The following is a 576716-nucleotide window of genomic DNA, read 5'->3' as shown; positions in this document are numbered from 1 at the left end:
TAGCTTTATCAGTCTCAATTTTAAAAAAGGAAGGGCAAATCTGATTTTTTTTCTTCCCGGTTACATGTTCATACCAGATACGAAAAATAATATACACCATACTCAAATTCATTATTTTTTAAATAAAATTTTTGAAAATTAGGAGAGATGATGTAGTTTATGAATCGGTGATATGAATATTTTTCTTCATGAAAAAGCCCGCTACAAATAAGGGTGATTTATAAGACTAATTAATAACAAATCTTGAAAAAGTTGCAATTTTTGTTTGGAAAATAATTGAATAATTATATATATATATATATATATATATATATATATATATATATATTAGTTTAAAATGTTCATTAATTCTATTTAGAAACTAACCAGTTACATTTTTAGAATATTAATAGTATCATTATTTGATATAATAAATCTAAATGCATTTAATCTTACAAGTAGATCAATATTCTGATCTTATAGAATATCTTGAGAACAATTCACTACGTTGGTTGAAGAAGTATTATATATATTAATGTCATTTACCTGCTTTGAATTCAATGAAAAAAAAGCAGGAAGAGTTCTTCCTTTGATGAGAGATTTAATATTAATAACATTTTATATATTAAAATTTTCTTTATCTATAGAAAATAGCTCTAAGATGTAAACTTTTTAAATATTAAAAAAATATTAATATATTCTGTTCAGAATTATACGCATTTTTAATGAATGATCGGAATTGTAGCGATGATGTTCTTTTTAATCCCATGTCAAACTGGAGAGCTTTTGATTGAAACAGAAATTTATATCATATTTATAATTTAACCTACTTGTAAATGAAGAAAAACTGTTATGCTTTTCTATTTCAGAAGAAAACAATTTTTAAAATTTATATTAAATAGTAAGAAAATAATTTTAAAATTATTTGTAATAATTACTGATAATTTTCATCAAATAGCTCATATTATTTGTAAAATTTAGAATACATTTATTTTGCTTTAGAAATGATAATATATATATATATCTTAATGATAATAAATTACAGTAAGTACAGTTAAAAAAACATAAATTTTGTAAAGGCTTTCATTACGATTGAATACTTACTTAATACACTTTTCTGTTTTTTTTAGCTTTAAATTTCTATATTCATTTTTTTAAGCTCATTTGCTTGAGATAAACTCTTAGAATTCAGCATTTCTTCATTTTCTTGTACATGAAGTACTAAAAATGAAATAAAATACTGTACATTACACTTTTACTTATTTCTTCAGCTTTGCTTCAGGCTGATTCTTTTTATTATAAAAAAGTAATACAATAGCAATTTCAAGTATTTCTGCACTTAGAGAAATTTCCTTTAAAATTAACTAATACTGCCAGTCATTTTCATTATGCAATTATTTCTACAATTTTCATCAATTGTGCATCAGAAATTTTATACCCATTATACAAATGTAGCACTCACAATATCTTTTTATTATTTTTTTCGAAATCAGGAGGATAATTTATTCACCAACTTTTTATAAACATTTCTTCACTTTGATCCATGTTCACATTACCTTGCTTTTGTTACAAAAAAAAAAAAAAAAAAAACTTAGACTTGACTTGAAAAGCTTCTTTGGAACTCGTAATTTTACAATTGAAATGAATTAATAATTTATAGAATACTTATTAGAATCTTAAATCACATGAAATCCTAAAACCAAGCATTTTCACTGAGTTTTGAAATATTACAGTTTATATATTAATATACACATTTTTGCAACTCTAAACTTTACAATCTAAACTGAAGTAATTGAAAGCATAGCTTTTTCAAAATTTCCTCATTCGCATGGCTTTTCGAATAAAAAATAATTCACTCTAAATCAAAATTAAGAAATAGGTTTAAAAATAAAACATTAATGAACAATCAATAATGACGAATTCAGTATCAAAAAGCATTATATGCGCATTTAAGTATAACAAAAATTGAACCAAACGTTCGATAAAAAGTTTCAATCAAGTATGTTTCTCAACCAGTTTTATTTTCAAATACTGTAGAAAATATCTCTAAATATCTTACAATATGTGTAGAAAAAAGCGGACAAAAATTTTTGCATCTTCAATCAGGATGTAAACAAATCCATTTGTTATCGCGATTCAAAGAAAGTTTAAGAAGTCAGAGACGAAACATTTTTTTTTTTTTTTTTTTTTTTAAGCAGGAATAAATATTAAGTTTTATTTAGACGTAAACTTACTCGTACACATATCGAAAACTTCCCTAATGTTACTTCGGAATATTATTTTTATTTTCTTTGGTTTACTGCTATACATTAACTATTTGAAAGATCTCTATTAATATTTTTTTATTTCACATTCAGGTAATTATAACTATATGTAATCACTCAGTTATCCATGCAATTAAAACTCATTGTGCTTTTACTTAGCCAGAAACTTTTTGTTATTTTTACTAATTTCATGTTTCTACATGTTTCATGCTCCTTCCTAAATCGTCCAATAATCCAAATACACAAAGAGACTGCGTTGCATTCTTATCTAAGTAGGAACTGTTTATGATTCTTTCTGTAAAACGGCCATAAGCTCTGCCAAATCCTTGAGTTATTCCCTACACTTGAGTTATACTAAAGGATTTTCATATTCCTGTATATTTACTTTATAGTTATTAGTTGTAGCAAGTCATCAAGTTGTTATTATTCAAATATCTGTTCTGCTTACGTTTTTCCATAGATATAAATTCGTTGAAACTTTCCCTTACTTCACATAAATCCACTGCACTTTTATCCAGGTATAAGCTCTTCGATATTCTTCCTCATCCACACGGCGATGAACCACAGCTTTTCTCCGAAACATTTGACTTTCTTGAACAGAGCTTCCTGCACCTTTCTAGCCAACCACCAGCCCATCTGACCTACAGAAGGAAATAACTTTCTAATATCCCAAGATCCACAGACCCAGAAAGCAAAAGATGTCTAAAACAAAAGCCTTTAAGTCAATCTCTGAAGACTGGTTTCGAATATTGATCGATACAAGACGGGTCTACTTAGAATGCTAAACATAACGTCCTCTGCCGATAAAATCCAATTACAAGCTTAGAGGCCAGGCGTAAGCCGAAAAACGTCTTCCCTCTCAACTCCGCCAACAAAACAAAGCGTAGAAAAAGGGCCATTCCATTGGTGCCTCTTCATAGCTCACATCGCCTCTATAAAAACCCAATTACTGGCTTTTAAACCTTAATTCGGCGCTATTTTTATAACACCGCCTTGTTGTGAGGGGTCAATCCTTTTTGCTAGAAAGCACCGTTATGTAGGAAATGCACGTAGGACTGTGGAAGTTGTGCCTAGAATTCCGCATCCTATATCTCGCTATACTTTTTGTCTTGTTTTTAATATTCTCTGCCTCCCTTCGTCCCCCCTTTTCACGTCGTATCGGACGAGAAGAGGAACTTGACCATTCGCACCACAGATACGTGATGTGGAAAATATGTGTTAGGGTGTAAAACCTTCGCAATATTGCTACTGGTGTTTCTTTCTTTCTTTTTATATGGCATCACGTATTCGAAAGCTGAGACTTGTTCGGGACTTTTTGAGAAGGGAGGGGTTAGGGGTCGGCGAGCATCTCTCGGGCACGTCTGAGTTGGAAGTGCAAAGAAATATCTTACGTGAGAATATTGTTGAGAATTGACTTTTGAAGAATGTCGTCGTCTATCTTTCATTTAATTCTGTTCTTCTTTTGTTTCTTTTTGTAGGAATTAATATGAACAGTCAGTTACTTCTATCGATAAGATGGACTTGTGCAATTTGGTATATTAGAAATGTAAAAAAGTTTAATGAGTCTACATTATGAATAATGTTGGTCCAAATATATAATTTAAAGTGGGATTTTAGTTGTTTACTTGTTTTTTTTTTTGTATCCATAATACACATGGTTAATATTGTTAAATCGCACAGTTTACTTTTACTAAATTATTATATTAGTTCTAAATTTTGTTAAGTACCCACTAAACAAGTCACTCTTCAGAGGAGTATAAACTTAGTTTTTAACCTAAAAATCTGTTTAGCATAAATTTGATTCCAAATAATTTATCTTCTTTGATATAAGAACTTAATAATTAATGATTAGAGAAATCCGGAACAGAAAAATCTACTAGACTAGCTTGAAGTGAATATGCAATTTATAAATATAATTTAAAATAATTTGAATTAATAAACGTAACTGACTTCTAAATTCTACATAAATAGCTAGAATTTATTTTAATTTCATTTGAATTTTGAATTTGATATGCCCAATTTAAAAGGCTGATAAAATTTTTCCAGCTTTGTGCAGAAACTCTTTCATTTTGAATGTCTTTGTATTAAATGCATATTTACAACGGCCAGTGGTTATATGCTTAAAAAAATATTATAAACTGTTTTAAACTCCCGAGTGATCTTCAAAGCCATTTTGACTTATTCCTTCGATTCATACATACGATCAAATTTGACGGAACCTTCCCTTCTATGGTTTAAAGATGAAGAAAAAGAGAAACCCACAAAAAAACTTTTCGATTTTTTTTAAAAGCAATTGTTTTTACTATTTTATTTAATATTTAATTTTATTGTCATTTTTACCTTCTTGCTTATAATGTTTACATATTGTTTTGTAATTTTATTGATCGTGTTTCACTTTTACAAAACTTTAAATGAAGTTATTCTTTTTATCTTTTAATTGTATGTCTGGAGCAGTATAGACATGTCTGGCTCATGTGCCATTATATGCCACAATCAATCAATAGATCAATAAAAAAGAGAGCAGATGCTGACAGAACCCTGAATGACAAGTGTGTGTACTGTGATCGAATTGGAAAGTAATCTCGGAGGAAATGTTGAAATACTCTCATAAAAACATTTTAAATATTAGACAGAAAGCTTTTTGGAGTATTTCAATAAATAAAAAAGTTTTTAAATGAGTAAAAATTGTTTAAAAAGTTCTGAACAAAAGAAAATACACTAAAAATTATTTCAATGAGTTAATATTGGGAACATCATTTTACATTATTTTTGGATTTCAGTAAATAAAATAAGAGTAAAAATGAAATGAGATTTATAAAAAAAAGCATCAAAATATGACGATCAACCTATTCAGTAATCATAAGCAGTAAGCAATATATTTTTAAATTCGGTTCTGTATGACAGAGATGATGATAATTTAGGGAAATTTATGCAAGAACATTCAGAACTTAAATAAATGATAGTATAAAGTTCAAAGAACATTTTTTTATTTTTTATTTTTAGGAATGTTTGATGTAATTAACAAGATTCATTAAAATGTACTACAGTGCTTTTCCTTTATTTTCATTGACCCATTTTCAAATTTCAAAAAGCGGAAGAGTATTTTTCTTTCAATTCCTCTTAAAGGAATTTATAAGAAAAATTGTGATGCTCAAATACGTACATGTTAGTATTCCCTGAGTATTTTAGAGAACATTATGCCATTTAAGATAGTCAAAGTCTTGAAAATGCATAAGAAAAAAAAGCATATACATTAACACTCAAAACGCGTTCGGATGACATGCATCAGTTGCCCTAGAAACGCATTGAAAATTCCAATCACTGGAAGTGTTGCTATCCCCCTCCTCGAACTTCTCATTCTAACATGCAAGTGCTCGGAGAAAGCAACATGCAAGCAGTACGAACTGTCACTGTGTGGGGGCTTTTTTACTTCCGCGTATGCGAAGTATGGAAAAAATATTGTAATTAATAAAAAAATCGAATTTGTGATATGAATGAAAATATTTAATATTTCGTAACTATTGTAAGCAAATGCATATAAAGCTCTGCCTTACTCTAGGATCATAATTTTTTGTGGGGTGTGGGGGATAACACCTTCATTAGAAGGTATGCGAGTAAGTTTTAGAGAGACCACTCCTGCTGATAATACTGTTCTGCGTATCACGATCTGAACTTTCCAGTATTCATTTCAGTATAATTTCATTTCCCAAATGACAACTTTTAGCATTCAAACCTAGTAATGACCTGAAAGTTTAACAAAATTTAGGATCGAATTCTGAAAAATGTGACGATTTCTGCTTATTTTCCAGCTGATTTTTTAGAATCTTCAGCTACACAATTTGAGATATAGTCGAATACGTTTTTAATAATCTTTGAAGAATGAAACTATCTAAGAATTTTTAATTAATCGAAGAGTCAAAAATTTAAAATCATATTAAGAGTTGCTATTAATATTTTAAGTGTTTCTAAATCTTCTTTTTTAATCAATTTATTAAACAAATGTCCAATAAGATAAAATATTAAAGCTTACAAAGCGATAAAAAGTATAATTTACCACTTTTCACTCTGAAGGAGTCGAAATAGCGCCATCTTTTGACAAAATTATTCACTTTTTAAACTCTTTCCCCCCTCTTTCTTTCGGTTCTTTTTTTAAAATGATTTATTGTTAGAGAAGTTATATGGTAAATCACTTTCTATTAGCATTTATATCTAATTCTTTATTATCGCTATAACAAATTTATCTACATAATTGAAGCAATAAAGATCGCAGAACATGTTATTTGATTTTGCCTTTTGTGATATCCATTTTAATAATCAACCTTCACTTTAAAAACTGCTTTATTTGAATCCATCTTCTGAAAACCAATTCAAATCAAAGATTATTTTTATTGCTTTTCATGACTTTTAAAATATTTAATTCAATCTAACAAATAAATAAATAAACTTCCTCGCATTTCGTTTGTCCACAGATGTTTAAAGAACTGAAGGATGTTTATATTTTATAAACAGATACAAAAATGAAAGGCATAAATAGATACGTGGGAATGATAAGATAATAAATTCCATGCTATGACAATATTACCTCAGAAAAAATTTTAAATTTTAAAAAGTGGCAGCAACGGCTAAAACAAACTTTTAGATTGATGCATCTATTTTTTGAGAAAGTCTTGCTTTAATCAGCATAGTTTATAGGCTTTGATTTAACACAATACCATCAGCGAATAGTTCCCCATCCTTTTGAAGAAAAATATTGGAGTTTTCTTGCTCCAGTAGAACAAACATCTTTGCTTGTTTTTATTTCCTGCATATAAAAATTTACGTTACATTATGGTTTCTGATCAAATTATATATATATATATATATATATATATATATATATATATATATATATATATATATATATATATATATATATATATATATATATATATATATATATATATATATATATATATATATATATATATATATATATATATATATATATAAGTTTTAAAAATTCTCTTTTATTTTTTTTTTTTTACTTATCTGAATATTTTTTTATATATCAATGCAAATGTCAGTAGATATGTAATGGGAAATCCTGTAACAAAATCTATTGAAAAATTGTAGTGCATTACAACTTGTGAGATTTACCTTGATATGTATTTGATTCATGCAGTCAGACTTACTCATTTAAATATCAATATGCACTTACAAATATTGAATATTTTCTAAAGTATTCACATCTTTAAGAATCTTTAAGTTCACTCCATAATAAATAAATAAATAAATAATTTTAAAAAATCCTACCTCTGTGATCTGATAAATAAACAATGGCAAAAAAAGGATATAACTACATTATTAATAAGAAATGAAAAGAAAGAGAAAAGTTAAGAAAAGGGAAAAGGTTTAAGAAAAAAAATTAAAGAGAGAAAACAAAGAAAACAGCGTAAGGAACATTTTAAACTAACATAGGGACTCTGAGAAAAAAGAATAGTTTTGCTCTTGCTTGTGGAAATGCTTGCAGCAACTCTGATGATACACTATGCAGGATGTTGCCAAATTCGACCGACAAATTCAGAGGGGTGATAGTAGGCATTAAGAGGATAAAGAATCACCATACAGTGGAGTCCCAAATGACTTTTAGTAGGGGAAAATGTTTTTCAACTATGCATTTTTTAAAAGTGAAAGCTCATTCTTAAAAGTTTTCTTTCATGTTAGTAAAATGCGGATTTGATGATCTAGGGGGTCGTAAAGTACTGAAAACGAAAAAGTAGTTTAGAACCCATATTTGCCAAAAAATATTAAAAGTTGAAGAAAAATAAAAGTTTGAAAATGTAAGGAATTTTATATTCTGTAATTTGATATAAGCGTGTAGTGTGAGAACTAGGGAGTTTTAAAGATATTTAAGAAAAACTAAAATGGGAACCAGAAAACATCGCTGCAACATCGGTACCGATGTTCTCAGAGAGAGTTGTTAAATTCGAAAGATAAATTCCGAGCCTTGTATGCTTTAATTAATAAAAAATGCTAAGTAAGAAATCATTTTAAATGTTTCTCTTTTTACTATTGCAACTTGCTTTATATAGGACAAACTTATAGGATATAACTTATATAGGACAAATTATAACAGCCAACAAGTTTTGAAAAAATACTTCAAGTGCGGAGTGCTCTCGTTCGTCATGTTAACGAAACGTCGATCGTCTTATGTTTTTCTACTTGAATACGCCATAAAGCGACTGTCTGTTCGAATGTATTAAATAATAATTTTCAAACGTCACGACGACTCCAATCTACGAAATAACGTGGAAAATCTAAAAAAAAATTGTAAACACTCCATGTTGTTCAATTCTTTAGCCTATCCATTCAGTTGGGACATTGCCGGTCATCAACGCATACGTCCCTCTTATACCTTCAATTAAAAACTTTGATATTGTACGGTACAAGTCCCTTACCCGTATTTTCTGAGACCCATTCCAAAGGATGTGAGGATATAAAAGTAAGAAAATCAGTTAAAAAGCAAAGGGCATTTACAATAAACGAGTATGCAAGTGCATTGTTGAACGGCAGTGCTAAGAGGGCAAATATCGAATTTGGGACCAGGAGGTTCAGGTCCGACACCGAAAGATTCGTCATTTATGGAAAGAATGGAGGTAATACAACTGTGATACGAGTGCAGTGGTGCGTAGTCTCCGAGCAATATTTGATGGGGAGTAAATCTTGAATGTCCCACACCTGATCAAGTTAAAAAATTCTGTTTGTTAAAGCTGGTTAAAATTGTGCAGAAACAACTGACAGCGCGAATTTTGTATCCTACTCTAATTTCGCCTACTCTTACGATTTGAAGTAAAGTGACAATTTAAGATTCTCAAATTTACATTAATAGCTTCATTTATTAAAGATTTTAGGGGCAATTTGAAATGTTTTATGTTCCAAGAATAATATCTAAAAGCAATGTTCCTCTCTCTTAAAAATAATGATTGCAAGAATCAATTTTGACTTTCCGTTTTTTACAAGTCTACCAGCTTCAGTGTCATCGACAACGACTTCGGCAGCAAAAAAAGTCACCTCTGCGTCATGAAGGGGAATTCAAAACAATGTCATTCACAATAAATTGATTCTCATTATGAACCTTTGTTCGCACTGACCATCAATAAGGGTTGCTTCGTTCTGAAAGTTGGTAGAACAAAAGTTTGCTCCGAGGGTGTGTGAGTGTGTATCTCGCCTCCGAATCGAAGATTAGAAAGATGGATGAAACGGAAACACAGAAGCTGACAGCTTTTCGCTTTCACACTGCAAATAGAGCTATCAGCCCTGAATTTCAATTCCAGCATGACGTGATTGCAATACTAGAGTTCATAATAAATAGCAAACATGATGGATGGCAAGATATTCGATAGCTATTTTATTGTTTTAAATGACGAAACGTGGGGTGAGTTGAATCACTGTTAAAAAAAATACAGTGTTAAAAATGTTTGTAAAACAAAGTCCAGTGCTTAACGCGTTGGCGTTAAAGAAAAAATAGGCACAATGTTTCTGTTGAAAATCTTAGAAGAAAACAAACTTGTTGCCATTAATCTCACTGAATTAGATAATTTGTTGAATATTTCATACTTTATTTTTCACTGCTACTCTTATTAAATTAAATATACTTCTGAAAATTAATAAAATACAATAATAATTTCAAAAGTACATCAATCAAAGTAAATAATTAAAATGAGTGACTGATTATGCTGCCACTTGTTTCCACCCCAGACGCCAGGATTGGAAATGAAAAATAGATTAAGTTACTTCGTATCAATGTATTGAATGAAAGGACTATAAAACAATAATATTTTAATCGGTTTTTACTTTATTACTTATTTTAATGAAATGGCATGTCAAGGTAAAGAAGTTGTTTTAAGGAAAATTGATTGAAAAGTTCTATAAACATTGTACAGCATTTTTTTTTCTTTTTTTTTGCGAAATAAAAATGTGTCTGCTTTTTACAAATACATACATTTCCATGGAAAATGTGTTTTTACTAGCCTTCTATTCGTTTAAGATTTTTCTTTTTTGTTGGTTTTGTTTGTGTTAGTTCTGGTTAAGATTTGGATATTTAGGCTCAATTATTTCTATCTCTACCTTGTTCCACGTTAAAGAGAAACAATATTCATTCATTTAGTGACATAACAGTCTCTCTCTCACGTTGTTGAATTTTGATTGGCATTGCATTATAAACTGATATGACGAATCAATTCCTCTCTAAGTATGAAAGAAACATTTATGGTTTCATTTCTGTTCAGTTCTTTTTCCCTTCATTTTTTTTATTTACAAAATTTGGCATAACCCTAAATAATTATGCATCTGCCAATATTTGTAAATCGCGTGAAAGTAGAAACACTTCAGATGTGTGCAAATTATTTCAACATACTTTCTAAATAAAATAAAAAAAAAGAAAAAAATATCGGTTTTTCTTCAGATTCGCCAAGTTTAAGACCACAAGTTATAGGATTTAGGATACTGTTTTGAAAAAAAATGGGATTGAAAGCTGAAAATACCTGATGTAAAGACACATTTTAATTGGAAAATGTGAGTCGAATGGTTTCCGAAAGTTTTGAAAATTAGTACTACAATAAAAGACACTTTTGAAAATTTGAAATTTAAAGTATTTTTCAACGATTACATAAGTAGCATGTAAACACGGGAATGAAATCAATACCAATGAAAGTCCATTTGGACAAATATTTTGATTTGGTTATTTAGTAAACGTTTTATTTAAAAATAAATTTAAAAATCCAATTCTACTTTTATTTAATGACAAATAATAATATCTAACATTTTCTTACGATTTCAATGAATTGTGTAGAAAGAAAGTTCGGTTTGTATGAATTGACAAGCTGATATTTTAGAGATAATAATGTTATTATTATGTTATTATGTTATATATTGGTTCAATTCACGTTTCTCTAGAAGGCCTACTTAAATAAGAAGACAAGCTTAGCTTCTGATGGTTAACTCTAATGTTTATAGCTAAAATAGAATAAAAAATCCAACAATGGAATGAGAGGAATGATGGATATTTATGATTCAGAGGAATTTATGAATCAATTTAAAACCTCTTTTAAATGGTTTTGTTTTCTCTCTATCATAAATGGCACTACTCTTCCATTTTGAGAATATATTGTGTATAATTAAGAGTCGGTAAAATTTTTGAGACACTTATTCACTCTATGTCATTTCTGTGCAGAGTTATAATTTCACGGAATAACAATTTATGAATTTATAGAAATATAAGATAAGTAAATAGTGGAGTAGAGTTCTTGATGCGCAAGGTTTCGTTCAGACTATTGGTCCACTCACAAAGAGAAAGAGAGAACTTGATGTTGTTGTTATTTGAAATTTATTGGCGCAAGAGCCATGAAGAGAGAACTTGAAGTATATGACCATTTGTGCTCAACCCCTTCTGACCGAGAAGCATTCCGATCATGGATGGAAAACAATAAATCATCAATAATTAATACCTTCATCCGATCAGATCTGAGATCTTGCGCATCTGGAAGTCTTTTTGTTACACTCTGCAGGTAGAGCCGCTTTCCGAACCGGTCCCTTTTCCTGTTTTTCGTTAGCTCCCAGCTGTCTGGAAGGCTGCACTCACGGGAGACAGAGAGGCAACACTTTAAAGGGAGCGATGCTTCCATGTAGTGAAAGAGATGAGTTTTTAAAGAGATAGTCGCTTTTAGCATCCAATTTAGTGATTTTTTTTTAGCTGTTAAATATTAATATGGAATGCATATATATATATAAAATTTTAGATCGAAGAACATGAATTTAATTGAATAAATCAAAGGAAATTATAATGCGCGCAACTTAAAAGTGTTTATATTACCTAAATAAAAGCGGAAGTAAAACTCTAACTTCGGAATTAATGTAAAAAAAAGTATTTTTTTAATCTTAATTTTTACATTAGGAAAAGTTTACGATTGAATATTCTGAAATATTCGATGAAATTTATTAAATTAATTGCTGCAAGCTGTGAATAGCATTTAAAAAATTATTATTATTAGAAAACATTATATAGAAAAGAAACTTTTTGAGTTTTAAGATAATGCAAAAAAAAAAAAAAAAAAAAATGTTCTTCTGAGATAATGATTTTGGAAGATATGGTCATCCATTTCCACTGTTGAGTCATACTTTACCTATTTGGTAATATTTAAGTCTGTTTTCGCCGTTCGATCAAACCTTTTTAATGCCTTTTTTTTTCGAATTCATTTCCTTGGAGTAAACAAACATTTTTAGTGAGCCCTACCAGAGCATTTATAATAATACTTCGCAACTTTATTACTGAACGAAGCCTTCAATTAGATGCAGGATTCAAAACATTCAATATATATATATATATATATAAACGTTTGGTTAAAAGTAATTTGACAGGAAAATTTAGAATTTTGGGCAAAAATTGATGGACGGTCAATAATTGCAATTTTTGTTATGAAAGCACATATACGTACACAACGAGTCTGTAACACATATTATAATAGTTTATCCAATCACAAAATGACTCAAAACTATTTTTACGCTATCCATCAAATCCATAATTGGCGAAAATTCTGAAAGCGAAATAAATGTTTCTCATTATAAGAGAGCAATCAACTGAAAACATGAGCAAAAGTAAGATATTAATTATTATTATTGAAATTTGCATGAAATTATTATTGACAATAATCATGGCAATCTAATCCCAATCTAAATTTTTAAAAACCCAATATATATGTATGTATCTTTATTTTCTCGGCAGAAGTATTATTCAGCCGTAAGTATAAAATAATAGCGCAACTAGCTTGCTTGTTTTGCGATTACGTAATTTCGTACTTTTGCAGTCTATCTGTAAATTTCTCTATAGTATATTAAAATAATACCATTTTCGTATTAGTTATCCAAGATTAAATATCGTCCAGTTTCATAAATGAGGTTTTTTTATGAAGAACTATTAGTTTTGAATACATAAATTGCTTTGAGTATGAGGATTATTACCGCAAATAAAAGCTAGTATTGAAGAATTTGTATTTGTGAGTCGATAAAAGCAATTGTTGTTTCTAAAACGGGGTTTCTCAAATGTGCACATTTCTAAATAGGATCACTAGTATACATTTAAGAATACCAGAATCATTGTTACCACGTTCCTCTATCATATTTTAAAATATAAGAATGGAAATCTAATATATAAAATTCTCGTGTCACAGTTTTCGTTGCCATACTCCTCCGAAACGGCTTGACCGATTTTGATGAAATTTTTTGTGCTTATCCGGTATCTATGAGAATCGGCCAACATCTATTTTTCATCCCCCTAAATGTTAGGGGTAGTCAATTATTAATTAAAAACTAACTTTCCCGCCAAAAAAATCTTCCATTTTCCCACCGCCAACTTTTCCGCCAAAAAAATCTTCAATTTTCCCCAACGCCAAATGATTTAGGCTTTAGTTCTTTTTTTCTCCCAACAGTAATGAGGCTAGGGTTAAGATTTTTCGGCGGATTATTTCAAACGATTCTGTTTATTTTCTTAATGTTTTATGCATTTAAAATTAAACATTGTTAATTAATCCATGTTTCAGATTCATTCTGAAGTACTTTTGAATTAAAATAGCACAGAATAAAGGAAATTAAAAATGTCTAATCTTCATAGCGTTACCCCAACTGGCGTAGAAAAATTCACGCATTTGCGTTACGTAAAAGGCGAAGAAAATTCACGCATGCGCACTGTGTTCTGATCGTTGGCATGGCAACCATTATCAACGGACGATTTAAATTACTTTTAGGTTAGTTGTATGCTTTTGTAAGTAAATTGTATTTATGTTATATATTTTTTGTATATGCTTATAGTTTTAAGTACATCGTTTTTTAAGTAGTTTTTTTTAACCTGTTTACAATGATTTAAATTATTTTTAGGTTAGTTGCATGCTTTTGTAATTAAATTGTATTTATGTTAGTTATATATATATTTTTTATATATGCTTATAGTTTTAAGTACGTCGTTTTTTAAGTAGTTTTTTTTAACCTGTTTTCAATGATTTAAATTATTTTTAGGTTAGTTGCATGCTTTTGTAATTAAATTGTATTTATGTTAGTTATATATATATTTTTATATATGCTTATAGTTTTAAGTACATCGTTTTTTAAGTAGTTTTTTTAAACCTGTTTTCGACAGATTATTTTAAACGATTCATTTTATTTTCTGAGTGTTTGATGCATTTAAAATGAAACATTGTTAATGAATCGATCCATTCATGATGAATCTGAGAAAATTTTGTTGACAAATGCTTGAGATATTACATAAATTAAGAAAGATATTCTTTAGTGCCCATAAAGTTTAAACGCTCAGTGACTCTATTATCAGTAATCATATTATTAAAAAAATGCTTTGTTTCAGTAAAAAATATTGTTATATTAATTGCAGATTAATCCTTTACACTTTAATTTAAAGCATAAATTCTACGAGGGGTAACAGAAAATTAGAGAGATACATATCACGTTATGACTGAAGGCCTTTATAATATTATGAGTGAATTATATGACTATCAAAATTTGAAGTTTTAAAATATTTTGCTGAAGAATAAAATATTTTGCTGAAGAAGTTGGAATTGCATAAAATATTTAATTATTAAAATTTTAACGAACACTAAGATTGGCGAACCGGCTGGTCGCCAAAGGCGGCTAGTAAATAAATAAAACCCCATCTCTTTAAAAACATTTTTTTTTTAAATTTAATAAATAAATCCATTTAAATTTACTTTATTTTCAAACAATTAACAATTACTTACATATAATAATTCAATATTAAATATATTATAATTATTATTATTCTGGTCTCGAATGGAAAAACTATTATCTTCATAGACTAATATTAAGTTATTCAGCAGTAGCGAAAAAAAAACAAATGCCGTTGGAAAAAATAGAAAATCAGCGTTTTTGGATTTTCTCAAAACTTTATCGTTTATTGTCTAATAAAGGTAATAAATATACCCCTCGTACTGCATAAAATGATGAATTTGGATAAAGCCACGATTACCACAGGTGCTCAAATTTTTAATGTCAGAATTTTCAGAGTTGTGTACTTCGTAATAAAATAAAGAAAACTAATGCTTGTGTACTATTTACATATCATTGGAGAACAGCACTAACAAATGAACTATTTCCACCATGAATCTAGAGTTTTTATTGATCCATCATGTAAACTTTGGCTATTCATCACTGGCATGCAGTTAATACACAGATACCAGAATATCAAACATGTATTTTGGACGTGTTTTTTTATTTTCAAATAACTGTAAATAAAATTAGACATAGGACTATAATTGTATTCACGATCGTATGCTCAATTTCATTTATCTAATTCTTTGTATTTTTAAATTTTTATGTTTACGCACATGCAGAGTTACAGATCGACAGTCAGTCAACCCTGTGGTTCAAATTTGATACGAATTTATATTTTAAATGCCAAATCTGTGACAAAATTTTATCTGTCTAGCTCTTTACGTGTTGTACTTATTATGTTCACTACAGACAAACATGTTTCCTCTTAAATGATTTCATTCAATTTAATAGAAATCTATAAATTTGGTGTTAATTTCGTATACCAAATTTCATACATCTAGCTGAAATGGTGTTTGAGTAATCTTTGTCACAGACAGTTAGACATAATGAAAAAAAAATGTGTTTTTTCAACTCAGGGAGTTCTGAAACCTGGAGATACCTCAAAATCTTGCGTTCGATTTTTTTGGCGATTACAATTACTTTCTTTTTATCTTCTTTTCCGAGAAACTAAAAATGGACAGATATGCAGGAGCTCTTGATTTTTTTTCATCCCTGTCTCAGAAGGACCCTGTGCTCCTTTGCCCTGAACTTCATACAGCGGTGATGTCAAAACGTCAACTCCCCTATCCACTTTTGCAAAGAATTAGATAAAATACAGCGTGTTACTCTTGACAAGGCACCTCAATCTCAAATGGCCGGCTGTCAGTTTATATCTCTCGTTACTTATTCACAGTAATAAAACATGCATACCACCGAGCACTCGATGTAAAATGGATGTCCCACAGAGCCGCTATTGACAGCTAAAAAGTACAATCCGTTCAAAGTTGGTTAGATCCATTCAATTAATCACTCGGTTGTAAATCAAAAAAGATTTCATTTAATTAAAATATATGCAAAGTATTTATTACTAGCCGCCTTTGGCATCAGGGAGTTCTTTCAAATGAGTGACTTTTTAGGTTATTAATTATTTATTTATTTTACTATGTGATACGAATGAAAAACACGACTTACATTCACAATGAAATCCGTTGATTGTGAACTAAAAAGCGCACACATTACGAAATAAAAGCGGATATGAAAATCCTGCTGTAGAGTTAATAGCATGCGATTGATTGTTTTTTTAAAAATTTTTTTAATGTATTTTTGGGTAGAACGGATGAATGGAATTTGAATTCCATTATAAAATTTAAAGTCATCGTTTCGATCGAATAACAAATTGAAAAAAAAAATATTGTCAAAATTCACAGAAAAAAAACTGTATGAAGATTCAATTGATTTTAAAAAAGTAATATTTTAAATGTTGAGTTAAAGGACAGACAGTTTCTGATAAGACGATGACAATTTTTATAATTGTTTAGGATGATATGAGTAGCAATTTCCATAGTTAAGTAGTAATGATTACCCAATAGGGGATGTTCAATTCTATTTTTGTGTTTGATTAAATATCTGTTTGAAATCTGTTTTTTTAATTTCTTTTATATATTCTTTCCTCTGACTGAAGGAACTTATTGGTGACAAAGCGGACACACTCCAGATGATGACAGTTTGCTGCTCCGTTATTTAGCAAAACGAAATGCTGGATTCATTGCATTGTAAAAACGTTCAATGAAGTAATCTGTAATTTTTACAAGAGTTGGTTTACATTTGACTGTTGCCATTCGACAATAAGTAACAAAATGGATTTCTGGGCCACGTATGTTAGCATTACACATTTATAGTTAATGTTAAAATTCAAGAGGGAAAACTTTATTGTAATCGAAAGATAAAAATTATGAGGAAGTACTACATTTTTACTTATCGTGTTAATATATGAATTATTACATCATGATGAGCTTCGCATGTTTTTAAATTCGATTGTAATTGCTTTTGCATAAGTTTCAAAGTGCATTATACTGCAAACCTTTGTCTGTAAATGCTTGAAATTTTATAACGCAAATGGATAAATAATTCCTTTAGAATGTATGACATTTTTGGTGCAAGATAAAAAAGATTTCAATTTTAGTAGCGAATTTTTCTAGTTCAAATTGACAAAACCATGGTAGACGATAAATAATTAAATATCCAATTAAAGTAAAGCTGTATGGTTGAAAAGTTAAAAATGTACTGGAAAATTTTATAAACCTAGATATATTCTTTGTTTATTTAAAATATACACAGGTGAGCATATTTTAATAAAACATGTACATATTTGTTTATTTAAAATATGCACTAAGGACGGATGATAATAGCAATGATTGCAACCACAAAATGGAAAGTAGGCAAATGTGGAAATTAGCATAAATGCGAAGTACCGGAAAACGTGTTGTGCGTATGCAAATTATGGATTGCCGAACTTCCTCGTCGCTTGATAGCGTTGATAAGAGTTATAGAGGAATTGACGCATATCGATCTTTATAGTTCAAACGCAGATTTTACCGTGAATGAATCAATTGACCCAATCGTCAAAATGCCTTCCTGGCATCCCTTACATGATTTTATACAAGGCCGTTTATCGACCAGATTGAAGAAGGGCTGAAAACAACAGAAGTTGACAAGGAGTCCGACGTCAGCCACAGTGTTGTTTCAAGGTTTTGAAAATCATTTCAAGCAAATAAAACTTTCAAGCAAAGTGCTCGCAATAGAAGATAGGTATATAGTGCTATCGGAAAAAAGAACAGGCACAGAACAAATTAGTTTCTTTTTGCTATTGGCAAGCGAATCTGTAGAAGAACTGTCATCGGACTTTGAAAAGACGAAGATCATAAGTGCGCCATCCTGTTGTGTGCACCCCATTGTCCAGACGTCCAAGCACCTCCAGTTACAATAGTGTCATCAGCATTGCGATTGGAGGGAAGAGGTCTAGGTTTGCGCACTCTCGTCAGATGAAAGTATGTTCAGTCTCTCTTCTGATTGTCGATGGCAATTAACCTGGCATGAGAGTGATACTGCATATAATCCTACAAACTTGCAGGAAATTCACCGCTATTCTACCTGTAGTGTTATGGTATGGACAGACATCATACTTAATGTCGTACGTCCATCCATGTCCTTCCATTTGGGATTATGACTGGTCAGCAATACGTTAATGATGTTTTGATGTTTCATATACGCATGTTACGAGTTTCTGTCAGTGATAAATTTGTTTTCATGTTAATTTTTTTGTTTATTTCTGATAACGAAACATATCGAACAACTGCTGCCCAGGAGTGTTAATAGAGCCACTATATTCAACACCTCGAATACCTAGCACGTTCTGCAGATCTGAACGCCATTGAAAATGCTTGGGATGCTTCGAGAAGGAACAATGAATCAACAATGAATTACAATAAACATAATTGCGCACTAACAGAGAAATGGGATAAATTCCCCCCAAAGATGCTGGATAATGTTGTGCAAAGCATGCCACGGCATGTGGTATTTTGCATTGTCCTCCATGGTGGTCGTATACCGTATTGGCATCCTCAGCCAGAATACCCTGCCAGACAGTAATTGCATATTTTTCACTTTTACGTATTTAGCTCAAAACGACCATTTTGTTTTTTTAAGACTTTTCAAATTCTTTTGGTTTTCAAAGCACAATAAGTTATCTTTATTGTAATGCCTAAGCATTATGGCATTATTTTACTTCACTTTGCATCCAATCACGCTCTCATTTTATGTTCTATAAAGTCATGTGTGACCTGTCCTTAGCAACTGCTCACCAGTTTTCTGTACTTTCATTTGAAATTTCATTTTAGATATTAGAGTCGATTATGAAATAAACAGTACTCCTATTAGGAAAAAGACAACTTTGTATATTCGAATGGTGAATTGGGCTAATATCTATTCTTTTCTATAATATAAATATGAAATAAAAAAAGAAATCCGATGGGTTGAAAAACATAAAAAGATTTTATTCGTATGAGTTTCAATATGTGACGTGTCAAATTTCAGAGCCATGCGAAACTTAGCTTAATTCGAATTTTGAATTATGAAATTAAAAAACATAACATAGAAATTGTATCATTTTACATCATTGGTTTTTGAATAATGTAAAAGAAACAACATTTTTACATGCGTCATATTATTTAAAAGCACTCATTTGTTTCTATAGTTGTATCAAAATCGATGGCATTATAATTTTATGAAAAAGTTAATAAACATTTAATTATATCCGTTTGCCTCCGGTTGTTTTACCATGGTATTGCTATTACTACCTTATAACTTATTTAATATCGACTCATCAATCTACGCAATGTATAAAATTGACTCGTTTATTAAACTTCAATAACGCATTGAGCAGTTATTTTTTCTCATTTTTGTTTATTGAATTTGGAATGGACTCCATCCGTTTCCTGTCTGCCCACTTCTGGATCACGATTATCATTTATGTATTTAATTGCCACACAAGTGTCAATTAGACGACGCCTAGCAATTAATACGCAGCTTAAACTGGCGTAGAACTAAGCGCACTTCAGCTGATTGATAGGTATCTCACGTACAGCCCATCAATAGGTGGCGCCGTTTGTGAATATTTGATTTATACGACACAGCATTTCACTCACTTAATCAATAATAATCATAATAATCTTTTTAGTGGCAAATATAGATAGGCTTGATTGCTAACGACGGCCAAGAGATATTTCTTGAGAACCAAGTTGCGCCGATCGCTTATTATCAGCTTGTCATTTAAACTGTGTCTATCGATCAGGGAGTCAGGATAGACATAGTTGCATGATTTTCTGCTCTGTACATAAATATAGTTTATCATAAAGATGGACGGCATTTGGCATTCATTTTACTTAGGTGGGATCTTAAATAGGAAGGACGATATTCCTTTCAATGAAATTCTCACAGTATCCTATTCTGATGAGGATTAGATATGTTCCATGACTGGTAAGGAGCCCACAGTTATAATTTAAAAAAAATTAGAATTTAAATAACTGTCAAAGCTCTAACCATTTAAGAAAAAATTTTCATACGTATATCTGCTGGATGCAACGGAATCTGATGACAACAAAAGAGAATAAAAAAGCAAAAAAAAAAAAAAAAAAGAAAAGAAAAGAAGGAAAAAGGAATGAGTAAGCATAAGTAGGAAACGTGCAGGAGGTCTGAATATTCACGCAGTAGAGTCTGAGTCTACATAATGTTATACTTTAACATATTTAAACGAAAGTAAACCATAAAATTGACCAAAAATAGGTCATTTAAACTTAGAAAACAGGAAAATAAATAAAAAAACAATAAAAAGAAAATGGGCGAATTTTTAAGAAAAGAGGGGAAAGTGCAACTAAATAAATGAAAAAAAGAAAGAAAACTAAACAGGTACATACGTTGGCCCAGTCTTAGACAGAGCTCATATGGAAGAAAAAAAGGCTAGAAAGAGAGTTGGTTTTTCATTTTCCCCTCATACATTAACTTTATCCTTCAAATCTAATGAGTAAATTATAAAATATATCAATGATAGGCAATTTAAATAAAAAAAGCAGAAAAAAAATTAAAAATATAATTAAAATTAAAAATAAGATAGATTACTTAATAATACTGTTTCGCTTTTAAAACTATTTGTCTTTCTTTATGTATACTTTGAAAGATTAGGCAATGGCAGAATCCAATTTTAGATTTGCAACTGTTAAGAAAGCTTTAAATCTGGAAAACACTAAGGGGAATGCAAAATTGGTATACAACAAGGTATAACCAACAAAAGGTCCTTTTTACTTTGTAGTGAGATAAAATATGGCTCCAAAATAGAAAAGATTTGTCCAGATAGGTGACAAATGATATATTATTATTCCATTTGGAAAATCCTGTTTTTATTCTGATACAAGTAATCCAAGATAGCTTGAGCTTCTAAAGTCAATTTTTTATTTGATGGAATTTGGAAAATATTTCGTTGAGGTTTAATAAATTTTCAAATAATGGAGAATAGGGCGAGGAAAAATATAGTGTGGGATTCATCAAAATCGCCATCACATCTGCAACAAGTTTCGGAAATGGAATCTTTTAAGATAATGTGGGCCAATTCTATGATTTTTAGATAAGTGGGCTAACCATTTATCATCAATACATCTATTCCTTTTTACTTGAGAAAAGATACTACACTGAGATAAAATACAATACCGTGAGAAAACCTACAACTTATAAGTTACTCGATTACTTTTTAAATATGGATCGAAATAAAGATGAATAGATGAATTGGGTTTCTGTGGATGCTTCGCGTTATAATTCTACGGATTTCTACAGCATTTCTACGTTTAATTTTCATTGTTTTAGACCAATCAGCCGTGGTGAAACGCCGGACACTGATTGGTATATTTTCCTCGAGGAAGTCAATGGAGTGGTCTAAAATCGCGCCTTTTTTTAAACTGCTGATATTCAAATTTTTATAATAAATTAATTTTTGTCGAAAATGAAACTTTTTTTATTAGAGTCGCGAATATCTTACTGAATAAGACTTATATGATTGAGAGTCTGCCTGAAAATTCAAAATTCTGTCATTCATTGGAGCATTTGATTCAAACTACATAACTAAAACTACATGAAGAACTACTAAAACAAAAAAACATATAAACTACATAACATTTAAATGATTTTTCTTTTTAGATAGATGCACGTTATTAACAATTTGGAAATTAGATACTGAAACCCGATTAAAGGAGTTACTCTGAATATATATAAACCATATTTTTCTTAAATAATACAAAATTATTGAGTCAATAATATAGATAGTTTTAAAGATCACGTAAAACTTTTCTTGCATTTATTTTTCTCGAGAATTTCATGTTTCATATTTAATTCATTTCACACAGAATTGTGCGAAAATTACATTTTATTAAGTGTAGTCCGCCGTGACAGTTCATTTAATCTTTTAACCTAAAACTTTTGTTAGAATTATGATAACACGTTGCTAAAAGCTCATTTTTCCCAAGCACGCACAGCATGCTTGTGTAAGTAAATTTTGTCTTTTATTTAATGTGAAATATAACAAAACAAAACAAAACTCATATAAAGACATAGGAAAATCATCAAGCGTTTTCCTTGATAGTTCATACTAAAAAAGCGTTAGTAACTTGAAGTGTTCTAATATGCGTTCGTAGCTGTTAGTTAAATTGTGTAGATTTAAGTTGGTAGAAAACTTATTTGTGTATAAATGATGAAATCTATATGGACCTGGTACATTGAGTACTGTGTGTATAAGTGATGTAAATAAAAGAAAGAGATGCAGGTTCGGTAAAATAAACGAAAACTTATCACTCATCATATAGCCATTTTCATTATATTCAATTTTTTTATTGTGAAGGTAAATATTAATAAAGAAAAATGTCATCACGAAAAAAAAACGTACCATGAAAGAAATATATAGGTTAATTCTTTAGAAAGAACAATATAATACTTTACGCAAAAAGATATATGCTCATTGCTTTGTGTAATAACTACCGAAATAATTTTCTTCACAGTTCATCAGTTTGAGTATTTTTCAATGTTTGCTAAGACTTCATTTGATGTATTACTCCAAAATGCATATGAAATTATTCCCTCATTTACTGTATACCCATCTTAAAGGTTAACATTTTATTTCCACCAAGCATATTTTAACACACCTTTGCAATATGAATCAAGTATTCAATGTTGCAGATGAAGATATTTACATGTGTGACAACAATTCTTTTTTTAATGCTACAGACTGCAGTTTCCTTTTACTTATACAAAACGAAAGAATATTTTACTGGATTAGCCTTCGCCAATCGTAATAAGTGAATCTCTAGTAATTAACTGCACCTATTCAAGAAAGACCATTAAATGAGCGTGCTTGGCCCATGTCCAGCGTCTTACACTTAATACCAAACCCCTAAGGAACTCGGATATTGCACATTTCCAACCCGAAACGCTTCTAACTTTTCTGTCGGCTTATTAGAGAAGGCAATGGACAAAATATATAAAAGTCCCGAAATCGTTTAATTTTCTTTTCGTCATTTACAACTAATTTACGAGGGAACCGTGATCGCCATACCCGATGCAGATATTAATGTAAAGTTAATGATTTGTGTGCCCGGCTGAATGGTTAATGTTCTCATTAAGGATGGCCAAATGCCGAATCCTCACGCACCGAATGCGTTCGTGATTGGGGAAACGTCACTGGCGAATTGGTATGCGAATGGGCGGCCAGTCCCCATTTTTAATGTTTTTCCTCTTTTAACTGTACATTGTCTTGATGGATTGGTCTAGCGTGTCACTTTGGGAGAGGTACGGTATTCTTTGACCATCAAGACGTCCATTTCATCCAAGTAAGAATAAAATTTAATAAAAAATATCGGATTACTTTATAGAAGATCTATGTGTCATTTACATATTATCAGAGAGATCTGTTACATCTACATCCCTTTTAGATTATGCTTCCGACAAGAAATTTCAAATATTTATCTTAAATGATGTAGGTGGAAACTGAATTCAGAATTAAATAATCTGTTGAAATATGAAGCCTGTTGTGATATTTCAAAAGAGAATGTTGAATCAAATACCAGGTGGAGATCCCCTGTGCATTGTATTTTTCAGATATACGAGTCTCTCCTTTTCGAACAGTGGCTCTTTGGCGCAAAAGACAATGTTTCTCCAAACAGTTGTTACATTAGAATTAAAACATGAAAAAAAAGAGTCCTTATTTATTTCTATGCACTTTGAGTTATCAAATGAAAAGGATTATTTATCCAGAAAAAAAATGTTAAAAGACATTAGAAAGAATATATTTCAGGGTTCGGTGATTTATGCGAAGGAGAAGCTAAATAAATCTTCATTTAATTCTGTGCACATATATCTTTTTTGATTCAAAGACCAAAGTCTCTGTCTCAAGACAAAGTCTGTCTGAAACAAAACATCACCAATAATGACTAACATTATTCCACTAGAAAATTGTTGGTCGATATTAGAAGCAAAATATGCTTATAATATTGATGTTGTAAGCTTAGGTAGAAATGTTTATACACATAAATATCATCCTATAACACATCCTCTGCAACACATGTTATGTTAGATAAGTTTCAATCACATTATCCAGTATGAGGTGGTTTTTTTCCCTTCATAAATTCACCATATTACTAATCGCAGTTAGATTGTATCTGAACATGTTTCCATGGATAAACTGTATGTGATGGAGTCAAAACGAACATCAAGCACACTGGGCCTGTGTACTTCTGGACTCCATTGCGTTTCTTACGTATGGGGAAAAAAACATTACATCAGAGCATAATTTAGGAAAAAGAAAATTTTAATGCTGGAAAATATGAGCAAAGATGTTTACCACATGACTCTACAGTTACATAACTAATTCTGTTACATTCAGTAATATGCATTAAAATGGAAGTGCATTGATATAAGACTAGAAAAAAACCCATGATACACTAGAAGATATATGATTTATTTTTAAGATCCAATTTCGTTTTGATGGTGATAATGGTCATAGCCTGACCCTAGATTCTGATAGATTTTTAAGATCATCATGTATACGTGGAAGTTACTTTTCTACTCAAAATATTTGCCAACCATATTTAGTATTATTGCAGGATATTTTAAGATATTTTTATTATTATTAGTTTATATCTCTATCTCAAATTTGCTATCAACAAATGAAACTTTTTACCACCTCAGTTTTGAATAAAACATCAAAGAAAACTGTTAGTGCAACAGTACTTTTGTTTTAATTATTTAAATAACAAGAACACGAAATACATGTCTCTTATGAACAAAATATGGCTAAATATTCAGGGATTTCAGTCAAAGTCAATTTTATTTTCTCTCGTAAAAAATATAACAAAAGAGAAAATATTGTGATCTTTCAGAAATCTGTAACGGCGATAAAGATTTAGAAATCTGTGCTTGAAAAAAAGATGTTTGGAATTATGTCTATATGTCGATTTGCCAACACAATGATTCAAAAATGCAATGAGTTAAGCAAAATATTACATATGGTTTGATCGCAAAACTTTTGGATCCTTGTCAAATTTTGTAAAAATCCTTCACAGGATTATTTATTATCATGTCTGTCAGAACAGTGATAAATGGGGCTAAGTTAAAAGAAAAAAAAAATGTATTCTTATCGTTTTAAAATGTCAGCTCTGAAACAGAATAAAAATTATGCATACCGGTATACCCATTATTATGTAAAAAATATTAACGATACATTGATATCCGTGAATTTTTTTTTCCCGTATTCGAAGTATAGAGAAAGTATAATAATCGTCAAAAAATTCGAACTCCAGATTTCCACAAATCTCCACGTTTTAGACCTCTCTGAGTTCGAAAAACACATTTCTGTCATTATGCCTTTCTGTCTGTTCGTCCGTTTGTCTGTCTGTGACAAAGATAACTTAACAATGTTTGTGCTTGATAAGATGAAATTTGGCATGCGCTTTTTACTTCAAATTTGTATATTTCTATAAAAATTTGAGCAGAGCAAGTCCGTTTGTGCGGTTGTTAGAACTGACAAACTACAAAACAAAGCGAGTTAAATAGACATAATTCGGCATATTAAATTCACATTTACAGTGTAGACCGCTATCAAATTTTGTGCCGCATCCACAAAAGCGATTGATAGTATATCGATCTGTATTTCCCAATTATACAAACGCGATAATTCATAAGCACTATAACAAATATATCAAATTTTGTATGTGATTTTGTGACCACAACTGTTTCAATCGTTTGTGAAAAATGTATCTAGAACACACATGCTATTTTTAGATGATATATACCTAATGCCAGTGATTGATTCTCAAAAAATTTGCGAAATATCACACGATCGATTCAATAAAAATGCCGAATTCGCGTCAACGTTTAATATTTTGCAACTATTGTACGCCAATGCCACGCAAGGCATTCTCTAGAATAATACCTTTAATACAGAGTATGTGAGAATGTTTTAGAAAACAAATTTTTTTTTTCTCGGATGACATTTTAAAGAAAGGACACTGTTTTCTTTTTCATATTTTCTTATTCTTCGCAATGCATCGACGATATAATATGGATTCAATAACTTAATTGGTTTCAATGGATTGGAAAACGTGTCTGAAACACATGTTCTCCTTTATTGGAGATTGCCCGAAAAAGTTTTGGAGAGACCACCTTGCTCGTTTCTCGACATATATGGTAAGCGAGAAAGTAAAAATTTTTATCAAAATCCATCTATTTCTTGTAAGTACGTATTTTATCTGTACTCAAGGAATCCACGAAAGGAACCCTTATTTCCCTAGCAGTTGCAGTCCTCCTAAAACAAGAAATCTTGTTTAATGGAAAAGCGAATCCGGAACGACTCTCACTTATTGATTCTTCAAGGAGACTTATGCAATCCAGCTCCTTAGATGCGCCAGGTGCCGATTTTATTTCCAGGTCAAATCTCGAAGAAGTCCAGGTCAGCCCTCAAGATATCCATCCATCGCATCCCCAGCTGCCTCCGAGAGCAGTGTTAATGGGCTGAGTCGTCTCCGCCGCTGAGTCAATGGCCAAATAAAAAGCACTCAGCTGGCGTTTGGGAACGGTCTTTGATCCCAGATGTCAAACTTCCTTCAAGTTATCATCGGTTTATCAATTACGAGGCTTTTGAATAAAAACGGATCTAAGGTAGATAATGACAAGATACCGGAGTGTCATCTCATCTGATCTAAAAGGGTAGATGGGAACTTGTTCTGTGAGGGCTCTATACATACCGTAGTTAAAATGAAAAATAAAATATTTCCGCTTTTTCTCCAATTCAATTAATTCTGTGAAATGATTGACATGACCAGATTTTAGAACTGTTTTGTGCATTGTTCAAGAATTCGGGAGAATGGGTGAACTTCGCACAGTTTATTTATTTTATCTACATTCTGCGAGATTTTGGCAAGTAAAAATGGAAAATGAATGAATTTTATTTACATTCGTATGCAGTCTCTTATATAAGCTTTTAGAAAAATGAAGTAAAGCTGCACAGTGACAGTTTCACTTGTACAATTTGTTTCAATGTTTATGGAACTCAGTTTGTTACCATATAGAAGCGTTCAACTATTGAAGGGACCAAACAGAATTTCAATTTCATTTAAAATGAAAAGCTTTTCAAACAGAGAATGATAATCTACGCTGAATTTGGAATAATACATGGAAGGAATTTGGAAGAATATAAATAAGAAAGTTATGTTTGTTCTGTCTGGAAGAAAATCTTTTGAAAAATTAGTAATTATAAAAAAGGAAAAAAAAGGGAGAAAAGAAAATATTCATGAAAGAAACCCTTTTTAATATGATACCTGCAGCACTATAAGGTTTCTTTATCAACTGAATACAGCAACTTCTTTTTCTAACTTTTGTCCGCAGATTCTTGGGCCGCGGTGGTCTGGTGGTAAGATCTCGGCATGGGAACCGTACGGTTTCAGATTTGAGACCCGATACAGCCAAAGAAATGTCGGGTAAGCAGGTCTGGTGCACTTTAATTCCATCGGGACTAAACGTTCCCCCATTCGTGTGGTGTGGAAGTTTGGAGGGGCCAGCTCAGGTGTTGTCCACGTCATCTGACCGTGGTTCAAAATTACTATGCCCCTCCCAAAACAGCCCTAGCATTGCTTTAAAACGGGACGTTAATATGAGTAAACTAATATTCAGATTTCTTTGTTACACAATTGCAATCATACGCGTAGTTAGACTTCGATTAATTTTGAATATCCCTTGAAATCATAAAAAAAGACGTAGGTATGAATGATTTTCAAAATTCTGTTTCAAGATAGAGGCCGTTTCAACAGTTTCAGTGTTGGTCAATCATTGGTAGGTTTAGTACCATTAAAACGTGAGTCATTTTAGTAATGGCGAAACTTTTAATTGTAATTTAAAGTATCATACTGGTAAAAGCCGAGGTTTAATTGTAGTTGATAAATTTTAATCAAACCAGACAGATGATTTAATTTTGTTAATATAGAAAAAAAAAAAGAAACCCTCTTGAGTAAAGGATTCCCAATTCGAAAAAAAAAAAAAAAAAAAAATTACCAAGAGATAAAATTGTAGCAGATAATTGTTTTTTCTAATTTAACTCTATCGAATTTTGTTTTTCTCTTTTCGTATATGTTACTTCTATCTCAACGAATCATGCTTTAAAAATCTGGTATCTGTATCTGTATTTTGAGTATCTGTATCTAGTATATCTGAAGAGTATATGTTATTTGTTTACTGCTTTGATGCGTTACCTTAACAATTACAAACTTATGATGCAAAATATTCCTAAAAACATTGGTGTCTTCATAAGAAATGACAGCATTGGATAAACCTTCAAAACTGCAAACGAAGATCAGATCGAAATCTACGAATATGCACAAAACTACTAGGATATCAGATTTGGGCACAGTTTAATTCCATTGTTTAGTTTAGTTCATTTATATGAACGTCCCGTTTTAAAGCAACACTAGGTCTATTTTGGGAAGGACTTCGTAATATTAAGCCGCAGTCAGATGACGAGGGCGACACCTGAGTTGGCACGCTCTCTCCAAATCTCCACACCACACCAGCGAGGGGACATTTGGTCCAGACAGATTAAGCGTGCATCAGACCTGTTTACACGACGGTGCTTCGGTGGAATTGGGTCTCGTGCCTGAAACCCTCTGGTTCCGAAGCAGAGACCTTACCATTAAGTCACCGCGGTCCAAATTCGGGCACACATTTTTCTGTTTCATCTTTGCTGTTAGAGACATGAATTCAAGGAAATTTATTCAATGAAAACATATTATATAACTTGAGCTGAATGACTTTACACAAAATTGCTTAGTGCAACAAAATTTAATTAGATTAATGCTCCTGTTTGAAGTGCGGTCATTTTATTTTGGGACATTTTTGGGACTTTATTTTTAGTTTTTATTCAGTGGCAATATATGTATCCAAAGTGCTCTACCAAGAACAATTTATAAAACGCCGCAACGTCTCATTCACACAGGATCGAAACAGCTGGAAACATTTTTTTCAATGGGCATTATTGAGTCCAATATACTCTCACGAAAAAATATATTATTTTAGAATGTGCGTTTTTCAACGAGATTCATTTTTTAAATACTTTGTATCATGTTATTCAACCTTTTCTTGTTATTTTATAGTTCATATAGGAGTGTTGTCGATGACAATATTCTATTTTAATATTTACATAACTTGGTAACATATTAATACATTGGTTTCAATATTCCATAATATTTATAATAATATTTAGCAAAGGGAAATGCAAAAAATATCAAAATTAAACGAATCTACTTTTTAGTTTACAAATAAAAATGTTTTTAAAAGCTCGTTTTTACTAAATTTATTAAAACCCATCTTTAATCCAATTTGTAGCGAGAATAATTATTTTTTCAGATACCATACCGATAAGAAAAAAGGAAAAGAAAAAGACTTTTGCGGCCGGCGGTCGGATGACAGTCTTTACAAATGGGCGTGCATCGATGAAACTCATTTCCGATCCATCAGTGTCTTGAGGAATTATAACAAATGTCATCGGAGGAATTTTGATTTCGGTAATTAAACTTTACGAGTCCCCTTATGATGAGTAACATCATTTGGGTCCTTATGAATATTTGAATTCTTCATTTGTTTAAAACAATTGAAACGAGTACATCCATTTCAAATACGTTTAAAAACTTTTTTTGATTAATTTATGTAAAATAGTGTCACAATGAAACAATCTATATTTTTATTCTCTTCTATACGAAATAAATAAAACAAAACCACTGCAATGGTAAAAAAAAAAAAATCTTCCTCAAGATTTGGATGAATCTGGATACTATATACCTGGGTAAGAAAAACATATTTTTCAAATGGTGTTTGTCTGATGCACTATAAATGTAATATCTCAAAAACGGATCTACAAAAAGGGAAAAAATAGGATGTGATCTTTAGAAAGTTAGGTTAGTTCTAGGTCTGTCTATTCGCTTATTTATTTGTTTATGAGCAAAATAATTAAAAACACTACAAACTCGGCAGTTGAAATTTAGCATTTGGTTTCATTAACAGTTAAATTTAATTATATTAACATCCCGTTTCAAAGCAATACTATGGCTATTTTGGGACGGACTTCGTATTTTTGAACCGCAGTCAGATGACGAGGACAACACCAGAGTTGGCACCTCGTCTTCAAATTTCCAAACCACACAAGCGAGCGGACGTTTGACCTCGACAGATTTAACGTACACCAGAACCGCTTATACGACGGTATGGTAAAATCGGGTCTCGAACCTTCCGGTTCCGAAGCCGAGACCTGACCGCCAGGCTACCGTGGCTTTAACTTCAACTACAGAATCGAATGTATGTAAATTTTGGACCGATTTCATCCAGAGGGTCAACTGCCAGAATGCATACAGCATATCTGAGTGAAGAAAATGTGATTTTGTAAATATGAGCATAAATTTAAATCAGATTTTGGGCATTATGGGAGGGGAGAACGATGTCAAGAAGGAATTGTTGGGTTTGTTCACAAACCAACCCTATTGTGTATTATGACAATATATATTATGTGCCCGTGGTGTGATTCCAGTACTTCTCTGATTCATGAACTTTGGATTCCTTTTGCAGTTTGTTGCAGAGATTCAGACTCTTTTAAAAAAGATTCTCTGTTATCATACGAGAAAACTGAGGGGAGGATGTTTCCACATGTTTGGGGATCGATTTAAATGAAACTCCATAATTACGACACAGAGATTCGTAAGGGCGTCACTATCATTTTCATCATTTTAAATACACCTTGAATTATTTATTAAACAAGCGTGAGTAGTCTCCTCAAAACTTTCTCGCATACTCTCTAATAAAGTATTTATCCTCCCACTGCCCTAAAAAAATTATGGACTTCGGAAAAGGCAGAGAATGCATTATGTGGCATTGGCATATGCAAGCATATGCATGATTCTTGCGATTATTTGGCGATTGAATAAAATCTCTGGCATGCGGTGAATAGTATCCGAAAGTCTAATTTATATTTTAGACACGTTTTTCCCAATAGAATGAAATCAAAATTTGGCACAGAATTGCACTAATCTCAAAATCAAACAAACTTGATGTATACAAGTTACTGCGTTTTTGAGCGGTTACACGATTCTGAAGATATCAGCTGACAGACGTTGAATCCCTTGTTCTATTGGGTTTCAAATTTGACATATTCTACAGTATAGATTTTAAATCTGTTCACCAAATTTTATTCGTCTAGCTCTATTCATTTTGTAGTTATCACATTAACTTATACTCGAACGCCCGGACAGGCAAACCAAAACAGCCTTTCGTTAAACCTGGAGATTCGTTAAAATTTCGAATTCGAATTTTTTGGCGTTTACAACACTTTAACTATATTCTGTATATGGGAAAGTAAAAAGCGAATCATTTTATTTTGCTTATGAAGAAAAGAATGTCTTTTGAAAAATAAGAAAATAATTTCAACAGATTAGAGTATTTTTGTCTTGATTGTTCATTTCAATCAGCAAATGACGCACAAAATAGATGGTAAAATTTCTTATTTAGGACAGAATGAAATATTGTATATTTCATTTGCTAATTTGCTTCATGTATCTTGAGATGAACTTTTGATATCAAATTTCTTCTGTCTTCCTAGAGTGTCTGAGGTTTGAAATCTTGCATATTTATACGCTGATATCGAATGATATAAGATGAAATGGAGAGAAATGAAAGCGAAATTATTAGGCTCATTTCCGCTAATGATTCGGATCATCTATTTAATCAAACTCTTTTGACATTAAGCTCCACATTAGGTGACTGACACTGAGTTTTCCGTTCGGGCAGCCTCGGTCACTGGTTACTGACAATTTTCTGTACAGACCGCTACAATCGTCGGTGAATGACAGTATAAAATAATATATAAAACAAAAGAAATTGCATTATATTAATAAATTAATTAATGTGCCTAAATTTCCTTATTAAAATATTTTAATGGGTTTCATCATAACATGATAAACATTTTATCATCAAGATGAATCTAACTATCGATAATATCGGTGTAGTTTAGTTAAGTTTAGTTATATTAACGTCCCGCTTTAAAGTAACACCAGGGCTATTTTAGGTAACACCAGGCTCGTTATTTTGAACTGTGGTCAGATGACGATGACGACACCATAGCTGGAATTCTCCCTCTCTAAACTTCCGCATCACATCAGCGGGAAGACATTTGGCCCCGACAGATTTAACGTGCAGCAGACCCGCTTACGCGACCGTTCTTCGGTGGAATTAGGTCTCGAACCTGAAACCCTCCGGTTCCGAAGCAGAGACCTTACTACCAGGCCACCGAGGGTAATATCGTAATTAATATCGTTGTCCACTGGTGTAAGAAATTAAGAGAATTTTCATATTTGATCTACGATCTCCAGAACTACTGGACAGATTTTAATAAAATTTGGTGCGAACATAGGTTGATATAATGCAAGCAAAATAAACATTCAACAGTTATAATAGACACACATGTTTGAGCGTAACACTCATGGAAGTCTGAAGGTCTGAAACAGTGGTTGCAGAATACACAAAAGAAATGGGTTAATAGGGGTATGGTCCCCTCTTACAGCTATACATGCCTTGCTACGTGATGCCGCACTAGAAATAAGGCAGTTTATCAGTGCATGTGGCAATTGGTCCCACTCATTCACCAACGCTGTTATCAGTTCCTGGATGGTTCCCGGAGGGGGGGGTTGCTAGTTCCGATTGCCCTCCCCAGACATGCTCTATAGGGTTGAGGTCTGGAGACCTGGCTGGCCAATCCATCCGGCGAATATCCTCACTCTCGATAAATTCGTTAACCAGAAAAACTCTATGTGGCCTCGCGTTATCGTCCACTAAGATGAACTTGGGACCCACTGTACCCGGAAAAGACGAACATAGGGCTCCAAGACCTTATCCCTATACTTCACACCAGTCACAGAGCCTCTGTCAAAGACATGGATAGGTGTGCGGCCATCTAACATGATGCCTGCCCAGACCATTATACCGCCACCGCCATAACTGTCGATTTCGCGGACATTGGAGGGTAGGTAGCGGGTCCCTGGCTCTCTCCATATGAAAGTACGGTGAGAATCGGTGTTTAGGCTAAAACGGGACTCGTCGGTGAACAAAACGGTTGCCCATTGCTCTATACTCTAATCGCTATGTTGCCTGCACCATGCTAATCGGACACTCCAGTTCGTAGACGTGAGAGAGACGCAAACAGCCGGTCTTCTGGCAAACAATCCTCTCTCATTCAGTCTCTTGGAACAAGTCACCCTTGGCACACAGGTTCCTGTGGCTGCATACAGGTCCCTAGAGAGCTGAGAAGCTGTAGCCCCTCTATTACGCCTCGCTAAAATGGACAAATGGAGATCTTCTCTGGCCGTCGTGGCTCTTTGATGACCTTCCCCAGGCTTTCTCTCGATGGATCCAGTATCCTGGGACTGTTTTCATAGGTTACACACAACACTGGGCGTTAAATGAAACTCTCTGCATATCTGGACTTGCGATTGGCCTGCCTCTAACCTGCCCACAATTCGCCACCTCATTCCATCGTCTAAAAGTTGGTGGTTACTCATTTTTACTGTTCCTATGTGAATTTCACTGATTGCTGCAAGATAACACCAAAAAATTCGCCGATGCGTGCTAGCGAACGAAATTCGTCTTGCCCTCCACGCCCCAAGCCTGTTTTTCTGCTGGCTCCACCTACACACACGTGTACGCTTACGTATTGGCCGTACAAGATTTACATTTTTATCTAGAAGCAGTGGTTTTTCCCTCATTTCAGTTCTTTTCATGCAATTAGATAAAGTATGCAAAATCTCTTAATTTCTTACACCATTGTAGATCGCAGACGGAATGGAAGGCAATATCGGCGTAGCTCGCATTATTACTAGTAAAGAATCCATCTGTAGTGATTAAGGCGAAACTGAAGAAGTCGTGCCGACATACGTTAGGCATGTTTTTGTTAAAATAATTCAATCCAAAGTAAGACAACATAAACATTTAATATTTACATTTAATTTACATTTAAAACATTTAAATATAACGACAGAAGATTAACGAAAGTAACGCTAATGCGTATATCAAATCTTTCGAACACCAGTCAATCAAAAAAGTTGAGTTGAGTAGTCACACAATTTCTAAGTTCAATAATGAAATATTTTTAGTTGCGCGTGAGTTTATTTTTGCTTCTTCGTTGTACCACACATCCATTTAGAAGAGAGCATTCATTCAATCGTGAATCACAAATAAGTCATTCAGCAGCCAACGAATGGAATTGGGTAAATTTAATTAAAGGCATAAAACAATGATTTTACGTATCCTTGTTTTGTCTCTGATCCACGGTTCATTTTAGTACCTGGATTATAAGCAAAGAATAGGTCAGTACGCTTCCAACAGCTGAAAGAATCATCCCCCTAGTGAAGTGAAAGAAACCAAAAGCCGAAAGAGTGAAGGGTGGACTAGTGCGGGTGATGAATAGACGCAGCAGCTCCTGATTGTTTCTCTGCTGCCGAGATGTCAAAATTCGTTTCAACATTTTCTCTTGCACCTCTTTCGCGTTCTTGCTCGCTTCGTGTATGCTGGAAGCAGCAAAAGACACGCACAGAAAAGATATCAGAGAAAGGATGGAGTCGTAAGCGATTCCGATAGAAAAACTCTTCATCCACGATTTTCTAATGTCATAGTCCTTGATGACAAAGCCATAAAATATGCTGAAGCATTCACTGATTTGAATAAGAAATATCGGAAAGGACATTAACTTCTCTAATGATTTTAAACACTCGATTATGTTGTCATAGGTTGTGAAATACTGATTAAGGCAAATGTAGTCCGATGAAGATGAATTATTCGAAATTTTTTGAGATCCATTTTCAGAATGCGCATTTAGAACATTTCTCATGAGGCAGCAAATGATTATATAAAGAACAACAACACAAGTTCTCAAAGTATAAATGGTAAACTGATTCCAGGCCATTATAAAGTACAAAATGTTGCAATTTTGAACTCGAGACAAATCAAAAAGATCGAGAGTGTAATATTTTACTAATAATCTACAACCTTCTTCGACGAATGGTTGTGTCATGGTCAGCCAAGCTATTGATGGTACCGCAATGACGATAATAGTTCCAAGTTGAGCCCATAAAAAATGAAATTTCATTTTGAACGCTAGCTGCAAGCAGTGAATATCATTCAATAAAACAGATATTTTTCTTTGTTTGTTCCATAGTATCAACCAAATTAAAAATGCAATCACATCCGGTATTTTTCTAGCTAAGATCTCCTTAACAGTTTGCTCTGATGAGTTATCACCTATTTTATAACTAGCTATAACATGTAAAATGTAAACTATCCAAAAGAACGCAACGCATCGTTGATAAACCAAACAGCATTTTGAAGTTGAAAGTCTCGTAATCTTTCTGACATCAACGCCGCATAAAAACATGATTACTGTTATTGGCTGAAAAGGGGCCTCGTCCTTTTTAAACATAATCTGTTTCATATTATACAAACACATTTTCTGAAAATACATTTTGCTTATGCTGAAGTGCGGACTCGTAAGTTAGAAATCCTGTCGATGCTGCTATTTTCAGTGGTGGCGTGGTGGTCAGCTGTGCACTTGAAGAAGAAGACTGTAAGTTAGTTTTCAATTTCTTTGCAAGTGTATTGTGAATTTAATAAAGTATAATCTAAATAAAAATAATAATATAAAAAAGCTCTTTAATTTATTTTCTGAAAAAAAGAATACAGTGAAATCAATAAGAACATCTATCATTTATTTTTTTCAGCTAAAAACTCAGAAGAAAGGATTTTTTTTAAGAAATTTATTTTACTCTATAGCTAAGATAAGCACTTATCATTTGACTGACCTACAAATGCGACCTGATATTGTTGATATTGCTTTTCTCAATAAATCAATAAAAAGATCGATTTCTATAATGAGAACATAATATAAATCAACTATAACAAAAGATTTTGATGTTCTATCGACTATATTAAATGGATTTAATCTTTGCATTATCCTGTAATCTATTTTATTTTATTGAGTACCATTAATAACTTCTTTTTTATAAACCTCTATAATCTTATGAGTTTGATGATTTATTTTTTGTTGAAATTTCTTTATTCTGTTGCATTACACATTAGTGGCTTCTGGAATAGAATGTTTTTAATGCGTTCTTTTATTATGAGTTATTTAAAATGGTCTAAAGTATTATTCTGGTACTGCAAATCTTTCAGTTAATGGATGGATACTCTTTCAACTCCACTTGTACCTTCATGGAAGAAACAACAACTTTGAAATTAGTTTTGAACTATTCAATTCCTCCGCATTCAGTCACAAATCTGATGCGAGCATCGAATTATTGAATTTTTAATTTTTTATCAGCATTTAAATGAAAGTAGTAAGTAATTTAAAATGCAAAAAAAATCATTTAAAAACGCTTAGACATTTCGAATGTTCTTGTATTATTTTAGGAATTGAAATAATAATGGATGTCCCAAATAGGATCAGTCATCTAATTAGGAAGTTAAGTAAATTCCTAGATTAAGGGGTTAATATTATTTTACTAGTTAAGGGGTTATATTATCTTACTACTGCCCTTAATTTTTAAAAAACTGTAATACATATTAATTGATGATAGATATTGCAGTTATATTCATATCCTGAATGAAGAATGCAAATATTTATTACATAAAAGTTCCAATGACTAGATATTGTTATCTTTTAGGAAATTTAATTGATTTGTAGCTTAAAATGTTTTGATAAAAAGCCATTGTTAGTATAAAGTGAATACACTTCAAAACTAATATATCTGATCACCATTGAAGGAAGAATATATAGAAATAAACACATTTTTTGGAAACATGCTTTTATAATTGAATTAATAATTCTTGAATAAAAAATATGAAGAGCAAAGCCAATTTTGATGATTTTACTATCACTAGATTTTAATAAGATTGGTTTCATTTATTATCAACTGAATATTGTCAATTAAAATGGTTTAATAACAAAAATAAATCTTCACTGCTCTTTTCTGTAAAAAATTGTGCTTACTGGACTCGGTTTGTCTGAATTCAAAATGTTATTATGTCTAATCGGCTTTGTATCAGCTATGCTCCGAACCATATTACAATTTATATGTTACCAATTCGAATTTTATCAACGAAATTTTTATGGGGACAAAACTGCAGAATCTTTTCGACACTCCCCTCAGATCCTGCAGCCCTCACATAAGTGTGGTGCCAGGTACCTCACTTCCCTCTATTGAGCAGCGCCTCTGGCGGAAGAAACGAAAGTTGCTGGCATATATGAGTTGAGTTGACGGGATTCCTATCCCCGGTAATGGTAAAATGCAAAGGGCCTGACTGTCATTCCGTTTGCGTGATTGTAGGAAACGAGAGTTGCTGCCAGTTGACGCCAAGACTGAGCGATGTGAAGACGATCTATTACGACGTGTTGTATAAAAGACGAATTTTTATATTATCTCTGAACCTGATTATCGTAGTCTCATCCTGTAAATGTGTCATCTTCAATTTGTGTATCAACATTAACGTAACTATATTGTCACTTATTAAATTCTCAAATATCAACTCACTCGAACTTGTTATTGCTTGGCCATAGTCCCCACATAACCAATGGATATAACAAATCAACATGATAATCCTTTCTGCCAGGCACGTAATCAATAAATTCCATGACTAACCTGCAAAATCAAAGTTCTTTCAAAACGTTCAGCAGGCCAGATTATTGAATCTAGATTAGCATTGACGTAGTTACTTTTGTGCCGTAAGTGTTCTCTTAGAAGGACTTATTCAACATTTTAATGAAGGGTCTAACCCTTTGCACTCGGAAAAGTAATTCGATGCATAATTATTCACCAAATACAAAGAATTGCTTATTGATCTGAAAATAAATATACACAATTGTTTTAAGTCGAATTTCTTTGAAAAATTGATTCACATCTTTTTTAGGATTCTGTAGGTGTTTTTAACACTCAAAATTGAAAAATAAATAAAACTTCAAAATAGGGCACCGTCTTGAATCGTGACCGAGAGGCACCATCCGAGTGCGAAGGGTTAATTCATTTAAAATGAATTACAGTTCTATTGTTTTCTCGCCATATGCCGTAAACATATCTTCGGAGCATATAATCTCATAAAAACCATTTTTTTGTAGCTTTTTAACGTTGAAAAAATTTCACTTTCTACATGCACTAATTAATGTTTTGTTGCAATTTTTCACAAATAATTTTAGAAGTTAATTAGTATCAAAATTAATTTTAAACACATTTTTTAAACGTTGCTTTTCTTTTATATAATCCATGTGCAACAAAATAACAGAATAATGAATTATCATTCTAAATTGTTCAATATGTGTCTTGCGATGAAACACATTAGTTTAGTTATATTAACGTCCCGTTTTAAAGTAATACTAGGGCTATTTTGGGAAGGACCTCGTCATTTTGTACCCCGGTCAGATGACGAGGACGACACCTGAGCTCATATCCCTATCCAAACTTCCACACCATACCAGCGGGAGGGCAGCAATGAAACAAAATTTAATATTAGATTTATCTGTTTATTAGCAACTAGTGATATAGCATACTTCAAAAGAGTTACGTAATTTTTTGGTATCATAATCTTTTTTTCTTTCTATGAATGGCGTGATGTAAGAATTATTACACACTCAATGGCGTATCTGATACAATCACGCCATATGCAGACAGAACAGACGAACTAAGCCTAAATATTATTAACGACATTTCGGAGAAAATGTTTAAATTGCCTTTAACGTTTTGGAATATGTACAGTCATGATCCGGACCAGTCAAAATGTAAAGATCTTCTTCAAAGCTATTTTGTCCATGAAATTTATTTTAAGCTTATTTGAATTCTTTTTTGATCGTTGAAAAGTTATGTTTTCGAAAAGTGACACCCAATGTCGATTTTTTAAAAATTATTTTGTGAATAAAGATTCTGATGGAAATATTTAGTGATTTAAATTTATAGATCATACCATAGGCTGTGGTGGCCTGATGGTTAGGTCTTGGTTTCATGACCGGGGGGCTTGCAGGTTCCAGTACCGATTCCATCGGGTTGGGTGCATATTAAAGCCGTCGGGGACAAATGTCCACGGTATGGAAGAAAAGATTTGAGTGGGAGCTTCCAACTCAAGTGTCATCACTGCCATCTGACCGCAATTCAAAATTGCAAGGTTCGTCCTAAAATAGCGTTGTTGTAAGAAGGAACGTGAATACAACTAAACCAAATCAAGCCAAATCCTCTCAGATCATATCTCAAAATGAAAATATAACTTCCATTGATAAATGAGTGGGTTAAAATGTCGCTCAACTGAGGAATTTCAACCAGAAGATTGCGAGTTTTTTTCTTCAAATTGTCTTATCTAGCACTGCTTAAAATCTGTAGCCCGATGTCTATTTTAACTACTCACTTCCTCACTGTAGTCAGGCTGACTGCAAAACTTTTATGTGAGCCGAATTTTAATGAAAGCCATCCTCTAGGCACCTCCTTAATCCAAGTCTAAAATAGTTGAAGACCTAGGTGCTCTAAAGTTGCTTTGGTGAGTAGAAGTTTTCATATCTATCTCTATATACTGTTTGTAGCAGTACACCTATTGGAAAACATATCATTCGCAATTTGCCTTACCCTTGCAAACATAAAAATTTCAGCAGCCAGCTAATCCCTAAACTTCAGCATAGACGATATTCGAAATACAGTGACCCGATTAAAGGTATGCTACTTCTCAAAATATATCCTAAAACTAAGCAATCATAATTACTTAGATTTTCAAATCAACTGCCTATTTGCATTCACCTAAATACAAACTATACCATCTAGATTAATAATTAACAAACACCAGAAAATGAAAAAGTACACAAGATAGTAAAAAGAAGACGAAAAGATAAAAATAGAAAATCAGAAGGAACACACGCACAACAGAATTCAAAGATACTTGCAGCCAGCGTACAGAAAAAAAAAACACTCATTGTAAATAGAAAAATGTAGCAAAAATAAACATTCTGCAACAGCAATTTTGAGAAGTTCCGCAAAGGAGCTATAAGCAATTGTACTCATTCCTTAAACTAAGATTATAAAAGAGAAAATCTAAAATTTTATCAATAATTTAAGCACATAATAATACTCGCGAGTTCATTCCAAATTTGCAGAAATAAAATCCTCTTCGTTTGTAGTGTCTAATCGAAAGTAATTTTAAGCATTTTTTTAATTTAAAATTTTGAAGGTAAAAAATAAAATTTAATAACAAAATTTATAAGTTCAACTTAAAATTCCTTTAAAGATTAAAATAAAAATTTACCAAGTGAAATATTTTTTTATTTTAATTTACAGTTTCGATCTCTTGAGCTCACAGTATTTTAAAAAGCTTGAGACGCGCAGTAATAGATGATATCGTGCTTTAACTGAATGTTTGTGGAATAAGTTGCAATGCGAACAGAAAAGAACTCAGCCTTCCGGAATGTTCGACATTTTAGAATCCGATCACAGTCGCTTCTAATCCAGCCGCTGAAAAGCAGAAATATTTCATTTTTTAGATGAGTGGTTAAAAGAGATTTTATTTATAAATCTACAATATTTAGAGAATTTAAAAAGTTTAAAAAAGAATAACGTTTGGCAAACGATTACAAACTTACCCTTTTTGTAATCGCATGCGCGTGAGAATGAACTACTTGGTTTGTCTATATTGTTTTTTTATTTTGTTCTATTCTGAAACATCTCTTAAAATATGATAACAGAAAATATTAAAATTCTGAGAAGTAGGATTCTGCATCTCGGAGTCTTCCCCAAGTGTTTCGGAATATTTTACAATACATTTTGTAAAATACCTCGCTTAACGGGGAACTTCTGCAACAGAAATTCGCTTAAGGAGCACAATTCACTCCCGAATCTCACTTGTAATGCGAAATACTAGTTAAGAGAGAGAAAAAAAAAACTAAATAAATTCATAATGATGTAATTTATTATTTATAATGTATGCGTTTTTGCAAGAAAATTATTTAAATACATTTATTCTTTTATAATGCTTTAAAATATGGGCTCGGATGAGGCGGAGTATGGTCATTAAATGAATCTGTAGTAAGTATAGGTACTGTCTTATTAAAGTTCCGCTCCTCAATGCTCAATGCAATAATTTCCCATGTTTTCAGTTTTGTTCGTTCTACTTTTCTTAATCTCCTGACCAAATCGTCTCCGCAGCTTTTTGCTCTGACGCAGAATGCAGCTCCCTAAGTTCTGACTGTTTTTTCACCAGAGTATCAGTGTCGTTGTTATCTACTTCTAGCCCTATAATCTTGGTCATAGACATAATTTTATCAATTAGGGCTTTTCAGTCATTTGCCAATTCCTTCACAGTCGCGTTCGACTTCGCTATCGGATAGAAACTTCTATATAAATCTAAGAGCTTTCATGAAATAAGTTCTCAACTCAAACTCATATAGATCATTTCAGCACGTGACATCTAGTCGCCTAGCTACTCATTCTGCGAAACATCACTCGTTAAACGAGTCACATTTTTATGCACACATTTTGTTTTGCACGTTATGCGAATCACTCGTTATAAGAAGTATCCGGTGAGTGAGGTTTAACTGTATATTCTACTGTTCACTATGTTTATAGCATTGCATAATACGCTTGTATACTTTGGAAAATTGCACTGCATTATTCTATAATATATCATATTCCTCATATTTTACAATAATGTGGGTTACATGCACAATGTTTTTATTTTAAAATTGCATCACTAGCAATGAATAAGTCACAATACTTCCGATAGCTGCGAGAATCATTGGCTTTGTGAAATAAAAGAAACCTGAAGCAGAGAGTGCGAAAGCTGGATTATTGCAGTTAAGAAAAAGCAAAACCATTTGCTCCCTTCCAGTTCCTGGTTCAGAAGTTATGATCCGCTTAAAAATTCTTTCTTGAACATCTCTGGCACGTTTACTCGCTTCATGTATGTTCGTAGCTGCAAAACACACGCATAAAAAGGATGTCAATGACACAGACGAAACAAATACAATTCCTGTAAAATATTTTGCGATTATATTATTTTGTGATAGTTCCTTGATAGGATCTAAATTCACAATTCCGTAAAAGATGTTCATACAATCATACAACTGTACAAGAAGTATTGGAAGAGACATGATTCTCTCGAACGATTTCAAAACTTCGATTATAGAATCATATCCTGCCAAATACCTCTTAAAGTATTTATAATCCAGCATTGGAGCTTGGATGGCAAATATGTTGACACCAGCTGTTGAATGAGTGATCAGAATCTTCCGTATTAAGCAACAGAGAAATATGTAAAGAACGGTGAAAGCAAGTTTTAGAGATTTTGAGGCGATGACTTGAAGCAGCGTTGCGAAGCTGAATACTTTGCAATTCTGGCCCTCCCGAACATATCTGAATCCGAAAGTGAGGTACGGGATTAACTTTCGGCAATCGTCCTCTTCAAAAAACCAAGTGAGAGCTTGCCAACCTAACACAGGAATTCCAAGAATGATAACTGGTCCAAAACTTAACCACAATGGGCGACACTTCACTTTGAAATTGTTGCTTAAATAGAAGATATCGCATAATAAATGATAGATTTTTCTTTTTCTGGTTTTCAAGACACACCAGATCATGAAGGCGAGTACATCGGACGATTTTCTCGGAAGTACTTCGCTTATTCGCGTCACAGAAGGCAAATCAATGATGATTACCGAGAGTGCCGTGTAAATGAAGTAAAGCATCCACAAGAGTGCGACAAAACCCTGATAAGCAGAGCGCCATTTTGAAAACTTATAGCCAGGAAATTTGGCATCCGTTTTAACATCTACACCAAAGAGGAACATTATTTTTATTATCAAAACAAAAGACTTGCTGGATCCAGGATTGAATTTGTCGACTTTCTGATTGGCTTCAAACTGCATGTTTTAATGACTTGCTTTAATAAATTTCGGAAATTTGCATTGAAGCATTCACTGCTCTGAAGTCGATTTTCTGAATCTCCTTTGTGATGACTCTAAGAAGTGCGGCCCTTCTACATTCAGTAAAAGTAACGAAATTGCATGCCCACTGATTATGATGGACCGATAATGACCCTCAATTGGTAATTATTAACTATCGTTCATACTAATACTTCATTAACATTCAGTCAGGTACAATTACTTTTATTAGAAAATGCATTAAGTGCATTATTCTCTTAAAAAACAAAATAATCCATGAAAAAAGGTACAACGGATTAAAATAAACGAAATTTGAAACAACTTTCAATGGAATATAATCATAATTATGAGGCCTGACATTTAAAAGTAGCGTCATTTTTTTGTTGTCTTTGGTGGAAAATCTACTGTTCAAAGAAAACAAAATGCCAAAACATGGTTTGTGCATTCTCTAAACGATACATGTTTTATTCTCATTTTAAAGTAATTTGTCATTTTCCATCTACAGTGTTTCCTCTTAATGTAATCGGATATCAGCACAACAATTACATTTTGTTTATATTCTTTTGTTATAATTTAAAATGAAACCTTCTATAAAGTCGTTTTCATCTATTGCTGTAATCTATGCTCATAATGAAGGTGTGCACGCGTGTATGTTGGCACTCAACAAGCCAGACCACTTGATCTGCAGCTACCAAATTTGACACATGCATACCTCGGAAGATGGAAATATGCACCTTAAGTGATTCTTTTTTAAATTTTTGATTAATTAAAAAAATAAACTGAATTTTGTCATTTCTCCGCGATAACTTCCAAAAATATTAGTACACAAAAATAAACTTTACACCGTTTAAAAATTTAAAAAATTGTCCTTTTAATGGTACCAATTTAATGGTCCTGCGAATTTTTGCAGAATTGTAAAAAATGTTAAAGAATATTTTTTGTCTGATTTCCTACAACAAATTTCATTATTACCCTTAATCGAGTTTCTTCTATTGTTGAAAGCTAAGAAGGAAGAATTATATTTCGTATATATGTAGTATATATACAAGACAAAAAAAAAGTTGAAGTTGCAATATTGTAAAATTTAGAAGATGATTTTAGTATTTGCATTTTTAATAGTTCTATGCTGTTATAGAGGTTCATAAACATGATAGAAAGAAATAAAGTAAGACAATTAAAATTTGGTTTAGTTATATTAACGTCCGTTTTAAACCAAGACTAGAGATATTTTGGGACGGACCTCGTCATCTTGAACCACAGTCAGATGAGGAAGACGACCTTGAGCTGGCACCCCCTTTTCCACACTTTTACACCAAACCAGAAAAAGGACGATAAGACAATTAAAATACCACGATTTTAGTGTCAGATAATATAGTGGAATCATGAATATCGAGTAATAAAAGACGATTTATCTGAAATCAAATATAACAAATACTCCCAACGTACTAACTGGTAGCCTGAGGTGACTAATATTTAATAATTGTTGAAACTTTTTGGATTTTTGGATTTTGTTTTTAGTTCAAGTTGTGCTTTGCTTACTTAAACGTTTCGTATTATAACTGCATATGATTTATTTACATATTAAAGTTTTTTTTGTTCGTTAATACATTTCATTAAGAAAAAATATCATTGAAAGGTTTTCATAACTAAAGTAACTAGTTAAAAAAAATATAATTTGGAAACGCTCCAAATTCAGTAGATAGATTTATTCTGATAATGAAAATACATTTTATACAGAAAATAATTGAAATAAAAATAATCACTGAAGTCTAATTTCTAGAGAAATAATAAAAAGTTGCTTTGAAAAATTATTTTGATGAAATTAATTTTTAAATTGTTATATATAGAATGTATTGTCCTAGGTGAAATTTAATAGTGTTTGAATATTTCACTAGTTTCTTAGATATTTGTTGTAACAGTTTTAATAGCTGCTGCATCTAATGGGTTAAAATATGTAGCATATTGTCATCTGAGAACTGTTTTAAAAATGTTTCAAATAGAATTTTTATTCATCAGATTTGCTGTAAATGAGATAGGAATATTTTATTTCTATACTGAGAAATTGCCAATTGCAGAACAGAAATAAGAACTTATCAATCATCAGAATCTTCATAAAAAAAGAGATGAATGGGGATTATAATAAAATTGATGCATTTTACAACAACTTGTTTCTTTAGACGTAGAAGAAAAGGTTCTTGAGAATATTCATTTTTATCATGTGGAAGAAAAGATGTATGAGGAATGTTATATACTTTTTGCTTTGGAAAATATTTACATAACCGTTTTGTCAGTCAATGAATGAATCTTGATATTTCAAAGTAGTCAACCCCTCGATTTAGTCAAGAATAAGAGATCTAATGGAACATTAACTGAACCATTTTAGAAAATAAATAGGAATCGGTGTATCTTGCATACCTTGAAAAATCTACTGTTTCGTCTCTTTAAAGCTTGATATAAATTAAAGAAAAAATAAATCTGACATCGATATTTCAAAAATTACAGACTATAATTTGTAATGCATTCAAATATAAAATAAAATAAAATAAAATATGTAATATTTCAGCATCTCAACACATTTGATGTTAGAAAATGCAGAGAGAACTTAATTCCGACAACTCAATGTGTCAAGAGTTTGTGTTAAAAACGGCTCAAAAGGTTTCCGCATATTGAAAAATGATTATAGTATATTTTAAGTAGCTAGATTTATGATGTAAATTTTTTTTTTTTAATTTTCTTATCTTTCCTTGAATTTATTTTTGCATAACCTAATAATCATTGATGTTTAATCTTAAGAAGGTAAGTATCTGTCTTTGGAAATGAGTTTAAATATATCGAGAGAAAAAAGAAATAATGAATAATACACTCGAAAATATGCCTGAAGATTAATTTTATTTTAATGGATTTTAGCTGGCTGCTTATAAAAAATATGTCATGGACTTAAAAAGGGAAAAATAGTCACGCATTTACTATACGAAAATTCTTGCAGGAATGAGACTAGAGATTGTTTTAATTTATTATTATTTTTTTTTTGATAAAACAAAATGCCATGTCTTAAGAGGTATGCATATATTTCTCAAAAATAATTAAATCCATGCTCTTCAAAATGGAATAAAATGATTAAACTTTTTAAAAAAACTATATGGTTTTTATATAGCAAAAAAGACTTAATATTCAAGACTTCAAAATATTCTCTCTCTTTTAATTTAATTGCAAAATGAGTAAGTTAAAATGCTTCCGACTGCTGTCAGGACCATCCCTTTGGTGAAACAGAAGAAACCCCAAGCAGAGAGCCGGAAGGCTTTGCCGCTGTAGCTGGTAAATAAAAGTAGACTCTTGTTTTCACATTTCTCTTCAAGGGACTGAATCTTCTTGATCATTTCCTCTTGGATTTCTTTGTACCTCTCGCTCGCTTCGTCAACACTTGCCGCAGACAAGGAGACGCAGAGGAACGACAGCAAAGACTTGAAAGAGGCTGCTAAGGCAGCTAAAGAAAAACTTCTTATCCAAGAATTGCTCGACAACTTGTGGAATGGGTCTAAGGCAACGACGCCAAAAATATTCCCGCAAAATCAGCAGCCACAATAAGAAAGATTGGCAACGACATAGATCCTTCTAACAACTTCGCAACTGCAATGATCTGTTCATAAATTGAAAGATGGTGTTGATAATAGACATAATCGACTCTTCTTGTTTTCTGAATATGAGCATACAATAATAAATTTTCTCACGAAATTGCACAAGGTTATATATAAAATTGTAAAAGTATTGATCAGAACGAGCTTCGGTACCTGAACAATGAACATCATGCGATGCAGAACTTTGCAATAACAGCCTTCCGGAATATTAAAGACACTGAATGTAAAATAATTCATTAAAGGTTTGCAATCATTTTCTTCAAATAGCAAAGTCAGTGACAACCAAGATACAAAAAGAATAACTATGATAGCAGCTACTGCAATGTATAGCCAGAATGAGCAGAATTTTACATACGATATGAATTTTATGCAATAAATCAGATATTCCTCTTTTTCTAGAAACCAAAATACACCATAGCAAGAAAGTGATCACTTCCAGAGACTTTCTAGATATTATTTTTTCATTCACTTCTCGCTTGGAAATAAGTATATCACCAATTATAAAGGTGGCTATTGCATGAAAGATATAAACTATCCAGAAAAATTCGCAAGATTTATATACATTGAAGCCGATCGTGATGCTTTATTTTTGGAATTATTCCTGGGATTTCTAACATCCACGCCGACTGGGAAGTTATCTTTACACAAGATAATAATTGACACATGCCAGAAAAATTATTAGACACAACCTTTTTCTTACTTTATATTTTGCAAAATAATTTCTTTCCAAAAAATTATGATTTTTTTATTGTTGTTGAGGATTGGAAATTTTAATTTATATTATTCTTTCAGAATTTCTCCAGGATTCGATACTTATTAAGCCGAAAAAGTTGAAACCAAAAAACTTCGTTTTTCATCGAAAACGTAAATGGATCAAACTTTGACATATTCATTTTATACCATAATCTTTTTAATATCTGTTTCAAACTGATTATCATCGAGAAAATAAATTTTCTTTTAAATGTCTAAGTTTATCATAATAATATACTCACTTGACAAATGCTATTAACATAAGCTCTGTGTAACCTGGTTATTAAAAAATTGTCATAAAAAATAAATGTGCCAAACTTTTCATTTCCTTACAAGTCTGGGGCATTTTAATATCATAATGCATTGTGAAAGATAATTGCATCGTTATATGAAACGTGCTACTTAATCAAAAAAGGGAATCAATACATCCTTTATGGGAAAAATGTTTCAATAACGACGAACGCTTTAAAAATATTCAAAACAATCCATCATCGCAATATGAGGGACAACAAAGGCATTTCTCTTAAAAAGTTTTAAAAAAATTAAGGACGATTTAATCTTTTCAAGCTAATATTATTTTATTTATTTTGCAATTAAATTATTTAATTATAAACTTCAAATCTTGATATTATAAATCGTATCAAAGGAAAAAAATACCACATAAAATCCCAAAATCGAACAAAAAAATTTGGAAAACCATAAACCACTTGAAACATATTCTGGAATTTAAAAAAAATACACAAATCTGGAAATATTATGCATATTATGGCATAACATTTCCAGATGGCAAATGCAATAAATTCTAATTTTATTTCGTATATAATTATTCTTCTGAAAATAGTAGATGAAGGGGAAAAAATGAAGCAAATAACTAGTAATATATTTCGGAATTTAAAATAGTAACCGAAACCTACGACATTGTTTTTATGTTTCTCAGACTGAAAATACTTGCTGATGTTTTATTCATGTAGCTAAATAGTAGATAGAAAAACTAGAAGATAATTTGTTAAAGTTGACAGTTTACTAGATGACGATGCAGTGCGAATTTGTAATGGTAATAGTTTAATGTGAATTGTCAAGAACTCGAATAGCAACCAGTCTTCACTGAGATTAGATCAAGGCCAGCATATCTTTGCATCGACTCTTTGAAAGATGTTAGAACAAAATCATTGTTACAAACCTGTTCTTTTCATTTTTACTGCAAAAATTATTTTAACGGATATTTGAGCACTTCTTATATGTAAAGAGCGAAGTGTAGTCTCCTCAAAATATTCTCACGTGCTCTTTAATAAAAGTGCATTTGTGTTTTAGAAGCGTTTTTTTCTCAATTCATTGAAATCAAAATTTGCCACAGAACTGTATACAGAATTTTATCTGTGTAACTGTCTTTGTTCTGTAATTATCATGTTAATTTCCATTCGAACAGCCCGATATAAAAAATTTCTCTGAAAAGATTTAATACAAAATTTGATAGAAATTTATAAATGTGGTATACCACGTATCATCTATCTAAATTAAAAGGGGTTCCTGGGTTATCTTTATTACAGACAGACAGACAGACAGACATTTGCCAAGACTGTATTTTTCGAGCTCAGTGGGAGGTCTATAGAGATTCCCCCAAATCTCGAATTCAGAATTTTTGACGATTACAACACTTTCTCTATACTTCGAATATTACAAAGTAAAAAAAAAATCACAATACCAATGAAAATTTATTTTAATGTTCAATAAATTATTCTAAATGTACGTCTTTTCTTACGATGCAACTCTTTTTTTATTTGTAATATTGGAAAAAGATTTTGAACTGAGTATTCGATACAAAAAAATAAATCCTTCAGATTTAATGGATGTACTCAAAACAGACTCAAAGATAAAATGGAACTTCCTCAACCCATTAATGCAGTTGGAAAAAAAAAAGAGGGATAAAAATGTTCCACCACGCATCTAACATTTATCTAGAAAGGACATTTTACTTGAATTATGTATTAAGTTATATACAGTAATTTATATAAATTATTAAATATTGGCATTATGAATTGGTATTAATATTGGCAACACTTTCGCAGTTATGGATGTCTATAGAGACAGCGTGGCTCAATATTTTGCAAAGGACTTCCAACGACTTGTTGAGTTCATGCCATTTCGAGTTGCTACACTTCGTCGGGCAAAACGAGGTCCGACACTTTATTGGGAAGTATCTTTTGTCACCTCAGTGTACTAACCTCTTCGCGTACAATGACATATGCATCAAATTTCTGGATTTTAATATTTAAATCTTTTGTTAAATGAAAATATTAAGTAATTTAAAACGCGAAAATAACTTGGAAAGGATTCAATATTTCAAGTTCCCTTTATGTTATTATATGGATCTAATTAACCATCCATGACCCATCTAATTAGAAAAATTAAATAAATTAGCTAGTCAAGGGAATAAAAAATAGTAGACGATTTTTGGATAAACATATTTCAGATAAATTAGGAAGTCAGAATTCTGAGTTTCCAGACAGATAAAAGATTCTACAAAACATTTTCATTGCGAATCGATTTAGAGTATTAGTAATGAATACTGTTACGAATCTGTAATGCTGCTTCCCAGCATAGTTGGTTCCATCATCAGAAAGACTGTTTTATAGTCATCGGTATTGGCGGAGTCCGGGTGTCGCGTCGGAGGTCCCAGAGCTTGGCCACTTGGCAATTTTGGCGCCAAAATAGATTTTACCCGAAACATAGAGAATATTTTCCCGATCTGTCCATTGGGAACCAAGATACGCCTCGAAAGTTCCTGATTGGCGAGGCTTCTAGCCCCGACTTCTGAGACCTATAAAAGGAGGCAGTCTGCAGCTGCCGGGAGTAGTTGGAATCGACGGTGAAGAACGAGTCTTCCAGAGATTAGTAGAGCAGCGACGGACTCAAGCTAGTGCGAACTAAGTTGTGCGCTACTGTCTGCAGTAGAGTCTTGTTGTGTGTACGTCTCGGCTGAAGATAATTGTCTTCTCTATGCGGTATATAGTTTTCGTCCTTGTGTTGTCCTGTGTGTCTTCGTGTAAATAAACGTCGTTGTTTTATTTTTTACTGCCGCCTGCTGATTGAGCGTTCTCCACACCATATAACTTCCACTATTCAAACGAACCTGGAAATTTCGTACCAATACGTTAAGATGCTTCCAGCAGCTACTAATACCATGCCTTTGTGGAAACTGAAGAAACCCCAGGCAGAGAGGCTGGAGGGTGGATTTTGTGGACAAAGAGCAAATGGAGAAAATGCTTGCTGTTGTTTACTTTTGATGTAACTAAAGTTTTTATATTTTCTTTTGAATCTCCTTCACTCTTGCGTCGATTTCGTGCACGTTTGAAGCAGTTAGAGACACCCACAAGAAATATAACGACGCCCGCAGGAAAAAGAAAACGATAGCCGGAGTATGACTTTTCAAAAATTGTTCCTTTTTCACCTGGTGAAATGAATCGAATTTGATGAAATATACTTGCAAAGTCATTCGCTGCGATGAGAAAAATAAGAAAAGACATCTTATTTTCAAAGGATTTCAGGATTTTGGGGACAGATTCGTAAGATTTTAAATAATGGGAGGAAGAAGTGTAGCAAAACTTTTCATTTAAACCCGAGATCGTTAGTGCTTTATTTGAAATCGTGTTAAGGAGTTTACAGAAAAAACAACAAGCGATGATATAAAATACTGTGACAGTTGTTCGCAACGGATATAGGGCAATATGAAACAGCAGTTGAAAAATGATTATAAATTTACAATTTTAACCTTTCGGTATGTAGAAAAAGTATAACGTGTAATAATCCATAATTTTTAAACCATCCTCTTCATTAAAAGGTATAATATGGTTAGCCAACGCATTACAGGAACACCTAGGTCCTTATTATTATGAAATAAAACAGTTATGACATCTTTTCGTAATAATAACAAGCACCAAATTACAAATGCATTAACATCAGTAAACTTTTTTCTTCTTATTTTTTTTAATGGAATTCGTGATTTGCATATTGCAATAGTTGCCACGGTGTGAAGGAAGTAAATTTTACACAGAAGTTACACAAATTCAGATAAAATGAACATAGTTTTTATTTTTTATTTTTTTATTCCTGCTATTTGAACCAAAAAGAAACGTCATAACAGTTATAAACAAAAAGTTCAGACAATAATTGAATTTCTTATTTATACCCATATTAACAATCATTTAAACTATCTCTTTCACTTGTAATGTAATTTTATATAGGCTTATTTCCTATTAAAAATAAAAGAAATCTTCTTTAACATCCATTTTTTTTGAAGCGATCACTTTTAAAAGCATGATCAGCCAAATTACTTCTTGCACTCTTTTCTGCAAACTTGGGAATCGGGGTAGCTATCTCTCCGTTTATGCGATTCAATTTTATTAAATAGGGTCAATCAAATGATTCTTGAATTTTCTTGTTCGAGTTTATCCATCACAACAAATGAATGCTGATTTGTACACAGAAACATCTTTTTTTCTTATCTCAATAGATCACATATTTGACCATTCCAATCAAGATATATTTTTGTAGACATTATGACAGAAATGATGAAATGAACTCGTACAGTATTTGAGCAACAGGATAAACATAATTAATCGTGTCTCCTAATATTAAAAAAAAAAATGTTACATTTCACTTTTTGTACTTTAAAATGGGCATTGGATTCTAAAATTGCATGCATGCGTTTACCACAATTGACTTACGTCACTCTAGCATGAATTGACTCAAATGCATTACTACATTGGGCATCAGAGCGTATGGATAACACTCATTTTATCGATTGTTTTATTAAAGTACTTATGCAAATACCATCATTGTTCGCCAAATTCGATTTTAAGTTTTGATATTGTTAGCCTCGAAGAGCACTTTTAATCTACTAGATGCAAGCAATTGCCTTGTTGTTTACGAAAGATATTTTTTTAGAAAGCACTTTGCAGTAATGTGTTCATTCGAGGCAAAAATACATTGACAGAATTTCAGTCATAACATAATAAAGCAGTGCATCACCATAGTAACGAGGAAAGAAGAAAATATGAATAAAGAGAGAGGAAATTAAATTACATTTTTCTGAACATCGCCTTCTTTGCATCAAAATAATGTTTTGGTTGTCCGTTTAATTTTCTCACGGATAAGGTTGTTTTTTAAGTAAAGAATTTGAATGCCAAAACGCAGCCGTAGTAGCTTCAGGCACTGTAAACAAAGTAATTTGAATAACTAGCCATAATTTTCTTTTAACATTTGTACAATTTTGCTTACAAATTAAAAATGCGGAGCAGTGGCAGGTAAATTGCTGTCAGCTAAGGGTGGTGGTGGCTCACTTCAGATTTTAAAATAAAAGTACAATTTAACTCATAGCTCCATAGCATAATCAGTACATCTCGTATGGAAGCAACTTTTTTTATGAAGTACTTTTAGAAATGTAGCGGGAGCTTTATTTATCAAATAAGTATTTTAAAAAAAGATTAATAATTATTTTTTGACTCCTTATTGAGTTTAATAATAAACTAGCCGCCTTTGGCAACAAGTTTATTTACACCAATTATTGACTTTTTCAACGATGAATGTGAAATAATTAAGTCATAGCGATTATTCATCTCATCGACGATTAAATCTGTTTTAGCGAGTGTTAAATTTTCTGTTTGATGCCTGTTTCTTTTACTTCTCTTTTCCTTTTTTTTTCCTTTGATTTTTCCTTCAGGTTGAAGACCCAATTCCACCGAAGAACCGTCGTGTAAGCGGGTCTGGTGCACATCTGGTCCATCGGGGCCAAATGTCCTCCCGCTAATGTGGAAGCTTGGAGAGGGGGTGGCAGCTCAGATGTCGTGCTTATCATCTGGCCGAAGTTCAAAATTCCAAGATCCATCCCAAAATAGCTTAGTGTTGCTTTAAAAAAACGGATGTTAACATATATAACTAAAATAAGGAGAGAGGAAACGAGGAGCGACAGTGGTGGATCGAAAGTAATCCTCTCGAGATTGCTTGAATTGAATATATTTTTGAGTAGCAGGATAGAGCCCTTCTCAATTTGAATATTACTTTGTAACATTAATAATTATCTTACAAGGTTGATCAAAAGGCAATTAAAAGGATATCCTTATCGATAAGTATTCCTGAGTGGTCACTGTAAATTATCGGAATGGCTGGAAAAAGTAATCATAAAATTGTGGAAATACTTTTTAAAATAATTTTGGTGAATAAAGCCGGAAGACCCTTTATAGTTCAGTAAAGATAGATATATATGATAGGAGTAAAGGGAGCTGCCCAGTAGATAAATGGGTAGTTGTGTTTCAGGATATGGGGGGAAAATATTTTATTTGAGATTTGATGGAATCTTCGATTGATTTACTTTTTTTACTTTCACGTACACAAAGCACATAGAAAGTACTGTAATCGTCAAAAAATTCTAACTGGATATTTTGACGAATCTCCCTTTTCACCTTTCTGACTTCGAAAACAACATTTTTGGCATTATGTCTGGTTATCTATAACGAAGATAACATAAAAATATTTCGAGCTTGGTTAATGAGATTTGGTGTTGGTTTTTACGCCAAATTTGTAGACATCAAACTTGAGCAAATTCCCTTCTGATGAAGACTTTTTGAAAAGAGCTAGATGGATAAGCGGTGCATAGATTTACAGCTTGTAATGTGCATGCCAAATTCTATGGGGATGACCGTCCGTCGATCTGCACTTTCAGAAACATATAAATACGATAGCTAAAATACATCAAATTTGGTTTGTTATTTTATGACTATAAGTGTACTTCTGTTTCAAATTTTTGTATCAATTGTTTGGGAAAAGCGCATCTAAAACATAAATTCGATTTTCGGATAATAATAACTGCATGCCTGGGATGAATCGCCAAAAACCTAGCCAAGTATCACACTATTAATTCAGTAAAACTTTTGAATTAGCTTCAAAGGATAATATTTCGTAACTATTGTGAGCCAATATCAGATAAGACATTGTCTTGGGTAACAATTTCATTTGAGAATACGTGAGAAAGTTTTGGGGAGATGGCTCACGCTGATTACATCTTTGTGAATAGCGGCATTCCTGTTAATGCTGGTTGATACGTGTAAAACGAATCTCATTTTAATGATCTACACAGTTCATTCCTGTACTTGGAATGTATAGAAAAGAAATGTGTGGGAATTTGGTTGTAACCCAATGACTTGAGTCATAGTGGAGAGTTTCGTTCGATTATTTTCTATAGAACTTTTCGGAGCAATATACGGATTGCTTAATTAAAGCAGTTTATTTCAATAAGTAATCCTCCTTGCTCCAAGTGAGAAGATGTATCTTCTAAAATATTACGAAGAAATACTTCTAAGAAATATAAATTAAAGGGGCATGGAGTAGGAAATATATGTCTCCTGGAGCACAAGAAATTGATAAATACATCAACTACAAACTACATCAACTTCGGTATTGTGTCTCACTATGTGCGGCATTTGTTTATGTGCGTCAAATGGATACGAAACGCATGAGGTTAAGCTCTTTCCCCATTTCTACTTTGGAGACATGAGAATTCTCATCGGGAAGAAAATATTTATAATTATATTATTCCCTACAATTTCCCCTATTTTAATTAATTTAAGTGCAGACAGGGGAGTCAAATAAATCAAACAGAGTAGGAAGACTATTTAAAAGGATAAAGACAGATTTATTCAGGCTTTGAATCAAAATAACTATTTGAATAAGCATAAATGTTACGAAGATATAATCACAGAATTGCAATAACGAAAAAAAATTTCAGTAGAGCAAGTACTTTTATATGTTAAAAAATAATGTTATTGCTGGTCAGTAGTTTCGATATTCCGATTCCAAGTCATTTCCAGTATTATTAACAACGTATAGTTCACAAAAAAAAGAGACAATAATCACAAATTTCATATTCTGTTTTTAATCAAACCAACCAAACAACACAAAAATATGTCATAATAATCCGAGGTTTTTTCGTAATTCATAGAGTTTGTTATTTGGCTTTAACCACTCGACAGATTTGTCTGTAACCAAGGGTACAATGAACTATCGCATTTTCTCATTTATAAATTAAAACAAGACGCTCAGAAATGTAATAATTCAACACAAAAATTACTTGCAATAGATAAATATCTCAAATATGCAATGGATTCTCACTTGAAACGAAATCACAAAACATTGCCAAAATAGAAAATGCTATCTACTTACATTACAAAAAATAAATCAAGTAGAAGTTCGAATAAATTCGGTCATTTTTTTCATAAGCCTGTAACCATTTTACGTGACCAGTATAAATAAGTTATAATAATGAAAATGTGTTTATTATAATTGATTCTTAAAGAATACAAAAGTGAATCAATAAATGCATCATTATTCGAGTCTAACTGTGACTGTCACTTTTGATCTCGGTTTGCCATTTGTAGTAGAATGCGCAGTTGCATTCACATGAAACTTTAAAATCAATATCTTAAATCAATCTTAAAATTTTGATATAGCATCGAGATAATAAGATTTGACTATCTTTTTTTTTATTGGAAAACTAGTCATTTAAGACGACTAGCTGCCTCACAGGCAGTATTGACTATATTTGACTTCAGATAAATCGTTTTTTAATAACTTCACCATTTTATGACATAAAGTCATATTATTTTAATTGTCTTAATTAAGTTCAGTTTATCGTGTATGAATCTTTCTAATGGATGCACTCCCAAAATATGATATCGCTGTTGAAAGTGTAAATATCTGATTCATCTGTCTTCTAAATTTCGTGATACTGTGAATTCACTGTTTTTTATTTGTATTCCAAACAACACAGATATTAAACAAAATTCTCATCATTTGGCTTTCAATAACAGAATCAAAACCAGCGATTATGCATTTGATGAAACAATGAAAACGGTATGAATTTCAGGGAAACAATATGCTGGAAATCGAGCAAAATATAATTTTTAAAAATTACTTTAACTAAAAAAAATTACATACCTATTAAATTGGTATCATTAGAAAGACAATGTTTTAAATTTAGGAACAGTATAAAATTAATTTTTATATTATAATATTATCAGACGTTATCGTTTTATTTTTAATTAATTGAAATTTCAAAAAATCGCACCGAAGCGCTCATTCCCAGCTTCCAAGGTATACATATGTCAGATTTAATAACTGTAGGTAAAACGGCCTGACCTACAATGTGTCAATGTGCACACATTCATTCAGCTCTATTATGAGTATAGATGGATCGTTCGAGATTACATTTTGCTTCCTCATTTCTCAGAGTGCTATCCATGAGGAACGCTTGCAAAATAAAAATATTTCATTTACAATCAAAATATGTATAGATTTAAAACATGTGAAGAATTTTATAATTAAAAAAAAACGTTATTTAAGAAAATTTTTGATTTTTTTTTCTTTACATTTTTAAGTTTTAGAAGAAGTTATTTGAATGAGCAGAAGAGAATACGTCAGAACGCTTCCGACTGCTACCAGAATCAAACCTTTGGTGAAATAAAACAATCCCCAGGCCGACAAGATAAAAGGCGGATTTTGGTGCATCACAAGAAGAAGGAATGAATTGTTGATATCTTTTTCCTGAACCGACAACTCAAGTACATGCCTCAGTAACTTTTCTTCGGTGTCTTTGTACCTTTTACCAGCCTCGTGTATGCTTGAAGCTGCCATCGACACGTACATGAAAGACACGACCGAGAAAAACGAAGAGAAGAGTATTCCCAACCAACTGTTCCTGAGAAATACGTAATTGCTCATCTGTGTATTTAGCCACATAAATCCAGAAAACATACCCATCAAATCTCCCGCCTGGATCAGGAATATAGGAAGCGACATTGTTTCTTCAAAATGTTTTAAAACTTCAAGCACATGTTCGTACTTCAACAAATACTTTTTCACGCTTGCATATCCTGACACGTAATTGTTATTATTTACAAACTTTGATCCGGTAATGGAATGTACATTTAAAGTGTTTCGGAAAAATCGACAAAGTATTATATAGAAAACAGCTGCAAATGTGGGTGGTACGTATGACATAAGGCCGAAAAGGAATGCAATAAAAGCGAGGAGATTGCAATAGGGTTCATTAGGTATACCAGCCACATTCAAGGAATAGTATGTCATCAAAAGTTTGCAATCGGTTTCATCATAAAGGGCATATTTGCTTAACCAGGCTAACACAGGAACAAGGAAAACGATGAGTCCTCCTAACTTTATTATTCCAGTGTTTACTGACACACCGAAGCTGATGGCCAAACTGTTTATTTCCTTCAACAGCTTTGAAATCTCTTGCCTTCTGTACATGAGTGTTAACCAAACTGAGAATGCAAGTAAATTGCTTAATTGCCTCGTTATTTTTACCGTTACGCCCACAGATGTTGATGTTTTACTTCTTATAAATAACAATACAGAATAAAAAACATATATTATCCACAAAAATACAATAAACTTTTGATAAAATTCCTTGCATTTTGATTTCCAAAAGGATGGTCTTCTTCCTTTGAATTCTATATTCAATCCCAAGAGACAGGCGATTTTTATTAAAATACCAAACGGTTGATTTTTATTGTAAGCAGCTTTAGACATTATCGGATTTTCTGTACTGATTGTCTGATATTTCTGGTTTCTGTATTATAGTCGGACTGCTTAGACGATATTATATTTCAATTTCTCAGAAGTAAAATAATTATTCTTTTATATATGAAGAGTAAGTGATCGTCAACTCTTTAATTGAAGCGATGTTGTTTTGAACAGCGCATGAATGTAGGAGATAATATCTCTTTATTGGTTTGTTTTTTATTATTTTTCAATGTCAAAGTGACTGCGAGTACAATGTTATCAAGAAAGGAAAAGTAGTTATTGATCCATGGTGTCAATATTTATTTTTGCTTCGGGCATCATTCAATTCAGTTAGCTTTTCAAAAAACGAGGTTTTAAGAACAAAGAAACCTTTCATTATTTCTCGACTGCGAATTTCGTGAAGGCTGAGTTTCATTTACATAAAACTTACTTGAGGCTGCTATTCTTTGGCATATTTTCAAAAACATAAAAAATTTTGTGAAAAAAAAAATATTGGAAAATATCGAAATAATTTTCTGAAAATCAAACAAATTTCGAAAGCCGTTCTTTGAGATTACATAGTTGATCCACCTCCCTTAATTTTTTAAATATTTTTTTTTCGTAACTTCACTAGAACGAAACTTCAAAAAAAAATTTCAAAACTTCTTATTAAGATTTTGATTATTTTGTACAGTAAAAGTTAAATAAGATTTGCAGAACATTCTAAAATGCCAATGTAATAGTAATAATCTACCATAATTCCACGAAATCTCAATACAAATACAAAGATCTTTTAAAATAGTTCCTCTTGGAAACTCAATATAGTTGTAATTTGAACTCGCAAGTGCATACTTTATTTCGCAACGCGATGTAGGGAGAAAATTCAATTTCCCACATCAAGTTTTTAAAGTATATGGCTCGTACCTCAATTCTTAATCTTTATTGATACTTTCAATTTGCTAATAAACAACCCTTTGCATACAAAAAAGTAATTAGATGCATAATTATTCATGAGATGCATGCTTTCGTTTTACTCCCTCAAGAAGTCAATGTGAAATTTTAAACATTGTGGAATTTTTTTGACTTTTGGAAAGCAAGGAACTTCAAAATGATGCAACAAATACGAAACTTAAACATATGGATAATTTTAAAATTGGTGTCAATATGAAATCAATAGAATAAAACCTCTTTATAATGGCCTTCGTTCCACGCGAAAGCCATCATTCTGAAAATTTTTCATTTCGGAAGACAAACTATGCATTCAAACAAATAAATGCATCATTTATTTTAACTTGGTAAGTTTTAAGACATTATTAAAAAAGTTGTCATTTTTAAGCTTTCCAAATATGTTGAAAAAAGATACAAAATTCATATGATTTGAGTCACAAAAAAGGAAAAAAAAAATGAACAGACTACATTTTCAAAGAATTATAAAATTTAATTATCTTTCCAAAAATTGTCTTAAATTTTTTAATGTTATTATCCATTTTAATTACTTTTAGTAATGGATATAAGTGTTGAAGAAACATACAACAGAGAATGACCTAGAGAAATGTTAATATGTTGTTTTAAAATGCTTTTGAATGTGTATGAATTCGGACGCCGGAAAAAATAGGATGGCATACAGGATTATTACTTACAACTTCTTAAGAGATATTAACAGAATTGATAAAATTATTCATTAAAAGTGTACACTCAAATGCCAAAAATGGAGTTACTATAATGAATGGTTGTGGATAAATACAATCATAATGCTTTGTTTTCTATCTTTAAAGCAAAAGTACCAATAAATATTATTCAACAGGGAAGACAGCTTCTATTTTCTATATATAAGCAAAGAAATAAAAAATTACAATGTCAAGTTATTTTCCTGTTCATGTCCTTATAGACTTGCGAATATCATTCGCTTCAAGAATAATTATAAAGAATAAAAATAAATTATCTGGAACAATTTTGTGAGTTTCAAACGGAAAGATATGAATCTTGCGACCTTGAAATGAAGCTCTCTTTGTCACCGAGGACAATGCCAAAACTGAAACACCCTTTTTCTAATTAACTATAAGTTTTCGATAAGTGCTGAGACATAAATATAATATCAAAAATTTTAATTTTTTTAATGAGGAGTTTATGTGTGATTATTGTAAATTAGATTTTGGTCAAGTATTGTAACAAGCGGTTTAGCAATGTCATTTCCATTTATTCCTTCTGTCTTTTTAAGAGAGCTCAGAAGATATTTGTCTTCAAAAAATTGACTTTTTAATTTTAGTTTAATAGGAGGTAATAAAATTTAAATTAACAAAATAATTCATAATTTTGAAAAGTCAAAAGTTTATAATTTATCTTTTAACAATGAATCTAACGTGAGCTTCTATGATAGAAAGATAAAGTATTTATGTCTTTTTCTCAAAACACATTCGAACACAAACGAAAAAAAAACAAAAAACATTTTGGGTCGCATAGAAAACACTCCATTCAATATAATTGCAAGAATCTTTATATAGCATTATTATTGTATCAACATTATTATTAATATTAACAAACATTATGCATCTGTTAAGTTCATTCTTATGTTTTTTTAGCAGTAATATTAACCTATAGAATTTATTTATCATGCAAAATGTCATATAGTTTTTAGATTTATGTATTATTATTATTATTCATGTAGTAAATTCACGTATTAATACATGAATATGTATTATTATTATTTGAATATGTACTATTATTATTCATGTATTAATATTATTCATTATTTTAGACTTACGTATTTCGTGAGTTATTATTTTTGTTGTTGAAATTTTTGTTACTAGCAAGTTCAAATTAAAATAAGCTCACTGTAATTTCTAAATCCATGATCATATATTATGCCAATTTTTAAATGATTTTACTCAGAATTATTTTTTTCTGAACATGATGAACTTGAAAACTATCGCATCGCAACACATATTCGATTTGCAATTTTAAATAAATACTTTAAGAAAAGAACATTGCCTACTATTTTTTAATCAAAATAAAACATTCCTACTATATTTCATAATTTTCTATCGGATATAAAGTTTACTTACGAAAAAAATCGCTTTTATTTACAACAGAAATTTTGACAGTTTTCAAGAATGTCCCAGCTCCCTTAAGATAAGTTTTTTTCTCAACTTTCGGGGCTTTCTTTAAACATTTTCTGTCAAAATTGTTGTCACATAAATGCGCCATCTATGTTTTATTTCTGTACATAGTGTCATATACTTTGGGAGTAATTGCGTACAAGCATTTTCGTAATCTCATGTAATTTCCTTTACCGATCAAAGTCCTTTACCGATTTGTTATTATTACTGATAGTGTCCTTTACTCATTTTTTCATCAATGTTCTTTACAAATTTGCCTTTATTAAAAATTAGCTTTTAAAAATAGTTGCGAGTGGTGTAGGACACAAAAAGAGAAACCAGAGGATATTATCTAACAACTGTTTTAACTAATTAATAGCTAATTAAAACTTTTATAATAGTCTCGAAACTATTCCATTTGATTTAAATATATTGTGATTAAGTGATTAAGCTTGAAATCTTGCATTATAAGAAAAATAAAAATTTGTGGAAACAACGAAAATTTTAAAATCTGCCTTGGACTTGTAATGTTTCAATATTTGGCAATTAATAAAAAATCCCATTTTAAAAATGATAAAATTCCTTTTTAATTCTTTTTAATTATTATCAAAGGAAATTTCCTTCAATTATATGCAGCATTTATTTTACTATCCTTTCTAACCTCAATATTCTAAATTTTCTATTCAAATGAAAATAAAAATCTTTAAAATCATTTGAACTATTTGAAATAGAAGAATTTCTATAAATAATTTAAACTCTTGATGAATAATTAAAATTATTTTATTTTGGCGTTTTTCCGCAACATCTTCAGAAAATATTAAAGCACAAAAATGATTTTTACATCATCTTAACATTCAAAACATTACATTTTATCCTTCCAGTGTAATACCATAAAACAGGCCTGCGATGATAAAATACAAGGGAATTGATAGCTGAACCTCATGTATTTTTTTTTGGTGTTGAAATAAATTAAAATAATGAAACATTTCTAACATGTTTTCTTGAAAAATTCCATTTTAATTATCGCTTATCCTGATAACATTCCATCAGCCATACGCCCTGTTCCTCTTGCACCTAATGTGCTAGTGCCCTTGCCTCCAACTGAATTGCCAGCCATCTCTTCATACTCGTGACATCCAGAAGTTCTAAGCTCCGATACCGAATATAAGCTCTCTGCTGCCGATTCACCTCAGTCCTTCTCTCAGGTTGAACTTAATGATCTGAGTAGAGATCTGGGCTTTTTGAAAGAGGCAGATGAATTGTTGGGCTCCAGATTAAAAGATAAAATTTTTGGTCAAAGGAACCTCTTTATAATGTTACAAGAATCAATAAATGGAATTTGTTAAGTACTTTGAGAAAGAAAAGAACCTAGTCCATTATTCTGATGTTCCCGGATGGATGTGCAAATTTAATACCATTTACTATAAAGAAGAATGAAGGTTGTTTACAGATTCATCGAAAGGGAACCTTTAAGCTATCCTTCTTCATCACAGAAGCTTTTATGCATCTGTACCATTTGCACACTCGGCGTCTTTAAAAGAACGCTATGAAAGCTTGGTTCTTGTCCTCAACAAAATATGCCTACCACAGTTGGGCTTTTTGCGGTCATTTGAAAGTTTTCTCCATGTTTCTTGTCCAACAAGACGAATTTGTAAAGATCCCATGTTTCATTCGTGATTGGGACAGCTGTGATAAGACTCAACATTAGATTTAAAAAAAAAAAAAAGAATGGCCAAAAAGACAAAATTTTGAACTAGACACCAAAAATGTTATTCGGAACAGCATAATTGAACCAGAAAAAAAAGTATTTTTAGCTCCGCTTCATATAAACATAGGTGTAATGCAACAGTTTGTCAAGGCTGTTCCAAAAGATGGCAATTGTTTCAAATGCCTGTGCAAATATTTCCTAGTATATCCGAAGGCAAATTGAAAGAGGGTATCTTTGTTGGTCCAAATAACTGTAAGCTCAAGAAGAATAAAGAATTTGAGACTAGCATGACAACAAAGGAAAAAGAAGCTTGGGTTGCTTTCAAAGATAACAGTAAGTTTCTGAGTAATTACAAGGATCCTGACAATAAACCAGTTGTTATGAAACTGCTGGACGAATTTAAAACTTTAGGTTGTTGCATGAGTGTCAAAATACCTTTCCTTCATACACATGTGGACTTTTACCAGACAATTTAGAAGTAGTCAACGAAAAACATTATGAAAGGTTCCACCAAGATCAAAGATTTGGAGCACAAATATGAAGGAAGATGGGACAAGAACATGCTCTTCGACTACTGTTGGATGTTAACACAAGATAGCCTGAGATTAAACATAAAACAAGAACATCAAAAAAAAAAGTTTCAAATGAACAAGAGTACTACTTAAATAGAAATGTGTGTGTGTGTGTTTTGGTTTTTTTTTTTTTTTTTTCTTACTCAGTTTAAAATTTGTTTCAAACTTTCCTGTACGCAAACATTATATTTGCTCCTCTTGGTCCATAGTTTATTTTATGTAAGTTACCTTAATAAAAACGAATTTAAAAAGTTTAAATCCAAGGGAATTTATAGTTTTTCTCTCGACCAGAGGTGTCTCGTGTGATCTGGCAACTGCAGTCTTCATCCATTTAAATCCATAAAAAATTAACCGATTGCTCAAAAATTAATTTGTCTCTGCAAGAATCGATTTTACATAGATTTAAATGGATAAAAACCACGGTCACCAGATAGTACATGCAAAATTGTTCGAGAGAATTTCTTTTCAAATAGGATTTTAATAAAAATATCGATTGTACAAAAAAATCCTGATGTGATGGGAAAAAATAGAGGTCATTTTCGAAATCAGCAAGTAAGAAAACATAAAATCAAGGAAAACTTTTCTTGTATTTTTCAAAAACTTCAATTTCGTCAACTTGTAAATTTTTTAATCAATTTTTAAAAAATATTTTATGCATATTTTACAGTAATACATTTCATTGTTGAAATGAATCTGCAATCATTTTCATTGTTGCTTTAATATTTTATCCTGAATTTTCCCCCATCGTTCATCATCACAACATGAAGATTCAGCTTTTTTCTGCCATGTTCAATAGGTTTTGAAATATGTCTTGCTTTTCATAAAATTTTAGCATTTTATTATACTTACAATGAATGCTCGATTTCAGAATTAAGCAAGTCAAAGAAAGAAAAACAAATAATTACAATATCCACATTTTAATGTCATGTTAGTTTTAACATATTTTTCATTTGATATCTAATTGCAATATCAATAATGAATAAGTTAAAATGCTTCCAACAGCTGACATGATCATTCCCCTATTGAAACTGAAAAAGCTCCATGCTGATAAAGTGAATGGAGGACTATTGTGATTGACAAGCAAAAGAAGTAGTTCCTTTTCGTGCATGTCAGGAGAAATAATAACCAATTTTAGCATTTCTTCTTGCTCATCTTTTATAACCCTGCAAGCTTCGTGCACTCTCGTAGCAGCCAAAGAGACACACAAAAAAGACGCCACCGCTTTTAAAGCCATGAAGTACAGTGAAAAAGTGTAATGCTTTAAAAACCATCTTTCCCCCGACTGATGAAAAGGATCCAATTTAACGAAGCTATAAAACATAACTATACAGTCACTCATTTGAATCAGGAAGATCGGAAAAGACATGGTGCTTTCAAATGATTTTAAGGTTTGGGTTAAGGATTCATAAGTAACTAAATGATGTCTAATGGCACTGCATCCCTTGTCTTCTAAATTTCTGGATGTTATTTTCGAGAATTTGTGAAGAAGTTTGCTCAAGTGAAAACACAATATTACATAGAAAACAGCAAAAGAGGTGCTCAAAGCATACACTCCAAGATTGTAAAATAGCATTGCTATACACAACACGACACAGTTATAGCTTTCCGGGACATAGGAATAATTGAAACTAAAGTAAGTCATCATTTTCTGGCAATTATTTTCAACAAAAGGTATGCTGACGCTCAACCACATCAGTAATGGGACCCCGACAGTTACAGCCAACCCAATTTTAGTCCATACTGTTTCGAAAACAACACTTAAGTTGTTTCCTAAATAGTGAATGTTCGTAAGTGAATTGCGAATCTCTCGGTGCCTACTTCTAAGAGTGCACCACAATGCGAATGCAATAACAATGGGAAATTTTCTGGATAATGTTTCCTTGAAGTCTGTTTTTGATGATCGAATTTCATACGAAAACGTTATTGCGATAGGATGCAAAAGGAACATAATCCACATAATTGATATTAGTTTCTGGTACATCGAACGTAGTTTTGCAGCCTTGTTGTTTGAACTCTTTGAATTTTTTTCTATATCGACACCGAAAATAAACATTATATTTATCAAAAATGAAAGAGGATTGCAGTAATTGTCATAGGTGTTATTTTTAATATTTTCCATTAATAAATTTCTATGGGGCCTGAACAAAGAAACCATACCATTGGCCAACCCTTTAGGTTTCACTGATGCATGCTTCTAAGCGTTGAAGGTGAAACCAATATCAGTGCTTCTTAAAAGGCTAGAATTATTTAGTTACGTTGATTGCATTGATCTGTGAGTTATTGTTAAAATATTCTCGTCCGCAGTATCTACTCAGGATCAAAAAGTCGCTCGCGAATTCTATAGTGGTCGCTTAAAGAAACGTCTATTGTTTACTGCTCATACTCAAAGCAAAATGTGAAGGTGACTGTTTACCAAAAGTTTTTCTGTAGTATTGTGAAATATTTCAATTTGGTCAAAGGGGTTGCCTTGGCAATAAACACAACCGATGCAGCTCCTTTTCTTTTGTTTGTTTGAAACCACTTTTTAGATAAACACTCACCACGTGGTCCACCTCGGTAATTTAATTATGTTGACGAACCGAAACGGAAACCTTTTCTTTTGTAAACAAAGGCCCATTTTTACAATAAGGCAAATGGTAAATTTTTAATTAGGTCTTTCAATTTTTAGATGTCTCTTTACACGTTGCAGGGAAGCTAATTTCTCTAACAACTTGTTTACAACTACGCCTTAAAAAAACATTCAAAGTGGCGTAATGTAAACATAAGTCAATAAATGTTGAAGGAAGACGTATTTATTTGTTACAATTTATTTATTTATTTTTCCAGTTTCGTATTCTTCTATAAAAGCAAATATCACTTTGCCGAAGAAAAGGAAAGAGAAAATATTTTTATATCGATTTGCTTATTGGAAACAATGTTGACATTTAAAAAGCCGTTTGAGCATTTTCATTCCTGAAAAATGATAATTTAGGAAAAAATTATCAAAACCTTTTTTTTTTTTTTTTTTTTTTTTTTTTTTTTTTTTGAGATGTGACAAAAATGTACGTTAATAAGAATTCTTTGGACCAATTATTTTAATTGACAGTATTTAAATGTACATTTTTTATGTAACACGAGATTTGGCCAATTTTATTAAAAGATATTATTAAGGTTAAACAAACCAAAATTGAAATGAATATGATAACAGCTATAGATAAATATAAAAATAAAAGTTTGTACTCTAACTTTAAACATTTTCTTATGAATATTGCTCTATCAAAAATTATTATTCAATGCAAAAGACAGTTTCTTTTTTCTGGGTATCGGTACTGTACAAATAATAGTGATCATTTAAAATGACTGATCATTTAATGATGACAAGAATGAATCACTTACTTGACTCAATACTTAAATCAATCTTACTTGACAAGTTTTTAGTTCTAAAAGATTTTAAATGTTAATGAAGAGTGTATGTGTAATTATTAAAAGTTCGATTTCATTTTCATCGTCATAACAAGTAATTTCACAATGTCAATTTCATTTATTTCTGCAATCGCTTTTATGTGTACTGACTACAAGTTTTACTTTATACATGGTGATTCCATATTTATGGTGCAAACTTGGTGATGAGGTAGATAACAAGGATAAGAATAGTATTGTCCTAAGAAACCCAGGTCGCAATCCTTTTCTTTAGTTTTTTTTAAAGTTTAGTTTAGTTATATTAACGGATAATATTTAGTTATATTAAAGCAACCCTAGGGCTATTTTGGGATGGACCTGGTCATTTTGAACCGCGGTCAGATAAAGAAGAAGATACCTGAACTGGCACAAACTTCTACACCACACCAGCGGGCCTTTTCTTTATACATAAATGCAAGGTGTTTCACTTCATATGAAACAAAATGTTTAATTTCTAACTTCTCCACTAATAAATATATTTTATTAAAATATTCCACAATGCTACATATATTTAAAACAATCATTTATTGTAATAGGAATGCATGAACGCAAGTGACGAGCAAACGCAGGTATAGTTTAGTTTTATTAAAGAAATACTAGAGCTCTTTTGGGACGGACTTTGTAATTATGAACCGCAGTCAGATGATGAGGACGACACCTGAGCTGGCACCCTTCTCCAACATAACAATAATTTCACTCCACACCACACCACACCAGAGGGTCTTTTCTTTAGACATAAATGCAAGGTGTTTCACTTCATCTGAAACATTTACAAGGAGGGTACTTTATTTAATCTGGTCTCAAATCCATTGTCTTCCCACCGTAATGTTGAGATTATGCTATGAGTTCAGTATCATTTACAGTCAAGGCAGCTCTGCTTTTTCAGATTGTTGGAGCAATGTCGATGTCTGAAGTGCTTGAAAAGAAACAAGAGTCGAAGAAAGCTATTAATGTTTCGTAAATAAAGAAGTCGGTAGATGGTGGAGGAAAAGTTAGTTATTAACAACAACCGGAAAGTTTAAAATGTTACAAAATTTGGATTGAAAAAGATTATATTTCTATTTATACTGTAGAGTATTTTTAGTCTACTTATGTAAAACTTATCTTTATATTTCGACAGTCTTTAGCTGGATAACAATATTTCATATAATTTCAATGCAAATTTATTGTTGTTGCCAAGTCTCTATAAAAAAATAAATGATGTAAAACTGAATTTCCTGGATTCATCTCAGTATCAAACTAGAAATAACAATTTCATTGTTGGCAGCTATCATTCAAAAGCTTTAAATAAACAATGTTAGATCAAGAAAAGAATTCCAAATCTGAGGTACTCTGAATTTATAAACACTACATGTAAGATGTAGAAACCTGAAAGAGTCGTATTACAAATATCTGACGAGAATTCTTAAGTCAGACTTTTATTAAAATAACATACATATTTATAGCTACATTAAATGTATTCTTTAAAGCACAAAATATCTGAAAAGTCACTTTAAAAATTTTAAATCTGAAATTACAGTTTGTGAGATATGCGAATAAAAATTGCTCCGTTTTTTTCCAGTAGTTTTTAAAGCCTGTGACCACATTGCACGTGTTTATTTCAAGTATCTTTTTATGAAAGAAATGGTGTTTAATAAATCACTAAAAAATTATTATTCCTCGATAATTTCTTTATTTTCGATAGTTTGCACCGATAAAAGAAACGGGATTTTAATAACTTGAATAAAAGTTCACTGATGCTTTTGACATCACTGATGATGTTATGCTATAGAGAACTGTCGAGAAACTGTACAATCTCTTTCATGCAACACAAAAAGAAGCATTAAATTACGCTAAGAAAAACAAACATTCTTTTCATTTTATAATAATTATCTCAGGCTTTTTTATTGGTTTGTTTTTTCAGCAAAATTTTGAAAATAAAAAAAAGGAACCTCGTAGTTCTCAGTTTTGCAATTTTCTTCAAAGTTCAGAATTGCATGGCATTCCTTTATTCTTTGCTCTTAAATGATACCATCTGAATTGAGAAATGATACTTCTGAGCCGTGACTCATTTAAGCTTTAATCCCTTTACTGAAGTCAATTTGAATAACTAGCAAGGAGTATGTCAAGACATTTCCCACAGCTGAAAGAACAGTGCTCCTGGTGAAAATGAAGAAACCCCCTGCGCTTAGTACAAAGGGAGGTTTTCGCTGTATCATATACAGACGAAACAAAATTTTTCCTTTGAAATTGTCTCTTTGATGTGAGGTAAGAGCGTACTTGAGTAGTTTCCTTTGAACAGTTTTGTAATCCTTCATCGTTTCATGGAGGCTCGAGGCAGCGAATGCAACACTTAAAAAGGACAAGAGTCCTTTGGCAAATGAAAAATATATAGCCGACACAAAGCTCCTTAGCCAACCGTTTAACTCCGTTTGTCTATTCTTGCTAAAGTCCAAATAAACAAATCCAGTAAACATACCAAACAAATCAGCAATCTGTATCAGGAAAATTGGAAAGGAAAGCACCTTTTCTAAATATTCTAACACTTTCAGGGCGCATTCGTAAGTTATCAAATGGTCCTCCAAGTTTATAGCAGTAGAGTTAGGATTAACATCATTTATTTTTTCGGATATGAAATACAAATAGTTGCTTAAATATTTCCTCAGGCATAAGCAAATTGTCATGTAAAGTAGCGCAAGAGTGCTTCGCAAAGTGTTAAGTAAAAAATTGATGAAGAGTAACAAAAGGAACAAAGCCGTACAGTTTTTGTTTTTAGATACTGTAATAGTACCTAAAGAATAATAACTAAGAAACATTTCGCAATCAGATTCCTGAAATGGAAGAATCACGCTCAATGCTGCCAGAAAAGGAATGAATAAGATGACAAAGCTGCAAATATTTATAACTGTGGGGATTGGAGACAGTATTGTATTTGCGGTCAAATTATGGACATCTCTGAGTAGCTTAGAAATCTCCCTTCCCTTGATCTTAAGTACGAACCATATTATAAACGCAATTGCATCAGTCAATCGTCTGGAAATCTTCCCTGTAAATGTCTCGCCTGAAGTAATGTCTAATTTTATAAATATCAGAAGAGAATATAGGATGAACAAAATCCACATTAATTCGACGCATTTCTGATAAAAATAACAGACCTTTGAAATTCGTGATCTGCTTCTTCTTGTTCCGCTTTCAAAACGAAGTCCAAAGAAAAACGCTATTTTTCGCATCATCCAGTAGGGATCATTTGTGAAACCAAACGCATCACATTTGTTGTTTTGCTTAAGTAACACACCATTTACAGCTCGTTGGATAAATATATTTTGTGTTGCCATTCCTACTGGAAACTTATTATCATAGATCATAAATCAACTTGCACGGCCACAGCTGCTTAATTACCTGAAAATATCAAAAAATTGAAACTTGAGCTTTGTTAATACCTTTTCTTTAGAGATGTAATTGTGAACCAGACATCGACGGAGGATTATATTTCTTGTCGTTTACATTTCTTGAGGTATACAATTATTTGATGCAATGGGATTTCTTTTTCAAATTGTTGAATTGAAACCCTACTTCAGATTTCGTCATAAATTATCAAATAAAACCCTCGTAAATGAGTATTTGTAGCCATTTAATTATAAGTTGCACATCTTCTGTGTCACCATTCGAACCAACACCACTTCATTAATTAATTGCCTTCCGTAAGGCCATAACCTTTAATACACTGCTGCACTGTGAAATTCGCGTTAATTCAGATACTCTCATTTCTTCTTTTGAAAAGAATTGTCCAAAAAAATAAATAATAAAATAAAAAAATTTATTATTTATTTTCAATAAAACTATATTTCAAATAAAACTATTTCAAAGTATTTTCCATACTATAGATCTATTTATCTTGTGAACAAATAACATTTCTCTGAGACTATCGATTTATCAGATTGAACGAGTCACTAAGTATTCTTACGTCAAAGGAATACGTGTTGCCGTAGCCTTTATTCCGAAATTGAAAGCATCGATTTTTCCGCAATCAATAAACGTTATTCTTTCAAGAGAAAACAAAAAAGAAAATGTTTTCTAATGTTGTCGGACTAAGAACTTAAAAGTCCATTATTATCTTTATAGAATTGTTGTTAGAATTAAGTTTTGCAAACCTAAATCGATGAATATTTATACTCTTGTATACTTCACATGGTAATTTTAACTATATATTTTCAATACTAATTTAAGTCCAAATTTTGAATATATTGCCATCAAGCACGTTGAGTTTTGGTTGCTCATTTGCATATTTAAAATTGAATCTCATGTTCTAAGCAAACTTCAGCGCCACAATAAATACTCTACAAAATAAACTAATTTCTATACACTCCTTATAAAATAATTATCAAATCCCTGTTTGTTACAATTATCACTTAATTAACCACCTTTGGCGACCGGATTAATGTTCGCTAAAATTTTGAATTCAGTATTTTATGAACCTTGATCTCTTAATAGCTTCTTCCGCAAAATATTTTAATTCTTCAAATTTTGATAGTCGAATAGTTGAAGTTGAATTGCTATAGAAGTCATTCTATTCATTGCACTATGTATGTATCCAAATATCTCCCAAATTCCCTAAAATTTGAACTTTAAATTGATGACGACGTGAATTAAATTTCAATTTAAACCAAAACGTTTTTTGAAATCAAATAGGCTTTTTTTAAAAATACACTACTATATATATATTTTAACAATTTATTCAACATCTCAAACAATTATTAAATAAAAATTTCCCAGATTTCATCATCAGTTTTTACTTTTACATTAAAAAGGATTTAATGACGTCATTTCATTTTTGTTTTATTCATTAAATATATTTCCAAAAAATTATGAAATTCAAGTTTTATATAGTTCCTTGGTAAACTGGATTTATATGTATTGAAATATTCTTGACATTTCAACTTTTAAAATCTTCAACTATTAAATTAATTATTATCAAATAAAATATATAATTATAATAAAGCAATGTGTGTGTGTATGTGTGTGTTTGTGTGTGTGTGTGTAAAACAGTAAGTTATATTCAGATTTTTATAACACATTAAGTTTTAGTCGCAAAAGAATGGTTTTTTCTTTTCTCTTAAAAGTTAGTATCTCAAGGATATTTTACTAGTATGACTCCTATCACCGAGGGTCTATTTAAAAATATAAAATATGTCATTCATGAAAACATTTACGAACTTACTTATTTACATCATTTTTCTAATTCAATGTGCACTTCTAATAAATTGTCGATTTAGGCCCGATTAGCGGGGATTTTCTGTGTTCACAAATCTTGTTTAAATGACATAGAATTAATGAATAATGCAGATATTTTAAGAGTCGTATCTTCTTTACTGCATTTATTTTTTTTATGATTCATATTTATTTTACTTCATACATATGCGTACTAAAAATCGCCTCTTTGCAGGTTTAGCTTGCACTGAGAAGCAATTTAGCCTTTTAATTTCAGCTTATGTCAAAGTGATGGCAACACGTAGATGAAAGCTTATTTTTCCCATGCGCGTGTAGCAGGTGAAATTAAAAATGTATTGCTGGAAAATATAAATAAAATATTGTCTTAAAAACTTATATGGTAAAAAATGGATGTAATTGAAAAAAAAAAAAACAATTTTCTGAATTTTAAGATGAAAAAAATATATATATTTACTCCAAATAAAAAAATGCCAAAATTAAAAATTATGTTAAAATTAAATGACATTTGATGCCAGCCAAATCAAAGTTATAACCTATTCAAGTCGTCTAAGTACAACACGAAATTGCAAAGAAGCTTAATGTATCGCATACATGCATTCAAAAAAATAAATAAATAAATAAACAGCTTTTTAATTGTATAAAGATAAAAATATAAGTGGTTAAGAAAACAAAAAGCAAACTGGCATATACAAAGTATTCATAATTTTATATAGTTCAATAAAGTTATACAATCCAAATAATTTGAGAAATTAAATTTAATAGTTTTTCACCATATGATAACACTTGAAATGGTCGATACATAGAACCACACGTCATTTATCACATCTAATTTATTCTCCTTTTTTTGTGATTAGTAAATTACACTGCATTTACCAGCCTCCTCAGAGGAAGTTATTTCAGGAGGTATTAAAAAATATTGGCCAATAAATCTTGATGGTCAAATTGTAATTTCTCATGTTGATGCTTTTATTTTTGATTTATTTTGTTCAATTATTTCTACTATTTTTGCTTGAAGACGTGTACTGTTCTGCTTTTATCAACAGCTTTGAAAATAACGTTAACTGTTTATAAGAAAATGTCAAGATTTTTTGGGTTTTGTAAACTTCCTGAAATCGTCGGACAAGATAGAATTTGATCTCAGTTTGGAAACGTGATTTTCCACTTACTGCGTACTGTGGTCATGAGCTCTAATGTTATGTTCTTATGCACATAAAACTAGAACGCATACCAGCGCTTTAGAGATATGATCATGAAAATTCTGCGCATATATGCGCTTCTGATGCAAATGGGTTAAGGGAGTTCATTTGACTCAGATTATTAGCATCTGCGATTCGTTTCTGAAACGCAATGAAAATGATTCCTTTTCAAAATTATTGATTATTTGCAAATGAAAAGCGGATTAAACGAGAATGATCGTGGGTGAAGCAAAATAAATCATTAGAAGCAATACCAAACCTGAGATTTACCTAAAAAAATATGCTGATAGTTTGGTATGATTTGGCGTGGGTCACAAATAGAAATAAAAATTATATCATAAATAACCCATATTATAAGTGAATTACCAAGCTCTGGATGAACTGACAGTCTCAAATAAAGATATCTTGATTCTTTCGGACAGTTATTCTACTTTGATTGAACTTAAAAACATCAATTTCCATTAGCCTAAAATTATTCAACGTCTAGCCTCAAAAATTTACACAAGGAAAAATCTGAACCCAAAAATCTCTCTTTTATGGGTGCCTGGCCATTCTGGAATCGCATGGAACGAAAAGGCAGACGCTCTTACAAAAGCAATCAAGGTACCCCTATCATTCATAAAGTGGATCTCCCCGAAGGATATGATCTCCAGTCTGAGAAAGTACTCTGCCCAAATCGCCACAAATAACTATCACAGGAGTAAATATGCAACTTAGATCGGAGATTTCCCAGACATCAGCACAACCACTAATTGGAATAGAAGTAGGGTTCAAGACAAACTTATTGCAAGGGTGATTTGTAAAATGAACATTACTCAAAGTCTTCTTCACAGATTCAATCTCTCAAACAACTTTTTGCGCATCAAATGCCACGAAGATGACCGAACAACAAGATGTGGGAATGACATTTCCCACATCTTGTTCACAATATGTTCAAAATATGCAGTCTACAGAGATGCGCTATGAAAAAAAAAAAAAAAAAAAAAAAAAAAAAAAAAAAAACCCTTAACATCTTTTACCTTTTGTTTTTTACTGAAGCTTTCGCAAGCAACCATCATCTAAGCATCTTTATTCAAGCCCACAAGTATTTTGGTATGCATTGACTCTAACCTTTTTACTCCTATGGGACAACAGCCTTTGTCGCTATACTCCTCACTGTTTATATTCGAGTCAATCATTTTGTGTCCATCTGCAATATAAGCAGCGAGAAAGTCGAGATGCTTCCTATGGCTGGCAGTATCAGAGTCTTCGTAAAGTTGAAGAAACCCCAGGCGGTTAGAGTGAACGTCGGACTTCTATGTGTCAAGAATGAAAACAGAAATTCCTCTCTTTCCTCTTTTCGTGCTGAAGCAAGCACGCGTTGCAGCATTTTCTCTTGGAGTCTCTTGGCAGCTGCGGTGGCGTCGTGGACGCTGGAAGCGGCCAAAGTGACGCACAGAAATGACACAAATGAAATCAAGAAATTGTATGCGATGTAATTAGAGAAGTGGTACGCCCACGGCCACGGTGTTTTCCCAAAAGGGTCTAAAGCCATAAAACTGTAAAATATGTACACACAGTTGTTGCATACTGTCAAAAGTATCGGAAAGGACAGACTCGCTTCTAATGAACTTAGAACTTTGAAAATTTGTTCGTAAAGGATTAAATAACGGCGGAAAAATCTGCAATCGATGAGAGACACTGTCTCTCCTTCCTTTAAGAATTTTTTAAGAATGTGACGTGCGAAACAGCAGAGAAGCACATAAAGCACTGCAGTGGCTGTAATCATAGAGATCACCGGAAACTGGATAAAGATCATTAAAACGTACATTAGTTTGCAATTTTGACCTTCTGGCACTCGAATAACTTTAAGGCCATAGTAAAACAATAAATCTTTACAGAAAGACTCACTCAGAGCTGTGATAGTTATTATCCAAGCCAACAGAGGCACAGTACCGATGACAATAGCTCCAATATGTATCCAAACTTGATTCAACTCTGTATTTAAAGCACTTCCCAAACTATGAATACTACGCAATAAGTCAGAGATGTGTTTACGTTTCACTACTAGCACGTACCAAATGAGGAAAGCGCTGATTTCAGTAAATTTCAAGGATAATTTGCAACTGATGCTTTGATTTCCATTTGGCAGATTTGGCATTATAGATGTTGCTATAGAATCCAATATAAAAATGATCCATAACAGCACAATAATTTTTTGATATATGCTGCAGAGATTTAGTGATTCAAATTTTTTTTTTCTTGGGTTACTTCGGATATCTATACCAAATATAAGCATAACAAAAATTATTGCTGAAAACAATTCGGACGAGTTACGGGCTGCTTTATGCATGGTGACGAATTTATGATTGAAAATATGTTTCAGCTTCTCAGACTTTATTGTTATCATTTAGACTTTATACTGATTTGACATTTGTTTGTTGCTTCAAAAGATGAAGAGTAAATTCTTAATAATATCTTATCTTCTTAAAGAATAAATTTGTGTAAGATTTCAAAATTTCAATTTATCCGAAGAATTTCAGCTAAATAGCATTCATTGATCGATAAAAGAATCGATACATTCGCAACTTTTTAGAAAATAAAGAATATAATGAAAATGTCAAGCTCGCGATACATGAAATCCGCATTCATTATAGGGATATCGGTTTTCAATCTTGGCACATGTTTGATCGATTTGTTGCCATTGTTTGAAATTTGAAAGCTTTTCAAAAAAGAATGATTGAATTTTTTCGAATAATATGATTTTTACAATTATTCCTTGTTTTTATTTTTTCATTCTTTTGTAAACTTGGTGCATTGTTATATAGATTCATTTTTTATTATAGCAGCTAGGTTTTTTTTCTTTTTGAAACTTAAATCTATATCCATGGCACCTGCAATAGTGTATTATCAAGGTATAGATTCTCTTTTGAAATCACTGGTTGAAAATCTTGACTCAAAATAACATTTAAAACCAATTAAATAATAAATTGTTTGGAATTCAACCATCTTTTAATGGATTTATATCATCCATTCTAAACAGATAGTTAAGTGCAGAGTAAATATTTTGTTGTGACTTATGGCACTTTACAAACCCGCTGACAGTTAGTTGTTTATCAACGATTTAAGCCAAGTGAACGTCTCTTGTTTTTTCAGTAGCACCAACTAGGGCCAATTGTAGGACTTAGCTACTTCATGCGTCACATTCGCTTGCACAACTCCTTTTTACATGGGGGCACATTCACACCCTCAAGATAGAACGCAGAAGAAGAACAATAGGGGCTCGAACCGGGTCGCCCAGATCACGGAAAATTAATAGTATTTCCCATCCTTATGTGAATTTCCATACAAATTTCATTTTCCAGATCACTAATTAGGTAAAAATGAGAAGTGTATGCAACTTTAATATGTTTTAATGTATATAATTTATAAAAATATTATTAAAAATGCCCTTTATATGCATTCTAAAAAGTAGCTTCATATTATTTTTGTTATTTGACACTTTTTACAACTTTCATTCATTTATATTAAAATTATATAAGAACTTCAGCTAAATTTGAAATAAAAGAACGCAACCAAATGTTGAAAAATAAATATTTTTAGAGCAAATGTGCTTATCTCTCATTTAATAGGTTTCAGATGAAACTTGATTGTACTTTATTCACTATTAAACAAATTATCGTGCATTTTAATATAGAATGAATGATAAAAAAAATTATTATTGTAGTTAAAGCGTAAAAGTTTCTGAAAAATTCTTAAAGTTCGTAATAAAAATCGCTTGTATATATAATTGGTATAATTAAAAAGCTAATTAGTGGAATTTTAAAATGATATAAAATATTTAGTGAAATAATTTCCACGATGATATTATGAAAATTCGATATTACTCATAATATTTTTTAATTAATTAAATACCAAATAAGAAATTTTATAAGTCCTTTCTTATTGAGCGCTTACTATCCAAGAAAGAACTACATGCCAGTTTTTGATAGCTCTAGATCCAATGGTTTGCCAGGTAAAATGTTGAATGATTTTTGATCGTGTAATTTACCGACAATATGCCAGGTTAAAAACAGTATCATATTAAAAATAAAATAAAAAATTTTAAAAAATATTAACATGTTTTAAAAAAATATTATTAAGCTCATCATCCCATCATTTAAAATGCTAAAACATACTTTTTTAAATAATCGTTAGATGCGTGAATTTTCATCTATTGACTTTTTTTTATCATTTAAATACATATCAATAATTATTCCAGTTTAATTTGATATTTTCTATAGCTTTGATTGAACATGAAATAAAAATTTTATCAATAGATGTCTCTCATACTGCAATTTTAAGAATCCTAATTTTCGCAATGATATCGATCAAAAATATCCAATAATAGTGCCAAATTCAGAGAAAATAACTTTCAAATGCAAATTGCACCAAAACTAATAGATAATCGATAGTGAATTATCATTTTTTTTTACTGAGCTATCTCCAGTGAATAAATACTGTTATCTAAAATATGTCACGCGCCTTGCCATTGATTTTTAGAAGGATGTTGATCTCTTTTAATTCAATATTTTAGCTAAGTTAATGTCCCGTTTTAAAGCAATACTAGGGCTATTTCAAGACAAACCTCGTCATTTTGAACCGCGGTCAGATGACGAGGATGACCCTTGAGTTAGCACTCCCTCCTCAAGCTTCCGCATCGCATCCGTGGAAGGATGTTTGGCCCCAGCGGATTTAGCGTGCACCAGGCCCACTTACGCAACGATTCTTCGGTGGAATCAGATCTCGAACCTGAATCCCTCCGGTTCTGAAGCCGAGAACTTACAACCGAGCCGCCTCAGCCCCTTTTAATTTAGAATATTTAGAATTCAAGAAAAAATCTAAGAGAAAGATGATCACATAACTAAAACGAACTCTTATCTTTGTAGTAATATATAGATGCAAATGAATCATAAACAGCTACTCAGGAACCACAAAAAAATACATGGATAAATCTGAATGACTAGATACTGAGATAGCTTGAGTCCTAAGGGCCGTCACCGTCCCTGATACAACCCTTACCGTAGGAGGCACTAGCTTACTCCACACCATTTCTGTACCTACAAAGTAGAGAAAATCAACCATCATACCGAAAGCTGCTTATCCCCATACCTGAGATGGCCCCAGGAGGGATTGAATGCGAGTGAAGGGCAAACAAAAGAAAGGTCCATGAAAACATACGTCATTTGCTTATTTGCAATATCGTTTATGCTTTTTATTGTCTCGTTTATGAAGTATTCAGAGATAAAGCACTGCAGTTGTCAAAAAAATCAGATTTTGACGAATCTTTATGTTTCTGACTTTTTCAGTCCAAAAAACACATATTTTAAAATTATATCTGTCTGTCGCTGTGTGTGTGTCCATCTGTTGACACTGTAACTCAAAAATGCTTTGAAATTCTGTTTCTATCTAAGTACTAAATTTACATATTTCTATTATCTTTTAAAAGAAATCATTCTCAAAAAAGTTTGTAAGTCTGGCCGAGTGCAAATGAATACGATAACCTCAAAATTCACAAAGCTAGATCAATGAAATGTGGTACGTCGTTTCAGCCTTTAAAATTTAATTTCGTGCCAAGTTTTGAACCAAATACAACCAGAAGGTTATCGTCTTTTCATCTGTCATTTGGAATGCATATAAAAGTAAATGCTTAGGTAGCTAAAATTTGGCATGTAATCTTTTGTAATTTAGCCCCATTTTTGTTTAAATCGATCTAATAAAAAGGTATTCCTAATGCAAATTCGGTTTTCTTCATTTTACTACGAAACACAAAACAATAATGTGCAGGACACTAAACGTAAAAAGTTGAGCACTTGCAGTTTTGTTGAAGGATTAAAATTTAGAACCGAAGAGAAACCTATTACCCCTTTATTACACAGTACGCGAGAAAATCCCAGCTTTTTTTTCTTCGCTCATTTAATATTATGAATAGGAGTACTGTTTCTGTACTGCTCCTTCAAAATAGCTTTCACAATGGTCGAGAATTTATTGAAAATTGTACTGTCATTACATTTTTGACATTTCCAAGCACGTATTCTAGATGTTTTTCGTAACTGAATGTAATTAATTTTTTTATTATTATTGGCAAAAAGCGCTCACCAACGATGCTGTTATTACAGAATTTATATTTCTGTCCATGTCCACTTTTTTCTATTTGGGCCTCAATGGGTCATTCGCAAATATACATTCTTTATTTGCACATAAATTATGTTTGTTGCAGTGTGTGTGCGTGTTCGTCGTTTTTATGAACTGTCGGCATCTTAAGATGACACTATTAATTTATCTTTAATTCATTCAGATCTTCAAACAGTGTTTACATTTTATCGTTTAATCTATCGTTAGTTTCTTACTTTTCATTTCAGGCATTCAAATAGTGTTCATTTATCGTATGGTTTCTTATTTTTAATTCATTGATTTCGGGCCAGAAAAAATTGCGAGAATATCCTTTGATATTTTCGAACTTTTTTTATGTTTTAATTTATGATCGCACACTTGTAATATGCAATTTATGTTTATTCTTTAACGACTTGTTATGTAATTTATAACAGTCTTTTCGCGTCTTCAGCAGTACTCTAACGAATTGTAAGTATTTCTTAAAGGATCTATCAATATTTGTAAATATTAGAATACAATTTTAAAATCAAACTGCTTTATTTCATTGGATTTCACCATACATTCAATAGCTTACAGAATATTCTAGAAATAATGAACTTGTGACTGAATTTCTTGATATATTTGTTACTTTCAACTACCGCAAAACATCAAACAGCGTGATTTAATGCATTTTAAAATGTTCTCGATGATCTCTGGTATATATAGACATATCAACATGGAATGACCATTGGGACAAACTAGAAATAAAATAAGGGATTTGGAAACTTTAAATCCAATGAACGCATACTATTTTAGAACATAAGAAGGAATAAATTATTATAATATTTAAAGAAGATGCAGAAAATCTAAGAAGGCTTTTATTATTCTTTTCCGAATCAGTTAAAAGGAAAATAACATGAGCGTTCAAAACGATAATTATTAACTTTATCCAACAATTCAATATACGATATCTGTTCTATCATAAAAATTAGGAAGGAAGCCTAATTGAAAAATTCCTTTCAAAATAAATGATCAAGTGGATCAGTTACTCTTTTTCTTATCTACATGCGAACAAACCATCTTAGGGTTTTTCTAGACCGTTCCATCCCAATAAATTGCCTTCTGGAGTGCCTAAAAATTGCTGTTTATCTTAGTTTGTTGAAAGCATACAAATTGCATAATTACTCCGCAGAAAAAAATATAACCTTAATTATCGAATGGCCTTTGAGCGACATTTCCAGTGCTGCTCTTGCTTCCACTCGGCCTAGGAGTAAATGTGATTTCCACATTAAGATAAAAGCCGAGAAAAGGCATTTTAAGTGCGTTGAATACTTTAGGGGGGGGGGGAGCAAGCTCTGCATTTCCCAGAAATGTGCTATAGGAAGCAAATGCCTTCAGCCGCTGATAAAAGAAAAGTCGTAACGCTCTTATCAACGCGCTGTGTTTTTGCGCTATTTTAAGACATTTCTTGGTTAATTTCTTATAATGGAAAGGACTTAAACCTCACACGCTTGTAAAGATAGTAACCAACCTTTCTCTTATCGCACATTAAGAAGAGACCGGCAAGATAAAATAGGACTCGAAGTTCCTCGTTTTTCGGCAGGTGTTTGCTGCCACTTGTTGAGCATCATTTCGTCATCCATTTGTGTTTATCGGTGCCACTAATGGATTTATTTCGAAACTGACTGTAAGTATATTTTAGATGGATATAAAAGAAGCAGGCGAGAACTGCGTCACTTTTGGAAATAAGAACCCATTCTGGTAATAAAAAAAGTTGGGATTTTCTTGTAAACGAACTATAGAGAAAATACAGTAATCGTCAAAAAATACGAATTCGAGATTTTGACAAATCTCCATGTTTTAGACCTCCTTGAGTTCGAAATACACATTTCTGCTACCTATCTATCCGTCCATGGGTCTGTCTACCTATCTGTGACAAAAATAACTCCAAAGCGTTTTGAACGAGACAGATGAAATCTGGTATATGGTTTGTGCACCAAATATGTAGATTTCTGTCAAATTTAGAGCACAATCCATTCAGAAGTTTGTCTGTCCGATTGTTCGAATATAAATTGACGCGATAACTACTAAAAAAAAGAAAACTGAATGGATAAAATTCGGCACACATATTTAACATATATATTTGAGCTAAATCCAGTAAAGGTTTGATCGGCTGTTTGCCTGCACTTTCAGAAGCATGCAAATGCGATGGCTCAAAAACGGAATAACTCACATATATGGCATTTGTTATGTGATTTTCTGACTATAATTGTATGTTCATTTTTGGTTTCTGTCGGTTGAGGGAAAAATCAGCCCAAAACACACATTCAACTTTATTCGGAAATAAGGGAAAATTTTAGGAAGAACATTCCCGCTGGTTTTTAAATAAAATTCGTGAGACTGTTTAAGTCAATAACATGAAAGGTTTTCGGAATTGCGAAATGTGTAGTAATATCATGGAATTTACTAATATTTATTTTGAATGGAATGGTTCAATATCACGAAATATGTAGTAATATTTAATTTGGAAAAAATGATCTGTTTTCAGTTAAAGACCTCTTATTTTATTCGACATTCCTGCTAACCGTCAGGATAAAGAGTCCAATCTTTAACCGTTCCGAAATTCAAACAACCTTCTACTTTTCTATGATATATGTGTGTGTGTGTATGTATGTGTGTGTGTGTGTGTGTGTGTGTGTGTGTGTGTGTGTGTGTGTGTGTGTGTGTGTGTGTGTGTGTGTGTGTGTGTGTGTGTGTGTGTGTGTGTGTGTGTGTGTGTGTGTGTGTAAGCTTATTTTGTTTGAAGCAGACGGCAGGTTCGAAGACATAGAAGAGACATTTTATATTTTTAAATTCATTTTAATCTACCCCGGGAAAGCAATTTATTTACAAGCAGGCGTGGACAAAACGCGTCCACAACAGCGCGAAACAAAAGCAGAAGTAATGAAGGGGCGAAACAAATGATCACTAGTCTTATATAACAAGGAATTTCCGACCACGTGTCGATTGAAGGACCTTGGATAAGGGCGCCAAAGGGATCATTTTCACTTGACACGTGGAACACTGATGGCGCATCATTTTTACAAAGCTTTAACAGTGGAATGGGATCAGGGAACAAGAGAACACTTTAGAATGATCCCGGCATGGGCCGAATTAGACAAAAATTTAGGAAATTAATTTGGATTAAATTAGATATTAAAATATCATTATATATATATATATATATATATATATATATATATATATATATATATATATATATATATATATATATAATGTGGCATTTGTATTTTTTTATATTTAGACAGGGATCGTAAATATGACAAAAAAAACTTCCTTTAATATCTTAAAATCAGGATATGTGGACGAGGGTATTAGGAAAATGATGCAACGATAATATAGACTTCAACGATGTACATCGAAATCACAACTGTGCTTTACAAACAAGGCCATGTGACCGTTTAGAATGAAACACGCATAAAAAATTTGGAAGATCAAAAGATTCAACAAAAGTAATGGAACAAAGGAACTAGTAGAATATACTCTGACATAATTATTTGAGGGTTTCTCAATTGGCTCAATAAATATGTCCATTTTCGTTGAGTATTTTCTCAGTTCAAAGAAAAATGGAATTTCATTTTGTTTAGAACTATCAAATACGGACCGATTTAATAAAAAAAGAAGAAAATCGAAGCTCAAAAGACTTGCAAATGAAGGTGCTTCTGCTTCATTTGTTTTCTGGATACATCGTAGGTTTAATACCTAATCCTTTTAGTCGAGCCAATGTTATGAATGAAACAACCTTGCCCTGTTACAGACCCCCACTGGAGAGTATCTGAAATATGGGAATGAGAATCTTGCAGAATCGTAGCTTGCTCACCCTTCCTAAGCAGGTATATTAAAGCTCCGGTGTCGTCTAGTTGACCATTTGGACTGAACTTTAGTTTCCACCTTTGTGCTGTCGCGACGGCAATCATCCAGCGTGCCTAAATGTAGGCAGGATAGAGGTTATTATACAGTAAATACAGTAAATTAAAAATGCAGCGTTTAATTCCTCTTTTGTTATCTCTGTCTCAAACTCCTGAGATGACATGGCCGTAGAATGAAATGGACAGAAAAATGAATGATAGTTTCAAAAATGTATTCATGTTTTGAGGTAAAAAGAAAAAAAAATCAATATGAATGTAGTTTTCACCAAAATATCCACTCTTAAATCAGTAAAAAGATGAAAATTATTCTGATAGTTAAAAAAAAAATGTTTTTCTTAGAAATCGACAGTGATTTCTTTTCTTGACATAAGAATTCGGAATTAATTATTATTCGACGCATCGTGAAATCCAATCTATGTTTTATCGAATTTCGAGCTTTCACCGATATTGGAAACTATTTTAAGAAAAGCATGATCACGAACATTAAAACAATTCTACTTTCTGGTACAATAGCTATTTTTTTTTTTCTCGAATCTAATATTCTCATATGGTTATGACATACCTTGGAAATAGAAGAAAGTAAAGACCGGTTATTAAAAAAGAACAGAAAAAAGCACTGAAGAAGGATATTTGGAATATGAAACAAAACAAAAATGATAAGCAATCAAAATCTGGTATTAGGTTTCCATAACATGCGGCCTCGTTTCCATATTCCTGGGTCTCATCCAAGTATATGCTAACACCATCGGCTAATCAAACAGAGGCCCACGTGCCTCGGCCTTCTCTAATTAGGCTTGTCAAGAGAAGGCCTCCTGTCACTCAACCCCACACGAAACCGGAACGAGAGCGCACCCACCTCTGCGTCCGCCCCGTCCAAGGGTCACCGGATTCTTTCTCCGGGGGCCCCACCACCCATCATCTTTGTTACTTACACGCCAATCTCTGTCTCCCCCCAAACCTTCTACCACCTGAATGATCCCCCCACTCGAGTTTTCACCTTCTTCCATGTTTCAAGAACAAGAGCCCAACTGCCTGTTTGATAGGGCGAATGATAGTGTTTGCTATGATGGTTATAAAGTGGGAGTTGTATCTCTCTGTAATGCTTTAAATTTCACGCATTTGTGAATTTGTAACAAACAATGCTTTTTAAGCTTTTTTAACTCATCTCTCCTTTCCTGACAAGGCGCCAGAATTGAAAAATAAATATTAAAAAAAAAAGCTTTCATTGTTGACTTTGCAAAAAATTTACTTTACTGCTTTTTTTAGCTTTTTTTTATTTTTTGCATTAAATTTTAGTGAAATTCATATAAACCTTGAAAAATCTGAAATGAGCAACACTGCAATAAAATGCATGCAAAATCTGTTTAGACATAAACTTCATCTCTTTGTTTTTGCGTGTATCCAACACGTCAAAGAGAAAATATTATAATTTTTGAAATTGTAAGCAATAATGTTATTCTAAAAAAAAATACGAAACATTGAATGAATTCGACATCGAGATTTTGATGATTTGAGGAATCTTTGTCAGCAGAATCCAGAAAATACATTTCTGAGATGTGCCGATCCCTCTGTCTATTTGCCTGAGAACGCAATACCTTTAAAAATGCTTTCAGTTAGACGGGTGAAATGTGGTATGTGGTCCTAATACCAAATTCGTAGGTTTATATCAAATTTTGGATAAAATATATATGCAGTAAATCTTTCTGTTTGTCTCTCCACATGCATGTGAACACTAAAATTATGAACTGCAAATAGCTAGATGGATGCAATTTAACATGCAGTTTGTATTTTTATTAAAATTATAGATGTGCATTGCATTTTGAACCAAATACATCTTATAGACAAAACTTTGGATGTGTGATTTTGGCTATGAGACCAAATGTCGGATCTATATCAAATTTTGACTTCCATCCATCAGAAAAAATGCAAACAGAATGTCATTCTTTGAAATATGACTTCTTGAACAATAATTGTCTCCCGAATTTATGAAATAATATGTTACATCATGAAAAATATTTGTTAAGAAAGTAATGCTGGAAAATTCAAAAATGTATGCGCACTTCGAAAAACTATTTGTAGTTTCAATTAAAAACGTCTATCAAAATTTAATTCATTATTCAAAATAATTTATGCAAATGTAGAATGAAGGCGTTTAAGGATACGAATTAATTATCCACTTTAATAATCATTGCTCTTTAATACTCAAACGATAAATAACCGTGAATAATGAATAGTCTAATCAAGTGGTTTCCAATTTTTGACAATTCATTTTACTCGTTTAACATCAGGCGAATTTTTCAGATGTCAGTTGTACAGTTTGGATTAATTAGGTCTTTTTTTTTTTTTTTTTTTTTTTTTTTTACTTTCTTTTAAACGAAGTATAGAGAAACTATTGTAATAGTTAAAAAATTATGAACTCGAGATTTTGATGATCCACGTGTTTGACCTCCGAGATTTCGAAAAACACACTTCTGCCATTATTTCTGTTAATCGGTTCGTCTATCTGTCTGTTTGTGACAAAGATAACTCCAAAACTTTTTGAAGAGCCAGTCTTTCTAAACGGATGAAATTTGGTATATGGTTTTTACATCAAATATATAGATTTATATCAAATTTAGAACAAAATCTATTCAGAAAAGTCTGTATGTCCGGCTGTTTGAATATAAATGAACACGACTACAAAACAAAGAGAGCTGGTTGAATAAAATTCGGTGCACATATTTAACATTTATATTCCAGACATATATCAAATGTTGAATCAAAACCAGTAAGGGGTTGAACATTTGTGCATCTGTACTTTCAGAAGCATGTAAGCGCAATCACTCAAAAAACGCAATAATTTCAGTACATGATTTTTTTTTTTTTGCCAGCAACTGAAATTCTGTGTTAAATTTTGGTTTTAAACGATTGGAGAAAAACGAGTCTAAAATACAAATTCGCTTTTATTAGAGAGTCTGAGAGCACGTTTTGGGGAGACCACACACGTTAGATGCTTAAGATTATCATACGATATCTTTTACAAAAACTATATTTTGTGCACCTTTGTTTATCAACTGTTGGATATACATCTTCTTATAATTTGCCATTAGTTCATTTCATTCGTTTTACTCTTCAAACTTTCTCGATTTACTGAGAGATAAAATAAGCTGTTGGATTAAATTGAAATATTTTTGAAAAGGGTGTTTAACAGCTTCTGTCAGCTTGTCTCTTGAGCCATTTTTCTAAAAATAACAATAATAACAATAAAATAAATAAATTAGAAGCATTGCATGAACAAAAATTTTCTTCATATAATTAACCATTCATATTCATTTTACTCATGATTTAATTCCTATCCACTTCATAAATATCTAATTCGGAAAACCCGTTAAGTTTCGTCTTGCGATTATAACTTTCTTACATAATTCGCTGTGAAATTATTTTAAATTTAAATCGCAAGAAAGGAAATAACTAATATGCATTCTGTCAAAGCTTTTCAATGTCATGTCAAAACACATTAGATTCGGTTGAACAGGTTTTTATTTGCATAAGAAATAAGCAAGTGTGAGCTCGTTCCCACAGTGTTTTAATCAAAAGTTCAAGTCGTTTGAAACGTCTTGAATTGTGCTTTCGCTTCTAAGAACTGCGCATTCGTTTCCCCTAATCGATTGGAACAAATCGGTTTGAATTTGTAACCAGTTTTCTGAATTTAATAATTCAAACTGAATGCATTTAGATTTAAGTAATTAAACACCATTGAACACTCAGTATTTATTGATTAGTATTATCAACTTATATCGTGAAATACAAATGGGCCTGTTTCCTATTTCATGTTTCTAAACATGAGATTTTGACAGAAAAAAAATGGATATGTATACCTATATATAAAACTGCTTCCTATTAATATACTGTTCCTTCCATCCTTTGGAAAATCTTTCAATTTTCAGATGCTAAGCAGTTATAGCGAAATGAAGGCTTCCATCTCTTTCATTTTCCTCTCCTTTTCTGCGGGATGGCACATTTACGAATTCGTCCAAGAGTTTCAACCTCCCAGCAACACATCCCATGCAGGTTGAAATACAATAAAAATGACTCCAGCTATCTTATTCTCTAGAGAAAGGGAGGCAGAGTTATACACAAATATATATACAGAATGATTATAAAACAAACTTCGCCGGTACGTGACACTGAAGCGAGCATACTGTTCTACAGTGAGAAAGGAGTGACCCACGGGTGATGCTCGTGGCAATGAAAGAGCCACTCACCCAGCATTTGGCATTCATAGTTTTGAAGCAATGGATTTTTTTTAAGGCCAGAACAGGAATGGTTGGGGGACAAGAAGGACGCATATAATCCGGGTGTCAGATTGGGGGGGGGGGGGAGGAGGGGAACAGCGAGAAAGTATTTTTTAAGAAAAATATCATGCAAGAATGAAAACATAATGCCATAATGCCTGGGCACCAGTCACTTTTGGTAAAGTACTGGCGGCGACTGGATACGAAAAATCACATTATACCCTCAGAATCACTTAGCCACTAAACAAAGGGAAGAAAACATTTTCCAAAATTTGGGCATATCATGCATATGGAAAACGGAGCATATCTACGGAAATCAGTGTTTCAGAACTTTCTTTTCGTTATGCTATCAGGGATGCTGCCACTGCCCTTTTCTACTGTTAAATGGGTTTTTTTCGTTGTCGTATCGAACGTCACGATGATATTGCCTTCCTTTCCGTTGAGTCTGTGGTCTTTACTGATGTTGTCGCTGTTTCGATTCATTTTAAAGACAAGATGTTTACCATGTTTTAATGAAACATTAAAATATTTTGATAAGGAAAATTTTGGCGTACCAGATTATTTCTTAGTAGAATGGTGTTTGTTTCTTGTATTATATCGTACTTTATAGTGTAAGTCACTGGCGACTGTCACGGTCTGCAAGGAAAATTCAATAATAGATGTGGCAAAAACGGCAAGTTCAGTGTCGGCCAGTGGCTCTTAACGTGTTAAATAAAGCAGAATTAATATTTTTTCTTCAGCTCGGAACATATCACTTTTTGATGAGTTTGTATGTGACATTATTCCCTTACCAATGATAAGTTTCCTTTAAAAATAATAATTAAAATAACTGTCAAAGGACTAACTATTGATGAATATTCGACATAATTGTTTTGCTTCGAATCATATTACGTCACGTTTATTTTGAATCGAGTAGCAGATCCCCCAGACCAATAGATTGGGCTTTATATCTTTTTGAAATTGCAACTTAAATTCAACTTAATTCCATGCACCAAAATTTGCATTATAATTTTTTTCTGTATTTATCCGCACATAATTTCTTTTCCGAACACTGCAATCCTGTAGTGTTCGTCTATCCTTCATTCCGAAGATCGATGACGTGAGGAATGCGACGAGACATCACTGGCGGACACCCACCTCGAAGCCGTCACTCCCATTCAAAAGACCCGGCGGGGGTCGGGCAAAAAAACTGACACTTTGAAGGAATTAGAAAATGGGTTCATCTCTCGTTCACCCGTCACACAATTGGGGTGTAGGTGGCGTCGGTGCAAGGGGGAGGGACAAGGTCTCCCCTTCTTTGGGCAGCGATCGTAGTAGTCACAGCTATGGGTGGCGCATAATTTTGCCTTGTTAAGGTTAAGCTTGTCAGGACATTATAATGTTTCGAGGGATTGTCCATTGTTATTTCATTCTTCAGTGAATGTAGAATCCAGTCTAAAGCGTCAGATGTATATATTTATTATATTTGTATCTTAAATTCAAGTCACAGAACAAGTATTATTTCAGAATCATATCAAGGTTTGTATCTTTTTATGCAGAAAACTGATTTAATTAGAAAGTAGGCTATTAAGATAACATTGAAAAGTCGACTTTTGTTTGTGTGTGTCTGAAAATAGAAAAAGTTATTTTTTATTAAATATTCTTAATGTTTTTATAAAGCCATTTGAATTTTATTTCTAAAGCCATTTTTGGGGAAGTTAGTCTGATTATTATATTTGCATTTATATACGTCCTAATGCTATTTTACACTTTTAAAAGACATTTTCTCGAATTCTGAGCTGATTTTTTAATTCAGAATTTTCTTAAGAAAAACTTAAAATAAATTAAAATGTAATGCATATTTTTTATTCAAATTTGATATAATAATTTCTCAATATGTTCTGTAGTTCCTGAACTAAAGAATAAGTGATCTAATCATTTAGATATATTCTATATTTCTTTTAATGTTTCGCAATGCGAAAAAAATTGAAATTTTCATGTTATTTGTTAATCGAACTCCAATACAAAAAAAAAATTATAGAAATACTATTTATTTTGTTTTAATTCAGGAAATACGTAATATATTTGTTAATCTGCCTCAAAAATTTTAAGCAAATCATTTGATAAATATTTAAATTAAAAGATTTTTAATTAAAATATTTATCAAAGTTCTTAATTAATATTTATTAAAATATTAATTAAGAACCTTTTCTCTAATTTTTAAGGCACTTTAGTCATTTAAATGATATATTTTGTTTTCATAGATGTTTCCTCGATCCTTTTTATGCAAAAATTCAAAAATGTAACTATTTTTTAATGTTTTTCAAGGAATTCATCCCGAACAAATTCTTTTAAAAATTTTGCCATTTTGTGTTACATCTTTTGTATTTCTCTGAAATACGTAATACCGTAATCTTCTTTTATGTACTGTGACCCTGTTATAAAATGGAACTTCCTGTGTGCATATTCTCAAATGAATAAATAAATAAATTTTAGAGGAAATAAATTCCTATCTTAATAAATATTTCATAAAAATTAGTTCATTGTTCATAGTACCCACATCTAAAACTCATTCTCAGTTTTCATATTACGAAGCACAAAACGTGTCATATTTTGTCAGTAGAAGAGTTGAAGGAAGACCATCGGCACCGTTAGTATTTAAGATCCATTTTCTCTTCCTCGTTTTTATAATGTTACTTACGAGGTATTTTTAGATTACTTTATTGCTGGATAACTCTTAAAGTAAGATCAGAATAAATCAGGAATCTATCTGAAATTATTTTGGAAGCTTTTCAGTTGGAGAATAATTTTATTATTCATAACAAAATAAAAATTCAATCGAATAATTAATGAATAATTAAATTGTGGTCCCCAGGGAACAAATTAGAAATGCTTTTACAAACGTTTCCTCTCACCTTTTTGTTATTTTGTCATTCGTTCTCCTTTCTTTTTGCAAAACAGAATGGATGGATGGATGGATATTGGATTTTTATGGCGCAAGAGCCAAAACTGGCTATGCTGCGCCAAAACAAGTGGTATGTGTATATTACCATATGATTGTTAAACGAAACATTTCCTCAAGGTTAAAATACAAACAACGTTTTACACTTATAAAAAGAAAGCACAATAAGTTTAAAAGACAAAGGTCTTAAAATTATGACTCCAATTATGGAAAAAATTCCAAGAAAATGTTTAAAATCCCAAAAGTTTTCATATAAAATGGAAAAAATTTATAGCTCTTAGAAATTCAAAGATACTCCTGTGAGGGTGTTCTCCCACCAATTCATGCATTTCCAATGTTAATGAATTAAAAAACCGCACACGATGAGAATTAAATTTAGGACACTGAATTAAAATGTGTAAAACTGTAAGGTTAACATTGCAGTCAGAGCACATCGGTGGACGCTGACCAAACAAAAGATGTTTGTGCGTAAGGCGGGTGTGACCAATGCGTAGTCTGGTTAATTTGACCTCTGCCCCTCTAACCGAGACAGCTGGCCACAAGTTAATAGTCGGTTTAATAAAATGCAATTTATTTTGCATTTCTCTATCCCAGGATTCTTGCCAAACAGAAAGTATGTACTTATCATATGTGGCAAAACAGGATTCTCAGTAGAAGCTGCAAAATAAAAAGATTCGAATTGCTTATTTAATGTTCATTGAAACAAAAATCAGAATGAAATAGAACATCTATTTGAGCGAAGCTTCCTTATATGACAAGCCCGAAGACGTCATCGATTGGTGCAATTTTAAGTGATAAATATAAAAACACCATTTGCATCACTAACATGTATTAATTTATTTTCAAGGCTAATAAAATATATTAGCCCTGAAAGTAGGGATAAAAGATTTATGTTTTTGAATTAAAGCAATGTATTGCATTTTATTTTCTTGATTCCCCCCCCCCAAATTCAATGAGCCCCACATCCTCTTCCATTTTCAGAGAATTAAGAAAAATGATCACATTTTCAAAAATTCAATCTATTAAAATTTTACCACGGATTCCAGGAATTGGCATAAAAGATTTAACAAACTAAATGTAATGAAAGTAAATTCGAACCTCTAATTCGAAACATTCATAGCAATAACTTACGCTTGATTTGTCCACCTTTATACTATTTTTCGGAACAGCTTATAGTCGTTATTCCAATTATTTATCATAACAATAAAATACTCTTGATGGTAGCAATACACGCGCAAGGAAGTGTTTAATATCATTGTGATTAGCGTATATTTAAATACAGCAACTAAAACGATTAAATATATTATTAAAAGTCCTGAAGTATTTTTTAAAAGTTTGTTAAAATTGTTAAAGATTGTACCAAAATAAAATTGTCATTGAAAAGTTAATTTTGTTAGTTTTTAAGAGTGTAAAGATGATTATCCGTATAAATTCAATTGTTTTCAAAATTCGGCAGCTATTAAGGAAAAACGGTTGCGCTTTGATTAATTTTAATTGAAATGTAGTTGAAATTTCGAAAAGCTTGTTCTTAATGAGCAAGAAGCTAGCTCTAGGTCTAAGGGTAAGACGTCGTGCCTACTTTTGCATCATACGACATGCATGCTGCATCATTCAATTCATCATTCAATTTCCTATCTATCTGTGACTATTATCTATCTTAATAAAAGGAAGAAAGAAAACGCTTTAATAAATTAGTAAAGTAACCAAAAAATATAAAAAAAACAATGTAATAGTTAATTAACTCCACCCCCAAAAAAGCACAAAGGATAAAATTGTAGAAGTAATTATTTTTATCCTGTCGATCTGATTATTTCATATGATTCTGCATAATAATTTATTACGTTATAAGGTTATAACGTAATAAAGTTATATATAACGTTATTATAACGTTTATATAACGATATTATAACGTTTCCCTTTTTCCCTCACATGGCAATTGGCATTCCGATCAGATGGAAAGTCACTTGTTTCCCCACACATAGTTAAGTGCATACAAACCGCCAGATATGGATCCTTTTCCTTAGGAGAGTCATTATATCTGGTTATTTGTTGCTATCCAGGTATGGGAACAAAGATGTGCGCCCGTCGCTTCAAATAGATCCCTCATGTCTTCAAGGGATAAGAACGTCCAAACATACAGATGCTAAACTTTGTTTCCATTATGAAGGGACTCCGAAAGTCATCAAGAAACGATCAATCACCAGCAACAGTTGCTTTTAAGTGTCAAACCCAGGTGCACTTCGGCCAGCGTTACCTGCGAATTGATTGTGATTGCCATACGTTCAATAGACGATCAGTCACAAAGATGGTTCCTTAACCCTTTAAAGAGCCATTTTTTCTAGTCATATTATGTTAAAATATTTTTAGGCTTGAAATTAGAATAAGAAAAGAGATTCATTTAGCTTATTAGATAAATTTAATTTGATTAATTAATTCATTTTGTTAATTAATAATTAAGTAACAAATCAAGACACATCATTTTGTGTGAGATAAAGAATTGAAGCATCTTAGTTTCTGTTTTACTAAAATAATTTGTCAGAACTTATGCCAACCTGCATCATTTCATACAACGATTGATAAATCTGGTGGGAAGAATACTTCCCACGGCCCTAGAAAGGGTTAATAGACACTCCCGGTTTAGATGATTGAGGAAGCGTTCCTGAACAGCTGTTAGGTGATAGGGAACTCAAATTCACCAATGAGAAACCAGAAGCATATATCTGATGGAAATAACATACGATATTTTTTCCCCGTGTATGAAGAAAGAAAGGTTTCTAATTGGGATTCGGATTTCTGTGTTAGGATCCACCTGATAAAGATGGGTGGGTTTCAAAAGCTGCCCTGGAGAAGCCATTTAGAGCTAACAACCTGTTAGCGATTTTTTATGGCAACTTATTCCCCAATTTCATCGACGAGCTATTTCGTGATTGAACTGTTATGTGATATTTCTAAATAATATTAACTTATATGAGAACAAGTTGTTGTTTGTCCATATATAAGGCTTTAAATAAAATAAAAAATTGTTCCTATATATATATATATATATATATATATATATATATATATATATATATATGTAGGATATCCCACGGAATTATTTTGTTTTGCCATCATTTGATTCTGTTGTCCCACTGTAGGACATGATTCAGAGCGAGAATTGTAAAAGGTTATATCATTTCCCAGAGGACGATAATTTTAATTAATACAGCATTCCAGATCAACGCCATTTGTCGAGCTTACGAAACATCGACACAAATAATATTCAGGCAGAGGCCCACTAACCACCGTTCAACGAAGACTTTTCGAGCACCCGCGCTCGCTAACTACGCGCTAAGTTGTTTTAATCCATTTCCTATTTCCCTGTAAATACTCCTCCCTATAAACTTATCCCTTTGACTTTAAATAAATTCTTTTATTTTTAAGAAGTCTCTTCATCCTTCGTTTGCATTATTTTGATCTTAGTTATGAAACTGAACCCGTAAATATTAAAAGACCCCTAGACACCTCGCTACTAAAACCACCGCTATCTGCAGAGTCTAACTATTTTGGGGGAGATTTGGTTAGATTCCCACAGAAATAGTTGGGGGTTCGCCCGGGATTGATTTAATATCTTCTTTAAATATTTATCGGAATTAAAAATTAATCTGATAAATCTGAATTCCTAGCCCTTTTTTTTTAATACAAAAATTGTTGGCCTAATGCCTAAAATGAAAAATCTGACTGAAATGTAAACGCAAGGTTTGTCTCTCAATACTAACAATGGCTACGCATTCCTGTTCAAGTGGAGTCATCTCGTAGTTCAAGTTCTGAAAACCCCTCCACAGGATCCACTAGTTTCATCTCCAGTGTATACATCCAATATACTTCAGAAGTTCTTCTTTCAACAGCGGCGATCAGCAGCATCTCCGTCGAAACGTCGATTTCCAAGGGAAATTAATATCTTAAAACGTTTCCAACAACACCAGTGAGAGATCACTATATCAGGTATTGTGTTTTTGTTGTTTTCATTAAAAGAAAAATCTGTAAGAAAGACTGCAGAAGAATTTCAGAACCGCAGTCTTGTTGCTTATAAAACTAATTTTTTTTTTAAAGCTGAGTAAAAGGAATAATTCATATTTTTGAAGTATCATGCGAGTTTATATTTTTTGAAATACTATTTTCTATTCGTATATACATAATCGCAACCATCAAAATTCTCAGCAAGTATATCTCTTAAATATCAAGAAAAGCGAACTTAATATTCAAGTTGTTTGTATATTTTCATTTAAAAACGAATTGATTTATCGTATTCTGTATGTTTCTAGGCTGGCATTCGCCAAATCTGCAAAGATATGTAGTTTCGTTTTTGTTGCGTCACTGATCTTCGCTGAGACCTCTTAGTTCGTTAAGAATTCATTTATCTGTCGCTCTCACGCGATTTAGTCCAAACAAAAGTTGATCGAAGCTCGTAGAGTTTAGATTAAGTTTAAAATTCTTCACAAAATAATTTCTCGATCACTGATCTGTTTTTACATTTTTCCTGCAGCTGTGGGGCAATTTTCCATTCAATGTTATGAGAATATCTTTTGACGGAATTATTATGCCTTCCATTCAAACGTGTGTTCATTTTTAGAATTTGCTGATTAAAGATTTTACATGGACTTGCTTTTAATGGTGTAATAAAAAGAGTTCTTTCTCAAAGTAATTAACTTCTATATTAATCTAATTGCTTCAGTTTTTATATCAAGAACTTTGAATGATTAAATTCTTTTTCATATTTTAACAAATTTAATCGCAGTTTTTAAAACAAGATTTACATTGATAAATCTTTGAAAGAAAAAAAAAAACTCTTTTTGCATTTATTATAACGAAATGAGACAACTAATATATTAAATTTTTTAATAAAATTGTTTTTTTCAGTTGAAATTAATAATTGAAGTATTTCAAATGAATTATTACGTATTTTAGCTCGCACCGTTGTTTTTACACGTTACTGGTCTAAAATATTTCTAAATGAATAAAATATGCGTATTTCATTGTATATTTAGTGTATTTTGGTGCAGTACGATTCTATCTTGAGAATTTCGGTAAATGAAAACGAAGTTTGCCATACTATAGCGACTGTTATTGTCTGAACGAGTGACAATTTCGTTAATTCCTTTAATTAGTAACTAAAATTAAATTTAAATTTAAAAATGGCCTATCTCGGCAAAGGTCGTAGGAAGATTTATTCGTCTTAGCCACAGAACTAAATTTAAAAAACGATCGATCTATGACCACCGCCACACTCAAAGACCTAATTACTGGTAATGAAAAATACGATGAAAACCTAACCAAAAACCTGCTTACAACGATAGCTGAAGATCGCAAAGCCAGGGAGAAACAGCAAGAAGAAAAATTACGTAAAGAAGAACGAGAAGAAAAACTACGTATAGAAGAAGAACGCGAAGAAAAATTACGCATAGAAGAAGAACGCGAAGAAAAATTACGCATAGAAGAAGAACGCGAAGAAAAATTACGCATAGAAGAAGAACGCGAAGAAAAATTACGCATAGAAGAAGAACGCGAAGTAAAATTACGTATAGAAGAAGAACGCGAAGTAAAATTACGTATAGAAGAAGAACGCGAAGAAAAATTACGTATAGAAGAAGAACGCGAAGAAAAATTACGTATAGAAGAAGAACGCGAAGAAAACTACTCCTCGAACAGTTGAGGTTAGAGGAATAAAAACGGCTGGACGAACTCGCTGAACACAAGCGCAAAGATGAACTTCAGTTGGAAAAGTTAAAGATCCAAATGCAATCTAAATTCGGTGCTGGTACATCCGAAATAAGTGATTCTAAATTTCTCATCAAAGAAGTGTCAAAATTTCTACATCGGTTCGACTTGAAAGAAGACATCAGTCTTTATCTAAATTTATTTGAACGTCAAGCCCAGAGATTGAATATTAATCAAGAAAATTGGGTTTCTGATCTGTCAGGTTTATAACCGCCGGAAGTATCTCGCATCATAGCGAGAGAGCCTGATGACAAAGCTAACTCTTACGAACATGTTAAAGATTTACTGCTGAAACGTTTTAAACTAACTCTAGAAAAAATTTCGACAACTATTTGTCACTCATCAAAAGGCCCCTGAAAGAACATGGACTGATTTTCACCATGAACTAAAGACTTATTTCAACAGCTGGATAAATGGATTAAGGATAGATACTTTCGAAAAATTATCAGATCTAATCATAACAGATCAACTGAAACGAAAAACGCCCTTTGAATTTAAGGAATATTACCTTGATGAATGGACAAATATAAACTCCCCTGTCCCATAATCAGAAAAATTAGAAGAATTCGAAGACGTTTAAAGGACTCTGAAACAAAAATCGAGCAGTCCATTTGTGAAGAAACCAGAATTAAAACCCACGGAAAAATACCGAGGATATGAAACACCGAGAAAATTCGAGTAAAACAGGACAGATAAGAAGTTTCCAACGTCAACACATTACAGAAAACATCATGAAGTTCCTGTCACCAAGTACGAAACTCATCAAAGAAATCAAGGCAGCGCACAGAAGGGGTATTACAACAAAAATTACGAGAAACACTCGAACTACAATGCTTCCAAGCAATAGCTCAGATGAACTATTCAAAGTTTCAGAAATTCAAAGAACCTCCGAAGGAAATAAGTACGTTCACAACGGGGGGGGGGAATCAGCCCTCCTCCCCCCAAAAAAGAGATAAATGAATCAAAGGAAACTTGCCACTCATCGTTAAGGAAGGTTTACGTATTAAAGAAATATTTCTTTAGGAAAGAAAAAGATCACAGCGTTTATAGACAGTGGTAGTACCGTAAGTTTGCTACGAGCGAACACAAACAGAGGAATAATGGATCCAACAAAATTATCGAAGAACAAAATGCTTCTCGCGGGTATTGGCGTAGCACAAGTAACAACTATCGATTTCTTTGAAAATGAGCTCTTGCGCCAAAAATCCCCAAAATACCAAATACCTTTGAAAATGAATTTGAAATGGACAATGAAAATTGCTCATTAACTTGGTTATTTAGAATTGTGAATATTGGGAATATATTTTTTCATCTGTGATATTTTATTTTATTATCTTTAAAGACAGTATTATTTGTGGTTATTGCATAAACATTCCTAAATCATCAAATTTATGATTGTGGCTGAAACTAGTTTGTTAATAAAATGCAAGTTCGTATTAAAGTAATTTAGCTCTCAACATTCTGTAAGAGCTGAGGAGAGGGTGATTCTGTAGCATATCCGACGGAACTATTTTGTTTTGCCATCATTTGATTCTGTTATCCCAATGTAGGACGTGATTCAAAGCGAGAATTGTGTTAGATCATTTCCCAAAAGACGATAATTTTAATACAGCATTCAGGATCAACGCCATCTGGCGAGCTTACGAAATGCCGACTCAACTAAAATTCAGGCACAGGCCCACTAACCACCGTTCGACGAAAACTTTTCGCGCACCCGCTCTCACTAACTACGCGGTAAGTTGTTTCAGTCACATAATACTTTTTTTTTTAGATTTCTAACGTCCTCTTAGACGGAATTATCTAATTTTATGTTTCTTTCATATCTCCATGTTTTAATCCAATTCCTGTTTCCATGCAAATACTCCCCCAGTAAACTTTTTCCTTTAACTTTAAATAAATTCTTTTATTTTTAAGAAGTCTCTTCATTCTTCGTTTGCATTATTTTGATCTTTGTTGTGAAACTGAATCTGTCAATATTAAGACCCTAGACACCTCGCCACTAAAACCCCGCTATCTGAAGAGTCTAAATTTTTTGGAGGAGATTTGGTTATTTATTGGACTCCTACATTATTCATTTATATATTGATTTAAGCGAAAATATCGATTGAAATGACAAAAATAAAATGGGTTTAGGAAACAGTAAACCACGAAACGAGACAATTATTAATTAATCTAACTAAGCAATTAATTCACCAGATTCCATTGAAAATCAAATAATATTTATGTTCTTGTAGCAATAGTGATTCCAATAAAAAATTGCTGAATTAAAATATTTACGCTCGTAGAATAAAACATCTTAGGTGGGCGGCAAAGTCATGCGTTTAGAAAAAGAAATTAAGCAAATATCCTAGAGACACATGATTACATGTTTACACTGATGGATCAATGTCCAGGCGGAGCAGGAGCCGGAGTGTGTTATCTTTTTTTTTTTATGCTATGCACCAATAGGTACTCATTCCACCCATTACGATGGCAAAATCGACGCTATTTACATCACATTAAAGCAACTGGCTATCCGCCCCTCGTCATTCTGTAGATTGGTTATTTTGACAGACTCTATCTGCTCTTCAATCTCTTGCAAATAGACAATACACAGACAATACCCATATACTGGAGTGCATAGAGCTCTCAACGTCAATCCTTGTTTCCTTGCAGTGGATCCCAGCTCGCTGTGGGATTCCTGAGAACGAGGCTGCCGACTTTTTGGCCAAAAGGGGTGCAGGAGTCCTCCAGAAACCTTTGAAAAGCCTTCCATTTCATGCAGTCAAACTCCTGATAAAAAGAAGATATGCCTCCAGAATAAAACAGAGCACTGCATGACTCTGCCGGTAAGCCATGGGCCTCACTGATTGAGGATACACAGTTGATCCGAAATTTCCCTAAAGTGCAGCTGTGGCACTTTTCCGCCTTACTAGAGGCTATGACTGTTTGCCCGCGTATTTGTATTGGCTTGAGCTTTGTGACTCTCCCTTATGTCCTCTGTGCGGACAACATCAAATTTTTGATGCTACTCTTCTTGACTCGTGCTCTGCACTTCTGTTTTTAAACTGGAAAGTTCAGAAATACTGGAAAGCTACAGATCTAACCCAGATATTCCAATCTTCTGGGCATTTGTAATTTAAAAAAAATAAGAAAGTAATTACATAGATTTTTGCAACCTTCATAGTTAGAAACTGTCATGCAAATGATACAACTTTTGTCTTATCCCTCCACCCCGCTTTGGTGTGTCCGATTTGACTTTCGCCTCTAAATGAAGAAAACTGCAATCGAGTTTGGGAAAAAGTATAGTGGATCGACCAACCTCTTTTGATGTGTGAACGCATGTTTTTAATTTGAAAACGATAAATTGAGACGATGAGACTTTTTTTTCTCTTTTTCCGAATAGATTTGTTTAGAGATACGAGAAGTATTTTAACACTGTTTATATAAACAAAGGAAAACGTATGAGGAAATGAAGTAATGAATACTTAAATTAGCTATTACTAATAAAGATTGAAAACTACAGATGGAATCGCTTCCAACGTAATACGTAGACAGTTTGGAAGAAGAAAAGGAACAATTTCTATCAGCTGCATTTTGTTATTTAGCCTTGGTGGCAAAGATCAACACAGCACCGATGTTTAGTTTTTAGGTTTAAATATCAATATAAGACCAATGAGTTTAATTTTTAGTGTTTTCTGTTCATTTCCAAAGAAATGACAAATGTCTTTCTTTCTCCTTTCAGAACTAAACTTCTAATTTTGGATTTTTTTTAAATACAAATCAGGCGACTGAATTAGAACAAAGATAAAATTATTTTTTCTGAAGAAGATATTCTTTAGTATCGGATTTCTCTTAGAGCCATTCACATTTCTTGTTTAGATTTATAATTCTTGTTTTGTCATTTATAGCTTAAATGAAAAATGGACAACCCTTCGATTGTTTTTATTACCAATCAATCACAGCGAAATCAGCGGTTGCACGAAAATGATCTCCACCTGAATTTATGCATTACTGGCAATAAAAATCCCAACACCAATCCCAACGATTAATTTACAGCTTCCGCTTGTGCACACATACCTAGGGTGGTCGTTCACTCCATTCGGTTTTAATCAGACGAACAATCAACTTTCTCAGGGACTTTCGACTTTATTTCTTTTTCGCTTTGCCGTCTCCCCTTTCAAACGACAACATACCGGCGATGAACAAAAACGGCGACTTTGTCAGTCCTCTAATGCAAGCTGTCACTCTTAATATACCAAATTATCAGCAATCAGTTGACCTTGGAATGGGTTTAGAGAAAGAGGGAGGGGGACCTCGCCATCAATACCTCATAAAATTGCCGTTTTCCCAGCACCGGTGCAGCCGATCTCCGATAATGATGACTTCCTCTGCAAACGATTTTGTAATGTGAGTAAGTGCCGAAGGGGTTTTCCTGTTAGTCGAAAATTGTTCTTTTCTTCTGCAAGTGCGAATTACGAACCACAGAAATGAAAGGAGGGGGGTTGTTGAGAAAATTAGATTGTCTCTTTCTCACAAGGCAAAAGATCTTTCTTTATTTGGATACAAAGCGAATAATTTTTTTCCCCTTTCTTTAGAATTGGAGTCTTGAAGTGGATTCATTGAATAGATTTCAAGAAAAAGAAACAAAGAATTTATAAAATTTTTATTAATTTCTGGGTTGAAAAATCCTACTCTTTAACAAATGTATTTATTCTAAAGTTGAATAAATATTGCATTTAGTTTCTAAAATTTACTAAATGTAATAAAGAAAATTCTAGAAGCTTTAATACTGCCCAAAATTCGCCATTTCTGTTTTGAGTTCCCTTACTTTCATTCTCTCCACCTCCAACACACCTTAAAACAAAGGAATATTTATTATTAATGATGTCGACGGCTTAAGTTAGTTTAAGAGTTTATTAAATTATTAATATTTGTAGGAATTATTTTTCAATATTATTCCATTGTTAATAATAGCAGTAACCCCACATCGTAATATGTGAAAACAACACTGAAATAATTTCGCCTTGCTTAAGATGAACTCCAACAATCGCTACAATCTCTTACTCAAGTGGAAGAAAATTTTCAGTGTGATCCTTGAGCTTGCTTCATGAAACGAAGTTTTATAAAATTAGCTTCAAATCAAACGAGATCTTATGCCAGAAATCTGTATCAGATTTTCAGTTATATTTGTTATAAACATTATATATGCTTATGGCGTGTATGTTCGTTTAACAATTCTGCATTTGTGAAAGGTATAAATTATCTTATTGTTTTAGCACCACGTTTTGGTTCTTTTCTTTCACTGCTGCACTGTAAATTTTGGGCTGTTACGAACGTTTCGTTTTTCACACGAATGGTTTAATATCTTATATTTTGTATTTTCAACTAGTGTCGATAATATTTTCGTGTATCTATAATTAAACCAACTTGTGATGCCAGAGGTACACATAGCATAGGTTAAGAGTTTATATTTTAGAACAAAGAATATTTTTATTTAAAAAAAATCACATTATTCAAACCATCCTATTCTTGATAATATAAAGAAATTTAGAAGTAACCGGGTGGTTCAAAAATCCATCAAATAATGGTCAATTTACGATTCATTATTTCATTAATAGAGAACTTAAGAAATATTTCCAACGCTCAATGACCTGATGCATGATAAATTTTATAAAAAACTATTTTCAATAAAGTTTATTAATACGATATAATAATGAACATGTTTTCAATAATTATTCATTAACTTTTATCAATATAAAAACATGATTTTGCTTTTATTTTAATAATTTTTTCATCCTTTACTTTAATACTTCTTGTAGTAAACTTAACAGAACATTGAAATCATTTCTTTTTTTGGAATACATTGCCAATAATTTAGTCTAGAAATATATGAATCGATTGACTGATAATCAAGTTCCAAAATATTAAAATAGTGTATTATCATCGAGAATATTCAGGCATAAAAAATCTGCAAACTCTGGCACTTCGTGAATGGTATGAAAATTCGATTCCAAGATTCCATCCGATAGACATGAAACACGTAAAGATAAATAAATTTGTAATTTGAAAAAGCGAGGAATGATTAAAAGCAGAGAGCCATAGTTTTATTCAACAACAACAACAACAAAAAATCATTCTGCTTTATTTTAATCAATTATTTTCCAGTACATAATTTCATTTCTTGAAAACCGATTTCTTCTCTTTGAAATTACCATTCATTCAACAAAAAAAAGAAAACTTATCAAATATCATCCTTTCTATCTGACCACTGTTCCGAAATACGAGATCCATCACAAAATAGCTGGTGTTCTACCAAATTAAAAAAAAAAAAAAGGAGGGGGGGGTAAAAAAGCTTAGCTGTAGAATATTTTTCAAGAATTTATCCCAAACAGAAGACTTCGTAGAATGCCAGGGAGCCAATTGTTATGATCGGGGATTTTCATTTGCATTTTGAAAGGTATGCTAGGAAAGGCTTTCTTATGCCAGCATCTTTTATGCTTTATATTAAGCTGAAAGCGTACCATTGTGACTAATATTAAATGTGCCTAATATATTAGCAAATATCCTTTTCTCGGACACCTCTGTTACTTCACTTCTAAATCACTGCTTCATTGACCATCTCTTTTGGTTTGATACCTTCTTTTAAATAATAACCACATAAGTATACTGTCGCTATTATACAAGAAATAAGTTACCCACTTCAGAAGGCTCTAAAAGGCGTTCTATTGGTCCAAATAAAATAAAATTTGAACTACAGATTATTCAGATGATGCGCTTTACATTTATTAATTAAAAAAATTAGTACATAAATTCACCAATAGATTGTATTGGTGATTTTTTATTGGTGAATAAATATTGTGTACGTGATAGAATAAAAACGCAACAGTTTAGGTAAGTGAAATTTGGTATGTCATCTTTTCAATAAAATTGAGCGTCTATATAAATTCCAAACATAAATGTATAAATGATAATTGTCCATAATGTATATTTGATTTTTTATTCTATTAGAAACTGTGTTATTAGTATAAAAGAAGTCGTTTTTGATATATGTGTAATAATTCCATTTTGACTGCATTCATAAAGTTATTTTCTATCCACTCTTCATTAACTTTGAACATTAACTTTGACTGCTTCAAATGACAATCGGAGTCATTCGTTAGTTTCGGTTCCACCGCCACTCGCGAAATTCCCCTTTTAAACTGTTAAAGCAATGCGAGCTTTTACATTCTCTTTCTGCACCATAACCGTAACTGCGAAGCTGTGCGGCATTTCTCTCAAATGGTCACGGCCGAAATAATATCGTAAACCAAATTCAAATTTCCTCTTCAGCCATTGAAACAGCAATAAAAGAAATGACAGCTTTCTATCAAAGCTGCAGTTTCTTTCGAGACTCAATACGTAGTACAAAATCCACTCGCCTAATGTTGCTCATATTTATTTTTAATTTTTAGCACTGAAAAATGATTGTTGATGCATTCGTTTGCACAATCAAAAGCAATTTTTCTATGAAGTTTTAGGAGAGCGTAATTATTTTTTTTAATGTTTCAAGTGACGTCCGCGGCATAGCAGAAATAATTAATACAGGAACCACATAATGAAGTTTTAAACATCGTTTTTCCAGCTCTTATAAATTAATTTAAATAATTTTCTCGAATTTTCAAGGATTTTTCTATATTTACAGGTTTTTGAATCTATCTGCTTTTTTAATCTTATGTACCTGCAGGGCTCTTATCTGTTTGAATTTATCTGCATAGTTTTTGAAATTATTCCTGTATTTATCGGCAAATTAAATTAACAAATTATGATGATTTATTTTATCTTATAATCATTACTTTATTGCAACATTAAAGGGATCATGTGTTTTAGAAGAATGACTACATTTCTTGTGTTTTCTCTCGTATTTTGAATCAAATTTGATTGCGTCATTAAAGCAAAGGAAAATAAACATTTTTAGTTCAAATCACCTGCATATTGTGTATATATATTAAAAAAGAAGCGAAAAGAAGAGAAAAAGCCAGCCCTTGACACGTGCTGATTCAGAATGAATCTGAATTTCTGATTGAACAGGATGTCTTGATAAAAACCGTTTTTCAAAAACATGCAATTAACCCTTTAATAGCCTTCTTTTATGTGTAATTTTAAATGTCCTTAAACTACATCTCATACTTATTTCTTCTTCCTATCCGTTTCCACGCACCCCCCAATTTACTTTGTTTCTTTGCTTTTGTCACGCCTGTTCTATTTCAGAACCCGGGATTCACGCAATCAGCGGCTGTTACAGAATTATTACGTAAATAAAAGCTCTCAAATCATCGATTGCCAACAAAAGCCAATTTCCTGCGTCCGTGGCCAACATACTAAGAAGCGAAGGTATGCCCAGAATCTTAATGAGGGCTGGCCCAGCGGAAGTGGCTACAGGCTAATGACGGCGATCAGAGCCCTAAGGACCCCGTTACACACTCTAAAAAGACGGGGAGGGATACCCTTTTGCTGGCCGCTAATTGTACGGCAGGTGATCCCTTCTTATTATTTTTTCCTGTTATCGAATGATATTCTGTGGTGCCTTTTTTGGTCAGGGACTGCTGTCAACAAGTTGACAGAAGAGACGATTGCGGCTGAAAGGGGGGGTATCTTGTAGTCCACCTGCTCTTGTTCGGTGTGTGATGAGCATTCTAGGAAGATAGAGGAAGAAAAAAGTTTGATAGTAAAATAATGCAGTAGAATTTCTTTTAAGCTGCGATAACGGGGTCTCACTGATACCGGATTAGAAAGTTTTCGGATAATTGAAAATATGTGCTTATACAAGACGTCTATCAAATGAAGATTTATACGTCCCTTAAAATACATTCCTATTTCACAGATTAACGAAATAGACCTAAATATAAGCATATTCTATATAAAGAATGTATTTTTTTTTTAAATAACGGAAGATTTAATATGCTAAAAGGGAAAATAATTTTCAACTGTAAATAATTTATATTGTTAGAATCAATAATACATTAGTAAACGCGAAGATACATGGGAGATTTTAATACTTTATGTGATTCAAAATCTCAAGCGAGGAGCAGATGTTCGTTTGATAAGTAAGCATTTCATTATTTGGAATTTTTCGGGGTTCTCTATTGTACAACTTTTAGTGAAACCAGACCTATGTCTCTAAAACATTATGTTCTTATTATATATATGTAGAACTTTTCGAAATTCTTTTTTTCATGCATTTTTTATTTGTTGATCATAATCAAATAAGTAATATTGAAATAATTATATCTTTAATAGTAAGTTTCACGAACATATTGCATTATTTTTATCTCGCAACCAAAAATGCGGAGTTTAAATCTGCACTTTCAAAGATACTATTATCTGATATTGGCAGTTAATTAAATGTCCGTAAACCGAGAATTTGCAGCACGTGTTAACAAGAATTTAATATAATCATTCTCGGAAGCTCTCATGATATAACAGGATTGGGTTACTGCAGCATTATGGTTTTTGGCCTCATTTTCCCGCAGTTTTTGCAACTTTCTAAGCATACTACCCCTCTACCCCTCCCAAATAAAGAGATCATTCTTTAAACATCGGTTATATTTGTTTGTTATTAGCGTTGATTGTCGGGTCAGCGATTAGCGGATTAAAGTACATTAATAGCAGTTGAGCGTTGTGTGTATACTTCCCACAATGCACAGAAGGCGGAAAAGCCATGAGCGACGTATTTGGTCAGCATTTTCCCCACAAATCGAAAGGAAAATCAGAATAAATTGGAAGCATGTGTACTTAACTGCTATCAATATGCATCAAGCCGCTAATCACTTTGCTGGTATTTTGGCAAAATCAATGTCTGCACCTCGATTTAAATCGAAGGTAAGCACTATCAGCGAGAGTTTTAACTACATGTCTATTTTCGAACCCTTTTTATAACAATTTTCATTCTCATATTTCTCTAAGAATCTCTAGCAAGGCAACAAGCTGGGCTAAATTGCCAAGGACTGTTCTGAGTTTTGGTGTTTCATCTTTGATTCGAATAAAGTATGCGGAATTTTAATTATTATTAACTACATTTTATTAAAAACGATTGTCGAATTTAATATTTAGTATTAATATTTAATATTAAGACATAAAAAAGCAGCGGATTTTATCTGGGAACAATTCTCTTTTTTAAAGTTTCTCATGCACAGAATACAATCGCTTTACAAAAATGCAAATGCATAACGCAAATGAATGAGTCAGATGAGAAATTAACGGAATATGTAGAAAAGATATGTTTCTTTATGTCTTAGCCAGTGACTCGGATTTGAAGCTCAGATCTGTTCCTTTTCCATACTCACATTTTCTTAATTAGAATTATAAGAAAAAAAAAAAGAATTTAAAATACGATTAAAGTTTTGTTTAACATGTTCCAATTTATCCTGTATTTATAAATCGTTGTATTTAAAATAGTGTTGTATTCAAACAGACCACACAATTTTCGATGCAGTGCTCTCTGGATCGATGTTTTCTAGCCACACCCAGGAAATTTGAGTGGCATCAGCAATTTCATAACAGCAACAGGTGTCGAGGTCAAGCATATAAAAGCTCTATTCGACCGACGCCTTTGTTCTCCTCTTTTTATTTATACGTTTATGAAATATTTAAAGAGAAAGTTTTGTTATTGTTGAAAACATTTGATCGCGAGATCCTGATGAATCTCTGCTTTTCAGACATCCCTGAATTCCAGCAAACACCTTTTGGAATTATGTCTGTCTGTCTATAAACATGATAAAAAAAGTAAGTCAAACAAATAAAATTTCTAACAAAGTCTTTGGACCTAAATGGTGAATTTCCATCTCATTTTGGAAGAAATCCATTTTTTGGAAGTCTGGCTATCCATCCGCATGAGAATATATGAATGCAATAATATAACAAGTTTATGAAAGAAATTCAGCATTTGTTTTTATCATTGGAGTCCTTTATCGATTTTCGGATTTAATCGATCAACAAGGGTTAATTGCTTGTTAACTGTTTATTCGTTTATATGAATACAATATAGACTCAATGTTAGAGAATTAAAATTGGGTATTCAGTTCGGCCACTGAATTGCAGATATCTGCTACTTATTGGGTCAAATCTATCCGTGGGAAAGGGCCGAAAAGGTATATTTTTAATTATTATGTTATAAAGCTTATAATTTATTTTTTTATATATAGAAGCTTCCGGAATAATGGTGGGCTCTCGTCCCCCTGGTGGATACAAAAATGGTGTGGGACCAGCAACTCTTAAACGATAACAGGATATGTCTCCTTCGGTAGTTGTACTGTGGGCGGTGATGGACCTTAGGATTTGTCACGAATTCCGCCAACGCCGTCATGGTAGTCCGATCATTCAGAATTTTCCATGTACCTTAGAAGGGGGTTGGAGTTACTGTTTATGGTTATTGCGTCTTATAATATATACCATATCAATATATACCATTTATACCATATATATATACCATATCACAAATTTGATTTGTTTAATTTATGGTTGTTTTAAGAATCGCATTCATAGACGACTGCCAGACATAATAATAATAATAAAAAAAAAAAAGTTTCGCTCTCAAAACTCTGAAATGGATAGATTCAACAAAATCTCGGAATCGAATTTACTGACAAAAGATATATTGTAAAATATGAAAAAAAAGAACAAAATATCATTTTGCATTTTTTGGCAAACAAAAAGAGACAGCTTATCAAAATTCATGTGGCTAGAGAAAGAACTAGGCAATCTACTACTGCCATTCAAGACCTAAAATACTGATTGAGTGGTTAAAATTATAATCGATTTCTTTACAGATAATAATTTCGGATTAAACGAGTGAATGTTTATGACTCAGTATTAGAAAGCTCGTACATTCACTACGCTAATCTTCAGGTGTTAAAATTAATTGGTATTTTTAAAATGGAATGATCATTTTAATGGATATGTATGTTTAAAAGATTGGATAAGGCATAGCATTCCAATGAAACAAGCCCCGTCAGCTGTTGTTGCGAGAAGCAACTGTTTTTCCATCTGTCTTTTGCTGGTTACGTGGCTAGAGCAGACGTGGTCAGAGCGGACAGTGGCTACAGCGGACACATGAGAGGAGCTGAGTGGGCCGAGCGGACATTTTTATTGTGTTGTTCCCCTAATCAGTCATATGTCATCTATTGTGTAGTTTCGAGCTTTGCATCTGCTGTAGAGATAAGCCGACATTTTTGAGAGAGAAGACCTTCCTCCAAATATGCCCATTAAAGTATGGAATGTATATGGACAGCGTCATAGGACAAATAATTTTGTCGAAGGGTGGAATTCGAAATTAAATGCAATCTCTAGCAGAAACCAGCCTTATGTCCACTTATTAGTTAAAATACTAAAAGAAGAAACACAAAAAGTGTCTTTTAATTTGAAATCCAGAGAGTTGGGCGACCCTGGAATAAAAAGGAAAAAAGCATTTGTAAAATTGGATGAAAGAATTGAAAACCTTCTGAAAGTATTCCAAACATCAAACAATTTAGAAAAGTGTAAAATCTTTAAGTTTTCTAACTAAACTAAACTTTTGTAACTTTGTTGGACTAAATTCTATAGTAAATGATATTTATGCCTTTATAATAAAAGTTAGTTAATATTTATTTAATTGTGTTTATTTTTCTTTTCTTTACTTTTATCTGTTTCATATATTTTACTTTTAGTATTTATTTTTACTTACATTAATGAAACTAATTAATTTTATGGTAATTGCACCTGTTCTAATATTTGACTCTAAAATACAATTTTCCACAAAATCCCTGAAATTCGTTCACTTACTATTAAGTTTTAAATATTTCTCTGAAAGTTTTTATTACATTTCGCTATGTTTAAAATGCATTCGCACTATAATATAATATAAATAATTAAATTTGATTGGCAAAAATGTATTTATCCTTGTAATTCGATAATCGAGTGCAAAAACAAAAAAACTTCGGTTAAAAAAAAAAAAACCTTTAAAAGAGTTTTTTGAAAAAAAACTTTGAAAGAGTTTTGCCATTTAAGATACTATTTTAAATTATATTTGTGATTTTTAAAAGTATTTATTTACTTATTTATCTGCACCCTTTATCTGTTCTAAGATGGGAGAAAAATATGTCCACTCTAACCACGATGAGTTTCGGAGTGTTCGCTCTGACCACGAAATCATATGTGTCCGCTATAGCCACGTCCGCTGTAGCCACGCCACCCTTTTGCTGAGGAGTCTCCTTTACGATTTTGTGACTACAACTGTAATCTTGTGTCAAATAGTCTTGTAGTCACTGTAGTCTTGTGTCAAATAGTCTTGTAGTCACTGTAGTCTTGTGTTTTGATTTCAATCTATTGGAGATAAAACACGTGTAAGACATAAATTCACTTTTATTAAAGAGTATGCGCGAAGGTTTTAGGGTGACCACTCCCGCTGTTTTACTATTTTACTTGTATGACAAAATGCAGCGCAATTTTTGACGGTTTTCTTTTTTAAGAGGATCAGTAAAATTAATGCTCGTTACAAAAAAAAAAAAAAAAAAAAAAAAAAACCCTCCTTTCAGCTTTTTTTTTTTTATTTTTTTTTTATTTTGTGAATAACTGACCTTTGGTATGTGCCTGAGATGGGTGCGAGAGCCTTTATGATTTCGAAATTGCTCTGTTTTCAGAATTCAATTAAATTTTTCTCATGGTAGTACGTTAAAATGCAGCTCTAATTTCGACTGCAAGTTGTTTGAAATATCTCCAAGCGATACTTTGTGTGAAGTTGGAGGCAGCAGATCCATCTTGTGCTCAACAGGCGTCATGCGTGCGGTCCTGACGGGCACGAAATAAAAGTCTTTTCACAATTTAAGATCCGATTTTGATGATCGTTCGGAGAAACCTCATTTTGCGTTCCATTCGAAGGGAAGATAAAAAGAAAAAGGTAGCAACACCTCTCCATCTTAAACGGACTCTGTGCCCCGAAACAAAAGCTTCCATTGTTCCAGAATCGAACGACTATTAGAAGGTCTACCCCGTAGCTGTCCAATCCGTGATGGATTATGATTGAGATCTTCTCATCCCTTTGAGGGAGTTCCGATGGTTCCACGAGAGCCCATTCCAAGTTGTCGTGTACCCCACCTGGAGCCTTGATTGGCCAGAAGATGGGAGTGAATACCTGGTTGAGATGTGTGTGAATGTGACAGTAAAGAAAAAAAATGATTTTTTTTTTTTTTTTTTTTTTTTTTGTACTGTGACACTCTAGTAACGGATAATGTCAAGTTGAAGCAAAAGATTGTATTGCGATTCTGATAATGAGCAATTTGTAGGAGACAATGTGGAGATCAGGAATATTTCTGCAATCAGTTTTTAAAATTAAGTCTGGGTTATCTTCTGCTGACTTTGTGATAACAAATCACAAATGATTGCAAAAGCCAGGTTGATTTTTTGAATATAAAGCACAAATATTTTAAAAACAAACGAACTTCCTACATTCTTTTATAATTAAAAACAATTCATGCTGACATTATGTTTAAAATTATGGATGACCGCTTCATTTCTGTTATGCTCCTATGTGATTATATATTATATTTTTATGTGATAGATAGTCCATTCGCGTGGCATTCATTCTGATATATGGTATATACTAGCAGTACCCGCACAGCGTTGCCCGTGGCTTAACGCCGAAGAGGAAAATTTAGTTTTAAACTTAAGTCTACCTCCACCCGATATGACATGGGCATGTCACGCAACATCAAGCAAACAAAAAAAGGTATTTAGAAATAATAAAAAATAACTACAAAACCATTTTTTTATTGCACACATTCAGAAATATCGGTTAAGCTTTGATATACAGTCATTGGGCGCCTTGCGAGGTTGGCAGTTTTTTGGCTTTTGATTACCGTTACGCTATTGCTGCCGTTCAGGCCACATTCTGCCATTTCGCTAAAATTTGTTGATAAATTATTATTATTTTGGCGAAAATGACTGTAAATCAAAGCTGTTCCGATAATCAAAGCTGTTTTTATACTTAGACTGTTAAAAAGGTAAGAATATGATATCTTCATAGACAAAAAAAATACACTAAGAACTACAATAGAAAAGCTGTTTTGAAATTTAAAAATATACAAATAACTCATTGAACATACTGTTCTACACTTGTTTATCAACTCTGTATAATTTGATATGTAAATAAAATTCAGCTTGCTTCGTAATATTTCTTGGCTGTGTTTCCTCCTGGTGCCAAGGCAAAAAGATTTTGTTTGGATGCAACTCTAGAAAATGTCACATAAAGTTGTCCATGAGATAAACATTCTTCGCTTGAGTCAATTCCAGCAGTGTGAAACGTTTGTCCTTGAAATAATTAAAATAGCAATTTTAAAACTCCTTTTTTATATGATTTCAATATAATAAAACCTTCCCCAATAAATGCCCTACAAAATGGTACAAATACTCCCATATCAGTTAATTTTTGGGTCATAATAAGTTTTGAATCGCTGTTTAAAATCAGATATAAACAAAGAAATGTATCGCATATGCATACCACAACTCTTGCTATTTGTGCAAGCGTAAGTTGAAGTTTTCGCACATGCGCGGATAAGTGTATTACGCGTGCGCAAATCTTAGTAGAAAAATAATGAAAATCGCAATTATAAAACTCCTTTTTTAATTTTGATACTACTTCTCTATACTAAAACATTCCCCAATAAATGCCCTACAAAATGGTACAAATATCTCCAATACTTAACTATTTTCCGAGTTTTTCTGGTTTAACCATACAGATGCTTTCAGGAGACTTCATTTTATACTATAATATATATATATAATCATCACTGTCAGACCACTCCCGCTGGTTCTAAGAAGAGAATGGGCAGAAGTCTGATAAAACGTTAAAAATAGAAATTTTCCAAACATTCTTTAAAATTTATAAGAATGTAATTGAATCTAAATATTTATATTAACTCTTCATACTTTTATCTTCAGCTTTCACATCTAATTTTTGACGGAAAAAGATCTTTTCTACCTTTTTCTATAGAAATGAAAGCTTATTTTAGAGACTTCTTTATTTCATTATTTTTTGAGGTGAACTGAAAGCCTCAGAGTAGACAAACAACCTATATTAGATACCTTTGATCTTTTCGCATTCATTCTTTTCTCATTTAATATGATTCTGTAAACTTTTTTAATGCATAAAGAAACTGTACAAAGAAGGTATGCGCTACGAAAATTTTTATTGCAGGTTATCGAGACGGAACTAATAAATAATAATTTGAAATAATTTGGAAAGATTTTTAAAGCGAGCGTTAAACTGACCTCGAACTTAAAACATGAATCAAATCCTTTGAAACCTTCACTTGACATAATGGAGCGTATTATATTACATAGTGTTACACAAACTCAAGAAAAACATCCACGGAATCCTCTAGTATAATACGACCTGAGGCCAGGAGGTCGATATAATTGCTATTATTTTTGATCGTCTGATTTTTACTAAAGTTTTAATTACAGGTTTCTTGAATGAATGAATTTGATAATAAATAGTGGCAACAAATGCATAATCGTATGCAATATGTAAAACTTAATGAGTGAAAACCTTCCAAAAGTACCCCATGCATTATGGATCGGTTGGAAAGAGGTGCGGTGGCCCAGTGGTCATTTAGTGGCTTTTATAGACAACAAGGCCCATAAATCATCATGGATCTGCCCACGATGAATAGGAATTGTTTTTGTATGAAACCAGTCTCGTGGAGAAGTTTTTTGTGTTCTATTGCGGTGTGGTCTCAAAAATCCAGGCATTACGAGTGTGCTGTCATGGGTTGCTACTCTAATGGATATCCTTTATATCTTTTGTACGCTTGCGGGTTTCACTGTATTTATTTAAGTTTCAGTAATTTATCAAAATTGTTAAAAGCATGTAAAAAAAAATGTTTTTAAAAGAGCTTTCTCTATGAAGATCGAAAGATCTGGAGAAAGACTTTTTAAAAAAACTTATTATTTGAAATTTTTTCTTCGACACAAGCATGCATTTACATAAACAGGAATGTATAGGGCAAATACTAAAACCATTCTCCATTTCCCTTCCTTTTTTTTTTTTTTTTTTTTTTTTTTTTTTTAATGTGATCGAGATTTTTTCCCCTTTAATTTTACAGGAGGAGAGCTTAAACTAAATGGCTGTTCGTAATCTTATTAAAAAAAGTGATACATTTCTCATTTCTTAATTTCTTGTATCAGACGAGAAAGTATTGTAAATGTTAAAAAAAAAAAAAAAATCAACTTTTGGAAAAAAAAAAAAATCTTTTCTTTTTAGATATTCCACTTCTGAAAAATCCTTTTTTGAAATTGTGTTTGTCTGAGAACACGTTAACTTAAAACTCTTTGAGACAGATGAATGAAATTTGGCATAGGGTCTTTACAACTCACTTGTAGATTTGTAGCAAATTTTGAAAGAATTTCGTTTAAAGATGGATCGTCGTCTGTACTTTTGGATATATGTAAAAGCAATAACTAAAAGACGCATCCTTTTTAGCATCGAAAAGCCGAGATTTTCTTTACATCTGGAATCAAATGTGAATAAGGGTTGACTAATGATAAAAATGAAGGAAAGTATTTCTTTTCTTCCTATATAATCTCGTCACCAAAGCACATACTTTACACTTATATTGTCTCATCGATAAGCATTATTTCCACTCATCTCATCCGAACTTACTGTATTTACGATGCGTTGATCGTTTTCAATGGCTGCTTTTCATTTATAAGTATTGCTTATGAAACTGCAGCGTATTTCATTTCCATATTAAACTGTGAAGTTTTATCAGCTTTGTTGTTAGTCGATTTAAATTCATTTTGAAATCCTTACTAATCCCTTATTAAATATTAGAAAATTTTATTAACGCTCTGACTTACGAATTTACTTACCTTCCTAATTAGACCACACACCCTATTTGGAATATTGATTATTATTTTAATTCCTATGATACTCGAAGGGCATTTGAGATATTAAAGCGTTTTAAAAGAGATTTTTGAATTTCAAATGACTTAATGATTTTCAAAACTTTAATTAAAAATGAGTCACCATTTTGTTATTTTTCTCCCTCTCTCACTTTTAAGCACATAGATTGCATAAGTACAATTGCATTGCATTGAATCATATTTTAAAAATACAAAAAACTTTTCAATAATGCTAAATTTATTTCGATACAATTTTTTTCTTTAATTTTAATTAATTTCTCGAATTTACTTTTAAACACAGTTTGTAATAATGCTTTTCATTGTTGAATGAAATTTAATATAAAATGTATTGCTTCACCAAATATTTCGCTGCAACGCTTTGGCTAGCATTTCCATTATGATAAAGAAAAAGGTATTTTTTTTTTCTATATCAGTCTCAAAGTGGAAGGGTCTCTTTCGCTTTTATTAAAATAGTTTTAGCCGAAAATGTTTAAATTTCAGCATACTGCTATTCTTTTTATAAATGACTTGATGCAAAACTCGTTGCGCATGGATTGAATGCAACTACTTCAATCATCAAGCCAAAAGTAAACAGGACAAACGAATCAAACCTTTACCATTATCATACTTCAATATTTTAGAATAGAGTTTCGGATCTCGCTGCTTCTTTTTATTTGTTAGGGATTCTGTACGATGCATTTGCATCTCCAATAATACTTCTTCTTTCAAAGGAGTAAATAAGTCTGCCACACATGAAAATTGCCGCCCCAACTGTTTTTGTCCTTCAGGCGAAAATCGCATGAGTCTCTTGTGTGGCAAAATGGTAGCAATAAATCTCCCGATGATAAATGACTTAAAAATAAGAAATAAAAATATCTTAACTACATCGTTTCATATTTTAGCTACGATGTTGGAAGAATTCTTTGCAGAATCCCAAAAAGAAAAATAGTGCTAAGGAAAAAGAAAAATCGCGTTCAATAAAGGCGAAATTCGTCAAAACGCTGCAACAAAAGGATGGCATGGCGTGATTTCATCTCGTTCTTCAAGTGGTCGTGACTCCGAAGTGGCTTCTCAATGGCGACGCGCACTAAAGCGGGCGATTAACTATTGCAGTGGAGGAAGCCGAAGTCTTTATTACGCCGTTAATTACCGCCACTTCGCAAAAAAGGGGGCTTGTTTTTTTCTTTTCGTTTTTATACAGAAAATAGGTAAGTATTAAGTGCCTTTGCAACATTTTAGCAAAAGCGCGGATGGGGTGGTCTACGGTTGCTCATAAGGGATGTAGGGAAAGAAAACTGTATTGTCCCCCCCCCATAGAATCAAGTTTTTCTACGATTTTATAGCATTGTGGAAGAAAGGGAATCAACATTTTTAACCTCATCATGAGCAAACCGTCTTTTCTTAGACGCAGTGAGCCTGATAATAATAATAAAAATAAATACTGGTATTTTATAATCATAAATTAAGCTTCTTTAAAACAAGAATGTATTCATTTTAATTCTGATATAAATGATAAGTTTAAAAATAAGTCTATTAATGAACATCCAAACGGTTTTCGATCGTATTTTTATCAGAATTTTATAAATCAAGTAATCAAAAGGTAAGATAAAATGAAAATAAATCAAAGAATCATATAGAATCTAACAGTTTTTTCTTTTCACAGAATACTTGAAAATGACTTTTATTTTTATTTAGGAAGGTGTATTTAAGCTGTTGTAAAAAACAAAACTTCTGCATAAAATCCGAAGTCTTAAATTTAATTTTTGTATCTTCGATAAAGTATCATTAGTTTTTATTATACATATTTCTTTAGCTGAGGATAACTAACCTTAGTATTGCTTTAGAACGAGACGTTAATATAAATGAACGAAATAAACTTATTTGAGGATTTTGAAGATGAATTTAATTTCTCTCATTTCATTTAAAAGAGATAAACTACTGTAGATAGGTATGTGGGGTTTCATCCAATGAACAATTCTTAATTTCCCCCTTTTTTATGTCATTCGACATCACACATACATACTCAACACTTGAGTGGAAATCACGTATCGCAAATGCCATGAGTTATCACAATAGTTGACACATTGAATACGGGGCTCTGACCGCATATTTTTGAACACTCTAGAAGCATGCTTGGCAAGCAATAGGATGCGTATATGAACATTTTTAATTTGCATTCGGCATTATATTTACATAAAGCATTTTTAAATATTACTATATATTTTATACATGCCTTTATTGTGTAAGATTTTTTTTTTTACATTTTAACTATCATTTATTTCACAGACTTGAATAATGTTTTAAAAGTGATATTTGCTATAACATATTTCCTTGGTAAAGCATACGTTCCTTCCATACTTATGGTGTTCGGCACGATTTGTAACACTATCTTGTTTTAAGACATTAAGGACCGCTCACGAATTTTCTCGTGTTTTGCGTCCCGTCTGTTATGGACGGCTCACGAGTTTTCTCGTGTTGCGTGTTCCGTCTGTTATTGTTTCATAAATAACAGTTATGATGATTTTAGAACGCACAAGTTTGTCCAAAAACGTGCTGTCTCAAGCTTATGTCTTACAGATTTCTTTGCGGTCCTTAATATGTTAAATATTTGCCTCTAGTGGGTTATGCATCGATTTAGCCGGGAAGGGGGGAAACATGAAAACGAGATATCTCGTGATTCAACCACAACATTCGGTTTGCCATAAACGAGAAATCTCGTGATCAGTACTCAATGTGTTAAAATATTGAATTTACTATAACATATTGCATTGCCGCTGACAGTGAGCGAACTGTGCCTAACTGCACCAGTTTAACATAGAACAGTCACGTTGAAGTGAGATGATAAGCAATGCGGATGTTCCTTGCATCATGGAAAATCCTTGCTTCTTTGTTGCCTTTGGTTGTTGATTTTCACATCACTTCTGCGCAATACCCAGATCGCAGTTCGCCTTTAAACAAATTTGTCTTCTAAATGTGAAGGCTAATAATTCAGAAACGCAATGACTTCGTTCAATTAAATTTGGTCCTGAGATCAGAAGAGAAATTCTGTATTGACTTTGGACGCAATGAGAAAAGGTAAAATTCCAAAATACATACTTTCCATCGATTATTATACTATGAAGAATCACACGCGCCGCATTGGAGCACTATAAAGGCACGTATCTCTTGGCATGTGCCCTACTCGGAAACTTCGGCCCGTCTTTTACTGTCCAATCAGGGATGCAGATTCTTACAAGTGCAAAGAAACTGAACGCATTAAATTGTACACAAGAAAGACAACAGAAGGACACTCTTTCTGGTTAAAGAATGAAATAAAAAAAGTTACGGAAAAGCAGAATTCAAAATGTCTTCGGAATATCGCTTAGTAAAATTAAATTCAAAAAATAATTAAAAACAATTTCAGCTTCTTAAAATTCCAAAGATTATGCAGTAAAGAACAAAAAATCTTTAGCGCTACATCGCCCTCATCTTTGATATGTAATCATTTTTCATTAAAGACGGAATGCTCTCTCGGTTATTGATGAGTTTTGATTGGACGCCGCCGAATAATTTATCCTTTCAGATACTTTATGGACAGCGAACGAATAATAAAGTCTCGTCTCTAATGAAGGGACTCACTTTTCATTTCGCCACACCTTTTCCATTCTGCATGCTCAGCTTTAATTAATAACTGATTTAGGAGATTTTTTTTTCTCCACGGTGACTGCCTGCTGGATATTTCTTGGACTCGAAGTCTTTTTCCGGTAACAACATTCAGATGTAATAAATGAATAATGATCTTCCATCCCATAGCCTCATTAAACTCGTTCCACAATAGTTGATTAATTAAAATGGAAGCCCAATTATTAATAACACTTAAATTCAAAACTATACTATTAATATATCCCGCCGCCTCACGTTCGACGCTATAGTCCACTGCAATGACATCGAAAAATGGCAAACAAGGGTAGAAATGATACACATATTTTAAAGTTTGGTCAAATACTCTTTTGATCTTTTAGAACTGAAAACCAAATAGTGCCCACCTCTTAGAATGAAACTTTTACACTCTCCTCACTGAAAATTAGAAAAAATGAAGCCGTAGAACGGATGTTTATAAAACAATTTTAGAATATAATTTTTTGTAAATGTAGATCATTATTCTACCCAACTTGAAAGTAGATTAAAAAATATATCTGCCGTAGTTTTCTGTAATAATATATTTTACATTTATATACTAGTAAAATATTAAATTTTTCTATGATGATTTTTTTTTATTTAGGCGCACTGAATAACGATTTAATTGAACTGTGAATCTTAGAAAGTAAAAAAAAAAAAAATTATTAAGCATTCGAAATACAGCAACGTTTTATGTTTTATAAGTGATACTTTCAAAAGTTTCAAATGAATTTTCCTTAAAAAATATTTTGTGCGCATCATTTTGGAAGAGAAAACTTGCTCGAGAGTTTGAAATGGAATCTATCTAAACACCAGGCCATTCAGAATATTTTGTAAAGTTTAAGCATCGTCTTTTAAATTAAGAATTCATAACAATGACGAGTGTGAAAAAAAATGGTTACATTGTATCGCAATATAAACTTTTAAATTAAAAATACTGTAGTCATTAAATATAAACTTTTAAATTAAAAATACTGTAATCATTAATTTTATTTGATCTGAATAATTTATAATATTTTTAGTAGTGTTCTGATTATGTAATATTTTCTTTTCAGACAATGTATATTCTTCTGATATTATGAAAACTTTGGCCTGTTAGATAACTAATACGACACAACTTTCTTTTACACACGTGAATTTGCTCTACCAATTTTACTGCACCAACATGTAAATTAGAGATACTATTTTCTGATAGTTAATAGCAATTTTTTATGATGAGTTCTAAAGTGTTCTTAGATCGTTTTTTCATAAGCGTGTCTTGAAAGTCAAGTAGAGGAATGCATCCCCAGACTATGCCACTTCCTGTAACTCAGTGGGCGAGAGCAGAGGGCTGTAAGCATTCTACGTCCTAGATATCTATTTAGAACTTGAAATTTATTCAAGCAGCTACTTTTAATATTTTGTTCAAATCCAAGCATGGTATAGGTATCCATATAAACTGGTGGCAAATAAAAGTTAAAAAATTTTCGGCAAAATAAAAATGTAAAAATATAATTTTATAATTTTTACAAGGATAGAAGAAAGGTTGATTTATATTTACCATCAATATAAATGTTTCCAATAAAATCTTGTCATTAATTATCAATAAAATAGAGGTTCATTTCTTTATTTACTTTTCGTGCAATGAAACTTTAAATATGAATTCATTCAATGTATACTGGTCATTCTGGCGCTCGAAAACCCTCCACGCGTTTGTGTATTTGTCAAGTGGCGTTTATTTTGTCAGGGAAAGGGTAAGAAAAATAAAAAGATGTTTATATTTGGCAAGAAAGTGAATTTAGATTATTCGCGGAATTAGGAAGCGTAATAACCACTTTTTTTTTTTTTTTTTTTTTTTTTTTTTTTTGCGTACTACGCTTTAGCGTACATTCATCGTAAAATGCTAGTTTCGGAAAACTGAAACGAACATTACATCTCTCCTGGAACTTAAATATATCAATCATCCCTAAATAGCCGAACATGTGTAACGAGGAACAGTAGTACCTGAGTAGAAGATGATGTATTTGAAAGCGTAAAATATATTGTACTTCAAAACTCGGCTGATAAGCCTCCTTCACCGCAGATTTCATTCTTGAAATGATTGGCAAATGACATCATCCACTTGTTGCAACTTACTCCAGCAGCGTGAAATGATACAAAACCAAAAACGGTTCCAGGCTTAGAGGAAAACTTTAAAGAAATTTCAGTATTCTCGGAATAAGCCTACATAAAACGAATGTGATATGAATTTTCCAACGGAAGTAACCGTTTCAATCCATTAAACATTTCCCCAGGTGTTGGGCTATAAAGCATAGTAGCTAAAAAAAAAAAAAAAAAAAAAAAAAAAAAAAAAAATCACTGAAAACAATGCAAGGAAAAGTGGCGTGAGAAAGTTTAAATTTGCAGGAGATGAAATTCCTTCTGGTCTAATGATCAGTTTATTATATTATTATCTTTGAACAAGAGTTTTCAATCGAGCGCATCACCAGAATCGCTTCCAGTCTGTTACTCTGTAATTAAAAAATACAAATCTCGATACAATTTCAATCAAAATCCCCGGAAATTCGATCCTCTCTTCTGGGACATTTTATCTCCCCGAAGCATCTGGTGGGCGGTGGGTTAATTAATCACGGAAACATTTTATTATCCTGCAGGTCGGTGGAATCAAAAAAAGGGAGCTCAAAATGAAACCTATTTTCAAAAACTCGTAACAGTTTTCATTGTAATTATAAAACGCATCTCGTGGCTTTCTTTTCTTCGCTGCGATGGCAGAAAAAGCAATTAACTTGTGGGGAGGCGTTGAACACGCCACGAGCTTTACAGACCTGCTATATTTTATACGCTATTAACCTCCGGCCTTTCGCCGAAGTGTGGCTCCTACAGGTGGTTGAGCGTCTGCAAACATTGGTGGTGCACTTCGGAGTGAGTTGAAAGGCCCGGATCACCAGTTGAGTGGTTGGCATGCATTAAACCTCCTTGCACTGTGTCACTGTCAGGCATCTATTGAAAACCTATGTCCAGATAAGAAAAAAAGTTGCCTTGCTTTTAACCTTTTTTCATTAGTCAGCTCTTTGGTGGAGACGATTTCTTTTGTTCACTTGGGATTCTTGGACGAAGACTCATACTGATATTTCATAAAATATTTTATTGGGTGAAATCGGAGCAGATGATGAAAGAACGGTCCTTTAATTACTTAATATTTGCTAGGAACATTTCTTAATATTTGTAGTTTTTGTGATATTACTTAATATTTGTAGAACTAACTTGTGGGAGGCTTACTTAATATTTGTATTTTTGCGTCTTGAAATATCGGCTCTTTTGTATTTTTCATCATTTTAAGTTTCATATATTGGTGTTCTCATATTTGAGAAATTAGTTTTCAGGGAAATAAATTCTGTCTTTTCTTTCTTTCCGTTATTTGTTTATTTTTCTCAAAATCAAACTTTAAAATATTTTAATTTTCCTTGATGCTATTCACAATCAACAATTTTCACTGATAGAAATGCAGATTTTTTTTTCCCCACTTAAAAGAAAATAAAATTTCCCTTGTTTATTTGAAATAAGTAAATTCGCTGCGAGTAAAAACTCAATTTAGGTAACGCGTCAAAGTTATTTAATTTTTGAGTCAGCACTTCTTGTTTATCAGTAGATACTAATTGGCGTAGGAACCTTGAACTTCTCGAACTTTTGTAAACATTTTAAGCTTCCGGCATCCTTATGCTATTATAAGATCTTGCATAACATTAGATACATTTGCCTATCCTGTGTAGAATCATTTAAATTCTTTATAGCAAAGCATCTAAACATTGGTCAGGTTCAGTATTTTATAATAAAAAGCCATCTTTCATACAAGGTATAAGTATCAAAATGAGCATTAAATTTTGAAAAAAAAAAGACTTTTAATTTTAAAAATACTTTTATAATGTGGGATTTGTTTTTTTTTCTGTTAATAGTAAACAAATGCAGATAAGTATAGTACTAAACTTCACTGTTACTATAAAACTCAAGAAAAAGAGAAATGAATGATTTCGAATCTATTTTTAACTAAAATATTCTCTTTTACAAATTTCAGAGTACGAAGCGCTATTGCGTAGACTCTTCAAAAAAGAATAACTATAAATTAATAAAATAATACTCGTACTTGTTAAGGCACTTATTTCCCCAAATTCAGATTATCTTTCTGAAAATACTTCCCATTTCATGCCATGCATTTATCCCTCCCCCTTTTTCCATGTTTTCTAACACATGCCGGAAGCCCTTTTTTGACAAGCTTTCCAAAATCACATCCGTAATTTTTAGCACTATCTCAGGCGATAGAAAATGCTTACTCCAGAAGTGTTTCTTCAATTTCTGGGAAAGAAAAAATCGCAGGGTTCTAAATCAGGGCTGTTAAGAGGATGAGGAATAGATGTGATATTGATTTTTAAAAGATAATATTGTGCAATCGCCGATCTCCTTTTATAATCACAGCAGCTTTGTAGATGTTTACTTCCGTTAGAGAAATCAAGTCCATCATCCTTCCTTCTTGAGCATGTGCGCTATAGAGAAGTACTATTGTACTTCTAGATGTACTGTATGGATGGTTAGACTTTCCATATCCTTCTTTCTTGTAGCATGCGTCTCAAAGGCTTTTTTTTAAATGCAAAATCAAAATTTGGTGTGTTGTCATTTCGTATTAGACAAAGCGTTCTTTTTTGATTCTCAAAGCTACTCAGAAAGCTACTCTCTTTTATTTGATTCTCAAAGCTAGTAAAAGGTTTCGGTTACGGAACTGAAGGGTTTCAGATTCAAGTCCCGATTTCACTGAATAACCGCCGTGTAAGCAGGTCTGGTGCACATTACATCCTTCAGGATCAAATGCCCTCCCGCTGGTGTGATGTGGAAGTTTACTGAAGGGAAGTGCCAGCTCAAGTGTCGCCCTCATCATCTGAAAGTGGTTCAGAATGACGAGGTCCATTCCACACTAGTCCTAGTGTTCCTTTTAAACGGGACGTTAATAGAACTAAACTAATCTCAAAGCCACAAAGTTGTGCCATAATCGTGAAACACGCGTTATTTATTTGTCACTTATTCCGTTACAAATGTAATATTAATTTAATTTTTTCCTGGTTTATTTCAAATCACCTTTAAAAAATTATCATAATTCCTTATTGAACAGCCCTCTCAGTAAACCATCTTAAGTTAGAGAACAATAACAATTATCTACCTTGCTATGTTTTGATGTAGCATTACCACGTATGTTTTAATAAAAAATAAAGGCAAGGTGGAAAAAGGGGGAATTTACTGAAAATTGTACATGATATCCCCTCGATATCCTTGTCGGCGTCCCTTAAATCCGGGGAAGGCTGGTGAATTGCAGCATCCTTCCGTTTCTGACACAATTTAAAGCACTTTATGCTCCGAGATATAAAGAAGAGTGGGTAATTTTCATTTTACCCATTGGGGATTTTGTTTCTGATGTAATACAGAGCATTTTGTGCTTCAAGGCCTAAAGAAGATTCATTTTTGCCTCCTTTCTTGCAACCTGTTGGATAAATAATTTTCATGAGTGAATAGACAAAGGACATGAGGGGAAAAATGGGATAGCATTTGCAATCTGAATGAGTGGGTAAAAATTGCCAGAAGAAATATGATTTTCACAGAGAAAGTATAATGAAAAGAATTGTTGTCAGTTTTCTGGTTTTAGCAAAGGGTTCAATACATTGAATATACAATTAACTTCCCTTTTCATATTTGTAGCTCACGCAAACGGTGAGCTACAAAATTGCCAGAAGAAATATGATTTTCACAGAGAAAGTATAATGAAAAGAATTGTTGTCAGTTTTCTGGTTTTAGCAAAGGGTTCAATACATTGAATATACAATTAACTTCCCTTTTCATATTTGTAGCTCACGCAAACGGTGAGCTACAAAATTGTCAGAAGAAATATGATTTTCACAGAGAAAGTATAATGAAAAGAATTGTTGTCAGTTTTCTGGTTTTAGCAAAGGGTTCAATACATTGAATATACAATTAACTTCCCTTTTCATATTTGTAGCTCACGCAAACGGTGAGCTACAAAATTGCCAGAAGAAATATGATTTTCACAGAGAAAGTATAATGAAAAGAATTGTTGTCAGTTTTCTGGTTTTAGCAAAGGGTTCAATACATTGAATATACAATTAACTTCCCTTTTCATATTTGTAGCTCACGCAAACGGTGCACGAACCTATATGAGCTCGTATTTTTATAAAAACAAACCACAAAAACGAAGTTATTGAGACGGGAGACGGATTTCAAAAATTCCAATTCGGCATTCCATTAAAGTTCACTCAACAACTTTTCCTGCCTTTTTCTCTTTTGTCTTCGGCGGGGGTCAGACCATTCTTTCGAAGTTTACTGTCAATGAGTGGCCTGAGCAGGGGGTACAGCTATAAATCCTCCCTTTATTGCTTAATCCGCCTGACGATAATAATGGTCTAGATAGGGCTTGATACTCGAGCTGATAAGTAAGATATTGAAATAAAACGTCTCAGGAAGATTAGGAGAACAGTAGTAAACGAAGTATCCGTTCACTTCTGTTGAGGGATAAGTGACTTATAAAAGTACTAATAAGTAAGTAACTAATACTTAAAGTAACTTGTAAAGTTACTAATAAGATACGATAGCTAGAAATGTGCTGGTAAAATAATGAATACATTTATATCTGCGAAAAAAAGAATACATTCGTAAGTTTTTCTGGTATTATTTAATACTAAAGAATATTTCCCAGGCTCATTTATTTAGCAGCAATTCAGTTTTTCGATAATATTGCATTAGTAAGAACACTGCTTACTACGAGACTACCTTTTAAAATTTAATTAATAACCAAATTCTTTTTTTTTGTAATTAAATTATTGCGCACTAAAAAAATCACTGCAATTCTTTAAATGAATAAGGAAAAAAAAAAGTTATAACTTGCTTATTCTGTTCGTGTCTGTTTTTAATTTTTTATAAATCGTGTTTATTTTTAAACATTCATCAAATTTTTATCGTATTTATTCAAACATACATCAAATCCTCCCCCTAAATATTTCTATTGAGTTTTTGAGGGAAATATTGGCGAGTATTTTTCTTGTGCAATTTTTTAAATATTTTCCTTTATTTATTTTATTTAAAAACGCTTTTTGAACAATCAAAGGCATTCATTCTGTATTGCATAAGAAATCTATTTAAATATTAAAAAAATTGAAAATCCGTTTGTTTGTATTTTAAACAAAGTACAATTCAATACTCGTGGAGGGATTTAAACGAAATTTAGTTCACATGTTTACTACTTAGAAGGATTTATTGTGCTGCTAAAAAGTACTTATGACCCCAAAAAGATGGCGATATAGAGATTGAAAGATATTAAATTTTACTGGCATGACTTCTGCACAAAGTTATTTTTACATTAACTTAAATATTTAAAACATTAGCTTTTTAGTAGCATTCATTTCATTTCTAAGCGGCAGTTTCACTCTTTTTAATCAATTTTTTAATAATGAATGGGAACATATTTTACAAACGTCTTTTTTCTTTTGAAATATTAAGCCTATTTTCTGATTGATTACACTTAACATTTGCCATTTTGCCAACGTTGAAGATAAATTATCTTCTCCGTTGAATTTTTTTACTTAATAGTTTTTGACACTTGCTTTAAAATGCCATCTTTTAAGACTGCTACAATTGTTTTAATAGTGAAATCCAATTTTGTCATATTTTCATAAATTAAAAAATTTTAATGCCCCCACTAGTCATACCATCCATCTTTTTTCATTGGTTTTTAGCTTGGATTTATTAAATAAAATACTGTTTAAAAATAAAAAAATATATCTAAAATATTAAATATATATATATACATGCACCTTAGCATTTTCAACGCTTTCAACATTGCATTTTATTCAATGAAAATTATTTATTTACGGATTATCTACATTTTGTAGTCCTCTAAAATAGTAGCATTTTATATTAAAACTCCTAATTATCGCAATTTAACATTTCGTTGCTTTATTTCTCTCTCTAATCGAGTTCATCTCATTAATTTCATGATTATGGTCGAATATTTTGCAATCTGCCAAACCACTGATGATCTCTCACTTCCAAACAAAAGAGAAACCGTTGTTACTACTTCTTCTTCTTGTGTACAACCGACCACCCCGCCACCACTGAACGTAGCAGTATCGACAGGATTTGTTGTGGCCGACTGCTGTCTTTAGCATTGTCCATCCTTACATTGACCGATTTATCAAACTAGCATTCTCTTCGAGGTAAATGGCCACCCTCCTCATCTTCCTATTAAACAATGAACACGCCATCACTAAAAGAAAAGGTCCGCTAAATTCTAAATATTTCTCCAAATTCTCGTTTCACAACACTAGAAATCCGAACACTTTCAAACAATTGGTAAAAAACTGACAATTTTTGACATCATGTCCTTCAGAGTTTTAAGATTACGTGGAACCATCAGTACTGTACTTAAATCATTATTTTCAACTTTCAGATTTTTTCTGGATTCTGAGATTTCTATGCATTCCTTTAAATAGTGGCAAACAGTACCGATTCCTCCACAAATGCATTTATTTCCCTGCATTCTTCCAAATCTGTGGAAATATGCAGGAAATCTCTCATGTCCTGATATAATTTCATTTATCAGTGGATAGTATCTTCTTATTCTTATTTCTGGATTAGAAATAAAGTCGTAAGTTACTCTTCCTTTCTTGGACATACGTATACCATCTGTCAAACCATTGTAGCTTTATTTCTTCTCTTCATTCCCATTTTAAGACACCATTTGATTTCGAGACAATTATATCAACACACTCTTTCTGAACCGCCAATTTTGCATATTGATGCACCTTTTCATTATCATATATCGCAATATGGGCCTTAACCGGATTCAACTCTATCCACTTGTTAATTTTTACACTTTTTTTATCTATTCTTTTATCGTCCATATTTTCTTATTACACTTGTGACATGATTGTATGACTTGTAGGACTGACAGAGAATCTGAAAAAATTGAGCACTTTTGTCCGCCCTCCACCCTTTCATACTATTCAATGGCCATCTTTAAAGCTTGCACTTCTGCCTGGAAACTTGTGGCATGGTTCGATAATTTCACAAGACTTTTATCGATCTCTTTCCCATAGTATTATACTACTATTGTAGATCCTACTTTATCATCACTTTTCTAACCATCTGCAAAAATTTCTATTCCATCTATATCTGGGATTTAAACCATGACTAAACCATTCTGCAGAGTATTGTTCGAACTTGTCAAAATGCATCTCATAATCTTTATTGCTGAAGTATTTGTTTCCTATTTTAACTTTATTATTAGGAGTTCTTATTTGAAATTTAGTGAATATTTCCGTTGCTCTGAGATCCATTCGCAAAATTCCCGTTGTCACTTGAAAGGCTTCGGTAGTAATGGTTCTATATACCCCAGACATAATGATGAGAGGGCGCCGATGGATTGCATTTAATGCTTCTCTGATTTTCTTTAGATTTAGCCTATGTCCCCATGCTCCGTGCCCGAAAAGAGCAAATGGCTCATTGGCTCCAGAGTAGATTCTTCTTAGATGGTATTCCATAAAATTTATCCGTAACTGTCACTAGTTTATATGTTAATACATCCACTTTTTTCTTGTCCTTACTAAAATCTGACGTAAATGTTAATTTACTATCCCATGTAACTTCCAAGTATTTAATTTGATTAGACACATTTATATTTTTATTGCCCATGTTTATGTTAGGCGAATCTGTTAATTTTAAATGTTCTCCAAATGTATTAGGCATTTGAATTGTTTTCTTTTCATTAAACTCAATGTGTATTTTAATTATGTATTTTGCCCCATTTTATTAGCCTATGAATTGTTTTCCTTTAATTTCCGGTTCATCTTTGTCTTCCCGAGATTATTAGTATCACATCATCGGCATACGCCTGTAAAAAGCAGTTCTCTGGAAGATTTATTTTTAATGCGGAATTCATAACTAAGTTCCAGAATAACGGACCGCTGCATGAGCCCTGTGGCACTCCTCTATCCATTATAAATTCCCAATTATTCTCTCCATCTTGGTAAATACATTGTCTTTTACTTAAATAATCTTTAATCTTAAAAAAAGTTGCTCGTACAATTCATTTTTATAAGGGCATATAAAATGCTTTTCCTCCATACTGAATCAAATGCTCCAGCTACATTTACAGACATAACTGTTGTTTTTAGTTTTTAATTTATCGCACTTTTTATTTTACTCCATAGTGCATTTTGTGTTGTTTCACAAGAGTGATTATATCTAAAATCATGTTGATCATGATGTAGTCTATTTTGTGCCGTTAATAGGTGCTGTACTCTTTGAGTTATCAGTTTATCCAAGATTTTACTTGCTGTTGTTAGCAAACAAATTGGTCTATAGGATTTAGGGCCCTCTAACTCTCTATAAGTTTTAGGGATTAAAATCAGTTTTGCTACCTTCCACTGATTAGGGAAGGCACCTAATTCTAAGCATTTGTTGTATATGTCTAAAAGTATGATTGGTTTCTTTCTGTTAATTTCAGCCAGGATTGTTTGTTATTGGGATGTTGTTTAATCCAGGTGTCTTCTTTTTAGCCATTTTATTAATCGTTGTTCTTTATTTCATTTATTGGGAATATTCTATCTTTTTCTTTTGTTTTATATTCCTCAATATTTTTCCTCATTTTCTTCTACATTTTATTCTCTTGTTGGAACTGTTCCTCTTTGAAAGGGCATCTCACAATAGTTTATTTTGTATTTTTGGTTTTTGTTCCATCCTGTTTTTTCACACCGTGCAATACTGTTTTCCTTTTCATTTTATTTGCCACTAATTTATAAGGTAGCTCAGAAGGATTCATTCTCATTATTTCGCTACATAACTTTTCAAAGCATTCCTCTGTATATTGATTCATTTTTTAAAAATTTGTCTTCTCTTCCTTCTCTCTTCAGTTTTTTACATCGTTGGTATCTCTGCCGCAAGGCTCTTGTCAATTTTCTTTGTTTCTTCAACTGAGTGCCCCACCAAGGTGTGCTCTTTTCTGTTTGATCTTTGACTAATTTCTTGGATGAATTCTGTAAATTCTTTAACCAATAATTCTAAATCTTTTTTAGTTTTTATCCTTTGCATTGTTTCTCTTACATTAGAGTATTTTCCAGCCACTTGAGAGCTAATTTTTCGAATTTTGCTCTTGATTAATTTAAATCTTTCTTCTGAAAAATATTTGCCTCACATATTAATTTGAAATTCCAAAAAACATGGTCACTCAGAGTACTTTGGATTCACTTCCAGTCTATTGCCCTGTCATGCAGGTCTTTAGTTGATAAGGTGACATCAATCCAGCTTCTTCCACGTGCAGACTGAAGTGTTAGAAATGAGTTTGGATCATTCCAAATAATAAGGTTTTTCTTAAAAATGAATTCTATAAAAGAACCGGCTTCATCTTGTGGTCTATGATCGGGAATTTCATTTTCCCTCAGACGACTATGAAGATTGAAATCTCCTCCTAGCAGTATGGATGATGTCCCCAACTGTTCAAACAAATTTTCAAGTTCCCTGCAGATTTATTCCTTATTATGAGTGGGTGGGAAGTATGCTGATACCACAGTAATTTCGCTGTTTCCCACTGACAAATCGGCTGCTACTAAGTTTCAGCTAGTAAATCTTGTCAATACAAAAATATTTTGGTTTCTTATTGCTATTATCGCCTTCCCGTAAGGGTGAGCAATTATTCTCCATCCTAGGGAAAGTTCTAATATTTTTCCTTTAATTGCATATTGTTCCTGTAACAAGTAAACATCTGAAATATTGTCCCCAAACACATTTGGGAGTTCCTTTGTCGCATATTTACTCCGACCTATATTATGTTGAATTGCACGCCAAAAATTATAATTGAAAGGCTTGTTATTCATAATTCTTCTGTTTTATCAACTGATCTCTCTTCCTGATAAATACAGGGCAATGTTCCGATGTTGCAATATGATCCGTTCGAATCATAATTCTTGTTCTTTTGCGATACTCTTTGCAGTTTCTTCATTCTGGATTTTGCTTTGTGCGATTCTTATAGTTATGCAATTCCTAGCACTTGGAGCAACTTTTTTCTTTTTGCATATAATTAGATCGAACATGCCCATATTTGAGACATTTAAGACATCTAAGGGGTTCCATAAATTCTCTAAATCTATACGATCCGAAAGCGCACTGCGGTCTTGCTTTACCTTTAATTAATCTGAACGCTTTCGGGTTCAAACTTACAACCCAGTCGAGCTACTCTTCCTTTTTTCCTATTTAGAACCCCTACTATGTCATTGCTTCGCTTGATTTGATTGAGAAAATCCAATTCCTCCTCCTCCCTGGGTCTCTCACTCTTTTCCTCACTCATATTTAATGATTTGAGGCCTTCTAACCTGTGGAGTAGTAGCCTTGCATACATTTTGCAGATTTGTATGACTGTTCATTGCATCTTTTAACTTTATGGCCATTTCTGGTGTTTGAACCTCAACCAGTACACCATTTCCCACTGCCGGCTTCAGACCCATAATTTTTAATTTCCATCTCATTTGGGCTGATATTCACTTCCAATGCTTTTATCATTTTAATCGATGACTCTATTGTCTCTGCAATTAGTCTAACCACCAGTGTAGGCAGGTTTGCTTTAGGTATTATCAATAGTGTTGATTTATTAACTTTTTCATTCGGGTTTATCATTTTTTTTTTTTTTTTTTTTTTTTTTTTTTTGTTTATTGGATTCCTTTCTTTCCCCACCAACAGTGTTTTGGAGACTTCTAATAAAAGTTAGACCTGGTTTTAATGGAATTATTTTATTTTCCACTATGTCATCACTGTTAAGATTTTTAACCACATTTGCGAATGTTGGTCCATGATTATCATCGGTTGAATTCATTTTGGCTCCTAAAAAATTTGCCAAAGCATTCAAAAATAAGTCTCTCAGTTCTTCAGCCGCGTTACCCTCATTCCGATATTTATTGATAATATTTTTAAATGTTTCTAATATTCCCAATGGTCCGAAGGCCTGCTTTTTTTCCTTTGGTATTATTTCGTTTTTATTTGCATCCACATTCTTTGACTTCTTAACATTTGCAACCTCATGATTCCTTTCTTTTTCTTTGCCTCTACGAGGAATGCACGGTCCTTTATCTTTAGGGAGATTTTACCCAGTTTTCATTTTTACATTTTTCTTTTTTCGTGTTGTGGCCATTTGTATTTTGCTATCCGTCTGCATTGACAGTTGAATTATCTCATTTGAATCAGAATCCGATGATTCTTTAAAGTCTTTATATGTCAGTTCTTTAAATCCTTTATTTGGAGTTGGTGTATCGGGGGTTTTCATTTCTGCTTCTTTTGGCAAGTAAAATAAACTCTCATCATCAATTAAAATATCATCAGCACTGTTTTCCCTATCAATCTTGTTTTTATCTGATTCCATTTTTTTTTTCAATTTTTTCACAAAGTCTAAATTTCTAGTGCAACAGAAAGAAAAGTTTTAACAAGCTTTTAAAGAATATTTAGAAAGCTTTTCCAATTTTAAATTTGAATTATTATAAACACATTTAAAAGCTGTCCAAATAAAATCTCAATCCATTTTTTAGCATAAAACTATCTAATGTATAACAAGAATTTCTTCTAATGAGATGCCCCAATGAGAACTAAAATTTTCTTTTAAGATACTAAAGAATTTTCAAATAAAATTCAAAAACCTGGTACTCCACAGTTTCAGCTACACTTAACCATCCCATTCAACAGAAATGATCCCTCATTTTACATTTAATTGCCGATTTTATAGCCATATGTTTCATTTTTTTTCTTACATACATATAGAAAAATGGGTCACAGGTGGAGCTGCGAGTGCAACAGCTAGTAAATATATATGAAATGAAATGTCCATGTATTTGCTCGTTTGTTCGAACCTCATCCCATTCTACATTCCTTTAAAGAATCAAACGAAATTTAGCGGGCAGGTTCCTGAGCTCGTAGAAAGATAAACGATGCTATTGGTTTTTTTTTTTTTTTTTTTTTTTTTGCGGCCTTCTAAGTGAAGGAATAATAATTTTAACTTTTGCTGGGAGTTATCATTGTAAAAGAATTAGTTTTTTCTGTCTTGAAATTTAAAAGATTATCTTTTTAGTGACATAAATGTTATTTCTTTGCATCCACTTCTCTAATTATAATCCATTTTTTAAACCTTTTGTGTCTTGAAATTTTAATCAGTATCGAGGGTTCTAAAACGTCTTAAAGGGATTGAATACAAAAATTCAGAAACTTATATGGCATAAAATGATGTGTATCTTGCTTTTTCTTTATAAGATATGACAGGCGGAAGCAGGGTAACAGTGACTCGTAGAGTATATAAAAAGGAGAGATGATGGGAAATTCTGTCTTGTTCTTAAGTCCGTCCCCTTTTCTCTAATAATTTACGAACAAAATGCTGTTGGAATTTTGGACGCGCAACACAATCAAAATATCCCATCGGTTTGTTTGTTCTTTTGAACCATCGACAATCCTTCTATTTGTAATTGAGAGCTGTCTGCATTTCTATTGCAAATCGATGATTTCAATGATTCTTAATTCGTCATAGATATTAAGTGATAACAGGTTTCGATTACCAAACAGGTGTCCATAATATGGCAACAAACTCAAAATGTTGCAGAATAAAATAGCTATCCAAATAAGATAATTTGAAAAAACCAGTTCCATTTTTCAAAAATTTAAGGAATGATTTGTGCGTGCATTCTTATTCAACCGGTTCATCTTGCCCACTGTCACTCAGCGAAACAAAAAGAAATTTACTGCCAAAGAGTCGAAGGTGCCTTCTCTGTCATATCCATAAAATCTGCTCCATAAAATCGTCCTTAAACGAGTCTCTTAGCCCAAATTTTTTGTAAAAGAAAACAATAACTCGCTTCCGTCCGGTGTGTAAGGACTTCCCCAGGAGGAACCAGGATATGGCAACTGCAGAACCAGAGGCAGGCCACCGCAATGTTGCCAGTTGCTTCCGAAATTTATTTCATCTCAGATAAACTTATTCCAAAGGTTCTGTCATAATTCATTGCTGTTCTGGATCATAAAGTTTGTTTTTCAAGCTTTCATTCTGCAAAGGGCATTAGCTTGAGGACCCTGTTTTGAATGGATTTGAAAGAAATGTATTCCTCTTTTTACGATGCTTATTTTTAACTTATATATTCGGAGAATAAAAGCAAAATATTTTTAACTCCAGCAAAATATTTTAAAATTTTGATAGCTAAACTACTCATACTATTTTAGAAATTCTACGCCATTACGCTCGTTTTATTTTGCATTTCCTTTATTTTCTGTCAGGTCCTCTGAAATTTTAGCTTTAATTTGAAATGAAAGTGCTTAGACTTCAAGCAAAACAAAATTTTTTTTTTCATTTTTATTTTTCTGAAACCAAACATATTTATTATATTACAGAAAATAGAATTGTTCAGTATTGAAGTCTTTTGTGTACTTCAGATTTTTTAAAATAATTTATGGAATCTCTTTAAAATTTATTCAATAAATTTTTTTTATTCATTATAATATTCAATTTTAAGTTTCACTTTCAAAAGAGATTTAAATGGCGTAAATAATATTTTATTTTGTTTCTGTCAGTAAATCTACTTTTGAAAAAAATTCAAAGTCAAAATTTTATACAATGATTTGTTCTTAAGGAATCATATTCATTAAAATATTCTTGGCACTCTAATTTTATAAATTAAAAAAAAAATCAATCTTCTACGGACAAATCTGACCATGTTCCGAAGCACTGAATTTCGCGATTAAAGGACAGTCAGCAATTTCATAATTTTAGGCCAATCATCCTTGAAGAAATTCCGAGGTGACGATTGGCTTATCTAAAATCGTGAGTTTGGGCAAATTATTAATAATCAAAATATCATAACTCACTCAGCTTTAGTCGCAAAAGGGTGTACATTTTTTTTAATGTAAAGTATTAGGTCTTAAGAATATAACCAAATATGGCAGAAGATCTGTATAAAAATTGAAAATTCGTCATTCATCAGTAAATATATTCACTCAAACTGCATAAAATATTATTCTTTGCTTCATTTAGACCATTTTTTCTATTAGATGAATATGTTAAATACTAACTGTTTAGAAATCAATTATTGGGTCCTATTACAGTGCAAATTCTGTATATATAAACCCTATTTGCCTTAAATAGTACAGTATTGTAACAATAATATAGAAATTTTACATGCTCTTAGAAAACTTTTCATTACATTTATTTTTCAAGAAAATATTATGTTTCTTGTTCATTTCATTTCTTGAAGACACGTGCTGAACGTTTCTAGGTTTAATTTGCAGTGAGAACTAAATTAAACTTTTTATTTGTGCTTTTGTGAACTATGTCAATACGCTGATAAACGCTAATTTTTTCCCCCATGCTCGCGTAGCGTGCTTGTGCTGGTTAATTTTTTTTGTATAAAATTTATTGTTGGAAAATATATCTAAAATATTTTTTAAAATTTATGCTTTAAAAACTGGTATTATTAGAAAAACAATTTTCTGATTTTTAAGATGTAAAAATTGTTTTTATTCTTAATATTTTTGAAAATTATTGCGAAAAAAAGGCATTTTTATAAATTTTTAAAAATTGCACATTCTCATTTTCTAAAGTATATCTGTACCAAATTTGGTAGCTTCAGATCAAACGGTCTAGCCTGCAGAGTGCCAACACACACACTCATAATTATTATAAGTAAGGTTAATGCTCAATTATAGAGAGAAAAAAAAATTATATCGGACGCTTCATTCGTTTCAATTCTATTTATCACAGAAAGGATTGAGCATTTGAAAAGAAAATGCTTGTTTTTACTTCAGTTTAAAGGAATATATTTTTTTTAATTTTAATTTTTTTTCTCATTTTTTACAATGATTCACAAGCAAATATTCATTAAAAATTGAATTTCTTTCTTCAAAGAAGTATTTTTTCGCTTATATGCTTGTTATCCGGTCTATTGTCTTAATTATTAGTTGGTAATCTTAAATCTATCATAAATTCCTGACAAATGTGAAACAAATCAAACAGTCAAAAAAAAAAAAAAAAAAAAACGATCGAACGGTGGGGGATCTCGATTCAATTTTAATCGGGTCCTTTTGCTTCAGTTTCCGAAATCTGAGCGCAGCAAATGAGGTTTAAAATAATTAAGCCTTGAATAATTAATTCTCAGAAATTTATGACTCTTTCTGACATAGTTAAATCAACCATTCGTTATTTGCCTTTCATTAACATCCATCCGGGTGCTATGAGCTCCAAACAGAACAGCCGTCTACAAAACTAACATTTAAATCATACTCCTTACCACAAAAGAAAACATAAATAATCAATTAACCAGCCCATAAATTAGCTGCTCCCCCGCTTTACAAACAAATATACTACAAAAGAAAACAATTTACTAAAAAATAGCATTAATGGTCTCCACCACCTACATACCACTGTCGTTCGAAATTGCTGTCAGAAATACATCCCCCCATTCCAGAACCAACTCTTGGAATAACAAGCGACTGGAAGCAACTTTCTCATTTCGACCACAAAGACATAAATTATCAGCGGATAAAATATAGAGGTTGCCCAGTTCGGGGTCAGGGCACAGGGCCCCGGGGCCCTCCATGTAAAAGATCGTAATGAAACAAGGCGGAACGAAGCCTCTGCCGCAATCCCAGCAAATGCATCATTCTGAAGGATTACAAAGCGGTTTTCGACCCCGAAAGAGGAAGCTGGAAGCGAAAGGGTTCGAAGGCTCTTAATGCTTGTTATCCGTTTTTTTATGTGGCTAACATAAATACCTTGAGCCAGGAGAGACATTTTTGGGTAGAAAGACGCATTGGACAGTCTGTAAGATTGGATTAGCGGTGTGAACTATCAGCCGGCTGCTGGAGCTAACAGGTCAACCTCGGCGGTCCTTCCGTTTGAGCGACTCCATTTTCGAGCAAGATTGATGTCATTGATGCTGGTGATTGGGAGAATGATCGCTTGGAAAGTGAGATTCCTATTTCGTGTAAAGCCTGGAATCTATGATTGAAAGTTCAAGTCTACGCAAGAACAATGATATATAATAGATTTTCACATTATATATTTAGTCTAAAAAATATTTACATATACATAATAGTAAACTTTGGAGAGGAAGCTCTGGTTTCAACTCAAAATATATTTTGAAGAAAGTCCAATTAGTTGAAAATATTTCGCAAAAAGTCGGTTATCTTTTTCAAACAATAAAATCACAAGGTCATTGTTAATGTTCTTATCCAGTTACAGCAGCTTAAACAGAATTCTGCAATACATGTTTCTTGTCTAGAAATTTAAAAACAAAATACTAAAATTTGATTATTATACTTTATAATAAAATATCACAGAAATCGTAAAGCTATATCTCTGATAATTCATAAACCATGAAATTTTTAAACGTAACTTGATAAAAATATACTTAAAATCCTTTCCTTTAAATAATTTAATATTCATATTCCTACTTTTAACACTCTAAAGGCTTCTTTTATTTTGGTTAAAAATGTATGAAAGATGATGATTTTCTTACTTTTTTTTCTCTAAAAGTACTAATTATCTTTACAGCAAATTACCATTTATTTTTTATAAAAACACTGATATAATTGCAATGTTCAAAAGCAAATTTATTATTATAAATCCAATGCTAAAAATACAAATTCATTTCAAAGAAATAATTCTAAAATTCTCTAAAATCTTTCTAAATCTTTTAATAACACGTAATATAAGCAATTCTAACACGTCTGCATAATGGACGTATGCGGTTTCGGAACTGGATAGCAGAACTGGACTACCTGGCCGCTTTGTGAGCTCGCTAACTTTCCATTCTTAAAAAATATCCATTTTTCAATTCACAAGGACTGCATTTCTTTTTAAAAACTTCAGATCACTCTCTTCGCTGATGCGCATGCACAGTTATCTTTTCTCCATTTAAAAAATGGATTGGAATTTATAATTCAATTTTAACCAGCATTTTTTTTTTTTTTTTGGATTAAAATCTTTTTTACCACTTTCTCCAACTCACTTAAACAAATCTTTTAATTTTCGGTTTCTTTCTTCATAACGCATGACGATTCATATTGAATGGGATAAAAATAAACAATTCCTATGAATTCTGAAATTGATTTATTTTAATAAATCATATTTAGCTTGAAATACAATTGCCAAATTTCTATAGCTGTTCTATGAGTGCCCTACAGGGGGCATGGCAAATTTTAATACGTGTTCCAGTTCCTGCCCTATTTGCGATTGAATATCTCTATCTAATGAGTGTAACACATTCAGTTACTTCATGCCACATCGTTATTTGAGGTGCATTTCATTTTGCACTCGCACGGAGCGTTGATCCTTCAAGGATTCGTGAAGGAGTATCATGAATTTTGTTCAACACTTCATCCTAGGCTGGTTCTCTTGCATAAGCAGGCCACATCCTGAAACTACTTCACCCATCGTTCGATGTTGTGACGACGCGGTGGTCCTTAAAGAAATGTCGTGCGAAAATATTTTTGAATGATGATAAAAGAAAATATTTGGCATATTCCAAAACACAAAATGATTTCTCCTGCATGGATGAAGCAATTTTGATAATGACGGTGGTGAGCACTTTCTTCTAGCGGCATCTAGCGGCGATTTCTTTGTTGCCAGATAAAACTCGTGTCATTTTAGTTTCAAAATAAATTCGTTTCAGTCAAATAAATCAATAACAAAATGTTTACTATGGGATTCTTTTTGTCCTATCCAGCATGAAACATGTTGCATTGCTTATTTTTTAGATAGAAATACGCATTTAGTTTGTTCTCTATTTTAGCGCAGCGTAGCCAACGAATGACTTTTGCACCCATACACAAAATCAACGTTTTTCTTCTTAAATTTTTGCAAAACTTAAACAAGAAAATCCCTTTTTATCATTTAATATGCAATCTGTTTCAAAATTAGAAGGGAAAAAAAGCAACTTAGGGCTCATTTAATTATGCATTTATGCTTTTACTAAACAAAGTTACAGTAAATTCTCGATTTTCTTTTTAACATATTTTGCTGTGATTATTTAAATACACGCATACAAGGCAGATTTTTTGTAAGATAAAGATGTTACAACAATTTATTATGTATTACTACCTATTATGTTGTATATGCTATTCCCCTTTTATAAATAGAAATATTTTAAAGATATTTTCATGCTGATTTGGGCCCTTTACCAACAATTTTGCTTACTATCCGTGATCCCATCATTCCGCGAATCATCGAGAGTTTACTGTACTTGATAAATATGGAGCATTTATTCCTTCCCAATCCCAAAAGAATCAAATCCTGAAACTCTGCCTCACAGCATGAAATGAACATTGCAGATGAAACTTACCTGCGCCATTCTTTAACTGAGAGTGCTGCCCGACAACGCATACATCAACAGAAGGGCCAACATTTATCATTTACTCATCTCAAATAGACTCGAGGGGGACCACACCTCGAAAAAAAAAAAAAAGGAACGAGTCGGTAGTTCATCTGAGTAGGGATTCGCATGAAGAACGACTCAGAGGAATCAATGACTGGCCCTTCTGATTTCGCCCATAAATCTCGGGTCTCTTTTTAAATGCGATTTAATGTTTCTTAATTTGACGTAATTGTTCACCGTTTGTTGGATACTATAAATCTGAGTTTGCTATGTACAACTGTGCAGGAAAATTTTTATTATTATTGTTATTATCTGCATGGCATTGTTTAAAAGAGTGCGGGGCGTGGCACTTTAGGGAGGATCTGTAGATATCGATAAATTAACAGATAGGTTTGTATGTCTGAGAGTTACAAAGCTGATTGTACGGCAAATTCAATTAGGATTAGAGAGGTTTCATTTGTCTTTCAAGGGCTCCCCGGTTCTAGACGTTTCCGTTTCAGGGTTGTCGTTTAATGCAAGAAGGGGCCTACTTGACTGAAGTTTGATACAGCTATAATAGACAATTAAAAATGACTTGTAAAAAACTTATTTTAAGTACGTTGATGTGATCGTTGAATTTGGTTAATTCGGTCAAAGATCTGTTCTAAAATGAGCTTAGAAAGGCGTTTAAATTATCCTCTATATTTTGGATTTTAAAATTTCACATCCGTACTTTAAACCTATTACTTTATATTAAAATTATTCTTATAGATGGTTCTGCAGAGTAGGAAAAATAGAAACCGGTATGAAAATGTTGAAAGGACTGTTACAAAAAAATTAAACAACGATGTTTTTAATGTAGCCCCCATTTGCAGTAACAATGTGGCGCAGGCTGAGACAAAAATAGAGAACACAATGAAGACCTCATGTACTTGGCCATAACTACACCTGTTGCAGATCGCCTACAGCACCACCTGTCAATGGCAATATTAGTTAAATCTTGTGGGATACAATTCCCCGATTTACCAAGTGCAAATAATCTATACATTATTATCATATTTCATCTTTTTTTTCTATTATTGGTTTTTAAATCCATCTGTCATTTTTGGGACACCCAGTATCTTCCAAAATTATGGTTTCACAGAAATTATTATTGCATTATCTTAAAATTAAAAAAAATTTCTTTTTAATGGCACCATTTCTATGCAATGTTTACTTTATTTATAATACTTTTTCATGTAAAGATTGCAGTAATATCTTTAATGTCATGTTATAATTTAAACTTATCCATCAAAACATTCAATGTTAGCCAAATTAAGTTTAAAAAAAATGCTTTTGCTGCATATCAACTCCGAATTGGTATTTTCACTTAAGTTTTAATTTCAGCGCACATTAATTTCTAAACCGATGATTTCATTCAATTCATGTTTTAAGGCTTATTGAATAACAAAGTGAAATTTCCTTTAAATGCATTTCATATGAAAGGTAAAACACCCCAAAAAAATTAATCTGGGAGAATAAGTTATTAGCCAGAGGCAGGGAGAAATTTAATCCATCCATTTCTCTTAAATTAATATTATATAAGAGAAATTTTAATATTTCCATGGATTCGAAAATATAACGAAACAGTCTGTCAGTTGACTATCTTTGAAATTTTTGCTTCTTTTATATCCTTAATGATTGTTGTAACGAATTGTAATATTGATAATCGTAATTATTTTAGTCCGTAATCGAATAAATTAAATAATATTAATCGCATCCTCTCCTTTTATTACTATTTTGATGTGTTTTAGGCGTAAAGAAGCGCATTATTTTTCCATATAATATTGAATTCCAAGGGAAACAATTTTTGTTATTGCTGAGCCTTCATCGAATTTTCGTTTGTGCAGAAATATTTTTAAAATTCATTGGAATGAAATAATATTTTGTTTCTTGAAATCGACTATTTAAAAAAACTGTTTATGCATCTTTTAAGAAATTAATAAATTCCAAGGAAAGTTATTAAAGTTTTAAATGCACTGTTATCAAAAGTTTTAGTGCTGGAAGAAATTATCGAAAAGTTATGTGAGATAAATAAATAAAAATTAATAAAGATTCTGCATTAATATGAAGCTACAGAAATAATTAATATAAAAAATATCCTCCTATGTCGATTTTTACGAAAAATTTTAAGGGTAGATCTATATTTAAGAAAAGATTTACCTTTTTATTTTTTCCATCTTTCAATGGAAGACTTAGGTTTCACTGGTATCATTGAGTAGAAAAAGTTATGAATAGTGCAGTGTGCATATCTTTTGAATGAATCAGACAAATAAAGAAGAAAAAAATATTTCCGTGAAGATTTTCAGTAAAATATATTTATTAGCATAAACAGTACAAAACAACTGAAGCTGTTCGTATGAGAGTAAATAATGAATGATTTTAGTGAGACACTCAAACTAATCCAAATAAGCTAAATAACATAAAATCTATTCAGAAATAACAATGAAAGCCGTCCTTTAACCCCCCAAACACTGTGAAATGAGTTATACGACACTTAGCTGCTAACAACACAAACACAATTCAAAATAAGGTCCACAGGTGCGGAAATGAGGTACTGTACAATGGAATAACGAGAGGAATATTATCTAATACAATGAAAACATTTCCTAATAAAATAAACCAGATAATAGAATATATGAAAATACTGAAAATGTTAAAAAAAAAATAATGAGATTTAAAATTCGTATGAAAGCTATTTGTGACTAGAAATTTTAAAAATGTTTTCATCGTCAAATGGAAAACTGGGATGATTATATGTGACTATACAAAGGGAAAAATCACACAGGTATTTAATTCGTGAAATTGTATGCTTTTTGAATGCCTGATGTAAATTAAAAACTGAACTTGGGAAGGTTTCATTTCGTCTTGTATCTGTTCACTAATCAAAATAATTGTTGTTCGTTGCCAAACATAAAATTTCGATAAAAGAATTTATACAAAGTTTATTATTTTTGGGTCGTTGTTTTATAAAATTTCTAGACATAAGCGGTATATTTTTCTTGTAAGGGTTGTGCACAAAATATCCAGATTCCATAAGAAATGTTATGTTTCTAATTAAGTATTTAAATATGAAAAATAAATTTAATTTGTATTTGTATAAATTCATATTTCTTTCAAATTTATTTTAATTTATAACATTTACAAAACGGTCTACTTGTCTTTCGAAGAATAATTCCTATCTTTGATTCAATGTGTAAGTAATTGTAAATGTAGTTAAAACCGAATCATAAAAAAGTAGATGTTAGTATGTTGAAATGCTATCAATCAATATGGAATAATTAAAAAAAAAAACAATAGTTTTTATATAAATGTGCGTTGAAATAAAAAAAAATTAAGTTACAGAAAATAATGATAACTCGTCTTCTAAATAATTACAGGTAAAATTTTAAATTTAATTTTTTAATATTTATCTTTAAAAAAAGGTAAATATTAAAATAACATTTCGTTTTGTATAAAGGTATTGTTATGAGTTAATTACTTATTTTATGTTTGACGTTTTTTTTTTTAATTAACAGAAAAAGAAAAAAAATAATCAGATAAAAATATCGTTACAGAAATAATAACTTAACCATAACTTTTTAGTTTCTTTCATATTATTTTCGAATTATTTACAACTGCTTTTGCAATAATTATTTCAATAATTAGGCACAGCAACGTATATACGTGAAATGTTTTATAATTTATAGGTACCCTCAAAAATGAATAAACAGCGTAACCATTACTAAGCGAATTTCTCAAAACTAGCTGAAAATCTTAAGTCAAAAACACTATTGAATAGAGTAAACACTAAATAAAATAAGTAGAAGAACAAAAAAATCTTTAAGTATATTACTTATAACTGAATAAGACATTACAATAAGAATAACTGAAACTATCTTAAAAAGCAAATATAACTAGTCAAGATTCCTTATAAAAATATACAAAACTCGTTTCTGCTGAGTCTTAGGTTTACTTCGATAAATGTTACTTATTAATGTATAATATGCTTTATAAATGCTTTTAAAATATAGTTTAATAAGTATTATTAAAATAGATTAATATTACTGAAAATGTTGCCTTGCTTAATAGAAAATATATATTTCTTGTAGTGAAACAATGGCTATTGAAACATGTATGTAAATATAAAAAGTGCATAAAACGACTGCTAAGCTATTATAAATATTATCGTTTAAAGAAAGTAGTAAAAATACTTAAATTGAATAAATAATCCCTAAATACTTTTATCACGTTTTTATGTTGAAAATCAGCAGCATATAAAGTGAAATTAAGACTCTATAATAGTTTAAAGTAGGTTGTAAGTAATGCAAATTGCAAACATAATGAAAAATAGTGAATGAGTTTTTATCCATATGAAATAATTAGTCCCAGTTTAAAACATGTCTTTTCAAAAAAAAAAAAAAAAAGTTCTTTAAAATTTTTTAAAAGTTAAGGCACCTTTCTGTTTTCCTCTTATTTTAAAAAAACTATTAGGGACGGGTTACTTTATAAACGGTATTTTATACTGCTCTTTCTTAAAAAACGGTGTGCTTGATTTTGCATTCCTTCACAAGCAGTCAATGCTTCAGACAGGCGGTGGTCCTCGTAGGTATCTGAGATGAGGGGTGAATGAAAAATTGAAGTTGTTGAGTCTGTCGCAGCAGTTCGGCTCCAGGTAGCATGCCAGGCAGAACAACAGAACCAACGTCAGCTGCACGGGGACGGCGACGCGGATGATTCGCCAAAACTTCGACGATTTCTTTTTGGCGCTCCTGGCTTTCTTACCAATGTCTTCCAAATGGGGGAGGGAGAGTTTTTTTCTCTGGAGGGATTCGTAAGCATCTATTTGTTGAATCGCATCTTCGAAATGGTCATCTGGATCGTCCTCAACGGTGGAGGAGTTCGGATGTTCGACACTAGAAAAAATGGATTAAAAAAAGGAATTTATTATTTTTTTCTTTTGAAGAATTGCAGTTCATATTTTTGATATTTAATTATTCAATAAGCAAGTAAAAGAATGAATTAAAAATGGAAACATTGCAGTACAAAGAAAAAATTGAGAAATGAAGGCAAAGTTTACGAAAGATAAGGTGATTAATGAGTGTAAATGAGGCGTAATAAAATAAGTGTAAATGTAAAATATAAAAATAGCTGGGGGTTTTGTTTTTGTTTTTTCTTTCTCTATCATTATATTTTTGTAACTCCATAATAATCCAGTCAAACTGTACTTTTTACTAGGAAAAATACATAACAGCAAATTTATTGACTTATAATGTTGAGTTGGCTATCAAAAATGGATCCTTTAAGATTGTGTACAAAATGTTATCAAATAAATGGCGACATTTTAACACTGATTTTTTTTAGTTTAAAGAAAAATATATTACCTTTGAAAGGAAAAATTTAAAAAGTTACAGAATGTAATGATAATTTAATCAAAACGTAATGAATTTAAAATAAACGAAACGTTGGAAAAATATTTTTCAATTTCTTTAAATTGAATAACGTTTTTGAAATTCCGTTTAAATACGCGTCACATAGAAAAAATAATTGATAAAATTTTTAGGTCGATATGTTCATTGATTTCTGAAAAATTCGATTTTGTCGAAATATGCTCGTAAGCACTTTTTTTTTATCTGTCGTTAATTCGGGAAATAAAATTCTACTCTAAAAGCGTTCTATAATTTCAACTGATATCATAATAATCGACATAAATAAAAGTAAGGGTAAAAATTCAACTTGGAATAGAAGAAAAAGTCCGATTTCGTAACGATTCATTTTCGAGAAATATTGAAAAGTAGTATTCGTGGAAGTAACAGTCATTGGAAAATGAACTCAGGGTTAAGAATTGAGACAGTATTTTAATTTTTTTTTTCTAATATCGACCAGTAAGACATAATTTGAAATTGAAGTGAAATTTTCCAGAACAGAATTTTCTTTCTTTCCTCAGATTCTGACTTAATAAGCCACATATTCTTCAGTAAAAGTCTTGTCTCCCTTCGCATGCAGAAAATTGTGGACCAGGAATAAGGCCGCGAATACTTTGCCTGACATCGATGTAAGATAGGTATGAAATATCGATTTTTGGTACATAACACCAGAATATGTACTCTGGACATCTTTTTTTTTTGCCAGTCGATTAGCAACACAATTTGACAAGGAAATGCAGATGAAATCAAAAGACAACATGCCACATTTCATTGATTTAAGTGATAACGTTTATTAACAATTGCGTTTACATGCATGCGAAAGTACAAACATGAACCGACCGACATAAGGTGAACCGTTCAAAGGATTCGGTTCAAAATTTAATAAATATCTAAACTGCAGATGCTAAGAAAGGGAGAAAGTGTATCCACTTTTTTCTGCACAGTTCTTTGCATTTCATAGTTATCGAGTTCTTTTATACTCGAACAACCAGGCAGGCAGACTTCCTGTGAATGAATTTCGAACAAAATTTAATAGAAATCTACACATTTGTCTGTCATTTCGTATATCAAATTTCCGCCATCTCGCTCAAAATGTTTTTGAATTACCGTACTTACATACATACATACGTACAGACAGACACACAACATACATAAATGGAATTTCAAAAATTTCCCCCAAATTAAGAAAGAAAATTGAAAAATACTTTTCCAAATTTTTTTCCTGATCTAATAAAGTTACAAAATGGGCTATAAAATTTAAAGCTAAGTCTTTTTCATTCACAGACTCCTTGCAGACCAATATTTTTTTATTTAAGCACGAAATACTGGTGATAAAACTTCCCTCACTAATGGAATAGTATCTCCAGATACAAACTTAAGAGGCACGTTTTAAATGACCCATTCAACAACTTGAACTAAAAATAATAATAAAAATGAAAAGCTGTTACGTATTTTTTTTTTTTCTTTCCGTAGTTCGCTATTTTTCATGATAGTTCGACAGAACTATATATGGAGTAATAATTTGCCTACACAATCACACGTCCCAGGCATCTGTACCTTTCTTGCTCATTCTTCTGTAAGTAAGAGTTTAAGATAGTTCAATGCAAAATATTCTTAATTTTCGGGGGTTTTCTTTCCCCTTTAAAAATGTATGTTAAAATACATCAAAGTGTATTTTTTTACACAAGGAACAGCAAGATTTTCGCATAATATACATTAGAAGCGTTCTACATTTGTTCTCTTTTAAAGTGATACCTCGGCTTAATACACAAGAAATCATTACTTCACAACAACAATCGTTACATTTCATTCAAATTCTAAAAAATATGAAAGGCCAGCGTGGACACTCAGGGTAATAAGAAAGTACATAATAAGAAATAACTGCGGTTTAGCAAGCGCACTTCCATCTTGTAGGGCACGTGCTCCACCTCTCTTTCAATTACTACCCCGGCCTAGCCGTTAATACCCCTGTTTGAGAATTTCAGGAGGAGGGAAGCAGCACGCGCCTTCATGAATCCCCCCCCCCAACAATGGACGAAAGGTCCGCTTTTGTTTCTGACAACCACCTGAGAAGCCATTGGGTGTGGCGTTGAAGTTAGACCACTTATCAATTCATATATACACAAGATAAAAGATTAACTCAATGCAATGGCATGGAGATCGCATTTGCGGACAGGAAACTGTGGAAAAGGACGAGATCAGATAAGATTCAAAGTATTTCATTTTCGTCTGGTGAAAAATAAAGGCAAGCAGCGATTTTATCGAAATGAAAAGATACATCTGTATTGTGTGATTATATCTGGAATGGGAAGTGTCAAGATAAGGATTTTAGATCATAAAAATTTTAAAAATCAAATTCAACTCGAATCTAACTATAAAAATGTCTATGGTTTTATTAAATAAAACTTTCTTAAATAGCATTCTTGTTAAAATTTGATTTCAATTGAGTCAAAGGTCGCATCTGAATAAACAGGAAAGCGGTTTACAATGAGGAACCAATGTCTGGTAAATCACGACTTTTAAATTAAAATCTGAGGTATTTTTAAGGGTAGAGTCATGGATGGATGGTATTCTATGTTTCTCTCTTATTTTAATCTGTTCCTCAAAATAATTTAAATACTATTATGTAACATTTTCTTTCGCTGAAAAATGAAACCCATTTTATTGCTCCATCCCTTTTATTACATTCACATTTTAAGCTACGATAAGTTACTTTTACAATACATTTTCATTTTTTTCGTTGTTGTTATTTCCTTGCAAAATCATCTTTTAATATACCTGCAGAGATTACAGATTTATTTTTAAAAATTGTATTTTAAATTCTTTACAATTTCTTTTGTTGTTCGGTCTCTTTTTATCCCATATCTTTAGCTCAAAAGCAAAGGACTCCCTATATGCCCAAATGACACAGCAAAAGGCTATTTTAATGATTCTCTTTAATTGGGCACAGTGAATAAAATTTTATTTTTCTTGACCAGTTTGTTATTTTTAATTAACTCTAAGATGCGCCCGTCTAGACGAGCTGTTATCCTGTTCACAATATCTGAATTCTCACTATCACAAGTTGTTGTAGAAAACTTCATGCATATTGACAGAATAAATAAAAAGAAATTTAAATTTAAAAAAAAAATTAAATCGACTATTGCAAATTCCAAGTTATCATGCGAGAACATTATTATTTTTTAAGTTATTATTTGTCTTAATTAATTTAAGTCATTAATCAGTTTGAACCAGTTTGAAACAATTACGAGACACTTCTCTATCCCTCCCTCTCTTTCTCTCCCCCCTCTCTCTCTCCCTATAAAAGCATAATTTTTTAAAACTTTATTTGTCAGCTAGAAAAATTGAACATTAAAGTTTTAGAGCTCGACCGATTTTGAGATGAAAAAAAAACCATCATTTTTCTAAATATCGACGCATGCATAGTCTGATAGTCTCGTAATTGTTTCAAACCGGTTTAAACTGGTTAATGACTTAAATTAATTAAGACAATTCGTAAGAATTCAGAGAATGTATAATTTGGAAATCAAGTTGTAACTTTAGTTGGCGATAAATCGCCGAATGTGACAACCTTCTGCATTATTTTCTGATAACCTTATTTTAATTAGTTGAAATTATCTCTCAACCAACAATCTTTATCGATTAAACAAACAATAATTTAATTTAATTGGTTTCTTTTTAAAAAACGTTGCGCGAGTTATGCAATAACACTGTAATTTCCAAGGGAAATACTACAACAGCAAACGATAGATATTTCAAAAGCTATACTGTGAAAGCCGACTCCAAAATAATAATAATAATAAAAAAGGCTGATTTGTTGCCTACGCATTTTGAGGCTTCAACAGTTTGTTGCCTTCAAATCGCTTCAAAAACCTCAAGCCAAAACAACATCATGTTCTCACGTGATAAAAAAAAATCATAATTTGCAGCGTTGTTTAGAGATAAATATATAGATAGTATCTTTAAAAATAAACAAAAAAAAAAAAAGCCCAGAATTTTATGAATTAAAACCTTTACATACAATCAAATCAAAACTGGACGGTCGAATTGGACTTTTTTTATAGCAATATGAAATAGAGTCAGACTGAGCAGCACATTGGACTTTCATTTCGTTTCGACATCGCTGATTGCAAGTCTTATAATTAATTATTATAAGAATAGCACCTTTTGTTAAAAGATTCTAATTGGTAAAACAGGAATTCGGATTTTAAAAGAAAACTTTTATAAAAGATTCAACTATCGATTCTTAAAAGTTCACATTCCTTTTAAAAGTAAAAATCTTAGCAGAAGATAGAATTAGGAAACTGAAATCTTGAATCTAGTATCATATATCAAGCAAAAATGAAATAGATAAATTTTTTAATCCCGTCTTTCAATCACATATTTTTAAAACATACATTTTTTATTTCACAACCAACTGTCAAAAATTGGGGAATTCAATAAAATTCTTCAATACTTAAAAGAACATGTCTTTTTGAAGAATCGATTGTTTACAGTTAGCATTTCTTTTAATCTAAATCTAACACATTCTATTATTGAGCGATAATATAACGTCATTTTGTCTTTTTACCCGATTAGCAACCTTAAATACATACAAAGGGTTATTTGTACAGAAGATATTTAAAAAATCATACAAATCACATGGAATGGGTCATTATCAAAACATATAGCATGAAGCTTTTTTTTCTTTTCTAAAAATATAATTTTTTTAGTCTCTCACTTGGTGAATCGTTTTTAAGAATTGCGAGCACTGCACTAGTATATTTTAAACTTGGACGCTAGCTGAACTGTTACATTTGATTACTAAGTTAACATCTGTAATCTTAACTGTGGGCAGATAATGCCGACCAGAGATTAATAAAACATTCAAGAATCTGATCTCTCAGAATCTACGATGCCAAGCCCAAGCCAAAACACCATACATCACTTACAACAAAAAGAGAGAGAGAACCTCTTTCAACCGTATACATTATCACGACAAACCCTACAGCTTCTGGACCTTTCGAAATGTATGCGGGCGCGCCCATTAGCTTTTATATACCCAAATCCCTCTCCTTTTATCCATCGCAAAACAAAACCGTACGGATAAACGGCAAAACAAAAAAGCAGACACGGTCCAAACGGGTATTAACAGCGTGATACCTTAATGGACCGTCTTGACTGTGCCCTCGGTTGTCGTTCCGTGAACATTTGATGGATATATACATACATAAACATCGGCAGCAAACACAGCAACGCTTATCCGAAATGCCCCTTTAGCCAAGACGGATCCTTTAATAAATTTCACTTCCATCGATGCCCAACCCACTTTGGGTTCATTAATTTTTAGAGTTTGGGGATACGCGGACGGATGTGAAGCCAGTTTCTAAAAATAATCAGAGATAACTTAAGTACTCGTCTAATTGGTAGATACAGGCATGTCATTAAATTCACATTTGTTTCAGCCTGTTTTTTAAAAAAATAATCCTTCAATATTTATTTATTTAAATTGGCACCTAGATATACTGAGGTCAGGTTTAGGATACGAAAAGAGTCTCTTTATTTCATTCTTTCGAAATCGAATAAAACATATTAAATTTTTTTTAATAACGGCTTGCATCGATTATTTCTTTAAACATATGTTCCGTAAACAAATATGTCATACCTAAATGATTATATATTTTGCCAGAAATATACTCTTTAATAGACATATTATAGCTAGAGTAATGTCCATCAAGTCTAAACCTGTTTCCAATAATAGAGTCATAACGATTTTACCCGCCTTTACTTTTCCGAGAAGCATAAACCCCATTTTCGTAATAAATTTTTACAAGAAACAAATACTTATATCTCAAAGAAATTTCTCATTTAATTTGGTAAATTCATTGATTTTTTGAAAAAAAAAAAACTTTATAAATCAACAGTTCTAATTTTCCCTTCATTCAATAATTTTTCAGAATGAATGCCTTATTCTTTTAACACTTTTGTAAAGTAGAACACTTTATTTTTGAATGCAGACTAAATTTGTTAAATGACTACCTTCGTATTATTTGTCAGTTCTTAATCTCTAAAATGAACTGGTGTAAATAATTCGTTTATAGAGACTCATTACCTTAAAATAAAATTGGATGTAGATTAACTTAAAGAAAACGCTTCTGCGTTAGCGCAACATGTCGTCAAACAGAACATAACACATAATATAAAAAATTTAATCTGAAAACGACGACCGTCTTATATGACGTCCATACTCTAACTCAAAATAATATATGTCCTTGATGTCAGTAAAGCTCCTTTAAACACTTAATGATGCTTTCACATTTGAAATGGCCATCGCGCACGTGTTATTAAACAAATTTATGAACCGAGAAATACTTGTGACCATGAAACAATGCAATACAATGTGTGAACGATTAAAATCGCACTCTATTAGTTAGCAAACGAGCCTTGTCTGGTAGGGTGGTCATAGAAGACTTTTTTTTTTGGGGGGGGGGCGGATTAAGAGGAAGATTTAAGTCGAATGCAAAATAAACCGGATTTGCTTCGTATTTTATACAAGCATTTTGCTAAAAATAATATATCACAGTCTTGAGTTTTAAGAAAATAATTAATTCTTGCTCAAATATCAGAAAAGATAATTCCTTTTCTTTATGAAATAACTGCTAAATTTTTTAAAGGTGCTTTTTATTATGAATTAAAAATATTTTTAATACGATATTTCACAAGATAAATCCCTACTATCATAGAACAAGTTCAATTCATAAATGTCGGGCTATAAGATCTACAATGACGTTTTTATGAATTTATGTCAGAAAAGTTTTAATGGGTTCATGTGAGATCTATGCGAAGTATTTGATTCTAGGTTTATGGGTTTCATTTTTTACTTTTCTCTCCATATATATATTTGCTTGTAATAAAAATGAAATAGTTCAAAATCATATCAAGCACTATTTTAACAAGTGACAGTTGTAAAATTTAGCAACAATTAGAAGTAAATATGTATGACCAAAAGGAAAAAAAAGAAAAGAAAAGAAAACATATATTAAAAAAAAAATTCTATACCAGAGGTTCATTACATTTCTTCAATACACAAACGGTTCAAATTTTCATTTCTACACTTCAATCATTCGTTTTACCTAAGAAGATTTGTAACTTCTCGAAAGATGGGGGGGGGGAAGAAGTCCATAAGCGAGGGGAAGACACTCGCCCGTTTACGAAATAATCCCCGCCATTTAGCTCAATTGCACCCCAGATCTGATGGATTGGTGTCCCCTCAAGCAAAGTCCAGGACCATCCACTCTAATGATAGGAGCGAAAGCTCCACGTAATTACTAGAGCACGATGTCTTGTTACTCATCTGAGGCTCTCATAACATAACCAAAGCGCAATAGCATGAAAAACAGGGGGTAGATAAAGAATGACACAGTGGAAAGATCAAGCGCAGGGGCGAAGAAGACAAGATGGAAGCTGACAATTGAAAAAGTTCACGCGAAAGGTGACTTGATCGTGATGCTTACACCTCTGACATAAAGGATCACACAGCGTAGCATCACTTGTTTTCTAGATCTGATCAATGTGTCCGATTTTATTGGCGCGAAGATAAGTTTCCTATAGATTTTGACGCACAGTTTCCGTACAGAGGGATGAATGTCGTGCATTATTATTTGATATTTTGTGATACAGTTGGACCGCAAGGCATTGATTATACTGTAAAATTGTTGGCATTCCCATTTGTATTGAAGTTTAAATTTAATTAAGACAAATACAAAATAAACAAGAAGATAATAAACAAAATCTTCAAAGTTCATTGAGCACTGAGTAAATTTTGTATAATCAAGATATACTTGAGCTGTATAATCAAAATGAAAATAAATAAATGAGAAGAATTTTCTGGCTTCGAACTCACTGAACCTGAATTTCACTCACTAACATAGGAAAATAAACCTTTAGTGGCAACCGTTTCTGCACATGCGGAGCAAAAATGTTATCGTTGAATAAATGAAATGAGAGCAATGAAGATGACGCATCTAGGTAAAACCGTGCTCAGCAAATCTTAGCTCCGCAAAATTTTACTGAAAAGATTTAAATGCAAATCTTTTCATATTGTTTACTTCCCGACAAAAATAAAAAGTTATCATTGTTTCATTAAAGCATTTGGCATATAAAGCAAGATGTGAAAAGGGAAAAGCAACTTACCCATAGTCCCTGGGATGCGCAAGCGATAAGATTATATATTTCCAGTAGAATGTTTACAACCAGGTGTGAAATTATAAAGTTTAATGTAACTCCTTAGGAAAAAAAAAAAAAAAAAAATCACAAGTACCCATCCGGAAAAAAAAGAAGCGATTTATTCGCATCCCGCACTGCTAAGCCGATTGGCCTCTGTTTCATCATAAATCACGGTACAAACGTTCCTTCACTGTTATTAGAATGAGAGCTCATTTCCATAGCCCTTACCAAATGTAGGTGTGTCAGAAGATGGCGTCCTTGGAGGAAACCTTTAATAGGGATGCCAGGAAGAAGAAGAAGAAGCATATTTTGTATATTCATGAAAGAGATTGATTTTTTTAACCCCAAGATGAGTTGGTTCATTTAACCCACCTCCCGAAATAACTGCAGTCAATGAGCATAAATTAAGTAGTAAATAACTAGTTAAGAAGCTGGAATATTCCCCTACAACAGAATAACAACGCCGAAGGACATACATAATGAAGATCTATAGCCGTTCTTTTATCTCCACAAAGAATTAGGTCACGCAGATTTAATATTTGATTGCGAAAAAGAAATGAAATAGCTCACACAATAATGTGTATTTTATACTTCAATGTAAATTTTTGAGCGTTGAAAAGGATTTTAAGGCGTTGTCATTACTTGAGATGAAATCAGTAGCTTAAAATAGTTTTTTTTTGTCGCCTCATATCTTATTGATTTCTAATACATCGTTAACGTATTCTTAAAGAGAGTTTTTTTTGTTCAGCTATTTAAGATTTATATTTAAAAAAATACAAATATATTCCCATACATCTTGAAATAAAAATAAGTTATCTAAAAATTAGGAATTCATTGAAGGAGAAAGAAAGGTTTAGAGCATTTTGCTTTTGATGGGTCATTTGAAACAGCTCAAATCCAACACATTTTGTTCATCATATCCATATACTTCCCTCTAAATACCACTAAACAAGATTGCTTTCTCTACACAAATTTTTAAGATAAAAAAAATCCCTACATGCTTTATGCCCGAGACAAATATTCTCCTTTTTCTTTCTTCCTTTTTAATACACTACAGGAATTAAATAGAACATTTTAAAGAATAAAAATCCAGTGTTTAGAACTATACCTTAAACTGGAAAAACAAATTGGAAATATTTTAACTGTTTTTATTTAAAAGTAAATATTCATAAAAAGTGTAAAACATTTATAAAAAAAATGCTTGACATTTTGATAGATTTCAGAGCACTTTTGTATAATGTAACAAGAAATATATTTAACAATGACTGAGTTTTCTTAGAAATTTCATTATTAAATATTGACATAATGCCATTAATAGATATCTGACAGAAATCAAAGACTCATTATTTTTTTGTTTATTTATCAATATGATCAGAATAAAATTTCTTTAAAAAATGCCTATTTGAGAGTTTTTACTTCATCGGCAATGTTTCGTTGGATTTTTAACAATTCTTTGGGATACGACAATGAAACAATTCATTTCAATTGCATTGCGACACGTTTCATGGCATCATTTTCAATGACATTGCAAGTTTATTCTGCGTGAATGCGTCTCTTTCACATAATATGAGATATAAATGCAATTTTCGGTTATTAAAATAAGCTTCATTTCTATTTTCTTTCTTGGTTTCCGAAACCGTCAAGGATATTTTTTCAGTGACGAATTTTGTTTCTTTCCTACTCCAATCGGAAAGCAGTACTGCCCCGAGGACAGACATAAAAGTAATAGTTAACATTAAAACAACGACACGAATCACGCCAATAATTCATTCCACCGCAACTCGCGTCAAAAAATGGGAATCCTGGATGACGTATGGCGAATAATTATGAGTCGCCTCTGCAGGACTTCAAGAGATTATCAGCAGCCTCTTCGGATGACCCGTGCCCTACATTTTGCAGAGAAATCGATGCATAGTTTTTATCAACCACCTTAATTATGACTGAAGGAAATCTGAAGCTTTGCTTTGCAGGCTGGTGAAGAAAACTATCGAAGGGGCCCAATTGGAAGTTTTTTTTCTTATTTTTTTTTTTTTTTTTTCCAATTCAGAGTGCGACCTTTTCAAGGTTACTTCCAAGGACCCCATTTCCCCCTCTTTTTTTGCGGTTCCTTAAATGAGAATTTTGTTTAATGAGATATAAGTGGACAAGTCTGCTGTAAATATCAGTAGTTTATCTACAGGAAGAATTCGGAGTTTTCTACACTATGCTTTAGTTTCATTGGATCAATAATCCGCTTCGGATCATACGCTGGATAGCTGTATATTTGTTTGTTTTTACAGTTACCGACAAAACCTCAACAAGACACAAAATTTCTTTAGCTAAAATAATTTTTTTTTATCTCAGTATTTTATAGGGTATACTCCCATCACTTCTTGATGGGGGGTTGAATCCAAATTTAAAATCTATAAATGCTTTTCAAGCAACTGAATTTGTAAAACTTACAACATTTCATTTTAAAAGAAATGTTCCCGATGTTTAAATTGAATATAGCATGCAAGATGCAATAATATTTTGCCAACATACATGAATCACCCATTTCAATAGGACTATTCTCTTTCATTTGCTAATAATGAGGTGGCATGAAAAGTAATCAATAGTTCTAGGGACGAAAAGCATGCTTATATAAGAAAAATGATATCAAAATAACTGTGTAAATCTGCTAAACCACAAAGATTAAAGTTTAATATAATGAGTCTTTACCTGCGTGAACAGTTGGTTCAAAATCAATAATTCTTGCACATTTTATACATAAAGATGCAGCTCATGTATTTCAATACTGCTTGAACAGTTAAACCAAATTAAAGTATTTTATTTTATGGATTGAGCTGCAGATATCATTAAAAGGTCTATCCTAAGAAAAATATGTTCTGGAGGTAACAATAAAACAGAAGTTGAAGTAATAACTTATGTAATGATGTCTATTATTACAATATCTGAATTCTGGTTTTGATAAATAAGTTACCCACAATTATTTCTATGATTCAAAGGTTCTGCAAGAATTGGATATTTATAGATTTTATTATTTATATATATATTTTTTTATTTGTTAAATCATTCATTTGAAAACTCATTTAAAGTTAAAATAATAACTAACGGATTGGATTACTGTGCATAGATTTTGGAAGCAGACAATTTTTAATAGTTTTTCTTTAGAAGCAGATGAAGAACTTAATGGTAAGTTTAGAAAACTCAAAACATTGACGACTTTTCTGTATAATCTTAAGGTAAAATTTTTTGAAATTTGAAATTTCAAAATAACAATTAAAACAATTCTAAAAGATTGTTATGATTTTTACAAACTAAGTGAAATGTGTGTTGATTGGCTTGAAACATATACGTGCGATGTTCAATTGACGTTAATGGATATCCGAGCTCATTGAAATTTTCATCTCTCTCGGATTAGGTACATCTCCTCGATTAGCAGCAATTCCTCGATTCAGGAAAAAGAGAAAAGAGAGACGAAGACGTGTGTAACGAGTAGCGTGATATCTGGCCATCCCATTCAACCCCTGGCTTTTATCGAGAGGCAGAATGATACACCCTGCACCTCTCCCCTGAAATGTAGGCTTTTAAAACCAGCCCACCAGGGTCGAGCAAAGACAAACCGCGCTATTATTTTGTCACTCCGCAGTCTCAATTCGCAATAAATAAACCCGAGATGTGGATATAACTCCCTCTAAAGACCTCTTGCAATCCCTGCTTACATGTGCCTCTGTGTGTATAACTCCTAAATAAAAAGCCCCCCGAAAACAATAAATTATGTAATGGGATGTTGGGACTGGGTCGTAATAGAGGCTGGATAGAGTAATAGAGGAGGATTGCAATATTATGCATATTGGTGTGTTAAGCGAGAAAAGTACTGCTATTATGCGTGCGTATAACGCGCTAGGTGTTTTCTACATTGCTTGCGTTATTTCTAATTTATTCACTACGTTAGAGCCGACTGGCAAATTGGGAGTGTAGTTTTTACCTCTATCTTGTCTGATTGTCGAGATGGTTTTGATGACTTCCGCAGCCTGAGCAACTGGCTGATAATTTTAGAGAGAAAAGTAGAAAAAATTAAAAATTACAAAATATCTTTACTGTCAGCAAAAAATGCGAATGAAATCAGAAGAAATTCATGATCGTAAAATTACGGTAAAGGACTCATTGGTATTGCGATGAGGAAAGATTTCTTCACGGTGCTATATACTGTCTAGGACTCACAAAAGTATATAATTTTTTAAAGAGGAAATCAAGTAGAGTGAATATATTTCCAAGGTGCTTATAATTTTATAAAAACTCCAATAAAAAAAAATAAGATGAACATTTTCAAAAGATTAGTGTATTAAAAAAAGAAAAGAAACAGTAAGGTGGGATTATATGCTTGCAAATAAAGCTTCGTTTTCCTTCCTAAAATAATTCTGAAGTGAAGGAATCAAAAAGAATTATGAAAAATATGTATCAATTTTTTTTTCAAGAAATTCCATTTAATGTCAATAATAAACAGTAAGTATATACTCTTCATTTCAGACAACCACACCTATCACTTTTGGAGGATTTACTTCTGAGAAGAGTCACACGCCAAACGTAAAATGAGTGCTTCTTAAATATCCAGATAAAGAGAAAATAATTCGCAATATTCTAAAAACGTTGCTAAGTAGTAGAAAAACAATAAGTGTAAATAAAAATTTTCTATGAGTTGCTGAACAATGAATACACGTCGATTTCTTTGTCTTTCCTCTCAAAACCCTCCCATTTTTGTTGAAATATAAGGCGACGATTGCTGATAGTTTCTGACAAAGGCTAAAACCAACTCATTCATGAAAATCTTAAAAGCAACTACAAGATTTCGATAAATGAAACGAAACAGAAGTAAGGAAATTATTTTAAGTATCTTGAAAACAGATTTCCCAATTTATATAATCATTTTTTTTTTACTTTTGAAAATTCTTGAAGTCTTATTTTAATAGTGTTAGCTGAATATTATTTGCATTATCAAACTAGGAAAATTAAATTATAAAATCCAAAGGAAAAAAAAAACTACAGAAGACCAAATACCTTCTTGATACGGAAGCAGAATTGGAGTGTGCATTGATTCGATTTTCCAACTCGTGCAGATCTCGTTGTATATTCTTCCATGTTTCTGAGTTCTTTAGATATTTCCGGAGGCACGTTGCATCAGCTTTCAATTCTTTCAGATCTTTTTGTAAGCTACAAGTTACCTCATCCTCAAGCTGTCAACGAAGATAACAACAACAGTCATACAATTTGAAGTAAAACGCTTACAGTTAATATTATGAACAGATTTTAAATATTAAAATAATGTAACAGCATTTAAATCGTAATCCAAACTATCTTTTTAATACTATATCATTTCATTTCTATCGATTTAAGTGCATTATTTACTCCATTTACAGTCAATTAAACATTAAAGCAATTTTACTTAGAAGCATGTGAGTGAATGAGAAATGTTCACAGTAAAAATATTTACTGTCAATTTAAAAAAAATCGGCTTACTTACTGCATGGCAATGGCTGGTACAGTATTTATATGAGGAGAGGTTGTCCAGCACTTTCGAATTCAAATCTTTAAATTTATCACTATACTTCTTCCAGTTCGTTTTCAGAGTTTCCAATTCGGTTAGCTGGGTCCCGTTCCTATAAAACAAATAAAATACGAAGAATGCAATATCAATTTAATGCTTAGCATTTAAGGTCACATTTCAAAATTTTAATGCAAAATGAAGTCATCAATTATTATTCAAAAGATTCACTGCTGAAACTAAAACAATAAGTGTTTTAAACTAAGATTCATACTAGTTAATTCCTCGTTATCTAATAGAGCTTAATTATTTTTTTATGAAGTGTCTCAAATTGAAAAAAGCGGTTTTATAAATGTTTTTGCTTATAATAGCATATAATGAAAACAGTACAATTTGATAAATGTATTTTAACAGAATTATTTTTTTTAAAAAAGAAAGATAATTGTATAATTTTAAAGGTCTCTTACAAATATGTCTCTAAGATAGCAGGTAACTCCTCATATTTTCAAGAAAAATTCTGGTAACTCAAGTTTTTAGTAATTTTACAGTTTGAAACTTCCCAAAGGTAAAAAAAAAAAGATCATCTAACACATTGGCCATTTTAAAGTATTCTCGCATTGTGCTTAGTTGTGGTACATTTCTTATTCAACCCTTATTTATTCAAATTATAACATATATTTCATTTATTTAGGTGGAAAAGCTTTCGTAAAATAATATAGATGCATCTTTTCATACAACTATCAAATTCCTCCAATCATTATTTCCTCCTAACGGTTACTTTTAAAATCAGTTGGAAGTGGTTAAAAAGGAGATGAGAAAATAACTGCAATTTACTGGACGGCTGGAGCCTAATACCCCAATTACCAAATTTAAATAACTCATTGGGGAAGATAATGCCCGTAAAGTAAAATGAAAACTAAAATTGGCCTTCCAACTTCTTTTAATTGCACACAAACGGACGTTCCATCCTTTGACAGATGCAAGACATCCCCTGCCCTCCACACACCTTTTCTCTGGGTATTTTTCCAAACGATCTCTAATCTTGCCGGAAGAGGGCAGTTTCCTATCCGTGGCACGTGCCCAGAAAGTGGAATACCCTCCCCCTCCCCTCCCCCACTGGATTCGATAATTACATTCGTATTGTTAAAAGACGTCAGGAAGAACATCATAACTTCGAAAGAGAACACTATGGGGGGGGGATGTAGTCATTTTGTATTATGATCAAAATCTGATGTAACTGAGTGGATTTCATAGGGTATTTCTTAATTTATATACGTAAATTAATGTGTTATCACATATAATTTTATATCACAATTATCACAATCACAATGTCTTTAATTAAGAAGTTAAAAGAACAAAGAGCATTTTTTGGTTCACAAAAAAATATGATTGACCACGATCTTGGACATTTATTGACAGAAGGGAAACGTTCGAAATGAAGAGAGACTCGCAGGAAAAAACAAACAAACAAGGATATAGTAATAGTAGATACAAGGATGCTGATATCTCGCAACTTATGGAAATGCTATCGCCTGATCTTCTCATGATGCTCAGTCTCCAACCTACATTTCTTTTAAGCCAGAATATGGTTATTTTTATTAATTTACTACAGCAGAATACATAAATCCTGCTTTGGTCGTCCTAAATCCTTTTTTTGATCTCTAAAAATAGCAGAAAAATGGAGCATCAAATGGCAGGACTGGCAACAATATAGTACCTTACGGTCATTGGGGCAAGCAGCGGTACACACAGCTAGTACAATTCTGAGACACTGCTAATATTATTATGTCAAAAAAGATTTTATAAACATTGATACTGATAAGTCTTATCTAAAGTATTTGCAGTGACTCGATTCCATGCTGTCTTGTTAGATCATTGCACCAACTTATTTTAATACTCATAGCATTGACGGGTATTTATGTCATATTTTAGTCACAGATTAATCCAGTTGTTATGAAGTAATGATCCGAAATATACATCTCAATACATGAGTAGGGATCCCAAAAGAGATAGAATAACCCAAAAGTTAGGACCTGAAACTTCTGTAATACTATTTATAAGATTCAATTTTGTTTTGTAAAATTAACTGTCGAAAGTTATCTTCGTATAAAAAATACACTGAAAACTCTCTGAATATTGATTTTAAATTTCTAATGTTTAATTTATCATTCATTTAAACTTTATTTTTCTATCTGGAAGACAAGAAAAACATTTCCATCAGAAGAAAATGGGTGCCAAAATATTTTATAGCCAACTTCTTTGAAATCCCACCAGGACGTTCTTGATTTTAATTTTGAAAATGATATCTTTATAATGGAAACACCTTACTTCTTTAAATGAAGACTGCGCTTCACACTATAAAAATAAATAATCACAAATCTGGCAATAGACAGGGAAATATTGTTTGGCATCCGTAATTGTTTCAAAGCCAGATTTTTAAAACGACGACAAGGAAAAAGGAACATTCACAACTCCGAAATATCAGTACTTCTTGCTTCAAAACCAAGCTATTTCGTAATCACGTTTTAAAGCAGAGGCTAAATAGGTCAAGTCGTAAAATTAAGTACGCTAAAAGGATTAATTGTTTTCCTAATACAAAATAAAAGAAACAGGATGAATAGTTTTTAAGTTTACGTGCTGATAACAAACATTTTATCACCTGATGTTCATGACGCACTCATAAAAGTTTTGGTCTTGATATTTTATCGTTAGTATGCTGGAGTTTGTAATGCAGTTTTTATGTTAGTATTAAAAAAAAAGGAACGTAATAAAAAAAAGAATTGTGGTCACATAATTCTTTGATTTATGGCAAGAAAACAAATATCCAGTATTATTTTAATAGGATCACTTGTATAAGTTCAAAATGCAGTACTATAATGGCAAGAAAAAAAATTCCAGTTAAAAATTAAACGTTAGTAAAAAGGCCATTTCCAAAAACGTTCGAAACGAATTCAGTAATTTCGACGATTTTTTTTAAAAAAAAGCCACAACTGAGATCACTCTACAGTTGTCTGCTGAAAATCTATGTAAAATCACTTATTACAAAAATCACATTCACTTTTTTTTCTCAATACGTGCCTAAATCTATTCAAAGTAAAGACGCTAAATAGTAGTTACAATGAAATGAAGGCATAAATACAACAAACAGATATCTAAACACTATTTTGCAGGCTTTGTGAACTTGAATATCTTTAATAATATACAACATGAGCGTTCATAATTGCTTTTTTATGATTCTTAAATTACACTTTCTAAAAAGTAACAACGTAATATGGGAAAAAGAAAAGGAGAAGTGGTAACAAAGAAAGATAGGGGGGAAAAAATGGATGTCTTGGAAGGGGGGGGGGAGAAAAAAACGCTCTGAAGCGTAATACCTCAGCGGAAGCTACCAGCTTACATTTTGATTGGATGCCGATCACGTCCATCTTAAATATCGAATCGTCCATTGGCCAACCAAATCACGCACACATCGCACATTAGTGTCACATCTGGAGATCGAATTCCAAATGCATTTATATTTTCATCTTTTGTTACACGAGTATGAAATGTAATCGAGTTATTCAAAAAAGTACCAATGAATACTTTGGAACACCTTTTTTCCTCATCTTTTTAATAAATAAGAACTTTAACTATAGAAATACAAGCCGAAATTAGTAATTAATCTCAATTTAGGTAATTTTAGGTAATTTTTTAAAAAATATTAAAATTATTACTACTTCAAAATACTTTATATTAAGATCTTTATATTTTATTTTGAGGGTAATATTCATACAAAGCAAAACTGTAGATTGAATTGTACTGTGCAAAAATTCAAATATTTTTTTAACCCTTATCGTGGCTAGATTGCTTTTTTGAAGAAAAGCAAAAAAAAAAAAAAAAAGAATGTATATAGGTAGCTTTTTTATAAAAAAAATAGTATATTTAATAATAATAATAATAAAATAATAAAAATAGCATAATAAATAGTATATTTTTATAAAGTTGTATGTATGGTATACTATACAAAATGAACATAAGGGTTGAATGTTTTACATTCAATCGGCTGTCTTCGAACAGCGGGCTTGTCCATGGCAAGTGCCATAAGAAACAACAACAACATTTTTAACATTTTGCAAATTTTCTCAAATTCAAATATTTTTTTTAATATTTTGCATTTTTAACATTTTGCAAATTTTCTCCCCTCATACACAAAAAAATTAAAAGGTGTTTCCAAAACCAGACAAAAATATTTGAAAGCCGGACAAAACGGGACCTTACTTCCGATATATATGTCCATTTACTTTTTTTTTTGTCTATATATTTAAAATAATCGGGAAAAAAAAAAGAACTAGACCCCCTGTCTCAACCATTGCTCTAATTTCATCTATTTTTGTTTCGTATTAAAACTCGTAAAATGCCATAAGTCTTTCAATCTTAATTATTGAGTCGGCTTCACCAATTTTTATTTCATTTGAAAATTTATGATATTTAAATAGTCATAAATAATCGTGTGTCACCCCTTTTCCATTAGACTTGGAAAAATATCGCTAGACGAAATTTTGTCAGAGCCCTTCATCTCAACAACTAAAGCGATTTCCCTCTCATTTGTGTGTAGGGCTAACCAATCAGACTGCTATATTTTTATGGTGCAAATACAATTTTAAACAGTGTTTTCATTTTTTTTGTAATAGGATGAAGTTCATTAAAGTTGGTTGATATGATTAAATTAATGCCATTAATATAGTAGCCAGTTGATGCGTGCTCGCGGATAAAGGCACGGCAACATTGCTACGACGTTCAGCGGAGAAGGGGGCCTCTGTATAAAACTGACATCATTTAGAAATGTGATAAACTGAATACATGCATTGATGGAACTGCTGTTTAGAAATTTGGCTGACAATTGACATTTTTTCTAGTTTCATACTGCAGTAACATACAACGATTTCTCCCCAAAAGACTACCAAGAAATCTTTTTTTTTTTTTTTTTTTTTTTTTACCTCTCCTCGAGAGTTTTTTTCAGTGTGGACCCAAAATAACATGCTACTTTTTAAAAGGAGTTCAAACTTTTAATCTGATTATTTAACGGAGAGTATACGTAATGGTTCCATGCTGCTTCTACATGCATATTTTGTAACTTGGGTTTAACACAAGAGAGATGCATGCCACAACATTAATTTACTATCAACTATAAAGGTAAAGCCTTAAATATATATATATATATATATATATATATATATATATTCGCGCACACATTTTCATTTAAAAGCTACGTAAGTTTTCCTGACACGGCTTAAGACTAACAAGCAGAAGCTACTTTTATAGTCATTTTTTCCTTTTATAAAATTTAAATGAAAAATTTACTTAAAATGGAAAACGCTGCTATTTGTAATAGAAAGAATTTAATTTCATCTAACAGTTCCTTCAACATGTTCCAACTCACATTGATATGAATGAATAGATTACGAACGAAATAAAATTATAGCCAAAGTATTATATATTATCAAATGACATTTCTCAAAAAGAACCAAATCGATATAAGAAAAAAAGGGGAAAATAATATTAGAAGCATGGCCGGTGGCCTTGGTACATCTTTCCTCAACCGAAATAAGCTATTTTTAGCAATTCTCATAAAATAGGGCACGTGTATGTGTTAAAATCAAATATGAATAATACAATATGTATAAATGTATAATGAATCTTTGCGCACAATTTAAATTCCGATTTCTTTTTTTTATATATAGCATGCGGTATTAACAGTTTGCTGTAGCTTATGCTCGTTAAAATTAAAATGTTGCAAAAGAAAAGCAGACTTGTAAATTTTATCTATTTAAATTTCAGCCTTAGTACGATGGCCGCTTCATTCAGTTCATTGTTTTATTATAACTACAAACAAATGCGAAAAGGTATGAAAAGAAAGAAGTGAAGAATTCTCCTTCTAAGAAATTTAATTTCTGATCCTTTTTCGCATGGCTGAAATAAATCATTGTTTTTTTCCCCTCGGGACATGATCAGTTTTCTAATGCGAAATTTTAATTCTTGATCATGCAGTCGGATTGATTTCCTCACCAAGTGGGGTGGGGGGAGGAATCAACGGAAATGGACTGAACGACCCATTAAAGCTCACTTGGTCTCATGATAGTAATTAAACGACATTTACTAATTACTTTCAGCTACAGAATAAATGATTGTTTCCTGAACAAAGTCGCGGCGTCAATTTTGATGAATAGCCTCCCTTCATCTCCCTCTCCCCTTCTTTTTACTGTCCCAATAAGAATCGTGCCTAGAATTCGCTTTTATGGAACGATGGGGACGTACATTTCGAATGCAATGCACATCCTCAAGTACAGTACTTTCTATCCCAGTTCATCTGTTAAGGTCGTCCCGTTGTGTAAATACGTAACTTCGAAAGGATAAGACGAAAAGTAACTGAAAAATCAAGGATTGTGACTGAATTAATCGGAGACTCTGTAAGGTAGCGCCGGAATATATCAATGTCGCCAAGAGGTCTTGCTTTGTCGAAGCAGCCCCATAAATCAGGATCTCCAGGCGAATGATTAACGATGCATCGGAGCTCATGAGAACTTGTTCAGAGTTATAAATTTAACCCTTGACATTTTCTTGACGAGTTCGGTCGTTGGATCAAATAAATGATGATTCAAAAATATTTATCTACTCATCCATATTTAAGAAAAAAAGTATTTTGAGAATTTTTTTTAATGTGTCAAAATTTCTGTACTCTATTTATTCCATAAAAAAGAAGGATTAGATGCACATTTTTATACAACTTCAGTGCAGCATAGAATGCTCTGTTCCGATCCATATGTCCATGTGCTCATTAAAAGATGAGAGTGAATTAAAACATAATTTACTTTTCAAGAAAATTGTCGAAAATAAATGTCTTGGTACTTTTTCCTAAAGGAATCATGTAAGAAAGGTCCACATACCAAAATGTTTTAGAAGACTTCATAGTAGAAACTGTAAAACATATTTTGATGCAAAAAATAGCTCATAAAGATATTTCATACAAGAAATGTTAAATAGCTGTATAACATATGAAATTAAGATATCTAGAACAGATGCTAAAAGTGATTATATCTGCATTAAAAATGAATTCAATTATCCTATATTCCTTTTGAAAAAATCTTTAATTATTTTATATTCACCATTTCATATCGACTAAATTTTATTTTCAGATATTATAAAAAAGTATTTATAAAATTATTTTATTTGATTAGAAATAAATAGAATACGTGTAAATTATTGAAGGAATTTCTCCACAATAAATTAGCATTTCTTTCAACATTTTTGCGTCACTATAATTCTATAAAATTTTTATATTTTTCTATTCGATCCTATATTTAAATTTAATTGATATCTGGAAGAATGAAACCTTTAAAATATATTTAAACTTATAATAATAAAATTCAAGTTCAGGAAATAGCAAAATACATAAGAATTTACTAATCAACTTAGAGTTCACAAAGGAAATATTTTGGGAAAATTCTGTCTTAGGAAAGAAAATTAGTGATAGAAAAAAACAATCATGCATCTTGAGGCAGTCTTTTTTACTTATTGCGACTCAATTCTTTTAAAATTAAAAAAAATAATCTGACATTAAATGAACTTTGTTAACCTTTCTTTTGGATTTTTTAATAATTCTATTCTATGTTTATATAATGCATTTTATTCCTTTAATTGTGACAAAGAGATCCGATAGCTTCTAATATTTAGAATATAACATTGGGCCCGTTTTCTCTTTTCTTTAATTAAAAAAAATTACTCAGATAAGCAGTTATTAAATCCAGGAAGACATATAAATTCTTAAATTTAGATAAATCCAATGCTGACGTGAAACTGCCAACATTTCGAAAGAGAGACTGTAGTCGCATATCAGAAGATATTTTTAGTATGATATTAATAATAAAAAGAAATCAGTGTTAATCTTTTTTATACACATTTTTAGAACTTACATTTCATAGATATCTTCCCATTTCTGATATAGCTCAGTGATGTCGTCCTTAAGACAGATATCTTTGTATTTTGCATCGCCGCCGTATTCGGTGACGAAACGGTGAACTTGAAGATTGACGGAGAGTAGCTGTTCTCTCGTGTCTTGCAGTGTACTCAACACCATCTGTAAAAATAAAGAAAAAAATTCTACTAATTAAAATAGGAAAAAAAAATGTATGTTACAGTGTTATAAAAAGTTTAGAACACTGATATAACTCTTTTTTTAAAGCATGATTCTAGAAATGAAAGGATTTAATGCATCTCGAATGCTTTTTCTGCTATTTTACTTGCATTTGAGAAGGGAATCTACTAAAATGGCTAAAAATTGCTAATTTCAAAACTGTGTGATTAAAAAAAATCTTAATTTTAATCGGCGTGTAATAATAGCACAAAATGCAGGTAAGTAAATACAGGGTGTGGCAAAAAAAAACTCGTACAAAGTTATTACATCATAGAATAAAATTAATCAATTTCTTTTTAATTTTTTCACTTCTTTTTGTTTACCACTTCAATTATAATATATTTTATAATGTATCTTTAAGTTTAAATATTGCCTTTTTGCTTTTCTTACAACGCTAAGTAAAAGATATGTTATTTTAGAGTTGTTTAAGAAAGATAAACGACAGTATGAAGCTGTTCATTTGCTTAATATGCCTCGGCAAACAGTGTCTGTTGTTGTTTCTTATGACACTTGCCATGGACAAACCCGTTGTTACGAAGACAGCGATTTAAGTCGATAGGAAGCGTCTCTTGTTTTAGTAGGACCAACTAGAGCCAAGAGTACGACTTTGCTACTCACGCATCATTCATTCGCTTGCACAACTCCCTTTTTACAGGAAGACACATTCACACATCTCACAGATAGAACAGTGGAAGAACAACCATGCCTGAACCGGGACTCGAAGCCAGGACTCCCAGATCACAGGGAAGACACGCTACCTCTATGCCAGGACGCCCAGATCACAGGGAAGACACGCTACCCCTATGCCAGGACGCCGGCAAACAGTGTCTGATCCAATCTATTGTTTCGAGGAGCTTGGCAATGAAGGTCCAAATCCAGAAAGTGAACAAAAACGCATGATGAACACTTTCAATAGCCGTAACGTTATCAAAAAGCGAGTTCAATGAAATTCGAGGATTCCCATGAGAAAGATCGTTCGTGAACTGGGAATAAGGAACCGATCAGTGCAACGAATGACAAAAACAGAGCTTGGACTTACAAGCTCCAAAAAGTTCAGCATCTCATTGAAGAAAACAAACTCGTGCGGATCCAAAGACGCCGAAAACTTTTCAGGCGGGCCGCAAGTCAGCACTGAGAGAGATTCCTTTGCACAAATGAAAAGTTCTTTAACATCTAAAAGTTGATAACTCCTAGAACTACAGGATATAGTCTGTAGACGCTCCAAGTATTTCAGCAATTGGTGAACATCTCAAGAATCCAAAGTCGGTCATGGTCTGGGGCGGAATTTGCGCAAGCGGCAAAACATCTTTGGTTTTTGTGGATTAAGGCGTTAAAATATATCAAAAAGTGTACCAACGGGACATGCTACAAGCTGTTGTATTTCCGTAGGCCAAAACGCACTCCGGCAATGTAAAATGGGAGTTTCAACAAGACTCCGCTCCAACTCACAAGGCTAAAAAACAGAAGAGTGGTGCAAGGTGCATTTTTCTATCGTGGTTTCATTTGGAGAATGGGCATAATACTTGCCGAATCTCAATCTCATGATTACAGTGTATGGTCCATTTTCGAGCCAAGGGCTTGCACTAAACGGCATAAAAGTTTGGACTATCTAAAGCAATGGCTTCGACGGTAATGGGATAGATTAAAGGTAGAAGACTTACGGCTCATTACTGAAAGTTTCAATAAGCTGTTTGCGCATCTGCATCGCTGTAAAAGACGGCCACTTTCAAACAAATTAATTTATTTATTATTAAAAGTCCATTATTATTATTATTTGTTATATTTTGTTCATTTATTTATTTTTAATTAAGTTAAATTAAAAATTGTTTGACTGGGTTTTTCTGCCGCACCCTGCACTACCACATAATGACACAAAAGTTGAATGCAGTTCAGATATGATTAATGACTTGCACAAAACTTGAAATAAATAAAATTTAATTTACACGAGGAGAAAAATGTTTTCTTAGTAAAGAATAAAAGAATTGCGCTGAAAGAGAAAATAAGTCCTCGTGATTGTCATAAAAAGGCTATGGTATTTAAAATAACAAAGCACTTCTGTGTATAAAAATAAAATTGTAAAATTTAGTTTCATATGTATATGAAGGAAATGATATGTTATCAAATAATCAACTAATGTTTAACACTTTTCTATTTTAGAAAAGCGCAAGAATAGTTTTGAAAAAGTTGCGTCAATGAATAGTTCAACATCAAAGTTCCGTTTGTTTAAATTCACCAGTCAATGAACTGCTTAAATAAAACATCCTCTATTGGTACTGGAAAAAAAAAACTAAGGAAGGATGCACCGATCCAAAGCATAACTTATTTTTTAATTAATTAAAAAAGTGAAAAAACAAATTGCATCAAATTTATATATTCAAATAAAATATTTGACAAAATAAAAAATAAAAAGAAAGTTAAAACTTTACAAACAAGAAAAGTGCCTACTATAAGACAATATGCACCTTTTCTTACAGAAAAAATAACACGAGTTAATTCAATGATGATTAAAACAATTCATTTAATTTATAAACAAAGAAAATGTTTTTAAAAATGGCGGATGTTCGTAAAGTATAAAATAGAAATAAGAGCGTTGTTATTCAATAAAAAATCTTGCTGATGTCTTCACACTTCGCAATGTAGCCATTCTTCTTCCAAGTGCCTTCCTTCTAATCGATTTTGACAGAGGTCACTGAAAAACCAAGAGCAGCAGCATGCTAACTCATTTCCTGCTCATCATTTCACACATAATCACTATGGTTTGTGCTTACTACTGACTATTAACACGTGTCTTTCTCACGTTCTTACCAACCCCATTTTTTCCCCCTCTCTGTTACTCATTGTTCACTGAGTTTTCAAAGAGAATCAATTTCAGTGCCATTAAGAAAATATTAATTTCGAGGTGTCAGAAATCAACTATAAACCGCCCTCTTGGTGGTTTCTTTTCCCACTTCTGAACGCGAAATGATCCCTGTGCTCACGATTTGTCGATTGTCATTGTAGGTTTCAATTGTTTCTTTGAATTCTCTCCAAGCCTAATGGCTCTATTCTTAGGAAAAATTAATGATAGGCAACCGAGTGTTGAAGGCAGAGATTTTCTGATCCACCCAAAGCCATTTCCAATGGTTTTTTTTTTTTTTTTTGGTTTAATAGTTTACACTACATTTTATTCAATGATCACTAAAGGATGAAAAATTATCTTTTAATAACTGGGATAAAAAAAGAATAGTCTCTCATAAAGCAACAGTGGCTACTAAAGTTATGACGAATGTTAATTAAGTTTTAATAGATATTGATAACCGCAAAGCACTGAAAAGAAGCGATTGACTTTTCCCCCGAAAATGATAGTAAAAGATAACAGAAAATACGCAATGAAATGAATTTCAAATTCTTCCTAAAATTATATGTTTAGATTGATTTTGATTTCTTTGCATCACTATGTATGTAGTGGAAGGAACATGTCTTCATTTTCAAGCAACGGAATTGCTTAAATTAAAGAAGGGGAGAAAAAAAAAAAAAGAGAGGAAAATTTTTTGTAATCCTTTTCATTTTAGAATAATCAATTAAAACCACAGTTCTTATTTCCATGCCTAAATTTATTTAACAGTAACGTCATTATCCAGATTTTGATGTTAGTAAAGATGCCAGAAAGACAAAGAATCGATGATGTCTGCACTTAAACCCGATAATGCTTATAGATTTGCATACTTTCTATAAATTGTAACATGCATGATTAAAAATTGTGTAGAATGCTCAGCAAAGACAGATCATAAAGCCTAGACCTGTCAAATTTGAAAGGTTATAGACCCTCAATCAGGAAAGATTATCCAAGAGTTTAATTAGATTTGTAATAAAAAATTACTCGAAAAAACTTTTTTTCTTCAATAATTTCGTGTCATGTTATCATTAAAAAAGTTCTTCTAGCGCCACTTTAAAATTCAGAAAATTACTTTTTCAGTAATAACAATGTTCATTTTTTTATTAAGTGGATTAATATTTTAGCAAGTTGAAACGATATGAAATATAGATGTTTTACATGTTACCTTATTATAAAATATAAAAAAAGTTTTAAAAATAAAGATAGAGGGATATGGCGTAAAACATAATTATGCTAGAAGGTTTCAAGTTAGAATTTCGTATCTTCTAATTTATTCATTTTTATTTAAATTGCACAGGCGTTAAAATAAAATTGTGAGATTCTCCTTATCATATTAATTACATTATTTAAGATTTGAGAACCAAGTAAATAAAAAAACAATAAAAAAGAATACGTGTAAATTTTTGTAATTCATTAAAATATAATTGATCTTTTGACTTTCTTTTTTCTTGGAAATAGAGCTCTGACATAATCGGCATTTCGTTAATAGCAAGCAGTGCCATCTATTAAAAATAACTGAAATTATAAAAAAGAATACGTGTAACATCAACGAAGTACAGTAGATGGCAGCACTATCTTAGGTATATATTTAATTTAACATTTTCTTGTCAATTATGGCAATTTTAACTATTCATTACAATTAATTTTAGTCAAAAAATGTTTGAATACAAAAAAAAGTTTCATAAATTATTACTAATATATTACAATAACAGGTTACGATTTAATTTGATTCGAAATTCAATTTAAATTGGAAAAAAAGATGAAAAAAAATCATTTAACATTTGAAAAAAATCATCGTTTAACATTTGAAAAAAAAAAAAAAATTTGCTCTGAATAAAACTGCAACTTATATATACCGATTTGCAAATTATATATCCGAAATACTTAAACAGATTAAGAATAATTTTTAAATCTGACAACAAATTAAAAATAGAAGCAGTAAGATTGTAAAAAAAAAAAAAAAAAAAAAATGAAACGCAGTTGCAGTTAATTTAACAAAAATAATTGCAACAGTAGGACATAGCCTAGTTTCTCTTCATATGAATTAAATGAACGATTTAATTTCATGCATTGATTCTTTCTTTTACCGAAGATATAAATAGAAGCCAAAGCATACACGGATTACTTAAGTAACCAGGGGAAAGGCATTACCTGCAACCTGGATATGTTGTCTTGCAGCTCGTCCCAAGTCTTGAAATTCTTTGATTCGATTTCTGTGAGTGAAGAGAGTTCTGACATTTTGTTAAATAAGTCATCGATATTCTTTTGTGCTTTAAGATATTTTTGTTTGATTTTATCATCATCTACTTCTTCATACATCTCAACACTCCTCTTTAATACTTTCCACTCCTCAATCAAATCTGAAATAAGAAACACAATAAGAACTTTTCAGTTTATTATATATGCATGAATAAAATTAAGTATATACGAACTAAATTTACCGGAATAAATTATTTCTTCATAAAAAGTTATTTGCTAACACGGCGCGTAACAAAGAAATGAAATTTGGTAAGGGACTAAATTAAAAAAAAAAATGGCACCGTTGTTGCATTTAAGAATTTATAAAGAGTCAAATAAATAAAGGTTTAATGCTACACGAACTTTAAAAAAATATTTTAAAATTATACTCCACTAACAATATCGCTGGAAATAAACGGATCAACAAGGGTGAAAATAATGATAGAAGCAAAATAAATATAACTTTTTCACAACCCCTGAAATGTAATTTTAAGTAAGAAAATAGCAGTTACTTTAAAATGGCAAAGAAAGTAGGAGCTTTGATTTAGTTATATATTATTACAGTTTCACATAATATATATATATATATTTTGGTGAAGAAGAAAAAGAATTTCTATTCCTACTGTCCGATATCTTCTCAATCTACTCTTGATAAATAACATAGAGAAAAAATCAACAATGCAAATGTACAAATGTGCAAAGACTATCATGAATGAAAGTAACAATTCAAGGGGTTAAAGGGATTCCATTTGAAAAAAAAATCCTAAAAAGTAGCATATTTCACCATCATTGTGATTAAGCCGAATGTTAATACTACGGATATACATACATGCTTATATATTTTCAAACAATTTCATTAGCAGGGTAAAAAAAGACAGTTTTCAAAAAAAAAAAAAAAGAAGTTATGATTAACTAATGCTTTATTGATCAAAATTACTTGTTAAAGTTTTTGATATGTAGCGACAATTATTCATATTTCCAAACAATTTTATTTAGAAAAGCAAAAGAGCCATTTTAAAAATAGTTATTTACAACATCATTTCACAATATGAATCAGCGTTTTGTTTTCTCCACAATTTTTAAAAATAATTGTTGAATTTCGTTTATTTTTCAGTCTGGTAGAGAGTGGGAATAAATCCCAGGAATCTAGTCCATTTCACTTAGCAGCTGAAAGTTCAGTTTGATCAGCAAGGCACACAACGGCTTTCTGCCGAACTATTCGATCCACGAGTATTCGATTAGAATCTGAAATATTCATATGAACAGGCGTCGGAAAGAAAGTGTCATCTGGAAGATACAGGTTCAAAAGAAATAAAGTATTCTAACCAGCTGTCTATCTGTTCAATACATTTCCCCTAAAATGTTTAACAAAAAGAGATTGTTTGAGAGGTATTTGCTAGTACAGAAGCTCTATATTCATTTTTAGTTACAGATAAAAAAAATATAGCATTATAATCGCATGGCCTATATTATATCATCTGCAAAACTGAATGGATTTCATATGCAGTCCATGGAAGAAAATAATGACAGAATTCATTTTATCACCAGATATTTCACTTTTCCAGCTACTTTTAATTTAAATGCATTATCCCCGTAGTAAAAAGCATCAGTATTTTCATTTCTGTGTTAGACAAATGACTGAATGATACTTTCAAATATCATTAGTCATAATAAATTTTTAATCAATTGAAATTATATAAAGGTAAATTATCTGCTCATTTCATCAAAATCACGACAATGGTTATTTCATCATGTAGAGCGGGATTCAAACACTTCATTCTGATGAAGACAGTTCTTTACATGCCATTTTATTTCATTTCATCAGCCCCTTCAATATGCATGTCTCTTTGGGAGTGCATTTCATTTCCTTTACGAAATCCTTCAGTAATGACTGATCATTCAAGGTGCCTCTTCATCAATATATTACCAGGAAAATATTCTAAGAATCCTTAACATGCATTTTCAAAATATAGTTAAATGTCACAATAATATATTGATTCAAATTAGATCTAGTCATAAAGCTTGCAAAATATTCACTCTAACAGCCGCCATCTCGAATCACGGAATTCGAATCAGTCGATAGAGAAGCATTTATTTTTCTTCAAAAATTCAATTCAAATGATCTGGATTGTTACAACAATCCAAAAAACAAATCATTCATACATTTGTGTCATTTTTTAAACTAAATTGACCGAGGGTGGAAAAATAATCTCATGCCTAGGGAATATTGCGCAACTAAATTTGGAAAGATAATTTTGGAATGTTAAGAATGTTAAGAAATGAATTTTGTGCAATCATACTTTAAGTCATTAGCATCAAGTACCACTGATACATCCATTTCATTTCAAATTCCAATTGAAGATCTGTCGAATTCCGTAAATAAAATTCTTTGCTTTCTAATGCATTAACCAATAGAGAGATGACAATACACACTTGAACTTTTAGTATTAGTAGAGATAACTGTACTATAGCCACTCAATATGAGGCTTCATTCATCTAAAAAGTATTATGAGGAGAATAACAAGAATGTTAAAAAAAAAAAACTAATTTTTTAAAAACATTTCGAAAATGTGTCAGGAAATTTTGCTAAGCTGCTCATAAAATTTGATACATTATTATTTCAACAACTTAAAAGGGGTTTGAATAAGAAATTCTAATAATTTTTACAGCAAAATTTTGATACTTTAACAAAAAATACAAATATGCTTTCAGTTTACCCCTATCTAGATGAAAAAGATAAAACTATGGTAGCGTTGTTATATTATTTATTAAAGCAAACTATGATAAAGGGACAAAAAAATGACATTATGCCCGGTCGCCATTTACACTTGCTAAGCAATGATGACAATGGGTGTGGAAAGGACAAAAAAAAAAAAAAAAAAAAAAAAAAGAGTCGGTCACCAGTTACTCTCACTACGATAAAATGTACACAAATAATTAAAAAATAATAATTTAATAAAAATTCACAAAAACGAAGAAAATTATACACATTATTTTTTTGTCGATAGAAATTTAAAATATTGCTACCTTGGAAAATCCATTTTTTAAATTTGATATTTTATTTATATTTACGTATTTAGTTCTTTTACCAAACACAGAGATATATATCCTAATCAGTTTTATTCGTCTTTTCGAAAATAGGAACACTTTTTTTTAATCATGTATCATGAACTTTATAAGAAACCGATATATAATTTTTAAGAACATGGTGGTATAGCATTTTATTTCTGCACGTATTATAAGAAATCAATGCATTTATTATTTGCTTTTTCCGAAACAAATCCGAAAATACTGAAATTTCCCTTTTCATAAAAGACATAAATGTCGAAAAAAAGAACTTTAACGAGCTTTCTCGTTCATAGATGGTTATGAGATATCTGAAACACAAAACTATTTTTTGTTTTGAAAAAACTAGCTTCAGTTAGTTTCGAGGTTATAAAAATGACTATATAATTAATGTACCAGCGGGAAATTAATAGTTACAAACACCGAAGTCTATATTACGAGTTAATTTGCGAAATACAAGAATTCCTAATAAATTCATTTTGATTTTGTGTATTCTGAAAATGGTTTGTAGAAAGTGGATGTTAACTCTGAATTTCATCAACAGATGGCACTACGAATAATTGAAACATCGATGAAAAGTTTTTGAAAGTGAGAAAGAAAACTTTCGAAACTTATGAACGCCAAAGTATCACGCGTTTATCTGCAAACATAAAAGTTGACCTACTTTCCTGTCATCTGGGGAAAAAGGTTACTTTTTTTCCAACTATAGATAAAAAGATATTTTTTCTTTCTAAACATTCATGAGGAAGAATTAGGCCTACTCAGAAAATGAAATTCAGTTATCAAACCTTTTACAAAGTCTTTCAAAGCTAAGTCAGCATAAAATTTCATCGAACTGTGCAGAGAGATTAATTAAAGAATACGATATTTTAAATTTTTATTTCATTTCAAATTTAAATTGATATCAACTTTCTTTCTTTTCTTTTCTTTTTTTTTTTTCGTATTTTATATTAATGCATTCTTTTGTCAAAACGTTATTTCTTCGAATAATAATAATAATAACAATAATAAAGAAACTGGCAACAATAACAATAACAATGACTGACAACATCACTTAGAACATCATTTCTGAATGAAATTATGGAATATATAAAACATTTAAGACTACTTTATCAGCAACAGCTCTGAAATTCAGTGGGAACATAAACGGGTTCCGGGTAAGAAACATCCATTTCAGGCTTTCACTGAAAACACATACTATACTTTATCTGTTAAGGTATTCTGATAATGCTGTACAACGAAAAAAAAGAATCAGCTGCCAATGAAATTTGAATGCTATTAAGATATTTGAGGTTGCCGATTTTAAAACTGACATTATTTTTACTGAACTGGCTCGATTTTTTAATATAAATGGGGATTGCGACTCCATATCAATAATCCTGAGAATGAGAACGAAGAAAAAATCCGACATAATATCACATAATTCAGTATGTTAATGTTATGCACAAGCATTTTTTTTTTTTTAAAATATATATATAGTAGTACAGCAAAGATAACTATTTAAAAAAATATCAAAACTAATAAATATATAACTAATGAGCATAATTTAAATGATATGAATAATTAAATTGAAATTTAAATAATATGAACAATAATTTTTAAAAATTGTTGTCAGTTCATATTTTCAAACAAATTAATTCAGCAAACAAAAAAATGTAATTTGGGAAATAATTATTTATTACACTACTTTACAGTACTGCTCAACATTTTCACTGCATTTTTTAAACATTAGAGCACACACACACATACCGAAGTTTTGAGAGAGAAACACACAATTCCCGTTTTTTTTAGGGTAGCAGTTGAGACTGCCTAAATTGTCACATTTGGTGATTACGGTTTGACAAAACATTCCAACTCGTTCATTCGTAAACTCATTAAAGATGCAAAATTTTCAGCACCTAAGCTAATCTGAGTCTTCTACTTAGTCATGCCCCGTTTTAATTATTCAGGTTTTTTTGTTTGAAATACCACAAAGCGAGACCTATAAAAATTGTTACAAAATATACTCAAAAATTATAAAAAATCGGGTACTAAGAGGAGCACAAAGGGGTATTTTTTACATAATTACTGGGACAAATTTCCATAAGTCTGAGCCATTTTCCTGAAGCAAAAATGGTTCCGAGGCTCTACTAGAATATTAAATTAATAAAAGAAAGATATCAGGGCAGGTGGCGTACACGCATATGATTATAGGTTGTTCTTGAAGTCTCCAACATGAAATTTCCAAAGCATAAAAAAAGGAAAACATAGCAAAAGTACTTTTTTGTGACTTAATGAAACCAAAGATATTCATGTTCCATTTTACTGGATTTAATGGGCATCCTCATGCAGTTTCAGATAATTCTTATTATTTTAATATATTATTGACACTGATCAATTGTAATTTATATCTTTATTTTATTCAATAATATTGATTTAAATAACAATCTTAAATTTGCATTAAATTTCTATAATCAAATTTATAATTTGATCAATTTTTATATTATAAAATTAGTTCATTGATTTAATTTTATGAATCTGAGATTATTTCAGTGTTGCTTATACTGCTGTAATTTAATAAAATGCTCACTTTATTTCAAAACCTATAGCCAAATCTACAAAAACAATGTCAGGTACTGAATTAGTACCACGAAATTGCTTCACGGAAATATTAATGGCAGTAGAACCAATGTTGTGCAGTACATTACTGACATTTTAAATTTTACATTCTTTTACATAATTGAAATTTTCAGACATATAATGGCGGTTTAAAATGTACTAGCCAATTTTTTGTAAAAAAAATGTCGTCATTTTACTTACAATACAATTCTTTCAAATCAACATCTGAGAAGTTGTTTTCTTTTCCATCAATCGCAATATGTTCGCAGATAGTCTGTAAGCAGTGCAAGTGCGTCCCACATGTTGCCAACAGTTCAGCCTGCAAAAAAGAATAAACCAACTTCAAACAATTGCTGTCGCTTTTTAGCATTTATCGTATTAAATTCACATGAAAACCAGACTTCCTAACAAAGATTTTGCAAAATTTGATACACCATTCGCGCAGACTGTTGGTATTTTCGAATGATCGTGTTTGCAGATAGACCATCGAATCGACTCGCAGACAGAAATATTTCTAACGTCCACAACATCTAAAATGTGCAGAATCATCGAACTCTCCCATTCCAATTTTCTCATGATTAGTGACGATAGCTTCTTAAACGAGCAAGTAAGCAAAAAGAATAATTTTGCTGGTGTAAAAATAACACATCAAATTTCATCCATTTGGTTGAAAGCGTTTTTAGTTGTCTTTGTCACAGACAGACATAATGTCAAAAATGTGTTTTTCGAAATCAGGGAAGTGTAAAGCGAGGAGATTCGACAAAATCTCGAGTTCGAATTTTTGGACTATTACAATATTTTCTCTATTACTTCTTATGTGAAAAAGCAAAAAGTGAGTGATAAGCCATCAGAGTGAAAGTCCAATTTCGAAATTTTTAACGAATTTTATGGATGTCAGTCGAGAACATTCAGATGCATACAGCAGGGCCAATGAATACAAGAAAGGTGAGAGAGGAAACAATGCATATTTTTATCTTTAATTTTCAGAGATAATCTTTAAGCTATAAATTCAATTTGTCCTATATATTATGAATATGAAGAATACTTTATTATATCTTGCAGCGCGAAATGTCAAATTTTCCATCAAGAGATACAATATTATTCTAAAAATTCGAATCAATATCCGAGTTTCTTTTTCTATGTAAATATTACAGTATTTACATAGAAAACTGAATATTTACATAGAAAACTGATATACTCAACGTAGCTCGGCATTTTTTCTCTAATGAAGTTTAATCGATTGTCACAAATGCCTTCATTGCTTATTTGTGAGCAAAATTTTAAGTGTGTGCCGTATACAAAAATGTAAAATTCTATTTGATATATATACTCGACGGAATCTCAATGCATCCGTAAATAAACGCTTTTGAAATAACTTATTTTCAATCTAAAAGACTAGCCGCCTTCAACGGTCAACTGAAACCAGGAGTTTTCATTAAAAAAAAAAAAAAATTGGCGAAATGGGTGCAGTGACTATAGTTGGAATAACTCCATCAAAGTTTCTGTCCGTGGAGAATATACAATGAGGGAGAGTTTTGAAATTTCACTCGAATAAGAAAACTGGTGGAGAGAAAGAGACCGTTCATGACGTATCATAAAGTCACAAGAATTCATATGAAAATTTTTTTTTCGAAATTGTTATAGTGGTTGCAAATAGAAAATTCTATCAAGGTTTCTATCCAGAGAAAATGTATAGTAGAGTTTGGATTTTGTGATTTGTCTTGAAAATGATAAGTGGCGGAGTACAAGCGATACATCTCGAAGTCTCGGTCTTTCATATAAGAAAAAAACTGGCGAAATCAAACCGAGTTTCATCATTGGGGCCGATGAACTGGTTCTTTTATTTTTCTAATTATTTCAAGTACAAAAATCGTTCTATATTTTTAATTAAAATGTTAAAAACTGTAGCACATGAGGATATTAATTTCTCGGAAAGATTACGAACAGTCCATAATTTTTCTAAACTCTGACGCTTATTTTCTCCCGTCAATTTTTAATAATTTAAAACTCCTGTACAAAAAACTTTTTTCAAAATTTTGTGATCAGTAACTTGAATATGTGTTTAAAACATGCATTATGATACATAACCATTTTTAATAGTGAATTTCTATCTCCGTCAACGTTTAAATTAAGTATCAGAGTTCTGAATATATTTTTAAATAGCAGAATATCTCAAAACAATTTGCAAATGAGCATTTTATAGTGTTAATAAAGTAATATAAATATTATATAAACATTTCTCTAATATTTTGGATTCTTCAAATTATAAAACTTGGACGTCGTCTAATTGTTTGTGTGCAAAGTACATAACCTTTAATTAATAAAAAATTAAATATTTAATTTACTACTATGAAACTTTCTCCGCACTTTCTTTCTACGTCACAAGTATATTTGTAAAAAAAATATTTTTAAAAATTATGTTTACTAATTTGGATTTCTATTGGAAACAAAAAGAATTGGTGTTTCAATCTTATAAAGAATTTCTGTATCTTAGATATATTGAATTTAATATCATAAATTAAAGTTCAACTTCTTTTGTGTACGATGATTTTTTTTAAAAAAATTGTGCTTTATAATTTGAATTCAGGCTAGATTATCACGTTTCTGATGTCTTTAAATACAATTTAAAAATTTATTTTGAACTCTATATTCCAAAAGTATTTCCAAACATGCATATATTCTAAACTTATCATTAAAATGTTCTAATATAAATGCAGCGGTAAAATCAATACCAATAATCAAGACCACTTTACTTAAGAGGGCAGATATAACTCTTCACCAGGAAGTATTATACGAGGTGATTTCAAAGTGAAAACACCGCCTGTCGTAAATTATTACGACCGTGGTTATAAATAAGGGACAATTAAGCATTGTTTGGTCATTTGTGAATTGAATCGTACCAGTCCCTCAATTCATAATTGAAAACATGGCCCGATGCCAGACCTTTTGCCCGGATCTATCAACGAATGTTCATTTGTTATGCAACCAGGAAGGTCACGCTTTCGTTGTGACACGTTCCTGAAAAACGATTGTTGTGCGCACGTTTCATCGACGTCTTTCGAACGTTAATACAGAGAGCTTATGCACGGAGTCGATTTCGTGAACAGAGGATCAGGCCGAATTCCATCCTACGTCAGAGAGGATCGTGATTACGAAAACTCTTTGCAGACTGAGAACGCAGAAATGCTTGGTTGTTAATTAATCAATACCAATTATAGATTAGCATTTCAAAGGCAATATACGTTAATAAGAAAGCGGTGTATTAAAAATTTTTTTCATTCTGATTATTATTGTATTCATAAATTCTATGCTGGTTAGCTATCTTTGCAGAAATCAAGAAGAAGAAAGAAATCAAGAATTTTGCATATATTTCATAATGTATTAGATAAGCAACTACAAGAGGTAACAGAATAATAAAATATTTTTGTATTCTTTTTATTATTTGAGTTTTAATTTATATTCAAATCTAACGGCGCGTAGAGATAGACTTTAGAAATAAACGGCATTTTACTCCCGTAATCTAAAAGTGATTAGATGTTCCAGATCTGTCGGGACGTGCGATTGTCAGTTATCAGAATCCCTTTTACTTTGGAATTCGACGGTAATCAGATATTACTCGTGCAAATCTTACCTAGATACCGGCAGAAACAATAAACAAATTATTAACTACATTTTTTTTAATGAAGCGATGCGTACATCTATTTGCAAATGATAAAACAGGATGAGTTATTGATGGTTGTTGTAAAGGTGTTTTGATAAAATTCAGATTTTAGGAAAAGGAAAAAAATTGTCATTAAGTTATAAATAATGCTTTTAACGCTTTTTGATATCTACACGTTTATATTGAAATTCGCTTACAAAATCTAAGCCTCAGGTATTTTTTTTTCAAAAATTTCAACGACTGTACATAAGTTGCTTCTTTCGTTTGATGTAATATTCTTCGCAGAAAATGAACATTAGCGAGAGAGGGTGAAGATCGAAACCTAAAGAGTGAATAGCCATGAGCTATTACGATAAAGCTTTATGTGTTACGACCGACATGGGAATATCGAGTAAGCAATATATGATGAAGTATATCATGAAATGCCTTGAAAAGAAAAAAGCGGCCTCTTTTATTCTGAATCCCGAACTTTTTATAGTGGAAATAAAACACACATTCATAAATAAAAGTGCAAAAAAGATTAGTTTAGATTCGTTTAAATCTTTTCCAGAACAATCAACAAAATCGGCATGCATTGCATTTATTTTAAATAACTAATGGAAAACAGGAAAATACACAGACCACAATACTAAAAGGACCATTTTTATTTTAATACTGAAATTATTAACATTGAAAACAAGGTATTCTTTTTCACTAGGTAGGTTTCAAAATAAAATTTAGAACTACAATATTTTTTAAAAAAATATTTTTATCTTAACGTTATTAGCAAAAATACGCTAAATTTAACAAGAAATGTGGGAATTCGACTGATAATGATCTAATTTATAAATTGGATTCGATAGAAATCGATACTAAATACTTCAACTCAAATGCTCCATTATAATTTTAAGTTAAATAGACTCGCCCTTCACTTCTTCACCACCATGAGCTTAACGAGAATATTTATACGCAGTTAAGAACCTACCGAGATCACCTTAGACTTAATACATTATCTTTCGAGCACAATCATTTGTTCTTTTAAGCTTAGTTACATTAGGAATACATTAAATGCAAGCATTATAAAGAAAGCAAAAACTTTGCTTTTAGCAACAATATTAAACAGAAAATTCTTCGCGTTTATTGCAAGAATTTTTACGGCCAAGCTATTATATTACGCTATCATGAAAACCGTATACATATCGCATCGTACATTTTTCAAGCTAAAAATAGCTCATTTCTAAAAATATTATTCTTTTAATTACTATCTAACAACATTAAAAGATTCTTTTAGACTCTGTTTATAATCAGAGATAAAAACAAGTGCACTTACGAGTCCATTAAAAGCTATGTAGTTGACATGAACGAAGAGAGTCGGAATGGAAGATTCCTGTTCTGTCAAACTTTTATCAGATGGCTCGTAAAATTCAATAATACTGAAACGTTGGTTCATCACTTTTTCCATCTGCTGAAAGTGCTCGGATAAACATACTTGCGAAGGAGGACCGTCCATTTAACCATGACGTAACGCTGAGCATGTGGGCGATCAAAACAGGTTGTGTTTAGAGTTATGTTTCCGCGACTCGCATTTTTTATTTGACGCTTGGCTTTCCAATCCCCCGTCAGACACTGCAGGTGAATTTTTGAAAGTCGTGGAAAGTAGCATTTGCAGAAGGTTAGAGAGATCAATGTCAAAGTTGTATACATGGCTTTCCGCTGAGCAGAAATCCAACAACAGTTTATCTTTCAATGCGTTATCGGAAGTGGAATCAGCGGATGTTTAAGCTCATTCCAGTTTCTTTACTTTTGTACCACAACATAAAATTTCAGATAACTTTAAATTATGCCGAATTAATGTTTCAATGATACGCTAGTTCCATAAAATTAATTAAGATGCTTGAAACTTAATTGTAATAATGTGGCATATATTACGAATTAACAGTTAATTAGCAACTGGGGACTTAAATTTCCTTTTATCGTTCCTTCAAAACGGAGTAGTTTAACTTGACACCATTTAAACAATCTTACTAGCATATAAAAAGTAACGCTTCTATACATTTTACGAAATACTTATTATATAGATTAAAATATTTCTAATAGTTAAGAATTTGTATACAGTGTAGTAGGTAAAATTGTAGCATAATTTTTTAAAAAATTTTTTTCTATTGATCTAAGATTTTTTAAACTTTGTATGGAATAATTTGCATAAACTGATAGTAAAATAGGAATAGATTTTAAACATTAACATATTCGTGTTTAAATTAATTTTTTAAAAAGATTAATATTTTTAAATTTTTTTTTCTAAGATTGAATAAATACTATTATTGGTAAGAAAAACAAAATTCATAAAATTTGTTTTATTTTTTCCCCTTCATTTTTTGATGAACTCACTAAAGCTGCATAAATACTTAAATAAAATTATTTTCTTAATTCCATGCATAAATTAAAAGCATATCATTAGTTAAGGGATGACGACATATTAGCACGCACCGTTTTTCAATTTCTACAATATAGGATGCTTAATGATGCAATAAAATCGATTATGATCAGATTTCCAAATAATTCGCATTAAAAAATGAATTTTTCAGCTTTAGTGAATAAAATCAGTTTGTATCTGATGAAAAGATAATTTGTGTGATCAAGTACTTGAAAGGTGAGCTCAGACTAGCCAGGTTTTATGTGAAAGGAAGAGAGAGAGAGAGAGAAGATTAAAGTCTAAATCCTTTGGTTTAAAAAAAAATAAATACCAATCGCTTGATTCAACATAAGTGCGAGAATTAAATGGGTCACAGGAGAAGGGAAGGAACAATAGCAACAAGTGGCACTACCGTTAGTTCTCATTTCCTGTCGTACAACCACCATATGAAAATAATTAGGCTTCTTCCCGCGTTCACAGCTTGATAGCAGATGGGATATCTAATATTTATTCAGTCTTCCGTTGGGAATGAATAGGGTCCGTACAAACATTTAAAAGCTGAAGAATGTTTTCCTTAAGTCTACGTGAAAGCGATATTCTAAAACATTTGTATGAGATAACAGCAAAGATTTCGTTCAAGTACAGAAGGTATCATTTCATTTTAAGCATTATTTCAAAAAATACATTATATATAGTACCATAATTGTGTGAAAAAATTTCCTCACTTTTGATTTCAAGCGATTTATCGTCTAGGATTTTAGTAGCATAAAACAATCAATATTTTTGGATAATGCAGGCCGAAAATGAGAACGCAGGGTCTTTCACTTTCAATAATAATGATAATAAAGAGATGCTATGCAGATCAATGGATCAAAATGATACTAATGTAATTACTTTTTTAATACTCATTTCAAATGAACCGAGTTAAAGAAAATTTTGTTTGTTTCTGGGAGAAATATATTTAATATGAAATGATAATGAATGGAAAGATAAATACGAAAACAATGGTTATTCAATAAATTCCTTAAAAAAAGCACAACTCGCTTATTTTTCTTACTTTTAATTTTATACAATTTAATATTAGTTATTTAAACAAGATATTGTAACATAAAATAAATCAGGAAAGTATTTTCATTTAAATGATAAATAACATTTAACAATGATTTATAAAGTAATTGTGTTAATTTAATGATCCCATGAACTGAAATTAATACATACGTTAACACTTTCTTTTTTTTCCCTCCCGTTTCAGAAAAAAAATTCCTGAGGCAGAACTCCAGAATGTTTCAATTATAATGGTTAAGTATCTACATCATAAATTCAATTTCGCTCATTGACTATTTAAATTATGCATATATCTCAATATTACAGCTAAATAATATTTTTAAAGATAGTTTATAGAATTTGATACATAGATTCTTTAAGGAATATATAAAACAGCGAAAATCACTGAAACCTTTTAAAAAAGACAGCTTTGTTTTTTAAACACTTTATAGCCTATTTCCTAAACATTAACATTAACATAAACATTAATTTTCCGTTCATCACTTTTTCCATCATAAATTCAATTTCGCTCATTGACTATTTAAATTATGCATATATCTCAATATTACAGCTAAATAATATTTTTAAAGATAGTTTATAGAATTTGATACATAGATTCTTTAAGGAATATATAAAACAGCGAAAATCACTGAAAACCTTTTAAAAAAGACAGCTTTGCTTTTTAAACACTTTATAGCCTATTTCCTAAACATTAACATTAACATAAACATTAATTTTCCGTTCATCACTTTTTCCATCATAAATTCAATTTCGCTCATTGACTATTTAAATTATGCATATATCTCAATATTACAGCTAAATAATATTTTTAAAGATAGTTTATAGAATTTGATACATAGATTCTTTAAGGAATATATAAAACAGCGAAAATCACTGAAAACCTTTTAAAAAAGACAGCTTTGTTTTTTAAACACTTTATAGCCTATTTCCTAAACATTAACATTAACATAAACATTAATTTTCCGTTCATCACTTTTTCCATCATAAATTCAATTTCGCTCATTGACTATTTAAATTATGCATATATCTCAATATTACAGCTAAATAATATTTTTAAAGATAGTTTATAGAATTTGATACATAGATTCTTTAAGGAATATATAAAACAGCGAAAATCACTGAAAACCTTTTAAAAAAGACAGCTTTGCTTTTTAAACACTTTATAGCCTATTTCCTAAACATTAACATTAACATAAACATTAATTTTCCGTTCATCACTTTTTCCATCATAAATTCAATTTCGCTCATTGACTATTTAAAATATGCATATATCTCAATATTACAGCTAAATAATATTTTTAAAGATAGTTTATAGAATTTGATACATAGATTCTTTAAGGAATATATAAAACAGCGAAAATCACTGAAACCTTTTAAAAAAGACAGCTTTGTTTTTTAAACACTTTATAGCCTATTTCCTAAACATTAACATTAACATAAACATTAATTTTCCGTTCATCACTTTTTCCATCATAAATTCAATTTCGCTCATTGACTATTTAAATTATGCATATATCTCAATATTACAGCTAAATAATATTTTTAAAGATAGTTTATAGAATTTGATACATAGATTCTTTAAGGAATATATAAAACAGCGAAAATCACTGAAAACCTTTTAAAAAAGACAGCTTTGCTTTTTAAACACTTTATAGCTTATTTCCTAAACATTAACATTAACATAAACATTAATTTTCCGTTCATCACTTTTTCCATCATAAATTCAATTTCGCTCATTGACTATTTAAATTATGCATATATCTCAATATTACAGCTAAATAATATTTTTAAAGATAGTTTATAGAATTTGATACATAGATTCTTTAAGGAATATATAAAACAGCGAAAATCACTGAAAACCTTTTAAAAAAGACAGCTTTGTTTTTTAAACACTTTATAGCCTATTTCCTAAACATTAACATTAACATAAACATTAATTTTCCGTTCATCACTTTTTCCATCATAAATTCAATTTCGCTCATTGACTATTTAAATTATGCATATATCTCAATATTACAGCTAAATAATATTTTTAAAGATAGTTTATAGAATTTGATACATAGATTCTTTAAGGAATATATAAAACAGCGAAAATCACTGAAAACCTTTTAAAAAAGACAGCTTTGCTTTTTAAACACTTTATAGCCTATTTCCTAAACATTAACATTAACATAAACATTAATTTTCCGTTCATCACTTTTTCCATCATAAATTCAATTTCGCTCATTGACTATTTAAATTATGCATATATCTCAATATTACAGCTAAATAATATTTTTAAAGATAGTTTATAGAATTTGATACATAGATTCTTTAAGGAATATATAAAACAGCGAAAATCACTGAAAACCTTTTAAAAAAGACAGCTTTGTTTTTTAAACACTTTATAGCCTATTTCCTAAACATTAACATTAACATAAACATTAATTTTCCGTTCATCACTTTTTCCATCATAAATTCAATTTCGCTCATTGACTATTTAAATTATGCATATATCTCAATATTACAGCTAAATAATATTTTTAAAGATAGTTTATAGAATTTGATACATAGATTCTTTAAGGAATATATAAAACAGCGAAAATCACTGAAAACCTTTTAAAAAAGACAGCTTTGCTTTTTAAACACTTTATAGCTTATTTCCTAAACATTAACATTAACATAAACATTAATTTTCCGTTCATCACTTTTTCCATCATAAATTCAATTTCGCTCATTGACTATTTAAATTATGCATATATCTCAATATTACAGCTAAATAATATTTTTAAAGATAGTTTATACAATTTGATACATAGATTCTTTAAGGAATATATAAAACAGCGAAAATCACTGAAAACCTTTTAAAAAAGACAGCTTTGTTTTTTAAACACTTTATAGCCTATTTCCTAAACATTAACATTAACATAAACATTAATTTTCCGTTCATCACTTTTTCCATCATAAATTCAATTTCGCTCATTGACTATTTAAATTATGCATATATCTCAATATTACAGCTAAATAATATTTTTAAAGATAGTTTATAGAATTTGATACATAGATTCTTTAAGGAATATATAAAACAGCGAAAATCACTGAAAACCTTTTAAAAAAGACAGCTTTGCTTTTTAAACACTTTATAGCCTATTTCCTAAACATTAACATTAACATAAACATTAATTTTCCGTTCATCACTTTTTCCATCATAAATTCAATTTCGCTCATTGACTATTTAAATTATGCATATATCTCAATATTACAGCTAAATAATATTTTTAAAGATAGTTTATAGAATTTGATACATAGATTCTTTAAGGAATATATAAAACAGCGAAAATCACTGAAAACCTTTTAAAAAAGACAGCTTTGTTTTTTAAACACTTTATAGCCTATTTCCTAAACATTAACATAACAAATAATAGCAGGATAAAATCATTGTGTAATTTATCACTTCTCTTCCTCGTTTTAACAAATGTGACAATTGATTCGAAAAACTGGAGGAAGACATAGGACATTAAATGAATAACATTTTAATAAAACCGGGTTAAAGGAAGTTATTTATTAATTCTTCTAAGTAAATTTTGTTTTCTAGAAATGCAATATATGAAGCTTAGAAACATCACAAGAGCTATTTCATACTTTCTACTGCTTTAAATGTAAAATGGGCACTATTATTTTTTTTTTCTTTCAAAATTGGGGATAGTTTATATAAATTTTATATTTTAATCATTAAAATAAAAAAAACACCAATACCATTTTATCACTTGATTATTTTACTTACTTTTATTATAGGTCCTATAAAAATGCAGATATTTAATTTCCATCCTCACAACCATATCACACTAATGTTCATTAAAATCCAGCACACCGTCAACCGCTCGAATTGTTTCGAATTAGAGCACTGTTACGTTAGAGAAACAACAGACTGCCAGAAGACCTCACTCACCCATGTTGTGTTTATGTATAATACAACTCCTTTGAATAAAAAGATTCTTCTTCCTCCAAGTTTCATCAGGACCTTTTATTTATAGCTCAACTGGCGAAATCAAAGAACAGGGATACACACGCAGCCAAGAAAAAAAAATTACGAAACAGTTATGTGACGCATTATGTATTCGCAGTTTAAGTTTTGTATGAACACTATTAGAATTGCTCGGAAAATTCTGATCACCGTGTATATGTTACGTGACTCAGAAAACTAAAAAAATAAAATTCTAAAGGCAGCATCATTCTTTAAAAATTCATTCACCATTCTGATAAATCAGCACAGATAGGGTCCCTTGTTTGTGCCGCCATCTAGGGAAATATTTTAAAACTTATGTATAGGAATGATTTCCTATATTCTTTCACGTCTTCCTATCTGTGCAAAGGGGAGAAATGGGAAAATTTTTATGTATTTTATATATCATTAAATTAGTCAATTCCTATTAATTAAAAAAATATTGGGTTAAAGCAAGAAAAAAAGTAATTATTGTGAGAGAAAAAAATTTCATAAAACAAACAAATAAAAATTCAATCGACAAATAAAATTCAATCGACGAAATTAAAAAAAAAAAAAAAAAAAAATCAGAAAATAAAATTTTACACACGTTTGGAGAATTTATGAACATTTTGCAGATTTTTTAAATATACGATTGAAAAATAAATGGATTAAAATATTCTTGTTAAATACAGATTTCAAAAATACCAGTAGAAAAGTAATTTAAAAACTAGCTTTTGTTGCAGTAGTTTACAAATGCTTTCTAGAAATTCAATAAGCATGATAACTATCTTCAATAGAGGTTTTTGTTTATTTATTTCAGAATGATTTGTGATTTAAAATCTGGCATAGATAATAAAATGAGTAATATATTACATTTAAGAAAGATTATATTTAAGGACATTTTAATCTGAGGTAAGTCCATATTTAAAAGGTTGAACACATTAAAAGTAGTTATTTATTATTTATTCTTTAAAAAATAAACAATTATATACCGAAAACAATCACTTTAGATAAGAATGCATAACCAGCTGAGATGAATTAAATATTGAAAATTATGGATGTCAAAAAGAAAATTTAATAAATCGCATCACTCCGACATTAAGCTAAATAGCATTAGAAACGATTACGTCAATCAAATGAAGCATCAGATATGTGTCATGGATTTATGTTTCAATATTTCTAAATAAGGAAAATGAAGTGAATCCAAAATCCGTGTGCAATCAAATAATTTTTCTATGCTGTTTCTACTAAAATAAGTTAACATAATTTTATATTTTTACCTATTTTGAAAATTAATTTTTTTTTCATAAAAAAGCAAGTTTCGAAAAAATTAAATTCAGTAGATGCTACACTTTCTTTGAGAGGTGGTTCACAATAAGTTGTAAAAGAAATTTTCTACCTTCTTTTTAAATATATTTTGTTATTTTCATTTAATAAAGATTATATTATACAATTTGTTCACAACCTACAATTTATCTTTTTGAGATGCACTATATATATACTTTTTCATGGGACAATTTAATTATTCATCCAAATCCATAACGCGTTTAAGAGTGGCTCAGCATTATAGTTTATAAGGTTCTTTTAATAACTATACAACCTTGAATTCTTTAAGCAAAGGTATCACCAGATCTGAAAATAAAGTTAGAAGCATCTTTACATGATAGAATGTTTTGGCTAAAAATTGAGCAACTCTAAATAAATGTTTTAAAATCATAAAATAACAGTTTAAGAGCCTGAAAGAAATTTGCTAATATTATGGGAATATATATACAGAAATTATTACAAAGAGAAGCCAAAATTAGGAACCTTTAAAATCAATAGAATGAAATATTACCACCAGTATCATTTTAACAAAAGTGGACAGTGTATTCTAATTATTCTTATAAAATGGGGATTCTTTTATCAACAAAAGTACACAGAAACAACTAAACGCTGTTATCTCGTGAGAAAACTGACACTCTCTTTTATGACGCAGAAACCACTAAATCCTACATGATAGAAAAAAAGTGTTAATGTTGCAGAAAATAAAATGCCTTACAAAGAAACAAACAATTTATTTTAACAAATAATGGGTATCAAAAAATTATTTTTTAAGTTTCTAATATATCATCATTTAATGAATTAAAAATTTCTAAAATTGAATCGCTTGAGAATTGCTAATACGAACACTATATTTCAGCTGAAGAGTAAAAGGTGGGAATCAAGTATTCTTATTCATTCAAATCTCTGAAGTTTTTATGAATCCATTTGCTCAGTGAATCTTTCTTCATCTCCAATTTTGACATTTAATGCTGCTTGTAAAAATATTAGAGAAGTTCATTTATTAAATTAGCATTTCTGTAATGAGATGGTAAATGACTTATGCACACACTCATGCACTACTGAAACCTCAGGCAAATGCATTATTTTTTTTAATATGAAATAAAAACATTTTTTCCCTTTTTTCTTACACGAAATACTTGAAGAGAAAGTATCGTAATCCTTAAATAATCGAAACTCGAGATTTCGACTTATATGCAGGTTTCAGATCACCCCAAAACGGAAAAACATATTTCCGGCATGACGTCTCTCTTTCTACGGACTCGATAACTCACAAAACTTTTTGAGCCAGATAAAGGAAAGTTGGCATATGGACCATGTTGTAAATTTCTGTCAAATTTTGATCAAGATCTATTCGAAAGGAGTCTGTCTATTGATCTGTCGGTGAACATTACTACACAATGTAAAAAGATACAAAAATAAAATTGGTTTCACAGTTTTAGAATTTAATGTGGAGATTCTTGTCAAATGTTGCAGTAAATTTGTTAAAATGTGGAAACGTTTGTTGGTTTTCACTTTCTTATGCCTGTAAGCACAGTGACGTAAATAAATGAAACGTTTGTTTGAATTGAATGAAATGTATTCAATTGGTTTAGAATGAAATCTGCTGAGTGTAAATGTAGTTCAATGTCAAATTTTGATTTGAATCTGTCGGGGAAAAAAAAAGACTTTCAAAATATAGACCCGATTTTCTAGTACTCTTATTAGATCGTACTAGAGTTTTAAAATAAAGTTATAGAAAAGTTATCGTTTAAACCAGAAAATAAAATGATAATTATTATTATTTATGTTTAACATTCCAAAGTGATGCTAAAGGCGAAAGTGTCATAGTCCATCCAAGTCAATGAATATTGAATTTCTATTCCTTTATTTCGTTTTTACATCGGTTCTAATTGAAACCATTAATTAAAAAATTGTACAGACAATATTAAATTTTAAGAAACAACAGCACTTATTAATGTTTATAAAAATTTTAAGATGATATAGCGACGGAACTGCCTTCCAAATCAGTAAAATTTGACTTCATTTTTCTACATTTCAATGAATTTGTTACTATGTAAGAAATATAAAGACATCGTCTATAAACATAGACTGAAAATTCTAATAATATATAAATGTATCAGTGAAGGGCAAGAGAACTTCTTTTCCCCAGATTTCCACTTTTAGTGAATCTTTTGAGGCCTTTATAGTTTGATATACACAAATAATTTTATTATTAATAATAATAATTCAAGAATCCTTTCTGTATTCTATAAATATATTGAGATAAAAAGGATATCAATTTCTCAAATCAAAAGAGAAATTGAGTCAAAATAAATTTTTAAAATGGTTACTTTTTCCCAAACACGATATATGTGGGCTTTTTTATACATCAGAAAATATCTCAGGGCGATATTATTTTATATTTAATATTAAAAAAGTGTTTAAGGAATTACTAATGTTGTCATATTTCACTCACGTTTTCGGCAGATGAAAAGAAATCTCCTGATTGTCTTCTTTTAAGAGTAACACGAGCAAATTGCAGCGCTTTTCCCGCTTCCTCGATGATGTGATGCAAGTCTTCCAAGTCGGAATCGGAATCGTTACTGTGCGAATGGTTCTAAGAAATAAAATATATAATATATGAGTGAAAAATAAAAATAAAAATCACAGTTTTAACGAATGTTAGCGATTGTTATATTATTTATTATTCTTTCTTATTTGATTGCATTATTGAATTACTTTTTAAACATGCTAAAAATACTTGCTTTTGAGACAAAAAAAAATTCTTTCTATGTAAGAAATAATTCATTAATCGCACTCAAACAATTCAAATTAATACTTCCAATTTACACTACTTAATAATTTATTAGAGATAACAATGGGACGCAAGAGGTGTTCAAAGGAGCGCGGTATGTCTACCAGATGCATGCCTTTTTGAAGAAATAAATCGATTCGCCTGTTATTCACTTGTAAAAATTGTTTTTAATCCTCATCAGTTCGATAGTATAATTATGGTTTACAAATGAAATCTTAAATGTAAATAACAATTTTCAGAACAAAGAATTTAATCTTCAAAATATTATAAATAATTGTATAATAATATTTTAGAAAAACAATTATCATTCAAGCAAAACAATTTAATGTTCCTCAAAATGTCAGTGAAAAATCTAAAATCCTCTCAAAAGAGCAAGAAAGTAGATGAGTGTGCAGAGATCATTATACAATGGCACTCATTTCAGTAGTGTAAAATAAGGCAGTTAAATGCAAATTTCATTGGAAAAGCCATTACTTTGGAAATTTTCTTGGATGGGGATTTGGAAGCGTCAAGCTTCGTTTCATCGCCTATGTCGAGGAAACGCAGCGGCTGCCCAATGGCCGAACCATAATCATCTCCAAATTCAGTCAATTTTCGAACAGCATCTTCATCCACCGTCGCATCGGAGTAGGCCTCGCTAAGATAAGGCATATCCTACAAATAAGACGTTTCTTTATTAGTAACAATATCGTAATTATTGAAAAAAATTAATTAAGCTTCCATTTTTGATCACTTCTGAAGTAAATAAAAAACGCAATAAAAATTTAATAAGAAGCGTAAATTAGGAGCTCAAAAAATAAAACTGTAACAATAATTTCCAGAAAAGATTGATTACCATTCATTTTCATCGATTAAATAAAATCTTTCTACTCATATACGCGTGCAATTGTATCACAACATAATTATTGCAAAATATCATCTTTCTATTTAAATAAATGAATCAAATATGATATCGATTTGATTTGAAAAATACTTAAGATGCATTTTTTATATTCAAGATATTCAAATAAAAAATAAACTACAAAACTCGCGGGCATTTTATGGACATTTTTGCTTATATCTATAAAAAACGGGAGGTGAGAGGATCTTATATCAATTATTGCATTATTTCCATTTAAAGTTGCTAGTAATAAAATAAAACGCTATATCCAACAGAAATACTAATTTCACACTTCATATAAAGCGCAATCTAAGATTAATATAATTTTTTTAATTCGGTAATAACTGTAAACCAGAAGTAGTGGCCTTCCCGAAATTCTCTAGCATACGCTCTAGTAAATGTACTTAAGTATTATTAACCGCATGCCAGTGGCGAATAATAGTTAAGAAAGAGCCTATTATTGTGCGATATTCGACTATTAATCGTTAGGATGTGGTTAATACACAAGTATCAAAAAAATAGAAAACGCATTTCCCCCACCAAACTAAAACCAAAATTTGACACAGAACTAGAATGGAAGATTTGCTACTGAATATCGTATTAAATTTCATATTTTAAGTCATCACATTAACATGCTTTGACAGGTATAAATGGCCAAGCTTTTGGCACTTGTATTTCAAAATTTGATAAAAGATCTATATTTTAGATATGTACACTGCGAGCCAAATCTCATTTACTTAAGTTGTTTTGAATTATAGCGATTGCACTTTATAATTCAAAAAAGACCAAGAGACAGTCGACCCCTTGACGGATTGGATGTTCATTTTACACATATCTACCTTTAAATGTTACACCTGTGTACTAAATTTAATCCATCTTGCTCACTCAGTTTTGAAATAATTGCTTAGCCTAAAATTGAACAGTCGGACAGACATATTTCAAAGAAAAAATCATATTCAAAATTTGAATCTACCCATTTGATGTGAAGTCTATCACCAAATTTCATTTGACTAGTTCGAATATCATATTCATAAAAGGAATTGCGTTTTCAGGACTCAGAGGGATCTGAACGCGAAGATTTGATGATTATAATACTTTCTCTATGCAAACTTCATATATGTTAAATTAAAATGGGCAAATGGGATATGCATTTTATACTAAATACGTTTGAATAATTATTACATTTAAATCCTTTTAAAGTCCACTTTAAAGGGTATTTAGAAATAACACACACTTAAAGATTGGAACAAACAATCTTGAGTAAAGTTATACAACACAGGCACGTGTTGTATATCAACATAAATGTCAATAGCTCTTTCATCCTCTTGAAATGGATCTTTGCGAGCAATCACAGATCAAAATATTGATGGCTTAGAAAGATAAAACACGAGTTGAAGCATTTAGAGCAATGAAATAGTTTTGTTTCGACAAGAAGAATTTTATTCTGCTTTTTCGTTTATATAGCTACAGTTAAGAAAACAGTTTACCTGATATCCGTCCCAAACTTGATCCGATACGGTACTCTGCTCTTCTAAGTGTGTCAAAACAACATCACTTTCGGCAGGTGAGAGCAAAGACGCTCCATTATGGCAACTTTTAATATTATCCTTGAGGGCCAGTTCCAGTTCATCCTTCAAGTTTTTAGGATTCAGATCTTCCCTGGACACTTTGTGCACCTGTACAAGAAAACCCAAAAACGTAATCAACACAACATGAAAAACGTATGCAGTTATGTCATTTTAATTTGAATCGAAATATATAAATATTTGATAAAAGCTATTCTTTAAATGCACTATTATTAAAATATAAAAAGTAGGACCCTTTTTATTCTGATTATTATAAATATTTAGAAGTAATGAAATCCATTTTTCTCAGATTCCAGGTGTCAGAGTGTAATAAACACAGCTGATTCACTTATCATTCTTAAAATGCAGCAATAGAGCAATGGCCACGAGAATATAAGGATATCAAATTTCAAACGTGTAGAACTTCAAGATGTGAATGGAAAATTGATTTAAGAATTCCATTATTACAAACATAAAAACATTTAGAATATAATTGAAAAAAAAAAGACTAAATCATGAACGAATCATATTCTTTTTACAAGTATAAATTGAAAGACCGGCTACACATAGCAATACTGATTTTGAAAGTTCATTCATAGGTTGATTTGGATGAGATGACAGCATAAAATAATATTGATGAAATTATCTACTTAAAACTGACATATACAAAGTTATAAAAATAAGACGACACATAATTAATGTTGGAAAAAAATCATTTTTTTTTCAACATTTTATTTATTTATTTTGAACTTATGCACTTTCTGTAATTCAATTAATTGAGCTAAGTGAGTCTTTGTTTTAATGTGTCATATTTTTCTCCAGATAGTTTTTTTAAAGCTCTTTCTTTTTCGCTCATCGATTAATCGCTGCACATCAGAGTGGAACTTCCAATAATGATATTCATCTTATCAGCAGGTGTAATAAAATAAAAATGACTTCAAAATAACAAATGATAGTTTAATGTTATTCTTTACTGTTAATAATGTCATATTACATTCAACATAAGCAGGAAAAAAAGTTAAAAATCATCAAAGATATAATCAGGAAAAAAGCTTATGAAATGATTAGTTCCTATCCAGTCATGATGTCACTTGTATGACGAATAACACCATTTAATAAGCTTTCAGTAATCTTATATTTTTAATAAGATTGCAAAGGAAAAGAGTTTCATACGCGTTTTAATCCCGTCCTGTTTTAAACGGACGATTTTCAACTAAATATTTCCTTCACCAGGGCACGGGGAAATGTTTACTTCAGATCCATATGAAACAACGTGACCCGAGATTCTGAAAAAAATTGGCAGAACAAAAGCTCGGAAAAGGTCTTTGTGTTATGAATTTCATTGTTCTCGTAGCTATGCAGGGAAGGATTCACAGGAATGATACGGATGATGGGGTTGGAAATTCTGTTTCATAACAACGGCTCATAATCATTGTTTTCGCCGACATTCAGATGAACTCTTGAGGTGAAAGGTTACGTTTGAAGCTTAAGCAAAGGCACGCGTTCTAAATGTCAGAAATACTCGAAAAATATCATCGTAGCTTCCATTGGTATAAAATGGAAAAAAAAATTATAATTTTTTTGAAATCAAGAAAAGAAACAAAACTTTTTTTTTACATCAAACAATACTACAATTAAATTTAGAAACAGATTTCCTGAAGATTTTGTTTTTAGTACTTAGTACAGTTCAGATTTTAATTCAGTTACACAAATAAATGATACTTACATTCACTTTGAATAATTTATTTTACTTATTTTTTTTATACTGAAAATTTTTAGAGTGCTCAAAAAAGAAAAAAAAGTACTTAATTTAAAGGAACATAATATTTTTAATAATAAAATAATATATTTAAAAATACTGATTAATAATCATATAAAATAATGCTGTCATATAAAATAACTACAGTATTTTTCTAATTAAAAACAAAAGTAATACTTCTTGACAATTTATTCCATTTTCACACGAAATTTATTTTAATTCAGGAAAGATTTTTAAAAAGTAAAGTATAATATCAATTTGTAAAAATTTCTTTTCATGATTATTTACAAAAATCTATTTTATTTTTAAATTATTTGTATTTTGTTACAATTCCTGGATTACATAAGCCTTTCTTTTGGTGGAATAGCATTTTTGTAAATAAGATTAATGTTTATTTACTCACAAGCATTTCATACTGGTTTCACTAAAAAAATCATTTATTTATTTTGTAAAAAACATGGATAATATACATAACTGAAGCAGATAATATAAGATAAAAAAATTTTGCTTATATAATTATTACGGAAAAAGGCGATTTTTCCCGATTATTATGAAATTAAAATAGATAGACAAAAGATATTCGAAAGTTATAAAAAGTATGAAAAGTATGCGAAAAAATATTTTAATTAGAGAAGCGTTTTTCAGAATCTAACCTTTAAAAAAAAAAGCTTTGTTAAAGAAATGATCGGATGATAAAATAACGTGTACTAAAAATATAAATAACAAACATCAAACATTTGAAAGTTTCCTTTAAATTCATTCTATTCTTAGAACAAAATCATTGCTTTAGTAGATAACAGGTAAGTGCACAAGAAATAATTAATATTTGTATAACAGTGTCAACATACAGCAATTAAACAATATTAATTCTTTATTTATTTAATTTTTTGCTGCAAAAAACAATTTTATGTTTTAAAAGGTACGGAGAAAACAAAGCAAAATCTATAAGCTTATTATATACAAAGTCAAAGCAAATGCCGTTTTAGAAGACAATTTTTTTCCTTTTTCATTATATCATTCAAAGCGATGAACAAATATATCGATATATATATAGATAGATAGATATGAAAACAAATTCGCCTCTTGATGTGCTGATATAGAAAACGTTTCTCTGGCCGAAAGTAATTAACAAGTCCATTTGCAATTATTTTCTAAACATTTATTAAATCCTGAAACTTCAAAAGACAATAAACTATAAAAATGTTACCTTAATATCACATCGTCCATTCCATTTACTTCTTGGCAGAGCTGGAAATGCGTGGTTTTGGGATAAAATTGGGTTTCTTTTGTTCGAAATAAATCAAAATAGTACTTGCTTTTAATTAAAATAAGTCTGCAAACTGGATTTCATCCTCAACCGAAACCTAATCTAGCTCTAAAAACTCTCAATAACCAATATAGCCCATGTAAGTCTGTTGGACATCATGGAAGTTCCAATAACTGTCTAAGTAAACTTCAGCACATTTAAAATGAGCCCGTGAATACAAGAAAATAAAAATCAAGGAAATTTAACGAAACAAGGAGGAAAAATCCTCAAACATGATGCAAAATAACAAACGATTAAAACCATCCTTTTATTTCGAATGAGGAAACTGTTTAACCTTTGCGTTGGAGCAGACCTAGTGACTGCTATTGTCTCGTGTGAATTTTAATGCCAACGAACAAACTTAACGATGCGGCGTTAGGAAGATTGTGAAGGAAAATGAAAAGGAATGTACGTAAGGAATAAATTTATTTGACGTCCAAAATGAATTGATAATGTTTTAAACTCTGCAAATGAAATGCTAAGAAATTATAGAGTAGCTATAAACACAGGGAAATTTTAGAATTTATTTGAAATGATGAATGGAAATTTTTGAATAAGTTCGAAGATTTCCTTAAGAAACTTTTATTTTGCACGCGTGATTTTAAAACAAATGCATTTTTTAATAATGAAAAAAATCCATACAATGAATCATTAAAAAAATTTAAAGTATTGATTCAAAACAGAACAAATATGATATCCGCAAAGTTGAAAAAACAACAACATCGAAAATTGAGAGTCTAAAAAAAATCACTTAATTCTATCATCATTTAATTCTAAAAATTAACTAAACGTTAATAATTAATTTATTGATTTCCACTTTGTTTATCTTTCTATTAACTCTAACACACAAGATTAACGAAGTTACATCGAATTTTTAAGACATGCAACGAGCACAGAATGGATACCCGGTTAATTTCGTTGCAATATCATTTATTATATATATATATATATCCCTTGGAAATTATATTTTCATGGCTGCTCGTATAATTTTTCTATGTCACTTGTTTCGTGTTTTTTTTTTTTTTTTTTTTTTAAATCTATTTCTCAAATCCGGATGTGATAAAGTAACGAAATAATGCATTTGTGTGCACTCGATAATAGTAAGTAAACTATTTTGAAATTTTTATAACTTCATTATCAGTTAAATCTTGTAATTTAATTAACTATTCATTTCATTAAGGTAACCCCATCTGGTAGTTTACTGAAAAAAAAAAGTATTCCTTGATCTTAATTATAAAAAAAAATGGAACACAATATATACATTTACAGTTGAATCAACGATCTTTTTCTGTACGAATATCATTTCACAAGTTTAAAAAAATGCTATGGTTTGACTCACCGCAGCAGAGGATCCATCACTTTCAGAAAAAATATTTTCAGAGCCTTCAAAGAAATCGGACCTTTGAGACAAATTTCTTCTTCTGCTGCTGCATCGACTGGTCAAGGTTCTGGATCTGACACGGCTCTTGTCACTACCGGTCAACACTGTTCGAGACGACCTACAGAAAAGGAATTTTGAATGGTCACAGAGGAACTTGCAGTTGAATTCCTTTCATCAATCTGGGGCAAGCAAGAAGCGCTGCGCATGCACTGCACAGAATGAATGATAAATCAACTTTCATCCTTATTATTTATTTGATCCATCAGCCAGACTGTCAAAACTACTAACAATACTGCATATACTAAACTATGGATAATAATGGATTTCGATTTTCGAACTTGTACTGAAAAATAAAATATTTATTTCTACATATGGTAGTTTAAATTTATAAATTACAGAAACTATCGTGTAAGAAACAGAATTTTATGTAGACATTTTTTTGTTTTTTTATTTTGTGTATATTTAGCTAATCATTATCATACGAATATCCACTTCAAATGTAACGGGGTGCATTATTTAATCTATACCTGGATAATATACGCATGTTACAAAAAGCACAAATATTCTGTTTCATATTTTAAAGCAAAATGCAGAAAAACAAAATAGGGCTGCTATCGATTTAGAGAAATCTGATAGAATGAGATATTGAAATATACCAACAATTTAAATCTATTTGTTTCGACGTTCTAACATGGACTAAAAATTTACTCAATATTTTTTAGCAATTGACATTGGATTAGGATATTTCTTTTTAACGATGGTATTTCTCAGTAATAAAAATTTTAATAATAAAAGTGAAATTCATTTAGAACAATTCGTGCTATTAGACGGAAAGATTTCATAAAAAATGAAATCATTTGAGTATTATTCTTATAAGCATGAAAAATAATTCTTTTTTCAAAATCAATTATTAATTATTAATGAAATTAATAAATGCTGCATTTATAAAATGGATCTACTATAAATAGATACATCAAATTTTATATATTTAGGAGTTTCTTCGATGAGATTTTTAGATTTTTATTCAGTGGCTTCAAGAGCAGTATTTTTGAGAAAAGTTATAGATAGATTTAGTTTATATATATATTATAGTTTAGATTTAAAAAAAAACAACTAATTAGTAGATGAAAAATATTTTCTGTGATGCACTTCAATGAAAGCTGAACATAAAAATAGTTTAATTAATTAATTAAAGTTTAACAGATAGTAATAAACAGAGAAAAAAATGGTGGCCATTTTTAGTAATTTTTTCGTTTAAATTATTTGGAAACAACTTAATTAGTACTTTTAAGGCTTTAGAATTCCTTAATTACATTTGCAAGTAAAATATTGTTAACAAAACATGTAAAAATATTTGATAATGCTTCAGTTATACTAATTATATACTATCATAAATCTCAATATATCTATAACTCGATTTAAGATGTCATTGTATGAAAGAGGCCTAGCATCCTCTGTTAAAAAGAAGAATACACTATTTAATAAATTCTGTAACTCATTTAATAATCTTAAATGAAAATACACTTCATCGTTATTTTATTTATTACCTGGTATCGAATAAAACACAATTTCTAGATAGGGAAATTAGCAAATTGATTGCGATGAATTCTAAAATTTGCTTACCTATTGGAGCTGGAAGACTTCCGCCTGCTGCGACGTTTCTTCTTTTTTTCGAAGTCCGATGAACTCGATTGATTGTGCGATACGAAGCTAGTGAAACTATCATCATTCTGGCTGCACCGTCTGCAAGTTTTACTATCGGAATGCGACATAATAGATGCTTTGGTATCATCTGTGGAACTGTCAGAACGATGACGGAGGACATTGGGAAGACTGGATGATAGGCGGTGTTTGAAATCAAAAGCGAAGTTACCTAGGTTTTCTTTGTGCTGTTCATTGGTGCGAATGCTGGAACACAAGAAATTTAACAAATAAATTTAAAAGCATCAAATTACCCTTTAAAGGAATAAAAGCGTGTTAAAAATATTAAAAGTACAAATATAATCTGGTTAATTGACATGAACATTCATATCCCGAAAATAAATTCATGATTTATTTTAAAGAGAAAAAGTTCGCTAAATTCAAACTAAACCCAAAAGTATCAACTACAGAATGGAATTTTAAAAAAAATCATTGAAAAGCTCGGCAGAATATATTTTAATATTTTCTTGAAGTGTCGACTTACTTTCTGAAAATGGATCATTGTTCTTATAAAATCGAGGCAAACCCAATTTGTGGTGTCCGATCAAAAGCAATTATGTGATTACATATATAATACATCTGCTATAAATAAGCCCTTATAAAATAATCGCTTTTCTACATCATATTAAGATATCTCCAAATGTAAATTCAAATACTTTTAATAGTATACAAATCTATATGAAGAGAAAATAAGAATTGTAGATTTATCTTTTGAAAACTCCATTGAAAATAAATTTTTCAATATCGTTAATGAGCAGTGTCTTTGCTTATTTTTATCATGTATATTCCATGTCTTCATTTAGTTATGACTTTTTTATCTCAACACTAAGCCATGCAATAATTGATCTTAAGATTATCATAAATTTGAAAAATACTGGCATTACAAAACATTCAATACATACTCTCAGGACCAATTTCTAAGATTTTTCTTTTTAAATTAAAGGACCTGACAATTAAAAAAAGGTTGCAAAGATCTCTCAAGCATCAAAATCATGACACCGAATAGTTCAAAAACTGAACGTTCTTTCGAAACGAATACCTACAAAAGTAAGCAACTTTGCAGTTTCTCAAACAAAGTTTTATCGACGCTAAAACTACCAAGAAAATGAAAAGAGCGTAAAATACTAAAGCAATTTAGCTGTTTTGTAAGGCAGTCGGAGCATTGCATAAAGGCGGCAGTTTTTCACGATTGAGCAACAAGAGACAATTTAAATTTCAATGCGACTTCTAACCATGCATGATTTAAAGTGCTTTCGTAACTGATAGTTTATTAATTAAGTCAATTTGAAAAATTAGCAATTAATTTCATTTTAAATAGATAAACTGACACTGTGATAATGTATATCGAATATATATATATATATAGTACATATATATAGTTGCTGTTGCTGCGATCCGGTCATTCGAGTTTTTCCGATTGCCTTCCGGAGAGTCGGAGTAGTCAATTTGTGGTTGCCCGTTGTTTTTTGAACTCGTTGGTAAAGATCTATACAACGTGTGCTGACAAAATTAATTGAACTCTTAGTTCAACATAACGCCAATCAAAATGAGCTGCATGTATCAGTTACCATTCAGCATATTGCTGTACAAAATGGAACTAATCAAAAAGGTTCTAAAAGTAGAAATACATAATATAGAAAACTGTCATTTATGATGAGCGTCTTGTACGAAGAATGGATTTTTACTTCTCCAAATTTGATAGTTTTGAAAATTAAATGTTTCTTTTCTCATTAAATTGTCCAATGTCCAAATTGCCTTTCTCAGTATATTTCACCTAAGGTAGGACCCAATTGTAACACTAGAAGACGATCGTGTAATTGTATACTGCATGGATGCCAGTTTCATTTAAATTTGTGATTAGTCCCCTTAAATTTAAAATAAATCTATTTCTGCAAATTTTGTAGCTATGTTGTGAAATTATGTGTGAGTATAAATAGGAGCAAGAGAAACATTTTAGTAATTGACACATTATAGGGGTCATATAAAATTTAATTTTTTAAAAACTTTTTGCAATTAACGTTACAGAAGACAATGCGTTTTTCTACAATGCTTACAATATTTAAAGAATTTTTTTTTAATGAACGTATGTGTCTAAATTCAATATTTAAGAAAATAAAAGCATGTTCCACTGTTTCAGGACACCCTGTATATATTATATAATTTCTTTTTTAGTAACAACATGATTATAGATTTAAATAATATTGAAGAAAATTAAATTTTCAAAATTATTTTTATCAGAATTTTTCAAATTATTTCATCTTATTTTGAATTAAGTGTTCTTGCAAGGACAAGGAGCTCAGACGACATATTTAATTTATAAAAAAGATATTAAAAGTATTTAAATTAATCCAGTAGTACTTTTTATTCAATTTCAATATGATTACATTGTAGATAATTTTTATCACTGTTTTCAGCAATTCATTTACTAAGAAATTATCATACTGGCAATTAAAAGATTTTATTTTTACATTTTTGTCAATGTACAGGACATTTGTTTTTATATGATGCATTTAATAAAATGAATAAATATTTCAGAATCGCAAATAATGATTATTATAAATGATATTTTTTTAATTTGTAAAAGTACTTCACAAGAATCTTTTACAGAAGATAAGAGCGCTGAATGAATACAAATTCTGAAAACAATAGTGAAAGCTCTCAAGATATATTTTCCTCTTGAATTCTTCGACTGGAAAAATTGACCGTTGACCGAAGAGAAAACACGCAAATCAAAAGAAGAAAGTGACCGTTTGGGTCGTTGACTCCCCGTTCGATATTATTGATCCAATGTAAATACAATTAAAGTCTTGCAACATTTTTCTTCATTCATGTAGGTACATTAGCACAAAATTGTGTCCTGGAGATTTTTTCCACAGCAAAGACAATCGCATTTACTATTTCCAGGAAAAATAATTAATCTTTACAATGAAATAACAATTGGAAGGTAAAATTTGACTTAATTCGGCCAGAATTAATCAAAAATAGTATAAAACTCATAAGAAAGAGACTGAAAAGCATAAAAAGCGAAAGCTATTTTTAATCTGAAGAGATAACTTAATAGTTATTTTATAAATAATTTCTGATATATGAACGAGAATCATTTAATGTATTACATTAAACTAAAAATATTTATTTGTGAGATCTTTTTTCGCACGCTAATATATTTGTTACTATGAGATTTATGAAATGGTTTCTGTTAAGAATTTTATTTTGTCGCAGAACAAATATTTTTTTGGATTAAAAGCCAATTTTGTCAATTATGAATAGCATATATGTCCTATAATTATTTTTAATTTGTCTTTTAAAGTCAAATTAAAGTTAAAAGAGTAGTAGAATATTTTTTATAAAATATCAGAAGAAATGTTTAAGAATTTGGGTTTCTTCAGCCTGATATCTTTCTTAATGAACACTTAAAATATTTTTTTAAGTCTGTTAGCTCGCTACATCTCATTTTCAAACAAAAAATGTTTTTTCCTTTTTTTTTTAAAAAAAAAAATTGCCTATAGAATGAAACTGAAACTTTTTATAGTTTGTATTGAAAAATAATTTATTCTAGTTATTTGGTATCACGAAATATATAGAAAAGTGTAAAAAGAAAAAAAAATTAAGAATGCAGTAACATAATCGAAAAACAACTTAATTTTTGGATTTAGAATTGATTATAACGTACTATTTTGCCCTGATATACAGCTACATTTGAGAATAGAGTTTGCTGTGTTACTATAAATCAGTTTCAATAAACAGAATAACAAATTATTTATGACTTATTAATTAAATTTGGAAAATTGTTCCAAAAAAATTTGTTCGTAATGCTTTAAGAAAGCAGACATATTTTAAAATGTCGCTTGTCGGAAATGGGTCTCCATTGGTTAATGCCAGGTTGTCATTTCCTTAAAAATATTTCGAAAATACCTCCTAACTTACAGAAATAGCAAGACTTAAGTAACAACAATTTTTTCTAAATTTAAATTTAAATTTTTCCACATCTTTCCTGGTGTTTAAAGTCGTTAAACGGATGCGCACTTATAAAAGAGAAGTGGATATATTTTGAGCAAATGAATAAAAGAATTTCTTTAAGAAATAGATAATGGTCTAAAATAGAGCTAAATACTTATGCTACTCGTTAACTTACTTCGTAGAGGAATGCTCAGTGCTTGGAATCGGCCAATTGCGTGTTCTCAAGTCTCCTTCAGAAGATGCCATCATAACGAACCATCTCAAATCGGCACAGCTATGATTCGAGAAGGGTCCATCACAGCAACGCAAAGACCCTGTATTGTGCTGTCTTCGGCGCAGGCTTGATGGTGTTGAAGACAAAGGTGGCGGTAACAGCTCTCCAGAACCAATCTCTGAGCGACGGGGACTTTTGAGTCCTCGGATGACAGTTTCGACGGATCCTTCAGCGCTGCAGGAATCCAACCTTTCTTTGAAATGAAGCATATCGTCGTCGAAAAATGACGAGGAAGAAGACATTGCATTTCCTTCATCTGCACTAGAGGATGTGTATTCGCAACTGGCGTCGCAAGATGACAAATCCTCGTCCAACATGCCTGGCACTGCATTTTGGGTAGATTCTTCACTCGATGAATATCCATTGCTACCTCGAAACAAACAGCGCCTGATGCGTGCTTTGGGAGGAGTATCTAAAGTCCTAGAACATCGCTTTAGCCAAGAACGCACTCGCATTCCACCACCACCTTCCCATGTACTAATTAAATCGTTGGTTTCACTGTCTCTTTTCCGTTTGAGATTCGGTGACACAAAGTTTCTATTTTCTTGTCCATCTTGGGATTTCACTGGAGTAGAATTGAGGCACTGTGTTTTCTGATATGAGTTCCGAGGATGACCCTCTACAGGACTTAAAGTTAGAGGAACTTTGTATGTCTTCTGTTCCGAATCTGTGCTAGGAGATTTATTATCTGGAAGAGATTTTTCCTTTAGCACGACGATGTTTTCATTGAAATCATTAGCGAATTCGTACAGATTACCATTTTCAATGTCCGAAACATTCTTCGAATCCAAAGAAAATTTATTAGGCATATTGCCATTGTTGTTTTCGATGCTATCTACCTCTTCGTTTTCACTATCCACTAATATCATTTTATAAAATAATTGAGATGATGTGGTGAATGATCTTCTAAAAAATAATACATATTTAAAATTAGCTTTTGCAAAAAATATATTCAACATAAAGAAAAACAGAAAATCGCAGCGTAGGAGGCAAATGAAAAAGCATTTTTATTTGTAATTGAAAATCAGGAAAACACAAATTAAACAGAAGCGCATATCTTATGACATAAAATTTTGTTTCACTCTTAAAATAAAATAATTTAGCTATTTTTTTTAAATCAAGAAAACTTACTTTTTGTGAAAATTATTTTGAGAATCGTCGCTTTCGATGCCACTTAAACTGTACTGCAAATCATCCACGGCAGTGAAGTCATTACTATCCTCCTTTTCTCCGTCACTGGTACAAAAATCAACACAACCCTCCAGCACAGTTTCAAGAAAATCAGATTCATCGTCAGGAAGGCTAGGGTCAAAATTATCACAGTCGTTTGTGAAAAGGACCTTCTCATACTCAGCCTCTCGCGAGTCTCCCGCAGCCAAAAGATCAGCTGCACCAAGCCCAGAGTCATTGAAAGACGTGGCCCCCGAGGAAGATCCGAGGGAGGAGGCAAGAGAAGAGGGTTGCTTCGATTCAGCGCTGTGCAGCTCCTCCTTCAAGCTGATGCTTTTAGATGAGGCCTTCTTGTCGGTGTAGTTGTAGACGCGTATGTTGAAGTACCGATCGCCACCCACACTGATGCCGTCGTCGCTGGACAGGTGCGTGGAACTTTCACTCGAATACCCGACGTCTTGGATGATTTCGAAATTAGTGAAATCGTCGCCATATTCAGCCTGGAAAGGAAAACCAAGTTCAATGGAAGTTTGGCAATGAATAAAAGAGTACTTTTTCTAATTTTTCATTTATGAAATAATTAGTCAAATATTTTGCTAATTATTTAATATTCCTATACAATCTTTATTATTATAATTTAAAATAAACTTTTAATTGTATTTAAGTATTTAAACAGATAATTAAGACTTTATTAATATAAATTTTACTTTGTTTTGATTGGAATTTTAAGGTTAATTTATTAAAAAAAATTTAAATTAATAAAATACTAACCATCAATTATAGTATATTAGTAAAATATCCTTAATGTAACACAAACAAAAATCTATTCAATTGGACCTACTATCCTAAAAAATCCTGAATGTGTCTCGAAGCGAGTCAGAAAATGTATGCCATATTAATCATTTCCAGAATATTTTGATCTTTACCTTTAAAGCAGCAATCCCAGTAGTCCCAACCATAATGCATTTATCATTGACGGGGACAAGATCGTTGCAGAGAACCCCGATGTCTTTGGTCAGAAGTCCACTTTTGATGATTTCGATGGGCTTCTTATTCCGGTCCATATTTGCTGTCGATGCAACAGCGGTCCAACGGTCCAGTGTCAATCGGCGATGCTTATTCAACGGGCCTTCATCTAGCTCGATATCTGAGGCTTCTCGATGGTTCTATGAAGAAAGATAAGAAAATAAAGCTATCTCAAAAACAAAAATGTATTGTAATCATGTTCTTTTTTTTTCTTTTTTGTTTCGTTTCGTTCTATTTTCATTTAGAATAAACAAGCAGAAGATTTCATTAAAAAAAAGCATGAATTTAGTGAATAAAATAAAGAATAATTATCTGCTTTTAAAGAAGAAAGAAGGAAGTCCATCGAAACTCATTCAAAATACTATCAAAATTCCTTGTAAATTCTAAAACACTGGATGTAATATGTTATTTTATTCACTTATTGAAACACTGAGCCAGAACATTTCTTTAATGCATCCGTCATTTAACAGCAAAGTTTAATTAAGTAGACGAAATGATTACTCTGCTGAATTCTTGGATGACTTAACTTCTTTTCGTATTTCAAAACAAGTTTTGTGTAAAAAATAAAAAGCACTACAATTTGAAATTCTTAAAATAAGCACAGTCTATAACCCTCTCGATAAGATAACTGGGCTATAATTAGCTTAAGGAAAAAAATATCAAAACTGAAGAACAATCTGAAAATGATGTAACAAAATAAGGGGATTTAAATTCTTCAAACAATTAAATAATCTTTTAATAAGAAAGACTAAATGGATCGACGTTATTTAGGACAATTCCAGTTATTTTTTCTTTTCCAAATTTAAAATGTCACTGATGAATAGGAGCATCCTTCGTATTCTTCTTTGCAAATAGTCCATTTGTTTCAAGGCTACACTTTTGATTACATCAAAAATTCTTCCCGTTGCTTTAAAGATATATAATTTGAACACCAAACAAAACATAAAATAATCAAAACCAAATTTCTGTCTCTTCCAATTTTGAATAAAATGCTAAATGAATTCGTATGAAACCACTCGATAATCAAAATGATGTTTCGGAAAAATGTCAAAAGAATTGCAAAGAAACATATACAGACCACAGTGGAAATCCATCGCAATTCTCTGAAATCGAAATTACATAATAGAATAATAACAGGAGGATTCCCCCCCCCCCAAAAAAAAATAGGAAAAAGAGCTGCTTCATTTTTTTGGTCTTTTGTACTTCCTTGGAAAAGAGGATTCCATGTTATCAGCCAAAATGCGATGAGAAATATTTGGTTATTGTTCCACCATATCCGGTCACGATGAATAGACAACCGGATAATTACTTACAGGCGAAAAGTGCATGCATTTGCAGAAAGCATAATTTTTGGAACAACACATGGGACTGAGGGATGTGGTGAGAACACTGCATAGTTTGTTACGTACATTATTTTAATTTCTTAGGAATTAGATGTCATCAGTAGAGAGAGAGAGAAGAAACTGGTATTATCAAAGAAAGGGAAAATCTATAATTTGAGTCTCAGTAATAGTTATTAATGGCAAGCCTTAATTTTCATACTTATTTTTAATAGTTTCCACCACTTTAGTTCGAAATTGTGGTATGGAAAATAATTGTAAAGATATAAATTAGGATCTTAATAATTTAAAATGTTTAATGCTTAATGAACAATTTTAAATTAGATTTGTTTTGCTTTATTGATATTTAAAGCCATTTCATTCATTTCAAAATTGTTTTGAGATTTTCTGTAATTCAAAAAATTATTCGTAATTTGATTACGTGCTTGTGAGGGTCCTTGAAGATTGAAATTCTTTGTTGAAAAATCGCCACCTTTCTAATCCTTATTGTTAATACTTATGTAAGTTGCCACTGACAATGTTTAGTTAAATTTTGTATAATTCTTCTAAAATTATGAATATAGGAAAATTAAGACTCTGGAAATTTAAAAATTTGCTTGCGTCAATCTTTGGAAAATTGCTTCCGCAACCATTTTTTGGAGGAAAAAAATTTTTTTTAAAGCTCTTCAAATTTTTTAAAGCGTTTTTAATTAAAATGAGAAATTCTCATTTTAATTAAAAATAAAATCACAGACGACAAAAAATAGTTAATGCACTCGGATATTTTATACGAAATGACTTTTTATAATGAAAATAATCCATTTAAAAAAAGTTTCTTTATTGACTGGTTGGGTTAAGCTAAGTGCTAATACATTTTTTATTTTTTCGTAAATGATTTATACTTAAAATATTGTTAGCAAATATTGGAGCAACAGCAAGGTTTTAGTTAATTTTAGTGATATATAAATAAACTATTAATTATCTTTTTGTAAAAAAAAAAAACCCATGAAAATTTCCTTTTGAGCAACACATGTAGTTATTAGTATTCATCATCTAGTAAGAAATTAAAAGTAAAAAAAGGCATCAATAGAAATGCTAAATAAGGGGTAAATAAGTTCAATAATATGAATTTTGAAAATATAAGATTCAACTTATTTAATTATTTGGAGTGAAACATAAGAAATCTTACATTCAAAACGATAAGGAAAATAATGGGTGCGATGGAAATGCCTCAATACATTTTTCTGATATTTCCTCTTTATTTATTTTTCAGTTCTGTCAAGATAAAATAAATGATTGAGAAAGGAAATGTTTCATTTGAAAAACTGGCTAAATCCTGTTTTTCCCTTTCATCTACATCAATACATGCTTTGAAAACAATTATAGTCATGACGTTCGTTTCGATGAGCTGACTCGCGTTAGCACATTTTGAAAACAAATCATTTTCCGATGTGTAAACTAAGCAGCGATATTTCATTTGACGTTACTTGAACAGCGAAAATATTAAATTGAAATGAGTTAGTAGCGGAATGAGGCATGTTACAGCCCCAGGTAGTACACATTACAAGACTGCTCTATTTTAAATGTCACACTTTAATAAATTCTTAATATGTTAATAATTTAATTAAAATATTTTGTGCAAATATATTATTTTATTTATTTATATTTTTATAATGTAAAGCACAGAAAAAGGACAAAAATCGTAAAAAAATTAATAATTATTATTAATGAATGATTTTCCTACTTATAAACAAAAGCATTTAATTATTATGATAGATTAAAAGGAAATAATAAATTTCCAACAAGTATAACATCAAAAATAATCATTTTATTAGTCTTCTCAAATGAATAACGTAAACAATTAAATGAATAATAACTATTCCGAAATATATTATATTCATTGATTAATAAGTAATAAATTTAGTAATTATTGTACTTTATTTAATAATTCAATATAAACACATATCGTAATCCTAATATTTTATAATTCAAAAAATGTGTAACTTTTTTACAAATTTCATTTAGTTGACAAACAAGGCTGGCAGCATTTTTAAATCCATCTGCTTGCGCTGTCCTAAGCAACTATCCAAAATCCGCCAATAAAACTACAAGACAATATGAAAACTTGTACAATGTGCATGATATTCGAAAAAGGTAAAACATTTTTTAATTATGTAAGAGAAATGTTAATTCATCTGACTCTAAATTACTAAATATTTTTGATATTTCATTCAGATATCACAAATGAACCTTCATCTAAAATAAAACAAATATATTATTAGTGTTCATTAAAGCTTCCATTTTACTTTAATAAGAGAAAATTATACGCCATAGAACATATAAATTTTTAAAATTTTTATTACGTTTCCCAAAAAGTCGTGAAAGAATATCTAAAATCAGTATTCTTTTGTGACTTGTTTCGAAAATCAAATGGATGCGCCTTAAGGTCACTCGAACTCATCATAATTAACACATGTTAAATGTCGAACAAGTGTACGAATATTTTTTCCCAACAAAAAACAACTCGTAAAAACCAAAATAGTTAAAAAATATTCTGTTAAATAAAAGAATTGAAAATATTCTGTTATTTTCAACAGAATTTTCTTATATCAGAATCCGAAATGTTTTATTGAATGAAACAGAAAATATTCCATTTATCAGATCTATCTCATTTCTATCGTTCTTAAGAAATAAATAGTCAGTCATGCATTCAATTGAAGTAAAAAAAATTACATTTAAAAATTAATTTTTTATATATTAATTTTTAAATTGTTTTCATATATATGATTTTAATATTCACAAAATATTTACTTTTTAAAAAAGGCTTTAATCATTTAAGTAAATTAATTGCTTCTAATTATTTATTAAATACTGGCCTTGCAAGCAAAAGTTTTGCAATATTAATTTTCTTGCGTTATTTATCTAACCAATGAACCATTTTTATTATTTGATTCTAATCAAAAATGTGAACGTGTTACATTTTTCATAAATTTCTTCGCCTAAAACACTTAGTTATAAAAGACATAACAACAATTATAAAAGCTTTTAGAGGCAGAAAAATTGTTAGAATCTATTTATCGAATTTAAGCATTAGTTTATGAAGAGAATGTGCCCACGCAAATCATTTTCTTTTGATAGAGTAATTTAATGATATAAATGTCACTCCTAATCTTCATTGGGAGCAATTTTTCACTCATATGTGTAGTGATTTTATCCTCCATTCCTAAATACATTAACAAGTATGTGGTAGACTTTTGTTAAAATCCGTATTATTTAAAAAAAAAAAAAAAAAAAAGCATTTAAGTAAAAAAGGTTTTTCGTGAGAACTTCCGAAATCTTATAATAACTTGAAGAAAGCAAACATATTAAAGCTGAGCGACTGCTATTCAGTCATTTCAATCAGGCGAAAAGAAATCATAGTTGAAATTCACTAGCCTGTGTGCACTCACAAATCGTCCTGAGATCACTCACCCGACAGTTTTCTCTGTATATTTTTCGCCGACAATTTCCCATGGCAAAGGAAACAGAGGCAGTCACTTCTCCGTTATTAAGAAAGGTAGTGTAGCGTTGCAGCCAGAAAAAGAGAGAAAAAGAAACAGACTTCGAAATTGCGGCGCTGAAGCAGAAAATTGGCAGAAAGATTCATTCATTCTCGAGTTTCGGCATTCGGGAAAACGAAAAACATTGTGTAACTTATGGGTCTAGGAACCCCAAATGATGGATGAGATACACATTATTTTATCTAGGCAGTGACAGCTGATATATGAGTTATCAACCAAGTAAATCTGTGTCGAAGCTTATGGATGAAAATGGAAATGCTAATTTAAGGATAAAAATGGAAATGCCGTTTTTAAGGAAAATCAATGAGACAGATTAGTATTTCAAAACATTTACCAGAAGATGCAAAATGAGCCTTCCATTCAAATATATTTTAAAAGTTAAATTTTTTTTTCAAAAATTTCCTTACAAGGTTGATAAATGAATTTAAATCAATAAATTGTAATCAAAATAATTGAACTTTTCACAAAATTTATTAAAATTTAGTTTTGAAAGTTTGATATTTCACAAAGCACTATAAAAAAAAACTGTAATTGAAACCAAACGCCCTTAAAAGTGTTCTACTTCTTGAATATTTTGCCAAACGGTAGACTGAGTTTTGCGCCAACTAATACCCCATCACCTAAAATAGTTTATAATTATGCAAATAAATAATAATAATTATTATTCATGAATGCTCACAGCACATATCTGGAAAGAAGTAACTTTCCTCAGAGAAAATATTTTTTAAAATTTATGAATGATTTTTGAATAAAAGTATAAGAAAGATTTTAATAATTAAGGGGTTCTTACAAGTATTTTTGTTTTTAATTCATATTATAGTCTTACTTTTTATAAGTAAGAAATTTGAAAAATTACAACAAATAACTAATGGCATGCAACATTTTTCTGAAGGAATACACGATTATCTAACCTATTTTATATTTGTTCATCTGATCTAGATATAAAGATTTTAGTGCCAAAATGTTTTAAGCAAAATGAACGATTATCGAATCAATCTACGTATATTGTTAAAAGCAATTTTATGCAGGAAATTTGTATATTATTGTAATGTATGCATAATTATTATTTATAAATTATGTAAAATAATTCAAAGATGTAAAATAATTCAATTTTTAACTAGAAGTCTTTTTGGTTAAAGCCACTTTAAGCAATTACTACCACGAATTCAAAGGTAAGAAGACATAACATAAATAAGCATGTTCTTGGTATTCAGAAGTTCAGTAACGTATCTGACTGTTGAAAGACTACATGAGAAAACAATAAAAAAATACCTTTTCTAATGACATGTGTGCGAGGGTATCGGTAATACTTCTTTAATAAGAAACAAATACCGTATGAACAACATGTATAATCATTTATTAAAAATTATATTAGAAAGTAAATTGTTCATTTTTACTTTATTTCAGTCGTTTTCTAAATGATATATAACTTTTGAAATGAGAAATGAAACTAATAAATATTTTTTTCTGATTTCTTAACGTACATAAGATTAATAGAATCTTGGAAATGTGTGACAGATATTTTAAAGCTGTGTCCAATATACATATGTAATAAAATTTTTTAATCTAATTTAAATTCTAATGAATTAGCTAATTTTTATTTTAAATTAGCTTATATTAATTTCATTTTAAAATGTTCTCTCATTTCATGATTCAATTCCCAATTTTTATTTAATTATTTTTAACGCGCGCTCTAGAAAACCGATGACTTTCGCGTTTCCCACACACAGAGCAAAAGATAAACATTCCCTAATGTTTACAACATTCTTTTAAAGAACCTAAGATTCCCTTTCCTAAATTGACACATGGTAAAGAAATCCCTATCAGAACCTCACGGTAAAATCACTGAAAGGACAAATTTCCATCTTATTTGCTTTTATGCCGCGATGAAGACTGGCATATAAACCGAAGTTAAAATTCAAAAGTTCCATCTTTTCGGTTACGCACTGTTAATATATACATACATATATGCGCGAATCTTCCTTGTAACTTCTATACGAATCAAAAATTATTAAATTTTTAAGTTAAAATTGGAGCTGCTTTAAGTTTAATTCAGTTTGTAAAACCTTTAATATAGTTTTTCAGCAGAAATACAAATAAAAACTAAGTTCATACAAAACAAAACCTTTTTTTTAAATTTAAATATTTGACTGGTCTTCCAGATGACGGCTATTTAAAGTGCGTGAAAATGATTGGCGCTAATTTGATACTTGATCCGATTATGAAACATTTTATACACAATGCTGAATTAAATGATGCCCTTTAGAACAGAGAAAAATGCAGACTGCGTCCGTGAAAACTGGACAAACAACGACATTAAATTAAAATGGCAAAGGCCACGATCCATGCAAGCAAGTATGACGGAATTTCTTCTGCGTTTAGGGAGCCATTGTTATGGAGTAGGTCGAGTTTTCTCTTGGGAATCAATTGATAGTTACTCATTTTGAAATGTCTCCAATGCAGGATACGCCAAAATCGCAATGTCAAATCAAATGGCTTCGATAGAATATCGAGCAGATTGCATTCAAAATATTTATAGGATGATTGTATTGTTTAAAACAAAGCAATAAATCTGTTAATACAGAGTCATGAATTTATGGAACAATATATTTAAGAGCGAGTATGTAAAAACAAAGACTCAATTTTTATTCATGATATTTTTAGTAGAGTCGAGTTATTTTAAATAGATACACTAAAGTTAGTAAAAGCTCATTTTATGACGCAATTCAAGCACTAAACCTACATATATAAAATAAAAATATTATTAGAACTTGGATTATTACAATAGTCAGAATGCTAATACAAAGCAAAATTGTAATCAGTATATAATGCATTAAATAAATTGCATCAATTTGATTTACGATAGCAATATATTTCCTTAGTTTCGAAAAATAAAAATTTTTTTAAAAAAAGAGAATAAAGTAAAAAATGAAAAAGATATGCCTTTCTCCGAAGCTAACTTTTTTAGGATTTTAAGAGTAGGATGAGATTTTTTAAGATGTTTAACATCATTTAATTTCTGACATCGAAATGACTTGATCAGTCAGAATGAAGCGAATTAATATAGACAAATACCATTGATTATCAAATCTTACGTACTTTTTCCCTCTCAAAACCTTTTTGCAAAAATCAAAAGTGTAATGCATATTTATTCGTAAATTCGGTTCAACACTAGAATTTAAATTTAAATGTTAGGCAACTTAGTTATAGAAAAATTCTGTAGTGAGCATAGATATCATAATTAATAGGAAAAAAAATGAAAAGATACTTTTTTTCGCTGGATCAGTTTGAAACATTTTTGAGATAGTTTTCTGTAAAAATTGTACAAAAAAAAAAATAATAGTAGATTGTCTCAGCAAACAAACAAAAATTTCCAACTAAATAAATCCAGGTGAAGTTTACTTTTCTGCACATCACTTGTTTTACTTCTTTTTCAGATATTTAAGCACAATTATTTAATTTTTTTTTTTTATCGCACAATGAAATTTGCATTACATTCTTGTCAGAAATACAAAACATTTTAAAAATTACTCACTGCCACTAGGAACTTAATATGAGAAAACAGTTTCATTTATACCATTATTTTTATTGCAGAAATAAATCGAGACGTAATATTGAAAATGAATAAAAATAATATTTATTAGAAAAGAATGGAGAAATTTTTTTGACGATCATTTAAATCATTAGATCTCTCAAGTCTTTCAGCGGGACAAAAGACAAATCTGAAGGCAGTTAGTTGAATAATTTAAGAATGGTATTGCCTTAATGTCATAAAAATAAGGCAGTTTGATAATAGAGTAGAGAGACTTGAAAACATGTTCAAGATAGAAAAGTACAAAAAGAATTCAATGTTAAAACAGAAAAAAAAATTCCATGCAAATGGCAAAGAAGGGATCAGGCGCCTTCTATTAATAAGTTCTCAAAAGATTTCACATATCCTCGTGAAAGAAATTTATTAATTTTTTAATGATTTTTTTATTCATTATTTAACAAGTTGCAACTTGCACAATGAATATCATTTCTTCGATATTTACATGAAACAAACAACCAACTTCACACAATTAAAGAATGTAACCCAATCATTTAATAAACAAAAAATAATTAAGAATTAAACTAATTTAATTTAAGTTGAAAAAATATTAAAACTTCTTAACAAAAATGAATTTTTTCTGGCAATAATTTTACAGCCTCCATGCCAGCTGATTTTATATAGATATATAATGAACATTGCCAAGAAAAGAAATCGGCTCATTTGAGAAAAAAGGCAAATCCTCTACTGACAAACAAAGGAAGACATTAAAGTGTTGGCATCCGGATCTTTTACAATAGAATCACCTTTTGTTTGTATATATTACGCTTTAAAAAGAAAGTTGGTTTAGTGCATTTTATCATTTCTTAAGTTTACATTTTCATCCCTCCGTTTCTCGTGGGTTTATCAAAATAACGACTGAGATAAAAAGAAAGGTGTGTCAAAACACTTTTGCAAGATATATAACTTGTCGCCTGTAGCTTTTTAAATAAAGTAAACATGCAATTCTCGAATCAGTTTGTGGGAATATAATCTGATACGGATGAAGTCATTGCCTAAAATAACTCAACACTATCACTGAAATGATAGAGTCGGAGAAATCCAGATAAATTTAAAAAGAATGAACTGGAATTTAATTTCATTGTATATTCTCTTTTTATACTAATTAAAAGTGCAGATAATTTATGAAACGAAAATTTGACAAATAAAGAAAAAGAAATTAGAGAAAAAGAAAAGGAATAAATATCAAATCTATAATTAAAATGATACATTTAGTACAAATATTCATTTTTAATTTTAAAAATATTGGCATTTTTTTTAAAAAAATATTATATTTTGTTGAACATTTGTACGGCAAATGAAAGTTTTAAATTATTTTAAATAGCTTAACTATATAAAAACATAAACAAATGGGGAATGATCATTAAGGTTTTTTGAAAATTACTATTTTCATAATAAAACAAAATCATTACCTGCCTACATGGATAAAAAATAAAAAAAATCTATGAAATAATCATCTGTATTTCACGTACTTCAACCTGTGAAATGCTCAATAATACTTGAAAGAGTCAGCATTTCAAATACATCGACGGAGTCTGCCTCAGCTCCACCATGTTCGCAGAAGTGAATGAAATAGGACGGACGATGCTGACTTCAATGTACAGGCAGTCTCGAAATTTATTTCAGTCTCGGCAACAACAAGAGAATATTGGAGGAAACACTTCTAAATACCCATCAAAAATTCTTTCCATGTCATTTTCTTTAAAAGATTTTCTATATTCCTCGTATCCAAATTATAGTCTTTTGAGGAAAGAAGAAAACATCCTTTTTATCTACTTCTCTGAAATCGAAATGACACTTTTCCGGGAAATTATAAGCTAACCCTTTTAAAAACCTACACTTCTTAAAACGTTTAGAAAAAATTAAATGCTTTTAGCAGAGTAAAGGGAAAAAAAATTGTACAAAAAAATTCCCCACGGTTATTAAACAATCATTTACCACCTGGAATATTTAATAATATCAAAGTGATTTATCTTTTCTGAGCGGAAAAAATAATATATTATCGTTATAAATCTGTCCGTTTTGCTTTATTTTTTATGTAAATAACTTCACACCTTCTTTTAAAAACTTATAGAATATCCTGGAACTTTTGAAAAATAAGATTTTTTTTTCTTTTACTTTCTCCTATACGTAGTATAGAGAAGACATTGCAATCGTCAAAAAAAAAAAAAAAAATCGAACAGGAAATTTTGTCGAATCTCCACGTTTTAGACGACATTTTTCAAAAAACTTTTTTAGGAAATGTCCAATTATAACAAAGATAATTAAAATTTTAAAAAAAAGAAAGAAAGAAACGTTTTTAGCTCGACGTATGAAATGTAGTATACGGTCTGTACACCATATTAGTAGATTTCAGCCAAATTTCGAACGACATCCGTTCAAAGGAAATCTGTCTATCCGATTGTTATAGTATATGTTAAAACTATAACTAAGAAACGTAGAGATCATAAAATTCTGCCAATAGATTCAATATCAGTAGCATAGTCACCTATCAAATTTTGAGCCAAATCTAACAAGTGGTTGAACGTCTGTCAGTCTATACTTTCTGATGCATGTAAACGATCTAACTCAAAAATGCAATGACAAACTTAGTACGGGATTTTGTGACTACAATTGTAGCGTTGTGTCAAATTTTGGTTTCATTTGGTTAGAAAAAAACATGTCTAAAACATAAATTCGATTTTCGAATACTATTAACAACATGCCAAAGATCGATCGCCAAACACATTCTCTTAGGATAACAGGATATATTCAGTGAAAATCTGAAATTCAAAGGTTAATATTTCGCCAATTTTTCAATTAAACGTCAAAGGTTAATATCTCATAATTACTGTACGCCGGAACCGTTTGAAATGTTCTCCAGTATATCGTTAAAGTGCACCGAAGAAAGTTTCGGAGAGACCACTTATAGCCGTGAATAAAACCTTCATCATCATTATAACAGCACGCAAGTTCACAAAATTTAACTCACTGATTAGAGTAAGTTAATAAATAAATAACAGGATTAAAAATCTAAGAAAATAATTCAGCAAAAGATAGATATTCCCTATTTTACTACCATTCGTCACAAAATTAATTTAAAAATTATACAAGATAATTTCGGAGCATATTTTTAAAACATGAATAAACACTACTGGGCGAAAAATCTTTTAATAAAATTAAGTCATAATAAATCATTATTAGCTCAAATACTTTCCATTTAAGCTCTACAGAAACACGCCGAGTATGCATTACAAGCTACGAAAACACAATTTGAAGACAATAAAATCTGTAATTAAATTCCAGAAATTTATTGAATTATTTTTAACATTCAAGTTAAAATGCAACTTTTAAACTTAAATTAAACCAATTAACGAGTTGACTTAAGTTCTGAACTCTTTTTTTTAATTGAAGGGGACTGTTTAAAATTATATTTAACTTACCAGACACAATGAAAGAACTTTATATTTAAAACATAAATTAATTTTTAGATACACCAAATGGCATTATTTTTGATGAGCTTCAATAGCAGACTTTTAAACAACCATTTCTTTCAGCTACGCTGCCAAACACTTTTAAGAAAGGTTTTATTTTCTTTCATAAATTAAAAATTATGAATTATAAGCAAAAATGCTTTCTTTAAGTGCATTCATAAAAGTCTCCAAACATCTTTTCTAAAATCTGCAATGGCGATTTTTTTTCTTTTGTCATTGGAAGTACTGACGTTAATAAAACAAAAAATAAGTATGCAATAAAAATAAATGTATTTAAAAAATTACAGAATGCCATTCAATTTTTTAGCGTTATAATCATATAGAAGCTTGACATTTTAAACCTAAACAGAGGCAGAGAATGTTTAGTTGTAAAAAGAAATCAAAATAAGGAAAATTAAACTACTAACTCTACTATAAATAGCCACTTCATTTATATTTTTTGATTAAAATGTGTGATATATTTTGCAATATGGTGTTCTTAAACGCTCCTTCAACACAATACCCACTAAGATACCCGCTCAGCCTACGTATCAATAATCAAAGCTTAAGAATATTAAAAGCATAGCTTCATTTCAGCTTTAAAACAGCATTCAAATGTATGAAATTGAAAAATCTTGCATTACTTTTGCAATAAATACATTTACATAAAAGTGTAAGATATAAAACTTAAAACATCCCAGGCACTCACCTCCCTCCAGATAAAAAGATAATTAAAAATACTTTTGTTAAATGATAAAATATTTGTTTATTTATCATTATTTTTTAAAGTGTATTAATTTGCATCAATACTTCACCATCTAAAATTCTAATTCAGGTTTCCATTGAAAGAGAAAGGTTCAGATCAAACTAATGAAGGGAAAAAAAAAGATTCCTAGCTTTCTTCACACTCGTGTAATAGAAACTTATGGCATCTGTACCATCATCATTTCCTCTAGATTTTTTGAAAAATCAGATGTGTGTTGCATCCAGCTGTTGCTTTTAGAGATATAAAACAAAGCTTCCCCGTTGAGATTTAAATCATGGATCAAACACAAACAAGATGTAAATCTACATTGCAGACATAAAAGTAAGATCGTGGTGAGCTACGTGACTGCAGGTCACGTATTCATTTAGCCGCGGAAGGTGAAAAGGTAGAAAGGAATCAGCTTCACCTGGAGGAATGGGGATAATCCACTGACCATGATGACTGGTGAAGGATAATCAGTTGTTCTATATATAACAATTTACGAGTGATAACTTACTAGCGGTGACAACCTGAATTTATATATCTGTATTGTAAATATCAAAGGCATTAAGGACAAACTTCTGAATTTTAAATAAATTTGGCTAACTTTCAATAAATAAAATCTGATTTTAACATGGCGGTAAAGGGATGTTCTTAAAGGGTTACTAAATAAAATAAAAGAAGGTCAAAATCATTTGAAAATAATTTTAATAATATTTTAACCAATGTTATATAAAAATAAAAATCAGGATTTTTTTCCTTCATTTTTTGAAGAAATCAACATACAATATAGTTTATATAAATTTTTTGTTATTTGCACTATCATCTAATAGTTTTAAACGAAAGTTATTTCTCATAAAAAGTAATGGCAATGTTTATAGGAGGTAGCAAGAAATAAATTTTAAAAGAATAATTATTTTAAATTTTTCAGATTAAAATAATATTAAAAAACAATAAATTAACATAACAATATATAAGCCAATTAACTAAATAATATTTTTAAAAATATTTTTTAAATTCAGAAACAGTTCTTATATTCAGCGTAAGAGATCCCCTTTTTTTGCTAAAATAATTTTTTATTGATATAATCAAATAATAAAAATAGAAGACAGATGCAGCAAACATTTCCTTTACAATGGCATTTTAAAAAATGACTGTCAACTTTGAGACGGAAGTGGAGCTTCAAAACTTTGTTCGCTCGATCAAATTTCTATATTTAACAATGGAATAAGAAATTTTGAAATGAGTTAAATTTAGACCGGTTTTGCACAGGAAATATAAAAAGAAGCATACATATTCATTCAAATATATTATCAGGAAAATAAACTTCAATAACTGATTTTAAATAAACACAGTTTTAGTGTTCAAAAGAAATTTTTAGAACATTTCTTCAAGCTTTTACAATGTAGAATTAAAACAATCGAATATTGATTTTATCGCTAATCTTGCCTTTTATACTGTTAAGAGATAAAAAGTTGTCCTTAAGGCTATAGTTTTACGTATTATCTTTCATGCATAAATGTGAAATAGTGATATGTATCTGATAACTTTTAACAATGACTATCAAACATTTTGTATGAAGATATCAAGCATTCTGCATTCAAAAGAAAATACAGTAAGTATCCATTTAAAAATTTAGAACAAGAAATGTTACCAATAATTTTTTACTATACAAATAATAAATGCTATATATAAAGTATTGATAAAAAAATTTTATTACGCATCCAAAACCATTGAATAAGAAAGGCATTCAGCAATTTAGCAATGCGAAAGATTAAAAAAAAATTAAAATTAAAAATTAAATACATTTACGTTTTTACAAAAACTTAATTACATTTTTACAAAAACTGTAATATATTTTCATATTATAAATATTTGTAGACCATTTTGATTTAATTTATTGATATTAAACAAATAAGATTACTTTACAAAATACCACAAATTATGAAAATACTGTTTCCAAACATACTTAAATTTGCTTTTTAAAAATATCTTACATTCAGATATTAATAAATAGTTTACTGTCTGTCTAAAACATAAGACAAATCAATAATATAAAAGACATGTACATGCATTTCGTCCAACATGCGACGGAAAAATAGAGACAGCGCAATACAAAAATGAACCATGAAGTATTACCATACCTTTACTTATAAGCTACAAAGTTTGAAAAAAGTTTAAACTAACCTTGTACAGAATCCAACATTTTTGGATTGCATCTATAACAATTCGCATTTGCTACAAATTTAAAGCACATGTCGTGCACGCGGTAGAGCGGACACATAGTCAAGTTCCCTTTTGCTGTCCGTTCATTTTCATTCGCTGTAAACAAAAAGAGCAAATAAGAGCGGTGACGTCTGCATCCCGCTCTCACCTGTGCCTGAGTCGAATCACGTGAGCCCGTGACGTCACACCAAAGAGAGAGAGAGAAACCTAACAATCTGTTACTTTTCTCCGACCCAGCAAAGCAAATAAATTTCATTGAAATCCATTTTCTTTTAATTATATATACGCATACAAGTTAGATTAGGTTTATATTATCTGAGAACAACTAAAATCCAAGGTTTCATTCGAATACCTTTTTTTTAAAAGCTAAAACAAGCATAACTGAAAAATTACTCATGTTAAGGAAGCTTTTTTAAATAAATGGATTTAGCGGTCAGTGCCTTTTTGTGAGTGTTCAGGGGAATACCGAAGCTTTCTCAGAAAAATATTTCAAGCTTCATGAAAATCCGACAATCTTGATTTCAAGCAAGTGAAACACAAAATAAGACACATTGCGCATTTTATCTATATGTAATATAATAAAGATGAATGTTGGCGGTATAAAAGTTACATCGTTTGACCAAAAGTTATCGATCGATATGATGCATGTAAGCTTTGGAAAGTGAGAATGCGCATCTCAGAGCAATTTTCGAAATTTTATAATTTTAATTAATTTCAAATTAAGTCAAATTTGGGAACTTTTTCTTGAGAACTTACAAATATATTATTGCACAAAAATTATTTTTACATCATATTAAAATTCAGAGATGGTATCTTTTTAATTATATCTATTATTTTGCCGTAATTTTCATCGAGAACATGATGTTGTTTTGGTTTAGGGTTTTTGAAGCCTTAAAATGCATGGGCAGAAAATTGGCGATTATCACTTTCGAGGCATTAATTTTTCGCTTTTAGGTTATTAGAAAATGATAAAGAAAATTGTCACCTTTGGCAAATTTGGCTCGCCAACAAAAAGTTACAATTTGTCAGCATGTACTCAGTTCTCCTGTCTGGCCTATAAAGGGCAGGGTCGTAAGAAGTTATCGCTTGAAGAAGCACAGAGAAGAAAGTGGAAATGAAAGCGAAACAGCAAGGGGATGTATCGAAAGTTATATAAATATATATATATGTGTGTGTGTGTGTGTATGTGTGGTGTGTGTGTGTATGTATGTTTTTGATTTTCAATTTTTCTAGCTGGCAGAAAAAGGATTTCGAATATTGGAATATTCGAATATTGGATTTCGAACGATTTTGAGATGAAAAAAAACCCATCATTTTCTAAACATTGACGAATGCTTAGTCTGTCAGTCACGTGATTGTTTAAAACCGGTTTAAGCTGATTTTTCACGAAAAAAAAAATTCTAGCCTCAAGAGAAAAAAATTTTAGAGCTCGATTGATTTTGAGATGGTCAAAAATCATCTCTTTTCTGTATGTTGGTGATTGCGAAGTATGAGTCATGTGAGAACATGAGGTTGTTTTACTGTCGGATTGATACCACGTGACTTAAAAAAATAATGTTCCCACATTATAACTTGAAATCTGCGATGGCAGATTTCAATTTTTTAAACTTTAATTTTAATTTTTATTTTGAACCAATTTTTTAAAACTTTAATTTTTATTTTTATCCTGAATCAACTTTTTAAACCTTAATTTTTATTTTTTATTTTGAATCAATTTTTTTAAAAAATACTTTAATCTTATTTTTTCACAATAAATATTACACAAAATAGAAATAAAAGTTAACCTGCTCGAGTGTGTTAATTGTGCTCGGAAAAAATTAGCTTTTCTTCCAGCGTGTTGCCACCACGCTGACGAAAGCTCAAATTAAGAGATTAATTCAACTAAGCTGATCACTAAACTTAGAAAAGTGTCATTTTTATTACGTATCTGTATAAAATGAAATATATACGAAATATAATATTTTCTTTAAAAATAAATTTGAATAAAATTGACTTGAATAAAAAAAGATTTGTGACAATTTAAAATATCTATATTATTATTCCAAAATTCTGCATTACTTATGGCAAATATAGTTTATATATAAGTAATGGTATCTCTTCATTTTATATAAATCTTAATTGATTTCCTAATTTTTACCTTAAATTAATCCCTGTTACTTCATTCTAAAATTTTGTCTTATTTCCTGATCCAAATCACACTTTTTTTTATTTAATTATTTCTAACATGTGCTTAACAAAATTGCTTACTCCATGGTTCCCACAACAGGAAGGAAGGGATAAAAATCTTTAACACCAGCACATCACATCTTTTTAAAAAGATGCCGAAGATTCTCTAGCCTAAATCGGCACTTGTCAAAGAAATCCATATCAGAATCTCTTAAATAAAATCATTAAAGGGAAAAAAATTGTTTCTTTGCTGTTGTCTTCTGATGCGAAAGAACGCGTTCCAACTTCGTGCCCAAGTACAAAGTGTGTTTCCCGTGGTGAAATAAATCGAAATTCCAAATATGTTCATCTTTTCAGCCACGTATCTACCAAAATAATACTACATATATACACAGGTATTCACTCTGATCGGAACACAACAGCTAATTTCTTGACTATTAGTAATAGACGTACATGTGTAATAGCTGCTTGAGGAAAAGAGAAATATTTTAGGTAGTTCAAATCAATAAATCTTCTAATGTGTCATGGATTTTAAATATTTACACTTGGTGTAATGAACTATATTTAATAAATTTAAATATATTTAATACTATTTCATAAAAATCTTTCTTCACGTACTATAATGAATTTTATCCAAAATCAGATAAATTTTCATTAAATAAATCTCTTGCATAAATTTAAAAAAAATGTTCTACAGTAAACATCATATTTTAATACTGAACGATTTCATAAAACATGTTTGGTTTTAAAGAAAATCATTTTATGTATACCATTAGGAGTATTTAGTGTTAGAATTATTAGTATCTAAAATTATTTTGCTGATGGAATTATTAAATCTACGTTACAGAAAATATTTAATTGAAAATTTTAGCGACTAATGGTCCCGGTGAACCAGCTGTTCGTCAAAGGCGGCTAGTACATAATAAAATAGCCCAGATATTTTAAAATGAATGAAGATAATCAAACTGATTTGAACTTGAAATAAATTGTTTGAAAGAAGATTTCTCTCCTATTTTCTGAAATTTCTGTGAAATTTAATCTTCCAAAAAGCAATAGTTTTACTGCAAATCGCTTAAGCGCGCAGAATTGCAGTAGTAAATACTGACTGCAATTCTGCGCGCTTTTTTCATGATTATCTATTTAGTTATTAAGAGAAAAATAATGCAAATCAGAGGTTGTTTTACGAATTTTTCCACGATGAAATAAAAATATGCTTAATAAAACACGAATATATATCTACTTTTTAAATGTTGTTCGTTAACTGCATTACAGCAATAATTAGAAAAACATTTATAACCTTTAACAACAATCAACTAATAAATATATATTTCAGTTTTGAAAGCATTAAAAATTCAATTTAAATAACATATTAAGAGGTGAGAATTTAAATAAAAGAATAAAGTGATAAGTTCTGTATTTTTAAAATTTCTTTGATTATAAGTTTTTTAAACTTAAAACAAATCAAAGTTTGATTACTTTTTATCTAATGAATTGTATCTGAATGCATTTAGATTAAGCTCATAGAATGTTCCGCAAATAATTTAATTTTAAAAATAAATATGAAATACTTTTTATCTTTAAAATATATTTTAATGTTTAATTTGATACTTTCTGAACAAACAAAAAGAACACGAAGTTCCAGATATTATGCAGATATTTTGCTTATAATTTTTTCTAATAAATTAAATTTCTTGACAAATTTATGAAATTTCATTCATTTGATGTTTATATTTTAAACAAAAATCTGATTAATAAATGGCTTTCTAAACTAAAAACGATTTTTTTAATAAAAATCACGTATGCCAAATCCTAGTTTTAAAATCAGATTAAAATTTTAATTCCCAGTTTTGAATTTTTTTAAGAAGTGTTCTGGACCTTTCTCTACGTAGCTGAATATCATTAACATATCTGAAAAAGACTCACAAAATGCATTGTAAGAATATTAACATAAAATTCCAAAATTCCTCATGCATGATTAAAATTTATCCTTCAATATAAAGATCAAATATCCAAATGAAGATTAATGAGCAATCTCAAAAGAAACATTTAAAAGAAAAGAAAAACACCCAGGGATAATTTAAAGGTAAAACAGATCCAGACGGTATCACTGAAATTAAAATTTAGAAATTAAATATAAAAGGAATTAATTCATGATGGATGTTCACCTGCAGACAATTTCATTTTTTTTTTCGCAGGTAAAAGTTTAATTCTGAAAAGAATTTTTTGTTTACATTTAAGCGAAAACAGAAAACCTTCTTACCTTTATGCAACTGAAGGAAATACAAAAATAATATTTTGTACGCTAATGAATAAGAAGCCAGATTTAAAATGAATTTAAGAAAATAGTTTTAAAAAACATAAATGATATTCATAGCATCATTTTTGGAGAAATTAAAACTCTTATACACACATTATTTATTAGAAAAAAGTTAAATATTAAAAAAAAACAGTTTACAAATTCTCTATGTTTAAAATGAATGATTTCATTTAGATGAATTAATTAAAATTATTCATTCATTGTTTATTTATAAACAGATCATGTCGCTATACAGGAATATATAAATGTAATATGAGTGATTTGAAAATATGTGTTAACTGTTAAAAGTAGATTATTCCTGTGAAGCCATTAGACATTATCAGATCGAGAAGGGTTAATTGCACAATATTCCTAAAAAAATACGGCAGCAATGAATATTTTTAAAACTTGAATATTAAACTCAGCTCAAAAATAACAACACGTTTAAATATTTAATAATCACAAAATATTTTTCTTCAAAATATTTTCCTTTCCGTTTTTCTTTTCGTTCAAATGCTACGTGCAGCAAGCGCAAGACAAGAAAACAATGATAATAAAATTATATGTGAAATTTTTATTTCACTGCAGTCTTAACTACACAGTTTGGAGAATTTATATAATTTAGGCAAGTAGATCAGCTCAACGCAAGAAATACGATGATCGATATTCACGGTATTTGAATATTAATCTCAAATAAAACGAAATTATATTTTTAAAGTAAAATTTCTTATTTCATCTGGAATGGAGGAGAAAACAAAGTTTTCCTTAAAAGAAAAGGGAAGAAACCGAGGATTGCACTAACGCATTAAAGTTATGTAAAACAGTCATTGCTTTTTCTTGAAAGTATCAAAAAGAAAAGATGCAAATGCAGTAATACCCCAGCTGTCTGAGCTTCACGCGCTACGCTCTGTTTCGAACGTTAAAGGCACAGCACCCTGCAAACTCCCTTGAACTTCGGTTGGGCCAAAGCACGCCACTGTTTCTTGAGTGACAAAAAAAGAGCCACCTAAATATGTGTCCCAGTGCGTGAAGCACGTCGATTTGGAGATGATATTTTCATTTCACAACTGCTAAGTCCGGATTAACAGGCAGATGTCATCACGAGATGCACTGTTCCGTATCGAATTCCACGAAATCGCCTCGAATTGCTATCGTGATCTTGGTGGAAAAATTATTGCGTTATTGTTCCACAGGAGACGATTGTCGGTACAGAATTCTAAGATGGATCACGTTCGGCAAATTCAAAGCAAAAAGCTTTCGGTAAAGTTAATTTTTTCTGGGAGATTCAAATTTCTTCAAATCGGTTTCAGTCTCATATCAATCTAATAAATAAAAAGTTGTGTGTCTTTGTCATGCACTTACTGAAAATGAACACCGGTTTTAGTTTATAATCACCGAAGGTATGTTTTCGTTTGTTGTTGTATAAATAAGTATCTTGGAATCAGTCGAGGTCTTTATAATTAAGAAGAAACACCCAACCGTGGATTCATCCGATCCGATCCAACCGTCCATCCAATGCTGTTATTGTTGTTTTTTAATGTACATTTTCCATTCTGAATTTTGTGTATTTTTAAACAATGTATCTTGGAACTTTTATGAGTTCTTTATCGAAAATATTCATCTCTTTGCTTAGATATGTAAATCGAATTCAAAACAACCGTGATATATTGCTCTCAAATTCTAAAAATATAGGAAGGTTTCAAAGAGGTAGGAACCTCTCAAGGGTTTCTTAATAAATGGCAAAAAATATGTTTTATTAATCGAAATCCAAATTTTCATCTTACAAATATCAAGTTGCAGGAAACAAGTAAACATAATCGGATGACATGAATAAAAACCGAACTAAAAAAAGCTTCGTAATGAATGTGACAATTTGCAAAATTATTCTGGCCTGTTATACTAACAGAGAATATTAAAATAATATTATTCAATAGAGGTAATAACTAAATACAATTGGACTAACACAAGGAAAAAGACGATTTAGTTTAAGAAAATGAAATGAGTCATAGAACTGTCACCTAATCAACTATTCAAATGCGGACATGTACTTTATTTACATCGCGAAAATATGAACTTACATCATGAAAATACAGTATGTAATGTTTTATAAGAGTTGCATTTAAATAAATATTTAGTTAAAAAAGTTAGTTAGTTTTGTTAAAAACTGATAATTTAATTCAAATGAGTTGTTTACAAATGTTTCTTTTGTTAAAAAATTCTTTATAAAGGTTATAGATGTATTTATTCATTCATATGAATAATCGGCAATTTTTATTGGCCTATATCTATAGTAATTGACGAATCTTATACAGAATAATTTTTTTTAATGTTCATTTATTTCGTTATTCTTAGAATTCCCAAACAAAAGCATTCTTCTGACAAATGGCATAAAACAACAACACATATTTAAACAAAATATAGTAGAAAAGAATATTATTCAAAATATCATCACTAATGGATTCCTCCTTAAACAAAATAGAGAATACCTTAGATATATAAAGATTTCTTTCGTAACATTTTCCCTTCCAAAACAAATTTATTTTTGCTTTTTAATAAAATCATGATTAGTTTAAAAATGATAAGAGTTGGAATTTTTATTGCATTTCTTTAAAGCAAATAGCTTTAACATTTTTATCCGAATATGATAAAACTACGGCGTACTCGATAATGAAAAGAGAAATTTGCTCTGAAAGAATGAATGACTAAAACGTAAGTAAGAAATTCAGTGTAAAAAAAAGGCGGACATTTAATGTTTAAAATGTTCTCTTCGAGTAAATTTGTTCAAACCTTTTTAAAAACTTCTATGTAACAAACTAATATAAAGTTATAAACGTTAATAAAAAAATTTGAAATAAAGCGAGTGTTGTTTACGTTTTCACTATAAACGATGCATTCTGCTATATTTATGCTAATAAATATAATATACCTCTAATACATTATAATATAACGTTATAATACATGTAATTTAGATTAACGTAAATTTAGAAAATTATATTTGCTTTCACTTACTCTTTACAAAATGTGAAAATAAAGTTAATAAAATAATCATAAGATATAAAAGATATATTTTCTGTCATTTATTTTAAAAAGTTCGATCAATAAGAAAAATTTCTTCTTCTTAAAGCATTTAACGTTACAAATCATTACTAAGATATTGTTCTGAAACTGAAAATATCCTTTTTATATTTATTCTTTTGCTTTTTTATAATATATATTTATTCTGCTATTTTTGAATAAAGTTTAAAAATAAAATATTCCTTGTTTAACATTATATCGTTCGAAAAGCCGACTGAAGCGTATATATTTGAGAAAAAATACAAAAAAAAAAATGAAGAAACATTTTGAAAGATGATCTTAGTGAAGGTAAAAAGAGAAATCATTACCTATTTTCAAATAAAATTGCTTAATTTTTTATAACATTTTCTAAAATTACAAAACTCCTTAAAAGATAAGCACACTGCAAAGAGCAAAAAAAAAAAAAAAAAAAAGAAAAGAACTAATAATCAAACAAATCCCGCGAAAGTAAGCATGATGTTAAAAGAAATAAATAAATCACTTTAAAAATTGGAAGATATCGCAACAGATTTTATCATATAAAATTTAATTTTAAAAGTTTGATTCAAGCATATTCAAGACAAATATTTTTAGATAATTCGACAATTTTTATTCAGAAATTAAATAATGTATTTCACAATCGATGAAAAATTTCTGACACCAGGATATTTTTAAGACTTAGCTTTTTCAATTATTTTAAGTTATATTGAGCACATTTTTAAATTAATAATCAGAAATTTATGTAAAAAATATCCATGGAAAATAATTGGCCAAAATATAAAAAACAAATGGAATAAAAAAATCTTAGGAGAAATGATTTATCAATTCATTTAGAAGCAAAGAATGTATAAATAAAAAAAAATCGTTTCCATTCCTTGAAAGAAGACAGCAAAATTTGTAGAACAGTTTATTTTTGTTAGATATCATATTCAAGGAAAAACTTGATATCATTTAATGTTCAATTTAAAATTTGCAATTTAAAGCAATAAATGTTTTATCATAAATAACGGGAAAATTTTATTTTTAAAGCAAAATTTCTTCATACATAATTTAATGCTAATTTTTTAATACAACAAAAAGTTACTGCTAAAGCTTTTTAAATTAAAATACATGTTTATACTTTAACGGTTCCTAATATAATCAATTTATTAACACAATCAATCGCGTTTTCTATCCTATAAAAGAATTTTATATTTAACAATGAAACGAATATTTTTCGAATGGAATATTTAGATTTGATAATAAAGGAAGAATTTTTTGCTTAGCTAATACAATATGAGTTACATTTCAAGAATAATTAACAGCATTAGATTATTAAACAATAATTTTTAACAATTTTTTTTAACAATGTGTAAACGCGGATTTTATTTGGGAGAGAAATTTCGTAATCTTGACTACCTAATAATAATAATCCATATAATAATTAATTAGTTTTGCTTTATTTGACAAAGATCAAAGTAAATTGCCAGTTACAAGTACACAGAGAGCAAATCAGTTTTTCTATCAATTTCTATTAAATAATAAGAATATAAATAAATAGAATTTACATTTCATCTTCAGTCTTGCTAAGTTCATGCCATTAAGACCACGAACAGTCTTAAATATTTCGAACGATGAGCAATGCCAAATGCTAGCAACTTCTCTGTTAAAAGAAGCAAGCGTAGACAAAATGAGAGTTATTTAAAATGCTGATTTATTTTGAATACAGCATTCGATGCATTCATTCAAATGCTTTTGCATAAAGCAAACAAAACTATGGCATAACACTTACAAATAACTATCGCATTGTGAGTCATTTTAAAATAATAAATATATTGGAGACATTATTCTCATTTCCACCAAGGCAGATAAAAATAGTCAAGGTAAGAAATTCGATGGTGGCCTTGGAAAACAAATGATGTGCCTACTAATAATTCTAAGAGTGGCATTTTATGGTAATTAAAAAATCAGTTGATGGAAGTAATTTCTTTTTATGTTGTTGAAATAAACTGACTCGATAAAATTTTTTATTTTTTAGGTTATTTTTTTAGATTTTTTATTTTATTTTTCATAACAATATTCTTTCAATATTCTATTAAAATTATTCTTATAGTAAAATAATTGGAAAAAATCTGTAATCTGTAGAATATAGATTGCCATTTCCCAAAATTTAATTAGCATAATAAATAAATCCACCCATAAAACAAAATAGCAATCAAGGTTTCTTCAAACTTTTTTCAGGGCACCAAAAACTAAAATAAGATGTTTGAAAAGAAACAAATTTAAAACTAATCAAATGTGCTAGCTTATCATATTAGTCTTACAAACTAAATGAGTGATGCAAAATTTAAAATTTGAAACTAATAAATAAAATTGTGAATAAAACTACAAATTTGTGTCTCAAGCTATAAGCTCACCGGATGTGGTTTTATTATTACTTTCTTCCCCGCACGCATCCTACAGGTGTTCCTTTTATCCTCCCTTATCCGGAGTGAGATTCAGACGTAAAATTTGTATCAGAAACAACGTTTTTTTTTTCCCCCCACAGTATAGCTTCGATTGTGAGAGAAATCAAATATCAGATTACAGTCCTATTATTATACATTTTAAAAACAAATTAAATTCTCTTTTTCACATTTAGAAATTTTTAAAATAATTTTTGCTAATAAGAGATAATTTGTAATTAGATATTTTACAATACGACCACAACATTAATCGCCAGTAGCTTTTTAAATATTTACCAATAATGTATATTAAGCCTAACCAGTATGCAACAATTTTACATAAGTTTCCATTTATTTTTTTACAAAATTATCGGTGAAGAAAATATAATTCTAAAAGGCCTTTCATCTAACAAAGTATTTAATTGAAATGAATAAAAAACAACGATTAAATTTGAAATATACTAAGCTCCATTAAAATGTGTACATTTTCACATTTTAAAAACCTAAGCCAATCAGTTATTACTGAAGAATTTATTTATTATTAATAATAGAAACTGTAAAGAAGTAATCCATTAAACATAAGTGAAAATCATTTAAAATATATAAATAAAAACGAGGAAAAAAAACTCCGGCCAGATGGACTCCATAGAAAATATTTATAGATCCGGATCATAAGAATGTAATTAGAATTTTAAGATGCCACTCAAGCTAACATAATGTGTCCACAAACTAAAGTGAACTCTTGTTCTCCAGCCATTTTCTTCTGATAATCTCATCCTCTTTCATAAACTTTATTCTTCACCCCACCCCACTTCCTGACCAAATACGAAGAATGAAAAGCATTTTATCAATATATTTTTCATTCAGGTTCTACAAAATCTCAGACTGAGTATAAGCGCCTTGGCGCTCAATAATACATTCAGACAGAATTTAAAGTACAGAAATCGAACGAAGCTAAATTGGAAATGTTATACGATAAGGAACCAAATAAAATCTTTATGATATCATAGTTATTATTGCAAATTTTACATAATGCCGTTTGACTTGTCTTCCAAAATCGAAAACTACATTGTCTTTTATACAGCAGACTATATGTGAGGGAAAAAATGCTGCATTAGGAATTTTTCTATATTTCTATATGAAAATAAACATCTGAAAATGTTGTACTGTTTGTTCCATATTGTATCAACATTTCCAAATGAAATAAAATAATAATTCACAAACTCAGCTTTTATATGAAATCTTAACAATTAATATTTTAGTATGTATTAATAAAGTTTTAAAATTTAAAAAAATTCATATATCTATGCTAATGATGTTTTGATTCAATAGGTTAAAACTTTGTTAATCATAAATGTTATTTCAAATGGGAAAGCCTTACATTTTTACCAAATATTGAATTAAAAATAATATTGTTTCATAGAAAAGCTTGTAAACGATGTTGGCTTAAAAACATTCGGTTGGTCGAAATGCACTTAAAAAGCGAAATATGCATTTTCAGATAAAATTTCATTTTCTGTATTTTGACTTAATATAAAACAATCCTGATTTTTCTATTTATATTTCAACTGGAAAAGCATTTCGCAAATTGAAACACTTGACTTCAAAATAATTTCTTTTTGAATCATGACTGAAGAAAATTGCGTAAATTGCTCTCGATATATACATTACTGCATACAAAAAAAAAACTATTAAAATGGGTATTGTCTGTTAAAATCAAGAATTTGAAGCAATAATTCAGCGGTCATTAAAAACCAAATAATATGTCAAGGTAAAAGAGCAGGCATTATTGAGAGGTTTAAAAATTGAAAGAATAATTCAAACTTCTGACACTCCTCTGAAGGAACAAATAAAACTTTTTGCACCAAAAGGATACAATTTTATACCAATCTGCTCTTTAGATATTTGTTAAATATTTGGTCGGGTACCTTTTAAGAGCAAATTAGTCACCTTGAAATGGTCTTAAGATATATCAGTTTTCTCAAGTAATGGGAACTTGAGCCTTTTAATTTTCATAAGGTTTATCACCTCAAAAGAGCTGCTTTCTTATATGCAAAAATAAAACTTTCATTCATTTTACAGCCTCAAAATTTCACATCCTCATTACTCAGTAATAAAAATTAAGTATTTGAAATAGCTGTGAAATTATTAAATAATTATTCAAATTTTATTAATAATAAATTATTCAAATTTGCTTGTCAATTAATTGAATAGAATATTTTTGACATATTTTGTGATAACAAATCACATAATTTGTAAGGACGAATATAAAAACATACAAGACATTCAGTCATGTATTAATCCAATTACTGTAAACATATTATTGTTTTAAACTGCCTATAAATTTTACAGTTTATATAAGCAAACATATATATTTTAAAATTCACTTTAATAGAACCGAGCTAGTAAAAAGTAAGTTTTTATTTTCAAAATTTAAAAATACTTCAAAATAAAATGATCTGAATGTACAACGTTATGTGCTTCATTTTACTCACAGATTCGGAAAAGAAAAAGAAACACCCATTTCAACGAAGCCAGAAAAACTGCGTGGAATTTTTCCTAGCTGAAAAATGAAAAATGCTTCTTAACGTAATCGTATTCATAGCTGCAACAGCAGTTCCAATAGCAACGATTTCGTCTTGTTTTCTGATCACTTTACATCCGTGAAGCACGCGAAAATTTTTTTTCCCCTACTTCCTCTTTTTTTTTTTTTTTTTTTTTTTTTTTTTTTTCTTTCATAGTGAGATTTCTTGACCCCAAAAGTTTTAAAAGGGGGCGGCAACAGGACGAGATGATGTTATTAAGGGGCCTTATCTGGGTATCCTATTAGCACAATATCGTCTCCGGATAGAATCGGTTAAGGGAGTATAAATAAACTAAATTTATTGTGATTGAGGTTGCAGGTCAAGTCTTCTCTCTTGCGTTTTGACCTCCTTTAGAAGAGAATGGAATGCTGTTAAGTGGATGGGGGACATTGGCAATGTAAATTTCTTTCGACCACTTTAAATAATCTCGATGCATTTTCATTTCGATCCATTATTTACGTATTTTCTCTTCTCTCGATGAACTTAATCTGTTCACAACGGGTAGGCAATTTTATTCCAAGATGAGAAAACAAAAGCACATTTAGATAAATATGGTGCAAGATTTAGAAGATATACACAGAAAAATAAGCCTACAGGTATGCTCTTAAAATTTTGAAAGCAATGTCCTATTAGAATGTTACAAATATAGAAAATTCTTTAATATATTAAAGAAGCTGTAACAGAATTTAAAACTGTAAATTCTATCTATAAAATAAATGATATTCTATCGGAAAATTTAGGAAAGGAATTTTAGCGCTTATTTGCTATATTTAAGCACTATTGCGAAATGCATACAAGACTCTATAAGAATTAAACTGTTAAAATCTGTTACCATGCATAATTAACAACGATGTTCAAGAAATATTTTGAGTTTGTTTTGTTTACTTCTATGCTTTATTAGCAAACGTTTCATTTTATCTCAACAAATTAAAATTCAAAATTCTCTTTAAACATATAAATTATTTTAAAATTTTCCCATACTTCCAACACAAGATTTTTTAGAACGTGAAAATGTTGCTATTTAAAGTAAAATTTCAAATTAAAAAGCAAAATTTTATTTGTAAAGAACTATGACAAGAAAATATTATATTCTAATTTAAAGGACTGTAAAATTCTTTATGATAGTTGTAAATGAAGCAATTCCAGTCTCACGCCTATAGAATTCACTTTAGTTAATGAATTACGTTAAATTATATGCATTATAAAAATTTGCAGGAAAAAAAGTCCCATTAAAAACAATGTTCATTAAATGAAAATGTGATGCATAAAGAAAAAAGGAATCAAAAATGTAATGATTTTTTTTATCTCTACATTTGTTCAATCTGGATTATACACATTAATCACATGCTCAAAGCATAAATTCAACAGAAAAGCGAAGGAATTCTTGAAAAACTACAGCAACATGTTGTGTTATACTTGTTTTCAGTTCATAAAGGCGATAGATCAAGAGCCTCTCCTACAAGACGGCAAAGAGATTCAATGAAGGAAAAACAGTTACACATTCTGGAATAAGATTTCTCATTCCGGAGATAACCCTAGCTTGTCAGCCAATATGGATTCTGCAGCACCCTACAAGAAAGAAGCAACCTCTACGTATTTTCTTTCTTGAAAGGAATGAATGACTTGTTGTTGAAGTTCGTGGTAACCAGCATCGCGATGGAACTCCTTTCAGAACCTTGAAGAATAGTCTTCTCAGAAAATAAAAGGGTCAAGAATGAAGTAAGCAATAAATCAATAACAGAGAGACAGACGTAATCAGAGTGTACGGGCTGTTGAAGCACAACCATGAAAGTTGCAGTATCCCCTATTTGATAATTGCTAGAAATCACACCTCCCTCTCAGATAAAATGAGCCTCGTCTGATCACAAAATATTATGAGGCTGTACATTGCCAACGACTAACCGTGTCAAAATTCATTGATTGATGTAGTTTCTGCATTACATGTATCTTATGCGGATGCTATTTTCAAATGTTTCATATCGCAAACGTTTCAAATCGCACAATTCAAGTGAAACGATTCGAGCACGTGTCAAGAAATATCGGGAGGAAGACGCTTTTCTCAATCACCAGCAGCTTTCATTTCGCTTCAACCGGCTATATATACACATTTAGAAGCAAACATAGGAGGGTTGTTTCTTCCGAAGTTTGATTTTAAATTTCTGATTCCTGATTTTTCCGTCCTCTTCTTAGCAGCAAATTCTCTTCATGAAATCATTTTTTCCCCTTCAATTCATTTTCCTTTTCGCGAATATTTCAAGCGTCAATATTGTTGTTTCAATTCGATAAAACAACCAATAATGCTAGACTTCATGCCATTTTCAATCTTTCCCAATTTGCATGAAAAGAGCTGTCTGATACAGAGCCCTTTATTCTTTCTTTTTATAACAGATTTCGTTTCCTCATCGACAGTGTAACGAACATATTTAATTTAAATGAAATTTCGTTCAGCCTTACTCAATGCCCGAGTAAAGTCACTCTGATCATAACCATCTAACACTTCTAATATTAACAGGTCATGCGATTTTAAAATTAATGAAAATCAAATAAAGTAATAGAAATATCAAGAATTTGAAAATGACCACATTTTTAATTAAATAAATATTATGAAAAAAGAAAAAAAGAAAAAAGCGTATTTTATAACATCAAGTACATTTTTTTGTTACAATTTTATTTCACTTTAAAATACTTTTAAGAATTTATTCGTTTCATAAATTGAAATATTCCACTGTCTCACTACTTATAATTCTACAAAAGTCTGAAAAAGTAGCTTAGTGAGGGAAAATGTTAAAACTATTTTCTTAAAAAAATGCTTTAAAATCCTGGGAAATTGCATACGAAAAATGAAAAACAAAGGGAATAATCTACTAAAAGGTCAATTAATTCGATAATTTTACAATCGCCAATACATTTTTATCACATGAATCACTTCTAACCAATATTCGCAACACAATTTCCTTTCATGCAGTAACTAAAAATATCTCATTTCTGCTTTTCCGGTTTTTCTTAAATTTTCATACCATTGCAACTTCATTAAAATTTCTTAAAAATGCTTAACGGTTTTCTTAAACAAAACAAAAAATTCATTTAAATAGTTTATAGTTATAATTTTTAAGTATATTTAAAGTTTAGAGACATCAAATGGAAAAAATATATAATGAAAACAAATACAGGTTTTTAAAAAGTTTACTGTGACAAATTTGAATTGACCTGAAATTGTTTTTGAATTATTGATAAACGAATCAAAATTACACAAAAAGTTACAAAAACGGAATAAATTTCTAAATCGGATACTTTAATGAGTAAAGATAAGAAAATGAATTGCTGAACGAATGTTAAGCAATCAATAATCCTTTTTATTGCAAATCAAATTATCGAAAATAATTCGAAAGACAACAAAATTATATAGTTAGAGGAAGTACAATTTAAAAGAATTCATTGATAAATTTAAGTTCCATTACGAAATAATCCATATTGGCAAAAATCATAAAGAGAGATAAAAAAAAAGCAATTTATTAACTTATATAACTTCAGAAAATAATTTTAATTGCGTAGGAATCTCTTCGATCAAACTAAAAATAATTGAACACATACTTCAAATCTTTCGTAAATTTCTGATGTTTTATCTAATAAGGTGTAACTTAATTGTTGATTAAATATCACAATAAAAAAAGTTAAATAACTCGTTCCCGGAACTTTAAGCAAGGGGAAAAAAGTTAATATATATATATATATATATATATATATATATATATATATATATATATATATATATATATATATATATATATATATATATATATATATATATATATATAACTGTTTTCCCTGATATTTATCGCTTCTTGTAAATTACTAAGTTATGTCAACTGCATCTAATTATGTTTCATCAACACAGACCTTTAAGAGAAGTAAAAAGTCAGCTAATGAATAATATAATTGGAAAAAAAGGAAACAAAGATGAAAACTGATCACGTGGAACCGCCACCTCAGGGTATGAGGAGTCACGACTGCTATTAAATCACACGTGTTTCGGTTTGGTGACCTGAGCTATAATCTTTGTGATATTGACAGATCTGATTACAAAAAAAAAAAAGCACCAACCTTCAGATACAACCCTATACAATGACAAAATTCGAGGCACACGTACAAGAGTTTGCTCACTGGGTTCTAATTACACACCTTAGGGAATGTAACAAAGACCAGAATTATCACAGATGTAAATTACAATAAATGGGTAACATTCTAACTGAGCAACTGCAGGGCACTTCAGAAAAGGATATTGTAAGATGAGTTGAAATCGTGTAATATTTACAATAACTATAGGCAAATAAAAGAGCTAATACGAAAAAGACTTTTAAAGTATTTGCAATTTTATTGTATTAGATGTTTAAGTCATAAATTATGTTTTAAATAATATTATGGGGGGGGACTCTTGATATTATTTCTTCAGTTTTTATAGTTTATTTTTCCATGAAATGATGATTATCACTACTAATCATAAAGATGAATGTGTATATGAGTGTTGGCATTCTACTGGCCTGACGGTTTGACTCAGGTAACAAAACTGGAGAAAGAATGTGCACACAAAAAAGTTATTTTCTTTAGAGGTTTCATTAAAATTTGAATTATTTAAAAATGAAGTTAAAAATTTTTTGTCATTATTTTCGAAAATATTACATCACAAAAATAATTTTTACATCATCTTCAAATTCAAAATTATCTTTTTCATTGATTCTTTTGTCCTACATTTTTTCTAGTTTTAATAACTTTTTTAAACAATTGTAGCACATTTTATGCTTAATTGTTGAAGTAAAACTCAAATCATTTTCACTGTTACTACTGATAATGCATACTGCCTCTTTACTTTCCCGTATACGTAGTATAAAGAAAGTATTGTAATCGTCATAAAATTCGAACTCGAGATTTTGACAAATCTCCACGTTTTAAACCTCCTTGAGTTCAAAACATACATTTTTGGAAAATGTCAATCTGCTTATCTGTCTCTGACAAAGCTAACTCAAAAACGCTTTGAGATAGACGGATGGAATTTAGTATAAAGTCAATACACCAAATTTGTAGATTTCTGTCAAATTTCGAGTAAAATCCGTTCAGGAGAAATCTCTTTGTCTGGCTGTTTGAATATAAGTTAATATTATAACCACAAAAGGAAAATAGCTAGATAGATAAAATTCAGTTATCACCTCTAGTGTATTATTTAACTATAACAATGTTTAACATCTATAATGTAAACACCTACCAAATTTTGAGTCAAATCCAACTATGAAATGACAGTTTGTCAGTCTGTATTTTCAGAAACACGTAAACGCGATATATCAAAACGCAATGATTTAAATATATCAAATTTAGTATGGTATTTTGTGACTACAATTGCAGTTTTGTATCAGTTTTTTTTCAATCAGATGAAAAAAAAACATGTGTAAAGCACAAATTTGATTTTCGAATACTATTAATCGCATGACAGAATTTATTTAGCAAAAAAAAAATCGCTAAGGATGACACAATAGATTCAATAAAATTGTTAAATTCACGCCAAAGGTTAATATTTCATAACTGTTGTACACCAATGCCATGCAAGCCGTTCTCTGCGATGACACCTTTATTACAGAACATGCGGGAGAATTTTAGGGAGACCACTGCCGCTGGTTTTCCATATTGCGACCAGGATATACAGATTTGATTTATTTTTCTGTTGAGTAGGATTTAGGAGGCATGCTTTTAATATATATATTTTAATTTTATGTACAAACTTTTACGGTTTAACTCCAAAATCATGCAATGCTGAAATTGTTTTACACTGCATCTCATTTTTATACTCTTTCACAACATTTTTAATCCTTGTGCGTCTTTCCTACGATATGGATACATAATAATTGGGGTGTATAAATATAAAGGCAAAAAAATTATGAAATTCACAGTATGTTAAACAGAAATTACTTAATATAAGACTAAATGACACAAAATATTTAAATGCAAGCTTTATTGTCGGCGAACCCCAAAGATAGCTAATAGAACTCTTTGCTGGTCCCCAAAGATAGCTAATAATTCAATAAGAATATATTATTATTATTTTTTTAATTTCTGAAAGAATACTCATAGTAATTGTTAGAAATCATAATATTCCAGTAATAACTTTTAAGAAAAATGAAATGAATCTTAACATTTAATTAATTTTGAATTTTTTTCAAAGTTTTGTTAAACAATAAGTGAATCAATTAACTTGAACAACAAGTAGAGTCATTTCTGACTTTATTTTCGTTAATAATCTTTTTGAGAATAATATTTTAAAATTACGCAGAAAAATAAAAGATATAATTTTAATAGAAATAACAATTAAAATAAGATAACTTTGTATTCAAACGATTAAACTTAATGCACCTAACTTTAATCATATCTGAAGAAAAGATTAAAATTACTTTCAAAATAAATGACAGCGAAGCCATTCATCCTCCAACTTCAGTTGAAAATTATTTTTACATAGTATTAACATTAGTTTGCACTCAAAAATGCTTTTCGGAATGGAATTTGGGATTTCTCTTCGCTTATAGTAAATATTAATGAAAGTTTAAATGCATTACTATGTAAAATGTTAAATATGTATTTTAGTGGGTGTAAGTATAGAATTTGGTTTCGTCCTCATTTTATATCGTATGAAAACAGAAGGAAGTGCACAGCAGAAAGGGTGGAGTCAACTCGTGTTTTCTAAACACAATGTGTCATAAGCAAAAGTGAAAATTATGAGCAGCTTCCTTAATCTACACCCTTTTGTCCTATTCATGAACTACCAGAAATTTTGTTTTCACCTTGTGAAACGCATTTTTCTTGACGGAAGTGTCTACAATTCAGAAGGTGTTTCTGATGAGTCATCGTTATTCTTTTCTTGAATAAGTGAAACTAAATTTCAATATAAAAAATAACTTGTTGCTTTTACGGATTGAAATTAAGGTTTCTAATCAGTTTATCAGTGATTTAAAAATGAAAAACAGGACCCATTAAAAAGATTATTATTATTAAAACAATGTTTACGATTAAAACCATACATGTTGTTGTGATTACTCCCATTTGATCAAGAATAATAGTCAAAAACTGTTCATGAAAGGGGAATATCTTAGCTTCTGCTCATAAAAGCAAACGTGAACCACTTTAATATTAAGGAAATATTTAAACTCCAATATTTTGGGAGTAGGATGCTTTTTGGGAACTTTCAGAAAGAGCTGGTAAGCATTTTTTGCCTCGCTTGCAGGTAAATTCTCGAACAGACAGACGACAGCAGGGAACAATACGTTGCTAAACCGCAAATAGAAGTACCCATTTTTGTAAAACGTAAATTAAGAGTTCATCTTAACGACAGAATTCACAGTTTTCGAACTGAAGTTCCTCAGACCTTCGATAACATCGCCTTTTAACATGCCATAACCTTTGCGACATCCAATAGGAAAGAAGAATTTGAGGAGATGCGGAATGTTTCGGAATCTATTTCATACGAATAGTCTTTCTTTCGGAAAAACTATTAGAGACAGTGAAGATAATTTTTGAAACAATGTGTTAATAATTCAATCACTGCAACAGTATATTTTATAGATGTTGGTAAAAATTCTTGGAAAAAAATATATATTAGAACTTTTGTCTTTGCCACTTTTCCCTTCATTTTTAAATTATGGAATATTATACCACTAATTAAATCAAATTGCTTATATTGCAGCTGTATGAATGATATACTGTAATTTCAATAAAATAAAAAAAACACCGTTAAAAAATTCAAAATAATCAAATGTAGAAAAAAAAGAATGGAAGGTTGTTTTTAGCCCATTATTTAATTTACAGATTATTTTTAATCTGCTATTTTTACCGGCGATTAATCATAAGTGTATTAGTGCTTTTAAATTCAAATTTATTTTTATAGCTCCTTTCGCAAGACAGATTCTGCAGAACATTAAAAATTGCACTTAGAAGCACTCCAGCAAATGTTATGATTATTTATTTTAATTAATTACATAGACAAAATCCTATTCAATAAATATATCTATATAACTGCGTTTTACTATATTTGGTACTTTTGCAAACTTACTTGCTTTGGTAAATTTTACATATTTATGAAATTTAAACTAGAGATTTTTCATTTATCTTAAACATTTTTATTTCTTGTCCTATTTTTTTAATTAACAAAATTATTTACTTCATTTTCGTTACTTTATAGGTTCGGTTAAAAGGCGATATGAATCGATCCCATTATTAATTCAATGCCCACTTAACTACAAATAAGTTGGAATGAACACATTACAAAAATAGCCATTATCGCTATAAAAATGGTCACTATATTTTATTCTCGAGAGATATAAAGCAAGACGAAGAAGTTTATGCAATTATTTTTGAAATCCGAGCCAAACATTTTGAGAATATAAAAATAAGTAGCCATTTAAAATCGTACGAGTAATGCAAATTTACTCCCATTAAATATTGTTTGTTTTATACAACACAGATATTAAAATTTACTGACGATTCGAATTGATACCCAAGATAAAATTATCAACTGCGTCAGGGGAGATTGAATCTGTCCCACCTGATAACGTCGAAACAATACCACACCTGTATAATGCCAGTGTGAAACCGAAAAGAAACAGATAAATCCGTTATACTGATTTATCTCTTTCCATCAATGGAACTTCATAAAATACCGCTTTGTGGGCAGCAAAGCTCAAAATAAATGCAAAGAAACAATGGAAAATTTTTGAGATGAGAATGTCCTTAAGAGCGAGCTTTCCTTTTCAGATTTTGTGTTGGCAAAAATAGAAAGAGAAAGCTAACGAATTAGCGGGAAACAAACAATACCTCTCGTTTTTATACATATATATATATATGTGTTGTCATTAAGGCAACGAGTCACGCAGACATCGTTTGTGAGAAAATAAAGGGTAAAAAGGCTTAAGTGGGTAGATGGGAGTGTGCGAGGAAGAGAAGTGGTTCGAAACTGCCTCACCTTGAAAATTTTCGCGTCCGTTGGAGTGGGTGATGTCATGGCAAGCAAAAAGCGGTCATTGGACCGAGACGGCTATATGAGCATGTTGTTTCAAAAAAAAAAAAAAAAAAAAGATTGAATGATATTATCAAAATGGAGTCCGGTTGCTCGTAATACCTGAGTTCCACCAAGTTGATTAAAGAAACTCGAATCAGCATGAGTCGACGTACGAAAGAGAAAGAAGAAATTTATAGAAGGATGATTAATATACAAAATATGAATTGGTTTCGCGCATCGGCAGTTCATGAAAGCGCTTTTTACAATAATATTCTGGCTATGCATTTAAAACTACTGAAAAATGTATGACACGCTATTGATATTTTTACTTCATGCCATTTCATTCCCGTTTTTTATACAGAAGCAAACCAATTTTCTCATGTAATGTCGACAGCTGACATTTACACATACATATGATTTCATCGAACCGGATGTGCTAATTTTCAAAGGTGAAAATGATAAAATAATATTTTTTAAATAAATGTAAACACAGGAAATACACCATTTCTTATAAACTAGACTGTAGTATTATGCATATATTGTAGACATTTAAAAATCATCTAATGTTTAAAAGATATTTTTTATGATTAGAGCTTAAAGCTAACAAAAAATATTATAAGTATTAAAATATGCAACGTGATTTACATACAATCATGCAAGATTTATTTAATTAGACAATATGTGTTGAAAATAAGTAACTCTAACGATTAAAATTTCTCTTCCGTTCAAATTCTGCGGCATTTTAATAATTAGGTAATTATGCACTAAAATGAAGTATTCTAACAGCCATCAAAAACTATGATACTAAAAATTTTCGAGTAAAGAACTTTTGAGAAACTTTTTCCAGGTTATTTTTAATCATTACTAAATGTAGTCTTCAGAATACGGAATCATAACTTAATTTAATTAATTATTAATTGATAATTATGAATTTAACATATTACAATAGTGATTTTTCATTGTGAATGCATAAAAAATGTACGAAATTTCAAAACTCCAGCGTGCCAAGAAATGAGAACAAAATCGATAACAAAATTCCGCATTGAAATAAGAAACAAGTTAAATAAATGTTTTTTTTTTAAAAAATAGGACAGGCATAAACATTTTCATAGCAAAATGAAAAGCATAAAATATTTATAAATATAATCTAGAATTGGCTATATTCAATTATTTAATTATTTTTAATAAAAGTGTCATTCATATAAAAAGCAGTTTTAAACAATTCCATTCTCCCTTCATAAATCTACTTCAAATATCTTTTTTTCATAAATCAATCATATTACAATAATAATGATATCATCGATTTATAAATTTTAAAACAACGCCCAATTTTATTCATAAGAAAAAAAAAATAATAGAAAATACAAGAAACAGTCCATTTTTAGGAGAAAACTGCAGTATCCTTACTTATAAAGATAACTCTAAACTAAAAGAGATTATTCAATACAAAAAAGAACTGAGGCTTGTTCATTGAAAATAATTGGATATAGAAACTTTGATAAATAGAAAGAGATTAAAGCATCAAATGCATTGCTGCTGGCCTTGTCTTGTTCCAATTCGCAAAAAGAAAACTAGGTGGCGTGTCACTCACGAAATTGGGGTTATTGTTTTCGTGACATGTAAGGTTTCGATGTCAGAACAATAGATTTTCAAAGCATTTATTTTAATTCTATTTTCGAGCCGAGAATTGTGCGTGTTCAGTTCTACTGAAGACAGGTGATATTAGTTTAGTTTTCTAAAATTCAAAATTGCAATGAATGCTTTTCTAAAGACTAATATCAGAAAGAAATGGGTTTACACCAATAGTTTGACAAGCAGGCCTTTGTTTGAAGATTAAATCATTATTCTTTAAGAACACCATCTAAACTACCGAAACTTATCTCTATCTAAAAACAATCAAACAACGGCAAATATTTTGAGAAACTTACATTTATTCAAATATGCACCGTGTTATAAATTAGAAAATTATATTAACCTATGCTAACATAATTGATGATTGAGGTGTGGAGAACTAGAGTGCATTATCCAAAACATTCAAACTCGTTAAAATGAACTATGATTTATTGAAAGATAGGACTGAATAAAATGGGAAACGTATTTTCTTTTTAACACGAGTGGACAAAAAATGATCTTTCTTATGCTAGATCGTATCAATTGTCAAATACAAATTCAATATTATTTTATCATTTTTTATGTTAATACAGAAGTAATAATTTTATATAAAAAATTCTGGACTCGCATTGTCCAATAACTTTCTTTTACATAACCATTAATTTAAGAAGAAAAAAAATTATTACAACAGATTAAAATGAGGACATAAATCAATGCATTCATGTTTCATTTCATACTTTATTTCTGCAATAAGGTACACTTTTTAATGTCTGGAAATAAATCACGACAAATTTAATATTGAATATGTGCGATATATAATCTATAATTACTGAAATTGCTGTTCAGAAACTATTTTCAAAAATTTATATTGCATGCAACATGACTGATTTAAATTCGAAGAATCTCCAACGTAACTCTATCTACTTACATATAGATAGTAATATAGATATTACTATATATATGTAAAATATCTTGAAAGTTGTTCAGAAAATTAACTTCATTTAGAATTTTATTTCATAAACATTTTCACTAATTCAGGCACAGGTATTCACAAATCATAGATATGAAGATATTTATTGATGCAAAAATAATTAATACTATCTAAATCCATGACTTACATTCATTTTTTAACAACTGCTTTTAGTGAATTATTTTTATCTAATTTTGTGATTTTGCTCACTAGACAGAAATTTCTTAATTATTGCAGAATGGGTCAGTTTTTCTTGAAAAGCATAAACTCGTTACAAAACTGAACTGCAATGGACTTAGATTTTCTTTTTTAATATTTTGGTACGTTTCTTTTCGCTAATGTATGCAATATTTTTAAAATGCTAGTTATCATGTGCTTCTCATTTCAAAAATACTTTTCTGTGAATATTAATATTGTTCGTGATTAAATACATATATTTAGAGCTATTTTTCTGCTGATTTTAAAATATTTTACAAATCTTTTCTTAATGCCTTTAGTATTGTTTTTATTTCCATGTAGTAGTTATAATGTACGAAATTATATAATAGCAATCCGTAATATTATTATTATAAGATCTTACATAAGAATTTCATTTCTTGCAAGGTTTCACTGTCATAGCTGAAACATGGTTTAATTGTTTATAAAATTTCAAATAATCAAAGGAAATCGTATTACCAGAGTTCTATAAGGAAATAAATATCCAGGTAAAATAATGTCTAATATTCAAGATGGAATTTTTTTTTTATCTTAAAATACTATTTAAGATTGGGTTTTAGTTCACGAGTGTTTTATCGCATAATAAACTGATAAAAAATTATTTCGTTTTAACTTAAGTAACTAAAAATGTATTGAATTAGCTATTATTAATGAAAACTAATATAATTTAGATTAAATAGATTACTGCACAAATAAATACATTAATGTTTTCGAATAAAAGCTTTTCCCCACTTCCAGATAAAAAAATATTTTCTGTTACACGCAGCATCCTTAAAAATACCATTTTCATATTCACTTACCCCAGACAATTCTTTGCATCAAGTCCAACACATATTATTTTAATTTAATCCCTCGGATACAAGATTAATATTATTTAGCAAACAATCAAAATGATGAAATTTCCTGAAAACGGGAGTTAAATAATCCTCATGCTTTGAAAACAACCTCATCCATTCTCTTTCAACGGATCAAAGTGTCGCAAGAATGCTGAGGAGACGCAAGACATTTTTTTCGCGACATCCCATGGTCTGCCGAGTTCAAATTTAATATCTGTCTGAGTCAATATGAGGTCTGAGTCAAGCATCAGAGCAATGAATTTTTCCGCAGCCATAGCTGCTATGACCTAAATTCAGCGATCAGAAACACAGAGTTGACGAATTTTTAAACGGCTAAGATGTTGACTTCAGATTTTCCGAAGGTTGAAACGCCTGTTGGATAAATAAACTGGAATCAAAATCATTGAACAAACTTTTTTGGTTTCGCAGAAGCACGCTCTATTAACTCTTAGTAATTGATGGAAAGTCATCTGTTCGTATAGAGGCTCTTTAAAGCAATCAAAATTTTGTATCTGATTTTGAAATCTCTTTAATGTAATTTAAGTAAAGATAACTGTTAGCCGCAATGATATAATTTTCTATGGTAATGATCTCCTTATTTAACAGATTAACCAAGGCGTCAGGAGCCCATTAAGTAAGAAATCCGTACAAATTGTGAAATGAGGTATGAGATATTAATAGAAATAATAAAATGGATTTGAAATAGTAATATAAATTTGAATGCAAAATATCTGTATTGTACATGGAACAAAAAACAGTTTAAAAGAAATCCAGCCTGTAATCCAAATCACCATGCATAATAAAATTTTAAGCTTAATTCATCTGCATTCCTGCAATTTTTTAAAATCTGCTCTAAATTATAGCAATGATACTACAATGAGGGCGCATACTAAAAATACGTAATATTATCTCAAAGTGTTTGCGTATTAACGCCATAACTAAAACGATGAAATGTATTGTAAAATATACTTAAAAATATTATCAAAAAGGAATTAAAAATTAAGAACAAATTGTATGCCGAAAGTGAATATCAAGATTTTTTTTCTTCTTATTTTAAGTGGTAAAGAAATGAGTTATCTGCTTAAAATATACCCCGGAATTTTTAAACAAAAATAATAAACATATATGATAATATTTAAACACCCACATTCCTGCAATTCCAGTTATTTAAAAATTATTCATTACGTCAAATTCAGATAACAAGAATGCAGCTATATCACAATTACAGCAAAATTGCTTACCATTTATACTTTTTCATTATTAAAGGAATAAAATTTTAAAATGGATTTCCATTATGGATATAGAACAATATTTAGTAAGAATTTCCCATATGTATGAAAAAAAATTAATTCATGCCCTATGTAAGAAATACATTTCTAAAACTGGAAAAACGGTTTTAATATCTCAAAATAATAAAATTAAAAATGTTTTAAATATCGGAAATAAAAAAAAGTTTTAAAATAAATTACGGCACTACACATTAACTATAATACAACACATATTATCGATTAAATATTAAATGATAAATTAAGATAATTAAATATAAAAAACAAAACAGAATGATTTCCAAAACAATCTTCAAATTTATTGTCTTAAATTTCGGTAACAAAATAGATTTTAATAAAATGTTTTTAAAAAATATTTTTGAACCATTTCCTTTAAAATTGTAAGTTAAATGTTAAATTCAGAAAGAGAAAGTTTTATTCCGATTTATATATATTATTTAAGTTTCATTCTAAAATCAAGCTGAAAAAAAACGAGTTTTTATTAATAGTTTAATAGTTTTAATAATTAAATTTTCATATATTAATTCCAATGTTAATGAAAATATTCCCCGATTAATGAAAATATTCATATAAATTTCTACATTTTTATATTTTAAATATATCTCAAGATTATTTTTTCTGATGCAAACTTCACAAGAAATTTTATTTCAAAATTATTATTTCATTTATTCGTTTTTTAATGATGAATAACATTCCGCACAGTAATCGGTTAACTAGCTCTATACACTAGTGAATAATATTTGCATAAAGAAAATTAAAAAAACTACACTTTTAATTATGGATATTTTTATCATAAGTATTATTGTCGAATTCTTTATTCAATTATTTTGGAACACGCGGCATTCTATTTCAAGAGCTTTTCGGTGATAAGTAAATTTACTATTTAAATTTAAGCAGAAAATTTAATTTTCAAGAATAAATAGTATGGATGTAATATACTTTAAATCTTATTTTAAAAAAGCATTTTTGAATAATCTTCATTAAGAACTAAATTTAAAGCATATATATATATATATATTAAAATGATTAAAGAAAGAATTTTTCTAAATTATGTAGATGTAGAATTGTGGGTGATTTCAGACTACAAAATGGAATTTAAAATATGTCCACTCTTCTTTCGAACAAGTTCAAAACACCTAATTACAATTTATTTCAATAAAAATAAGTTATACTACTTTCACACAATTACAATGAGTGCATTTGATAATCATTAAATCGGAAGTATATAAATAAATCAAAAATAAAAACCTCATTATGAATTAATATGAGGAAATCATAAAAATCGGGTAAACCATGGAAAAAGAAATTGGAAATTTGATTTTTAATAAGATTTCTTCTTCCAAGATTCTGATTCCAAAACTATTAAATCTCAATGGAATTCAAACTAAATCAAAACACTAAAAGGGCACAAAGTAATTTTATTTAAACATATTCTATTAAAATATTTTTAAGTATGAAATATTTATAGTATAAATATTTCATAAAATATTATACTTAGCAATAGAGCAAATATAGCAAACGCAAATCTATTACTTATCTATTACCTTTTTCGATATTTTGAGCATAAGAAACAACATAAATAATATTGCTGAATATTCACAAACAAAAATTTAAAAGATAATTTTTTTATAACAAATAACAGATAGCAAAATATTTCATTTGCAAGTATGAGTCAAAATGAATAAACATGATTGGTGCAGTTTACCATGATTCATCAGAAAGTCATTTGAAGAATTATTTGTTCTAAAACATTAGTTGAATGATAAACGATTGGCTTTTCAAACACAGAGTGTAATTGATTTTTAGTTTCTGATTTGAAAAAGATGTTTTCAGCATTAATAAAGGATCTAATTGCAGATTAATTTAGTGGCTCAAAATTATACGTAATATAATAAAGTTGTTTAGTACTAGAGAAAAATAACTAATAATTTTATAATCTGAGAGTGTTTCATAAATGAATAGCAACATTTATAAATCACAACATTTTTGTTGAATTTTTAATATTCAAATAGAATTTAACTTAAAATATCATTGTGATAAATAAAGAAAAAAACATGCATATCTTTGGAGTCAAAAGAAATTTTAAACAAAATCAGATATGATAAAGATTTTATTAATTACTATTTCAAAACTTCGTGAAAAAATTAAATTTCTTATTTCATATTTTGAAATTTTGAAAAGTTAAAAAATTATCAAGGAAAAAAAAATCTCTAGTAACAATCATATTTGATGTCTTCGTGCTGAAAACTGCTTGAAAATTAAGAATTTTTGCATTAAACAAAATAATCTTGACATAATATACAAGCTTGTTTTTTTAATGAAATCAGAGAAGATTTCACAGGAATCGTAATTAACAAAATTGCACGTTTTAAATATAATTTTTGACTTTAAATGCGATGTTTAGTAGAAATTAAAAAGTAATGCCTAGGTTTTGAAAAACCAAAACAGCTTTTGCTATCAGCTGTACTAAAAGTGATTTCACTCAAACATAACTTTTTGGACAAAGTTGGGATTCTCAGGGAACAAAGGGCTGGATTCTTCTTTAAGAAGAAGGTTTAATATAATTGATTTTTACAGCTTTATAAACTAAAAAACAAAATCATTTAGCATTACCATTTTAAATTAATAAAGGAAATCACTCTCTCCAAAAACATTCGATTGAATAACAGGCATGGAATACTCAATAAATGTGAGTAACAAATTTTGAATAATTCATGACTTTTGCAAAATACAGACGCTGGAGTTTTCGAAATTCACGGGTTACTTTTTATAAATTCTATTTCAACCTCACTTGACTTCCTTAAACATAAAATCATTCTCTCACAGCTTTTTCCCACAAACTGGAATATTCTTTTCTCCTTTGTTCATTTTTACTTTGAATATGGAAAAGTATAGTCAGTGAAATCGAGTTCCATCATTCAATTCTTTGACGTGAAAAACGTAAAGAAAAGACAGGTGTGTTCGTGTTTTACCATATTAAAAAATATTCTGTTTTTTTTTTCATTATTTGTATATTCATGTTGATTGATGGAAATGGTTGTAGCATATGTAGCATACAAGAAATTCCAAATGGTAAAGAAGCAAAAGGTTTAAAACTCACAATTTTTTTTAATAGGATTTTTTTTTTTTTTTTTTACTGAAGTTCGATATTCAAATCCGAATATAAATTCCATACACAGGCACAAGAGCACGCACGCACGCACACACACACACACACACACACACACACACACACACACACACACACACACATATATATATATATTGCAAAAAATAATATCTTATAATTGTTATATCGTGATATTAGATTCGAAGAGTAAATCGATATAAAAAGACGTTTAACATTAAATTAAAGAATTAGACTAAGACATTAGAAAATGTTTAAATTATCAATTGATGAAGGATTCATTTATTGAAAATAAACGACTGAGAAGCGTTCTTACTTGCAATAGAAACCTCGAAAGGAAAAATAACATTAGAGAAATTTGCTTTATTAAAGGTAAAAGCAACATTTCTATTGAATATTGTTTGTATTAAATTCAAACGAATATCATATAAATTAATACTCATGGATGTCTGAAAAAATTGAACATCAGTTTCTAATCAGCATTTAAACCACGTTATTTTAATAGCCTGCAAGTGTTATGTTTCTTGAATATTTTTCTTCCCTAACAGCGCCGTGTCACATGACATGAAAAATACAACTGCCCGCATCATCTAATAGCTAATTGCATATTGACTTACGCGATACGGGCAAGTCATTTTTTAATTCCTCACGTGAAATGAACAGGAGGCTTCAATATTAAGAGCAATTTACTAGTATTCTATTCTAAAAATTGAATATGCTCATTTAATTAAAACATATTGATAAAAATTAAAGAATAGCAAATATAAGCTTACAGTTTATATATTAATTACTGCCTGAAAGGATTTGGTTAATAGACATGACATAGATAATAATTGACATGACAAAAGATAGTAACAGACATTTAGATAGACACGACAAAAGATTTTTATTAAAATCAAAATAAATTAAAAGTTAAAATTAAGTAAATAAAATGAAATGAAATTACAAGTTGAAATAAATTACAAATTAAAATAAAATAAAAATTCACTGTGACATTTTCAAAGCATACGAAAAGATACAGCAGAGTTTTCACTCCATAACTTTCAACAATTAAAGGAAACGTTTATAGAGATAATTAAAAGGTTTTAAATTCCATTGCAAATTAAGCATAAACATGTTTTTCATAAAATTCCATCTCAAAATATTTACCATAGCTAAATGAATACTATTATAAAGTTTTTTATTTTTTATTTTAAGATTATTCAAAAATTGTGAGATAACACTTCTAAGAAGTGTTTTTGTGAGATAACACTTCTAGAAAATATCTATGAAAAACACCAACAAGTTTGTTCAACTTTTAATTAATTATAAATTATTTTCATGAAGAATACGCTATAAGTTGCGAATTCCCATCTTTTAATTTCTCGCTGTCCAATAATTTGTCTCGTAGAAAGCCAGCATGCACACTTAAGCTTTTATTAAATCACAATAATGAAAGAAAAATATTACTCTTCATTTCAGAAGTAATGTACAACATATATCAGAAGCATTTTGTTAGTCTGAGAATTTTATATAATGCGATTCGTTTTATAAAAAGTTCATACAAGGAAATAATCAAAAGGGGTGAGTATGATTGCAGTTAGAATAGAAACAGAACCCTCAGTTAAAATATAAATGAAAAGCATTTCTTCATGTAAAAGTCGCATTATCCATATAAAGTGAACAGAGTAAAACATTTCCATTCTTATATTAAGCACTTAAAATTGCCCATAAAACTTCCAGAATATTTTTTCATTACTTAGTAAAATTTTTAGTAATTATATATTAATCCTTTTGTAAATAATTGTTTAAGCTTACTAACTCTATTTGAGACATGGAGTAAAGAGTGTAACAGTTATATAGTATATCTACTGGCAGTTTCATTGGTGACTCTTAAAACAAAAAGCACGAAAACCTGAAAATCTTATAAATAAGCAATTAAAGGTATTTGTGGCAACAACAAAAAATTTTTTTAATATGCACTTAAACTTTTTAAAAAACTACTCTTGTTCTATTTGGCTATCTACACAAAAAATTCAGAAATAGTATTTAAGGTAACAATTAGATTGAAAATCTGAGAGTAAAATTTGTCTGATTTTTACTCCTAAAAATGATTGCATGTCATTAAAACTATAAAAAAATCATTAAAAAGTTAACATTCTTAAAAAGTTATCTATTTGTATTTTCAAACAAGTATTTCTAAAATATGTTCTGGAAATATTTCTTCTGAAAACTAAGAAAAAAGAAATATTTAATGAATAACTAAAGCAAATTAGTGACTTCCGGCACAATTTTTACAATTTTACTGACGTAAAATTGTAAGTACAAGACGTAAAATCATGTAAATGATTCCAACATGCAACATCTATAAACTGTGCATGTCCACATGGTTTCAATTAACAAGACAGTCGTAAAATGGATTATTGTCCTTGAATAAACCTCATTACCCAAATACGATGCCAAAAAGTCCGAAATGAAGTAAAAATTTTGAAATAATGACCCAATTATCATTTACATTCTCAAGACGTAGAGACCACAAGCAGCGAAAAATATCAGCTATTGCATAAATACATCTGAAATCCATTTTCGGCTGCAAAAAATATGAGAAGCAAATCCAAGTGCTTTAAAAATATATCGGAAAAAGTTCTGAAGTCAAGCGTTAACTAAATAATAAAGTTATATTTCTGAATTTAAAAAAACAAACAAAAACAGACGTCAACAATTGATTATGTGAAAAATTGTATTGTGACAATTATGAAATACGCCAGCTTTATCATAATACAGAAAAGAAAATCACTTATAAAAAATTTAACAATAACAATTTACTAGGGGATATCTGACAATAGCTTCCCCAATAAAAAATTTTAGACAAGTCATTACAATTGAAGTTCAACAGATTGGTAATCTAATCAAACTAAATCACTCATTTCACGCATGGAACTGATTAAAAGCATTTTTGTCTTAAACTTTTTGTTTGCCATCCAGATAGAAAATGAGATAAACTAGTTTGTGACTCATAGTGGTTTTTTTGGATTTTGGGATTCGTTGATAGATAATCAGTCAATCATTATATTCAGATTGATGGATGTGGTTTCCCATATTCCTAAAGCCTCCATTTTATTTATACATTTTAGTAACCGATTTACTGATCAATATGCTTTTGATAATGTATCACAAGCATTGCTTCGAAATATGTATTTTGGAGAGGAAATTCTTAAAAGCCCTGATTTCAATTGATGATTCATGAAAAGCAAGACCCGGCATACATTTAATGTTTCGTAGTTTGCGTATGAAATTCTTTACCACAATTTGCATGACAAATTTAGAAATGAGATCATGAAATCTGCGAATGATTGGTCTATTCAACAGTCTCTAAGCATAATTATTAAACTTGCGATTGATTAAATCAATTGCATTCCCGGTTGAGAAAGTTCATCTGAACACATTTGACACTTTTCCTAGAAAATTAAATTGTGAAATGAAACTTTCTTCATCTCAACAGATATTTTAAGAATTTTCAGCAAATTTCTTTAAAATTTTGGAAGACAAGGATTTATGAAAAATTTTCCCTTCATTAACTACATGCATCTGATTTCAATAATATCATATCTATGTATGATAAATGATTAACACACTATTCAAAACAAAGGCACTGGAAATAGAAACTGAAATAAGAGGTATATTTTGGATCTATTTGCATTTTCCAATAAATAGAGACGCATAGATTTGTCAGTGAAACCTTCATCCGCATTTCAGATCGTTTCTCTCCACCGATCAAGTGCAATCGTAATCGCCAGTTCAGTTCAGTGACAGTACTGTGGAGCAGAATGATTTCTAAAATTTTTCCAAAATCCTTCCGTTGTAACTGTGTTCATTGCATTGGCAAACTCTTTCTGCTCCACCTCACGTACTTTTCAGAGTTACCCTTGCACTGGATTCACAAGATTGGAATATTTTGCATCATTTTCACACAAACAGATGAACTGCGAGTTAAAATTTCTACTTTTTATGCACTCGAATAAAATTCTAATTCAGAAAGCACACACAGAGAGAGAAGGAAAGGTTGCAAAGAACATTTTCTACCGTATTCATGTAGAACATTTTATTGTAAAAAGTAAAATAAGTTTTAGAAGAGGTTGAATGAATGAAGCAAAAACCAAGACATTTTGCCATGACAGAATTTTTAACAAAAAAAACTAGCAATGCTAAAGCAAACGTAAAAATGCAAGAAATTACGAAAGAGTTAAAGGATTTTTCTGTAGAAATCTTATAGACTTGGGCATGTTATTAAACGTTTCAAATTCACATTTCTAGCAATAATAAAAAGCCACTACATACGTAATTGAATACAAAAATAAATTCATGAATGGATGTTGATTTCATCTCGATAACTTCATTATTAAAGTTTAAGTATAAAACTTATTTATTTACCCTATTGTTTTAATTTTTATACTTTATCCCCTCTATCATGCAAAAGATGCGGAAAATCGCAGGGAAAAATCAAATCTAGGGATTCCCTTAGTATAAATTAGATATAAGTTATAGGAAATTACGATTTATCTCACAATTTATGCTAATAAAAAGTATTTCCACTTCACTTCAATAATACTTTAAGTTAGAAGTAAATATCCTGTTATGGAAATTCAGGTAATTTCGGTTAGTTTTTGACCTAATTATTGAAAAGTGTGAAAACAGAACGGATTTTACAAGCGACTGACCTCTGAACTTATAAAAATGCTGTATTAGAAGAATTTAATTAAACTAGTTTTTGAATTGCCTTTTCATCACAAATAGGTCAAATATTTACAAGAATTGTTCACTTAATAGCGCAAAAATTTTGTAGAGTATAACAATGAATAAACAGCATTTCCATCATTCGTTTTTATCATTCATCTTGAGGTAAATGATTTGCTTTAGAAAATGAAACAATCATTCCTCTGGTATAGAAAACATATAATTTTTAATCCACAATTAAAATTTTATTCATTTTAAAATAAAAAAAAATTCTTTCTACATTTTTGTATAAAAGATCAAAATCAATAACATAAAAAGAAAAATAATGGTCAATTCTTTTCTTTGGGGGAGGGAAGCATGATATATCTAGGTTACCACTTTTCAGCAAAAATTATAAACATTAAAAGATATTAAATGGTAATAAAAAATACTTTAGTATAATCCGGCAATGATATAGGGAAATATAAAATTTTTCAGTGCTAAATATTTCAGCTGCATCTTGAAACAGGAATTAAGTATTTTAATAGGCCCAGTTCTAATATATTTATCATTTAATATTAATAGGGTTGAATATAATCTAGAAGAAACGTTCAACTAATAATGCATTTAAAATAACAAAAATACATAATTTAAAATTTTCTACAGCTATATAGAAAGATGTATGTATTTTCTCAATGAAAATTTATATCAGTCATTAAAATCTGATTTGAAGGATCTCACCGCAAGAAAAAATTCGTATATTAAAATAAGGGATTTGGATTATAAATGAACACTAATATTAAATAACTGATTGATTCGTGTCTCAATTTTTCTTACAACACTCTAAGGTAACTATTTTTTTATTTGAGTTAGATCTCGTCATTTTAAGCCATAATTTGATATCAAGGATAGCCCGTAGAATCAGTTTTTCAATTTACATATGGTCAGATCAGCATTATTGGTGCTGAAACTATTTCATAATAAATTTGCTTCAAAGTATAAAAGATGTATACCTAAAAGATTACTAAGCAATTATAGAAATAAAAAATATAAACATCAAAGCTAATAAATAATGTAATAATAAAGGCTAAGTGTAGATATTATTATTGAAGATCAAATTTTTTCATCTATGACAAAAGTATGTGCTACATTTATAAAATATGTTTTTATTTCATTTTTGTTATTATGAATCATATTACACCAGCCGAAATACATTTATTAACATGGGATAAAGTCTAAATGTAGTAAGATCTCTTTTTAATACTGCAATCTAGTAATTACAAATCTTTATCTCTACTATTAATAAAGAAGAATACATTTTGGTGCTCAGCAGGAGAGACTGATAAATTTGATATAAATAATTACTTGATTTGGAAAGTAGAAATGTGCAACTCGAAAGATTTTTAGAATTTTAATAATTCATTTTATAGCATTTTCCGACTGAAACCTTCGAAATGTTTGATTCTAAAATGTTAATGTTAAAATTTTAAATGTTCTTTAATGTGAAAACATAATTTTCACCACATTTTAAAATTTAAGAAATTTTCTTTGTCATGTTATCAATCGAGTCATTTTCTCCCAAAAGTTGGCCTTATTTTTAAAATAGATTTTTACATAATTTTCTTCAATAATAATTGTTGAAAGAAAATTGAAGCCGTTTTCCTTGCTTCATCAAATATTTATTCACCTGATTTTATTCCATAGTTGAAAGTAAAGAAGAAAGATACTTTTCATTACCTACACAATTTACACGAATAATAATAGTCGCGGGGGAGGCAATGTACATTTAGAAGACAGTTACGTTCTTGATGGCACAATGATCTCAAGGGACATGAATCCATTTACATGTCTAAGAACATTTGTAAAGCTTATGTCGTCCAAAAAAATTGCTTCGATAAAGGAAGCATGAACATCAATTTATCTTTAAGAGATTTAATTGAAATTAAACACATTCATTAATAATTATGAGCAAGGAGATCGCCACATATGAATAGTAAATTAATAAATACGGAGAGTAAAGAATTTAGACCTGTAAATAAAATGTAATTGAACGCAAAAAAATATACTGCCTTTGTTATAAACTACTTTAGAAGACACAGGAAAAGGAATTTTAGCTCATGTCTAAGAAGAATTTTGCCATAAGCAATTTACTTAAATTATGGCATCAAAGGTCATATGTTTTAACAATAGACTCGAACTATCGTTTGTTTTATCAACAAAACGATGTTGACCGATGGGCAAAATTCTACAGAAACATACCAATTCTTCATTTCCTAGAACGACTTGATGTATAAAACTCTGAATCGTTTTCCTGTTTTCAAAAATGAGTACATTGGAGGGAGGGGGGGGGGGGAATACATGTTATCTAGAATATTAGAATGATTTCCTTTGTTATTTAAAGTCCATTACGGCAGTAGATAAATTCTTACATATAAATTAATAATTTAAATACTTATATAAATTTTTTAATGAATAAAATATAATTTTCTCATGCACTAGCTATACATAGAAAAACAAACACATACACATTTCATTTTTCATTAAAAAAAAAAGTAAAACAGCACAGATACGTATTTCTGACAATTCTTTTGAAACTTTTTCTATTACTCATTCAGGTCGTAAAATCTGACCCGGCCTAAATGATTTTCCTCAAATATCATAAAGTGAGAATATTCCACTGTTTGTAAAAAGAAAAGCTGCATAAAATGTTCTAAATCTATATCACAAAAAAAGGATGAACTGGCAAGCTTCTCAACACCTAAAAAGAGGCTCTATCAAAAAGGATTTTATCTCTAGTTTTATTTGATTTGCCATTTTAATGGCAACATAAAAAATCTCACTAAATCGCGTCTATTATTTAGGACAAAAATAAAGGACTGTAAAGTGTAAATTACAGTTTTTGATCGAAAAATTTTAGTGTAAGTAAAGTTTAGGTGTGGGTGCTTAGCCAAAAATAAGCTTCTTTTTCCTTATTATCTTTAATCGAGGCAATCTTCAAACAACATTTCTCGAAAGGGAAAAGTCCATTCTAGATAAGCATTGTTCGACTCATAAATACAGCCGAACCTTTGAAAAAAAACTCATCATTTAAAGTGTTGTAACAGCTCTCTAATTGTTCAGGGAAAAACGTAAATGTAATTATCTAAATTAAAAATCAAAATTACGCAGTGAAATGAAATGTAAACAGCGAATAAGATTACAGAAAATAAATTTCTCAACAAAAATATTATGTTTCATTTTAAGTTTTTAAATAAAAGGAAAAACGTTTTTTAGTGCATTTCCAACAACAAATTAACAGTTCAACAAGTATTTAGTATAAAGTTACTATTATACATTTGTGGTAATTATTGTATTAAATACAAAAACTTGGTTTTTCATTCAACAAAATAAATGCGTTTTAAAAATAACATTCCAATTAGTTATTATTCAAAAACACAGAAGGTAAAAATCCTTCCTCAATCTTTGAAAAGACTTGCTTATTTTATTACATTTTAGTTACCGCTTCAAAGCCCTGTAAATTACATGCCATTTAACTTCTTTACCACGTGTTCTTTAACATATTTAGATAAGAGAATCTTAGGTATCTTTTTAAAATGATGTGCAGCTGTTAGGGATTTTCATTTCTTCGTTCCTGGCTTCGGAACCACGGTGTCAGCAATTTGATTAAGTGTGTATTAAAACTAATTAAATAAAAAAAGTGGGAAAAGTGGAATGCCTAATTTATATGCCTAATTTTTAATTATACTTATCGTTAAACTGAAATTCAAACCATTTTCATTGTTCACTTAAATATTTTGTTGATGGAAAAATGAAAGCGATTATGTCATTAATGAAAACTAACAACGAAAGTTTCTGTTTAATATCTGTTTAGTTTATAAGACGAATAAACAACCATGAATGCTTTTTCTAAAATTTTCTCGCATACTCTCAAATATAGCCTCCTCCCTTTACATAAAATGGCTGATCTAGAGTAAAATTGTCAATGCTTTGCATGGCACTTACGAAATGTTTATTATCCCCTGCATTTAGTGACCAGAAAATTGAATTGATGTTTTAGACTCGTTGTTTCCAACCTACTGAAACAAATATTTCATTTCAATTGTAGAAGCAAAAATCATACTGAATTTTATATTTCTATCATTTTTAAAATCGTTGTTTGTCTAGTTTATTTTTCAAATTTTATCATCTAGTTCTCTTCGTTTGAAGTTATCGTATTAATTTATATTCGGACAGCCGGAAAGGTACATTTCGTCTGAATGGATTTTGCTCAAAATCTGAAACGAATCTACAAATTTGGTATAAAAACTGTACAATTTTCATCAGTCTAATTCAAAGCGTTTTTTGTTATTTTTGTCATAGACGAGCGGACAAACATAACAGTAAAAATGCGTTTTCTCATCTAAGATAAAACGTGGAGATTCGTCAAAGCCTCAAGTTCGAATTTTTCGATGATTACAATATTTTTCTCTATACTTCGTATTAGAGAGAATAAAAAAATTGTGTTACTATTTAGCATAATTTACAAAGATGAACCGGACATTTCCGTTTTGAGTAATGTTCTGAAGTCATGAGACTGGTCTCCATGAGAGAGGTTCATTTACACAGTAAACAGACCATTAAAATAACATGGTTTCATTGTCTGTCATTTTGGTGGTATAATGGGCATGAAGTTATATCTAAGAGATTTATCTGAAATAAATTTAACCAATGTTTACGGTGAACCAGCTGGTTGCCAAAGATGTATAGTTTTCAATAAATACAAGCAAGAGGATGATATAAGAAGCACTTTAAGAAGGGTTTGTTATCCCAATATGCAACAGTTCCTGAAAACAATATGCAGCCATATTCCTCACTGAAGTATGATTATTTTAATCACTTACATAATATCCTAAAACAGGCAATAATAAGGTCACGGAAAACACGTTATGTGAGTGGGCAGAATACCACTCTTCACTGTTTCTATAAAAATCCTTTTGTAAAACGTGAGCCGAATGAAGAATTATTGGCCGAGTTAGAGAGGATGATGATCTAAACTATCAGACAACGCTTGCAACCCTGACCTCCGAATAGGATACAAGAAAATTATTGTACGTATAAATGAAGCGGCTACCGTTCAGTGTCGAGGTACAAGGGGAAAGGGGAAAAACGGTGCCAAGAAAAAAGATGCTATTTTCTACTTCCGAAACATTAATCTTTTGCTTCTAAGATAATTGGCGTAAACGCATTTCTTTTATATTTGAATCAATTTTTTTTTAAATTTTAGAATATTAGTGATATCATCTCGTTCTAAATGCATTTATTAAATTCCAGACATTGAACAACTTCATTGCAATTTATATATTACTTAGCTCTTATCTGAAAATATGTAGGAATTAAGATATTTCAAAGGGATTATGAAATTTATATTTTATGTTCATGCATTAATATTTATTCTTTTTCTGTAACTTATAAATCTAATTAATAAACTGTTAAAATTTAAAATAACTCATATATTTATGAAGCGCAATAAACTTGGGAATTACAACTTGGCTTCATAACTGTTAACAAGTTAAAGAAAATGTCGATTAGAATTGTTTTCAAATTTATTTTTGATTGGTTGGTCAAATAATTTATTAGTTATAATTCAACGTTAATTTTTGAATGATTTCCATGTGGTTTGACTAATTTGATTAAAAATCCATTTTGTATTAATATTTAGTGCAACTCAATATATGATACTTTGTCATTTTAAATTTAATTTAAGTATCTAACTTACGGAAATTCCTAAATTTCAAAAGCTATGAGTAATTACTCTGCAAACAATAAAATTAAAATTATTCAAAAGAATGTTATTGTTATCCTCTGAAAACTCTCTACTATTCTGCGGTTATTTTTCTTAGAGTAACACAAAGACAAGTAACGATTCATTTCCATCTCATATTTATAATAATGTTTCCCACCCTTTTTCAAAGTGAAATTTAAAAACAAATCAAATAATTGAACTTTCTTTCACATTTTGTTTATAAATTTTCAAAGATGTAAGCGATTTCATGTATTTCGAGTTAACTACGACAAATTGTACCTAAGTGTGAGATATGTAAAAGTTGAATCAAAATCTAGTCCAAGGAGCAACAGATTATTTAAAATGCAACTTTCAGATCTTTTTTAGAGACTTTCGAAATTTTATTATGTATATTTTGGAATTGTTTCTGAATTGCAAAGTTACGAACTCGTCTATATTTCGCTTCCAAATATTTATCTATACAGGTAACAGATACAAAATTTTGCATTTTGATTATAGAATTTTTTATATAATCCTTTAAAAATACTTATTTTTTTAAAAATCTATCTCTCTGTAATTTTACTTCTAAAAATATTAGCTACGCTAGTTTGTAAATCAGGCCAGAAAAAATAATTAGAAATTGTGTTTGCAAAAAAAAAAAAAAAAGTTTTCAATTATTATTGCTGATCAGATTCAAACGCAATTCAGTATTTTCATTTAATAAATTCTGAAGGAGGACAATAAATTCTAACTAATAAAAAACTCAATTCCGTTAAAGACGAATAAATTTTTTTCATTTATAAGCCATTCCCATTTATAAAACACTGCATTAGAAAAAATAACTGCAGTCATTTCATTTAATGCATATAAGAACTCACAGAAATTCCAACACGTACTGACTTATTACTCTAGCCATTACTTTAAAGCAAAATTCCTATAATCCGCCAATGAATGGATTTGATTAGATAATATTAAATTTTTAAGATTCCAAAAAATTAAACAATTCAATTCCAGTGAAAAAGGAAAGGTTAAAAAGAAAAACGGAAATTAAATGTTAGAAATGTATTCAAACAAATTAGCAACAAAACTTTTAAATGTTAAATGTTTTGTTAAATTAAAAAAAGTGAATGGATAAATAAAACAATTTTATTTTACCCAGAAAAAAATTACCAATTATTATATTAGTGAGAAGTGAACTACGTTTATTTTATGTAATATGAATATGCAACATTATGTTATTTAAATTTAAATCAAAATTTGCAATTCCTATTTTATTATGATTTCCATCTTCATAATGGTATGTAAATGCTGATTTCGTTCACTGTCACATAACCAATTTCGATTTTTAAAAGGAAAGAGAAATTTATAGGATCTATCAAATTTACTTCCAGATAAATATATCGTTATTTTTTTTTTCTTTCGACAAAACAATTGTACTTAAAAAATGTATATATTTTGTAAATTTAGAAGAAAGTATCTCCTTTTGAAAAAACATTTAAAATTAAAACATTTTTAAAATTCACCATATTTATAATTAAAGAAAAATGCACATGTGGAAAATGTCAAATATTAAATTTTAATGAACCAAAACATCTAATCAAGATTTAAAACTGACAAGAATAAATCAGCTTAAATTCTTTTAACATTTTTCTAGACTAAGGACTAATACATTTTTATGCCATTTATATTTCAGAATAGTTGAAGTAGCTATGGTGTAGTACAAAATTCTTAGAAACATTTCAAAGCATCTATTCCAACCCAATAGTCCTTAAAACAAAGTAAATTTACATTAACCAAAGCATCTAACTGAGGAGCCCTAAGTTTTTTTTTTTTTTTTTTTATATTTTGTAAATCATAGAAAATAACTACACTCATACGGTCGTTCATTCATGCATGTTTCTTAGAAACCGTAAATGATTCTTACAAAATAATAAATGAATCGTTTCAATATCGGAAATATCACCGTTACCTGTTGCTTCTCGGATAATCCACCGTGCGTTATTCCGAAACAAAAGATGTAAATAAACACTCACGCTCTCTTCGTCGTGACGTCTGAGAAGGCGCTGTTCCGTGAGGCACTGTTTCTCCAATGAGCGGATCCAGATGTTGTGCCAGCTTCGCTCCAAGTGTGCGGCGGCCCGTCGCAAGCGTTTCGATTCGGCGACTGTAGCGCCCTCCAGCGAATCGCACTGCCGGATGAGGGAAGTGAGTTCCTTGCCGCGACCTTCGATCTCGCGCTGCAGGATCTGCAAAAAACAATCAAGTGTCAGAGGTGCGGATTCGCTCACGAAACATCAGAGCAGCAGATGTACCTTAACATATACTCTTGGGAGATTCATTACATTTTTATTCATTGTTAAGAATATAAGACGATTTCTGATTATTTCAATAGCCCCACGAGGAAGACTAGCGATATCTGCTCCTGGTGACCACCGATTAATTTAAAATAGTGAAGTTGAAAGCTTCATAAACGATGAGTTGCAGCCATTCAAACGATGAGTTGCAGCCATTGAAGTCTGTTTTATTAATTCTTTGCTTAAATTTTTAAGTGTTAAGAATACCTTACTATGAACAGGACTGGCAGACTGCTTAAAAGTTTAGAGTACTCTATTCCAATTCTATTATTTTTTTCTCAATGAAATGGACAATAGATTAATTGAGAATCTAAGTTGAACTTTTCAGATCAACAGCCCTTGTGCAAATCTCAAGAATATACAAGATATGGACTCTCGTCGTTACCCAATAGCTAATTCCTAAAATGTTACGTGTATTTCAAATTAGATAAACGCTTTAGATGAGTAAAGAATTATTCTTATCTTATTTCAATCGATGAATGTAACGCTGAAAAATGACTGGATATTTAAAAAATTTTTACATCTCCCCCTGTTTTTAATATATAATCAAAAATATAAGCACTATGAAAATTCCGATAAAAACTATTTCTGAAACAATCTAAAAAAACTAAAATTATTTCTGAATCAAACTAAAAAAGCACAATTGTATTTAGAGAGCGCTAATGCTGCTACTACAAAAACACAGACGAACATAACCAAAATAGTAAAATAAAAAGGAATAAAAAATCAAAAGTGAAACCAAAAATAAAATAAGAATCCGGACTGAGGACTTTCTTAAAGGTCACCCGTAGGCAGGTATTCAAAACAATGGATTTTTTTCTGTAAACATTTTATAAACAAGTAAAGGGTATTCCAATAGGAACAGCTTTCTCAATGCTTTAGCCAATATTTTTCTACATTACTATGAGAAAAAATAATTAAACCCAATTTAATAAACGGTTGGAGATATATGGATGACTTACTTTTGGTAAACTTAGAAAATACTAATATTGTTATTAATTGTTGTACAAAAGATTTAATTCTAACCGTAACAAATATAAATCAACTTGAAGTTACCTATCTGGATTTAAAAATCGAAATTTATAATGGTAAAACATTAGTAGTATCTACGATAAAAGGGATGAATTCAACTTTAAATTAATTAAACTCTGTAATTATCATTCTAATGTAAACTCTAAAATTTTGAAAAATTTAATTTTTTCACAATTTATCAGGATTAAAAGAATTTGTAATAACAAAATTTCTTATATTGAAGCAACAAGCAATCTCATTAAAAACTTAACTACTAATGAATTTCCCAGAAACTACTGCAATATAGAAATTTTAATAAAAGAAGAGCTGGTTAGCTTTTAATCTTTTGACACAAATAAAAATAGACTTTCCGTTGCATATTAAATAACTCAATAGATGGCGCTGAGACCATTCAATTTTTTATCACTTTGAATGACGTGGCATTTCTAAGCAGGGACAGAATAAGACGGGCGAAACAAGAAAGAACAAGATGGGACACTTTATTTGGTAGATGTTTTACCTGCTACTTTCTTTCCTTTATGTTTTAATAATTAGTTGTGAGTGTTCTTTTATAATTTATATTATGTTAATGTAATTGTTTTATTTCTGTAAAATATGGTATATCTCTTAGGCCTCAATTTCAGGGGATTTATATAGGCTCAATTTTAGAGGATCAATATTGTTGGACAAAAAGTCAGACCCCTCACAGAAAAAATCACTTGTTTTGTATCCCTGTCTGAGAGTAACCCTTGAGAAAGGCTTCAGGCCGGATTCTTATTTTATTTTTGGTTGCACTTTTGATTTTTTATTCCTTTTTATTTTTACTATTTTGGTGTTATATTATATATATATATATATATATATATATATATATATATATATAACCAATCTAAAGTAAGAAATAGAAAACGAAACTAAAATGAAAACGAAACAAAACAGTTTCGAAATCGCAACTAAAAATTATTACCTATTCAAACAAAAAAGGAAAAAAAAAAAACTTCATAGTACAGTACACTCTCGATTATCCGCAGAATTGGGTGGCAGGGCCGCCGCGGATAACAAAAATCGAGGATAATCCGAAAAAAGCTAAAAACGGGTACAGCAAAAAAGAAAACAGTCATTCCAACTTTGAAAAATCGTTTTATGTACAATAAAACGTAAAATAAACAGCAGGAAATGTCTAATAAAGCTTAATATTTTAGTATATCACTCAAAACAAACCTAAAATGCATTTTGTTAATGAAAACAGAAAAGTGCTTTGTATTTACGAGAGGCGTCAAGGATACACAGAAAAATTAATACATATGAACTGTTTTAATACTGTAATGTATTATGTAATTACAAAAGCATAACTGTAAAATTGCACCTTTTTGAAAAAATCTGTCAAAAAAAAAAAAAAAAACTTTGTGCGGCAGGCGCGGATAATCCGCACCGCGGATAACCCTCCCGCAGATAATCGGGAGTCTACTGTATTTAGAGAGCGCAACTGCAGCTACTTCTAAAACACAAATGAATTGATACAAAAGTATTAAAATCAAAAAAACCAAATAAAAATTAAACCAAAAAAAATATAAAAAAGAATCCGGCCTGAAGACTTTTTCAAGGGTCACCCTCAGGCAGGGATTCAAAGAAAGGGATTTTTTCTGTGAAGGAAATGCAGACATTAGTCTAATAATGATTCCTCGTGACCCGAAAATCCCCTGAAATTAGACCCAAGAGATATACCATTTTAACAGAAAGGAAAATACAAAACAACAAATAGAAGAAAATAACCACTACTAAGTAAAAATACAATAACAAAAATAACAATAAAAACAAAATTACCATAATATAGCACTAAAGGAAAAACGAAAAGGCAAGACATACATTCTGCAGTCAAGGAAATTTTAAGCTATCGATTGTGATTCCCGCTTTTTAAAAACACAAAGCTAACGGTAATTTAGGGGAAAAATTGTAGGCTCCCAGCGCCATCTATTGAGTGATCAAATATGCAAGGAATTTTTATCTAAGCCAAAGGATTAATCCCAAACCATACCTTTAAAAAATTGACATTACAGTAATTTCTAGGAAATTCATTTTTAATTAAGTTTTTAAGGAGGTTATTTGATGCTTCAATATAGGAATTTTTATTATTGCAAACCCTTTTGATCCTGTTAACTTGTGAAAAAATTAGATTTTTGAAAATTTTAGAGTTTAGATTGGAATGGTAGTTACATAGTTTTGTTATTTTAAAGTTGAATCCATCCCTTTTATCGTATATACCAAATATTGTTTTATCATTAGAATTTCGATTTTTAAATCCAGAAAGGTAGCCTCAAGTTCATTTTTATTTGTTTCTTTTAGAATCAAATCTTTTGGATAGCAATTAGTAACAATATTAGTATTGTCGAAGTTAAAAAAAAAAAGAAAGAAAGAAAAATAATTAAATATAATTTAATAAACGGGTGGAGACATATTGATGACCTACTTTTGATTTTCCTATTAACTTGATTTTAATAATTTTGTATATATATATATATATATATATAATGGACAAGTGATTGGCCATTAATTGGTTTGATTTTTCTCGCTTTTTCTTGGTGGATCTTCTTCGAGGTAGTCTTTAAAAGGGTTTAAAATCATCGGAAATATAAATGTGTTCAAAACTTCATAATTCTATCAGTATGAAGAAGTATGAAAGTTGTTAAAAATATGTCAAAAATATTTTACTAAATTTGATTAATAGAAATGTCAAACCGTATAAAATTTTGAATTTAGTAAGTTTTGCACATTTATTGACAGAAAGAACATAAAATACGATTTTTCATATAATTTTACGCCTTTTCTTTTAGTTGGAAGTATATCCCTCTTTAATGGTTAATATTCGTAATTGGATTATGATTAGACTCAATTTTCTATGCATATATGAAGTTTAAGTAACAAATTTGGTTAGTATAATAACAAATTATCGTGTTAAGTTAATATAATAGTTAAATTACCATGCTAAAATCAGATTCAAGTACAAGTTTCTTATTACTAATCAGCTGTTATAAATATAATCTATTAGGTTTGTATATTTATTTCTTCGGGTTACTTTATAGTAATATTTTAAACTTAATGGAACTGAAATATGAAAACTCTCATTTTTAGCAGGAAAATTTGAGCTTCCTAATAGTTAATATATTTAAATCTTTTTTAATCCTCTTAATTTAATTTTACAAATTAAAACACATTTTTTATGTGTATTCTTTAAAATTCTTAAAATGAAACCGAACTCACTTTGCATCTATCTTTTTTAATAAAGAGAAAAGTTTATTTTCGCATAAATTTGTTGCGATCCGGGTATCTTCAATTATTATTATAAAGAAAGCGTATCTGAAAGTTCTGAATCATCTGAAAGTTCACTTTTAGTTTCTAAATCGTTTACAAATATACATTTTTATAATATAATTGAAATGTGAAATTCAAATTATGAAGGAAAATACGTCTTTGTTTTAATACTATTTGGGAAACATCTGCATCTTCATGTTATCAGAGTCGATTACCAGCTTCCAATAAAGCAAGTGCATAAAAATAAATCTTGCGAAAAAGAACAAAATAATTCTCCTAACAGATGTGAGCTCTTCACCAGATGGTTTACTTTGCTCTCACTGTAAAACGTGAAAGCAACGAACTTCACAGAAGTATTTTATAGCATTAAATTCAGAAATGATACCAATATTTTGTAGAACACAATTAATAAAATCTACGTTCCTTGAGATTTGTGAATGATTCCATCAAAATCAAGGAAATTTAAGTCTTTTAAAAACTGTTCAATTTCTTAAAATGAGTTTATCTGTTAATGATTGGGCCAGGAATTAGTTTCAGGTAGAAAAGAAGAGGCCCAAAATAATGGAACAATGAATATGAATTTAAATTTTGCATAAATTTAACAATGTTTGCAAAAAAAATTTTAAATATTTTTTTTTATTTTAAACAAATAAAGAAACTATTACAAAGATCTCAAAAATCTAAAGAAATTATTATTATATTTTCGGAATCATTTTTATAAGAAAGGGCAAATGAATGAATAGTTAATTGAATAATAAATATCTTCGTGCTCTTCTTAAAAAAATTCAGAATTAAAATGATTAGTTCAATGAAGTAATAATTTATATTAAATAGACAAAACAAGTATATATATATATAACCACAGATATTTAAATAAAAAAAAGTTTTTTTTTTAATTTTAAATATAGATTTTAAAACAAAATGATTCAACAACAACAAAATTATTTTTATCCAACAACTTCCTATTGTTATAAAGCAAGAAAAAAATTCATTCAAATCTATGATGAAATAAAGCAAATTAATTTAGTTAGATAATTTTCAACGGTTAAATCATTATGACGAATATTGCTTCGCTATCCTCTCCAGTTCCTGATTCTAAATGAAGAATCATATATAATCTATATAATACTTCATCTTATTATATAATCTATATAATACTTCATCTTATTATATAATCTATATAATACTTCATCTTATTATATAATCTATATAATACTTCATCTTCTTATATAATCATATATAATCTATATAATACTACTAATCTATATAATACAAAACTATAAAATAATCTGTTAACGATTTCAGTAAGGAAAAAAAATGATCAACAGTTTTAATAAAATTCTAATGACCCATACGAAACTTTGCCCTAAGTGAAACTAAAATCAAACTAAACAACTGACGAAAAAGAATTTATAACTGAGCTAAGGTTACGAAAGAAATTTTCTAACTTAAAACACTTTAATGTAAGAGAAATAATCAACAACAATTCGAAATGTTGTTAATCTGTTTCTGTCTGAAATGTTCGTTCCTTGAAACTAATGCATTCTTTTTACTATTATAAATCAAACAGCAGGGTGCCAGGAGTGCGAAAGAATATAATTTAATACAGTGAATTAAGATTGAGAAATATTTCACCATGAAATGAGAGAGAGAAAATGAAAGCCATAATGCGGTAAATCTAGATCATTTCAAAGTGCATGTAGTGACTACACCCAAAACAGCCTTATTAAAAGAGTATTCTCATGTCATTAAATGGATTAAACATTTCTATACGATCTATAAATATAGTAAATTAAAATGATTTCTTTAAGACTTTTCTAACAAAATTGTTTCAAAAATATTCAATTAAATTGTTTTGAACAAAAAAAAAGTTAATTTTGTAGCAGTTACTGGAAATTAATCTGCATTTAAGCAGAAACTTGAAATGATATTCTCGATCGAATAAATCGAATGTAACCGTCTAAAGTAGAATTCGATTTAATTTGTTCAAGAATGAATGAAATTCTGAGTTACGATTTTAACCCATTCACAGACAATGATGTGTACGACATGCGCATCGCATTACTGAAATATTTGCTTTAAATCTCTAGTTAAATGAAAATATTAGTAATTTAAAGCTAAAAATCCCTTAGAAATGCTTCAATATCTCAAATGTCCCTCATTTTATTACAGGAATTAAAACGGCACAATAAGTATCCTCAAAAGAATGTGTCGTAAGTAAATTCATCAGCAATAAGTAAATTCGTAGATCAAGGAGTTAATAAAAAGTTCCAACTCATTCAACACTAACCACCATTGAAATCAGCAGGTAATGGCACTGGTTATGTCTAATTTCATTTAAATCTTTTATGCAAAACTTGATTTCATAATTACCCCCTCAAAGCATTTTTGGATATCAAATTATGATAAATATTAAAGTCGTATTAATTTAGTAATCTTACATTAGCTCTGTATTTTGCGTGAAAGAATCTTCCAAAAGGAATTAGGTTCTGTGAAACATAAGGCCATTTAAAATGTAATCGTTTGGATAAAACGTATTTTTAACTGGCTATTATCTATATTTTCACTTTCTTATTCGTCACGTAAACTTCACAAAAAATAAACAAAAAAATCTTTTAAAATTCGAATGCAATCGTGCAATTAAATATTTAATGAAGCAATGATGAAGTTTAAATTTTATTTAAACAAGGAAGAAAATTACTGAAAATTACGTAAAAAATTTTATTTGTCAAAATTAGAGGAAAAAATACACGATAAAGAAATATATTTAATTAAAAAGACAATTTAAAAAAATTTAAAATACCATACAATTCTATTTTTTTATTAATTCAAGTTATAATGGGAATATGCAAGTATGACGCTTGATTAATAAAACTTTCATGTAAAAAAATAGCTGCTCCGATGAGTACATTTCCATCTACCAGGCGGTCTGCAGAGAGAGCGCGAATACATACAGTGGCTCCCAAAATTGAGTATACACTATACTCATTCTTCTTTAATTTTATTCTTTTTTATTCTTCTTTTGAACATTCCTATTTATGGGTAATATTTATAAGAACGACAAAATATACATTAACAAAAATATTAGGCTAAGAAACAAAACGGAGGAATCAATAATATTTTTATCACAGTAATTTTTATGTCAAAGTTACAAATTCCAAAGTCACAAAATTGAGTATACATCTAGCAAAATCTGTCAACAAAAAGAGAAAAAGATAAATTAATATTTTGTTGCATACCCTTTTGCATTTAGAACAGTTTGTAAACGGTGTGGCATTGAGTTGACAATAGTTTGATTCGTTTCGCCGGATATTTTCGACCATTCTTCTTGTAATACTCTCTTTAAGTGTTCCTTGCTCCTAATATCGTGTTTTTAAACTGATTTTCCTAATTGTGCCCACAAATTTTCAATCACATTGAGATCTGGAGATTGAGGAGGGGTGTGTAATTGCATTTTATAATTATACAACAACCATAACTTAATTATTTTAGCTGTATGTTTCGAGTCATTATTTTGTTGAAACAGAAAACTTGACGCTAAACCCAAATTCTGGGTACTCTGTTTTAAATTGTTCTTCAACATATCCAAATATTTAATTTTGTCCATGATTCCATCAATGAAAACTAAATTTCCCACTCCTTTTGCAGACATACATCCCCATACAAAAGTGAACTACCTCCATGCTTGACAGAAGGATTGGTGTTTTTAGGAAGAAGTTCAGAATTGGGCTTTCTCCAAACATAACATCGACCATCACTATCAAAAACCTTGAACTTACTTTCGCCACTGAATATTACTTGATTCCAGAAGTCAGGAGGCTTTGAAATATGACTTTTAGCAAATGAAATTCTTTTCTCTCGATTTACTTTGGAAATGATTGGTTTTGTTCTGGATACGCGACCCTTATAATTTGCTTTTTGAATTACTCTTCGAATTGTTTCTGCAGAAACACACTTTCCAATTGTTCTTGAAGTAGATGTAGCAATTTTTGTATCACTCACCTTAGGATTGTTAGCTACCTCTCGAATAACTCTTTTCTTGGTCGTGGCACTGAGGATTTCTTTTCTTCCTCTTCCAAGTTTATTAACAATTTGTCCATACATTTTATACTTCTGGATAATTTTTTCAATACGTCCGTGACTGCGTTGAATTTCCCTTGCAATTTCTGGTAGAGATTTACCATCTTCAGACAATCGAATAACAAGTTTCCGAATTTCAACATTTCTTTCATTTCTGGAGCTCATTATGATAACCAAAACGTTTGTTTTCGCTTGGAAATCAATGATTGTCAATTAAAGTAACAAAACTGTTTTACTTATTCATTTGGAAATAAATAATGGTAGTCAAGTCGCATATTTTATAAGGTGTATACTCAATTTTGTGACTTTGGAATTTGCAACTTTCACATAAAAATTACTGTAATAAAAATATTATTGATTCCTCCGTTTTGTCTTTTAGCCTAATGCTTTTGTTAATGTATATTTTGTCGTTCTTATAAATATTAGCCATAAATAGGAATGTTAAGATCAGAAAGAATAAAATTAAAGAAGAAAGAGTTTAGTGTATACTCAATTTTGGGAGCCACTGTATATAAATTTGTTATTAGAAGATATATTCAGTATTTATTATTCATTCTTATCTGTTTAAAAACAATAGCACCTGCTTTCATGTTTTCGTTAAATATTTACATAATAACAGTTAACACACAAGACACAATTAAAACAAAAATAGCAAATTTCAATAAACAATTTCTACTTTTACGTTACCTTAATACTTAAGTACTCATTTTTCCACATCATTTTAGTACTGAAGGGACAGTTCATAAGCTTCATCTTCTTGCTCAATTTTTATTTCTATTATTTAGAATCCAATTTTTATTATAAATAGTTTTTATAAATATAATTTCTCGAAGGTTGTTGCTTATGTACGCATTAAAATTTGTGTAAAACAAACTATACTTGCTTTTAAACTTTAATATTAGAATTGAAATAAGATAAGACAAACAAACATATTCATGTCAATACCATAAGACAAATAAAATTATTTTAAACCGATAAATATAAAGGTAAATCTAGCACATTCATTTTTCTAATATCATCTTTTTCAAATCTAACTTCAAAACAAAACTATATTTCAGAACTGCGCTCCAGCAGACACTTAGCAAAGAATAGAAAGAAAAGAAAGATTTATTTCTGTAGTTTTCAGTCGATAGCGGTTTCAGGTAAGCATTTTAAAAAATAATCAACTATCCAAACTTCTTGCCATATATATATAAATATATATATATATATATATAAACCTTTATTTATTTAATTATATTAAATGAAGCGTAGAATGATTTCGTGTTCTTTCAAGTAAGTTTATACTCACTAGACAGGTGCATCTTTTCAATGACAGTTTCGTTATTTGCGAATCTATTGCGAAAACAGCCGATAAATCAAAAGAAATACAAAGAATCTCTGTTTCATGCGTTTTACTCAAAATGCTGGCTTTCTAGAACATGCTCTCATTTCAAAACCAGCATTCCATTGAGTTCAGTAATACATGTTAATATATTTTTATATGGAAGGAAAGAAACATATTTTCCAAACTGTATGCTTTATGCAAAATCCACACTGACAAAACGTTACATGAAAAATGAAAAGCACACTTTCTATAGATCAGGAAATACAATTGCTCCTAATCTGCTGAATTTTAAATTCAAATACGTGGCCTAGTTTCGGTAACAACAAATAGAAAATGACGAGTACTTGGAATGAAAGGCGCAGACAGATTTTTAAAGCTTTAAAAGAATATTTGCTAAACATTTTCAATGCGGGTTTCGGACCGAAAAGTTTGATTTTCCTTTTAGGGATGATTTATTTTATCAACGGAATTTAAATCAGTGCGTCCAAAGTCAAAAAGAGTTCCTTTTACTAAATCACACATGATTATTGAGATCCTATCCATTGACATCTTCTCAAATTGCAGGAGGGAAAAAAATCTATCAGCAACAATTGTTCCCGGGTTTAGCAAGCAAGGTAACAAAAAAATGTTCGACTTCCATCAGTGAAAACTAGCTCAATTGCTTCCGTGTTGCGCACGCCTACTTCCTTCCGACTGTTGTCAGCAAATGATCTTCAACGTTCGAAAGCAGATGGATTTCACCGAACACTTTTCACTACAGGACAAGTTTGAATTCATTAAAAATCAAAACAGTAGGCATTTTTAAGAGATGAAAATAATTGCTGTTCTCCTCCAAATATATCAAAGAAACAATGTGTAACACAGATTTTTTAATATTCTTCAGCTCACATTAATATATTAAAATGTGTTCATTACCGCAAAATGAAATTTGTAAGAACAATGCAAATATGTAAATTATACAACCATTGAAAAAAGTAGAAAACTCTTCAAAAATGTTAATCAACATTTTATTAACTTATTAGTACTTGAACGTAATGATAATGGAAACATCTAAGAGAACTCGCTCATTTTGACGAATACGTTATTTAATTTAGTACGTTCAATGATATATTAAAATATCCAATGCCTAAAAGGATACAAGGGGTTGAAATATTTTTCTTTTATTGAAGCAATTGCTCGCATTTGAAGAATCTTTTGTATAGGATTATTTACAGGACACGCGAGTTTCGATGCACACAATTCAAATATAAATATGGAAAAATGAGTAATATTCCAAATAACATTTTTTAGACAAAAATGAAAAAGAATCATATATATACGCTGAATTACTTCAAATTAAAGATGGGTCTATTTACAGAATAGTACAGAATTGGCATAAAAGTCTCTGTAATTAGAAATAAAGAAAATAGAAATCGTTATAAAATAATGTAAACGAAATTAAATAATCGTATGTAAGCTATATGTTGCGTGTTTATATTCAGTTAATAGCATAATATTTATTCGCAACGAACAGGAAGAGAAGCTTCGCATTCATTCATTTACATATTGGAGATCTTCGACTGAGTTTCAGAAAAATTTAGCTAAATTTATTGCATATCTAAATCTAAAATGGTCATCAGAAATCTTTTTAAAGAATAAGTAGAATGGGTTACAATTCTTGCTTATTATTCTAGTATATTTATTACTGCCAACAGAATAGTTAAATAAAAAAAATAGTTAAGGGATGAGCCCAAAATAACGTGAAATCTACCAGAGAAAATTGTTGTAGCCATTTCAGTCCATAAATAAGTGGGGAAGAGCATTCAAGCAATATCTATTTCTCATTACATAAAATCTTTTATGATGAATCCGATTGAAAGGTAAACTTTCTGCTCTACATTTCACTATTATGCCTAACGAGCATTAAGTAAGGGAAGACGAAAGCGCCGTGAGACAAAGAAAAGTTCTCAAGGACAGCTATCCAATTTCTTTCACGGGACTGAAAAATCAGAAACCGTAGCGAACATTAAGGTGAGATCTGGCACACGGGTGCTAGAAAAAAATATCTAAATACACTTCTTATATCAACAAAAGATCTTCAAGCTTGTGTATTATGGGAGGAAAACATGAAGTGATCTAGAAATGCAACGTTTGTTTGTTTCCAGTGAAGATAACTTTCCTGCTTCGTTGCGTGACTGATAGTCGCGATTCACTTTGTAACTTGCTATTAAAAATTAAGGTATCATGAGAGTCCTTTTATTGCGTTTCACATTCTCTGTATCTGATCGCAATTCTGCAGCAGAGCGTGGTTAATGCATTGAAACCATGTAAAAACATACCTAATTTATATCACATTATTCACAATATCAGATAAAAGAAAGCTCAATGTGACGAACTTAGAAATGAGACACGACACAATCTGTATATTTAATCCATTTTTTCCAATATTATTCTTTTGGAATAAAATTTTCATAAATCAGAAATTCTTTCTCTTGTTTCATATTGCTTCTCAAAGATCCAATCTTTTGAAAGTACGGTCTCCTTCGCATTACCCAGCTCTCATTCTTCTTGAATTTCGAGATAATAAAAATGATATTTGAAAGCGATAGAATTTTAATTTAGAAGTAAAATTCACATGAATAATGTAAATGCTGCATAATTTTGAAAAATTGCACCATTGAGAAAAAGAATAAAAAAATTTCTTAAGTTGGAAATTTTCTTTTTTCGGATAAAAAGTACGCAGTTCTCTAAAAAATGAAATCACCTTTTTCAATTTTTTAAAGGAGTTCTTTTTATTTCGAAATTTTCTATCCCAAAATAACAATAAAAACCTTAACATTAATAACAAAATAACATTTTCATCAGCATATACGGGAAAGTTGAGTGAAGTGGGACAGATTTCACATAGAACATGAAAACTTTAGTCAATTGGATTGGTTATATACTTATATTATACTTGGTTAATTATATCTGAGAAAAATTCCGGAGAAATTCACATTAAAACAGCAGAAATCTTTTGGGAACATATTTCCAGAAATGGAATAATTATTTCTCAACATCTAGATTAGCATGATATGATATAGTTTCAATATATGATTTAATTCATTTTTCAGAATGTCAATTTTTTATGATTGAAATAGCACTTTAATTGCTTTATTAATGTGGAAAAAGATCGATTCACAATATTTTAGAAAAGATGTACAAAAAATTATTGGGGGGCGAATGTGCTTACAAAAATTCGACTTTCAGCACTAAAAATTGTCCAAAATAGTTAAAATATAGGTTTATCAATTCTTGAAAATTAGACATATTACTATAAAACCATTTGGGTCAGATCAGCGAATATATCTAAATGTTATATTTCATCTTTCCATGGCTGTTCAAAAAGAAGCTGAATGAATGAAAATAATAAATAATGTGAAGAATTAAAAAAAATCAACTCGATTCGAATCGTTAGTTCGAAACATCGCAATTTCATACGATTTAAAGCTTGATTCATCTACTCCTTTATTAGTATTAAACCTGTATTCACCTGTTTAAAAAATTGTCTATTTATAGATGCAATAACGTGCGGACGAAAAATATACATATTTAATATTGCAGCAATGCATGCGGGAATAAATGCAATAACTAAAACAATGGAAAATATTATTGTAAAATATACTAAAAATATTTTTAAAAAATCATTACATTTAGAGAAAAAGGTTTGGAAATAAAATTGATACAATTGAAAATTATTTTTTTTTTCTTTAAATATTAAAAGAGGTGCAAGAATCACTTTTGTCCATTAATATACTTCCGAACTTAATGAAAACTTTGAAATTTTAATTAATTTTTTAATTAAAAATGGATTAAAATGAGTGCAAAAGACGTTCTTAATGAATACCAACTACCCATAAAAGATATCCGAGCCAAATTTTATGAATCTAAGTTCAGCACACACATACAGTGTTTTGAATAATGTTTAGCTTGTCCATGTTCCATGCCATGATAACCAGTCTGAACAAGCTATCATACCAAAAATGTACACAAGACAGAAAAGTTTATGAGAAAATTACTTTTTCTCATAAGAATAGTCCACAGCTTATTAGTACATGATAACATTCTTTCAGAAAACCGAAATTGCAAACAATAATTAGTCTTTCTATCCTTTGATGACTAATAGTACTAATTATTTGTTGAATGGTATATTTTCATTGATATTCGCTAAAATAATATAGGTATGCGTACAAATGAACTAAAATTAGTAAATGGGGAGAAGTTTATCGAAACGTGGCATAAAAGGAAGTAAATGAAAAAAGAATATTATCACGATTTCGAAAACTTTGCCCTCAGAGAACCATTTGTGTTTCTTGCTAACAAAATTAATGGCGCCCTCTATAATTACAGAGATACATCAGTAAAACATCACGCTTGTTATTAAGGTTTTTGGAACAAAATATACAATTAGTAAGGGTTAAGAATCGGTATTTTTAGATGCTGCCTCACAAAAATTGCACGACAAAGAAGATAATAAAAGGTATTATATTAAAAAAAGGCATTTTCTAGTATTTTTTTTTATTTTCTAAATATCTGTTTATAAGAATATTAGTCAAAATGAAGCAAAAAATAAAAATTAATTCGAAATTATTTTGAATCCAATTAATTAATTCGAAATATTAGTGAAATGAAAGTTTCGAAAAATATGTAGCAATAAATAAACATTTAATCTGTTTTTTATTAAATTCCAGATAAAAATTGCACCATAAAAATAAAATCAAACTTCTACAACTTTGCGAAGATTAGCGTTTTCTTCCATAAATAGAAGAAATGAAAGTATTTTGTGATTCCGAACATGAAAAATGAACGAAACGTCTTTGCGCTTTCCAACTGTAAACGAAACTTATCAAAATTATTTTTAAAAAAAAACGAATTACTTTGAACTATTAATAAAAACACTTTACAATAACGAGAGAATAATTACAGCAAAATTTTCATAACTTATTTATTTTTACTTTCTTATATACATAGTATAGAGAATGTATAGTAATCATTAAAACAATTTGAACTCGATATTTTGACGAATCTCCGCGCTTTAGACTCTCTGAGTTGTCTGTCTGTGACAAAGAAAACTAAGAAAAATTTGATATACGGTCTTTACACCGAATTTGCAGATTTCTATTAAATTTTAAGTAAAATCTGTTCAGAAGAAATCCGGCTGTTCGAATATAAATTAACACTATAATTACAAAACGAAGAGAACTAGATAAAATTCGGTACACAGATTTAACATCTATAGTGTAGACATGTCAAATTTTAAGTCAATCCAATTATGGGTTGACTGTCTGTCGGTCTGTACTTTCAGAAGCATGTAAACGTGATCATTCAAAAACGCCGCGATTTAAATATATTAAACTCGGTGAGGGATTTTTTGACTACAAGTGCAGATTTGTATTAACGATTTCCTCTAATCTGCCTTGAATGAATCGCCTAAGAAATACATAGTAAAATGCTAAATTCACTCCAAAACTAAATATTTCGTAACTGTACTCCAATGCCAGGTAAGGTGTTCTCTGGTATGACAAGCTCATTAGAGAGTATCCGAGAAAGTTTTGTTGAGACCACTCCTACTGGTTTTAACTATTGATTCCGTTATAAAAGAAAAGTAGAAAAAATATTACATAAATACCTTGTTTTCATAAAAACTATTAGTATTCAATTACATTGATAATGTTCCTTATTTCTCCATTAGCCAATTGAAAATAACATATTCATACAATATAAATATAGCACCTGCTTGATCAATTACCTGAAATAAAGATAGCAGGCATTCAAGCCGCATCCCACGCATAATTATTTCATGGCTCTATTCAGATGCGAGATTGTTATCACAATCTTCATTTGAATTTTAAATGAAGCCTTGAAATATACAGATATCATAGGGGTTAAGGAAATTCTTACCCTTTCACATCATAGCGATAACCATTACCCCCAAGTAACCTCTTGCGAGGTTTATTGAAAAAGAAGTAAAAAAAAGTATAAAAAAATAAAATTATTTGAATATGAATTGTTTCGTACGGTTACTTGTTAGAGGAGGCACGAAGATGGGTCAGTCCCACAACCGGAACTAAACGTGAAAATCTATCTATCTTGTTAAACTAGGAAAACTGCCTTTATGTATTACAATATCTCTCAGCAGGGGCTCCCAACGAAAACAATAATAAAAAAATTAAATCCACAAAAATTAAGTGAATTATTGTTTGCAAGGAATCCTTTTTATATTTAAACTTGAAATAAATAAATTAAGCGAAGTTCCGCATTGAAATATTCAAATTCTATATAACATTCTTTAATATTTATTTACACTTGATAATTTTTATTCATACTCTAATATATTTTCTCTAATATATATTTGAAAGACCGATAACTTTAATTTAAATTAAACTAAGTAAACAGCACGATATCAGAGACTAGCCGCCTTTTTCTACCAGTTTTGTTCGTTCAGATGATTGACTTTTTAAGTTGTTAAGCCATGAATAGTGAAATTCTTTTTTTAATTCACCTTTTTATTTGAAACGAATGAAAAAACGAATTGAATTGAATCAATGTACTACAAAACAAAAGGGGAGGTGAAAATCTCATTTCGGAATGAATGTCGAAAGAAAACAATTTCTTTTATCTTAATATTGGCAAAAACACACAATTGAATGTTATGATGGATATATTTGAATTTTATCATAACATTCAAAACGTAGTTTCAGATGCTTTTGACCACTCTATTTAGTGTTTTCCTCAAATACAGTAATTATGGGCGAATAATCTGAAAACTGGATTTCCTGTTTTCTTTAGAAGATCACTGACAAAGCCTTGTGTTGCGAATAACATAAGCCAATAAAATCTTATCTTCCATCTTTAAGATGAAGTTAAAATTTTATACTTATACTGTATTAAAAAAAAGAAAAAGAAAAAAATAGTACAGAAATGAAACCTATATAATAAAGTAGTTATTAGAATCTTAAAATAATGTTAAAACCATTTTTGTGAAATAATAGTTTTGGAAGATATGATTATCATTTTCCATAGGTAAGTCAAAATGATTGCACATATGGAGATGATTAAGCTTATTTTCATGCTGAAGTAATCTTTCTGTTTGACAGCTATTTTACATGTTTCATCTGAATGAATGGAGTTTCTAGTGACACAACGAGCTCTCTCCAAAGTATTTCTATAAAATTATTTTGCAGCTTCATAAATTATGAATGAAAGCGAATATAAAAACATTCAATGAAGCAGTTTGAAAGTTTCGTATAGTGATTTGCTAACATTTGACTGATGCCATTTCACAATAAATATTATGAGCAATCTCTGTGCCACATAGATTAACATTTTATATACCTAGATTAGATTCTTTGAATGACCTAAAATTATTTGGTAGTAATGAGAACGAAATAGTGTTCTCTTTCCCTTCTTCGTTTAAAAGTAAACTAATTATCCAATCATAAAATAGTGTCTAAAATGACTGTTATTAACAGAAGCTACGTTTATGTTTAGATTTTGTTGATTTTTTATTAGCAAAAAACAATTCATGGTCAAAAGCTAAATCCACAATTATTTCTAATAACTAAACAGTTGACATAATAATTGTTTGGTTAAAAAGGATTTAAAATTCATTCATTCTAAAAATAAACTGAAATTGAATAAAAAAAAGGCGAAATGATTAATAAGAAGAAAAAAATCATTGAAATGAAATATTATTAACATATCAAAAGATGTTATTATTAACACCGCAAAAGATGTTAAAAGGAAAATAATACTTTTTCAAATAAAAAATGCTATAACAGGATATTTTTTATAACAAAGGATTTTGAAGGTATAATAATTTCTAAACTGTCATTAAATATGGGGATATTACCTTTTTCCTTTTGTACTAATTAAGAAAGGTAAAACATTCTAGATAACCGTTCAGATTAAACATTTTTTTATATATAAAAGTTAAAATCCTGCAGTAATAAATAAAATAAACGAATAAAATTGCTTTAAAGTTCCATTTCTATTCCGTTCCGAATGTAGAATTAAACATTAATGAATCATTATCAATATGCTTAGCAAATAATGAGGTTTATAACTATAACATCAGTGTTTGCATGATGAAGAAAAAAAAAGGAATTATTTTTAAATGTTCGTAGGGAACATAAAGCATAGAATAAATTAAAATTAATGATATATAAATTAAACTTTTTGCCTCCAATAGATCATACATGTATATTCAAGTATACATGTGACATTATAAAGTTGGAAACTGAATTTTAAAAAAAACTGAGGTCATGAAACACAACTTTTTAACTTTGGTTTAAAATTAGATCACTTTTGACGTATCTAGTACAAATGGAATGAAATGCAAGCTATCACAAGCAAGTTATCCTGGAAGGTTTTTTTTTTCCTTCTTTTTTCTTTCTTTTTTTTTTTTTTTGCAAGGCTGTAATCTGAGAAAGTTATCGAATTTAGGAGTTGATTAACAACTCGGGTCAAGAAGTCGCAAACAATGAAAAACTCAGAAGACCTAACGTGAGGAAAGGTTACATTTCTTTTTGGTACATCTTTCAAAATCGGGAAGTTTGTGTTAAATGCCCTGCAATTTAAAAAATAGTAAAAATCAAAATAACAAAACCTACGAAAAAATACAGAACTGCTTAAACTAGAAGAAACATATTTCCCTGTAGCGTCTGCAGAAATAGATTTATATTCACATAGAAATATCAAGTCTTAATTCTCAGTTTTTACAATGGAATTTTTTGAATTCCAATTTATTTTCTAATAACTTCTTAATCTATTACAGAGCTTCAAAAGTGTTGACCTTAATAATAAAAAACCCCACTAATTATTATTTATGAAATAAATGTATACCTTTTTTTAAGAAGCTGAAGAATGTCAATCTCTAAAGTGAAATTAAATCAATCATATTTTTTACCTGTTTAAATGCAGCATTATAGTCAATGAAATCGTATTCTTAAAGAAATTAAATTACATGGAATTAATATAACTTAATAACTAATGAAGTGTAATAAGACTTCAATATACATATACACAATATAAAATGTGCAAATATTTTACATAGACAATTGTAACAATTAAAACCAGCAGGAGTGGTCGCCTTAAAATTCTTGTCTACTAATAAACTTGTCATACCAGATAAAGCCGTACATAGCACTGGCGTATAATAGTTACGTAATATTAACTTTTGGCGTGAATTTAGCATTTTTATTGAATCCGTAGTGTCATCCTTGGCGAATTATTTGACGATTGATCCCTGGCATGTGTTAATAATTTTCAAAATTTGAATTTGTATTTTTGACAAGTTTTATTCAACGGCTGAAACAAAGATTTGACACAAAACTGCACTTGTTGTCACAAAATCCTATACCTAATTTAATATATTTAAGTCAAAGCGCTTTTGAACTATCGCATTTACATGTTTTTGAAAGTACAGACCGATAGACGGTGAGCCCTTTGTTGCTTTAACTCAAATGTCAATAGGTATCTACATTACAGATGTTAATTCTGTATATCGAATTTCATCTATCTAGCTCTCTCCGTTTTGTAACTAGCTTGGTATGTTACATTCGAACAGCCGGATGGCAGACTTCCTCTGAATAGATTTCGCTCAAAATTTTACAGAAATCAACAAACGTCATGTAAAGACCGTATACCAAATTTCAATAGTCTAGTTCAAAGCACTTTTGAGTTATCGTTATCAAAGACAGACAGAAGGACGGATGGATATTTTCTTAAAATATGTTTTTCGAACTTAGGAAGGTTTGAAACTTGGAGACGCGTCAAAATCTCGAGTTCCAATTTTTTTACGATTATGATATACTATGTATAATAGAAAGTAAAATCAGGAAAAGAAATATTACCGAAGACATAATAAAAGCTTCTAGAATACTGAATGAGTAATGAGAGATCTTTAGAAATTAAAATTTACATTATTATTTTGAAATAGTAAATTATTCAATTGAGCAAAATTGATTAACATAGAATTATGAATGTAAGTTTAGAAGAGAAAGTTGATGAATCACTAGTGTTATTTTACATTTTTCTGAATGTAGGATGAACTGATGAAGTGTATATATATATATATATATATATATATATATATATATATATATATATATATTATTGAATAAAAACTTTAAATGTTTGTATCATTTTCAAAAAAAAAAAAAATTAGCAAAAATCTGAAATTATTTGACAGTAAACTTTACGTTAAATCAATAATATAAATAAATATATAGAATAAAAACAGGAAAAACTTAATTAAAAGTAATTTCGAATAATTAAAGATTAGTAACTAAACGAAATAACAAAAACTTTGCCTGCATATAGAACCTTAATTCGTAAGCAACACAATTCTGGTCCAACATACATTTATAATCGTTAAGAGCATTCAGAAATTTTATTCGAGCGAACTGAAAATCCCCATTTTTTGTTTCCTGTTTCTCTAACTAATGCTTTCATTTCTTCAGAATATCCCAAAATATTCAAATGCTGACAGCTCACACCTTAATCTTGATAGAAAGTTGCAGCATATCTTTAAAGAGCACATATTTAGGTCTTCTTCAGACATACATTGCTAATAAACGACTTGCACTGTAATGTCGATCCCACTCAGGTTCACGAACTCTCCTTACATCCTTGTCACCCGTTATCTAAACAAATTACACCCAGAAAGTGGGCATCACAGAAAATGTGCGATTCTTTTTTTAAGTGAACTCTTCATGCTTTGAATGCACAGTATTAACTGGTTCAGCTGGAGGCAATAAACAACGAAAAGAGGGAAGGAAGTTTCGCACGATTTTGATTCCTCAGTCTAGAATTTTCTCTTATGCTATGCACACCCTAAACAGCAAGGGAGTGTGTTATATAATCATATATTTATTTATAGGGCATTAGCTCAAGATGCACAATATTAAATAGAAAGGTTTATAATCGTATATATAGAATCGTAGTTAAGGAATTCTTAACTTCATAGCGGTATCGTGAAAGTCTACACATAAGATAACATCTTAACACGATATTTATATACAAGTATATACATTATTGAAAATGACATCATGACAAGGGTGCAAAATTCTCTATAGGCAAACCGTTCAAACATGAGCTTCCAAATTTGCTATATAATTACTTTTTGAATAGCAATAAAAGCAATTTATGAAAGATTTTTTCAAAATTTATTTAAAACTATTTGATATGTGACGTTTTGTCTCTGTAACAATCACTATAGTCTAAATAACATTTTTGCCCCACTTTAAATTTTAAGTATATGAATTTAAAGTGGGGCATATATTATATTAGTTTTATTTACATACAGTGCTTTTTCTCTAATTTTAATAAAGTTTCAAATTAATTTGAAATGTATTCTAAAAATTCTTTTTAGTACTAATTCTTTTAAATGTACAATACTTTTTTTGTTTTATACAGTATTTAAAATTGTTGTGCATATTTCTTAATATGTAATTAAGAATAGGGTTTAAAAGAATATTCAGATAACGAACCAGCTCTACAGCATTCAAATTTCCTTTAATTTTTTTAAACTTAAATACACTTAAATTCCAAAATAAAATGAGAAGTAATGAATTTAAAAAATACTAATCAAAAATATAAAATATGACTTTTATATGAATAAAATTTTGAAAAAACAAAACGAGGATAAAAAAATTTCAAATAAGAAACATATCTAATAGAAAAAAATAATAGTTCCTTCAAAAAATCAAACAAAAATAGTGGATTTTTAATTTGGTAACATAACATCCACTAATACGTGCTTTAAAGAGCTGTCAAGAAATCCCTTGTTTTATCTTTCCTTAAAGTAATCTATCAAAAAAACGTCTTGTTTTTTTGAAAAGCAATTAAAAATTTGATGTAAAATTCAGACTTTGAAAATGAGATAATTTTTTGACAGTTCAGAAAGATAGAAATTAAAAATCTTTGATGTTTTAAAATGGTGACAAAAAAATTCCTTGAAAATGCCATTATTTTTAAAGATATTTATATTTGAGAGTTTATAGTTGCAATGAAAATACTGTTCAAAATGGCTCTAATTTCAAGCAAATTATAAATAACTGTATAAAACGAGTTTGAAGTTCATCAAAGTAAAGTCATTCATGAAATGTATTTAATTCAAAATTTGTTTTTATCTTTTTGAACTAAAACACCAACATAAGCTATATCTGTCCATACTTGTTTAAAATAACCCCTGTTTCAAACTATCGTAATAAGCATAATGACAGAATTCCATTAAACGAATGAGGTTCACCTCTTTTGAATTTAGCCATTGGTATTAGTGTCTATCACTGAGGCATTTAAACTATAAAAATCAAAACATGTCATCTATCTACCTGTCTAACAATTTCGCACTACCGAGTAGGCATGGCCTTTTTAACAATAATAGCCACGCAGACAATTAAAATAAGAGGCAGCCACAAAACAATTTTCAGAACCGGAGTAATACACATTTCAAACCCAAACATATGAAACCCATAATCAAAAATCTTTTTTCAACTATTAATATGATGATCGGATTGAACTTGATTCTTATGAAGTAGAGTTAAATTAAATAATTTATTATAAGTTCACGACCGTAATATTTTCCTAAAATGAACTTAAGTAAATATTTTTTTATTTTTTATTTTTCAGATATAATTCATAAAATCCTATGGTAACTTTTATTTTTCTCGCTTACCGGCTGTAAACATTTTTTTAAACTGTTTCATTTTATATTTGTCTTTCAAAATAAAGTGATTTCAGAATCATTTCAAGCAAAAAAAATTTTGAACGATAAAATAGTTATCAGAATTCATAGGAACAATTGCATAATTCATGCCCCTAAATTGATTGTTGATTTTGATTTGTTTGATTTTGATCGAAACTTCCAAATAAATGCACGACTAATCTGTCATTTTAACATGATACAGAAGGTGGAATTTAGGTTCATTGAATGAAATGCGAACTGCATATTTATTTCCATTTCATAAATTTTTAAGGGGTGTATTAAATAAATAAATGAACAAAAACTTTTTCCTTCATCAAAATAATTAATAATTTTCCTTTCATAATCATTTCTTGAAAGTGTGTAACATGATTAATTTTACAAGTTGCAGTTGTGCACAAATGATGCGAAATCTCTCCCTTCTAAAGATGTTTTGTACAGATGTTGCCTTTAAAATCAATGGCACAATTATTTCATGATTCCTATCAGATAAGCTCAGTCGCTTACAGTCATGTATGAAAGTGAGAATTAAAAAATGTGTAAAAAGACAAAAAGCGATACTATTCTATTTCTAAATTAAAGCACTGCTTTCTATGTAATAAAATACCATCGCAGCCGCTTCGTATTGGGGGTAATTACTTTCATGTATGGTGACTGGTCCTGGTGGCAAGTAAGAATAAGAGTGTTCTTCTTTATGCTCACTGGCGATGACAATCATAATTTTGCATGAGGCGCACGTGCTGTTCAAAAGAGGGCTATTTTGCTTTTGACCATAGAACCCAAAATAATACTGTAGGCGGTATTCAATTTTTATCAAGCGAAGTGAAGTATAGAATAACATATATACTGATAAAAATGCGTGTGACAGTTAGAAATTTTTGATTAAGAAAGAATTAAAATTTTAAATGAAATACTATAAAAAGAAAATGTTTTAAATTTTAACACAGAATTTTTATAGAATATATATATATATATATATATATATATATATATATATATATATATATATATATATATATATATATATATATATATATATATATATATATATATATATATATATATATATATATATATATATCCAAAAATGAATATAGAACCACTAAAATATCGAAAAACTAAAATATTCGTAGATAATGTCATTAATATAAATACAAACAGCCCATAAAAATTCCGAGAGTTTTATGGATTCTTTCTTGAATTAATATAAAGACATAAAGAACTACTACTAAAGAAAGGACTATTAAATAAGATAGCCGAAAATAATCAATTAAGAAATGAATTTAAAAATTTTATTTATTCAAAATCCACAACTAAAATCCTGTTCAGTTTTACATATCTCCATTATAAAAAAGCGGAAATATACTTTCCAGCTGAAAAATATTACTCTAGCGGAAAAATACTTTCTATATCTGATTTGTGGAACAATTGCTATACCGATAAGGAAGGATCGAAAGCTGTATATACAGTATATGTGGCATATTCAAAGAGAAAGAGTGCGATTAAATTGTATAAAAGCTGACAAGTTTCTCATTCAGGAATAATAAGAATATATGAAAAGTACATCATATGTTTGAAATTCCTGATTAGCTTTTTAAATTATAATATTCGTCTTTATAGTACCCTGTGTGTGTGTGAAATTTAAGACACAATATCACAGCAATATAGCTTAGAAAATTTTACATAATTTAATGGGAAAATAATAAATAACGAAAGGAAAACTGAATTCAAATTTTGGAATCTTTACTTCATTCAGCTTCTGACCTAAAATTTGCGTATATACAATTAGGCACTAACCACTAATTACAATAACATATTATTTTACCAAGCAACATTTGAAAAAAATTGCTATTTTTTCATCCGAGTGCTTTTAATCTATTCATTAATTATGTAAAAAGATGCAGCATTATGATTTCTCTTATTATGTTTTCTACAATACATACATCGCAAAATGAGCATTCCTACTGCATAATTGAATCCAATTATACTATGTTTTTATATCTACGAAAGATGGTTTTTAACATATGCATTTGATGATGTTTTTCCAAAAATGGAATTTTTCTTATTAATTCGAATATCAACAGAATTTTTTTTTAAAAAATTGTAATGTTCTGATTATTTAAGATATTTACAGACGTTTGCTGACACCTATTTTTATTTATGTATGAGGAAAAAATTTTCATTCAAGCTGCGTTCAAATGAAAATATAAAGGAAAATCGCCAAACGTTTTATATCGAGGAATCTCATAATGCTTATTACTGACTTCAAGAGGTTACGCCGCTGAAAGAAAAATCATCAAACCTATTTAAAAGAAGGAAATTCTTCTTTAAAGGAATGCCGTAGTAAATGTCCACTGGGCAAAGAACTGGAAACAGTTCATTCGGAAATAGAAAATTATTTTGCTTTAAACGAATAATGTCCTATTTTGACCCAAAATCCAAATTGATAAGTAGGTGGGGTTTTTTTCTTATACTGATCACTTAATGAAACTGCTTGTTCACACGTCCAGTGATTGGTAGCGAAGTTTACCGGAAGTTCATCTGTTCAAATAATTTCATCAAAAAATGGGTTAGATGTTTTTTTTTTTTTTTTAAAGTTTACAGTACAATACGTTTCAGCATCATTGGTTTGCATTTTTTTTCTTTGTATTAAGAAACTGAGTATATTTCAAAATGTAACTTTTTTTCTACTCTTTTCTATCGGGTGCAATTTATTAGTAACAATATAATTTGTTTTTGTAATAATCGGTTTGCGTGTAAAATTTATACTTTTTTATATAATGTTTCTCACACATAAATAGCGTAGATCTAAAACAAATATGACGCTCGATCTGTAAAATAACATATAGTATATAAAATGTTTGGTATGGCTTGGAAATTTAAAAACTAAAGGCTAGTTTTTTTTGTTTGTTTTTTAAATTCTGAAAGCACATTCAAGCTTAAATAAACTAAGAATAAGTTTTTTTTTTTTATAAATCTAATCATTAGATTTATAAGAGAAAAGTTTAAATAATTTTACAGTAATCTAGTTCAAACCACATAGTTAACATGAATGTAATTCCATACTTATTAATCTAAAAATATTAAGCAATGGAAGTCAAATGCTGTAAAATAAATTCAAATCAGATTCATTTAGAAGAGAATACTGCCATAATAACGAATAGAAATCATAAACTAAATGAATTATATTATTGTGCATATATAATTAAACTGAAATAATGCGGCATTTTACAAGCATGAAACAGTTTTCTCTATTTTTGTAAAACAGTAGTAAATGCTATTAAAAGAAAAGAAGGAAAATTCATATTTAAGTAATATTATTCATCCTAAAAAAGTGTTTAAGATTTCTTATTAAGGATACACATTATTAGATTTGCAAATGCAACAGACGATAAACAAGGTCCGGATCCAAGATAAACAAGACATTCAATTTTAAAGATTAAATGAGAAATTTTATTTTATAATTTCGAAGAATCTAATAATTTAATATCTCCAATAGTTGCTCTATGAGCATTAGTATGCGCTAATTTAAAAACAATAGGAAAATATATATTTTTATGCTACTTGTACAGTTCCTAAATAATTTTACATGTCTTCAAATATAAAAAAAAAAGTCGATTGTTCCTCAGTATCAAAAATGAGGTTAATTCTTTTCACATATTCCCAAGGTTAATATCTCAGATTCCATCAAAAGACTTGCAAAAAAAAAAAAAAAATGTTCCAAGACTTTTCTAAATAGCAAAAATGACCTACAAAATTTTCACAAGTACCATACGATTGATTTACAATCAAGTTCTTTTTAATAATACAAGAAAGAGCTAAGGAGGTGTTGTCACCATGTAGGGGCCTTGTAAAAAGGGAGCATCCATAGATCACTAGAGGGGTCTAGAGGTTAAGATCTCCTCCCAGATATATTATTCATTTTACACCCACTTGTGTGAGGTTCACCAACCTCGAAACCCCGCAAGATACGTAAAATCTAGAAGAAAGATACAAAAAGTCATTTTTTTTTAACATAAGCTCTCTGGAAAGCACAAATTGAAGCTGTTCAGCTACTAGTTCAGGGATAAACCTTACGTATTGTTGCGCACAATATTCTTGAGTATGCAATGATCACAATAGAGTGAAATGTGGGGTGGACTGACAATATGAAAATATCTGAATCTTAAGGATGGGGAGATCCCTTTTACTTTGTTACCTTCACAGTCTGTTTGCTCCATATATTCTTGTGGAAATACTTCATTCCAACCGGCGCGACAAAAAGATTGACACCTCTTAGGCAATAAAAAAAAAAGGAAGTCAGAGAGGAAGAGAGAAAACTGAATATATATATATATATATATATATATATATATATATATATATATATATATATATATATATATATATATATATATATATCTGCGGTTAAAAAGAAAAAGAAAAAAGAATGATTTTTTCCTTTTTAAATAGAAAAAATAATTTGTTTAGAAAAGTGCAACGCTGTAATGAAAATCGAATAGATTTTTTTTATAAAGCAGTAATAGTATTCGAGCTTTTCTTTCTATATATTCGAGCTTTTCTTTCTATATATTCGAGCTTTTCTTTCTATATATTCGAGCTTTTCTTTCTATATATGATTCTAAAATACCTTTATTTTTAGGAATTTAAAAAAAAAAATACAAGTTATTTCCTACCTACCATATGAAACAAAAAACAATTATGAATTTTATCTTTAATATGTTACAGACAATAAAGTAATTTTTTCGAAAGAATTTAAAAATTTATCAAGAAGAAAGGCAAACGACATTTACTTTATTTTGAAAAGAGCTTCAGCTCAGAAACACCATTTGTCAAATTTCATTTAATCGATCTAACAAGGCGAGAATGAAAGAAAAATATTCTGAGGATACATTCCAATTTTTTGTTGTAAAATAATGGAAACTAACATTTTTGTACCAGACCCTAGGGAACTGAATCCTACTTCATGACATATTTCTAGGAATTTATTGTTTTGAATTCTGTTTTTTCAGCTAGAATTTTATTTTTAAACATATTCTCTTAAGTTTTTAGCCATCTTAATAGCAAATTACCACAAAAAGAATAAACATTGGAAGTTATTCGGTTTTAAATAAATTTCGAATTGTTCCTAAATTTTAGTGCCTTAGTTTATTTTAAGAATAGAACAATAGAGATAAAAGATATTCATTAAATGCAAAAGTAAACAGTGACACTGAACAACTTTCAAAAGCTAGATATTATTTGCCTTCGCAGAACACAAAGCGTCTGAACACACGAAGTAGATGATACTTTTTTTTTCTTTGGAACGTATACAATTTCCTTACAAAACAAACACTTATTTCAGTTCAATAACCTCCCAGTAATGACCAAGTAACAGAACTGAAAAAAATATGATGACATTTCTAGAATAAAAGTCACTGCAGAATCATTCCCTATGCATATTTTAGGAAGTTTTATTGAACCCAGTTGTCACAGCAACGAAATAAAATACTTTTTTTACATTTTAAGAAACATAGACAGATCTCTACTTAGCAGCCTCTGTATATAACCGCATGTTTAGACCTGAAACGGGTCTCTTTAGTCGTAAATACAGAAGAATTACAAAATTTAGGTGAGTTTATTTAAGTGAGTAAGTTGAACAATTGCAACTATCGAAAGAGAAATTACATAAAACTAGGTCATTCATCTTGCAATCTAAACAATGTTTACATACAACATTGAGGAACAAAGCTACAAACAAATAATGTTAAGTTTTAAATTCCTAGAAAAGTGCAAATAGTTAATTAGTGAAAATAAAAATATCTGCTCTTAAAAATTCTTATTCTTTAGGAATACTTCTGCAATTTTATTTATTAACACAATTCGATGGAAACGGTTCAAAATACAGGGCAACAAACCTACCTATTGTTAGTAATCTATTGCTCTTTTAACTGGCAAAATTCAAAAATCTTTGCAAGACTATTCAAATAGTATCAGTAAAAAGTCATTTTTTAAAATTTTGTAATGGTTTAAAATTTATTTTTGTGCAATAATTTTTGGGTAGTTATCATAGGTAAACGACAAAACTCAGCCTAATTTTTAATTAATTAAAATTTCAAAAAATCGCTCCGCTGTTTAAATTTTTAACCTTTAAAATATCTGTGCGTAAAATTTCGTAATTGTGGATCAAACGATCTGTAGAGCGTCAAACAGGCGCATTCATTTTTATTAGATTTTTCAATTACTTCAACTAATAATATTTATTTTTACTTAGTTGCACAAAAGTTGTTAAAACATTCATATTGATTAGTCACAATCTTTCTATGCTTTTGCATGAGTATATAAAAGAAGAATATTATGGTTAAATTATGTTTAAAACAAATTGTGAGAAATACATTGTGTGGTGAAAGCTTATAAGCCAGTTAACTGCTACGCTACCCGAGTAATTGCTTTTGTATTGTGGTCATGTTACTGGGCTGCGAACCACAAGGTCCCAGGTTCTATCCTCGCGCATCGCAATTAGCCACAATTGAAGCTAAATGGAAAATTTTCACAAAAATAAGTCAATTAATAAGTTAATTTTTCAAATTTTAAAGTGTGTAAAATTATTATCTTTTTTTTATTTTTTCCTTCAAGAATATGATCGGAAGTTATGAACGAATTTGAGAAAGCTAGATCCATCAACATTTCTACTTCGACGCTTCGCGCAATTTTTATACAGTTTTAAGAATACTCTCTTACATACAAAACATTATCATAATCTTGAAAATTTAAAAAATATATGTTTTATAATGTTGAACTAACATGGTAAAACAATAAGTATATTTTATATTTCGTGTAGGAAAAAATAAAGAGCAAAATATTCTAAGTAAGAAAAATTTGTCGTCGAAATTTTGATTTGGTTGCACCTTTAGACCTCGCTTCTCAAATTAGGAGGAAATTAGAAGTCTCTCTCTGTTTTGGTCTGTTTATAAACTATAAAGTAGCAAACTTTACTATAATGTTAAAAATAAATAATGAAGTATTAAATAAATATTTAAAAACAAATAATTATAATGTTAAACTGGCGATGGCTTCATTCGTAAACGTTGAAGATACTTTCATTCAATGGGTATCTCTGACGACTGTAATAGACGATTTTCACAACTATATTAGTTACTTGTTGAATATGACTTAAACGCGATTAACTGCCACGTTTCACTTAGTTGATGCAAAAACTGAGAAGAATAAATAATGCATTACATTCATATAAAACTTCAGAAATAAAGCTAAACTTTTATTTTCAAGAAACATTCAAAACGTAAGGAGATGCGGAAAATAAAGAATACACTAAAAAAGATCTACAACAAGAAAATTTCTGCATAGTAAATACTTTCCGAATATAAACATATTACCACGAATAGAAAAGGACGTTGTTTATTGAATAACCTTACTAGTAGGAGATAAGTATAAAAATTAGCACTTAACTAACTGTTACATTAGTATATTACCCATTATGCACCATTAATAATGAAGCAATAAGCAATCCCTCCGACTTAGTCTAAATCTTTCAGTGTACCTGAATGACCACGAGAAGGAACAGATGTACCGGGGTTAGTTACAAAATGGACAGGTACTAACCTGAGGGAAGTACGTCATAGCGGCAATGCTTTTCACTCGCCATGGTTATACCCCCAGGGGAAGCAAAAACAGGCGTACAAAAAACGAGCCGCTTCTCATTAACATATTTGAAGCGCATCTTTGCCAGGGAGCAGTCTACAGAGCAAGGATAAATGAAATGCCACAAGTCCAGTGTGCCTTTCACAACTGTATATTAAATATCTATAACACATACATGAAATGTGAGGATCTTTACATACGTCAACCATCTTTGATCATTTTATGTTTTTAAATAAAAAGGTTTTGTCATTTACCTTTTGTCAAAGGCCTTGCATCATTTACTCATCAACACATGCTTTGCTTCGTTCGTTTAAGATTTATTTTTGTCCTTCTGTACTGCATTTGGAAAATTAATTTTTTTAAAAAATTAAGTGAACTGGTGAATATTTAAAAAGCTTGTTTCGCGTTGCTGAAATTCTTGGCCAAAATGAAATAAGAAGCAATATTTTACAAGAACATATCAAGCAAATAGTATATGAAATGTAGAAAACAAAACTTTGAACATTCGAGATGGTAATTTGTGAAATAGAGTTGCCACAACTTTATAGAGTTATTTCCAGAAATCCCGTTACAGCTGAAATACATATTTGTAAACCAAATATATAAATAATTATTTCTCCTTGAACTAAATATTAACATTGTTACATTATTAAATAAAACATTGTTACTTTATTCATACTCCAATTGGCTTTTAGATTTTCATCGGCTTTTAACTTGAATCTAGGTTCATTGTGTCTTTTCTAAATTGACTATGAGAGGATTTTCATCAGCTATTAATTCATTCTAGACTCATTTTCTGGCAAAGCAGCTTTAAAAAAACTCCCCATCATTCACTATGTACGATGAAAAAATAGCGATTGCTGCTTTTTGTACAGATACTTACCAACGAAATTCTTATTCCTTGCAACATTTAAAAGCCATATCAAATGAATAGAAACTGCTATGTGCATAAAAAGTAAATAGTGTACAAAAGCACATTCATTTTTTGGCATTGAATAAATATGCAGGATGTCTCAAAAAGTGGAACAAGCCTTTATTTACCTAAATATTGTACTTGAACATATATTACCAATTTTAAAGTTTTAACATATACTACCATAAAATTTCCTTAAATGAGGTAGACAATTGTAGAGAAAACTTTGATTTCTGTAGGGACTGAATATAAAGTTAAGAAAAGAAAAATTTGTACAATCTTCATAGTGTAAAAAGGTCAGTTGGTAAATTGTACCTTTTATATTGTAATCTCAGCAGAAACAAAGTTGCACTTTCTTTTCGGAAACATTAGCAAGACTGCCTTTTTTTCAAAAAAATTTTTAAGGGACTAATGACAAGTTTAGAAAGAAACATTCATTTTTGAAATGCAAATTTACTACAACAAATCTTTCACATGCAACAATTTGTGTAGTAGGACAACATCCAACCATCATGACTGCAAGAGAAATGCAGAAATTCTGTATAACATAGTTTCACCTCGTCGTTGCAAGTCCCCTGCAGAAATATTGTGCCATGCTTCCTCTATAGAGGTTTATAATTGCAAAAGTATTGCCGGTACATAATTTTGTGTACTAAAGGACCTCCCGATTATTTCCCAAAAACGTTCGATGAGGCTATCCAGATGGCCAAATTATTCTCTGGAACTGCCCAGAATGTTCTTAAATCGTGATTGTCACCCATAAAAATATCTGGTTGATTTGGATATTATATTCCATTGTTATTTGGATACATGAAGTCCATGAATGGCCGAAAATGGTCTCCAAATCGCTGAACACAAGCATTTCCACTCAAAGATCAGTTCAGTTGGGCCAGAAGACACACATAATTATGGAGTAATCACTAGCTTTCACAGTGCCTTGTAGATACTTTGGGTCCATGGCTTCTTGGGGTCTGTGCTACACTCGAACCCTAACATCAATTCTTACCAACTGAAATCGTGATTCATCTGACCAAGCAACTGTTTTCTAGTCATCTAAAATCCATTTGACTGATATGGTCACGAGTCAAGGAGAGAAACTGCAGGCGATGTCGTGCTTTTAGTGAAGCCACTCGAGTCGCTTTTCTTCTGCGATAGTTCATTAAATCCAAATTTTGCCGTACTGTACCACGTCCGTCGTACATCCCACATTGATTCCTGCGATTCCGTGTAGCTTCTCTGTTAGCACTGATAATTTTAAGCACACATCGCTGGTCTCAGTCATTAAGTGCAGGCGGTCGGCCACTGCATCATCCACAAAAGGAGGTTAAGCTTGGAATTGTCTATTCTCGGCACACTCTTGAGACTGTGATTTCAGAATGTTGAATTCCCTAAAGATTTTCGAAATGGAATGTCCCATGCGTCTAGCTTCAACAACCATTCCACATTCAAAATCTGTTAATTCCCATCGTGTGGCCATAATCATGTCAGAAACCTTATAATTTGAATACAAATGAAAGACCTGCCAATGCACTCCCCATTTATACATTTTGTTTGCGATGCTACGGCAATCTGTATATTTTCTTATTTCTATCCAATGACTTTGTCATCTCAATGTATGTTCATACAATTATTTATCTTATTTAATAAAATTTTGGGTGCAATATGTGAAGAAGTAAACACTTGTTCAACTTTTGGACACACTCTGTATAGTCTATTTAATAATTCATCCACCAAGTAGCATTAATATTACTTTAAAAGCTAAATATCATTTTTTAAATGAGAAATACGAAGAAAAAGCAGAAAAATGCTGTCTATCCCAACCCTGTCCATTATCTGTTCAAGATGTTCAAAGATGAGATAACCCTATTTTTTTATATATATATATTCCATGGGTCTACGCTTTCTATTATTCGTTCATTAGCAGGATTCTAAATTGTTGGAAATATAGTGTCACTGGATAAGCGGAATAAAACAGTATAATCCGAGACGACAGAAGTTAGATAAATGAAGATCATGCATTTCTTATGACTTAATAAAATAACTACAGTAATCTATTTGCATGCAGATTTTTAAAAAAAATTCTTTTGCTGTAAATCTTTTACATTAATCGTCAGAAGAAGAGTAGATATTGCATTATGGAGTATTGATATTATGGAATGTCAAAAACTGAGTAGATATTTCCTTCAATTTGCAAAGATTCTAAAATCTTTAGACATGTATAATTTTTCTTAAAAATATCGGCGTACAGGCACGTTTGTTTTCTCCTTACTTGCACCACTGAATTTAAACTTATATTATTAATAACTGGAAAAAATAGTCAAAATGTTTTGAAACAAAACCTTTCTAAAGTTGAAAATGAATATTGCATATTTATTAAAATTGTATATATAATATATTTATTAAATTGCTTATATATATACAAAGTATTTATTAAATTCTTATATATATAAAATATTTATTAAAATTGTTAACTTGTTTAAAACATATTTATTAGTTATTCTTCTTATATGATTAAATTTATAGGAGTTTAAGCAACTGCCTAACATGGAAGATTAACGATATATCTCTGGGTTTCTTAAAAACACTTTCCCTACCAAATGGGAAGATCATGACAGCCAGCTTTTGAATTCGTCATAAAATAATCTCCGGATTTACAGGATATCTATTCCTGTCTTTATAATGATACCTAGAAACACCGGGGTTAACTTATCGCTCACGATCCTTTCAAATATAAAAGCGGCTGAATGAAAAAGAAAACAATAGGTAATAAGAACGACTGATCCAGTAAACTCCATTAGTAAGTGTTTGTAATGCACACACAAATGGAATTACACAAGTTTTCTTGTTATTTGAAGATTGTTTAAAGGTGTGTGTGTTTTCTTATTAAAGATACAGAGAGAAGCGAGCACTTATATGTCAGTGTTCCATATTCAGGTCAGGACAAAAAATAGGCAAGTTAGGCAAGTTCAAATATTTTCGGAACTAAACAGTTAAATTTTACAATTGAAATGCAACTCAAATGGGTCGTCTTTGAATGAAGTATTTTGGTAGACTAAAAATGAAATTACTGTCAGATTTAAATAACAGATTTTGTCAATAGAAATGAGATACATTCAAAAATACTTTGAAATGTAATTACCAATAACAAAAACGTGATTTTTAAGCTTTCTCCTCCAAACAACAAAATTATTATTTTTATTTACCAAAAGAAAAGAAAATTCGATTTCGATCTTAGAACAGTGCTTTCAAACCACATTAATATACAAAGATTTCTCTTTTTTAATTACTCACATGGCTATTCAGAAAAAAGAATAGGTTCTTTTTCAAAGTAGCTATAATAAATATGTTTAAAATAAGTTTTTAACAATCGAATTTGACATTAACTCATTACGAAAAGTTAAATCAGATCTAATTCATTACAAAAATATTCAAAGCTGTCTTTAAAACGTTATGGAAATAATGACTCTAAGGCTACTGAAGGGGATATATCATTTAGAAAGAGGATATTTTTTAGAAAAAAAATTCAATTTTGATATTGTGTCTAAAAGTTTCAGGCATCACGCCTTCATCGGTATTTTTTAAAAGGGTTAATGCAATCTACGCCTTCTTTAAAACTAAGTAACAACGAAAACAGAAATGATTGCAATTTTTCATAAATAAAGAAAAAGTGCAACCATTTCTGATCGCCTAAATTCACCCTTTGTTGTACTCATATTGTGCATAGAGCAATAAACAAAACACAACGAATAAAAAAGATGAATGTGTGTGCGTATGAGCGCTCTGCAGGAAAACCTATTCGACTTAGGCTTACCATATTTGGTATGGATATATTTTGGAAGGTGGAAATGTGCATCTCAAGGTAATTTTATTGATTTATTTTGAAATTTTATACATTTTTGAAAGTTTGGCGATATTCAGCGATAATATCTAAAAATATTAAAACACTAAAACGGTTTCAACACCATTTTAAAATTCAAAAAATTGTCTTTCCTGTGTTACCAAATGAATATTCGTGCAAATTTTTCCTAAATTTTGGCAACTATTAACTTTTTTTGTCTAATTTTTAATAACAAAATACATTATTGCGCTAAAATTCAAACCATTTCCATTATTTCATTAAATATTAAAGCGCATGACTTTCTTCCATTACTGAAAGAAAAAAGGATTAAATTTAATGCATGTGTAGTTTAAAAATAAGAAGGTTAGACTATTAAAAAAAAGATCCATGTATAAAGAAACAGAACGGGAGTAAAACTCTAACTCTTTGATTTCAGTAACAATTTGATATTTAAAAAATATATTCTTGGGGGGGATTATGAATATTAAGTTATACGTAAGAGATTTATTTGAAAATAAATACATTGTTTCGAAATACTTATTTTCAAAAAAAGATCATTTCAAGCAAATCTACAAACAACAAAAAATGAATGTGCGAATGGGTGCATTGGCACTCTTTAGTCAGACTGTTTGATCTAGAATTACCAAACTTGTCACATAGACTTCGGAGATGAAATCCCGAACCAATTTTTTAAAAAACAAAATAAGTTTGAATGAAGAATAAATGATGAAAAAATTTAGCATTAATAACATTTACACCATCTTAAAATTTAAAAAGTTAACTTTTCAATGATATCATTTTTTTGAAGTATAAAATTTTTAATCATTTTAAAAAAATAATGTTTCATGCTTATTTTTTAACAAAATACCATTATTGAAATAAAACTCAAATCCTTCTTATAGCTGCTATGAATGTTGACTGGATTTTTAATTTCTCGTATACGAAATATTAAGAAACTATTGAAATCATCAAAAAAGACGAACTCGAGATTTTGTCGAATTTCCAAGCGTGGTTTTCCTTTTTAGACTACCCAGAGCTCAAAAAACACATTTTTGTAAAATGTTTCTTTGTCTGTATATCTGTCCGAGTGACTGTGAGAAAGATAACTCAAAAATTCTTTGAGTTAGAACGATGAAATTTGGTATATGATCTTTACATCACATTTACAGATTTCTATCAAATTTTGAGCTTCGTTTAGGGGGATTCTGTCTATCCAGATGCTCGAATTAAACTTAACACGATAGCTACAAAACGAAGACAGATAGATGAAATTCTGTACGCAGAATTAACATCTATAATCTAGACCCATGTCGACTTTAGAAGAGGTTCACAAAAGGTTGTCAAATACAACAAGAGGTTCACCATCTGTCGGTCTGTACTTTCAGAAACATGTAAATGCGATAATTAAAAAGCGCAATGACTTAAAAATATCAAATCAGATATGTGACTTTGTGATTACAAATGTATTCCTGTGTCAAATTTTAGTTTCAATCGATTTGGAAAAGTGCGTTATCTAAAACAAGAATTCAGTTTTTGGATTCTTTTAACAGTAAGCCACGATTAATCGCTAAATGACACGCCAAGGGTAACACGACCGATTCTGTACAAATGTTAAATGCAAGTCAAAAGTTAACGTTTAATAACTATTGTACGCCAATGCTACGCAAGACGTTCTCTGGGGTAGTATTTTTATTGGAGAATATACCAGAAAGAATATTTCTTTGTTGAGTAAGTTTCAGTATAAGGCATACTTTTAATATAACTTTTAAAATTTTGTTGTACTTACAGTCAAGGTTTCACTTCAGATGAAGCAATGGTGGAAAATAAAAGTGCGACAATTTTTATATTCCACTGCTCTTTCTTGTGATTCAATTAGATGTTCAAAGATTTAGACAAAAATTTAGGTAAACCCATAATGTAAGTAGCATAAAGAAGCCAGGCCTCTAAAATATTTGGTATGTATTATAAGGTAATTAAAATTTGCAGTTTAACATATTTTATTGAAAAAGCCATTAAACCAAACTATTTAATTAAATTTTTTTTAAATCATTAATTCCGCTAAACCGAATGGTCGCCAGTGATGGTTAGTATCAACATAATAATAATCAACAAAATAATAATCCTCAGACGTATTTAAATTAAAATTATTATCAGCTCGGATTCATAAAATGTCTATTTTTCGCATTATACCTGAAGATGTGTTTTCATTGTCTTAGATTGCTTACACGCTATTTCATTATTTATGTGGTTAGTATTTTCTTTCTAGATTTAACAGATGCAAATTCTCATCGCAATGCGGATACATCACCCCTCCCTGACTCAACCTTGTAACGAACTAAGTACAATTTGATTTTCTCTACCGAAACCAGGTTTAGACTATGCGTCATTGCTTTAGAAAGCGGTAATGACAAAGGTAAAGAGAAGGCAACTAATGGCTAGGTTATGATGTACACCAAGGACAAACAAAATATCTACATCGCATGAATTCTAATCTCCCGAAGGTGCTCACTTCAGGGAATGACTATCATTACGAACTGAAAAAAGAAAAAAAAAAATCGTCGAGTTTGTTGGAAGTATTAAGGATTTCGTCCTTGAATACCCTTTAAGATCCAAGAAATGATAACGGATGTTATTGTATTTGTATTTTTCCACATGTAGACAATAACGGTACGATGAAATAATCTACTATGCGTGTAAATTGAAAATCAAGAGCTACTAGTTTTACTGGTCGATTCGATCTTGCAACTAAGTTGTAAAGAGATCTTTGTTGCCAAAAAGACGGGCTTCTTTTAATGCTCAAAAGAAGATACAAATTTGAAAATAGATTGTACTTAGCTAGTGCTAATGCTATTTTCAGAAAAAATAATTATGATTATATAAAAAAGTTGCTTACCTTTATCCATAAAGAGCAAAGTGAAAAAACGATTTTAAATAATTTCTGATACGTTTAAATATTGGTAAATGTAATCATAACCCTCAGTATGGTAAAGGTTTTCAGTACTGTTTTAAAAATACAATACTCAACAGTTCTACAACAAAAAAAAAGTAATACTTCATTTAAAAACAAATTAAGTAAGGAAGAAAAATTAAACCATTATAATAAGTATTATTAAAAAGGATAAATTACATTTAAAGAAATATCTCATGAGAAATTTCAATTTATTTTTGATTAATCCTCCTGCACTGCTATTTATACCCACCTTCGACCGTCAAAAAAAAAATTAATGAAAAAAAAAAAACATACGCTTGAACTGAAAATAAATACAATCTTTTAAACATACTCCATTACAGAAATTACTCTGTTTCTTTGCTAACTCTGTTTCCAAATCATTTCATTAAAAAAAAAAAGAAAAAAAAAACTATCTTGCAGCAATTTTTTAAATAATTCACGCTAACACAGAGACAGAGTTAAAAGTTTCTCCTTTCCATAACTCTTAACGGGAAAAAAAAGATACTATAAACGTGACTTAAATGCCGGAAAAGTGCTACTCGTGACATGATCTTATTTATTTCAGCTACCGAATCAAAAGTAAGCTGAAATGAAGGCTGAACTTCGTGCATAACATCGCCTCCTTCTAAAAAACTGCAAGAAAAACCGTTGATATTAGGCGTGTGAGAAGTACAAAGACGACTTACAGAATGCAGTTCTAAAAGTTCAGTGAGCAGGAACTGCGTTCAATAAAGATAGATAACACTGGACCAACCTAAGAGAGAAGGTGATAATCTCCCTTAAAAACTTCTGCACAATTATTGTTGAATAATTAAATGTTTTTGCATCTGACAAGTCACGACTTCAATCTTCGGCACAGGTAATTAATTTTAATTGAAAAAACCTTGAATACACCTGCTCTATTTAGAAAATGAATGAAAAAATATCAATAGAATTTTCATATTTAAGCTTCTTTCCTTGAATCAAAATAATGCATTCTTTTGCTTGAAATATATAATTGAAAAATACTTTAATCCAATTCTTTGGTATCCTGAACATTTTACTTCCATTTCGCACTAAGCATTTAGAATAGGATTATGTTTATTAAATGGATAAAATTATAATACAATCGAATTTTATATTGTGATTCATTGTCATTTTTTTTAAACACTAGCCATTTAAGTGCATTTGTCGTGTATACATGTCAATCTAAATCTTCATTTTGGTACTGCCAATGTGCAATTTTTTTATTTAATAAAAATGAAATTCCATTCGCTTTATTATGGGTTTTTGCAAAATTTACAGTACAATCATTTGTATTACGTTCGATATGCGATAAAAAATAAATTCCTCAGTTAACTGATTAAATACACGAAGACAATGAAAGAACAGCTTTATTTGTGGGAAATTAAAAACATCTTACTATAAAACTATCGAAAACATGGATACTGATACCCAATTCCGATTGTAAAAGATCCGATACCAAATGATTTTTTCTGCAGCTGTTTTGAATAGTTTCAAAACATCAACAAGCGGCGCTAAAAAAGAAGACTAGCGGCATCTATAATAAATATTATGCTACACATATTACGGAAAGTATAAATTAATACATATCAGAAGTTAAACCCATATAAAAATAAAACAGATAACAAAATACGACTTGCCCATTCGTAATACACGACAAATTCTTTACAAATCTTATAAAAATAATTTCAAAACGAACGGCTCATTTTATAAGACAAATAAAAAAAACGACCCGATAAAATATTTTGTAAAATTTATAATTAGAAAAGAAAATAAATTATATGACACTGCAAATGGAAATAATTTAATCTGCATTCTTATTTTAATGCGCCTGATCGATTAGTATCAGTGATCGAATTATTTAAATGATCGTTTAACTTTTAATAAAAATATTTTCATTTTTTCGTCCTGTGTAAAACCCAACTTCCAGAAGTTAAAAATATGCATGTATCATTAATATACGAAATTAAAATGTCGAATATAGACTTTAAAGTATGTGATTACCCCAAATTCTTTGTTTTGCTGAAAATTTTTCAAATTTTGGCTTTTAAGGGTTTGCATTTAGGCATATAAAAATGCTTTTTTTTTTTTTTGCGATTACTAGAATGAAAGTTATAATAAATAATAAAATGGAAGTGGATATTTAAAGAACTATAAAATTGCAAAAAATTACTTTGGACAAACAGTTTTTTACTCTCAAACAATATATTGCTTAAAAGTATAGATTCGAATTTCTTTTAATTATTTTTTGTTGTTTTATTTGTTTCTCGGAAATATTTTTGAAATATAAGATAAAACTTAAAATAGAGAACTCACGTATCAATAAATCGCCTTGTCCTAATTATTTCCTTAAATACTTTGAAAATTATAAATTAAGAAGCAGTTATGGAATACTGTAAAATATGTTATGTTTACAAATTTTGATAGATCATCCGCAGAATAAAGATTTAAATGCAGAGCATATTATAGAAATTGCAGTTATAAAGCTCTTTATGATATTAAAAGAAATCTACAAACCCATACCATTCTAAAGTGAGAATGTTTAACAGGACATAATCAAGAAGAAAAGACTTATTTATTATAACATTTAATGAGGAAAAGTTAGAATCTTCAGGAAAAGCTAAAATCCACAATAAAATTATAGAAAAACTGCAAAATTTTTATGTGGTTAAGCATGCAATTTATTGTAATAGCATATTTTTTTCTATTTGCTGCTGTTGCAATCAAATCCATATATTATGGCAAGATAACTATGGTAAATAGTGTAACATGGCGAAAAATATTTTTCAAAAAAATCCATAGCGTTTCTCCGATTGAGCTAGAAAAACAAACCAAATCAATTTAAACGACACCTGGTGATAAAAATTTGTTCAAAGACGATTACAAGGTCTTACAGAACAATAATGAGAATTTTAACATTATTAATTATTTGATTAATGATATTAAGATGCATAACCTATTCTCCAATACTTTGAAATAGCGATTGATCCACTGATATCTAAAAAGTAAATGGAAATTCAGAAAGTGCGGATTTAAATGCAGAGATATCAGTTATTCTCTATTCTAATGCAATACAAATTATTTTTTGTAATGGAAATTTTTTTTAAATTATTTTTCCCAATACAAAAAATAATGTTAACAACTTAAAGAAAAAAAAAACAATTACGAAAGAGAATTTGTTTTGTAAGGATTGGTCCATCGATTGATCCATTAATGTTTGAAAATTACATGGGGATTCTCAAAGAGCAGATTAAAGTATAGAGATAACAGTTATTCCCTATTACAATATAGCATAAAAATAATGAATGCAATTAATAGGTAATAAAATCAGTTTAATTTTTTAAAGAGAAGGTTTGGCCTGCAAATGTTGCGAATCTTAACATTCTGAAAAGATAACACAATTTTTTGTGCTTTATTAAAAGCTAAATGCTGTATTTTTCATTATTTTTCTTTAAAGTAAACATACTTTCAGAATTTTTTTTTTTCGTTATTAAAATTACATTTTCCCAAAATACTGCACTTAATTCCAGTGATGTTATGAACCCGAATCTAATATTTCATTATTTTACCAATCTTTCAATAAAAAAAAAACATATTTCTTAATAAAAATGGTGAATTTTCTTACAAAATTAGAAATATTGGCAAAATTTTTAGATTTACTGAAAATCTCTTAGTTCATAACGCAGCTAATTATATTACTCATGTAAGATGTACGTAAACTAAAATATATTAATTAGAATTTGCAAAAGAATGCATGGCATAACTACAAATATTCACTAAAATGTAGCTGAAATTTCATTGGAATTCTTGGTTTCTATTTCCCATTGAAATTAAAAAAAATCTGTTTGTTTTATTAAAATTTTATAAATTAAAAATATGCTCCGAAATAGGATTTTTTGCGGAAGTATTATTTTTTTATTATTCCTAATATTTGAACAATTTTCTTTACAAAATTTTTTGATTTTGATTCTAAGTCCGATTTGTGGGAATTACACTGAATTTATGTTTGCTTTTATATACGTTTCAATGTTATTTTATAGCATTAAAAAATATTTTCACAAATTCTTATATTTGGCAAAATTTTCTTACGAAACCCCTCTTAAATCTAATGCATATTTTTTTGTTCAAATTTGATATAATAATTTCACAACACGTTCTGCATTTCCTGAACGAAAGAATTAGTTAATAGATTAAGGATTAATACGTTGTTTTAATGCTTCTCAATGTGAAAAATAAGGAAAATCAGTTTTATTTATCAGTTGAACCTCAATATTTTAATAGACAGAAATACAGCTTATTTTTTTATTTCAAGAATAAGGTTATATATTTCTTAAGCTATCTACAAAATTTTTCACTTGATAAACATCTAATCTAAAAGAGTTTTGCTAAATGCCTCCTTATAATTAAAAAAAAAATTACTTTTTCCAAATTTTTAAAAAATTCCGTCTTTTTAACTAATATATTTTGAGTTCATATGTCTTTTTTTTTTAATTTTTAAATGCAAAAATTCAAAACTATGATTAATTTAGAGTTTTTTTTCCAAAAAATTCATTCCGAATGTAATCACATGCATTATGTCAAAGAAATCAAAGTAGACAAGTCAGCAATCAAAATCTCTCCGTTTACAGAAAAATATTTGAAGTATAAAAAAGTATTGAAGCAAAGGGAAAATAATGATTGTAGATAGATCAAAGACATTCTTTTATACCTAATATATATGAACATCTTTCGGCATATATTAATGGTATGGCACTCACACAAACTTTTAATAAATAAGCTTGGTTCGTTCATTTGTCATGTTAAAAAAATCCATTTTGACAATCATGTTTTAAATTAATTGCATTTCATGAAAATCAATTTAACTGAAAAATACACCAATCATCGCAAAGAAAAGAGTTACTTATATATAGAATAACAATTTTTTTTAGTGTCGAGGTGGGACCTAGCCACAAAATTAAAATATTAATTGCATTGGGAAAGATTGATTTAGAATTAAAAAAACGATGCTCATTTTAAAGAAAAACCAAGAAATAGGAAATTCAACCAATCAAAAAGATTTGTTTCTTTCACATAACGACGTATGTTTTGATCATAGCCTTTAAATCTTACAGATATTAATAATTTGTCAAAAAAATGGGATGTAATGAATGATTTTCATTAAAGGAATAATTTCCATTTTCCCCGAGAGGCATTCATTCTTCGAGAGGGGATAAATGATGGAAACGCGTGACTCAGTCTACTTTCTTGTCTCCACCCATTAAGTAAAACCTCATATGATGGGGAACAAAGTGGCGCCACGCGACCAATATGCGCTCTTCTCTATACAAAATGTACATCAAAGAAACTCAAAAAGAAAAAATAATAAATAAAATATATATAATGCATCTTTCGAAGGTGTATAATGGTTATTTATGTCATCAAGATGATGAATTTTATTTGAACTCGAAGAATAATGAAAAGTTACCGAAAACTAGTTATTACAAACATATTAGCATAAGTTTCCTAGGGGAAAAAAAAAAAACTAGGGCAAAAAATCTCCCTGTTGGAAAGATGGAAGATAACATATCTTCTTTATTTTAACATTTCACCTCATCTCATGACGTTCTTCTCTCGACGAAACTAACCAAGACAACAAGACAAGTATTCAGCATTTTATAAAAGAGGACATAGCTTGTTTCTTTTTCAAGTATTATTTCCAAACACTTAGATCCGATAAAAAAATTTTAAAGTAAGAAAAAACTAGTGTTCAATAGCTTATAAATTATGAGTTAACAAGATTTTAACTTATAAATTATTAGATTAACAAAATTTTTAAATATTATATTTTTACGACAGCTGGAGCTTTTTTATTCGAAATCCAAAATTACAATGCCCATTTTTCACCTATATTTCCGCCGAAATGGCCAAGAAAAAAACACTCACTTCTTCCTCTTTTCTTTAGATACTTTTCCTTCCGAACTATTCCGAACTATTTCCTTCCAAACTCATAATGAAGCATAACAGGCAATAAATAGTGCGTTACAAGTAGCAGAGAAAGAGAGGGAAAACTCATTTCTGTTACAGATAACGACAAAAATAAAATCCTTCGGGTGAGTAAGTTCAGTTATAGCTAATAAAATTAAATCACTGTTTCGTGCACTGAAAATCATATACCGCCTAATGAAATTTAACACTGCACCAAGGAATGTGATACAGCACAGTTTATACCCAAATGGCAATCCATTTACCGCGGGGCATTCCGTCCGCCATCTGGTCAGCATTAGTTATTCTGTTCAAGTTATCATAAACAAAAACATTTCACTTCATTTTTTGTTCGATATTGTGTGTATTTTTTAAAGTAAAGTAGCAGTGAATCGAATTTTACTGAGCCTTAAATATGCAGGTATATACAGTGAATTTGGGAAGAAATTTGGTAATAATAATTTATCAATGTAATTTTTTGTTTGATACTAAACTTTGATAAAAAAAATAAATGTTATTTTTTTAAAACCCACACAGTTAGAATTCAATTAAAGCAGATCTTTGATTTTATTTTAATACTTGGATTTCAAAAATTTAAAGTGAATGAAATTTGAGTTAAATATTTTTAAAGTGGGAAAAACATTTGCTACATTCAATCTGTGACATTTAAAAAAAAGATAATTCGTCTACAAAATACGTTCTATGCTGTAGCACACTATTTGCTTCAACAGAAAACGCATTTCTAGAGAGATAGACCAGTGGTGGAATCTCAGCTTTGAGACAGGAGGGCTAAAAATTCGAAATTTAATTCAATTAAATCTCCGAAGCGCGATGCACGAGTGTTCAGTGTTTGCTTTCTCGGTCACGTAAAATTTCTAGCAGCTAGTGTCTCATGCAGTTTTGGAGTAGGCCAGGGACGTTTGCTGTTCAAATGACGAGGTTCATCTGAAAAATTCCTTGTGAAGTTTCAAAAAGAGACATTCATCTAACTAAATTAAGCTTTATTTTATCTGCTAATGATATTGATATAAAAGAATTTTGCTAACGGAAATATCAGGTTTAACAACAAAAAATTAGTATTAGATCTATCTGTTTATACATTACAAACAATTTTATTTATTAATATACTTCAATGGAAATTATCTTCTACAAAAAGAAATTGAATATATACAAAGAATATGGTTTATTCCAAGGCTTTCCAAGTAACCTCAGATAAAAAAAGTGAAAATAAAAGAATTTCAAATATCTTCAGCTATATTAAATTATTTTAAAAGTTGATATATGAAATTCATTACTAAATTATTAATTGATATGCTTGGATCAAAACATGTGGGTAAAATATCAACTGCTACAGAACAATGCCCCTGCATGTCTTTGTAAGGAAATCGACAAAAAACTGTTTCAGACAATGTCTCAAATTTTATTTTATAAGAGCGACTTTCGGCTTTTAGATATTTTTTTCCATAGTCTGCTGAATGAAATACAGATCTCAAAGACATGATGTAGATGCTGACAAACCAAAGCAAAGGTAAGAGATGGAAAAATGACACATGAAAAAAAGATAATTTTACTTTTCTCCATTGTAAACGTTTCCAACTTTTCGCTCCGCTGGGTGGACATCGATTGCCATCATTCGAAACTCTATCATTATGAATGAAGGAACGAATCCCATAAAACTCGCAGCCCAACATACGCCCACAGCTCGCATGCAAGGCCCAACACTACGCCTATTCCGTCGAGAAGGCGCCACTGGTCCCATATCGGACACGCAGGAGGTAGACACAATCGCTCCCAGCAAAACCATTAATGCTGTGCTATTGGAAAAAGTACATAAAACCCCTTTATGGAATCTACAAACGCAGATCTTTAAAACACATTATTTTTCCCGCTTCAACCCTAATGAGATTTGGAATTATAGCTACTGTGGTTCACACATATAGAGGATATGGCACCAAAATATGATAGTTCTTTTCATGGCGATAGAAAGTCTTTGTCTGATCCTGGCCTTCTTCATTTTTTTTTTTTTTTTTCCTTTTTCGTTTCAATTTTTCTGCATAATTGCTGGCTAATGGAAAGGGAGAAAGTATATGCTAAATCATTTGAAAATGTCGCAAGTTCAATCACCTCACAGGAGTTCACGGTGTATTTTCCTCGTTAACTGTAGAAGGTCTAAATACATATAAAAAAGAATTGAAACATCCGCTAATAGGAACGGAATTCATTCATCCGCAAAAGGATGTTTATAAAAGTTTTTTTTCACCATAGTCGAAAAGCAAACAATTGTTATTCGATAAAAATAAAAAAAAATATATTGTTTCTGTATTATTTTAATAAAATTTTGAAAGCTTTTTATTGTGAAAGCGATGAAAAAATATTATAAGAAACGTTTCTTGTATGCACGCTCTATGCATTTATAGGCCTGCGTTGAGTGCAAACCCATTTTTATATTTCTAGAAGTGAAGAAGTTGCATTTAAAAGCTACTTTAAACTTTTCAGTAGTTTCTTTTTGCGATTTATAGTATTAAAAGCAATTTAATAACGGACTCAATTTCATTATATAATACCAATATACACAATTTCAAAACTTTCTAAAAAATCATTAGGAATCTTTTTAAATGATATAATATGATATATTCTATTTATTATCCAATTACAACTGAAAAAAGAAAAATAAAAGTATAAAAAAATATTTTATTAAAGATTAATCTGCAAAATGTATTTCAACATCCTTTCATTGATATTTCATCTCTTTTTAACGCAAGGCAGACCGAAACCACGAAGAAAACCAATCAAACTGAGTGTGAAACTTTCAGTAAAACTTAAATAATTATACTCCGAAAAATTTATAACTTTGCATACTTTTAGATTTAAAAAAATATTGCATTTGATTTTGGAATCATATGAAATTGAAGTGACAGCTTCCATTATTAAACATGAGTCGGCTTTATAGACATAACAATATCAACTTTAAACGTTGTATTTTGTTGTTGGTTTTCGCTGAATTTTATTTCACACTGATGTCATATTTTTCTACAGTAAACAAAACTTAATCTAGTTCTTTGTTTTAAAATTATTTATTACACCTGAGACCCCAAGCAAGTTCATCGAATTTCTACTTGTGCAAGTGATTATTTCTTACCTCTGATGATTGTCTATATTTTATTTCAAAACCTTACCCCGGAAGTAATAAGCCTGAACCTTTTGTCTGGTCATACGTACCTTGAGCAAATAATGCATATCATGAAATTGTTGCGAGTGATCTGACGTAAGGGGAGGCAGAAAACAATGGACAGAAATTAAACAATGGCTCTTGTTCAGGCCAAACCCTTCACTTGACCCGCTTTAGAGAAAGGATCACAAGATTAAGGCTCCACGTATAAGTAGCAGTTAATCTTATTAATATTTTTCTTTCTTGCTCCTGAAAATGTTACTAAGAGTTCTTAAAGGAAGTTGTTCATTTTCATGAACTTAAAATCCTTCAGAAGATTTTTAAAATTACCCAATATGGTTTGAAATTTTCTTTCATTTGTACAAAATTTTTACTGTTAAAGAATTTAATTTTTTCTTCTGATATGCAATTCATTTTCCATACACGTATTTTTCAAACCGACCTCATACTTCCAATTCATTCTTTTACTTCCATTAGTACTTCCATAATTTACGCGAAATTAAAAATAAAATAATTTTTTAACCTAAATGAAATGAGTATTTGTTCTTAAATTTTATATAAAAAAATCATTTTCACCATAAAATTTTAATAAATATTTGTCTTTACATATATTTATGTTTCTTTACCAAACTAAATATAATTACAAAATTCGGGTATTGGGTAAACAATTCTTGTTTTAAAATTACTGCAATATATTCTAATTATTTAAGTAAAAATTCAAGAAAAAAACATGAAGAATTGTTAGCAATGTTTATACAAATTATTCAAATAGTATTTTTACTTTCAGCTTTTACAAAAAAAAAAAAAAAATTGTTTTGCATCAAAGATAAATTAAAATTTTAAATTAAATCAAGTGTTAAATTTTCCATAAAAAAACTAAATATGTTTATCCATTATTAAAACGCAACAACTTAAGGCAGAAATATCAATTAAAATACTTCCTATCAATATAATAAGAAACACTTTAAAAGAAAAAATTATTTTTGTTCATTTAACGCAATCAAGTCAATCAAACAACTGAGTTCCAAAAATGAAATAAAAACATTAGAAAAAAATTCTGGAAAAAATATATAAAATTCTCATTCAAAAAAGACATTTTCTGTTATGTTTATAATAATATTGAGAGAATTGCGTTTGATTCATATTTTAAGTGGGTTGCAAGTTATTTCACACGCAGTTCGTTTTATTTAATTTTATTCCATCTAAACTATTATTTTCTTTTCTTTTAAAGTGCCTGTAGTGAAACAAATTATTAATAAAATAAATTTATACTGCATTATGAGAAATAACTGGACCAAATCAAAGAGACTTTTTTATGGCAACATAATTTAGAAATTCAATTAGTATTTTTGAAAAGGTTTTCCCATATTAGAATAAACATTTTAAGATAATGTAATTTTTTATATTAATAATAAGTCAATCCTTGTGCACCACAACGTACAGCACAAGGCTTACAGAAGTAAGTAGAAACAACTATATACATATATAAAAACAGATAAAAATAAGGATAAAAACAACGGGGAAAAAATAAACAACAAGACTAATTAAAAATTGGAGCAGCAAAGGCAATAAATTTATAGAATGAGAAAAAAGCCATTTTGTGGTCGACCAAAACATGAAGCGGAGGTGGAAACTTAATATCACAGGCATCGAGATCCACAACAAAATCCCTTCTTCCTTCAGTAAGTTTGGAGCAGTCAAAAAGCAAGTGTTCGACATTTTGAACTCCACCCACGCAGCAAGAGCACAGATCAGTGTCCGATAATCCATATTTCTTGAGATAGTAATTGAAATGACCGTGGCCAGTAAGAAATTTTGTTAAGTGAAAATCACTGAAGAAATGCTTGTTATTTAACCTTTGAGAAATTGTGGGGGAAAATAATTTAGTTAAAGAGGCAGTTGACGAATTCTGGCACAGCTCATTCCATAAGAGAATGGTCTTTTTGTGATTCTCATTACGAATGTGAGATTTGGGGATGCTCACAGGATCAATGATGTTTAGCTTTGTAGCTTGCTTTGCAAACCAATCGGCTCTTTCATTCCCTAAAATGCCAGAATGACCTCAGACATGAGAAAAACAGACACTAATTCCTCTTGCTTTAAGCTCGTAAAGAGTGATTTGAAAATTCACTACAATTTTGCTGCAGGAAGAAATATTACTAAGCAAAAATAAGGGTGAAAGAGAATCAGTACAAATAAGAAGCCTGGATGACAGGGTACAGTGGTTCATGACCCATTTCAGTGAGTTACTGCGGCACAGCAATTCTGCTTGGAACACACTACACTCATCAGGAATTCTAAACAAAGTGTTTCATTTCGGCTGCGTCTTGAAACACAACAAAAGCAAGTCCAACACGGCAGTTCAGTTTACTGCCATTATTAAAACACACTACAGGAAAATTGTTAAGAACATTGTCCTTGTCATCGATAGGAACAAGATGTAAGTGTTTATGAGTTAAATAAAAAGTTCATAAGCTAAAAAAAAAACATACTAGTAGAAAGGGCCTTTTACATCTATTATATAAATAAATATTTATAGCGCATAAACATCAGATACCTTTCCATTAATTAGATTAAGTTATATCGAATACGAAAAATGCAAAAGTTACGCTTAAGTAGGAAATTATTACTAACTATAATAGATTTATGAAACTTGGACAATGATAAGAAAATATGAGCTGAGAGAAATTTCCCCATTTCTCAGTAAACGTTCATTGCTGTTTGCTTAGACCAAGCAACTAGATACCATGTCGGGAAAAATAAATTGATTATAATATACACTTCTAAAATTAGTCACCGATTCTATCTTCAACGAGATCATTATACTATACATCTCTCAGCAATTATTCGAAAAACATTATGAGATGTTTATAAAATGTAAAAGTAATATTTATCTATAAAAGGCTCCTGATTTAAAATAATGAAGAAGATCTTTTTCACTATGTGAGGCACATCTTTTGAAATGAATCATAGTGGTTACAGTGATTTCCGTTTGAAAACCGTCCGGAGAGCCTCATTTTAGATAATAATTGGTAATGAATATTTTTTAATTATTCTATGAGGCGTACTTTCCATCTATTCTTTTATGGATGAAAAGAAATTTTCCAACAACCAAAGGTAAGAGTTTGTTCCAAAACTCCACGTGAACTTTATTTTTCTTAGTAAAGATTTAGAAACAGAAATAAATAAAATCTTCTGAATTTTAGATTAGAAATATTACTTCTTAAATTCTTTTATGTTATGTTTAGAAATATATATATATATATATTCTAAATATGCAGTTAATGGAACGAAATTATGAAAAGGCTATTAACAAAATCAGATCATAACAATAATTTAAAGTAATCTTAAATCATCATTAAAATTATTTTTAAAATCATGAACCGATAAATCTCTAAAAATCAAAAACTGACCACTTCTTGAGAATGTTTTATATGATCTTTATTGTTGCATCTCACTAATAATTCATAGTTTGATTTTATGCTCCATTCTTATAATCTTAATAAAGGTATATTTAACTAACTAGGAAACGTTTCATCTGAAATTGAAAAATATGTATTAAAAACAAATAATTCAATAACATTAATGTGATAAATAGTTGACATTGTAAGTAGGAAACAATCTATCTTTTACAAGACAATAAAATGGGAATCGCTGTTACTTCGAATTTACGTGTTTCCAGAAAAAATTTTTAATGCAAATATCAAATTCATACAAATTTGCAGAATAATTTTGAAACATTTATCAATAGATTACAAAAAAAAAAAAAAATGTAAAAAAAAGAAGGGTCTGCATTATCATTTAACAATGATGATACTGCATTCTTATAATGTAACTGCTAACAACATTTAAGTAGATATCCATTATAATAGAAAGTTAGCAAATTCTAAAGGAATAAACTTGTTTACTTCTTATGAACAATATGAAAAAATTCTGTGAATTAATATATATCTGTCACAGGTGTGCATGGATCACGAATTCGATAGTTGATTTCATTTAATAATTCAAATGTTTATAGCCCAAATGTTTATCAGATTTCCTATAGATTATTAATCGGATTCTTTTTGGTATTATATGAAAATAAGACAAATGGATTACTGACAATATGATATTCTCCGTCTTGGAGTACTGTTCAAAATTTAAGAAGTATCCACTAACGTTAAAACAAATCCTTAAATTACAAATGAAACTATTGCAATTAAAAGATAAATATTATTACATATCCTTAAAGCAATGGAACTTATGAAGGACGAATGGAATAATTTAAATGTAGTTGCTAAAATATTCTCATAGCTATTTAAAAGTATACCATCAGTGGTTATATTATATAAGGAGATAGCATTTCCATTAAAAAAAATTTAACAAGGAAGGAAATTTCAGAATTATTACGTTTAGTAAAATGAAACTGCCAATTCAATTACACATAAATATAAAATATAAACAAGAAAGAAACTTCAATATGTTAAAATAATTTTTTTAGAAGTTACAACATTTACTGCTCGTTAGTGCTACATATTTTTGTTCTTTGCAGTATTCTCGAGTAGCTTCTGGACAAATATGATGGATAAATTAAAAAACAAGCGCGTAAAATTTATTTCATTGCATAAACATAAATTTTGAATGCATTGGTTGAATTTCGAAGTAAATACCAGCAGACTCCGATGTTGATATTAGCTAAGCTTTATCGCTAACAAATTTTAAATGAAATAAAGGTGATAAAAACACACTAATATTTTGCTTCAAATCTTGGGATAAAAGGTGGGGAGTTTTCTAACACCTAATCGTAAGAATTTAAAATGTATCATTCGAACAACAAAAATATTCTCATCAGAGGCATTTAGTAGCACTTACGATGTCACTGACCTGGATTTCCTATTTCGGATGCCGCTTGCGGACAAATGACGAAAGGCAAAACTTCTTCGTGATAAATTGTCATGGCAGGGCTATTGAGCTCATAAAAGATGAGTAGATAGATTTTATGAATGAAAGTATATAATTAATATTCGAGTCATGATTTAAGAGGACAGGTTCTTCTAGACTCGCAGGGCGACACTCCCGTCAAACGATGTTCTCCCCATGACCTTGACTCGCTTATTAAAGAAAATTGGAACATACCATCATAACAAAATTATTAAAATTAAATATGAAGTTTGAGTAAGACAGAATCCATTTCTGTCTTATATATAGATATAATACCCATCCTAAAACGAATCCATTTCTGTCATCATTTTTCATTTTTTAACACGTAAGTAAAACTACTAATACGCAAATACAGAAAAATACAGCATTGGGATTAACACACATTTGTTTTATGTACCGAAAATCGGAATGTCACTCTTGAATTTAAATATATATATATATTTATTTATTCTTTATATACTATAATTCTTCGTAATTAATTAATTTTGATGATCTGTTAATCAATTCTTTACAAGTTCTATAAGCAAAGAATTCCTAATAACTTGCTAAAATGAATAAAAGGTAAACTACAGTTTCATAAAAACTTTATGATTACGACGTATTTAGGTTCTTATTACAAATAAATAAGAAAAATACAAAAATTATTTTATTACATCCATATACTTGATAATTATTTATATTGATAAAACAGTGCTGCGGAAAATATTTCTTCGGCATTATTTCTGAATCCATTATTTAAAATATAGATAGATTTACTAGAAAAAGTAAACTACAATATTTTTGGTATTTGTTTTTTAATACAGAATATTTTGAAATTTATAATCTATTTCAATTGCTGCTTCCATTTCCTTTAGAATTCTAACTTTAGTCCGACATTCTAGCTAGACTAATGTCCCATAAATATTATGAAAAATTAATTACTTAACTCACATGCAACTTCGAAACATTAATCAATACAACTTGCTTGTTTCAACTTTATTTCCTCTTAAACCAATGTTTTCCTAACTTTTATACTTAAATTCATGAAATGATTTTGATTCATGAATTTGCAAGAGTCTATGAAACAGACAAATTGTAAAAGTCATAAAAGAAATATATTAAGAGACGTTCTAAACTAAAAATATTACTCTACAATTAAATGCATTATTTAATTTCAAGTCTGTGTCGCATCATTAGATTATTTATTACAAATTGGCTGAAGAAATCCTATAATTTGCTACAATTTCAGCAGTTTGATATAGTTCTCAAAAGTAATTAAAAAATGTTTTAAAATAAGTAAGAAATGTATAAAATATCTTTTATGAAATAATAAATTTTACATATGTCTCTTTAGGTGACTATTATGAATGAAAAAAGAGTCATTCCCGTTTATACTGTATTTTTCATTAAAAAGAACTAAATATACTTCATCGACTACTGCTCTTTAAATTTCTTCAATACTAAAAATAATAATTGCGACCTTAATCCTTTTTATGTAGTTCCTTTTCTTTCAAAAACTTATATTCAATATAATAACAAGTTTATAGAAAAGAAATGTGACGTCTATTCAAAGAACTGCCAAAGTCTCCCCAATTAATTACTTCTGAATTCTATTCAATACTTGACCTTTAAACTTCAAAGAATTGAAGACAAAATAATTTTGAAGGCAGCGAAATTATCTGACCCCGAAAAGGATTATTGCCCTCAAGAACAAAGATATTCTGCTATTTCTATCAATATCGTACATTTTTGCATTCCTTCTTGAAATATCGCAGAACTTCCTCTTTTTTTTCAAGGTACAAACATTGTTCGTTAGATAATTTTAGAAAGGAAATGTTGTGTAATATTTTCCATTTATCACAATATAAAAATAGAGAAAATAAATTAAAATAATTATTAAAGTTTTTAACTGACAGAATTTTATTAATATACCTTCTTTGAAAGAAGGTGAAACACATTTATTAAAGGTTATTAAAGAAAAAAAATTAATAAAGAATATCAAAAAATTATGCGAAAGTTTGTTATTGCAAAAAAAAATAGAAAATGTCATAAAATCAATCGCTGATTGGTGTTATCATATTTAAAATATTTGCCTTCTCACGATATTAGGAAAAGAAAGATTTTCTTGAATTACTCATTTTAATGCTAATCTTGCTCCCAATAATGAAGATAAATAACATTTAACCACTTTTTTTCGACGGTCTAAATTTCTTTGAACTCTTAAAAAGTCCCATCAATGACCAAATATAAGTTCGAAAGATTTTCCATCCTCTTTTGTTAAGAAAAGATAAAGAGTACGGCTATTCTATTTTAGTTAGCTTTCAAAGCAAATGATACGCAAATAAAAATGAATAATCAATAAAAGAAAATCACGCAATCACAGGAATAAAATATCAGAATTATATATTAAAAACAAAATTGAATGTAATATATTAAATGAACCGCTTGGCCTGAAAATATTTTACTGCTTTAAAAATAATGTATTGTATAAATTCTTAGCACGGACTTGGGGTGAAATATTCAAATTGATTAAGCATCTCTTCTTTGGAATGTTGTATAAAATGTCCAATGAATGGCAGTCCAAATTTCCATATCTAGAAGATCTATTCTTAGGGCAATTTACAGTGGCAGTCAAAAGTATTCGTACACTTAAATTACTAACTTCAAAAGTGAATAAAAATTGAAATTGAGTAAAAATTAATAGAAATTTTCAAAAAATCTTAATGTCTTTCAAGTTGTTGCATGAATTATTTGAATTTTTAAGAGAAAATTTTTAAATTTGGTCATAAAATGCTTCTCGATAGAATGAGAATTTGAATCTCGCCACTAAACCTCGTGCTTCAAAAGTATTCGTACATCCACATTTCAAGTTGTAAAATCATAAAATTTAGACAATCTGTGCGCCAAATATCGTTTGTGGGAATATATTTGGCGATATGTTATGTTATTCTTACTTTTACCGCGTTATTTGTTTCATTCTTATGTTCACTAGCTTTAAAACTCGCGTTATTGTTGTTAATCATACAACTTTAAGTTGAGATGGCTCGGAAGGGAAAAGAAACTTCTCTTGCTGAAAGGAAACTGATAATGAAACTACATAATAACTGTAACTCTTTAAGAAAGATATCACTTGCTATTGGAAGACCACGATCTACAATGCAGAGTGTTATAGATCGACATTGCCAACGCAATACTGTTGAAAATATTCCACGAAGTGGACGCCCAAAAATACTCAGCAGTAAGCACAGACGTTTACTCGTAAGATTGATTAAGAAAAATCCAAAATTGAGTGCATCGGCAGTTAAAGCAGAACTTCTGAAAGAGGGAATTTCGATCTCGGTAAGTACTACAAGCCGCACTTTTAACGAATCAGGATTCCATGGTCGAGTATCTCGAAAAAAGTTTTTTGTGTCGGAAGTTAATAGAAAGAAACGTATGTTTTTTGCCAAACAACATGTTAATAAAAATCCTGATTTCTGGAACAGGGTTATATTCTCGGATGAAAGCAAGTTTAACGTGTTTGGATCCGATGGCAGACAAATAGTATGTCGTAAAATGAATGCAGAGCTACAACCAAAAAATTTGAGTGCGACAGTAAAGCATGGCGGTGGTAACATTCTAGTTTGGGGATGTATGAGCGCACATGGAGTAGGTAAATTGCACATCACTGATGGTATTATGGATCACAAAAAGTACATTGACATTCTAAAAAAGTAATTTGAATTCTAGCGCTTCACAAATGGGTTTTCAAACTAACAACATATTTCAACAAGACAATGATCCTAAGCATACAGCTCATAATACTAATCTCTGGGTATTATATAACACTCCCGAAAGACTCAACACACCTCCACGATCACCAGACTTGAATCCTATTGAACATTTGTGGTGTATTTTAGACGACAAAATCAAAAATCGACAAGTAAAAAATAAAAATCAGCTGAAAACCGCCATATTGGAAGAATGGGTATCAATTACACTAGATATCACAAAGAAGTTAGTAGATTCAATGCCAAGTCGAATGAAAGCAATAATTAAGGCAAAGGGGTATCCTTCTAAGTATTAAAATGTGATAAATTATATAATTTTAGGGACATTTCTTAAGTGTACGAATACTTTTGACATAAACGTTTTGATCATTAATTTCTATTTTTTATATTTTTTTTTCTGTAATTGTTTTACAAGAAACTTTTTTTTGATGAAATTGCTCAAAAATAAAGGATACAAGGCCTGGTATCTGTGTTTAATGGCGTAGTAAAATAAATAAAATATTATGAAGCGATGACCACTTCAAAATTCGGTGTACGAATACTTTTGACTGCCACTGTATACCTGCTTCTCTGCTTTAAAAATTAGTAACATCGCATGGACTTTCTGTGTCACTGAGTGAGAAAATATCAATAATTACTTAACTGAAAATTTTTCAAGTAATTAATTTTTTTAGAAGTCAAATTAAACAGAAACTTCAGATTCAAATATTTAATTTACATTTTCTTGACAAAAAAGCATCAACATCCTCTTGTAAAGATAATAGATACAAAATTATAAGCCTTACTATAGTTTAATAAACATTGACGGATTTAAACATTAACAAAACGCGGATTGACATTTGAATAATATAGTGCTTCTAAAATAGAAAGAAGTTTCATACACATCAATTTATTATTATTTATATTCCAATTTATTTGGTACTTTTATTGTACTTATAGTACTTTAAATACTGAAAAAAAAGTATATTTGTACGAAATCCTTCATTAATGCTTTAGAAGAAAACAGAAAATATAAATGATTATTCATTTAATAAAAACACAAAAATGCAACTGAAGCCTTTAATTATACAACATTGAACGAACCTCCTAGCCAAGAGCCATCCAAGATTAATGAAACAATCACTTATCCACTTAAGAGAAAGCATTTAGTACAGGTAGCCTGTACTAAATGCTTACTATATTCCTATATCTTACTTTTATTGCTAAATCTTCCTATATCTAATTTTTTGCCGGCGTCCTGGCATGGGGGTAGCGCGTCTTCCCCATGATCTGGGCTTCCTGGGTTCGAGTCCCAGTTCGGGCATGGCTGTTCTTCTTCTGTGTTCTATCTGTTAGGTGTGTGAATGTGCCTCCCTGTACAAAGGGGTTGTGCAAGCGAATGTGATACATGAAGTAGCTAAGTCGTACTCTTGAACTAAGGTGGCGCTACTGAAAAAACAAGAGAGGCTCACTCGGCTTAAGTCGCGGACAGATCTGTCAGCGGGCTTGTAAAGTGACATAAGTAACAACAACATATCTCATTTTTTTAAAACATCCTTTGCCATTCTACATCCGCACCGTTTTGAAAAATATATTTTTATCAATAGTTTGACAAATGTCAATAATTTATTGCATATATCGGTTGTTTTAATATAATGTGCTCAAACTTCTTAAAACATATACTTTCAGACTAGAATAATTTAATTATGCAAGTTCAAAATCACTCTTTTCATGAGTTAAAAGGGAAAATAAATGAACCCTATATCTTAAAATAATGAGTGCAGACCAGCATTGTATTGTTGTAAATAATATCCTTGTAATCCTTGGTCTTCATATTGGGGACCACTTAAAAGACACAGCTCACGTCTGTTCATGAAAAACTTCTACGTGAAAAATATGTCCATTTAGAAGCTCAGCACAAGTTAACAATAGCAGCTGTACCATGAAATGTTGTACCAAAACACAGTGGGACCCCCGTTATTTTAATCGGAGTTATCGTTTATCCTTCGATACTTCATTTCGGCCACAGAAAGTAATGGTAAGCTTTACAATACATTCGGCCACACTGTTAAGGGTCTTGTGCATTTCTTTGAAACTTCCAAGGCCACAATAGATCAGAAGCATTCTAGATCTTTCAAGATTTTATTACAATGAAGATGCCAAGAATTCGGTATATCTCATGTCGCCTCTACGTATTTCGCAGCTGTACCTAATTCTATTGCAAATTCTTTGTTCATTGAAATGATTCTCCTTTATTTATTATGAATGAAAATATGAACTCATAACAAAATTTTCAAATTTTACGATAACATACAATCCGAATTATCTTATTGAAATATTACTTCTATTCAATAGTGTATCAACTGCCAGTTATTCAGAGCCCTATTAATAAAATTCTGTCGACTGACAAAAATGTTAAATTAATAATACAAAATGTAAGTATCGAAGATGTATGCTAATTCATTTATTAGATGTGACAAATTACGAAAGAAGGGGGGAAAAAAGTTTTCTCCAGAAGTTTCGGAAATCTATTTTTTCCTTTTCTCTAAAATGTGTAACATTTTCCTGTACTCCTTTGATATTGTTATTCAAAACATCCTCAGAAAATATTAAGCTTGAAAAGTCATTTTCAATCTACATATGACATGTTTTGACGAAACACACGCCAGAAAGTTAAAATAATTTTTTTAAGTATTATTTCCTCGTCATTTGAAATTAATTCTTAAAATATTGCCAAAAAAGAAGAATTGTGATTTGGAACGTTAAAAGTATTCTGAAATTCATTTTATTCGCATCATTTATCAAATATCCCCAGTAAGATAATCTTCTGGTGATGCATTTATGGAATGAATGTTTCGCTCCAAATATTTTTAAGATATAAGTTTTTTCAATGTGCGCGCATAAACTGACAGTTTTGAAGTTACCAAGTGGATTTTTTATCAACTTTTTTTTCAACTTACTACTATAACTTAAATAACTTTAAAAAAACAGTGGGCAAAAAAATTATTAGTTTGACTTTTTTTTTTGAGTTTATAAGTTTTATAAAAAATAATTCCATTATTATTAACAAATTTTTCAGAAATGCGAGCCTATTTTAAATGTCTTTACAAATAGAGAAAAATTAGAAATATCAATTAATGGAAGAAAACAAAATAATAGTTGAAACTTTCATGGATTATAAATATTGTTTTTTTTTATACAGGGTGTTTATAAAGTCCCGGACCCATTTTGATGTTTAATAACTCGTAAAATAATAAAGATATAAACAAACTTATGGCATTTATTGATGGAATAACTCATATATTTTCCTTTTCAGGTTTGAATATTTTTACTTTTGTAAATATCGTCTGCACATGTGGTTAATTTCAGATAATTTCATTTTCCAGTCTAAATATCTGTACTTTTCTAAATATTGTCTGCTTATTAATTGCATTTTTCTCTCTTTTGTTTTTGGCAACTATTGCAATATTATGTTTACTTTTGATGTGTTTGTTCTATGTAGTACTTTTGTATGTGATGTTTTATTCGAGCGGATATTAAGGAGAATGCATACACCACAAGAGAAAGCACAGATTTTATGGTGGTTCATAGAAATGAAATCGATAGTGCAAGCACAGAGACATTTCAGAAGAATTTACGAAAAAGATCCTCCATCCCAAAACAGCATCTTGCGGTGGAAAAAGAATTTTCTAGAAATTGGAAGTATCGAAGATAAGAAACGTTCGAGACGTCCTTGCACAAGTGATTTTGATGTTGAGCTTGTCAAAGAGACATTTTTACACAATCCTAGAATATCTGTGAGATCAGCGGCAACAGAATTGGATATGCCAATTTCGACGGTGTACAAGGTTATTAAGAAAAAATTAAGACTGCATGCATACAAAGTTCAAATTGTTCAAGTTTTGGAACCGAACGATAGGCCTAGGAGGATGGCCTTTGCAACATATATGCTAAGGAGGATAGAAGATGCTGCTGATTTTCTGAAGAGCATAATGTTCTCCGATGAAGCATCCTTTCATGTTTCTGGCATTGTTAATCGCCATAAAGTGCGCAAATGGCTCTGTGGATGCCGACATGCTTGTCGCTACCTGGCGTGAAATTGACTATCGACTTGATATTCTCCGTGCGACGAAGGGGGCACACGTGGAAGTTCATTGACAAGGGTCATGAAACTTTTTGAGTCTATTTAACCATTTATGTTATTAATTTAAATCTATCTTTATTATTTTATGAGTTATTAAACATCAAAATGGGTCCGAGACTTTATAAACACCCTGTATTTTTTTATTCTCATTCTAAATGCTAAGTAAATGAATTTCCCTGAAGATAGCCCCATATTTTTCAAGTTACATTTATTGAATGAAATTTGTGAGGGAAATAAAAACAATAATATCAAATCTACAACCATATGTTTAATCACAAAATACAATGAAATTTATTATTATGTGAAATAAAATAGAAATTGCAGAATTTTTTTTAACATGAAAGATCTTCTCAAGCTGTCAAATAATTATATTAGGCTGATAAATTAAAATTATTTAACTCTTTAGTCTGGGAATCTTACGCACATAGAATTGTCGCATTTTAAACTTGTAAATTAAAATAAAATCATTCAAAGGCACTAAAATTCAAAATAAAAATCTTGACGAGTTTATTATCTTATTATTTTTTTAGCTCAATCAAAATTATAAACAGTTCCAAAATTCGACAATATCATTCAATTAGAAATAGAGAAAACAGTTAAATGATTTATGGGAAACAAAACAGTTCCATTAACACTTGTTAATTTAAATTCACCTTTTCAGAAAGATGCGGGGAATAAATAATGGTTGCGTTTTAAAATATACAAGCAATCATTTCTGGTTAACTCGTACATGAAAGACAATGAAAATACAAATGATTCGTAATATGCATAATTAAAAACAATGAAAGTGCGAGATAAAATCATAACGATTTTTAAATCTGATGCAATCTCTTGAACATCAGTATTGAAAGAATTTTAGATCATAATTCCCATGATTATATGACGGAGAATATATTGCTTGAATTTTCCGCTTAATCAACAAAGCTTTTTAGAACCATAAATATGTATGTGCAACAGGTTTGCAAGCATCTTTTATTCCTTCCGGTTTGTGTCAATCATTAAACTGGACTGTCAGTAAGTTTTATGAAAATCAAATGCAGAAATACAAGAAAAAAATTGAATTAGAAAACATCTGAGATTCAAGGAAGTAATGATGAGAAGTACTTCGAAAAATATTTGCCTAGTTATTCGCATGAACACATCCACCCCTTTTAGTCCATGCCGAAACACCTGCTCTATCAATTAGAGAACGTGAGGGGAAACATACTTTATGAATACAACCCAACAACCCATTGTTCTCCATATTTATATTATCTCTTTCTTTTTTTAAACATATGGCGGTCGTTGGTTGCTATGGTAACTTGACACGCCTTTGACGTCATTTAATATGTTTTCGTTAAAAGACCAAAACGTTGGTGAAAGCCGGCCTCTCAAAGAGACATAACATGCTTTGTAAAAATTATGCAGCACGAGTCGATAACTGTTCTCTGCCAAATGAGAGTTTTCCAATAATGACGTACAAAGATATTCTGGTCAGTTTCGCTGCATACAGTTAAACATACAGTTGATAAAGAGATGTTTGAGGTGGTATCAGCAGATATTTCAATAATTCATTTTAAAAATGCTATGAATCTATAGCAAGAAAAAAATTACATAATTAAACTTAACAATTCAATAAATGGTGAAAACTAAAATATTAAGCATATTCTTACTATTTTTAAAATTAATAAGTTATACTAAAAATGTATAGAAAGTAACACTGTAGTAAAATACGTTTTTAAAAAATAATTCTAAATAATGCGTATAATAGAAGTTCTTTTAATTTTTTCATTTGAAATTTAACTAATTTGAATCACATAATAGATATTATAATTAGAAATATTACTGCAAATGAAAAATTATTATTTAAAGAATAATTTTGTAAAACTTTGATCTTTTAAACGAATTGGCCATATAAGATTTGGTAGACTATTTGATATCATTATGTAAGCATTCAAAATAAAATATACATTGATTCATGTGAACATTATTTGTATTTCTATCTCAAAAATATCCACTGGCTTTATGTAATCGTTTTAAAGTTTCATTCTTTACATTTTGGTAAAAAATAAATATACGTTAATTTTTTTAAAAAATTTAACTTTAAAAGTAATATGTTTGAAGGAATACTCAGAAAATTAATATATTTCTCAGTAAATTCAATAAATTTTTCAGAAATTGGAAATTAATTTACTTCAATGGAACATTTTTCAAATGATGGCCCATAGAAATTATCATTCTTTAAAAAAAAAAAAAATGTCAACTTTTCAAAAAACATCATTTTCATAATTTCCATCCTTATGACAAAACTCGTAATACTTTATTGAAGTATTAATTGTTTTGTACCTATATACTTTAAATAATAAATGAAAAAAAATCGAAGCTAATACGCAGTTCAAAATAATTTTTTCAACGTGTCTCATTTCCTTCCTTAGAAATATCACATCAGCATTCAGTAAAGTTCCATTTCCTCCAAGAGTTTCACACAAGTTTTTTTTTATTTTCAGTAAGAAATGTTCTTTTTGTTAAATTTTCCTCAAAGTGCAAAAGGGACACTGATCCTAGGTTTGATTAAATATATCTGGAGAATTTCTTCGCTCTTCTGCTGGTAAATTCTTGGTTTGCAAGATTAAAAAAAATAATGTGTTGTCACTAAACTGAGTGTATCCGACGCAATTTTGTCAAACCGTGAAATAAAAAGCCGTCTTTCTGTCTATTATTTTCTCGGAGAAAAAGGTGACGAATGAACTCCAATAATCCAAACCGTCATAGAATGTTGGTCACAAATTCGTGACTAAGGCCAATGGATGCTGCGATTTTTTTCAGCCCTTTTATTTATTGTGGAAAACAGACAATGTAGTGAAAAAAGTCAAGCTGGAGCTGAACAAATAATGAAGTGAAATCAAGTAAGCGTTGGCAGGTGCATGCAAGTAGAACTGGAAATGACCAGATTGAAAGAGAACTTTTCATTTACAAAGAAAAACAGTTTATATTGTCAAGCAATTCATTTGTTATCTACCAAAATTGTGTTAGCAGGAAAAGAATGCAAATTTTCATGTAGCTCCCGCCCCATCTTTATTGCCATTCTAATAACTAGAATCAGATTCGTATCATAGCTGTCAATCATAAACACGTCGTTTTAAAGGCAGGAAAACCAGGTGTCTCCATGATGCTTCCTATCATACTCCCAAATAAAAATATTATTTCCCTGTTTTAATTTAAAAATTGTGGAGGTTGAGAATGCAAAGTTCTTCATAATGCGTGTGAGCATTTTTGTGCTTTTTTGAAACAGAAGAAAACAAAGTATTGTTTTTGAAGATTTTTTTCCGGCCAGTTGGAGCCAAAACACAGAAAGTTACAATTTTAATAACAAGATGTTATGCCAAATCTAATTTATTTAACTCTCTCATTTATCAAAGTCACTGTGTTTTTGAATGAACACGTTTACTTCCATGCAAATGAAGAACGACAGAAAATCAATCTTTTGATAGATTTAATTCAACATCTGATATGTGCTACATTTTCGATACCACAACTGTGATGAAAATTTTATCCATCCAGGTTTTTAATTTTTGTAATCGTCATGTTTACTTGAATTCAGACGGACAGACAGTCATAACTTTCGTGAATCGATTTCGGTCAAAATTTGACGGAAATCTACAAATTTGGCTTAAAGACTATATATCAAATTTAATCTTAGTAGTTCAAATCATTTTTATGCTCACAGACAGAGTGAAAAACACATATAAGTTCAAATCATTTGACGATGATAATATTTTCTCCTTAGATATTCCGTAAAAAGTTGTTTAGCTCATATTTCAGGAATAGTGAAGAAGAAATGTAAAAATGCGTGCTGAATAAAAAGCCGAGAGAAACAAAAAAAATATATATATATATAATATGATTAGAATGAGCAAAACGCTTCGAGATTTTAAATACATTCGTTTCGGTGACCGTGGCAATGGCAATGGCAATGGCAAATATATTCGCTCAAAGACATCTATCAACCTGAAAGTCATCTTTTATTTTTAGCAAAGTAATCTTTTTCCTATACTGGTAAGTTTATAATTTATCTTACACTGTTTTGCACTTTATCATTAAATTATATTTACACTTCAAATGAATTTAGTTTCTACTTTTATATTTTTATATTATATGTATTACTATTTCTACTTTAGTTTCTCTACTATATTACTTTAATACACAGCATAAACATCAAGAAGTGGCATTATTTTCCTTAACTTTTTTTACTATATATTTATTTTACTCTCTATATGCACACTGTTGGGGCGTATTTTATTTTCTTATAATCTGTTTCTGGTTTTTAGGATATTTTATGCTTACCATAAGATTCTATTAATTTTTATTCATTAAAGAGTCACATTTTATTGGTGTTCGTACAAATATAGACGAAAATATTATCTTATACAAATAATGTTTGAAAAATATAGTCTTTCATAAAAACATGATTCATTTCTAGGATATTTTATTCACATATCAAGGATTTATAGAAATCTACAGCAGTTGTAATCATCACGCTGCAACGAAACTATAACTTAACCACGTAACAAAAATTAACATTCGTTTGTATGGAAAAAAAAGACTGCGTGATCTGAAATCCAATATTATTAGCTAACAATTCATAAGAATTTTATAGTTTTCAACCGACTTGAATTCAAAAGAATTAAAAAATAATGTTTCTAGTTGTAACTCATACTAGACAAAGTTATTGGTAAAAGATTTTTAAAAAATTTCCAAAATGTTCAGTCAAGCAAAACATCATTTATATTAAAATGAAAGGGAAGCGATAAGTGAACGCTCCATTGTTAAACGATGTGACCAAGATAACCAACATCGCGAAGTAGCAGCAACATTGACAAATTGATGCGACTGAAGCAAAAGGTTCCTAGAATTTTGATAAGACTTGCAATCTGATGGGCGGAGTAGCTCATGCAATCTTTTAAGGCTAACTTCCTGGGTTATAGTACAACATGATGCATCGCATATTTCTATGCGTAATGACATCAAAATTAATGCCTCCAGTAAAGCATTGTATGAAACTGAAACGCATCATTATCATAGCAGAAAATATACCAGAGAAAGAATGGTCGCAACCTTGACTTTCAGCAGTCTTTTGTGAAAGAGTAGCCTCTCTCTCTCTCTCTCTCTATGTAGTCAATGATTTGGCTAAAATCATAAGACGAAGAATTAGATCTCCATTTTGCTACCATTTAGAGGCGGATCTGTTAATTCCTTCAACAATACCTCTGAATACGTGAAATGAATTTTTTCAAAGCTCTGAAAGTCACGGCAGTTCAACAACATCAACTGTTTAAAATGAAGTGAAATGTAAGGGCTTCAAATAGATGCAGAGTTCCACATTCATCAGAAAATACTGAAAGAGCATATTTTGAAATTGCTTTAAAAAGGCTGGGTATTTTTTAATGTAAGTTAATGGCTCTGAAACTTAGTGGAATGAACAAACATTCAATTTAATTATAAAAAAAAAATAGGGGCTTCACCCGTGCTCTCTTTCGCTCGCCACCCCCGATGTTGTCCTGGAATCATACATGTCCTCAGGTTAGTGGACTATCCTGAGAGATTCCCTCCCACCAGATAACAAAAGTAAATAGAAACAAACTGCTTTAAAAATGCCAAGTACAAGAAAATTTAATTCCAAATAAAATATAAATATTTTAATATTAGTTAAAATTCGGAAGAAATCGCATCATAATTTTAACTTTTTCGGCAAAATCAAAAATTCAAACATGAAATTTAAAAAAAAATAAACAAATTAAGAAAAAATTTTCTTAAAACCATTAACCTTCCTCCGATATCGCTATATGCCTCATTACTATTTTTAAAAAACTATGCAGATTTAACACGTGTATTTCTTAAGAACTCATTATCGCTAGCCGGTAGACGAAAAATTGCCGTTACTCGAAAAAGTCCGAGATGTTATTTATTTGTTCTGCCACAAACGATATGTCTAAGAGTAGAATTAACAAATAATACTGTTTGCTTTTAATTTGAAGTTAATGAAATCTTTACTTTTCTTTTTTTACCACCAGACCATCTCCAAATACAATATAAATACTTACAACGACGTAATAAAAATTTTCATTACATATTTCGAGCAATGCTTGCATAAAATTTTTTATATAATAGATATATAAGGATAAACAATAATTGCTTTATAAACGTACACATTTAAAACCTGTTTTCTAGAAAGATAATTACAAAATTGCGATGCTTAATCTACGAATAAAAATTTCAGAAAATGTTTCTTGTTTTTTTTATCGATTACTTTATAAACATACAGATATATTAGATGTATTTCATTTCAGATCAATCTTAGAAGCGGAATATCTCCATAAGAAATCGCAATTATATGATGAACTGAATTTTACAAAGTTTTAAAACAAATGCTAAGAAATGCAAGAAGTATGATTATCATTCAAAGAATCTATTCAAAACATTACAATCGCCCTGGAACTATTCAGAAATAATTTTAAAAATATACTCCAACCTTTTCTCGACTTAAAACATCCGTCATTTCCTCAGTTGTGCAATCATCGTTGAGTTTCAACTTCCTTAATTTGCCTTCGACTTCTTGTAACCATTTTCGAATGCGTTTCATTTGAGCGTTAAGACCTAAAAATGAGAATCAAATTTAATAAAATAAATTGCCATCACTACACAAAAAGAATTCAATTGAATCGGATTATATCACAATTTAGAGTGAAAAAAACTGAAATTACTTACAAAGCTTCTCTGCTATAAAACTAGAATTAATGCATTATAATATAATGAAATATGAAGTTATACTTCCTGTATCATTAATTGGATTCCTTCCGTAAAATATTAGATCATTTCTCATGAAAGTTTCAACTAAGGCCCATTTTATTTTATCTGTAAGATGGCATTAAATATTAAGTAGTAATATTAATTTTTAGGTTATAAAAATAGCATATAAAATTCAGAATTTTTAAATGGGAACACAAAAATTAGTCAAAATAAATATGTTTCATCACTGCCTCTGAAGAACACGACTATTGTAGATAATAATTTGTCATTCGTGCAAGTAGGCCGATCTGATCTCATTGCAGTTGAGATTCCTCAGCAGAAGCATTTCTAAGTTCTTTAGTTGCTTTTCCTTCTGTTTTTGTTTCTCAAAGATAATGTTAAAAAAGAAATAAGTTCGTAGTAAATGAATGCACTGTGAGAAACGAAAGAAGGTTCATCTCAATAGACATTCCGGAAAGAGCAATTTTAATGTTTAACAATAATGTGAATGCAAAGTTGAAATGGCTATTTAATAAAGTAAAAGTATATTATTAGACAATGAGAGCAGTTTTATTATATCCGTAAAAACTATACTTTCATTACATAATTATATATACATATTTTGAGCAGTTTCGAGGCCCAAGAGAGACATTTTGAATTTTTAAATTTCACTTTTATTCTATCCCGAGAGGCATAATTTATGTACAACAAAGAAGCGACGAGGTGCGTCAATCTACAGCACGATGCGAGCTAAAGGGAAGACTGAAAATTTCCCCCAGTTATTTTATACTCTGAAATTCCAATAGGGATTTCTTTACACGTGTCGATTTAGATGAGGGAATTAGATATCTTTTAAAAGAATTTGTTTCGCTTGACAGATTTTTATCCCGTCACTTGGAGCGTGAGAACCGCTGATTTAAGAATTTTTACAGAGCCCGTGTAACCCGTGTTAATTAAATTTAAAAAAAAAAGGGAATTGGATCAGGAAATAAGAGAACATTTTAGAATTAAGTTAATGTGGGTTAAACTGAGATCAAAATTATGAAAAAAAATTAAGTTTAAAAATATCGTTATATATATATATATATATATATATATATATATATATATATATATATATATATATATATATATATATATATATATATATATATATACTGCCTACCAATAAATAATTGGATACTTGTGATAAAAGAGATAAACACAATTTGTTAATATTCAATAGTTGGCAAAGCCTCCATCTGAGACAATTACACCCTTAACACTACGGGAAATGCTTTCCACCAGTTTTTGGGTGATGGACAGTGATATTTTCTTCCACTGGATTCGGAGAAGACATTTAAAATCTTTCATCGATTTTGCTGCATCTCTTAATTCGGAAATTCAATTCGTCTCAGAGGTTTTCTATAAGAATTAAGTCTGGACTCTGAGTTGACCAATCCAGTCAGTTCACCCCATTTCCAAAACACCAATCCATGGTAGACCTCGCATCATGACAAGTGGCGTTGTCATTTGGAAATAGCAATGATCCAACTCGTACAATTGTCACAGCGTAGGAAGCACATTGTTGTCTAGAATAGTGAAGTAAGAGTCGGCATTGAGTTTACCATGAATTGGTATCAAGAGTCCCAATCCATGTCACGAGAAACATCCTCAGAGTATAATTCCACTTTCATCAAACTTTACTGTAGGCACATTGTATTCTGTCAAAAGTCGTTCTCCATCGTACACTAAACCCAGACTCTGACATCCGACTGGTAGAGATTGAATTTTGATTCATCACTCCAGAGAATTTTTTCCACTCATAAACGTTCAAATTTTGAAGTACCTTGTACCACCTCGACCGAGCAGCGTCATTGTATTTTGTAATCCGTCTTATGTGCGGCAGCACGACCATGAAAACCAAGCAAATATGCTTCTTTGCGGTTGGTATTTCTAGCAGATGGTATTTTTTGCGGATGGTAAACAGCGGTCCCATCTGGAACATGTAAGCTATCGGTTTGGTGGGATTTAAAAAAAAATTTTTGGATAGCACTCACCGATCATTATCTCTTAGTTTCGTGGGTCTGCAGGTCGAAGCACATTCCAACAATCCCCACTCACCTTCCACTTCTTAATCACAAAAAACACTGTCTATTTTGGAATGTTTTACTCACTATATATGTGACTTAAGGAACAGCCATTTTTATGATATCCGGCAACTATGCCTTTCTCGAAGTCAGACAGCTCTGAATTTCATAGCATCTTGCATGAGACTAATGCCAATGCTGTTTCCTACAAGATATTTAAGTATAGAAGGCGTAATGTAGATCAGGACCACAAACATTCTCATTTGCATGGGTGTCCAAAGACTTATTGATACTTATTGGTAGATAGCACACACGCACATATTATATAAACTATTTAATTTTGAGCACCAGGTGTTTCAAAAAATTATTATGATATTTCAAAAATGAATTCAACTTTGCCAAAATTTTAATTTACCAAAATTTTGATTGAAATACCAGCAAAACAGATAAAAATATATGTTATAGTAGAAAATGGTCAATTTGACGAATTTTCTTACATAAATGCATATCAAATCCATCTTTTGAATCAAAATTTTCTTTCGAGATTCTTTCAGTTAAAAGTACAATTTTACATTTCTTCCGTTGTTTCCAATTTAACTTCAAATCGTTAAAAGTATGATTTGTATATAGAATTTTTTTTTTAATATATAGCCCATTTTTTTTCTAGGAAAGTTTCCATTTTGCCTCAGTGTAGTTTGCTTTAAAAAACGCTAAACTGTAAAATTTTCATGCGAAGTAAAGTTCACTACTAAAAATGAATGTAATAACTTTGATTGCATAAGATTATTGCTCTGTGAAAGCGCAGTTTCTTAGTGAGTATGGAAGCTAATGAGTTGCAATCACTATCAAAAGCAGAAACAGCTAGCAGTGAAAATATCCTTCAGAGAAGGCTGGATTATGTGAAAGTGAGTTCAGCTCACTCCTGAATCCTCATCATTGGATGGCTAAAGATTTTTCCACAGGTGAAAACGCACACAATGCCACAACGAACACTGGTGAATCTGAGAAGATTAGACCAGATCATTAATTGTTAGCTAATCTCTTTATCCTTTCAGTCCATAAATATAAATAAAGCTTTTTAAATACGTTCGACAATGAGGTCAGCTTTACTGTATTCACTAACTATAATCGCAACTTATCCATAATTACATAGATTGGTGGAAAGGCATACCGAATTGCAAATTGTCGGACATGCCAGAGCTCTATAAATACTGTAATGTCTTGATCTAGACTGATCAAATAACGAAGCAGAATTTCCAGACAATTCTTTATTTTACAGCCCTATATATACAAAAGAACAACTTGTTCTAATCTTGGTTAAATAAATAGTTATTTACACCTGTAGTAGGAGACACAACAGTCGAAGGTTTATCTTGAAACTGAGTTCTCCATCAATACGGAGAAACAACACCACAGGGAACTAACAGGTTGTTGTCAACACGACCACTCCAGGGGTAGTTCTCGGACTTCGAATTCGTGGGCGTAGTCCAACAGTCTCCTGGAATTCGTTTCTTCTCCTCTCTCTAAAAAAAATCTCCGCACTTTATTTCGGCGACAATCTCCGCCTCTTAATTTACATTGGTCATTTGAGCTCTCTTTCGGCTAATCGGAATTCAGCAATATGCTTCCTCAACGGTGCCAGTGGGTCGTGGGAAAGTCCTTTTAGTGATGCACCTTTCATAACTAACTATTCTGGAACACGGAGTTATCATAGTCCGTTCACAATGAGAAACATTTAGCATCCAGATGTTTGGACACCCCTTTCTCTTTGAAAGTACTCTCAATATCTCTTGGACGTGGAATTCCCACATGTGGTCTTTCACTGTAGTCGCTAATGAACAGATGCGAGACCACCCAGGTGAAAAGATCCACCATCTGGCTATCTCGAGGAGTTTAGTAAGTAACAGCGACGACACAGCTGACTGTAAATGTCTTAGAAGTACTGGGAAACGGGGAATGTTACAATACTCACTTCCTGTATACCCATATTATTAAAAACATTCCTAGAATCTTTTTTCACATTATCTGACTTCTTAATAAAGTCATATATTTTATAAATCTTCGATATTAATTGCGCTATACAGAATGAAAAAAATGAAAAAAAAAAAAGACCAAGAAAGAAAATAGAGAATATTAAATAAATTTTATATCTTATTTAATTGCAGCAAGCATTAAATCCTGTATACTGAATGGCATGAATGCGTACATTTTTAAAACTAACATAATATTAATGTAAAATGTAGGCCTATAAAAAATTAATTTATATTATTGTAAATAGTTACATTAATGTAAAAAAGTAAAAATATGAGCGCTTTGAATGCTTTTATTTGTGTTATATGTTCACCATATGCAGGAAGACGCATGGTGTGCATAATTCACTTAGAACATTTTGGAAAAATTAATTAATTTTCATTTTTATGAAGAATTAATTTTTAACAAGGCCAAATAATTGAGAAACTATTGCATTTAGATTTCATGTGTATTTATCAGAATATATTAAAACTTTCATTTCTTTTGTGTACTTCCATTCGAAATATTCAAAAAGATTTTCATGGGTTTGTAACTTTTATAAACCTGGTGTTATATATTCTGTATCCCCCTATAATGTTTTATAACATATAAATAATACTTATAATGTATTTCCGCAATAATGTTTTACTAAATAGATGGCACTCTAAAAATAGCGTAAAATCTTTTAAAAATTCAGAGCTAAAATTCTAAACAATTTCATACTTTAAGCATTAAAACAGTTTTAAAATAATAGCGCAATTAATTTATTTGTAGGTATAATTCAGAATGCAAAATTATACTGATGCAAATATTGTGCTTAAAATAATGAACTTTTTTTAAAAATAACAGTTTGGAAATTTAATATGCCATTATTGCAAACTAATTAAGAATTATTTATGAATTTCACTCGGAAAATAAATTCTTATTGATATGGTGATAAGAAGGAATATCTAAAGAGCAACAACCATTGATGCTGTTTATTTGATGATAAAATGTAATATATTTTTTTCTTTTTATTCTTTTATAATACATTTCAATTCAGTGAAATACACTTTTATAATACATTTCAATTCAGTGAAATATTTCAGACTTATATACAACAAACGCGCATACATTATGTAAGTTCAGTAAAAAGTATTAAAATATGCTCTATGTTAACTGCATTACGACAAAAATATCCATTATGCATGGGTTATATAATTTTTAAGAATGTAACAAGCACGCAATCCCTCAAATAATATACAAGCAAACTTCAAATAAAAAAAGATATATCCATCTCTTCAAAAGACGATTTCTGAGACTAATCCTTTGACAAAGATGAAGTAAGGTAGTTAATTACTGGAAGCAAACAAAAAATAAACCTTGTCACGAGAAAATGTTTACCTCGTGAACTAATTCCGCTTGACATAAAATATTTTCAATAGAAATTCGATTCTTTGTTGAGTTTTTTTGCCCACAGAGTTTTCAAGAATAAGTAATTTTATCGTCCCCAAAACACAGAGGTTTCGATATTTCACATTACAAGAGGCTATTGTAATATCTCCTCCATTTCAAGAATTGAAACATTAGATGTTTGCTTCGTATTTGCATCAAAGTCTTGCAACTTGTACTAAAAAGACTACCTAGTTTGCTACATTTATATAGAAATCGCATCAAATCACTGAGTTCATTCCTTATTACCGAAAATTGCTCATCTTTGAGTTATTTCAAGCGGGTGTGTGCAGGTACTAGAGAGCAAAACATTATTTTAAGCATTCCTTGTCTACAATTTTAATAGTCACCAATTCGTGACTGAAACCATTTCAATAACTCAGTTCTAAAACGAAAGTAAAACATCTTTTTGTAATAAGATTTAATAATAATTTTATTTTCTATTATAATAAGATTTAATAATAATTTTATTTTCTATTATAATAAGATTTAATAATAATTTTATTTTCTATTATAATAAGATTTACAAGTTGTAATAAGATTTTATCTTATTGTAATAAGATTTAATAATAATTTTACTTTCAATACTGAAAGTAAAACATCAACTTAAAAGCTATCCAAAGAAATACTATTTAAGTTTCGTTTTCCAAGATTTCTTGTTCAGATTTTCGTATTTCGGTTACTTTATAGTCTGTAACAAAATTTCTATGAAATAGGATAGTTACTTTTAAGATAATCTTTTAAAAAACCTAATTAAAATATCCTTACTTATCATATTGGAATATCTTTACTACCATGATCAAATATAAATATTTATTCAAATAAAGAATATAACTATTAACATGACTGAACACTGATTCCATGTATTTGATCTGTTAAAATTCAAGCATCGAAGATGAATACGTAGCACTTGTTCTAATTAATGAATGTTTTCTATTTGAAAGTGATATTTTTATGGAATTAAAATTAGAAAATAAAAAAGCATAATCAATCGCAAATATTTTTTCATTAAGAAGACTTCGCTAAGTTTTCCAATACTTAAAATATCAGCCAAATAAAAAAAAATCAGTCTTTCAGAGATAAACTTCCAGATGCGTATATAGTTACCAATTTATAGAACGATTTTGTTGTCAACTGATAACATTAATAAAGTAATTAGATCACACTTGATGGATTTTTTATTCATTAGTTAAGAAAGACAGCTGTTAAATTATTTCGGTTTCTCTTTTTCATATTGCCATTGTGTAAGCTCCGTTTTAAGTGTAAACACGTCCAGTGTTATCCACTTCAGGAAAACAGAGAAGTCCGAAATCTAAATACACTCTCCATGTTGTTTTATTATTAATTAATGTTCCATTGAGATCACTGTACTGGAAGCTTCCTTCAAGCGTCTTTTAATAGATCTAAACAATTGGGCATTATGCGCACAACGTAAATAATAACAGCGATTTAAATGACTCGTGATTGAACAATTCTTTGATTATTAAAAGCAAGCGGCTTCGTTTCTGACCAGAAGAAATATCAAGAATTAATCCTCCTCTTTGATGCATTTTAGTTTCTGAACACGTTTTGTTTTTAATAGAATTACGCAGTCGGCTTGTATTAATTACCGATAATGCTGGCTTCATTACTGTATTATATCTGTTAACTGAATCAAGACCGCGGGGAAAACATTCTCATTGAAGTGATAGACTTTTCAAATCTTAACATTCATCTTCAATTGGTAACCCAGTTTATTCACCACAGATTAGCCAAGATTAGAAATGGAAGAGCTTCAAGGTATTTTTGTTATTTTTGTATGCATGTAATTACTGTATCTTTTACATGCCCTCCGCCATAAACAGGTAAAAGAACAAAATGCTGTTTTAAAATTTATCAGATGCAGCTGAAACTTGAGCATAATATCTTTATTAATTTTTTATTGCATTATTGTGAACAATTGTAATTATCCGAATAAATTAATATTGATAGCTTAACAGATGAATGAAATTCTTTGTCAATTTCAGAGCCAAAGACAAGTAAATTAAAGAAATCATGCTAAAGTTATGAGTTATGGTGAATATTATCAGCTATAGAGATTTCCCACTATACTTTTTTCGCTAAAAATATGGGTAAATGAGACTTTACTATGCATTAAAAAAGATTCCTAAAGTGATACATGAATTCGAAACTTCAAGTAAATAGAATTTTGCTTTCTTATACGGTTACTATGTTAGAAAAAATCAGCTTTAGACTTAAGTCTAGCCTCCACCCGATATGGCATGGGAATGTCATGCGGGATCAAAAAGATATTTAGAAATCATCAAAAATAACTACAAAACAATTTTTTATAGTACATATTCAGAAATATTTAGGGCTAAGCTTTGATATACAGTCATTTGGCGCCTTGCGAGGTAGGCAATTTTTCGGTGGCGCTTTGTTTGGGGTTACGTGGTCGCCATTTTTTTATGTTACTGTATGCTACTGTATTTCGATCTTTCCTGTTCATTTCCCTTGATTTTTTTCCTGCTGCACATATTTCTTCTGCTTACTTTCGTTATTTTTGATTAAATTTTTTGCATGCATTTCATGTTACTGTATTTATTGACTTTTTTTTCTATATTTTCGTTAATTTGCTGCAGCGTTCCTCGGAACCTTCAGACTGGAAACGCTATTGCTGCCTTTCACGCCACATTCAGCCATTTCGCTAAAATTTGGTGATAGATTATTTTTTAGCGAAAACGACTGTATATAAAAGCTATTCCTAAAGCTGAACAATATGGACAAACTATAGACATTGTTCCTATTGAAACAGAGGAATCTGTAATTTTCACACAATTTCCAACATCTATAATTTCTGTAATCCACACATGAATCGAATTTCAGGGCTGTGTATTCCTTTTCGGAATAAATATTTTGGAATTTTCCAAATATCAGGAACATTTGTTCTTTCACTTTTTCTCCTGTGTGTCGAATTTAAATGTTAATGTCTTTCACTGTCAGCAGACAGACGAGATTCATTCTGTCTCTGTAATTCAATTGCAGTGCGATTTAAAGAGAGACTGTTATTTCGCTCAGCAGAAGACTCTCCTTTGAAGAAAGTGTGGACATTCTTTCTCTGATATTCGCTAACCTAATGTTTCTTTCCTTTACACTTTCACTATCGTGCAATAAACGAAGCGTTTTGGCATTTCATGTGCTCCGGCCAAGGTTGAATTTCCTTCTTTTGTGGATAATGAGATTTGAATCGCTGTTTAAAATCAGACGTAAACAAAGAAATGTATCGCATATGAATACCACAGCTCTTACTATTTGCACATGCGAAGTTTGAGATTTTCGCTCAAGCGCGGATAAGTGCAAAGCAGACACTGCTGCTTTACGAATGCCCGAATCGTAGTAGGAAAATAATTAAAATCGCAATTATAAAACTCTTTTTTTTATTTTGATATGACTTCAATATACTAAAACCTTCCGCAATAAATGTCCTACAAAATGGCACAAATATCACCAAAATTAGTTAAGTATTTCTCAAATTTTCAGGGTTTCAACATACAGACGCTTTCAGGAGACTTCATTTTATACTATATATGTTGTTGTTGCTACTTATGGCACTTTACAAGCCAGCTGACGAGCTGCCAGCGATTTAAGCCAAGTATATAGTACCTTCTGAGGACAAAAGTCTGACTTCTGACTCATATAAGGATGACACACACATTCGCTTGCACAACCACTTTTCATAAGGGGGCTCTATCACACATTTCACAGATAAGACACAGAGTAAAGAAGAACCATGCCCAAACCAGGAATCTGGACACCCAGATTACGGGGAAGACGCTCTAGCTCTAGACCAGGTCGCTGGCATATTATATATATGTAATGATATTTTAAACTCTTAATTTAGACCATAGTAAAATATTCTCTTATTTCGTGATCCAATTCCACTTTCGGTTTAATTAATTCCTCTGTAAAAACTAATGCGCCATCAGAACTACGTTTCAAGAGAAAGTGATAACCTTCGGCGCCCTTGAAAAGATGTCAAAGGTCACCACGTGTATTGAATTGGTATGTGGCCAAAAATCCTATCTTATATAAGACTAGTGATCATTTGTTCGTTCCTTTTTCCTTTTTTGCCTTCTTTCTTACTTCTGCTTTTGTGCGCGCTGCGCCTTCCTGTAGTCCTGATTGCTTCCCGAGAGAGAATAAAGCGAAATTAAAAATACAGCGTCTCGTCTATGTCTTCGAACCTGCATTCTGCTTCAACCAAAATAACCTTACATATTATTTAGCCGACAGGATTAGAATAATATCACATTATATATATATTATATTATGCTTGTTAAAATTTATCTGTCCAAATTTTTCAATCAACTTTATAAAATAATGATGAAGATTTTTTATTTTAGAATTATTTTATACAATTCAGAATTATTAGAATTAAAATAATTTAGAATTATTTTATACAATAAATTTTCACAGAAAAAATTTCTGTATTTTTTTACCAATCGAGTCATTAACATAGTCATTTTAAATTGAATTTTAAAACGTGGTATGTTCATAAAATTTTTAATTGAAATATTATCATCTGATTAACATTACAATATTTTCAGAAAAGAAATTGATTAAATAGTAATAATTATTAGATTACGAAGGTTATGTATGGAATTTTTTAACACATTGACTGCTGTGCTTATCCATATTCGGGTGTTCACCATTCAGCACAAAAAATATATTTGGTACTCCTATCAATTTAGTTTCTTTCAATCAATATCAGCCAATATTGTGTGAACGTAGAGGGTTAGCAAGAAATAAGTTACCCACTTCAGAGGGCTCTAAAACGCATTCTATTGAGTCAAATGAGATAAAATTTGTACAGATTATTGAGATGATGCGCTTTGCATTTATTAAAAATAAATTAGTACAAAAATTCAACCTTTAGGTAGCGCAGTAATACACATAAAATCATCTAATATGGTTTATAATTGTTAAATAAAGTAAAATTAAAATTGCTCAGCTGTCTTTCAACAATATTCTCTAATCGGAGAACCATATATTCTATAGATGACCGGAGTAAGTCTGCCGGAATATTCAAGAATATGGCGCTGAATGTTTTTTTCAGATCTGATAGAGATGATGGCCTTTGACGGTAGATATTGTCCTTCAAATAACCCCACAAGTCGAGAGGAGTGATGGCCGGCGAGCGAGGAGGCCATGCTATTGGGAAATGACGGGTGTAACTCATGCTTCTGTGAAATGCTGTATTAACAATCGCTTTACATGACGATCAATATGAGGCGGTACATCATCGTGCGTGAAAATGACGGCGTGAAGGCATCCACGCTGTAGAAGAGTTGGGATTACCAAATCCATCAGAATGTCATGATACCGTTATCCTGTGACGGAATAGGTTTGGATTCCATTTGAAGTTATCTCTTCAAATAAATACGATCCAATGATAAAGGTGGTTGTAAAACCACACCATACTATCACGTTTTCAGGATGCAAAAGTGATTCCTGGATAACGTGAGGGTTTTTCTCTACCCAAATTCGACAGTTGTGGATGTTAAGTTGCCCATTGAAGCAAAAGTGAGCCTCATCACTTCACAGAATGCTCCATGGCCAAGTTGTGTCAACCACCATTCGAGCAAGGAACTGAAGTGCAAAAGTTTTACGGACCTCTAAGTCCCCATCCTGCAACACGTGCACAGACCTGATTTTGTATAGATAAAAATGCAAAATCTGCCGTATGATTTTTCGGAAAGGTGAATACAGCATATCCAGAACACGGGAAACAACTGGCAAACTCACACTATTATGTGGCGACTGATTGCTGCCTTCGACATTTTCGACGCTGGAAGACGGGATTTTTTTTCTTTTTTCGTCCTTTACCTGGAAGAATGCCCCGTTGTCCAGTTTTTTCAAATTTCTGCATCATCTTGCGTAAGGCACCTGGAGACATCGGGCCTATTCGTATCTGCTTCATACGACGAAATTCCTTTAGAGCTAGAACGGAGTTTTGGTGGTTCTTGTAGAACAATTTCACCAGTAGCGCTTTTTCTTCCAACGTAGGCATGACAAACAGAGAAAAAACTTATATTCGTGCAGAATCCGCCTTCTTTTTATCCAAAGAAAATTGATAGTAGACATGCACTGTAACGCAAATTATGCTCCACATTTTCAATATATGCAAATAAATGCCATTTGTGTTACAACGTCATCAATTAGTGAATTTTTGTACTAAATTTTTTTTAAATTAATAAATGTAAAGCGCATCATCTGAATAATCTGTAGTTCAAATTTTATCTTATTTGGAACGATAGAGTAATTTAGAGTACTCTCAAGCGGGTAACTTATTTTTTGCTAACAATATATGCATCCGATCCTCATTTCTTTATAATATGCGAACAAGTTTGAAATTCGTCTGTTAGTCGAAAAGAAAAAAATCATTATGTTTGAAGCATCATAATTTTAGTTTTGTTTTTATATTATAATGAAATATCGTACATAGATATGTAATTTAGAGATTATAGTAACGATCATTTACTTACTCAATCTTTTATTTTTATTTCAAATATAACAAATATTTTCCAAACGAAACATAATTTGAATGTAATTGTACAGTTATACAACTGCTTGCATATTATATCTATATATATATATATATATATATATATATATATATATATATATATATATATATATATATATATATATATATATATATATATATATATATAGCTTCTTTGCCCAAAAGTTTTAAAGAAATGGCAGTTAATGGGTAAATATTTTCATGCGTTTATGCGTTGCTCACCTTGTGATTCGCAACTACTTTTTAATTGATAGCAAAGAAATAAGCATCTTCTTAGTTAATGGTCCGAATCACAGGTATGAATTATGGCAGCGGACGTATTAAGCAGATAAAATTTTAAAGATTGCAGTTTCCTCTACGAAATCAATTATAAATAATAATAAATGTTTCTGAGAATTATTATTATTATTATTTTGAATTTTTAGCGTTTAAAGAACAACTTGAATCGATGCGTTCTGCTTATAATTATATTTTATTGCGTAAAGATTACATAAAAATTTAATTATGATGGCCAAAATTCGATTGATATTACCATTTGAATGAAGAATAAGAGCATTGGAGTATTGCTAGAAAGTAATTTAATAGAATCCGAAGCAATGTGGCTATTACTAAGATGTATTCTAGAAGAAACTAGCAACCTTAAAAGTAACAAAGCTTTTAATTTGAATATTAAATAAAATCCACTGGCTGATAGTAAGTCGCATACAATTAAAATTAGATAAATAAAATTTTAATTAGATAAATGATTTCCTTTTTTCTTTCCTTAGATTGTAGTTATAAAAATTTCTCCGAGGATTTACGGAAGAAAAAGCTTTCTCTAATGAAAGTATGAAGTATTTACGGAGAAATCAAGATGCCCATTACCAATGGCAGATTTGAATATTTTTTGGCTCAAACTGGTTAATTCAGTTTCATATTTCAAGGCAATTTTAACATGTTGCTTTAATCTAATCTTTTTTTTAATTTTATTAATTTTATTAAAATTAAAAAATAAAAATTATTTATTATTTATTTATTATTAAAATTAAAATTTATATTTTTGATTTTAGTTATTATTTTTATTATTTTATTAAAAGTTATTTGTTTTTATTTATCTATTATGACTCCAGACTTCCCAGGATCCACATTTCCACGCAATATTAATGAAGCAAACGTTCAGAGTTCATAAACATTCTAATTACTAAATGGACCAAATATATAATAAAGGTAGCTGCGACTCCATATCAGAATTTCTGAAAATTATCGTGAAATAAAAAACCGACATAATTTAGAATGTTAATGTGATGTACATACACACATGCTTGTTTTAAAAGAACCTCACAAGCATGGCAAAGAGAATAATTTTGAGAATACGAAAAAATAATATCTCACAAATGAGCATAATTTTTAATAATTTTATCGTGCTCATACTTCCAAAAAATTTCCTCCATCAATGAAAAAGAGCTATTTTGAAAATAATTATTCACTACATCATTTCAAAATATTTACTTAGCGCTTCGTTTTCTCAATATTTTAAAATAATTGCTGAATTTAGGCAACTTTTAGAGAGGACAGGCAATTCTGAATTTCCTCTGTTTACATTTTTCTTAGCCAATAAAGGAAGTTTGATCAAGGCAATGGCTTTTTCCTTATTGAATAAGAGGGTTCCGTCATTAATTGTAAAAGCGGCTAAACCACTTTTCTCAAAATGAACTATCAATTGGAAAACGTTTCAGGTATAGTTTGAAGATACAGATAGAAAGTAGAGCTTTAAAAACCTGAACTAATTAAAAGTTTGAGTACTTCAAAAGAAAAAACTCATAGCTTCGGTATTTTCTATTCCTGTTTAATGTTTAAGGCAATTGGACAATTATTTGATAATTTCTGATTTCTTGGGACAAAAATTTATCATTAATTGAAATAATATTTAATGCATTGTCTATCGATTTCATCAAACTAATAAAAAAATTTGCTTTATAATATTGAACAGAATTTAAACTGTTAAACCTAATGGTGATTCTCCCTTAGAAGTCACATTTTCCAACGGGTTAGCGATTCATTTATGCATGTCTCTTTGGAGAGTTTTAAATTTGTTATTTTTTAATAAATTGGACTTTTTAAAATTCTTCAGAATTTAACAAATATATTCATCAAAAAAATTTAAAAAAATAAATAAAAATTAAGTTATTAAGAAGACGATTTTAGAAATAATTAACAGAAATTTTCAAAATTAATTAAAATGTTATGATGATATATTTGTTCCATATAGAATTATGCTAATATCTTGTTGCCAAATTCGTTAAACGGCCACCATCTTGGATAGCGACAAGAAAATGAATTTTGGATAAAGAAATATTCAATTTTTGTTTTATCGCGTTGCAGCTGAAACTGCCTGAATCGTCAAATTTGACGAGTTATTTTATGGAAATATTCTAATTTGGCGATCATAACGAAATATAACCGGGCAAAATTCGAGAAAATTAGTGATTTTCAATAAAAAAATTCAGAAATTCGGAATAAATCTAGAACACAATCAGCTTTATATTTAAGAATATGACCAATTATACTCGATGAAGTTTTAATATTATTTTAGAATTCATAGAATTTGTATTTTTACAAACTTATTTGTTTGGCAACTAGGAAAATAAATTTCGTTACTTGATCTGCATGTGGTCCCCTCTGAGCCTAGCGGCCGAAGGCAGTTATTTAGCCGGAGATTTTCCACTGCCAATTGCTTAAATACAACGCGTTTATATTCTATTTCAAACTGATTCTTAGAACAATATGAACTAGTGATGATGTCTCAACTGTGAGACAGAATAGGTTTAGTTTCACAACCCGATTCTATATAAGATTCAATTCGTACGTGGGATTGCACTTTTAATCTGACATCGAAGGTCAAATGTCCCTGTACTGCTGTAGCTTAAAGTTGAGGATTTGCCTATTTAGACATTAGGTCAATATTTTGACAATATTGAAAATTACAAGGGCAGTCTTAAAATAATCCCCATGTCTCTCACAATTTTCAAAATAAAAAATAAATAATTCAACCACAATTGCACATTTATGTGGAAAGATAATCTGAAATATTAAAAAATTACAATAATTTGCTTTCAATAGCAGAGAGAATTTTGGGCTATTTTTTTAACTTAAAGCAAATTCCGTATCTCCTTTTTATACGTATGGTAACATTATTCTTAAATTTAAAGGTTTAAATCATATTCAAATTCTTACTAAATGTTACCTATTTTTGATAAAATTATAAAATAAATATATACTTAAATTTTAATTATTCGCATTAGCACATGGCATAAAAGGAAAATAGAGCATTTTCTATAAAATTGTATTGTTCATAAAATGTGTCATGAAATTTGAATTATATTCGTCAGTATGTTGAAGCAAAGAAAGGAATAGACTTAATTAATATTTTATAACACAGGAGGAGTTTAATATATGCCTTTTCAGATATTTGTTTGTAAACGCGTGAGCTAATTTCGCTAAAGAATAAATCTGGATTACTTAAAAAAAATTAAAGCTTTCGAACTTTCATTAAAAAGATTTTAATTGATTAAAAAGTCTAAATTCTAACATAACAGAATAAAAAAAATAAGAAGAAGAAGAATTTCTATAATGAATTTTTCTTCAAAATTTTAAATTTTATGATATAATAATAATTCTATGTAAACACTCTTTAGCTTTTTATGTCATTAAATTGAAATAATTATTCAATCATTATCAAATAATCATCAATCTATTTTCCGAATAATTCGAATTGGTTCTGCTTCCTGTAGGAGTAAAAAAGTCACCGAATTTTTAAGGCTTGCGTAATTACCTTTATACCTCATCGAAGTCGATTAACCTCTTTAAAGCTTAACAGTCATTAATATCCATCCAGCAAGTTTGTGATTGTTTGAAAAAAAAAACAAAGTAGAATGTAAACGATAAAAACAATAAATTCAAGATTGAAAACGATAAAAGCATATTTAGTAAACCTGGACAGCTCTAGAATTAAAAAAACTAAAGCGTGTAATTTATGCTCATCGAATATGTATTCCTTAAACTCTTAAAGTAGAAAAAAGAAATGGAACCACGATTTGATTATTGATAGGAATATTCAGGCGTAACGCAACTCCGCCTTTTTTGATTGTGATCACTTTGATATGTTGGAAATTTATTTGGCGGGTTTGAAGAATTCAAACCTTTGGCAATCTGGAGCCATTTAGTTGCGAGCCAACTATTACTAATATCTTTTCATATCTTAGTAGATGGCTGTTCTTGATTCTTATCAGTCAAAAGTAACTTCAGTTTCACCGATATCAAAATAGAGATTATTGATTGAGCACTATCCTATTTTAAGCACATAACATCATCCATTTCTTGAATAAATTAAATAGTCAATAATAGATACCAATGCTTTATCTGTTTATTAAAAATTAATAATAATGTGCCTTTCTACTTGGCTTCGATGAAAGAAAATCCACACATTATATAACCTGAAATATAAATTAAACCAATAGAAATAACAAAAAGTACCTCACACTCTAACCTTTGAATTAAAAAATACATAGTGTCAGTAAACTTTAAAATACAATTTTTTTTTTTAATTTTTATAAATTAATTTTTTTATTTCCCAAAATAAGGGAATTAATATTCGTGTATATATATTGATTTCCCTTCAAATGCTTCTTCCGAATGTATAGTTTTTTTCTTACACATTTTTTTTTTAAATGCCTACGTATTTTTAGCCTAGGTGTTTTTCATGTTAAATATTTTAATAATTTTTTTCACTCTAAGCTTAAAGAAATCTTAAAAAGTTATTTTAAAATTATTTATATAATATGCAAGTACATTTATTAAACTTTTATCATGCGTAAATGTACTTTCTTCGTGAAAATATTAGAAAATAATGAAATGAGCCATTTCACATTTATTCTGTATAAATGTTGATTCATCAAATAATAGCAATTACCTAAAACTAATTACTCTAAGTTGGGAAATTTTTTAACAAAGCCTTCTAAACAAACGTAAAATTTGTATTGCCCTCTTTCTATTTCAAATATCCAGAATGATAATCATTCTATTCTCTTTTCATATCCTGCCTTTCAAAATAATGCTTCCAAATTTTCCCTAACAATTCTTTTTGAGTCAATAAAATAATAATATGCTGATTTTAATTTCTCATGTTGTATCATATATAAGCTTCATAAAATTCTGAATCGGGCTTTATTCCCATGTTTTCAATGCAATCAAATCGTAGTTTCTTTTTTAAAATGTAATACCAGAATTAGAAATGGATGGAGTGAAAAAGGAATTCAGGGTATGGGCACAATTTTTTTGGATTCTGATCATTTAGCTTGTCAGAACTGCTCTCGTAAAAAATTTTACTCTGCTATAATTCATATTTTTCCCACATTCATATCTAAAAACCCATATATTAAATTTGTATTAGCTATGCATTTATTTCGTGAATTTATGAAGTAAGATAATTGCCTTTCAGAAAAAAAATTGAGAAACATAATATCATTTCCGGCATATCATCAAAATTCCTTAAGATTCATTTAGCATTGGAAGTGTCATTTTTCAAATCCCTATAGCTCTCCAAAGGATCTTCAGAATTGCATAAAATTTTGCAGCGTGATATTTATTTTCATGATGATAAAAATTTGATTTTTATCGACATTGCGAAGATGCGATAATAAATTGTGGAGATGCGATATTAAATAGCAAACCTACACAAGTGTTCAATTTCTTTTCTAACTAACTGTACAATCACGTCAAACTATATTGTACAGTATTGAAAATCATATAGTAATCATATGGAACTTAATACTAAACAACATGAAAGAAGTTTTCATAGAACATATTAGCATTCGAAACAACAAAGTATGATCATAACTAACGTTGACCTATACGCAAGGTTTTCACCGTCCTTTATGTAAAAGAAAACAAAGCATTTTTTTTCTTTTCAAAAACCTGTTGTTTACCTTACTTACTTAAATGCTAGGGCGTATTTTAAGAAAAACTTGGAAGAAAGGTTAATAACCTTTTTACAGAATGGGTTTCCATAAAAAAGGAAATTCATAGTTTAGTGAAAAGGAAAACATTTTTTTTTTTTTGTTGTTGTTGTTTCGCCTAACGTATAAAATTTTGAACAACTAATTATGGGAAATACATCATAAATTCATATTGTGATTCTCGAATGATACTCTACTAATTTTATACCGTTTTATATAATTTTATACATTTTTAATTTGTTTATATTAGCCTCCTTTGGCGACCAGCTGGTGCAATCGAATTATAGGAAGCCAAAATTCTCAATTAAATATTTATTTTATGTTATTCAGTCTCTCAGCGACTTCTTTAGCAAAATATTTTTAAGCTGTAAATTTTGATAATCATATATAACATAATTTTTAGAAGTTTTACACTCCTTTGTTCATTGTTTTATGCATGTCTCTAATTTCTGTCATTTTCTAGAAAATTTGAACATTAATTTGAAACAAAAAAAAAAAAAGATTAACTTCAATTTATACAAAACATTTTCTGCTAAAGTCGAACATATATTTCAAATGCGAGTACAAAAAAGGGAATCCATCAGCATCGAAGTCTTATGTGTACTACAGAATGTTTTCAACAATATCTCTTAAGGAAATTTAATTTATAAAGATTTCTCTGATTTATCATAACATTCAGTGCCTATTTCAAAAAAAAAATAATTAAATGGCATAAATAGTAAAATTTAATTTTATTTCAATCGATAAATATGCTTCTGAAAAGTTATGAAATTCTATGCAGTACTTCAATCCTATGAATTTCATATTTAATAAAATATTCTTGACATTTCAACTTTTAAATCAATACACCTTTTAAACTTCTGCGATCAAATCATACCAAGTTACGAAGCCTTTAATGTCCCTATTTTAAGGCAATCAACAATACCATTATTTTAAATCAAACATCTTTGAGAAATTTCTCCATACGATCTAAAATTCTCGTCTTTATAAAACAGCAATTTGCGGATTTTCATAATTCAAATTAGTTTCTGTCGCAAAAGAGTGGAACTCTATTTTTATTAGTATCTCGAGAATGATATTTAAATACGATTCATAGAACCATGAATCTATATAAAAATTTTAAATCCTGGAATTCATCAAAACATTTATTGACTGAGACTGCATAAAACAGGAATGTTCATTTAAACCATTTTTTTTTTATTAGATGTATATGGAATTATTAGAAATAACCTTTTGGGTGCCAATTAGAATGGTCATCCTGTATATATTAAACCATGTTTTGCTTAAATAACACAAAATAATTTAGTTACATTTTAAATCAACACGGGAATCCAATTTTTGTTCTTTTTTAAATATCATATTTTAAATTCCTTTTATTTTGCAAAAACATATATTAAAACTTGGAAAAATATGTAAAAAAAAATTTTTACAATATTATTAGAGAATAAGGATTTTCAATTCCAAATTATTTGAATCTTTTGAATTTTTTCTGTTAATTTTTTTATGTTAGCAGGAAATCCACATTATTCTAATTAACGCAGAACTTTTAACGCAAAAGTGCATTCAAAGAAATATTCAAACATTTGCAGTTTTATTGAAATTATCAAGCATTAGAAAATATAAGTATTTATATTATCTTTTGCAGTAAAATAAAATTATACTTAAAAAAACAGGATATATTTCTTTATCAGCTTTACACATATTAAAATAAAAAAAATCACGTGGTATTTTGATCCCTATGAAAGTTTAGTTTGTTGAAAATATACATTTAAAAAAAATGTTATACACAATGAATTTTCTTTTTACAGTATCCCCTCATCATTAAATTTAATTTTGTATCAAAACGAAAGAAATTAAAGTTTTGTTCATATACATTTTTAACTCTATCTTTATAAATATTTGCTAACTAAAATAACTATTGTAAAATTATCTTATTTGTAAAAAAATGTATCAGAATACAAATAAAAATAAAATGTCTGTCAAACAAGAATTTAAAAAATGAATATTAACGTTATGTTTGTGGCGCCATCTAGAGTTATATACATAACCTAACACAATTGAAATTAAATGAGACAATCTTTCCAAATATTGTGAAATCGAAAATAATCAGTCTCTTACACTTTTATTCAAGGGCTATTTTTTAAAAATTCATTTCATTTATTACAAATATTTTATTTTGATATAAACAGGAATTTCCTCAACTTATTTAAATTGTAACTAAATATTTATTAACCGAAAGGGCGTTGCTTCAAATGCATTATATGTATGAAAACATTCAATAAAAAAATTTATAGATCATATCGGAAAAAATAGATGTGTATGTATGATTAATTAATTGATTTTAATATGAATAGCATCTCTTAAATAATTAGATAAATGTAACGCGGAGAATTTGCCGGTTTTTTCCCCCCTATATATTAATGAATAATGTAATTAGGAATAAAAGGGGAAATTTTTTATTTTTTTTATTTTTTAGGATATTTAAATGTTGTCTTCTTCACGACACATCACCTTTTTCTTTATCCTATGATTAGAGCCCTAAGTTAAGTTGTTTAGCATCATAGAGGAGTCGCAGGAAATTTTAAATTTCTCGCTTGTTTCGAAATTTACATTCCGTTATCAAAAATAATACATTAATAATTTTGTTTTAGAAACTTTTAATAAAGTTTCTAAAATAAAGAAGTTAAAATTCATTTTCTTCTCATCTATAATTAATTAGCGCTTCCTTTATGTATGTAATTTACAATTGCAGCGTTACAGAAAAAAAAAAAAAAATTAAGGTATGAAAATAGCGATAGCCATATTTTTCCCCCAATCTACAAAAGATCAGAAATAATAATAAAATTAAAAGAATTGCTCTATGAGAATAGTTCTGAATTTAGGAATATTTTTCTTTCGGGCTTAACAGACATTGCGTTTTTAATCATAAACGTATTAGATACATAAGTGTTGTGTATATTATATATATATATATATATATATATATAATAATTTTAATATTAATAACAGGCTTATAAAAGTTCTAGGAAATTTTGAGTACATACCAACTTTAATTCCCGAATCTTTTGTTTGTTGTTGTTGTTTAATCTTACTAAAGTTTTATAAAGGCGAGCTCGTGTCGGTTTGCTTTTTTTTTTTGTATATTCAAAAACATCAAGATCATATTAAAGATTTCAGATCAATTCAAGATTTTTGACAGCTACAAATTCAAGATCGCCAGCGGGCATATTTTATTTTATTTTTTTAGTATTCTGAGATTCCAAAAAATAAAACAAAAATAATCTATCAAATTAAACCTGTTTTTTAATAAAATTTTAAGAAATTATTTTTATATAATATTACACATAATGAATATTAACGTTCTTAAAAGAGTTAATTCTATATCAATACAAATGAAATGCCGATTTCCATGCTTCTAGAAATCAGAGCTACACAATTTGATTTCCTTCCAATTCTTCTTATGAATACTGTGAAGTACAAAGAGAACTTTAGAGATGCCTTTGGCGTATTCATTAAATAGTTAATTCGTTATTAATTAATAATTTGCTAGCAAACAACAAGGCGGTCTAACACTTGCTTTGTAAACGGAATTTATAGAAACTAAACATGGGAAAGAGAGGAATGTAATTCAGAATTAATTACATTGATAATAAAAAAATTTTTCTTTAACATGCAAATTGTTTGGAAGTTTCCTGTTATTTAAAAATTGATTCTAAACTTGGCTTCTTAGATGATGCAGGCATTTCATGTCTGCATTATCCAAGAAGTGAAGATGCAGTGCTTAAAATAGCTACCATCCTATTCCCATATCGTAAAACACATATTTAAATTTCCACTCGTCGTAGCTAACTATCTTTGGAGCATTCATTTTAAATTATTCATAACTTAAGGGAGAAATTAGCATTCTGCTGTTTCTTAAAACTGCGACAATTTGTAATTCTTCAAGCAACTATAAGATATTATGATTCTTTGATGCAACAAACTTTATATTTCAATTTAAAAAGTTTCAGACGATAAAAAGATTTTCTGCATAATAACAATTTTTTTAAAGGTGTTTTTTTTTTTTTTGCATTGTTGAATTATTTAAAAAGGGTTTTTTTTATAACACGTTAGGATTCCATTCGATTGCTAATATTAAATATATTTTAATTTTTCCACATAGGATGCATATTTAAAATTTTTCTTAAAAATATTGAAGCATAAAGAAGATTTTAATAAAGTTTATGTGACAATTCGTTAAACTTGAAATCTTTCATTTGCAAAAACCTGAAAATGTTCCTCATCAAATCATTGCCGAATATACTAACTAGTTTAAATTATTTTGTATCATGAATTGTCATATCCATTAAAACTTACTTTTAACTGTGTCACTCTTCTCTTGAGTTCTCTTAGGAAAAAGAGTCCTTTCCAAAATTTCAAATTTGTTACTTAAAATATTGCATCGCCTATTGATCTCGTCTCTCAAATCCGGATTCATGAGTTTTATTAATGAAGCTTGTTCTTTGAGGTATTGGCACTGGGAAAATAATTTTTCAATCTCTATTTCCTGCAAAAAAAATAAGTTCATGAGTTATTTTTGAAAATAAATATAAAGAGCAAAATGTTAAATAAAATGGCATTCATTCAAGTAAAAAAATGGTGTTTCATTAGTCTCTGAAACCACCTTTCCTGTATTCTATCCATTTGCCTCTAATTTTATGAGTGGCACAAAAGCAACTAAGCATAAATTAATATTAAAAAATAACATAAAAGAATGAAAGCATAAAAAAAGAGAAAATAGAAAGATTCAGCACAATGGATCAATCAGATATGAAAAGATTTGATTTTCTATTCTTTAATTTATATCACAAAACACCTTTTCTTTTTGCAATTTAGAAAAAAAAAATATGAAAAATACTGGTTTAAGACATTTTTTTGTAAATAACAAATCAACTAATAAATACATTCTAGTAAAGTTGAAAAGATTCGCGAATAACAGAAATCATCAGAAAATGAAAACACCCCTTATATAGCAAATATTACCGTTCCAAACTATTTAAGAAGAACCATGAAAGGCTTTTAATTTACTAATTGACCCTTCAATCACCATCTAATCTCCTTTAGCTGTGTTACCAATTTATTCTTAAAGAGATCAAAATAATATTCAGTGTCAGGATTGAATAATCTTAATGTATATCAGAACCATTTTTAATAAATAACTTCCAACAAAATGCAGGCAATTCAAAATGACTGCTGTGATGACAACTGCCTTGGGAATAAGGATATGGAAGAAATGTTTGAAACGAAGCTTAAATTATCATTTGCATCCATTCCTTGATACATGAATTTTACTCAGCTGGTAATGCATTTCGTTATTTATTTGAACCATTCTCTATAACAATAAATCACGACATTTCACTCATTGTTCCAGGTTTAAAAAAAATACAGCGGGAGTAGTCTCCGCAAAACTTTCTCGCATTCTCTTTCATAAAGGTCATCTTTGAGAACTCCTTACATGGCACTGGCGTACAGTAGTGACAAAATATTAACCTTTGCCGCGAATTTAGCATTTTTTAATACATTGTGTGATCCTTGACGAATTTTCTATCGGTTAATCCTTAGCATGCGGTTAATAGTTGCCAAAAACCGATATTGTGTTTTAAGCACGTTTTTCTCAATCGATTGAGAACAAAATCTGACACAAAACTGTACGTGTAGTCACAAAATTCAGTACCCTATTTGACATAATTAAATCATCGCGCTTGCATGTTTCTGAGAGTACAGATCGACAGACGGTTCATTCCTTGTTGGATTTGACTTAAAGTTCTACTGACAAGTATCTACAATGTAGATGTTAAATATGTATATCGTATTTTATCTAACTAGCTCTTTTAATTATCAGTATTGTAATTATCGTGTTAACTTATATTCGAACAGCCAGACAGAGAGTCTTCCTCTGCTCAGATTTTATTCAAAATTTGATAGAAATCTGTATATTTGGTGTAAAGACCGTATGCTCAATCGTGCAACTAAAAGCGTTTTTGAGTTATCTTTGTCACATACAGACGGACATTTTCTAAAACGTAGTGATTCTTCAAAATCTGGAGTTCGGATTTTTTGATGATACTTTCTTTTTACTACACTATGTATACTAGAAAGTAAAAAAGTCAAGAAATTAGCATTTCTCATAAAATGAAGACATAGAAAAAGTTTTAAATGCTCACATTCAGAGCTACACTATTTACGCATTAACCTACGGAAAAGTTATTACCAATTCACATTTAGTTTTTAGCGTCATTTAATTTTATTTTTTTATTATATATATATCAAACCAATGTAAAAATTCTCCTAATCATGCACATTTAAAACATTTGGATAGAAAATAACATATCAATGAAAGCAAATTTACGCAGAGAACTTGCAGAAATATGAATTTAATTCCTTACTTACTTCTCAATTTTATAGGTTATTTAAAGTCACTAAAAAGATGCAATTCCAATTGCAGAATAAGATCTGCCCATAATCTAAATTAAATGGACTTTCGGCACACTACAAGCACATACATTTCATTATTGCAAATACTGTAGCGTCTCGTAATTAATATTTAAAATTTGCTACCAGATATACAATCAAAATTTAACTAAAATGAATCCTAATAATGGTCTAAAAAAATTAAAATATAACTTTGCTATTGGCATTACAAAACTGTATAAATTTTTAGAACTTTAGTATATCTGATAAGGAAGTGAAAAGTCGATAATACATTAACCCATTAAAAATATCTACTTTAGAAATGAATTACAAAAATTCGGAAGTAATTACAAAAGTTTACAAACAATGAAAATAAAAAATATGTAACATGAAAAAATAAATGCAATTCTATGTGCATTTTGATATTTTTCATGAATTTCACTCTTTCAAACAAATACTAATTACGTTTTGAATCATTAAACCAATCAAAAACTTTTTTTTACAAAACTATACAGCAAAAATTTTATTTGTAAATTTTCCTCCTTATATTCTTATCAGTATTTAAGTTGAAGAAGTTGGGGATATATTATCACCAATAACTATTACATATTATATATATAACTCCCTTTCATTGTAATGACATAGGAAAATAATAATACAAATTCTAATTTAAATTATTAGAAAAAAAGAGCTCTTACACTGAGATCCATACTCGAGACAGATGTTTGAAGTAAATGAAGGCTGTCATGTAATTGGTTAAACTTTTCTAGAAATTCTTCGTAACTGAGCATGTGATGAGGGGAAGTTGAATGAGAGTCGTTTCTATTCAGAGAAGATGGTAGGGGTAAGTAGAGTTCCTTACGTGTCTCCTGTAAGAGTAAAATATCTTAAAGTCGAATATTTCCAAAATACTGATCCACAAAATAAAATGTTTTATTTTAATTTTAATCAATCTGTAATGTTTTTTATCAATATGTAATAAAGTGCTACGCATTTTAATGCAATGCATTTTTACATAGGGTATCCTCAAAAGTAGTAAAAGTTTCCCCGAAAATTGCATCTAGACATACACTTCTAATTACAAAATTTCATTAAATAAGGTAGGAAAATGCATGAATGCATTTACCTTTGGTGGGAGTTGATAGCAAAGCGTTTTTTTCTCTATGTACTTTCTAAGTGTAGAAGTGTCAATAAGTAAAATGTTGCCTTCATCGATGCTAAATTTACAAAGATATATTATATATATATATATATATATATATATATATATATATATATATATATATATATATATATATATATATATATATATATATATATATATATATATATATATATGTGTGTGTGTGTGTGTGTGTTAATCCCAAATTTAGATGAAAACATTTATTTAGAATTTCACATTTTTCTGGAATTTGTTATATTCTGTAAGTGACATTATATGAGCTGTTTAATAAAAATTCTAGCTTATTACAAGGACAAAGACTATTCTCCACGTTTAAAAGTAGCCACCGTTAATAAAATATTATGGCAACGGAAAAAAATGTTTTTATTTTGATTTCATATTTTTGCATCTGAACAATGCATTAAAACAGTGTAGAAAACGATATTTGTTTCAAGGAATGCATGATATTTGTTTCAAGGAACGCCTTTCAATGCCAAATAAAAAGCTGTCAATATTTTGAAATTTGAGAATGCAACCGTACGTGCAGTGTTTTATGAGTAATACAGAAAACTTAATGTAATAGAAAAATAACTAGTAGTAATGATCTGAAATTTTGTATGTTCCCATAATATGGCAGGATTCTTCAATTTATACTAAAATTTTTGAATGCTGCAGTTTAAAAATTTTTAAGCTCTAATTTTGTAATTTTTCCATTTATTAAAGATTACTTTTTTTATGTTAAATATGTATGCAAAATGTGTAGAATACCATATATTTTTATAACAAAAAGAGTTAATTACTTTATAAGTTTTTAAGATACGAACAAAAGTTCAAAATTTAATTTTAACATTAAAAAATCAAAATTTTGTTAGCTCATAATTTTGAAAATGAAATTGAATGAATTGGTTTAAGCTAGTGAAACGTGGTTTCAGAGAGTAACTTTTGATGTGGTTTTGAAATTTGATGAGAAAAATGGATGTTGCTATTGGAAATTTTGAAGCTTGCTCTTATTTCAATATATAGATAGCCCTTTAAGAAATTTTAAATTCAAAAACTTTTAAGAGTACGTTAAGCTCGTTCAAATGACACCTTTTATATGATTGTATGGGTAGCTTTTTTTTTCTCGCGTCTATACATTATTCTTGAAAATTGCAACGAAAATCATTTATCTCAAACGAATATCAGCGAGATAGAAAAATGATTTAAGCCAATAAATTTTGATTTCAATATCTAAGCAAGTTTTACCGATAGAAGCATAAAGCTTTGTATGTAAATAGTTAGATGATAGAAAAATATTTATATAATTAACACTATTTATATAATACTCACTATGGGTACCGCATAAAAATTTCATTTTTTTAACTTTTTTGTTATGTCTAATTGCAATGTCTAATTGCAATGTTTGTTATGTCTAATTGCAATAATTAAAGAAATAAATGCTTGTTCCACTTATTGATTGGGAACCCTGTGAACAATTCTGCTGGCTTTCCTCTCTAACTGGAGAGTAGTCGTTTTAACTATAGATTCGCGTGATAGATTCAGTGAAAAAAAACAAGTTTCAAGCCAAATTTGTAACATTTAATTTCGTAAAAAGCAAAGCATTCGCGACGTCACCCAAAGTCCACCATTTTATGCAGAAGACAGGGGAATCGGACATTTATTGGAGAATATCCAAGAAAAGTTCGGGGAGAACACTTCCACTAATTTTTCTTATGAAAACATTAGACGGAGATGCATACGGCACATAACTGGACAGAAGGAATGTTCTAATTTTTATTTTATGCACTCGACATGAGCTCCATTTATTTTGCGATATTTATTAAGACCGAATCGGAGGTCATTTCTTAGCAAGCAAGAAATCCTGTTTATTGAACTCACAGCTGTAATATTTCGACCACGCAGATCTTTTGAGTAGCTGACACAGATGTGCATATCTGTTATCTATTATGCACCCTCACAGACAGAATTACGGATCCTAGGATTAGGCTCGAAAGCAGTTCAGATACGCTCAACATTTTCATTTGATGAGCTAGGATTACCAATGTTTTTCCTTTTGTATACGTAACCATCTTTTATGAATTTTTTTGTACCAACTGAAAATTAGTTTATGATGAAATGGTTCTTTGCTGTACCCACAACGAAATGCACACTATACTACAAGAATGAATTCATTTTTCTTGAACTGCAGCCTTAAATTTTTTTTTTCCAGAGGTGTCGCCGTTTTTCTCTTAAACAAGCAACAGCGACACTTCTACACAGAATGTCCAGGAGTATAAAAAAAAAACTTTGTTATGTATATTAAATCAACACCTTCTTTTTGAGTAACCGTAATTTTAATAGTAAAGACAAAAAGCAAGGAATTATAATATTTTTTTAATGTATGTATTTAAACTTAAAAATTAAAAAACATAGTAACAATATAGTTTCACGAATCATAATTATTATAATTATGATTCAACTTATTACTTATATAATTATTATTTGACTAACTTAAACAAGCTGTTCTATTTGCCATAGTATTATTTCCAAGGAATACTATTCTAAAATTCTACTTTTTTAAAAGAAAACTTGAAAGTCGATATTATTTTCCTTATTACATATATTATTCAATACCTGTTGGATGTTATTTTATTTTTAATAATAAAATTAAATTTTGTAATTTGGACATGAAATTTGTAACTTCTGTTATATATATATATATATATATATATACACTTCCCCAAAATCTAATAAATACTCCACTTAGAAAACAGTCTACAATAAATACACAGTTATATAGAAAAGAATGACAGCCATTTTATTATGTATAAATGATAGTGCACTTTCTTTTTTCAAATTTTGTAATGCATAGAGTCTTTAATGAAATAATTTCTTTTATAACTCAGACAAATTCAGAAGACAAAGAATATATGCATGGGTAATATATAAATTGTAAAGTACTAGATGTGCTTTTAAATAAAAATAATATTTCATGTTATGACTTGGTTTGAGTAAATTAAAGAATTATAAAGAAACAAGCAAAGAAGGCAAATGAAACAAAATATTTAAAAAACGTTTAAAAGGAATTACAGTATGGTTCAAGTTAAGAATCGCATAGAAATTTCACTTGAAAAGAAAGAATTTTGTATCATTATATATTTATCATTATAACGTTTCACTATGAGACAGCTATATTTTAATTTAAAAAACTGTGTCGATAAGTGATAAACAATGTGGCAGTGATCATACAAACTATTCTGAAAATCATTCCTAAAAATTAATTAAAGAAAGCCACAGTTTCAATTTCGTAGAATCTCAAAAACAAGTAAACTTATACACTGGACATATTCTTCTACGCAATTAATATTTTTAAAAAATATTTTAAAACTTTTTAGGCTTTGTAATTACACTGCAAAATAAATAAGACAGTCCTTATTCTATTAAGTGTATTATGCTTCATCAACTTACAAATAAAATCTTCAAGCACATATTGATATCTTTTTCTTTATTTGGCGTGCTTCTATTTCAATTGATTTTTTTTTTTTTTTGCAACTGTACATTGTTGATACTATTTCCTAAAATGCATATTAAGTCTGTGCTATTGTGCCAAATGTCTTCTGAAGCTATTTATGTCCTTTTTAATTAAGATTTTTTTTTATTTCATATAACTTTATCAATAATGATGCAATACTTTACTTTCTTTATATTCAGCATAAACTATTGCATATCAGAGAAATATATGCTTCTAAATGAACATCATAAAAATATTAATAACAAAAAGTACTTCTTAATTATTTATTTTTATGATTAATATTATTATAATGAATGCCATTTTAAATTTAGAGTTATCAGCTAAAATATTTTCTTTATAAATTGAGTTAGTATTTTATACTACAAATACCTGTATATAACTTGATCAATCAATTTTTCCCATGTTAAGTAATATTTTATAGGGAAAAAAAAAACGTGTAGGTAAAACATTTATTTATAAAGATTAAATTAACTTTAATTAAATTCTTTAAATTCAAAATATTATGAAATTACAGTAGAAAGTTTTACCCTTATAAGCATCCTTTTGGCTTACCTGACATTCTGCTATGAGATCATCCGCCATAAGAAAAGTGTAATTTGTTTGTATAGATTTCCATAAATCATCTTGACTTGGAACTCTGTTCACTTTCCGTTTTGCTGTTTGTCCGAAAGATGGCGCCACAAATCGATCTCTCCTGAAATTCAGCTCTTGAACTGATTTCGATAGGCCTTTCTTCCGTTTCCTCGATTTGAAGTCATGATCCCCCATGCAGAAAATATCTCCATCAAAAACTGCATTTGCTTCACCATCGCTGCGAGCAATCTTGACTAGATTGTATTTGGCTGCGTTTCTTGAATCTAAAATGATAATTAGGGTAGAATAAACGTAAAAATCGAAGTTTTTTTTCGAACTATTTCTGCAAAAGGAAGCGGCCAGGGGAAAGTTATTTTTATGTTTATCTTTTGTGGATATTAAATTTACTTTATTTGTTATAATTCTGTTTGTCCTGCCTTGGATTTATTACTGCAGTTGTTTATAACAATCCGCATACCAGTCTAATTATTCTAAAACGTACTAATATTCTTCAGGAAGAATATTTTTTAAAAAATCATTCACTTCAATTATTTACTGATCAAACACTTTTCATTCATTATTATTTATACATTATTATTCTTAAAAATTTTTATTCATCAATTTGAGATTTGATAGGAGTCGATGCCTACTCAACAAGCAAAAAAATCCCAACACAGAATTAATTTAATTATTCTGATACAAAAATTGGGAATGCTTTAATTTCATATACAGGGTATCCCTGAATTCATATACAAACTTAAAATACAGATAAAATATGCGTATAAAGAAGCATCATTTGTATAGCAATGTGGAGGCGAAAATGTAAAGTTTTAGCAGAAAGAACAAAAATGCTGACAAAATTAAAAGGAAGCTCTTTACTTACGAAATATTACAGTAAGGGCACAGATGTACCGCCACTAACATCGATACAGACTTCATAGCATCTAGCAAGTTATTAGAGTACTTTTTCGGAGACACTTGGTGTTTCATAAACAGTTGCAGCAGCAACTGAAAGTTTTGCAGTGAGATCCTCATCAGACACAACTGGAGTATCGTATAGACACTGCAATCTTCCACCTTGCTTGTATTATTACACAAAATAGTTCCGTCTATACTTTTCATTTCTTATCCCATATTGCTACACAGAAATACTTCTTGATATGTATTTTACCTACTCTTAAAGTTTGGCCCATGAATTCAGGGGCACCTTGTATATTTGTATATTAGAAATCATTTGTAAATTTCATCAAATAATTTCTCGATTTTAATAAACATCTGTTAAAATTCAATCTTTGACTTCATATTATCAAGAAAAAAATGGAAATACATGAAAATGCATCTATTATTTGAATCTATACAAGAATTTTAGATTTTAATGGCATAAGAATTGAATTTTCTACAATGACGCAGATAATTGATCAAAGATAAGCGTTAAATTTTGTTCAGACACTATAATTTCTATTTTAAAAATAAATGAAAAAATGCAAAAAGTCTTTTAAGACAACTGTTTAGGAAGAAAAGAACATTTCAGTAGTAAAAAAAAATGTTAAGAGAAAGTGTAGAAACAAAGGTGAATCATGCTCTGACATCCCATGAATTCAGGGACACTACTAACTATTATCTACATTTTCAATTAAATTACAGAACTGTATCTTAGAGATCGTCAGTCAACAATTAGAAACATAACCGAATAAATTCCTATACCATATGTTTTGTCAAGCAAATTTGAAAAATCAATTAGATTTGAAGCTTATTACTTGCTTCAAAACTTTGTGGTTTTAAAAGTTTTGAATTTGTTCCGGAGACAACAATGTATTCTTGTGTCTCAAGAAATAGTTTTTCAAAGCATTTCCTTTTTAAACGAACTGATATCTTTGGATAAACTTGCATCAACATCTTTCATATAAAAGTATGTCAATAAGTAAATGAATGGCGATTGAAAGACGAAGCAAGACCGAAAAAACAATGTTAAAGTCGCACAAAAATAAAGATAACATTGATTTATCTTTTTATCGTGGTATTGTGCTGTATGAATTTCAAACATTTGGCCAGACTATCATTAAAGAATGTTATTTTAGGGTTTTGCGCAAATAGCATACATCAATTTTTAGAATACGAATTGAATTGTGGCGAGATAATGAATTTTGTACCACTATAAAATGTCTCACGACGACGTCATCATTACTTATGAATTTTTTAATCGAAAATTCATTAAATACAGTTCAACAAACTCGGCATTCATCTGATACGATACCATAGGATTAATCTCCTCTCAGGTCTCTTCGAGGTAAACATTTTGAGTTTATTCATATAATAAAAGATAATTTGACGGCTTTCACGAAAAAAAAAATGTAAAGCATCTTTTGAAAATAAACTCGGTCGGTAGAAATGCATTCCATTAGGAAGAGATTACTTTGAGGATGATTTATTAAATAATCTATACTTATAATAAAGCTCAATGTGTGTGTGTGTGTTGGCGCTCTACAGGCAAGGTCATTTGACATACAGCTATCAAATTTGGTATATGTATACCTTAGAGGTCGGGAATGTGCACCTGGGGTCCCTTTTTTTGAAATTTTAATTAGAATTTTAATTATTAATTAAAAACTAACTTTCCCGCCAAAAAAATCTTCCATTTTCCCCACCGCCAACTTTTCCGCCAAAAAAATCTTCCATTTTACCACCGCCAAATGAGTAAGAGTTCAGTTTTTTTTTCTCCCAACAGAAATGAGGCTAGGGTTAACGTTTTTCGGCGGATTATTTCAAACGATTCTGTTTATTTTCTTAATGTTTTATGCATTTAAAATTAAAGATTGTTAATTAATGCAAGTTTCAGATTCATTCTGAAGTACTTTTGAATTAAAATAACACAGAATAAAGGAAATTAAAAATGTATAATCTGCATAGCGTTACCCCAACTGGCGTAGAAAAATTCACGCATTTGCGTTAACGTAATTGGCGAAGAAAATTCACGCATGCGCATTCTGTTCCGATTGTTGCCAGGGCAACCATTATCAACGGACGATTTAAATTATTTTTAGGTTAGTTGCATGCTTTTGTAAGTAAATTGCATTTATGTTAGTTATATATTTTTTGTATATGCTTATAATTTTAAGTACATCGTTTTTTAAGTAGTTTTTTTAATCCTGTTTTCGACCGATTATTTTAAACGATTCATTTTATTTTCTTAGTGTTTGATGCATTTAAAATGAAACATTGTTAATGAATCGATCTGTTCATGATGAATCTGAGAAAATTTTGTTGACAAATTCTTGAGATGATACATAAATTAAGAAAGATATTCTTTAGTGCCCATAAAGTTTAAACGCTCTGTGACTCTATTATCAGTAATCATATTATTAAAAAAAATGCTTTGTTTCAGTAAAAAATATTATTATATTAATTGCAGATTAATCATTTACACTTTAATTTAATGTAAAGCATAAATTCTACGGGAGCTAACAGAAAATTAGAGAGATACAGATTACGTTATGACTGAAGGTCTTTATAATATTATGAATGAATTGAAATTTGAAATTTTGAAATATTTTAATGAAGAAGCTATTAAAGTAGGAATCATATAAAATATTTAACTATTAAAATTTTAACGAGCATTAAGATTGGAGAACCGGCTGGTCGCCAAAGGCGGTTAGTGAATAATAAAGTTACAACTTCTATTTCATGACAAACTTCCATATCTACCACAATTATGATAGACAATAAATTTTTATGATCTTTATGCTTAAAGATAGTTAAGATTTATAAAGTGATCTTAGCGACATTTACTCAACGCCTCTGGATGTCAATGTTGAGATAGATAACGTGGAATTAACTCCATTGAACACGTCAATGAAATAAAGAATATTCGTGAGTTTATATGGTAGGATTATATGATATAACTAGCTGACCCTGCAAACGTTGTTCTGCCATATAAATAATTTCTTGTGAATATTTTGTTTGTTAATTAAAAAATAACGAATGTATTGTAAGTGTGTGTGGATGGGATCTATGACAGAAAGAGGAATGGAGCGCTGTAGACGACGATCGCCGATAAAAACAAAACAAAAAAAAAACCAACCATTCATTTTCTCAATACAATGTATTTCATTAACGTAACGAACGTATACATTGTTTGATCTCTTAAAAGTTAAACGTAAAGTAAAAGTAATATATTATTTATCCTAAAGTATAAAAATGAAATAAAGAACATCAATATTCATTTCGAAGAGCAATGGAGTGCACTATATTTTTTGCCAGTTCGTCTTTAGCCAACACAAATAAGCCCGATGGGTTGCTCACGCGAGAACATGCCACGTATAACTGTCCGTATGAAAAACATGGTGCGCCAAATATAAGCAGCAAACAGACATCGTTTGGCCTTGCGACTTATTGATTGTCATTTTGAATGCCAAACTAATAGGAAATTGAACGTGTTTGAATTCATTTGGCACGTCTGTGAGAATAATAGGAATTCGTGGCAGCAAAACATTTTTGGCTCGGAATTTGCCATTCAAAATGGTGGCTTCGATAACGTTTTTCATCAATTTTTTAATGACCAATCGCGTGCCATTGCACAGCCGTGGTGGGTCCAAATTCCGAAGTAAAATAACCGGAAATCCAACTTTTAATCGTAGAAAGTGTGGTGACATGCCTGGCAAATCCAGTGAGTTCAAAAAACTCTGCTAGATAATTTATAGCTTCGTTAGCATCAAAAAATGTATCGATCGATTTGTATAATACCAAGTCGCCTGGTGAAGACTGCTGTATCTTGAAGTTTAAATCGTCGACGTCCAAATTTTTTGCTGCCAAAAGGGCTTTTACTGCCAATCATGCATGATTTATGTATTGTGCGCGTACATCGGGAAATATGCGGTCAATGAGAGCATTTTGCAAATCAACGATAGTGCAGAAATGAGTGGGAAATTTTAAGCATTCAGTATTTTCATGGACAGCAACTTTTCCATCGCCGATATTTAACAATTGTTCCGAGAATGTGTCAGCAGATGGATCTTGTAGCATTTGTAAGCGCATATTTATTTTTAGCTGGACTTTTTCAACATTACGCCACAGTGGCGATGATTTCAAGCAAGCGTTGATCTCATCAGCGTATGTTGAACGTGGTATGACGAAAAAACACTGGATAGGGACACCCTAATTACCTAGCTTTATGAAATATACTTTACGACCTATTCTCATACCTACCAAATGCACATAAAAAATTTCATAAAAATCGGTCGAGCCGTTTCGGAGGATTATGAACATAAACACCGTGACACGAGATTTTTATACAGTGGCTCCCAAAAGTGTTCGTACACCAACAAGAATCAATTAAAAACCTCATTATTTACCATTATATATTCTTATTTTTACATGAAAATTTTTTCGTAGCATATTTTTATAGTTCTTAATAAAGCAGTGAAGAATAAATTTTAATTACGATTTTTTAAAAATGAAAATAAATAAAATTACACAAAAATAGGACACAAAAGTGATCATACACTTTAAAAAAACATCACTAAATATGAAATTTTCTAAATTTTTATAAATGTTTGGTATTTAGTAGGATATCCTTTATTCTTTATAACAGCTTTTAAACGTTTGGGCATAGATTTAACTAAACGGTCGGTTTCTTCTGCACCGATCTTGTTCCATTCTTCGATCATTACTGCTTTCAGTTGAATTTTCGATTTAATGTCGTGACTTCTTATTCGCACCTCTAATTCTTTCCAAATATGTTCTTTAGGGTTTAAATCCGGTGATTGAGCTGGTGTTTTAAGGGTTTGAGGGCAATGATAGAGGCAAAAAAGACGAACATTCATGGCCGTGTGCTTAGGATCGTTGTCTTGGTAATACACAAAGTTGTTTAAAATGCCCAATTTTTGTGCTGACACTTTTAAATTATTATTGAGAATATTTATATAAACTCTATGATCCATTCTACCATCAATGAATACTGAATTGCCTACTCCAGCCGCTGACATACCCCCCCAAACCATGACACCTCCACCGCCATGTTTTACTGTTCAAACTAAATTCTTGGGATTAAGTTCTTGGTTTTTTTTTTTTTTTTTTCCCTCCATACAATGATTCTCCCATCTGACCCAAAGATGTTAAACTTACTTTCATCTGCAATTAAGACACGATTCCAATAGCTCTCTGGCTGGTTTATCATAGATTAGGGAAATTTAAGCCTAGCAATTCTGTTCTTCTGACTTACAAAGAATTTTCTTCGTGCAGAGCGCCCATGTATACCAGCATTCCGAAGAATTCTACGAATAGTTTCACAGGAAAGAGAAGTTCCATTTGATTCATTATATTGTGAAGTAAACTTTATTGCACTCAGACGTGGATTTTTTAGAAATTTACTCACAATATTTCTTTGACTTCTAGCTGACAGAATTTGAGGGCGACCATTACGAGGCTTGTATGCAATCCTTTTTCCCTCTCTGTAACGTTTTATTATGCTTTGCACCGTTGAATGAGGCAGATTAGTTATAGTTACAATGCCTCTAATTGATTTTCCAGCTTTAAAATGAAATATAATTAATTTTCGTACGTCTAAACTCGTTTCTTTACGAATGTGCGTCATATCTAAGAATAAAGTAAATAGAATAAATAATTGTGATATTAAATACTGAAATCAAACGATTTTAGTGTATTTTTCAATTAGAAGAAAAATAAGCCGCACAAGATATTTTTATGATGAATTTAAATAAATAATGTTTGGATGTACGAAGACTTTTGTGTTCTAATTTTGTGACATTTTTTATTTATTTATTTTTTAGAACAATACTACTTGATTTTTTATAAAAATATTTGTTCAGTTTTATTAAGAACTATCTAAAGATGCTAATTAAAAAAACCAACTAATAAAATGCTTTATTAAGAAGTATAAAACACAATTTCTGCAAATTTCTTTAGTGTACGAACACTTTTGGGAGCCACTGTATATTAGATTTATTAATATGATAAATATAATATAATTTATATGATATAATTTATAATTTTATTAATATGATAAATATAATATTATTAATATGATATAATTTTAGTTTCATTTTCATTCAATGATATAAATGTAAAATGACACTTTTGTTTAAAAAGAATGAAATAGCATATCATGAATAAAAGCAAAATATTCCTATTGAAATTTTCTACAGCAAATCCAGATTTAATGACAGATTTTAAAAATGTGTAAAAAGGAGTATTAATTATAGATTTAAGTTTGAAATATTTTCTTCTATATAATCTGAAAATAATTAGCAACTGAGATACATAATAGATATATTATAAAATGTTGTATTATAAAGAATTGAAAGCAAAGAATTTTACCTTGAGGTAGAGATAAAACAGAATGGCAACGTTCCATGTTTATGGTTTGGTATCTAAAAAAGCATATCTATGCTTTGGCACTTATTTTTAACAATATAAATCTGTGAATATAATGCAGCGATGATATGAAATAATTCTCCTTTAGACAGTTAAGAAAAAATAACTATTGTCAAAATGCGTTAACTCCATTTCAAATACTTTCGTGCTTTTATTCCATGATTAAGCACATCATTTTTCATTTCTGTAAAAGAAATAATAATTAAGAAATGAAATTCAGTTGTGTACATAAAATAAAAACATTTCTCTTACTAACAATTTTCAAAATCATAAAACCAATATAAAATTAGAATTAAAAAAAAAACATGAAAATAAATTACTGCAAACTCTACAGTATGATTCCTCCTCTAGTATTTCAAATAAATAAAAAAAAGTTGTCTTTAATTCATAGTATGTTTATATTTTTATACAATTATTTCTTTCTTTCTATTTACTATAAATCACAAAAATAATTTTATTTCATAGAATAATTAATACTTACCGTCAATTATTCATTAATTTCTCTCGTTTATTTAAAATCAACTCCAAAAGGAAATTATTGAAAAATTATCGTCTGATAGTGTTTTATTTAATCATGAATTAGTAACTGTAAATAATTTTATTATTGCCACTAAGGATTAAATAATCTTCAAAATTATCATTAGACCGGAAGTAAGAAAATAAATACGGAATTGGCAACAAATGTAATTTGGAGGTATTAAATTAAATTGAAGACTTATAGGAAAAAAAGGAGAGAATCTCATTCAAGAATTGGTTTATATGATAGATTCTGAATATATGTAATTTAAACTTCATAATATTTCTCTTCTTTATATTATTTATTTATTTATTTAATTAATTAATTTTTTTATTGAAAGAATTTTTGCTTATAAAAGTATATACTAATTTTATTTACTAAATATTATGCAGGGTGTTTATAAAGTCCCGGGCCCATTTTGATGTTTAATAACTCATAAAATAATGAAGATATAAACAAACTTATGGCATTTATTGATGGAATAACTCATATATTTTCCTTTTCAGGTTTGAATATTTTTACTTTTGTAAATATCGTCTGCGCGTGTGGTTAATTTCAGATAATTTCATTTTCCAGTCTAAATATATGTACTTTTCTAAATATCGTCTGCTTATTAATTGCATTTTTCTCTCTTTTGCTTTTGGCAACTATTGCAATGTTATGTTTACTTTTGATGTGTTTGTTCTATGTAGTACTTTTGTATGTGATGTTTTATTCGAGCGGATATTAAGGAGAATGCATACGCCACAAGAGAAAGCTCAGATTTTATGGTGGTTCATAGAAATGAAATCGATAGTGCAAGAACAGAGAAATTTCAGAAGAATTAACCAAAAAGATCCTCCATCCAAAAACAGCATCTTGCAGTGGAAAAAGAATTTTCTAGAAATTGGAAGTATCAAAGATAAGAAACGTTCCGGACGTCCGGACAAGTGATTTTGATGTTGAGCGTGTCAGAGAGACATTTTTACACAATCCTAGAATATGTTCTCCGATAAAGCATCCTTTCATGTTTCTGGCATTGTTAATAGCCATAATGTGAGCATATGGGGATCTGAAAACCCCCATGAATACCGTGAGGCACAAAGGGATCCCCCAAAGGTTAATGTGTGGTGCGGACTAATGCACGACCGAGTCATTGGGCCTGTCCTTTTTACAGAAAAGTCGGTCTCATCAGTCGTATACTTAGACATGTTGGAAAACTTCTTATTTCCACAACTAGAAGAGCTTCAGCCACATGTCTTTTTGCAACAAGATGGCGCGCCACCTCATTGGGGTACCATCGTTAGTACTTCTTTGAATGACCATTTTCCAGGAAGATGGATTGGACGAGGAGGTCCAATTCCTTGGCCACCCATATCACCTGACATAACGCCGCTGGACTTTTTCCTTTGGGGGTTTGTAAAAGACAACGTTTTCAGGAGGAGAGTGTCAAACATTGATGACCTAAAAGCCAGAATTACAACCGCAATAGGCTCTGTGGATGCCGACATGCTTGCCGCTACCTGGCGTGAAATTGACCATCGACTTGATATTCTCCGTGTGACGAAGGAGGCACACGTGGAAGTTCATTGACAAGGGTCATGAAATTTTTTGAGTCTATTTAATCCTTTATGTTATTAATTTTAATCTATCTTTATTATTTTATGAGTTATTAAACATCAAAATGGGTTTGGGACTAAATAAACACCCTGTATATTTTCAAAGAATAAAGAAAGTAATAGAGCTCGCACTTTAATATTATTTATAGAATTTTGTTTGTCGATTTATGAGGCTCTTAAAATACTATTAAATTATTATTCATTAGTTAAAAAAGTATTGCAAACACGAACTATGAAACAAAAGAATTTTAATCTATTCAAGAGACTTCTTAAATTTAAAAATAATGAAATGACAGCAAATGCATAGAATTCAGAACTTATTAATTTCAATAAAAAACTATTTTTTATGAAACTTAAAAAATTGCATTTTACATAATGATAGCTTCGTTACTAAATATCCCCTAAATGAGGAAATGGAATTTTGTATTTTCACAAGCTAAGTAGATTTAATGCCGTCAGAGACAAAAAAAAAAAAAAAAAAAAAAAAAAAAACAGAATTATTTGATTACAAAGTGTAAAAACGATTCTAAATATCGTAAGTTGTTCCAAATTTAAATTTTATGTTTTAAAGTCTATTTCTGTTTCAATGATTAAAGAAAACAAAATGAAATGCGTTTGTCGATTATACTTCATACATATATTAAAATATGAAAAACCTTTTGTTCGGTTAATAGATATAATTGTTCTAAATATCAGTTAAACAATCTAATGCGGTTGTTCAAAAATTAATTTTTGATGTGTTTATACTAATAGCATAATGTTTCTAGAAAACATTTGCAGTTATTATTCTAGATATAAGGGAAAAATAAACATGGCATGGCAATTTCTTCTGTTTAACCAAATTTCCAACTATAAAAAGAATACTTTATTACTTAAACGAAGGTTAAATTTTAATACTGAAAATAAAATAAAATAATTATTTATTATAGAAATTTTGTTTCGAGAAACGTTATTAAAACCTAGTTTATTTAGAAGATGCGCGTGGCATATGAATTTTCAGGAATTATATTAAAAATTTGTAATAGAATCAGAAAATCAGAGCCGTGAAAGTATTAAAAAAAAAGAAAGATATAAAATCGAAATTAATCCTTGATCCACCAATTTTTTGCCAGTGATTTCAATTCATATTCTTGCGTACACTTTATAAGCCTCTACTCCGAAATACACACCGTTATATGATATAAATTCATATGGCATTATTTTGTTGTCATCCTATATGTAGCTAAATGCTGCACTGTAAAACACACTGCGCGTGTTTGTATGGTTTTTTACAATAATATTTTTAACAAAAATTTGGAGAAACTAAAATTAATAATTATATTCTACCGGAAATGTTTCTTACAACTTAATTTAAAAATTCTGAGTAATTAAAAGTATGGGATAAATGAAAAAACGTCAAGAAAATTTTTTATATCATCATCATCATCATACTTTGGGCACAGCGTTCTTTTAGATCTAAAAGTTTTAAAAAAACATTTGTGTGGGAACTTGTGTCCTTTAATTAAAGGAAAACAACATTTTGTAGGAGGATGGGTTGAGTAATAGTTTTAAGTCATTGTAGAGATAAAAATCATATGCAAACAAATCTATAGCAAAAATATAATGCAAAAATAACAAATTTTTCAAACTTTATGGAAAAAATATAAAATAAAATAAAGAAAACGAACATTCATGGTTTAGGGAATGATAAGCAAAAGAATCATGAGAATTGATTGCAATTTCTTTTAAATAACAATTTGTCCCTTAATTTATGCACACCACAGTAGGTAGTTAATAAATTAAAAAGTAAAAAGTCTTATTAATTTATAAAAAATGAATAAATTTGTAATAAATTTAAATATTTAATATACTTTTGATATTACTTACTTTGCAAATGCTATTAAATAAAATATATTCTAGTACAAGTAAAAAGAAATTTTCATTAATAAGAATCCTTCCTCCGCTTATCACCGTAGAAAAAAAGGAACAAGAATTGTTACATTAAAGAAAATATTTAACGATATTTCTAAGAATTTTAAAAGAATTGTTCTTAAGAGTAGTTATTGCACGATAAATTGAATCACTTTTCGCTTATCATGGGAGTATGAGTTGATTTGATTATGTCACGTCACAATGCAAGACAAGCTGTGTGTGCATGTACGCGCGCGTGTGTGTAATTAGATTCATTCTAATTGGTTTTAATTAGAATTTCAATTAATTACAAATCATGCGGTTTTACCATGATAACTACTTAAAATATCACAGCACAAAACGATAGATATCACCTTACAATTCAAGAAATTATCTTAAAAATTATACCAATATTTTTGTCATGTAGCTTTTCTATCTTTAATCAATTTTAAGCAAATATTTTAAACATATTTTGAAACAACAGATTTCATTGTTGAATTGAAACTCATATCATTTTCATTCTTGAGACTAATATTTCATTCTGGCTTTATTTCATGAGGCTATAATTCTATGATTTGTATAAAGCTAGAAGAAATTATTTTAGGCTTTTTATTCCATTTTAAAAATGTGATATACTAAAAACTTTTTTTAAATAATTATTTTACTATACTAAGTCAATTCTAGTATAAGGCATATTTTTAATAATTTTTAAAAAAAATTTGATCGTCCTTGCTACCTCAGCCATAGGGATGAGGAGTTTCCGGAGTGGTGGTTGCTTTTCGCAGCCCTGTGAGAACAGAAATAGTACACACCCTCAGCTCCTCAACCTACCCGAGTTGGGTGCAAGGCAAAAAAAGCTCGGGATAGAATCGATGTATATGTGGAAAAGCATTGTATTAGGTGCTTGCATGTATTTTAATCAGCGACATCTATTGGTAAACATGCAAAGTATATCTATAAATGAGAATGGTTTTGGATTTTACCAATTTATCAATTTTTGTTATCATTTTGAAAGTTTTCCATTTAATATTATTGAGTTATTAAGTGTATAAAGATCCCAATCATGGAGTGCTCCAAATTGCAATGTCGACATTCATATTTTTTTTGTTTGATTTGAAAAAATCTGCTGCCGAAGCCCATCAGACCCCATCAGATTTTAAAAACTTATGGTGATGCTGCTTCGTCATATCCCAATTGTCGGTTTTGGTTTCAATGATTTAAGAGTGGTGATTTCAATGTCAATGACAAAGAACGGCCTGGAGGATCAAAGACATGTGAAGATAATCAATTGCAAGACTTATTGGACGAAAAGTTGTAAAAAATGATGGAAAATTTTTTGATTGATATATACTATATCAATTTTTCTGAATAAATATCTTTTTAAAGTGAAAAAAAAAAATGATCGAAATAATGCAAGCACCTAATAGAACAAAATGTTGATGAACGAAAATCGATGTATGTGAGCTTTTTCCAATATCACAATAACAATTTATGATAAATATCTTCAACCATGTAATCTTTTTCTCATTCATTCCAACCTGAAAAGAGTTTGACTCAGAAAAGGCAGCTCACATATTATTCGAATTGGCATTATTCTGGCAAATGAATTTTGATGAAATTCAATTGTACTACTATGTGAAATACTATTTCCAAGAAACTGGTTGAGGGATTTACTGGTCAAAATAACCTACTTTAGCTATCCTTTCTACAAGGGATTCAATTATAAGATAGCTGTATATTGATGGATGAATGATGCTATGTTGCGGTTATAAAGCATGCTCGGCGTTTCAATGAAGTGACGTCGCCTTGAGATGATGCAACTCATTTATCGTTTGATTTCTTACTTTTAATTAAATTATCTCCCGCGACACAGAATTGCAAGAATATCGTTTGGTGTTATAGAACTTTTTTGTAGCTTTAATCAAATTACTTTAATCTATCAATTAATTAATTTTCAGCAAGGATATGAGAAGCCATAATAAAAATTACATTATCTAACATTCAAAAGAAAAAAATCTTGACAAAGCAATTTCATCTGAAAGTAAAAGCTCTTCATCCAGAGAATCTAAATGCTAATTTACATAAATTGGAAGTTTAAAAAATAGAAAAAGAAAGGAGGGTAAAATATATGTCAAAAATGAGATTAAAACAGACTAAATCATCTGCTATCTTCATCGAAAAGGAAAAAACTATTAATGCGCATCAAATTTTTGATATGGGCAAATAAGTGCATCTCAAGGATGGATGATACTTTAAAAGAAGAAGATAGGTCACAATCTTTTTTTCTTTTTTCATGCAGGTCAAATTTAAATTTTTAAAAGCATATTACTGAAATAATGAATGAACTTAATATAAAAAGGGAAATGTATGCAGTATGCATAGTTAGAGAAAGAAAGGAATGTCCGAAATTTCGAAGACAAATTGTGTTGATCGCAATCTGTCCCAGAAGTTCTCAAGCTTAAGAAGTAGTTTAATTTAAATAAATAAGCTAATAATTAATAAATTAACTAATAGCTACTCGTAATAAGCTAATTCATCTTGAAGAAGTGGAGGGGACGAAAAATATTTTCAAATATCCACAACAAAAATCTTCAATTTTTTTTCCCCTTCCCTTTCATGTAAGTCAGTTCAGAAATATTTAAAAAATAGATTTGAATAATTTAATGGAAACATTATAAAAGGAGAGGGAATCGGTATGCATTGCAATAAGTAATGCATACTGAACTCATTAGAAGTGAAAGTAAATTGCAACTTTCAATTTAATTAGAATAATAAATATTTAAAAGAAAAGGCTTTTTCACTTGGATACTCCAATAGTTCACATCAAACAGTAGAGATGGCGCCAGCATTTATACATCAGCATTCTGAAATTCTTAGGGTTTCAATCAGTAAAATCATTTTCGAAACTTTTGCTGTATAAGTGTAAGGCTTCATACTTTATAGCACGTTGCACGTTAATAGAAAAATTATTATATTTGTAAAAAATTGTTATACTGTTAAATCTGTTTTAATTTTTGTTAAAGATTTATCAATTAACTATAAAATACTATTAATGATTTTTTTTTTGTAGTTTCTGCCAAGGAAAATGAAATATTCAATCCTAAAGTAACGCACATCAACAACGAAAAGACAAGAGATTCATAGTGAAACTTATAGAAACCCTAATTAACAAACTTAACCAATGATATGATCTTTGCAGGTGATTTAATTTGTTTAAATCGTCAGGAAGAAGTATTTGGAAGATTCTCTTTGCCATATATATTACTTTATGTGGCTATTACATGGCTGTACATGAAAAAGAAGACGGCGTAAAACAATAATTATATTAATAAAAAAACAGAAATGCTACAAAACACCGAGAAACAAGAACATACATAGAAAAAACAAGGCGCAAATAAGTAAAAATGATGAAAAATTAAATTTGCATTTTTCTGAATAGTGAAATTTTCTAGGGAATCTCTAATGCATTTTTCCATATATATATATATATATATATATATATATATATATATACAGTACTATGATAATAAGTGGGCTTAGATGTCTTTATCTGGCAATAAGTTTTTCACCACATATTAATTTTCGATAAATCTTATAAAACTGATTTGGGATAAATAAATACAACATTTTATTTTAACTTTTTAAAAATAAACTTGTTCCCAATAATGTAAAAACAGAAAATTTATAGCTAATAGTTTCATTTGAAAAGGCTAGCATATTGCTACAAGCAAATGATATGGAAATTCAAATATTAATACTGAAAGAAAAATACGAATTTAAACGTTCAATCAAGAATAAAAATAAATAAACTAGAAAATTAAAGAAATAATTAAAAAAAATATTTGTTAAAACAGTGCCATTGTTCAGAATAATGTAATATAAAGATTTAAAAAAAGCATAAAAATAATTTTGTTTGAAATTATTAATTTTCTTTCCAGGAATTTAGATCAGAACAAGTTTACTGAAATCAATTAATAGAGAAAATTTTGTTCTCAACAAGCTGATATGAAAAGAATTCCTTTTTCAGAAGCGAATGAAAATGTTGTCAAGTAAAAATCTTATTTTAAGCATTTAACGAAGAAAATGAAAAATAACATAATCACGCAGATTATACATTCAGAATTTCTGAGATAGTGAGAAAAAAATTAATACATTGAAAAGCTATACATATGAGTATATGACTTCCATTATAAAAAGTATTAAATGTCAGTACGAAATATGAATAATTCTTAAATATTTAAACTGATTTTTGAAATTAATATTTTTCTATGATTTTAGATGAGATTGTGGATATATTTTAATATTATATATGCATACAGCTTCTGAAAATAAATTCGTAGTTTAGATAAACAAAGCATTACTTTAAATAAATTTGACATTGTTTTAATATTACATTCTTTAAATGCTGTATGGTAAATAACAACCGGATTGTAGAATATTTCCTGAGAGCATAAACGAGGTTCCGATTTTTAATATAGATGGCAGCAGCAATTCTAATGGCATAGGAAAATGGGCAGTTTTTCCACCTTATTTTTATCACTCATTTTGAAATTTCATATAGGACGATAGTATTAAATGACATGCCGAGTAATGTTATAATAAATAGTTAATTCTTTCGAAAAGAAATTTTCTTAAACAAAACTTTTACTCAATTTAAGGTGATTGAAAAAATTTGGAAAATTACTTTAATTATTAGCATGTTATTTGAATGATGGAGCAAATTCTTATATCTACAAAGCGAAAATTCCAGTTACAATTCATAACGAATAAACAAATAGCCTATGCAAATGTAAATGATTTGTCATCTTTGAGATGATCTGGAATCTGTAATGTGAAGTACAATGATATCGGAACTCAACCACTCACAGCAGAAGCTTTAATTTCAAAATAAATGAGAGTATTTACTACTCTGACGCGCTTCCTTAAACGTCGCAATGCTAAGAATTATACTATTTTCATGTAATATTTGTGATTTTTTATTTTCTTAGTAAAACTCTTAACTATTTTTAATAAGGGGGGGGGAACTAAGAATATTTTAAACTACCAATTTTTCGAATGATTAATGATAAAATACCATATTCACTTTCAATAATTCATTAAAATTGATGATTGATTTTTCAATTATTGGATGGTATTCTACTCGGTATTATTATATATATAAGATTGAAATGTTTACTCGAACAATTAAAAGTAAAATACAGCATTTTCTGTTTCATAAGCTTGTGACTAGCGCATTACCTTAGAAGTCTTTTGATTAAATTCTTTCAAAATCATTGTCCAAAAACTAATTTGCATTTTAAATATTACATAAAAATATATATTATGTTTTACATGGCATTTTGTCATTAAGGAACACTAACAAACAAAATGAACTCACCCAGTTTTCACGTTAGATAGGCACCATGACTCGACATCTTTTTGAGTAATATCCAGTACTATCTATTTTTCATTCCTACGCACATAAAAAATACAAATTTAGTATAGAAATAGTTATATTTGAATCTATTACACTGAATGGTATCACTATGTAGCCAAAGGTTATCAAAAATGCAGATACAGATTTCAACAAAGATCTTTAGCTCTAAATGTTGGGTTATCTATCTATATTCTATTATTATTTTACTTTTCTAAGAATTTATGCATATGAAAAGGAATGCTAACAATAGAATGTTCATGATTGGTACTACTGAATTTCAGCATATCTTGCATGAAATAACGCACCTCGTGTCGAATTGTTCCCGATTGTCGAATGAAATCACACATTATAGAAAGTGAAAAAGAAACTAATATTAATTTAATGATTAACAGTAGGCTTATATGTTTCATCAACTGAATTAATTAAATGCCATTTTTTTAAAAACAAATAAATTTTAGACAGAACATGAATAAAATGCTGCATAGCAGCATTGTAGGCAACAATATGCTACATACATTTTGGAAATTATCGCAGCCACTTCCTATTTTATTTCTTTCCATATTTTCCCATTTATATTTCTGTACGTGGGAAAAATTATTCTGGAAATAAAATACTGATACAAACAAATCTCCAGCTGTTTCAAGTTGCGTATCCATTCTTGAAATGATTTCATGCAATAATACATATGCAATAAGAAGATTAATGTTCTTCATTTGAAGAAAGAAACACACAAGTGCAACGTCAAAAGTAAAGGATAAAATAAAAATATTTATGGTATATTTTTTTTGGAAAAATATACTGACAACAAGCCATGCAAAGCTTGTCATTATTATGATCATATCTCAAACTATATCAATAAAAAAGCCTTACAAATCATTTAATGAAGTACAACATCGAAGCTATAAAAAAGTCTGAAACGTTTTAAAAATTTGACCGAAACAATTGAAAACCTTTTTTATAAGTACATGAAAATCCTTTTTACTCATGACTTATTTTGGTACTTGAATGGTTTATCGAAAAGAAAAGTTAAATTAGACATAGATATCACCGATGATAGCAATTTTTAAGAAAAAAGGTTTTATTGTGCAATAAGACATTCCACTGTATTGTGTGTAAGACATTCCACTGTTAATTTACACTTAATTATAATATTGCCGAATCACGAAATAAATTTCTAGTTTCTCACATATAAACTATAGAAAAGAAAGTATTCTAATCGTTAAAAAAATAATTCGAACTCAAGATTTTGATACAGACTACCTTTTCTCTACGTTTCAGTCCTTTTTACCCACATACAATTCGTTTCATACGTGAAGCGATATAATTTTGTAATAGTTCGTTAACCTAATTCTTGATAATTAGAGCTGTGAAATATTATACTCTTGCACACTCTTCATGACGACGCACTCTTAATATTTTACGAACTTAAATATCAGTTAATCGATTTAATTAATCAAACATTAAATTTAATTACTTTAAAATTTAAATTTAATTCGTGCCACGCCATTAAAATACCATGCTATTTATAGTAGCTTTAAATTAGAGTTATAAAAAAGTTGAAATAAACTGAAAAGAAAAATATCTGTTTTTTTAGTACACTATGAAAAGAGTTTTTTCGTAAACATTTTCCATTCATTCCTTCGCATGAAATGACGAGTCCAATTCACGCATCGAATTTTTATTTTTATATTTGCAATTTAGTTTAGCTTAGTTATATTAAAGTCCAGTTTCAAAGTATCACTTGGGCTATTTGAGGACAGATCTCGTCATTTTGAACGATGACAAGGTCAGATGACAAGGATGGCACCTGAACTGGCCCCCCTACACTCTTCAAACTTCCACACGACACCAGCGGGAGGACGTTTGGCCCAGACGGATTTGGCGTGCACGAGGCCCTCTTACACGACGATTCTTCGGTGGAATCAGGTCTCGAACCTGAAACCCTCTGGCTCCGAAGCCGACCTTACCCTCTGTCCACCGCGACCCTTTTATATTTGCAGTTAAGTGAAAGCATTAAGTCATTTTAAACGTAAAAATGCTTGAAAACGCTTCCATTTGTCAAATGCCCTTATGTTACTATAGGAATTAAAATAATAATAAAAGTACCCAACAGGATCTAATTAGAAAGTTAATGAAATTCGTTGATCAAGGGAATAAAATTTCTTTCTCGGTTTAGAAACTAAATAGCTGCAGTGAATTTGATGCACTTCGTTGGAACATGAAATGATTACAATACGAAGTCAATATCCGAACTAGAGTGAATGCTATATTGTATTATTGTATCTAAATTTGTGTTCGACTTGCTAAGATCATTCATCAAAAGTCATTTTATTCTCCCTATCAACAACGAAAGCTATATTTATAAATCTGTATCCTCGTCCATTAATAATTTTACTTCGCTTCTCCACTTTATTCATAGCACATTATGAGGTAGGTGCTATGAATACTTTTAAGATCGCCTTAAGAAGCACAGTGCGAGACTGCGGTGAAGCGCAGCAACAATGCATCGGGACTCCCGCTCAGTAAAAGTGGATCTTTAAGACGCCAGGCGCTCTCTTTTGATTGATACGGCGAAACCTGAAAAACAATGTATCAGTCGTGAAGAACTTGACCCGTTTTTGTTTCTGCCGTTCGCGCTTAGATCGGGAATTTATGACTGCATTAAACGGTGCGAGATTCGACAGATCCTCGCTTATAAATCTCAGAAATAGGCCGCAGCAGTGAAAGACTGCGCAATCACGCTTGATTGGAAATAAGATGGAAATATTCATTTCAATGGGGCGGCCCGTAGGTATGCCAATGAATATTGAACCACAAGTGAATAAAGATCGTAGTTTGGGGAAATAAGAACTTTTATTCATCCAGTAATAGAAAAAAAAAAAAGAAAAGCAAATCAGTTTAATAAAAACAATTTCTAAGAAGTAGATATTTTTTTTTATTTTAATTGTTTTAACTTTCTAGTCTCTAATTTAAATTTCAATATTACAAATATTTTTCAAATATTGAAATCAATACTTCTCAAACAACAATAGGTGGAGTCACTCGTATAAAATATCAAATTTAATGAAACGAATGGTTTCATTGAGGATTAAGTTGCAGAGTAATAAATAATTTGCAATGCTACATCTTCTTGATTATAAAGCTATATGAAAGTAAAGTACTAAACAATCTGAGTGAACATTAAAATATTCACATAATAATTTTGTGAAATAATTATTCTGTTGTTATTCTATTTTACAAATATTCACATTTGTAAGACAATAAACATTAAAAATGCGTTTATTATAATCTATATAGTTTCAACTTTCTTAGAAATTACTACCGTAACTGTAAAACGAAATTTAATTTCTTAACTATGATCATCGCCTTCAAGTATTTCGTCCATCTGATATTTTTTTTGGAAAAACGGATTTCGTAAACCTTAAACGTCTCTAGTTCTACCATAGACTTAAAAGAATATAAATCCTGTAAGCTAAGTAATAAATTATGAAAAGGGTAAAAATGTATTATATAATGATATTTCAGCAAGAGTGGCTCTTTAAACTTAAAGCCTTATTCAAGCTCACATTTTACTCATTAAAAAAAGAGAGAGAGAGAGAGAGAGCAATAGGGCTAACGTGGTTAATACTACCACTTAGCGGTATGAGAGTTAATATAAACTTATAAAGAGAAAAGGCTTTATTATATAGAAAAGAAAATGAAGGAGATGCTACAGTAGAACGTTCAGTTGAATCAGTTCAATGAATTTTTCTAGGAATTATGTATTTCATCTGCCTTCAGATCAATTTTCTTGTATCGCTCATGAATGCTGGTTTTCTTCTTCTTTTTTTGTATCTATACTGAATTGTAGAAATATAATCATAGCTGACAACTCCCACTTGCCCTGAGGCACATGGAAAAATCTGATCGAAAGGACCATCGCGACAACGTAGACAGGAACTAAGACTGAGTTCCTAAGGGCCGTCATCGGTCACGGTACAACCCTCCAAAAGTGAGTAATAGACTTTCGCAAAAAATGTTACAATTCTTGCCTGAATCACAAAATATTTCATAAAGCTAGCTGTAGAGAAGAAAAGTTTAAATTCTATTCTATTTCATGTGTTTTTTGCCGATTGAGTAAAACTTTTTGATTGTTTGAATTTTTAGTAGCATTTCGAGGTTTATTATTTATTTTTTTTAAATGCTTTTTTATTATTTATAATTATTACCTTTTCATTATTACATTAGAAATATTTTAAATGAAAACATTTAAGTCCTTTTAATAAAACCATTGTTTGTTTTTTGTTTGTATATTTAATTTTGTATATTAAATAAATAATCGAAATTATCTTCAGCGGTAATATTCTTTAAAAATAAGGGAGGTATTCTAAAAAATTTTTAATTTGAAGACAAAAATCAAAAGAGGGAACGGAACTTCTTTTAAAACGTCAAGAAGATAGATAATATTAACAATGAAGAGTTTGTAAGTTTTAAATATTATCACAATTTTTCTTTCAAATAAGTATTTATCTTATCTTGATATTCTTCACTAATTCTGCAGAGTCGAATAAAAGATTACCCTACCAAAATTATACTACGAAACCTCGCTCAGAATCGTTATTCATACTTACAAAATACCTTGCGCTAAAATAAAAATAATAAATAAAATGCCAAAATCATACGAAAAATATATACAAACAGCAAAATTAAAACTTCTAAATTAAAACAAATTTCATTTGATTTTCATACAGTAAAAAGTGCTTTTACTGCTAAAAGTAAGATCATTTAACTTAGCCAGATTATATAGCACAAGTAAATCTAAAGTCACCAAACGATAAGGAAAACACTGCCAATTCTTTAAATTCTGTTGCGAGATAATATTGACCGAAACGGCCTCGTTGTACGTTTGATAGATTCTTCCCAACGAAAACTACGTCACTATTATTTTCGGAAAAATGGTGAGGAATTATGATTGTTCCAGAGATGACCGCTTATTGGCACTGAATACTTCTAGCATACTGTTGTAACATTCAGCCGTGATTTATTCAGCGGCAGTGCTCTTCCAAAAACATTCTTTCATACTCTGTAATAAAAATCTTAACCCCTCCCCTTCATCTCCGAAATAAAATTGTGGACTTTGGATAGGCAGAGAACGTTTTGCATGGCATTGGTACACAAGAGTAACGAAATATTAACCTTTGGCCTGAATTTAAAGATTAAAGCTATTCTATTCCATAAAAATACAAGAAGGAACGCCATTTCATTCACATTTGGGAAAAACATCAAAAACGGGTTATTGTTTCGTATTCAGTTTTCTTTCTTGCATACTTAGCAACTCATTTATCACGGGGAGTACGACGATAAATATTTCTGGTTAGCCAATCAAAACCACGAAATGAGAACACTGGAGATGGATGTGAACAGAGCAGACTCACCAGAAAGCTCTTGACGAGCGCTGGAAAACAGATCAGAGTCAATCCGCACTAGTGAAGGAATCTCATCAACATATTCGAAGAGCAAGGTGGCGGAAAATGAAGCCATGAAACACTAAAAGGCAGGTGGACCAAATCAGCCCAATCACGGTTTGCAGTCACGGTTCTCTATCAAGTCCACTGAGCCTGGACGACGGTCAGGGAGTTAATTGGAAATCGAACTTTGGAGTTCCGATTAGATAGTTGGGTTCTAATCACTGGGAATTAGAGATATTTGCTTTTGTTTACAAGAATTCCTGAATAAGACGTCAAGTTCAAGGAATAAGCACATCGACGAAATCAGTAAGGCACATTTTCTTGAACTTTCAATCCGTAATTCTTTAAAATACATAAGAAATTTTAATCAGATGAGAACAAAAAGAAATTCAGCTTAATAGCTAGTTGTAACATTTTCAAGTAGTATGATAAATCAGGATGAATTTCCTACTCATTGAAGAATTTAATAAAGCTGCGGTCTTTTGAAAGCTTTCTTGCATGCTGACTAATAAGAACGAGTTATCCGTTTACACGATTCTGAAAGTACAGACCGACAGATGTGCAATTGCCTATTGGATTTTGTCCAAAATTTGATAGGTGCGTACAATATAGATCTTCAGTTTCTGTGCCGAATGTTATTCATCTAACTCTTCTCGTTTTGTAATTAATTCGGTAACATACATTCGAACAGAGAGACAGACAGATTTTCTCTGAAAGAATTTCGTTCAAAATTTAAAATTTTATCATTTTTTTTTCTTTTGACTGATTTTAAATATCTATGAATTTCACAGAAATTATGTTTGACTTAACCTTTTTGTCCTTTTGATATCATTTAAATTTCATTTCATTTTCGTTTTTTAAATTATTACTTGATCTATTAATGTCATTAATTCGTTCTCCCTCCAAAAAAAAAAAAAAATTCTTGGTACTGTAACTTCAATTTGAAATCATTTTATTTGATGACTTTAGTGCAAAATAATTAATACCACATATAATATAAATTATTTTAATCAGAATTCAAAGATTCTATTTCTTCAAATGACACTAAAATATCTTTCTATTTTAGAGGATAAATCTGCTGGTCGTTCTAAGACTCATAAAAAATATTTTTAACTATTTCTATTCGAATAACATCGTTTTCAGCACACTTTATATATTCTTTTCTAAACATATTTTCGTCTTCAGATACTTATTTCAAGTTTATATAGCCTTATTTTATGTTATTGTAATTTTGATTTCGCTAATATTCAATTGCCATGGACAGCGAACGCTCCGTTTAGTTATACAATAAAAGAATGAACACACTACGAAAAGAAGTACGATATATATATATGCGCGTGCGCGCGCTTCTGTGTGTGTGTGTGTCAGAATCAAGATCCCCTTTCAATTTTGCCACAAGAAAAAAATTGATTTAATCCAAGATTTGTTTAGTTCCTATTGGTAAGAAATAATTTCACAAATGAATAAAAAATATGTTACTATTTATTCATGGGAGACAATTTAAAACAAAGAGGTTTAATGCATTGATTTTACAATTTTTCAAATAAAACATGTATTGCCACTAAAAACTGGATGGCGAGGTTTTTACGTGAAAGAGAAGGAAACTCAGATACCGTCCTCGTTACTTGAAACAGTTCGACATTATGAGATCCATCCCAAAATAACCTACGTTTTCCTTCAAAACGGTATTTTAACTAAACTAAAGATGAAAGCTAAACATAGGAAAACAAAATCTACAAACTCCGTAGGGGTTAAAATAAATCAAGAAATATGTAGGTGTATTTTCGAAATAATTAAAATTAGGGATTTTTATGATAGGAATAATTAATATGGTTAATAAACAGGGGATATCAAACAGTTGAATGTGATATTTGGAAAGCAAATAATATTTAAAAGTAAATATTCATTCAAAATATAACTTACAAAGAAATTAGTTTCATTCCCCTCGCTCAGAAACTATTTATAACACTATAAGATTGGCTCAAAACGGTCTTTTAAAAGCACACTCTTTTGTAACGTGCTACCCACGGTGTTAAAAATGGAACTGAAAATAATTTTTGCAGTTATTTTCGATGAGTTGCAAATTTATTATCTGGAATTTTCCTCCTTCACTGTAGTTGTTTCGTTACCCTAGCACTGCATTCTTTCCCTAAACAAAACTTTACGAAATTTGAGCAGTTGTAGTGGATATGTAGCTGTTTTGGGTGTCAGTGTTATTTCCTAAAATATTTAAATATTATTTATTCTTCACTAAGGTATTGCTTTTGATTTATTTTAAACTGGAATCTGACGCGCGCATTTCAGATTATTATTGAAAACGACAAGGCGAAACTTGAAGTCGAGATGTAAGTTCCCGTCCATTTACTATCAGATATGGGGGAAATATTGGCTGTCACCATTTTAATTAAAGTTTGTCAAATATCAACTAACTTTTTAAAAGCTTCAATATCATAGCAATATCTTGCAAACGGCATGTGAATGCAAGCAAATGTTATGACTGTCTCGGATTGCAGTGCAGACATTAAAATTTGACTCGAACAAAATTTTAACATAACTTGATAAATGGAGTTTTCAAAGCATGCTTCATGATTCCGTTTTTGTACCTTCCATTCGTATGTGTTGTATTTTGATGGTATGAATACAGATATTATTACATTATATTATGTATAAAGACAGTTATAGTTATCATTATAGTTATCGAAAAATTCGACCTTGTGATTCCGATGAATCACCTCATTTCAAATTTATCTGAATACAAAAACACTTTTGGTATACGCCTGTCAATAAATCTATAAACAGGATTATTAGCAACGTTTAGTATGAGACTTTTTCACCAAATTTGCAAATTCGTACATTTTTATTGAAGGAAAACATTTGTAAAAAGTCGGTATATTCGTCCATACAAAAGGGATTCTTCAAAAAAATTAACTAGATGTATTACATAAATGAATCGGCTTTATTTTTAGAAATATGGATTTATATCTTAAGTTTGGATTCAAGCATGGGGAAAGAAGATGCTTAAAATCTGTACAGAGTTTTCTTCTTCTATGAAACAAAAAGTTAGTGTACAAGAAATTTAACAGAGAAACTGGGTCTTAAATATAGTTTATTTCAGAGTCCTCAATCAACCTCTTTTTCTTTTTTATCAAAATCAGGTCTCATAAATCAGAGGAATTCTGTATAACCTTACACAAAGGTGCTTTATAAATTAAAATAATTTCATGTTGGCATGTTAACAGAAGGACTGCCGTAAATGAGTGAAAGTCGATCACAACATCACTTTTCGGAAGAATTGTGTGGTTCTTTTAACGACGGAGGGGTTGATAAAAGTGATAAAAAGAAAATAGTGTTTCTTGTAAAATATTAAAAAAACCCTCTTTGCCATCGTTTGGAGATACCATCAAGATAATCCTAAAGCTATGTAAACAAATCTCTCTCCTGCTGCGTGTATAAAGCAATGGCACTTAAAGTAGAATTACAACTTTTGAGCGGAAAAGGCCATAAAACAAGTCACTTTAATCCTCCACTTATTTGTCAACACTAATGGATCGCTCTTTGAATTCGGTTTCTTCCAGAAAAACAGAGTCTTATTGGCGGATATAAAATAAAAAATGTCAATAAAATAATACATTTTATTCTCACAAGCAGAAATCAATACATGAAATGGTTCTCTGTAAATGAGTTTAGCAGTTTCTCTACCCATAAAAGTTGGCTGGCATTCTTAATGAGATTATTTCTTTCAGATTACACTCAGTACAAATATTTTAAAGATGTAAGGAACTTTTAGCAGTTACAATGAAGAGATTTTCCTTAAACGTGAGGAAAATCATTTCTAAACTTTTAATCAGTTTAAAGGTCAAGTGAACTGTTACTCCAATATCTTTTAAGATTGTTAAGAAGATGGTCATTTGATACTAGCAGGAGTGATCTTCCACAAGTGTCTCACACACTTTCTAATAAATGTGTTTCCCTCACCCCCCTCAAAAAATTGTGGACCTAGGGTAAGTGAGAGAACGCCTTTCGTGGCATCAAAGTGCAACAGTCACAAAATATTAACCTCTGGCATATTCAATATTTTTACTGAACCTATCATGGCATATGATTAATACCATCTGAAAATCGAATTTATGTTTCAGACGTTATTTTTCCCCAACATATTGAAACCAAAATGACTCTGTCATAAAGGTGAATTTCTGCTTTAGATGGATTTTATTCATAAGCAGTGGAAACCAAAATGACAGAACTGTACTAGCAGTCACAAAATCAAATACCACATTTGATGTCTTTAAGTCACTGCATTTTTGAATGATCGAGTTTACATGTTTCTGAAAGTGCAAACCAACAGATGGTCAACCCCTTATTGGATGTGGCTCAAATTTTTATAGGTGTCTGCACTATAGATGTCAAATCTATGCGCCGAATTTTGTCCATAGAGTTCCCTTCTGTTTCGTAGTTATCGTGTTAGCTAGATAGATAGAAATCTTAAGATCAATTACCAAATTTCATCCATCCAGCTCAAAACATTGTGTTATTTTTGTCACAGACATGCAGATGTCATCCCAAAAATGCGTTTTTCGAACTCAGGAAGGTCTAAAAAGTAGAAATATTCGCCAAAATCTCGAATTATTTGACGACTGCAGTACCTTCTCGGTACTACGCATACTAGAAAGTAAGAAAGGAAGTGACAAAAAATGTGTTGAAGTTGCTTTGAAAAATGAATTAAATATAAGAAAGAAAAAAGTACGATAATGATATGTTACTATAAAATTAATTTTTTGAATTTAAAATGATGTAAAAATAACGTTTAAGTTGTGATTTCATAATTATTGTACGCTAATGCTACACAAGGTGTTCTCAACATTTTTATCAAAGAGTATGCAAGAAAGTTTGGTTTACTCTTGCGCTCTCTCTCTCTCTTTTGCTCCACCCCCCCCCCTCCCCTCTATTTTGTACGACTGTAAGTTTTGCGTTTCACAAGTATATGTGTTTTGCTTTTTCTTCCATACGTGTAGAACAAACAGAAGCAGCCGAATCGAATGCTAAACGCATGAAATGAATACTAAAAAAAGATCACTTTTCCTATACACACAGCTGCCATAATCACAATCTTTTTAAGGGGTGGCAAGAATGACAGGAGCTCTAAAACGGGAGATTTTTCATGATCTCGAGATCGAACATTGACAATTTCGCTTTCTGTACACAGACTTTTAGAAAGAAAGCAATTTATTAATATATGGTATTATATTTATCTACAGGTATATTGTGATTTTTTTTCAATATGAAGGCATTTATTGATTATTTTAAATTGCATTTATTCAAATTTCGTGAATTTGATTTTGAGTAGATAACACAGTAATATGATAGTCTGATAGGGTTGGTCCTACGGGGAGGGGCATTTCGTAATTGAGGATGAGAAGCTTCCGGCATGGTGATTGGTTCTCGCTACTCGAAAAAGTAGGGATCTGGCTCCTCAATGGCTACAGGAGATTCGTAGTGCACGCGGTACCAAATTATGTTAACATTTAATTTAAATTCTCCAGTTTATCTGATTCATTACTCTTAACGTGAATTTCAGGATATTTTCTATTACATGCCGCCTTTGGGGACTAACTTTTTTACTCAGATTATTGTAGTTTTAGACTATTAGATATCAACGTGGAAAGCATCACTTTTTTAAATCGCACTATTATTTAATGAAAACGAAGAACATGAATAAAATCGAATGCAAATTAAAAAATGTCACGAAATAAAAGCGTAAGTGAAAAGACTACTTCGGAATTAATGTCCACAGAAAGCATTTTTTTTTTAAATTTAACATTGGCAAAAGCACGCGGTTGAATGCTTTGATGGAAGAGCTTGAATCTCATAACATAAAAATTCATTTGTTATAAACTGTGTATTAAATGAAAAAATTGTTTTTAATATATTGGGCAAAAATAAAACTCTATCATTAAAATAAAACATTTTTTGAGATTTAGTAAAATGCAAAAGAGATACCAGTTTTGGAAGATATGGTCATAAAGTTCCATAAGTAAGACATAGCGATTACCCATTTGGTGATAGTTAAGAACACTTCCGTGATCAATTGAATTTTGTTTGCTGCCTAGTCTTTGATTCTAATTACACTATCTTTCCTATGTTTGTTTTGGCTGGGCTTTATCCAAAGCACTTCTAATAATATTTTGAAGTTTTATTTAATAAACGTTATTATTAACGTTGATTAAGCCAGCTGTAAAAGCATTCATTGAAACAATCTGAAACACTCACATGTTGATTTGTTTACAATTGACTGTTGCCATTCGACAATATGTAATAAGAGTGATTTCTTTTCAGGTACGTTAGCTCTTTATATAGATAATGTCAGAGATTGTTCATGAAATCAGGGAACATAACCTCTCTAATAAATACAATATTTTTAAAAACTGCAGAATGCTTTTTTTTAAATAAAAAAATAATATTTTTGAATCAAATACATGCTATTTAAAGAAATATTAAATATCAACTTCACAGCATTTCAAAAATATGTAAGAAATTTAAAAAAAATCAGAAATAGAATAAAACTATTCCCAGAGGTGGCTCTAAAAAATCTAAAGAATGGAACATTTCCAAAAATTATTTATCATCATTCGTTTACTAAAATTAGAATTTAGAAACAAAAACATGGCGTAGTTTTTGTTTGAAATGCTTGAAAGGCAATTAGTTCGTCAGGGACACTTGCAATTTATCACTTAGATTCCATGCAGTTATCTCATCTGTGTCTCAAGCAGGCCGTTAAAAGTGAACATGTCAGCAGAAATTCTTGAACGGAGCGGAGGATTGATGTAGTCCAGTCTTTTAAGTCTAAATACGTGATGTAAAGCTGTTAAACAGGTTCAAAATTGGGATACATAGTTTCGAGAAAATCAATTTCCGCGATGAAAGCGTGAAGGTGGATTTGACTAGAGGCAAATTTTGCATAGAAATACGTTTCACTTGAAGATGAAAGGCCGCACGTGTTACTTTTTCACACGGTTCATAATACTAGAATGCGTAGCCACGATTTTACCTCAATTAGAAACAAACAATAAAATTAAAGTCATTTGGTGGTTCTCTCAAGCATTTTAATCTGATTAAAGACTATCTATTCTTTTGTCATGAATAGAGATGGATAAAATAGGCGTTGACTGTCTCACTAATTGATACTGATAAGTATGTCAGAACAAATGCGGATATGGAGAATCAATATATTAAATAGAATAATGATAAAAAATGATTATAGGATTGAAGTTTCAAAATAAATGGTACGAATTAAATATTTAAAATTTCAGAAGCATAAATACAACACTCTAAACAGAATGAAAGATTTTCAAACAATAATAATTTTTTTAAAACAAAACATCTCCGTTTTCAGGCCTGATAAAGAAAAATGTAAAAAAACTTAAAGTGAAAACCAAATCAGTTTTAGCACCTACTCATACGAACTTTGGTTCTAAAAAAACATATATTTTTAGGGGGGACAAGGGTTAAACAGGACGCTTTTAACGCGTTTATATAAATGTTATCTTTTATTTATCTGCATCATTTTTTTAAAAAAATGAAATTACTTTTTAAAGGCTTAGAAATAATTACTATGTCATCGAATAATGGTCAACATTTTTTTCAATATTTAATAAATCTGCAGTCAAATAAGTGTTCAATAAAATTCAATATTTTTTAATCATATAGTATAGAAGTATAGAATACTTTCAAAAGCATGTAAATCAAATTTGATATATGATTTCGTAGTTGCCATTGCGGTTCTGTATCCAATTTGAACCATTTCAATCCATTAGAGAAAACACATCTAAAAAGAAAAATCTTATTTTCGATATTATGTCAGGAACTGATCTCCAAAAAACTGGCCAACTCGCATTGCGCTTACACGATACATTCGGTAAAAATGCTAAAGTCACGCCAAAGTTTAATATTTACCTCTTTATTAGAGAGTGCGGGAGAAAGTTTCGGAGAGACAACTCCACTGGTTTCTTAAATAAGCATTTGCTGAAAGTTATCTTCTTTATTTTCAGTGTTTATAAGATATTTAAGGCAAACAAGTGCAAGCTGCTATTTTAATGCCTTTTTCCATTCAGAGAAATGAATTCTGTTTTACGAGGAAATGCTTATTGCGAGCGCCCACTGAATGCAGGAAAACAGAGGATGTCAGCAGCATTTTTTTGAGAAGTGGAGCTCAAATTAAAAAAATATATATAGTAAGTTGTAAAATGAAATCAAACATAAATCGCTGGAAAGCATTAAATGCAAGAGTGGGACTTGCAGTGGACAAGGAAGAAAAAAAGAGGTCAAGACTTCAATTAACCTTTCTTAGATGCCATTTCTTAAGTTTATTTATTTATTTTTTCCTGTTGTACGGTGTAATCATCAGAAGTTTGGAGTTTGATATACCCTCGAAAACAGTTTTGCTAAAATTTAGCGTAACTCATAAAAGAGTAAAATCAGTTTACCTTCGTTAAATAAAGTAAGAAGAAAAGTAATCCTGATTGAATACGACGCTATTTGTTCCAAAATTGCAACTCATAAAGAGTCCAAGATCATTCCATTCAAATATTTTTTAAGGAATACATGTGGGTCAAAATTTGTTTAGCATAAAGATAACTAGCATTAGCCTTTTTCCAGACATTAGACATTTTATGATTTTTATAAGTAAATTTCTAAAATTATTTATAATATGCCAGGAAGAATACTTATCCTAGTCTAGGGGGGGAATAAATAGCCACGAAATGTAATGTTTCATTTAAAATTTTCAGGAATTACTTTAGTTACACTCATGTCCCTTTTTACAAGAAGGATTATTTTCAGAAGGTCCTCGCAGTCAGATGATAGCAATGATATTTCTGTATCGATGTTCATTTTGTCATACTATTTGTTACGTAAAAATGGTTGCATAAACAATCAAAATAATAAAATGAACAGTCAGAATTTGTATAAAGATTCAAAATGAAGAAAAAGAATTTCTTTTAGGAAGGTAAGGTCGAATGGTGTACTGGGTATAGGTTTCTACATACCTTCATCCAGCGTTGTCGTTTATCAGGCAACACAAACATGCTCTATATACTTGGTCAATCCCCCCATTTTAGTTTTAGATTCTATTTGGAAGATTGTTCCTCGCAATTCTGTTATTCCCTTTTTAATGAATATACTCTTAAAAAATAATTTTTAAGACGGAAAACGAAAGCATAGCGGAATAATAAGTATAAGATGTCCATTTATTTTCAATTCATTTTTAAGATAATATTTGTAAGATTATTTATATATTCTAAAGATGATTTGATTCTAATAGGAACATTCCACAGCACTACAATATCGACGGGAAATCCCAATGCATTTGTTAAACATATCCATTTGAAACGATTCAATGAGAAATTCTTTAATATTTTTTAACATTTTCCTCAATAAAAATGGAACATAAACTTTTGTTTAAATAAACAAAATTGAAGAGGCATTCCATTTTTCTATAGATAACTAAGATACAAAAGATGCCAAGACTATCAACGAAATAATATTCGAACGAACGCAAACAATGGGCTTTTGAATTGAATTCAACGTTCCGTTTTTGGCATCCATCAAAAATACTGCCAAGTTCATTAATATGAAACCTGACGCACCCCTTTCCAAACAATATTCTTCTGTGTACGTCCTACTGTGCATTCACAGAGACCCGCAGTGAATCTTCTTCCAGGTGATGGCTCATGAGTGATTTATCGAGTGCACCTTTTCATTTTCCCAAGAACATGATCTTTTGTTGTTGCAAACAACTGTTTTTAAACTCCATCGCAGATATTTCCCTTTCAGAAAGAACTGAAGGAGGCGACGGATTTTCATTACAAACTGGAACACCCGCTTTGTTGAAACTCGGACAGGGTTAAAGTTCCAACAGCTCTCCGCTTGAGATCCATTTTAAAATAATCATGAACGAGGAATTGAATTTTTTTCGGAACTTTAATTGCCATTGTCAACCTACCGGACTGAAACGCCCACCATCTACTTCCAGGCACGAAATTTTGTTTTAATTTGAATCAAAAATATTCAGAACCCCTTTTGGGAAATAAAGACATTAAGAGGAACTTATTCTTTTTTTTTTCTTTCATATCTATAAATGGAGTTTTAATGAACTGATGTTGCCTTCAATGGGAAGGGTTTATCTTCACTATCAAAGTAATTTCTTCCAGCAATACAGAGAAGAATAAGATTCATTATTATGAAAAAATTATTTTTTATTCACGTAAAATTTCTTTAGGACATGCGTAATTGGGCAAAAAGTACTCACGATTATGGTAAACACGAAGTATTGAAAGAAAAAAGTGCTTCAGAGGGAATCAGATAATAAAATTTGGTTCATAATTGGTGATAATTCGGATAAAAGTCAAGTTGATTTCTTTTTTTATGATGCACTTTAAATGAGGTCAATAAGAGAAATGGAACCATAATGATCCGAGTTTTCGGCAACAGAAGAAATGCTCCGATGGTCTGCAAATTTTCTAATACATTTTTCTTAAGTTTAAGGAAGAAAAATCTATATATTGCCACTGAATTTATATACAATGAATTTTCTAATATAATTCAATATTTGATGGTAAATTGTTTACATAAAGTTGGCTACGAATTTATCCGTCATAAAGCCGTCAAAAGAGAATTGAATTCCGACATGATATAATAAGAGGGACAAAATCTCTCTTATCAGTCTAAAAGGTCATTTTAGAGGATTCTTATCATTATAGTCTGCTATCGGATTTGAAAACAGTTTACCAACTCGATAAATGATGCGAAGAATAATCACAAACCTTTGGTCGACTATTAAGTCCTTTATAAATGATTTTAAACGATTTTTAATGATGTCAACTGGAATCATATATTTCTGCAACATCTAAGTGCAGTCCATTTTGATATCACGCTGTGACACCGTTACCTAAAAGTACATGAGAAAATAGAAGGAAAAAACCCCGAATATTCAACAGAAATTTCTGAAACGTTAAGCAGTACAACAAAGAGATATTCATACAAGATGATGGGGAATTGTCTTTCTTCGGCCTGATTTCCACACAAACAAGACGCATTTACTTATAAAAATTAATTAATAATAAAAAAATTACAATATATTATGTACAGATATAATTACATTCGTCATAATTTTTTAAACCCTCATTCAAACCGGAAGGCAAAGGTGCAGGGAGGACTTAAGGTCTGAAAATAAAAGGAAAAGAAAACTTTATTGCCTCCGCGCTTTATATCTCTAATTTCTTCAAAGTTTGAATAATGAAGATGAAAGATGATAGAAAGGTATCAGAGATTGCGAACTTAGTATGTTATATTAAGGTTAAAAAGCAACCCAAGTTAAGGATTTAAAATCGCTCTTTTATCATCAACTCCTGAACTGCTTACGAAAACCTTTCATTAGTAATGTGGGGAGATTGTTTCTTCAATAAGATACGATCAAACATGCAACAAGTTGTTACTTGTAAAGAAACAACGGGTGGAAATTGATAAAGCTGCTTTATCTGAACGGAGAAAATTGCGTCACATGTTCATTGTTGCCGAAGCAAGGTGAGTCTATCGGCGATTCATAAGTCAAAACGAGGCCCATGCTTCTGTACATTATTCAGCAAACAAATTTGTAGAAACTAGATGCATATGTGATAGACTGCAATCCAGGTTATTGTTCCTGCTGAAGTTGTTGCGGAAGGCCACTCGACTGCTGCAGGTCTGCTGCATACAGTAAGAAGTGTCGTCCGCAATGAAGATGTACCGAAAATCTCAGTCCACAAGCTTCTGCCCTCTATTCGACGCATATTTTCTTAAAGATTCATGTGCATGCAGATATTACAACCTGGATACAAGAAGCAACGTGTGGAGGATTTCGCTAAAAATAATGCATGAATTGAGTGCTGCGGAATTACGGACGTCAAATCAAAATTCTTAATACATATCATATTCTTCAAACATATGTGTTGCTCAGGTCGTACTTCTTTGGAGAGTACTTGAACTATAAGGAAGAGTCTGTTTCACTTCTATAGGCATGGAAACGTGCTCCATCATAAATGCTCGATATGCAACAATGTTATAGAATTAAGTAACTCCAGAATTCCAGCAGCAAAATGGCATTATATGAATGTACTTTTCCATAAGTTGGCACATGTGCTTGGTAAGAGCTGCAACAGCACTTTAGTGATAGATTCATGCCCCACAACTTAGCATTAACCCATTTTGTAACCACTGCTATCACCCGATCTCACTCGATAAATTTCTGGTTCTGGGGTTATCTAAAATCTACTTAAGGTTATATATCAAATATACGAGATTTGTCAGAATTGAAGAATGTCATAAAACATCACGTTATACGAATTTACCACGCGATGTTCGTAATTGTTGTCCACAATTTCAAGGAAGCAATGTGTTGTCGTCTGCGAGGGTGAGTACGTTGAAAACTTGTAATTCCAATAAAAGTTCTTCTCTCTTAATTGGTCTTACACAATGTCCATCTTTATAAATGTTTTAAGCTGTCAATTTTCTTCATATGTTTATAGTTCCACGCCACTTACGGTTTTTCAAAGCGCTGATTAATTTGCACAAAAAAAAAAAAAAGCGGATGTTGCCATTGTTTTTTTTTTGTTTTGTTTTTTTTTTTTGCTGTTAAGATAACCGTGTAACAATAAATCATCATAATCTCCTACGCATGTTTTCACCTATTAAATAGTATTTCAAATAATACTATTTAAAATTTCCTTTGGATAATAGTTGAGAGATATTCAGTTAAGGATTCCTGTTTCTTGTTTTTATAACCACCTCGTATATTATATGCATAAACTGCCTATAACCACGATCAGGAGTGATTTATTTTAATTCTATAGAATATGAGTGGTAAAATTATATAGATATTTTTCAAGGAGCGTACCATTAGAACCTTTGCAACACACAGTCCTCTAGTAAGGAATACTCCTAAAAAAATGTTTTGACAAGCTGAGGTCAGTTTTATTTTTCCGAAATGACAACGTATACTTTGGCATACATAAAAGGAACAACTTCAATGATCTGTGCAATAAAAAGCGTTTGCAATTGTCTTCCATACAAAGTACACACCGTGAATTATGCTTACAGAATTAAAGCAAATGTCGAACTTAATGACAAAGAATACGAAAAAGAAACCATTTAGGAATTAATGATGGCTCATTAAAGTCACTTTAAGGAATAATTTACTTATTAAGCGTGCATGTAGGAAAGGGGCAAGTCACGACAGCCGAGGGTGCTTGCCTGCCAAATAGCAGGGGTGACCATATAAAGGAGTTTTAATTACTTGTTGTGCCCTGGGCAATAGCCAACTGCTGGACGGAGTGCAGCCCTCAATTGGACACGCTAACCTGGAAATAGAAGGAGACTGAAGAATTATTTACGCACTTAATTACACCAGTTAAGCTGGAATTTCAAAATAAAAATAACATGGTTGACCATTTTTACTGTAAGAGGATCGCAGTACATAAGAATTTGAAATTTATTAAAGTCACTTTGAGGAATAATTAATTTATTAATTGAGGAAGATATATGATATAATTGTTTACAGCATTTTTTGCCACGTGTTATCTTCTTTTGTTGGTTTAGTATTATACTAGACGCTCAAATTTTAACACATTTTGAAATAAAATCAAGTTCAGCAACGGATTGATTGCACGATGAAATGATAATACATTTATGGTAAAAAAAATGTAATAAGATAATGAATATATATATATTTTTATGACAGAAATTTTTAATTGCATATTAAACTGACATCTAAATATTTCATTCAAAAGTAATTAAAACCAACAGAAGTATTATATTCTATCGAGTACAGACACAGCATGGCGTAGTTAGTGGTAATCTCCATAGCACGACGAAAAGAATCGCATTTTATATATATATATATATATATATATATATATATATATATATATATATATATATATATATATATATATATATATATATATACGGGACCAAAATTCGATGCAAATTTACAATTATAATACCAAGACCAAATGCCAAACTTCATTCATCTAGCTTCTACTGTTGTTTAGCTACTGAGTTCAAATATGCATAAATCGGAAAATGCATAAACAATTGCCTTTTGATAGATTTGAGGCAAAATTTGATACATTTGAAATTCGAAAATAATAATCAAACTCATTGCGTGTCTAAGTTATCGAAGCTAGCATCAAAGTAGAGGAGAAAAAACTTCCTTTCTGCCTTTTACTCGAAAATATGATAGAAATCTTCAAATTCCATATGTCAAGCTTTTTATAATTTTGGATTAACATGTTCACATCCTAAGACATGTAAGTATGAAAATTATCTATTGGAACTTATACATATGCGAAACGTAGAAAACGTCATTAGTTAAATAAATGTATTACAGATTCGTGTGTGTGATGTTGTCCGTAAAATAAAAAATAAAAAAAAATTACTTTTATTATCTTACTTAAAACAAATCTATTTCTCTGAAAGAAGATGAATAAAATTTGGAAAATTAAAATATCCCATAAGCGAATATTATAATTTACATTACATTTATCTAATTGCTTAGTTTAAAAAATGTGATGCAACTTTTGGAGTTTTACTTTTTCGTATACGAAGTATAGAGAAGGTATTGTAGTGGTTAAAAAATTCGAGCCCGAAATCTTGCGCATCTCCACTTTTTAGACCTTCCTGAATTCGGAAAACGCGTAAAATGTTTGTTGTCTTCCTGACTGTATCTGAATGCCAGAAAGATAACTCAAAAACATTTTGAGTTCAATAGATGAAATTAGGTATAAGGTTTTTACACTAAATTTGCAGATTTCTATCACATTTTGAATAAAATCTATTCAAAGGAACTCTGCCATTTTGAATATCAATAAACGCGATAATTAAAAAATGATGATATCTAGATGAATGAAATTCGGTAAACAAACTTAAGATCTATAGCATAGGCACCTACAATAAAGAAGGAACTAAAACCAACAAAACAAAATCCAATAAGCAATTGAGCCAAATCCAACGAGGGGTTGGACGTCTTTTGATCTGTGCTTTCAGAAGCCTGTAAACGTGACAGCTCAAAAACGCAATAATTTAAGTACTTCAGGTTTGGTATGTGATTATGTGAATACAAGTGTAGCTCTGTGTCGAATTTTGGCTATAGTCACTTATGTAAAAATCCTTCTGATGCAGAAATTCACCTTTATTAGACAGTATAGAGTAAGTTTGGGGAATACCCCCCCCCCCACACTGGTTCTCTATACATAGAATATTTTTAGAATAACTGCAATACCAAATAAATCAGTTTCTTGAATAGCTATGAAGAAACTGAAACTAAATTAATAATAATAACGACAATGATTACTCCCATGTCAAGAACATATAACTACAACTCATTCATAATTTCACAATTCTATCCATTTCTATAAGTTAGATTGATAAAAAGCACGTTACATAATTGTGTTATGATCCACTGTGCTCAAAATGGCTCTATATGCCCAAATATCTGAAGAGAATCCTTAAAACATAACCCTAAGGCGAAATGAAATGTCTGCTACTTTCAATATTTACTGAATCTGTACCATTGTACAAAAATCCCACCCACCCTGCTGATCATCATTTACAAAATCTGGAGCATTCCTCGTTTTCTCAAGTTTCCTTTGTCAGTTTATATTACATCGTTGTAAACAATAAAGCTCAAATTTTAATTTTCACTCCTCCTATTTACATATCCAAGATTTGATATAATTAGTTGTTACAGGCTAATGAAGTTCATATAAGGCATTTGTGACGGTGGATTCCAGCAGGTAAAATGGTTACTAACAGGAAACGCTTTAGAGAACATATGAAGACAAGCTATGCAATCCAATCCTTCATTGAAATGTAAGATTTCCGCATACAATCTCCATTATTTATTAAAACTGTACAAATTCGTAAAACGTCTTCCAACCTGGTGACCAATACTGAATGCTTTTCAAAAATCTAGATCACTCCCTATTTTCCCACGTTTCCTTTGTCAAATTCAAGGACTTTGTCGTGAACAATAAAGTTCAGCATTTAATTTCTAGAAAGCTTATTAATTAAAAAGCAAGGTTCCTCACAATGCTACGCTTTCCTGTGCGTGGGATCTTGCATAGTGTTCTTTCAGCTTGTCACAGATCTGGGTCAATTATTTGTAGTGCCTTCAGAAAAAGCATCGTTCACGAAGGCAGGTTACAGAGGATATTTATAAAAGAGGGTGTGGAAAAATTAAACTCTACCGTCATTATTTTTTTCTGTATAGTGCGAGTATTGGATGCGTGGGAGCTTACAGAACGTTTCTGGAAAGTGCCATAAATATAGGTTAGTGGTGTGTAAGATTTAAGAGAAAGCGATTTCAATCTAGCTACTTCATTCCAGATATTTGTTGAAGATGATATTGGAGCACTATATAAATACTAGAATTTAGAATGAAACTAACTTCAAGATAAAGTCATAAATAAAACAGAATTTTTTCTTTAAACCTGTAGCGCGGAGTAACGCTTTACACTCGAAATGTATTAATGAACCCAAAATGCGCAGACATGCATGTGTCGACACACTTTGTTTCCAAGTGAGTAAGTGTGATTCGCGCTGCGTGCATCTTTGTATGTAATTGCAAAATATTTCATCAATGTACCATGTGCGAATGAGCGCAATAATAATTTAGAAGAACAGTGACGATTTTAGATTCCCGCAGAAACGTAAAGAAGATATTAGACGCTTATCTAACGGAGATTCTGGTGATGTTATAAAAAATGTAACTGATACATCAGTAGGTGAAAATAATTTTACTGATCGGAATCGGATTCTTGCTGAAATGTATTGAAATTAAGCAACGAATTCTTTAATATTTCTTATTTTTTCCCTATATACTGTAGCTCTCTATCTATACATACTCGTCTAATAATGTGACATAGTGTGAATACTTCGTCAGCGCCCCATCATAAAAGTACTACGCACATCTTGTCCATAATGTATACAAAATGAATGCCGCGCGAATGGATTAGGTAATATGATTTTTTTTTTGTTTCATTCAATAATGCACTTGATTCACAAAGCAATGTCACAAGAAAGGATAACGAGTTGGACATCTCACCATAATCGATATAATTATAATTTGTTTCCATTTAAATCGATTCATTGGCTCTTTAACTATAATTTCGACTTCGATATTTTATAACAAATTTCGTCAAGGCATTTGTAATGACTGCGGTTTTAAGCTGATGCAATTGTGTTTTATTGTAAACGAAATTTCGTATTCGAATTCAAAATATTCCTGTTTGCTCGATTATTCACAGAATATTTAAAGGTCCAGTTTCTTTTGAATGAATTTGTTATGAAAAATTTTCTGACATTGGTAGATTTCTGCTCGAATTCCTACCAGTCCATGTGTACTTTACTGATAGGGAAAGACATTATTAGGAATTTAAAATCCACCCAGTACTTTCAGAAAATAAAATGAACAAACTTAAAAGAGCTTAACTCGACCATAAACATAAAAAAGAATTTATTTATTGAACTTTCTAGCTAGCTCAGATTAGTAAACCTGTCATAAAACATTTTTCCACTCACTCTAAGTTCGATTTGTTATACAATGAAAAAATACGCAAATAAAAAGTAAATGTAAGCTTTATTGGTCTGTGGTCATTAATAAAGCACCTATGAGCATTTAATTTTAAAATTTTACTATCATCCCTCTTTACCAAGTAAAAAAATTACTTGAAGAATGTTAGGTTAAAAATAGTGTCAGCAGGCTTTACTGATTTAAGTTCACGGCATAATTCATGTACAAAATCACACACAAACAATGTAGTAAATGAACTGATCGTCAACAATGTCACAGTAAAAATTCATAATAGTATTTTTCATGGGAATAGTGCTATTACGAGAACGTTTGAAAAGTCTGATATTAAATGACTCGCCATGTGTAAAGTAATCAATTCCCGAAACCGAGGTACTCATTTTCTATAACAAATTTGTTTTTTAAACCAACACATCCGGAGATACTTTAAAAAGGCAGAGAAAAAAAAAACTGGCACGATTTCTCGGGTCAATTATTATAAATGAGTTTTAAAAGAAATTACCAGGTTATTAAATAAAAAAAAATCAGCATTAAATGACCTCAAACTTCCACAACAGAAAATACAATTTCTAGGTGAGAAAACGTGCATCGGGACTTCTTTCCCAAACATCTGTTCTTTTCGAAATCAAATTGGCCTTTCTCATCCACTTTCACATTTTTTTCACCTGTCTCAGTTCTAAACATGATCGGTTTATAAAACAATTAGCTTTGAAACTTTGATTTTTCAGTCAGTTAGTTTTTCGTTTAATTAGAAGGGAAAAATAGGTTTTATGCACATTAAACTTTCATGCATGGAATTAGCTGTTAAATCGTTGTGATTATTCTTTTTTGGTCCTTTGTAACTGTAACCGAAAATACTTAATGTTGCTGATTTATACAGTCGCTATTAATTAAATACAACTAAGTAATATCAAGACAGTCGACAAGACTTATTCATCACTCTCCGTTCACAGAATGAGAAAAACTTCGGGAAGTCAGCATTTGAAACAAAAATAATAACCAATCTCAAAAGAATTAAAAAGTAATTGATGAATCATTTTGCATTGCTTCTTAATGGAGTCAAGTTTGGCTCGAAAATTTAATAATTGATAATAATTAAAAATTTGCTTTTATGGCTAATAATTATAAATTTTTCTATTTACTTCCAATTTAAATATTTATACACTCGCAAAATTTGTTAATATCCAATGAGAAGTAATTTTTACTTTCTCGTATATGCATCGTAGGAAAAATATTGTAACCGTCAAAACATTCAAACTCGAGTTTTGACGCATTTCCGTGTTTTAGACCTTCAAAAACGCTCTGAGCTAGAGAGATGAAATTCGGTATACTATTGCAGATTTTTGTCAAATTTTGAGAAAAATCTGTTCTGAGGAAATCCGTCTGTTCGGCTGTACGAATATAAATTATCACGATAGATACAAAATGAAGAGAGCTAAATAGATACAATTCGATACTCAGATTTAACATTTATTCCAGAGACACCCATCAAATTTTGAGCCAAACCCAACTAAGCGTTGAGCATCTACCGATCTGTCATTTCAGAAGCATTCAAAAAAGCGATCATTCAAAAAAGCAGTGACTTAAATATATCAAGTTTGGTATGAGATTTTGTGACTGCAAGTGCAGTTTTGTGTCAAATTTCAATTAATAGAGAAGAACGGGTTTAAAACACAGATTTTATTTTTAGATACTATTACGTGCATGCCATGGGTGAATCGCCAAAAAACTCGCCAAGGATCACGCAATAAAATCAGCGAAAATTCTGAATTCACTCTAAGATTTAATATTTCTTGACTATCGCATGAAAGCTGTTTTCCAGAATAACACCTTTATTAGAGAGTATGCGAGAAAGTTGTGTGGAGACAGCCGGTTTAAATAGAAACTGGTTTATTTTTTAAATGCTTTTAATTCTTGAAAACGCCAAACCAATATATACATTAAATAAAATTATGACAATTTTGAATATTGGACAAGGCATTTATTTTGCATCCATTCATATGTAGAAAACTGAACTTTTGTTTGAAGCGATCAACATTGTTGCTGTAAAGCTATTCGGAAACCATCGGCCATTTTGGTCAAATAATCAGAAAACTATTTTTCTAAACTCTTTGTTATAAATCCATATCAAAGAGATAACTCACTTTCAGTATGTCAACCATAACAATGAGTTTAAATAGACTAAGACCGCATACTAGGTGAATTCAAAATTCAAACAATCGGAAATCTGATTCCGAAGATGGAATTCTGTGCTTCTAGAAATAGTATTTCTAATAGGATGTCAGTGAGAACAGAACGCAAAATTCAATTTTCATATCTAATTTGTGACAATTTTTATTATGCAATTTGTTTTGCGTTGCGGTGGTTGAAAATAACAAGTGATTCGCTCACAAATTCGCAGTTACTAGAATATTATGGAAGCTGTTAATCGTGTAATATCCAACCAATAATATGCAGTTTGATTTTAAATTTATATTTAATATTTACACATTCTTTGAGACACACAATTCGAAAGAGCGCGGTTATACAGCATGCAAAAGGTCATTAAAGAATAAAGTTAAGTTGCGTATTACAAGTGCGCGATAATTAATTAAAACATTAAAAAGTAAAACAAAAAAAGAAAACGCCAAATGATATTCTTACAATTCTTTGTGGTGCGAGATTAATTAAAATTCAGAAACAAAACGATAAATGAGTGGTGTCATCTGAAAAGGACATCACTTCATTGAAACGCCGAACATGTTCTATTAATTATGATTATCAAATTATTTTCGACAATCATATCTAGATAAAACTCCTTTGAATAGAATGAGAGAATATTTATTTTGAGATATGGAATATTTATTTATAGTAATAGAATCGTGGTGAAACAGGATTCGCTACTCAGCCACCAACACATGGCCCAGTTATTATTTAATCATTCTATTTTGAAGTTTATTAACCATCTGAAAACGTCAGTCGTTCACGAAAACACGGCATAAAGTTAACGAAAATGCACATAATTTATGAATATCACGTATTTCGAAATTTAAAAAAAGCAGAAGGTCCCTCATTTTGATGCGGTATTTAATGGATATAATCATCTTCGTTTAGTTATATAAGTAATTACCACATTTTAATGATGCAAAATTTTAAAAAGAAGATTTTAGAAAATCTTTCGTATGAATACTTTTAACACACTGAATTCAAATATTTAACAGTTCACTTTGAAACTGAAGTACCTAAAGACAAAATTAAAGACACGACACACGGAATATTAGCATCATTATAATTATACGGAAAATAATTTTTTTAAAAAAAATTTGACATGAAATTTTATTATGTTTAACAACTTGGTTTTGGTAGGAAACAAAAGTATTTCTAGATTTGTTTTGTGACGGTATTTGTCACAGCTGCTAAGAATTTATCATGTAATTTGAGTGAAGTTAATTTAAACAATTGTTAAATTTTTCTTTCGACTTTCCCGTATACCAACACAAAATGCATGTTTTGTGTTTCATATTGCATTTAAGAAATATGCATTTTGCTGGATTAAATTAATTCGAAATACAGATCACCCTTTTTTTCACGTAAAAAACACTTATCGATTTTCATTAATTGTAGCGTTTTTGAACTATTGCGACAGCATGCATAAGAATTATGCATGCTGTCGCAATAGTTCAATTATTATTATGCAATTATGGTACAGATTTGGGAGGGAGGTAGAGAACAAGGATGCGAATAATATCCACATAAGATACACAGGTCGCAATCCATATCTTTACTCATAAATATAGTGTCTCAATTCAACTAATAACAAGATGTGTGGTTTCTCACTTCTACACTTGTGAAGATATTTTAATGAAATTTTCAACAGTGCTCCATTTATTTAAAACAATCGTTTATTGTAATTGTAATTAGCGGACGCAAATAAATGATGAAATGAAAGACAAAGCGTTGGAATGATGGCATCGTTAACAGGTGCAATGCTTACAAGAACTGCTCAAAATAGTACAACGGTTGGCGTACACTACTGTACAATCTACCAACAGTGATCAGGCAGGGAGGAGCGATTGGCGTACACTGTCAAAGAAAGAGGTCAAGTATTTCACGCGGCAGCTATTGATATTCGAGCAACGAGATCCCCAGCTGACTCGACGGGAGTTTCATACACAAGAATCTTCAGATGCCCCCCCCCCCCTCAAAAAAAATCGATGCTTGATAAATCGGGAATTCAGGGTAGACAAGGGACTGGTCGAAATGACATTCCTAAAACAATAAATGAATGTTTTAAATAAATATGCACTGTTGAAAACTTCATTAAAATATCTTCACAAGCGTAGAAGTTAGCATCTTGTTTCTAAACAAAACTAAACATCTTGTTTCAACTGAATTCCGACACTCTGTATTTACAAGTGAATAAGTGGATTTAAACGTAGGTTTCCTGTTTGAATATTGTTCACGTCCTTGTTCTCTACCACCCCTCTAAGTGAGTACCATGAATTTGAAAACTCCCAACAGGACTACAGACGGTGTTCGTCCAAACTCATCCAGATTTACAATTCCGACGACACAACCATTACGAAATGTCATTCGTCACGTTCTTTCCCATTTTAAGTTATCATAGAAGTCTACAAATACGAACACATACTAAGTTTCATCTATCTGGCTCGCTGCATTTTTTTAATTACTGTAAATCACAAGACATGTGGTCTTTTATTCATACATGGAAATCTAAGAACTCACCAAAATCGCAAGACAGAATTTTTTGCGATTGCAATGCCTTCTCTTCTAATAATTTGTATGCGAAAAAGTAAGAATTTTGAGTGCATTTGTAATATTTTTTCTTGCATATTCTATGAAATATATTAGGTAAAATAAAATCACTTAGAAATGTCATGTATCATAATTTTCTGCCATTTTCATAACAAACTTTTTAGAATTTTAGAAGTGGAAATCACTTGAACCATGATACAAATAAGATAGACTGTCTAATTAAAGATATCAGTCATATTAACCTTTTCTAATTTTTTTTTCCATTATTTTCAAAAAGTTGGAAGGAACTTCAACCATGTCAAGACTATCGCAATTTTCATGAGATATTGTTTACAAGAACATTTAGAGGATGGACCAGAAATTGATAAGGCCTGTTTCACACAAGCCGATAATGTTTTAAAATCGTTCTCAAAGATTTTGTTTGCTGCCCTCGATATTTGTATGCATTTTTGTATTAACAACAAGTATGTTCGGGAAAATATAAAAGTTTTCTTTAAAAAATACTACATTTTACCGAATGTTTTTGGTAATAATTTGCCGCCTTTGCAATCAAATCATATGCAATCAACAAAATGCGTGAAAATAAGCAATAATAGTAAACACGAAACAGATTTCTCTAGCACATTAAGCAACGTTTTTAGTTTAACAGATTTGTAAGTTATAATAATATGATTAACAAATCTGCTCCGTTCATATTTTCTTTCAAATAAAATCTAAATGATTGTGGCTGCTGCTCGTAGGGAGTCAGCACCCAAAGATATTATTTCCAAATGCACTGACCAGGAAATTTCGTTGCTGAAAAACTCATGAGTCGGGCAAACAGAAATAAATTTTTGACGAACCCTGCATCGAAACAGGTTCCTCCAAATTATCAGATAATGCCCCTGATAAAACAGCCTCATACAGATGTTAATGCATCAACGACAGGGACCGCAGTAAATATCCATGGACTATTCATTCCTAAATGGCCATATATTGCAAAGATTTTCTTTCCTTTTTTGTTCTACTTTCTTCAAATTTAAGATCTAACTATTAATAATATTAAGAATCGAAAATGTTTTGAAATTAAATGTGTTCTAAAAATTCTTAAAAGTTATATTTTTTAAATTTTAATTTTTTTTTCAACAAAATGACTGGTAAGATGTTATTTTGCTTACCTGGGTGGTGACCTTCCATTAATACAATATGAAACTCAAAGTTTAATTAAATTAAACATGTATATCACTTGTCAAAATTTCCTCTTTTTTTTTGTCTAAAAAATTGCCAACAAATAACTAATTTTAAAATCATACCAGTAAATATTAAGAGATAATTTTTATTCTTAATGTTCAGCGGTTAGTATTTTTATTACTTCCATTTTAGTCCAATGATTACTGGTCTATCACTTCCGATTTCATAAATTAATTAGGTAATTTGGAAATTTTTTATTTTTTCTTCATTTAAAAGATTGTTTTATCATCAAAAAATCAAAATATTGCCAGGAATTAATCTCAATAAAGTGTTTGATAGAATATTAAAATATAGATAATTAAAAATCTTCTAAGAAAATAATTTCATATTAAAAATCGTTTCAAAACAATAATATGTCAAAAAATAAAAAAAAACATCAAAATTCAATAACATGCTAGTGTATAATTTAAATTTTCATAAAATCCTTTAAAGTCTTCCCTTAAATGCGGAATTTAGCTCTTAAAATCGTCTACGACGGTGATATTTAAAGCTTCATACCACGGCCAGTTTTAGTCACAGGAATGCCGTTTTTTTTTTTTTTTTTTAAATATTAAACTGTCTAGGATATTTTATTAAGTATTATTAACCGGTCTGGGTGACTCATAAAAATCTAAATTTCGCAATTTTTCCCCATAACATTCATTGACCCACACAACGCAAATATAATTCTTAATTTGAAGATTTTTTTTTCCAGTTAGAGTGGCTATTTAGAAATTAGCTACCATAAGGGTGGATATCATAGAGATTGAGTAACAGGAATTAACTGAAACATTCGAAATAGCATAAGCTACCTGAATTATTATGCCGCTTTTAACCATACATTATTATTAATTTTTTTGGTTTGAAATGAGAGTAAAATAGACACAAATCAATGGTTTGTCAGCAGTTCTTAAGTTCATTTGAAACAGAATAACTCAAAAGACAACAACAATCAGCTTGCACGGCTTTCGGACACATTTCACCGATTTTATCTCAATGAGTCCCATTCTATTAAACTGGAATATGATACCTCCCCAACTGCATTCCCGCAAACATATCAGACCTCAAAGGAATCATTTCAACTGACAAGCGAATCTAGTACATCAAGCGAGATGACGTTCTAATAACACGGTGAAATTTGACAACCAATCGTTTCTCTTTGCTGTACTATATGTTTCCAAGATGATCATAATCTCCAGCCTCGTTCATGAAGACAAAAGATGACAGGCCGTATCCTTCCCTGAATTGAAGATCCAAGAATAAACGATATTAGATATCAATCTTATCTATTGACTGCTGGTAGGGCCAATACTGACTGAAAGTTTTGATGGCGGTTTTCTTAACAGAGCCCTCAAGTATGTGGTTTATTTTCTATTATATACCACGAAGGCTAGAAGACAAAAGTTAAATGCTCATTTTAACATACAATAAGCTTTGTAGAAGGGTCATCTAATTGTTAACGTTCATCAGAAATATAACACTATAAATCATTCTGTGCAATGGAAATAAAAATCCTAAATTGGCTGCAGTGATGATAGCAGGAGTTGCAACATCGACAGTGCTACATGTTTTGTACATACCTTCCTGGAACAGAGAGAAGAATCGAATTGGATGTCTTCTCTACGATCTGAAAGCTGCCGTCCTGGCATAGGGGTAAGCGAGTCTTCCCCGTGATCTGGGCGTCTCGGACTCGAGTCCCGGTTCAGGCATGGTTGTTCTTCCCCCTGTATTCTATCTGTGAGTTGTGTGAATGTGCACCCCTGTAAAAAGGGGTTGTGCAAGAGAACGTAACGAATGAAGTAGCTAAGTCGTACTCTTGACCCTAGTTGGCGCAACTGAAAAAACAAGAGACGCTCACTCGGCTTAAATCGCTGACAGATAATTGTTAGCGGAGTAGTAAAGGACATAAGTCACAACACATCACAGGATCTAAAACGTTCAAAATTCGATGGAAATTTAAAATTTTGTAGTCAGAACGACATGACAAATTTCATTTCGCTCGTTCGTTTTTATACAGACGGTAAAATAACCAAGCAAGCTTCGTTCGAAGTTTTAAGAAGGACATTCACCAATCATTTTTTGTACAGATATGTATTCTTCAAAGCCAGCAATTCCTGTTTTTCCTGGATTGAGTGATGTCTACACACGATTCACCTAAATAAAAAGCGGACATTTTTGGATCGTTATACTATTTTCTAAGTGTTCTCTTGACATAGAAGAAAACACAAATTGGAATATTTTCATACTCATCATTTTCAGGAAAGTTATATGTACAGCAGTCTAGATCATTATTCTTGATTCAGCTTTTATGTAAGGTTATTCAAACAGAGGTAGGTTTCAAATATTTATTTCCAATGAACAACAATATATAGAGGCGACGTTGTTCGCTATATCACAAGTGATATCAAATTCTTATTTTATGCATTAGGATAATCCATATTTAAAAAAAAGGCGCTGTTGTTTACAAAACAAAGTGGCTATACATCAGGAAGAGTTGCAGTACTGAAAAAGTGAATCCACTATTGCAGTGTTAAGTACATTTCGTTGAACAACCAGCGGGAGTGGTCTTTCTAAAACTTTCCAACACCCTCCAATAAAAGAGAAATTGTGTTTGAGACGGGTTTTACATCAACCCATTGAAAGCAAAATTTGACGCAGAACTGCAATTGTAATGACGAAATCGCCCGCCAAATGTTATATATTTAAGTCACTGGGTTTTTGAGTTATCACATTTCAAGGCTTATGAAAATGCAGACCAACTAACATTCAACCGTTTTTGCATTTAGCTTAAAATTCGAAAGGTATCTACATTAGATGTTAAATCCGGGTATCGTATTTTATTCGTCTGTCTGGATCTCATTTTTTGTTGTTATCGTGTCAAGTCTAATCAACCAGTATTGCTATCAAAAACATAATTAGCCAGTACATCTATCCTCTAACCTTCACTATAACGGAACTTCACTTTTCTATTCCTCACATAAATTATATGGATACTAAATCGAATCGTTCTTTATTAGATTTCAAAAAAGGAGAAAAATCCTCCGATTAAATATTTGAAGAAATAATGAAAACAATTTGGACTTTGGAAAAAATATTTCTAAATAAATTTTACAAGTTAATTAAATCTAGACTGAAGAATACTACAACAATAATATTGGTATTATTGAAAAGATAATCGTTTCAATTTTAAAATGGTGCAAAACTCATATCTGTCTGGAAATATTTTTAGAAGTCAGCTCGTAGAAACGTTACAATCTCATTTCATTTTTAATGAATTGAAATTTCTATTAAATTTGAAAAAAAAGGAGAATATTACAAATTGTAATTTGGCTTGCACACGCTCATGAAACAAGTAATAAGGTATTATTCGGACAATTAATTATTTCAAATTTTTTTCTCTTAAACTACATAAGCTCTTTGTAAATAAACCCTTCATTTTATTCATAGCTTTGAACTTGGAGCCTATTCCAACGGCGTGACAAAGTTGGCCGCGATGCGTGACCGAGCAATTTAAAATGACTTTGAACAAAATTTTGTCCTTCTGAATTTAATAACTAATCATACTTAAAAGGAAAATAATTTTTATCCTAGTTACTGACTTATTTACAACATTTATAGTTTTGAAAAGAACATTTCCAGAATGCAGATTTGCAAAGTCTTGTTCAAATTTGATCCGTCATAGAAACCGCATGACCAAATTTTGCGAAAATACGTGTTTATCGACCTACATTAGAGATTATTTCCAAAACCTCAATGGTCACCGACTGATCTTCTTTTTCTGGTAAGAATAATACAAACTTCGCCAATCTCAAAGACAGAAATATAAACTTTCAAAGACCATTGTTTGGTCTTACTGCTCTGACGAGAAGCAATGGCTCAAAAGAAATCAATTAGCTCCTTATATGTAAAAACGACGACTGAGTGTTTTATAAATTTATATTAGAGTTCATCATGTTTTATGTAATTAAATATTATATAATTATTTAAGTATTATTTACTTTTGAGTTTTGTAAAAAAAATTCCAGACAAAATAAATTTTCCCTTTCTCCCCATCCACCCTCCTCATTTTTTTTTTCGCTTGCTGCTAAAATTAGCAGGGAAAAAAAAACCCTTCTTTGATGTGAACGAGTTCCAGTTTCGCAGCAACCAGCGGCGAGAAGGTGCCTGTAGTCAGTTCTTTTGAGGATACTGAAAAAATTGCCATTCCTTTTTAGAATGGGACGGTGTTAATTTCATAATAGAGCAGCAGTAATTAGTCCTTTTATTTCTGTTTCAGATAATAAATATTAACATCTTTTAAAACTAATCTTCTTAGATAAATAGCGACACATTAAGGAGACTAAACGTGACTTGTGCACCAGTATGATGTGCGGATAATGAGAAATCTCAACTGCACCCACATTGATGGATTTGTTAACAAACTGGCCATCTCCTTTAAACGAATTTACAAAAAAACATTATAAACATATTTTTACGAGCTGCATTTTCAATATTTGCTGTCCTTTCTTGGGCCATTAAGAAACACTTCACAAAAGCTCTCTCTTTAGATATGCTGGGCCATAAGAATAAAATCATGTAACTCTCTCTCCCTTCTTAAGAAAAAGAACTATGGTTTCCCATAACACTGATCTAATCTAACCTCCGAGAGTTCCGCTCCGAGTTACAATGCCCGGATGATTGCCTGCCAACAAACCATTAAGGGAAGAAAGTGAACGTTTCTTTTATGATGACTTTTTACTCGAGTTCGGCGTGATGTTTTGACGGAAGAGAACAAATCTTTATATTATTTTTATTTGTTTTCATACAGCAGTGACATGACCTCGAGCACAATTGCCATGAAACCCTATAAAAAGAACAAGTCGGGTTATCATACGTTTTGGATTTCAGTTTAATAACTCCCTTTTGGAGAAAAAAAAGATTTCTTCTAATGGCAAAATGAGGTAAAATTGTATATCCTCGTTTTGTTTTAAACTTCGTGCGGTTGCTTTGTACAGTAACCTACAGACTGATGCTTGTCCGGAGACTAAAGGTGAAGTAGAAGAGTTTCCCACGATTTGAAACGATGAAAGATATCTTATATTATAAAAATTAAACCAGCATCAGAGTTAGTGCATCATCTTTCGGGGCAATTTTTTTTAAATGTTTCCTTAGCTTTGAATGACCAACGCGAAGTTATTTTATTGCTTTGTCTAAATCAATGGGAGTGATCTTCTAAATTCCATCTTCTTCCGGCATACTTCCAGAATACATCATAATATAAAAATGTCTATAGTTTGGATACTAAATGCAATTAATATGCAAGTTTTAGAAATCGTTGAAAGCATTCTGGGGGAGAAGTGGGGGAGAGATGGCTTGATTTAGAATTATCCAAATTGGCGATTGGTTATTCTTGGGCAGATTAAAATGATGAATAAATTATCTAAGGACAAAGAAAGGATGTTTCAAAACTTTAATTAAAAATTAATCGAAATATCAGTTGCTTGCATGTATTTTGATAATTTTTTCGCTTTAGAAAAGGCATTTATTGAGAAAAATGGGTGCAATATATATCCGTCAAAATATTTTCCATCATTTTCTACAACTTTTTCCTATTTTCGTCCGATAAGTCTTGCAACGGATTGTCTTTTTTTTTTTTTTTTTTTTTTTTTTTTTTGTCTTCCATGCCGTTCTTTGTCATTAACATTGAAATCACCACTCTTAAATCGTTGAAACCAAACCCGACAATTGGGATATGACGAAGCAGCACCATCCTAAGTTTCTAAAATTGTCTGATGAACTTGGGCAGCAGATTTCTTCAAATCAAACAAAAAAAAAAGCTATGAATATCGAAAATGCAGTTCGGAGCGTTCCATGATTAGGATCTTTATACACTGAATAATTCAATAATACTAAATGGGAAACTTTCAAAATGATGACAATCAAATAGTAGTAAATTGGTAAAACCCAAAACCATTGTCGTTCATAAAGATACTTCGCATGTTTACCAAAAGATGTCGCTGATTAAAATACATGCAAGTACCAAATAGTACAGTTTCTCTTCAATACTTTCGGAGCATATTATTGTACAAAATACATCTTTACACTATTTTACACTAATTCTGTAAAGCTAGGTTTAAGAATAAGTTACTCATTAAGAATATTTTTAAGTATATTTTACTATAATATTTTTCATTGATTTCATTACTAAGTTATACTGTTACATGCGTTGCATCGAAGTAAAAGAAGATTTTTTTGTTGTATTACTATCATTGCTATAATTAAAAACAAATTTTTAAAATAAAACATATAGATCAATCATATCCGAAACATTAACAGACTATGATGTTTTGGGATTAAAGTTGGAATCTCCTATAATTTTGTGAAAAAAATATCTTCCGAATATTACTGTAAATATCTCTTGCCTGTGACTGATCAGACTAAATTTTTGTAGCTTAGATTTTAGTCTAAAGAAAACGAAGCTGTAATAAATATATTAAGAAGAAAGATATCAAAGCATCTATCTATATTTAAAATGTATTATGACTATACACAATAAATGTGCTTTACCTTTTTTACTAAGTTATCTTAAGTTATTAGTCCACTACTTATTATAAAGAAAATAGAAGAAAAAAATCCCTTCCGACAATCTGTTATTTGCTTAGCATCGAAGCCCTTAGAAATTTGACCTAGAAAAGTGCCACATGTTGAAGTTACAATCGATAAACGTGTGTCAGAGTACATGTGTCTTAAAAGCAAAAATCATGCAACGATGGCAAAATCCTTTTGATTTCTACTCCCGGGAACACTTCAAACATGCTGAGTGGCTAAAAAGAACAAGCCATCATATGCAAAATAAGTTATACTTGACACTCTTTCAGACTCGGTTTCTGATAAGATTCTGACATAACTGTGTCTGTCACCTGGCGCGAATCTCTGAGACAGCAAATCGACTATTTTGAATTTTATTTACTTTTTATGAGGTGACACGAAACGCCTAAAGTAAACGATTGCAATATATTTTTAAACATGGGCAATTAAAAAAAACGGTTACTATATAAAATGTTATTTTAAAATTTTCATTTTTATATTCTAATGTTTAACTTGCTTATTTCATGCTTGCAGTGATGTTTGTTACTTAAAGAAACTTTTTATTCAATTTCTGACGTGTAAAGCTTCGAAAATATGTACACTTTCGATAACACAGCTCTAAATGATAATACAATCTTTTATATTGATTAAATAGTTTAATTATTATTTTGATTAAATAGTTTAATATTTCAGATTTAATCACTTATGAATCAACTAATTAAATTTTGATTCCATACGCATGGCGCCATCTGATAAAGAATATATGAAAAAAAATGATTTCAAGATTAAAAGGCAGAAAGAACTAAAATTGAATAAATTCTATTATTTAATACGCTATTTTATCTTTTTGTCAAGCAATACTCTCTTCAGTAAATCAAGATGTATCATAGAAATATAATGATTATTATAATTACAAGTTGAAAACTCAGGACAAAAAAATATTCATAAAAGTATTATAATTTTCACTAAAGTGTCGCTTATAAATTTGTTTTATTATATTTATTATTATTTAATCCTATTTTTGATTAAATTTAGCTTTTTCAAAATAACAAAGCATCTGTATCATAAATTGCATTATAAACATAGAAAAATATTTTTTGCCCTTGATTTGACATAATTGCCATTGTGTTTAAGAAAAAATTAATTAAACGAAATTTTTGAATTGACCTTCTATATATAAAATGCGCAAAATATTTAGAAATATATTTTTTAAATGACAACAGCAGTGTAAATCATTTATTTGTCTAATTTCTTGTTCGACTTCTTCAACAGATCAAAGCGGTGATAATAATCCGTTACAATCCATTAATGACATTATCTTTTAATATAAAATTAATAATTAATAATTCATGATATTATTTAACTGTGGTAAACTCTAGAGATCAAACTTCTGTCCTATTGCTCGCTTAATCGAATATTATTATATTCCAATATCCCGTTTGTTTTTGATAGTGAAACTCTGTTTTAACTTATCGTAACAAAGTGCTTTACACTTTCATTCAATAATAAATAGAAATTTCTTAAATTTATTCTGCGTATATAGTTTATCGTTTAATTAAAATGGCAAATATGTGCTTTCAAAACGATAAATGTAAGCTTCATGTTCTACATAATTAGATTCAATTAACAGCCTATTTTCGCGTTAGTCATTTTTATGCTGAATTATTAAAGCATTTTTTAACTATCCATCATTAGAAAAATTAATGAAAATTATAAAAACAGGTTCAAAGAAAAGTAAATGAATCAGCAATAAAGTTAGTTGAAATATTTAAAAATAATTAATATTTTTTTGACATTTCATTGTAAATAAGTCATATTTAATTCATGATAATTAGGAAGAAAATATTTCTATACATTTTGGAAGTTTTCTTTTGAAAATCTTTCTAGATCTAAAATCAAAGTCATTTGGAAAAGATTATTTTATTATAGTTATTTATTAAAAACACTGACAGCATCATATAACAATTTTTTTTATAGAAGTACTGTCTTTAAAAACGATGACTTTGGAAATTTTTTTATATTTTTTTATGACGCCTAAGAACTCAAAACCATCCCTATTTTGAAAATTTATATATAATATATTCACATCGCTTTGCCCATGTTATCTTTTAAACAAATTAATGATTAAATTTGAAATGGGAGGAGGGGTGGGTGTGAGGCGAAAAGAAATAACGGTAAATTTCTAGGTGGGCCTTTCTAGATTATTAAAATTTTAATTTCTTTATCACTTCCTCACGATTTAAGATGGGAGGATAGTTCGAATTATGAGAATTATTGCCTCATAATTTTCACAAATCTCTCTAACAAACATAGTTTGCACTGGATATTTTTCAATTGCTGCGATTGTTTAGAAATTTGAGATTGAAAGGTGATTTTTTTTTCTCATTTCCCAGGCACGAGGTATTTAGCACAAAAGCTCTCATGAACAGCATTAGCAACCATCCTTTCATCATCATAGCTCAAACCCATACGAAATTAGAAGAAGCAATGGCGGAATTAGGAGAATGAATTACTTCAAGTTAAACGGAATCGCCTACTTCTGGCTAAAGGACAGAAATGCGTTTTATATGATCAATTTTTACAGTCGTAATTATTCTTATAAGGGGATCCGAAGACAGCGAGTTGATAAGTTATGATCATAATTCACCATGAAGGAAGATCAGTGGTTTTATTTAATTCATTCATCAGATTTAATTTAATTCGAAACAACAATGAATAATATTTCATTTTCCTTGAGGGAATGCAGATCCTTATTGAAATATGAGATAAAACAACAATCAAAAGCATAAAAATAAAAGTAATTGACACTTAGAGGTGCGGTTTTATAGCTCAAATCAAAATAGTGAGGGCAAACACATTTTCATATTTCAAAAACACCGAGAGCTCTTTTTTTTCATCGGAATTTTTGATCAGAAAATAAAAACAATTTAAATATATCGATTGTGACTCGAAAAATATTAAAATTCCAATTTTTATCTTAAATTAGCTCATGTACTTTATTCTAAAATATTCTCTTATTTCCTGATCTAAATCCCACTTTTTTTCTAACACGATCCCTAAAAAATTGGCGTTGCTTTTAGTTTCTCACGCTCCGAGCAAAGAGATAACAATCCTTAACGATTACTGCAGAACTTCATAGATACCTAAGATTCGCTTTCTTAAATCGACAAGTTTCTATTAGGATACCTTAGCAAAAATCTGAAGAGAAAATTTTAATCTTTTTGCTCATGTGTCGCAGTGTAAACAAATGCGTAATACCGATCCTCCCAGGGTGCAAATCCAGGCTTCCCTATATGTTACATATTAAATAATGCATATTTCATGTATTGATGAGACGAATTGTAATTTGTTCCCAAAAAATTGCCAGGTGAAAAATATTAGACTACCATAAAAAATATTCAATCAAAATAATTTTTGAACATTTCAAAAAGACTTTATTGTTGTAATATTAATGATAACGTATATAAATTTATGAAATGAAAACTCCATAAACATAAAAAGAATTACGTAGGCATAAAATGCTAACGTAATGAAAGGAAAACAAAATTAGAAAATGCTGGAAACTGAAAATTAGATTTTCTAGTGGAAATAGCAATAACCTATACATTAAAAAAATTATTTTTAAAATAAAAAAAAATCCAAACACTAAAATAATTCTTGTTTAGTCATTATGTCATATATATATATATATATATATATATATATATATATATATATATATATATATGATATTTCTTAATCTTATTTAAATCAATTAATTTCCTAAATTTTATTTGGAATTAACCCATATAAACTTCATTCTGAAATGTTCTCTCATTTCCTGATCCAATTCCACTTTTTTTATTTAATTAATTGAGATAAAAATCTCAAATGCTTACAACATTCTTTTAAAGATACCTACATTTCCCTTACCTAAGACCACACGTGTCAAAGAAATCCTTATCAAAATCGCATTGTAAAACCATTAAAGGGGAAAATTTTGGTCTCTTCTGCATTTGTAACGCCATGTAGACTGACGTATTTCTTACCACTTCTTCTTTGTGCGTAAATTATGCCTAACGTGGTGAAATGAATCGAAGTTTTAAAATTTTCAAAAGTTTCTTCTATTCGGCCACTCAACTGCTAATATATGTTTACATATTATATATATATATTCAGCCCTATTTCTTTTAATATGTTTCCGTTTCATACATAAATAAGAAAAAGCCAACGCTTTCTGACAAATCTAAGCTGAATAAATACCGTATTTATATAAGAATATAAAAGTAGACTTAAACTGAAAAAAATTTCTACATATTCAGCAAAGTCGTCGTACGAAAAATATCAAAATATACCTCTCAGACATTTCATTCTTGGTGCTATTCATTCTTCGCACTCTATTTTATTGCTATTTATTTATAGAAATAATAAAATAAATCCATAATTATTCATTAATGCAAATGTTTGATAGAAATCAGAAAATAGAGCATGCTATCAACTCTCGGTCACAGTTTGAAAGAAACTAAAAAAGGAAACTTTCATCCATCAAAAAGTGCTGAAATCCTTTTTCCAATTGTGTAGGAATAGGAAGGAAAACAAATCCCTCGGAATAGCAAGAAAAAAAATCTGATTGAACCTGAAAATGGAATTGTTCTTTACAATTAGTAAATCATAAAACAAGGCTTAATGTGGTACAGAATATTCATAACCCGTCTACTTGCAGGCGGAAAAGCCAAAGGTCAACGGAAGGGAAGTTTTTTTGAACTAACAGAAACAAAATGAAAAATTCGGTAATTATCGGCTGTGCTATGGAAGGTTCAAAGGGCCAACGAACGCTTAAAAGAAGAAAAATAATGACTCTACCGTTTGACCCGACCGAAAATATTTACATATCGGAATTTTAGTGAAAATAAAGTAGAAAGTTGTAGTAAAGTGTAGCGGAATACATAGATAATGGAAAATGGACTGTCACATGATTGCCATAAGGGTTCGTATCCGAACAGGGAACGTATTACGTTCGACCTTGAACGTTTTCCCACTGTAATAACAATATTTTTTGTTGGTACCCACGGATATCTTTTTCTTTGCAATGTAGTAAAATTCCCTGACACTTATGAAATTTTATTTTCCTGTGTTTTTTCGTTATGCCAAGCAGTTCGGGCGAGAAAGAATAAAAGAAGAAAGACCTTCCAAGCAACCAGAAATGCGTCCAGTAACCATTTGTAGAGAAGAGCGTAAAAATAATTGCGGTAGTCTTTATGAACCTGAGATTCAAAAAGAGGATATCGCTAAGAATTATGAAAGATGAATGTGTATGTTCTTGTGGCATTCTATGGGACCAACAGTTAGACTTGGAGCCAAAACAGTTGGCACAGATGTACTTCGGAAGGCGAGAATATGCATCTCGAAGAAAGATATTGGAAATTTTAAACATTAAAAATAAAGAGAAATGTTGGCATTTTTCCGCGATAACTCATTGAAAATATTATAACACAGAACTGATATTATGTTATATTATCATTACATTTTGAAAAATTTCCTAAAATTAAAAAAAAAAAAAAACATAAATTAAAAAAATATTGGAAATATTTAATTTTTATTTGGCATGCTTCTCCAACTGCCTAGGACATAACTTTTTCCCGAAAAAATTATTTCGATTAATAAATATTATATAACCATTTAGAGTTATCGTTAATGATTTTTTTTATCAAAATTTAACCATGATTCTATTTGAAAATATTTGCAAAACTTGATTAAATGAAAATCTGTTGTCTGTTACGTCCACAAAGGTGTTTGATATTTGCATATTGGAAGTTATTAAATTTTAATGAATTATTTTACATATAATATCTCTAAAATATATGATATCATACTGTGTTCTTGAACCTTTATCAAATATTTTTTCTTCAGAAAATGCATTTTAAAAATGTACAAGTTCATATAAATGCAAACAAATACTGTTTCAAGACCGTTTTAAGAGAATTGCCTGAAATAAGCAAATAGCATTTAGGTAGGTAGAAAATTAATATAAAATTTCGAATATATTTCTTTGAGAATTTTACTGTAAAAATAAACCATACATTTCCGGTTTGAAATAATGTTTTCGCTTTCATTTTTCATGCATTGCTAAAATTACTGTATCTGTAGTTCTATTTTATACAGAATAAAAATTATTTTACAATCTATAAGATTTGAGTTTTATTTTTAACTAACTAATAACTAACTTTATCTAACTTTGCAATCTAGTCGTATACATTAAACACATAGGACACAGGAACATTTCTGCTCTCATAGTAGACTAGAAAATATATAGATAGAACATAATTTATTCAGTTTCTGTTTATTGTTTTTGTAAATCCTCTGCGTGTAAAAAAATGTTATACTGGCAATCAAGTATATGAAAAATACTAAAATAAATCCAATAAATAGCTTTTTAAAATCCCCTGCAAAACTGCTGTAGTAGTTCACTCTCTTGAAATAAATCTCTCTTCTGAATATCGTCTTTAAAAATAGTTACTTGCTATTTCTTGTTTTAAATGCTCATTATCAAATTCTGCTTTAACTTGCATGCCAACGATGCATTTTATAGTTCCTTCATATAATGATTCATATAATATCTATGAATCATTATTCTTTATATAATATTTATGATATAATTTTAAACTGATTCAACTTCCGTGGCAACACATGGAATTTTATAAACTGCAGAATTGTTTCATAATGCATTTAGTATAAAAGTTTAATTCATTTTAACACAAAAAATGTATCATATATATATAAACTATTTGTAGATCCTTTCATGGTTCAAAAGGACAAGCTGGTAAATTTTCCTTGTGACATACATTTCCGATTCATCATCAATTAATTGGGCATTGTTAAATTAAATCTAGAAATTATAAAATGGAAGGAAGCTTTTTTTACTTTCTCGAATACCAAGTATGGAAAAAGTGTTGCAATCGTCAAAAAATTCGAAACTCGGGATTTTGACGAATCTCCACGTTTTAGACATCCCTGAGTTCGAAAAACACATTTTTGAAAAAAAGTCCGTCTTACTGTCTAATCGTCTCTGACAAAGATAAAGGTAATTCAAAAATGCTTTGAGCAAGATGGATGAAATTTCATATACGGTCTCTACACCAAATTTAGAGTTTTCTATTAAATTTGAGCAAATTCTATTCACAGAAAGTCCGTCCGTCTGTCTGGCTTTTTAAATATAAGTTAACATAACTACAAAACGAAGTGAGCTAGATGAATGAAATTCGGTGCACAGATTTTTCTGCTATCTATCAGATTTTGAGTCAAATCCGACAAGAACGTCTGTCGGTCTGAAAGTGTTTACAAAAACGCAATGATAAAATTCTAAAAAAGATATTCTTGCACTTAATTTTGAAGATTATTTATATTCTTTATCAAATACATTTTTTTTTCTTTTGTCAATCGATTTGAGCGTCATTGCATAAATTTAATTTTAAAAAAAGTAGAGCAAGCCAAAAAAGAAAAAGAAAAAAAAATGAACGAAACACAGTTTTTTTAGCTTTTGTATCTCAATAAGAAAAGCCATTGCAAACGATATGCTACATTTCTAGAGCTTCCATTTTCTTCAACAAAAAAATGTTAAATAGGATTTTTTGATACACAGTTATTATTTTTCTACCCAAGGAACTTCTTTCTTAAAAACTAACTATTCAAAATATCACGTGCAAACAATGTCAAAATAAATATATTTATTTAAATGAATTATAAATTTATATTTGAAAAATATATAAAAATAAACTTATTTGAGAAAAATGAGATTTATTTTTTTATAATGATGTATCTTTTTTTCATGCAAAATTGGAGGCGATATTATTATCCATTACAATATCCAACAATCTGAATAAAATATTTGAAATAATAGTAATTCATTTTCTTTAAAACAAATGGTCACAAGAGTCTGAAACTAAAAAAATAAAAAGTCATATGATTTTCAAACAGATAATTAAAATAAAACATAATAATAAAAAACAACGAAGTGACATTTACATTTCAGAAACTTTTATTTGTTATGTATTCCAAAATGAGATCAATGGCAAACGCAATATTTAATAAGCAATAAATGAAATTTAAAATTCTTCATATGCTGTGAAAACATCCTATCAAGCGCATCTAAAGTATTGTCTTCAAGTAAACTACATCTAAAAAAGCTTTTTAAAATATTATTATTATTATTATTATTTTACCGGCATTATCGTCTAAAACTTTAAATTTAACAATAGAACTAAATTATTGAAAATGATTGTGACGTATTGCAGTTGCTTATAAAGTGTTTTAAAATATAAATGTTTTTACAAAAAGATGATACATATTGCTTATTAATCCTAATGCCGAAAATGTGAAATTCATCATCTGGGAATAATGGCGATTTAACCAGCGAACATTAAATGCTTAAATTGCAATTTTTTTTTTATCTTTTGCCTTTTTATTTGATATTAACAAAAAGACAGAAGGTAAAATTCTTAGCTAATTAAATAAAGGTAAAGATATTCAGCAGTATATATATATAAACTTCTAAACGAGATTTTGTTTGGTGTTCTAGAAATAGTGATCATTGATCTCTTTGCGAAATTTTTCTAAAGTTGTGCCATAAGAACTGTTGCAATAAGTAAAAAAAAAAAAAAAATTCTAAAATAATCTAGCAAGAAAAAAATATTTATTACCAAAGAGTTAAATATCTTTAGGAAATCGGGTTTAACAGCATAGTAATTGACAGAATAAATGTGATTTATATGAATCTTGTAAATAGGTATAAAAATCGACTGAACAAATGTTAGAAAATGACTCCGAAAATAGCTTGAGTACAGGATCGATAAAGAAACTGATTCAATCCAATTTTTGGAATCATGACTCATTTGGAGATAATACATGGCATTTTCTGGTGACATTTGCCATTTATCTTTTTATGTTTTGATGCACACAGCAACTCATACTCCTGTTTTTTTTTCCTCCCACCCCTTCCTTTCCATGTTTTTCGTTCCTTCTTCTCTCTTCCCCCATCATCCATACAACAGACTTTTCCAGAAACTTAGCCATATCTTTGATACGAATATACAAAGGCCTAGATTAAGTCATATTGCATCAAACGTTCTTTAAACTAATTAATTAATGTAATTATAAACAATAATTAATTTGAATTATAAACAAGATGGATGAAATCTGATTTTGAAGGCGAAATATTCTTTGTTAAATTTATGGAAAATATTACGTATTGAAATATAGTTACGCTTTAAAAGCTTTTAATGTTCAGAACGATAAAACCTCATATGTCTTTATAGTGCAGCGTTATGTGAATTATTTTTCTGAGAAACTTTTACTTAATAGACTTCAGTAACGATTTAAAATGTCTCAAACTTTCTTTGTACAATATTTCACGCTAAGTTATACGAAATTTTTAAAAAGTATTTTTGTCTTCCAGATATTTCAGAAATATTTTAGCCGATTCGTTTAGTATCCCAATCACAAATATAATAAGAAAGCGATGGTAAACAGAGGTTAAAATACCTTCCTTCCCACAAACCCATTTCCATTCTATCTACCTACACACGCACACCGAATCTTTTCCACTGGGATTCCTCGACCTGCAGTAGTGAAGTTCAAGTATCGCCCAGTGTCTAGGTCAAGAACTGTGGGTGTGAAAAAAGTTCCTCATCTGCCGTTTTCATGTCTTTGTTCAAAATTCCTCATCCACCATTTTTTTTTTTTTTTTCTCCTTTTCGATGGCACTCCAGATTGGATCCACGTAACACCGGGGAAGATTTGTTTGTGTGGCAGCTGCCGGTAGAAGAAAAAAAGAAGATGGTACGTAATGATGACTCTATTCTGCTGGCTTGAAGAACTCGCTAACGAGGGAGGACGCTCATTCTGCGGGTCATGTCCAGTTGAGATCAGAATTATCAGCGCTATCTGCCATCCATTCAAAGGTGACGCCTGCAGTGGCGGTGTCCAAATGAGAGGTCTGATTGTTTCGGTAGATTAGGTTTCTTCACGTGGAATGACAGAACGGAGTCATTTAGTTGTGCTATCAGATTTCTTCGGCAAAATATTTGTGTCAGTAGAGTTTATTTTCTCATTTAAATATTTTAGTCTAAAATTTTATTTTAAAAAATTGTGCTTGACATTTTTGGCTCTAAACAAAAATAAATATCATGTTTTAGGAAATATTTTGAAGTCATAACCAAACCCTAAGGAAAAAAAGAGTAAAAGGCTTAATAAATATATTCAGTACTAGATGTGCCGTTCTATTTTTATTTCACTACTCGGTAAATATGACAGAGATAAATATATCATGTTTATGACGCTTTTCTTGCTTAATGTCGAAACAAAGAAAATGAATGGAAAAAAATTATTTGAGCATTTAGTTCCAGCACACAAAGTAAATAAAAATTTCTGGCATGAAACATAAAGATAAATAATACCATTAAAAATTTTCCTGCCTCTTTACAAAAGAAATTATACATAGCTATTTTTTTTGGCAAATCAATAATTATTATGATTTAAAATTTTCTAAAAACCGGGAAGAGATTTAATTTATTTCACAAATGAACCCAAACATCTAGCGCAAAATTTATTATTATTTTATAAACAAGGAATGCATCCAAAAATATCCAATATTCATAATTCATTTCAAAAATTTGAGTCGTAATAATCAAATTTTGAAGGCTATAATACTTAAGAAACGGTCCCTTTTTATAAATAATCTGTTTAGTTAAAACAATTAGTTCTCTATTTTTTTTCACAGTAAAAATCGAAATAGTAAAAGAAGTTTTACAGTTTTTCTTTGAAAAAAAAAGTTTCGCAATATTTTGAAAGAAAAATAGAATTTTCTTTCTTTCTTTTTCTTTTTTTTTTTTTTTTTTTGCCCTCTTTCTGTCTGTTCATAATACTTATAAGCTAGAGATTTTCGGCCAAATGTATAATGATTCGTTCTACAAGTGGGATACAAAACACTTTTTATTCAGTAAACTGTTGAATTTCGAAAACTTTGTAAAGCTTTCGACATGAAACATAAAGACAAATAATACCATTAAAAATTTTCCTGCCTCTTTACAAAAGAAATTATACATAGTTATTTTTTTTTTTTGGCAAATCAATAATTATTATGATTTAAAATTTTCTAAAAACAGGGAAGAGATTTAATTTATTTCACAAATGAACCCAAACATCTAGCACAAAATTTATTATTATTTTATAAACAAGAAATACATCCAAAAATATCCAATATTCATAATTCATTTCAAAAATTTGAGTCGTAATAATCAAATTTTGAAGGCTATAATACTTAAGAAACGGTCCCTTTTTATAAATAATCTGTTTAGTTAAAACAATTAGCTCTCTATTTTTTTTCACAGTAAAAATCGAAATAGTAAAAGAAGTTTTACAGTTTTTCTTTGAAAAAAAAAAGTTTCGCAATATTTTGAAAGAAAAATAGAATTTTCTTTCTTTCTTTCTTTCTTTTTTTTTTTTTTTTTGTGCCCTCTTTCTGTCTGTTCATAATACTTATAAGCTAGAGATTTTCCGCCAAATGTATAATGATTCGTTCTACAAGCGTGATACAAAACTCTTTTTATTCAGTAAACTGTTGAATTTCGAAAACTTTGTAAAGCTTTCGAAAGCTTTGTAGATTTTACAGCTAAATTTGCTACTCCTAATAAATTTGTCTCGTAGTTAATAAGTTTTTGTTTAATATAAGTTCGCTAAGAAAGGGTCTTTCAAAATCGTAATCAGATTTTAACTAAAAATGAATCAGAAATTTTATTTTTTCACAGTAACTTCGGAACATTATTATTGCACAAAAATCATATAAAAAAATAATATTTTTCTGTGTGCACATTATCGTCGCTCTATAACAAGAAAAACTGTTTTAAAAATAATATAAAAACAGACAAATCAAGGCTCAAACATTACAATTCTAAGATGTTTCAGAATAAAGATCCGAATCTCATTTAAATGTTGCGACAAATCAGAGCTTATTTTGGAATGCGTCGTAAATTTGAATAATGATCAGCTGGGAAAATATTATAAGTCACTTTTATCAAAATGTTTAATTATTTGCATTTCGAAGTTCCATTCGACAAGTTGCTTAAGAAAAAGCAACATATTTTCTCCCTTTCATTTTATGAGAAAGAAATAATGGCAAATTCTGTTCATCAAAACCTATTGAATAGTATTGCTGGAAATGTTTTCAGAACAATTCGGTTTTATGAAGAGATGTTTCATTTAAATCTGCAGATGGCAAGGTTTGAATTATGACAAAGCAAGAGGCTGAATTATAGTAGAACAGAGGAAAGTGAATATTGGTCATTATTTCGAGACAAACAAATTGTTCAGACAGGTAAGGGATATAAAAGTAATGGATATAAAACCAGAGGGTCTCTTCAACACTTCTCGCATACACTCTAATAAAGATGTTATCCCAAAGAAAGCCATAAGTGGATTGACATAAAGTAGCATGAATTTAGCATTTTTACTGAATCGATCGTGTCATCCTTCACAATAAATCCCTGCCATACAGTTTAACAGTATCGGGAAATCAAATATGTTTTTTTTTCGGCACGTTTTTCCCCACCAACTGAAATAAAAATTTCACACAGAACTACATTTGTAATCACAAAGCAGATAACAAATTTGTCTCAGCGCTTTTGAGTGACCACATTTATACGTTTCTGAAAGTACAGATCGACACACAGTCAATCTCTTGTTGAGTTTTTAATCATCTTTTTAATTTAATGGAAGTTAATAAATTCATTATGATTCCACCCTCTTTTTATAATCTTTTGCGTTCCGCCCTTTAACTATCTTTTGTGATACGTACAATATCCCTTAACCAATGGAATGGATTGGTTAATCCCTTAACCAATCAACCCTAAAGCTTTCTCGTATATTCTCTAATAAAAGCGTTATCCCCACAAAAACACGACCTCCACAAAAAATTGTGCACTTTCGCTAAGGCAGAAATGCCTTGCATGATACTGACATGTAATAGCTGCGAAATATTATCCTTTAGCTTGAATTTAACATTTTTACTGAATCTATCGTGCCACTCTTGGATAAGCAATCCATCACTGGCATGTGATTAATAGGTACCAAAAATTGAATTTGTATTTGAGGCATGTTTTTCACAACCCATTGAAACAAAAATTTGACACAGAATTACAATTGTAGAATTGAATTTTATTTATTTAAATTATTGCATTTACATACTTTTAAAAGTCCAGATGGATAGTCTTTTAATATCTCATTGGATATGGCTCAAAATTAGGTAGACGTTTACAATATAGATGTTAAATCTGTGCACCAAATTTTATCCATTTAGCTTTCTTCGTTTTGTAATTATCATGTTCACTTATATTCGAATAGAAGTACAGACAGATTTTCTCTCAATGGCGATTGTTCAAAATTTGACAGAAAGCTACCAATTTTATGGAAAGACCGCATACAATCCGTCTATCTCAGAGTGGTTTTGAGATATCTTTATAATAGACAGACAGACATTTTCCAGAAACATCTTTTTGGAACTAAGAGTGGCCTAAAACGTGGATATTCATCAAAATCTCTAGTCCAAATTCTTTGAGGATTACACTACTTTCTCTGTACTTTTTAGACAAGAAAGTAAAAAAAAGTGTCATTATCTAGCGTTAAAAATATCTTCATAATTGTTCAGCGTAATCTTATCTTACAACATTGTGCTAACTGTCGAATGCCTTCACACTATGCTACTTTCACAATGCAATCGACTTCTTCATGAATACTCCGATTGCAAAGCCATGTAACGGAGCTCACATTCATGATTTCACCATTCATAATGGTTTATTGTATTCTTTCTAATTGCCCCGAGTTTCGTAAGAGAGCAACGGTAGACGCAGTGCGAGAGCATCAATATCTACACCGGATGAGCACACTCGAGATGGCAATTGATAACATGAACAAAGATCTCATCAATAAAGAAGCTTGCAGACTGCAGCCGAGGTGGTGCTGAATTCGTAAACAGATTGCTACCTAATTGTGTTTGATACCAGCAGCAATTAATGCAAAATAATAATGAGTTCATCATAGTCTCATGCATTATAAGGAGTTACTTAGATTAGTTAGAATTAAAAGAAAAAGGTCAAATCATTTTAAACAAAGGTGATTATTTAAAGCATAAAATACTTCCGAGGATATCGATGATACTCAAAGTGTGCCTGTTTAGAATTTATTTATCTCTTATAGGGAAGGTTAAACAATAGTTTACTTCTTTCTTGATAAATAAAAATAAATTATTTGAATATGGATATTTTATTAAACTTTTGGAATTATTTAATGACTCTTAAATATTTATAATTTTATTTAAACGATATTAAAAATGCAGAGTTCGTTTGAAATTTAAAGACTACTGAAAGTAGACATCAAAAATAGGATTGCTATTTATATGAATTGATTTCTTGTATACAACTGATTTGATTTAATGAGAAAAAAATCATTTTTCATAAACTCATATTTTTGGTGTATTCTATAACAGAAAAATAATCAATACTTTTTAATTCATAAATATTTTAAGAAAACTTAAGAAATTATTCGAAAACGCATATGTTCATTTTCTTTTTAATCAAACAATTGTTGTTGTTTTTGTTTTTTTTTAATTCTTTGAAATTCGATGTTTTCGATCACCTTCAAATTTCTTCCAAATTTTTCCTCTTGAAATCATCGCTAATCTAACAGTAAGAAAAGGGAAAAAAATCCGTAAATAATTAAAGGGGGGGGGGTGAAAACTGAATTACTTCACTATTGATGGTTAAATTACACTAACAAAGAAAATTTAAATAAAATTATGAAAAAAAATTTAATTAAAAAAATGAAATCTACAATTGCCAATTTCAAGCTATCATGTGATAACATTATTATTTTTAAGTCATTATTTGTCTTAATTAATTTAAGACATTAACCAGTTTAAACCGGTTTACGAGAGCTCCAAAACCTTTTTGCCAGCCAAGAAAAAAATTGAAAATGAAAATTGTCATTTATGCTTTATTCGAGCTTCAAAGCCCCCTAACCAAAGCAACATCATGTCCTCACAGAAAGGAATGCCACCTTTGGAAGCTGAATACCGAGCCTTTCCGTCGCAATGCGATTTCTAAATAATTAACTATTTAACAATAAATTTTTAAACATATTAATTTATATAGAATATAAATTAATGAATATTCATGAAAACAATATTTTTGTAAACACAAACTGCTATTTTCTAATTTTTGAGATCATAAAACAGTTTCAAAATAGATTAATCTTAGAACAAGAGTCACATCCTCCAATGTTCCCCACTTAATAATGAATGAAGTGATATTTCCCCATTGGGGGAAAGAAAAAATACTTTTATCAAAACTGTTATTAAACGCGAGTGAAGTTTTTTTTTTTGAACATATTATAAAAATTAAACTATTTAATTTCCTCCGAAAAAAATTACATTTCATGAAAATAACAACTATGATGTCATAGTTCTACTTCAACCTTTTAAAAACGCATCTGCTTTCAAAGAAGCACACGTAATAATAATGCAATACTGGTAAAAGCAGGTAAAAAAAAAATATGCGATTGAAAGAGGATGATGAATATATGCGATTGATAGAGGATGCCATTTATGCTTCATTCATTGCCTACGCGATTTCGACTTTTAATATTCATTGCCTACGCGATTTTGAGCTTCAAAACACCTCCTAACCAAACAAAATCATGTTCTCACTTGATAACAGGTTTGTTCATTTTCAGTTTAAAATAGCCCAGGAAAAAGCTGTTCTCGTTCAATTTTCCCCTTCTCCTATTTGTACAATTTGTTTAATGTTATTTTTTATTTAATATAAATTTATTAGTTTTTATAATAAAAATTAAACGAGAAATCTTTGTCATATTTTTTTCGAAGCTGAAATCTTAAAAACAGTAAAAACTTGACAGTCTGGACTCCATTGCTTTTTTTTTTTTTTGCTTCGCATCTGCATATTAAAACAGGAAGAGTTCTATAATTTTTCTTAGAAAAGGTGTTTATAATTAAGCCATTTTGCTTTGGTAAAGAAATAATATGGAAGGAAAGAATGTTTTTCTAGAATTACGGCATTAAAGATGCACGTCTGGAAATGCAAAACTTGTTTGATCTACATAGAACATGCCATTCACGTGCGAAGGCTGGCTGATATTGGCCCGCTGTCACTGTTTGTTCCCGAAAATTGAATAAATAAAGCTTCTCATTCTACTTTCGAACCGGTTGAATTATAACTCACTTCTTCTCCTGGAAGTAAAAGGTTTTTAAAGCAATATTTTAAAAATGTCAACTCAGTAGAGAAAATAGTTAACGAGATTATGTCCCCATCTTATTTGCTTAGTTGTATTTATATTATCTTATTTTGTAAAACATAGCAATAATTATTGTTTTAAAAAAATTTAAGAATTTTTTCGATTTCTCATAAATTTGTGTACATTGCGTGTTTCTCGCACTGAAGCATAGACCATTTGACTCTTAGCTACCAAATTCAGTATATACAATATGTCTTGAAAGGTAAGAATATAGATTACGGAGAGATATTTTAAAATTGAATTTGGGCAAATTTCCAAAACGAAAATAATATTCCACAAAAAAGAATTTTTTCAAAATTTTCAAAATTTATGATTATGAGGATACCAGTTTAAAAAACTGTGCACATTTTTGCTGAATTTCCGCAATTTTAAAAAAAAATTATTATTATTATTTATTGTTCTAAAGTTCAAATTGTCTTCATTGTTTCAAACATTTAATCGTGTCATTTTTGAAAGTGAAAGATAGATTTTGTTTTATATCTGAATGCTTTTCAAAACGAATAAAATAAGTGAAGCTACAACTTGTGCTTGAGTTGACATCACCCATTCCAATTTTCCACACTACACCAGCTGGAAAACATTTGAGCCACGACGTCAGATTTTAGTACGCACCATCAGGCTCACTTGTATGGCAAAACTTTTTTGCGGAAAGGGGTTTCATATCCAGCAGCGAAGAAATAATCTTACTATTACCCCGTCGCATACAATGGCGAGTCTGACTCGCGCATCGAATTACCGAATTTTTAATTATATATCTACAATCAAGTGAAAGTATCATTTACAAAAAAAATCATTTAAAAACGCATCTATATTCCTAATGCCCTTATGTTATTATATGAAGTAAAATAACAATAAAAGTTCCAAATAAGATGCGTTATCTAATTAGGAGGTGAAATCAATTCGTAGGTCAAGGAGTTAAGCCACACATTGAGTTGCGATAAATGCATTAGAAAAAAATACTTTCAATTAATATATGACATCAAATAAAATAAATATAAGTTTCAGAAACTTGAGACCAAAATGTATTTCTAAACTAATAATGGATATAAAGGCTAAATATTTTATTATTTTGCTGACGGACCTAAAAAGAGATGACTAGTAAAAAAAAAGGAGATTTTATTTTTGAAATATATAATTTTGCATCAGTTCATTGATATTCCAGAACTGATCGAATCCCCCTTTTTCAACAGAATTCTCATGAGATTTATAGCCGATAACAAGTACCGGCTGCATAATAAAGGTCGTTTAATCAATGCTCGTCAAATTATTTTGTCTTCTCCATCCTTGGCCTAAAAATAAATGGCTGCATCACAAATTTTGAACATAATATTTACTTGTTGAAATTACTAAGAACAAAAAAATTTACCGACCGCAAACAATAGATAGTTACGTGTTTCAAAGAAGTTGAAAAGCCGAAGCGATTTTAAACCATTCAGTAAAAGAAGCATTTTAAATGCGGGTCAAATCAAATTTCATTATAAATGCTGTCAGTTGATGTTCGCATCTAATCCGCTGCATTTTTATCTTCAGTTGTACAATAGCAATGAGATAGACATCTTCGAAAAATGCAATTCTACATTTCTTAATCAGATGGACCTTACTTCAACACACACATCAACAAAATACAACATTTCGGAGATAAGAGGTATTTCAGGAGCAACTTGTTATTTTCCATCAAAATTCCAGCAATTCAGAGCAAGTTTTGATTGATAGGGAGAAATGAAACGACACAATAACATATCTCTCTATCTCGTCTCGGTACGTTAATAATAATTGAGGTTTAAAAATCCAAGCTCACTTCTGGAATCAGGCCAAGCATCACGTTTGATTACTTGTACCTTTATTTATTTCATCCTGGTATGTGGCATCTTCATCAGAGGATTCCCGCCAAACATGGCAAATATGAATTCAGGACAAAAGTTGAAAATTGAACAAAGAGTTTACTTTTTCTTCCATTACGGGCAGGACATGAAGTAAATAATTGAACATCTTCATTAACGCGCGTGAAACTCGATATGGAATGAAGAAAGAAAAATGAAACAAGGCTCGTCCAAGCAGAACCACTTCAATCCATTCTTGAAAGAACGTTTAGTATTTTCCCAATTTTAACAATAGGTATGCTTTTTTAGCGGTTATTACAGCTAATAATTCACTCTAGTGCCCTATTTTCTGATTTTGATTGATTTGAAAGCATCCTTTCGTACTTGAAAATGAATTAAATTTGTGCGAGGGGAGCTGAGGGGAGGGAATAACAAAGGCGGGATGGTAAAATTCTTAAAGAGTTATGAATGGTAAAGACGTGATTAAACCAGTGGTTATCAAGGTGGAATGAAAAATCGTCTGAGCTGGAGTTCAATGCCAAATGTATTAAAAAAAATAATCATATCATTTCTGTAGGTATAAAGGCAGATATTGAAGGAAGCAAAGATGCGGCGAAACATTTTTAACCCCTTTCATTAAAGATTTATTTGAACTACTAATCACATGACACAGTTGATTTTGGAAATGTGTTATTATTTCATATTAGATTAAAGGAAATGCATGAAGTATTAAAGTGTCTAAACGGCCTTTGTCATTCAAATTGATTGTTGCTTTAAATTAAATTTAGATTCAAGTTTTAAAATTTCTCTCATTTCACACATGACATGCCAATCACATGACATTCATGAGTATGACATGCCAATTCAGTATAAGAGATTCATCCACCAGCTGCCATCCATCACCATTTGGGAATTTTGGAATTTTAGGCACATCATTAGGTGTGAAAAATATATTTCATGAAACTAAATTTAAATATGACGAGAAATAAATCACTCACACAAGAAGAATATGTCTTTTAAATTTAATTATTACGATCATAATTCAGTTAATTATTTTAAGATGATGAAATAATTTTGTCTGGCAAAATTCATGCTAAGAGCAATTTGACGAAGTCTAAAGAATAGTAATCGTCAAAAAATTCGAATTCGAAGTTTTGACAAATATCCACGTTTCAGATCTTCACATATACCTATTTTTAGACATACACATTTTTCCCGACAGTCCATATGTCTATCTGTAACAAAGATAACTTAAAAACGCTTTGAGTAAGAAGGATGAAAATTGTCATATGGCCTTTACACCAATTTCATTAATTTCTATCAAATGTTAAGCAAAATCCATTCAGAAGAAATCTTGTCTGTCTGAATATAAGTTAACTATAAAACAAAGAGAGCCAGATGGATAAAATTCAGTATATATATTTAACATTTATACTGTAAACACTTGCTAAATTTTGAGCCAAATCTTGAGTCTAATGATCAGTGTACTTTCAGAAGCATGTAAACATGACGACTCAAAAAGGCAATGACTTAAATATGTCAAATTTGGAAAGTGATTTTAAGACTACAAATGTAGTTTTGTTTCATTCGGCTTGGAGAAACGTATATAAAACACAAATTCGATTTCTGGATACTATTAACCGCATGCCAGGGATTAATTACCAAAAACTGCGTTAAGGATCACACGATGGATTCGATAAAAATGCTCATATTCCATAACTATTGTACGCCATTGCCATGCAAGTGTTCTCTGCCTTACCCAAGGTCCAGAATTTTTTGCGGGGGGGGGGGCAGACATCTAATAAATTGAAATAAATTCGAATCTAAAGAGATTATACAGACTACATTACGCAATCGTTTATTTATTTATTTTATTTTTAAAAGTTTGTAATATTCTTGCAATTCTTAGTTTAACAAGGTATCAGTTAACATGTCTTTTGAAATTTATTTTTGGAAACGATAAACTCTAAAGCGCATTACGAAATATATTTACTAGTTGCCTTTTATGACTAGCTTATTCGCCAGATACTGTTTACATTTAATTTTATTTTAACCTTTAAATATAACTTGATGCCAATCATTCCGAAAATGTTGCGATTATCAGACATTAAATCGTGTTGTTTCAGCACTCTGATATATGTTGTTTTAATTATGTACTTGAACCTTTCTAATGGAGTTCAATCCATGATATCATAGCACTATTAAAAATTTAAATGTTCCAAATTTAGCGGTATCGTAACTTGTCTTTTTTTATTCGCCCTGTAAGCTACATAGATATTAAACAGAATCTTTTAGCATTCAACAATGGAAAAAAATCCCGCGCCTATAATATTTCAAGTTACGGTGGCAAAAGATAAAATTTTGCTCCATTTTTAATTATAATTTTTTTTAAAAAATGACTCCAAAGTGCACATTTTCACCTTCCAAAATACATTTGTGCCAAATTTAGTAGTTCTAGATCAAACAATCACGACCAGGCCTGTGCAGCGTTAAGACACATTTCGACACACATTGATATTTATTATTAGTAATCGTTTTTACAATTATTTTAAAATTTTGAATAAAATGTATTTTATTAAAAAAAGCAAGATTCCAAACTTTCTAATCAATCTTCTACCAAATTCAGAACATTCACCACAGAAGCAAAATTGAAACAAAAAAAAAAGGAATTCCACTCATAACCAGATACTAAAAGAATATGAAGAATTGCACCCTTTTTCTCAGAAACTGAAGCCTAAAAAAAAAGGCAGCAAAAAAAATAAATAAATAAAAATTAAAAAAAAAATACTTTCCTCTTCACAACACCTTCATTTTCTGCACATCACTTTTCCCTCTTCGAGTGCTTTCTGCCTGAGAAACTGCCCGTTTTGAGTAGGGTCAAATTTTTCTGACGTTGACTCACAGGTAGCTCCTTAAAATGAGGGAATTTCGCGGCTAAGTGACGTAAAGAGACAAGCTCGTCGTGTCTTAAACCATATGGTATAAAAATTGCATAGACGTATAATGGATTATTACACCTGTCCTCCATCCTACCCTTTAAATCGTTCCTCAACCTTTGAGACCCCCCCCCCAGCAGAGGGATCTCTTCACCTATATTTTGAATTGTGAGCTCATGAACTCTAGTGGCGTCTTATAATGCAATGCTGAAAATGTTGGCATGCAAGGTTCAAAAATAAAAGACTAGATTGTGAATGCTAAAAAATGCCTCCACAAATAGATCTGGTAGCCTTGTAGAAATTCGCGTTATTGTGGCAAATATAAAACTGTCCAACGGATTCCCCCAAGACAAAGCATTCGTCCGCTGGCGCGATGTAGAAGCTTGGAGAGTGGCTGAAGTGTAGCCTTTATCAAATGAACGTCACTGATAAACACACAACCAAAAGATCCCTCCTGTGAATATAAAATGGGTATCATACCTAACGGACTGGCTCGACTGTTAAATAGGAAAATTAAATCCGGAAAGGGGACATCAAATAACCTATCACCTAGGAATTTCACCTATCAATAATTCCACAACATTCACAGTCTCTGTGAAGTTACATGGGGAAAAATTAATCCGTTGTCCGCAGTTAAAAACTCATTGCAGCAAAAGAATGTTAAGCGTACTGTTCTTTCTCGGCAATCCTCCGGGCTTTTGTGCATGCGACAGGAGGCATTCATTTCGTCAGAAAAAAGGGTGAAAGGAAGGATGAAAGGAGATTCAGTTGAGAAAGATTTTCACCAACTGAAAAAATGCGTAATGATTTCCCAAAAGCAATTTGGATAGCATCGCGATGACATGATTTGACTACATTACAACTGCTCATCATTCTTTCGCATTTTTTCGAAAAAAAAAAAAATCCAGAATTTTAAAAATAATATTCTAAATTAGATAAATGCAATTCTTAGTTGTTGTTTTCTAAATAAAACTGAAAGCATTTTCAATTTCTAATTTGAAAGTTTTCTATTCTGGCATAAGAGCCTTTACTGTGCCTCCATTTCTTGATTGAATGTGTGAAGTTGTGCTTCGAAAATGATTGATTATATATTCTATTATATTCTGCTGATTTGAATTGAACTCGAGCTTACTTTAAGAAACAGAAAATTGTATTTTGGCTCCATTTTCTACCAAAATTGCTTAAACAGTAAAAATATTTATAAATAAATATTGCATACCGCAAGAAAATGATCTGTTATTGCTGTTGATCTGCTCTAGATTTTTACTGCACTTATTATTGTACGAGATACGGAACAAGTAACTAATAAAATTTTGAACAAATGCTAAAAAAAAAAAAAAAAAAAAAAAAAAAATGCTTGTCACCGATTTTTTTTTCAATGCAACTTCTTATAAATAAAGCATATACTATATGTATTGGATTTAAGATAAACATCCGGTTTAAAATGAATTTCATGCCCAGTTCTCGACAATACAAAGAAAAGCTCCATTCAAGTTTCTTTTACGTTTCGAATTAATGTTAAGTAAAGTTTAGAATGTGGCTGGGAAAGTCTGGTTGGTAGGGAGTTGGATTCGCATCCCTTGGCTCGAACCCCGCGGACAAAGACTCTTCGTGTACATGGTGGCTGGTGCGCGTATAAATCTGTCGTAGCTACGAAGTCCTCCAAGTCGAGACAATACCACTGGGGATACTGGATCAGAGGTTATCGTCCTCTGATTCTGGTCTAAATTACGATCTGTGGATGAGTGAATGAAATGTATGAATGAAGTCCACCCAGTGAAAAGGGATGTGACGCGTGAGTAGTTAAGACGTACTCTTGGCCTTAGATAGCGCTACTGAAACAATAGATTACTTAAAATCGCTGACTTTGTCAGCGGACTTGTCTTACTATTATCATGAGTAACAGCAACGAAGTTTTGAATTCAATGATTTTAGAATTAGAAATTTTAAGAAAAAATTGTGTACTAATTATATCAGAGAAAAGGAAATATATCACCAAAGTCTTATATATTTCAAGACATCAGGCATCCAAATTGATTTATTAAAAAAAAACCACAACACAGAATTTCATGTTATAATTTTATATGCTCCTCAGAGAGTTTACTAATAATTCGCCTTCTCTTTAGAAATGAACATGCCAAGCCGACACAATATAGCCAAAGGACGTAAAGCTTGACACGGGAGGAAACATTTCTGGAGATAACCGCTACACCGTAAAAGGTAGATGGGTGTAACAATATGAATAAATAAAATTTTTACACAAAATCACAAACTTTAAAACAGCATCTCACAAGACTAAGAAGGAAAAAAAAAGGAGGCTATAATATAATTTTGGAAACTAATATTATACAGGGTGATCAAGAAATAACAGGAGGTGTTCGGAGCCCTGTAGCGTGTTATGTACTGACAAAATATAACAAAATTTGTCAAACATACACATTAAAGTATGCGGTTTCGATTTATCAAAAAAAAAAAAAAAACTGGTACAAAAAACGTCCATAGGGAAAATTCTGGTGCTGCAATCGAAAACTTTATTATGTAATTTGGTTGTACGGGTATTTTGTGACATGACATCGAAGATAAAAGGAAGGGTTGCGGGAATTTAAGTCATTCTAAAAGAATTCCTCCATCGATTGGGCTGTCAGTACGTGAACGCGTCTTATTAGTCAAGCTGTTTTATCAGCTGGAGGAAAATACCAGTGCTGCTCTTCGTGAATACCGGCGGTTAAAACAGTTACGTAGAGCACCGATGGCCATAATTAACTTACGAAGAATGGTTGAAAGATTTGAAACAACGGGAATTCTTGGTCTGCAACCAGGCCGTGGACGTAAAGGTATCAAGCAGGAACAAGTTGAAGAAGTTGCAACTGCCCTTATGGATCAGACGAGAGCTAATAAGCAAGATACCAACAATGCACGTTCAATATAACGATAAATCGATATCCCGTTCTCGACGGTGCAAAAGCTACTCCGTAAGACCCTGAAATTTTATCTGTATAAGATAACACCCATTAATTGATAACACTGATCTGAATCTTGGCAATTTTTGGTTGGGGGCTACTTGAAAGACGTTGTGTATCAATGACATGTTCCTGAGATTCTTACTTTAAAAGATCAAATAACATTACATGTCAGACGAATAAGTGTCGATATGCTGCGAGCCAAGTCGAAAATCTCGTGTACCGCATGCAATTATTGGAACATCAAGTTGGTGGCTACCTTGAGCCAAATTTGTAAGTTGCTATAATAAACGTTTTTCATTGGTATTTGGTGTGTTGTTATTTACTGTTTCCATTGGCAGTTATATATTCTTTGTTCACACATTATGCGCTTGCAGCGCCAGGTTCCTTATCGGCGTTTTCTGGTACCATTTTTTTTCTTGATAAATCGAAACCGCATACTTTAATGTGTATGGTGGCCAAATATTGTTATATTTCGTCCAGTACATAACACGCTACAGGGCTCCGAACACCTCCTGTTATTTCTTGATCACCCTGTATACATATATATCATCATCAAATTTAGAGAGAAAAAAATGTTTTAAACAATTTTCGAAAAGAAGGGGGAAAAAAGTTCAAATTTAAGAAAAGTGAAATGTTATATTTAAAAAAAAAAGAATTAACTATTGATTTTTAAAAACTCCTGAAAGTTTATAACTAAAGGAGAAGAATGTTTTTCAATAAACAGTATTGCGGGGAATTACACGATTATTTAAATTATAAGAATGCTATTTTTAAATTCCTTCATCTCAATATAAAATATGAATATTTTAATTTGCTGATTTTAAATTTTAAGGATATATTTACTTTGAAGAAAAAGTTCTTGAAAATGTCTAACTAAAAAGTAAAAACTGATTTTAAATAGAAACCACGTTTTTTTAATAGAGGTTCTTAAACAGGTATAATCATCAAATTTACTTGTCATCAAAAAGATTTGTGAATGATTTCTACAAATTTTGAATTATTATTCACCTCATATATATTTAAAATCATTACAAAATTTTCAATAAGAATTTCAAATATTATATTAAATTACAGCTTAGTGAAATATTCTGAGGCCTATCCAGCAGGAATAATTTCGTTGGAATTTTAGATGAATTGAAAGTTTTAAGATCCTTTTACTTATCTCGAAACATTCATAATTATGTATAGTGGGAAAGCACATACGGAAGAATCACTTGAAATTTTTATTTAAATCCAAGCATACTATCTACGGCAATATGTGTTTCTGGAACCGAAAAATGATCCAATAAAAGCAAATGCCACCACGTATGTAAAAGCAAACAAACAAAAAAAAAACATGCATACCTAGTAAGTATACATTCAAGAGATTTTGGACAGGCAAACAAAGAGCTCAAGAAACAACTCACTTGCTGCCACTTTTTCCATCCATAAATCCGTTCTTCGAAACAAAAGTTCGTGATGACAGTCAGATAGCTTTCATACCCAGGGGTGAAATGGAATAAAGAACAGTCTGCAACTCTCCCCATTTTACCCTCCCAAATTATCAGTGTTCTAAAAGCCCCGGGGGTGAGTGAAGTCAGAGTATTAAAGAATATCATGATATTATCGTTTGATGCATTTCTTTTGCGTTGTTGAGGCGTGTTGGAGAGGATTTGGAATATATTAAGTGCAAAAACTAGCTAGGCGTGATTCGATGCAAATAGAAGATACGATTCTTAAAATTAAACAAGCATTAATATTTCCTTTCATATTTTGAATATTATTTCTTTTCGATTTCTTGTTGGATAAATAAAAATGGCCGAATTATCTTTGTTCTTGTCAGCAATCGCTGCTTACAATATATTTTAACGGGACCTTATCAGCTCATGCGGCATATATTCCTATGCTTAATTTTGAGGTTACAGTAATAATGGTTCATTAAAAATGCATTTAAAAACGCACTACTGCAGACAAGAAAGTAAATGCACAAAAAAATTGATTCTGTGTAATGAGGTCAGTCTAAAAAAAAGAAAAAAAATTGAAGATTTTGATAACTTTTAAAAAAGTCAGAAACGGATTTTTTAAAAAGAAAGATGAAAATCTTATACCTCAAGAAAATGGAAATTCTTTTTAAAACTACGACAAAGGAAGTTGAAAAATAATTTTTCTTTACTTCGTTTTATGGAAAATTTATGAATTCATAAACTAATATATATTATATATTACAATCAAGATATTCATCAACTCTAAATGATTCACTGAAATATTCCTATGATTTTATTTATACAGCATATTCCAAATTTTAATTTAACAGAAAACTTTTAATAAATAATCGAACTTATATTTTATCTAGAAATGAATAATTTATTAAAATGCTTTGTTTATTCTAGATAATGTTCTGCAAAATGATAATAAATAATAAAGTAATAATGTAAAAATAATGCGAAAAGCACTCGCCGTCCTTAAACTTATAAATATGTTTACAATTTGATGATTTCACAAAATAATATGTTTTAAATTGAGAAAAGAAAATAGATGATATACATTTTCATTCTGTGCAAAAATTTATTATTAGAAACAATAAAAAACGTTGATTTTTTTTTTTGAGACATTGCAAATATTTTCATTTTTTAAAAGCAATTTGAATCTGTTATGAAATGATCTCTCAAAAATCTGCATAAGATTAGAAATAATTTCTTATTACTAAAGGAACATCCATTCTATTTCGTTTACATTCAGAAAACGTTAAAAGAAATAAATTTTTGAATATACACACAAGTCTAAATAGTTTGTGGTAAAAATAGGGGATATTAAATGAAAAAAACAGTAGAGATAAAATGTTTTACATTGTTTTGTTGAATATCATCAGTGGTAAAATTTCTATCTGCTTTCGAAGAATAATTTCTGTTTCAAATTCCATTTTAAATGTAACAACCAAATAAATTTAGAAAACCATTATGTCTCATGATTATTTTTATTTATAAAAATAATCCCATTGCATTAATATTCATGGAATACAAAGTTAAACCCACTTTTATAACGAATTTGGCAATTCCAGATGTAATTTTAACAAGTCTGCAATGGAAAACGATGTCTTCTCAATAATTCAGCTAATCGAAATTCAGACAACATATTAGTATATTGGCTCTTTTTCAGAAAGCAATTATCTCGTAAAAGCAATTTTTCGATATGAATCCAATAAACAAAAACAAATTATTCTAAATTTTAATCATTTAAAATTGAAATAAATTTTGAAAATTGTTCATTTTCTTTATGGATTAATAAATTAGAATTACTGGATACAAATTATGAAACAAAATTTTAATCATTTGAAGGATTTTGAAAATATAGTTAATTAAATATGAAATATACTGAATAAAAAAATGCTTAAAAAATTATAACTTTTTAATAGAAAAGTACTCACGAATTTCCAAAAACACCACCATTTCAAACGTAATATGAAAAAAAAATAAAATCGCAAGACAAAAGTTAATTTTAACCCATATTGAACAAAGTACACGAGAGGCAGTAGGTGAGCCGTCGGTGCGCGCTTCTAACAAGCACGTATTAAATTTCATTGAAAAAAGCCGGCAAGTCTCATGCTTTCCCGCGTTTGGCTCATTATTATGCACGGCACGGTTACCTTCTAACACTAGTGAGAACCCGTTCTGCGTTTTCCGATGATTTAGTATGGATTTAAAGTATGTCAGCTGACCAGACGGAGCACTTGGCGGGGGATACGATCGCTACAAAACGATAGTTACTCATAATTCTACTCATTTTATTTATATAGAAACGATATCTTCCTGACTAGCTTCACGCCTTTTATGAAAGAGCTGTAATTTGTATCAAAGCTTTGGAGATCTTACGGGCTGGTGTGAAGCCACGTTTGCAAATTAAGCATGTGTTTGTGGAAGGTGTACTTTTTACTGTTTGCATATGTTGCGAACAATGGAAGGTTATCGGGGATTATTTTGGCCGGTAGATGCTATCGGATAAAACGAAGTTTTATCAAAAGGTAAAGTGGTCAAAGCATTAATATAAAATCTTCCGATATATCCATCTTGTACGAACTGGCACAGTTTCGCATTTGTAGTTAAACAAGGAGTTATTTTTATGAGGCCGCCCATCTATTAAATAATTATCTTAATAACAAAATGGTCTTTTATAATACTTAAGAAAACGAACATGCATTACCGATTCCACTTAGAATATAAGATGACCAAAGAAATACGATATCTTTGAAAAATGTCTCCAAGAAGAGAATGTATTTCTGAATGTATTTTGATAGTCTCGAATTTTGATAGACTTCAACAAATTCGGTATAAAGATAATTTACCGAATTTCATCCGTCTAGTTCAAAGAGATTTTGAGTAATCTTTGTCAAAGACAGACTTAATGCCAAAAATTGTGTTCCTCGACCTTAAGGAATTCTAAAACATCACCGTCAATATCTCGAGTTCGAATTTTTTAATAACAGCAATACTTTCTTTTCATTTCGTATACAAGAAAGAAAGAAAAAAAAAACATTTCTAAAATATGAATATTTCTAAGATGAGGTAAAAGTGTCAATTCTCAAATACGGAAACTTCCATGTTTTAACGCAAGTGCCATGAGGCAATTATTTCGCCAAAATAGAGGAGTGAGTTGAAATAAATTTCGCCAAACAGGACGGAAGGCAGGGTCAATATTCTAATAAAGTTTCCTGAAAATACCCTTTTTTTTCAATGTATCACTCCTTTGTGTAATAAAATTCCCCAAAAGTGGAAATATTGGAATCCCGAAATGAAGAATAAATATTATGCATGTGCTACTCAAATCTGAAAAAGAAACAAGGAAATTACTGAAATTATCTAACCTGTAGTATTAGACTGTTTGTCTTTCTGTATGAGAATTAATCATTTTTTTTTCGACTCGTTATGTGAATTCAGTTGATTTCGGAACGCGTTATACGAACAATAAACAGATTTTAATAACTGAATTCAATTATAGGGTGTGAAAAGTGCAAGGATGGCTTTCATACATTACTTGATAAATTTAATTTTTAAATTTTCAAATTCCCAGGAAATGTTTTCAACCGTGAAAATGAATCATTAGTTTAAAAAAATTGTAAAAGAACCTTTAGGTTTTTTTAATACATAATTGCTTAAAATACAACAGCAGTGAAATAAAGGTTACATTTTTCCGATTGCCTTGTCACGGAAGTACTTTTCCCACGGCTTGCAGCGATGCAGAAGGCATCGCTCGAGTGCGTTTGATTGAATTTTGAATTCCAAAGAAAAGCAGTAGTAAACAAAATCATTCTTGTACTTCATTTTTGATAAGCAATAAATACTTTTACTTCTTTATTTATTTATTTGTTTGTTTGTTGTAGGACCTTCCATTTCAATTTTGTGATTCTTGTTCCAAGTAACTGTTTTTCCACACCTTTTCCTCGCTTTCCTGCGTCGATTTAATAATCTTATGTCCAGACTTTTTTTCCCTTCTTAAGATATTTGGGAAGCAAATAGGAAGGAATAATATTTTATTCTTCAACAATATAATTAATATTTTTAGCATCTATAATTAATATAATAAGCATTTTTAGCTAGAATAAAATAAACTAAATATTATGCTAATTGATCATCCTAAAACGCTTAAAGCAATATATCGCCATTTCTTCCACAATAACAATTTATCAAACTTAAGAAAAAGGTAGTTATGTCAAAAAAAAAAATTAAGTCCAGAAAACCTAGATATGGATATTTAAGGTGGACAAATGATGAACTGGGAACCTTAATCTTGCAGGAATCCCGCAAGATAGATAACGCTTTAGGTAAATAAATTCATTTTTCGAAAGAAAAAAAAGTTGAAAAGTCGATTTTTTTTGCAGAAATATGATTTTAATACTTGATTATATTGCGAAAATATGATTTAAATATTTTTAACATTTAAACAGGTTTTCTCATAAAAACTTCTGAAATTTGTTTTTAAACCTATTTTTTGGAAGTTACATTCATTTTTATATTTACATTTATATATGGTTTAGTGCTATTTTATGTCCTTAAATTGCAAATTACGTCTTTAAATTTATTTTGCGTCCGCAAATTCTAATCATGGAACGAAAAACCTCATTAATTAAAGCATAATGAATATTATTTTCAAATTGGATATTTCTCAGTACGTTCTGCAACTCCTGAAATAAATAATCTATTTATTAAGACATATTTTATATTTGTTTTAATTCTTCAATATGAGCTAGGCAATTTAGTTTTTAAGTTGTCTGCAAGATTTTTAGCAAATCATTCGATAAACATCTAAAAGAGGTGTTCATCAAACTGGATATTTTTGCTTTATAATGATTTCATATTAGAGGGACAAAAGCCCTTTTTTCCCTATTTTAATATATTTTGTCATTTATAGGTTTCATATAGATTTTGATCTTTTTTATGAAAAAATTCAAATATATAACAATTTTAGGGCTTTTTTCAAAAAATTCATCCCATTGTAGTCACATACCATAAGTACGTGTTATCTATTATACCGATGTAAAATTCTCTGGTTTCTAGTCCGACAGATCTTTAAAAGCTTAAAAGAGCAATCTTTAACTGACAAACATAAAATTTTATTATTTTGTTTAAGAACTTCATAAAACTGTTTATCACTTGTTTGATCAGTAAAACACAATAGGTTATTTAACATCAAAAATCGAATTAAAAAAATCAGGGCAAAGCGTTTTGAAATACGTGTATAGGGTTCGGAGAATAGAAATTCATTGCCGCCTTGCTTTGCTGCTCTAAGATTTGACCGAGATGCATATAATTCCATTGGAATTTTCAACGAAATGCGTTTTTAATGTGAATGCGTTATGTTCTTGATCCTTTGAGAAAACACATCATGGGAACTGTATTATATTAAATTATAACCTAACCCAATATTTTACTTTTTTTATATTGGAAACGTTACGCTGTATGAGATAAATACACAATATAAATATCTGTCACTCTCAGGAATAAAATATGTCTATTCTCCTATTCTTTCTAAATTTACTAAACAACTTTATCTGTATGTGCTACTAAGTTATTCTATGATTGCCATCTGAAAATGAAACTGATAAATGATATTAATTACCTCAATCAAATCAAATTGGAGATTTACAGCTCCACACTACGAAACGCTACACAGTCATTCTGAAATCTCTGGCTTTTAATCTCTTATAAGCCTAAAATTCCACAAATTTTGTGCAAAGGTTACACGATTTTACGTATGTGAATTCTGGCTTAGCCAATACAAATGGTGTCGGAGCATATGTTGTCGCAAACATGTGGTAAGCATTCTTTGTAAAATATCCATGCATTTCAGTGTGTGTGTGTGTGTGTGTTTTGCTTTTCAAATGCTTGCCTAATGCACTTAAAATACTATATGTGCATGTGCATGTACTTGCGCGTGTGCGCGTTTTGCCTTGGAAGAAACAAGCTCCGGCATTCAATATATACCTCAGCATGAAATGACTTATTTAAATGGGAATTTCTTATAAAAAAATGTATTGGCAATCTTCAAGATAAAGAGCATTTTGTCTTTAAAATAATTAGTTAAAAAGAAAAAAAATAATAAAAAGAAAGATTATAATTTGAACGAAAAACTAGAAAAAGCAAATTTTCAAAAAGGGAAATAATTTTTTCTTGCATTGTTGCCTAAAAACTTACGATGCTTCTTTCCTCAAAATTCATACTGTATTCTTAATCGTTAATCTATTGTCAAAACGCTTCTCTCAGTTTAAAATTCGCGTTCCAAAGCGTTTACACAACATTTCTGCTCTTAGTCATCGAAATCACCTAAATCGAATGCACCCAAAACCTAAAAAGAATGATGCTACAAATTTACCCATTTTAAAAACAACCTTGCAATACCTGTTTAATTGTTTTCATTTTCTCTTCCCCGATTATATAAAATATATTTTCAATGTTTCTGTGACTGTGCATAACTAATTCTTAAAAGTCATATTTACCTACTTTACAACTGGAATCAAATACAAATTCGAAAAAGTTGCCCAAAGTGACGTTCTACTTCCACATAACACGAATGCAGAACAAAAGAATACCGACTAACAACACGTGTCCTTCCAAGGTCAGCATACACATATCCGCAGCATTCCATTATATGGCCATTCGCAAGATTCGAATTCTCTAATGGACCTCGGTTGTTTCTCCTTTATCTGTGAGCTTTTGTTCCTCAAGTTCCGCCGCAATTTATCTGGTCAGTTTCTTTTCTTTGAATTTCAGCCTCAAATGAGTGTGGACTCGTTCGAGTTTCAGCTGTTAATCGTTAACCCATGTCATTGCAGTCATGCCAGTTTACGAGCATTTTCTTTACGAATAACACACTTAAGAGCGGTTTATTGTGGAAAATATACAAATCCAAATGCCAAGATCCTTTGTCAACTTGACAGGAAGACCTTAAGCATACAATCCAACTTTTCGAGTTGACCAGCTTGAGTTCAATTTCGGTAATGAAGGCAGGAAGAACCATATAATTTTCTTGTTCTAGAAGTATTTGTTCGTGTAAAGAGACCGGCATTCCAGTAACTAAAATCTAAATTTAATTCAAGGAATCCTCTCTTAATGTTTAATTATGAAGGCACTCCGCAGAAAGGTTACGTGAAACCGTTAGCCTTCCGGATTATTCTCTTTACTTGCGGAAACAGAAATTATAATATATTGCACAATTTTGATGTTTATACTTGGAAAATAATTTTATTCTTAGATACCATTATATGCACTTTTAGATACAGTCCATTTTGTTCATGCAGGTGATGTTTGCGGACCTACTTTCCCATGTGAAATCGGTTTCCTGATGTATTCCCTACCTCCCGACGAAAGTTGAACGATTATTGAGTGACTGCTTACTTGAGTGATTTATTTAAAAAAATATTTGCAACAAAATTTACGACCTATATTTTTAGATAATTTTTTTTACATAAACTGGAAAATTTTAAAACATGCCAACCATTCCATACATGAATTGCAATCTAATTCATATAAAAATATTCGAATCACATTTGCAGATTTACTTGATATGTCCTTAAGTAATGAAATTCTCCCCCATGCATTCCGAGTTTACTTTAACAAATAATACATTTCAAATCCTCGTAACACATAGGATAAGAGGATTTGAAAGCTCAAAGAAGTCGTCTATTTAAGGATTAAAATTTCTTTCTCAGAAACAAAGCTGCGGTCTCCCCGCAATAGTTAAGAAATATTATTCTTTGTCCCGAATTTATCTTTACTGTCGCATGGCCCCTGGAGAATTTTTCTGCAATCCATTATTCACATACAATGATTAGTAACTCTTAAAATTTCTACTTTAGACGCGTTGTTCTCAATCGATTGAAACAAAAATTTGGCACAAAACTATCCTTGCAATCACAGTATCGTGTATTCAATTTGACATAGTCGATTATCGCATTTACATGTTTCTGAAAGTATAGGCTGACGGTCAACCACTGGTAGAATCAGATTCAACATTTCATAGGTGTCTATTCTATCGATGTTAAATATGTTCAGCACCAGGATAGCCTGGTTGGGAATCGTTGGAGTCGCATCCCTGGAATTGTGAGTTCGAACCACGCAGGCCGAAGACTCTCCCAGTGTATGATGGCTGGTGCACGTTAAATCTGTCGTAGCCACAAAATCCTCCAAGTCAAGATAATACCACTGGGAATACTGGATTAGAAGTGATCGTTCTCTGATTCAGATCTAAATTACGATCTGTGGATGAAATGTATGAATGAAATTCGCCCCAAAGGGCTGTGACGCATGAGTAGCTAGGACGTACTCTTGGCGTTAGATAGCGCTACTGAAACAAAAGACGCTAAAATTCAGCTTAAAATCGCTGACGTCGCCAGCGGGTTTGTCCATGATAAGTGCCGTAATCAATAACAACATCTGTTTACCGAATTTTATCCGTCTAACGCTCTCAGTTTTGTATTTATCGAATTAACTTATATTTGTGCAGCCAGACAGGCATACATTCTCAGAACAGATTTCATTCAAAGTTTTCTAGAAATATGCAAATTTGGTATTAAGAGTGAATAACAAATTTCATCCGTTTAGCTCAAAGCGTTTTTGAGATATCTTTGTCACGCACAGAGGACGAACAAACATACCTAACACCAAAATGTGTTTTTCGGCCTTAGGACGGAGTCAATAGAAGGGCTTCATCAAAATGTCCAGTTCGAATTTTTTGATGATTACAGTATTTCTTTATACTTCATTTACGAAAAAGTATAAACTGAAGAACCATCAGTAAACCAGAAAGACGAGTGCAACTCGAAACGATTGTCGCGACAAGAGTTGGCGTTCCGACAAAAGGAAACACCCGATACTCGGAGGAAACAGATACGGTTGCGATTGTGTTAATACCATTTGCATGAAGTGAGGAAGTGATGATAGCTTGTTTGACACACGCGCGCATCGCCGTGAAAGAATAATAATAATAATAAGAAGAAGAAGAAGTTAGTTAAAATGAAAGTAAGGAACAATTACCAACATCAAAATTTAAGAAATAATTTAAATAGCTAGTAGTAAATATTACTGCTATTAAGTCAAAGCATTTATGATTATATCAATATTAAAAATACAATCATTTTCATGCAATATTGGTAGGTTATTAAGATCACAATAAATTGTGTTTATCTCACAAGGTTCATGGGCGACATGGGCCGTTAACAGATTTTTCACAACGAGCACTTTTTACTTTCTCGTAACGAAGTATAGAGATAGTAATGTCTACACATCGTATGAAAAAAAAAAAATTCGAACTCAAGATTTTGATGAATTTCTAAATTTCATACCCCTCTGAGTTGAAAAACATATTTTTGGAAAATATCTATGACAAAGCTAAGTTGAAAACACTTTGAGCTAGACGGATGAAATTTGGTATATGGTCTTTACGCCACATTTTCAGATTTTTATGCAATTTCGAATGAAATCTATTCAGATAAAGCCAATAGGCCGACTGATCGAATAAAAGTTACCACGACAGTTGCAAAAAAAAGCTAGATGGTTAAAATCGATACATCGAAAAATTCATAGATTCATACATAGGATACATAGATTAGTTACGAAAAGGTGCTTCTAAAAATACAAATTTACCTTCATTAGAAAATATACGAGAAAGGTTTGGGGAAACCACTGCCGTTCATTATGATTATATTTTCCAAATTAATACTTAGAGTCGCAAGTTATCATAAATTATAAAATGTGCATTTTTGAAAAATGAACTGAAAATCTTTTTCATGTTATTTAAAGGAATCTGTTTTTGCTTTGCTTAAAGATGCTCTAATGAAATGACATAACAATTCAGCTTATTAAGAGCTTCGACAGTCGTTATTATAATCACAAGATGTCATTTTTAAAGCAAAAAACAAAACAAAAACGTGAATTTAAAGTTTTTATTTTCCCACACTTAGGAAGTTTCAATACAAAATCAACACGATAGTCTGAACAGAATTTTTCTTTTGGCTCTGCAACATCGCGTTTCAATTTGCATTTATATATTTACGACTTTGGAGATCAAATAACTGTTGCAAGAAGAGAAAGAATTTAAGGATGAATAAGGGTAATTAAGTGCACAAGTAATTTTTTTGAAATACTGACAGAAATATTTTTTGCCGCACAATATTTTATTTTGCCCTGGGCATGCTATTTTACTCACCTAATCAGCTCACCTCGAAACTTTCTCGCATACTCTCTAACAAAGTTAAATTTGTGTTCTAGATGCGTTTTTTTCTAACCGGAACTTACAAATGCAGTCCTAAAATCACTTAACAAATTTAATATATTTATCATTGAGTTTGTGATATCGCGTTCATATTCTTAGGAAAGTACTGACCAGTAGATTGTCAAATCCTTTTTGGATTTGGCACAAAATTTGATATATGCCTACATTGTGGATGTTCAATCTGCGTAACGAATTTTATCCATCGAGTTCTTATCATTTTGCAATTATCTTATTAACTTATATTGGAACAGCCGGACAGATAGACTTCCTCAGTTCTTTAGATTTTGCTCAACATTTGGTAGAAATTTGCGAATTTGATATAAAGACAATATGTCAAATTTCTTCTTAGTAGCTTAAAGCGTTTTTGAGTTATCTTTGTCGCAGACGGGCAAATATGCACAATTCTAAAAATGTATCCTTCAAACAAAAGAAAATCTAAACCGTAGAGATCCATAAAAAAGTAAAGATTTTGATTTCTTTGACGATTTTCACTTTTCCAATGCTTTCTGTACGTGAAAGTGAAAAAAGTGAAGCAAATATGTTATAAAATGGAGGCGGTTTGCCAACACCTACCCTAAATTCTCGGAAGTGCTGGTTTTCGCAATTTCGATCAAATGGATTCTTATTTTGGCCATTTTAGCGGATATGAAATCCTACTGCTTCACTAGCATTATCCATTAACATGGAAAACTGTAAAAAGCAACGATATTGAAATAGAAACGCAGTATCCTTTAGCAAAATAAGTTCATGTTTCATAAAATGATCAAGACCTCCGCGCTTTCGAGATAAAAGAGCAAGGAAATGTTTCATTTTAATTAGACATTACATAGGATTGCTTTATTTGTTTGTAATTGATTTGTTGTGAATTAAAAATGCTGGAAGATGTTAGATTATTTTTTCTATGCCTAGACGTTTGAGTTTAGTCAAGAAATGTTCTCCCAATGCATTGCACATCACCTAAACTAAAACTCTCTAAAAAACGATTGGTGTAAACAGTAGAGCATAAGGCCGGGATATCATGGTTGGTAGAGTTGTGGATCCGCACCCTTCGGTTTCATTCAAACTCCGTCGGCAGAACACTCTCCGTGTACATGGTGGTTGTTGCACTTATAAATCAGTAGCCCCAAAGTCCTCCAAGTCGAGACAATACTACTGGGGATACTGGATTAGAGGTGATCGTTCTCTGATTCAGGTCGAAATTATGATTTGTGGATGAGTGAAGGGATGAATGAAGTCCGCCCCGTGGAAAGGGTTGTGACGCATGAGCAGCTTAGACATCCTCTTGGCCTTAGATGGCGCTACTGAAACAAGAGAAGCTAAAACTCGGCTTAAAATCGCTGACTTCGTCGGTGGTCTTGTCTATGACATCAACATGGGGTGATCAATTTTTTTTCTTCCGATTTTCAGTTCCAGTATTCCACCAAAGAATAAAATTGGTTCATTTTTATTACTCTCTATTCTGAAAAGAAGGATGTAATGTTTTTATATCAATATTTATCTAAAAATTATCATTATTTTTTTTTTCTTATTGGTATTTCCTTTTATTTTTAATGAAATCTTCCATTTCTTATTTTATTATATCAGTATAAAATGAATAGCCAGCGGTGTCGTCTGCATAAAAACTCTCTAGTAGATTTTATGAGGCACAAAGTGGGGTATGGAAAACTTGAAATGTCTAATTAAAACATATTATTTATTCCATTTAAGAACATTTGGGAGGGGCGGGCGAGACAGAAGCGCATTTTAAACTTCAAACTTAAAGAAATTTTTTTTGAAGAAATCGAAAAACAAGCATGCACTATTCCAAGTTTTAATAGCACAACATATATGCAGAAAATATTTTTTAAATTTCCTTTGTTATTTTAAAGTCAATCCACATTTCGAAAATAAAGCAGGGTAAGACCAGGAGGACATCGAAAACAAATTGCACACTTCACTGTGAAAAGCAAACAATGGGCAAAATTCAATTTTAACAGACAACTCTATAGCAAGTGAACCGTGAAAATTTTTATAAAAAAATTATGGCTAACAAAAGTTTTTTTTATATAACGTTTCAGCAACTCGAATACATTCTTGAAGTTTATCATTAAAGAAAAGGAATCAATTGAAAAGAGAAAGTGACGATATAGGATTAACATAAACATTTTCAATATATAGTATACTATTAGAAAAAGGCTGAGGCTTTTCAAAATAGACTAGCAAATTAGTTGTAAAAAATATCTGGTAGTATACGTCCATTTGTTGATATCAAATATATCACTACAAGTAAAAACATTTGTGAGTTATTTTGAGGATTTATTGGAACAATCGGCTTCATGTAAAGCAGCATCAATAATAGAAAAAAAATCAATTTGGTACTATTAGAATATATCACTATTGAGAAAATACTGAAGGTTTTAAATCAGACAAACAAGCAAATACTGATGGTTATTTATGTTATTTTTATAGAATTCAAATGAATAAAAAATATTTGGTAGTACACGTCCATTTATTGATGACAAACGCCATCAATAAGTAACCCAGCAGAAACATTTGTGCGATATTTTGATGATTTGCTGAACAGTCTGCTTTATGTAAAGCAGTCTCATCGAATGTCTTTCCGATAGGCTCTCATCGGAGAGGCTTTCGCTTTCCTGGAATATTTAATTGATAATTGCAGGAATGCATTGTACATGCCGCACAAAAGATAGGAGGGCTTTCTTATTCAAAAGATATGGTTTCTGCCTACAGATAAAGGTGGCATGTACGAATGAATTATCTATGAAATTCCAAGATATTATCTATGAAATTCCAAGATATTATCTATGAAATTCCAAGATATTATCTATGAAATTATCTATGAAATTCCACGATAATCGGCAAATGATGCACATTTTCAGTCAAGAAACGCCACTATTCAATAAACGCCATTGAAGGATATCATTCTTAATTTCATTTACGGTAATGGAGATCATTAGAACATCTTCCATAGTTTTACAATAATTGCCCATTTTTGAAATGAATGATCCATCTTCTTCTCCTTAAAAATCGAAATTAAATTTAATATTTTCTTTAGAGACAGATATTAAATCTAATGCTTTTAAATTGATCTCAAATAATACAACGAAATGTTCACCAAATTAGTGAATATCAGTGAACGAAAAAACTCGAGACAAATATTTTAATTCAGACAATTCTCAAAAATAAGGAAATTGTTTCTAATTTTCATGAATTAATACATCATTTTCCTAAGAGAATATATTCTGGGTCTAATAATAAAAAAAATGGGATCAAGAAATTTTAGAAGATTAAACAGATTGGAGAGTAAAAACATGTGTAGATGCTATATTACTTTTTATTCAATGCTGATTAAACACAAACAGTGTAAGAAACCTGCTCTAAAAAAATACCCTAGCATATAAAAAAACCTGAAAATAATATATATATATATATATATATATATATATATATATATATATATATATATATATATATATATATATATATATATATATATCGCTTAATTTAACTTAAATCAGCCTTTATTATTTTATTTTAAAATTTTCTTTTATTTCTTGGCCCAAATCCCAAATTTTTATTTAATTATTTTTAACACACGCTCTATAAAACTGTTGATTCTGTCATTCTGACGCTGCAAAGCTAGGAGATAAAAATCCCTAACGCCCACGGCATAAGATGCCATTATTGAGTCAGCACGTGCCAAAGAAATCCCGATACAAATCTTTTAGTAAAAGCACTAAGGGAAAATTTTCTCACATTTTTTGCTCTTGTGTATGCTCTTTAAAATATACTGACTAGCCTTTTTACCACGATTCAAGTAGTATGCACACAGATACGGGCTTATCGCAGCTTCGCACAAGAGTGTTCTTTTGATACAAGGAAATGATTTTTCTCATAAGCATACAGAGAAAGTACTAAATAAATCTCTCTGTCTTGACTTCATTGCAACTTGAAGTTGGAATTCAATGAGTATGCTTTACAATGAATGGGATTAAGACCCTGTTTCATTGGATAATTAAATTCTCCCTTTTATTACTATGACACTCTGGAAATTTAATGAGTATGGACTTCATTATGAGCCATTTCAAAACGAGGATAAGTTAACAATAAAGTTTCACTTGATATTATTGTTTGGTCACTAGACTTGCGATTCATACAAGATAAAATAGTTTGTGTAGGTCAGATTTTATAGAAATTTAAGCTCACTAAAGATTATTCCGTGGTAAAAGGGCGATTTAATTGTTTTTCATGAATTGTACCCCCTGCAATGATTAGCATTGAGATGTCTTTATTACAATGTGTATATGCATTATGTATGTACATTGGTAAGGAATGTTTATATCGTTGAATGAAGCCGTACTAAAATTTCAGATAATATTATCATATTGCGTGTTAAAATATTTCTCACAGTTTTATCCTTCTTTTTAATATATCATCTCCAATCGAACTGAATCATTGTACTCATTTCCACTTACGTTTTTGTGCATGTGCGTGTTCTAAACGTCAGTCCATTTCCCAAATTACAGTTTATTCCGCGAGAAATATCCGCATTCTCATTCATTCAATGCTGCAATAAACTCAAAGGCCGAATTCTACAACCAGTGGTTTTTCTTAAGGCATTAATATACTATGAATTGGGATGTACAGACTACAGAGAACTTTCGTTTTGATCTTACATTCTGTCAATAAGTTAAGAATATGTTTAACTCCATTGTGATTTTTTTATACTTTTTTACCCAAGGATACAAACGCATTAATAAGAATATGAGAAGTATAGATAAGATAGTAATATGAGTCTTATTTAAAAGTCTGTTAGCCAGTTTCGAACGATTATTTATTATTCTTTACAGCTTCAGTCTCACCAAGAAATGTTACTATTTGACGAGGAGGTTTTTGTCTCTTCTGTTTTCGTTAGGAGGAAACCGCCGAGTGTAATTCACTTAATAATCATTTTATAGACAGAATAAGCAGAATATTTTCAAAACAGTTCAAGAATCTACTGACATAATCAGTAGAAGTAGCCAATACCTGAACTATGTATCCTTTTTCTAAAATTTCTTTTTGATAATACGCAAAACAAAAATTTAAGCAAGAAATTTTAGAAGAAATTCGCAAGAAGAATTAAGCAAGAAATTTAGAAGAATTCATGTTTTTATCTCTGAAACCAAAAGGATTTGTTTTAAAAAACTGAGAATAATTAATTACTCTATTACTACAGTGAAATTATAACATTTTCATTTGAATTCGTATTTAATTATTTTCTAATTATTGATTTTGGACTTTAAATCTGATTTTTAAATAAATTATACCTGTATGATTTTATGGCGGATTTTAGTATATAACTTTGTTTTTTTCCTCAAATTCCATTATAGTACAATTCTATTATATGTCCATCAATATACAATTCAATTACATGTTAAAATAACGAATTATTAGAATTTTTTTGGATTACTTAATATTGTAAATACGTCCTTTAAATTTTTTCCCTTTTTTAACGTTTTAATGACATATCTAATATTTATCCACTATAAATTTTAATTTGGTTTTTCCGATACTGGGCATTTTTTTTTAATTCTAGATTTTTCTTATTCCTTAACAATATATTTTGATAAGTATTAATATTGTTTACCTTTAAAACTTGAAGTACGCTTCGAGCTATTAAATAAATGATATTTGAAGTTTATTTTAATATTTATTTTTAAACTATATAGGAGTAAAATATTATTAATCACTTTTCACCAAATAAGAAAATTAATGACAATTTTAATAACTGTGTGATTATACAGAAAAATCAACCATTATTATTTGATTAAATATTACGAGAAGTATGCTCATTTTTTTTTTGCATTGCACTAAAACTAAGTATTTTAAGCCTTCTTGAATGGATACTTTAGAACTAATAATAAATTGAATAAATAATAATACGGTATAGATTAAGTACCTATAACTAATACAAATTTTATGAAAGGGAAACTGGGCTCATGTAATTTTACGTTCAAGATCTAAAATTTCGTTCAGTCTCCAACAATTATTCAGTCAAAATCATGACAGGAATCATGCTGTTGAATCCTTTCTAGGAGTAGATTTGATTTGATTTCATCCTGTGTAGTTTATTAGTATTTCAAAGTAAAATGCGATTCTACTTTAAAGATTTAATATTTTTTTTTTTCATAAGAAGATATATTTATCATTTAGTTTCATAAATTTATGAGTACATATAGGTATCACTTCATTTTTAGTTCACCGGACTTCTGAAAAAATTTAAAATTATAATTTAAGACGGAAATATTTATAGCAAGCTCATAATTGTTTCCCCCTTTGTTCTTCGGGTATTGTTGAAAAGTTTATCAAATTAGTCTATAGGTATAAGTACTGCATGAGTATAGTCTTTAATTTTTTTAAAGCATTTTAAAATTATTTCAATAAGAAGGCTCAGTGAGTGCTTTTTGTAAACATATTATATTTAAAAGCTTTTAACTTTTGTTACTTACTCTTTTAATTTAAAAAAATTACTTTCACCAATATTGCTTGTAACTAATTTATGTTAGCATAACAAAAATTAATAACCAAAATTCCATAAAGTAATGAGTAATTAAAATATCTAATACGAGAGTTTTGATTTCTCCAACCCTATTCTGCTGAAAATCGATAATACTAAACCTTAAGTAATCAGAATACAACTATTAACTATCGTCGTTAAATTTATAATGAACATTTTTAACTAGTTAACTAATGCACAAAACATGATCCGAGTTAACAAACCAATCATGGAAGATCCCAACTTAAAGAGGTTTCCTTAATAGGCTCAAAATCAAGATAACTGTAAACAAGCAACTCTTTTATAGTGCTAAAAATGAATAGAATTACTAAAAAATAATTTTTATATGCTCTTCCTGGAACAAGATTTAAAACAAAACCACGGACTTTAAATAATATTAATTTATCATCTTAAAAAGAAGAAATTCATAATTCTTTAATATTTGATCTTTTGTTTATCAGATTTACTGGAGTAAAGCAATTTACACATTGTCAACATCTTCAGAACAAAATGAAGAGGAACTGCTGTTTCTATTTCAAGACAAAGTGATTCGCTTATTTGCTTATTCTTTGCCGTGGGAAATTCTGATAATGTTATTATCACCGTTCATTAAGTTCAAAAAGAACGATGGGAAAACTTTTCAATCTGTAAATTTTTTTCTTTTTTTTCAGTTGGAAATGACCGGAGAGCATCCTTTTCGGCCAGTACTTTGTGTGTGTGTATAAAAGTAAAAGAAAAAAAACCCACTTTTAACCGGATGAAGACGAATTAACGATTGTTTAAGAAGTGATTGGAGCTCTTTGTCTGCTTTATGTACAAGCAGTTATATTTATCACCGATGTTTTCGGATTGTCAGAGCCAGTGGAAAAGCATACGGAGAGAGAACTGGTTATCCGACGCGTATTTAAACAACTTCATCGCACTTTCCATGTTGAATAAGAATAATTGTCATCAAAATTTGAAGTTGTCGTTTTATTTCGCTCTGAGCTGATATTCAGAATCAGTTCATCAACACATGTGTAATTATATTTTTGATCAAGTATAAAGCTGTCAAATTTACATTCCTATTATTTCCTTATCGCTCCTTACTCTGTGAAGTCCCAACGCTGAGCAATATTTGTATTTAGATTTCATATTGCATAATTATCATCTAAGTATTAAAAGAAATGATGTCAGTTATTAGAAATGGATGAGTTTTTTTAAATCAGCTGTAATAGTCTCCTCAAAACTTTCCCGCATATTCTTTAGTAAAGATGTTATTTCAGAGACCGCCTGGCATGGCATTAACGTGCAATAGTTATGAAATATTCTTTTTAACATTTTTTATATATTTAACATTTATACATTTTATACATTTAAATATTTAACATTTTTACTGAATCTATCGTGATCTTTGAAGAAATTTTTTATACAATCATTCCAGGCATGCGGTTAATAGTAATTGAACATCGAGTTTGCGTTTTAGATGCGTTTTTTCCAACTGATTGAAACCAACATTTGACACAGCACAAGTGCAAATAAGTGTAGATCTAACTTGTAGTCACAAAATCGCATGCCAAATTTGAGACATTCAAGTTTTATTTATCGCATTCACATCTTCTAAAAGCAGATCGACAAATATCCAACTCCTTGTTGGGCATGGCTCAAAATTTGATAAGTGTCTACAATATACATATTACATCTGTGCTACCGAACATATTACATCTGTTCCGAATACATATTACATCTGCATCCGAACTACCGGACTGAATTTTGAATCGATTTTTCTCAAAATGTTCTACTCAATAGGCGTAAAGACCAGCGTTCCTTCTTCTGCATCAAAGCGTTTTTGAGTTATCATTGTCAGAATTGGACAGACAGACAGAATGTCAGAATTGTGTTTTTCGAACTGAGGGAGGTCTAAAACGTGGGGTTTCTACAAAATCTCGCAATTTTTTGACAATTACAATACTTTTTCTATACTTGATATATGAGGAAAGAAAAAAAAAACATTCACCTGAAAGTTCGATACTTCATTTATTGCTTATTTGTAAATTCGCCCCTTGGATCCCTCACGATCTCGAGGATGCTCATTTAACTCCCCAGCTATATTCTTATTAAATGAGAGAAAAAAAAATAATGTCTGGAACAGATTGTGGTTCAGAGTGCGCTGTTAATAATACTGTAGTGCATAAAGGGTTTAAATCCTGATTCGCCTCGATCAACATCGGAAGAAAACATTTTTAAGGGTAATACTGTTTTTTTTAAAAATATTTTTCCTAATCTAATATCTATGAGTCAGCAATCCCATTCAGTCATTTTGAGAATTATTTCTTCATTTTATAACGCCAGGTTTAAAATGAGAGAACACTTTTTAATTAACTTATACTTAGTGTTTGAAAAATACCATCCTTAAAGGCTTGGTTTTCAAGGAAGACCCAATACTACTTAAACACAATAAGTAACAGCACATTTCCTGCAACAAGTTCAACAAAAGGAAACATGTAAAACGCTGCCATAAAAAGAAACAACAAAATACAAAGAAACTCCATTTCCGTAACTTCGGGTACAAAGAGGTCGGGAGGAGATAATGGGATAAATACACAGTCGCTCACTAAAGGTAATCAAGCAGCATCGAATGATTTCTACCTCAAAACAAATTCGCTTTATGGAAGTGGTCATAAGTGAGGGCCTTCCGATTCTCTTACAGCGGTGAATGTACAGAAATCGCGGTAAACACGGGGTGTGCTACAGGGATGGGTTTCCTTAAAGTCCGTCTTAGCAAAAAAATTTAGCAGAATGACTAGGGTCAAATATGTCTAATCCTTAACTATAGTGGGTTTATTTTCAGAAGGTCAAGGGTAAAGTCTCGCTCGCTGGACAGCGGTTTCATATTTTGTATTTCATTTCCGCATTGTTTGCCACAAACCATTCCTAAAGAAAGTTCATAGGAAACAAAAGCTCTCATGTAAAAGATGAAAAGAAATTCTTCTATCAGGAGCGATAGCCGTTCTCCATATTTAAAAGTCTCCCTTTAATCCATCCAAATGAATTTCTTTTATAATGAAACTGCTCTTGTTTCAAATAAGTTTTACAAAACTTCTGCTAAGATATTTTAAATGGCGGGGCGAAAATTTTAACACACGTGTATTCTAAATGAGACAGTTGAACCGAAGCAACAAAAATATCAACTGGTGCGTTTTGGAATCTTACCGCTAAATAAATTTAAAAAGCATGAATAAAATGATACCAACTCTAAAATTCCATCTTGAATTATTTTAATACAACTGCTTAGAATTTTTAAAGTAGTCATTAAAGTCGCATAATTGTGTAAACAGTTTTTTAAGCCGGCATTAAACTCTTTCGTCAACTTCTTTACAGTTGACAAAAAACTAAAGCAAAACAAACATTCTCACTGTTTTCACACCATAAGCGTATCTTAGCCAACAAAGCAATACGCAGCAATTTCCAAAATTCCAACAAAAAGCACTAATTAAAAAAAATTGCGGTTTACGTAAGAAGGATGAACAAATGAAATTCAAAACGAGCAATAGATGTTTTACAAAGACATTGAGAAAAATGATTAAAAAGCATTTCTTTTGAATAATTGTGGTTTACGTGAGAGGGATGACATATGAAATCTAAAGCGAGGAGTGAATGTTTTAAAAAAGCATGGAGAAAAATTAAAAAAAAATTTTAAAAATTTTCTTTGGCGTTTTACAAAAACTTTTTTTTAAAGAAACCACATTATTATTATTATTATTATTATTATTTTTTGAAAAAGTCAACGTATTTCCGCATTTTTTAACTTTTACTTATGATTTAATTTGAGATACAAATGCAAAGTTTTATTATTATCTAAATTTGAATGAAAGTTTTTGCATCGATTGATTTAGAATTTTGCGATAGCTCACTTTTCCAGATTTCAATAGTAGTACATATTTAAAGTAAATCAGCTACTTTCATTATATTTTAGACTCTTCATTAAAAAATTATATTTTAAAAGTTTTGCAAAAAATGCAAATTAATTAATTACTTTCAAAAACTTGAGAAATATAAAATTTTCTTCAAATGAAAAGAAAATTCACTAAAACTATGAAATGTTATAAATTATAAAGACTTGAATATTCGGCCAAATATACTTAACCGAGACCCCATTCTCCTAATATTCAATTTATTTTTATTTTGCCATCCGCATTTAATGATTTTTTTTATTAATATTTACAAACTATTTGGCAGTTTATATGCATTGGATTTCAATAATTAGCCTTTAAGCTTTTGACTCTTTTTTCTTTATTTCACATTGCATATACTAAATTGATAAAATTTTTGTTTGTATTTTATTTAATTACAATTTAAATTTAAAAAATAATACAATGGGTAATTATTTAACAACATTAATAAGATATACAGTTAAATTTTCATTTAAAACGTAGAAATTATAAGAAAGCAGAACTCACACGGTCATTATTTCATTTTGCCCAAAACGTCTATAAAAAGCGAACGACATTAAAAGCTTCCTGCACCCAGCATTGTATAAATAATTTCACGTCAGATCTATTTATGTATAACAAAGTACAAATGATCCCAAGATTTACTAGTCTTTCTCTCATTCCGTTGTTGTTAGAGTTTAGTGTATCCTTCCATTCAGAATATCCCGTTCACTCAGATAACCATCGCTTTCGTGTTACTTTTTTACGTGACCGGCGTAGATAAATAGTTCCAAACAACTAAAAAAAGCATTCTTAATTTATATTCCCTTCTTTAAGTGTCCAATCATCGTCTATTGCCTTTTTATCACAGGTGGTTTATGATTCTAACACAAGGAAGATAGGAAGAACTTTTTAAGACGTTTTGATACAGGTCAGATAAAATTGCGAAGAGATTAGACTTATCAGATAACTCAAATAGAGGTGTCTCTAAACCTTTATTTTTGTTTTTTTCAACAAAAAAAATGTTTATTTTTCTATGGGCTATAGTCACTTTGTTACAAAGGATTTTCTTTAAAATATTTCGATAGAAAGAACGGCAGTTTATAATAAGATGGCACAAAAGGGAGAGTATTTTAAGAAAACCAAAGAAAAGCCCAAAGAGAGAGTATTCTAGAGGAAATAAAATTGTTCGTAATTCAAATAATAAAATTTAAGATAATGTTATGGAAAAGATCAAACAAGATCTATATTCTAAAGTAATTAATTCAAGCGAAGAATAGATTTCTGAAATGTAATATATTTTCTAAGACAGATTTCAGAATGAAAAAAAAAAAAAAACTTGCAAAATAATTTCTTTTTAATTTTCATATATTCTCAAAGGAATCGTTTTAGAACATTTCAAAAGTCAAAACAGACACCAAAATTAAATCATTTGGATAGTCAAGTTTTTTTTTATTTCTAGCAATTTTAAAATATAAAATAAAAAATGGAACTTAATAATTTAGATTTTATTCCTGTAATATCAATTTCAAATGAAATACTCATAATGAATAGCGTGCTTTCATTTTTTTCTTACACTTTTTAGTTTGCATATATTTATTGATATTCAATGCAAAATTATCCAATATACACTGCACCGATGCAAATGAATTCATTGGTTTTCAAAGCAAAAGAATTAATTGACTGATTTTAATACCTCCAATAGTTCGAGGTATTTCAGAATGCAATTCGTAGGAAGATTGTGGAATTTTCTTTTGGTTATATTAAATTACACTGTATATGTGTAAAGCACCACAAGATAACATCTTACAGCAAATATCGACTTTTACAAAAACCTCTAAATATCGATTTGTTTTGTCTTGCCTTTTTTGAATATATACTTATATTTTATCTTTCCTTTTATTGAACAATATATAAAAATTCCAGAAGCATATATTTTGAATTCACAGAATTTTTTTTAATTTCCAGATGTATAATTAAAAAATACAGGAATAGTTTGATTTAAATTTCCTTTGTATGTTATCTAAAAGCATTTTTTTGTTTAATACAATATCACTCAATACAAAGATCAAGTGACGCAACAAAACAGCGAATTAAATACGCGGATTAAGTAAAGCATTAAATTAGATCATGAGTCAATCGTTTTGCATATTAATTACTTGAACGGTGAGAAGTACTACAGAGAGCTGCCGAGACTTATTTACTCATCACGGTTTTGAAACGCCTAAACGTTTGCAGTAAAATAAACTATATCTTTAATTCTTAGAAATTGTTAATTATGAACTTTGTTAATTATGAAAAAACATTGAGATCTAAATTGTAAATTTTTTCAATCATGAATTTATCCAATTATATATTAAGAATGCAAAAATATATAATTATTATTACACGAATTAAAATCGAACGAACGCCCAAATGAAAATTGTAAATTGTTAAGCATTGGAATAAATGTTTAAAAATAATATTTATCGGAAAGAAAATGAACAGTAAAGAAACTATACTCTAATTTATATGTATTGGATGTTAACATACAAGTAAATGAATGTATTCGCAACAGAGTAACATAAGAATATTTTATAGCTAATATTTCATACTTATAAAACTTCGCATCGCAAACTCAGTTGAATTGATCTTAATTTTAAAATGAAGCAAATGAGTCTGCCTCACATACATTTGCCTCATTATCTTCCGAGATTTATTTTTCTAATGTTATTCCATTTTTTTAGTAAATATTTAGCTTCAATTGGGTGAAACAAATCTAAAATAAAACAAATTTTACCAAGTGTGAATTCAAATTTAACTATCTTCAGTCGGAATTCATCATACAGTGAGTGTAGACAAAGATATGACATTTTCTGCAGAATATTGCTACTAACATTTCGTGTTTCGGCGCGTGCATTACATTATCTTAAAGGTGATCTAGATTATTTTTTTTCTGTAATCTAATACCACTACGACATCTTGCATTTCTTGAGATAAATCGAAAGAATTGCGTTTCCAAATACTTAAGTACGTTTACGAAAGATACATTTTTATATAGAGATGAACAACTTTTGATGGAAAAAAATAAATCTGTATCAGTCAGTCTGGAAAAGATAAAGGCTTATGTAAGCATGAGAATGAAGAAGAAAAACCCGCGTTTAAAAACATGAATCAAACAATGTGTTTCATATACCTAAAATGTTGAATGAAGAATGGCCAAGAACCTTAACCTTTCACTGTAGGAAGAAATTTACCGATTTCATATGAAAGAAATAAAATTGAATAATGACAATATCCTTTACCGATATTATATACATAAATAAAGAAGTAAACTAGAAAAATTTGAAAAAAAAATTGTTAAAAGTGATCACTTAATTCTATAAACTGTACATTATATGTCCACATTTTTTCCCTAACTTGAAAGTGAAGTCGATTATCCACATTTCAGCAATTTCTCATTTTCTTTCAATTTTAAGCATATTTTTGTGTAAAAAATGTCAAATCATTTATTTTGGATTACAACAACCATTATTTAAAAAAAAAAAAGAATAAAGTGAGTTTTTCTTGTATAATTTGGTAAATCTGTACTATCGTTTGTTTGCTTTCGATCGTTTTGAACCTTCACTGTGATTTTAAATATGAAAATATGTTATACTTTAGATATTCGAATATTACGAATATTATGTATTAAAAAAATTTCATAGCGTTTTTTTTTAAAATTATTTTGGCATTTTTAAATTCAAGTTTTATTTCCAAAATAGGTTGTACTAATTGCTTTCTTTACTGATGCTTGTTTTTTTTTTTCTTCTCTTTATGATTTATGTATTTAATAGACTAAAGTCTATAGGTTTTAACTAGATATGAAGTTTCCACATCTGTCGACTTCAAATGAATCTTTACAATTAGTAACTGTCCACAAGTTGCTATTATATTCCTCTCAAAAGAAAAAATTACATCTTCAAATATTTCCTTGATATTTAACAAAGATTCAGAAATATGAAAGAAGACATTTAAAAACAGATTGTTAGAATTGGAAGCAAAAATAGAGCATGATTATTATTTATAACAATAGAGGATATACTTATATTAAAAATATGACAAACAGATACTAAATGCTTCTCAAATAATAACTTCATTTCGTATCAGTATTGACATTTTGTAAACGTACGTGTCGAGCATATGCTTGCTAATAATGTGAGCTAATTCAAATTTCTTATTGTGACGTGTAAAAATAGATCTTCTATCAGTTGCCAATGTATGATTGCAAAGGCCAATCTTCGCTATTGTTTAATACGGTTATACTTGACCATTTTTTTTTATTTTTGGATCTCCATGTAGTAAAATGAAATAATTTAAATATAAACCTGAATACATTTTCTACATGTCATTACACACTATGAACATCAAGATGAGTCAATTTAACGTAAGAGTCTAATATTTAATATGAATCACTTCACAAAATTATAAACGTTTAACGAAAGTTATCAGTTCAGTGACCTTAAAAAAATATATCCATCAAAAGAGGAACTTTAATCTTGGTTACAAATGATACTTTGATTTTATCGAAAAGTGTAACGATACTCACCTTACACAAAGTTATTAAGGGACATGCAGGAAAATTATCCATCCATCCGAAATATATCCATGTTTCTCATTTTTGTCATTCCTATGAAGAAATATAAATATATTATTACGAAAAGAAGGTACAATTACTATTAATGTAAAAGAAATGTGCATCAACAATGCACAGTTCTTGCTTCTATATATTATCATAAATAGAAACAGTCAATGTAATGCTCTGAATTTAAAAAAAATCGATCATTTTGAATTGAAATTATTTTTAATCATATAAATTTTGCTTTATTGATATGAGCAGAACACATTTTACAATTTGATAAACACAAAGTTCTTGCGTTCTTAATATTCTAAATATTTTATAACAGTCATTTAGAGACTAGAGTAACTATTTTTAGAATCAGATAACAGAAGAATGGTTTGGTTAGGCTAGAATATAAAGGAATGGAGTCTTGATCATCTTCTTCAGTGACGCTCACAACGAAACGAACTTTCCAGAAATATCTAGCCGAAGAATGAACAATAATCTTCACATAAACTAAAAAGAAAATCTCATACGTTTTGTGCAGTTGCTGCAACGAGATTTCAAAATATGAGTACACCGAACACTAATTTATAATTTTTTTAATAATTCTTATTTTAATATATAAGTCGGAAAAAAATTTGAATCGTGAATTTTAATGGTCAGACAAGTCATTATTTACAGTAGCTTGTGAGAATAGCAGATTACTTCTTCATGAGTTTTGAAAAATGGAAGTGTCTACAGTGCTTTTCTACACATCAGTTTTTCTTAAATATAAATCATCAATATCCATGATTTTGTTTTGTTTGAAAGAAGTTGTATCTTAAACACTTTATATTGATCTAATAGTTTATATATCATAGAACCATTTTGCTTACGAATCTAAAATAAAAATCACACAAATTACATTAAGTTTCATATAAAAAACGTTTCTATTAATACTTTTTGAAAATTTTCATCACCCAACTTAGTAAACCTATAAATAGCTTATCTTCACCAACATTTCTTTCTTCCAACTTTATTTTGCATCGTTTCCGCATTTTTATTTTTCGGAAAAATTGGTACATTGTATGCATCATAAAGTGAAAATACGTCCGCCACTTCAAAGAGCCTACAAAACTAAAACATGCGAGAAAAAATCTTAAGCATTTTTAAACGCTACTTTATGCCGTCTCATAAATCATCTTGCATGGAGTCATTATTAATGCGATTATATACCGAGAAATGTCTCCCTCCCATTTTATTGTTTCGCGTCTCTTGTTAGTCACATTTTATTTTTCACCTCATTCGGCACGGATAACAATAAAAACTGGAGAAGAACAATAACGTAATAAATAAAGTTTAACACATCATAATAATAAAGTGTTGTTTCTTATTCAAAATAAAGGGTAGACGCATAAACTTGTTATTGCTGCTATAAAATGAAATGAAAACAATTTCTTGATAAAATGAATTCATCTTCATTATGGTACATCTTTTAAATGAGTCTTTCCCATTGTTTATTTTTCAATTTCGTATTTTTACAATTAAAAAAACTGTCTGAATGAAGTGAAGGAATCGCCACATTTCATATTCCAGGCATTCGAAGGGATTTTTTTTAAGTTCTATTTTTTAGAAATGGAAATATGTGGTATCGAAAAAAGGAAGAATGGATGCAAAATAATTACTTTTCATTTAAAATAGCAGACAACTATTTAATATATAGACTATTTTAAAAATAATCATATTTGATGGCATACGATCTCATCAGTTTTAATGTAAAAAAACGTAATGTAAGCTAAATAATAATTTGGATCATACCTGGGTCCCATGCATTTAATGTTACGGGGACGGCGATACATAAAAAAAGAATTCTTCTGAATTAAATCAAGGCTTTCGAAATGACGAGTTATACTAACGAAATTCAAATACAATAAAAAATTCAACAAGTATTTTTTAGTAATTCCATCTTGTGAATGTGCAAATAAATAATTTTTTTTTTTCATATCAGTATCAAATCCATTCATGCGCATTAGGAGAAGATGATCATTAATTATCAGAATTGTTCTAAACATCCTGAAATTGTTAAGTGTGCAATTTTAACCTAGCATTTCCCTGAAAAGGATTTCAAGTAATAAAAACAATTAGCTAAATTTCAAATTATTATTCAAAAACAGTTTTTTTTTATATTTATTATTATTCATTCGCAATTCAAAAATTTTTGAATTCTACGGGCGCATTCAAATATCTAACACAAAATTTAAAACGGATGTTTAAAAAACAATACTTAATATTCTTAATTATATGTACACATGTAACAAAATATTACAAACGCAATCGGAATTAGAATGGTTGTTAATGGTTAGTCTTTTCTATCATTTAACATTCTGATCCTGTTCTAATAATACGATAGAAAAACAGCTAAAATATTAAAAATAAAAATTTGCTAGATGGTCATATTGATAAGCTATTAGTTACTGAATTTTCCACTGACATAATCGTGTGATAATTAGGATAATGAGTGATTGACTGATTTTGGTTTAACGGCGCATGAACTAGTTCTGAATCGCATGGCGGCAAGACTATAAAAGTATTGTGAGAAATAGGAAAAATTCAGAATACATTATCAAACATGTTAGGGAAGCTCATGACTGGGCTATATGACCACAAAACAAAGCGCGAAAAACTTAATACGCATAGACATTAAGCGATTTCATTGTCATTTTGATATAAAAAATGAAATATAATTTTATATGGTTAGTTACTTAAGGTTTTGATTAAAAATTATATTTCTCATATCAGCATCTTTGTTTGTTTACTTATCACTTATCAGTAAGCTATTCGGGGAAATAAAAACTGCGCTGAATTTCTTGATTAGTTGAATCTTATTGTAGATAGACAAAAGGGCTCGGGGGGGGCACATACTTTTGATTTATAAAATACAATGCATCCTTCACTGCTTATTTTCCTAATACTTGGCATAATGATTTACTATGAAACATCATTTGTATCCATAAAACTGTCCCAAAGTTCAACAAAAATGTGTTAACTAACATGTAGTTTAAAACAAGAAAAATACAAATGAGTCAATTTGAATTTTCAAAATTTTCCGAGATTACCGCATTTAAGTTTATCTATAATTATCTTTTTTTTAAGTCTTTATTTAATTTAATAAAAATCTCAAACTAAAAGCTTTAATCCTCATCATTTTCCATATGCATTTCAAAATGTAACCAAAAAGTTAAAAGTATAATGTTAAATCCTAGAAATTAAATAAATGCTGGAAATCGATAAAACTATACTACACTATGATTTTTCAAATCTCTTATTAAACTATTATTGAATTTAGTATTTCATTATTAATGCAATCGGAAAAGAAAGAAGCAAATTGCTAAAATGAGGCGAATAAAAAAAAGATAATGAAAATAAAGAATTATTTTGCACTTATTTATTTATTACAAATGCCCAGAAGATTGGAATCTCTGGGATAGATCTGTAGCTTTCCAGTATTTCTGAACTTTCCAGTTTAAAAACACAAGTGCAGAGCACGAGTCAAGATGAGTAGCATCAAACATTTGATGTTGTCCGCACAGAGGACATAAGGGAGAGTCACAAAGCTCAAGCCAATACAAATACGCGCGCTAACAGTTATTTTACACTTAAAATAGTTAAAATAAGCTAAACAGAAAGTATAAATAAGCGGAGACATTACGTTAAAACATGTTATATTTCTCTTAAGTATTACCAAATAAGGAAAAAAATGTTATTTCACATGCCATCTCATTATTTAGAAATAAAAAATTTGGCAGACAGAAAAGATAAAACAAATCGATGATCGAGCGGGAGGGGGAACAGAAAGAAGAAGACTAAAACAGTCTAACGAGATTTAGACAATCTCTTCTGCCACTGCTCAAAAGCAGAGCGATGATAAGGTGTCTCGCGTTCGAGTGGTCATTCCCTTTCTGAGAACAACTTAATTAAGCAGACGCGAACAGCGAAATGACAATCGTGACACATCAAAAATCGCTTCCTGGTTGGCACTGGATCTTCATTCATTCATTCTTGATCGCTTGAGAATTATAAGAAGTAATTAGTATAACAGAAAGAAATAAAGATTTCATTTATTGCGATGAAATCAAACAAAATCATTATTGGAATGAAATGCAGAAATTAAATAAAGACTCAAGTATATTGCTCGATTAATCATACATTTCGGTACAGCAGAGTTCATCCACCAGCGGAAAGGGTCTCCCCAAAACTTTCTCGTACACTCAGAACAGAGGTGTTATCCCCCACTTCCTACAAAAACTGTGGGTAAGACTGAGAACGCCTTGCATGGCATTGGTGAACAAAAGTTATGAAATATTAACCTTTGGCATGAACGGATCATTTTTACTGAATCTATCGAGCAATCTGTGGCGAGTTTTTTAGCGATGTATCCCTGCCATGCGGTTAATAGTATCTGAAAATCAAATTTTTGTTTCAGACGCATTCTTTCCAACGGAGTCGCATACCAAATCTGATACACTTTTAAGTTATCGCGTTTTTGCATGCTTCTGAAGGTATAGAACCGACAGATGGTCATCCTTTGTAAGATTCGGTTCAAAATTTGATTGGTGTTTACACAGTAGGTGTTAAATCTGTGAATTTTAACTATCTTCATTTTGTAATTTATCGTACTAACTTATATTCAAAAAACAGGACACACGGAATTCCTCTTAATGGATTTTGTTCGAAATTTGGTAGAAATTTGGTGTAATGTCTGTATATCACATTTCATCCGTCTAATCCACAGCTTTTTAGAATTATATTGATCAAAATCAGACATTTAAAAAATATGTGTTTTGAATGCGTTTTGTTCAGGCCAAACCCGGTATTAAGAAACAAAACGGGAAAACGAATCTAAAGTCGGGATTGTCCCATCAAATATTGGAAGTCTCATTCCTTTACTAATAGTACTACAGGGTTTATAAGTAAAATGTTACGATATGAAGTTGAAGTTAATAAGTATGGGCCTGACAATGCTTAATTTAATTTTTAAAATGAAACAAACAAATTCTTCATAACCTAAGTTTTATCAATAAAGTCATATTTTGGTATTTAAAGGAGCCAAATGTGTGCCTTTTAGTTAAAATCAAAGACATTCCATCTAGACCAGATCGTCTGATCTCTTTACTTTTTGACTTCAGAAAACATTCTACACTCAGTATTCATTTCGTCGTAAAAATCTATGACTTCCATTCTTTTAATTATATATATATATATATATATATATATATATATATATATATATATATATATATATATATATATATATATATATATATATATTCACGAATGCTTAAAGAATTTTTGATAAATATAATAAACTCATCAGAACAAAAATGGGATATCTGGATAAATGGTAAATCTTCATATATTAAGGCTGAATAAGAAGTCGCAACAAAAAGGCAGTTCAAAAATGGATCCCTTAGATATTTTTTCCTTAGATACTCTAATACTATCCTTAATATAATAATAAACATTTTCTTTTTCAATTTTAATTTCGATGTGATAAAAAAAAGCTTCTAATCTGTAACTAAGTTCCAATTTTGAGTTATTAAGTAACACAATAAAGAAATTATAATTCATGTTAATACAAACAAAAGTGACTTTGATGTAGCAATAAAACATGTAAGGAACTTCGCATCATTGGAGAAACAATATCTTTAAAATTCTGGACAACAAAACATGCAAATAGAGTGGAGCAAGTAGAAGTGTTTGCTTTTAAAGAATTTTACCATTTCATTAAAAGATCACAATGCGAACACACTTTCTAGAAATTTTGCTTAAAGGAGAAATGTCGGAAGTTTCAAAAATATCACGAAGACTATCACGCCTGAAAATGAATTAAAATTTAGATGTCACTGTCAAGAAAGGCACTATTTTATTTATCAGCTATTTTATTTCTAAGAATCACCTCCAGGCAGAAAAGATAAAAAAAATCATAAAAATTATGAGCAGCGCAAATTGAAAACTTGAATTATTTACAGGAAATGTCTAAAATGAACTATAAATACATTTATTTAAAATAACACTTAAGAGCAACACTGATTGAAGACTTATTAAAACTGTCACTCTCGTAGATTTGTTATTCATTCCAGATGACTTCGGACTCGCATCAAAGGATCACCGAGTGACCGACAAAAACTCGAAATCCAAACGCACAGGTTTACTCCTTCAAATTATTTCAGAATTAGAATCCCACTATATCTACGAAGGGGAGAAAAAACGTTATTATTTTTAATTCTTATTTACGTCTCGAAAATTCATTAACGCATTCCTGTCACAAGGAAATCAAACCGAAATGACATGAAAGCCCGAATGCTGAGTTTATCGAACCGTCCGTGTCCCTGATATCCAAGAAACAATGCGACACATTCGGGCTGCCGCAACAAAAGCTTCTCGCCGCATTGTATCAGTGGCGAGGGATAATTACAAGCGACAGCAGCGGACTCGTCGCGTACAGAGGATGGTGTCAGCCAGAAAGTGTGGGTATTAAACATTCCGTCTAATAGAGCCTTGAAGCTCTTTTCCAGAATATTGCGTCACTTGACAGAGTTTCCCGGTCAGTGCCCGTCCGAGAGACATAGGAAGTGGCTGCCGAAAAGAAATCGCATTTTCCTATGTGAATGAAACACCAAAAAAGTTAATGAATGCATGGGTGTTTTTTTTTTCATATTACGTCAACAGGCGTAATTTATTCATTTACTCTGCAAATATTTTATACTGGGATAAAACGGGATGAAAACGGAGAAGGCAAATCTATTATTCAGTGCATGGAGACCTAATTCGTTTGGTATGATAATCTAAATAAATATGCAAAATATCTGCTATGAGTGTTGCTGTTAGATAAAATTAAATCAATATAGAATAAGATACACACAAAAAAAATCCTCAAGTATTTAGTTGTTGTTGTTGCTTATCCTCAAAGGATCTCACATATGTCAAATCAACTCCATTAGGTTGTTGACTGCTAAGAAATCTATAATAATAAGGAGATGGGATGTTAAGTCTCCTTTAGAAAGTCCGATGCAACCCAGAATGTGATCCAGTGAAGCTGGATGGTTACAGAATTTTTTTACAAGTGAGGTGGATTTTTCTACCACTTTCAAAGGAAAGATGCCACTTTTTAGACCAGCCAGAGCAATCTGTAAGCCACGATCACATTTGATTTCCAGAAGAGTGACAGGGGATGTTCCCGTTATCATTGGTGAGTGCGCAGGTGGAATACGATATATTAAATTGAATTTAGATCTTTCGTTTGAGTATAGTCCTTGATAAGTAAACGAAGAGCGAGCCAGTGGCCGTTTCATTCTCTACCCTCTTTGGCCAATCTATCAGCGACCTCCTAAGTATTTAATTAATAAAAGTTTGGTATGAATCAAGCAATTAGTTTGCTATTTCTTGACTGTAGCAGCATCCAAAAAGGCATTCTCCTCGCATGATGTTCAGAAATCAACAGGAAGTGTTACTGAGTATTTTAAGTAAATACAGATTTTAATTATTTCAACCCATGTCCATTTTGGAAACACTGACCAAAACTTTGTACGCAACACCTGTGATTGCCAAATTATAAAAAGAGAGTCAGGTCATTTCGATGCAGGGAATGCTTTTATTTTGAACGAATCACTAGTTTAGCATGTTTGAAGATGCTATCGAAACTCATGGGAAAAAGCTAAGACAAAATTCAAAAATATTTTACTTTGGATGACTCAAATAAAAACTTAATTTTTTTTTAATATACTTTTATCAGAAAAGTTAGAAACAGAAATGTTTAAAATATTTTCTGCTTTTCAAAAAAAATCCACTCTGAAATTTGGAAGGCAAAATTAGATAGATTCTTTTATACCTAAGTTACTATCCGGCAACATAAAATGTTAATGTTAAAAACAGTCAAAATTAAGGCTTGAAAATCAATTTTCAGCCACTAACTTCCAAGATATTGCAGTTATCGAAAAACGATAAATAAAAAGGTTGTTTGACTTGGCGTTGCACACATTTGGCTGATTTAAATTATTTTTCTATCTTTATTTTTAAGAAAGTTACAGCGAAATTAAAATTTCGACCCTCTTTGAGCTAGATTTACGAACTCGTTCGAGAATTTTACATTTTTAACAGCATATCCCATGCCAGTTCAAGTCCAAACAAAATAACTCTAACTATACTGTTTACATAATAATAATATGGGCAAAGCGTTATACGCATATTATATCAGATATATATACTTTTGAACGAAGGGTGGTTTGGGGATCTAGGGACCGTGATCGGTGAAGAACTGAAGAAATTTTCCGAAAGTCTTGTTATAAGAACTAGTGCAACAGGTAGTCTTTCTATAGGACTCAACCTAAAAAAGTGGAAACACACATACATCATAATCATTCATGATATTTTAAAATATATTCATGATTATTATTATAAAAATGTGCCGCGATTAAAAATGAAACTAATCACTGAAAATGAGAAAGAAATTAAATTATCAATAGATATGAAACTGAAAAATCCCAACTGAAACGAAATTCTTCAAGAAAGGCTCTCAAAACAAAATCCGATTGCAGAAAAAGAAGAAACACGAAACTACGATTTTGAATCCCGCTCGAAAAAATTCGCATTTCCGTCTTACATGATATTTGAAACGTAAGAAAATACTTTCGGTGCAGTGAACGTTTCTGAATGAGGCTACAAGGTCGATTGAATGTTATAGGATGCTATGAACATTTCATTTAAAGTCCACTTTTTTTTCTCTCTCTCTGTTCCTTCTGCAGAAAACAATCAATTCAAACAACTGCTCGTGAGAAAAAACATTCCATATTAGGTTATAATATGAGAACCAGAAAGAACATTTATTCTTCTATAGAATAATAAAGCTAAAAAATAGGAACAAATATCTATTCGTAAAACGTTGACTAATATATATTTCAAGTTATCCGTGCCATCACGAACTTTGGAGGACACACATGCTGATTACGAAGTTATTTATCGTAATTTGCATAACTCTTTTTCATCTAAAAGATTTGCATATTATGAAATCTTTCATCAACTCAATGAATTCGAGATCACGTAACAAATGTAACCAGCAGGAATTGTCTCTTGCTTACTCTTTAATAAAGGAGAATTTGTGTTTTAGACGGATTTTTTCTCAACTGATTGAAATCAAAATTTGACACAGAATTACAGTTGGCACTGTGTTTTTGAGTTACCGTGTTTATACGTTTCTGAAAGCATATACCAACAGATGGCCAACCCCTTGTTAGATTTGGCTCAAAATTTGACAGATGTCAACAATATGGATGTTAAATCTATGTTCCCAATTTTATCCATCTAGCTCTTTTCGTTTTTCAGTTATCCTGTTAATTTACAGCCACCCAAAAATGTATTGGGACACTTGGCATGAATAACTACAAAACTATTTATAAAATTATTTATCACCTTAAAATAAAAACAAAATGAATCAAGAGATATTTTAACATTTGGTGTATAATTTGTGAGGCAAATTTTATTGGTATTTCGAAATTATAATTTGATTTAGCTTTTCAAATATAATTCAAGTGCAAATTGGAGTCAAAAAGGTATTAGGACACTTTTGAGATGAGAAATTCATCAAGTATATAACACATCAATAAATTGAATTTACTTCCACTTTTTTAGACTATAAGTTTAAACATAAAAATTTCAACAGATAAGATTCCTTATAGAAAAAATGTCGAGGAACAAAAATATATCGGTAAATGTGCAAAATCTTGTAATAAGTCATTGGAAAAATGGAAAAATCAGTTTGCTATATAGGACATATCTTGAAATTGTGCAACTCTACTGTTTTTAACATTATTCACAGATTCAAGAAAACAAATAGTACTCAAAACAAGCAAAGATCAGGGCGTGCTATGGCATTTAATGAATGTGAAATAAGTTTACTTTAATCCAAACACTAGTACAATAAAATTGACTCTGCAATGCAAAATTAAAATCCTGAAAATCTACAAATCCTGAAACTGTTAGAAATATTTTAAGAAAACATAAATATCATGGCAGAGTACCTCAAAGAAAGCCCTATATCAGCAAATCAAATCAACAAACTAGGCTGACATTTGCTAAACTGTATGTAAAGTAGACAAAAGAATTTCGGAAAAATGTAATTTTGTTGATGAAAGCAAATATAATATTTTCGGATCGGATGGCAATTTTGGCGGAAACAAAATGTAGCAATGCATGTCAGAAATGCACGGCCTACAATCAAATATGGAGGTTGCCATCAAATGGTCTGGGGTTGTATGGCAAACACTTGTGTCGATACTCACATTTTATTGATTATACTGAATAAACATGTCTATCTTGACATTCTCAAGCGAAATTTAAAGCAAAGTGCGAGCAAGCTGGGAATCTCAAGACTTAAACTGTATCAAGATAATGACCCCAAACCTGCTGCTGATATTTGCAAGTTATGAGTCCTCGACTACTGTCCTAGAATTATTAAGAATTAAAAAGTGGCGGGGTAATACGCCACTTCAGTACGTGAATCCAAAAGAAGTAAAAAGATTTTACCGTGCAAGCAACTGCAGATGGAGGCTCTCACTTCGAACTGAAGTATGAGGGGTTTATGGTGGGGACTGGGGGGGAGGGGATGACCTCAAAATATATGTACATGATTAACTCTTTGAGAGCATTTAATCTCTAAGATTCGTCATATAACCGTTTTGCCTAAGGATAGATTTAGTTAAATGAATTAAAACTTTTATTTAACTTCATATGTCTCTATAACAATAACAAATTTAATATAACTTTATTCATAAATAAACTTTTCGCAGACTGTTCCAAGCATCATGAGATTAAACCTCCGAAACGCAAAAATCCTTTCAAAAAATACGTACCCAAAGGATTCATTCGACTGCGAATTTAAGAAATTCAAGTCGGGAGATTCTCAACACAAAGCTCATATTATCACAATCTGCTTCTGGTAAATGCACGCTGAATACACGAATAACGCATAACCCCGAGCACTCTTCAGTCATTATTCGAGAGTATTGAAGTCATCTTTTAAAAAAATGTTACAATGTGTTTTAGTTTTTGCTAATAATTCTGTTAGATTTAATGTCTCGTAATATATCACAATGCGTTTAGCACAGAGAAGCATTGTGTGTGTGTGTGTGTGTGTGTGTGTGTGTGTGTGTGTGTGTGTGTGTGTGTGTGTGTGTGTGTGTGTGTGTGTGTGTGTGTGTGTGTGTGTGTGTGTGTGTGTGTGTGTGTTCCTCGCGCCATTTAAACTCCAAACTAATACCCTATAATGCAAGATACTGTACATGTCGGATGACATTCACAGTTACGCTTGTCATGTGACTGTGGTGTCACCTGAATTGATTCTAGATGGAATCTTTAAAACCATCAAACTGAAATAAACCTTCGAATATTTTTTTTCACATGAAAATATTTTAAAAGAGCTAAGCCAAATTAGAAAAGATATCTTCAGCAGGGCATGCTTGTTCAAAAAAAATCAGCAAATGCATTTCAAATTTTTTCAGACGAAAATTTGTTCAACTTCAAATTCCTTATATTGATACTCATTGAAACTATTTCTCAAAAATTTCAAAGAAGTTTTTCCAGGAAACTCTCGTTAATAAGAGGAAAATTTCAAGAAATTCTAACTGAAATATCTTAGGAATATTAGAAAAATTCTCCCTAACTTTACTTTTAATCGATAATTTTGTTTTAAAATTTACATCGTAGTAACATGAGTACATATAATTTCATATATCAATCTGGCAATGTACTTGCAGGTACTAATAATAAAAGTCTGAATTTTTTTTAATAATTAAAAGCCTTAGATCCACTTAATTTAAATGCTTGTTACCAAAAAATGCATTATTTCTTTTTATTTGTCAACAAAAAAATATTGTGGTGCATCATTTTTTTAAGTCAGTATATGCCATCCGTTTTAATTACTTTTTCGGAGATCTATTATCCTTTCTCAATTACACGCTTTTAAAACTCTTGATACTTGCTCCTCTTTTGAACTCATGTAACCACAATAAAGGATGAAAACGCTTGAACCCAATTTTTCAGTTCACATCAAAACAAAGTTTATCAGCAGTGAACTTGGGAGTGAAAGTCATCGTAATGTTGCATTCTTAGCTTTGTAACATGCAGCGAACAAATCATTCCGCCTACATCCTAAAATGCATATTCATCATTTGAAGGTTCCCAAATTAATATACATTTTGCTGAAATGCTATATTAGTTTTTTTTTATCCGTACTCGCGTGGCAATGGACTCTTTACAGATTCTGGAGATATCAAAGGATCGTCATTTAGTTGTGAATGACCAATGACGGAGCTGTAAACGACTTTTGAAGAGGGGAGTGCCATTCTGTGCATTCTCCCCGGAAACATTAGACCTCGAGATTGCACGAGATATCTCTGAATGGATCATAGAGGGGCGTGGTCTTAAGGATGGCGGAGCAAGCAAACTAAATTAACTTTCAACAAGATAACAAGAATGAGGTTTTCTTTATGACTCAAATCATTTGCTCGAGAAAGGTTATAAAGAATATCCAAAAGTTTAAATACACGAACAATATGGAGTAAAACTTTTAAGAATATATACAGAGTTTTTCAAAAATCATGGAATAAAATTCAAAAACATCAAATGTTCGTACTCATCAAGACAGAAAATATAACGTCAAGTAGTGGCAATGTCAAACATGAACTGTTAGAAAGCTAAAATTAAGTGTTCCAAGAACTAACCAATCAAAGTTAAAAATGCTTTGCCTATTGAGAGTTGCGAATTTGTATTCCGTTAATCATATCATGCTTAATCAATAATGAATCCTGGTTTTTATATACTGGTTTTCGACCCCGGATTTTTGTTGTAAAACGGACTTGTTCTTATGTTATGTCCAGTCTTCAAGTTTATTAAATGATTGCATAAACAAAGCATATGTATAAAACTAAATGTTTAAACTGGATAAATTTATATCTTATATAATAAATTTTGCACATTATAAACTTTGTTACTGAAACCTGATATTCAATGGTTATAGGATCATAATGGAAGGTTTTTTAAAAAACACTGCATAAATATTTAAATTTTCTTAAATATAAAAGATAGTCAACGAATTTTATTGGAATTTCTATTGATCGGGTGAAATACTAATAATCAAATAATTTACAAATAATGAATCATGGTTTTATACAATAAATTAATTGCATCGAAAATTCAGAATTCATCATTAGTACAATTTGAGTCAGTAATTTGCGTTTTTAAAACAACTATCTTTGATCTTCCCAAAATAGCTCTACCTAGTTAGTCATTAATCTTTTATACACTGACATCTTACCTTAAATCCCACTATAGACAGTGCACCATTTTGTAGTTTTTCGATTTCACCAGTTCAATAATTAACTAAATAAGAGATATTTTTTTAAAAATAAGTATATATATATATATATATATATATATATATTCTAAAACTGATTAAAAGAGCCTAGACATACTTCTGCGTTCAATTACATTACCGTGTTATTTTATAACATTTTTGTCTAGAATGGTAACTTTTAGTAACGAAATTTCAAATAAACATTTTTTTTATATACAAATTCTAATTTTAAAAAACAACTCAAAACTGAAATCTTAATTATTTTCAAAACACTCGTTACATTCATTTATCCGGATTTGCGCAATCTTGAAAAAAAAGTTTTTTTCGGTGCGGGGCTCAAAATCAAACATATTATTTTGCCTTACTCTTAAATTTGAACGAGTAAATTTTCTATACAGAGATTGTTAATCATTAAATGTTCTGAAAATTCACTATTTTGTAAATTTTTAAAATTATCTGACATTTAAGCAGAAAAAGTGAACACTTTCTTAATCTAAGTTAGCTTTCTAGAAAATACTGTATAAGCCTGAAGGCCTAACAACATGAAACACTCTATGCTTCATTTCTTCTTTATTAATTATTTCGCATTCTTCTCAAATGCTTTCAGATGGTGGGCAGCTTTTACAGGAGAAAATTGCTTTTGTATTTCTGAGTGTGCATGTGTTCCTGAAATGGAACAAATATACATACAATAAATGAATTCTTCTACCAATCCCATTTATGTCTTGATCGAATGTGTTGTGGTAGATTTGTAGCTTAGTGTTCTGAATTCTCATAAAACATTTACAAAAAAATCTCATAATATTTTGTAATTAATTCAAAATTGCCTCATTTTTTTCATATTTTGTATTCCAATGTAATTTCCAAAAAAGTTAGTTTTATAAATATAAAAGACTTGAGCAACAAGAAAGCCAGGTACTAAATTGTTGATAATTTATCGAAATATCTGATTAACATTAAAAGCAACCTGCCGGTATGTTAGCATTTTTTCCTAATAACAGATAAGATGGGGCGTTTTTTTATTCTCCTCCTTCTTCTCGTCTTCGTTGTCTTAATATGAATAAGTCGAGGGGACAATAGCTTTTTTCTCCCATTTATCAAACTTTACTTAAAAAAATAAAATACATATAATATTTTTTTGTCTCCTCAAACGCCGCATATATACCCCCCCCCTCTTGCGACTCTTTTTCTTACTTTTTGCTATATATGATAATATTCAGTTGTTTGTGTTTTATATCATTCTTAAAAATTCTCCTAAATCATAGCAAAGATGAACACAAAGATATGAATTTAATGCCGTGGAAATGAGAATATGGATAAACGTATTGTCTAAAATGATGATAACTATTATTGAAAAATGATCGAGAATATTATTAAAATTAATATTTGATTAGTGTGAGAAGTTGCATGAAAATGAAACTAAAACCTTGAAAAGAAATTTTTTTGAACTTCAAAACGGTGTAAAAATGGTTTTTCCATATGCTCCGAATTTACTGAGAGGAAACATTAAAATTTCGATCGATTCAAAATAGAAAATTTTGTTAAAATTTTGGAAAATCTTTCTTAGCATGCACCTAGTGCCTAAGAAGTAAGTGTGAGCCAAAGCTGATAGTTTTGAGTTCAACAATCTACCTTGCAACGGGTCTTGAACTATTTTTGCATCACGCAACTTACAGATAATATTCAATTACCACCACCACCCCAAAAAAGTATCATTTTCACCCTTTTATCCTAATGTGATATAAATTCCAGATTTCATTTCTTCTTGGAGAAATAAATCCCATTTTTACATGGGTTTATTATGGGTTATGGTACTTAAAATTTTAATCATATAAAAATCGGCTCGAAAGGATTAAAATCCTATTTTTTCCATAAATATATTTATATACTGTAATTACATCATAGTATTTGCTGACAAATAGAGCCAAACGGTGCAAATAAAGCCTTAAATTCAACATGTTCTATGTATTATATTATGCCTATAAAACAAATGTAGCAGTTGGAACCATTAACAACAAAATGTATCCTATGAAAACATACAACAACTTGGGATCACATGTAACTAACACATACAATATTTTGTCCAATTTAACTTAAGAAATTTGATTACGATAAAATTCAAATAATAAATTATATTTTATGTCTGCTGTGCACATTATTACTTGCAATTCATCAAAATTGTGGTAATCCTTTCATTTGTAAATCCTTTTCATTTGTAGGATTTTGCTAGCATTTTTAAACCTTGATTTCAACTATTTAAGGACTCAACGAAAAGATTGATTCATATTAGGATGACATCTCAAACAAATACAATATACGACATCATATAATTCAATAAGAAACACAAAAAATATAAGGTTTATGAACTTTCTTAGATTAATATTTTGGTATGAAACCATTCCAATTATAATCACTGCATCCAGTTTGATTTCAAGATATTAATAGACGAAGAAACAGATCCGGGACTTATTCCTCTGTTTCATTTCCTCAGAAAAATTTATCTGCCAGCTTGAAATAAAAATAAGTTTTTCAAAATTATACTTGATGCAAAATTAAAGAAAAAGTAAGATTCGATATATCCAAACCCTTTACAAATATATAAAAAATGCTTTAAGATGACTGATTCCGCTTATGGTAATTTTAATCCTGGCATAATTCATAATTTGTTATGGTGTAGAATCTGAGAAGGATCTTCAAAATTTGAAAACATCAAGAAATGATGAAAGATTTATGTGAGATGCTGAAAAGAAAAAAACAGTTGCTTTTGAACAAATACATTTTTGATCCGATTTTTTTAATTTCATCCGTGTTCTAAATATAATATCTTTGATAACATCCAAAATTATTTTTTAAGTTCAGAAAGTCTAATAATGCCATTGTTAGAGTAATGGAGTGTTTTCGTCTCTGCCAACGATGATATTTTTTTTTTAATGTAAGATGATGCTTTTTTTTTTTCAAAAAATTCAAAGTGAAAGTGCAGAATTGCATATCATTTCGGTCCCTCCTCTGTTCCCTTAACAAATTCTCTGCCAGAAATATGGCTGCGATTCTACCAATTTATTTAATTAAATGGATCTTTCTTTACTATCGCTTAGTAAGAGAGCGAGTCAAATTAGAAAGGAAATGTGAATCACACATTCAGCAAGAAACAACCACAGTAAAAATGTAAGGATATTCGGAGCTCTAGGCAGAAATATTTTATCACAATAATGTTTTTCGTCTGTCTTACCTGGTTTAATTGCGTTATCTGATGCATTTTATAGGTAACGGTCTTACATAATTTACAATTAACGCTGATCTGACATGAATCACGTAATGTTGATCTAAAAAAATAACTATGGGAGGAATTTCAAGAGAAAGGAAATTGTATCGCAATAAATTTTTTTAAAAAATCAATGGCTTGTACCTGACATGAGTACATTTTTCTGTTTACTATTCGAACCATCAATAAACCGTCACCCCCACCCCAAATTAAATAGATTTGTCGAAGCGGATTCGCGAGGATAACACAATCGGACTAAATTGTCCAGGAAGCCAATTGTTGGAAAAAAAATAGTATATATTCGCCTAACTTTAATTTTAGAACTCATAACATATAACAAGGGAGCATACATAAGATGGACAACACATCGCCATGCCATTTTGTATACTGATTAATACAGAGATATTTCACACTTAGCAAGGCGAGAGAAATGTATTCCATATTGAAAAAAAAAAGTTATCTGCAACAGAAATGGCAAATAATTTAAAAGGGATTAAAAGCAACATTGCTCTCTTTTTCACTTCATAAAACCATGACAGAATTTTAAAATATTCTATTATATACAAATTTCTGTCTAATTCAAGAAGTCAAAAACCGTTCGTTGGCCACTTGGAAGAGTAATAATTTTTAAAGGAAAAACTCTTTCTTTAAAAAAGTCTACTAATATAAGCGCTCTTACATGAGTTCGTCTACCACAAGGCCAAGATAAGAAGTTTAGTGTAGTTATATTAACGTCCTGTTTTAAGCAACATTCTACTGCTTTAGGATGGACCTAGTCATTTTGCTCCGCGGTCAGATGACGAGGATAACAACTGAGCTGGCACCCGCCTTTCCAAGCTTCCACATCATACCAGGGGGAGAACGTGTGGCTACAACGGATTTAATGTGCACATGCTTACATGACGGTCCATAGGTGGAATCGGGCCTCGAATCTGAAACCCTCCGGTTCCAAGGAATAGACCTTACCACCAGGCCACCGCTGCAAAGGATTAAGATCAGACGAACCATAATTTACATAATTCGCATTCACAAATATTTCGTTGCAGAAAGCAAATTGCATAAGTTAAAATACGTAACTTAAATATTTGGTTTAAAATGTCCTTTAAATATCAGTCAATCTCGTAGAGCACTCTCCTCCCCCCTCCAGATTCCCCCCATCTTATAGCCCGAATTCAATATCTAATGCCACAATCGCCCCTCATGTCGAAAACGTGAACTGTTTCATTCGTCCCAGTACTTTCTTTTCTTCTTCACAACGATCTAGTTTACCCAAAGGGTGTAAAGCTAATAGAAACAAAGGGCGCCCGCCAAGGGTGGGAGGAAATGAAATAATACATATAATGGAAAAGGAATAATGAACAAAGCAAATCAATAAAAAATCAGTACTTCTTTTGTTTTTGAATTCTAAACAACTACAGTTTTATGATCACTCCATACATTAAGATTAGATTCAGGATGATTCAACTAGAAAATGAAATCAATTAGAATTTTCATTATAGAGACAATTTTAATCGTTATCGACGATGATTTAACTCTTTCAATTTCATGAAATGTCTTCATAAAAGCGACTTATGATCAAAAACGAAGAAGTAAGAATGAAGAGGTGAACAACTTTCTAACATTTCAAAGAGCTTTTGGAAACTTGGGTTTGAAACATTATCCGGAAAGCATTCATAGCCAGGCAGCTGGGATTTACTGTCATTCCTACTTCCACAAAATGTAGCGTTAAGTAACTTTAGATCTTTGGAAGTGCATCTGCATTACAAAACACTGTTCGAACCCATGTTTTATTCATGCAATTTCCTGTCTACTGCTCGAAAAAACATTGCCGTTAAACTGAATCATTTTAAAAGGTTAGAGGGAAATCGCGTGCACAAAAGTTTTAGAATTCTTTACTCCTACCCAAACCGTTCATGACTAACAAAAATTCGGAAATTTGATAAAATAGTCAATTATTCTTTCGACAACGTATGATTTGAAATAAGTTTCTAAAATTCAAAGTACTTTTTGAAAAAAGCTTTTATAAAATTTCCGGTTTTTCTTTTCTTCTTATTTTATTGAATTTGATTTGTTTGCAGTTTTTAAAAACAGGATGATTTCGAAATCGTGTTTCCCCCCTCTTAATGCTAAATCAATGTTTTAAAACTGTATACTTGTGTGCTTTCAACTAAAAATCACCATTTTTTTCAAAATTTAATTATCAATAAATTATTTAAAATTGAATTTTGATTCCATACAATGAACGCTATTTGGAAAAAGAATTTTTTATTTGGGGGGTGAGTGGTGACTTTAAAACTCCATACTCTAATTATAAATGATACATTAAAAACTAAAAAGTAAGAAATAATTGAAATGAAGAATGTGTTGATATAAAAATGGCTACTCTTATAAATGTCTCGTCACCAAAAATGACATGGATAATTATTCAAAATAAGTCATTAGTATGCACTGTCTGTATGCATTAATATGTTTGACTTCCTAACATATTTTTTTTTTTAATTTAAAGAAAAACAATTTTATGACAACAAACTTTAGCTCTTCATTATTATGCAGCAAAGTTTCAAATAGCATTGATGCGATAGCATTTGCATTTCCCCACCACAAAGAAGATAATGGATAATTTAACATTTATGAACCGAGATGACATTTGACGGTCAACATTCAATGTTTCGGTCAGATAATCGGTCGCATTTCAATACAGATTATTTGACCATACGTATAGTATACGAACGCGATATCAAAACAGAGAAACGGAAAATAGAAACATCCTAAAGAGCTGAAGTGATGCGAGTGGAAACAAGTCGAGAGTAAGTACACTATAGATCCAAACAGCAAGCAAGACCCATCAGAGAGTCCGAGTCATCAAATGTGTATCGTTGACTCCCCATGTAGACATGAGAATCATCGTAACAGAGTTAACTGAATTTTATTTACAAATATCATTCTATGTACAACATGAATATATAAAAAAATATTGGTGAGAACCAAGATGCAATGCAAGTCAGCCTTTAACAGATATAAAGGTTGTAAAGCTGCATATTTATCCAAGACACTATAAATTGAGACATGTAGCATTTCATTTAATAAAGAAAATTACTGATATTGGTTACAAATTACAATATTCAATTTTTTTAATCGTTATCGTTCGTATTCATTCATTTATTTATTGATAAACAAATAAGGCATTGGTTATTCTATGCATTGGTCATTAAATTACTGCAACTGAAGAATCGCAATACAAATATAATTGTAAAGAAATAAGTCTTATCTTTTTTACAATTAAGTCATTTCAAAACGAAATAATAAGCGGCAAAATCTATTTCTACTTAAAAAGCGTACAGTTTTTTTGTTTGCTATAAATTAACGTGGAGATTTATATTTACAATTAATTGTATTCTTTATTCTCTTTTTTTTTCTCAAGAAATCTTACCTCAGTTAATTCATAACAGATCGAAGAACTGTTTATCAATAAATTTCAATTTTAAATTAAAAAATAACTAAACTCATTTTATTTGCAGTATTTGAAAAATTTGAAACAGAATAAGATCAACAAGCGGTCACCTTGATCTTAAATGCTAAGTTGGCAATTCCAATTCTTCCTTTAAAAAATTCGCCTTCCATACACTACTAGCCACTGATTTACAATGTTTATTATATAGGTCAATAAAATCGAAACACGGTGGCCTTGTTCGAAATTGTATTCAAAGCAGTTTCCATAGATTGAAAACAATTTCAAAATGAAAAATGATTCGGTACATGATCTTTCATTAAAAGAAGGGATCTAATAATGCAATTCAAACCAGAGGAATTTAATCATTGAGAATTATACTAGCCTTAATATACGACTTCAGCATAATTATATGTGTTTTGTATTTTAAATTAATTTAATAAAAATAATTTTTTCAAAAAGTATTTTTACTAGTAAATTAAAACGATAAACATTTTTTATTTTAATTATTTTTACTTTTATTCCTTAATTTAAAATCCATTATTATAAATATTATTGAATATTGAAATTGTTTTTTTTTTCCTTCTCAAATTTGCAACCAAACGAAACCACTGACATAAAAGAAAATTTTCATTCAAAATTTTCCTTCACTGATAAATTAATTTCCAAAAATATTTAAACAACACATAACCACCAACAGCAGTCGAAAATTTGAAAATTCCAACATCATGGTATTTTCAATAAGTTTATAATAATACAAAATTCCATAGCTATAAAGATGAAACAAGTCAAGCTAAATACAAAATGTAAAAAATTAAGGTTTTAATCTAAAAACACTAATCAAATTTAATGATTCATTAATATAACTGTTTTGTTTACATTAACAAATGGTATAGGGATAATTCTAATTCTTCTAATTATTTTATAAAAAGCAAAAAACAAAATATATTAAACTGTAATATAATGTACGAGAATGATTCCAAGTATTAAATGAAGCTAAGGTGCACTGTGCTTTAAAATATAGTCAACGTATCTGTTTTCCAGAAACCAGCGGATGTGTTCTCCCCGTTATTTTCTGCTTTACTTTAATAATATAGAGTGTTTTGTTTAGAAGTCGAATAAAAGATATATATCCGAACCTCTTTTCTTTGACCGTACGAGGCCAATATTTGATGAATATTGTAGATGTTCAGATCATTTGCAAATTGCCAATTATCTACTTTTTTTTAATTCGATACAAAATCTGCTATACCCTATTAATGTATTGTACCATCTCTTCACGATGTAACAATATCGTAACAATAACGTTTATTAATTATTGCGTTCACGTGCATTCTGACATTTTCAACAAGTGGATTTCATTAAAAAAAAATTTAGCGAGTCGCAGTGATCGTGAACTCGTAGGTACACTTTATTTCTAAACTCTTCTGTCCTGGATAAAAGTTTTATGACAAATGCAAATACCAAATTTCATCCTTCTAGTTCTTGGCGTTTCGATTTATCTCATTCACAGAAAAACAGACATCATTCGAAATATGTGTTTTTCTGTCTCAGACAAATATGAAATGTGAAAATGTATCAAAACCTCGAAGTCGATTTTATTTTCTTTGGAGATTTGAATATATTGTAAGAGTCGTACACGAGGAATGAATTAAAATAAAAAGCAATTTACACATTACCAGCAAATGACGCATTCTGATAATCAATGGGGACTCAAGATGTGCTTCATTAAAATAAATTTAATTCTATGTTTCTGATTATACAAAAAAAAATCATTATCGCAATCTGCAATCCAACTTTCAAATATTCGTCGCAGATTACTCAAATATATATCGAAAAAGGATTCGAATAAAACTAAAAATAGCTCCTTTATCTGTGCGAAAGTATTAGCAAAAACTATGTATTTTTAGAAACCAAAGTCTACTGCTTTCTTATGACGCTTTTAGAATAACAGTCATTTTCTTTTTTCTCCCACAACACTAGAATGGAACTGCAACTCTGCACGACATAAAATCATTTTCGTCCCGATACGACAAGAAATAACAGAACTCATCCTATTTACGGAGCCCCACAAACGGTGAAAAGGATGAAATCATTTTTAGAAACAATTAGTCGGCATTGTTTAACACTTGCCTATTTCGGCTTGATAGAGACAATTACTTCTTTTAAACGCCTTCAAAGCATGGAAATTAATTCATTTTCTCATCCATTTGATGGGATTAGTGAAACTTTTGTGCAGATGGCGACTGATTTGACGAAAGTGAAGGCAGCCTTGGCTGGTCCAAGTAGGTTAATGACGCCAGCGACATTAAGTTACAGTTATAGTAGATGGACGTCGCGTGACTTGAAATAAAATAGAAATCGTTGAAACAAATTGTCGGCACTAGTAAAAGTTGAAAAAAGAAAAGAGATTATGATTAAAAGCACCTGATTGCTTGAACAAAATAGCCGTTGAATCCTACACTACGCGACCAACTGTATTTATGCTTTGGTTTTTGCATGTAAGACTGATACATTTATTTAGTGCATTATACGTTGGCAAACTATAGCTCAAATACAAAATTCAACAATGATTTCTTTGCAATAAATATTTGTCGCAAATAATTTTCCATTAAAGTGAAAAGTTAACTAATAACATTAAAACTATTTTTTAATATATTTCAGGCAATATAGAGTAAATTCAAAATTAAAATAAATATCAGAGCATTTCATGTTATTCAATAGACAAAATAATTTTTACTTTTTCGTATACGAAGCGAACAAAGAGAAAACTTTGTAATCTCGAACTCAAGACTTCAGCGAATCTCCACATTTCAGATCTGACATCGAAAAACGAACTTTTGGAGACATATCTGTCTGTGGAAACCTAACAAAAATAAACACTTTTAACTGGAAGGAAGAAATTTGGTTGCTGAATTTTACGCCTGATTTGTAAATTTCAGTCAAACTCCACAGAGGAGATGTCTCTCTGTCCGAACTGTGAGAGCATGCAAACAATATTTTTAACGCATATCTCGTGATTCAGTTTACAAATAACCGCCAATTTTTTTAAAAACTATATATGATACAAGTAACTAGAGTCGGATTAGTTAGTTAGTTAGTTAGTTAGTTAGTTTGGGATTTTTCGGCCCAAAAGACCAGATTTGGCCATGCTGCGCCAATAGTATGGTAAACTAGAGTCGGATAGTTTCCAGATTAATATGAAATATTGTACTTGCTAATAATCTGCTGTTTCTTGTCTTTCCCAGCTTTATGCATATTAAAAAACTCACATTAAATTATTTCATAAAGCACTTTATGCAATATTTTTAATTATACACAGTCGAGCCTATAATTAAAGAAATCTCAACAATTAATTTAAAAATTTCTTAATTATGATAATTCGTCACATTGTTTTTAAATGACGTTATAAAAACGAGAAATAAAAGGTCTGAAATTTACTTATCCACTTTATCACTTTAACAAGCATCAATTATTGGAAAAAAGTGCCTGCAATATGTTTTGTATAAGTTTATAATAAAAATGCATTTTTCATAAAAAGTTTTACACTGTGAAAATTGAAACGCTTTATGAAAATCCAGTTCGATTTTTGCAGAATCAAATGTTGTTAGCATTGCTTGTTTTTAATCATTTCTTCATTTCCATTTCTTTATGTCGTGTCCTTGTATTGTTCTATTGCAATGTGCCACATTCTGGAAGGCGTTCCGCGTCGCCATGTCTTCACCAATGTGAGAAAGATCATTGAACTCTTGCCCGCTTGCAGTTCCCATGTCTCGCATGCTGCAGTTTTTCAGGCAGCCAATTCTTTTCATTTGTTGAGATGTCCACAAAACATCGCAAAAACTGGGGAGGGGCAAGGGAGAAAAAAAACTACTTTACATGTAGATACTGCCCTTCGTGTGACATGAAGAATAAATAACGAGCAAATGTTCACAATAAAGGTTTTGTATAAAATTCCACTAAATAGAAGTAACGTAATAAGTAACTACTTTTTTATATATACCCTTCGTATGAAGAATTATGTGCAAAGTTAAATAAATTTTAAAATATACAAAATTTAGAACATTTTTTTTTAAACATTTGGAATATAGAATTTTTTTAAGATGGTCTTCTTTTACATACCATTACAGTTATTGTCCAAAATTCCCAAAAGAGGTGAAAATCAGTATCGAAATTCAAAAAAAGAAATTAATTTTCACAATCAATTCTGAAGCTTTCGATTCAATTCTGAAGCTGCAATAAAAATTATTATTTAAAAGTTCCCAAACCATACAACAGACAGCCTTAGATCATGATGGCGCAAACGATTCGGATTTTGCATCTTCATTAACAAGCAAGCCTCTGTTTCTCTAATTTACAATCCGTGCAAAAAAAAGTATTATAGGGATAAAAATGGCAAGAATTTTTTTCATTTATAAAATTTAAAAACATGATTATAATGAAAAAAAATTTAAAAAAAAAACAGCTCGTAAGTTAAACAAAATACCCTTAACACATACTCAAAATCCCATACAATCACTTTTTTCAGCAAAACAAATTTTTTTTTTTCTTTTCAGCAAATTGTTTCCTGTTAGATTACCATGAGTATCACTGCAAAATACACATAGGAAATTGTATTTTCGATTTTTTAAAAATCATGTTTTAAAAAGAAACAAAAATCTTCTTTATCGAAGTCCTTTGATAGCAACCGGATATACATTACCACTTGGCAGCCTTTAAATGAAATAGCTTCTTAGCTCTCAGCAATGTCCATCAAGTAAAAGAAGAAAAATTATATATAAAAAGAAAAGCAGTTCAACAGCCTAACGATCATTTTCAATCTTTTTGAACGCGTTCCTATCAAAATAATGATAAGAATACGGAAAATATAGAGTAAGTTATGAACCTTCCACCAAGATTTTAGAGCATTATTTGCTTATGGAATTGAGATTCAAAAACACAATGCGATTTTTCAAATCAAATAACATTCCCCCAAACAATCTGCAGGAGGATTGTTCTGAAGCACCTGAAATGATGAAACTGCTGTTTAGAAAACTACCGCGCGTTTCACGCAGAAAGCAAACAATATTTACTTCGCAATAATTCGCAAATTTTATCGTTTAGAGGCGTGCGTTAAAATTAATTTTTAAATGGTATTTCATCGTTTACCATAGAGGCAATTTTGCAATTTTCTTTTATCAATTCAAATTAGGATAAAATAAGTGTATAACGTACCGTCCATAAAATAGTTTTTTTTTTTTTTTTTTTTTTGTGCATAAGGAACTCATTCCTGATCGAATAGAATAATTTCTGTTACGATTTTTGTTATATATAACATCAACAACTGAAAGAATGAAAAATAAAAAGAAAGATAAATGATTACACTTTTTTTTAACATTTTAGTCCTTTGCTTATATGCTTTTAAATTCTCCCCGTGTTTTTAAAAATTCCTACTAATATTAAATAATTCATTATTATAATTAATATCGAATTTTTAATCAATTTTAATTAAACTCGAAATTAGATGGCGTCATTTGTATGAAGTAAAATTTATTGTTAAGATTTGTAAATATTAAAATAGAGTATTGTTAAGGGGAACACAAATTCGTATTGAATTTCATAACTTAAGCCCGTCAGAAAGCGAGATAAATTCTACTTAAAAGTTTCACTTTTACATACATAAAAGAAATGACGTTAAATAAAAACACTTAAATGCACGATGTTACCAGACTTGAAAGTTCGAATCAGGTTTAAAGTTTATGAAAACTTAGAATCGCTGAGCGTTCTGTAGTGTCAAGGCAATTCTTATTCTTGACTGTTCAGATTTCCAATGAAGTGTCTCAGGCTGTGTGTATCTTCACTTGCAAATAAAAAAATCTCATATTAAATGTTATTTCTTAAATGGATAAAGATATTCAATTTTCAAAAAAGTGCGCCTTTCAAATATTATCGATTGCAACTTTTTATTCAAAACAGAATAAGATCATTTTCTACAGAATCAGAGTGAGTGAATGAAAGAGAAAAAAAATCAAAATATAATGGAACTTATTTATTTCTTTATTACTTAATAATTTGATTTTTTTTCTGGTCCTTTGAATTTTCTATTAACGTAATAATAGAATAGGGTGACGATTCCACTTTTTTCCTCACATGGTAAAAGGCATTCCGACCAGATGCAACCTCACCCGTTTCCCACACATAGTTAAATGTATACGAACCGCCAGATGTGGATCCTTTTCATTAGAAGAGTCATTACGTCTGGTCATTTGTTATATCCAGGTGAGGGGACACATTTGTCTCGCCGTTTCAAATAGATTTATCATATCTTCAAGGGAGAAGAACGTCAAGACATTCAAATATTCATCTTTTTTTTTCAATTAGGAAGGGACTCCTCAAAGCATCAAGAAACTCAGGTGGACCAGGCTGGTATTAGCTGCGAATTGATTATAATTTACATATGTTCGGGAGGGGTCAGCTCTAAAAATGGATCCTTAACAGACACTCCCATAATTGAGTGGAGACCATTGAGGAAGCATTGCTGAGCAGCTATTGGCTCATAGGAAACTCAAGTTCAGCAATGAGAAAATCGGAGAAGGATATCTGACGGGAAAAAAATGTGGTATTTTTTAAACTTTTTTTTAGAGTGGAGAGCAGCGAGAGGCTTCGAACTGGAATTAGGAGAGGCATCGGTGTCCAGAGAAGTTATTCCTGATTTTTTGAGCATTCCTGATATTCGAGGTTCTGTGTTAGGATCCACCCGATAAAGATCGGTGGAATTCTGGAGTAGCCGTTTAGAGCTAACAGCCTGTTAGCTATTTTTTGGGGACTTATTCTCCGATTTGATCGAGGAACTATTCCATGATTAAATGTTCACCTATTATGTGGTTTTTTGTAAATAATATCAACTTAGATGAGAAGAAGTTGTGTTTGTGTACATGTATAAGGCTGCAAATAAAATAGTGTTGTTTTGTTATGCTACTCTCTTATTCGATTGGTCTGGATAAAGATATTACAATACCATCCATGTTTCGAATGCCTTGGAGACAATTCTAGGGAGAAAATGTTTCCACATTATAGAAATTCATTCTATTAGTAAAACAATCTCTGTAAAAGGCCTTTAATGTTCATGAATGAACAATTTTTAGATTCTGTTGAGAACATTAGAGTTTTACAATGGACACAATCAATAAAAAATAAAATTCTCAAGATTTTAAAATACATTGATCACGTGATATAGGAATGGTAACACATATTTCGAAGTTTTACTGGGCAAGTAATATATTCAAAGTATTTTCCACTGTTTTAATTAAAATCATTTATTCAAATGATTATTATTTTTTAAATTAGCGTTATTAAATATGATTATCATTTCGTATAATGAAATCTCTATTTATTTATAACAATTAATATTTAAAAATAGAGTTATATTCATTTTTTTAATCCAGTTTTTCTTCATTCTGGTATATATATCACATTCCTGATCAGTAAGAAATAAGCCGCGGTCTACTGTACCAATTGCGAGTACAAAATCTGACATTCTATTCAGAAATTCGCTGAATACAAAAATTCTCGAAGAATAGCTTACGGAGAAAAAAAATGAGATCAGTGGTTTCAATTATTATTTGAATTCATTTGTCGCAGGGAACTTAATTTGATGACGAGCGGGGTGGAGTCGCCGACTCGACCTTCAGAATCTGGAATTTCAGCATCCGTTTCACCTTTAACTAGTTTCGTGACCAACGGTGAATGCTTTTCGTATCGAACTCTTTTAATGAAATTCGTATTTCTCACCTGTTCGAAAGCAAACAGATTCGTTTCATTTTCTTAACCAGCGGGAGTGGTCACCCTAAAACTTTCTCGCATCCTCTCTAATAAAGGTCCCACAAACCCGAAAAAAAAATGATGGACCTTCGTAAGGCAAAGAAGGCCTTGATTAGCACTGGTGTACAATCGTTACGAAATATGAACCTTTGACATCCATTTGGTATTTTTATTGAATCCAACATGCGATTCTTGACGAGTTTTTTGGCGATTCATCCTTGGTATGAAGTTCATTGTATCCGAAAATCGAGCTTGTGTTTTAGACGCATTTTTCCCAACAGACTGAAATCGAAATTTGACACAGAATTACAATTGTAATAAAAAAAAAAAATCACGCATTTGATACATTTAAGTCATTGAATTTTCGCACATGCATGTTTCGAATGTACAGACCGACAGACGGTCCATTCATTGTTGAATTGAACTTAAAACATGACAAGTATTTACAATACAGATGTTAAATATGTATACCGAATTTTATCCATCTAACCTTTTCCGCTTTGTTGCTATCGCACTAACTTACATTCGAACAGCTGAGCAGACAGACTTTCTTTGAATGGATTTTGCTCAGAATTAGACAGAAGTGAATAAATTTGGAGTAAAGATCTGTGCCAAATTTCATCCTTCCAGCACAAAGGGTTTTTGACTTATCCTAGACAGATAGGCAAAGTGCCAAAAATGTATGTTCTGAAAGCAGGGAGGTCTAAAAAGTGGAGATTCGTCAAAATCTCGAATACGAATTTTCTGACGATTACAACATTTTGTATGCGAGCAATGATTGTCCGAGATCTGTCAACTTCCATTAAATTATAATTTTAACAACACTTTCGTACAAAATGCTGCCAAAGGTATCACTGTTTAAGCTACAGGTTGATGATATCGGTAATCACGAAATGCTCTTCGAATGATAAGTGACGTGTATCTCAGTACGGAAGCGCCAACTATAATCAAATATTGAGAATTGAAATATAAAAAAAAAAGATGAAAAGGATTATCAAACGAGTTGGCCTCTGCCTTTCCGTTGAGCTTAAACGATTCAACATTTATCTGTAAGCTTTGTGGTTGAGTGGCCGATTAAAAGACGAATTTGAAATTAACTTCAATAATTTTTACGACATTTAAAGGGGACATTACACATTGGGGGAGGCTTTATTGTTGATCTTCTTCGTGTACAAATGATGCTTCTCGTAGTAAAATAAATTGAAATTCATTAAAATTATATTTGCATATAAAACATGGATTGAAAGAGCAGTCATTGAGTTTTGTAATGGTTTTATTTTTTAAAGTTTCATGGATTTTTACTCTTTATCAAAATGTTTTTGTCCAAACCATGACGTAGGCAGAAGGGCACATTGAGCCAGAGAAAGAAAGGATGACAGGGGAGCGGGAAATCCGATCTTATATCGTTTTAAAAGAATCTTATCGTTTAAAGATCTTTATCGTTTTGCAAATCTCAGCGTTTTCAATCGGGTGTAAAGGCGGAATGGAATCGATTTGATAAGCGCAGCCAATTTGCAATTATTTATTATACACATGACTCATGCAAAATATAGTAGGTCGTAGAAGCCGATTATAAGCCACGTAGAAAAAAAATCATATACTTGTTCTCAACAAAAATGAATAGATAAAGCATCTCAAATATAGATACGGAATCTGCAGATCCATTTCTAAATGTCCAGAGCATTCAGGCCAAAAAGTTGCAATATAAAATGTAAAAAAATTACTATATTCTTAAGGGAAAAAACCGTAAAAGGTGGAATTAAAAACACATTTGCTAAACATGACACTTCATTTTAAGAATTGATTTTTCCCTTGTTGCATGCAGAGGTCAAAAAGACAAAATAACCCGAAACTAATACTGTTGGAGATTTCGTGTTCCACTTAAAGGGAAAGATAATTCATGGATCAAATTCTCTTTATCCCACGAAATACTGTGGGAGTCTGATAGCTACTTTCCTAAAAGAAAGAGTCGAAATGATATGCACTCGATCCTTGTGGTTTCGTGAATGTGAGAATGGACGAAGCAAAAAAAAAAAAAAAAAAGTACCCAAAACGGAGATATTTATTTGATAAAATATAACACGAAACTTCCCCCTTGTGTCAATTTTTTTTCAACTTCTTCGTTAAATGACTGTAATCATGTCAACGTAGCAATTCAAGTAAAGCGAAAGTGAGCAAAAGAAAGGGAGCTAGAAACAATTTGCGGATCACTTTTCATATGTTTGGCATTCGGAATCGTGACATGCGATTCGCATTACACGACTCGCGTGAAAATGTCTAAATGCAGCACGATGCTCCGGCTCTCAGTTGAGTAATATTATAAATTTCATTGTGGTCATTTATCAACACGATACCGTTCGCATTTAGAAAGCAGTGATGATTTAAAAGTGAAATGTATATTTACATGCTGAATATGGCATTGTTTTATTTCGAGTATGTTTCCCAAGAATTTTTTTTTTTTTAACATTATATAGTGGAACGTGTTCCTGTGATTGTTTTAAACGCCTTTCATTTCTTTTTAATAACAGGAATTGTTAAGTTCAATGTAATGCTTCGGAAAGTTTGTTACAATGCAGGTATGCTTTGTAACACAACTGAGCAGGTGAATGAATCACAACCTGCTAAAATGATGTATAATACATTTAACACTTACTGTCTTATTGTATAAGGATTTTGTATATTAAATTATAAGAAATAAAATTCATCATGGTGTTTTGAGAGAGATAACGATGATATACGAATAATCTATGAGTATATGTAACTTAAGTTTATATAAGACGCATTTTTTAAAGCGTACGTCTTCTTAGTTTTGTTTTTAGTTTATTAAAATCAACCATTTTCATAAGCGTCATTTAATAAACAATGAAATCTTGCCTAAATAATTCTTTCAAATAATTGTAATTATTCAAATTGGAGTTTTAAATCATTTTAATTTAATATATTGTGAAAGGTCGATATTTCAAGTAGAAGAATTCAGATGAAATATTTATCTTTAGTTAGTTTTGAAAGCATGTGTTAACGCAATCGGGAATTTAATTAATTCTATCGATAATAAAAAGATTTTATTTATTAATCCTGAGTAATACATGTTAAAAAGAATCTGATTTTGAAAGTCATTCTTTATTAACCTTGCTCATTTGCTTTCAATTATAGACTGGTATAATAAAAAAAATTAAAGAAAAATTCGGCTTTGTTGGTGTTTATTTTAGAAACAAACTCTGATGTTTTGGGGAGTTTGTAGGGCGAAATATATAACAATCTAAATGGGCTCTATTATAAGGGAATTGCTTCAATGTAACCAAACGATGCATTGATTTAAATTTTGAATCAAAAGCTTTATGTAATTATGATTTTAAATAGGCTGAAAACAAAATATAATTTAAGCTTGTTATATACCTATTTATGTAGTTACATTAAGAAATTTTCACGCAAAGATAGGTAGAGAAAACCCTAAATTATGCATGCAATTAGAAGTTAATTACATGCATAATGATAAAGTAGGAAGCTATAGAATGATACTTGATATCGCAACAAAGCAACAAGTTTGGTTCTTAATCAGGTTAGAAGGCATTATAATAAACAATGCCGTATGTTATATTAAAAAATGAGTCTGGTCTGGGCCACAGACATTCAAATTCATATTGACAGTTTTGATGGGGAGGCAAATGACTCTAGAACAGGCTGTCCAAATTTGTTAAGATGGCCCTGACAGTTTGCACAAGATCAAAAATCTACATCACAGTAGTTTACAAATATCGGTAAAGTGTATGTAACGAGTACGGTGCCCAAAACCCAAAAGAAAATTCTAAACAATATCCTTGCTGCCACAGTAATGTATGGATTGGTCTGAATTTTAAATTAAAAAATTCATTTTAATTAAGGCTTTAAATTAAATGCGTATTTAACTTTCTTTTGAAAATATTTTTCACGAATATTTTTTTCCTGTCAGTTATATAAACTTCTTAATTTCGATTAAATCTAAAAAATTATTTTCTTCAATGTTAATTATTCAGCTGGTTCATTAAATTTAAATCGTGTTTCATATGTCAGAGTAATAATTAAACTGAAAAAAAAAAGTACAATATTAAAAAAAAAAAAAAAATGTTTTTCTTTTGTTGTTGTTTTTTCGAATCTTTTGTTTTTTTATTTCCGATTAACTTCCTTCAAAGAATCTCTCAATTTATTTAGCATGTTTATTGATTGATTGCTTCTGCTAACGAGAGCAAAAAGAACTGCTCCTATTCTAAAACGGAACTTAGCAATTAACTTGCGTCCAGTCCTGTTTCCCGCCACTCCATTAATCATAGAACTGCTCAGACTCGCAGCACTTTCTCATCGAAACATAAAAACAAGTTGCGGAAGAACCAATCAAAGCGTTCTATTTTGCATCTATTCAAATAGTCTGAGGCCACAGGGGATCCGAGAAAGTTGTCTCATACCCTTACGGTCCAGTAACCTTAATCAAGCACCGCAAAATGCAAGGTCAGGCAAGGACTTCGGAATTTTATTTTATTCTATATTTCTTCCCAGTCTCGAACGCGTGTCCTCAGAAGGATTGGATCCGTGGCAGTGTACAGCTGAAAATTCAAGTAAACAGATTTGCTGACTTTCAAGGTCAGTTCTACGATACTAAGGTCATTAGAAGATGGATGTTGCCGTGAGAAATTCAGTCGCGGGCTGGGTGCAATTGGAATGCAACAGACAGGGGTGTATCTAATGTATTCGTGGACTAAAATTATATCCTTAGAATGGGATAAAAGCCTTCAATGCATCTGCGCTCAGGAATCTGTAATCGAATACTTTTCTTTCATTTTTCATTCTTGATAAGCTTTAGTATTATTTTGCGGAATGTTGATGGCTATTCATTATTTACTGAATTCTAAATCATTTTAAAGGATGAAATAATTATTAAAAAATTTAGTGTAAAATCATTAAAATTAATTTGAATGATTTTGTCTTAAATCTCATTGTTTAAGTAATTAAACTGGATTCTTATCATTTTAGTGAAATTTATTCACTCATTTAATAAAAAAAATATTTATGGATTAATGAGTTTTGCTTTACAGTTATTCTTTTGAAAAAAGCAATTTTTAACAAAATCTTTGTGATAAAAATATCAGTAAGTAATCTGATAAGCATTATAGTAAAGTAAATGGTCCATTAATATAATGATAACCATAATACTTCAATTACAAAGACCTCATAAATTAAAAATATTTATTTATTTATTTAAGGAAATTATGTTTGTTTTTAAAGAAGTAAATCTAGAAATTCTAAGCCAGATTTATTTTTCATTACCCATTCTTAAACCTAAGGAGTCACGTAAAATAATGGCCATATATTTGCAGAAACCTGGAATTCATATGTCGCCACATAATCTTTCAACTGCCTTTCTTCCCAAGGCAGGCGAAGAACGACTCTTTTATTGCATACTGATGACTCTTTAAAATAATAATAATTATAATATACAAGGTGTCTCAGAAGGTATGCAGCGTCTAATATTTCCAGATTCGGATAGACGGATAGTATTTTCATGCATTTGTAACTGTCTAAACAGACTATGATGCTATATTCGAGAACCCCACACGTTATACATCAAAATACTCGTTTTGACGTGTTCTATCCGAATTTGTAAATGTAAGACGCTGCATACCTTGTGGGACACTCTCTATGTATAACTTAATTTTGCAGATATGTGGCCGAAAAGAAGACAAATCAGGAACGAAATTCAATATAATTTTCTACGGAAAGACATATTTTATACAATGAGTGAGTGTGGGAAACTAAAGTCTCGGCCATTTGTTAGAGCACATATTAGAAATAAATACAAAAGGTGGGATTCGTATCAGGAAATAAGAGTCAACTTTCGAATAAAGTAACTCGGGGTCATTTAGATAGAAAATAGGAAATTAATTAAGATTTAAATTAGATAAAAAATATCATTACATACACAACGCAAAAAATTTTAAATTTAAATAATGGAATATTCCTCATAATATTTCATGAAAATTGTTTGAATATTTATATTTTATGATTCTTGTTTGGCTCTGACTCTTTCTTCTGAATGATGTATTCTGATCAGCAATAGAAACTTCACTAAAAACAATCATTGGTCTTTTCTTATTTTTTTTATGAAGAATAAATTTAAATTTTATTATTCTCACAATTAACATTGAAAAAATAATAAAAACTGCATAAAACATTTAAAATTTCTACCTATATATTTTTTAAAATTTAATATCAATGTTTTTTTTTATTTCAATAATCGAATTTGAAGTTATAGCTAAGACTCTGTAACAATGGTAATTGCTGACTTACGGTTCTGGTTATTAATTTGATAGCTATCAAGGTAAAATTTCTTTGTTATGAGTTTAAAAAGAAAAAAAAAAAAAAGAAAGATTGCCGACCTTTTGCCTGGAGTCCATCAGCGGATTCCTGAAAATAAGAAAGCGTAACTGTTCGTTAAAGCGACTCTGACGCATCCAGAACATTGTTAGAGATAATAGAGATAAAAGATTGAAATGGGTTGAAGAAAACGGGGCTAAAAATCCTTCGCCGAGGATTTCCAACGGAATTTGAGTTTCATTTCGCGAAACACCACCAACAGTTCATTCTATCGTCAATAATAATACGTTATTAATTCAGGCTCCGTTCTGCCAGCTGTGAAAGTATAAAAACGTCCGAATGTGAGACGTTTGGCTCTGACGTCTGCTGAGGACCTCTCTCTCAGCAGAACGCAGGCGATTCACTTTTCCTGTTGTTGTTGCCAGTAGAAAATATTGCCATTTGCCCTGTAGAAAGTGGCAATACATGAATTGCGGCAGTTCCAGTACGCTTCACATAAATCAAAACTTCCAGTGCCGTTTTTCGTTGCTATGATTTTGGTTAAAAATCTATGACACTCTTAAAGTACTTGCAACTATACTTCTATAGACTTTTATAACAAAATGAAGTCTAAATTTCGATTTACATTCGAAAATTTGCAGATAATTTAATTAAAATATTGAGCAATTCGTTGACCTCGCAAAATTTATTTATTACGTATTATTATGATTGTTATATATTGTAGAAATTGTGAAAATTTTCAATTTTAAATACTCGGCCAGAAAATGAATGAAGGTTTAAGGAGGAGAGAGGGGTGTGGCGCAAAAACTGAATGGCAGGGTATCAAGTTTCACTACTACAACCGCGTCCCTATAAGTCATTGAACGGTGTACCAGTTTCTGAATAACATTGGCTAAAAGCATAGCCATGAAAGAATCCATGGCTTTCGTTTTCCGTTTCAAGTACCTCAGTCATATTTTAATTCACTAGGTTATCAATGAACATTTGAAATCGGGTAGCATACATTCTTTTATAACATAACACAGAAATATTAAAAAATTCTTGCGCCAAGAAAATAAAATACATTTTTCGATAAAGATTCAAAATGATTTTTAATTTAACAGTTTATTACGATAGGAACCAAGATTATTTACCGAAGTATTATAAAATATTTCACTTAAGTGGTATAATTCAAAAATGGGCAGCCCAACAAGATCTTCATCTCTGTTGTCGTGCTGGATGTTGGAATTCACATATTGGCTTTCCTCTAAGCGAAGAATGCTCAATATTGGTTTCAGTATTACGCGACCACCACTTTTCGACGATGGTACTTCGCTAAAGGAAGAATAAATTCATTTCCGGAGTGCTTGATTTCCGCCCAATTGCATACTTTTTCGTTCTTTTTTTCCACATGTATGTGAGTGTCGTGTCATTTCTGATCGTTACTGTTTTATTGTAACTCAAAATTGTGTATAGATTCCTTATATGGCTAGTTCAAGTGGTAAAAGATGTTAAATTGTCACGAAAAATATTTTGTATAATATTATTAAATGTGACTGAGTTTATCTGCCATTGTTCATCTCAAACTGTTATTAAAAATTCAATAACAAATATAAAAATGCGTTTTAACCTCAAAAATTATTATCTAGCAAAAAAATTTATGAAATTTTAAAAACAGAAATCTGCTATGTATTCATCGTAATTTAACGTTTAAATCCCTCGCAGTAAATCAAAATGGCTCTTAAGTATTTTATTGTGGATAAATATCTTTTTCCGACAATGTTATGAGTTGCCTGCAGTTTCTACGCCGCTCAAATCTACGAATAATCCGAGTTCACCTTATTGTAAAATGCAAATATCTCCTCCTTTCATCTTTCCTGTCACCCCTATTTTGATTAAATAAACACACCCTGACGCATGCGCAAAAGCGCGGAGGGTTTTAGAATTCGAGAACAAACGGTACATATGGATCCATTTCCTCAGAAATTCTTCTAAGAAAGACCCCCTCCCCCTTCATACGCTGAATGCAACATTTACTTGAGGAAATGCTTACTAAGTGTCCAGAGTACATTTTGGTCATGTGTCATAAAAGTGGCCAGTTGATCTAGAACAAGTGGGATTAGTCCTAATATATATAATATATATATAATATTCCTATATATTGTCATATATATAATATTCATATATAAAACTTTAAAAATTACTATAAAGAATACTGAAATCGCCATTCATTTTTGAAAGTGTTGACTTCCAATATCTATTTTACTAGTAGGACAGAAGCACTTGATTCCACTTAGCCACTCATTATACTTGAAAGCTAACTGCTATTTGTCTAACGCATTTGTAAATGAGTTCTGGAAGAGAAGTGTCGAACATGAACATAAATGGGTCTTTAAATTTCGATTGCAAAAACCATTTATTAATTTAAAGTTACATTTTTTTTAAAATTTAAAACATGTTTGTACTTGCGACTAACATTCATTTAAAACAATTACCTTCTTCACCCATTTCATTAACATCTCTCGTTTATTCTGACCCACTTTCCAACAAAAATTGAATCTCGAAATCCAATAAACAATCTAAGAATATACGCTTGTATTTTTTTTCCAGTTTATATTTTAACTGATAGATTATAAGTACGCCCTGCAGTTTTTTTAATAACAAAGGACAAAGCACACTGTTCTCGTGGGATGAATGTAAATATGTTCTGACCCAGCACCTTATACAGTTGTTTAATAAAATGCGTGGCCTCAGGGACAATGACGTTCTATTTTATGTTTGAGAAGAGTGATAAGCTTTACGAAAAATACAAGAAGATAAGCAATAAAATAAATATTGGTTGAAAATGATCGTGACGAAACTAAATATTAAGTATTAATGAAAATCATACTTAAATCTTGAAAAGGAAATGTATGCATTACGTTCTGATAAACACAATTTTGCGCTTAACTTTTAAAAAAAAAGTGTCTTTAAAATAGCACTTTTATTAGTAAATAAAAATTACAAAATATTTCTTTTTTTATTATCAATTAAATGATGGTCAAAGGAAAATGATAAAAAAGTGAGGTGCTGAAAATAGTGGAATAGAGAAAGGAAGAAAAAAATTTTTAAACATAATATAAAAGTAAAAAATAGAAAAATTATGCTTCAGAAAGGGCTAAATTTTCAATTTCCTTAAAATATTTTCTACCTGCCTCTCGTGGTTTTGAGATTTTTGTTTGAGATCTATAAAATGTTTTCTTCTTTCTTATATACTAATTAAAAATAATACAAAAATTTTGAATAAACTAAATAAAAAATAAAAAAAATATTATTCTAATAAACTAAATTTTAAAAAAATGCGGTTTAAAAAATAAGAATACGAATTTTACTCAGGCTGTAAAAAACAATCGCACAATTTTACGATTCCTGTATTTTTCTTTTTGAAGAAAATATAAATTTCATTAAATCTTACAATGCAACACAAATTTGAATTCACTGCAGAGGTGCATTAAAAGTTCCGAATAACAAAATAAATAGAAAAACTAATTTGAGAACACCATTTTGCAGAATTGAGATTTTTAACATGAACAACCACAATACCAGCTTTAATAACAAAATAAACGAGAAATATTTTCTGGCATGTTGACAGATTTATGGATGCTGTAAAAAAATTCATATCCTCTATTTGCTTTTAAATGCAAAACCCGCATCTAATTTTTGAGAACATGAAAGCCTATGTGGAGCAAAAACCCACCTGTTGTGTTATATTTTTACCTCCTTTAAGGCTCAATTTCGTTTTAATTACTTCCCTTATGTCTGTCTGCCGGTTTCTTAGGGTCAGTCCACGCCCATGCATTTCATGGGGCGTGGGAGAGCCATTTAAAGCATTTCGATTTTAAAATAGGTGCAGAGCACATCTCTTTTTTACTAAGAGTAAAGACAAAGAACCTTTATTCATTTACTTTGTTTTATTACTGATGCAGTAATGAAGGAAACTTCTGTGCGGTGGCACACAGAAAAGTCCAAATGCTCTATTTATTTAGTTACCTGTAAATTCAAGCAATCATTTCAGAGCTTATTCTAAAATTGGGTTTTCCTTCATCTCCATCTCCCGAAAAAAAAAAGAATAGAAAATATATTTTCTAATTAAAAAAAGGTTGAATACATTTTAATAAAATAAAAAGGGTTTATATAAAGTTATTTTTAATTTGTTATAATTTTTTTTATCACACCATCAATGTTTACATCTGAAATCATATGATTTTGAATAGAATATTGAGAATATTCATTATTATTTCTTGATAAGAAGAATTGTTTATATTTTTCATGATTGCTTTTGTTTTAATAATAATTGTTATTACCATTTAGGTGCGAATTAAAAAAAATCAAACGGTCAATAAATGCGTGTTTATAATTAAAATCCTACGTTTTCGTTAATTTAGAAAATATACAGTGAAAATGACTTTAATAAAAATGTTAATCCTCGTCATTTAATATTTATAAAAGCTTATAATAAAATATCAGCATATTTAATTCTTTTTTTAAACACTAACATATAGATGGGGGAGGAAAAAATTGTATGCTACAGACATTATTCACCTTCAATAAGTCACTATGTACCAAATGGATAAATTCCATTAAAAAAAAAAGGTGAGACGTTTTCGCCTAAGAAAGTTGAGCCTGAAGTTCCATCACCTGCAGGCTCACAAGAGATATAGTGTGCTAAACTTTCAACAAACACAGCAATTTACATTTAAACTAAATTCCCACCATAACTCGGAGGATTACACTATTCAAAACCATAAAAAAAAGAAAACGTAAGACTACGTTTTTGACAAAGACCGCAGAAAAATCTCTACAGACCACTACCGCATACCAAAGGGGGAAATGTCTTTACTGAACGGATGACGTAACATCCATAACCTTTCAGGGGAAAGTGTGGCCTTTCTTCACGGCAAACCTACGAGGACACGAAAATGAAACTGCACCCCCAACCTTAACACGCCTACGCTGGTAGTAGAAAATAGCACTTAAAATGAGCCATCCAGACCACTTCCGACAGCTTCGGCCGTCATGGTTTGTTTGACATTATTTACGTGAAAAGGATTGCGATCGAGGCAGTTAGGAATTTTTATTTTCTTTTAATATCGGCTTTTACTTTCGGCAAAGATGTGTCGTAAAATTGTTTTCCTTTTCAAATTCGGAATGATTTCAGAGCAGGACCTTTGCCTGCAGAAACGCCGAAGCGCAACCGAAGGTGTGTAGGTTGCATTTCCGTTTATTATGGAATGGAATGAGATGAGATGAGATGACGATGCAAAAATGGCAGATTGAAGGTGATTAAAAGCTCATGACATCCGCTTGCAGGAAGGCATCGGTATTGTTGTCTGTTGGGATCTTATCGCGAATCATCTGCACGATTCAAAAGAAGAAGATTATCCAAATATTTATCAAAGCAAGATTAGAGGAAACCATTTTGCGGAAAACAAATAAATTACTTTAACCTTTCATAAACTGATGCCCCAATAGGTAGTGAAGGGGTGAAGCAGCTATGCAAAATCAAATTCTTGAATGTATCAGTAATAATACTCAAATATATGTTAGGAAATCCTTATTTGTATTTTGAAACAAAGTCGAAATACAATTATAAACAGAAGATATATCTTACAAAGAATTCTCATTAGAAACATCAATTTAGATCAAGGTCAACAACCTTTAATCGAGAAACAAGGGAAGATCGATTGGAGTCTTATTTTTCCCCATTGAAGAAAACCGCTACCCAAGAGTTCAATTCATTAGAAGAGCAATGAATATACTATGATCTGGAAATGAATATATAATCACAAACTTCTGTAAACCATTTTATTTTAGAATAAAACAAAGACCAATTAAAAATTGCGAGAATACATTCAATAATTAGTAAAATGAGAAAAAAAAAACTAAAAGAATGTAATCAAGTCATTGATCATGGCACTCTTTTATAATGAAAATCGAATCGAATGAAAAGAAGTATTGATATACGACCACACATACTATGTTATTACCTAATTTTCCGTAATTGATAGCATCTTGAATTGAAGCATACGTTTAAGTAAACTTCACAGAGGTAATAAAAACAACTTACAATACACTTTAATCTTGCATCAAAATCAATTAATTAATCATTAAAATTTTGATGATTAATTGCTTTAATCATCGAAATAATAAAGAGCAAATGCTTTTCAAGGTTGAAAATATATGCTTATAATACGTGCTGGCATTACTCAAATTTAGTGGGAAAAAAAAAAAAAAAAAGGTGATGTCCTTGATACATTGAAATAATTTTGAGCAATAGATCTTACTTAATCTGTAATTTGAAGTTTTTCGGAATTTGCAGTTATAACCGTTTAAATTTTTGCTTAAAGAAGTACAGCTGAAACACGGCCTTTATACGATATTAAAAAAATCCATGCAATTTTTCATGAAGTGAATTAACACATTTTCGATTTTAGATGCTACACTTTTCTTTTACTAGTATCAATACTTCACCGTAAACCTTAAAAATATTTCATAAAATTATTTCATTCTAAATTAACAATTGCGACAAAATGGCGACCTTTAAATAATACGGGTTTCAGATTGTCTAGCCGTTTGTGATCGGACATGATTTTCAATATAACTATAGTATATAATAAGCACTACATTACATAAGCGCCTCACATGGAATGCAATAGATTTCCAATGTGTGGGATTGTCGTCATTATTCAAACTAATTTCATATAGTTATTTAGCGGAATTTGGCTACATTTAATGTTTTTAATTCTAATTTATAGATAAATCAAATTTTTCCTTTTGACTCTTGAATTAACTATAATGTATAATTATCTTAAAATATTGTTTATAACTGAACTTATATTCTTAATAAATTCGAAGATAAAACTGCAGTATTCCTGAATTATTTCTATTACTAAAATACATTGACACCCTTTTTCTTTCACAGACAGCGAACAAATGAAAAATTTTATAGCTCTTAGTTTACTCCAGGACTTGACTACCCAACAAAGTATACAATAAAAATAAAAAGTCCTACATTTAAAAAATATTTTGAGCACATTAAATATGAATTCTACCAAATATTTGAAATTTTATTGATCCACTGTTTATTTAAAATTATGTTATGGGTTTATTAAAATTACTTTTTTAAATTTATTTTATTTCTTAAAAATGCACACTGTTTATATATAAATTTTGTATCATTTATTAAAACTGGTAAATACTGACAACGAAATTAATGACATTTTGAATTTAATCATTTTTATTTTTCCATCCTATATCCATTTTTAGATTCAATTTTTCTAGAATTAAATAACATAGATCGAATTTCGAATTTCGTTGTAGTTAAGCCAGGTTTGAATTTGCTATATTTTACTTAAATTCCAGTTATAACATAAACTGTGAGAAACTGTAGATTAACTGAAAATAAAAATCATTCAATGAGAATTGAATAAAATAATCTACAGAGAAGACAAAACACATTATCAGTTTAAGTATGTGAATACAAAGCAGGTCACTCATTTTAATTAAATTGACCCGTTCTTCTGTCAACAATTGAAATAAGTTTAAAATTTTCTTCACAATCTGCTTAGATTCAATTGTAATTCACAGCAAATAAGCGAATGAACTAAAATCGAAGACTGAATCAAAGCATCATTTTGGGAACGACTCTAAACTACGACGAATCCGATCTCTCATCAGACCACAAGTAGTGCAACACGTGACCTCGATCCACACGATTGTGATTCATCCTCCTTTCCTTTTTTAAGGCATCGATCCATCATTATCTTTCAACACTAAAAATAAAATAACTTTACTTGCATCAATAGTCAGATCGATAACGATATTAAATCATTCATAACTTGCAACGAGTGCTCACGTGCTTCTCTTTCGGCGTGAGGCGTCAACAGATCGCAAAAGGACGATCCATTGCCAAAGCGTGAGCCATACCCACGATTTGTCCCAAAACTACGCAAAACGTTACAAACGCATCCGCTTAACATTCTTGGATTGTACATTGTTCAGTTTGTGTGGTCGAGTAGCTGATTCCAAGTATATTTCCCAGACTGTTAGCATGAGGTGAATTTTCTTTCATTTTGATACAAATAAAACTGAATCGAAAACTAAACGTTGCTGTAAACTGCTGTACAGCCGATGCTTTAGCTGAATGAATAAAATTTCTTTCTTGCTTTTGCTGTTTGTTTTGTTCTCTTTAAAAATCTCTTCTAACCGATGTTCAATGAATTGGTGTTTTTCAATACATCTTCTCCACACACAACGGATATTTTTCCCCCCTTGTTTCAAACAGCATTTTTACCTTTTCTATAAAAAAAAAGTAAAAAATGCCGAAAATGCTTTTTTTCATCTTCCATATTTGAAAGAGCACCAGCCAAAAACTTGCGTAAGATCAACAGAACTTTTTCACAATCAAACCTTGCTATATCAGCTGTCAAAATGTATAATGATTAAACGGCTTGAGTGGGAAGTTGGCTGTGAAAATATACAAATAGGTTCTCTGTTGGGAAAAGGCGAAATTATTTTAAGAATAATCAAATAACTTCATTTAAGTATTTATAGATTAATTTTAGCTACAAAGCACGCCAATCCTCTTTAACAGTATTTCACGAGATAAAGTATGTTGGCTAAAAAACAAACAAACTTATTTTTTGTCATCTTCAACCGTTATTTTTATCATTTTGAATACGATACAAGAATAAATTCGATTATAAAAATAGACTTTTTTCTTTTGGTTTCAGGAATATTCAAACACCGGTAGCAGCTGCAAATCAGCAACCTTAATTTGAAAACAACAACTCTCCCTTCGCCTTTTTAATTATGAATTCTGAGTGAGAATTCGGGTCTGAATGAATGGTGCGATTCTAGCCAAGGACATTTCCGGTTACAAAGCCCATCTGTTTGCCTCGGACATTCTGAAATCTGATTAGAAAACCAGCTGGAACTCTTAAGTGATCCGGTTCTTGAGATAACAGGAAAAACGAAACCCCTTTGAAGAAAGAACTAAAAAAATGTGTCTTCTTCCACTACCAAAATAAATTGGAAGAAGATTCTAACATTATTTTAATTATACGAAAATTAATTTTTTATATTTAAAGCAAGTAAAATTAAACCTCCATAAAATAATGCACTGGATTGAAAAATCTAATCTAAAAAAACTACTGAAACGCTCCGTTGGGTGGATTCCTCATACATATGAAGTTTTTCAATGGGGTGAGGGTGGGAATAGTAACTTTAATGCCAAATAAATAGAGGATGGCAATTATATTGAACATTTTTTTAAACACAGAATATCTGAGTAACGACATATTGAAAGTATTTTGACCTGAAATTCACCAAGTATTTTACGAATTTGTTTGTTTAGTTTAGTTTAGTTAAGTTATACTAAAGTCCCGTTTTAAAGCAACACTAGGGATATTTAGGGACGGATTTCGTCATTTTGAACCGAGGTCAGATGACGAGGTCGACACCTGCGTCGGCACCTCCTCTCCAAACTTCCACGCCACACCACACCAGTGGGAGGAATTTGCTCCCCACGGATTTAACGTGCACCAGACCCAGACACGACGATTCTTCAGTAAAATTGGGTCTCGAGCCTGAAATCCTCTGGCTCCGAAGTCGAGACCTTACCACCAAGCCACCGCGTCCCCAAGTATTTTAAGAGAACGCACCAAGTGTCTTAACATTTAAGAAATGGCTTTTCTTCCCTGAGTACTCCTACAATGTATTTAATTTCAAAAAATTTCCTAATTTTAATGCTATGTGGATTAAAATCTAAACGATCTGAAAGGAGTTTGGCAACGAAATCTGCAGAAACATCATTTACGTGATGATTAAACATGCCTTCCTAACAAGTCCTTATCAAACCAACAGCAGTTGGGACTCCGTCATATTAAAACTGTATTGCAAACGTTTTAATAAGAAGTTTCATAGCTTAATATTTTAATTTCTAATTACTATAATAAAATTATTATTTATTTTGATAAATCAATTGTAATAATTAGAAATATATATATATATATATATATATATATATATATATATATAAAACCCTTACCATTCATCTTCGTTTTACTGCATTATTTAGAGCAAGAAAATTATTTCGGAAACAAATGAAACGCTCTGAAGACAAATCACGACAAAACGGACTGAATATTTATGAATTTAACTTAACTAGATTTCGAACACATCCAAATATTCATGTTTAAAATTATTATTTTTTTAATGTTGGAAAATAAATTCAAGAAGACAGAAATGTTATTAGCATATACAAAATGAAGATGCTTTTTCTCTTACAATATTCATGGGATCGCAAGATCTTGAAATATTTTAAAAAGAAGTTCAAGTATGAAGTTTTAGTTTAGTTTAGTTATATTAACATGCCGCTGTACAGTAACACTAGGGCTATTTTGGCACGGACTTCGTCATTTTGAACCGCGGTCAGATGAAGAGGACGACACCTGAGCTGGCACCCCCCTCTCCACACCACACCAGAGGGAGGACGTTTGACATGACGGATTTAACGTGCAACAGACCCTATTACACGACGATTCTTCGGTGGAATCGGGTCTCGAACCTGAAACCCGACGGCTCACAAGCCGAGACCTTACCACCAGGCCACCACGGCCTTTCAAGTATGAAATTTGTTATTCTTTTTTTCTCTCGTGGTTTAAAGAAATCGTGTAGCGTCAAATGGCAATCAAATCCACGATAGGTAGTCGAGGAAAAGTCGTAAATTATTTTTCCGTACAAGAACAATAAAAATTATTTTATAGCGCAATTCGAATGGGCAATTTCGAGCATCGCGCTTTGTCGCACGTTCGATAAACAATGCAAAGGCCAGTAATGAGCGGCCACAAGAAGTTTGTTCACACACGAACAAGATCAATAGTTGAAGAATGGATTTAAGCGCCGTGCGTTCAACTCGTTCGGCGGTAGCGAAGATCCGAACACAATGCATGATTGCAGAAGGTGGTTTTTGCAACTAAGTACGGATTTCTAAACAGAATAGTTCCCTTTTTTGTTTTAACTACAGTTACATTTAATTATCTATAATTATAGGACGTCTACGATAGATTGACATGACCTTCCGATCCTATGCAAATTTTGAAGCATCAATAAAGAATAGATTGTTATTTATTTGAAAAGGCGAATGAGAAGTTTTCCTTCAGTGAACGTTTGTTATTAAAATTAGAAACGCTTTATAATACTAGGTCACTGGCTCTTAAGTTTATCGTGCAATTTATGTTACAAAAAATGAATAAGATTTTCTTGTTTTCTAACGGCAAATTTTTTGTAAATAATTTTTTTTCCTCATTTCGAATGCATTTTTTAATTTATTAAAAACATTGTGGAAAACATGAAATGAAGGTTAGTGATGAATATGGAAATGGCTAATTCCAGTTCGAAAAGTTATAAAAATGTCTGCGGTGGTGCCTACATTTTAAATAGTATGCTATAAAATCCTTTTCTTTGGCATAAATACATCGTGTAAATTGTAGCCTTATATGAACTACTAGTCAATTTTTTTTTGCTAATGTTCTAAAATAATTTTTGAACTCGTTTAAATGTCCGAAATTATCTGTGTATACGAGTTAAATATTTCTTATAAATTTAGATGAAAGCAAAATTATTCATAAGTCAATGAATGTAGAAAAATTTTGCAATATATTTATGATCACGCGTAGTTCTTCTATCAAGTTATTATAAACTTTTTCATCTTATATCTATCGTCTATATATCAACTTTGGAATCTAATTTCTAAGATTAAATTTGATCTATTCTTTCCATTTTCTTCTCAATAATAATTTTAAAAGCTACTTACTGAATTTTAAATAATCATTATTTAAATAATTTTATATATTTATCCATTTTAAAGTTAACATTTCATTTTGAATGAACAAAAGTTATCTGCATTCATTAGTTATTTTGCGATGGTTTTTTTTTTTTTTTTTCATATCTCCATGTATCTTTAAGTGAGGGACAATAATCTTTATAGGTTACTGCTTCTCCGTGAATATTATTCAATCGTTTGACTAAATATCTAATAAATAACTGTATCGTATCTAATAACCGCATACTCGACAGTCAACAAAATTGCTCATCATTTAAAAAGAATGTCCATACTGCATTGGTAAAAAGTTGGTACTGTTGTTGTTACATGTTATCAAAGAGAAACACATTATCAAATTCAAAGAGACAAAGTCAAGAATTCATGCAGTCAAACATTTATTACAAATCTTTGAAATTCAATATTATATGTATATACGCTTAAAATATTATTCAGTACGAGTGATTTATGACAAATTCAAGACAGTTTCAAATACATTTTTGGATGTTTCTAAGATTATAATTATTTCGATTCAGATGCATTTTCTAAGTAAGGCATTGATACAATTAAATGGTTTATTTCATTAAGCGCTATTATTTAATTTGATTTGTTATGCGTTTGCAAAAGATGGAATTTTGTTACAGCTCTCTTCCTAATCTGACTAGGATTTCAAATTTCATGTAGTTGCGTTCTTCACTGGCACTCTAGTACTAAGTTAAAATGCTAATAATAAATCATTCGATTCATTAAATTTGATCCTCTGCCTGTAGCGTCAGCTGGTAGTAATTTTTCGAAACACGGTTTCAAGATAAAAGAACATAAATTACATTAATTTCAGTCAACAAACTGAAAATGTTCCGATAGTTAGTAACTTAATAAAAGAATATTTTCAAAAAAACTTTTAATTAGCTTTATTTTATTCATAATTTTATTATTTTTAAGATGTAAAAAATCCATAAGATTCATATAGTTTAACCCGAAATGAAGATATTCAAAACCTTATTCATTTCAGATATTCACATAGTTAATCAAACTCGTAAACACGGGAAATGAATTTTTAATTTTTTTTCTCCCGCAGGACGAATTCCATTTCCAATATCTTCTGTCAACATTACCGTGCTATGTTCCTTTCGATCACATGACTTAAAATATTTCGCACAAGGGCAAATTTTCTAGATTTTGAAAAATAAATGCTAATTGTGTCTCACATTATTAATGTGCAGGTCTTTTTCTTGTTTCACATGCACATCACACAGCTTGCGTAGATGCTGATGTAAAAACAAAAGGAAGTTTTATTTAAAAATATAAAATAAGAAAGATTATCGACTTCCTACCACTTCTGCTCCCCCCAACCCCAGTTTAAACTTAATATAAAAGTGAAATTCTTCCCGAAACAGGAAATGTGGCTCTTGTCCGGTCGGCGGCTGACCGCAATAGCCACTCGTTACTTCCACTGACCACATAGGAATCATGTCAAGTGTCTGTCCTATTGCGAAAGCCCTCACATTCAATTAATCCAGTTTTGAGCAATGATAGATGACGATGCTTTATTCGTACTTCCGCACTATTGTGGTTGCCTGGCCACAAATAACACGATTTTAGCATCAAATCAATACATTGCGCGTAATTGTATCATTTTCTTTCACAAATATAAAGGAGCGAATCGGAGTCGGAATATCGGTCACTCGGGATATCTGTTAATTTTAAAAGCATTAGCATATTAAATCAGGTTTGATTTCATTCAAACTTGAAGAATAAATGAATTCGTGGAACATATCTAGAGCTTTTAAAGTTTAACAATAAAAGTTCAAAAGCTGTGGAAAAAGGTTTTATTGGAGAAAGTAATATTTTTTCCTTCATCACCTCTGGAATTTTGGAATTATAATTTGAGGATTTTAGGGTCCTATTATAACGTGCTATTTTCGAAAGAAGTTAAAAGCGTTACGGTTTGTAATCACTCGATTGAAGCAATGAAAATATTTTTAATTATTAAAAAATAATTATTCAATTAATTATCAGAAATCTTTTAGCTAAAATCTTCCTCGTATTTCTTTTGATCTGAAAATCTGAAAAAAATCTGTTCAGTAATTAAGAATATTATAAAGCAGAAAAAAACAATTTCCAAGTTTCATTTTGATTTATACAGATATATATTTATGTGGAAAAGCTCTAGACATTAGAGTCACGTTTATGGAAGCGCCCGTTGTGACACCTGAACGTGAGGCTGGATAAGAAAATTCCAGACTAAGTGTAAATAATGTTGCTAAAAAACAGTCGCCATTACAGAACACTAGAAGCGACTTTTTTGAATTAGAATTATTTGTGCTGTTAAATTCACTCTTCCGAACAACGCCTTCCCATTGCAATTTCGCATCAATATTTGTTTTAAAGAGATTATTAAGCTCTTGCGAAATGTCTAATTACTTTGTTTATTAATCCCTTATATAATCTTCCCAATAAAAATAACGTTCTATTCGGTGATTCATTGTATTTGGGACATTTACTATTTTAATTCCTATAATAATATAAGAATATTTGTGATGCTGAAGCGTATTTAAGGGATTTTTGCATTACATATCAATATTTGCACTTAGTTGCAGCTTTAAAATTACAAATTCAGAGAGACCCGTCATTTCATTCGAAAAGGTTAACGTATTCACAGACAAGAATTAGAATAAAGTGTTTTTAATTTCCTCAAGTCTAAAGGTTCAAAAAAGTCTCAAAAGTGTAACACATTTTAATTTAAACATTTCAGACTGTTCATTACGGACAATTCAGTATAACAAATAAAATAAGGCAAGCTAAGGGAACTTTGAATAAAAACTTTAGCTCGTCTCTAATAGTGAAACATTCACCTCCGTCTTTTCGTTTCATAAATAGGTCTCAAAAGAATAGTTAACCACTTGAAAATGCAACATGCCCATAAGTCTGGAACATAAGGAAATAGTGATGTATCTTTCGTTCTGAAGATCAGCGTTAGTACAAAGACTAATACTAGCCTAGCAGTAGACCTGGCCTTTCTGATCTTTTGAGTTTAGAATTACTTCACATTATTAGCTCTTTTGCATACAAGGCGACAGTCTGACTTGCACATCGAATTACTAAATTTTTAATTATAAATCTGCAATTAAGTAAGTGAAAGCAATTTAAAATACAAAAATCACTTAAAATGCTACGATATTGCATATGCCCATATATCATCATAGGAATTAAAATAATAGATGTTCCAAACAGAATGTTAAGTAAACACGCAAGTCAAAGGGCGTCGAGGAAATTTAACTTCCAAAGTATATTTTTTCGGAAACTTTCGTTGGTTCTCGAATCTGATCCATTTAGCTCCATTTAGTTTATATTAATAATCCAGTTTTCAAAACTATTTTAGAAGTAACAGCGTAAGGCTGTACCATGGTTAGACGAAGAAGAAGACACTTGAGTCGGGAACCTCCTCTGAATTTCTACGACTCGCAAGCGAAGAATGAAGCTCGATTGAACATGCAGTAGATTCTTATCCACAGAGAGTTGTGGAGGAATGGGCACTTCAAACCTTAAACTTTCAAATTCAAAGTCTAACAATCCAACATGATCTTCAACTTTCACATGAAATCATTCGACATTTTCTCCGATAGAGGGAGCATCACTTTTTGCAACAGAATAGGTAATTATCGAGTACATAACCATTGATGCTTACTTTTTTCAATGATTCGAGAAGGTACGACCTGCAGATTTCTAGTTTAGTTATATTAATGTCCCGTTTTAAAGCAACACTAGGGCTATTTTGGGACGAACCTCGTCATTTTGAACCGCGTCAGATGACGAGGGGACGCCCCACTCCCCAAGCTTCCACACCACACCAGCGGGAGGACAAATGGCCCCGATAGATTTGGACCACGCCAGACCCACTTACACGACGATTCTTCGGTGGAATCGGGTTTCGAACCAGAAATCCTCCGGTTCCGAAGCCGATACCTTGCTATCAGGCCACTCCGGTCTCCCTGCATATTTCTAAATACTTTATTAGCATGTTAAGCGCTATATCAGTCATCGCTTACTAACACTGAACTTTCAGTTCGCCTGTGTCAGTCACTGGTGACTGACGTTAAAAACGGCAATAGTAGCCGGTGACTTTAAATATAAAATAACAATATAAAAACTACTTTCTGTTAAAAAATAATAAATGGGCCTAAATTTTCCTTATCGAAATACTTTGATGAGTTTCGTTACAATGCGGTAAACATCTCGTGTGCAAAATGAATCGAAACAATGTTGGAGACCGCGGGCTAAACACAAAAGAAGGCAGTATCGGCGCGGCACTTAACGTGCTAACTTACGATTGCGCTTTATGGTTGAAGTAAGCACGTGTATCTACGCCTTAAATATCAGAGACTTCAGTAATACAAAGAATATTTGACACCAACATCGCGCTTTAAAAAAATAAAAAAAAGAATTAGATTTTTTGTCTGCTTTTGTTTCAGGCCAAGGCTGAATCCTTCGTTTTACTTTTCCCTTCATGTTTCCCCAAATCCTATTCCCCAAATCACGAAAAAAATCACGCCATTCCTATGAAATATTCGCGGTCCAAAATAAATATTTATGCCGAACTCCTTTTCAAAGCTACCGAAGATAATGAAGCTCTGAAACGCTTATTCCACGAAAGTGAGAGCGATTTCGCGGTATTGGAATCAGTCTTGACTTCCGAAATCTTAAAACTTGGAATCAATTTACAATTCGTAAACCGAGAAGAGTTCATAAAGAGCATGCGCTGTGAAGCGTGATCTATAATTATTCACCAGGGCTGTATTATGAATAAAGTACTGTTTGCGAAACCTGTAGTCATTTTCTTTATGATAACTTTTGGAAAATGACTCAAGCATTAGAAACACTATGAAAAATAAAGCTTTTCATTTGATTTGTTTATTTTTTTCTCCTTCCTTGGTCAGGAAAATCTGAGTGTACCAGTTATTTTGAAGATTCTTCCACTTGAAGTTCACGTTTTGCAAAAGAAATAGCTCTTTTTTTTTTTTTTTTTTTTTTTTTAAAGCAAGTTTGAGGGAAATGTCTTTCAAGTTGCAAAGAGTACACTATGAATTGTTGAGTTTCGTATGCAATACAATAAATATGAAAACTTTTCGGTTTCTAAATGAATGATATTTTGATACAAAAGTTTTTTCGAAAATCAAAGAACTTCAAGAGCAAATTAAATTCAATCCTTCCGAATCATGATTACGTCGTAGAATCTTAAATTGCGAGTTGATAAAACGTGGTAGAATGGATTTACTAAAATTATTTGTGAAGCTCGGATTCACTTTCTTTCGTGTAGTATGCTTCTTTGTTTTTATAAAAAATGTCTTAGAAAACGAGAATTTTTTGATCCTTTAAAAAAACATATAAAGAGCCAATTATAAATGAATAGTCATTTATAATTAATGATCATTGCTAGGTATTTTAAAATTTTCTGTAAATTAGAGGTTTAACTGTTTCAATTTTTTTTAAACACTCCTACTATTTTTGTCATAAAAATGTGTTAAGAATTTATTTAAGTTATTCAACGAATAATCCACATTCATTCATTTCAGTAGCGTTCACATATTTTATTCAAAATAGCTTTAAATTAAGAAACGGAATAGAATATAAGTAAATAAAAACGTTAATGTAAACCTTTCCCAGCTAATAGGTTTTACAAGACAGTTTTAATAAATGTAAAAATGCAATGGAAAGGAAATGCAAGCGCAAATTATTCTTAAATAGAAATTTAAAATCGTTAGATTAAAAAAGGAATACAGCGGATCAAGAAATTCTAATTCCTTTCTTTTATATAAAATACAATGGATACTATAAAAAATATTAAAAAGAAATGCAAATAATAAATGCAAGCATTGTGAATATGCAATTATAATTACCAATTTAGTTCATCAGATTGTACTTTTAATGAAAATGATATGAACATTTTCAGCTTAAAAAAGTTTTCTCAACGTTTACAAATTTATAAAGTGAAAATATTTACATTTTAAAAAAAAGTTTTTTTCTGTATTTGATTATTTTTTACAAAGACAATATTATATTATGGACTAGAGTATTTTGTCAAAATTTACAGGTAAAATATTCGAGGGGGAGGGGGTTCTATACCTTCAGAAGCATGTAAAAGCAATTCCTCAAGAACTCAATGATTTAAATCCAATAAATTTAGTTTATGAGTTTGTGACTGCTATTGTAGTTTTGTGTCAGATTTTGGTTTCTATCGGTTGGGAAAAAATGCGTCTAAGGAGGAAATTCACCTTTACAAGACAATACCAGATAAAGTGTTTTAGAGATCACTCCTGCTGGCTTTGAACTTTGACTCACATTGAACATGAGGCAAGGTTCGTATCTCGTTGAAAAGTTCGTATCTCTACCTGGAGCAATTTAGAATATCTGATTGCTAATAATGCATTCTAGCGATCAGAATAAATAATAACTTATTAGAGAGTGAATAAATCTTCTGAATTCCTTTTTAACGATGAATTAAAAACGTTTTTTGTTCAACATTTTTTTTGTCCTGGTTATATGTCAGAACGAAATAATTTTTTTATTCATAATTCTTTCTGCACATTCGAAATATTCCGACGTTCCCCAAGATATTTATTCTCTGTCTACGGTTAACACCTTTACCCCAAACAGAAGCAGACAGCTCCTGCCTCGATATCTCATTCCCTCACCGTCGTCCTTGAAGGCCGATCTTCACAGCTCAAGCAATCCATCTAGGAAATGCAGCTGGGACAGATTTACGATGTTATCGAAATGGGAGAAAAAAAATCCATGAAATGAGATGCGGGAATTGGGCAAAAAAACATAAAATCGGTCAAGCAGCAGGGGTGTTTTTCGAAGCATTGTTTCCTGACTGATGGAAAAACGTGCCTGGCTTTACCCACAGCTCAGCAAGTCACGAAGACAATTCTGTTGGATATCCCAAGATGCTTCTTTCTCATCTTCAAACAAATTATATTCGGTGCAATATATATGCACTCGCGATGGACGCATTGTAAAGACAAACAATCCGGGCGCCATAAAATTTTGACATTCGTGCAAGCGCATCCACACTTGAATAATTGCGTGTTTTTCTTCCTTTTACGTTACTGTGATACTTTCAGCTGGACGTAAAGACAAGATGGTACATAATTCAAAGGATACAAGGTTGCAACTCTTTCGCATCCTCGGGATATTCTTTTTTGTTTCCCTTTAAAACACTGAGTAGCCTTGATTTTTTTTTTTTTTTTTAATGTAAAGCGACAACAGTAAAATGGTTCATTGACAATTTTCTGTAGGAAATAAATTTGAAGTGAAGGATGAATGTTTAAAAATCAGTTATGATTTATGAGATTTATTAGTATGAGTTAAACACAAGAAATAACGGTTAGTGAAAATAATTATATAATTGGGAATATTTTTAAACATGAATTATCAGGCACAGAAACCGTGGAAGCTGCCACATATTTTCATTACGATAACGCATTTTAATGAAAAAAAAATCGAGCTATTAAGTAGGCTGCAGATCAAAGAAGTCAGTTATTTCATGAATTTTCCTGAATTTGAAATGGCTATTTTTCAATAATTTATTCAGAAGAACCCAAATAATGATAAAAAAAAAACATTTAAAAGAATTTACCAAAAAAAAAAGTGCATGGATCAAATATAGTCAAATTTGTTTAATGTGTACCATTTATAACAAGAGTTTCACTTAAGAGTAAAACAAAATGGAAAAAAGTTTTTTTAACGAGCGATGTTTTCAAAAACTAGTGCAAAGGTGACATCGTGACATCACATGCAGAGTCTAGCTTATATATCAGCTATCGGTGTCTAAGGCTTGTTTGCTGATTAGGTTTTATAGTTTTTTTTTTTTTTTCAAATTGAAAACAAGACCTAAAATATGTAGTAAAACTGTATGGTCAATAAATAAATAATAAATGAAAATAAAAATAATAAAAATGGTCCGTTTACGATTTTATATCGCTATACGCGGAAAAAAGTATTTAAATAAAATGCAAGAACAAATTCACAGCTAAGAACTGGTTGGCGAAAAATTTACGGAGCAGCATTCTGCGTCCAGGAAGAAAATGTAAATGAGATCTGGTCAGATGAGAAGAAGCTGACAACCTCAGCACAGCAACTTTCCAGTGAAATAAGAAATACGCTGAAAGCACGGGAAACAGCTGCATGAAGTGCTAAGAAGCATTACTAGTAACGCAGACCACCATGCGGCTACACATTTATTTAACAATAATGCTGCGTTCCATTTTCCGCCATTTTGAAGCGCATGCAAAAACAAATGTCTTTAGACAACTTTCTTGTGAAAAAAAGGCATGCGTCTTTATATGTAACAGAAATTTATTTGTGCATTTTTTTCAGAGTGGAACTTATTATCCTATTTAAATTGAAAAAAAAATGTTTCGATTAACGAGTGTTTCGCATTCGAGTGAGATTTGGGAACATAATATGCTCGATTGTACGTTTTTTATTATTAGATATTTGAACTAATATTTTTTATCGAGTATAAAAATATAAGCAAAAAATATCAACGAAAGCATAGCAAAAAATAGTATCAATTTTTTGGATGACTGTAGGGGTACTTAAACAAAGGAAAAACATATTAAAAACAAATATTGATATTCGTTTTCGCAGTTTTTAAAAGACAAATTTAAATAAATAAACTTCATTTAAATAATATTTCAATCAAAAAGATGATGGTATAAATAAGCCAAAGATGAAGTTTTGTAGAATTGTCGCGTACATTGAAATAATGTTGATCATTTTTACTTTCTAAAATATATTGAAAGGTATTGAAAACACCAAAAATTCAAAATCGGGTATTTGATGAATCTCTACGTTTCGAATTCTAAGAAGTTTGAACTTCTTTGAATTCGAAAAACATTTCATGGCATCATGTCTGTCTGTCTGTCTGCGAACACGATCATTCAAAAATGCTTTGATGTATGGACTTTAGACTAAATTTGCAGATTCCTATAAAATTTTGAGCAGAATCCATGCGGATGAAGTCTTTCTGTCTGGCTATTCGAATAAATACGAGTGAACTCGATAAATACAAAACACAAAGAGCTCGGTAGATAAAATCTGAACAAGAATTGGCATCTAAAATGTGAATTCTTATGAAATTTTGAAATAAATGAGTCAAAAGGTTGTCCGCCTGTTGATCTGTACGCCTGCATGCATGTAAACGCAAATAATGAAATCAACAGAATTCGGCGTGTGAACTTACAATTATAGTTCTGTACCAGAGTTTGGTTTTCAGTCAGTCGAATTTTCAGACTGACTGACATGGGTGTTAACCAGGCAAGAGATCCTTTTTGTAAGATAAACTGCATCGCAGCTGAAAATTCAGACCATCATTGTAATTTTGTTCAAAGTACAATATTGAACAACAACATGTCCAAAGAATAAAACTAAAAATGGTTAAAAGCAAAAAAAAAAAAGAAAGAAAGAAAAGAAAAAGAAAGCATAAGCGATTAAAATGAAATAACATGTAAGATATCCGATTCTTTTAAAAATGCACAAACATTGAGAAGTGGTTTTTGTCCAAATAAAAATAGTAAATCACAGGTGTTGAAACTAAAATGTTTGAGCTTCAGTGAAGTCAGTACTGAACAATGTATTGAAATATGCCTTATAGTAAAAATATTCCAGCAAGAACATCAATTATTCGGAAAAATGAAATCCAAAATAAATACTCAGATTCAGTAAAAATGTTAAATGCATGACAAAGATGTACATTTCGCAATTATTTTCGCCAATACCATTCAAAGCAGTCGAGGCTAAGGCACCTGCGAGAGGGGCGCGGGACTTTGTGCAAAGATCTTTATTAAAATATGTACGAGAAAATTTTGGGGAGACTGTTCTCGCTGGTATTAATTAATATCATTTCCTTTTGTAAACGCTCGTGTCGACAATACGGCTCTTTGTTCGATTTTTCGACGTCTCTAATAAAACTATTCGTTAAAATTACAAAATAAAACAATTTTCCCATTCACTTTCATCTCTAGTATAAATTAAATAAGGCTTCAGTTCTGTTAGTGTTTCCTTGTGCAGATATAAACTTGGCATCCAAAACACGTGTTTCAGCGAAAAATGAGTTTGGAGAAAACTATTATCGACCCAAAAACAGATTCGGAAGTTAAAAAGGTTTAAAGCAACTCAATATTTATCTCTATTAGGCAGAAATTCTTCAATCATCAGTTTAAATTAAATTTTCTTGACTTCTTAAACAGCGCATAAGTAGCCTGATAAATGGTTTAAGACACTAAAAGACGGGAACAAAATGCTTCTATTAAATTCGCCAATGCTAATGAGCGAAAATAATGAATTAAATGAACGTCCATTTAACATTAACATCAGATTGGTGTATTTCATTTTGCATCGGTTTAAGATCGGGAAAATATTTCCTTCCAGCCGAAGCCACAGAAAGGCCCGATTTAAATAATAAAAAGCTTCTAACGGAGCAGTTTGTAAGCCATCAACAAATAACGAACAGCTTCGAACAAAAAGAAAATATCTTTGCATTTTAACTTCCTCTGATTGAATAGTTCGTTATTCCAATCATGAAAATAGATCAGAAATAAAAATCGGAATTTGAACATTTGCTTTTTCAACGCGGACGAAATAAAGGATAGAATTAGTTCTCTTTGTACTTAGCACGGAAGTGCTACACTCCGAGCTGCATTGAAACTTCTCAGAACTAAAGACGTGCTTGTTAGAGGAGATTTAATTATAATCTACTAAATCGTGCTTTCCAGATATAGAAACGATTTCGAAGCTAGCTACTTAATAAGTTATAATTGTTTCAAATCACGCATCCATTCAACCAGTGCAATAAGTGTCTGCTAAAAAAATTCGCAAGGAATTAACATAAAATTACTTTTATTTTGTATTTTTTTAATTTCTTAGAATTTTTTTTATGTTACAACACTCCCCTGAACACATTCTGCCTAACGAAAAAAAGGCTGGTGTGGTGTGAAAGTTTGGATAGAAGGGTGCCAGCACTGGTGTCATCCTAGTCATCTGACAGTGGTTCAAAATTACGAGTTCCGTCCCAGAATAGTACTAGTGTTGCTTTTTAAACCGGACATTAATATAACTAAACTAAACCTAACAATGAATATGCACTATAGTTGTAAAATCAATTATGGAATCTTCATCCCCTAAACTAAAATTTTTATTTACTTGCCTACAAGTACAGAAAATCCCGATGATTCCAATATGAAAGATAAAATACATAACAAAATGATTTGAACTATTTTAGCTAAATCCTAAAAAGAAGTAAGCGATCTATGTGATAAAAATCCAATTGCTTCATTGAAAAAAAAATAGTGCATTAATATTCTTGAATCATATCTAGATGCAAAACAAGCGCAAGAAACGCAAGGTGGTTTTAAAAACATGAGACAAATTTTGACACTAAGCCTAGCAAACACACACACATAAAAAGTAATTTTTACTTTGGAGCAGGGGATCGGATCGCGAACGGTAAGAGGGACGCTTGCCGAAATTTGAGCAAAAAACAAATGCTCAATAGCAAACGTAACACCGTTACACAAGTAATTCCATTACAAATTGTGTGCAACGTGACAGATGCAATGATAAGTATTATTATGTGCATGGATCAAAACTTTGGAGTACTTAAAATGTGTACACGAAGAATTTGCAGTCCGAAGCTAAGTATACATGCTTCACCTGCTGCCATTCAAGCAATTACGTTGTTACGATAGATAACACATTTTTTTTTATTTAATCCACTGCAAATTAGTCCCTTGTAGAGCTCCCCCCCCCCTTGCGTCTGAAGACACGTGAAATATTATAGAAATAACTTGTTTCTGTTAGCTTGATTTAAGCTTAGAATTTGCTTCCAGGTTTAGAATTGAAGTCCCCAAGAAGACTTCGTAAACGTTACTGCCGAAGCTTCCTAGTGGTGAGGTCGGAAATGCAGGGTTCAAACCCGGATTTTATCAAAATCCTATCGTGCATGAGGACTGGGACGTTAAATATAAGATTGAGAATCAGAAGTCAGGTTGAAGAGAAATACACCGGGTTGCGTGTCATCTTCGCCTTCATGACATGATTCAGCAAAATAAATCCCATCCCCAAATAACATCCTAACAATTACAAAATGGAATGTTTATAATTAAATTAAATTAATAAAAAAAAGTTTAAACAAGTAACAGTAAATTATCAGAATAGAAAATACATATGGAAGGGATTTCGATCAGTTTGAAATTATATTTAAAATGAGTGTTATCCACGGCGGAACTAGTAATTGTCAGAATCGAGGACAATTGATACTTAGGCGATACACCATTTAATAAGTAATCTTAAGAAATATCATCTATTGACATGATTAAATTTTCACATGGTAAATTAGAAAATAAAAATTCGCAAATATTAATTGAATCGTTGCTATGCAAAGAATTGTCATAAGCATCGCACATTAAAAAATGTGGCAAAAGTAAGCATAGAGAAATTCTCATATCTAAAAATGCTTGTAGGTAGCTGGTTACCATTCAAACAAGATAAGTTTAAGCTAACTAACGTTATTTAAAATCGATATTGATATGTACAGCATAAATGATTAAAAATAGTTGTAAGTATAAAACACAAAGTATAAACAATAGATTTCGTTACAAGATAGTGGCAAGAAAGTTTGCATTGAAAGTATTGATAAGGATGTTGTACAGGCATATGATCATTAACAAGATAAATCCATAGTATACTATTTTGAAAATGCCTCAATACTCATTAGTATTTTTATTTTCACCTACCAGACGTTTCACCTACCAATTGCAAAAAAAATCAAAACAGCACGAAAGCAGTTAATTTTTACATTGCCCACTTTAAGCTGTTCTGAACTCACTAGTAGAATGAAATTCATAGCAAGGAACTTGTAGTTTGGGTAAACATTTTTTTTTTTTTAATTTCAGTAGTTCCAGGCAGGAATTTTTCTGTGGCACGCAGTAGCTTTGCTATCAGCTTATCAGAAGGCAGCTGAGGTGAGAGATCAAACTGAACTGATTAAAAACACGAAGCCTAGTCGACGGCGGCCATGCCCAAGGCCCCGATTACGAGCTTTTTCTCTGAATTCGAGAAGATGAAAAATAGAGTAAGCAGAAACCGATATTGTGAGAGAATACCAACTAAAACGACTTTCTTTAAATTGGAACTGACAGAATTTCGGCAGCTGTCGTTTTCCCTGTCTTGTACACGAAGTATAGAAAAAAATAGTTTAATCGTTAAAAATGTGAACTTAAGATTAAAGCGTATCTCCTCGCTTTCAGACCTTTTTGAGATGGAAACGCACATTTGGAGGATTATGTCCGTTTGTCTGCCTGTGAGAATAACTCAAAAACGCTTTGAGGTAGACAGCTGAAATTTGGCGTATGGGACTAGGACCCTATTTGTAGATTTTTTTCAAATTTGGAACGAAATTCATTCCCAGAAAGTCTATCCGTGTGCTTATCCAGGTACGAGTCACCTCGTTAGTTAAGAAACGCGAAGAGAGATAAAACGCTACACAGAATCAGAATCTAAAATATAAAAATTTATCGTATTTTGAACGAAATCTGTCAAAATGGTGGCCATCTGCCGGTTTGCATGTAAATGCAGTAACACATAAACATTATACTTATATTATATTATACTTATAACATTATATTATACTTATTGCGTGCAAACGCTATGGAAATGTTACGTTTCTAATTTATGTATGAGCCGTCAAATGGCAAATTTTAAATACACAACGAATAAACAAAACAAATAGAAATACTCATCATAGTATTAATTTTAAGTGAATATTAATTAAAAAATATCAAGGGTTTAGAAAAATGAATGCAGGATAATGCAGTTAAGAAATTTATCACCACTGAGACAGTCTGCATCGCATTTAAATTGAATGCTGTAACATTCACATCGGCGATCGTGTAGAGAAAGTAAAAAGCAGTTTAAATGAAAATCTTAATTTTTTTTTTTTTTTTTACTCTCATTCACTTTTTTTCAGGTTTATTTTTAATTCGTTTCTTGCAAGAGAATGTTTTTTCCTTGAATTTCTCGTGCATTCAGTATTTAAGTGAAGTAATTCGAATACCATTTCGGAACAGCTCACCGATTTTCTTCCAATTTCTATAGTTTTGGTATAAAGATCAGATACTAAAAACGGATACACTTCTAAAATTCTAACTTATGATTCTTGTTTTTCACTATCGTGTTCACATGTATGCGGACTTTGAACTTACGATTGATGCATTTTCTTAGTAAAAAAAAAAAAAATAATAATAATAATAAAAAAAAAAAAAAGAAAAAAAAAAAAACGTAATCTTTAAAGCGTTTTTTTCTTCTTCGGATTTAAAAACAAATTTAAACAAATTGATTTGCCGAAATCTGTCATTAAAAATCTAATTAGTCTCGATTTTCTTAACGTACTGACGATTCTCTGAAATGGGAAAAAATATGAGATGAAATTGCTCGTTGACAACTGATTGATTGATTGATGCATGTATGTATGTATGCATGTAAAGCATCTGATGGTTTTCCAGGTTCTAAAATCTTTTTGAATGCTGTGTTTTTACGGAGTATGTCATATATGTGTAAAAAAATATAAATGTTTCAAGAATTGAAAGTCAGTACGTCTTTGTAATATGTTGCATGTTTATATGTTGCATGTTTTCAAGATTTTCGGGCTCTTTTACGAAACAAGATTAGACGTAAAAGCTAAAAGAAGATTGACAGATACACACACAGAAATGGCCTAAGACCATGCAAAAATTATTTTAAAAAAAAATCGTGCTTTTGAACACAAAACAAATAAGTATAACAAATAAATACTCCAAGTAAGTGATCGAATTAGTTTAAAGCAAGATTTTCGAAAATTGTTAATTTAGTCACTTAGAGAAAAGTGCTGAATTCCCGAAGCCATTCTTCACAAATTGTACACGAAGACACCTGAACAATAAGCATGCCATTAGGATTTACTGAAAAACTAATTTGAATTGCAATTAATTATAGCCTTAGTTTCTTCAGTTGGTTTTTATTCTCTTGGATATAAAGTATAGAGAAACTATTATAATCTTTAAAAAAATCGAACTTGAAATTTTTACGAGTTTCCACGCTTTAGACTTCTCTGAATTCGAAACACACATCCTTATTATTAAGTCCGTTTGTGATAAAGATAACTCAAAAAAGCCAAAAGCGCTACAAGGATGTCATTTGGTATATAATCTTTACACCAAATGTATAGATCTCAATCAAACTTTGAGTAAAATCCAATCAAAAGAAGTCTGTCTCTCTATCTGTTCTAATATAAGTTAACACGATAATTATAAAATGAAGAGAGCTAGAGGGAATAAAATTCGGTACAAAGATTTAACATCTTGAATATAGACACCTATCAAAATTTAAGTCTGATCCCAAAAAGGATCGACCGTCTATCATTCTGAAATTTCAGAAATGTATATGATGTCTCAAAAATGATTAAAACATTTTAAATTTGGTATCTGATTTTGAGATGACAGTTGATACCAAAATTTGACAAAAGTCTACAATTGGTGGGAAAAAAGGGGTCTAAAATACAAATTCATATTTATTATTAGAGAGATGCGAGAAAGTATTATGGATATCTCTCCCTCTTAATTATAGCGTTTCAAAAAACTATTTTGAACGAAAATGGAGGCGGAAGGTTTTACGAGGCCTTTCTTTAAAATGCTAGAAAGGAGGGCTTTAACCTCGGTGTACTTACCATGCGGCAGTTTTTATTTTCTTAGGCCATATTGTCAAGGGATTCTTACCGTATATACGCCAAAAGTACTTTTCCCTCAGCTATAAAAAAGCAATACCTCATGCCTTTTTTCGGTCACAAGATGAGGTTTCCCCCTACTTTTATGAAAATGTTTGCACTTGGTTAAGTGCTGTTTTCTTACCGCTCGTGCTGCATCCCGCGATTACCGGAAGCTAGGGCGTTCGCCTCTTAGAAATTATTTTGTTGAATTACATTATTATACTATAGCATTACGCATAAAGGATTCGTTTTCGTTTAAAAAGTATTTAGACCTGTTTAAAAATGTAACATCCAGATAGTAATTTTAAAAATTCTGCATTTGTTAGTCAAGATTTAACAATTTTACTCTGACTAGATAATTAAACCCTCTATCTATTGAGATGTCCCATCCTTTATTATCTCATTAGATAAATGGTTCGATACTATTTGAGAGTAGGTGTGAACCACAATTCATTCACGCGGCAGTCAACGTATGAAGCTATTGCATAACCAGAAAGCATATTTTAGAAGTTAATTAGTTGCAGTGTTGATAATTAGATAAGAGATGTCATGAAAATTTTAGCACACCCAGAAAATATAAACTTGAGGAATAGTTTATTTTTACTGAGTCTAACCCATCATTATTTTGGGAAGTAAATGACTGATGAAAATTTAGGCACAATCATCAACACGACAAAAAACTATATATTTTTTAATGTAGTTATCTCTGCAATATTATAAAATAAAATTTATTATACTTTTCTTACATAAATTCTTTTCAAAATGAAGCACTTATATCACTTGTTTTCAATATTATCGCTAATTAATTTACAAATACATATTTTATAATGCATTATTAAGCACATAATACATTTTAAAATATGGCACTGAAGCGTTTGGTATGGCTTGGGTTAACCATCGCTTTAATTTATGTTGACATACAAATACCAAAACTGCTGTATATCAACATTTGAAAACGAATCGAAGGATGCATAGCATTCATAAAACAAAACGTCAACTCGCTGTACTCGAAATCAGGCAGGTCAGGAATTCTTCATCAGGATGATGTTATAAAATCATGAGCTTTTATTTTCGGTAACAACAACTTTGCTGGCTGTAGGCCTGTTACTTGCTAGGAAATGATTCTTGCCATTCATCTAAAGAGCAGCAGTGGTATAAAAAATCTTCTGCACACCAACTATAGTTTATATATAGAAGATTTCAGTATTTTCTCTCCTCGCTTTCAAACATACGAGTTCTAATGATTTTGTAAAAATAAAATGCTAAGTTTGCCTTCCTCAAATGTCGCATTTGATTTCGCTCTTTTTCAAAAAAATAACCGGCAATTCATATCTTATTTATTATTGATAAACGAAATTTATAAGCACTTATAAACGAAATGAAATAATCATCATGTGTAAATGACTGACGTATGTATCCATCAAACCTCAAACTGACATATCACTACCAGAAATTTACAACAATCTATTTTGATAATGCATCGTTGATTTACATTTAAAATAAAACTAAAGTGCAATAAGGTTTTTTATTGGTAAAATTATTAAGGGCTCATAAACAATTGTCATATTTAAAAAAGGATATTTTCATCATCATAAAAAATTATTTAAATAAAAGGCAAAATATTTTTTTAAAAAAAAAATCTTGTTTTACTATATAGTATGAAACAATGCAACAGAAGTACAGAAAAATTCGTTTGGAACGGGAAAATCTACAAATATGATGCAAGTTTCCATATAATATTAAATTCAGGTAAAGTAAAATAAATGTATATTGGAAGTAGACGATATTTCAAAGATGTGCATGAAAGCAATTGTGTCATTTTTGAAAATCAATAAAAATGCAAAGAGAAAATCTGCTAGCAATATTTTTTAAAAGTTCGTTACAGATGCAGTTGAGATACCACCCATTTATGTTAAATTTTTGTCACATAAGATGGAAAAAAAAAAAGAAAATGGTTGGAATGACGGGAACGTTTATTTTTTCCTTCGTTTCTTAGGAAAGAAAAAAAATCTGCCTAAATCTTATTTCAAAAAAAAAAAAAAAAAGTCATTTTGTGAAAACAAACAAACCGCATTGTGTTTTTCGAAGAATTATGAAAGGTGTTTTTAAAATTTAAGCATTGATATGTAATAGTGAATGTATGAGATTCTTAACTATCATTACCTAGTTAATAGCACATAAATACATTTTATATTTATCATAAACTCAATTGCTCAAAATCAAAATCGGAGGGAGACTTAACAGAATTCTGTGATGTTTTTCGACGTTAAAACTGGAACTACTGGACCAGTCAAACTGACTGGTGGATCTCTAGCAAAATCTATGTTTATGTAGATCATTGGTTAAAATCGTTTTACAACAATACATTTTAGTTTTAAGCCATTTTGGTAACCGAATAAAAAAAAGAAAAGTAAACAAAATCCTTATTAAATTACAAAGAATACGTATTACACAAGAGCAAATTAACCACTTCGTCGCTCGTAACACGCTTCCAGCGTTATTCAACATTTTAAAGCTTTAAAACGCTTTGTAAATGTTTACTTATTTGAGTTTTTAATTTTGTTTGTTCTAATGCGGAAACAGAAATTTTCGCGGACAAGAGAGGACGTTGAAAGGGTTAAACATTCACAGAATGGCGAAATACATTATCTACAATATTCCATAAGTTGGAGACATCAATATCGCATTCTGGTATTCAAAAACTTTATCCACCCGATTCAAAATTCAAAAATTAGATGGTTACTATTTTTATTCGTTTAGATCCAAATGACCTTACCGTGAATAAGACACAGATCAGCAGTTCATAATTCACCCTTGAATTCACTGTATACAATTTAGATAAGGCTAATCAACTATTCAGATAGTCGAACGCTTGAACCATTATGTCATCTTTGTATTCTGATCATCGGAGCACTGAGGTACAAGCGGTCATAAAATAAAACAATAATACGTTAAAATAAATAATACGTTATTTAAACGTTATTTATAGGTTAAAATAATACGTTAATTTATATTGTCAGATAAGTAGTTAAGTTTGAAACCAAATGTCAGGAAATTGTACTCATTAGTCAGTTAATAAAATGATATGATGCTACGACTTCGTAGTCATTAAACTCCACAACACACAACAAATAATTTTTATTTTTATTTAAGTATGGAAAGGATAGAGAGAAATTTAAAAAAAAAGAAAAAGATGATGAACTCGATGATGCATTCGTGCAAGAAATGTGGCTTTTTTTAAAAGCATAATTTCTTTTACAGACGGATCAAATGGTGAAAGGAGCTATATAAAAAGCATGGCTGAACTTTCAATAGTTATTAAATGCAAATACTTGAAATGTTCAGTGCTGAAGAACGCAGATAATGATTTTAGATTTAAATTTGCTAACACAAGCCGACCCCCTCCACCCAAAGGATTCAAGACTTCAGACGATGAGGTAATGAACGCAGAATTAAATAAGCGGGAGTGGTTCCACAAAAACCTTTTTTGCATATTTTCTAATGAAAATGAATTTGTGTTTCAGATGCTGTTTCTTCCTAGTCGATTGGGAGCAATATTTGACAAGGAGCTACGGTTGCAGTCACAAAATCAATACCGGATAGGATGCATTTCATTTCAATGTGTTTTTGAGTTATCGCGTTTACATGCATCTGAATGTACAGATCGACAGGTGCTCCTCCTCTCGTTGGATTTGGCTCACAATTTGATAGTTAACAACAATTTCGATGTTAAATCTGCGCGCTGAATTTTATCCAACTCGCTCTTTCCGTTTTGTAGTTATCATTTTAACTTATATTCGAATAGTGGAACAGAAACACTCTCATTATATTTTGATCACATTTTTATAAAAAATGTACACATTTCGTGAAAAGATCATATATCAAAATTCTAGCTCAAATCATTTTAATTATCTTTGTCACATACAGGCGTTTTACAAAAATGTGTTTTTTGGACTCTGGTTTCTTTCCGAGTGGATTCTATGAGGTCTTCCGAGGTCTAAAACTCGGGGACTCGTCAAAATCTTGACTTCGATATTTTTAACAAATACAATACTTACTCTATATTTTTATAGAGTAAGTATTATTATAAAGAGTGAGGGGGGGGGTATTTTTTATGAAAAACATACACAATTGAGAAAACCGAATTAAAAACCATACAAAATCAGACTTCCATATAAACCGCAAAAATAAAATCAAAGATAGTAAGTAGTTGCAGAATTATAATTCAACGAGCATCTGTAACAAAATGCTTATTTTATTAAAATCGTTTCTGAAAGAAGGTAAATATAAATAAATAATATAAATTAAATTTAAAATATAAATAAAATATCTATAAAATAAAAAAGTCTGCTAACAGATAGGCAAAGTGTATTGAATATGTTATTTTAACCTTTTAACCTACGAACGATGATACGGATATTTATTATTTTAATTCTTATAATAATATAAAGGACATTTAATGTATTGAAATGTTCTAAGTGATTTTTTTTTTTTTTGCATTTTAAATTACTTAATACGTTCAATAATGCGAAATGTAAAAATCATTCCAAACGCTCCACAGTGGCTGACCATTGTAAAGATCGCAATAAAATCTGTAATGCATTGTTTTCCTTTTAAAGTTATTGCTGTTGTCCAACCTGGTGTGTTGCAAAATTTTAATTAAAAATGAATCGAAATTTTTAACATTTTCTTAATAACTCCAAGGAATAATATCGCCTCAACACTCATCCTAAACTATTTTAAATTCTAAAAATGAGCTTTTTAGTTATGCTAATATTATTTCAATGTAATATTTCTTAAATTTTTTTTTTAGATTTTTCAAAACTAGTTTTAATTTACACGGGCTGTTTACAAACAAGCACTCAACGCACACTGATATAAGCAAATCCAAAATGTAATGTCACGATGACACCTCATTGGTGGTTATACGAAAAATCTTTCGTTCAATGAGCAACTATCTTACATTTTGTGTCCTTCTTTATGCGAGGTGCTCGTTCAGCAATATTTGCGTGTATATATACATTCTATGAATTATAAAGTATTGGGATAATATGGCTTTGCTTAGTGTAATTCTTTCGACCTGTTTGATTTCGTTTACTTAAGATTTACAGCATTTGTACAGCATCACAGCAAACAACAAAATTATTCAAATGAAAAATTAATCTAAATAAATTTAAAAAATGTCTTGAAATGTGAAATTAAATTGACTAGTTTATTAAAAGTGTTGCCTTATAATGTAAATTGACTCGGGCCACAAGACACTTAAATTCGCCAATGAAAAAAAGGACCACAAAGATTTCCGTGTTTCGAAGCTAAATCTTTGCTATAAATCTCCGCGATTCCTTTCGCGTTTGAAAAATAGACTGTACAGTCGAGTAATAAGATAAGAAATCAAGATTTTACAACGTTACAAAATGAGCTGTCTCTATTTCAAAAACAGATATTCTGTCATAAGCATAGAAAACTGACTAATACTTTAATGCTACTTAATTTATAAAGACACTTTAAATTCAAAATAATTACGGAAGAGTTTTCTTTTGACTATTAATGAACCCACATACTATTAATCTGGTTCATAAAATAAGTGGCTTATACATTATATATGTGGTTTATGTAGAATTTTTACTCAGTAGAATGTATTGTAACCGTAAGAAAACTCGAGATTTCGTCAAATCTCCACGTTTAAAAAATGTACAATGAAGCAGCCTGCAATTCGTACAATAGTTGGTTTACATTTGATTATTGCCATTCGATAATAAGTAGTAAGAAGTATTTCTCTACCACATACTTTAGCGTTTTTATATGTACTAGACACCTTTAATGACTACCTTGGCCGTGGTGGCCTGGTGGTAAGATCTCGGCTTCGGAATCCGAGGGTTTTTCAGGGTCGAGATCCAATTCCAACGAAGAACCATCGTGTAAACGGGTCTGGTGCGCGTTAAATCAGTCGGGGTCAAACGTTCTCCCGCTGGGGTTGTGTGGAAGTTTGGAGAGGGGGATACCAGCTTAGGTGTCGTCCTCGTCATCTCACCGCGGTTCAAAATGACGAGGTCCATCCCAAAATATCCCTAATTCTGCTTTAAAATGGGGCATTAATTTATCTAAACTAAACGAAACTTAATGACCACCTTGTTCGTCCCACTTGACTTTTTAAACGATTTGGAAATATTAAATTAGAGTTTTTACCCATCTTGCGACGGTAAGTCTAAATTGGGGTTTGTTAAACTTTCTGTTTGAGTCTCATTTCTCGATTTTTTTGACATCTGACTGAATGGAATGCTAGCATTATCCAGAGCATTTCTAGTAATACTTTGCAGCTACAATGAAGCTACGCTTTGAATTCATTGCAACTGTAAAAACGTTCAATTAAACAGTCCGAAATTCTTCAGATGGTTTATTTACATCTCACAATTGCCATTCGACAATAAATAATAAAAGTGATTTTTGTGTATTCAGATAGATAGTAGCTTTCAGAAATTGGAAGTAAAGCAAGTTAAAGGGGGGGGGGACCATAGAAGTTACCAAATGCCTTATTCAGGAAAACATGCAGGACATAAAATGTCATACTTGTACATTTTATGCCGAAATGAATTTGAAAATAAAAAATAATGCATTTGCTTCAATTATAGTTGAAGAATTTAGCAATTTAACCCTTTAAAGGGCCATGTTTTTCTAGTCATATTTTGTTAAAATATTTTTAGGCTTGAAATTAGAATAAGAAAAGGGATTCATTTAGCTTATTAGATAAATTTAATTTGATTCATTCATTTGTTTAATTAATAATTAATTTGGTTAATTAATAATGAAGTACAAACCAAGACGCACCATTTTGTGTGAGATAAAGAACTGAAGCATCTAAGTTTCTGTCTTTCTAAAAAATGTGTCAGAACTTATGCCAACCTACATCATTTCATACAAAGATTGATACATTGGGTGGGAAGCCTACTTCCCATGGCCTTAGAAAGGGTTCATTTTAGAAAAGCTTGAAAAAACGAATTTATTAAATTGCACTGATGACACAATTTTAATGTTAAGGTTTTTTCTTTAAAGAGTATTTCTCAAACGGATCATTTCAGTTTTTGGAAGATAATTAAATGAGTAAAAATATTTTTCTAACACTCCATATTAAAAATGTTTAGAGGGTCCGCACACCAGCGCAATCCTTCTCCATCAAGTTATAAACATTCCGGGAGAAGGAGGATGCGATTCCATTTAATCGCGCAGAAAAATCAAATATTTGTATTCGAATATTCATTCATTGATGCCTTTTTAAGACCCAATGGTCCGTCCAAACTCCTTCTCTTCCTATTGTGAATAAAATGTTATTGTAGAGTGGAATTATGGGTAGAGGCTTTCTTCTATGAAGTTTTATATAAAAAAAAGTTTAGAAAACTCTAAAATGATTTTTCGAAAATAAGTAATCTACTATACAAAACAAGACCTTATTTCAAGTTTCGCAAGTTTTTTGGCACATTTTAAAATAGAGTTTAAAGACTTCTAAGCATGGAAATGGACCAATCGATGGAAATTATTGTGAAAACTCTAAATAAATCATGGAAAATAAACTCTATTTTATATAGAGGTAAATAGGTAGTCTAGCATCATACAAAACAAGATAATAGCGCACCCTGCTGGAAGGTGTGAGTTGTTTACAAAAAAACAATTTCAAGACACTCCTATCACAAAAGTCTATAAAAGAATGAAAAAAATTCGGAAACTTGGGGGAAAAGAAGGAAATGTACCACGAAACCACAACTGATTGCAATATTATTAAGGTGCGCGTGCGCACACCGTTTAGCGCCTCATTTGCATGAAAAGAAAATGATCGAGTTAGATTTTCCTTGTAACAAAATGCTACTCCTTATTTGTCACGTAATCATCCCGGGAAGAAATCGACTCTTTTGAAAGTCAGAATTGGCACTGAAGGACAGCAAATGAGACTTTTCAGTCTTAGAAGGAAACTTGGCATTACATATTTTATATTCCTTCACTTTGGCGACCAATAGAGATATAGAACATAGGAAATGCCATAGGATGTTGGTGAATCTAAAATATTTCTAACTTCAGAACATTCATTATCATAAAGAGGAAACAGTGAACGATTCTTCTATTGTTTTCTCGTATATAAAATATAGAAAAACTATTTCAACAGTAAAAAAAAAAAAAAAATCCAAATTCGAGATGTTGACGGTTTTTCCCGTTGTAAACCCTATCAATTTAAAAAACACATATTAAGCATTACGTCTGTCTAGCTGTGACACAGGTAACTCAAAACCGCTTTGAGATAGAACGGATGAAATGAGGTATACTGTCTTTTTACCAAATTTGTAGATTTATATCAAATTCCTTTCTAGCTGCTCGAATGTAAGTTAACACTACAAAACGAAGAGAGCCAGATGGATAAAATGCGATGTACAGATTTAACATCTATAATGTAGACACCTATCAAAGCTTGAGACAAATCCAAGAAGGGGTCGAACGTCTGCCGCTCGGTATTTTCAGAAAAATCTAAATGCGATAACTAAAAAAAGCAATGGCTTCAATACGTCACATTTGGCATGACCCAAATCACAAAATCACATAGCAAATTTGATACATGCAAGTCCTTGCGTTATTGAGTTATCGCATTGACATGCTTCTGAAAGAAAGGGTCGACAAACGATTACAACACCTTGTCGTATTTAGCTCAAAATGGCATATGTGTCTATACTATAGATGTAAAGTAACCCATTTTATCCATTCAGTTCTCTTTTTGTTGCTATCGTTCACTCAAAACTTGCATTCAAACAGCCGAACAAACTGACTTCTGCCAAATGGATTTTGCTTAAAAAGTTCCAGAAATCTGCGAATTGGATGGTTCGACCATACATAAAATTTTATCCTATTAAATGTCTTTTTGCGTTATCTTTTTGAAAAATAGATAGACATATCATCAAACATGTTTTTCCGAATTCAGGAAGGTCTGAATGGTGGAGATTCATCACAATCTCGAGTTCGAATTTCTTGACGATTACAATATTTTCTCTATAATATACGTGGAAGGAAAAATGGGATAGAAAGGAATTAGGATTTTTTCCAGCTTCAGTCATTTGATAAGTTTTAAATCTAAATTTGTTTGTTCTAGTATAATGTGATGTTTAGCTGTATCATATATTTCAAATGCAAACAATGCTAAAGTAAATTCGCTTGAGCCCCATTTTTGCTCATCTTCCAAAAAATTCTTTCTTTTTCAAGAATTCTTAGCCTGATATCTACACAAATGTGACTCTAGATATCAAAAAAAAAAAAGAAAAGAAAAAAGAAAGCTACACTTTGACTAGTTTAAAAGAAAACACCAAGGGAAAAAACAACAACTTAAGAATCGGTAGGTGCATCTTTTTCTACCTCTATCTTAACATCATAACCTATAAAATAAATTTATTTAACAGGTATATTTCGCAACATACGTCTGTACTTGAACTTCTCATCCTTTATTCGACCTTCTGTAAGATTTACACGCCGTTATATTTGTCAACATTTAAGCGATACTTTTCTCAAAAATGAACTGCAAGGAACGCGCACACAGTAACAAAAAGCATTATATTTTGTATCGCCTCATTTAAATGGAAGCCCACATTTTTAATAAATAGTAATGGATATTAAAAGAATTCATTCAGCCAATCAGCAAGATTTGCATATTCAACAGTTTGGTAAACAAAACAACGAGAGTGGCCTCGCCGACGCTTCTCGTATCTTCCTCTTCCTTACCGTAACTGCTAGCGGGAGTAGTCTGCCCATAACTTCTAATAAAGGCGAATTTGTGTTTTAGATGCGCGTTTCCCGAACAGATAGAAACCAAAATTTGACATAAAAAGGCGTTTGCGGTCACAAAATCACATACCAAATTTGATATATTTAAGTCATTTCGTTTTTGAGTTATCGCGTTCGCATGCTTCTGAAAGGAGAGGCCGACAGACGGTCAACTCTTCACCGGATTGGGCTCAAAATTGCATATATAAAATCCTATATTATAGATGTAAAGCAAGTGTAACCCATTTTACTCATCTAGCTCTCTTTTTGTAGCTATCATGATAACTTGCTTTCGAACAGGCGGACAGACAGATTTCCTTCGAACAGATTTTGCTCAAGTTTGATAGAAATCTATAAATTGGGTGTAAAGACTCGACCCGATTTCAACCGTCTCATTCGAAACATTTTTGAGTTCTTGCACAGTCATTTTTCAGAAATGTACGTTTCGATTTCTGGAAGGTCTGAAATAGGGAGATTCGTCAAAATCTGGAATTTTATTATAATACTTTATACTTCGTATACGAGAAAACAAAAATGAACTAAGAGTGTATGCAAGGGTAAAGTGCATTATATTTTGAATTCTCTCACTTACTCTCAAGTCCACATTTTGAATAAACAGTAATATTAATTCAGCTACTGCGGAGGTTTTACAGATTAAATAGTTTCCTCGCTTAAGGGAATAATCTCCTTCTCCCCCACTTATAAAGAAGAAGAAGAAAAAAAATGGCACCTTTTGAAAGGCCATAAACGTGTTCAGTTTTTATTTTCAAAGCATTTTGGACCTGACAGTGAAGAAGAGGCCATTCGGATGCTTATTTGTATTCCGATGAATTCGATACACAACTATAACTTTAGTAACAAAATCACACATCAGTTTTCATTCAATTAAATCTTTGTATTTTGGGACGATCACGTTTACATGAATACTAATGGACAGACAAAAGTCAATTTCTGAATTCATTTACTTCAAAATCTGATGCGGATTTATATTTCAAATTCTATAGCTTTGGCAGCACATTTTACTGATCTAACTCTTTTGGATTTAGCAGTTATCAAATTCATTTTAACACGGAGAGATACATTTCCTTTACGCAGATTTCGTTCTAAATTGAACAGAAATCTACGAATTTGGTTTTATATATGTGTATATCAAATCTCATTCATCTCTCTCTCAAAATGCTTTTGAGTTATCGAGTTCACGGACATGAGGCCAGTGAAAGTATTTTTCGAACTCGGGTAAGCCAGAAACGTAGATTCTTCAAAATCTCGAATTTTTTGATGACTACAAAACGTCCTCTCTATTTCGTATACCAGAAAGTAAAAAGGCATGTATGTGTTTGATTGGATCATTTATTTTCCTGTTTGTGTACGAAGGTTTCCCCATCTGATAAGCTAACTCCATCCATTCGACCATTCTTCCTACAATAATTTGCTTGTCCATGAGATTTGCATAAAGATGCGACACAACTGGACGTTAATTCGAAATAAGAACGATCCTTTTCCTCGTTCATTGAGTCGTTGTTAAATTGTATCTAAAACTGATTACTTTTATTGATAAGTCAAAGAGCTGCGTAAGTAAGTGGAACTCGGAAACGAAGCGTTTCTCAAGGTTCCCGTGGCACACGCCTCGTTTAAAGAGAATGTTGTTTGATGGGTGGTTGGAATAAGATTTTTTTTTTGTTCTCGATTGGCTTGTTGACAAATGAAAATGAAATTATTTCATGCATAATTTCAGACCAAGCGGCATCGCGATGGAGGTGTCTTCGAGACACACTCGCATGGAGATTCCGAAATGTATGAAGCGTACAATCCATTTGAATCCTTTTAACGCTTAAAGATGTAATCGAAGCTAATTCTCTTTACCTTTGTATGAATATATATGATAACAAAAAAAAAAGAATTTTTAAGCGTTTAAAGGCTAAAACATTCTCGAGCTGCTGTGGTCTGGAAGTATGGGCAAGGGTGCCTGCTGATATTTTATCCGATCCCGTTTCAAAGAAGCTAATCCAAAATAATCATAGCGCTACTTCTAAAAAGCTGCTAAATTTCAAACATGATTGAAAAGAGACAATCTTTTTTTTAAAACCTTTTTCTGCATTATTTGGCATTTTGCGCAGTTTTATGACACAAAAATGCCATGCACTGAAGCCGCATAAACTCTACTTTGGGTTGGCTCTCAAAATTACGAAGAGTAATTTCATAGTAAAGACGCCAATATAAGCCAGTAAGCTTTAATGGTTTAATAAGTAAGTATTATGTATATCATTAAGTTTGGGCCGATATTCGAACCTTTTCGTTCCTTTATATATGCTTCCATTTTGATTGTCTTTGATTTTAAGGCAATAAGGCTTGATATATTGTAGAGATGTATTTTTTTCTCTTTCTTTTGGGATGTAGGAAGATATTTTCATTTACTTTTATCTTATTTATATGAAAATGACTGCAAAAACATTTCATGACACTAAGGATAAGATTCCTATCTAAATTATAAATAAAAAAAATTCGACTTCTCTTAAAGGGTGAATTTTACATATTTCTAAACAATATTAACACAGTTGGTTCATTAAATGATTTTAAATTCGGACCATCCTATGAAAATGTCAAATATAAGATAACCATCAAACTCTATTCATAGATATTTAGTAAAATTTCCACTTATTTTAAGTATGTAGCCTGCGCGGAAACTTCTGCGTAAGAAAGCAAAATTATTTTATTATAAAGGAATACAAGAATATGACATTACTGTCATGATATTATTTGTGATGGAGGTAGTTGTTTTAGTTTACTATTAAATTTTGAGGCCAAAATTGTTACATGCTAAATTATACATACTAATATACTATATAATATAATATAATATACAAATAATGTATAATAATAGAACATATTAATATATAATATTTGTACTATATTTCACACTATAAATATTAAATTTAACAGTATATGATATTTAACAATATTCGTAGCAGTCGGAACATTCTGAAAGAAAATGAAATGGTGTTTTGCTTGCAAAAACCAAATTTATCCATCCGAGTAACAGAAAATCCAATTCAGCCACTTGGAATTTCAATAAACAAATTTATTCACGAATCTACGCAGAGATTGACTATTGCATGTGTGAGGAATCACAAGTGCGGAATTTGTTTCCTGACAATGACATTCCAAAAGAATTGCACGCCGTCAATCAAGATTTAACAACCATTCATTTTTATATTAAATATTACAATATTTGCAAACTTTAAGTCATTTTTTTTTTAAATAAATACTTTTTTGTGAGTCTTTATGTGATTGAAACACTTTTGGAAATAAATTTATTTAAAAAGTGTGGTTACCTAATACAGATACACATTTTGTTTTACTTGTTTTTATCATTTCAAAATTTCAGTAAATTTATTAAACATAAAAAAATAACTTTTTAAATGGCAACAAAATATTAAAAAAATCATTTAAATATATATCAAGCATGAACGTCAATAAATATTCTTTAACAGTTTATTTCAGGTTTTTTTTTCTTTTCTATTTACATGAAAAATAGAGGAATAATATTTCAAAAGCTAACTAAATTTATTAATTAAAAATGACTCACATGATAGAATCCTTAGAAATTCCTGCATCTTAGAGCTAGCACAACATTATATGAAAATCATGTGTTTAGGCAATCAACATGTTATACTGACACAGAGAGCAAGCACTTTCAATGATCAGCACGAGTAACGCAGGTCGATCCAGACAGTCTCGATTTGTTGTCAAACACTACTCACTCAGAACGAGTAGTGATAAAAACGTGGAAACCATTGACTAGAATTGTGGAACTGGTTGCAAGCTTCTATCTCGCCAAATCTTGGCGATGGAACGGAATGGAGATCAACGGCCGATGTTTATTCCGGTATTCATTCACTACCAAACGTAGCAGGTTAGCGGGAGTATTTATTTATTATTATTTTTTTAAAAAAGAGTATCCTAAAACCCTGCAGGTTCAATAGGTTTTGTTTTAAAGGATACTTCAAGTTGCATAAATTTTTGAAAGTGTCATTTGTTCAATCTAATGTGGATATTTTGTCTAGGATGAAGATAAAAAAAAAAGGATCTTTGCGGTATGCAGTAATTTGCAATATTTTTTTTTAAAGTTATCTTACATCTAAGCTTAACAGGCGCTTTTCTTTGAGATGTACTTGAACGATTCTTTGGAAAATAGGCTTCTATAAAATTTTTAATAAAGTCATTCCATACGTTTTGATTTAGAAGTAAAATCATTCAGCTTGCAATCAGCTATTTCTCTCTTTATGATTGAAAGATATAATATGGTTTATTTTCGTCATCATCTTCTTCTTGTTTTGAATAGAAGGTGAAATTTGTTTTGCGTATTAGATTGAAATCATTTCGCAATTTGATTCCGTCCCCCCCTCCCCCCCAAAAAATACTTTCAAGTTGTACGATTGAGTGATGACCGAAAGTTTAATTTTTTTTTCAAGAACGAGCAGTATTATTATTTACTTGAGAAAAGTTTAAAAATAAAAAGTATAAAAATAAAAAATTAAAAAATAATAATAAGGAGTTGAAAATAATATGAAGAAAAATATAAAGCAAATATAAATAATAATAAATATAAAGGAAAGTAGACTACCTCATTTTCTTTATATTTATGTCAACTCTTTTCATGACAAATATTACACCTTGAGTTGTTATAATCCTGGATACATCATTTGAGAAATGAAATTATAATCAGTTTTTGAATTTAGAAATGCATTTTTATCATTTAAAAAAAGTTAAAGTTTCATAAGTTAAAAACTTTCATATAAGTAAACTACCTTCAGAATTTTGATGTTTTAATTTTCTTTTAAAATTTACTTAATGTATTTTTGGATATTTGAAATATATAGTTTAAAGACAAATTATTACTTCTGTGATGCAAAAAGAAATCACAAATATGTTAATACGTTTATCATAAGCCTATATGTATAAAAAATGATTAAGAAATTAACCATGGTAGTATATTTTTATTCTGTTTCCTAAGAATTAATTTTTTTATGTAGTTCAATAAATTCTCAAAATGACTTTTTTTTTTTTAAGTTTTTGCAATGGTTTAGAGGAAGTGCCTTGAAATTATATTCCGGCATATTAAGCAAACTTCTCTACGCTCAACAATTTATTTCAAGTTTCATTTTTAAATAAATACAGATGTTCTTTTGAAATGACTGTATCCTATTTTCTGAATTTTATTATCTAAAAAAGGTATTTATTTATACTGTCTTTTTTATTGATCCATTTCACTGCTGTTTTTAAAGAAAAGTAGACTTATGATTTTGATTTGAAACTTTAATTTACGTAGAAGCTGTCCTGATTTAAAAATCTCACAATTACGTGACTGCATTCCTCCAAAAGGTTATTAACATAGCATATTTATTTTAAGGCAGTACTCATTAAGGTCGCTCATTTTTTATTTTCTAATGAATTATTTAAAAGTAGACAAAGAAAAAAAAAAAGAAATTCCTTTTCCATATAATCTAAAATAAGACTACTCAAATGAATAATAAACACCAATTCGACAAAGTATTAAATTGCTCAACATTAACAATACGGTTAGTTAACGAATAAGTAAATGCAAAATCGATTAAGCTTTAATTAATATTCAAAAATAAAACAAATCGTCTCAGATTTTATAGCTTGTTTTCCACAATTGTTTGTTATTTGAAACAAAGCACAAATGATGCCATTCAGCTTTTCAATGAAAGACAGATGCATTCCATTTTCCAAAACAAGATTTGATTTGAACACAAGAATAACTCATTAATACAATATAATTTTTATTTTACTGAATGATCTAAATATAAGTAAACATAAATTGTATCGCGCTTAAATGAAGTGACAAAAATCAATAGAATATGGCTAAATAAAAACAAATGTTACAAAATAAATATTTTTTTTTCCATTTATTTACTCCACTTCCATTTATTCACTCCATTTAAACAGTGCATTATTTTAGCTAATTAATCATCTTGATCTTAGCTGCGATTGGCTTGGTATCAATCGCAGCTATTTTATTGTGTATTTCATTATTGCCTAGTTAATCATCTGCTCCAGTGGTGAATTGTCTTTTAGGTTCATCTAAAAGTTTTAAAAAAATTTACTCATTTTTACTCAATTTTAATACTGAATTATAAAGCCTTACTTAGATCATTACTCATTAATAGAATTAAAATTTCATTCCACACCAATAACACTCTCAGGTACCGAATTCGAGAAAGAAATTAATTTGAAAAGTAGAAAACAATTAACAAAAAAATCTGCTATTAAGCCCATTTGTAAAGTTAAAAAAAAAAAAAAGTGTATTTTCAAAAATTCTTTTTGGTTACATTTCTTATAAATAATTATTATTAATATACAAAAAAAGCAAAACTTTTTATTTATTTTTCTACTTTTTAGACATTAAATGTGTAAAAAGTTCATTACTAAAAACCATATGAAATTATGGAATCGATTTTTTTCATTTAAACTCAGTATTAAAACTTGTATGGAACCAAATTTCAACTAAATTTATTAATTTGCACAAATATTTAATATTCCAAATCCCTGTCAAGTGAATAAAAAAATTGATTACGAATTTTAAAAAATTGATGAATAAAAAAATTTATAACGAAATTGTATCTTTACAACCGTTAAACAAATTAAGTTACATAAAAGTATGTGAAAACATCTGTATCAAATTTAATATCATATCTGGTTTATTTATTTGGTTGAAAGAAGTTTAATTTCTTATTTCGAATATAAAATTCTTGATTCGCCAGGAATTTATGATCAAATGATTTTGTACATTGCTAAACGCAGTTTTGTTGCATGCAGTTTCTCTTTATTCAATCTAAGTTTTAACCAGTAAAATTCATAATAATTTAATTCATATTTTTTAATAATAATTTAATTCATTTCATAATTTTTTTCACGGATGTTTTTGAATCTTAAAATTGGTAATTTAGAATGCACTTCATTTTAATCGTAATGGTTCTTCAGATATTTGTATATTCTATCTTTAGATGGCATGCTGAAAAACTGATATTATGCCAAAATATTAAAAAAAAAAAAAAGAATTTTGTGGTGATTTGACTTTATGAGTAAGACAGAAAAATGTGCACAAAAAATGAAAAATTATTGATGGATAGAATTGGAGATATTTCTTCTCTTTTTTAATTTTGAAACGTCAAAAATATGTTTCTTTCTAAATTGATATTTCTCAGGTATTGAAAACATCACAATTTTGGAAATGCTATCCATTTCGAATAGCATTGATAGATCGTCACTTTATCTTTTAGAAAAATCGTTTGTTTAAGCTACTGGAAAGATGAACAAGGAAGGTCATTTTTCTGAGACCGAAATGTTTTTGAGTTGTCCATTGTCTTTATGACCAAAAGCACTCCTCTTTTACTTATGGATTTATCCTTCAAAAAAACAGTTCATAATATGCAAAGTTCGGAAATTTTGAAGAGTAAAAACCTTACTTGTTCACAATACTTTTCGTGTCTGAGGGTACACTATCATGTTCAATTACAGCGAAAAGCTAATATGTTAATGGGAATTATCTGCTAGTCTCCAAAAGTTAAGACGCTTTTGTTAAGTTATCTTTTTTTGAATAGTTTCCAAACAAATGAAAATTAAATCAGTTGTGCATTAAACAATTTTGCTTTATCAACTTTTGCATTATTTCAGTTTTAGGCATAACAGGCAATTAAGTGACTACATCTATCTGATATATAAAAGTGAATTTTGGTTTTTTCGTATTTTATGCGCTACCGTACCGTTCATCTGATGGCGATAAAACTTTGCCAACTTATCGCTTTGAACCTAGAAAATCCATGTTTTCATATGGCCAATTGTACGTTGGATGCTTAATAGTCGGACAACCAAGAAATTTATTTGTTTTTACTGAAGATGGAAAAAAAAACCCAATAGTCTCCCCTAAAGTAAATTTGAATAATAAAGTCAAAAAAATAATATGAATATTATTTATACTTCTTTATATATCATTCCATTTCAATGAATGCATTCATAATCGATGTGAAAATAAATATCATTCTATCATTTTTTAAAATAATATGAATATTATTTATACTTCTTTATACATCATTCCATTTCAATGAATGCATTCATAATCGATGTGAAAATAAATATCATTCTTTCTATCATTTTTAATGAAACAGGAAAGCTATTTCAAATTTTAAACGATATTTCCTAAATCAGTTCTTCTGTGACAGCAATGCACCGGGTATCAGCTAGTTTTTATATAAAAACACCTATTGCAAAAAATAATAAATGTAAAGTTCTATTTAAAATAAACAAAAATTTCAATAAGGGATGTGTCCTCTCTTAGTTCTAATACAAAAGTGGCCTCGATTTCCAGGTTTCCAATTAAGTTGTCTGACACCGAAATGAATAGCAAAAACTCTTCGTGGAGAAATGCTTATTCAATCTCATTTAGCGACCCCGTCTTAAAGCAGCCTCCTTAGAGAAGATTTGGCTTCGAATACATTTCGGATTTTCCTCAATATACCTGGCTCAAAACATTATCAGCCATTATAAATATTTTTTTTATTATTATTATTTATGAAGAACATTCCAGAAGAAACGGTTGAAAGTCCAGCATTTACTCTCACATGTGGATCCTGTCTCACCGTCAAACATCAGTGACGGTCCCTCTGTGGAGTAGACAGTCCCTTTGTGGGCCAGTGTGACTATCCGGAGAGATTCCAGGACAAAACAGGGCCACCCCACCTCTTTCATGACTGTGAGTTTCAACAATTTTAGACAGATGACATCTTATGCTTTTTGCTTTCTCGTACACAAAATACAGAGAGAGTGCTGAAATCGTCAAATAATTTAAAACCGGCATTTTGACGTAACTCCATGTCTTAGATCAGCCTGACTTCAAAAAACGCATTTCTGGCATTATGTTTGTCTATCTGTGACAAAGGTAACTCAAAAGCGCTTTAAGCTAATTGATAAAATTTGGTATATGGTCTCTATGCCAGATTTCAAATACCTATCAAATTTTGAGCAAAATCCGGTCATATAAATTCTGTCTGTCCGGCTATTCGAATATATGTCAACACGTTAACTACAACACGAAGAGATCTAATTGGATAAAATTCGGTACGCATATTTAACACCTATAAGGCAGACGTCAAATTTTGAGCCAAGTCCAACAAGAGGTTGATTGTCTGTCGGTCTGTACTTTCTGATACGTTTAAGCGCGATGGCTGAAAAATGCACTGACTGAAATATACTAAATTTTGTATATGAATTCGCCACTACGTGTGAAGTTCTGTGACAAACTTTTATTTCAATTGTGAGGAAAAACACGTATAAAAAGTATATTTCACTGAATATGATAATTTGGGTCTATAGGGCAATATAGAATTTATAAGTTTTCAGAAGTATATTCAATGACTGAAAGGAATTAAAATATTATTATTTTCGTCATTTAAATCATTTGGAATATAAAACTAAAAACTTAATTTTTTAATGAATCAGAGAAAGCTTTACTGAATAATTCTTTGAAGTATTACATAAATTATAAAAACATATTCCGAAGTGCATATAAGACTTTATTCTGAACTATTCTGCTTTCTTTACTTATATTTTTTAAGAACATATCTAGTTTCAGAAAAAAGAGTATATGCATTCATTGAAGTTTAATAACTTCTGCTCCAAATTAAAGTTAACATTTATATATACTTATACTTATTTTTTTGAGAGAACATTAGAGAAATACATAATACAATGAGCAAAACGACGTATAGCTTGAGTTTCATGACTATCGAAATGTGAAGTTTGAAAATATTTTACTGAAGTAGCTATTAGAGTCCATGCTACAGAAAATATTGAATTGATCAGTTTAGTGAGTATTAATTCCAGTGAACTAGGTGGTCGCCAAAGGTGGCTAGTATAAAATATAAAAATAAATAAAAATAACAAAATAAAAACATATTCTGTGTCATTCATTAAAGTAAACTTACACGAAATTTAATTCTTATTATGAGCTATTTTAAATAAAGAAGAACTGGTTAGAAAACCAGAATTCAATTTATCCTCTTTCTATGAAGATCAGAGGTCTTTTAGTCTATAATGTGACGAAAGGATATTTGAATAAATTTAACACTTGGGAGAAATGTAAAAGTCTGGAAAACTTTAGATCATCCATATTTTTACGTCATGAAAAATGTAAAAATTTAAGGATTAGCTTTAAATCAAAGGAACTTTAAAGATATGGAAGATGAAATCATTATTGTAGTCATAAGTTTAGATGAAATTCGATGATTTTGCAGAAAATCTTTTTAAGTATGAGTTAATATTCTTCTTCATCACCATTATTTGATGTTGATAATTAAAATAAAATGTTGTTCTCATCCATCTCTACTTCTGTCATCATCATTGAAGGAGTTCAGATTCAAATTTAAGAAAGAATACGTCCATCCATCATCGGATGCCGCTTTGATCTGATATAGAAATGCATTGGGAATATTTTAACTTTAAAATAAGTATTAAATCATCCAAATGTCTATCAGTTATACCTATAAAAAATTACATAAGAAATTAAAATTAATAAGAGAAAAAGTAATTAATATTTATTAACATTTTTTTTCTTCTTTCTAAGCATGAACCTCCCTCCCCTCCCGCAAAAATAGTGCCTGTTTGCTATTTCTATTTTTCAAAGTTGCAAGTCGAACTTACGTAGAAAACAGCTGTAAATTAACACATTTATTTTTTTATACATATCAATGAATTTTCAACTAGATTTTCCATTAGCACTACCACTCGGTACTTATAGATACTATGCTCTCCCAAATTGGTTCGATGCTGGATTTTTGTTTCATATATGCTGAATAAAAATGGATAAATTCATTGAAAATTTCCAAACGGCTTACTATCTATACACTCCAACCTTGACATTGTGACATTTATTCAGAAAAGAAAATTAAAATTTCACGCGACTTTCTCTATATTTATTAGTACTAAAATATATAGTTATCAAATTTCTAGCTATCTTTTAAAAAACAAAAGTCCATTTCTTTTATTTTTTTTCCTTGGATAATTTACTTGATTTATACAAAAGGTTTTCATATTTAAAAATGGTTCAATGGTTTCAATTGTTTGAAGTTTAAATGAAACAAACATTGAGGCATTCTGGTGCTTCTATAAGAAACGAAATATTCATTTGATTAATACTAGTTTTGAAAGACAAGGACGATTATTTTCAAATCTCATGGAAGCTCTGCTTGCATCTTTATTCATTTTATGAGAGTCATTCCATCTACATTCACACACATCATTTAAGTTTTATTAATGCATTATTGAACCTGAAATGATGAAAGCAGTGCGCCTTTTTAAATCAGAAGATAAATTCTTATGCAAGAAAGTATTCAAAAATAAAAGTTAAAAGCATTTTAATTCTTTATTTATAAACTAACGGATGATTTCAGTGATTTCTGTTAGAGCTGAATCAGACTTGTTAAAATATTTATTACAAGCTATAATTACATAAATTTATATTTTAACCCACTACCTAGAATATTTGTAATCATTTGGTTTAAAGGAAAACTCATTATAAGTCATTTAATATAAGAAAATCATGATTTTTTTTTTCATTCGAGGTAAGTTTATACTTTTTAAAGCATCTGGATAAGATATTTCAGAATACGAGTTCAATGAAAATTATTTATTTTAGCATACTGAAATGAAAAATATTTTTAATTGTCAGACTAACATTTTTTACATCACCTGACAACACTTGAGCGACTTTGATATAATAATATTCCGGTGAGAAAGTGAATCTCCTTTCTAATTGAACTGAAACTTCATGTAGGAACGACCTGAAAATGAAAATATCAAAGACAGTGAAAGCAGAATGGACTACCGGCAAATAATATGAATTTTAAACCAACTTCTATTCTATAGAGGTCAATATTTTCTTCACTTGGGTTTTCACTGGAATTCAAAGAAATAACATTTTATATATTTTTTGGCAACAGTTTATTTCATGTCGTATTTCAGTAGAACGATATTACTGAATAATAAACCGCAAAATATACAGCTGCGCACATTTTCCATTATAACTAGGGAAGTTCAAAATGGAAAAAAAGCCTTTATTTTCGTGGGAAGATTCGTCGGAACACGAATTTGCCCAGCTTGCACTTGAAGCAAGGAGTGGGGGAGTAAAGAACCCCTCCCCAATCTTATCTCTTCCTGCTTTGTCGAAAAATTCAAAGGTATTTCGACAGGCTCAGTTGAAAAGAGCGAGGCGAGAACGTTCTGCGTAGGTGGGAGAGAGTTGAAGATGTTCTTGAATCGTGAATTGAAATTTCGTTCAAAGAAAGGATTCCCTTCCTGCTTTTCAGACTTTTACTGCATTTTTTGATTAAAAATTTGAATTCCTCTTCTGAGTGTTTTATTATACAATGCAGTGTTTAAAAAAGTGAATAACTGAAATTTGACCTCGACCACATGTTTGATTTTTCCATTCCTCTTTCTGCAATGCAAAGAAATTTAAACGAAAATCGTTATATACATTTCAAAAGAAAAAAAAATGTATAATGCTAGCTGGCAAAGATTGTTTCATTTACAAAAGCCGAAAGACTATGAGAAGTAAGAACTGAAAAAAAAAATTCTTTTAACAATAAATTTGGAATGAAAAAAACAAAGATAAAAAAATTTGGTCTATAAAGCAAAATAATTTCTTTTTCTACATCAGAAAATATACAGTTTTATTTATTGTCTTTCTTTTCAGTTTATTGTTTGAATCATTACTTTTTTTTTTCTCAGATGGTTAGAAATGTTTCAGTGTCATTAGTGGAGTGCTTTTACACTGTGCTTAGCAATATCTTAATGCGATAACACAGAACAATTATAGGTTTCGAATTCAAAAGCCTTCTGATATAATAATATTTACAGGTTGGAAACTATCCGTCAATCGTTTGATGCGGTAGACGAGACACGAATTTCGTTTTAAATACTCGACAGGACAGACTGTTGACCCTAAAACTAGTAATAAGTAAGTAGTTACTTTTTGGATCGTGGGTGTTCACTAAAAAATAATTCATCAAAATTTGAATTTGAATTTAAAATGAATTGTAATGTTAATGTGTTCCCCCAATAACCTTGGAGCATATTGTTACACAAAAACCATTTTAAAACATTTTATTGATAATAATTGTTTTTTGAATAGTGAACTGTTTTTTAATCATCTAATTGGATGAAACTTTAAACTTCATGAATGAACTGTCCAACTAATGTTTTTTTTTTCTGACATAAAATGCTTGAAATATTTGCAGATTAAGTATAATTTTCCGCATTATAATATCTTCCAGGTTGTGAGTTGGAAAAGCGATAATTTGATACATGTATAATGCATGGACACGACAATTAAAGGATCATAATTCCAAAAATTATTAATATATGTAAATATGTTTCATGTGTTATTGCTTTTCATCTTTTTTAACGCAATATTTTCTTTTGTGTTAACGTACACTTCGTTATTTTTTATGTTCTACTTTTTATACTTAAAAAAAAACTTTTTTGCAACGTTTCATTTTAGAGTCTTTGCCAGATTCAATAACGCTTCTACTAGTTGTTTTACAGTTTAATATGAAGTTCTTCACGCTGAAGTTTAGTGAAGGGAAACCTTTTTTTTCTCCCTGAAATCTTTCGGATGCACTTCTAAGAGATTCTTTCCCTCGTATTTGTTTCAGAGTATAATTGCGGCACGCAGGATTTTATTATTAAGTTATCCCCACTGCCTCATGTAAACAGAAAATTTAACCCTTAAAAAGTATTATTTAATTGCCTTGAACACATGCAAAAGTAATAGAAATTAAGAAATTCTCGTATCAACATTAAAATTCCAAAATAATTTCAATAAGCTGACAATTCAACAGTAGAATCAACGCAATATTTTCTCTGGGAACCGTTCAACCTCAAGGTATAGCAGATGTCTTTAACGTATTGCAATACATTAAATTTGTTTTTGTTCACCTTCTTTTCTTAATTCAACACATTTTTAGAAACATTTTTAAATACATTTTCTAATAATTCTTTTAGCTACTGCTTTGATTCAGACCCCGCGTTTGGGACAATTTAAAAACATTTTTGTGCTTGTTAATGTGTTTGTGTGTGAGTTATCGGTGCTATGATAACGAGTAAATTTTCGATTCGGTTAATGAATTAACACTTAATTCAAAAGATATAAATACTTTAAAAAACTTACTTTACTTAAAACTTACTTAAAACTTAAAAATAATACTTTAAAACTTTAAAATGCTCTGAAATCTTAAAAAAAGTTTTAAAAACTTTAAAAAATTTTTTTCAAAATCTTACTCCTTTTATCTTCAGGGATAATGTTTTCATGACATAGAGAAAAAAAGTCATTTTGAAAACGTAGTTTCAGCTAATGGTTTAAATGAGTTTTTAGAATATGTGTTGTAAAGAATTCTACATTTTGCCCGATTTCTACACTACTATCAAGTTTACAAATAAAAGGCTCGCTGAGGGATAAATAAGCAACACGTTCTATGCAAATATCGCGCTGCGCCATCTCGGAGCAAAATGGAGAACTATAATCGAAATAATAAATAATATTTGTTTTAACGCGTACATCATTTTAAAGTTGTTGATAGTTAAGTCACGGAAATTCGTATTTTTTGCGCTATCATCTTTTTAGAAACTTGTTCTTTGTTTTACAATCCAGTTCTGGTGAAATTTTATTGTGTAAAAGAATTTAAATAAAATTTAAATTTAATGTATATTTTACTCGAAATGTTTTTCAAAGTCTGTATCATTTAAAATCAAACGAGCCTAAGAAATAACAAATGCAGCATACATTTTTTAAAACTTAAATGAACCCACCATTTTTTAAACTGAAACTATCACAAAATGCCGTAGAATTTCGCTTTTTAATACTTTAAGTATCTTATTGTTATAAAAATGTGTAGCAATTAAAAAACAAAAATATGTGTACAAAAATATTTGATTATTACATGACTTCATTTAAACTATGATCAAAAGGTTAGTTAGAGGATACTTCACAAATGCTTTTTTACTTCTCTTTATTTTTATACAATTCTGGAAGAGCTCTTTTAAATAAACTAAAAATAGTCTCAGCCTTATGTATAAATGATTAAGGACTTTTCGTCCCGGTTAAAAAAATGAAATCACAATCAACTTGCATTATACGTTATTTTTAAAGTTAGTAGTTCAGATTTTAAAAATTGTAAATTATATTTTTTTAATAAAAATTAGTTTCGAAAAAATTAACCTTTTCAATTTTTACTATACAATGAATCTGGATATTCGATTTTAGTGATAACGTAAAGTAGTGGTTTTCCAAATAAGGAGAACTGGTAGTTGCTTCGGGTCGATAGGTTGAAAGGGGCTACAAACAGGTCGATTAACGAATTTTATTTTTCTAATTGTTAAATAAATAAAATTTTAAAAAGTACATATCTCATGAATGATATATTATAATATAATAACGATAATAATATTATATAATATGAAAAGTCTTAACATTTTATCAAGTATAATTGTCAAGTCCCTATGTATTTCATTGCATTCACTTACTTTCTCGAGTCATAACAGATAAATAAAAGGAAATACTCCCAAAGTTAATAAAATAAAAAAAATAATAACAATAAAATCAATCATTAGCATTTATATATATATATATATATATATATATATATATATATATATATATATATATATATATATATATATATATATATATATATATATATATATATATATATAAAACAGTGTATGTGGAACAGATACCACTTTTATTACTTATTGTCGAATGGCAACAGTCAAATGTAAAAAAACCTTCCTACACATTTCAGATTGTTTCTTTAAACGTCTTTACAGCTATGCTGAATGAGCTAGCTGCAAAAAGGTTTTGAAATGTTCTGGAGAGTGTTCTCCGTGTCATCAAAAGTCTATTTAGTCAGAGAAAGAAGATATAAAAGAAATCAAGAAATAGACTTCAAACAAAAAGTTTAATCCAGCGCAAAAATTGGCTTCAACATCGTCTTGTGAGTCATCTTTATGTTCACATATTCGAAAACAATTATCTTTTAAAAATATCCCTTGCATTATCTAAAGATTTGAAAACTCAACCTTTTAGTGGTATCAACTCCATCACCGTACAATTTTTCCTTGATTTTAATAATATTTTTAATTCAGTTTTATTACGCAATTTAAATAATGTCTTTAAATACTTTGCTGGAATTCAAATTCACTCATCAAAACATTCTCCAGCGTGATTTTCACTTCCTCTTTTATTTCGTAATACATGAGCTTTTTAATTTGGAATAATTAATAACTATTAAAACAATTTTACATGGTATGCATTCCCTATAAATAATTTAACTGCCTAAAAAGTCAATAATCTGGGCGAACCAACGGGTCGCCAGAGGAAGCTAGTACTAAAAATGCGCTGAAGTGTGAAATTAAATGGATCTTATTATTAGAAGAGAAGTGCGTTGTTGCAAGGTACATAAATACACCACTGATAAAGTTTGTTAGATTACAATTCACTTGCACATGAATAAATTTAGTTTTGTTAGACCTCTTGTTATCGCGACCATCGATAACAAAGTGACCGGGCGTCCAGGTTCCTGATACTTCAACTCCGATCCGGATTTTCAAATTTTACTCATTGCAATATCAAACGACGTTATACACTACATAATGTTGGATATACGAAAATTTAATTATCTTTGAATTTTACAGATTTCATTTCATTATTATTGGAAAGGGATTCAAACATCATTTTGATATGAGTACATTAGCCACTCGAACACATTTCATAAAATAAAAAATAAATAATTTTATTCCATAAAACACTCATACATTTCATATTATCTCAGAATATGATCAATACGAGAGAATATAAGAATACGAAAATTTTTGTTCCCTTTCATTCACTGCAACTAATTCATTGTAATATTCCACAGTATATAAGAATTTTCATATAGTTTGTCACTTACCTAAAGAATACGTTTAATAAAAGAAATCGTCAAATAAATATTTCCTCTCCGCTTGGAAATGAACTCTCGTAAAATTTCTTTTAAAAGTTCCAAAGAAAAATTGAGAAAATGATGAGAGGAAGAATTCATTTATATACGTGCCTATTTGCTGAATTTCTTTCCCCCGCTCTCTCTGAGGGCGTTTCACTGTCAGTTACGGTCATGGGATTCGAGCACCACTATGGCATGTTACGAATCTCTGCAATATGCCACGACAAAGGTCACTCGACGTGAACATGGAAGGACTCTTCTCTCATTCAGTGCTCTAATGAAAGTTGAGTTGCCATGGTTACCGTTACTACGGAATGGTGCAGAAGGTGTTTCAACCTTGACGAGTCATTTTATTTTACTACCAAGATATTATTACCTTGCATCTTGCGAGCTGACATTGTCTTTTTACGTCATAATGTCAAAGATGATTAAAATATTCTTTAATCAAAGTCGTGTATTGAGTAAGAAATAAGAAGAAAACACGAATCTCTTTTCATAATTTCTTCCAAGCTGCACGCGGATTACAAAAGATAAAAATAGTTCAAATATGTTTTAAAATTGTATCTCAAGGCTTATATTTTATTCTGTTTATCCATTTCCAGTTTGAAGGTAAGGTGATTCTGTTTTAGAATTTTATTGAATATAAAAGGCGGATTTAAAGTAAATAGATATGTCTTGTTGACAATTGTTTTTTATTTACATCAGCGTCCAGGGTTCCTCAAGACTGATGGATCTAAGATTATGCAAATGATGATTGTTCTGAACTATTCTATTCAAAACTCCATAAATCGATCAGATCTGAAAGCAGTAGATAGAAACGTTCGTTTATTTATTAGAAAGTTGAAGTGTCAAGAATATTTCGCAGAATATGATTCCTTAGAATCAAAGGACTGTATAAAACTTAGACTTCATAATTTTTTAAAAGTATATTTGTAGACCGAAAAAAATATTATTATTCATGTCATTTAAATCTTTTTGAAAGTAAAACTAAAAATTGACTTTTATGATGAATCTGAGAAATTTTTGTTGAATAATTCTTAAGATATTACATAAATTATGAAAATCATTCTGTAGTTCACATAAGATTTAAATGCTGAACGACTCTGCTTTCAGTACCTATTTAAAAAAAATGCTTTGTTTCGGAAAAAATGTTTTTATATTAATTACAATTTAATCATTCTCCCTTTAAAGTTGAAATTTTACTGGAGTTGACATAATATTAGAGAGATACATAGTACATTATGGCTTAAAACTATTATAATAGTACGAGTGAATTATATGACTATCAAAATTTGAAGCTTAAAAATATTTTTATGAAGAGGCTATTAAAAGACAAGAGATATTTAGACATAAGATATTTAGTTGAAAATTTTAACGAGCATTATGATTGGTGAACTGTCTGGTCACCAAATGCGGCTAGTATATAATAAAAATAAGCTTAAGTCATTGAAATTGTAATAAGACAAAAGAAATTATATTGACAGACTAAGTTGTAAGGTTTCTTGTGGCAAGAAGAATTATGAAAAAAAATCGAGTATATTTGGGGTTTTTTTATAAAGTGATTCATGACATAATAGTATATGACTTGGAAAATTCACCAAAAGGATTCTGACACATTCAAACATATCTGATTAGATGGTGACCAAAAAAAGTATATGATTGAATCGATCAAATTTGAAAATCTTCTCACAACTTCTTCCCGCCAGTAGTCCTCGAGTTTGAAACATTTGTCTGGACATAAAAAAAAATAAGGCATTGCACAATATGTTCTTGACGCACCTCAAAATGACGGATTTAATCAATGACAAATACGGCTTAGATTTTCTTCCGAATGTTTATATCGCATTTTAAGAAAGCGAATAAAAAAAATTTATTTTGAAAAGGATTTGAAAAAGAATTTACTATTTGTTTTTATTACATGTTTGGTAAGTATTATATTTTTTTCCTTGGCAACTGTTAAATTAAAAAATAATTACAGAAACTAAAGACATTAAGTTGATGAGTGCAATTTAGTTGCTAATCATACCAGGGGTGATCCAAAAAAAGTTTATAAGGCAAGGGAAAAAATGCTTTATTAATAATAGACACAGGATACGAATGGTAATTAAGAGACATGTGTGGCGCTCACTTCTCTACATAATCACCAAACCTGTTGATGCATTTATCACTTCGCTGAACCAATTTGTTTAACCCGTTTTGGTAATAATCAGGTCCCTGGCTATTGAGCCAATTCTCGGCACTTTTTTGAACATCACCGTCTGATATGAAACTTGTTTCGGATAAGTGTTTCTTCAATGCCGGGAAAAGGAAATAGTCACTGGGAGCCAAATCGGGGCTGTATGGGGGTGGCTCCATACGTCTCACCTAAACGTTTCCAGCAATCTCTCTACCCGCTTCAAAAGGATGACACCATTTCGCCACCTGTTGTCTACTCATTGCTTCGTCCCCGTACACTTCAATGATTTGTCTGTGACTGTCCGATGGGGGCACATTCTTGGCCCATAGAAATCGTATCACGGCTCGCACCTCTGTGCGAGACCACTTCTCCAGACGTTTTGCCATTACTGCCGCTGTTTCAGGTCTCAATACTAACACAGTCTGCTCGAACGACCCGTTTAAGACAACTAGCGCCATCTGTATCCACTCTGGGTAACAATATTCCCATCCACAATTTCTACTTTCCAAATACTGCTACTTAACACCAAAATTATTTTTATTTAAAAATAGGATTTAATATTAAAAAGAATTAATAATTCATTTTGAAAACAAATTATTATAGAAAGAATAATTCAACTAAAGCCGAAGAAAATTAACGTGTTTTTTTTAATGGATAAAAGCATTGCTATTATTATTTGCAAATTGTAGCTCAAATAATTTGTTAAGATACAAAAATTCATCATTTGAATCTTTTTAATAGTAATTTGAAAACTTTATAATTTTGAACTATCTAAATTATTGCATTAAATTTCAAATTTATAATCGCAACAAAAACTTATATGAAATATTTAATATAAGCCCTGTGTAATGTGAATAATAAAAACATTGCAGAATATGGTTTATCAGTTTTAATATCTTGTGTATGAAATCCTGAAACAAGCAGAATCATGTGTCAAAAGATTCGAGAATTTTTTTTCTGTCTGTTTAATAAACACGAAAGCTGACAAACGCGAAAAACTAGTGTCACAAATTACAAATTTGGCTTGTTCTTCAAAATGGCAGACCTCTTTCTAATGTGGATCGAACACGAGGCGCAAATAGCAACGTGGATTAAACATAGCATACCGTTTCATTACGAGAATTGGGAATCTGTTTCAAACTTTGGATCCTATTGTTCAATGGGCAAGTCGTCTATCGGTCTGCACATTTGCGTGTATTTTGCATGAACTCAAAAATACAACGACGGAGATAAATGAAATTTGATACGTAATGTTTCATTCAAATGGTAGATTTATATCAAGTTTGGATCCATCGGGGGAAAGAAAGATTCTCAATATGCGCACTTATTGTCCACGACGACATAAAATTGATATATTGTTTTATGGGAGAACACGTGCGCTGCTTATATAAATGGAGAAACGATATAAAATAAATAAAATTGGTTCATTCAATCTACGAGAAAAAGATAGGAGTGGTCTCCCCAAAACTTTCACGCATACTCTCTAATAAAGATTTTAACTTCCACTCCAAACTCGTTTGGTGGACTTTCTTTAGTTGTTGTTCTCGCATTTTAACGATAATTCTAAGAAAAAAGTAAATGAATTTCTCAATTTTATGCGAAATCGATCAACAGTGAAGAAATAGCACGAAAGTGACTCAAATCGAAAAAAAAAAAAAAATACTACTAAATTTATGAAACCAAAGGCTTAAAAAATTTTCCTTCTTTTAAAGTTAAATTTTTGTGAATAGAGTGATTTTGGTGAATGAGTCATTAATCATCAAAATATAAAATATTTAAAAGTAATGAATTAAGAAAGGAATTTTTTATAACAGTTGTTTGAGGATTTTTGGGACAATTTCCAAATGTGTTCTTCAAATGACTTTAACGCAGACATTTTCAAAATTGATTAAATAAAAATACAAATCAAAAATACAAATAAGGACATATCATTGAATCAACAGTTTCAAGAAGGAATAAAAAAAAAACTCTTATTTTTTGGGGATATATAAAGAAAACTTATTATATTTTTTAATCAAATTTTTTTAGGATATTCTTTAAATAAGTGGTTTACTTAGGGATTTTCTTTTCTATTTTAAAATTAAAAAGACTTTCTTTATGAAAAACAAAACAAAAACATTGTTGATCAAAAAAATAAATAATTCAGGTTTTCGTTTTTTGCATTTCTTTTTTTGAAATTGCTGGTTCAATAATATTTTCACGTTAATGTTCCGAGAAAACTTCAGTCATTCATTATTAATCTTTAAAAAGAGATACTCATTTACATTTGGAAGCCAGAAATAAATGATGAATGATTCTGGCGAACTGCTTCAAAATGGCTACAATGAAAGGGGCATTTTTTTTTTAAATTTCTTGTAAAGGCTTGAATGATACGCATGCACAAAGAGTCAAAAACTTTTCTCTATATGTGGAATGCCTTAAATTGAAATTCGGTAAATCTAACAAATCTATATGTAGACTCATTTTTTCATTGTAAATGTAATTTTAAATCATTTCGAAGAAACAATGTTATAAAATGTTTTTGACAATTTCAAAATGTATGCCTGTTATTATTTTTATTAATATTTAGTATTTTTTCAAGCAACGTGAAATAAGCAATTGTATTTCCACCATTTATGCATTAGATACTTTAAAATCAGTGAAGCGTTGTCTTATTCCCTTAAGAACAATGAAATGACGACGAAGGATTTTTTTAAAGAAATCATTTCTCTTTATAAAATTGAAAGCGCTTTCTCACGTGTGAATTTAAAAGGGAATAAGATACGTTAATTATATATTTGTCGAATGATAAATGCGCGCGAGTTTGAGCAAACATAGATGCTCTTCGCAGATTTTCTTTAAAACAAACACGTCACGGTTCATGGACACAAAACACAATGACTCCTCACACATTTCGGGGGAATTTCTAAAATGAAAATTATTATTTGTTATAGACGATGACAATTTCTATGGAACTGAAAAACACAATTTTTGTTGTTTGTATTTAGAAACTTTATGGTTTATAAACCAACCATTCATTTTGGTCAGCATTACATTGACATGCAGCTATAAGCATATTCAAGTGTATATATAAAAAAAGAGTATAAGCCTAAAGCAATTAATAGAAATATATTTTCTAACAAAAATCAAGGAATATAAATTAATTTTTTCTTATTTTGACGATTCCTGGAATGGAGTCACGCTTCATGAAACACTCTATAGTTCAGGAATTTATCCTTGAATTTTTTTAAAAAAAGCCTTTTTTTTATAAATATGAAATTTTTATTCCTTTAAAAAGTAGAATTAAAATATTTTAATGAATCGTTTATTTTATATAATTACATGTAGGGTGTTCCAAAATTGTGGAACAAGCATTTACTTTTTTCATTATAGCAATAGGCATATATTTCCAACTGCAGAATTGCATTAAGTAAGGCACACAAATGTGTGAACATGTTTTCATTTCAATGATTCGATTTTGAAAATAAAACGTTAGAAAAATTAAATTGTTACACGGCTTCATTAGCGAAGAAATGTCAGCGCGTAAAATGATATTTTTTGTATTCATTTTTAAGTGCAGAAAGTTTCATTTTTCTCTCTGTAAAATTTGCTCTGATATTAAAAGGCAAATTTATGGACCGATTTTCACTCATTAGAATGATTTTTGAAAAAGTCTTACCGAGTCTTTTTAACTTATCGTATATCAAGCCAGAAAATCGTCAAAAATATTCAAGCTCGAGATTTTTACGAATATCCTCTTTTTTGACCTCCCTTTTTGAAAATGCTACACTTTTTTTTTTAAATATCTGCCTGTCTGTCTGTGACATTTATTTCCACTTTTATTTCATATTATATACACTTTTTAATCTGCTGTAAAATGATTTCATTGAATTTATGTTTTTTAGTCATATCAAATTAAAAAAGTGAATTCAAATAATTACAATATTATATATATATATATATGATATTTTAAAATTTAATTTAAACTTAATTAATTTCCTAATTTTTAGCTTCATTCAACACATGTTAACGCCATTCTAAAATATTCTCTTATTTCCTGATCCTGTAAATGGCATGGAAGATTTTTCTACACTTAAATTTGTTTTCCCTTACTTAATTTGTTGTTGTTGAGCTATGTGAAATTAGGAGAATAAAATAGAAAAGATACTTTGTTGATGCAATCATATTTACAGTAACTACTTCACTCTTTTTTTATTTAGTACCTTAATGCAATCATTCTGAATTTTTTTACTTTCGTTAACTGATAAAAAAATCTTATACAATTTCATGATTCTTGAAATAGTTACTAGTGTGGGAAAATTGAATTCACATTTGTTGTTTTAATTTTTCTTTTAACTATAAATCAATAATATTTTTAATGTAAACTAGTATACTGCTCTACAAGGCGAAGAAAAGAAAACTATTCTTCAATACTATATTTACTACTTAAGTTTTCCATTCGTTAAAAAATGATTTTGACAACAATAACAATATATAGAATATTTATTTTTTACACACTTATTTTTAAATAAAATAAAACATTTTCTCTGCACGCTTAGTTTTTCTAAACCTCATTAAAATTTTCAAAACAGCTCTTTCCTTAGTTTCTCTTCCCAAGTGAAAGCGTGTGCGAAAGAGACATGAATTTTCTCAACTTTCTTTCGTTTTAGGCCATGTCAAGAGTAGGGACTATGTTAGATAGGTTATTACCAATGAATATTCTGTCTTTAAAATTGTTTCAAAACTGACATTTCTACCATATTATTTTATATATGGTAGAAATTATAATGGTATTTTATTATGGTAAGTATACAAAACATATCTTTGAATAAAAAATTCTCTTTTTTATTAGAGTATCATGATGTATTATATATATGACTTAACGAAATAGTCCGATTTTGATTTGTTATCAAGGTTGTTTTTCACGAACTATGACGAGTGCAGCCATAGATAAACGACTAGAAGGGCAATGAGTAGAATGAAAGGGAGGGACATTGAGAAAGTATTTTGAATTTATATAGTTTTAAAAAGGAATTTGCCGATACAGCATTTCGGTTTTTATGGAAAATAATAGTCCACTTCATTCGAAAGTTACATTGATCATGTGATAAGGAAATTATTTTTAGAAAACGCATTCATTGGAAGTTATTTTCTCACTCTAAATATATAATAACTCAGTCTTTAGAGAATTATTTAAATCCAAATTTAAAGCAAAGTTTTTACTTACGTCTCCTAATCAACGAAAAATTATATAGAAATGGCAGGTCAGCTAACAGAAGGAAGAGCGAGGGATTTCAGTTCAATTCTTTATTGCAGTAGTTTCCAATTTCCCCGCAAATCATTCATAATTCAAATATTTCCTTATATAAAATATTTTTTTTAATTTTAGAATGCATTATGATTGAAATTCTTCGAGAAATAAAGAACCGAGTGATATTACTCATGAACTTTAAAATCCGAAAGAAACAAAATCAACATTTTTCGAACTCAAAAAAAGATCCATACCATTTAATTCTTCTGGAATTCGAGGCCAGTTTGATCAATGGGAAAGTGAAATGATACAACTGACTACTGCTCTTTATTTTTCTTAATTTATAAACAGGAAAAAGACTGAATGAAGATTAAAATTAAATTAAATGATTGTAAATTGCGGAAGAATTATTACATTAATGTCGCACAATATCACACAGTATTAAAAATCCTTTCTGGTTGCCTTCAAATGGAAGATGATTGGAGAGAAAAGTGAAAATATACGATGACATAAGTGTCATAAGTTTTCTCTAATAATAAGTTTTAGTAATCCAGTCATTTCTCCGTCTCTTTAATTGTTTAAAAATCTGAACGGAAGATGCGTGCAATTACAATGACCACTACTTCAGATTTTTCTGTTGTATTATCCTATTTTGAGTCGCAACCATATGTCAGAAATCTTTTCCACAAGATAAGACGAAAAGGCTCCTCTATGTCGAGAGGTTCATACACTAAAGGGCGCTCTATTTATAGACGTCATGCAGTGCGGCAGTTTTCTACGATCATGACATGCAGGAAGTAAGGCTTCTGTGACAACACGTTTTCAAAAGAAATTCGTCAAAGCGTGGGTGTTTAGAAAGTGCATTGTAAGAAAATATGTAAAAAGAGGGTTGTAGAAACTTTGCTTGGGATGGAATATTTTACTTTTCAAATGACTCCCCATTATTTTCGCTCTTTAAATTCTGTTTCTCATATGAAACCTGCTAATATTACAAAAGAGGTTCCAAAGGTATAAGGATTGTTATTATATGCTTCTTAAATGTAAAACAGGACGCAAAACAATAAGAAAAGAGAGTGCGAGCGTGCGCAGATACTTTACGAGACTGATCTTTTGATCTAGAGTTAAAAAATTTAGTACAGATGACCTTTGGAGGGTTTCTTGAAATTTTAAATTTATTACAAAAGTGTGCACTATTTTGTCGCATATTTCAGTAGCTTTCGAAAAATATTCGGCACATAACTCATATTTAGACAATTTTGAAGTCTTAAAAAATTGTCTTTTCGATGATTTATTTGCCAGGCAATTTTTCTATAAATTCTGGTAATTTTTAAAAAATATTTTGCTTTATATTTTTCATTGTTTCAAAATTTTTAAGGAATCCTAAGAAAATGCAATTTAGTTACTACATGTTATGAGATCGATTTTGATCCTCTATCAGAACTAAGATAAAAAATTGCAAAAGCTGCACTTGGTGGCACGAAGGAGGCTCAAACATAGGAAGAAAATTTGTGACTAATGTTTCATAATTAAAAAAAAAGATATTAATTTTGAATGATATTAATGCATTATGATAGAGTTTAAAATACAATAATCCTTTCGATGCATACTATTCCAGAAAACCTACTTAAGTGTCTCATGTACAGAAAAAAAATTATCGACGAAAGCGCCTCCTATTGATGAGGGGTCTTAGGTATTGATCAAATCATCAGAGGAAGTGGCTTAAAAGGTTCGATGGTAAAACGAATGATACCCAGTAAGAAAGAAGCCCCCCTTCCCCGAAGAGAGAGATGGTGATTTTCGGAGGCACAGACCGATCCTCCAAAAAATTCAAAATAAAGCTTGATCATTGTCACAGACAAAAATGTATTTTTTCCGAACTTACGGAGGTCTATTATGTGGAGATTTGTTAAAATTTCGAGCTCAAATTTTTTGACATATTCGACAAAGTAAAAACGCAATCGGTCAATCCTTTATATCATTTGATGAAGATAAACATAAAATTCTTCATATTGTGGAATTATGAGAGAAAGTTACATGGATGGTCATCTTGTTTATTTTTTGGAATATGAACATTTTCTCACTGGATTCCGAAATATTCCTTTTTGCGGCTTTTTTTTATTCTTTTTTTTCCCAATCTTACTTTCACACGTCTTGCAGTGAATGTTAAAATGATATGTAATGTTTAAAATAATGAACTTAACTTATTCGCATTTTCTTAATTAATGCAGAAATATTTCTAACAATCGAATTATTTTAAGATGAAGTAAAATTATTTTATGAATGAATTATTTTTAAAATTAATTCATTCATTTTTATATTTTGACAACAATTGTGTAACAAGCATTGTTTAACATTTGAATAAAATTGATTCATATTGGATTGATTATTGAAAATAATGAATCGAAGAAGTATTGCCTTAAGAAATCCTAAATTCATTAAATCTTCATTTACTCTGTGGTTCCACATCCATAGCTTCAATAGGATGCCAAAAATGGACGACTTCGATTCTAGCTCTTAGCATTCTATTTTGTCAAATAATCTTAAAAGAAGAATGAAAAAATAAATTTAACATTTTTTGGAGCAAAATAACTTTTGAAAATTTTTAAAAAGTTTTAATAAAAAATTAATCGAAAATTTCAAGATGAAGCATTAGCGAATGGTTACAGAAAAAGAAGATAAATGCAGATTATTCTAGTGTCGCCATCTAGGTTTATTTTACAAAATTAAAACCTCAACTGCGATGACATTTTTTTTTTTTTGAAATAAGGACACATTATTGTCGATAGTGCTGCCATCTCTTCTATAAGAGTCAAAACAATAAAAAAATTTATGAAAAATATGCTCTGTTGATCAGCCGAACTAACAAAAACTTACAGCCACAAACTTTTATAAATCAGTTTTTAAAAGATATTTGACGTATTAGTAATAATTCAATAAAACCATAATTTCTTTCATTAAAAACTGTTTAAATACAATTTAAAGAATGTTATACATATTTTTGTAAACGTTTTGTTATTCGTGGAAAAGTCTCATACAAGTGTGTTACTGTGAAAGATTGAAATCTGGCAAATATCGGTATTTTGCAATGAATTTTAGTATTCTCAAATGTCGCTTGGCGTGTGTCCAAAATATATGGCAAATATCACTCTACCTTATTTTCACAAGGAAATGCTGAAATTCGTCATGCACTAATGGCGAATGTTGAATAATAATATTTTATTTACCTTTAAAGATGAAATTAAAAATTTTAAAATACTATTTTAGTATTAAAACATATTATAATATTATCGAAATAGGAGAGAGCTTAAGTAACAGTATATGAAAATGAACTAAAATGAACATGGGACTGCTTTGCCCTGGTGGCAAGGTCTCGGCTTCGGAACCGGAGGACATCAGGTTCGAGATTTGATTCGATCGAAGAACCATCCTGTAAGCGGGTCCAGTGCATGCTAAATCTGTCGAAGCCAAACATCTCCTCCAGCTGGTGTGGTGTGGAAACTAGTAGAGGGGATGCCAGCTCAGGCGCCATCCTCGTATCTGACCACGGTTCAAAATGACGAAAGTCCCAAAACATCCCTAGTGTTGCTTTAAAAAGGGGTGTTAATATAAGCAAACAAAAAACTAAAATGAACAGTGCTTTCTAAATGAGATAGAAAATAATCCCGGAAATGAACTGAAGCAACAATTCTTCGAATTAAATTATGCAAACTTATTTAACGCAATAACCTAAACCATTACATTTTCTTATCAAGCTTTATGTTGTCGGATTCTCGTTTCACTTCTCACCAGTCATCACTTATCTGTTACGTACTAGTTGACATATACTAGTAGAAGGCATCAGAATATAACGAAATATTTCGCTGGTAACGAACTATTTGGCATGTGTCATCATATATCGGAGAATACTGGCCTTTTCTAAATTTCCTCATTTACGGTATCATTAAAAAAATGTATGAAATGATATTTTTTAAAAAAAAAATTAAAATCTTAATAAATTGCTAATCGTAATTAATCTATAGAACTAAGGAATCGGTTGATTATATTGAAAAATTTGAATGCTGATGAGTGGTATAAATTGGACGGATTCAATCTGAGTATCAACACTCAGTGTCAGTCATGACTAGTTTGGTTTAGCTTAGCTATATTAACATCCCGTTTTAAAGTAACGCTAGGACTCTTTTGGGACGTACCTGGTAATTTTGGACCACGGTCAGATGACGAAGTCGATACCTTTGGTGGCACCCACCTCTCCAAACTTCTACATTACACCAGCTACAGGAATTTTGACCCCGGCGGATTTAACGTGCATCATGCCCGCTTACACAACGGTTCTTCGGTGGAATCGGGTCTCGAACCTGAGGCCCTCCGACTCCAAAACCGAGACGTCACCACCAAGAACTGCAATTCATGCAGCATTTTATGCAGTTTCCAATAACTGTGCTTACAGCATCTCTACAGCTACTTATCCAATATTTCTACCCGACAGTAGAAATAGTAATATACATATATCATAATATAATAGTGACATACCCTCATCAAGATCGTTTCTATATAAATGTTTATAGTTAATTTAGTTATATGGCGTGCTTTGGAGGAGAGCTATTCGAGGCTTTTGACTTTCAGTATGTTTGCGTTTCCTTACAAGATTCCCCATCACGAAGAATGTTTTCATCGTCGGAGAAGGAAAAAGATGGAAATAATTCTGCTGCTGACGTAACTGATATATTTTTTTTCAGCTGCTTCAAGATTCCTTTTCTTAAATCCATTTTTTAAACTAAGCGCCTGAGAGCATTTAATTTTAATCAGACACTTCTAGTTCAACTTTAAATGTTTAAGCAAAGCCGTTATTCACAAATCTGAAGTACCGTGCCGCTATACTTTTGAGTTTATTCTCGGGACGGCATTTATCAAGAATATCAAAATAATTTTGATTATTATATGAAAATCACATTATACTTACCTCAGCTCATCAAGGGAGAGTCAACACTTTGATTAATAAATTTACCTTTTTCTAAGTCAAGTTAGGCCATAAAACTGAAACTTCCTTGTCTAGAAATGGATCGTTGGCGCAGTATGGTCAAAATCATGGCTCTTGCGCCATAAAACCTCAAACTCAAACTAGAAATGGATCGACTTCGTCCCTCGGGGCACAAGAAAGCTACGAGGTTCCCTTGCAAAATGGATATGGAAAAGAAGTGATTAAACTCTGCATCTCTGCAAACTCTTTAACTCGATTTGCATCCAAAGACTTCTAATTATTATTAAGTATAGCATTCCTTTATTTTGAAAAAGTTTTTTTTTAAATATCTGACTATTCTTCAAGCAATAAAAGCTGCCATTAACTGCAAGCGAGGAAAAGTTAGTTTCAAAGCAGGACAATGCATTTGTTGAATTCGATGCAAGAACCTTTCCAAAGTATTGGGATTTTGAGAATATGCTATATTACTATATTTTCTGATACTGGTTTCAGCACACATACGTAGAATCTTTTTTTTTTGTAGTAATTACTGAGCCGCAGAAAAATATCTTCTGGGAATATTAATGGTAACAATTTCCTCAATATTAGAATACAAAATCAAACATTTTAATTCTTAACTCACCTTATACCATGCATTTCCTGTTGCAGCCCGATTCCTCTATTTTTTGTATCATAAACTGATCTGTAACTACGTACGCAAAAATACGGTTTTGTATTATAAAGTCTTTTGTGTTATGAGTCTTTGAATGGTGCAATACCTCACTTCAAATTTCTTGATATGCATTCCAAATCAAACTACAACTCTAGATGACTTTTTAAGTAAATTATCTTCTTCAATATCTTTTCTGATTTTTATCCACAGTTTTTTAAAAAAACTCTAGAATTGCACTTTATTTGAGATCACGCTGGCATCTTTCAGAAACTGGCACCAACCCTCTAACTCCTAAGTCACACCAGTGGGAGGGCATTTGAACCCGAAGGATTTGGTGTGCACACATATGTATCACGGTTCTTCGGTGGAACAGGTTTCCGAAACTGGAGCTCTCCGGCCTCGAACTCGAGAACTCAACCATTAGGTTATCACAGCGCTTTTACATAGCTGCATGAAGAAGATAATCTATTGACAGGAAATTAGCTACCCTTCATACAAAATCAATATGCCCTTCTTTATATTTTTGTGATAGTTAGTAATTATCAGGAGCTTGAAAGATGAAGTGTCATTTCCGAAAGTCAAGTGTAACATCTTATATACTTCAGATGGAATTTTTCATCATTACCGAAACAAATAAATTTTAAATCATTTTTCAAATCTTACTCAAGCAAAATAGAATGAAATGCCTCTTTTGTATCTGTCTCAAAATTATTTCATACAGTTGCAATCCAGAATGAGACCTTTATTCGAGGATTGAGTATTTCTGTCCTTAAACGAGCAATCATATATGATTCTTTAATATTAAACCATTTTTTCTGTTTCTAATTTTCAATAATTAATTTTTATATTCCTTTAACCCCTTCACCTACGAATTTATTTAACTTCGTAATTAGATGGCACATCCTATTTGGGACATTTACTATTTTAATTTCTATAATTCTGTAAAGAGAATTGAGATAGTGAAGCATTTTTTTTCAGTAATTATTGTACTTTAAATTGCTTTATATTTTTATTTAAATGCAGATTAAAAATTTAAAAAAATTAGTAATTTAATGCTCGAGCCAGATTCTTCATCGTATTTGAAGAAATGAATAGCCATTCGTTATTCCTCAATTTTTCGAAAATTTCTGTTCAGCAATTACAAATTATCTTTAAGTCCTGCTATTAATGAACGACTTCATGATTTGCTTTCCATTTTCAAAGTTTTCATTAATCCGTTCAGACTTTTATATTATCTCGCAGTATAATATATTTCGCATAAACGCCAGAAGGATAGAATGTCGTTGTCTCATCTGCTTCACTGACATAAACATAGCATGAATGAATGAAGGATTTGTTTTGATTTGTGGATGTTCTCCCGCAGACCTTTACTCCAAACTTTGTAATCATTTCAAATAAAAATATTTAATTCACTATTTTTGTTACTTGGCAGACTAAATAACCTATACTTAATAAGTCCAATGAATACGCATACTTAATTTACTTTCATCCGTTTCCTTTGGGGAGATGAAGTGAATCTCAATAAATGACCTTCTTCTGATCTTCGTTAAGTGAATCTCAATAAATATGTTTTTTTGTCAGATTTTTCAATTTTTAAGTGCTGGAGAACTAACCGCGAATTTCTTTTCTTTGCAATTATTTCGCATTCTATTCATGGATAAATTTAATTCTTTAGCTAATTGTTATGCTTATAATGAGCGATAACGAGGCAAGACTTGAAATTAAATGTTTTCAACAGCGTTTCTTTCTGCCATCAGCATTATTTCATACATTCAAGAAATCATTAAAAAAATTACCGAAAAAAAATCATTAGTAGTTTAAATGCAAAATTTGCCTTGTTTGGAAACACTTGTTTTGAATAAGTTTTCCCCTATTCCTTACTGTTTGATCTATTCATTTAACATAATGGTCCTCTATATGTTTTTGTTGTAATAATTCAGTCATTACAATACTTAAGTTAAATAATCCTTTCCTATTAAGTTCAAAATTTAAATCTTTAAGTAGCAATTTAAGAATGATTGGGTTCTATGGTGGGTCGAATGAACAGTGAGTGATTTACAAACTTTTAAAGTTTCTGATAAATATTTATAACTGATGGCGGAATTAAAAAAAAATATTATAAATATTTTTGATTGGTTATAACAGTGAGAGTAGTTTCATACATTTCGATACAATCACAAGACCAAACCTCTGCTCCAAACTTTTTATACATTTGTAATAATTTTCTTTAGTTAAACCTTAACTAGAGACTTAAATTACACCGGAACATTTACTCGGATTATCAGAAAATTTTCTAAATTTAATTTAAAAACAACAGAACAAGATATGACTGATTTTTGTATTCTTTTAATTAGCTCGTATAAGTTTTTTGTTATAACAAAATAAATAAATAAATAAAATAAAAAAAGGGAGAAAGAAACAAACGTATCTGCACAGCAGTTTTATTACTGTAATGTAGCAGGGGGTTGAAAATATATTCATTTTACGTTGTTTTTTTTAAAATTTGACATGACACTTTTTATACTCATTCTCGAAGTTTTATTAGCGAAATATCAATTATCTAAAATATCATTTTCTTCTACCTTTTATTAATATGGAAAGAATCCACAACAATGTAGTTTAAAAAACTGCGCTTTTCTCTTCTCTATTTGGGCCGTGGTGACATGGTGGTAAGGTCTCAACTTTGGAAGCGGAGGGTTTCAGGTTCGAGACCCGATTCCACCGAAGAATCGTCGTGTAAGCAGGTCAGCTGCACACTAAATCCGTTGGAGCAAAATGTACCCCCCGCCTGTGTGGTGTGGAAATTTGGAGAGGGGTGGTGTCCTCGCCAGGCGCCACCCTCGCCATCTGAGCACGGTTCAAAAGTACGAGGTGGGTCCGAAAATAGCCCTAGTGTTACCTTAAAAAATGGGCTACTGATGTAACTAAACCAAACCAAATTTGTTGTAACCAATTGCTGCCTTGATCACTATCCAGGTACGTTAGCAATGAATTCACCAGACTTGAATAGTCCCCCCCTTTCCGCCTGAACTATGACGTAGATGGGAGGAAAACAACTAAACCGAAATTCCACTCTCTCTCTCTAAAATTTCAACGGTTGAATATCTAATTACGATGCATTCAGCACATACAAACCACGCCTATACATTGGTTTTTCCGTATAAACGGGCTTCTAACTTCGATTCCCCGAGATCAGCCACATTCAATTTATGCGTGCCTCTCGCAGTTGAACAAGACCTAGAAATTATCGCATATTTGGTCTTTTTTTTTTTATCTGGGAGCATTTGAATACTTTCTTACGCTCGGCGAAGGATTGATTATTTTTGTCAAAGTCCACCGAAACAAAACTCGTCCCCCTAAGAAAATCAAAGTCATTTCCAGGATACCTGGAATATTTGAAATGTATCCATTATTTTGAATTGATCATAATTCACTTATGTTTACCCATACATCTATTGAATATGAAACCATTTGAATGAAAATGAACAATTTCCGTGATTCATTTTGATGATTATTATTAATCCTTGGTTTCACAAATTTAATTGATTAAAGACTGATAATGCATTAAAAACTGATAACACTGAAACTTTTCGCGACATTTGCTACTACAATTTTGGTGATAAAATAAGTACTTCCTTTTCTATTCTTATTTTTGCTTTTTGTTATTTCAATGCTGCCAATTGCCCTTGTGACGGTTTACTCATATCAGCTGATGCGTTGAGTTACTTTTTGTTTCCAACTCTCCGGTTCATTTTCGAACATATTGTACATTGAAGGATTACACATTGCTAAATATACACACTAATCAATTAAAAATGAGTTTTTTTACAGTGCCCTTTAAGTGTCCGCGTAAAGTAATAAAAGAAAAAGCAACCCAATTTCACCACATCCTGATGTCCCTTCCTGTTAGAAAAGACGAACCGGGCATTTCCTGGAGAGCAAACGTCATCCGGAAATTCTCCCGGCCCAGTTGATCCCGAGGTGGAGTTAATAGCGTAACCTTTAATGCGTCTCTAATTACTAGCAATTAAGAGGCAACGTCGAACAATTAAGCTCGGGTAATAGCTGCTTTAATGGCCTCCGAACACGCCGGACTGCATTGTTGTTGCAAGCACGTGCCTTTATTAAATCCGGATTCCGGGGGTGCACTGGGCCGGACATTGGGCGGACCAGGCGGTTGCGGGAGCGGGTCCGAATTTATTGACGAGTCGATGGACTGGGCTTGAGAGGAACAGAATGTGCTGCATGGAGAGATGGATTAGACACTGCGCTGAAGTGAATCGCGAGCCCATTTAGTAGGTTCCAGGGGTTAAATAAAGGGGTTTAATATAAAGGCCGGATGAAGTCAAACTAACATTATCAGTCAGAAACATTAGCGGTGAGGCAGCGCGGAAACGAGGAGTGTGGTTGGACGTATTTATCAAGGGATGAATGGTGCACAGCCAAGAATAACAGCTCTCCCTTTTCATTAGCATTTTTATATTCAGAGATATTAAATAAGTTGATAAATCAGGTTATTTATCTATTATATCTGAATAACTCATCCAAAACAAAGGAATACATTCTACTTCTCTTTGAGAAAATAATTAAGTGAAACGTCCGTATTTAAAATATGGCTAAAGGAAACCTCAAACATGTTTTGCAATTTTCATGAGTAAATAAAAAATTGTGCTTCCTGCCTGCTTCATACTTGAATCTTTCACTTTTTTGGCTAACTTATTTATTATGAAATATTACTGTTTTTTAATTGCATCCATTGATTGAAATCAGTTGTTTTACTTCAACTGAATATCAATCCACTGTAAAAGTAAGATGAAAAAAAAGTTGTGAATCAAAGATTGAATTAGATTGTCTGGTCCCTAGTGCACCAAAGAAAACCGAAAACACGCAATGTTGCATTCAAAGCAATTTAAGTGCAACAGAATAAACATATCAAGAATTTGGAAGCGTATTTATCAACATCAGCTGGTAGCGGCGAAACGAATACTTGCCGTTTGATGTTGCCCAATTAAAAAAAAATCAAATATTGCCAATCACGCATATTTGCATCCTTTCAAAGCTTCAGACCAAGCATGTAGGAAAAATTGTGGGTAATGAGTTAATGTAGCACATGGAAATCCTTTGCATTCCTGGAGTGGTAACATTGATCACTTATACCTGTGTTGAATTTAAACTTCCAGTTGCTATTTTTGATTTCCTATGAACAACAAGGCTTTACTTTGTTTTGTTTCCATTTAAAAGACCTGCAGAGTTGAGATATTCATTTATAAACAACTTGCACTTTACTTTAATTTTTTTATAAATTGCCTTACAATTTTTAATCCCGAGAAGATTAAATATACGATTTTATATACGATTAGAAAATAATGATAGCAATTGCATCCAACATAAATATTTTCTACTTTGTAAAAAAAATGAAATAATCTGGAGTACGATCGGAATTCTAACAGTTCAAGGCAAAGCATACAAAAAAATTTTAAAGTGCCATTTTTCCGCATCGCTTAACAGAACGTCCCACTTTTCCGCAAAAGCTCGCCAGGCTTCCGGTGATAACCTTTCTCCTCAACGATGAATCATATAAGAAATATTACACAAGGGAGTCATATGACTCGGGATCAATATGCAGTGCGAAAGGCGAATCACTCCAGTCTGAGTATTTTCCGGAATAAAAGGTTTGGGTAGAGATAGAAAGTGTAAAGAGTATCATTTTTATAGAAAGTCTGTCTTCCATCTCATCATGACAAACTATTTTTTAACGATTTTTTATTTATTACGTTAGGTGTGAGCGAAACGATTCATTTATTTTTTTATGTTATTGTGGGGAAAGGCAACGACCAGCATTAATATGTAAAATATTACAAGGACATTAATATGTAAATTGATTACAAGGACAAAACATTACTAAACTAACATAAAACGCTTAAAAATATACATGAGCGTGAACGGTACGTCTCATCGTCTCACCGTCAAGCTCTCGTCTCCCAATGAAGGCGGGAAGCATCATGTGATCAATGACGCCATACAGGATGTGAGAACTGTTAGCAGCTCCCACATTATAAAGTTTATTACATTATGTAGAGTTAAAAAAATTTTTAATTATAGAAATAATAATGTAATAAATAATAATGATTCGAAGTATCCATTTGCACCAACATTATTTAAATGATAATTGTTAACTTTATGTGGTTCATTAAACCATGGATGACATTAACACGTTGACTCACTTGTGATTCACATGTCTCTGCTGGTACTCATCTAATTGTACTGTCTAATTAGAAGAATTGACAGAATTAGACAGAATTGTACTGTCTAATTAGAATTACCCTTCTGCATTCTAGTTAAGATATAGTAAAGAAGGGCCATCTCATTAGACAGATGGTCCGAACTGGAAGAATAGCAATGCAGAAACCGACGTAGAGTCAATCCTACATTGGATTTGCCTTGACATTTGATAGGTTCTACACTATAAAAGTTGAATCGGTGTACCGAATCTTATCCATCTAGCTTTTTTCATTTTGTAACTATCGTGTTAACTTATATTCGAACAGATAGACTTCCTCTGAAGGACTTTTGCTCAAAATTTGCAGAAATCTACAAATTTGCTGTATAGATCATATGCCAAATTTCATCCGTCTAGCTCAAAGAGTTTTTAAGTTATCTTTGTTATAGAAGTACAAAGAGACATAATAAAAAAATGCTTTTTTAAAAAACTCAGGGAGGTATACAACACGAAGATTCACTTAAATCTCGTAATTGCATTTTTCGACGATTATACTCGCATTCTTCATGCGCGAGAAAGTAAAAAAAGTGACATCCACAACAGTGGAAGTCAGATGCTTATCTCATTGTAGATGAACGCTCGAAACAGCTAAAGGACTTTGCAAACGAAATGAAAAAAAAAAGGCTTCCAGAATGTAATAAAGTAATTCATTCATTTGTTTTTATTTTTTTCTTCCCATTTTTAAATTTTGATTAAATTATTTTATACGAGCGTAACTATATTTTTTAATCAATTATGTAAGAGATTTTATAACGGAACAGAATTTATAATTTAACGCCATCAACCTACTTAAATGAATGTACTCATTGAAATGGAATTACCTCCAAATCTAGTAAACGAGAGCTGATGAACAAACAGTCAAGTCAAATTGGTTGTCAGCACATGAAATGCAAATGATGAATTGAACTAAAAAATATCCTTCACTCAAATGTGAATGAGTCTGTACGGTTCAAGAGCATGAAAAGATACAAATATAAAGTATTATAATTAAAATTGTCTTTTTTCGTCTCCAAGAACATGATGAATTTTCAAGTTTCAGATCTCCCTGAGTTCGAAAAACCTTATAGTTGAAATAATGTCTGTCTGTGAGTAAGCACGCGACCTTCTCACCAAATTTGTAGATTTCCCTCTCTTTACCTCGGTGGACATCAATATGACTCTATGAGTCAAATAGCTAGGTGAATGAGCTATTTGACTTAACATTAGATTCGTGAGAATCTATTGCGTTTTGGACGCTATATGATAAAAGTTTGATCGTCTCTCGTCCATGGATTTGCAAATATGTGAATTCAATCACTACCTCACACTATTTAGATAAACGAAATTTGGCATGTGATCTTATCACTAACATTATTGATTTACAGCAAGCTGTGAGCCGAGTAGATGGAATTCAACGTCCAATAATTCTTTTATAATAAACCAACTACAACAATAAAAAAATCTGCGTATTATTGTGGCTCTTTGTGAGTTTGGTTTGGTTTAGTTTAATATAATTATATTAACGTCCCGTTTTAGAGAAACACCAGGGCTATCTTGGCGACGGATCTCGTTATTTTGAACCGCAATCCTATGACGAGGAGGACACCTGAGCTGGCACCCCCTGAAAAGAGGGTTGAAGTACTTCCTCCGATTTACTGGTATATTATTCCAGATTAATATTAAAATACTTGGTATAGAGAGCAGAGCTTTGAGAAAGCCGTTTTTATAAACTTATAAGATTATCCTAAATTTATTTATTCCTCAGACATCTGAGGAATAAATAAATTTAAGGCACCTAATAATTTGCAAATAAAATTATTAATTTGCACACTAAGATGTGCAAATATATCAAACGGTCGAAAAAAACGCGCTGTCTCTTAAAGAAATTATTCTTATATCATTTTCCTAGTTTTCTTAGACATCTAAAATGACATTAGAATAACAACTTTAGACAGCGAGTTTTCCTTTTCGACCTTTTGATATATTTGCACAGCTTAGTGCTTTTAATATTACGAAATGATTCGTATTAGACTTTTCCCTTTGACCTACTTTGTCCAAAATTTGATATCTGTCTACGCGTTCTGTTTCAAGGGCTTTTGGTTAAGAGTTTGTTATGTCTTTGAGATTTCATTCACACGAATTCTGCCAGGCTGTTCATTTTCAGGAGAATTTGCCCTGGAATTGGATGCGATCGCAATGATGAATTGGATGTGATCGTTTTTAAATCGCGGACCAAATTTTATTCAGGGTTTTTTTTTACTTTTGTGCTATAATGCTCACATCCACAGGATGAGACAGATTGGCAGATATTCAACACTTTGGCGAACTGTATAAGAAATATAGTAAAGGTATAAAATTCATATTTGTAAGGCTATATATTTCATTTTATTCATCCAGCTAGTGACATTTTTATTCACATGAGCATGAGTGGAAGAAGAGATATTGCAGACTTCATTCCTAATTTGGTATAAATCTACAATTTTACCCTGAGGATCGTCTTCTTTCATCTTGTTCTGTTTTTGAGTTATTGTGTTGAGTCGAATGTTTGGGAATTGGAATACTCTCTATTTTTTCATTTTTTATGTGAGAAGATGGAAATGAAAAAAGAAAACTCATTAACTGAGGAAAAATTCATAACAGAATTTTGAGGGAAAATGTATCTAAAATTTACAAATTAATTTCATAAACTAAAAATTTTTTGCATATGTCTTAAAATTTACTATTGAGCAATTGATTAAGACTTTAGCAATCGATACAAGATTTTCAACTAAGAAAATAACTTCAAAGAATAGTAGAAAGGATTAAGAATAAATTTTTATTAAATAAATTGCATCCAACCAATGTAAGTGCAAGATTTTATCACCTAATTTTTCTTCTCAATAAAATATAATAAAACCACAGGCATAAGTAATAAATAGTTCATTCCAGTTCTTCCATGCATTTTCCTTTCTCGGAAAAATAAAAAAAAGTACATTTGCAGCGCCACATTTTTTATGAGTGCCGTTGGGTAAGTGATCGCCACCATCTCTTAGCAATTTGGTAAAAGCCTCCACATCCTGGCTTGATGGATCGCCAAATGGCTGAAAACGACTCACGCTTTTTGCATGCGAAGAATTCGGTATGAGAAAAATGCAGCGACCGAAGGATAATTACACGTTCAGAAAAAATATGTGTGTGTTTTTCTGCTATTTAATTTATTATTGTACAAGTAATTGAACGACAAAAAAAATTCGTAGATATTTTTCAAAAGAAAACCTTAAAAGAAAAGAAAACTATCTGATTAAAAAATGCTCTGTTCATGAGAGTTTTAAAGTTAAAAGGAAAGTTTATGCAAAAAAACTACTGATAAAAGATAAGGAACAGATATAATTTTAAAAATATTTCCTCATTCAATCAGTTAGGTGAATTAAGTTAGGTGATTAGGTGAATTTAATTTTTTAGAATCCCTGAAGTCTATTCCTTTAAGCCAAGAGATGTATATAGTATAGTAATATTAACGCCACGTTTCAAAGCAACACTAGGGCTATTTTGGGATGGACCTCGTCATTTTGAACCGCGGTCAGATGACGAGGACGACACCTGAGCTGGCACCCTCCTCTCCAGGCTTCCACACTGCACTAGAGGAAGGACGTTTGGCCCCGATGGATTTGACATGCAACAGACCAGCTTAATTGACGGTTCTTCGGTGAAATCGGGTCTCGGAACTGAAACCCTCCGGTTCCGAAAGCGATGCCTTACCACCAAGCGACCGCGCCCCCAAAGGGATGATTCATATACTCGTCGAACGCAATACAAATGGTTGTACGGAAATTTTGCAAAAAATCATAATAGAGATAATAGGATTTCATTCTCATTAGATTTTTTTAAAAATTACACATCGACTGCGTGAACACGCAGATTTCGATTGATGTGTTTCCAGTTTATGTTTTCCTCTTAGTTTAGAATATGAACCCTCTGTTTTATTAATTTGCTTTCTCTAAGCTTTAATATACTATTTGACGCATTGTAACAGCAAATACTTTCAAAAGCACCAGAAGCTTCTGTGTGATGTGCAAGCTACGCGGCTCATTTAGTTAACTCACAGATTCCTCCATCTCATTTGCAGATAGAATTAACATATATAATACCGAAAATGAATTTTTCGAACTCATAGAGGTCTAAAAAGTGAAAAATCGCTAAATTCTAGATTTCGAATATTTTCTCTATACTTCATATACAAGAAAGTAGGAAAGGATTAAATGTATGTATGGAGAATTTTTTTTTTGCATAGTTTATAAAAAAATCAAAGATAAAAAAGTAAAACTGCATTTAATATTTCTTTTTTTATTAATGTTATCTCATACTGGTTTAATTCGATAACAGACAATCAATAACTTCAGGAAAGTAACTTTTTGCAACTGTCAAAATTGCTGTGAGTTTCTTAGTTAAAATATTTAAATAAAATCTTAATCAATCGTATTCGTCCATTCCAACGCCACTCAGTGAGCGTGGATAACATACTTTCTTCAAAAAAAAAAATGTGATGTTAAAAATCAAATTAATTTTATATAATAATTTGTTTTGCTTCTATCAGTTCCAATCCCAAAACTCAAATCCTAATAACATAAAATCTAATTTTTTAAAGAAAACAATTGGATCTCTAAAGAGTTAAGTCTCGTGGTGTAATTACTGATATCTGTTTTACTGTGTAAAAATGTGCTGATTCAAATGTACTGATCAATTCACAAAGGAAAGAATGAAGACTCAAAAATGTACTGAATGTACTGATTCTACTAATAACAGAGCGGAATGAGCTTGTTCATAAAGAAGAGAAGCCAGTGCATGTGCACCATACTAGACATGTAAATTGAAAAATTTGAAATGGCCTGTATTTTGGAGGGAACAAAACGAGCATTTTCTTTCCCCTTTACTGCATTTCCGTCAGATTTGAAATGCACGTTCACCCGTGTGAGAATTTGGGACAGGAGTGCCTGTTCTTAGTGAGAGTTTTGTTGTCTGGCTGCAATTCAAAGCGTCGAGGGCCATTTTCAGATTCGTGTTT

General features: G+C 30.4%; 1 protein-coding gene across 1 annotated transcript; it reads right to left on the bottom strand.

Annotated features, from left to right (window-relative positions):
• Positions 1–140879: 140879 nt before the first annotated feature.
• LOC129971230 (uncharacterized) lies at positions 140880–539042 on the bottom strand. The gene is made up of 23 exons (XM_056084816.1): positions 538910–539042; positions 463640–463720; positions 377194–377268; positions 367755–367995; positions 360402–360706; positions 355875–356045; positions 353083–353272; positions 330402–330526; positions 263858–264070; positions 206780–207019; positions 205815–206353; positions 204585–205589; positions 200375–200659; positions 198710–198869; positions 194228–194416; positions 192335–192514; positions 191522–191662; positions 176860–176977; positions 170908–171116; positions 165661–165824; positions 157691–157826; positions 157228–157403; positions 140880–143472 (listed from the first exon to the last, which is right to left on the bottom strand). The coding sequence occupies exons 4-23, from the start codon at positions 367789–367791 to the stop codon at positions 143142–143144; spliced, it is 4914 nt and encodes a 1637-aa protein (XP_055940791.1). The 5' UTR covers positions 367792–367995; positions 377194–377268; positions 463640–463720; positions 538910–539042; the 3' UTR covers positions 140880–143141.
• Between the last annotated feature and the right edge of the window lie 37674 nt (positions 539043–576716).

Source organism: Argiope bruennichi, chromosome 6, assembly GCF_947563725.1.
Source record: "Argiope bruennichi chromosome 6, qqArgBrue1.1, whole genome shotgun sequence".
Taxonomy (NCBI): domain Eukaryota; kingdom Metazoa; phylum Arthropoda; class Arachnida; order Araneae; family Araneidae; genus Argiope; species Argiope bruennichi.
The sequence above is the reverse complement of the archived record's forward strand: the minus strand, read 5'-3'. Positions and strand labels throughout refer to the sequence as shown.

Bases quoted from the DNA above. Each gene is read 5' to 3' on its own strand.
- LOC129971230 (XM_056084816.1), bottom strand. From the start codon at position 367,791: ATGGAACGTTGCCATTCTGTTTTATCTCTACCTCAAG. The intron at 264,071-330,401 runs GTTGGAGTATAT...TGTTTTTTGCAG, and splicing joins ATGTTTTAAGTCGAGAAAAG to ATCCTGCAGCGCGAGATCGA. The intron at 157,404-157,690 runs GTAAGTAAGCCG...CTTCGTTGACAG, and splicing joins GTACCAGCCATTGCCATGCA to CTTGAGGATGAGGTAACTTG.